The 562,211-nt window shown below is 36.8% G+C and overlaps 6 protein-coding genes and 1 pseudogene across 10 annotated transcripts; 2 read left to right on the forward strand and 5 right to left on the reverse strand.

The window, feature by feature from the left end:
* Nucleotides 1-43,573: 43,573 nt before the first annotated feature.
* STRN (striatin) lies at nucleotides 43,574-194,356 on the reverse strand. Of its 2 annotated transcripts, XM_036750587.1 has the most exons (19): nucleotides 193,953-194,216; nucleotides 157,197-157,300; nucleotides 151,676-151,749; nucleotides 134,747-134,825; nucleotides 128,794-128,964; nucleotides 126,395-126,524; nucleotides 121,592-121,727; nucleotides 87,818-87,928; nucleotides 85,632-85,718; nucleotides 85,005-85,148; nucleotides 76,380-76,516; nucleotides 65,537-65,712; nucleotides 55,892-55,939; nucleotides 55,201-55,322; nucleotides 53,600-53,767; nucleotides 50,024-50,164; nucleotides 47,587-47,694; nucleotides 45,483-45,569; nucleotides 43,574-45,393 (listed from the first exon to the last, which is right to left on the reverse strand). In XM_036750587.1, the coding sequence occupies exons 1-19, from the start codon at nucleotides 194,193-194,195 to the stop codon at nucleotides 45,224-45,226; spliced, it is 2,436 nt and encodes an 811-aa protein (XP_036606482.1). In that variant the 5' UTR covers nucleotides 194,196-194,216; the 3' UTR covers nucleotides 43,574-45,223. The 2 variants fall into 2 exon arrangements, with proteins under 2 accessions (XP_036606482.1, XP_036606483.1); XM_036750588.1 differs by lacking the exon at nucleotides 85,632-85,718 and having other exon boundaries at nucleotides 193,953-194,356.
* A 6,626-nt stretch (nucleotides 194,357-200,982) lies between these two features.
* Nucleotides 200,983-354,384, reverse strand: HEATR5B (HEAT repeat containing 5B). Its single transcript, XM_036752266.1, has 36 exons — nucleotides 354,253-354,384; nucleotides 348,558-348,722; nucleotides 348,139-348,350; nucleotides 344,593-344,701; nucleotides 343,191-343,340; nucleotides 328,247-328,418; nucleotides 326,652-326,809; nucleotides 324,746-324,995; nucleotides 323,350-323,505; nucleotides 317,592-317,842; nucleotides 315,223-315,334; nucleotides 313,771-313,923; nucleotides 310,961-311,060; nucleotides 308,074-308,183; nucleotides 307,347-307,510; nucleotides 306,507-306,682; nucleotides 303,816-303,921; nucleotides 302,423-302,613; nucleotides 296,502-296,661; nucleotides 278,314-278,503; nucleotides 276,625-276,794; nucleotides 264,338-264,482; nucleotides 259,214-259,453; nucleotides 255,781-256,032; nucleotides 252,221-252,402; nucleotides 248,992-249,060; nucleotides 247,391-247,570; nucleotides 243,361-243,598; nucleotides 241,154-241,408; nucleotides 239,994-240,121; nucleotides 235,243-235,387; nucleotides 234,218-234,484; nucleotides 220,686-220,910; nucleotides 216,045-216,196; nucleotides 207,417-207,630; nucleotides 200,983-203,378 (listed from the first exon to the last, which is right to left on the reverse strand). The coding sequence occupies exons 2-36, from the start codon at nucleotides 348,681-348,683 to the stop codon at nucleotides 203,074-203,076; spliced, it is 6,213 nt and encodes a 2,070-aa protein (XP_036608161.1). The 5' UTR covers nucleotides 348,684-348,722; nucleotides 354,253-354,384; the 3' UTR covers nucleotides 200,983-203,073.
* A 39-nt stretch (nucleotides 354,385-354,423) lies between these two features.
* On the forward strand, nucleotides 354,424-378,413 carry GPATCH11 (G-patch domain containing 11). 2 transcript variants are annotated; one of them, XM_036752267.1, is made up of 9 exons: nucleotides 354,424-354,619; nucleotides 358,523-358,607; nucleotides 360,859-361,085; nucleotides 365,403-365,444; nucleotides 366,206-366,326; nucleotides 366,468-366,558; nucleotides 367,170-367,283; nucleotides 369,980-370,061; nucleotides 375,472-378,413. In XM_036752267.1, the coding sequence occupies exons 2-9, from the start codon at nucleotides 358,561-358,563 to the stop codon at nucleotides 375,525-375,527; spliced, it is 780 nt and encodes a 259-aa protein (XP_036608162.1). In that variant the 5' UTR covers nucleotides 354,424-354,619; nucleotides 358,523-358,560; the 3' UTR covers nucleotides 375,528-378,413. The 2 variants fall into 2 exon arrangements, with proteins under 2 accessions (XP_036608162.1, XP_036608163.1); XM_036752268.1 differs by lacking the exon at nucleotides 369,980-370,061.
* Nucleotides 378,414-397,759: 19,346 nt separating this feature from the next.
* On the reverse strand, nucleotides 397,760-480,947 carry EIF2AK2 (eukaryotic translation initiation factor 2 alpha kinase 2). Its single transcript, XM_036750680.1, has 18 exons — nucleotides 480,908-480,947; nucleotides 476,135-476,285; nucleotides 469,094-469,208; nucleotides 463,797-463,966; nucleotides 459,546-459,672; nucleotides 456,455-456,624; nucleotides 442,080-442,209; nucleotides 441,526-441,605; nucleotides 431,349-431,439; nucleotides 430,491-430,525; nucleotides 423,636-423,704; nucleotides 418,355-418,477; nucleotides 409,662-409,781; nucleotides 404,931-405,111; nucleotides 400,190-400,318; nucleotides 399,379-399,480; nucleotides 398,124-398,186; nucleotides 397,760-398,044 (listed from the first exon to the last, which is right to left on the reverse strand). Exons 2-18 carry the CDS (start codon nucleotides 476,251-476,253, stop codon nucleotides 397,913-397,915), a joined length of 1,956 nt encoding a protein of 651 aa, XP_036606575.1. The 5' UTR covers nucleotides 476,254-476,285; nucleotides 480,908-480,947; the 3' UTR covers nucleotides 397,760-397,912.
* Nucleotides 460,420-461,589, reverse strand: LOC118841225 (annotated as a pseudogene).
* A 27,028-nt stretch (nucleotides 480,948-507,975) lies between the features above and the next one.
* SULT6B1 (sulfotransferase family 6B member 1) lies at nucleotides 507,976-529,580 on the reverse strand. Its single transcript, XM_036752968.1, has 7 exons — nucleotides 529,382-529,580; nucleotides 528,995-529,107; nucleotides 522,178-522,267; nucleotides 519,858-519,984; nucleotides 514,130-514,224; nucleotides 510,231-510,387; nucleotides 507,976-508,122 (listed from the first exon to the last, which is right to left on the reverse strand). The coding sequence occupies exons 1-7, from the start codon at nucleotides 529,578-529,580 to the stop codon at nucleotides 507,992-507,994; spliced, it is 912 nt and encodes a 303-aa protein (XP_036608863.1). The 3' UTR covers nucleotides 507,976-507,991.
* Nucleotides 529,581-541,131: 11,551 nt separating this feature from the next.
* CEBPZOS (CEBPZ opposite strand) lies at nucleotides 541,132-553,173 on the forward strand. Of its 3 annotated transcripts, none has more exons than XM_036752280.1 (5): nucleotides 541,132-541,264; nucleotides 549,084-549,199; nucleotides 550,060-550,104; nucleotides 551,195-551,279; nucleotides 551,376-553,173. In XM_036752280.1, the coding sequence occupies exons 2-4, from the start codon at nucleotides 549,085-549,087 to the stop codon at nucleotides 551,275-551,277; spliced, it is 243 nt and encodes an 80-aa protein (XP_036608175.1). In that variant the 5' UTR covers nucleotides 541,132-541,264; nucleotide 549,084; the 3' UTR covers nucleotides 551,278-551,279; nucleotides 551,376-553,173. The 3 variants fall into 3 exon arrangements, with proteins under 3 accessions (XP_036608175.1, XP_036608174.1, XP_036608176.1); XM_036752279.1 differs by lacking the exon at nucleotides 541,132-541,264 and adding an exon at nucleotides 541,528-541,582; XM_036752281.1 differs by lacking the exon at nucleotides 541,132-541,264 and adding an exon at nucleotides 541,797-541,840.
* Nucleotides 553,174-562,211: the final 9,038 nt, after the last annotated feature.

The raw sequence follows: 562,211 nt of genomic DNA on the forward strand, positions 1-562,211 counted from the left end.
AGAAAAATACCTGATGTTTGCAAAGCACTGTGTTAGACACTAAGGGAGATACGAAACCAAATAAGATGTGCCTAAATATAGTGTCAGCTACGACGATCTAGTGACTATAATGTTTACTATTGCTGAAGACCATTGGATCATAGGGCTGGAAATTATCTTAGATTAGTAAACTGAGGCACAGAGAGGTTAATTGATTTGCCCCAATTCATACAGATACTAAATAGTATAATCAGGATTCAAACCAAATTCCTTCATCCTTAGGATGCTAGATAGCTCTTTCTGGCCACTTGGAATTTTAAGAACGAATTGCTCATCTTCCTTCTCAACAACCCTAAATTTTCATGAGTCCTCTCTCTATTTCTATGCTGCCAATAGGTTGACAATGGTGCTTGTTTAGAGTAGCACTAATCTAGTAGATATGGGCAGCTAGGTGGCACAGTGCATAGAGTGATGGGCCTGGAGTCAGGAAGACTCTTTTTCCTGCATTCAAATGTGGCCTCAGATACTTATTAGCTATATGATCCTGGGCAAGTTACTTAACCCTATTTGCCTCAGTTTCCCCATCTGTAAAATGAGCTGGAGAAGGCAACAGCAAACCACTCCAGTATCTTTGCAAAGAAAAACCCAAAGGTTGTTATGAAGAGTTGGACACAGCTGAAATGACTCAACAACAGTCATATAGATAGACTTATTCAGGTGAGGATAAATAAAACCATAAATGTTCAGATTTCGTTATGGCTTTTTTCTAGAAAAATGTAATTCTTTATTAAAATCACCTTGTATGCTGATAGCACTGTAAGAGTAGTATAAACAATATGCAGTAAGATTTACCTGTATTCCTAGATACAACTGCCAGCCTTCTCACATTAAACTTCATTATGTAAAAGGGCAGTACAGACAACATAGTAATAGAACTAAAGACCAAGATGTGAGAGGAGTTAGAGAATATCTAATCAAATTAAATGAATTCAAGTACCTAGGCTTCAACATATTACATGTCAGAAATTGCAGATATATTTTCAAAGTCATTGTCAATAACCTTTAATAAAATAGAATTCTAGACACAAGCAGACGTCTTGCTTTTTAAAGGTGGGGAAGGGGAGGCGGGCAGTAGATGGATTCCAGAAACTACAGACAAGCCTGATTTCTTCTCCTGGAAGGAAAAAAATCTAGAACATGTTATGAAACAGATGCTACTAGAAGACAACATGGATTCATGAAGAATGTCACCTTTAATTTTATAGGATTGCTCATTCAGCAGATAACATTCAGAGACATGATGTGTATTGATTTTAGCAAAACATTTGGTAAAATCTCTAATAATATCCTCATAAGTAAAATGTATAAATATGAACTAGGTATTGAACAAGCCCTATAGTCAAGTCAGCTTGAAGCATTTAGGATAGGATACAAAGGATACAAGGAAAGGAAAAAACAGTCCCTGCCCTCGAGGAGCTTATATACAATATAATGGGAGGAAGAAGAGGAGAGATAATGTTAACTATGTACAAACAAGACGTATACAGTATATACTGGAGATAACCTTGGAGGGAAAACACTAGCATTCTGGGGGATCAAGAAAGTCTTTTTCCAAAAGATAGGATTTTAGATAAGACATGAAGGAAAGCAGGGAAGCCAGGAGGCAGATACTACAAGGGAAAAAATTCCAGCCATGGAATTCCATCCATCAGTGAAAATGCTCAAAGTTGGAAGATGTTGTGTCTCCTTGAACACTGAAAACATGGAGGGAAGTAATGTGTAAAAAGACTGGAAAGGTTAGAAGAGGTCAGTTTGTGCAGGACTTTGAAAGCCTAAGAGAGTTTTATATTTGACCCTGTAGATCATAAGGAGCCACTGAAGTTTATTGAGTGGGGGCTGAGAAGGTTAGATTTGTATTTAAGGAAGATCATTTTGACAGCTGAGTGAAATATAGACAGAGCAAATAAAGGACTAGAGTGGGGAAAGGCTTGAGGTGGAGAGAATAACTGGAAGGCTATTGCAACAGTCCAGGCATGAGGTAAGGCCAGCCTAAACTAGAGTGGTGGTTGCATCAGAGAAGATGAGGAACATATACAGAAGATATTATGAAGGTGGAATTGACAGGACTTGGCAAGATTTTTTATATAATATAGTTAAGGGAGAGGGAGGAGTCAAAGATGACACTCAGGTTGCAAGTCTGGGTGACTGGAAGGATGGTGGTGCCCTTGAGCAGGAAAATTAGAAAGAGAGGAGGGTTTGGGACAAAAGATAATGAGCTCTGTTTGGGGTATGTTGGTTTACAATGCCTTTGAGACATGTCCAATAGACAGTTGTAGATGCAAGACTGAAAGTCGAGAGAAGTTAGGACTAGATAAGTAGATCTAAGAATAATCTGCATAGAGGGGATAATTGACTCCATGGGAACAGAAGAGCTCATCAAATCAAATAGCATTGAGGAAGAAAAGAAAAAAGGCCTAGGACAGAGTCTTGGAAGACACTTATAATTAGTGAACATGATGTCGATGAAGATCCAGCAAAGGAGACTGAGGAGTGGTCAGGCTGGTTAGGAGGAGAACCAAGAGAAAGGACTATGAGAAAGAGAGAGAGAGAGGGAGAGAGAGAGAGAGAAGAGAAGACAAGAGATGACAAGAGAAGAGAAGATGAGAAGAGAAGAGAAGATGAAAAGAGAAGAGAAGATGAGAAGAGAAGAGAAGGGAAGGGAAGGGAAAGGAAGAGAAGGGAAAGGAAGAGAAGGGAAAGGAAGGGAAGAGACCAATAAACAGTGTCATAGGCTTCAGAGAGGTCAAGGAGGATAAGGACTCCGAAAAGGCCACACTAGATTTGGCAATTAAAAGATCACTGGTAACTTCAGAAACAGCATTTTCAGTTGAATGGTGAGGTCAGAAGCCAGACTACCACTTCAATTGTAAATGGCTTTATCAAGGAGTTTCACCATGAAAAGGAAGAGAGTTATAGGACAATAACTACTGGGAATAAATCAAGTGAAGGGTTAGGTTTTTTAAATGGGTGAGACATGGACATGTCTGTAGACAGTAGAGAAGCAACTAGTAGACAGGAAGAGGCTGAAGATAACTGAGAGAAGGTAGATGAAGGAGGGGCAATCTACTGGAGAAGACAGGATGGAATGGGAACACTTGAGCCTCGGCAAAGAAAAAGACCATGTCTTCATGTGAGGCAGGGGTAAAGGAGATGGGGGAAAGACATCTAGATGATGTGAGATGATAAGGAAGGGAGAAGAGGGAGCTCTTGGAAATTGTTTCCATTTTTCAGTGAAATATTTGGCAAGGTTTTGAGCAGAGACAGTGGAGGAAGGGAGAGCCTATAATCCAAAGAGTGCTGATGAATGACTTTGTTAGCCTGAAGGAAGATCTCAAGAGAAGAGCCTTAGAACTCTGTCTTGAACCCTGCCCTAGGTCACATTTTTATTAGAGACCTGAAGATACAAATGACATGCTTATCAAATTTGCAAATGATGCTATACCAGGAGGGAAAACTAATATAATGGATGGCAAAGCCAAGCTTTAAAAAAAAAATCTCTCAATACTCTAGAACTGTGAATGGATCAATAAAAATGAAATGTATGAGGAAGAAATATGAAGTCCTACAATTATGTCCCAAAAGTCAATTACATAAAAACTAGATGAAGAACCAGCATAGCCACCAGCAGCAGTTTTTATTCAAGAGAAGAGCCAAGATGAACCATCAAAGTGACATGGTAACTAAAAAAGCTAACTTACAGAAGTCATCATCTGCATCATATGACCCAATCACAGAAAGAAATAGTTTCACTGTACTTTGTGCACAGTCAAATTATATTTGTAGGGGCAGCTAGGTGGCACAATGAGTAGAGCACTCTGCTCTGGAGTCAGGAGGACCTGAGTGCAAATCCGGCCTCAGACACTTGCCACATTTGCCAGCTGTGTGACCTTGGGCAAGTCACTTAACCCCAACTGCCCTTTAAAAAATAAAGATTTTTTAGAAATTATATTTGTAGAATTGTGCTCAGTTATATTTGTAGAATTGTGCTCAATTATGAGAGATGCACCTTAAGAAAGACACTGTTAATTAAAGTAAGTCAAGAGAATGATGATCAGATTATGAGGGCCCTGCAAAACATGTCATGTAAAGAATGGTTGAAGGAACTGGGGATGCTTACCTTGGACAAGGAAAGCAAAAAAGTAGCATGACAACTATCTTCAAATAATTGAAGGCTTGTCCACGTTGAAGAGGGAGGAGGATGTGTTCTGTTTAACTCTAGAGAGGTTCTAGATACAGGGATGGGAAACCTGTGGCCTTGAGGACACATGTGGCCTGTGAAGTTTGGATTCAGTCAAAGGGCCGCACTTGAGGACCTAGAGGGCCACATGTGGCCTTAAGGCTGCAGGTTTCCCACCCCTGTTCTAGAACATGGTTTCAAAGAGGCTAGAACCAAGTCCAGTGGGTAGGTTACAGGGAGACATAGCCCAACCTAATATGTAGCATATGCTCTGGGGTTATCCTCCTAGATCTTCACACACAAAAGCAGGTTAGGTCCTCAGAGGGTGCCTTCTGCTTCTTCCCTCAAGGTTATGGAGTTCTTGAGGGGCTGGGACTAGTTTTCTAACATTATAGCTCACAAGCCTCAATTGGTGTGCTTCCCCCAATGATTACCACTTAATAATCAATTAGCTAACCGGATTTAGGTAACTTTTAGAAAGAGGGGTTTATTAAGGTGGTATGATAAAAAAAATTTGGATATAAACATGTCCCCAAACTGGGGGAACACTCTATTAGAAGTATATACATAGCACAAGGAAAAGTGGGCTCAAGTTTAGAGGACATGTATGGCAAAGTGAGTTACTCAAAGCTCCTAAAAGTTCTTTTGCTGGAAGTCCTTTCTTTCATCTTTGTAGGACCTTCTTGAAGTTCCTGGTAAGCAGGTATAGCTTTCTGTTAAGCTTCCTAGAGAGTCCTAAAGCTGCCTTTCCTCAAAGCAACTAGTCTGTCCTCATGTTTAGATTCAAAGACTGTCTCCAGCTGTTCCAGAGACACTGTCTGAATGCCCATGGGAAGTCCAAAATCTTCAACCTTTTGAAGTTCAAAAAAGGTAGAAGGAGAGACAGCTCTTCTCCTCCCCCCACCAAGAAATTCCTTTCAAGAGCTTGCCTGGAATTACTCTTTTTTTTGCTTGCCACTGATATATTGGAATCTGAACTGATTTTCTATTTTATGCAAGGCTGAGTCTTCTCAACTAGTCCCACCACACTTCCTGTGTAGTGTCATTTCATTTTATCCAATGGCCCCCTTCCCAACTCGATTAACTACATTGTTCCCACTGAGTTCAATACCTTTTGACGGATTGATTGAGTCATTGGGTGAGATGTGTTCTCACCTAATAAAGGTATCATGGTGTCCACATCTTGTTAGTTACTTCAGTTGGAGTGGGAGTAATTGATTCAATTGATTTCCCCCTCCCTTACATGAGGAAGAACATCTAGGAATTACAGTTGTACAGTAATGCAATAGACTGCCTTGAGAAGTAGTGAAGTCCTTGTCACTGACAATATTCAAGCAGAATAGCTGCCATCTGTCAGGAATATCATAGAAAGGATTGCCATATTAGGTAAGAGGTGATTAAATCATCATTAGGGTCACTTCCAAATCCAAGGTTTTATGATTCTATCCATTTGGGGAGGGAGGAGTAATTTTTCTTCTTCACAGGTGCAAAAAAGTTTAGCTTAGGTCAGATATGGAATGATCACGAAAACAAGATTGGTCGAACTTTATGGGACATGTTAACATCTATGACAAACAGTTTTGTGAAAAGGGAGAACCAAAAACTACTCACTAACTTGAACATTTTTGATTACCTGTGGATTTCCATCATTGGTGCTATACAATTGATAGCATCAGGGAATTTGGAGCTGGAAGGATTCTGATTCTCAAAAGGTCACCTAATCTAACCTCCTCATTTCATTGATGAGGAAACAGTCCCAGAAAGAGGCAATAGCTTCCCCTAAACCCATAGAGGCAGTAAGCATTGGTTGGGAATCGTACCTGGGTACCATGTTCATCTTTCTTTCTGTATTAGATGAATTTTAGAAAAGTGGCATGCAAAGCAAAAATCGCCTACAAGAAAAAAAATATTACTACCATGTAATAAAAATTACATATAAAATATGAAATTTCACTTCACGGAATATTTGGCCTTTCTCCCTATGAAGCTCATATTCATTTAATTCTCCCGTATGACCAATGCAAGAAAAACTAATCATGGAAAAAAAATAAATCTACATGATGTTTGCTCAGGGTTTAAAAGCATCCATTTGAAACTCCACTACTCTGTTCTGTTTTCTCTGGGTGTTCTCACTAACTCAATACTTTAAAAGGTCTATCAGCCACATTTGGGTTTTTTGTTTGTTTATTTGTTTGCTCTTGCCTCAGGCGATCAGCGGAGTTGACTCATTGGAGTTGCCAAGTAAAGAAGAGATTTTTGGCCACCGCTCATAAATTCTGTGGGTCTCCTCAGCACTAGCTAATGCACTGTATCTCATTATTTTTAACACCTTTTCAGGGACTCTACCAATCTTTCTTACAATTTAAAGAGCTCAGTCCATGAAGCAGCCATTCATTCAGTGGATATGTGAGCAGATTGTCGGCAGCAGTAAGCTCATCCCTTAGGTCATCTTCAAAGTGTCATCTTTTGCACTGATGTAAGACATCCAGCTACATAAGCAGGATGCCTCTTTTAAAGTTACAACTCTCTCACAATTTTCCATGCAAGAGGGTTTATGGGGATTTGGGGGTGGGGTGAGCACAGAGGAAAGGTCATTGAAATGATCGATAATCATTGTCTTGCTTTGATCCTTATGGACGGTCTCAGATTCTTGTGCTAAAGTATGCTATTCAGATGAAACCCATTTATCACTGAAATTGGAATATGTCAGCCAAGGCTCTGCTGAAAAGCAAGATGAAAGGACCCCTAGTGGAATACAGGAAGAACTTCATGTTTTATATTCATTTGTATTTAATTTGACAAGCATTTATTAAGCACCTATATTATGTGTCTGACACTGTATGAGGTAACATTTGGGATACAATCCTACCCTCAAGAAAAGCTTGCATTCTACTGGAATAGCCTCTGTCCTTCGGCATGGGTTTTGTGAACCTAGGGCTGTTTCCATTCCATGTTGAGTCATTGGAATAGGACTTCAGTGGAAGAAGATATAACAAAATCATGAAGGTTATATTTATTCATATCCTATTTGCATATATATAAGGTTCAATGATAATTACTTGTGGCTGTAATTTTGACTAAATTTTTTTGTGAAATATTGCTGCTAGAAGGTCACAGTATTCTTGAATTGAAGACCAGAGGAAGCCCAGTTAATTCCAATTATGTCAATTCAAGTAGAAGTAATTGTATTGTTACCTCAAACTTTCACCAACAGGTATCTATGTATTTCGTATAGCAATACTTTTGTGCTTTAAAAAAGAAGGTCAATGCTCATTTAAAAAAGCACAAGGCAAGTTTCCCAATTAAGGAGTGTTTGAAGAACATGAACAAATAGTTTTGAAAAGAATAAATATGATCGAGAACCACCTTAAAAATGTTCAAAGTCACTAAAATTAAGCGAAATGTACATTTAAACAATTCTGACATCATCTCATACCCATTCAAGCCAGCAAAGGTCCTTTAAGATGGAAAATCTCATAGTTGGAAGGGCTGTGGGAAGATAGGCTTGCTAATTCACTACCTTTGGAGCTGTGTATTAATTCAATAGCTATTAAAAACAATTTAGAACTAATGCTAATAATAATAGGTAACATTTATATAGTGCCTATTATGTGCTAGATACCATGCTAAGTGCTTTATAAATATCATCAGTTACTAAATTGTTCATACACTTTGGCCCAGAGTTCCTATTATTGAGATTATATCCAAAGGAATATATTGACAGAAAGAAAAGACCAATATGTAGAAAAATGATGATCATAGCATTATTTGTAATAATAAATGGCTATAAACAAAATATGGGCCTAATGGATGACTGAACAAATTATTATAAATGATTAAAATGGAATATTGTTGCAAGATAAAAAGAAATATTTATATAAAGAATTAAGAAAAATGCATGCATATTACAAATGGAGAAACTAGAAAAAAGGAGGGGAGGAATGGAATTTCCACCACCAACCCCTAAATTGAGCCTTTCCTGGTAGCAAAGAAAAATAAACTGATGTGGGGGGTGAGGAATGCATGTAACACCCAGGGCCCTTCTGAGCTACACCAAGGTCTATGGTGCTGTTGGGATAAGTATCTAGTCATATCCATAGCTTGTGAGTCCCCATTGATGCTTCTTTGACAATATCAGATAAAACAACCATTACTTCAAAACAAAGACTTAAGAAAACCAAATCACTAGGAAAAGTAGGGAATTGAATCAGATTTTAAACATTCTTACACTCATTCCCATTAACTGTTGTCTTCACATGTGTTCATCTCAACTGTCTTAGTTTTCACAAGAGGAGGGAGATACGTCACCCACCCAGGGATGGAAAGTTGTTTAGGAAACTCACTGTATATTGAATTCTGGGCTACTCTGCGTGAGCAAGAGATCACTGAAACACGAGACAAGTCTGGATAGCATCACTTCTTGGAATAGGATCCCAATGGGGTGCTGGAGCTGAGGACACCATTACATTCTTTCCCTATCTTTCCCCAACTAACCTCCAGGTTTCTCCAACTCCATTTCTCATCCTTCATGAGACTTCCTGTCTAGGTCCTAACATGTGGAAAACTTGATCAAAGCGACACAGAGTGAAGAAAACAGAACTAAAAAATGATCTATCTACAAAGTAACTACAGCAATGTACAGAAAGTCACCATGAAGAGGTCACAGAATGCTGGCCAAATGCAATGGTCAGTGTTATCATACTGCCAGAGTTGAGTCCCTCCTTTCTGTTAATAAAGTTGGTCTGAATCTATGATTTTACTGAAAAAAGGAACTTCTGATGAGTAAATTCCTTCTACCAATTCAGAATCAAAGCTGTTTTGCAATTGATAATCATAGAGCATTGCCTGGAGCACTGAGAGGTTGCGACTTACCCAGGGTTACAGAGGCAATATGTGTCAGAGGCAAGACTTGAACCCAGGTTTTCCTGTCTCCAAAGACAGTTTTATGTCTTTTCTACTCAGCTGGCAGAAACTTAGCTTTCTCCAGAAGACACAGCATTCTGAGTGAAACTCTCTAGGACCTGATTCTCCTCTCATCTCCTTACTCCATGAAGGAATGATAAAACCTCCCCATCCCATGAATTAATTAATGAAAAAATGTAATAAGAAGTGCTTACTACATGCCAGACAGTATGTTAAGAGCTGGCTATAGAAATAAAAGTAAGACAGCCCCTGCCCTCAAGGAGCTTTGTAACCAGAATTGTCTTTGTTTTCTTTGAGTGACTCAATTTATCTCAGTGAACTTTACTAGGTGCTAAGCCCCAAGCCCAAACCCCATTAGGTGTTAATGTAATCCATGTGGATGTGAACATCCCAGGGTCCTAAGGGGAGGGGCCAACTCAAGAACCAATCACCAGAGCCTGAGCTCTGGTGATTCAGAGGATGTCTGATGATGTCTAAAGCCCTATAAGAAGGGAGAACAGAGCTATTGGTGCGGGGCTCTGGAGATGGTGTTGATGAGGAGACTCCGGGCAGCTGTAGCTAAGGAGCCCTCCAGCTTGCAAACCCGGATGTTGAAACTTTGTTGAACTGTGGTAACTATCTGTTGGGACTTGAATCAGACAAAGTCTATTGATGTCTGTAATTTGCATTTTGTTTTGAAGTTCAGGGTGCTGGTTTTTTTCCCCCTTAACTAACTGAATGATATTTGAATTAAAAGTAAGCTTGTCAACCCCTTCACCTTGCTTTCCTTAATTAAGCAGATCGAAAGAACCTGTGCTGTTGGCAGCTTTCTGGGTGTTGGCTGTGGGTGAATCTTATACCCCCACAGAAGCTGCCAGCCGGGTTGTTGACACAAGCTTACATTTCAATAAGGGGGACAACACAGAGAGGAGTGGTAGCTAGGAAAGGGAGGGTCTGGGTAGTTGTATTAGGAGGGCAGAGTTTATAATCTCAAAGAGGATCATATATATGTCTGAAAGGTTCGGAACTGCCGGATATAAGAAACTCTCAAAGTAGAAGGCAGAAGAATCAAAGCATATATTTAGGCTCCACAGTAACCAACCCATGAACCAGCAATCCCATTTTGACATATTGATCAAAAGCTTCCAGGCCCAATAAGTACGCCTCGAAAGAGTAACCAGGAGGCTACAGAGAAGCATGATTGCATAAAGCAAAATCATGCTTCCCCCTCTATGGTAAAAAGATTACCCACTGGTCTGAAGTCCTTGTTCAGCTTCCTCCCGTAGGTCAGCTCTGCCACTGGCAGCTCCTGCTTCGGCTGTGGCTGTGGCTGTGGCTATAGCAGCCTCTGGCTCCAACGGGAGCTGCTTTTAACCATCCGGCTTCTGCTGGGGGGGGGGGGTAAGGTACGCCGGGGAAAGCACAGGTTCTTTCAATCTGCTTAAGCAAGGTGAAGGGGTTGACCGGGAAAGCACAGGTTCTTTCCATCAGCTTAAGCAAGGGAAGCAAGGTGAAGGGGCCGACAAGCTTACTCCAGTCCAACATACAAACAGCATTCAGTTCAGGGGAAAAAGCCAAACTAGTCAAGGGCACTTGTTGACTAAGTGCTAAGGAGCCCATTTTTGGTTGCCAACACAGTAGTGACAGCAATGGGGAATTGATCCATAAGGTACTCAACTGATATTCTCTTTCTAGGCATGCCAATGGAAAGTTCAATATGGTAGTGTTTATTCGATTACTGAGAATAGAGCAAAAGATGGATAAGTTGGGCTAAGAGGGGAAGGCAGAGTTCATCGAGGCAGATGATGAGATAGCCAGGTAGATGTCTATGTGGAAACTCATACATGATCTGGTATAATGGTCTGGAGCTAGCTAGATGTGGTGGACTAGTTGAGTTCATACTTACTTACTCATTAATCAAGACAGCTTAGCCCAGGGTAGGAATTAAAAAACTGACTCGACTAACTAACGTCCCAGGGACTGGGACCATTTTTCTGGTGTTCTGGTCTAAAAGCACTGGTTCAGGTGAAAAAAAAGCAGGCCAGCAGTAGGACAAGTAGCAAGACAGCTGGATTGGATGGCATGTAAAGCATGATGCCAAGACAAAGCCAAGGGAAATGGATACACTCCTTGTTCCTCATTGTTATTTACAGACATTCCCTTTCCCACCATCACTTAGCCCCCTCTCCTTATTTGAGATTCTGTTCAATCTGTCCATATCACCATTCTAGATCTTTGCCATGGTCATCTATGGGCCTGCAGGTCATTCTCAAGGAGTTAAGACTTCTTGACTCTTTTCTGAAGGAGTTCAGTACCTGACTCACAGTCTTTCTGTCCATCGTAACTCCCTCTCTTATACTTAGAGATTTCAACGTACACATCGTTGTCCCTTTGAACGCTGTCCTCAACCAATTTAACTTCCATGGTCTGCATCTTCACACCTCAGCTTCCTATAGGGATGACTTATTTCTGTGAGCTTGGCAGTAGGTGGAGGAGTAGAAAGAGTACTGGGCCAGGAATCAGAAAGACCTGAGTTCAAATCCAGCCTCAGATACTTACTAGCTGTGTGACCCTGGGTAAAGTCACTTAACTATGTTTGCCTCAGTTTTCTCATCTGTAAAATGAGTTGGAGAAGGCAATGGCAAACCACCCTAGTATCTTTGCCAAGAAAACCCCAAATGGGGTAACAAAGAGTCAGACAAGACTGAACAACAGCATAAGCGTGGTCTCATTCTTATCGAGAATATGATCCAGAATTCTGAAACCCACTGCCATGGTAGAATGTTTTTGTACTGTTTTACATGAGTACTTTGCATTATACCTCACCCCACCTCTACCCCTGACTCCAATAACACAGCCCTTTCCTAATTATCCTCCTACTTTTTTCACTGTTCCTGGCTGTCCTCTGTTGATCATCATCCCTCCTCTATCCTTGAAGGGTACATGTCTTCCAGAGATCTGTTCCAAGCATTCCTCTCTTTAATCTCTATAGTCTTATTGTTAATAATCTAATAGACCTGCGTGACTTCAATTATTGTCTCTCAGATGACTCTCAAATCTGCATATTGAGCCCTGAATCACTATCCTAAATTCAAGCCTTCTCCTCTCCAATCCCCTGCCCACTTATTCTATCACCATGCATGCCTTGCCAAATCCCAATCCTGGCTTATCCTAAGCAGGTTATTTTTCCAGTCCTACATGTGGGCTGATGAATGACACCAGAAGAAGGTCAATAAGTATGTCAGCTGGGTCCATTATACATTTGTATTATCCTATATCAGCTGGGCCTTCATTGTTCCATGTTGATCCACTTGTTCTTTCATCACTGACTTTATCATACCCTCCACAGGGGCTGTCCCAAACCTCCTCCTCTCTCCCAAACCTCCCTACCATGAGCCTTTCTCTCCTTCCCTTCATCAGAGGATCTCATCTCATACTTCACTGAGAAAAGAGATCATGTGTCATGAGCTCCCTTTTCTTCCTGTCTCAGAACCACTTGACATTATCTTCCATTCTCTCATTATCTACTCCAATCTCCTCTAATTGTACTCTTGACCCTATCCTCTCCTGTTTCCTATGGGAGTTTGCTCTTCACTTATTGCCCTTTTTATCTAATCTTCGATCTCTCCCTATCCACTGGCTCCTTGTCTGTAGCCTACAAATATGCCCAGGTCTTTCACATCCCTCAAAAATCTTTACTTGACCTGACCATTCCCTCAATTTACTTTCCTCTCTCTCTGTCCTCCCTTGAACAGTCAAACCAGCAAAAAGCATCTACATATATTTGTTTACTCTACTTACTCTTTTCCAACTCACTGTTCAACCTTTTGCACTGTGGCTTCCAATATCACTATCAAATAAAGCCTCTACCAAGGCCTAAATCCAATAGGCAGCAACAGATCTCTGGAAGACATGCAATAGAGAGTGAGACCTGGAGTCAAGAAGATCTGAGTTAAAAAGTCCTCCTTGATTACCAGCTGTGTATCCTTGGAGAAGTCCCTTAACCTCTGTGTGCCTCAGTTTTCTCATCTATAAAATGGGGATAATAATAGCATCTACCTCTCAAGGTTGTTCTGAAGATAAAATGAGATATTTGTAAACCTTAAAGCATGATATAAACGCTAGCTATTATTATTATTTATAGATTGCTATTATTTTCTCACTCTCTATGCAGTAGTTGACCAGCCACCTTCTCCTGGGTTCTACCTTCTCCCTGGGTTTTCATGACTCTCCTATCTCCTGGTTCTCCTCCTACCTGTTTTGACCATTCTAATTTCAGACTCATTTGATGTTCGTAACCTCTCCTCCAATCAAGGGTAGCCATCAGGGATCTGCCGGGGCATTCCTCTCTCTTCACTCTTTCCCACTGACCTCATTAGCTCCCATGGATTATCCACCCTATGGAGATGGCTCCTATATCTATACATCTAGCTCTAATTTCTCTCTTGAGCTCCAGACCTGTATCACCAATTGCCTATTGTACAACTCCAATTTGATGCCTGTAGGAGAGAATAAACATTTGTTAAGTGCCTACTATGTGCAAGGCACTGGGCTAAGTTCTTTTATAAATATTACTTCATATGCAACAGTCCACAGCAACACAATGATCTTCATCTTCTGTGTCCGTTGAGGGCACCACCATACTCCAATCATCCATGTTCACAATCTCCTAGTCATCCTTGTCTCTTCACTCCTCCCTACCCCTACCCCCATACACACGTGCACACACACGTGCACACACACGCACACACACACACACACACACACACGTGTGTGTGGGATGGATTTTACGAATCCAAGAATTAAAAACAGAGGCATCTCAAGGTGAAAGTAGAAAGGAAAATTTATTACGATCCCATGGGAAAGGGCAACCCGGACATGAAAAGGACTGGGGGTCCTCTCAGTGTCAGTGCGCACTGGACACAGAAAATTGGGGTGTTTATATAGGTCCCTAACCGCAATTCCCCCTCCCAACCTACTTCCTCTCAGCTTGCAGACGTAAGCTTTGAGGGTACAATCTGGACGCAATAAATCTATCCCAGGGACAATGGCAAGGAACAAACAATATGGTTATTTTTGACAAGCAGGTGACAGACATAACCTTCCCACCATTCTTATTCCATTCTCCAATCAATCTGAAGTGATAAATCTATCTTAATGACAATAACAATGAACAAATGATTTGGTTATCTGTGACAGGCAGAAGCCAGTTGTTGGTTACCTCATCTTCACATCTGTGGCAAACTAGCCTTTCCCATCACCCATACATCTGTGACAGATATCCCTAGCACCCTTACACCTTGTCTCCCATCATTCATACCTGACTGGTCTTGCACGTCTACATTGCACCTGGCTTTCCGGCTTTTCATCCATTTTTCTGCTGAGCTGAGGGTCCCTTATCCTGGGGTCAGTGCACAGGGGGTGAGCATGCTGTGTCCTATCCTTACTTTCAGAGGATTTTATGGTTGCTGACTTATTCACCTCAACCCTTCTTTCTTTCAGGCCTCTCGCCATTAGGTAAATACACAGGATGCGAGCATCCTGTGTCCTGTTCTTAACCTCGGGGACCTTACGGCCTCATTAGCTAAGCTTGCGGAGGGGAAAACATCTAAGTAGAGAAATGGCTTTACAGAAAGGAAAATATCTAAGTAGAGAAATGGGACTCACTATCCTATTTATTTCTATTTAATTTATCCTCTTTTATGAGAGGTCTTCACTCGTCCCACACACAGGTACACCCCAATTGCCAGGTCTTGTTGAACCTACCTCCACAACATCTCTTAAATCTATCCCTTTCCCTCCACTCACTCAGCCATCATCTTAGCTCACGACTTCTAACCTGGACTATTCCAAAAGCTTCCTAGGACTTGCACCTTCCAGTCTTTCTCCTCTCCAGTACAACTCCACAAAGCTACCAAAATTATCTTTCTGAAGTACAAGTCTGACAACATTACTCCCTATTGGAGAATCTTCAGTGTGGTTCTCTAGAGCCCCTAGGTTAAAATGTAAATCCCTCACCTTGAAATTTAAAGTCCATCCCAGTCTGGTTGTAGCCTACCTTTCTATGCTTATTCATATTTACTCCTCTTTAAGCACGCTCTGTTCTAGCCAAACAAGCCCACTCGCTGATCCTACATTTGGCATGCCATCCCACCTGCATACCTTCCTGCAAGCTGTCCTCCCTGCCTGCTATGACATCTCTCATCTCCACCTCTCAAGATCCCTGTCTTCTTTCACTATTCATCATTACATGGATCACCTCCCACATGAACCTTTTCTCATCTCCCAAGTTATTAGTGCTTTCTCCCTCTCTACATGTTGGAATGCTCTGAATAGAATATGAGCTCCTTGAGGTCAGGTTTTCATTTTGTCTTTGTATCCCCAGCACATAGCATAGTGCCTTGCATGTAGCAAGGACAATCCATCAATCATTAAGCATTTATAAAGCACTACCTATTGTGTTAAATGCTGAGGATACAAAGAAAGGTAACAATAGGCCCTGCCCTCACGTAATTTACATTCTAACAGAGAAGACAACATATAAATATAAATGTAGATCCAAGATACATGTAGAGTAGAAGGAAAGCTTTTGGAGCTGGGGGTGGGGGGAGGGGAAGGAGAGCAGGAAAGGCTATTGCCCATCTAATTATTTCATCTATCCATATTTTTAATCTACCTACATAGACTATGAGGTCAGTGACTAAGGATTCTTCTCTGTCACTAAGGTTTTCTTGCACCAGTACTGGACACATAGCCAATAATAAGTGTTTACTGAAGTTAACATGATATTTTTAGGCGGATTCTTAAAAAAAGGTTGGAAAATGAGTATTCAGCAATTGGAGAGGTGAGAAGAAGTTACTTCATTACTTTTTGATGCTAATATATCCATGGGTTGGATTTCTTCCTTAGAAAATTACCTATTTACATCTTTGACCAATTTTCAATTAAGGAATGGCTCTTATTTATTTGCACATTTGAATCAATTCCTTATATATTTTGGAAATGAGTCCCTTTTCAGAGAAACTAGCTGCAGAGATTTTTATTTTCCCATTTACCTCCTGGCCTTCTAATTTTAACTGCATTGGTTTTCATTTGTGCAAAATTTTTCAATTTTAGGTAATAAAATTGTCCATTTTCCCTTCTGTCCCTTGTTTGGTCATAACACTTGCTTTAACCTTAGATTTAAAAGGTAATTTCTTCCTTGCTCCTTAATTTATGATGTCATCCTTTATTTCTAAGCCAATTATCGAACTGGAGCTTATCTTGTTATGTTATATAAAATGTTGGTCTATACCTAGTTCTGTTTTGTTTTAAGACTCATGGGGTACTTCCTTTCCCCACAGCCTTTAGAAGAAGATCTTCAATTTAATTTGCTGCCTTTTCTCACATAAAGATGATACAGTTTAATAGAAAAAGTCACTAAACTATATGTATCCTTGATATTACTATCAAGCATATGCCCTAAAAAGGTCAAAAATAGAGGGAAAGGTCCCATATATATATATAAGAATGTTTATAATAACCTTTTTAATAGCAAAGGGAAAGGAAAACGGTGTCCATCAGTTGTAGAAAGGCTGAATAGATAGTGGCATATGGATACAATAGAAAATTATTATGTTATAAAAATGTCAAATATGAAGAAATCCCAGAAACTTGGGGAGAGATATATGATATGATGCTGAGCAAAATAAGAACAGGGAGAATAACTTACATAATAACCATGGCAATTTAAAGGGAAAACCTTTGAAAGATTTCAGAACTGTGATCGATACAGAGACAAACGGTAACATCAAAGCGCTGATAATGAAACATGGCTCTCATTTTTGGATGGAGAGGTAGTGGACCCCAAGTTCAGAATTCAGTATATTTTCAGACATGGCCAATGTGTTTATTTGTTTTGTTTGACTGTACTTATTTGCTAAAAGGGGATGGGAAGATTGGGGAGTGATAGCAATGTTTAAAAAGAGAGAACATTAATAAAACATGTAAAAGGAAGGAGGAGGGTTGAAGACGACTCTAGTAAACAATATTCGGTAGGCTCATAGACTTAGAGCTCGAAGGGTCCTAAGAGGTTGTCTAGTCTATTACCTACTTTTGCATACGAAGACATAGAAGACCCAGAGGAGTTCGGTGACTTTCCAAAAGTTACACAAGCAGTAAGAGTCAGGATTCACACCCAGCTCCTCTAAGAGCTCCCAAAGGTCTTCTCACTGCAAGACTGTCCTTCAAGTTATTTTTCTAGTGGTGGTGATAGATTGGGCTATGCTCAGGAACAAACACAGGAATTTTATGAGAGAGCTGCAGAATCATTACAGGGCACAGAAAAATGTAAGTACTTAAGTGTATAGGGGTGGAGAGAGGGAGAATATGGAGTTTCAGCTAAGGATCTGGTATCCGCAAATGCTTCGAAGTGGTTGTGCCATCCATTGACATTTTCATCTCTGTTCCCCACACTTCCTCCTATGAGCCTTCAAACAACTGATCAACCAATAAGCATTTATTAAATGTGTCATATCCTGGGCTATATACTAAGGATACAGAGACAAAATTGAAATATTCCCTGTCCATAAGGAGCATACATTCTCTCAGGGGAAAAATATGTACATATATAGTCATAGTAAGAATAAATCACAGGTATTAAAGGGAGAGTGGCATTCATAAATGGGGGAATTAAGAAGGACTTCATGTAAAAGGTGGTCCTTGGTCAGAGTCTTGAAAATCACTAGAGAGTCTAAGAGGCAAAGGCGAAGAAAGAGTGCATGCCAGGCTTGGGCAACGGCCTATGCAAAGACCCCAAAATAGGAGACATCGTATTGTGCATGAGGAATGGACAAGAAGTTTATTTTGGTTGTATTTTAAAGTGAGTGAAAGGGAATAATATGTAATGTGGCTGGAGTATAAGTTTAAGCTAAGTTGTGAATGATGTTCTGTGCCAAAAGAAAGAGTTTTATTTTTGATCCTCACAGTATTAGGAAGCCATTGGAGTGTATAAAGTAAGGGAATGAGATGACCAGACGTGTGTTAGGAGAATCACTTTGGCAGGATCACTGTGGAGGATGAACTGGAGAGGAGAGAGACCTAAGGCAGGGAGATCAAGTAGGAGGTTGATGAAATTGAGAAGCAATATTGAGAAGCAATAAGGGCCTAGACTAGGGTAGGGGCTATGGAATAGAGAGATGGTAACAGAAGAAAGAGTCATTGTGGGAATAGAAACAACAACACTTAGAAACTTGTGGCTACATAATGAGAGTGAGAGATAAGAGTAGGCAATGTCATCAAGGTCTTAAGCTTCAATGATTTAAAAAATGGTGGTGTCCTTGATAATTACAAGGAAATTAAAAAGAGGGGTGGATTTGAGGGGAAAATAATAAGTTCTCTTTTAAAAATGTAGACTTCAAGACCCTATGGGGTAGCCAGTTCAAAATGTCTACTAGGCAGTTTGTGATGTGGGAGTAGAGCTCACAAAAGAGACAAGGGCTGTATATATATACATCTAGGAGTCATTTGTATAGATAATTAAATCCATGGGAGTGGATAAGGTCATATAGCGAGAGAAGAGGACCCAGAATAGAGCCTTGAAAGACATTAAGTTAGGGGGTATAGCATGGATAATAATCCAGAAAAATGAGATTGAGAAGTGGTCAGACAAATAATAGGAGAACAAGGGAGAGCGGTGTCATAACACCCAAAGAGAAGAGAGTATCCGAAAGGAGAGGATAGTCAACGGTGTTAAATACTGCATAGAGATCAAGAAGGATGAGGATTGAGAAAAGGTCATTAGAAGTGGCAATTAAAAGAAGATAGATAACTTTAGAGGAAGCAGTTTTAGTTGAGAGATAAGATTGAAAGTCAGGTTACAAAGGGCTGGAAAAAAAACGAATGAGAAAAGTGGAGAGAATAGGTATAAACACTTTTTCTAAGATTCTTTTCTAACAAAGGGAAGCAAAATACATGATGATATCAAAAAGGGTTAGGAGAGATGTGAACATACTTATGGGCAGATAGAAAAGATTAGAATTTAGAGAGAAAACCAGGCATCATAGTGGGGACAATCTGTAGGGTAAAATGAAAGGGAATAGGATTACTGGTACATGTAGAAGGGCTATAGTAGAAGTGTAAACTGGTTTCTCAGACCTCCCCACAGGGAGGTTCTCTTGGACTCCACTTTGGCAAGCTAATCTCCTAAGATTAAGACACAACTTCAATCTAGTTGACTAAAATAAAGGCTATATAACCTGAGAGTGTAGAATAGAGTAAAATGAATTTCCTATATAGGGAAAAAAAACCTCAGCTGAACCAATAAGAGATATAAGGTAGCTAGCTCCCTGAAATTTAAATGAATGAATCTGGCATGATGAGGGAAGACAAGTGCCCTAAAATTTCAAGACTGCTAGAGACTGTGCTTGCAAAATGAGCGTGTAATCTACAGTTTTCTGAAATGGTGTTCAAATGTGCTACTGGAGGAAGCCATTGACCACCCCACACATCTCCTTTCATATGGGCCTCAATAGCTTACAAGATGTTATTTGTTTGTACCTACAGACCATTTTTTTAAAGACTATATTCTGGAGTGTCAGCGATACAGGTGCTGTGCCTTTGAAATCCACTCCTGCTGTTGCTGGGATGATATGCCGCATCACATTCAGGTAGCATAGGAAACAATCAATACTAAAAGACCACCATTTAGATGAAGGCTCAGATTTAAAACAAATCAAAAAAATTTAATAGCGTTTAATTGAAAAAGTGTTGCACATCATCGTCTTTCCCTTATACACATTTTCAGGCTGCAGTCTGTGAACCACCCATGTAAGCAAGGAATACATTTGGCTTGGCAGGACAGTCTTCCTTTCCCAAAAGACACAAACCCAGCTGTGTGGTTCTTTCTTTGCTTTTCCAGCTTCCATGTGGGTAAAAAGAACAGGGCGGGGCTCACTCAGGTAAACAGCAAATTGGAGTCTGGCAATTTTCAAGGAAGGATCAACAAAGAGCCTTCACAGGACACCGGAAGCTGAAGGAGCAGAAGAACCCCTCATTGTAAACCAAGTAGGGGGTTGATGGATAAACTCAGGTCAGAAGCAACACAACTGGGCTTTACCCTCTCTGACTACAAATGCTTTAGGATGCTTACTAATGAGGATGCCGGTTTTTTAACCAGACTAACCTATAGACTTTCCTTTAATCTCAGTGAGAAAAAGGATTTAAGACCCTCAGTGGAAGAGGAGGCAACATTTTAAAGGGGAAGGAGGACTGGGGTGAACAAGAACTTGCCTGAAAGTGAAAAACCACAGTGGCAATGAGCGTCTAAGATATGCACCAAGGAAAATAAATGAGTAGACAGAATTTTCTTGAAAGAGCAACGAATCACAGAATTTTGTTTTCTCCCAAGAAAATGCTTCCATTGAGTTTAGGGAACAAACTGCAAAGGGAAAAGAGCTGGGATTATTTCCAGCTCTGATGACCTAAATGTAAGGTCTTGGAACTCCCATAGAACTCCTTTGACCTTTCAATTAAAGAACATTTCAGCCAAAGGAAAAATAGCACCGCATAATCAACCCTTTCATCCAAGGAACAGCCTCACTGGGCAGTGAGTAGTATTTGTAAAGACCTCAGGAAGCAAGAATAATTCTCGCTGTGTTACTTTCCTCAAGCTAGGATGTCAACACTTGTTTCCTTAAATAGGCCATCTCCTTCTTTGGATAACATCACTTTATAAGTAAACCTTGAAAGATACAATCATGTTAGAATATTCTGATGATAATTATTTATCATTCACCCTACTAGGCTAAGGGCTCTATGCTTAGGGGGTTACAAACAACGTTAAAGTATTCTAGGAATGACATTGATAAGCTGGAGAGTGTTCAGAGGAAGACAACAAGGATGATGAAGGCCCTTGGATCTATGCCCTAGGAGGATGGGTTGAAAGCCTTGAGAAAAAAAAAGACTTTGGGGGAAGGGAGCATGCTAACTGTCCAAGTGTTTAGAAGACTGTTATGTAGAAGGGGATTGGATTAGTCCTGCTTCATCCAAAAGTCTGATATAAGACCAATGGGTGGAAATCGCAACTGGTCAGATTAGTAACAGCAACAACAAGCGTTTACATTTACAAAGTGCTTTACAAGTATCTCATCTGATCCTCACAAAAACCCTGAGAGGTAGCTGCAATTATTTTCCCCCAGTTTTACAGATGGGGAAACTGAGATAGACAAAGGTTAATTGACTTGCCCAGGGCCCTGCAGCTAGTTAAATGTCTCAGGCTGGATTTGAATGTAGGTCTTTACTGACTCCAGGTTCAGCACTCTCTCCTCTACACCAACTAAATGTCACTATTTAAGATTTGGATTTGATGGAAGGGAAAATTTATTCATAATTAGAACTCTTGGAAGGCGGGGACAGAGACTGGCCGTAGGAAGTGGCAAATTCAGTGCCATTTGACAAATCTCATACGAGGCAACTACTGTGCGCTAGGCAACACGATAGATGTATGGATTCAGGGCAGTATCTCCTACCACGGAGGTCTGCAAAGGGAGTTCTTTTCAGATGTAAGTAGGACTAGATGGTCTATAAGGTCTCTTCCAACTCTGAGATTCTATAATAAAAAAAAATAATTAGCACTTGCAAAGCACTTTAAATATGCTACCTTATTTCATATGCCTTCTCATTCGATCTGTGCAGCAATTCTGCGATATAGGCGCTATCACTATTCCTATTTTACAGCTGGGGAAACTGAGGATGAGGGACTTGCTGGGATTACACAGGGAGCACATGAGGCAGGATTCCATCTCAGGTTTTCCTGACTCCAAGTCCAACACTCTATCCTATGTGCTACTTAAGCCACCTCTAATAGTACTAGGATATTCCAGACAACAGAAGGAACACGGCTACCTGAGCATGGGGCCACTATAGAGTAAGTAAAAGCTTCCTAGAAGAAGGGGATTTTGAGCTGGGCCTGATGGGATAAATAGAATTTAGAAAGAGGAGGGCAAAGAGAATGATACAGAGCAAAGATACAGAGATATCAATAACAATCCTTGGGAATATTTTATAATCAATCAATCAACCAATATTTATTAAACACTTACTATGCACCAGGCACTGTGCTAAGCACTGGGGATACAAAAAGATGCAAAAGATAGTCTTTGCCCTCATGCTAATTACTAATTACTAACCCAAAACATTAGCATAAGTATACTGTTACCTGATGGGGGTCAATTATATCAGAGAAGTTGTAGATAGTTATGTGGGCTCTATTGGATTACTATTTTATGTGTGGTAGATAATTAGGTTAATTTTTTTTTTTTTGCTAAAAATCTCCTGGGGGCTGCACCCTGAGATCACACATTTTGGACACTGGAGTTAAAAGCAACAGGAAAACATGAAATGCTTTTGAGCAGGACAATCAGATGAAAATGACACGTTTAGAAGATTAATCAGATACCAGTTAAACTTCTCAGAGATCTTTTTTTAGGAATTTTTTTCTTTTTTATTAGTTTTTTTAACATACTATAAATGTATATTAAAACTTAAATATAAAATAAGAAAAGAAGAAAACATGTCATGTACACAGCAGAACATAAGAGAGGATTCAAAATATAAAGCAATAAATTTCCATTTCAAGAAAGCCTATATATTAAATACTATGCATTGTCTTGAGAGCTGTCCATCTTTGCTTTCTTGTAGGTTTTCTTTTGTTTTCTGCTGTACACTTTTTACTTTGTTCTTTTTTCCCCTTTACCTCCCCTACTCCCACCCTGAGGCTACAATTAAGTGTGATTATATTTATATAAATTTATATATACACATATATATATATACACACACCTACATATATACATATACATGCACATCTAAACATATGCTTTCCCTAACAGATCCTACTCCTAATCTTTTTAACACCAAACTTCTTCTAGTGATGCTATCGACAATGACATGCTCTTAAGAAGTGGCATTAACAACATCATCGAAGATATGTATTCAAATGGATCTGTGATCTCATCAATTGGGAGATTTCTCTCCAATAATATAGATCACAACCTATCCATGCCCACCCATTCTACAAAACTCTTATCCATGTCCTTCCATAGGCTAACCACAGAAAATCATTCTATCATACTAGAAATCTTCCTCACTTAATTCTCAGTTATCTTTCTTGGCATCACAACAATACCAGTGGAGCACTTGGCTTGTCCATTTGTTAGGTCTTGCCTTTGCCATATGACTGAGCCATCCTTACCTACAGTTCCCTAATGACATCTTTTATTCCTGGTTCTCCTTCAGACTTCCTCGTTGGTTATATGTTGTAGACAGCTCGCGCTCACTATATACCTTTCAATTGCCTTCTACATGATATTAATTTTCTGTTCTTGAGAGGCTATTGCGATGCAGATTTCAAAACCATACAATACCTATAGAATATTGATATTTAAAAGCTGGACTGGTGCTTCCAGAAATTTGGAGCCACTAAGTTTTCCAATTTCTAGAAGGTATTACAACTCATTCTTCTTGTTTAGTTCTGGGCTTAACTTGTCCATTTGTGAAATTTATCTCTGATATACATATTTAAGCTCTCTAGGTTGTCTATCCAAATGCATTTCATTTCTTGGGCAGTGGGTATTTTTCATCTACTTGTGGATGGTCAGTTCGAATTCTTTTAACTGTTTATGGATCTCTTCCAGGAGGTTCTGCAATGTTCTAAGGATTAATGCAACTAGCACAATGTCATCCATAAATGTGAGCCTCCGGATGATCTGACCATCCATAGGGAATCCCTCTTCAATTTGTATTTTTTCTGGATCTCCTCCATCATAGCGTGAAACATCTCTGGCATGCATACATCTCCCTGTTTTATGCTGCTCTTGAGGTTCATTTTCAGAGGGTTGTGGAATAGGATTATTTCTGCTATATCTTTCAATGAATCTTGAATAATTTTGATATATGGATTAGAAACACTTTTTTTGGAAGAGGGCCTTTAAGGTAGTGTTTTGCTATAAGGAAATCACAGTCTTTTTCATAATCAACAAACAATAAGCACCGTGAAATCTGATGTTTTCTGCATCTTTCCAACAATTACAAAATGGCGCCAATGTGATCCACTGTAGAGTATCATTTGATAAAGCCTGCTTTTCCTTACTAATGCGCTCATCAAGAATGGCCATGATTCATGTATAGATGACCCTCATAAAGACTTTGTATAGATGGAAAAGGAGGCCAATAGGTCAGTAGTTTTTGATATTTCCACACACACAATTTTTTCATATTAATAAAGTTTATGATTTTTTGCCTTTGGTATCTTCCTCTCCTTCTTATTAATGGGTCCCTCGGTGTTCTCACAATTGTATCACCTCCAAAAGCATCTCCCCTGGATATACTTGGCACGATACTACTGCTTCTTCCTATCTTTATTCTCTTTAAGGCCATTCTGATCTCCCCTGGAAGTACAGCCAGGACTGTGATGTTAGAGTCCGAGTGTGGTGGCTCCACTGCTCTTGATGGGGAAAAGAGTATGTTCTAAAAACCTCTGTAGATCTTTTGCATTTTTTCCATCACCAAATATGTATGACTGGAAGAAAAATATGAAGATATTAAGCTGGTGGCAATGGACAGCCCGAGTCCTGCACTGGCGTCATCATGTGGTTATATAGAAAAAAAACCCCAAACATTGACTTTGTAGTCAAAAAGCCTTGATTTAACACTGGCTGTTTCACTCACTACCCATATGATCTAGGGCATGTTACTTAACCTCTTTAGGACTCCAATTTCCTCATCAGTAGAATGAGATTGGACTAGATGACCCTTTAGGGCTGCTTTCAGATCAAAATCGATGATCTTTTAAGATAATGACATACTTCTATACTAAAATACACTCTCTTTTCTTTCATATCGATAGGATCTTTTCAGAAAGGGTGGCTGCACTACCAAGCCAAATATATTGCTGGCTTATGTGAGACGGCTCATAGACTGCAGCCAAAAAATGCATATAAGAGAAAGATGATATTGTTTAACACTTTTTAAATTAGGGGGCAATTAAAATAAATGGTCCTTTAAACTATCCTGAAAATTTCCATTCTCTAAGTAATTCTAGAAAGTAAGTGTGGAATACTTTTCTCCCCAGGGGTTTCAATGATTCGCAGGTTATTTCCCCATCACTTTTCAGGAGATAGACTTGGACTAGATACCTGGTTCTTTTGTTTTTCTGCTTCTCGCTTTCCCTCCCCTCCCCTCTCCTCCCCTCCCTTCCTTTCTCTCCTCTCCTCTCCTCTCCTCTCCTCTCCTCTCCTCTCCTCTCCTCTCCTCTCCTCTCCTCTCCTCTCCTCTCCTCTCCTCTCCTCTCCTCTCCTCTCCTCTCCTCTCCTCTCCTCTCCTCTCCTCTCCTCTCCTCTCCTCTCCTCTCCTCTCCTCTCCTCTCCTCTCCTCTCCTCTCCTCTCTTCTCTTCTCTTCTCTTCTCTTCTCTTCTCTTCTCTTCTCTTCTCTTCTCTTCTCTTCTCTTCTCTGCCACTCCTTTCTCCTCTCCCTAGACTTGGAGTCAAAAAGACCTGGGTTCAAGTCTTGACTTTGATACTTACTAGCTATATGACTATGGACTATGGACAAAACCCTCTGGGGCCCCTTCAAATGGAAGGTAGAACAGAGAGCTCCTTCCAAAACCTCCATTTAAGGAAGGTACTCAGTCTACCTATTGCTTCATTTCCCACCAGGCTATGCTCCTTTTAACTTCATCACGCCCCCACACGGAGCATCTCATTCCCATCCCAAATTTTCAACTTACTTTTGTGTATTGTCTTCCCTCATTAGATTATAAGCTCCTTGAGGGCAGGAACTATCTTTTGCCTTTCTTTGTGTCCCCACTTAGTAGGCACTTAATGAATGTTTATCAACTGACTGGTTGAAATCAACCTGTCTGAGACTCAGTTCCTTCACCTATAGAGTGAGAGAATTGGACTAGATGGCTTCTAAGCTCTATGCAATGGACAGCCTGAGTCCTGCTTTAGAGCTCTTCCGGCTCTAAATCTATGACCTCTTTCCATTTTTAATAGACCCCTAGAAATCTTTGTTTCTATTCCAATACATGTTGGGTTCCTAAATCTTGGCTTTCTCACCAATCTTTGTTTGCCAGTCTAATATTTTGCTTTTCCAGAAAGGAGAACTGCCAGGACGGTCAAAGTGTGCTTTCAGCTTTCTCTTGCCTATTTTTGTGACATGATTACATCACAATAACTTGCAAATCCATATGATGTTAGTCAATTTGCTTATGTGCATCAGAAAACAGTTTCAAACAGTCTGTAGACTGGGCTGTACTTTATAACTACTTGCATTTATATAACACTTTTATCATTTACGAAGCATCTTCCTTACACTACTATTGGGTAGAGTTTAAATCTCATCGTCTCCATTTCACAAATAAGGAGCACAAAGCTCTGAGGAGTTTAATTATTTGTCCAAGGTCAAACAGCTAGTAAATGTTAAGGTCAGTACTCAAAAAACCCCCATCTAAGTCAAGAGTATTTTTCTATCACACAAATGTTGCTGTTAAAAGGTATGGAGGGGTATAGCGAGAGGATTAAAGTGAGTGGTTGTCACTGCATAAACTGAATGTTGTCATTTTATAAATTATTTTTAGTTCTGTTCACTTCGTTCCACATCAGTTCATAGATCTCTTCCCAATTTCCTCTCACTGTCCATTTCATAATTTCTTATGGCACAATTCTTTTCCATTACATTTATCAACTACGATTTGTTTAGCCATTCTCCAATAGGTGGGTACTCCTTTAGTTTACAGTTTTTTTGGCTTGTAAGAAAAGAGCTGCTATAAACACAAAATAGTCTTTCTAAGGTATAGGTCTGTCTATGTCACTTCCTTGCTCAAAAATCTTCTGAGGCTCCCCATTGCCTTTAGACTGAAAGGCAAACTCCTCAGTTTGGCATTTAAAAATTTTCACAATCTAGTGAACTTTCTACTGAACATTCTAGAATTTAGTTTACATTCCTCCCCTTCATATATTCTACATTGCAGCCAAACGGACTACTCCAGTGTAATGATCCTGGAAGTCGACAATCTACCTCCTGCCTTCATGTGTTTGGACAACCCATTCCCACCTCCTGTCCTTGCAACACTAATCTGGAACGCCCTCTGTTTTCATCTCTGCCTACCCAGAATCTTTATATTCTTTCGAGGCTCAGACCTGGCACCATCTCAGCTATGAAGGCCTTTCTGATGCCCTCAGTAAATAATGCTTTCTCATACCTCTAATTTTCTTAGAACATTGTCTGATCTCTTTCATTCTTTACTTTGTATTACACCTTAAGTTCCTTAAGGTCAGGAGCTGTTTTGTCTTTTTACTCTTGTTACATAGAACCATGCTAGCATATGATAGCCATTCAAGAATTGTTTGCTACATTCAGAATGAGGTTCAGTACAGGGAACTGAGGATGCTCAGCCATAGGGGAAATGTAGTAGCAGTGTTCAAGTATTTCAGGGTGGAGGTGGGGTTGAGGGGAGGGGAAGAATTGGACATTTCTATTTAGCCAGGGAGAGCACAACTAGTGGCAACGGGTGGAAGTCACAAGGAAGTAAATTTAGGTTTGATATAAGTAAACAAATCTTGCCATTACAGCTAAACCAAAGTGGTATGGGCTTCCTCGGTTGGTGGTAGGTTCATTGAAGGTCTTCCAGCAGATGCTGTATGATCAGTTGCAGTAGATGTTAAAGAAAAGATTCTTGTGCAAGGTACTGGATGAACCAGATCATCTCCGAGGTCTCATATGGTTCTGTAATTCGTGTTAACCATTTAGAATAAAATGATTTTTCACTTCCCCTTTTGCAAAGGGAAGTTGAACTTTCCTATTTCTGTTGAGGGCACCACCATTCTGTCAGTCTTCCAGGTTAACGACCTTGCCATTTAGATTCCCCACTCTACCAATAAGTTGCCAAATTTTTCTATTTCTATTTCTAAAATATCTCTTGCTTCTGACCTCTTTCTCTGAATCACGTAGCCATCTGTTTAGTTAATCAATCGACAAACATTTATTGAGTATTCACTAAAAACCAGGAGCTATGTCAGATGTTAGGGATGCAAAAATAAAAACAAAATAGTTCCTGATCTCAAGGAGCTTACATTTTAGTGGGAGGAGACAACATGGACATATACAGGTATAAACACAATGGATACAGGGCAGCCAGGTGGTGCAGTGAAGAAAGCGTCTGTCCTGGAGACAGGAAGATCTAAGTTCAGATCTGGCCTCAGACACTTGCTAATTGTGCGACTCTGGGCAAGTCATTTAAGCTCTGTTTGGTTCAGTTTCCTCAGCTGTAAAATGCGGATAATAATAGCACTTACCTCAAAAGGTTGTTGTGAGGATCGAATGAAGTAATATTTGTAAAGCTTTTAGCACAGTGCCTGGCACATAGTAGGTCCTATGTAAATGTTAGCTATTACCATTATTTATTACAAATGTAAGGTACTATCCCTTTAAGATTCTGTCTTCTCATGTGGAGCAGTTTGAAGAGGTCTGGGGCGAAGAAACAGTAGTTTTGCATAAAGAAAATTAAATCAATCAGAAAAGAGAAAGGTATAGACTTTTTCACAGATGAACAGTTTGATGCCTGGAAGGGGAAGAAAAAGAACTTTGATTTAATAGAAACAGTGAAAAAAAATCTGTGTTTAACAAATACTTTTCAGACAGTCTATAAGCAGTGTGATTGCAAAGGAGAAAGAAAATGAACTGCAGCACACCTATAAAGGCTTAAATCACCTTGTAAAGCTTGTGGCATTCGTACATAAACAGTTTTATGGTATAAAAAGGAAGAGATTTTATTTGCTAAAAACTGCTGAAATTAAAATATAAATAAATGGTTATCAAAAACACAGACTGTGAAATTTGTATTGAAGACTACGGAATGGTTGGAGTTTATCAGCTCATTTGCATATAACTGTTTTAAGATTTAGAAGAGTAAAATCAATAATATTAAAAAGCATATGATTAGATGGAAGCTATGGAATGATTGGATGAGGACTGTGGATTACATAGAGGAGGTCTACAGAGTTTTACACTGTAAGTGAAAGATGAGTCTTGAGTATGAGAATGCTCTGATTTAGGCCATTTTAAGTAGTGTCAAAGAAGCTGGTAAGTGAATATTGAAGACTGAAGAAAGAGCAATGAGTTTTAAAAGAGGGAGGAGATATCTCTGTACCTAAATAGAAGCTGTGTGAAGAAGTGCCTGGAGCAGTCAGCTTAAAAAAAGGCTTCAACTACGAGATTCCTCATTTGCTAAAGAGAGACTAGAGTTCATTAGGCAAGAGTTCAGTGTCTGCACATTTGAGGTGAAGTCTCTCAGAATTGCATGCTGCTCTTTGTTGCCACTTCTGGTTTAAGGGGGTGGTGGGGATCAGAAGGAAAAAATAGTCTTTTTTAAAAATATTTTTTTTATTTTTAGTTTACCACACACGGTTCTACATAATTTTGAGTTCCAGATTTTCTCCCCTCCCTCCCCTCTCCCTTCCCAAGTCTTTGAAGCTGTTTTCCAGAGAGCTCTGTTTGCTCCAAGGTGATTGGCCAGTACAGCAACCTAGTGAGGGACAAGTTGGTTGGGCTTGTCTGTATTCCCCAGAGAGTAGCAACCTGATAAACGTAGTTTTTGGCTTAAAAGGACTGCTGGTTAAATTAAGAATGTAACATTTTCACAGTACTCTTCTAATAAATTGAAAGACTTCATCAGTATGAAAGAAAACAATTTGCCCAGATGGGGAGTGGTGAGAAAATGAAGGAGAACAGAGAAGCAGCAGAAAGGAAGCTTTGTATGGTGTGTAGATGTTCCTGTATGGACAATGGCAATAAAGCATAGAGTTGTGAGTTAGCATGAGTACACAGGTTTTCCTCATTCATGAGTTTTCCTGCCAACTTTCCTTAAATGTGTATATGACCAATGCAATACCCACAGTGGCTGCTATGAATATGCAGGCATATTCCCAGGTTTGAATCACAAGATATAACAGACTCTCTTCATTGAAATTGAAACCAAGACATTTATTCAAACACCAGAAAGCCAAATCCATCATAGTAACAAAGAAGTCTATACACATTACCAATGCTGGGGGCACCGCCATCCCCAAGCCTTCCCTCCATCAGGCTTCCCCAGAAACAAGCTCCCTTAGGCAAAATGCCCCTCTCTCACCCATGCTAGCTGCTCTGCTCTCTCTCTGCCTCTTCTCTCTCTCCCAGCTCCACCACACTCCCACCACAGCCTCCATGTGACCCAGGCTCATGTCACTCAGCCCTCCATGTGACGCTGGCTCAAAGCAGGTCACATAGGCCTATTAATAGATGGGAAAGATCTTCCCATTCCCATTAACATAACAGTGTATACCTATTCTCCTCATAGAACCTGAGTATATTGGTGGTAGAGTATAACATGTGTTTACATGTGGACTGTGAGGTATCTTACTCCTGAATTTGCTTTACTATACGAGTACTTGAGATATTATTATGGTTTTTTTGTATTGTTAAGTAAATGGCTGTGTTTAAGACCTAAAAGTGACATTGTTGTGAACATCCAGTTTGTTGATGAGGGTTCTCAAGAGCTAAAATGGTGAAGAGAGAGTATATTCCTTCTATTACAGGCTTACCCCTAGAGAATTAAAATATAATTGTGTGGTGGTGGTTCTTCTTTCAGAAACTAGATCTGCCAGTATGAGGACAGACTAGTATATGGATGGTAGCTAATGCAAATGTAGAGATAGGAGATGGATTGCCATGTATAAAGAACAGAGATCACCTGGACTGTAAATGGTGGGAAGGGGAGTTTTTATAAGGCAGTAAAGGTAAGGGGTTGTCAAAGAAAGTGTAGGAACTCAGTGGCAAGGGGGTTGGCAAAGAGGATATTTTTGGGGAGGAAAAAACGGTGCAAGTCATAGCAGCCGGGAATTTCCTGAAATAGTGGTCTGGGAAAGGCAATCACCAAGTAGGACAGTGGGGCTCCGACAACTGGTAAGGAAGAGATGGCTGGAGAGCAGGGACCATAAAATGTGTAAAGGTGAGTAATATGTGATAAGTTTGGGAAAGTAGCTGAGGCTAGGATGTAAAGAGCTTTAATTGTCAAGGAGAGGAATTTAAAATTGATCCTAAAGGTAATAGGGAGTATAATGAGTAGAGGGGAGAAAGGAAATAATCAGATTTACCTTTCAGGAAAATCACTTAGGTAGCTGTGTGGAGGATAGGAAGACTGGAGTTAGGAGAGATCTGAATCAGGGCAGCCAGTTAAAAAGTTACTGAAATAGGACAGATGAGAGATGTTAAAGGTAGTGGCTGCATGAGCAAAAAGAACAGGTTATATGGAAGGGATGCGATATAGCTAAAAATGACAAGATATGGGGAGACAGAGAAGGAATGAGGGATGATACTAAGACTATGAATGTAGGTAACTGACTAGCAGGATGATAGTGCCCTCTATGGAAACAGGGAAATTTGAAAAAGGGCTGCATTAGGAGATAATGGGTTCTGTTTGGGACATGTTGAGTTTGAAGTGCCTTTAGAATATCCTGTTCAAAATGCCTAATAGGCAGTTGATTTAGCCACCCATGCCTTCACACCTAGGCTATTGATATCAAATGAGATATAAACACTTTGAAAACCTTCAAGCACTATATAAATGCTAGCCATTTATTATTATTATTATTACTACTACTAATAGCTTCCTAAATAGAATTCCTGCTTCAAGTCTTTCTCCACTTCAATTCACCCTCCACACAGATATCAAATTGACATTTCTTAAGTATAGACCTGACCATATTATAGCCTTATTCAATAACTTCCAGTGGCTCACTTTTTCTTCTAGGATTGAATTTTACATTCTCTGCTTGTCGTTTAAAGCCCTTCACAAAGTAGCCCAGACTTACCTTTCTAACCTCATTATACATTAGTCCCCTTTCCACACTCTGTCCAGATACATTGGCCTCTGTATAGTTCCTCATTTGTGATGCTCCATCTTCATGACTTTGCACAGGCTATATCCCAGCCTGACATGGACTCTCTCCTCATCTCTACCTCATAGAATTCCGTACTTCCTTCAACACTCAACTCAACACCATCTTGCCTTTCCTGATCCCCCCACCCTACCTAACCCCCGCCTGCCAACGATCCCTTTATCAAAATGATCATGTTTTAGCTTGCATCTATCCTGCATATACTTATTTATGCATATATTGTCTTTCCCATGCTTTTTGAGAACAGGGACTTGTTTAATTTTTGTCTTTGTATACACAACAACCTAGCACAGGCTCTTAGTTGGCATTTGTTGAGTGATTAGCCCTCTTCTGTACACCTAAAATGCTTTCTTGTCTAATTTCTGCCTATTGATATCCAAACCAATCTTGGGTTAAAAAGAAATGAACGGCCCAGGGGAGTGGGGGGAAGCATTTATTAAGACCTTGCCCTGTGTCAATCACTAAGCTAAATGGTAGTATAGAAATACTAAAGCAGGACAACTCCTGCCTTCAAGGAACTTACATTCTAATAGAGAGACAACACGGATTGGAAACTGGTGGTCATAGTGGGTACTTTGACCTGACAGAACAAGGCCCAAATCAGGTGCCCCTTCCTCCAGGAAGCCTACACTGATCCTTCTCCTTGGTCAAATCTATTTCCCCTATGCGCTTATGAAATTCTAGTGTGTATTGAGTTCATTTGTGTATGTTTCATAACTTACCAGTCTCCCCTTTCCCAGTGGACTGCAATCCTCGAGGGCAAGGCCATTTTAAAATTTCCCTATCCATCCCCAAGGCCTATGTAATGCATAATATTCCATGAATAATTCTTTTCATGAATGAAACGTTCACCTATATTAAATCATTAGTGTTTTGAGAGTAGGAAAGTCTTATTCATCTTTTTATCTCCCCTAATATTGAAAGGGTTTTTTTTTTAATTAGTGATAAAATGAATAGAATGCAAACTAGCATCAAGAAAGACACGCTTTGGGAAATTCAAAAGTACTTTCTTAATCTTTCAAAATTGTACATTGCCAAAGAATCTTTTCAAGAAATCTTTATTTTCTGAATAGCCAGAAGTGAAAATACATCCCTTTTCTAGAGAGCCCATGAATGGCATGTGTCAGTGGTCACTGCCTAACAACATGGAGACTCACAATCCTCTGGTACTGCATCCTGTACATGAAGTGTATTGAATCCAGTCTGGTGAGTTTTTCTGTCCATAGAATACTAATTGTTTGCAGTTGTGAGAAGACTTGTTGCTATAGCACTGACCATGACAATGCAGGCTTTCGAGTGAACTGGACACAGTTTATCAATTCTTTATTGAGCCCACTGGTTGGTTTGTAGGGGAGGTTTGGGTAGGGCAGGAGCAGTAGCAATTATCTTTGGCTTCTTCCCCATAACCGTTAGCAGTATTGATCCACCGGAAATCACTTACTGTTGAGAAAGAGCTGGACATTAGATAGTACTGATTCTATAATCGAAGCTGGAGTGTGTTTGGAGGATGACAGCCAGAACAGTGAAGGAACCTGAAATGTCACCATGCCAGCATGTTGGAGGGCTAGCTATGTTTAGCCAGAAGAGGAGGTTTAGGGTGGCAACGACTACTGTTTTCAATTATTTGAAAAAGTTGTGATGGAGAAGAGGGGATTGGATATATTCTATTTAGCCAAAGAAGGCAGGTGACATCATCATCACCACCAACAGTGAATATTTGGATAGGGCTTTGAAGCTTGCAAATGCTTGAGATACACCATCCCCATGAGAAGTGTGAAACATAAGGATTACAGGCACTATCCTCATGTTAAGATTAGAAGCCTGAGCTTGCCACTGGGCACATATAGCTGGTGTCAGAGGTGAGACGTAAGGTTGGACATCAGGAAATACTTTCAGCCAGGGCAGTCTTGAAAAAGTGGGTGGTAAGGGAGAAGAGGAAGGGAATACGCATTTATAAAGCACCTATCTGGTGCCAGGCTCTGTGCTGCGCACTTTATAAATATGTCATTTAATTTCCACAACAACCCTGTTAGATAACTTATCGCCATTTTACAGTTGAAGAAACTGAGGCAGAGTTGTGATTTGCCCAGGGTTACACAGCTTGTGTCTGAGTGTGGATTTGAATACAGGTCCTCCTGATTTCAAGCCCTTTACCCATTGCACCACCTACATTCCTCTAGGAAGCACGTAAGTAGGATAATAAGGATAGCGAACATTTATATAGTCCTTATTATGTTCCACGCACTGTGCTAACAACTCAATAATTATTATCTCATTTGATCCTCACAACAACCCTGGGAGGTAAATGCTATTATCATCACCCCCATTTTATAGTTGGGGGAACTGATTTGCCCATAGAGAACAGCAAGTTCCCTATTACTGTAGATCTTCAAGCAGTGCTTCAACGGCAACTTGTTGGGGCTGCTGGAGGGAGGGCACACACATTTATACTATTCCTTCTATGTGCCAGGCACCGTCCTAAGCCCTTTATATTTGCTCCTGCTAGGTGATGAAGGAGTTAGAACATTGGAGCTGGAGTCAGGAAAACAAGTTCAAATCTGACCCCAGATTTGTGCCTGGTCACACAGCAGGTGTTTAATAAATGCCTGTTTCTTTCCTGTTGTATAGTGATAGATCACTTCCATCTCTGACTTTGTGGATTGTGTTATGATTTGATTTTGTTTTGAAAGTCACAGATATACCAAAGTAAAAGTCAGATTGTGAACCATTTTCTCCATGGCCATAAAAGTAAATTCATAATTTCATATAAACTTCCATGGTGGTGTCAAGCCTAGTAAAGATGCCCACACCAAGTTTTGATTTTTGCCTTTTGGTGATGCTTTGTAATCTGAAAAAGTACCATTAGGTCCCATTATCAGATGTAGAATGGTGGTGGCCTCTACTGAATGAGGTTCCCAAATTAAGTTTTGATGGGAGTAAGCACTTTTCCTCAAAATTTGGTGCCTAAAGTTGCATGGCATTTAATACCTCTGAAATTTAAATGTCCTGCTGACCCTGGAACCCCTGGTAGGTAAGACACAAGGCAGGGGCTGGACTAGCTGGAACCATGAGTTTGCAGGTGTTATGACTAAATAAATCCCTGGGGAGAAAGGTAATGGCACAAGCAAGAGGGTGGGCTCTAACTATACCCATAAATAGGCTCATGTGAGTGTGTCTTGTTGGTTCTTTACATACCTTTAAAGACATGTCCTGGTAATTTCAGCAGCAGGTAGAAGCAGGGACAGTAGCAGACTAGAAAACTATCTATGGCTATTTTGCATTCAAATTCAGTACTGCTAGGCTGTAAAGTGCCTCTGGCTTTTTAGAATACAAATGTCAATGTAACTCTACCATACCTAGAACTTCTATAGGTCTGGAAATCCCAGCTCAGGTCAGAGCTACCAAGGTTACCACCTTGAGCCTCGATTGGCACTAGAGGTTCTGGGGCCTCCTAGAGAAGCCACATCCTTCCTGGCCTTCTCAGTGTCTGCAGAGATTCTAAATTCTACATGTAAATGATAGAAGTCTCTCAAGGCCTCTGTGATATTGAAGATTACCTACAAGGCATCTAGTGATTTATTTTTAATCATAACACTGTACCAAAAGAAGTGGCCCATTCCCGCCTCCCCCCCATAAGATTCGATTTGGATGCCTCATTTTGTTGAGTCTCTGGATTAGACCAAGGAGGGTAGTGGATTTGACGGATCACCTTAAAAGGCTTCATGAGCTTAAGATGCGTGTCTGGGGTTGGTAGGCAGATAGAGATGGATGTGGAACACTTCTGATTATTCTAAAATAGCAAAATAGGGAAGAAAATCCAATATCCTCAGTGAAAGATAGGGGTGTAGAGGAAGTCAAGTTTATTTTTAGTCTATACCAAAACCAACAGATTTAGCTTGAAAACAGCTTATGTTAAACACTTGAATGATCCAATTTTAAAACTATTTAGCTTAACATTCACAAAATTTAATATTTATCAGCAGGGGCAACATGTCTTCAAAAAGTAGCATAAGCCCAGCTTTACAAAGTATTTTAATTCTCACTGGCTTTCCAGAGGACATATCCTCTATCAATAATAAATCTTTCACTTTTCCCTGAGTACAACTAGCACTTAGGGCCACTTCCAAGTCTGCCCAAGACATGGTTACATTCAGCTAATTTGTTTACTCCTTTTTTTCCACTCCCACAAAATAAAACAGAGTGTTTTACATCCACTGATAATTCCACCGTTAGGGTCTGGTCTGCCATTTATAATTCTCTAACAATTTATGACATACCTATACCACAGACTCTATATGCTTATACTTTATTTAAAAACAAGAGTACATTTAGAACCACCCAAAATGGATGTCTTAATTAGCTTGTCCATACCCTGAATTTACAAAGGAAACCACTTTCACCATGAAAATGAGTATTTGGATTAATTTACATTAATAGATATCCTGACTAAAAAAAAAACAACCTGACAATCAACCAATCTAGTTCAGGGCTAAGTGATGGGGGGAGGGGGTAAAGGACACAGTTTTTGATGTGAGAATCTTGATGAAGAGTTAAGGAACTTGAAAAATCTGAATGGTTTAGAAACCATCTATGTATATTAAGTGATGTACACTGTGATATATAGTGATATGGAAGTGATACAAAGAAGCAGCCTCTTCTAGTAACATGGCTCAGATATTACTGACAAACTAAACAAAAAATTAGTATTTTTAATTGGAGGAAGGACTAAAAAAAGAAACTTCCCCTCTACCCCCGATTTAGGACAGGGTCTAAACAGACAATAAAGAAATAGAAGAATTATTTGGGGAGTAGATTTGGGGAATATGTGGAAATCAAGGCATGAGGAGATGGTGGAGTGCATAATATAAACATTCATGGATTTTCAATTCTAATAATTGGAGAAGTAGAACTATCAGCTTAGCAGCTCCTTATAGACAAATCAAGGAACTATTCTATTTTTAGAGGAAAGGACAACCAACAGACTCATTTCATCTATATCAAGAAGGCACTAAGGGTAACTCACTGGTGGACAACAGAATGAATCCAAGTCAGCATGGGTAGTCATCAAATATGACACCCACATGGTCCCGGTAGAATTCACATCTAAAGCTTGACTACCAAAAATCCAGGAAATCCTTATTTTAAAAAAAAACATTTCAAGATACTGCTAAAAATTTGCTATGGTATTTATAAGATTCATTTTGAGTCAAGTCAATAAGCATTTATTAAGAGCTTACTGTCTACTATGTGCAAATCACTGTGCTAAACAGTGAGAAAGCAAAAAGAAAAGCAAGATAGTACCCTGCCCACAAGTACCAAATAGTTCACAGACAGGTAAAGAAGTAATCTCAGTAGGAACAGACTACTAACAATTTGGAGGGAAGAGGGAACCAAGAAAGTCTTTGGTAAGGAAGGAAGGAAAGAAGGAAGGAAGGAAGGAAGGAAGGAAGAAAGGAAGAAAGAGAAGAAGGGAGGGAGGAAAGAAGGAAGGAAGCAACGAAGGAAGAGAAGAAGGGAGGGAGGAAAGAAGGAAGGAAGGAAGGAAGAGAAGAAGGGAGGGAGGAAAGAAGGAAGGAAGGAAGGAAGAGAAGAAGGGAGGGAGGAAAGAAGGAAGGAAGGAAGGAAGGGAAGGAGGAAGGGAGGGAGGGAGGGAGGGATATACATTCCAGGCACAAAGGCATGGATATCAGAAAGAGCATGTTGAATTCAAGGAAGCGCTTGTGGGCTAGTTTGCTGGACACAAAGTATGTGGAGTAATATTAAATAAGTTTAGAAAAATAGTTAGGAGCCAAACTGTGGAAGACTGAAAAAATACCAGGCTTAGGAGCTCATCTTGTAGTATCTTAGAAGAAAGGTAGGAGACTATATTGAAGCCTAGGTATGGACCATAGAGATGTAGACACGACCACTAGATTTAGCAGGAAAGAGATCAATGATAACCTTGCAAGGAAAAGTTTCGATGACCTTGAATTCAAGCTAATTGGTGGAGTTGGAAGCTAGAATGCAAGAGCTGAGATAATGAAAATAGAAGGGTGCAGGAATGGGGAACCTGTGGCCTCAAGGCCACATGTGGCCCTCTAGGTCCTCAAGACAGAACTTGCTCTGTGAAGTTTGGATTCAGTCGAAGTGCCAGGCCCTGGAGGGCTACATGGTGTCCTCAAGGCCGCAGGTTCCCCACCCCTAGAGAGTCCCTTCGGGGAAACTGCCTGCAAAAAGACAAAGAGTGATAAACTTTTAAAGAATGGAGAGACCCAGACATATGTATAAGAAGAATCTAATGGCTATGGAGAGACTGAAGATGAGAGAAAATGATCAATGAGGTAACTTCTGTGGGGAGAACAGAAGAGTACAATACTGAAGATGAGGATCATGGGAAGTGAAGTTGATATCAGACTACATGAAGGGTAATCAATGCTGTGTAAGCACAAGGGTTAAAAGTAGTGAAGAAGGTACTGAAATCCTTAAAAACAAAAAGAGGAATGAGCTTGCATAGTGCCTTGCACATAGTAGGCACTTAATAAATTTATCTGTTGATTGATTATGGGTTGAATAGGATGCAGAGGCTGGCAGATAACCATGACAAGGATATGGACTGGATCACAATAGATAAATGGAACAAACCTCAAAGGAAAAGTGGTTGCTGAGTAACACTGGCAAAGGAAGGGGTTAGATGTAGAAACAATGAGCAAAGTATATGTCAATTCTTGGTCTTAACAAGAAAGGAAGGAGGTGGCCATGGAGGTAGTATCTTCTGGAAGTCAGGTCTGGCACAGCATTTACATACAAAGAAATCACGTTACTTAAAGGATGTTGCAGAACAAAAGTGCAATGATGTCAGAAAGATCAGTTAAATGCTTTAACCCTTTCATCTTTTTGTCAAAATTGCATCTATTATGCAGGCAAGGATAGACAAGTGGAAGACAAATACTGCCAAACAGGAACTTTGAATGATCAAGTAAAAGTTACCAAAATAGTACATAAAATATTTATGGTTTTATCATGCAAATTTTCTGATCCTTTTCTTAGTGAACTTTAATAAATCAAGAGGGTTGGGGCAACAAGCTTCTATGAGCTACAACTTGTGGCAACCTCAACTCCCTAGATAAAATGTTTAATAGATTATAAAAAAATGCTAAACAAGTGACATTAGTAATAGCCGTATTTAAATCAGATGGTTGTAAATGACTAAAGTAAACTGATTATATTTATCTGGACAACTCTTTCCAATGATTCTTTTGATACAATAGCTTAACCTCTACCTTTGGTGAATTTATAGTAGTACTTCCCAAAAAGCAATGGAAAAACATATGGTAAGAACAAGGAGGATATAACATATTACCCAGAACGATTTGCAGGGAAGTGGTAATGGGAAAGGCATCATCAAGCACATTTATGCCCAGGAAAGGAGGTGGGCTGATCGTGTAACCAGATGAAGAAAGACAGCTCAAGTGGTAATGCTGTTACCTGGGAAACATTACAAGAACCAAAGTAAGGCTTTAGCACACTGGGCAGACTGACTATAGAAGGGGCTATGATCTACGTGAGCTGAGGGAGGAACAAAGGGATGGTCAAAGTAATGACGCTGGAACTAAGTCAGGAACTTGGTGACTAAGATCTCATACTCATACCAGCTAGAGGTGAATCCACTCTAGTCATTCACAAGCCACAGTAGACAAAAAATAAAAATCTAAGGTCTAAAGTTTTATTTGGGAAATCTAGGTTCCATGTAACCTAAATCACAAAGTTTTTAGCACCAAAATATGTTTGTAGATTGTATAAATCTTCATTTCAGACATAGTAAAAAGATTTGCCTTTAAAGAAAAATATGGAGACAATGATAGAGAGGTAGGTATGGAAGACGCTGTTTAAATGCTTTAAAACTCTCCTATGGTGGGGTTTTTAACTAGTCCAGTTGTTTGATCCAAAAACAATGTTTTGCTAGTTGAAACATCCTTTTAAATCTCCAGTGCAAATAAAAAAGATGAAAATACATGAAGCTTTAAAAAAAAAAATGAACCTTTCAAGAGGTATACTTACTTAGCCAAATTAAATGAGGTTCCATCATTTTGTGGACATGCACTTTCTACTATATAAATTTGAATGTAAATATACAAAATGAATATAGCATAGCCTTTCCTCCTCTGAAATTTCTATGAATTCACATAAATATTCTAAAAAAGTAATATGTAGTGCTCAGAAGAGCACAGAGATGGGCTCACACAATACCCTGAAGTCCTACAAGTTTAACGAATACAGTAAAGAGACATCAATGACCACATTTCATATATATATATATATATATATTCATATATATCATACACATACACATATACACATGCATGTATGTATAATATATATAACATATATACATATATAATACACATTCTCCCCCATCACCTTCATTATAAGGCTATATTTGTTTTGTGTATTAAAAGGCACCTCTCCTTCCTTAGCTATTACCTTCTTTAAAAGATCTATTCATTAAAAAGCCTAAATGTTTAATATAATATTTTAGAATGGAATATTTTTCAATCCACATTTGAATAGCCAGTTTTTCTTACATTCAAATTTTAATAAACTAAAATGACAATCTTTCCAACAAGCATGCTGGCCTAGTGTATATAATATATACAGTGGTTAAAACATTTAAAACTATATATTACATAAGTAAATAGTACGACACTCATGTCATCCTCATATCTTATCCTTTGCATATACTTCCCCAAAGAACTCAATACAAAAAAACAGTAAAATGCACCTATGGTTTAATATAGTCTATATATATACATATATATTATATATGTGTGTGTGTATTCCTAGTAATATATATAATATATATTTATAAAATATACATAACTTTTAGACATTTTCAAATAAATCTTTATAATTTTTTCCGAAAGAAATATAATAAGAATACTAAAGGGATGAAAATCAAATTCATGGGAAATTTCTCATGTAAAATTCATTAGTCAGTGATGCAGCCCATTTTTACCCCTTTAATTAACAATTATAATGTATTATAAAAGCTAAATACTTTATGTAACTTATTACCTGTTTAATGGCAAAAAATCCTAAACCTGGTCAGTACAAAAATATGAAAGGTAATAGTATCACTGATGTTAAAATATCTGTTTATGGTCTGGTCTGAATATAGCAAATGGATTTTTATGACTTTTCAGTACTGAGAAGGGTACTGCAAGTTCCAAGAGCACAAATGTGTCTACACATCTCAAGTAAACAAGGCCAGAGCCTGTCCTTCTTACCACTCTCTATTTTAAGGATAACGTTCATGGAAAAAAAAAAAACCTCACAAATCAAAAACTACAAAAGCATTTTTTATCATTAGGCTGGAATTTTCAGCTCATGTCTGCTGAATTCAAGCCGAATTGCGAACTACACTGTATTGGCTGCTTTGGTAGATGTCCACAACGGGGCTTCATGATACTAGGGGAAGAGAATGTTGCTTCTGTATATTGTCTTATATACTGGCTCCCAAGTGGACTTTCACCACAGCCACCATTCACAGTAGTCTACACACCTCATGGTTATTTTCCATGTCCAAACACAAATATTTTAGGAGGCATAAATAAGTTCAGTGTAATAGGCAAAGGGAACTCTGAAGATTTAAAAAGATGCTAAAAGCAGGAACTAAGAACGGGAGCTGGGGCATCTCAAATCAGTGCTTCTTGCCTGGAACTTGCCAACTGCTCTTAGTAAACGTCAGGTCAGCAATTCAGCATTTTCACGTCATGAAGAGTGTAAGAACAGAATTTATAGAATACAATTCATCATTCTACTTCTTCTTGGCACCATAAACATTTATTTATTGATACCTTACCACTACAAAGGGTTGAGGTCCAATTCATTTGCCAACACAGAAGAGACTTATTGTTAACCTAAATGCTGATGATGGGGTATGGAAGTATAGATAAGAAGGGAGGGTAATTATGTCAAAATAAGATGCTAGCAGCTATAGCACATAGCAACACAGGAGCATACACACACACACGCACACACACACACACACACACACATATCCAGCTATGAGAATCAGCATAGTCTGTATCTAACATGAAATCAGGATACCACAGGAGATAGGATTGGAGGGAATTTTTGTCAGAAGACTACCATAGATGTGTGTGCCCCAATAGAGATGATCACCACCTTCAAATTTCATTCCTTTTTTTTTCTGTAACCAACCATCCAGTGCAGTGTCAGGTGCATAGGAGAATTACTTCTTTCTTCCTGTCTAGACCCCCAAGAAGAGACTTCTGTAAATCTGACCCTCTGATTTATCTAGCCACTTTAAGGCCAGCATATCAGTAGGGAGGGAACTCTCTTGTCCTATGCTCGGTGTTTATGATCGCCAGTAGTGATCTTGACTTCTGTGTGATCATTATACAGGGTTAGTTTTAGCAATGAAGCTGCAACCTATAAGGAAACTTTACCTTTTCTTCCTAGAGGCGCAGTTCTCATCTAACCATCTAGGATGGGGAAGAAAGCCCACTTACCTTAAGAAGCCCTTTGGGGGACATTAGCATAAAAGTAAAAACCAGTGGGTGGAACTTTCTGAAACAGTTCCTATGAGATTCCTAGTCCTTCTGTTGACAAGAGAGTACCCTTAAGATCCCCTACAGATCCCTTGTTGCAATTCTAGCTACCTATTTTGATGGATTCCAGAAGAGAATCCTAGGCATCCCTACAATCCAGTTACCACAAATTCAACATTACTGGGAGGAATCCAGTGGCTCATTCTTTGGGGCTTAGATTTGAGAATAGAATGAGCTTGCAGAATGAGCCACTGGATTCCTCATGACCAGAACAGTGACCTAGAAGCCAACATGATCAAACTTCCCCATTGTAAGACAGTGCCCACCTCAAGTATCAATGTATCAGAAAGGTACTGGCATTCTAGCTCCCTAGATTAAGAATATCCACGTAGCTAGTGACTCTACGTTCTTATTCCCTAGCCTGAGAGCTAGATTCAGAGCCCAAGCAGACAGGTAAACAGTAACCTGGGAGAGACAGGAAGCCACAAGCATCTGCAGGGCAGTGATATTCCCAGTATCTCTTGCAGAAAGGGATGACATCAGAGCTCAGCTGAAGGTCATGCAGTAATTCTCTATCGTTAGGGAAGAACTGTGTGTCTTTTTAATAGTCCATGATCTCTCCACAAAAGAAATAGATGGTATCACTTGGGATCAGGGATTGAGGAGGCATCTGGATCTTTGTTGCTCTAGGATATAGAATAGGGCTTGCAGAGAGTAGTCTTCCTCATCTTGTACTAACCAGTGACCGCACCCCATTCCACCCCCTAGTAGATTTAAATTAAAACATTAGAATGGTATTTTAATATATATTTTCTATATTTAGTATTAATCATAAAATATAACCCATACCAACTATATCTCTTCAGGTCACTGATGATCACCACCATCAGAAGCACCATTGCTTTGATACTGATAAAAGTTGCAGAAGAAATTTTCAGGCAAGCAAAAGGGTTTATTATGGCCTGTTATTTTTTTTTTTAACTTGAGAGGCTATTGAAAGCAAAGTTGTTATGTTCAATGATTTATATACGTTTTCAACTGGTCCCTGGGTTTGGGTGTCCAAGAGAAGGGGTGGGATAGGAGGTAAAATAGATTTCAGTTAGGCAGTAAGGTCTGGCACTAGAAATCTGAATGGTGTATGAGGTTGAACTGTGGCAGCTAGATCACTTGCTCAGAAAGAAATAATCGACTTTCATTCACAGGTTTTCCAGAACCAACAACTAAACTCATTGCTCTTAAAAAAAAAAAAGTCAAACCAGAAACAGCTTAAGGTCTTTTAAAAAAAAAGATATGCAACTGACCTTTCCATACAGATGTCTTCCCTCCTAGCAGCGGTAAACTAGGGTTTTTGAAGGTATACTGCTTGTGCTTTGTTTAGATTTTTTGGTTTTTTTTTTTTTTTTTTTTACAAAAAGCAACAGGATGGACCTACCCAACCCTAGAAGATTGAATTTGGGTTATTTTCCTAAACCAACATTAAGTATCATAGTATTATTGAAGGCTATCAGATAGCCCAACCTGAGGGTTAGGGAAGAAAGAGTACATAGATAATCTGAAGCATGGTTATGTGAACATAAACAAATGAGACTCTCTCTAAACATTTTCTTTTTTTTTTTTTTTTTTTTTTGCTTTGCATCTATCCAGCTGTGAGTTCAATGATAAGAATGGTTGACCATTTTGGTATTATAAACATCACATGAATAAAACTGAATTTTAACAGTAATACAGGTTATTTATGTCAGAGACCTGTGCTAGTGACTGTCTTTGAATAATAAAGAGACTCAAATTTGAATGTTTGAATAAGTTAAATCCCTTAGTAAGTGTAGACTGTATCAAACATTCTCCTTAAAGTTGAATATCTAACAACTAAACTCTCAGTCACTTGGTAACAACTCTATTTTCAAAAATGTAATACAATATATAATTCTGCCTGCAAACTAAGTATCTGATTGGCATATTGAATAATATATGTAGCATGTTATTGCATTCTTTTTTTAACAGGTAAAATGTTTTGCCAGTCACTTTATGTGTAAAGCTCACAGACACGCTAAACTAAACTCTTTTCAGAACTGCCTAGTCATCATCACAAAAGGGTTAGTCCAGTGGACATGTTAAAAGCCACTGTTGTGACTACCTAACGTGCACGTTTGACAAAATTTCTCAAATGAAAAACATGCTTAAGTTCCCCTGCTCCCTCCACCCCTCCCCAATAAATCATGTTATTGATGTATCCCTCCCTTAAAGAGCGCCCCAATTCCTCCATAGGGACTAAATGAAGCTCGTTTCGCTCAGGCCTGCCCAGCGAATAAGAACCCCCTCACAAATAAAAGCATATACTTTCAGAATAATTTGAAACAGTTTTCAGGCTCACAGAACCAGCTGAGCTTGCAGCAACCTGAACAAACCTTGGTTTTAGAAAACAGTACATCGACTGCAAAAACTATATTTTAACAAATGTTCTCTGTGCTCCATTGGCAGAATGAAAGGGCAAGAAAAGTTGACTTTCCCCCTTGTCTTCTGTTATCTCTTGTGTGCAGCTGATTATACAGAAAGAGTGAGAGGTTGAAAAGGAGGCATCATGTCATACAAAGACTTTGGCCAAGGCGTCTGCTCCAGCACTGGCAATGTAACATTTTGATGGGTGGAATGCCACATCGTGAATTGATTCCTCAAACTTTTTTCGATGAGCTGTGAATTCCTGGATACAGGTCTTGCTTTCTAGGTTCCATAAACGTATTGAACAGTCATGACCTAAATACCCAAAAATGTGAAATTTTTAAAAAATAATTCGATTACACAGAGATATAAAGAATATACAGATTTCTGTGTCATGTACTTACTGCCAGACATCAAGTATAGGCCATTGGGATCAACTGCTAAACTTGTAACAGCTTCTAAGTGAGCAACCATCGAATGGATCAGTTTTCCTTTAAAAGAAGAGATTGTTACTCACTATTTTTCTAAGCCTGGACAAAGCAAATTCCATCTTATCTTTGGCTGGATTAACTGTCTAGAATATTATTTTTGTGTCTGATGGACCACTGATAGTCAAAAGTGATTTTGGTGTCATTTGTTTCTTCCATCTACTTAAATATATTATAGTGGTTTTCTCAAACAGCCATGCATATGTGCCTCATTTTCACAAAACAACAAAACAAAACAAAACAACCCTTAGTTCTCAAAAATGCAAACACAATTGTTGCCTCTGTTAGGAACAAATATTTTGGAATTGCCTATATCTGAGTAATTATGACTTCTTTACTTATGTGGCCCCATATTTGGGTAAAACATCACACATTGTTTCAAAGGTAATCTTACTTTTATATAGCACTTTTCATGATAACACTGTTTTCTAAAACAGTATCAGTGCAGTGGAAAGAAACCTGAATTTGGAGCAAGAGAACCTGGCTTTGCCCTTACTTGCTAGGACCCCAGACAAGTCACAACCCCAGCTTCCACATCAGTAAAATAAGGAGGTCAGCCTAGATGACCTCTGAGGTCTCTTCCAACTTTAGATTTATGACACATAAAGTATTATGTAAAAAGAAGTTACAATAACAAGGGTGAAGGCTCCTGTGGGTTGTGGTTACATGCAAGTCATGCTCAGATAATAGGTTCAGAACTCCACAAGGCTTTGTTGTTGGCCAGCCTTGAAAAGACTGACCCTATACAGGGTGAACCACCCTCTTCCAAAACCTAGAACCTCCCTTGCATGCAGTTTAAAATTTTTGCTATGCCAAAAGGAAGCGGAACTGTAGTTGATTATAAATTCTTTTTAATTTTTTCTTACAGAAAGGGAGAATGGAGTCCCAAAAATAAGAAAAAGTTACATAAATATATTAGGGAAATCCTCAACGCAAAGTTATTTATCTGCAGTAGACAGCATAACTGTTATCAATTTACATGAAAGTCAATTTTAGTGTCTTGCTCAAGTTCATAAAACAAAAGGTAGAAATTCTCAGTAAACAATAACAACCAATTTAGCAATCTAGATCTCTTTTCTATCTTTTCAATTGTTTCACTAAAATTTGTGGATGCCTTCAAAGGTCAAGTCATTTAAAATTAGTCAGCATAACATATTTAGCAACATGCTAGAGAGAAGTGTTAAACTGAAGAATCAGGGTTTGGTGGTGCTTTTTTCCCCTCCTCTCCCCACCCTCAGGTCTGAGGATTAAAAGATGGTGAAGAATAGTTAAAAAAAAGGATCTGGAATCTAGGAACCCAGGTTCAAATCCTATCACTGCCCCTCATTACCTGAATGACCTTGGCATAGCGATCTGGGCCTTAGTTTCCTAACAGGCAAAAGGATGGGGTTTAATTAGATGGCCTCTAAGGGTCCTCAAAGCTCTATATCTGTGGTGCTACCAAGTCTAACAAGAAGTCATTTAAAATGATTTTCCAGAACAATATTAATACCCTTATTTATATTCATATGGCTATGGCACGACCCTACCGCCCATATTTCTATACAAAAAAATACATGCTACTGGAAACTCTATAAAACTAAGTTAATTCTTGGCTGATCTTGATTAGTTACTAAGTAGGAAGGGGCAGGAGAGAGAGGAGACTCTAGATGGCATAGTGGCTAGAACTCTGGGCCTAGAGTCAGGAAGACCTGAGTTCAAATCCAGCCTCTACTTCCTAGCTATGTGACCCTGGGCAAGTCATTTAATGCAGTTTGCCTCAAGTTTCCTCATCTGTAAAATGAACTAGTATTTTTGCCCATAAAATCTCGAATGGGGTCATGAAGACTTGAACACAACTGAAATGGGTGACCAATGGTGACAACAACAACAAGAACAAGAAGCCAAAATGGGAAAGCATTTCATCTTCGAACTCTATTCTTTGTCCCTTTTTAGTAAAACCACCAGGAACAAATTATATAACAAGTTATTTTGATTTGTTTACTCTAACAAAAATAACTATTGTGGGAGAATATCTTACCTGTGTTATTATCATAGAATTTAATATGTCTGTCTTCATGAGCAGTGATACTGATTGGAAGAGTTGGATGACTGATGACTCTATTTATTTGGCAGGACATGTTAGAGCCTAAGGGGGAAAAAAATCAAGAAATACAAATTAGTTATTAGCATTTTCACACACTGCGTGTTTACTATGTAATTAATTTGTCCCTAATTAAGTCATTTTGTGATTGTCTCCCCAATTTTAAAGGGGAAAAAATAAAAGGCACTTAAAATATGCTAAGAATTGGTATTATTTTCTTGCCATCTACTGCCTACAGATATGCATTTGAATTTAACTTAGGACCTCTGGCATTTCTCTTCTTAAAGCTGAGACCTCAGAAATGTTTTATACTTTAATAATTTTCACTCTCACCACTAACCAGACAACTTCCAAACAAACAACTCAATGCCTTCTCCAGATCAACAGTCCCCTCTCCCAGGAAATAATACTGATTTTCATGGCCTTTCATAAACATCATCTCACTGAAACCTCAGGACAACACACCAAAGGAGGAAGAAGTCCTATTACTATGAAAAGATAAATATGGCAAAGACTTCTTTTTTACTCCATAGCTAAGGCTTTTTGCTTTTTCCTAACCCCTCTCTTACGGGTAATAGAGCATCATTATCAGGCCAGTGCTTCATGCTGGAACCTAGTGCCTTCATCATAACACGAGAATGCATTTATAATAATGTACATTTTACAACTTTCGAGATGCCTTCAAGATGCCTATTATCATTTGATTCTCAAAATAAGACAGAGAAGTTTAGAGTATACCAGAGGTGAGGAACCTGCAGCCTCAAGGCCACGTGTAGCCCACTAGGTCCTCCAGTGAGGCCCTTTGACTGAATCCAAACTTCACAGAACAAATCCCTTTAATAAATAGATTTGTTCTGTGAAGTTTGGATTCAGTCAAAGGGCCGTACTTGAGAACCTAGTATAATAATGGGGCACTATGAGCCCCATTTTTCAAATGAAGAAACAGACTTGAGGAATTAAAGAACTTTGCCTTCTTAAGGTTGCAAGGTTAGTTGAGTGACAGAAGGAGAATAGACTCCAGGGCTTGTGACTCATGGTGCAGTACTTTTCTCACTATGCCATCCTAATGAAGTATAACTAGTGAGTTATGAAATTCTGACCCCTTCACTGCCAGGAATACTCTAAACTCCTTCTCAGGGACATCCCTATCACAATCAGTCAAGAAAATTGGCATTAAAAAGATTTTTAAAGATTGACTTTAATTATTTAAACCTTTTTCTTTATTTAAATATTAGTTGCTCAATAAAAGAAAGCAGAGAGTTTACATTTGTCCTCAGATATATCATCATAGCTAGTATAAGCTTTTATTTTTCTTTCAGAAAAATAGGTGACAAGTCATGGATTGACTGCAATACACATCTAATTGGCGAAGGGAAATTGAGAACCAAAAAAGGGAATGAGAAAATTTCCAGCCATTATGGGAAAACAATTTGGAAGCAGACCCTCAAATCACTAAACGGTGCATACTTTCCAACCTCTGTGACACCACTAATAAGCCTAAACCCCAAGGAGAAAAAAGAAAGAAGAAAAGGTCCCACATGTACAAAAATATCTGTAACAAATCTTTTTGTAATATCAAAGAATTGAAAACTAATGAGGTGACCATTAAGAACAAATTATGGTACATGAATGAGTGGAATATTAATGCACACTGCAAAATGGAAGGAATAGTTTTGTAGAATCACAGGAAGACCTGTATGAACTGCTACAGAATGAAGACAACCAGTGGAACAATTTATACAATAACAACACGGTAGAGAAAAAACAAAATGCAAAGATTTAAGATGTGCGTTGGATGTATTGACCAACCATAATTCCAGAGGACCAATAATCAAACAAGAGGTAATGGACTCAAGGAGAATAAAACACATTTTTTGGCAAAGCCACTTTAGGAACCTGTTTTCTTTGACTTGGCATATTTTTTGCAAAGGGTTTATTTTCTTTTTATTCATTAGAGGTAGAGGGAAGAAGATAGCTAAAAAAGAAAGACAGGCAGAAAGGGAGGGGGGAAGGGCATCTTTAGTAGCTTTATTTTTTTTAATGCATAGAAGAGAATAGAAGGAAGACAGGAATCAGAGATAAGCAGGACAGCTTAGAAAACTCTTCGTTGAATTTGTTATATATCTAAAAAGAAAAGCAAGCTATATATAACAAATATTTGCAGCTTCATGTACTACCTTTTTCTGTTTTACTATGTATATGGAAGCATTTTATTTGGTGCTTAAGTTCAGAGTAAAAAAATTTCTAAAATTTATTTTAGGGGGAAGAATACTCAAATGTCAAAAAATATTCATAATCAGTGTCCAAAATTGGTTGCTTCAGCTTATAACTTTCCATAAAACAATATAGAATTCATTTAAACTGGTACACATACTTGTATCTAGGTTGGCTTCTAAAGTGAGAATGCGCTGTCGTGTTTCCATGTTAAAGATGCTAGTATATCCATTGCTGAATGATGCTACCATATGGCTCGGATCACTGCTCACTAGATCCACAGAGGCAGGGATTCCCAGTTCTATACCAATCAAAACATTTTTAAAGAGAACAGCAATTAGAATTTTTATTTAGCAAAATCAAAATGAAAATAATACTTCACAGCAAAATAAACAATATAATTTCTTAAGGAAACAAAGCTTGTCATTAGGGCTAAAAAAAATCAATCAATCTACAATTTTATCAAGCCCTTTTTAGGAGCTAAGTACTATGCTAGATATTGGGAATACAAAAACAAAAAGCAAAATAATCCCTACTCTCAAAGAGCTTGTAATTTGATCAAGAGAGATAGCATGCATATACACTGGAGACATACAGTGAAAAATGTAAAAACAAAAGACCCTAATAACATTTTTTTTTAAAAAGATGAGCTGTCTTGAAGGAAGTGAAGGATTCTACAAGGCAAAGGAGAGGGAGTACATTCTGGGCATGAGGAACAATTAATGCAAAGGAGATATGGGAGATGGAATGTCATGTGTGAGGAACAGAAAGGCCAATTTGGCCAGATCATGGAAAAAACAGGTTGGGGTCAATTGTAAAGGGCTTTAAAAGTCAAACAGAGGAGTTCATATTTTATCTAAGATGTGTTAGAAAGTCAATGGGATTTATTGGGTAGGGAAGAGCATGGTTAGATCTACACTTAAGGAAAATTTCTTTCGGCAGCAGTGGGGAGGATGGATTAGAGAAAGATGGCAGGAAGAACAACTAGATGGCCACTGAGATAGTCCAAGTGAGAAGTGATAAGGGGCTGAACTAAGGTGGTAGCTGTGAATATGGAGAAGGGTCAGATGTGAGAGATCCTGTAGAAGGGGCAAAGGCAAGTTGTAGAAAATGGTGGATATGTGTGGCAAAAGAGACTGAGGAGTTGAGCATAGCACCATCGTTACAAACCTGGATAACTGGGTAAATAGTAGTGGCTTGGGCAGAAATACAGAAGTCTGGAAGAAGAGTAAGTTCTGGTGAAAAGAACGTAAGTTCTGTTTCGGACAAGCTGAGACTGAGATATCTATGTAACATACAGTTTAACACGTCCAATAAGCAGTTGTTGATGTAGGACTGATGCATGGGAGATTCAGGCTGGATAGAGATATTTATGGATCAGTTATGTAGAGAAGATAATTACACCCAGAGGAGTTAATGAAGTTACCAATATGTCAATAAGCATTTGTTACATTTATTAAGTATTTATTATTACTTAATACATGAAGATACTATTTTAAGTCCTAGGAATAGAAAAACAAAAGTGAAACACACTCTGTCCTAAGGAGCTTACATTCTATCAAGATCAAGTGTGGAGGGAGAAGAGGGCCCAGGGCAGAGTCATGGGGGACACCCAAAGTTAGGTGATATGATATGAATGTTCAATCAGCAAAAGAAATTGTAAAGGAACAGGAAAACTAGGAAAGAGAGAGAGTAGGGTCACAAAAACCTAAAGGAAAAAAAGTATTCAGGAGAGGCTGGTTAATAATGTCAAATGCTTCACAGAGGTAAAAAGGATGAATGAAAAAAATACCATCAGATTTGGCAATTATGAAATCACTGATAATTTTGAAGAGAGAAATTTCAGGATAGTGGAAATGACCTACCAAAAGTCAGAAAAGTAATAAAAAGCAAAAACAGGATTCAAACCCAGATTGATCCCAAACCAAGTGCTCTTTCTATCACAACACACTGCCTCTGCCTCATCATGTGTCTCAGGCCTTAGAGGCTTCCTTTCCCAAGAAGATACCTCCTTCAACTCTATACAACATCCGCACCAACCACTGGCAGAGATATACACATGTACTTTCCTAAATCTCAGCAGTAGGGAATCACCTCTCTTCTCTCTATATCAATATATTGTTTTAGTCTAACTACTGAATTACCAGTACTAATTCACTAGACCTCAAGTACTCCAGATAAATACTAGCTCCCCAAGTGCTCAACATTCTTTAGTTTTAGCAACCAAGTCAGTTTCCCACCTCCAGAATAGCCAGCCTACAGTCTACTTCCTGATGCCCTTGAATAGGCCTCAGGAATAACTGGTAGTTGGGTGTCTACAAAGCCTTAGGCACATACCTCCTCCTCCTTTGCTATCTAGTACTATAACATCCTCATCTGACTGGCACATTTTATGATTTGTTAATGCAGAAGTCTAAACAAGTGGGCAAATCATATTTTTTATAAGCTAAAAATCTCACTATTGAAACATGGCAGCTAAATGGCACAGTGGTGGATAGAGCATTGGGCCTGAGGTCAGGAAGACCCGAGTTCAGATTCCACTTCAAAAAATTACTAGCTGTGGGAGCCTGGGCTACTCACTTAAGCTCTGTCTCCCTCAACAGCACCCACCTCCCAGGGTTGTTATGAGGATAAAATGAGATAAGAGTTGTAAAGCTCTTTGCACACTTTAAAGTATTATATAAATGCTAGCTGCTATTATTATTAATAGCTATTATCATTAATGTTCCTAAAATACAATTCTGTCCATATAATTCTCCTACTAAAGAACCTTCAGTGTATCTCCACTGTCTCTAGAGTGTACAAATGCTTCAGCTTGGCATTTTTAAGGTCTTTCAAATCTTAACTTCAGCTTATTTCTCCAGAGTTAGGTAATGTTCTTTTTCTTCAAATGATCTTTGTTCCAAACAAACTGCATCACCTGTTTTCTAAGTTCAGCATTCCATCTCCCATCATTTGCTTTTGCATGGTATGCTCTATGTCTGGAATTTCTTATCTCCACTGAGACTCCATTGCCTCCTTCTAGGCTTAGCTCACGCACTACTTCCTACAAGAAGTAGTCCCTGATCACTCTAGCAGATAATCACTTTCTTTCTCCCTACATCATCAATTGTACACTTATCTGTTTACATTTTATATCTCCTCAGTATGAGAGACGTATTGAACAAAGGATCGGTCTTAAAATTAGGAAGGCCTGGATTCAAGACTTGCCTCTACTACATAAGAGCTGTGTGACCATGGACAAGTAACAACTTCTCAATGACTCAGGCAAGTCCCTAATGTTACAATACACAGGAGTTGCCAACTTTTATTAGGGTAGGGAGTTTATACACCAGCAGTTCTCTACAAAGAGATGAAAGAAAGAAGAGAAAGAAAAGGAGGAAAGGAGAAAGAGAGGGTGAGAGAGAGGAGGAGAAAGAGAAATCAGATTTCCAGGAGAATATACGTTCCTGGAAGGTAGGTACTGGTTTTGTTTTGTCTTTGTATTCCCATTGTCTCCTACAGTGAATTGTAAACAGCAGGAGCTTAATAAATACTTGTTGGACTGGAATTTTAAAATTACACATACCAAATTATAATTTAAGAAATACAAAGAAAAACTACTTCCTAGGCTTAAAAATTAATAACTCAAATTTCAATTTAAATAAGATTTCATGTCCAAGATTTTATGTCCCGGATTGCACAGTTTTATAAAGACCATCCATTTTAAGAAGCACTAAAAACAAAAAGAGCGTACCTTGATTATCATTAAACACACTTAGGGCTGGAGAAATTTCAGTTGTATTCCATAAACGAAGAGTGCCATCTGCTGAACAGGACAATAAACGTTGATGCACTCCACTATAAGCCAAGCCCCAGACTGCATCTGTGTGGCCCAGAAGTGCACCTCTTAAAACAGAAGGGTCTAAACAGAAACGAAATACAAGGCAAACATGCAAATTCAAGAAGGAAGACAAAGTAAACAGGTCATTAAAAGTATCTAAATTCTAAAGAAAAAAATGTAAACATTGAGAAATATGGAAAATATAATTTCTAATTTCTGTTACTCTTATGAAATGCCCCTGGGAAGAAGATCAAAAAGTCTCAGAAGTGTAGAAAGGGAGATTTATCTGTCTATCAAACCCCAGATCTTTAATCCTCATTACCATTCAGTCATCAAAATTCTACCTTCAGGGTTTGTGTTTGGCAAGTTTATTCCTATAGGTAAAACATTACATTTTGTTTTAACCAAATGTATACCACATAACCCTGATCATTCCTGTAATCAAGAACATTTGAGATTTTAATTCTGCCCTTCAAAAAGCCCACAACTAATACCAACTTGCTAACATCTGTTTAAGTACTGAGTTTGTTCTGTGTCTCTTGAATTGCATTAGATTTAGCTTAGTTTCAGTATAATTCTAAAATAACTTTCCACTTACTATAAACATGACAGAGGCATTTTTAAAAGCACACTTTTCCCTAGCTCAGGGGAAAAAACATAGAACTAGCTCCTAAATAACCAATGTTACGTGAATTTATAGTTAACACCTAGTGACAAATGGGATTACGGTTTCATGGTTCTGTACCCAAACTAAAGGGGACTTAAAAAAAAAAACCTGTTGGGTTCTTAAATATTTTGGTGAAATGAACTTTAAAAATAAGATTTAAAAGACTACCTATATAGAGAAGCCATGGCTTTGTTTCATGGTTCTGTACCCAAACTAAAGGAGACTAAAAAAAATCTGTTGAGCTTTTAAATATTGTGGTGCCATGAACTTTAAAATAAGATTTAAATGACTACCTAGACCCAGGAGTCATACTACTCATTCCTTCATTGTTTCCAATGTATGCTTTTACAATGTACTCATTCCAGTGTTTCCACTGTACTCATTCCTTCATGTTTTCGTAGCGTACTGTTCAATAACGGGTTCAGAAAACTACGAAAATATCAAAAACTCTGGCAGTAACCCACAGGAGCTTTAGGGAATATGGAAGTGACAACAATAATTTGCCTATGAAAGCTGTGAGAAAGAACAATGAAGTATATGTTAGCTGGTACTAGTCTCAAATGGTACTTGATATCAATGACTGTGAGTCTAACATTGGTAATCAATAAAACTAGAAAAATGTATGTTCTCTGTAAGGCTGATGTCCCCTCTTAAACACTAGATGCCCCCAAATCCTAAATTTAGAACACAATAAAGATAAAGTTACTGTTCATATTCATACAGGTCCACATACGCATCTATGAAAAGGGTGGTTATAGAAAATTTTCACATTTTAAAACTATATATGTGTTTGAGTTACTTAGGGCAGGGGAAAGGAAGCCAGAAAAGAAGCATCCAAAGAACATACCATAAGAGTCGTAGGGATCGATGTTTGGGTTTGTTGTATTCCAGCCCTGAATAAGGCCGTCTGTCCCTCCACTATAACACTGTTCACCATTGCTGCTCATTACTACACAGAGGACTGGACCTCTGGGAGAGTGGAAGAAAATAAATTTATATTCTACCCATGAACAAATCACATTGATAATAATCCTTGTTCAAGGAAAAATGTTTCATGATTCACGTCAGTCTATTTCTGTTTTTTAATATACAATGCCAAACTATAATTTAAATTTCCCCTAACTGAATAAATCAATAGTATGAAGAAATTCTTTAAACCAAAATGGAAGAAGGCTAAGTGTAACTTATCTGAACCAAAACAATAAAATTAATTCCAAATTTTTTTATGTAGATTGTTTTGAGAACAAGATGATTCAGCAAAATTTATGTTTTAATCCTCCTACTTGTTTCAGTATTCAAATACCGAAATTCCATACTTAAGTAAATTCAATATAATAGAAATATTTTATACAAATTTAATGCAAATAAAATATTATTGTAATAAATACCCAAAATTTGCAATGGCAAGTCTATTTTTAGAAATAGATCATTTTCAGGTTAACTATTTTGTTTACATTTGCAACTAAATGTAAGTGAAATTATATATGTTCTACACATTTTAATTTACAATTACATAGTGTCTAAAAGCACATACTTACTTATGAGCTCTGAATGTATAGATAGGCTCCACATCAAGAGAGGTACTCCTAGATAAGATTTTTTTTTCAAAAAGAAGAAAATATGTCTTGTGTTACTATATTCTACAACTGCTATTACAAAAACATCTTATAAAATGTTTTAAGAATCAAAAAATGCTAACAAGAAACTGTTACAAAAGGAATGTGAGAATATTAATACACAGTGTAGCACAGTGTGGAGTGCTGGATGTGTAGTCAGGATGATCTGGGTTCAAATCCCAGCTGTGACACATAACTAGCTATGTAACTCACAAAGCTCTCTGAGTTTATTTCCTTATAAGTAAAATAGGATTACAGCATCTTCAGTTTCCACTTCATTGAATTCTTATGAGACTAGAATCAGATAAGAATAGAGGTTGCTAATGGTATATTGGATAGAGTACTGGGGCTGGAGTCAGAAAGACTTTAGCTCAAATCTGGACTCAGACACCTGTTAGCTGTGTAACCCTGGGCAAGCCACTTAACCTCGTTTGCCTCAGCTTCCTCAACTGTAAAATGGGGGTGATAATAGCATATACTTGCCAGGGCTATTGTGAGGATCAAATGAAATAACATTTGTAAAAGCACTTAGCATAGTGCCTGGCACATAGTAGTGAATATATAAATGATATTCTCTTCTCTAATGTATCTCATGAAGTAATCTGCCAACTTAAAACAATATAATAGAGAAAAACTAGAACTGGGAAGGACCTCAGAGGCTACTTAGTCCAACCTCCTCATTTTATACATGGAGAAACTGAGGTCCAGAGAGGTTAAGTGACATGCCGAAAGTCAGACAGGTAGTAAGGGTCAGAAGGGAGATGTGAACCTATATTCTCTGACTGCAAAAATACTCTTTCCACTGTTCTGTGGCACAGTGTATGGAGGACTTTCCCTTAGAGTAAAGGAGATCTGAATTTACTGCCTCTGACACCTACTGACTGTGTAGACATAAGCACATCTCAGTGTTGCAAGGCAACTAAGACAATAGGTTACAGATGAACTCCTGATACCAACAGGTGAAGGGAGGTCTTAGACCAGGAGGTTTTTATATTGAGGAAATAAAAGATCTGGACATATAAACATATGAATAAATAAACCTCAGTTATTATTATAAGACATATGTATAGCTTCAAACAAAGATACAAATGAATTAAACTGTTCAACAGCATAAAAATCCACTTGAATAAAATTTGTTTTTCATTTTTTTAATACAATCAACCCCAAATATAGAAGGTTTACAGTACCATATGGTAAAGACTGTGATGTTACATTTAGCTTCCATTCAAATACTAAGAAGGAGCTAATATAGATAGGAAAAACAGCTGGAACACATATCAATATATTTCTACCTCTTAGAATTCCTAGTTCTTTTCAAATCCTGCTGCCTACCCCCCAAATTAGCTGGTACTGATTTTAACATAGTTTGTATATATTCATGTACACGTTGCTTCCCTAATAGAATGTACGCCCCTTGAGAGCTTGGGCTTTTTCATTTGTCTTTCAAAATTTCTGACATGTTTACTGACTAAACAATACTATAAATGTAATTTTGATTGAATTAAATGGTAATCTTAAAACAGATCCACTTCAACTTAAAAAAAAACTGGGTTGATCAGAAACAAAGTCCAATTGACAGTCAATATGTACTGTAATATGATATAAACAGATGACAATGATGACAGACATTTAAATAGCAGTTCAAGGTTTACAAAGCACTTTACATTCGACATGATACATTTTTTAAAAATTTCCTCAGCTGCTAAAATTATCTTGTATCTATTTTGTATGCGTCATAACATACCTATATCCATATGGGTCATCTCCCTGGGGAGTCTATAAACTCCTTGCAGTGAGGGACTATTTCCTTTTGTCCTTGTATCTTTATTACTTAGTACTATGCTGGGCATATAGTAGGTGTTTAATAAATGCTTCATGAATGACTGACCGTCCCAGCTGCTAGCATTTCTTCCTCCCCACAAATATCACCAAGAATCTATTTAGTATATATCTATATATGTTTGTTTTATGTTACACTTAAAAAATAGCATTAGTGACTTCATTCTGCTTTTATCCACCATTTTAAGTTTCAACTCCATGTAAGTTGCCTGATTTAGGAAATTTTACAAGAGTATTCCCCTACCCCACTGTCACCTAACTTAAAGAATGTCACAAGAATATGCCTCTGCCTCTGACCTCAGTGCCTCCTGAACACCCCTCCCAATGAGAAACAAGATGTCTCAATCCCTATAATGTTGTGTTTCCTGTTTTTCATTCCCTCCAAATTGTATATTAACCGTGAGAAACCAAGTTTCTGGCAATTGAGAGCCTTGGACCCAGTTTGTATTGCAACCTAATGCATTGCAAAATAGTTACCTGGATGTAAATTACTCAATTACTTTATTCTCTCACAACAGTTTTGGTGACCAAAAAGGGAGTGAGACTGTGAGACTCCATGTGACCACAGGACCTTAGGCTGAAGGAACACTCTTAAGTACTTTGGTAAGATTTCTACCCCTGGACTACCTATCTCTAGATATCCACATCCTCCTGAATCAACATCCAGACAGTTAAGTGAATGGTCCCTGATGAAGGAGGTATGGTAACAAGCTTTAGTAAGCTAACAGATAGCTACTTAGGGAAGGCTGGCCTGAAAACAGGGGAAACTTCTCATTCAGAAGGGGATGACTAAGAATAGAACTCTCAAATTATGTAAAGAGTGGTCTAAAATATATAAAAATCTTGATGGGTCCAAAATTTGGCCTGAAGAAGGGACTTTCAATTACTGCATATTAAAGATTTTGAGATTGCTTTTACTTTTTGATTAAATACCTCTCTTGTTGTGTTGTCTATATTTTTATGTGGAAAAAGAATGTAAAAAGTGAAAACCTTTCTGAGAAGCTTTTCTGAATCTTCAGAAAGAAAGTCTCTCTCTGCCTTCCTAACTCCAGCCAAGTTAGGGAGACAGACAAAAAACATAGATAAGAATGAACTCTTTGTCCTCAGTTTGCAGGAATTTATGGCAGTATAAAACTAATTAGAGAATAAGTTTGTTTTCTCCATTGTAAATTTCCAAATTATGGTTTAAATGTTCCTTTAAATGTTGAAATGTTTTAGTGAGTTTGGAGGTACATTTTTGTGGGTACTTTCTATAATCTGTTTTAAGGAAAAATAAGAATAAAACTCTGAGAAAGGTACATGGAAACAGCACTTAGACCAATTATCACTTTTCCCCTGGAGAGTGACCAATTTACTATTTCAGCACAAGAGAGAAAAGTGATTTCATTGAATAAAGTGAACCAAAGCTAGTTTGAAAGTAATACAGTAAAGTTCCAAAGTGAAGAAAAAAATGTATTTGCAGTATAAATTTATTTGGTACTTAAGAACTACCTATTAGGAACTCTTTTCTAGACACTTGTTTTTAAATCAAGGAGCAACTTAAAAGTAAGTAAAATGTAATTTGGAAAAATGTTTTCTGTTACCACTATATTTCTTTTGTGAATGATACGACAGAATTTAAATGTTTAAGTAAACTAGTGGCAAAATCATCATAAGTTATTGGAATGGACCATGTATTTGTAAGCTTTTAAGAGCCCAAAAGGCAACAATATTGCAAACAAAAAAAGGTGCTGAATTATAAGGGAAAAAAAAACCATAGAGTTAAGATTAGTTTTATAGATAGCCTGGGAAATAAAGACTAGGGCAATTAAACAGAATAAAGTAAGAGAAACATCAGTAAGATGAGAATTTAGAAAAAAAAGAAAGATGCAGTTCTGAAGGGCTTTAATTAAAGTCCACTGTAGGGATATAAAAAGAAAGGAAGAAAGAAAATTTGAGCAAGTAGAGATGGGAGAAGAACAGGCAGAAAAGCTAAAGAAAGTCTGTTTACACTGAGTATGAATGAAGGATTTGAAAGAAAAGTATTTGAATTTTAGGAAAAAGGTTTTGATCCCACTAGGATAAGGATATGAGAAACTTTATTTTATTCTTTATATTTGCAACATCAAATTATTTTTTAATAAGCATCTTTTGTTGTCTATGTGTCCTGTCCTCTTCAGCCTTCCTAGAGTTATAAATGAAAAGCTTTGGGGAAAGGTAGGACTGGATTATAAACACAAAGGAATTAACTTGGTTCACTGGGGACTTAAAAAGAAATAAAGAAAAAGTTACAGGAAGTTAGGAGAGCTACAATGAATTTTCTGAATGTGAGCTAAGTGGAAAAAGTAGGTCGTTGGGAAAATTGAGGTTTAAATGTTACATAAATCCAGATTTGATTTGGTCCAGATTTTGTTCAAAAACTGTTAAATATTTAATTTGGGTATATTTTGTTTTAGAATGGATAATAATAACTTACTGTTTAAGCAAAAATATATGCCAAAGATCTCTCAAGTTGTCCTTATCAGTGAGGTTCCTTGGGGCTTTCTACTTGGGCAAAATCATGAAATCTTATTAGCCCCACTGACCAGTTGCCATTCTAAAGTACTGAAATTTAAGAAACGGGAACCATGTCCGGCCAAAGTGGGAAAACTTACTGATTTACTTACAGTAAAGAGTGATTGTTATCAGATTATTGGGCTATCACTTAGGCAAATTATGAAATTGTACTAATTAATAAATAGTCTATATTGCAGGTATGTCTTTGAGCCAACTTAGTGACAACAGATATTAGATTCAAAGATTTCATTCTTGCCCTAGGGGCATTGGAAACTCACAGTAACCAGTGATTTTCTGGGGTTTGGAGTCAACTATCATGTTGAGAAGGAAATGTCAAACCACTCCAGTATCTTTGTCAAGAAAATCTCAATGAAGAATTAGATCATGAAGAAATAGACACAATTGAAATGACTGAACAACAACAACAAAACCATGCACTCACTGAATGTGTAAAACTCTAGTATGTAATTATTATTCTTAAATTATAAATGAAGGATAAATAAGATGTCCTTATCTGTGCTCATTGTTAACTGTTGCTTCAACATGAGAAAAATAGTAATAACCTAGCCCTAAGATGTGATCAGTGAAATTCTGCCATTTGAGGTAAAATCTCTAGGATTATAGTTTGATATTGTTCTGAATTTTTATTTCAAGTATGGTTGTCAGAACTGTCATGAGGCCAACAGTCCACCATTTAAGGGAAATGTCATGTGCCGCTTAAAAAAAATGTATTACAGGAACTGCTACAGGCAGCTGTCAGTCCCTGGGAAAAGTTAAGGGGACAACCTTGGTGTAGGCCAAGGTAGGATCCTTTTAACTCATTTCCCCATTGTGTTATTTCCTTTCTGAAGAGGATATTTTCCCACCTGTTTAATTCTGAGCCTGACTATGATATCTTGTGAATGACATGGAACTTTGCTGTGTGACTGGCTGTTAACTATGATTCTTGCCTGGAATCAAGTAGGGTTAAGGGAGTTTTACCCTGTTATGGCTTATGTCAGGTCAGTCTGTGCCCCTGAAGGGACAGTCTTGATACAGTTATAACCCTATCCCTCCCTTTCCTTTCATAGCAAATTTCTATAATCAGGGCAAGTGAACTTTAGACATTTTCTTGTTGCAATACTAAATCTATTAATTAACAGATTAATACTAAAACATTTGGGCTACTATAATAGGAGACAAGTATGAAAAATCTTATTGTTTTCTATCTGAATTAGTAGTCAATTCCATCTCCTAAAATATATTCATGTATGAGATTAGGTCCTTGAAGTATCTCATTCTTCCAAAGTATAATATCCTCAAAAGGGGGGGAATAAGACAAAGATGTAAATGTTTTCCAATTAAATATAGTAAATGTTGAGAAAGCAATAAGATCAGACTATTTTCTCTAAGAACTAGGATACACCTACACACAAACATAACTGATTTCCAAATGTTTCTAATAGGATAAACAGGCCTTGACTAGGTTTTAATACAAGTTCTCAAAATTGGATTAAGGATTTTACATATAAAATTGCATTGATAACTGCAAAGTGAAATTGTTTTCCTATTTTCAAGTTTCTGTCTAATTTCAAGAAACAGAGGGCTCATTTTCCAAGTCAGACCTTCATGGATTTTTTTTTAAAGATTCTTCCTTCAACCTACTGATGGCAATGTCCAGGTTAAAACAGAAATGGAAGTGGTATGTAAAAACAGAAATCCTCTGAAGTTCCAGGTGAATTATGGGTTCCTAATGTGATGTTCTTATAGCCCTGTTGTTAAAAGTTTCAGAACCATAAGGCTTGAGCTAGTTTTCAAACCATGAGCTAGTCATCAGAAAAGCAAATTCAGAAGATTGTATTAAATTATACTGAGTCTTGTTACTGGCAGATTCTAGCAGAATTATCTGGGAATCTCTACACGTGACTTAGCACCAGAGAAGCAGATCTACTAGGAGAAGATCCCTTCAGAGCAGCCCTGAGAATGAGACCTATTCCAGAAAGTCCAAGAGAACATGTTTCCAGGGACCAGACAACTATTTGGGACATCTGAGATTCAAGATGAAATGCACAAATTAAATGGACATTGAGAGTGGGTTTACCACGTTACAAGGAGACTTGATGTTATTTAATATTGATAATCATTTATTGTATTGCTTCAGCTTTTTGTTTCTTGATATTTGTTTGCTGAGTTTTCTTGGTTACCTTGGTGACATGTAAATCTCCCCTTTCAAATTAGTCTATGGTGAGCACTTTAAGTAGTTTGATCTGTATCCTGACTTAGTTTACCTATAGTCTATTTAACAAAGTTTATCTCCTTAGGGGTATATAAGACTATGACTTTGCTTGCACTCTTTCTGCCTCTCACCCTGCCCTTTGGTGCCCCTTAAGTAGAAAATCCCTGGTTGCTAGAGCATTTGAAAAAGTGATCCTGAGGGTTAAAGGCTTCAGAATTAAAGCGGGGAATGTTACATTAAAAATAATTAGCATTAGTTATTCCATTTTGTTTGTATTCACCATTTCATGAAGTTAAGTTTAACTGCATGTAAGTCACTTGACAAGGGTTCACAAAAGTAGTCCTCTGCCCCATTGTCACCTGACTTAAAAATGTCACAAGAATAATCCACTCCCTCTCAGCTCAGTGTCTCCCAGCCCCTCTCCATCACTGAGAAACCAGATATCTCAATCTCCATATTTCTGTATTTCCCGTTTTTCACTTCTTCCAAATTGTAATATTAACTGTGAGAAACGAAGCTTCCAGATCACTGGCTACCGAGAGCTTTGGATCCAGTTTGTTTTGTGACCATATACGTTGCCAAATAAATAGTTGCTTGGATGTAACTATTCAAGTTTCTTTATGCCACCATAAAATATGTTCCCTGGAGAGATTACAAGTTGCTTGAGGGTAGAACTGTTTCATTTTTCTTCGTATCCCCAGTACAAAAAACACAGGGTTGGGAGACAGCTGGTGTTGGACAGAGTGCTGGGCCCAGAGTCAGGAAGACCAGAGTTCAAATCCAGACTTGGACACTTATTAGCTATGAGAACCTGGGCAAATCACATAACCTCCATTTGCTTCCATTTCCTCAACTATTTTGTTGTTCAGTAATTTTCAGTCATCTTGGACTCTCCATGACCCCATTTGGGGTTTTCTTGGCAAAGATACTAGAGTGGTTTGCCATTTCTTTCTCCAAATCATTTTACAGATGAAGAAACTGAGACAAACAGGGTTAAGTGACTTCCCCAAGGTTACACAACTAGTAAGTGTCTGAGGCCAGATTTGAACTCAGGAAGAGGACTCCCTCTAACTCTAGGATAACCTCCCAACCTAGCTGCCTCTTCCAACTATAAAATGAGGACAATAATAGCACCTACCATTCAGGGTTGTTGTGAGGATCAAATGAGATAATATTTTTAAGTGCTTAGCATAATGTCTATTACATTAAGTGCTGTGTAAATGCTTATCCCTTTCTTCTTCCCTTCCGTCCTCCACAGTGCCTCGTTTATAATAGGTACTTGATAAATACTGGCTGACTGATTGATTAATCAAGGACATTGTTCCTTTTATGCAATTATACTATATTCAAATGAAACTAGATCTTAGTTAAGTGATTAACATGCTAAAAATTTATGAGTCTCTTTTGGAAACATCAAATCTACAAAAGAAACCTTCAACTAATTTGACTCCAACCCCTTCAATATATTTACACAAGTGACTCTAAGTTACTTGTCTAGTACCCTCTCTCCTACCTACATGCATAAATAAAACATGAATAATTGCATGTAAATGTTATTACTATGTTATTATTAACTACATGTCCCCTCATTTTGGTTTAAGTGTTTTATCAGTAGTAATGAGAATCTTACAATGAACCTACTCCCTTAGCTGGTCCAACCTTCATTATAAAGGGTTTTTTTTTTTTTTTTACTAAAGGGGCTTCATTAAAAAAAAATCTCTCTGCCAAAATAAACTGGACTAGATAAAGATAAAACTGATAAGCTACAATCTAACCATTTTATCAACCCAAGGTGCTATGCTAGAGTCCTTGCCTATAGAACAAATCAGGCCCCAGATTTCAATGAAATTTTCCTTAACCTTCTTCATCCTATCATCTTAGTGCCTTTAAGAAAGAAAATGACCCATTTTAATTCAATTTGTCTACATCTTTCTACATGCAACAGACCTTCAGGACACAATGGCTTTTGTTGAAAAAAAAGTCTTTTGAAATGTTTAGAAACAAAAAATTTTTCATGAATTTTAATGTGTGTTCCTCTGAGATTCTTAATGCATTCAATACTTATTAAAAAGTAGGCACAACACTAAGGAAAATAATGATGTGCTAGATGTTTAGCAAACTGATATAAGCAAATTCTTCCTGTGAAAAGAATCAAAAGTTGTAACATACTCTCTCATAGGTGCTTTTGTGGCCCTCACTGAAGAAATTCTTCAGGAGTTCCACTAATTCTCTCAAAGAAATCAAGGGAGGGTGGAAAGAAGGCAATTAATATTTTTAACTGAAGATTATATTTCAGTCCACTGTTGCAAACGCAGACTTTTATTTTTATTTCTGGGCTTACAAATGTGAACTCATGGACTAGTCTCAGGCACTGCAGTAAGAATTTTCTGTTGATGCTGAGTACCTGATATTAGGCATCAGTACCTAAAAGTCCTGAGGCTTAGCTTGAAAGAACAGGTGAGCAGCCCCAGTAGTACTTTCAAGAGTAGGAATGATACCTTTTTCTTCTGTCAAAACCCTTACTAGGGAAACTGGCACAATTATGCATAGTATAATTCTCTGGTAAACAAAATTAACTATGGTAATGGAGATAGTGGCTATATCTTAAGTAGAAGGTCTAAAAGCATGTAGGCAGATGAGGAAATGCTAGTACCAAATGTAAGGTGAATGAATAATCTGAAAGAAGGGAAGATATAAAGGAGTAGGATACAGATAATTAAACCTTCAAAACTGATTACCTTATGAGATAATCATAATTTCTTTCCCACCTTTCCATTACTTTTCCTCTATGCTATTACAATGCCATTATCAAAAGAACACAATAAAATAACCCACCAAAAAAAATCACAAAGTATTAATAAGAAAGGTAATGGAGGACATATCAGGGAAATTTCTTTGCTATTAGTAAAATCAAGCACTATATTTGTGGGAGCATGTGATTTAAGTGTTTAAATAAAAATTAAATAGAATGTTCTCACTTTTTTGCTGGAGCTGTTTTTTGTAAATTCCACATTTTTAATGTATGATCCTCAGATGCTGTTATCAAAACTGGCTCAACTGGATGGAAAGCAAGTGCTCGAATTCCATCAAAGTGACTTCTTAATGTAAACTTTGGATTCCAGGTTTTCCTCAAAGCATCTTTATTGTTTGCTATCTGTCAAACAAAAGAAGAAAATACACAAATCAGTTGAGAATATGAAAGAAAAAATTTTGTTTTATATCACTATAAAGTACTTAGACCATACAACTTTTTTAAAAATTTTATTTTATTTCCCAATTACATGTAAAAGATATTTTAAATCATTTTTTAAAAAAATTGAGTTGCAAATTATCTCCCTCCCTCCCTTAGCTTCTCCACAAGATGGCAAGCACTTTTATTTCTATTAAAATGTGAGGTCATGACATATTAGCCATCTTGCAAAAGAAAATGCAAACAAAATAGAACAATAAAAATAAAGAAAATTTAAAAAGTGTGCTTCAATCTACACTCAGAGTCCATCAGTTCTCCCTCTGAAAAGTTATAGCATTTTTATCATGGGTCCTTTGGAACTGTTTTGGATCAGTGTCTTGGTCACAGTACCTAAGTCTTTCACAGTAGATCATCCTTACAATACTGCTGTTATTGTAGAACATTCTCCTGGTTCTGCTCACATCATTTTGCATGAGTTCATATATGACTTCTCAGGTTTTCCTGAAACCACCCTGCTCATGATTTCTTTTAGCATAACAGTATTTCATCACAATTATATGCTACAATTTGTTTGGCCATTCCCCAACTGATGGAAATCCCCTCAATTTCCAATTCTTGGAAGAGCTGCTATAAAATTTTTGTACAGATAGATCCTTTCCTTTGACCTCTTTGGGATACAGACCCAGTAGTCATATTGCTGGGTCAAAGGGTATAATACAGTTTTATAACCCTTTGGGTACAATTCCAAATTGTTCTCCAGAATGGCTGGACTAGTTCAAAACTATTATACCAACAGTGTAATAGTAGCAATTTTTTTTTACATCCTCTGTAGCATTCAGGATTTTCTTTTCCAGTTCTGGTAGTGAGGAGCAGCTAAGTGACACAGGATAGAGTACCAGGACTGGAGTCCAGAAAACTCATCTTCCTGAATTCAAATCTAGCCTCAGATACTTACTAGCTGTGTGATCTGCGGTAAGTCACTTAACTCTGTTTACCTGTTTGTAAAATGAATTTTGCTAAGAAAATCCCAAAAGGGGTCATGGCAGGACTGAAACAACTGAACACAACAATACGTTAGACAATCTGATAGATGTGAGATGGCATCTCAGAGTTGTTTTAATTTTTATTTCTCTAATCAGCAGTGATGGAGAGCAATTTTTCATGTGTCAATTGATAGCTTTGATTTCTTCTTCTGAAAACGGCCAGTCCATATCCCTTAACCACTTATTAACCAGGGAATGGTACTTATTTTTATATATTTGGTTTAATTCCCCATATATCTGAGAAATAAAACCTTTATCAAAGAAACTTGTTGCAAAATTTCCCCCAGTTTCCTGTTTTCCTTCTAATTTTGGCTGCATTAGTTTTCTTCGAACAAAACCTTTTTAATTTCATGTAATCAAAATTATCTATTTTACTTCCCCTAATCTCCCCTATCTCATTTGGCCATAGCCTCTTCCCTTATACATGGATCTAATAGATACATTTTTCCATGTTCCTGTAGTCCATTTATGACAGAGCTGCCTAAAATGTGGTCCACCTGTGGGTTTTAATTTCCACAAGCAAAAAAAAAAAATAATAATTTGCATGGAATGCGGATTAGATTTTTTATATCACTAATATCACTAATAAATAATCTTGTTGATGTTAATTTTCTTTGGTGTTTTTAAGCAGTATTACGGATGGAACATATTACACAGAATTTTCAATCATCTTTGAATGCATTCTGTCAGTATGATGCAGACTAGTCAATATGCACCTACCTTTATGCCATTGTGTTGTCACTTTCTTGTTTTGTGTTTGCTTTCACACTTTGCACCTTCACCTGCCATACTGATGATGCGCATTCCCCTACTTTCTATTAGTGTACTATATTTTTTATTCTGGGTGTGGCCCTTGAATAATTACTTTATTTAATGCAGCCCTAAGATAATCTAAGGTTGGACAGCCCTGATTTATGATATCTCCCTTTATGTCTAAATCATTTATCCATTTTGACTCTATCTTGGTATATGGTGTGAGATGTTGGGCTATGCCTACTTTCTGGAAAACTGCTCTCCAGTTTCCCTAGCAGTTTTTGTCAAATGTTGAATCCTTACCCCAAAAGCTGGGATCTTTGGGTTTATAAAACACTAGATTACTGTGGTCATTTACGACTGTGTATTGTGTACCTAATCTATTCCACTGATCCACCACTCTATCTCTTGGCCAGTACCAGATTATTTTGATGATTATCACTTAGTAATATAGTTTAAAATATGGAACTGCTAGGCCTCCTCCACATTTTTTTCATTGAGGCCCCTGACATCCTTGACCTTTTGTTCTTCCAGATGAATTTTGTTACTAAATTTTCTAACTCTATAATTTTTCAGCAGTTTGATTGGTATGGCACTGAATAAGTAAATTAACTTGGGTAGAATTGTCATTGTAATTATATTGGCTCAGCCTACTGTTTTTGTACAAGTTGCTCCCCATGCATAGAATATTCATGTCTTTATCTCTTCTTTTAGAACCTCTCATTTCTTTAAAAACTCAGTTCAAGCACTACCTTCTGCATCAAGCCTTTCCTGATCTGCCAACTGCTAATAGAGACTTCCTCACTCAAAAAAAACTTCAGTTGTTTCAGTTGTGTCTAACTCTTCACGAGCCCATTTGGGGTTTTCTTGGTAAAGATGCTAAAGTGGTTTGCCCTTTCCTTCTTCAGCTGATTATGCAGATGAGGAAATGAGGCAAAAAGGGTTAAGTCACTTGCCCAGGGTCACAGAGCAAATAAGTGTCTGAGGACAGAACTGAACTCACAAAGAGGAGTCTTCTTGATTTCAGGCCTGGCACTCTATCTACTATATCACCTAGCTGCCCTGCTAAAAAACTAACTCATTTATCTTCCATATACTTATATATGTACATATTGTCTGCTTAAGGGAGTTTGAGTTCCTTGAGAGCAGGGACTGTTTCATTTGTCTTTGTCTCCCCAGTGCTATGCATATTTCCTGAAACCTGGCAGATGCTTAATAAATTCTTGCTGATTGATTGACTTAAAATATTAAAAAGTACCAAATTTTTAATTATAGATTAGAACTAAAGGAATTACAATGAAAAATAGTAGAATTTAAAGTGAAATTTCAAGCAAAACAGTTTTACTTGACCAAAAAAAGATTTTAAAAATTCTCTTACTTTACCTAAAATGGTAAGAACATCTTCATATAAGGTATTTATCTTCTGAATTGTAATGTCTTTTCACAGAAAAATTATATCCCATCGTACCTTAGGTAATAAAAGGAATTGCTGCTAAAATATTTTATCAAAATGTAACCTTGTGGGCAGCTAAGTAGTGCAATGAGTAGAGTACTGGGCCTGGGGTCAGGAGGACCTAAGTCAATTCCAGCCTCAGACACTTGACACACTTACTAGCTGTGTGACCTTGGGCAAGTTACTTAACCCCAATTGACCTGCCTTCCCCCACCCCACCCCTGCCAAAAAAGAACAAAACCCTACAAAGTATAGGTACAGAGGGATCTTATTTTAATATAAAAAGTATCTAAAACCAAAAGCAAGCATCATTTGAAATAGAGATACACTAGGAACCTCCCCGATAAATATGAGAGTGAAGTAAGGATGCCCATTTTCCCCAATATTATTCGATATAGTTCTGGTTCTAGCAACAGCAATAAGAAGAGAGAAAGAAATTAAAGTAATAAAGATAGGTAAAGAAGAAAAACTATTCTTGTTTGCTGTTGATATGATGATTTACTTGCAAAATACTAGGGAATAAGCAAATATACTAATTGAGTTAGAGAACTAATAGCTTTTAAAAAGTTGTAGGCTACAAATAAATCCTCAAAAATCAATAACATTTCCATATAATAATAACAAATCACAAGAAGTGATAATAGAGAGGCCAATCTCATTACAAATAACTACAAAAATGCATGAAATATCTGGGGATCAATCTCCAAAGCACATAAGACTCCCATAGATTCAAATACAAAGTACTCCTTAAAGAAATAAAAAATAATTTAAATAGCTGGAGGAATATTCAGTGTTCGTAGCTAGGCCACGCCAATATAACAAAAATGGCAATATTATCAAAATTAATTTACACTTTTAATGCTACACCAATCAAATTACCAACAGGATACTTTACAGAACTTGATAAAATAATAACAAAAGCATTTGGAAAAACAAAATATCTAGACTATCAAGGGAAATGATGAAAAGAAGGGACAAAGGGAGACTAGTACTTCTAGACCTCGATCTATATTTTAAAACAGCAGTCAACAATAATTCAATGTAACTTATTCCAGTAAGATATTCAAGCTTAAAGAATGGGAATGTTTAAAGGAAATGATATTGACATGGACTAACACTTTTTCTCACAGTTCAATCACTATAAAGTGATTGCCATGACAAAAAAGGACATTAGAGAAAGTCTCAGGACACTTGGAAGCATATGTAGGTATGACAATTACTACACTGAGAAACATTTTTTCAAAAACAATACAGAGTATATTTTATAGCAGTGTCTCTTCTAAGAACAAAAAAGAGGCATTGGAAAGGGATGAAATAAGCATTTACATAGTTCCTATTATATGCCAGGCAATATGCATTTAAAAACACATATTATGTCCTTTGATCCTCATAACAACCTTTTGAGGTAGATGCTATTACTATCCCCATTTTACAGTTGAGGAACTGAGACGGATAGAGGTTAAATGACTGGCTCAAGATCATACATCTAGTAAGGGTCTGTGGTCAAATTTGAATACAACTCCAAACCCAGTGCTCTATTCACTGGACCACCAGCTGCCTACACTGTGCCACCAAAAAACAAAAAAACCTCTGGAAGCAAAGTAGATGTCTGTCACTTAGATAATGGTTAAACAAATTGTACTACATGAATGTAATGGAATCTACTTCACTAAAAAAATGATAAACATAATGAATACAAAGAGGCATGGAAATACATATGAAGTAATGCAAAGTCAAATAAGCAGAACTAGGAAAATGATATACAAGGCTATAACAATGTAAATGGAGAGAACAACAATGAAACTATACAAAGTGAATGCTAGAAAATTGCAGTAACCAAATTGGTCCCCAAAGAGATAGAAGAAGTCACCTTCCCCTTTTCATTGTAGAGATGGACGACTATGGGCATGGAATACTGTACATAAAGGTAGACTCTTTCTAGCATTTTATCGGTTAATTTTGCTCAACTCTTTCCCTTCTTTATTCTTTGTTATAAAAGATGTCTCTCTGGAGGTAAAAAGGATCAAGGAAATGTACTTTGAGAAGTGTGAATGATATAAAAACAAAATATATCATTTTTTTTAATTACAGAGGATAATAGCAAAAGATTATGAACAGTATGGAGACATAACACTAGTGGAGGGAAAAATGGGTCAGCAGCATCCTGGACTTAAGATCTAAATAAACCAAATCACCCCAAAGAACTCAAAGATTAAACAACAGGAAACAGGAAAAAAGGAATGTTGCCAGTAATTTTATAGCTATATATTTTTATTATCAATGAAAGTAAAGCCACTACATTTTTACTCTAACAACTAAGTCTCTTGAAAGTTATGAGAAAATGGAAACGGCACTAACTAAAAACAGACCTGCATAGCTTGGCAGTAGACGTAAAACAGGCTAAACTTCTTTGGGCCACAGATAGGTTTTTAGTGGCTCACTTTCTAAGTAAAGGTATAATTAATGATTAAACTATTTTGCAAATAAACCATGTTTTTAAAAAAAGGGAAATTTCAATTAATATCAATTACACTTCCTACTTAAGATTTTTATCATGAAATCACATTAACGTTAAAAAAAATTACTTTGCTAAGTGGTACAAGTTTTAATACATTTTTCAGGTTTTTTTTACAGACATATTACACTTCTTGTAAGCAATCAGTTTATCATACTCTGGAATCATGGTTGAAATTGCTTTCTTTAGAAATATGAAAACTAACCTTAGGAGCCACCTCATTATCTCATGCATAGGTCATGTGACAAACAGGAGAGAGAGTGCCATGGCAACACACCTGTCAAGTTACATGATGGGCATAATAGTGACTAGTGAAAGTGGGTTAAGTGGAGCATGGACAAAGCACTCGTTCCATCTTTCTTTTATATCCTCTACAATTTCTGCCAGCTGCCAAAATTCTTTGGTGGGCCACAAGTTGCCTGGGGGCCATATGTTTTGCAGGCCTGAACTGAAACAAATATGGGATCAGAAACTGTTTTTGTTCAGTCATTTTCAGTCGTGTTTGAATCAGTGATCCCATTTGGGGTTTTCGTGGCAAAGATATTGAAGCAGTTTGGCATTTCTTTCTCCAGCTCATTTTACAGATGAGGAAACTGAGGCAAACAGGGTTAAATGACTTGCCCATGGTCACACAACTAATAAGTGTCTGAGGCCAGATTTGAACTCAGGAAGATGAGTTTTCCTGACTCCCGAAATGGCACTCTATCCACTGATCCATCTAGTTGCCTATGAGCAACTCTGCCAGATCAAATATACAGAGAGGAGGTTTATTTAAAGGCAACACAGTACAGAAAACACTGAGAGATTAATTTATAAAGTAAATATCTATAGAAGGGAAAATACTAAAGAACTAGTAAGATTGTCATTTCTTGCTCTCCCCCCCCCCAAAAAAAAACCTGCTCAGGAGAATGCCAATAGTTACTAACCTCAGCCTTTTCAGTATGGATGAAAACAGAAAGAAATAGTTTTTCACAAATGCTTTTCTATGGAAGACCACATTGTCATAGTTACAACTGGTTGAAAGGCATAGAAAATACAAGAGCAAGCTGCATTTATTGTTTGTCGATTATTTTAAAGCATTTAACCTGACACAGCAAAAGCAACCTTAAAAGTTCTTCTCTGTCAAGGTATCACTCATAGGTATGGTAAGATCATACAAGATTCCCTAACAATTACAACCACAAAAATAACTTTGTTCAACAACCCTCTCTATCAATATCAAATGAGTCACAACACAGGTATATGTTCACCAAGGATGTTTGACACTGTCATAGAAGATAACTTTTTTTCTTCCTCATGGTTTCTCCCACTCGTTATAATTCTTCTATACAACATGACTAATGTGAAAATATGTTTAATAGGAATGTATATGTAGAGCCTATATCAGATTGCAGGCCGTCTTGTGGAGGAAGGGAGGAGGGAGGGGAAGAAGATTTAAAACTTATAGAAATGAATGTTGAAAACTAAAAGGAAATAAATTAATTAATAAAAAAAGAAGATAACATGCACAAAGTCCAAATGGAAGAGAAATTCCCAATATATGATATGGTCCTTCAGATTCACCTCTTTGCAAAAGACACTTTGATGACTGTATCAAACTACAGCATACAACTGGACCTTCTCAATGAAGTAAGTGTCCTCTCAAAAGACACTGAATTTAGCAATTCGTGTGGAAAAAAAAATCAAATGGACGCAGTATGTTTATTGTCCAGACATATAACTGCATAAGCAGTCAGAATGCTGAGTCAGTCTTTGCATCTTGAAAGATACTTATGCATAAATGTATGCATCCAAATAGATTAATATTAATTTATAGGCATTTGTTAAGTAACTATGTGCCAGGCACTCTGCTAGGCACTTGCCAACACAAAAACAAAAACATCAATCAATCAAAAAGTACTTATTAATGGCTATTTATGTGCCAAGCATTGTGAGAGGCACTGGTGACACAAAGACAAAAGTCAAATAGTCCCTGTTCTCAAGGAGCTTTTGTTCTATCGGGGGAGAAGAAAGTATACATGTAGAAATATATGCAGAATAAACACAAAGTAGTTAGAAAGGGAAGGCACTAGCAGCTGGGGAAGTGAAAAAGCACAATAACGTAAGTGCTTTGTGAACTAAGTCTTGAAGGAAGTGAGGGATGAGATGAAGCAGAGGTGAGGAGGAAAGCCATTGCAAAGGCACAGAGCTAAGAGACGGAATAGTGCTTGCCCTGAAGGAGCGCCTAACTAAATACGTACTCTCCCTCTTACAAATTAAACTCCAGTGGCTACCCATCGCCTCTAAAATAAAACATAAAGTCCTCTGTTTGGTGTTCAAAGCACCTCATAAGCTGGCCCCACTGTACCTTTCCAGGTACCTTTCCACCTAACCACATACTCTTCAATGCAGTGACAATCGCCTCCTGGCTGTTCCTTGAACAAGATGGTTCATCTCCTGTCTCTGGGCATCTTCTCTGGCTGTCCTCTATGCCCAGAATGTTCTTCCTGCTCTTCGCTTCTTGGCTTCCTTGCAGTTCCCAACCCTTCTCTTTTCATGTCTTCTTTCTGTTGATTATTTCCAATTTATTCCGCATATAGCTTCTTCATACATAGGTATTTGCATTGCTGTCTCCTCTATTAGATTGTGAGCTCCTTGAGGCAGGGACTATTTTTACCTTTTTTTATATCCCCAATGCTTAACATAGTGCCTGATACATGACAGGCACTTAATAAATGTTTGTTAGCTGACTGAGTCTCTGTGTTTAGAAAAGAACCTTCATTTCCTGATGGAGTCTGAATGCAGATCCAAACATACTATTTTTCACTTTATTTTTTATGGGTTTTTTGTGTCTATATTTTTTCACAACATGACTGATATGGATATATATTTTTACACAACTGCACATGTATAAACTATATAAAATTGTTAGTCAAGAAGGGGATAGGGAAGGGGGAGAGAAAATTTAGAATTCAAAATTTTTTAAAAAATGTTAAAAATTGTTTTCACACGTAATTGGAAAAAAATAGAATTTTAAAAAAGAAGCATCTTGTTACCTGGCTTCAGTTACACATTATGATAGATAAATTTATATAAACTTAACAAATGAACATGAACCAGAATAATAACTAAACCAAGATATCAGATATGGGGTTAAATTATGAGATCTAACAAAATAGTGAACAGGTATGAATTTCAAATAATCAAAGCTAAAACACAGAAGATCAGTGATCAACTCCATGTTGGACCTGAGTTTAGAGTTCATCACTGATTTATCCATAAGGTGATGAATTTTTCAGCTGTAAAAATTCTCAAAAACTATCTATGTACTATAGATTACAGTCTGTGTTAGTGGAAGCTGTACCCAAAATGACAAAACTATAGATTTTTTTAAGCATAACTTAACTAAACTGAGCCTCTGTTTTTTCACTGTTTTATGACAAGAATCAAAACTGTGGGTAACAAAAGAGCAAGAGTCCTATGATAAATATAACTAGTCTAAGCATTTTAGCAATGATTATAAATACAAAAATTGGCACAGAAATAAGCAGTAAGAATGCATATGACCTAAAATGGAGACTTGTGGGAACTGTAATGAGTGGACAATTTCTAGTATGTTAGGTAAATTCTATATGGAGGATATAGACAAGAAAGGCATAGGCTGAGAAGGCAGGGATGGGCTGCACTCTCTTAACTATGCAGGAGGTACCCATTTAATGAGATCACAGATGGATATACAGATTTTAAGGTGAACAAAGGTTTGTCCTTGTAAACAATAACAATGCTCTGCACATAATACACCTTTCTATTTGCAGTATCTTTGGGTTAATCCAAATGAATGAAATATATGAAGCCTCTTTACTGGATGAGCAATGTTCTTGAAGAAAAATGAAATCCTATTTAAAAAAATATCTGGGTTGATTCAAGGCAAGCTACTCCTTACACTCAGTGTAACAAATCTGATCCAAAGCCTCAGGAGCAGTCATTTCCAATTTATCCTGAGCAGGTACTAAGAGCAATTTAGTGGGTTCTAGAAGGGAAGAAAGGAAAAGAGGGAAGCTGTGAAGGAAAGATGATATAAGCTGGGACAGATTAAAAAGAGGAGTATTTTTGAACAATTAAGTCTGCCACTCTACCTGCCGCGTACAAGGCATCAAAGATATAGAGAAAAAAAAATCAAAATGGTCCATACCTTCAAGGGGCTTACATTTTACTAGGGGATAATGAATACAAAGTAATTTCAGGAAAGAGAACAATAGCTACTGGGAGAACAAATTAAGCCCTTGAAAAAATATGAATATTACAAAATTCTAAGAGGTGGTGAAGAGAAAGTTCAATCCAGATATAGCCAATGACTTGTGAGAGTGTATGAAGGCAGAAGAAAGTCTCTTGAGTTTCGAGAATAGCTAGGAGGCTATTCTGGCTAGTTCAGCAAGAGTAATAAGGGAATAAAATGGAATAAACATGGAAAAATAGGTTAAAGTTTATTTCCAGATTGTGGAGGGTATTAAATGCCAAGCTAAGTTGTTTACATTTTACATTAGAGACAATAGGGAGCCATTGAAAATTCATCAGAATTAGATGGTCAGCTCTATTCCTTAGTAAGACTACTAAGTATTATATAGTATGGACCAGGAAAAGGAGAGACTAGAAGCAGGGAGACCAGATAAACTTTAAGTTAGGATTTAAGTGCTACTGCTGCTGTGATTCAATTGCACTCCCATATCTGGACTTTACTTACCTGCTGACATGGATTCAAACCAACCATCCAGACTATTCCCATTTCCTCACTATAATGTGTTTTGGTACAATGCTACACACATACTTTTCTGACAATTCAATTTAAGAATTTTCATACTAGCACAAACACAACACAGCTACTACTTACATCATAAGTCAGTGAATCAGCCTCATTGGCAACTGTAAGTCCTGCCAATTCACCAAGACCAAGCTCATTTTCAAGGGCTTCATCTGCTCCCATGATAAATGACTTCCCTGATGTAGGAGGGAATGTTAATGCTTCCACTGTAATATGAAAAAGGAAGGGAAAATCCAAAAAATTAGGCCTCATTTATTTGCTAGAACAAGAAATCTTCTGATGATTTGCCTATTTTGTTTAGATACTTTATTAACCCAAGTGTAGCATATAGAAAATTCTAAAACTTGATTGCTTTTCTTTCCTATACCACTTCACTAAGTTCCTCAACTGTTTAAAAAATAAATCCTACAATGACTCCCTTATTCCTTTTTTTTTTTGAGAAATTAAACAAATCACAAGACAATGGAAACTTGCTGTTCACTTATTTAAATATATCTAGTAATATTAAGTACAATCCACTGACACTACTGTTGTCTTTAGACCTCATTTGGGGTAAACACGTTACTCTGGAACCTCTACCAAAATAACCTTAATCCTTGACATTTTTTTTATTTTTTTTAAATTTATTTATTTATTTTTAGTTTATCCTTGACATTTTTTAAAGTATTTTACTAGAAATTTAAAATTAACTATTAAAGACAACTTGCATGGCAGCTATTTGCAATCAAATGAATTTCAACACATTAACTGTCATAATGAGAGGGAGGGTGGCACAGAGGATAGAGAAGTGGCCATAGAAACAGAAGACTTGGGGTCAAGTCCTGCCTCTGATACACATTGACTATGATGGTGAACAAGTCACTTAACTGCTCTGTGCTCCAGGTGGCTCTCTTAAGATACTAACTTACAGAGAAGGGGCTGACCTGCACTGGTAGAAGAAATTCCTCACCAGGAGTTCCCAATACCAAATGAAATCCTAGGTCCAGGCCCTATTCCTATAATATCATAGCATTTTTTCAGTCCTTCCTTTGAAGTCTTCATCATGACTCTTTGATCACTTCTTTGTCCATTCAATCCCTCTCTCTGGGGGAGGATTTATTTTTATTTTTATTTATTTTGAACTTAACACCAAATAAAATGAACACTTCTACATGCCGTTAGGACAGAAAAAGGATTGCATGTAAAACAGAATCTATTACGTGCAACTATCTTTTCTTTTTAAGTACAGTATATAATAAATTTGACCTTTAACTTTCATAGTTGTCTTGCTTCTCTGTGATTCATTCTGGCCTTCATGGGATCATAAATTAAGAGCTCGAAAAGACTAGAGAGGTCCCTGAATCTATCTCCTTCATTTTACAGCTGAGGAAACTAAAGCTGAGAAAGGTAAGTATCTGAGGCAGGATTTTAACTCTGGTCTTCTTTAAATCTAGTGCTCTAACCTCTGCACCATCTACATGCCTTATTGCCTAGTATAATGAATGCCACATATTGGGCATTTAATAAATGCTTGTTCATTAACTGAATGAATAGGAATTTTCTATACCTACTAGTGAATATTAATGCTTTTTGAGTCTGAAATTTAGTATGGTTTGGTTCTTGTCTACAGAAAGTTAAGACTATATGAGATACTATTTAGCTATTTTTGCAAGCTATGAGGAGAAATATCTATGCAAATTTTTTCTTATGGGCAAATTTGTTAAAGTAATGCTACAGGAAACCATTTTGATTAAATTGCTTATTTCAGTGGTATCAATTAACTCTGCTAAGGCGGCAAGGTACCACTTAGTACCATAATTTATGCCTATAACATACAAAAGTAGAAAAACCAAATAGCTTCTATATTAGATTAAAAAACAAAAACAAAACTATGGACCATCAAAGATAGCAGAGTACAAAGAAAGAAAATAACCCAGATTTCTCCCACAACTTCTCCATAAAAGAACAAGGAAGAGCAACAGATTGAAAAGAAACTGGGATATCTAAGAAAAAACCACAATAAGCAATTTTTGTAGCCCAGGTCAACTTAGTGAAACAGCCAGAGGCCTGTGGCCTCTGGGAAGAGATAAAATCAATAAGGGGCAGAGCCTTCTAGTGATCTAAATGAGGCCTGCAGGTTGTAGATCCAGGCTATACACTATGCAAAGAGTAGGATGAAAAGCGAGCTGACAGCTGTGTCCTCTGCCCCTGGAGGTGGGTCACAGATCCAGCACGAACAGTTCAGAAGCAGAAAGGACCAAGCCTAAAGCTGCATACTGAAAAAAGAGCAAAAACAGAAATCAGAAGTTGCTGTGTGGTCTCCTAACCTCATCTGCAGTTGTGAATTAATCCCCAAGACCTGGGCTAGGGCCTACAGCTGAGCAACCAGGGCAGGGAGTTCAGAACAAGAATGAACCTACAATTCTGTAACTCTGAACCTGTAAGAGCTTTACTGAGTTAATAAAGGATTGGGTCAGCAGCAGATAAATGGAGGTCTAACTCTGGCTAAATCTGCAGTTATGTCATCCAGATCCAAACCAGGGTGGGGAATTTGCAAAGCTCAGACCAGAAAGGCAATGATTAGACTTCACTCTAGATGAGACCTCTTAGGGCAGAGTGAAAGTCGAAAGGTTCCTGGTCTGAGCTGTACCTGAGATTCTTTAAGAACACAGCACTTCATATCCAAAGAAAACAACAACGGGATAGGATCCTAGAGAATACATATCAGGATCAAAAAAAAAAAGTACTGACATTCCTCCCATAAGAACTTAGCCCCCAAGACAAAGGTTTGGTTAGAGTTAAATAAAACAGGCACACACACACACACACACACACACACACACAATTAAGTGCTATTAAGGAACATCAAAGTAAAACCAGAGAAGAACAACTCCTTAACACCTATATGCAAAGCCTCAAAAAAAAAAAAACCCTCAGGTTAGCCATAAGGTTAAGTAGAATTCTTAGGGAAAAAATGAAGCAAGAGATTAAAAAAAGAATTAAAACAATACTATAAATGAAATGAGATCTCTAATTAGAATTGGAAAAGAAATGAGAGACAAAGAGTTCTGGAAGAAAGAGCTAGAAGAAAAATTAATTTAGTATAAAAGGAACAAAGCCTTACCCAAGTAAGAGACTCTCAGAAAATGAGAATGGACCAAAGAGAAGACACTACAAGGAACATTAAGACAAAGACAAAAGACTTATTACTCTTCTTCTAATGGAGAAAATATAAGGTATTTCTGGAAAACAGGAAGGGAGAAAAAAACCTAAAAATAATTGGACTCCCTTAAAGCTATAACTAAAAAAGAAGTCTAGATACCATATTTCAAGAAATAATGAATGCAAACTGCCCATATTCATTAGAATCATAGAGCAAAGTGAAAATAGAAAGATTCTTCCTAAAAGAAACTACAGAATAAATATTTCCAGGACCATCATAGCCAAAATCCTAAGTTTCCAGGTTGAAGAAAAATAGTATAAGCACAAAAAAGAAAATAAGGACTAAGAACCCACTGTCATGAACATTCAGGATCTGGCAGCTGCAAGCAGAAAGGAAAGATGTTTGGAATAGGGAGTAAGACATAAGATCTAGGCTTACAACCAAGAATAACTGATCCAGTAAAACTAAGTATTATCTTATAGGGGTAAAAATGGATGTTTAATGAAATAAAGAATTTCCAAGAAGAAAAGGCCAGAGGTGAATAGAGACTATGAAATACAAACCCCAGAATCAAGAGAAACATAAAGAGTGTTACATTTTAGCAACTGAAAAGCAAGATGGTTAAAGTATCTACATTCTAATAGGAAAGAGAAGAAACAAGTGACCCTCAACTCCCACCCCCTGCAGAACCCTGACACCATCAAGGAACATAAAGGGCCTAGGAGTATTTTTATTATGTTTTAATGATATTAAAAGGAAGGAGGAAAAGAGTGAAGAAAAGAAATATACTAGAGAAGAAAGAGGGAGGAAGGGGAGGGATTATTAACTCACATAAATTGGGTACACAAATAGAAGACTACACAAACAAGGAGTTTTGAGGGAGGCAGGGGGGAAAGAAGGGAGTGGGCACTGCTCCAACCAATCATCCACTAAGTTGCCAAAGTGATCTTCCTAAAGCAAAGTCTGTGTCATACACCCCGCCTCCCTGCTTTCAGTAAACAGTGGCTCCCTATTACCTCCAAGATCAAATACAAAATCATCTGTTTAGCTTTTACATGGTCCTTCCTACCTTTCCAGTCTTCTCATACCTTATTCCCCTACTCTATGATCTAGTGACACTGGCTTCCTTGCTGTTCCTTAAACAAGTCTCTTCATCTCCCAACTGTCTATTTTCACTGGCTATCCTTCATGCTGGCAATGGTCTCCCTCCTCACATGTACCTTCTGGCTTCCTCAGGTCTCAGCTAAAGTCCCATCTCCTACAAAGAGACTTTTGCAGTCTGACTTAATGCTGAGACTATCTCTAATTATTCTTTCTCTCTGTCTCTGTCTCTCTTTCTCATACATATGTATTTATTTAGATGCTATCTCCTTTAGAATATGAGCTCCCTTAGATGGCAGCTGGTAAGCAGGGACTAGAGTGAGCTCCGTACCCGAGTCCCTCCAAAAACCTATAAAAAATGGCTCTGAACCAATTCTAGAACGGCAGAACCCACAGAACAGCAGAGGGAAGCAGGGCTCCAGCCCAGGACAGCCTGGATGGTCTCTGGGTGAGGTTTATTCCACACAGAGCTGGGAGCTGGGAGCTGGGAACTGGGAACGGAGTGGAGCAGAGCCCAGCCTGAGCGGCATGGACCATCCAGACCAGAAGCCGGGCGGAGGGGGCCCTAGCGCCCTGAATATGTGAGCTGTGGCAGTTACCAGACCCCTTGGCCCACAAACACCAAAGACTGTGGAGAAGGTTAGTGGGAAAAGCTGCGGGAGTGGAAGGAGTTCATGGTTCCGCTTCCAGCCCCGGGGGCAGCGGAGGTGGGGCAGCTACAGCTGTAGTTACTTCCCGCTCCAGGCCCACCTGGTGGGAGGAATTAAGTGGCGGATCAGAGCAGGAGTGCAACAGCCTGCTGAAGATCTAAGTTCAGTCCGGGTTGGGGGTTCTTGGGGAAGGAGTAGTGCAGCTCTGACAGAGCTGGCACCTCCCCCCCAAACGTGGAACATAGAACTCGTTAGTCTACAAGCAGTCATATCCCACTGAAAAACTCAAGGGTCAAGTTAGCTGGTTGGGAATATGGCCAGGCAGCGAAAACGTGCCCAGATTCAGTCTCAGACTTTGGATTCTTTCTTTGGTGACAAAGAAGACCAAAACATACAGCCTAAAGGAGACAACAAAGTCATAGAGCCTACAAAAGCCTCCAAGAAAAACATGAACTGGCCCCAGGCCATAGAAGAACTCAAAAAGGATTTGGAAAAGCAAGTTAGAGAAGTAGAGGAAAAATTGGGAAGAGAAATGAGAAGGATGCGAGAAAACCATGAAAAACAAGTCAATGACTTGCTAAAGGAGACCCAAAAAAATACTGAAAAATACACTGAAGAAAACAACACCTTAAAAAACAGACTAACTCAAATGGCAAAAGAGCTCCAAAAAGCCAATGAGGAGAAGAATGCCTTGAAAGGCAGAATTAGCCAAATGGAAAAGGAGGTCCAAAAGACCACTGAAGAAAATACTACCTTAAAAATTAGATTGGAGCAAGTGGAAGCTAGTGACTTTATGAGAAATCAGGATATTATAAAACAGAACCAAAGGAATGAAAAAATGGAAGACAATGTGAAATATCTCATTGGAAAAACCACTGACCTGGAAAATAGATCCAGGAGAGAGAATTTTAAAATTATTGGACTACCTGAAACCCATGATCAAAAAAAGAGCCTAGATACCATCTTTCAAGAAATTATCAAGGAGAACTGCCCTGATATTCTAGAGCCACAGGGCAAAATAGAAATTGAAAGAATCCATCGATCGCCTCCTCAAATAGATCCCAAAAAGAAATCTCCTAGGAATATTGTCACCAAATACCAGAGCTCCCAGATCAAGGAGAAAATACTGCAAGAAGCCAGAAAGAAACAATATGAGTATTGTGGAAACCCAATCAGAATAACCCAAGATCTGGCAGCTTCTACATTAAGAGGTCGAAGGGCTTGGAATGCGATATTCCGGAGGTCAATGGAGCTAGGATTAAAACCTAGAATCACCTACCCAGCAAAACTGAGGATCATGTTCCAAGGCAAAATATGGATTTTCAATAAAATAGAGGACTTTCAAGCTTTCTCAGTGAAAAGACCAGAACTGAATAGAAAATTTGACTTTCAAACAAAAGAATCAAGAGAAGCATGAAAAGGTAATCAAGAAACGGAAATTGCAAGGGACTTACTAAAGTTGAACTGTTTTGTTTACATTCCTACATGGAAAGATGATGTGTATGATTCATGAGACCTCAGTATTAGGGTAGTTGAAGGGAATATGCATATATATATATATATATGTTTATGTATATATATATAAGTGAATGTGTATGTATGTATATATCTATGTGTACGTGTATGTATGTGTATGTATGTGTATATATATATATATACATATATGTATGTATGTAAAAGAGAGAGAGCAGACACAGGGTTAATTGAAGATGATGGGAAGATATCTAAAAGAAATAAAATGAAATTAAGGGATGAGAGAGCAACATACTGAGAGAGGGAGATAGGGAGAGATAGAATGGGGTGGATTATCTCACATAAAGGTGGCAAGAGAAAGCAGTTCTGTGGGAGGAGGGGAGAGAGCAGGTGAGGGGGGAATGAGTGAACCTTGCTCTCATCAGATTTGGCCTGAGGGGGAATACCATACATACTCAGTTGGGTATCTTACCCCACAGGAAAGAAGAGGGAGGAAGATAAAAAAAATAAAAGGGGGGGGGATGATGGAGGGGAGGGCAGATGGGGGTGGAGGTAATCAAAACAAACACTTTGGAAAGGGGACAGGGTCAAGGGAGAAAATTCAATAAAGCGGGATGGGTTGGGAAGGAGCAAAATGTAGTTAGCCTTTCACAACATGAGTATTGTGGAAGGGTTATACATAATGATACATGCATAGTCTAGGTTGAAGTGCTCGACTTCTTAGGGAGGGTGGGTGGGAAGGGAAGAGGGGAGAGAATTTGGAACTCAAAGTTTTAAAAACAGATGTTCAAAAACAAAAAAAAAAGTTTTTGCATGCAATTAAAAAATAAGATACACAGGCAATGGGGTGTAGAAATTTATCTTGCCCTACAAGAAAGGAAGGGAAAAGGAGATGAGAGGGGAGGGGGGTGATAGAGGGGAGGGCTGACTGGGGAACAGGGCAACCAGAATATATGCCATCTTGGAGTGGGGGGAGGGTAGAAATGGGGAGAAAATTTGTAATTTAAACTGTTGTGAAAATCAATGCTGAAAACCGAATATGTTAAATAAATAAATTTAAATTTAAATTTAAAAAAAATTGTAATTAAGTTGTCATTAAGCTTATGTAGTCACAAAATGCAAACCCTCATTAATTTATCAAAATGCTCAGGATTAGATAAATTGGTATAAAAGTGTTCTGAATTGTAGAGGTTTTAATTTTGTAAATTTCCTTTAAAAATTAAATTTAAAAATTTTAATAAAAAAAAAAGAATATGAGCTCCTTGAGGGCAGGGCTTCTTTTTGCCTTTCTTTGAATCTCCAGAGTCTTGCACTTAGTAAGTGTTTAATAAATGCTTATTGATTAAAATAAATTTCGAGTACTGTACCAAGATCTTTCATTCTCTATTATACTTTCATTCTACCAGACTTTAAAATATCTTTTGTATGTAGCCAAACTTGAAAGTCAAGCAAAGATACAAAAATTTTCCAAATTAATTTATTGGAAGCAGCTAATTTACAGGCTATAAACATATTGCGAATAATTAGCTGCAGCTGAATTCAAAGAAACTTTCTTCTGAAATTTGAAAAAAGTAGGAACTTGTCAGAGAATAATGTTTTCTGTCAACATCAGTTTTAAACTATTTTGAAACTATGTGTAATAAAAAGAAAATGTGAATTTTAATATAGTACTTATAAAAAGTTTATGTTTTAAAATCAGTATTGTATTAAAGCAATTAAATGTCTCGAATTCAACCATTTATTATTATGTAAATCCCAATCTTACCATTATTCAGAAGGGAACTTTGTACAGCTCAGCTATTTTAAAGAAGAATTAAATGATGATTTTTGTGTTTAAATACGATGTTTGAAATCTTGAAATAGTTAACATTTATCCTTTTTCAAATAGAAAACTACTTGGTGCTGGACTATGGAGTAAGAAGACCTGGGTTTGAATCACACCCCTGCCATTTGTCAACTATGTGACTTTGGATCAGTCACTTAACTCCTATATAGGCCTTAACTTCCTTATCCATAAAACAAAGCTGAATTATATGACCTCTGTAGTCCCTTCCAACTCTAGATATATGATCCTATGAGCTGATTATATATTTGTATATTTCAGTACTATATGTCTTTTAATTCAAATTGTTGGGAAAACTCACTGACTAAATTTGAAATGAAATAATTTGAATTCTGCAATGTGATAACACTTAAAATACCACAATTTCCAAATATCTACAAAAGAAATTTTTTCTTGCTTTTTAGCAAGTTCTGTCTGAACGAACAAGGATATGAACAAACTTAAGCCAGATTCTTTTTCTAACGCTCAGTGCCTTAAATACTTGCCTTCATCTGTCCTGTTAATTTCATGTTCACTAAGCCTTGAACTGCTCGGTCGAGAAGGTGATCCCAAAGATGGTTGCAAGGAGGGAAGTTCATCAACATCTCTCAAGTTAGCAAGCATATCTTGTAATTTTGACCTGTTGGGCCCTAGCCAAGAAAAACCAAAATAGAAGTGGAGTTATACAAATACATCAAAATATAACCAAAATATTGATCACATAAAAGGTATTTACCAACCTGGGCTTATACCTTTGATAATATCACGTCTATATGTAAACTAATAAGCAGTACTTATTCCCAGAAGATACAACTTTCTGGAATAAAATTAACTTTTGAAATAAAATCTCATTCTGAATGTTATTTATACTATAATGTTATTTTTACATAAATGTAAGAATACTGAGATCCAACTTATTCCATCAAAGTTAATATTAAATTCCTTTTACCAAAGAGTTAGAAACGTTTATAAGTTATACTTTAAATTGTGGATGTGACAGATTCTTTGTAGGGCTAATTTTTACTAATTTACTACTAACAATAGTAGCTATTAAAAAAATCAACTGAGTTTACTGGCTTGCATCCTGAAGCTATAGTACACAGGTGAAGTCTCATGCCCTGCTGGACACTTACCTGGGCTTTGATCCATCATTCTCCCACATCCCTGTTTTGACTGTTTTATATAGGATAGAGGCTGAAACAGATCTTCGGTAGTTTTTCCTGTTATAAGTTTAATTAAGAATGGGAAAATATCTTACCCATAGTCCATTATGGTTTTTCCTATACCAGCAAAGAATACAACTATTTTCAATCAATTTAAACTAATTCCTAGAACTATATTTTTCAAGACAGTATGATTTTGGTACACAATTTGACTGGAAATGTTTCTATTAGACTTCAATTAAAACATCAAATTTCTGATAAATAACAGCTCAGTTCAAAAATATTTATTGTAGTTAAATGAAACCCTGTGAGTTTTTTCTTTTCTCCAGATGCTTCCTTTAAGCTTTCATTATTTGTTGATTGATGAAAAGAATACAAATTGGTAAACAAGAAATGAAGTTCGTTCAAGACCTCTGTCTTCAATAAATGATATAAAATTTCTAACCTAGAGAAAACTTTCTACTGACGCAAGCTGAAATTCATTGAAAAAAACTATACCATGGTATATGTGTGGATATGGATTATACTCCTCACCTGAAACAAGATATCATTTCTCACATTTAGGAACACTTACAGTCAAATAGTGCAGTTACCAACATCAAGCACTAGGTTCTAATTATAGCTGTACTTTTACATTAAATAAACTAAAATTTTATCAAGATAAACATAAAGTCTAAACAGTTACTAACTAAAATCTAAAATACCACAAAAGGGCATTTCACAATTTAAAACATTAATTTCTTGTAGAAAAACTACCCAATAAAAAATGTAAGTTTGATTTAAACCCCATATTTTAAAAATTAGGAAAGTTTTAGAACTGCTGGTCTTATGTTCTTATTTATAACCATATAGATGCTCTTTCTTCACATAAATTAATTTCTCCCAATCAGCTCTCTATAAACAAGGCTAATTATTTAGAATTCTCTATTTTTATAAGAGATATTTGGATAAAATTTTTTCAAATGTAGTATATGAAATTTTCACCTCTTACTAATATCTCAACTGACTCTGCAGTAACTTGCCTTGAGAAAGCAACAATGGATGCTATTTTTAATTGTTCCACTTATGCTTTGTCTGCATGAAAATTGGCTACAATGCATATTTATCTTCACTGAATAACCTCTAAATGCTACAAATAAGTTCAGACAACTTTAAATCAAAGTAGTAAATGTTATAATATTTCCAAGTAGCTACCATCTTGTAAGAATACTATAACATACTAGAATTCTAGTAGCAGATCCTTCAGAAGAATAAACTTCATTACACCAAGTGAAGAAAAATAAAACAGTATCTTTCAACGTAAAAGTTTTCCTACTAGCTAGATTCTGAGCTTGCTTCACAGTCTCACAAAGTGTCTCGAAGCATGAACCTGAAAGTGAGTAAGGTAGGAACTTGGCCTCTTTTTCCTGGAAAATTTGTAGTACTTTTTAGCCTTTTTGTTTCAGTTTTAGATAGTTAGCTAGCTCCAACAATTTGCTACTGCTTTGCAAGCAGTTCCACAATGTATATGATGCACAGGGCTAGAAATCTCATTCCTGATTCTGTTTTTGAGTTGACACATCTCAAAATATATAAAGCCATTTGATGATATTATTAAAAGTACAAATGGCCAACAGTATTGAATTAGGAAGATTTTTTTAGTGTCTTATTTTGCACTTTGTGCCCTGCATAGCATATAATGGTGATGATGAATGAACTGTGAGCTATGAATGCAAAGAAAACTCAGGGATAGAAATTAACTCAGTTTCTGGCACCTAAGAAGAAAAAGAGCCATTTGCAAAAGTGAGCTCATAAATTAGTAATATATGCAAATTTTCATCACTGAAAGCTTTTAAAAATTGTAATATAATTTTAAAATTTCTAAGCAATAAGCTTTTGAATATCCATATGTCATCATATAATTAATACCTTAGCATTGGTATGGACTCCAGATTTTTTCAGCTACGGGCTAGAAATATTATGATTTCAAGATCAGTGATTTGTTATTTTCACATTTAAATGTCATTAATTTCAACCCCCGAGAACAGGCAAATAGGAAAGAGGTCAGGAACAGCAAAGTAAAAGAGTAAGTAATTTTAGGAAAACATTGAAAGAAAAATTTGAGGGCATGAAATAGGCAAGATTTATGGTTTGAAGATACAATGTTTTCCACTTACTCTTCACCGCCTTTTTCCCCTTTCTCTCCTTTTTGTATTGCTCCTTGAGTTTGGTAATTACTCCCTGGTCCACATTCCAGGCTTCAGGCATGAGACACTGGTCTTCCTTTTCTAAATAGAGTAAAACAAATGAAAGACAACTTTTTCAATAAAATACTGAACACCATAAACAATTTTGTGTGAATGATACAGTAATGGCTACACTTTTCATCTTAGTACTTTGTTTATAAAAACCAGAACATAGTAAATCAAAAAGAACGTGAAAGTCACTTAACAGGCTGTTCTTGAGAACAATGTTCAGATTAATTTCTGGTGTAATAATATTAACTCTTTTTTTGAAGAAACACAGAAAGAAAATTTAGATAGCTGAAATAAAAAAAGAATAGAACACTAGGTAGTTCCCTATTACTTCTTAGCAAATTAGTCATAAAAAAAGAAGCCGCAACTTCATTTCATTTTCCAAAAGATGTGAGATGCTACATAATTCTCATAACACTCATTTTTAAAATCTGTATATGATTCTATAAGAACTTGTATAGATAATCTTCAACCTTAACAATGAAGCATTCCAATGACTAAGATATATCAATAACAAATGATTAAAGGTTTTTGGTATAAAGAATGGTATGGTAGTGATACAACGAATTTTGCTTTGAAGAACAATTGTTAACAACTCATTTACTTAAATGCCCTCAGGATCTGTAATTTTAATAGTTTGGGTTCTCTCTATGTGAAAGAAGAACACAACCCCTTGAGTAGGCAACTCCAAAAATTGATGTGACTGAAAAAAAAATCACCCTGGTGGCCAGCCTTCTCATGATGCATCTTATCTGACTAGTCAGATTTTTAAGCCTTTTCAAACTTGGTAAAACCTACCAGAGCTTGTGTTCCCAGACATAGTCTATGAGAACCTAGGGTAACCTTCACATCATAACACAAAACAGAAGTAAGACTTTAATGGAGAAAAAAACCCTTTATGACATTAAAAGCAGAAAAATGATTGATTTTTAGTGCATGAAATTCTAAAAGGACATGTATGATCCTTTTTTCATTTGTTTTACTATAAACATAGTACTTATTTTATTTGGTGTTAAATTCAGATTAAAAAATTCAAATGAAAAAATGAAACTCACAATGGAGAAAGAAAAACAAGTGACTTCAAACAGTAATGAAACTGAAGTCTATTTTCATTATTCAAAGTACATAAAATGCAAGGATAGAATAAGCTACAAAAAATCAAGTAGAATTTTGAAATATTCCAATTTTATTAAGTTTGATAAGAATTTTTAAGAATAAGACTACACTAGGATTGCTAGATACAGGTTAAATATACAAAAAGTTAAAATACTTATAAAGGAATAGTTTATTTTAAAATAATAAAGTGAAATGATAATAACTAAGTCTACACAGTCAATGAAACTGCTTTCTGTTAGAATAGAAAAAACTTTCACAAAAATACTCTATCTTCAAATTCTTCTAACCACAAAATTTTCAGTTATCAGAATCACATTGGTTAACTTCTGTCAAAAAGGAAGGAAAGAGTAGAACAATAAGCCCAACCCAGATTATAAGTAAAATTAACTCAATTACTAATCAGAACCAAGCAAATTTTTCAGTGTGAGTTGGTTCACTATTCTTTGAATAAATCAAAACAAATTTTCCCCTCCACACAGTTAAACTTTAATACTCCTGTTACAAATAGCAACATGTGCAAAATATTTTTTGACTTTAAGTAGTTGTGATGATTTATATTTCAAAATCCATCATCACATTATATTCCAAGAAGAACAAAAGGTTACTGATGAAAAAAAAAACTACAGACATGAAAATATGTTGGTTATGGATACACATCCAACATTTCACCATTACATCAGGGTCTCTGAAGAATCAAACCAATAAGCACTTCATGTGACCCAAAGTACAAAGAAGCTCAGTAGCCACTAGGTGGCATAATGGGCAAAGTGCTGAATGAACTTGGAGTCTGGAAGAACCCATTTCAAATCTTGTCTTTTATACATTTATACATACTAACTTTGTGATCTTTTGCAAATCCTTTAACCTCTCTTAGGTTGTTTCTTTATCTGTAAAATGGGGATAATAACACCACCTACTCTATAGGGTTCTCGTGAGGATCAAATAAAATCATACATATAAAGTTCTTTGCTAAATTTAAAGCTTTATATAAATGCCATCTATAATTATAATAATCATGAGATGCATAATGGGTATAAACAGACCAGACCACATTAACAATGACTACTTGTACCACTGGCATACAATATGGGAATTTGTTTTGCCTGGCTGCATATTTGTTACGAGAATTTTGCTTTTGTTTTTGTCTTTTTTTAATGGTGGGGATGGGAGAAATAACATTGAATTTTTGCTAACTAAAATGTAAATTAAAAACGACGTGGCATAAAATATACTCAAGTGGATCTATGATTTGATTCAGAAGATCCCTCAGATGATGCAAACAGCAATCATTGTAGGAATAGCATGAACCCCAGAAAGGCTAGGTTTTTTTATTAAAGGTAATGAAACCATCCTTAACATTTAATTGATCCAGGGGACTAAGGCATATACTGCTAATATAACTTCCTAGCTACCAAAGGACAAAAGTCTAAAGAAAGGAGTCAGTTTGATCCTCAGTCTTGAAAGACACTAAAGACTGCATGCCATCATGGCGAAAGTGAAGGTTGCACCCAAGTGAATCAATATTGCATCCTTGCTGAATATCCTTTCCATATTGCTAAGTAAATTTCTTTTTAAGATGCTAGATGATGTACAAGTATATAATTTTGTTCCAATACTGAACCTGAAACAACAGACCAGGTGGAGTCAGGCCTAATCCAAAACATTTGACATTAATCATTAGGACTGGATTAGAATGACCGCATAGATGAAGTGGTGGAATGGCAATGGAATGAAAGAACCCTGAGGGAATGGCTTGTTGATGAGAAAGCCTAGCACAGCCACTGTGCTACTAATGGTACTTCTGGCCATTTATCTTGAATCCTAACAATAAGATGGGGATAAGATCCCACTTACCTGGAGGGATTAGGAAATAAATTGTTCATAAGCATTCATAAAGTAGAAACAGATGTGAAAGTATTCTGGGTCACAGAGAACTATGCCTTGAAGATGGCAAATGGAAACTGCTCTTTGATGAATTTGTATAAGTTTTATTTGGGAGTGACTATAATCTCTAGACCTATTAGCCATAGTAGTCTTAGGACCTCGCTGAAGACTGTTATTTTAGGTATTGTCTAAGAAGTATGCTGAATAGATTCTCTGGGTTAATTCTTGGGTCTCCCAAGAAGCCAGAGACTTGTTCAGAATTGGGGATATGGACAAATGTATTAAATGCACTCCAGGTCATTTGCTGAGGACATGGCGTGGTGCATCAGTTTTAAGAGGTCTGTATGCTAATGTTCCAGAACTATGAACTGCAACTTTATCAATGGGACTTTCAGTAAGGGGTCAGTGAGACCCTGGTAGGTTCCATCCTAGCACAGGTCACAGGTACTTTCCTCTTCTACCCTAGTAAAAATGGTGACTGCTCAAAAAAGACAATTGAAGCACATGTCCTACCTCTGTCTCTGGTTACCCCCTAGGCTTTGTATCTTTTGTATCCTGAGCACAGATGGGCAAAGAGCAATTCTGAGATGCACATTCTTAGCTTTGGTGGCAGGTACTATGAGTCCCAAACAAATGGCCAGTTCAGGAAAGTCCATTCTAATCATTTGTTTACTATATTGAAGGGAAAGGCCTCTCTGCACTGTTCTCAATACACTACCAAGTGGTCAATCCCATAATTGCCCTTTCTGTCTATTCCATCCAAAGGATGGAATTTTTGAGAGATGCTTTTTTTTTTCCTAAGAACATGGAGGAGAAAAAAACTCTCTCTGCATAACTCCTAAGTCCCCACATGAGGAGGGTCAAGATGCTCAGGAGAGATTAAAAAAAAAAGCAAAGATTTGTTAAACTCCTGATCATGAAGCTCTTAGGGGTTGGTCTGTTCCTAAGGGTAAGTCTTGGTGTTGAACCTACCACCAGGAAAGGTTGCATGCAATATCCTCTCACTACAGATGACCCTAACCAGTGATATTAATGACTGTCAGAAATGTTATCATCTAACTCTGGTCCTGATGTTCCTGATGCTACACTTTATCACTGTCAGTGCTCTCCACTGGGAGACCCACCATGAATTGCAAATATCTGACATGATCCACCACATGGACTGACCATGTCATTAAGATCCAGGCATTGATGTTCCAAAGGGAGATGTGAAACCTCACATTTTTGGCTTTTATTCTCCTCCATATTTGATTATTCTTTCCAGGGGCTATTAATACTGCTTGCTGCCATTCTGTTTTTGTTTTAGATGAATTAGGCTTTTCTCCTAGGTTTTCTGTTCACACCATGGTCAGGGTTATCCAGAAAAAGCCACATGGCTATTTAAGTAGCAGAAAACCCTTAGATGACCATTAGACTCAAAAGATGAAGGAGGCTGAGGAAAATGAAGATTAAGAAAAGGCCACTGGATTTGGCAATTAGAGATTTTCCAGGTCACCTGATGTAATAGCAATTTAGATTTGAAGATCTTTCCCACCCATTAATAGGTCTTGTGACCTGCTTATGTCACAGGAAGCTTAAGTCACATGTGGTAGGAGGAGCTTGCTGAGAAGAAAAGGAAAGTGTGTCACAGGAACTGCTGAGAGAACAGTTACGACAGAGCTAAGGGAAAGAGAGCAGATGTGTAATAGCTGTGCTGTAAGTTTGCTTGTTGTTGGCAAGGCCCCAGCAGGGGGTGGAAGGTTGTGAGATGGAGTGGGGCTCTGCTACAATGTTGTGTCTTAAGCTCCTGGCTGTTATGATAAAGTGGACTTACTGGTATGGGAATAAGATTGCTATTATGTTGGGATGGACTTATTGGTAACAGGATCTGGTTATTTGGTGCCTGAATAAATGGTTTACTTCTTCTACCTTCTATGTGGAGAGTCTCATATATTTTACAATACAAAACCAGATAGGCATTTTGACAATTATCATCAATATTGTGATTACTGCCTTGCTGATACACCTGAGTAACAAACTGGAGGGCTAGACATTTTCTATAATCCCTACTACCCACTCAAACCTCTCCAAAACAGAAATCGTACACCAAAGATACAGCAACTTCAGTTGTCTCCACGGTTTAGGACACTCAAAATCCAAGACAGGTTAAAAAAAAACCCTCAAACTCATTAACTAAATTTCACCAACCCTGACATCACTCAATACACCTTTTTCGTGTCCTAGGCTGCACTAGTAAACTCAAAAACCTGGTATTGGCTTACAACAAAACCTATCCCAACACCATAATTCCAGTACTTATGGAGACCTTGGGCTGCAGAAGTTTGCCCAGGGCACAACTGACAGTTTATTGTGACCAGAGCCCTTCAAGATCAAAAGCCTGCTGGGGGCCACAATTCCATAACACTAGCACTACAAAGCTCTGAACTGTCAGTGCCAAGGTGAATAACCCTGTAGCACCAGGATGGCAGCTCTTTGAAAGGTCTGTGCTGGGGACAATGCTGTAATGGCAGTGCCAGGCCAGAGAACTAAGGAACAGAGAGAACAGGACAGGATACCAAGGGGAGGATGAGGTGGGAGAAGAGGAGGACCACAGAATTGGGGGAAAGTTGTATAGCACTCCACTAAGTCTGAGGAAAAGAAGAAAGCATCCAGCTGGGGCCAGTTTTGACCAATAATCACCCAAAAGTCACTAGGGGCAGGCAGAGACCTAGACTAGTGAACTCCAAATTGCCCAGCACAGGAAGAAACTGAGAAACTTTGATATCCAGATGCCAAAGAAACCATCATCAGAGGGCACGCAGAAAGAAAGTAAATAGGAGGAAATTGGGAGTGAGGGGAAAGGCTGAAATTACAAAAGATGTCAGGAAAGAGAAAACTAAAAGATCTTGAACACAAACAGATAAATCAACAGGGAAAACATTAAGAATAAAAGGAAACATAGCTGGCGGATCCAGTAAATGTTTTCAGGCATCTACAAATAAATACTACAAAATGAAGGAAAGTAATCCAATATTTGATAAAGAAGAGGTACCTATGAATGTGAAGAAAACATGGGAATAAAATGGACAAAATAATGGACAGAATAAAAAAATGTAATCTATGATGGCAAATTTCACCAAAGAAACAAAAAAGAAAATAATTTATTGGGAATGCAAATATACAGAAGTCAATCTAGAAGAAGAGAGCAAAAATTAAAAACTTTTAAGGAAAAAATGCTCACTATGCAAACAAAGCATACTGATCTCCAAGACAGCATGTAGATAGACAACCTAAGTATCATAGGTTTTGGAAGAACATGACGAGACAAAAAAGCCTTAACACCAGAATGCAAGAAATAATAGAAAGAACTGCCCAGAACTTATGAACACAGAAAATGAAATACCAACTGAAAGAATTCAAGACCACCTCTAGAAAAAAGAAGAGAGGGGGGGAGAAGAGAGGAGGAGAGGGGAGGGGAGGGGAGAGGAAAACAAGGCCGTAAACTTCCAGACACCTAGTGGTTGAAGTGAACAATTCAATTCAGAAGCAAGTTCTGCAAGCAATCAGGATAAAGGAAATTCAAATAACACAAGTTTATTCTGTAAACAACAAAATCAAAGAAAGGAATGGTACAATATGTTCTAAAGCAATGGAGCTCAGGATGCAGGCCCTAACGACCATGCAAATATAAGCTTAACAATACATGAAAAAAGATGGATGTTCAATAATCAAGGGGCATTTTAAACATTTACATATTTAAACATTTTTTAGAAAGAAAACTAGTATTGAAGAGACTACTTCTTAAACACTCCAAACAACAGAAATGCAAGATAAAAGAATAAATAAAAGAGTCAAGGACAGCAACAGAGTGACACCAGAAAGACCAATAAAAAGCTGGTTTTTAAATTACACAAGCAGACAGAAGAAAAGGTGGAAGTTTGGTGGAGGTAAGAGTGAAAAAAGGGGGGATGAGCATTATAGAGAGAACCTGGCAACACCTTGCCTACAAGTGAATCAATGTTTTTTTTTTTAATTTGTTTTTGGTTTTTGGTGGGATTACATTGCAAAATGGGAGGTATAAATTAAGGAATGTAGTACTGTGTTTACAGCATAAGAAGGGGAAAATCAAAACTTGAATAAAAAGTATTAGAGACAGAAGGAAAATATAAACCTAACTCATAACTTTAAATGTGAATGTATCACACAATCCAGTAAAAAAGAAAAAGAGGGACAAAATGGGTAAGAAAACAAAATCCTACAACCTACTGTTCAAAAGAAATGCATTTAAAAAATAAAGACAAACATGAGGGGATATGGAAAATTTTACTATGTGTCAAGTGAATCCAAAAAAGTAGGAGTTAAGATCACACTAAGAAAGCAAAAACAAACATTCAAAAAAACATAAAGGGATAAACAAAGAAAATATATTATACTGGAAATGAACTATAGGTGACAAACCAACATTAGTAATAAATTTAAATGCTCCAAATGCCTTTATGAAATTAGTATTTAAATTCATAAAGGAAAACATTATCTGAGCTACATAAAGACATAAGCAGAAATACAATAGTGACAGGAGACTTCAGTATTCTCTCAGTTTTGCATAATGCTAACGGGAAGAAACAATAGGGAAAATATGTAACTGAAAAAAATTTTGGAGAAACTAGAGTTAAAAAAGACTTATATAATCTTCTAATGGGGACAGCAAAAAAATGTATACATTTCTCTGAAACTTCACGGAACTTTTTCAAAAGCTGGCCATGAACTAGGGCATGGAAATATTGCAAACAAATATAAAAAGATAGAAATAATTAATAAATCCTTCATAGAATATAATGCAATAAAAGCAGCAATCAGTTCAGGGACCACAAACAAAAGATACAGACCCAAATGGAGACATAACAATGAAATCTTAAAGAATGAGTGGGCCAAAGAATGAATCAAAAATTCAATTATATAAAAGAAAATGATCATGATGAACCAATATACCAAAATTTTGGGAATACAGCTAAAGCAGTCTTCAAGGGGAAAATTATATTTTATAAACATATATTACTAAAACTTTTATAAAGGATTCATTTAAATATGCTTTTAAAAATGAGAAAGCCAACAAACAAAATTAAAATAAGCAATAAGAGGAGATGCTAAAAATTAGGAAGGAAATAGATAAGTTGGAAAACAAAAAACCCATAGAAATGATTTTTTAAAAACATTATAATCTAGTTCTTTGAAAAAGGCAAATAAAATTTATAAACTCTTAGCCAATTTAATTAAAAAGAGAGCAGAAACCAGGAGATCATTATACACGATGACAGACGCAGTATCTGTAAGGACTAACTTTGATAGACTTTACTCCCCTCATTAATGCAAGGTTCAAAGACAGCGCCAAAAGACTTATGATGGAAAAAGTTATGCACATCCAGAGAAAAAAATTATGGCATCTGAATGCAGATTGAGGCAAATTTTTTGCTCTTTTTTTGGTTTCATTTCTCCTTTTTCATGATTCATTCTATTGGTTATAATTCTTCTTTACAACTGGACTATTATGTAAATAAGTTCAGTGTGAAGGTATATGCAGAACCTACATTGGATTACATGCTATCTTGTGGGGGTGGGGAGAGGAGAGGCAGGGAGAGAAAATTTGGAACCCAAAAACTTGTGAAACTGAGTGTTATAAACTAAAAATTAAAAAAAATTTATTATTTTAAAGAAAAAGAAAAAAATGGAATATCAAATCATTAAAATGGGAAATAATGAGCAAGGTAAAATCACAGAAAAACCAAAAGAAATAGAAAGAATAAGCAGAACATATTACACATAATACATGTTAACAAAATTGAGTATACAAGAGAAATCAAGAAATGCTTTTAAAAAACATAAAACACCCAAACTAGAGATTTTAAATAGCCCCACCTCAGAAAGGGATAGAAATCTAACTATAAAGGAACTGCCAAAGAAAAAACTCCTGGTCCTGAAGGATTCATAGGAGAAATTTAATAAACACTAAAAACACAGTTAGTACTCATACTTCACAAATTATTCTCAAAAACTAAACAAGAAAACACTATACCAGAATCTTTAATGAGACAATTATAGTCCTAATACCTAAACCACAGAAAAAAAAAACTACAGAAAATTATAGGCCAATATCATTAATGAACACTGACTCAAAAAAAACTTAAACAAAATTCTGTCAAGAAGACTATGAGATTTACAGATTTATATAAAAAATCATTCATTATGACCAAGTGAGATTTATATAAGAGATCCAAGTATGGTTCAACATAAGGAAATAATCATATTAAAAACCAAATCATCCCAAATTCCATGATCATCTCAATATATACAGAAAAAGCCTCTAACAAAGTACAATAACCTTTATGCTAAAAACCCTACAAAGTATAGGCACAGAGGGACGTTTTTTAATATCATGAAAAGCACACATCTAAAACCAAAAGTGAGCATCCTATGCAATGGGGATACAAAAGAACCTTTCCCAATAAATATGAAAGTGAAACAAGCTTGCCCACTCTCCCCACTATCATTTGATATATTTCTGGAAATACTCTCAACAGCAATAGGACAAAACAAAGAAATGAAAGCAACAAAGACAGGTAAAGAGGAGATAAGGCTATACTTATTTGCTGATGATGATTTACTGGGAGAATCCTAGTGAATCAGCAAAGATACTAATTTAGATAATAGCTCCCACGAAGTTGCAGACTACAAAATAAATCCTCAAAAACAAACAGCATTTCTCTATAATAATAACAAAACAAAAGAAACAATAATAGAAAGGAAAATCCCATTCTAAATAACTAAAAAATGCATAAAATATCTGGACTTCAACCTACCAAATCTACCAAAGCACACAAAAGACTTGTATAAATTCAATTACAAAGTCCTCCATTAAGAAATAAAAAAAAAAACAACTTAAATAACTACAGGACTATTCAGTGCTCATAGCTAGACCATACCAATATAAAAAAAATAACAATACTACCAAAATTAATTTACACTTTTAATGTTGCAACAAATTACCAAGAGGATACTTTGTATAACTTAATAAAATAATATAAAAATTCATGTGGAAATGCAAAAGATCTAAAACATCAAAAGAGAATCAGAACTAATAAATTCACTAACAATTTTTGATAAAGTAGAAAACATAAATTATCATGAAAAAAACTCCTTAGGTGATGAAAACGACTGGGAAAACTGGAAAGCTGTATGGCCAAAATTAGTCTTAAACCAACACCCTACATCATATTCCACAATATGTGCAAACTGGATACACAACCTTAATACTGTGCTATAATTATAAGAGAAACATCATAAATTCCTCACACCTATGGGCAGATGTATTCTTAACCAAAAACATAACTGTTATTATTTGAAACTGAAAACTTCTGTACAAACAAAATTAAATACACTGAGCATAAAGGGAAGTGGTAAAAAAAAAAAACCTATCACATTTCTCTGATAAAGGTTCAGTGCCTAAGATATACATACATACATACGAACACACACACACATATATGCATGTACATCTTAGGTACTGAACCCTTATCACAGATATATGTGGGTATACACACACACACACACACACACACACACACACACACATATATATACACATATATATATACACACACACACATGCATACATACATATACATGTGTGTATATATAGAAAACGATACACATATATGTATGTATGTATGTATGTACAGGTATACAGGTGTACATGGTATATGAATGTAACAGGATTATTACTGCCCTGTAAGAAAAGATATATGCGGGTTCAGATTCATTCTTGTCAATACAAGGGGCATAAAGGCTCAGATTCAATCTGGCCCACTGACATTAAGCTACACAAATGCTCAGATTCATTAAGTCTACCCAGTGTGAAGATGGCGGCTGGAAAGCAGGGACTAGTGTGAGCTCCCTGCCGAGTCCCTCCAAAAACCTATAAAAAAATGGCTCTGAACCAATTCTAGAACTGCAGAACCCACAAAACAGCAGAGGGAAGCAGGGTTCCAGCCCAGGACAGCCTGGATGGTTGCTGCGTGAGGTCTATCTCGCACGGAGCTGGGAGCTGGGAGCAGAGCGGAGTGGAGCAGAGCCCAGCATGGGCCGCATGGACCAACAAGACCAGGAGCTGGGCAGAGCGTGCCCTAGTGCCCTGAATCGGTAAGCTGCAGCAGTTACCAGACTTCTCAACCCACAAACACCAAAGACAACAGAGAAGGTTAGTGGGAAAAGCTGCGGGAGTGGAAGGAGTTTGTGGTTAGGCCACCACCCCCGGGGCAGCGGAGGAGGTGCAGCTACAGAACTAAAGCTGCAGTTGCTTTGGGCCCCAGGCCCACCTGGTGGGAGGAATTAAGTGGCGGATCAGAGCAGGAGTGCACAGCCTGCTGAAGATCTAAGTTCAGTCCGGGTTGGGGGTTCTTGGGGAAGGAGGAGTGCTGGTGTGGCAGAGCTGGCACATCCCCCCAAGCTTGGAACATAGTTCTCTAAACTCTACAAGCAGTCATACCCCACTGAAAAACTCAAGGGTCAAGTCACTTGGCTGAGAATATGGCCAGGCAGTGAAAACGCACCCAGATTCAGTCTCAGACTTTGGATTCTTTCTTTGGTGACAAAGAAGACCAAAACATATAGAAGAAGTTAACAAAGTAAAAGAGCCTACAACAAAAGCCTCCAAGAAAAACATGAACTGGTCCCAGGCTATGGAAAAGCTCAAAAAGGATTTGGAAAAGCAAGTTAGAGGAGTAGAGGAAAAATTGGGAAGAAAATGAGAAGGATGCGAGAAAACCATCAAAAACAAGTCAATGACTTGCTAAAGGAGACCCAAAAAAATACTGAAAAATATACTGAAGAAAACAACACCTTAAAAAATAGACTAACTCAAATGGCAAAAGAGCTCCAAAAAGCCAATGAGGAGAAGAATGCCTTGAAAGGCAGAATTACCCAAATGGAAAAGGAGGTCCAAAAGACCACTGAAGAAAATACTACCTTAAAAATGAGATTGGAGCAAGTGGAAGCTAGTGACTTTATGAGATATCAAGATATTATAAAACAGAACCAAAGGAATGAAAAAATGGAAGACAATGTGAAATATCTCATTGGAAAAACCACTGACCTGGAAAATAGATCCAGGAGAGATAATTTAAAAATTATTGGACTACCTGAAAGCCATGATCAAAAAAAGAGCCTAGATATCATCTCTCAAGAATTTATCAAGGAGAACTGCCCTGATATTCTAGAGCCACAGGGCAAAATAAAAATTGAAAGAATCCATCGATCGCCTCCTCAAATAGATCCCAAAAAGAAATCTCCTAGGAATATTGTCGCCAAATTCCAAAGTTTCCAGGTCAAGGAGAAAATACTGCAAGCAGCCAGAAAGAAACAATTTGAGTATTGTGGAAACACAATCAGAATAACTCAAGATCTGGCAGCTTCTACATTAAGAGATCGAAGGGCTGGAATACGATATTCTGGAGGTCAATGCAGCTAGGATTAAAACCAAGAATCACCTACCCAGGAAAACTGAGTATCATGCTCCAAGGCAAAACATGGGTTTTCAATAAAACAGAGGACTTTCAAGCTTTCTCAGTGAAAAGACCAGAGCTGACTAGAAAATTTGACTTTCAACCACAAGAATCAAGAGAAGCATGAAAAGGTAATCAAGAAAAAGAACAAGAAAAAGAAATTGCAAGGAACTTACTAAAGTTGAACTGTTTTGTTTACATTCCTATATGGAAAGATGATATGTATGATTCATGAGACCTCAGTATTAGGGTAGCTGAAGGGAATATGCATATATATGTTTATGTATATATATATATATGTGAATGTGTATGTATATATGTATGTGTGTGTATATATATATGTATGTGTGTATATATATATAGAGAGAGAGAGAGAGAGCGGGCACAGGGTGAGTTGAAGATGAAGAGAAGATATCTAAAAGAAATAAAATCAAATTAAGGGATGAGAGAGGAATATATTGAGAGAGGGAGATAGGGAGAGATAGAATGGGGTAAATTATCTTGCATAAAAGCGGCAAGAAAAAGCAGTTCTGTAGGAAGAGAAGAGAAGGCAGGTGAGGGGGGAATGAGTGAATCTTGCTCTCATCAGATTTAACCTGAGGAGGGAATACCATACATACTCCATTGGATATCTTACCCCACAGGAAAGAAGAAGGAAGAAGATTAAAAAAAAGGGGTGATGACAGAAGCGAGGGCTGATGGGGGTGGAGGTAATCAAAAACAAACACTTTCGAAAGGGGACAGGGTCAAGGGAGAAAATTCAATAAAGGGGGATAGGTTAGGAAGGAGCAAAATATAGTTAGTCTTTCACAACATGAGTATTGTGGAAGGGTTATACATAACGATACGCATGTGGCCTATGTTGAATTGCTTGACTTCTTAGGGAGGGTAGGTGGGAAGGTAAGAGAGGAGAAAATTTGGAACTCAAAGTTTTAAAAACAGACGCTCAAAAACAAAAAAAAAAAGTTTTTGCATGCAACTAGAAAATAAGATACATAGGCAATGGGGCGTAGAAATTTATCTTGCCCTACAAGAAAGGAAGGGAAAAGGGGATGGGAGGGGAGTGGGGTGACAGAAGGGAGGGCTGACTGGGGAACAGGGCAACCAAAATATATGCCATTTTGGAGTGGGGGGGAGGGTAGAAATGGGGAGAAAATTTGTAATTGAAACTCTTGTGAAAATCAATGCTGAAAACTAAATATATTAAATAAATAAATAAAATATCATAACATAAAAGAAAACGTCTACCCAGTATGGCAGAGCTTTAAATAAACTTTGTTTTACTCTGGCTGGAAAAAAAAAAAGAAAAGAAAAGATGTATGTGATGAATATAGAGAGGCATGGAAAGACCTATATGAACGGATGTAGACTGAAACAATCAAAGCCAAGAAAACAATATACAAAGTAACAACAACACAAAAGAAAAGAACAATTACACACTAAATAAAATCAAAAGTAATTGTACAAAATTAAGAACAAACAGGACTCAAATGAAGAGATATGAAAAGATACCCCCACACACCTCTTCATGGAGATTGGTGGTCCACAAGTGTTAAATATTGCACATGTTTTCAGACTTTTTCAAGGTACAGATAAGTTGTGCTTTCTAAAAATTTATCATTTGTTGTAAGGGATGGTTCTCTGGCTGGGTGAGGGGAAAGAAAAATTGGGATAATCTAAGATGATTATTTTTTTTTTAATCTTTACAACGTTGTCACCAAAGGTTGGAATATGTAGGGAGCAACATCTATCCCATACATGCTTGTAATGACAATTTAGATTTTAAGATCTTTCCACCCACTGACAGGCCATGTGACCTGCTTATGTCACAGGATGCTTAAGTCACATATGGTGGGAGGAGCTTGCTGAGAGGAAAAGTGTGTCACAGGAAATGCAGAGAGAGAGCAGTTAGAACTGAGGGAGAGAGCAGATGTAGTGGCTATGCTGTGAGTGTATTTGTGGGAAGGCCCCAGCAGGGGGGCAGATGGCTTTGCGATGGAGAGGTTCTCTGCTGACATATTGTGTATTAAATAATATAGGGTGCATATATCATATTCCATATTATCCACAAGCATCTGTGTTAATAGAAAGAATGAATGGATTATTGAAAGAACAATTAAGAAAGTTAAGTTCTAATAATTCATATCAACATTAGAAAGATAATTTGTTCACTGCTTTATGTAATTTGAATAATAGACCATTGGGAGGAAGTACACCTCTAGCCAGAATGATGATCCCAAATCTGCAAATTAGAAAACAGCAAACACATAAGATCCAAAATATTGAGTATTGGGCTGTGAGGGAAGATGTCCCACCACCAGACCCAGGAATATCTGTTCGGCAGGGTATGATTTACATTGTTTAGAGGACTTTTGGTTGGATAGAAAAGAGATAAGAAAAATCCCTACTGGAATATGTATGAGAAACCGTAAGAATCATTTTGGATGGATATTATCTAAATCACGATTAGCAGCTCAAGGAATACACATAGCTGGAGTGATAGATTCTAATTATCAAGGAGAAATTATTGTGGCACTCCAAAATTTGGGTAAAGAACCCATAGAGTTTTGTAAAAATGATAAAATAGTTCAATTGATTGTTATTCCTTGCAAAACAATACCTCTTGTGAAAACTGACCATCCTTCCAAAGTAACTATCAGAGGAAAAGAAGGGCTTGGTTCTACTCATAAAGTAAAATTGGAAGCTAAAGTATGGGTAAAACAGAAGGCAGGCGATGTTCTAAAGGTTGCAGAAATTACAGCACATGGGAAAGATAATACTATAACAGTTGTTTATCCAGTAGAAAAAAATTATCAAATTGTATCCTTGACTCATGTATTCTATTGTAAATGAGGCTATGATTGTTTCCTTGTTTCTTTTTGGCTTTTGTCTGTTAAATTTGTTTGTGAGATTTGTTTCCTGCAGGCTTAGTACCATCCACCTGCAGATGCCTGATCACTTAAACCAGATGTCACCCTTTGATGTGTTGGGATGTCACCTCTGGACCTATCCATGACTGTGATGTGTCACCCCTGGACCTGACGACTGTGATGTGTCATCCCTGGCCCTGGAGACAACCGAGTTCCAGATGCCAGCTTTCTAAAGAACTGACCTCTCGAACAGGACTCTTTACCTTTTGGGGCAGGGACAGCTCTATGTCCAATTTCAGCAGGAAGAAGCTATGGAGGACGAGACCTTCGTACCTTACCCCAAGATTTTGAGCCCCATTCATTCGAGAGGGGAATTATGATTCTGTTTTATATGCTTATCTTGTGTTATCCCTGTTATATTGTTGTAAAGTTCCGTTGACATCAGTTATCCCAAAACTTCTATTGATTGCCCCATTGACCTATATAATGGATAAGAAAGATCTTGGGGCCAAATGTATTAACAATTTAGATTTGAAGATCTTTCCCACCCATTGACAGGCCATGTGACCTGCTTATGTCACAGGAAGCCTAAGTCACATGTGGTGGGAGGAGCTTGCTGAGAAGAAAAGGAAAGTGTGTCATAAGAAATGCAGAGAGAGAGCAGTTAGAACTGAGGGAGCAGAGTAATGGCTATGCCGTGAGTGTATTTGTGGGAAGGCCCCAGCAGGGGGGCAGATGGCTTTCAGATGGAGAGGTTCTCTGCTGTGATACTGTGTATTGAATTCTTTGCTGCTGTGATGGACTAGGCTCATTGGTTTTTGGGATTTGGTCCTCTGGTGTCTGAATAAATGGTTTACTTCTTCTGCATTCTATGTGAGAGTCTCATGTATTTTGCAATACAGAACCACTTAGGCATTTTGACAATTATCATCTATATTGTGATTATTACCTTGCTAATACAATGCTAGACTAGATTTTCCTTAAAAGGTAATGAAACTATTCTTGAGGATTAGTCCAGGACACTAAGACTTGAAAGGTTAATGCAGTTTCTGACCACCTGAGTGTAATAACAATGTTGCCAAAAGCTGCTGTGGCGGTATAAGACCAATAACACCAGCACACAGGAAGGTTGCTAGCATAGGTTCTCTGATCTGCTTTTCTAAATAAAGCAAAGGGGTTTACAATCTCACTTTAATTAAACATACATATATCATTCGCTTAGTTCAAGGGGAAAAGTCAGCACTCTGAACTTCAGAGAAAATACAAACAGAAATTATATAAACAGCAAACAACACAAATCAACAGACAGGCTTCTAGCTGTCTGACCAAGATAATACATACATAATTACCAGAAAGAGAGAAGCACCAACATCCAGGGGGGTGGGGGGGCAGCCTCAGGGCACATGCCACTCCTTAATGGATAGCCAGATTCTCATCTGGCCAAATCACGTGAACACTCTACCCATGAGTAAGCCCCCAAAGGAAAATGTTAACCTCAGAGCATATATACCCTGTTTAGGGCCCTGGAGCTTAGCACCTACATAGCAAAAGGGTGTAGGCCTAAGGCTTAGCATCTACTTAGCCAAAGGGTGTAGGAAAGATCTCTAATCACCACTAGTACCACATCATATACATTGTTTCCAATCAATGACTCTTGATTCAAACAAAAGCAAGACTCAAGGCACTTGATTGCCTTAGTGCTAAGAAGCACTCCAAAACAAAAGACAACAAAAGTTCCACTGTGCTTGCCATTACACTGAGTTAAAAAACAGAGCACAAGATGAGGAGTCAAATTAGTCCTCAGGTTTGACACACACTGCTGACTGGGCCAAGATCATGGTAAAAAATGGAGCCAGGGAAGATATACCTAATTGAATCAATAGTGCATCTTTGTTGGATATCTTTTTCATGCTATTATCAAGCAAACTGTTTTTACTGTGTTAGCTGCTGGATGGACACCTCAATTCATTCCAATCCCAAATCTCAACCACTAGACCACTTTAAATCTGGCCTGGCCCAAAATAGCAACCCATTCTGTATAACTCTTGTCCATGTTCTCAAGTTCATCAGAGATGGTCCACTCCAAGTACTGGAGCCCTTCCTAACTATCCTATAATACTTTTATGATGCCAACAGAATATTCTGGCTCTCTACCTGTGATCCCTTTCTCCTGACGTGAGATCAGGCCATCGTCCCTTCCAATTATACAATTCTTTGATAACGTTGTATTCTCTCCTTCTTTGAAGCTCCCCTTTGGTTATATGTTACAGCCTGCCCCTACCTATTGTTTTGCCTCTGTATGATTTGACTTTTAATCGTTTTGAGATAGTTGTATTCTAAGTCTTTAATATGCAGACATATAGTTCCTTAATAGAAATACTTTGGCGCTCAGCCATTCACAATGGGAACATTTACAGTCAATTACAGCTATTAAATTAATAGGACATATGTACAAAAATATGATTCTGGACTCCAGATGACATGATCAAGACACATAAGTTAATACTGTACAGGGCAAGAGAGTTAACCATGGTTAAGAAAACCTAATTTAGTATTTAAAATACTTACTGATGAAAATAGAATAATAATATACTTAGATGTATGGTTCCTCAAGGAAAGTTAGTTAATATATTGACCATATTAAAGCCTAAAAAGTTCAAGTAAATCAATAGGTGATCAGGGAGGCTAACAGAAGAGAAGACTATTAAGATAGACATAATCTTTTTTTGGTGGATCTATAATTATAATAAGGCAGCTAGGTGGCACAGGGGATAGAGTGCAGGGCCTGGAGTCAGGAAGACCTGAATTCAAAGGTGGCCTCAGAGGCTTACTGGCTGTGTGACCCTGAGCAAGCCACTTAATCCTGTTGGCTTCAGTTTATTCACCTGTAAAATGACCTGAAGAAGGAAATGGCAAACCACTCCAGTATCTTCGCAAAGAAAAACTCCAAAGGAATCAGACATGACTGAAAATGACTGAAAACCCATGAAGGGCTGGACATGACAAAAAAATGAAAACAAGATTATAAGATAGCTTCTACAAAAAGGTCGATATCATAGACAGTGGATATTAGATTCCCAAAGGTAGGTTCTTAGTGTATTTATAGATTACAGAGCACAAGGGATATGAGAGTTGAAGGTGGAATCAATGTATCTGTATCAGGAAAGAACAGCTATGTCTCCTTAAATGGGAGTCTAATCCTATTGATTCTAAGACAAATGAGTAATACCAAACAATCGACAAAACATTTGTCAGCCCATATCTCAAAGGAAAGAGATAAACTAAATTCAGAACCAGTCAAGAGAGTATTAACTAACAAGAGTAGTCCTACAAAAAAAGTGATGAAAATATCCAACAAGATTCCTTAAGCATCATAAACATATACTAAGTCACAGAAAAATAATTGGCTGACTAGAAACAAATTTTCTAGAAATTTGGCAATACTGGAACATTTCACAATAATATATGTGGGACATTTCTTTTCTTTGAATTTTAAAAATTATTTTTGTCTAAAAGATATGGTGTTGAAAGATGTCTCTCTTTTTACTTCAAAATTATCAGATCCTCTTAACCGAAATTTTCCTTTTCTTAGTCAGTTAAATAATTTTTATTTTGAAAGGGGAAAAACCATGTTTTTCAAAATTTTCAAGTTGAGTGAAAAAGGAAAAGTGCATTTTTTTTCCTCTAAAAAATGCTATTCACATAGAAGACTACTAGTATTTAGATCAAGTTTTTTATATAGGACTCTTTCAAGTTTTTACTTTACATGGAGAACCCCTTTACAATTCTGCATAGAACTAATACCTGCACTACAGGCTACTGTATCATATTTTTACTAAATGAAGTTGTGTTATAGTACAAATACTTGGATTAAAATGGTAAGCTTCGTAATTCTAATACCTATATGACCTTTACCATTTTGTACTCCCATTTCCTCATCTGCAAAATAATGGTTTACGTTAAATGACTTCTAAGATCCTAACTAATGCTAAAACTGTAACTGTAAAAACAAAGATAATATACTTGTGATTTGGAGGGGTCTTTTAGGTGTGAATTTTAACTCTATATTAAGTGGTTTCAACTAATGGTAAAGTTTTTTAGCTTTAAGAAAATGGTGAGTGCAAGCTTAGAAAATATGGCAGATTAGCAAAAGTGGCTACCTGAACAGGAGGCAGACCATGCAGAGCCCACATATCAAGGAAGGTCATACCAGACTGAATAATGCTCAAGATAGCCAATGAGAAACTATACTAAGTGACTCTATCCAACCCAGATGTCAGTCAGCCAAAAGGCCGAGGACATAATGAAAGGGGGCTGCCAACAAAGCCATTTTTAGCGTAGTTCAGCATAATTTTCCAATATGACCAGAGATGAACCAAGGAAAGTGTAAGGTAGCCTACAAGGCTCAGCATCCAGAGGCAGAAAGAGTAAATGGCTACCCAAGAAAACCTCAGGGTGATCAGAAAGGCCCAATATAGTCATGAAGCCCCAGGGTGAGGATCTAAGAAGTTCCAGGGAGCAGCACTGGGTAGTGAGCAGCAGAGAGAGCAGCACTGCTCACACTAGGCTCAGGCCCAGGAGCTTCAAGATCCCTAATACCCTGTCCTCCTATGCCATAGAGGATCCTGAAAAAATCTAGTACTTTGAACCTCAAAAATCCAGGTGGGCCCAATCCTAGAGGCAGAGTTTAGTTAGTCAGGAAATGAAGGCAAAACCAGCCAGGGCAAACCACCTAAAAACACTCAAAAGTGATCACCCTACCTTAAAATACAACTGGCGGCAGAGTTAGGCCACAAAGCTCCAATTTGGGAACTAAAGTTAGAGAAATAAGTAAAAACAATTTTAAAAAACCACAATGACCAATATAAAAAATCATTTCAAATCTAAAGAACATCCAAAAGAAGCAAGTAACTCTTTAACAACTTCAAACAGAGACTCAGAAGAAAAAAATGGATTTTCCAAAAGGACTACATGAATACCTAGTAGAAATGAAGTAATCACAATAAGGAAATAAAAGCTCTGGAGAAAAGAACTGAAAGGAGAGTAAGTAGCTTAGAAAACAAAGTGGTAAAACTTACCCAAGAAATAGATCCCCTAAAAAATTAGAAGGGATCAAAGGAAAATCAATGATTCCGTGAGACAACAAGAAATATAACAACAAAATCAAAAGATTGAAAAGGTATTAGAAAATCAAAGATTGCTGATATCAAAAACAAATGACCTGAAAAATGAGTCAGGAAGAGATGATTTAAGAATTACTGGACTTCCTGAAAACCATGATGAAAAAAAAAAGCATCTACACTGTATTTCAAAAAGTTAAAATCAAAAACTGCCTAGACTGTCTAGAAATCAAAGGGCAATGTACGGACAGAAAGAATCCACTGATCACCTCAAGAAAAAAAGCCCAATATCAAAATCCTAGGAATACCACAGCCAATATCCAGAGCTTCCAAGTGAAGTCAGTCAATTGGTCAGCCAACAAGCATTTGTGTACTTGTTTTGTGACAGACACTGTGCTAAACACAGGGTGGGGGAGGGGAGGGATACAAATACAAACCAAAAGAAAGACAGTTCCTACCCTCAAGAAGCTTCCTTTTCTTCTAATAGGAAGAGAATCTGTTAAGAACAACTGAAAGAAGGTAGGAAGAAGTGCCTCCATGGGAACATGGTGGCAAAGTCTAGAGAGTTAGAAGGAAAGCTGGCAGAGGATTTTCCCTCTGAGACTTTTCCTCAAAATGAAGGTTCTGAGAAGAATTCTCTAATGGAAAAAGGGGCTGCAGCTAGAGAGAAGTGATCCAAATACTAAGTGACAACAATCATAAGGCTCAAACAAGACCTGACAGCTTCTACCACAAAACAGTATACATTGAAATATAATATTACAAAAGGTAAAAGATATGGGCTTGCAAACAAGAATAACTTACCCTGAGAAGCTGAGTATAATCCTACATGGGGGGGGAGGTGGGGAGGGGAATGTAAATTTAATGGAATACAGGACTTTCATCCATTTCTGACAAAAAGATAAAGGCTATTTTAATTTTAAAATGGAGCATAGCTACTTAACCAAAATGGAAGTGCATTTTATTATTTACTAATAAAAATACTGGTTTGTAATAAATATACTCAATTTAAACTTATTTATCTAAATTAACAAAACAGTTAAAGTTAACATAAACTAGTATATCACCCAACGCTGTAGTTTTGCCTATGTATATGTAGTGCTGTTTAATCTACTGTATTTGACTTGTAATTGGACCTTCAATAGCTCCCAAACATTCATACTGCTGCCTCTAATGGCACTTATGATATTTGAAAAAACACATTACTGCTCAAACAAAGTCATAATTTGGGTAAGTTTCTGAAAATCAAAACCAACGGTCAGTATTTAATTTAGCTTTGAGTTCTGTCACCCCAAGTTAAAAGTCACAGGAAGATTTTCCCCTTTGATGCCTTTGCATATTCACATATGTCCAGTTATTTAAGGTGGGTGCATGACTATAAACATAAAATGTCAATGTACTTTATTTATATTCAAGTAAGCAAATGTTCTACAATGTGCTACTTAATGATACATTCTTCAGAATTCATGATATGGCAAGTAGCTTTTTGCACAGGTATAAAGAGACTACTGTAAAATCTTCAAGAATCCTGAAAACAATTTAAATTGTCTTTTAAATATTCCCAAAGTTTAATCTTCTCTAGGACTTAAGTCATTTTAGGAAATGGAAAATTTACATGGTGCTTATATATTAAAAGGATTCAAATTTTACTATTTATTGACTCAAGTTTGATTACTAAAATCTTAATGGCAAAAAACCTATATTCCAAAAAACTAAAAACTAAAGATTTACCAACAATTAAATTAAATAAACATCAAGTAAAAGTAATTATTCTTCCAACATTTATCCTCACATCTCCAACTGTCTTTCAGACATCTCAAATGAGATGTCCAATAGACATCTGAAACTCAACCTGTTCAAAACAGAATACATTCTTTCACCTCCTCCTACTATGAACTACCTTATTACTACTATCAAGAGCAACACCATCCTTCCAGTCCCTCAAGCTAGTAACCTAGGTGTCACCTCACTCTTTCTCACATCTCGCCTCCATAGCCAATCTTTTGCCAAGGCCCATCAATTTCACTTTTGCTACATCTATTCTTCCATAAGACAACTATACAAATATTTGAAGAGAATGAGTACACCTCCCTTAAGTCTTCATGCCTCAAGGTTAAACACCTCCAGTTCCTTCAGCCAATCCTCGCTGACATGTTTTCAAGTTCCCTTATAGCCCTAGTCACCCTCCTCTGGACAACTTCCAGCTTGTCATCCTGAATTATAATGCCCAGAACTGAACTGCTTTGTAAAATGTAACTAAGAGATCTTTGACAGAAATATTAAAAAAAAATGTACATTAAATTTTCTGGACCCAGGCAATGTCTAATAAAAAAAAATCATCTCTCCTACCTACTCCCTTTCTTCTCTTCTGCCTATAAACATATTCCTCTCCCTTATCTGTAAACAAAGCAAAATTTTACCACATACTACTACTATCTCCTGCAGATACTCTTATTTGTTTCCACAAATCATCTTCTTCTAAGTCTCTTGTTCCCAGAAGCTGTGAAGCCTCTTACCTCTGTTCCCTATTCTGGCTCACTGGCACAGCAGGCAGGATGTCAGGGTAACATTTACAACAACAACATAGGAGATAATGAATTTATTGATATGGAAACCAGACTGTCAATGAAACCTCTCTGAATAAAGTCCCATGGGCTTTCAACTTCATTATCTAGATGGGATCATGTAAACTCATCTAGAGAGCACTACTTCTCACAACCCAAAGGCTCAGGATGCTAGGATTAGGGAACCTTCATCTACCTGTGGCTTTCTCTACCATTTCTTCTCCCCATCTCTCCCTAGCATTTTTTTTATAACCCACTTTGAGTTCATTTAACTTCCTGTAAGTTTCTCCCCAGCACTTCTAAACTTCTTGCATTGGGAGCATTTATCACCCACCATATGGTGACATATTGCCTTGTTGAAGCCTGCATATGGCCCTGTGCTACAGAAGTTATTTTTAAAACATAATAATTACTCATAAGGCAACATAGGGGCAAATGGTGAGTGTGAGAAGGAAGCAACACATATCAAATAAGGAAGTATAAAAAGAATCAAAGTGCGGATGCCATGGAAAAAAAAAAGTATGACATAAAAAATATCATACTGGCCACATAGTGAGAGCAGTCTATCTCTTCTGTCTATATCCTTGTGATGTCAACAGAATGCATAAAAGGCCCTAATATGTGATGAGGAACTCCTGGAGCAAATCTAAGGGAAGACATGGAGCAAATCATACAACATGGTCAACTATAATCTGTATTGCAGAAAGAAACATTCATGTAAACAAGATCACAAATCCATTTCAGCATTTGAATTAAAAAAAAAATTCTCAGGATCAAGGGCTGTTATTCTCCTTCTCAATTATCTGCATCTTTGAAAAGTCTAGCTTGTTGGTTTGGCTGAGTTCAAATTTGGCCTTATCATTTAACCTTCTTTAGTTTCGAATGCCTCATCTGCAAAAAGCAGTTAATAGCAGCACCTACCTCCCAGGATTGTTGTGAGAATAAAGAGATAATATTTGTAAAGTGCTTTTCAAATTTTAAAGCATTATGTAAATGCTAGCTATTAGTATTGTTATTAGCTTACATAATTCTACCTGACAGTTCTATATATCACTTAGAAGCAGGTTTCCAAATTTCTGTTATTAAGTGTAAGAGTAAATAAAAAGCTTCTACAGAGGTAGATTTACAAATCTCTAAAGTGAGAAGGTGTCAGGAAGGAAAGAAGGAAGGAAGGGAGGGAGAGAGGAAGGAAGATGGCATGATTTTTGTTTTCAAGAAGTCTGCCATATACCAGAAGCTACGAGGTGGAGAGCAAAGAATATTATGTTTAAATTCCAGCCATGTACTTTGCTAGCTATGTAACCCTGGCCAACGCATAATTTCTGAGCTCTGTTTCCTTTTATTTTTAAATTATTTTTATTTCATTAAATATTTCTCAAAATATGTAAAAAAAATTTTAACAACTATTTAAAAAAATTTAAATTCCAAATTCTTTCCCTTCCTTCTACTCTCCCCTCTTGAGAGGGAGAGCAATTTGACATAAAATTATATATTCCATATTAGGAATGTTGATACAGAAAACACAAAATAAAATAAAAATAAAAAAAAGTGAAAGAAAAGGTATACTTCAATCTGAACTCAGAGTTCTGGAGGTAGACAGCATTTTTCATCATGGGTCTTTCAGCATTGCTCATCCATTCAGTATTAGCATTAGCATTAGTATTAGCATTTTCTTGGATCACTGTCTTGATCAAAATAGTTAAGTCTTTCATGATTGATAATCCTTACAATATTGCTATTACTGTGTACAATGTTCTCCTTATTCTGCTCACTCCACTTACCAGGAGCTCATATAAGTTTTCTCAGGTTTTTCTGAGGCCATCCGGCTCATCATTTCCTTCTATTTTTGATTGCGTTAGTTTTGTTTATGCAAATCCACTTCTAGTACAATACTGAATAATAGTTTTGATAATGGACATTCTTGCTTCACCTCTAGTCTTCAAATTTGTCCTTATTACAAGTAATGCTTGCTCTTAGATCTAGAGAGATACCACTAGCTCGGTGTTTGGGAGGCTCCAAAGGAAAGTATGGGAGAGAAGAGGTATGAGACTGACTACCAAACTAAAGGTCTACAGAGCAGTTGTGCTGACCTCATTGCTGTATGCCTGTGAAACCTGTACAGTACACCAGTGTCGTACCAGGAAACTGAATCACTTCCATTTGAATTGTCTTAGGAAGATTCTGAAGATCACCTGGGAGGATAAGATACCAGACACTGAGGTCCTTTCTCAAACAAATTGCCAAGCATTCAAACTCTACTTCAGACAGTGCAACTCTGATGGGCTGGCCACTTCGTTTGAATGCAAAATGTACGCTTGCCTAAAAGACTATTTTATGGAGAACTCACACAGGGCAAGAATTCACATCATGGTCAGAAGAAACAATAAAAGGATACTTTCAAGGTCTCTCTTAACTTTTGGAATTGTGTGGCATGGGAGACACTGGCACAGGACCACTCAGCATGGTGTGCCCATATCTGAGAAGGTGACATGCTCACATGAGAGAAGGTGCTGTGCTCTATGAGCAAAGCAGAATTGAAATAGCTCAAAAGAAATGCAAGATGGGTAAATTTAGAGAATCCACCCCAAATGTTTTCATGGACTATTTGTGCCTGACCTGTGGTAGAACATTCAGAGCTTGTATTGGTCTAATCAGCCACAGTCAGACATGGTGAAACTTGACTCTAGCATAGTGATGTCATTTTGGTCCTCTATGAGAATGAAGGACAACAGCCAGTAACCAACCATTTCTCATTTTAAGAAAGGTTTCACTGATTCCCATGCTTTCCAGTGTTATTTATAGGAATGGATTTTTATTTTGTCAAAGGCTTTTTTCTGCATTTATTGATATAATCATATGATTTTTGTTGTTATTGCCATGGTAAAATATACTGATAATTTTCCTAATATTGAACTAGCCCTGCATTCCTATTATAAATCCCACCGGATCATATTGCACTGTCTTTATACTGCTGTAATTTCCTTGCTGGTTATTTTATTTAAAAATTTTGCATTGATGTTCATTAAAGAAATTGGTCTAGTTTTCTTTCTGTTTCTGCTCTCCCTAGTTTAGGTATCAAAACCATATTTCTGTCATAAAAGGAATTTGGTTTGACTCTTCTTTACTAAATTTTTTCAAATAGTTTATATAGTACTGGTATTAATTGTTCTCTAAATAGCCATCTGGTCCTGGGGACTTTTTCTTAGGGAGCTCATTGATGGCTTCTTCAATTTTTTCTTTTCTAAGATAAGGTTATTCAAGTATTGTATTTCACCTTCTGTTAATCTGGGCAGTTTTTTTCGAAATATTCATCCATTTCACTTAGGTATTCACTTTTATTGGCATATAATTAAGCAAAATAACTCCTAATAATTGTTTGGTGGTGCAGTCACCCTTTTCATTTTTAAGAATGATAATTTGGTTTTATTTCCTTTTTTAAAAACAAATTAACAAATGTTTTATCTATTTTATTGGATCTTTTCAGGAAACTAGCCCCTAGTTTTATTTATTAGTTTGATGGGTTTTTTACTTTCTTATTTTATTCATCTTGCCTTTGATTGTCAGGACTTTCGCTTTCCTTAATTGGGGATTTTTAATTTGTTCTTTCTCTAATGTGTTGGTTTGTTTTAGTTGCATGCCCAATTCATTGATTTACTCTTTCTCTCTTCTATTGTTGAATGCATCCAGAGATAAAATTTTCCCCTAAGTACTGTTTTGGTTGTATCCTTTAAGTTTTGGAATACTGTCTCACTGTCATTTTCTTCAATGAAATTTCTGATTACTTCTATGATTTGTTCTTTGACCCATTCATTCTTCAGGATTAGATTATTTAGTTTCCAATTAGCTTTTAATCTATCCCTCCATGGCCCTTTTTCAAAAATGTATTTTTATTGCATCATGGTCTGAAGATGATACATTTGCTATTTCTGCTTTTCTGCATTTGGTTGTGAGGTTTTTAATGCCCTAATATATGGTCAATTTTTGTGAAGGTGCCAAGTACAGCTGAGAAAAAGGTACACACCTTTTTATTTCCATTCAGTTTTCTCAAGACATCTATCATATCTAGTTTTTCTGAGATTCTATTCATCTCCTTGACTTCTTCCTTATTTCTAAAGAAATAAGAAAGTTTTCTTTAGTTAGTTAAATTTATCTAGCTCTGGGAGGGGAAGGAAGAGGTCCTCCACCAGTGTAGTTTTACTGTCCATTTCTTCCTGAAATTCATTTAACTTTTCCTTTAAAATTGCATAATACGCCATTTGCTGCACAGACACATAGTAGTGATATTATTTCCATATTATAGCTTTGATTCCTTTTAGCAAGATGAAGTTTCCCTGCTTATCCCTTTTTAATTAGGCTTATTTTTGTTTTTGCTTTGTCTGAGATCATGACTGCTATCCCTTTATTTCAGCTAAAGCATAATAGATTCTGTGCCAGCCTCTTATTTTAACTCCATGTGTGTTTCTCTGTTTCAAGTGTGTTTCTTGCAAAACATACTATTGGATTCTGGTTTCTGATTTATTCTGCTATCTTTTTCCTTTTATGGGTAAGTTCATCCCATTCACATTCACAGTTATAATTACTAACTATGCATGTCCTTTCATACTGTTTTCTTCTGTTTATTCTTCTCACTTTCTCTTTTAATCTTGACCCTCCTCTAAAGTCTGTTTTGCTCCTGATTATTACCTTGTTTTATCTACCCTCCCTTTTATCACCACCACCCCCCTTTCTCTTATCCCCTTCCCTTCCTACTTCCCATTGAGTAAGATAGATTTCTATTACCAATTGAGTATGTATCTATATTTTACCTCTTTGAACCAATTTAGATGTGAGTGAGGTTCAAAAGTGTCCCACCTCTCATCCCCACTTACTTCTCTACTGTAAAACTCTTCCTTGCATGCCATTTTTATGTAAGGTAATTTTCCCCATTCTTCCTCTCCCTTATTCTTCTCCCAGGGAATCCCCCTTTCTCATCTATCCAATTTTTTTTACATCATCCCAACTTAATTAACTCACTCTTGCACGCTTTCTATGTAGAATCCTTCTAACTTCCCTAATTATGATAAAGCTCTTGGAAAATACATTTATCATCTTCCCATACAGGAAGGTACATAATTTAACCTCACTGAGTCCTTTATGATTTTTCTTCACATTTACATTTTTATGTTTCTCTTGAATCTTGTATTTAAGTGTTAGATTTTTCTGTCCAGCTCTGGTCTTTTCATCAGGAATGCTTAAAAGTCCTCAATTTCATTAAATATCCTTTTTTCCCTTAAAAGATTATACTCAGTTTTGCTGATTAGGTTATTCTTGGTTGTAATCCCAGATAATCTGTCTTCCAGAATATTGTATTCCAAGCCCTCCACTACATCTCTGTGGTAGCTGCTAAGTCTTGTGTGATCCTGTGGTTTCACAGTATTTAAATAGTTTCTTTCTCACTGCATTTAGTAATTTCTCTTTGACCTAGGAGCTTTGGAATTTGGCTATAATATTCCTCATTTGGGGATCTCTTTCAGGTGATGATTGGTGGACTCTTTCAGTTTCTACTTTACCCTCTGGTGCAAGGATATTGGGACAGTTTTTCTTGATAGTTTCTTGAAATGTGGTGCGTAGGTCCCTTCTTTAATCATGGCTTTCAGGTAATCCAATATTCTTAAATTTTGTCTCCTCATTGTATTTTCCAGGTCAGCTGTTTTCCCAATAAGATATTTGACATTTTCTTCTAGTTTTTCATTCTTTTTATTTTGTTTGTTTTTGATGTTTCATACTCACTAGCTTTTACTTGCCCAATTCTAATTTTTAAGAAATTATTTTCTTCAGTGAGTTTTTGCAACTCTTTTTCTATTTGGCCAATGCTGTTTTTTAGTGTTACTTTCTTCAGTGTTTTTTCTGCCTCTTTTAACACAGGGTTAATTGTCTTTCTGTAAATTTCTTCCTTTGTTTTCATTTCTTTACCTATTTTTCCTCAACCACTCTTGCCTGAGTTTGAAAATCCTTTTTGAGCTCTTCTAGAAATTCTTGTTGGGCTTGTGTCCAATTCACATTTTTCTTTGAGGCTTTGCTTGTAGAGGTTTTGACTTCATTGTCTTCTTCTGAGTTTGGGTCTTGATCTTCCCTGTTACTATAGTAGCTTTTTACCATCACAGTTTTTTGCTTTTTTTTTACTGTTTGCTAATTTTTCCAGGCTTTGAAAACACAAATGTTGGTGCTTCTCTCTCTGGTAACCATATATATATATACATACATACATACATATACATACATATATATGTATGCATGTATATATATGTATGTATATATACGTATATGTATGTGTATATATGTGTATGTATATATATGTGTGTATATATGTGTATATATACATATACATATATACATATACATATACATATACATATACATATACATATACATATACATATACATATACATATACATATACATATACATATATATATATATTGCTATGGACAGTTAGAACCCCCAAGGACCCCACCTTGTTCGTTTTGTTGTCCAGCCAACCCTCGGGACTTGGAAGCAGGGTCTAGAGCAGTGTGAGGAGGACACACCCTGAAGAGAACTTTATTTGGATGTTTTTGTTTGTGTTGGGACTTTGCTCATTAAAGCATGCCTGAACCAGAGAGTGCTAGAGGAAGCCTGCAGCAGCAATGTGGGGAGAAGGACTTTACTTAGACACTTTGTATTGACTGAAGAGATTGTAACTTGCTGTAACCTAGCGGTGGATGGTATTTGCATTTTCTGCTACCCCTTAAGGATGATATGTTATGTTATGAAAGACCCAGGCCTGGGAGCCCCTGCTTGTATAAACAAGTATTTTGGGGAATGCTACTGAATGATGTTTTGCTTAAGGATGTTGCTATGAACATTATGGTTTAGTTCACTGAACAATGATATATGCTTTGTGGGCATTTTGAGAAATTCTATAAGATATATTGAATGATATGTTTTATTTAAGACAGTGTGGCCACCTTACTAACAAGTCATTATGTGATGGGATCGCAAAGTGTAGTGCCTCTATTGGTTCCAGAAACCCCGCCATGGTCAATCTGTTGCTAGGGCCTGTCAATTTCACCTATGCTTCATCTGTCAAATCTGCCCCTTCTTTCCTCTGACACTACCACCACTCTAGTGTAGGCCTTCATAACTTCACCCCTGAATTACTGCAATAGTCTGCTGATAGGTCTGCCATCACATGTGTCTCCTTACTGCAATCCATCCATCATTCAGCCACTAAAGTGATTTTCCTAAAGCATAGACCCAATCATGTCACTCCCCTACTCAATAAATTGCAATGGCTCCCTGTCACCTCTAAGATCAAATACAAAATTATCAATTCTCTGTTTGGCATTCAAAGCCCTTCTAATTTAGTCCCCACCTACCTTTCTAGACTTCTTTCACCTTAGTCTCTGACAAAGTCTTTGATCCAGTGACACTAGCCTCTTTGCTATTCTATGAAAAAGATAATTCCTCTCTCAGTTCAGCCATTTCCTCTTGACTCTCATGCCAGGAATATTCTTTTCTCTCTCCTCATCTCAGCTCATTGGCTCTCCTGGCCTCCTTTAAGTTCTAGCTAACATCTCATTTTCTTGGCTTCTTAGGAAGCCTTTCTCAACTCCTCCCAATTCTAGTACCTTCCCTCTTTTAATTATTTCCTATTTATCTTGTGTATATTTGACTGGAAATATCTGTTGTTTCACCCATTAGACCATGAGTTCCTTGAAGGCAGGGACTGTCTTTTGCCTCTTCTTATATCCCTAGCACTTAATACAGTGCCTGGAATACAACAGACACTTAATAAATTTTTACTGACTAACTAAAGCCTTCCCAGATTAATTTGAAACTCTCTCTCCATTTCTTACAGCACAATAATATTCCATTACATTCATATACCACAACTTGTTCAGCCATTCCTCAACTGATTGGCAACCCCTTAATTCTCAATTACTTCACACCACAAAAAAAAAAAAAACTACTATAAATATTTTTGTACATTTGGGACCTTTTCCTCTTTAACCTCCTTGGGGTACAAGTCTAGTAGTCTTTTTATGGGTCACTAGATATATACAAATCAGTCATTTGGGGGTACAATTAAAGCTGCTTTCTAGAATGGCTGGACTAATTCAGAGTTTCATCAACGGGTCTGTTTTTCCACAGTCCCTCAACATTGTCCTTTTATTTTTTTTGTCAGCTTTGCCAACTGATGGATATGAAGTACAACCTTAGAGTTCTTTAATTTGCATTTCTCTAATTATTAGTGATTTGGGGCATTTTTTCGTAGGACTATAAATAGTTTGAGTTTCTTCCCTTAAGAACTGTCTGTGCATATCCATTGGCCATTTATCAACTGGGGAATGTCCTTTATCTTATAAATTTGAGTAAGTTCCTTATGTAGCTTAAAAATGAGACCTGCTATAAAGATTATTTTTTCAGGGTTACCTGTCTCCCTTCTAATCTTAGCCATATTAGATTTCCTTGGATAAAAATATACATGGAATCAAAACTCTCCACTTTATCTTCTGTAATCCTCTCTATCCCCTGTTTGTTCATGAACTCTTTCCCTAGCCATACATATGAAAAGATAATTTCTTCCTTGTTCCTCTAATTTGTTTGTGATGGGCTATTTTATATCTAGGTCACTTACCCATTTGGAGCTCATTCAGAAACATCTGCAATCTCATCTCCAACTACATCACAGAAACTGATCTCTCCAAAATCACTCACCATCTAACTGCCAAATTTCATGGTCTTTTCCAATTCCTCATTCTTTCTGACCTCTCTGTAGCAACTGAGATGGTTAGCTACCCTTTTTTCCTAAATATTCCTTCTCTAGGTTTTCTTAACACTTCCCTCTTTTGGTTCTCTTCCCTAATTCCTCCTATCTTCTCAGTTTCCTTCACTGGTTCATCATACACATCACACCCATTAATTGTGAATATACTCTAAGGTTCTTTTCTAGGACTTTTTTTTTCTCTCCCTTGGTTACCTCATTAGCTCCCTTGGGGTTAATAATCATCACTAAACAGATGACTCTCAGTTCTACTTATCTAGTTCTACCATTTCTCTTGAACTCTAGTTCCACATCACTAACTGCCTGTTAGGTATTTCAAGCTGGGTGTTCTATATCCCTCCCCTCTTCTAAACTTCCTTATTTTTGCTGGAAAAAATAAATTCTTCTAGCCACCCTGGCTCACAACCTTGGTGTCACCTTCAGTTCCTTTTACTCACCTGAAATATCCAACCAGTTGCCAAAATCTTGTAATTTCTATATGCATAACAAACAACTCTTGTATATATCTCCTTCTCATTACTCAATATAGCTACCACCTTATTTCAGTCCCTTATTACCTCCTGCCTAGATTGCCCCCTTTCTGCTCTAATCCATCCTCCACAGAGCCAAAGTGATTTTCTAAAGTTCAAACCAGACCATATCACTATCACTATTTGGTAAATCATAGTGGTTCCCTACTGACTCTAGGATGAAATATAAAATCCTGTTTGGCATTTAAAACTCTTTGCAGCCCAATCCTAACCTACCTCTCTAGTGTCCTTATACACATTCCTCTTCTTCTACTTTAGAGCTTTAGAGTCCATCAATACTGGTCTACTTGCTGTTCCTCACACTTGATGCTCCATTTGACTTCATGTGCTTGGTCTGGCTATTCACACACCGAGACTGATCTTCCTCCTTACCTCTACCTCCCTGGCTTCCTCTAAGACACAGCTCAATTGACACTTTCTCCCAGAAGTCCTTCCTGGTTCTCTACCAACCCCTCTCCCTAGTGCTTTCCATCCAAGGTTACTTTGTATATGCACGCACGTGCATGCATGTGTGCGTGTGACAGAGAGAGAGAGCATATTACATACACACACACACTCTTTTTATATAAAGACAGATAATCTCTTCCAATACATAAATTTCAGTAGAACTATTATCTGTCTAATTTTCACATTCTTCAAAGTAAAATTACTCTAAACCAATTAACAATGGAATAAATCATCTTAGAAAAGTTTATAATTATGCTAACCTTCTGTCAGTGTTACTTATTTTCCAGAATACTAGAAAGATCTATGCCATAGAAACCATACAAAAGTAATTTCTTTTCATCTCAAAACCCTATAAAAGTGACTGCTTTTATGTTGTTATTTGACTCTTTAAAATATTTGTACCAGTTAAGATAAAATTGTAGTTTTATACCTTGGTTCAAAGTCATAGATCTGAATTGAGTAGATGAGTAGCTACAGCTTTCTGACTTACATTTTTCTGCAAACAAAAGCAAAATAGAACTCTAAAATTCCCTACTATGTTCTTATACTCAATTGATACAAAATCTTGAATTAGAAATTCCATAGAAAACTTAAAATTCTTTAAAATTTTGTAGGTCACTTTAAATTATTTTCCAAAATTTATCACTTGCATTTTAAATAAAGATTAAAGCAAGATTTTTAAAATGTTCTGGATACAGAAAGTTAACAGTAAAACATTCATAAATTATCAATACAATAAGAGTCACTGAGAGAGGATGAATTCTAGGCAAAATATCCTTTTGACTGATTCTCAGGTTCCTCAGTGGTAACCATTAAACTTCCTTACCCCATTCTGTTCCATCGCCTACGCTTCTAGATTCTCCATCTCCTTCATCTGGGGCACCCAAGAAATCAAACTCCTGTAGAGCTGCTTTTGTAGCTTGATCTTCACTGCTATCAGATAACACCCTCTTCCTAACAATCTAATGAAAAAATACATTAAATTAAAATACTAGTACATAAGATATACACACTTAAAATCAAGTAAATCAAATCACTAGTTGGGAAAATTCAATTTTCCCCCTTAAAAATGTGCATTCTAAATGTTTACTATAGTCTGAACATAGTAGTCAACTCAAATAGACAGATATTTTATTTATAAAAATTTAGAAACTATATATTTTAAAGCAGTCATTTAAGTTTGTTTCCTATTAGATTTTGCAGCTACATCAGAAAACCTGGAGTCACTAGAAGATGAACCATTTTTAATTTAACAGATTGATAGAAATGTGAGAAATTTTAGCTACACTGTATTAAAATTGAAATACAATGTGATACAGTGGAAAAGAGCTTGCCTCAGAACCAAGATGATCAGAGTTCAAGTATAGTCACTGACTGACATATACTTAGTGTGTGACCCTAGTTAAGACACTTAGCCTCTCACTGCTCTGGGCCAGGCCTGTCAAACTCAAATAGAAATGGATCCCTGCATACCACATATTGACTAAAAAAACACAAATCATCATCATCATCTATGTTGTACTGTATTTTTATTTATCTTGTTAAACATTTCCCAATTATATTTTAATCTGGTTCCTATGAGACTTGCTGGGCCAGCAAGTTTGATAAGTCAGTTCTGGCTAACTCTCTAAGACTATAAAATTACATAGAAGGTGCTAATCTGCATAAGCAGAAGGGGCTTCCTCATCTGTGAATCTTCAATGCCAATGAAAATCCAGGTCTAGTATCTACCCCATCCCTATATTAGAATAATTGGGCACTGCATTTCATTCTTGACCAGCTTTGCATTTTGCACAATGCTAGTTCTATCCACAGTTAAAAGAACTTCATAAAATATCCCCTGTCTTTCATGGTCTACTAATATGATAGGTTTTACTTCTAATATACTATTTCCTTATTATTTCAAATGAATAGAATGTACATTTAGGAATTCATCCCTGCAGACTTTTGGAATTCCATACTTACATGCTTTCACTTGTTTCTATTACTCCTCTCTAACCTTACATTTCTTTCCAGATTCTTCCTACTTACATATAGCTACCCTATAACAAACTTTTCTATTCATCTGGCTTCCTGAACATTTGAACTTTGAGAAAGAGGCTTTACTTTATAGACAAATAGACTGACAACAAGTCTAATAAAATCTATATTATTTCATTGCTAGACCCTATTGAAATCCTTTGTGGAGATCCAAATTTAGTTGAACGACTGAAATTAAGCTTAATGTTTTCATGTTGAAATCTTAAAAAAAAACGCAGTTGGATCAATGGCTACCACTGGTTAACGTGGATTTAAGATCATCACAATTTCTCTAGGCTTCAGATGTCCAAACTATAAAAGAGGTAAAAACAAACATACATTCAAACTGTATTACAAGGCTGCTATCCAGTTCAAAATACAATATGAAATAAATTCTCAAGTCTGTTGAAAAAGTAAAAAGCACTACACAAATATAAGGTGACATTATAATAAGAAATGCAATATTAGATCAATTACTGGGACATTTTCTGGGAGGGCATAGATATCCTATATGACATCATCCTCAAAAGGCTGTAACTTGAACTCCCAAAGACTCATATAAAAGGATAGGAGAAGAAATTTATTTTACTCCCAATTAATTCCTAACATAGTCACAGAGTCTTTGTTTGAAGGTTTTTAGTAACAAGAAAAATTCTTTTATACTACAACTTACTCTCTTTCTGGTCAGGTTTAACCATTACAAAGTTACTACGAAGAAATCTAACTCTACAGTGAATTCATGTATTGTCCTGGTTCTGGTATCTGGAGAATCACAGAACAATTTAATCTTCTTGTTTTATAATATGTCCAAGGCTTAATCATCATTTTTAGTAGCTGACATCACACTACTGTTTCATCTTGAGTTAATGGTCAATTTAAAACTCCCAAGTTCTGTTTTGTTTTTTCAGTGTGAACTTCAACAATCCAGGTCTCCTTATCCTATAATTGTATGGTTTATCTTGGGGACCTAAATATATGACTAATGTAAGAACAATGAGTAAAATTAACCAAACAAGATCTCTTTGAGGCCTGATTCTGCCATGAAATGTATGACTTATCCCTCATACCTCTGTGTCAAAGGGACATTTCTATGCCCCCACCTAAGTCACTGGTATGGAGAGAGAACTAGGGAATCATTTTGCACTTCATGATATGAGAGAGACTTGAAGTTGGTGTTGTAAAGTCTTGTCAACGACAAGAAGGCTGCATGGAGCACTGAATGTCACAAAATCTGCCCAGAAGTCTCCAAAGGCTAAATGAATATTCTGTACACTTGCAATCCCAGCCTCAATCAGTGGTAGAAGAAGGATCTTAGAAATGTTTGTCTCAATTAGCCATTTTAGTTTAAAAGTAAAAAGCAAATTAATTATTACAATGTATCATAAGAGCTTCAAGAAAAATAGGTTTTGTGCACTATGTTTCATGGCTGTTTTAAATGGAACCAACCTGACCAAAATTCTGTCAGAATGTTAAGCCCACTAAAAACAAAATTTTATGTGGGAAAAAAGGGACAGCACTAAAAGCACTGTAGAGTGACTACAAACCTCCCTCTAAGATAATAAGGATTCATTAATCAATATTCCTTGAACTGGAAAGTCATTTCAGTATTATCTCCTAATTGTTACATTCAAGATGTTCCTCAGTTTGTCTCTAATTATCTCTTCCACCTTATCACATACTACTTTCCTTTACACGGGCTACATTTTTAACCAGACAAGACTCTTTCCTTCCCCATTTCTCATGTGGTATTCTCTTGTCTATGTACTTTTGCTTATGTGATCCTCCACACCTAAGGAAACTCCTTTCCAACTCTCTTCTTTTTTCCAGTTAAAAAAGAACACTCCCTTCCTTCAAGGCCCAGCTCAGGTCTCAACTCCTCCATATAGTTGTTCCATACCCCCACCTCTCAATCACAAGTGATTATTCTCTCTTCAAATTTCTCCAAAGCACATTCCCTGGAAATCTCATATTTATCATACTCTCCCACGTCATAGTTACTTTGTACTCAACTCTTGCCTCTCTTTACCCATTAAACCAATTATTTCAAGCAGCTAACCAATAGGGTCTGTGTAGTATCTCTCTTTGTATATATAAGCTAAACATAATACCTTGCAATTTATTTCAACTGAGCAAACATTTAAGTGCCTACTATGTGTAAATGCACTTCGGAAAACAAAAACAAATCAGTCCCTATCCTCAAAGGTAACTAACTTACAATGCTTCATTCCTTGTACTTGTATCTATGTATAGCCTAGAATATAGTAGACACTCAATAAATATTTTTTATTGATTCAAGAGCTTATTGTTTACTAAAATGAATTAAATGTGCCTATTATTCAAACAATAAAACTTCTTTGATTTTTATTTGGGTAAATGGCTCAATTTTGGGGTAGTAAGTTCCCTAAGCTTACTAAAGGTCTTTAAGAAAAGCCTAGAAAACTACTTCTCAGAATGTTACGAGTACTATTTATCAAGATCCCTTCCAATTATGAGATTTTGTGATTCTGTATGAAATTCTGTCATAATATTGGTAATGAAACCCAACTGTGAGTATGGAAAGGTGAGGTAAATAAAGAGGTATAAAAGATATTTTCTGCCTTCAAGTGACTTATAATCTAAGAGAATCTAAGAGAAAAAAGAAATAAACAAGAGATAATAAATAACTGTAGACCATGTATATAGTTACACATAGTGACTACCACAAAAACTGCTACATATCAGAATAGTTACACATAGGGACTACCGTAAGAACTGCTACATATCAGAATCAATGGACACACTGAGACTAAGAGTAACCCATTAAACGTCAACCTTCACCTAAGTAAGAGCAATGATTAACGCCAAGCTTTATAGTTACTCCATTGCTAGGATTAGGATCATTTTCTCTGCTGACATCACTGTCATTTGACTCTGGGCTAAAACCAGAAAACTGGCAATGACTACAGCAGCAAAGACAAGAGAGAAAGTCTTTGAGCAATTCTGAAATCTCAGACAGAGGTTCTTAAGATGTTTTGTGTTATGGATTCCCCTGTAGTCTGGTGAAGCCTACTGACTGCTTCTCAGAATGCTTTTAAGCAAATGAAGGAAATGCTAAATTCCAGGCTAGAGGTTAATAAAAATTTAAAAAAAAAAAAGATTTCTCATTCAAGTTCACAAACCCTCAGAAATCAATGTTTATAAATCTCAGGTTAAGAACCACTGCTTTAAAGGGTTCAAGAGAGGGAAGGCTCCCTAGAAAAGATACAGCATTATATATGGGTTTACACTTGACCAGATGACCTTTATCTCCATCAGGTACCATGGCTTCTGCTATGTTACAACCAATGACACAGCACTATCACAATAATGTAATACTTAACACAAGCCATCTAGGAATGTTCGGATGGTGAATTGAATACCTGATGATTGATAACAGTGAAACAGACTGAGATTTTCAAAGGAAAGTTACTATATTGAGTTTAAGATCTATACTTGTTAAAATCATTACAGGAATTTTTTATAGTTTACAGAAAAAACTTAAGGGCCAAAAAGTGTCACGGATTAATGATTTTTACTTTTCTTTTATTTGGTTATCTGGATACTTTTATATTTTCCGACTTATATGACCCACCGTTGAAGTATCAATGATGGTTTTCTCTCTCCCATCAATATCATCTTCATCATCTTCATCACTGAAGTCTGCATTTTCAAGGAATTTGAAAGTATCCAGTACAGAGGCAGAATCAGTTAACTCTGGTTTCCTAGTTTAAAGTATAACATCTTAGGTAATTAACAGAAAGTAAACTTCAATGAAAGCATTAATCCATGACATTTCAAGTGCTCATTTTATTCTCATTTGCCACGATTCCACAACCCCAAATTATAGACTAGAGTTTCCTATACAAATCAATGATTTCCAGGAGCCAAGGGTTTGGGAAAGACAATGAAGAACTATTCTAGGCTACATTTTTAAGTTATTCTAAGGTCACAATTTCTTTCATGTTACTAACATAGGCATATCCATGTATAACATTGCCTCAACTGCCATTATGTGTTAAAGCAAAACTTTCACTCTAACAACAGACCATTATCTCAGATTCAAATATGATCATCTAATTACAGAATTAAGTATCTCCTGAAGCAGTTTCAATTAATATAATTTTTTCCTGTAGGATTAATTTGCCCCTACATTAAGCAGGGAGAAGGGGAAAGTTAACTATAGTCTCATGCAAAGAAACTCTTCTGAATTGAGGGCAATTTTTTCATTTGTTACTACCTTTTTATCATCTTAATGCTTTACTTTTTTTCAATAATTTTCCTATCTTCTCCCTCTGTACAGAAAGAGGAACAAAAAGTTTGTGTATTTTATGAGAGGAAAAAAAGAGGTAAAGGGAGAAGCAAGCACATAAGTGGCAAAATCCAATTCCAGCTTAGGAATCCTTTTCCTTCTAAATAGATAGTAAATACAAAGGTATTCAGAGGTAATGAATTGATATGATACTTAAAAAATCTATTATTACAAGGCTTGAATACTGGTAAGAAAATCATTACCTTCTTGGAAATCAATGAGCTCTTTTAAGATACTACTAGGCTTGCATTATGTTAAGGAATTTATTAAATGGTCCCCAAATGTAAAGGATGCATATTATTGAGCAAATTTTAAATTTTGGGTGCAAAATAGAAGGTTTCTTTCTTATTGAAGCAGTTAGCTACTGGTAGGCTAAATTTTAAAGAGCAAATGAATCCCATTAGAAAACTGCATTAATTAAAATTTTTATCAGAATTCAAAATACAGACAGATTCACAAACAACTAGAATGGCACTTTCATCATGGTCAGTTTAAAGAGAAACGATAAGCATGAAAAGTCTATGTCAAGTCAGATGCCCTCTTCTGGAGGTTTCCATAATGATATTGATTCTTTTCTTCTAAGTTAAAGATAAAATGAGGAATGAGTAAAAATAAAACCAGAATTAATGACTACAAGTGTCTATGGATACACAGAAAATGTATATCCATAGGTCTGGCACCTTTCCTTGAAAGCAAGTCAACATTCTTTAAAACTGCTCTTTCTGAAAGGAAAATGAAGGTCCAGGAAACAGATTACAATGTTTTTTGGGTTTTTTGTTACTTCTAAAAGTCTCATTTTTATGGCTACCTGTACATTCTATGTACATGAGTAATTAAATACAACTAAGTTCTCAGCACATTTTCTATGTGAAGGTCAACTTATATCTCCTCTGAAGGCAAAGACATTATGACATATATATATATACACACACACACATATATAAACTTCATTGCTTTTGTACCTTTTCATTTCAATTCTAGATCACAGTATTGATTTTTTAGTAAATAACAATGAAATACCTTTATATATGTCTTATAATAACTTTATATACAATTAAACAGAAATTTGAAGTACATACTCCAAAAGGAAAATCATGACAAAATAGCCAGTGTATTTTTATATAAATGTAAAAAAGCCATTTTAACCACGGAAGATTTTTATGTTGTTTTATTAGAAACAAAAATGGATTAAAAAACACTCCACATCTAGAAATTAATTTTATAATTTCAATTAGTTTATACAATTTCTGAGTTGCAAACAACGAAATTTAATACTTCCATCATTTGGAATGAATTTCAATGTAATGAGAATTTAAAATACAATTTTCTATTAAGGTCTCAATAATATGTAGGTTTGTTTCAAGATACTGAAGCCTATATTTAATATTCAAATTTCAAGTAACGTAAAGAAATCTAAATGGAAACCTACAATCATCAAAGTTTAGCAAGTTTCAAAACACCAATAGCATTCTTAAAGTGATCAGATGAAAATAATCAATCTCAATCTCCTTAAACTTAATCAGGAAAGACTGAGATTCAATTCTTCAACAAAAGAGAACTTTAATTGAAATCTTTCCACTACATATTTTAGATCCAAAAATTATCCTTAAAGTCAAACAAAAATATAGTTAAAAGGTGACTATTTTAATATGAACTAAACATTTTCCAGATAAAACACTTACCCAATCATAACTGTTTCTTTATGAATTTCAGCTTCTGCTCCATTTATAACTGACTCCTGATTTTTCTCATTTTCCCTCTCAGTGACATCACTCGCAAAGCCCAACAAAGCTCGTACCCGTTTTGATTTTACATCTAGTATGGTATCCGTGTATCCAACCTCCTGCAGATACCTGTGTAAAAAGGATTCTTACAATTATTCATATGATCTCAATATTGTAACTTAATTTTTAAATTCATTGCCTGTACTAAGCCCAACACAGTATAGTACTATCCTAACAAAACATGCTAATAAACCATCATCCAGCTGCAGATGGGACTGGTTCTTACAGTACCAGCCTCTAGGGTCACTGAGAAAATCAAAGAACCTAGTAGATAGAATATGTACAATACACTATTCATTACGTTTATCATAACAAGACTTTGTTCCTTTACATACCTAAAAGCTACATTCACTACTGCACTGAGAATAGGGTAGATAGTAGGTATCTTCTAGATGCTGAAGTAGGATGGTTAGTTATATTAAAACAAAATAAGTTTTTGTGTCAGGAGACCTAGGCTGAAATCCTTGCTTCAACAATAATTTTATAACATGAATACACATGTCATTTAACCTCCTTCACCCTCAATTTCCCCATTGTAAAAGGGGAATAATATTACTCGTATTACTTCTCCCACAGGGTTGTTATGAAAGTGTTTTATAAACCTTAAAGTGCTACAGAAACATAAGCCATCATTATTATTATTGAATTACTCTCTTGGGACCTGAGATGAAGCTCTAAACTTCAACAGCCCTCTACATATTTCCAGTGTAAAGCATCAACTGAGGTCCCTTAAAAGGCAGGAGACATAATAGACAAGCCCTTAAGAAGTTTTCCAGAACCAATAATATCTAAGTGGATGCATTACAAGGGTATATTTCATTATCCCAAACTTTGTTGCAAGTAGAATATATTAAAAATAAAGATGTTAAGGAATTCCACTGAAGATGGCTATCTGAAGAAGAGGCAGGCCACCTCACATACCTTCTAAGGTTATCCCAGATCAAATAATGATCAAGAAATCCAAAGAGAAACTATACTAAGTGGCTCTGTCCACTCCAGAAACGCAAAAGAGGTCAGCCAGAAGCCAAGAGCAAAGGAAAAGGGGACTCACCAGCACAAGTACGGAGTAGCCTTCCAGTTCAAACAGAGACTACTAGGGACATGTAGCCTGTAAGGCTTGGGGTACAAAGGCAGAAAGAGTGAATGGTGGTCAAAAGAAAGGCCAAAGGTAGAGATCTCGGGAGTTCCACAGAGCAGCTGTGGATAATAACCAGCACACAGCGCAGCAGTGATCAGAAAAGAATACCCCGGTCTCAAGAGTTTCAAGGTCTCCAGTACCCTGTCTTGTTATTCCATAGAAAGTCCTAGAAATCCAACAATACAAAAAACCAAGTGGACCTAACCTTGGATGTGGAAGTCAGCATAGGAACCCAAGAGACTAAGCAGGGCCAAGTATCACACCCAAAAACACAGTAAGGAGCAGAGCCCATGCTTGGCACAAAGCTCCAATTCAGAAACTAAGGCTAGTGGAAGGAGGGAAGGAAAGAAAGGAGTGTACCAAGCAGCATAAAAATTTATTCCAAGTCTAAAAATTTCCCCCAAAGAAGGGGCAAGTAATTCTGCAACAATTGCAAGCAGTGATCTGGAGAAAAGAATACTCAAACCTCCTATTAAATTCTGGACCCAGTTTGTTGTATATTTGCCGCATCTTTCCAAGATAAATGTACTGATGGGTCTCTCCATAAATTGTCCATCCAAACATATGACAATCTGGGCAAGAAGCACTTTTCTCAGAATTACGGAATTTTAGAGCTAGAAGGAACTTTAGCAGCCATTCAGCCTAATCCATACCAAGTATAAAATGCCCAACAAGATATCATTTAACCTTTTCTTGAAGACCTGAAATAAGAAAGCCACTAATTTTTGAGGCAATGCACTCATCCACTTAGTTTTTCCTGTGTGGACAAACAAGCAAAACTTTTGCATTATTATGGATCTCATTTTGGAGGCTCCGAAGTATTGTGGGTTTTTACACAATCATCACAATGAGCATCTGGAAGACCTCACCATTCATAAGAATTCTTCCATTTAGATGCTGCCCTAGACATCCTCCCTAGTGGTGGCAAATATCTTTAGTAAGTATAGATTTCCTTGTTTTGTGCCTTGCTGGATATTAATAATCACAGCATTGTTCCACAAATGAATCTTATGTGATTTTGATTTATTCATGGGAAGACATCTCATTGGCAGAAAGCTTTTAAGGAGGTGCTTTTTTCTGTTCTACCAAGTACTCAACAAACAATAGGTATAACTGGTACTGATATTCTCTCTATATTTCAACCAATAGTGTAAATAAAGATAAAGAAATGGTTTGGTCTAAAATATTGTTCATCAAAACCTGTTTGTTCCCTTCTCATGCCTTTGTAATAAATGTCCTCAATATGTGTATAAATTATTCTTGCAAAAGTACTTATAGGTGAGAACGTAGGTTTATGCATTAGCTGTTACTAATATTCTTTTGGCAACATTCTTTTAGTTATCAAAATCCAAAATTTTTGCCATGCTTTTGGTATCTTCCCCTTTCAAATACTCTTGAGAAGGAATTATTCAACACACTCAAAACTCTCTTTGAGTGTGGACTTTCTTGTTCTAATTCACTTGCTCTTCCCATCTTTGTTTTCTTCTATGCTATTAACACTTCCATATGCAGAATATCTAATGAATTTCTTAAAAGGACTCTTTTTCATATCCCCAGTGCTTAGCATAGTCCCTGGCACATAGTAGGTATTTAATAAATGTTTACTGACTGATGTTAGAGTCCACTGTCCTTCATGGTGAAAAAAGTGTTACAAAAAAAATTGTATATTTTATTTTTCATCTATTTGACGTACTCTTACCAGTTTTTTCTTTAAAAGTTATGGGGATGATTTCACTTCATTGTAATTTGCGCCCATGAAAGCTTAAATATGATTGTTATTTTCATTGTTTATTGCTACTTTATAAAGTGATAATACTCATAATCTTCCACTATCTTCTTCAAGATTTGGAGAATGAGTTTACATCCTAAACCAATGTTGCTCCTGGTGATCATCTCTTTTTCCTTAAGGTGAGCAAGTTTTTGCTAGAGTTTTCCTCTCTGACGGTACCTCTCATCTACTCTGAATGTATCTTATACGTACCTATTAATTTACATGTTGTCTCCCCCATTGAAATCTAGTCTCTTTGAGTTCCAGGGCTATTCTTGACTTTCTTTGTATCTTGAACTTAGTATAATGCCTAGCAAATAGTAAGAGATTATTCAAAATTTGTTGATTTATCCATTAGGTCAGTCAATTTCCAAGCTTTTTTGTCTTTATTATGGCAATGGTTTGTCAATGTTCTTAGCCATTTCCAATTTTTAAGATCAATAGTTTCTTTAAATAGATCAGCGTATTTTGATTATATGCAGCCATGTATTTTTTCATTTTTTGTTTTCTCAAGTTTTATGTCAATTGTTCTGTTTGCTCTAACTAATGATTCTAAAATGATTCCCACATAAATTCCCTGTCTATATAATTATAATTAACTTTATTTTATGCTCACCAAATATAGTGCCTCTCACTTTTATTCTCAAAGAAATTATGAATAATATCTGGGAATAAGCTTTTGTTAAAGTTTTCTCTGATTTCTTAACCTTAAATCATATATTCAACATATCTTTTTGCTATCTTCCAATATGTCCGCCTTTGTACCAAAGTCAAAGAATGCAGTATATTTTGATTTAACTTCAAGTACTTTATCATATCCCTCACAGAATGTCTCTACTTCTTCATCCCCTAAAACAGATGTTAGGACACAAGCTACAATTACTTTTATCATTATCTTCGCAAACACCTATAAAAAGCTCTGTAATACTAAATAAGCAAATGAACATGAATGAAATGTAATGAAATGCTTTTTTTTGCCTCAGAACATACAACAAAACCAATTCAACCAACTACATTAATTGAATTGTCTATTCGAAAAGAACTTGTAAGCCATCCTTTCATTTAGCTACAACTTCCTTTTCTTTTCTAGCTTCACTTAAGAAAAAAATGTCAAGATTTACAAATTCCAGTAGGACTCTAGCCCCGGATGAGGACCTCATATTTAGAGGGCAGACAACAATGTTGATAAATGCTGTAAAAACTGTGCAATTTGTAGCACTCTTAGAGAGATTAGGGAAAGAAATTAATATGAGATACTGGAGGGGCAGAACTGACAAAAACTGACAGATGATTAAAAGTGGGAGATAAGAGAGGTGAAAAAAATCAAACATAATTCAGTTTTGGAAATGTTGGATTTGAGCAGCTAGAAGGAAATGAAGTTAGAGAACTCCTATAGATAGCTGCTGATACAAATCTAAATCTTGGAAGAGGGTTCATGGCTAAAGAAACACATCTGTTCATCCTCTGCATAAAGCTGACAGCTGAAGCAATGGGAGAAAGTAAACTGTAGAAGAATAATTGTTATAGAGAAAAGCAGATACTAAAACTTTGAGAAAAGAAGCTAAGAAAGATAACAAAATCAGAAGGACATCTCAGAAACCAAGGGAGAAGAGACTATCTAGATGGAGGTGGTAATCAAACTATCATCTACCATAATTATTTTCTATCTGTAATTCATTTTGATACACACGTATAAAATATTTTCCTGGGTGAAATCAACACCCACAAAATCACAGGTGTTTGAATTATGGATATGGTCTGTTTACCTGTGTTTGCACTACTGTATTTTACTGCATTGCACTTGTTTGCACTACTATATTTTAAGTCTTATCTTCATGAGTGGGTTTCATTCTTTCACTTAACCACAGATTAACAATCAAACCTTGACCAACAGACAAATGTGTTATATTTAACAACATGGTAGATGGGAACAGATTTCCAGACGGCTAGCCAAACAAGGCTTCTTTGAAATTTCAGCGAAATAGTACGTCTAGTGAATCACACATCCATAACTTCTAATACATTATTAGCAGTACTAAAAAAATCATTCAAAGGACACAGAGAGGGTCATCTACATCATCTTCATAGATGAAAGACAGTTATAGAGTGAATAACAATTACTATTATTTTATTAAAATATTTGGTCATTTTAGTTCAAAAACAATTATATTCACCTATTGTTAATCCGTTATGTTTGAGGACCATAGTTGAACCAATAATTCACAAATGTCATTACATTTGTACCCAACAGTGCCATTATTCCCCCTCCTTGAAAAACATTCCATTATCTTTATTCTATTTTGTTATAATTATCTTGACTAATATTTTACCCATACTTCAACTGAGAATGTTTTCTAATTGTTCCAACCATTTTCCATCTGTAATTCATTATGGTACACAAGCATAAAGTATTTTGCTGAATGTAGTCAACAGTATCAACTCCAATTACTGGCATTCTGCTAGATCCTCTTGTTAAGTCTTACAGGTTTTCTCAAAATTTGGTTCCTAAGATTTTAGCTTCTGGTTGAATCTGCTTTTCTGTATCAAGATTATTCCTTAAATCAAATGATTCTCTTTTTATACTTCAACTTAGCTATAATTTTCCTATTATTTGTCTCTACTGCATATGGAAAACATAATTGTAAATTTTTTTAATGTTTTTTTTTCCTGGTACAGTTACTAATTCTGGAAAAAGAATATCTACTCCCAGTAACTACTTAACACCTAATGGAAAATAAGTACTACTACTACAGAAAAAAGTTCAATATAAATTAAAGAAAATATAAGCATTAAGTAACTTAAATTTGGTATAGCAACAAGTTTTAAAATACAAATAACAAATTATTAAATCTCAAACCAAACAATAAATATATATACAAAGGGATCTCAAATTTTTAAAGTTTCTTCTCTTTCTCAAATTATAACACTAAATATAGAATACTTACTGCCTGAGCAGCTGTCTCCCTTGTTTCCACATTAACTGGCTGTTTTGTTGTGGTTGCACCTCTGTTTCATTGCCTTCATCTGGAAGACATTAAATTATAATAAAATTGATGTTTTACATTTCAGAGGACACCTCAATTTACAATAAAAACAGTAAAATTTATAAGATTAAGAATATAAACTAGATGTGATAAAGATACACTTTAAAAGACTCATGTAAAATCTATTTTAACACCTGGTTTCCATCACTCAATTCTAATATAAAGTTTATTATTGTCTTTCTACTCTCCTGACAGGACCAGAACTGCAAGAGAGATTTCTCCCTACCTTAAACTGGACTGGAGATTTTCTTCCACCAGGATGAACACTTCACCAAAACAAATTACATGAACTGTATCAAAAAACTTAGCTGGTCTGATAATTTACATTCAACAAGATGAAAACCACCAAATTAAAAGTTTGGTGGACGACTGAATTTGGAAAACATATTAGAAAAAGATGACCAATACCATATACTTTCAATCCAAACACATTATGTTTGTAAACTCTCAATTTAAAATCAAAAGCATCACTTTCAAGATGATTCTTGAGAAAACATCTGCCCTCTTTAAAGTTTGCATTCAACATTAGGCAACAACTACCATTTTTTTCATTTTCTTTTTTATTATGAAGGTAATCATTAACACAAAACACAAACAATATGAAAGAAGTTTATATGAGTACCTGAACTTTTGTTTGCCATTGTTCACTCATTTTTTAGTCATGTCTGACTCTTCCTAACTCCTTTTGGGGTTTTCTTAGCAAAGATATTGGAACGGCTTGCCATTTCCTTCTCTGGCTCATTTCACAGATAAGGAAGCTGAGGCAAAGAGGGTTAAGTGACTTGCCCAGGGTCACAGAGCTATTAAGTGCCGGAGGCCAGATTTGAACTCACGAAGAAGAGGCTTCCCAATTCCAGGCCCAGCACTCTATCCACAACACCACCTATCTTAGGAGCGGGAAACCTGCAGCCTCCAGGCCACAGGTTCTCCACTCCTGACTAGCTGCTCAAACACCCATGAACTTTTGTCACATATATTTTTTAAAGTATAAATTAAATTTAACAAGGTAGTAGCAAAACCTCTCTATTGGTGTCCCTATCTGCATTTTTTTTCTTGCTTTCTTCTACACTTTAAAAAAAAAAAGTTTTATTGATGCTTTTTTAAAAGGCATGTCTATCACTACCCACAGCCACACGCATACCCTTTAACCACATAGGGGGCAGACCCTCCTTCTCAACAAATCATGCATAGTTCATTCAATGAAACAAATTAATACAAATGTCATTTTTTAGACTGTATAACAGGAGTAAGAGAAGGAAGGAAAAAAAAAAGCACTTTTCCATAATGTTTCTGAAGTGTTTAAGTCTAACATAGTTCCCAAATTATGTCACAGAATGAAAGTGAAAGCATTTTTTTCTAAGCAGTCCTTGATAAAGCAACTTAAAATCATTAACCTTAATTATCTCAATCACTGAAATGAGGATTGAACAAGGAAGATTTTTCTTTTTAACTACTGAAGTTTGATCAATATTTCACCACATCTCCAACAATATAGGAATGAATACACACACACACACACACGCACACACACACACATATGTATATGTATGTGCGCAATGAAAAACTAGGTAGTTGCTGGCTAATGTTGAATGGATATACTCTCCTCCCTTGGCAATTAATCCGTTGTCGTCGTTGTCTTCTTCTTTCTTCCTTCCTCTTTTTTCTTCCTTCTCCTTCTTCTCCTTCTTCTTCTCTCTCATCATAATTATTATTGTTGTTGTTATTGTTGTTACTATTATCACTACACTTCCAGTTACCCAAGTTTACAACCTCAAGTCAAATTAAGAATCAGATTTTTTTCATTTAAAATGGTTTTAGTGGGAGGGCGGAGCCAAGATGGCAGCTGGAAAGCAGGGACTTGCTTAAGCTCTCCCTCAGGTCCCTCCAAACACCTGTAAAAAATGGCTCTGAACAAATTCTAGAGCTGCAGAACCCATGAAATAGCAGAGGGAAGCAGGGCTCCAGCCCAGGACAGCCTGGATGGTGGCTGGGAAGGGTCTATTGCATGGAGGTGGTAGCTGAGTGGAGCATGGCCCAGTGTGGGCCACACCAGGACCAACCAGAAAGGGAGCTGCACAGAACAGGTGGTAGGGCCCTGAATTATTGAGCTGTGGCAGTTATCAGACTTCTCAACCCACAAATGCCAAAGACAACAGAGCAGGTTAGTGGGGAAAACTGCTGGATCAGAGTGAAAGGAGTGCATGGTCAGCACCAGCCCTGGGGGCACAGAAATGGTCCAGTGCTGGGACTGCTCCCAGAGCTCCAGCTGCAGTTGCTTCCAGCCCCAGGCCACCTGCTGGGAGGAATTAAGCTGCCAATCACAGCGGGACTGCAGCGCTTGCTTGGATCTGGGTAGCTATCCAGGTTGGTTGTTCTTGGGGAAGGAGGAGCACTGCTGTGGCAGAGCTTGCTGTGTAGAAGTAGTTCTGAAAACAGCAGCACAGCCCCTCAAGCTTGGGACAAAGTATTCTCTACTCTACAAGCAGTCATACACTGACAGAAAGTTCAAGGGTCAAGTAGTTGGCTGGGAACATGAACAGGCAGTGAAAATGGACTCAGATTCAGACTCAGACTTTGGGAATCTTTTTTTGGTGACAAAGAAGAGAAAAACATACAGCCAGAAGAAGTCAACAAAGTCAAAGAGCCTACATCAAAAGCCTCCAAGAAAAATATGAATTGGTCTCAGGCCATGGAAGAGCTCAAAAAGCATTTGGAAAAGCAAGTAAAAGAGGAAAATTTGGGAAGAGAAACGAGAGTGATACAAAAAAATCATGAAAAACAAGTCAATGACGTGCTAAAGGAGACCCCAAAAAATACTGAAGAAAATAACACCTTAAAAAATAGACTAACCCAAGTGGCAAAAGAGCTCCAAAAATCCAATGAGGAAAAGAATGCCTTTAAAAGCAGAATGGGACAAATGGAAAAGGAGGTCCAAAAGATTACTGAAGAAAATACCACCTTAAAAATTAGATTGGAGCAAGTGGAAGCTAGTGACTTCATGAGAAACCAAGATATTATAAAACAGAACCAAAGGAATGAAAAAATGGAAGACAATGTGAAATATCTCATTGGAAAATCAAATGACCTGGAAAACAGATCCAGGAGAGATAATTTAAAAATTATTGGACTATCTGAAAGCCATGATCAAAAAAAGAGCCTAGATATCATCTCTCAAGAAATTATCAAGGAGAACTGCCCTGATATTCTAGAGCCAGAGGGTAAAATAGAAATTGAAAGAATCCACCAATCGCCTCCTGAAAAAGATCCCAAAAAGAAATCTCCCAGGAATATTGTTGCCAAATTCCAGAGTTTCCAGGTCAAGGAGAAAATACTGCAAGCAGCCAGAAAGAAACAATTTGAGTATTGTGGAAACACAATCAGAATAACTCAAGATCTAGCAGCTTCAAACTTAAGGGACTGGAGGGCTTGGGATATGATATTCCAGAGGTCAATGGAGCTAGGAATAAAACCAAGAATCACCTACCCAGCAAAACTGAGTATCATGTTCCAAGGCAAAATATGGATTTTCAATAAAATAGAGGACTTTCAAGCTTTCTCAGTGAAAAGACCAGTGCTGAATAGAAAATTTGACTTTCAAACACAAGAATCAAGAGAAGCATGAAAAGGTAAATAAGAAAGAGATATCATAAGGGACTTATTAAAGTGGAACTGTTTTGCTTACATTCCTACATGGAAAGATGATGTGTGTAATTCATGAGACTTTTCTCAGTATTAGGGTGGTTGAAGGGAATAAACACATATATAGGTAGAGGGCACAAGGTGAGTTGAATATGAAGGGATGATATCTAAAAAAATAAAATTAAATTAAGGGATGAGAGGGGAATATATTGAGAGAGGGAGAAAGGAGAGATAGAATGGGGTAAATTATCTCACATAACAGTGGCAAGAAATAGCAGTTCATTGGAAGGGAGAAGGGGGCAGGTGAGGGGGAATGAGTGAATCTTGCTCTCATTGGATTTGACTTGAGGAGGGAATAATATACACAGTCAATTGGGTATCTTACCCCACATGAAAGTAGGGGGAATGGGATAAAAAAGTGGGGACAATAGAAGGGAAGGCAGATAGGGGGAAGTAGTAATCAAAAGCAAACACTTTTGAAATGGAACAGGGTCAAGGGAGAAAACTGGATAAAGGGGGATAGGATAGGATGGAGGGAAATATAGTTAGTCTTTCACAACATGACTCTTTATGGGAGTGTTTTGTATAATGATATATGTATAGCCTATGTTGGATTGCTTGCCTTCTTAGAGAGAGTGGGTGGGAAGGGAAGAGGGGAGAGAATTTGGAACTCAAAGTTTTAAAAGCAGATGCTCAAAATAAGTTGTTTTTGCATGCAACTGGGAAATAAGATATACAGGCAATGGGGCACAGAAATCTATCTTGCCCTATAAGAAAGTAAGGGGGAAGAGATGGGGGGAGGAGGGAGAATGGGGTGACAGAAGGGAAGGCTGAGTGAGGAATGGGGCAATCAGAATATATGCCATCTTGGAGTGGGGGGAGGGTAGAAATGGGGAGAAAATTTGTGACTCAAAATCTTGTGGAAATCAATGCTGAAAACTAAAAAATATAAAATAAGAAAGTATGGAGACTCCACAAAAAAAATGGTTTTACTAGTGCCATTAAGCATTTAGGTGCTATTTCATTCACTGCAAATACAAATATTGACATAACTTCATTATCCTCTATTTTTACACTTTGATTTTTATTTCTCTACTTATTAATGATTTGGGACATTTTTCATATGGGTGTTGATAGCTTAGATTTCTTCCATTGAAAATTACCTTTTCACAATTTATCAATTGAGGAATGGCTCTTTTTTCTTATAAATCTGAATCAATTCCTTACTTCTTTTTCTTATAAATATGAATCAATTCCTTATCTATCTCAGAAATGAGACCTTTATGCTGTAATGCTGTTCCGTCCCAGCTGTTTTTTTTTCCTAATTTTAACAGCATTGGTTTTGTTCGTGCAAAAACTTTCTATAGAAAAAAATTCTGCATTTATCTTTTGTGATCCTCTTTCCTTTTCTTGGTCGTGAATTCTTCTAGCCATAGATCTGAATGGAAATTTCTTCCCTGTTCCTCTAACTTGTTTATGATGTCTTCTTTTTCTATTTGTCATATATCCATTTGGAGAACATCTTGTGATATGGCATGATGTGTTACACTAAACCAGAGGTTAACTTGGGATCTATGACCTTTAAAAAATATTTCTGATAATTCTATTTATATGTAATTTATGTGTTTTGCAAGTGTGTACATTTTATTTTATGTATTTTGAAATGTTACACCAAAAAGAGGTACATAGGCTTCACCAGACTACCAAAGGGGTTGATGACATGAAAAAGATTGATAATCCCACATATAAACCTAATTTCTGCCAAAGTGTTTTCTATTTTCCTAGCAATTTTTGTTACATTGAGTCCTTACCCTAGCAGTTGAGGCTTCAGTTTATCAAACAGTATTCTATGTTCATTTGATTCTGTACATTATGTACCTATTTTGTTTGACTGATCAATTCTTTTTATAACCAGTACCAAATCATAAGCAAATTAATATTTCTCCAACTGTTTAGGTCTGTATTTCTGTAAAAAGTGTTTTTTGTTTGCATTCATATATTTCTAGTTTTTTGGGGGTAAGCTACCAAATGCTTCATACATTCTGTAGTTATTTTGTATGAAACTTATTTCTCATTCTATCTCTTCCTGCTGGGTTTTGTTGATAATATACTGAAATGCTGGTGATTTATAGGTATTTATTTCATATCCAGCAGCTTTGCAGAAGTTATTATTTCAATTAATTTTAACTGGTTTTTGGTTTTCTAGATAGTGAGATCTGTAAAAATCAATAATTTCATTTATATTTGTTTATGTTTATTCCTTTGATGGTTTTATTGTTGTGCCTAGTATTTATAATATTTGAAAGAGAAGTATTGATAATGGATGCTTTACCCCTGCACTTATTGGAAAGGCTTCTAATTTTCTCTATTACATAGGTGTGCTCTTGGTTTTAGACACTAGCTACGATATAAAGAAAAATCCATTTACTCTCTGTTTTTTAGTGTTTTTAACAGGAAGAATGTTGGATTTTGTTATCTATAGATGTATTCAGCATTTGTTGATACAACTACATAGTTTTTATTATTTTTATTACTATATGATCTACAAAGTGTATAACTTTGCTTACATTGAACCAATATGCATTCCTTGTATAAATCTAACCTGGCTATAGTGTATAATCTTTTTAATATGCAACATATTTGCTAATATTTAACATTTCTGTATCGATATTCATTAGGGAAATTGGTCTATAGTTTTGTTTTCCCAAAAGTTTGTCACTATTTAGGTATCACTACCATGTTCATATTATATAATAAGGCTGTCTAACCTTAGGTTTTTATTGAAACAACAGACAATATATTTTGATTTGCCATTTTAGTGAGAGGTCTGTGGTAGCTCATCTTCATTTACTAAAGCATTTATGTAAATTTCTATGCTTGTAGGCAAGCCGCATAAATCATAATGCAGGCAACATGAGGCCCAGGGGCTGCAGCATTTTTGGACATCCTTGTTATATAAAATGGTTGCAAGAAGCTCTTATTTTCTAATTTTTGTAAACAACTTATATAATACTAAAATTGTTCTTTGTTTCCTAGAATTCACTTAAAATACATCTAATCCCAGAGTGTCTTTGGGAGTTCATTTATGGACTGTTTAATTTCTTTTACTAAAACGGGATTATTTAATCTATTTCTTCTTCTGTTAATCTGGTTTTTTAAAAAAAATTTTCTACATATTCACCCACTGAATCTAGGTTATGAGTTCTGTTGGCATATAACTGGGCACAATAATTTATCATATTTTCCATTTTTTATCTTCAATTGTCATGAATTCTATTCAATTTTGACACAATTTGGTTTCCTTCAATCTTTTTTTAAAATAAGCTATTACTTTTAAAAAAAACAGTTGCTATCTTTAATTACCAATTCAACTGAGATCATGTTTTTAGTTTTATTAATCTCCTTTTTGAGTTTCAGAATTCCTAATATTTTTAATTGAGGGCTTTCTGATTTTTTGCCTAATTTTTTTTGTTACATACTTATTTATCTGTTCACAACTGTTACAACTTGTTTATCTGTTTTTTTTCTTTTGGTAATGAAAATGTTGAAAAAAATTAAACTGCATACCATAGTGTCTATATTGCCCCATTATTGTTATTTTATTTGATGTGTTCTGGGTTTTTTCCTATGTTTTTTTTTCCTTTATCCATCAATTCTTCAAAACAAAATTATTTAATCTTCAATTAATTTTTTATTCTTTTTTCAATTATTATTGCATTGTGGTCAACCAATAAAGGTTGTTTTGTTTTTCTGCCTTTGTATGTCCTAATACAAGGTTAATTTTTTTAAGGATGCTATATACACAACTGAATTTTATACAAATTCCTTTCTTTTCCCATTCAGTTGCCTACTGATACATGTCATATCAATTTTTCTAAAGTTCTATTCAGAACCCTAACTTCCTTCTTGCTTACTTTTAAGTTAGGTTTCTCGAGGTTTGAAAAGACAGCACTGAGCTCCACCATTATAGTTTTACCATAAAGGCAATGCAATTTGCTGCATATACATTGAGTACTGAATCATTATAAATGATTTCTTAAAGCATAATTCAATTTTCCTACTTGTTACTTTCTATTTTTACTGCAGCTTTGTCTGAAATCATGATTGCTGCCCTTCTTTTCTGAGTTCACCTGAATTGTAATATGCTATGCAAGCCCTTCATTTTAAATCTACAAGAATCTTTATTTTTCAAGTATGTTTTTTATAAACAACATATTGTTGATTCTGTTGATTCATGTTCATCTTCCTTTTTACGGGTATATCAACATCATTCATGTTCAGATATAAAGGAATCAACAGTTCTTCAAATGTGAAAAATTGCTGAATTTCAACTAACCCTTTGTTAACCTATATGAACATGGGCAAATCACTTAATTTTTCTGGGCTTCAGCTTCCTATCTGTAAAGTGATGGAAACGGACAAGATAGCCTCTCAGGTGCTTTTCTAAATCTCAATCTATGACCCTGTATAGACTTTTAGCAACTGTTTACAGTTTAGTCATCCAGAATCTTTTCAAACTTATCCCTCCTTCCCTCCCTACGTTTTGGTCATGTTTCATCCTAAATGCACTTTTTCTTTTCCCTTAAGCCCAACATTAAATCAATTATGAAGTTTTGTCTATTCTGCTTTCACAACTTTTCCTGTGTCTTTTTAACTTCCCCTCCTTTCACATTACTCCCTTCAGGTCGTTTTCACTGCAAAAGCCTCCTAACTGATTTTCCTTTTCTCATCTCTCCATTTTCACATGACTGTCAAATTAATATTGCTAAAACACAAGTCTAATCATACCACCACCCTATTCAATAAGTTTTGGTGCTTCACACTGCCTCTAGAAAATACAAATTTCAATGTTTTATCTTCAAAGTCCTTTATAATCTAGCTCCAACTTATCCTCATGACCTCTGCTTCATATAGGGTAGGTTTCAGTCATAATGGTTCCCTAGCTTGTTCCCATTACCAGCATTCCATCTCCTAGTTTTTGTACAGTCTGTTCTGCCTCTGCACGGCTCCCCCAATATGTACAATTCTTAGTAGTCCTCATTTTCAGCTGCCTTTGTTTAAGCCTATAAATTCTAGAGGTACCTATACTCCCTGAATATTCTCCTGACTTCCAGCCTCCCTCACCCCCCATTCATTAGTACTCTCTCTTCTCCTTAAATAAAATGGTATTTATTCATTCATGCACACTGAATCCCATGGAGAATGCAAATTCCTTGACAGCAGAGACTGTTTTGTTGGTATCTTAGTATCCCCAGTACAATGTCATGAACATATAATAAATGTTTTTAAAAAATTGTTGAATGAAGATATGGTTATGCTTTTGGAACGTTAATTGAGCCTTCCAAAAAGATTTATACAAACCATGCAATAGGAAGATCTTGATATAAAATTACCTTTAGAAAATGAATGACAGATGTGGAGCCAAGATGGGGAGTAGTAAAGGCAGGGACTTGCCTGAGCTCTCCCCCAATCCCCTCCAAATACCATTAAATAATGACTCCAAACAAATTCTAGGGTGGCAGAACCCACAAAAAGAGAGTGAAAAAATTTCCCAGCCCAAGACCACTTAGATGGTCAGCAGGAAAGGTCTATTGTTCCAGGGTGAGAGAGGAATGCCATTCAGTGCAAGCCATGCCAGCACAGACCAGGTCCCAGCAAACCAGGAGCAGGCCTTGGGAATGACAGAATTAGTGACAACAGTGGCGGTTTCCAGACCTCTCAGTCCACAGATGGTAAGGAGAGTAGACAACATGTCAGAAGGAGATTTACAGGGGTCCCTCTGCTGGCAGCAGTGGCAGGACTCTGTTGAATTTTCTACGCTTGGATCTGGGTCACAGTTCTGGGTCTTAGTCCTAGTGAGAGGAGGAGCACTAGCACAGCAGAACTTGTGACTATAGGGGAGCAGGGACCCTGGCCACAGTTTCAGGGTTGAAAAGAGTGCTTGTAGTCCCTCACAAATCAGTACATAGTACAGGAGAGTAGTAAACACACCTCTCTCTAGAGCACACCACCAAGAGCCAAAAATTTACAGGTCCCCAGAATAACCTCTGAAAACAGCTGTACAAAAAAACCTGAAGCTTATAATAGTGCCTCCTCCACTTGAGAAACAGAGCCCCACTGCAGCATAGAGTTAAAAGTCAAGAAATAGGGTGGAAAATGAACAAACTGAAAAAAATTCTGACCATAGAAAGTTACTATTGTGACAAGGAAGATCAAAAATACACACTCAGAAGAAGACAACAAAGTCAAAATTCCTGCATCCAAAGACTCAAAGAAAAATATGAATTGGTCTCAGGCTATGGAAGAGCTCAGAAAGGATTTCAAAAATCAAGTAAGAGAGATAGAGGAAAAACTGGCAAGAGAAATGACAGTGATGCAAGAAAATCGTTTAACAAGAATATCTTGGTAAAAAGGAGGCACAAGAAAATAATACCTTAAAAAACAGAATAGGCTAAATGATAAAAGAGGCACAAAAATCCACTGAAGAGAAGAATGCCCTCAAAAGCAGAACTGGCTAAATGGGAAAGAAAATAAAAAAACCCACTGAAGAAAATAATTCCTTAAAAGTTAGAACCGGGCAACAAGAAGCTAATGACTTGATCAAACATCAAGAAACAATATCAAACAATGAACAGATGGAAGAAAATGTGAAATATCTCATTGGAAAAATAACTGACCTGGAAAATAGATCAAGGAGAGATAATGAATTGCTAGACTACTTGAAAGTCAGGATAGAAAAAAGGGTCTAGACATCACCTTTCAAGAAATTATCAAGGAAAACTGCCCTGATATTCCAGAACCAGAGGGCAAAATAGAAATTAAAAGAATCCACTGATCACCTCCTGAATAAAATAGCAAAATGAAAACTCCCAGGAATATTATAGCCAAATCCCAGACCTCCCAGATCAAGGAGAAAATACTGTAAGCAGCCAAAACTAAACAATTCAAAAATTGTGGATCCACAGAGGATAACACAAGATTTAGCTACATTAAAGGATCAAAGGGCTTGGAATGATATTTCAGAAGGCAAAAGAGCTAGGGTTACAATCAATAATCATCTACCCAGCAAAACTGAGTATAATCCTTCAGAGGAAAAATAGACATTCAATGATGTAGAGGACTTTCAAGTATTCCTGATGAAAAGATCAGCACTGAACAGAAAATATGACTTTCAAATACAACATGTAAACGAAGCATAAAAAGGTAAACAGGAAAGAGAAATCACAAGGGACTTGATAAGGTTAAACTGTTTATATTCCTACACGGGAAAATGATATTTATAACTCCTAAAACATTCTCATTATTAGGGCAGTTAGAAGGAGTATACATAGAAAGCAGAGATGTTAGTTAAATGTGATGGTATGATTATCTAAAAAAAATAAAATAAAGGGATGAGAAAGAAGAATGCACTGGGAGAAGGGGAAAGGAAAAGGTAGAATGGGATAAATTATCTGACATAAAAGAGGCCTAAAAAAGATTCTACAGTGGAGGGGGGAAATGGAGGAATTGAGGAAAGGAGCACATGAACCTTCATCTCATCGGAATTGGCTCAAAGAGGGAATAATGTACACACTCAGTTGGGTGTAGAAATCTATTTTACCATACAGGAAAGTAGGAAGGAAAGAGGATAAGAGAAAGTGGGGAGAAGGGAGCTGATAGAAGGGAGGGCAGTTTGGGAGAGGCAAAAGTCAGAAGCAAAATACTGTTCATAATGGACAGGGTTAAAGGACAAACTAGGATAAATAGAGAAAATTGGATGGAGGGAAATACATAGTTGGTAATCATTCCTGTGAAAACCAACTTTTTACAGTGAGTTTCTCTGATAAAGACTTCATTTCTCAAACATAGAAAACTGAGTCAAATTTATAGAAATAAGAGCCATTCCTCAGATAAATGGTCAAAGTCATGATATAAAAAAGCAGTTTTCAGACAAAGTAATCAAAGCTATCAACAGTCATATAAAAAAGTACTCTAAATCACTATTGATGAGAGAAGTGAAAATTAAAACAATTCTAAGCTACTACCTCACATCTGTCAGATTGGCTAATATGACAGAAAAGGAAAATGACAAATGTTGGAGAGGATGTGGAAAAATTAAAACACTAATGTACCATTGGTGAAGTTGTATACTGATTCAACCATTCTGGAGAGCAATTTGGAACTATGTCCAAAGGTTCTATAAAACCGTGTAGACCCTCTGACTAAGCAACACCACTACTAGGTCTATATCCCACAGAGATGAAAAACAAAAAGGAAAAGGACCTATGTGTACAAAAATATTTATAGTAGTTCTTTTAGTGATGGCAAAGTAGTGGAAAATGAGGAAATGTCTGACAACTGGGGAATGGTTGAACAAATTGTTGTATATGACTGTGATGGAATACTACTGTGCTTTAAGAAATGTTACATTATTGATGGAGTTGTGAACTGATCCAGCCATTCTGGAGAGCTATTTGCCAAAGGGCTATAAAAATGTGTATACCCTTTGACCCAGCAATACCACTTCTAGGGCTGTATCCCAAAGAGATCACACAAGTGGGAAAGGGACCTGTATGTGCAAAAGTATTCATAGCACCTCTTTTTGTGGTAGCAAAGAATTGGAAATCAAGGGGATGCCCATCAATTGGGGAATGGCTAAACAAGTTGTGGTATATGAATGTAATGGAATACTACTGTGCTATAAGAAATGGAGAAGATATGGACTTCATAATAACCTAGAAAGACCTACATGATCTGATGCTGAGTGAGAGGAGCAGAACCAGAACATTGTACACAACCACAGATATATTGATTCTGTGACAACTAACTTTGATAGACTTGGCTCTCCTCAGCAATACAAGGTTCAAAGACAACTCCAAAGAACTCATAATGGAGAGAGCTATCCCCATCCAGAGAAAGAACTATCAAGTCTGAATGCAGACTGAAGCAAACTATTTGCTCTCATTTTTTTTCTTCTCTTTTTTTTTGGCTTGGTTTCTTCTCTCTCATGATTCATGCCACTGGTCATAATTCTTCTTTGCAACTTGACTATTTTGTAAATAAGTTTCATGCAAAGGTATATGTAGAAGATATATCAGATTCCATGCTGTCTTGGGGGATAGGGGGAAGGGGAAGAAAATCTGGAACTCAAAAACATGCAGAACTGAGTGTTATAAGCTAAAAATAAAAAATCCTAATTTTAAAAAAAAGAAATGATGAGCAAGATGATCTCAGAAAAACATGAAAAGACTTACATGAACTGATGCAAAGCGAAATGAGTAGAGCCAGAAGAACACTGTACACAGTAACAAGCAACATGGCATGATGATCTACTATGAATAAATTAGATATTCTCAGTAATACAATGATCCAAGACAATTCTGTAGGACTTATGATGAAAGGTACTGTCCATCTCCAGAGAAAGAACTGGTAGAATCTGAATGTAGATCAAAGATACTTTTTCTTTATTTTTCTTGGGGTTTTTTGGTCTGTGTTTTCTTTTATAGAATGACTTATATGGAAATGTGACTTCTCATGGCGGGGGGGTGGGGGGAAGGAAGGGAGGGAAAGAATTTGGAACTCAAAATTTAAAAAAAAAGAATGTTAAAATTGTTTTTACATATAATTGGGAAAATAAATATTAAATAAGATTTAAAATAAGAAAATTAATGGCTTCTGAAATATCCAGTGAAATTTTGTCATACATTTCTTGCCAAATGGCTCAGATAAGTCAACTGTTTTTTAAGATTAAGTATGTTTCTGCTTTCAAATACAAAATAAGTAGATAACTCTGGTAAGGGGTAGAAAAACTTTGTTATTCAACTTATGCTACAGTACATCTTATGGAATCAAGATTCAGAAACCAAAATATGATGAAAGTCCTTCTACTAGTTTATGAGACAAACAGCAATATGAAACAAGCAACAGTACTTTCCAATGTTACAGTGTTGGTCCAGATACAGTCTGGTATTATGCCAAATTTAGCTCTTTGGCATATCTGTTTGGCAATGCAGCAAGGCCCCTGTATACTAGTCTCTATATTCATCTTACTTTTTTTGACTGCTTCAGATTTCTCCATCTTCTGTACTATGTGAAATGAAACTAATCAGTAAAATATTCAAAAGCAGCACTTTTTGTGGTATCAAAGAATTAGAAACAAAATGAGTAGGCACTGATTTGGGGGTGGCTGAATAAACTATGGTATAGTAATATAATAGAATTTTTTTGCCCCACAGGAAATGAAATGGCTAAAATAACAAAATTTCAAAATATGAAATTGCTAAAGAAGCAAAAAACCACTAATAGCAATGGCTAAGAAAATGAGACTGCTTAGCCAAAAGTTTAATGGCATCAAATTTTTAGTCAATGAGTTTTATAACTTTTTGCTGAAATGAGAGCTTTCTTGCTAGATTCAGAAATAATAAACAGTAAATAATACTTTATTTTACTATGATACTAATAGTTGCTGGTTTTTTCTGACAATCATCACGGTCCACAGTGCGATACAATCAATAGAGAGTCAGCCAGGGTGTCAGGAAAAACTAGGTTCAAACCCTGCCTCTGACACATAACAACAACAGTAACAGCCAATATTTACATAGAAAATAGCTCTAAGGATTACAAAAGATTTTACATATATTGTCTCGTTTGACCCTCAAAACGATTCTTTGATAGGTTCTATTATCAACATTTTGCAAAAGATGATGAGAAGATAGGTCAAGTGATTTGACCACAAACACACAGTTAGGTGTTTGAAGAAGGCTTCAAATCCACATCATCACTGCCCCAAGTCCAGTGCTTTTATCCACTATGATGTGCTGTGAGACCATGTAAATGTCACTTAACCTTCCACTGCACCAGGCAACCTTCTAAAACTAAGTTAGAAATGAATTAGTGATCATATCAGTACAGGAATTTCTTCATTAGGAGTTCTACTAATGAAAACATAAGTCTAGACAAAATAATTGTTTCCCACTGTTTGCAAGAGGCAACTAGGTGGTGCAGTGGATAGTGCACTGGGCTTGGAATCAGGAAGACTCATCTTTATGAGTTTAAATCTGCCCTCAGACATGTACTAGCTATGTGACCCTGGGCAAGTCACTTAACCCTGTGTGCCTCAGTTCCTCATCTATAAATGAGCTGGAGGAAGATATGGCAAATCACTCCAGGGTCTTTATCAAGGAAACCCCAAATCAGGTCATGAAGAGTCAGACACAACTGAACAACAACAAAGAAAGAATGTTTGCGATCTTATTATATAGTAGAAAAACCAGTATGTAGGTATGTGTGTTTGTATCTCTATCTGCATAGATATAGCTATAGACACACACACACCATATACACACACACATACATATACACATACACACATAGTTCAAAAGATTATACTTTCATTTGGAAGAAAATCAAGAATAATCAATATATCTGTCAATATCTGTATGCTTTTTTAAATTTAACATACCAAACATGATACATTATGAATAAAATCAAAATTTTATGATCCTCAACTAACCAAGTCACTAACCCTGCAAAAGGCATGGAAAAATTAAGTTTTATATAACACTGACTTGCCTATACTAGTGTCCATAATCCCCTATTAAATAAGCTATCACACTTTTGCCTGAACACATATACACACATACACACACACACACACACACACAATCTGGAATTTATACTTTTCTAGTCATAAGTTCAGACACTGAAAAGGCCTTTCAAGTAATTTTTCAAGCAATTAAGATGTTAATAACATCTGGACATATTTCCTACTGCACTTATATAATCCATTTCACAAAGAAATGATGTTCGTAGTCATCAGCTATCCTATTCCTACTCATCATGGCTAAAGTTGTAGCAATTATAAAAAACAAAGTTTGCATATGTACAAAATTATTTTTTTTTGCAAAATTACCCAGATATTCTCTTATTACATTCCAGCACTTTGAAAAAAACAGCTTTTAAAAAGTTTTGTTACTATTCTTTCATTGTATAAGTAAAAGATATTTTAAATTATTCATAATGGGAAAACTATTTCATAAATTGGGAAATCACTAAAGTAATAGTTAAAAACATTTTGTTTCAAGTTTTACAAAGGGATATATAGCCTGTGCATTTATCACTTGTTAGTTTTTTTTAAAGAAAAAAACTAATTATCTAGTATTGACTAATCATTTTTTAATATGGGAGGCAGCCTACTGTAAAAGGAAGGGTGCTGGATTTCTTATCAGAGGATTTCTGCCACTTACTATCTCTGTGACCTTGACCAACTCACTTAAACTCTCTGAGTCTCACTTTTTTTAAACTGTAAAAAGGAGGGTTTTGTCCTTCCACCTCTAATATATGATCCATAAATATAACCACTTTAAATTATCCATATTCATGGGTGTAGTCTTGTCTAACCAACATTAATCAAAGAAGTCCATTACACACTTCAGATGGGTGACAGTACTTAAAAATCACTGCTTCTATCTTTCCCTCTAATCTAGACTGTAAGTTACATGGTTTGACCCAAGAAGAAAAGAAGCACAGGAAGGGAAGAGGTAAATGTTAAAAACTATAGTAGTGTCAAGGTTTCACTGTAAAGCTAATGAACATACCTGAAGTAGACACTGTAATGACCCTTAAAGATAACTTTCTGTGCCACTAAAGGTAAAGAAGTAGACAATCTTCTTTATGCTACTACTATTTACTATGATGACAAAGATGACTACTACTAACTAGTATTTGTATAGAGTTTGAAGGTATTCAAAGAGCTTTACATGTCATCTCTTTTGGTCTACTACAAGAGGAAAACTCTAATTTCAATATTCTCTTCTCTCTCCTTTAAAATTTCTGAACCTCTTAAAATCCCACCCTCTGACAGATACTTTGATCATACATGGATGTCTGTGCCATTTGCTACATACTTGTGCTTGCTTTCCCTAATTAAGTTGCAGTGGAAATGGTCATTAAAGGTAATATTTAAGAAAATAGAGGAAAAAGGGAGAAATGCAGAGAAATAAACACAATAAATGTGTGTCAGGAAGGAAGCAGAAAAAGGGAAAAAACAGTGGGAAGGAATACTAAAGAAAGTATCCAGGATGAAGTATAGTAATTAACAACAAAATAGTGAAAATACGACTATACTTCAGACAAACATTTTTTGTTATTTGTTGTGGGAGCAAAGGATCAGTCTAATAATTAACTTTAAAGTTTTTTTTTTTAATTTCTTACCAGAATCATAACTTGGAGGCTTCATATCTCCCTGATTCAACTCTGTCCCATACTTCAACTTGTGGTATTTGGCTCTAACAGAGAAATGAGAAAATATAAACCAACTTAAAATATACTTCGGTGAATTTCGAGATATGTAGTAAGCATCATCTCTAGTACACAGTAGCTCTGATTAAACTCTAATGAAACTTAGAAAAAGTTCATATCCATCCCAATGGAAAAAAAAATCAATCAACAAAAAACTTTTTTGGTGCTAGGGAAACACGAATAATCAATAGGGAAACAAACACGAATAAGACTTGCCCTCCAATCTTAAACAGTTTACAATCTAGTAGGAGAGGTATGGCAAGTATATAAATAATTATAATACAAAATCAGAATATGAGAAATGCATGAGAGGTATAAAGTGTTAATAATAACAAGGAGAGCAGATTCAGAGAAGGCTTATAAAAAAGTCTGCATCTGAGCTGGACCTTGAATGTCTACAAATAAGGATGGGAGGAAGGCATTTCAGGCATATTAGACATCATGAACAAAAACATGAGGCAGAAAATAGCAATATCCAAGTCTTTTGTTAAGAGAAGCTACATGGTTTAATATAAAGAGCATTAGACTTGGAATCTAGATATCATAAATATTTATAGAATTAGAAACAAAAAAATACCGTATTAGTCATGTAGTCTAATCTCCTCAGCTTACAGATGAGGAAACTGAGGCCCTGAAAGAAATGACTTGCCCAAGGTCACAAATATTAGTAAATGGCAATGCTAGAACTTGAATCCAGGTTCTCTGACTTCAAATACAAAGCTATTTCCACTGTACCACTCTCTGCTTCCTATGTGAGTTTAAGTCTTTGCTCTATCCCTTAGCAAACAGTGAGCTGTTGGGAAAATTACTTAACATCTTAGCATCTAATTCTAACATCTACAAAATGGAAGTAATGACACTTGTATTACCTATCTTACTAGGTAGCTGTGAGGAAAGAGATTTGTGTATCATCAAATGCTTTAAAAATGTGGGCTATTTGTTACCACTAAATACTTCAGCGGTATAAAAAAAACGACATATCATAAACTTGTTTCCTGCAATTATTGGTGAAAGATGAACCATACAAACTATCAATGCCAGTATGACTAATTCCACAGTGAAAGGAGGAAAGTTAAGCTTCTTCTGCTGGTCAAACTTGTACAGTAATTGCCAGGATCTACATCAAGTAAGAAATGTAGCTAAAAAGTCAAAACCTTATGGGGGACAAAAAGAGATGACACTATACTCTCTCCTGAAACTGAAGTTTTCAGTGTGCTGGCGGGGTGGCTGTGGCCCAAATCCCCACTATAATTCTCAGAAGGATGAACGTCTGAGTATGCACAACTGCAAGAGTACATCACCACAAGTACTGTACCATCAATATTAGATAAAAACAGATATTTTGGTAGGAACTAATTCAAAATTACTACTCTTCCTCCATACAGAATATGCTTCTATCATCTACCCAGGCAACACCAGGAAAAGGTAATACTATGAAAGGACATATTATTTGGTTTCTTCCTATAAGTGTCATGTGAAAGTAATTATTTCTATAGAACCTTTTTAATCTTTCCCAAAACCTCTGCAAACTGAAACAAAGTATTACCTTTTAACCAAAAGAAAACAATGTAACTAGCCTTCTGTGGCTAAGCCATTCTCTGAATAAAGGTGGCATTTTGCTTAATATTAAAATATTATGCAGTTCATTTATTTTTTTCAGATGGAATGAAGTAATATCTTCAAACACTGAAACATTACCTCATGGTACATTCTGGTTGTCTTAAATAAAACTGCAAGAAGAATAAACAAAAAAGAACTAAAAAAATATTAGTTTAACAAATAACTAAACTCATTAAGTTTTATTTAAAATTTAACAACTAATTTTAATAAAATGTTTTAAGCCAATTAATCAAAGAATAAGATCTTTTATAAAGTAAAATTAGCCATGAATGGGCTAGCCATAAAGCTACTTTATCATCATTTTAACTAGGAAACTTCTGCCTTTATGAAAAATGTTAGTTTACACCCATTACCTTCCTCAATTGCAAAGTTATTCTTCTCACCTATTTCTTCTGATCACTTTCATTTAAACTGGAATACTCACTTGTTTTTTCTCCATCTAATTCAAGTAATGAGACATAAGCAGGAAATGTATCTAATTTTGCTTCACACATAGATACATCCTAAGACCTACAGTTAATAAACTATGATAACTATAAAATACCATGATAACAGACACTGAATTTAAGTTCCATTCTAGCTCTGTTTTGGTATCTAATATTTACTAGTACTAGGAACAGTCCATGATATCCCAATCACTTCTCTTATGGTATCTCCACTAAAGAGAGGTGTGTAGGTGTGTGTGTGTGTGTGTGTGTGTGTGTGTGTATTTGTAATCGAAGTTTTGGGGTTTTTTTACACAGGTCAACCTCAGTTTATGAAATTGTCTTAAAAATATTATTAATTCATTTTAAAATCATAATTTATACGTACTAGAGAATCTGCTCTTTAAAGGAAAATGAGTACTTCGTAAAATGATCAATCAACAAGCATTTAAGCACACTGATTAACGTAGGTACCAGGTATACTAAGTTTAAAAAGTCCATCTGATTTATCTTTTTAAAACTGAACTTTCTCAAAATGTATGAAGGGGCAGGAAGCATCTCAGAATCATGTCTCAGAATTATCAGGAGCTTTAGAGGCAACATATTTTGATTCATACCTAAACAAGAATGCCCTCTACAAGACAGCCAACAATTCCTCGGCCTTTACTTGAAGACTTTTAGTGAAGGGGAATCCACTACTTGCAGAGGAAGTCCATTCTACTTCTGGACAGCTCTACCTATTAGGAAGTTTTGCCTAACGTCAATATTAAATTTGCTTAACTGCCACCACCGCTACTGATTCTAGCCACAAAGGCCACAAAGAATGAGTCCAATCCCTCTTCCACGTAGCTGACCTTCATACACTTAAAGACACCTCTGATAGGGTACCTAGGTCTTCTCTTCTCCAAGATAAACATTTCCTTCAACTCATCATTGTATGACATAAAATAAGGCTTTTCACCATGCTAGCTGTAACTTCCTGACACTCTCAAGGTTATCCATACCATTCCTAAAATGCACCCAAAACTGAAAACATGACTCCATATGTGATCTGACCAGGTCAGAGTTTAACAGGGCTTTCATCGACTTCTCCAGGCCTGGACACTATGTCTCTCTTAATATAGTCTACTATCAAGCTGCCTTTTTTGGCTGCCATATAATGGTGACTTACAGTAAACTTGTAGTCCGAAAACCACTAGTAGTCTATATCTATTTCGGATGAACTACTATCTAACCATACTTTCCCCAGTTTTTATTTCTGTAGCTGTTTTTAAACCCAATGATAAAATCATACTCTTCCACACTTCTATAATACAACTATTTGAATGAATATATATATATATATACACACATTTACACATGTGTATATATACATAAACATATACATATACGTATATAAGTCTGTCTGTGTGTGTCTGTATGTATCTTCCTGACATAAAACGCAAAAGGCAAATTGATTTTGGACTAAAAGGACAATTTTTAATTAATGTTTGTTTACTTAAACATGAAGTGCCTAAACTATGTGAATACCACTAAACTTGAGATGTCCTAAAATTTCATTTAAAAAAATCATCATTCCCTCCTAAGTTTTTAACCTAATTTACGATAAAATATAATAAGACAAATAGTGTGATTTTATAAGAATTACATGTTGATTAAAGAAAGAACTTCCAAGAAGACAACCACAAGATTATTGATCAGAACTACTAACATGGCTAGACTAACATTATACAATAATACCAGTTATGATTCTCCTTGTACCCACAAGCCATATACATGAGAAAAATAGTTCTTCCATTTTGCTGTATTCTATGACATTAATATTACTATTAATCAATCCAAAAGAGTATGCATTCTTCTTCTAATACCTTAACCTTAATCACAATCTCTTCATAATAAATAATGAATAAGATTTCACAATATAACGCTTTTTAGGAGGGGTCTTATACAGTAAATTCAACTATTTGAAATATGGCTAAGAACTAAGAAAAAAGAAGCACTTAAGTAGCTAAAATTAATATTGCAAAAGTTCATCTACTTTATTGAGACTTCCAAGTATCCATTTAGTTTTATTTTAGATAAGTCTAGCCAACTATAATATGGTTTCTTAGTCCACAGCAGATCAAAATTACAGGGGAAAGAAACTCCTAAAGGAAGATATAGTGACAGGACTAGGACCAGGAAGTGATGATTGAAAGGAAAGAAAAGGATAGAAAAAATCACAAAAATATTTTCAAATCAGTTTACTAGAAAAATTTTTCCCAGAGAAATGTTTTTGATTTTATGGAAGATGACAGAAAACACAGGATTCAATTTATACAAATTTCTTTTACTTAAATATATATTTATTAAAATGACAGACTTTTAGAACCATGAGGGACCATTAGAGACTGACTCTAAGTGATTTCTCCAAAATTAAACTAAACCATAAGAGCCTTAAAGGCTAGAACTGTGTCTCATGCTTTTTCTCTCTCATAGTACTTTGACACAGTGACCTGTAGCTAGTAGGAGCTCAATAAATACCTATTAAGTAAATTAATGAACCTAAGTCAGGTCTCCTAATTCGAAATTCAATTCTCTTTCAAACATACCACTCCAACCTTCCTAAAATGCTTATAATGCATAAAATTAGAGACATCAATATTTCTTTCATTAGTTATACACTTTCTTATGCCAAGACATTTTAAAAATTCATATTGGTAAAATCTGGGTACCTATGAACACAGTATTTAGCTCGAAGACACTTCTGAAGTCAGCTAGTCCATTTTATTCTATTCTCATTTCACAGATGAAGAAACAGGTTCAAAGACATTACATAATTTGTCCAAGATCAAACAATAATTAGCAAGGCCGGAAATCTCATGAAGGTTTATTAACAATTTATAAAACACTCATTTCCCTAATCTATGCTGCCTGGATATTTATTTGTGAAGCTAGTATGTTAAAACTTTAAAAATACTAATTTATCCACCTATATTGGAGAAAACCAAGTACTCCCAGTAGGTACATTAAAATAAGACTCAAATGTCTTCCAAAAAAATTGTTTTTGGTCTTTTTTTTGGTATAAGGTATTCCAAGTGAGAAAATCTCTTCTACCAATAACATTTAGCAAGTGCTGTTATAAGTTGCCTGGGACAGTTCTGTGATTGGCTGGTCACAGTCAAAATACATAGGAGGCAGGACCTTAATCTAAGAGGTCTTCCCAAGTCAAAGGCCAGCTCTCTCTATACCCTACACAATGTTGCTTCTCAAAATTAAGTATTTAAATAAGTCTTCTGAATTTAAATGAATTTAGAATTCTTAAACTTCTAACTTAACAAATGACCAAAAAAAAGTACTTTTGAAGTAACTGAAGAAACTTAAAACACTCTTCCATTTTAGTGAAGTACCTTTCCTGCTTAAGAGCATATTCCAGCATTTTGATCCTCCTTACTAGATCTTTCTTCAGATTTTCTTGTCCTTTCCTTTCTCCTTGAAGGAAGGCGATCTGGGCCTGAAAAAGACAAGGCACCATTCAGACACAAATGAATTGGGAAAACAATGCAATTAGGAAAATATGCATTCAGAATGCTGATCAGGAAAACAATGCTGTGTAATTACACATGATCAAGCTTGACCCTGAAGATATAAGAATTGCACATTCCTTCCTTCTCTGCAGGAGAGGAACTGGGAAGGAAGTAGGGATCTTGGAACACTGTATATAGTTAAACTTGACAGATGCCATAATTAGTTTTGCTGATCTGCTTTTTCTTTTTTTTTCTGAATCTTGAAGGGATGGCTCTATGGTTAGGGAAGAAGGAAGAGACATACTGGAAAGGAAAAATAATGCAAAAACCAAATATATAAATAAAAACTAAAGGTTCATTAGTATTCTTTACATGTAGCTATCAAAATACATGAGGAATTTGAAACACATTATGTAGAACTATTTCCCTCAGAATCATCATCAAAAAATTTGAATCACAGAATTTTTTTAAACCTAGAAGGGAACAACCTAATCCATGTGTCACTAAGGCAGAATGGTTACAAAGTCATAACCAAGGCCTTTTTAAAAAGTTTAAAATTTAAAATATCCAACAATAAATGATGTAGAAACCATATTGCTGATATGTAGAAACCACATTGCTGACAGATGAACAACCAAACACACACACACACACACACACACACACACACACACACACACACACAAAACCATTACTTTACCCATTCATTTAGATGACAGTATGATTTGCATTTATATAATGTATTCAAGTAAGGAGGAGCAGGAGGAATATAAGTATTTATATAGAGCCTAGTAGGTGCCAAACACTGCCAAGCAGTTTACAAATATTATTTCATTTGATGGAGCAGATAAGTTGAGGAGATAAAGGCTAGGAGAGGTTAAGTGACTTGCCCAAGGTCACAGTGTCTGAGGTTGAATTTGAGCTCAGATCTTCCAAACTACAATCTACTGCATCACCTAATTGCCACAAGTTTGTAATACTTCTAACACAGATCTCTTAAATGATTAAATCTACATGGCTCTACTTTTCCTGGAGTTAAAACAAAACCCATTTTAAGTCATTAAGTGATGTTCTGAAAATTGATCATTCAACTGATAGAAAAATTATCTTGAGTAGACTCAATATGTTGCCCTAACAACTGACAGCATTTAAAAGTTTATTGTTTTATTTAAGAGAAAAGTGAATTTTTCCATCAATAGAATCACTAAAAGCAACCTGTCACCTAAAAATGGCAAGAAGATCATATGCCTGAAGGTCCACAAAGCATTAGCTACAGAAAATTAATAAACACAAGTTCTAGAATAACTGTATTAAGAATTAGCCCCTGAGAAGGGTGGAGCCAAGAAAAGCAGAGAAAAGGCCTAAGCTCTTCCAAATTACCCTCCAAAGGACTTTAAATTACTCCTCAAAATGAATTCTAGAGCAGCAAAACCCACAAAAGATGAGGTGAAAAAATTGTCCAATCCAAAGCAATTCAGAAGGTCAGCAGAAAACATTTGTAGAACTAGAGCGAGAGTAGAGTGCAGGCCAGGCCCAGCAAACCAGCACTAATAGGCCTTGGGGGCAACTGAATCAGCAAAGGCAGCTACAGCTTCCAGAGCTCTCAGTCCACAATTGGTCAGAAGGAGATTACAAGGGTCCCTTTGCTGGCATTGAGTACAGGACTATATTGCATTGCCCATACACGAATCCAGGTCACTGTCCCAGGGTAACAGGAGCACTAGCAAACAAAAGACTTGTTGTCACAGGAAAGCAGGACCCTGATCACAATTCCATGGCAGAAAGGGGTACTTATGGTCACTCAGGCCAGAGCATAGGCCAGGAGAGCAGCGACCACACCCCTCCTTATAACACACTGCCTGGGAAGAAATGAAACTTACAGATGAACTAATTCACAGCAGCAGCAAGAAAGGCCAGAAGCTTGGTACACTGCCTTTCACATACCAGTTAAAAGTCAAGAAACAGGCTAGGAAAATGAGCAAACAATAAAGAAGAATCTGAACATAAAAATATACTATGGTGCCAGGTGAGCTCAAAACACAAACTCAAAATAAGACAAAATAAAAATTGCTACATCCAAAGCCTCAAAGAAAAATGTGAATTGGTCTCAGGCCCAAAAAAGAATTCCTAGAAGAGCTCAAAAAGCATTTTAAAAAATCAAATAAGAGAGGCAGAGGAAAAACTAGGAAAAGAAACGAGAGTGACACAAGAAAATCATGAAAAATGAGTTAATATCAACATCTTGGTAAAGGAGGCACAAAAAAATGATAAAGAAAATGACACCTTAGAAAATAGAATAGGTCAAATGGTAAAAGAGACACAAAAATCCACTGAAGAGAAGAATTCCTTAAAAAGTAAAATTGGCCAAATGGAAAAGGAGGTACAAAAGTTCACTGAAGAAAGTAATTCCTTAAAAATCAGAATTGGGGAAGTAAAAGCTAATGACTCCATGAGATATCAATGAACAATCAAAATCAAAAGATGGAAAAAATAGAAGAAAATATGAAATATTTCATTGGAAAAACTGACTTGAAAAATAGATCAAGGTGAGATAATTTAAGAATTATTTAGATTACCTAAAAGCCAAGATAAAAAAAAAAGGAGCTTAGACATCATCTTTCAAAAAATTATCAAGGAAAACTACCCTGATATGCTAGAACCAGAAAGTAAAATAGAAATTAAAAAACCAATCACTACCTGGAAGGGATAACAAAATGAAAACTATCAGAAATATTATAGCTTACATTCCAGAGCTCCCAGGACAAAGAGAAAATAGTACAAGGAGACAGAAAGAAACCATTCATATACCATGGAGCCACAGTCAGGATAACTAGAGATTTAACAGCTTCTACATTAAAGGATCAAAGGACTTGAAATAAGATATTCCAGAAGGCAAATGAGCCAGGATTACAATCAAGAATCACCTACCCAGAAAAACTGAGTATAATCTTTCAGGGGAAATAATGGGTATTTAATGCAATAGAGGACTTTCAAGCATTCTTGATGATAAGACCAGAGTTGAATAGAAAATTTTACTTTCAAATACAAGATTGAAGAGAAGTATAAAAAGGTAAACAGGAAACAGAAATCATGTGGGAGTGAACAAGGCTAAACTGTTTATATTACTACATGGGAAGATGATACTAGTAACTCCTAAGAACTTTCTCATTATTAGGGTAGTTTGAAGGAGTATATATAGACAGAAAACAGGGGTGAGTTGAGTATGATGGGATGATATCTAAAAAAATAAAATTAAGGGGTAAGAAAGAGGGATGCACTGAGAGAAGGGAAAAGGGAGAGAGAGAATAGGGTAAACTATCTCACGTAAAAGAGGCACAAAAGAGCTTTTATAGTAGAGGCAAAGATGGGGAAGGTACAGGGAAGTGATTGAACCTTACTCTCACTGGAATTGCCTCAAAAAAGGATTATATTACCCTACAGGAAAGAAAGAGAGGAAGGAAATAAGAGAAGAGTAGAGGGAAGGTAACAGAAGGGAGGATGGATTGGGGAAGATAGTACTCAGAAGCAAAACACTTTCAAGGAGGGACAAGGTGAAAGAGGAGAGAGAGCAATTACTAATCATAACTGGGGAAAAAGTTTTATAATAAGTTACTCTGATAAAGGCCTCATTTCTCAAATATACAGAGAACTGAGTCAAATTTATAAAAATTAGAACCATTCCTCAATTGACAAATGGTCAAAGGATATGAAAAGGAAGTTTTCAAACAAAATAATCAAAGCTATACATAATCATATGAAAAATGCTCTAAATCACTACTGATTAGAGAAATACAAATTAAAACAATCCTGAAGTACCACTCCATACCTATAAGATTGACTAATATAAAAATGAAAACAACAAGTGTTAGTGTGTAAAAAAAATTGAGACACTGATGCCTTTTTGATGGAGTTGTAAACAGATTCAACCATTCTGGACAGCAGTTTGGAACTATGGCCAAAGGGCTATAAAATCTTTTGATCCAACAATATCACTACCAGGTCTGTATCCCAAATAGATAAAAAAAAGAAAAAGAAAAAAAGGAAAAGGACCTATACGTACAAAAATATTTATAACAGCTCTTTTAGTGGTGGCAAAGAATTGGAAATTGAGGGGATGCCCATCAAACGGGGAATGACTGAACAAGTTGGGCATATGACTGTGATGGAATACTGCTGTGCTATAAGAAATGACGGGCAGGATGCTTTCAGAAAAACCTGGAAACATTTACATGAACTGATGCAAAGTGAAATGAGTAGAACCAGGAGACCATCATACAGAGTAAAAGCAATACTGTAGAGTGATCAACTACGAATGACTTAGCTCTTCTCAGCAATACAATGATCCAAGGCAATTCCAAAAGACTTATGACGAAAAAACACTATCCCTCTCCAGAGAAAGAACTGATGGACTCTGACTGCATATTGAAGCATACTTTTTTTAAACTTTTTTTCTTTTTCTTGGGTTTTTTTTTTTGATCTGTGTTTTCTTTCACAACATGACTAACAAGGAAATATGTTTTGCATGATTGCACATGTATAACATATCAAAATAGCATGCCTTCTCAATGAGAGGGAAGAGGAAGAGAGAAAGAAGCTGGAAACTCAATTTTTTTTTTAAAAAACTAATGTTAAAATTGTTTTTATATGTAATAGTGGAAAAATAAAATATTAAATTTTAAAAATTAGCACCTGGATTGCCACTATAAAATGATGAAAACACTATTTAAATTATAATGCTCTTGTGAGAGCCATGCTGTTCACAAATATTTCTTACAGAATTACAAACAAGGATACAATGGAGTTGAAAGTTCATCTAATAAAACCCTTCATTACACATGCAGAAAATGAGGTCCGAAATGGGTAAGTCACTTGTGTATGGGCACAGAGCTAGTGGGTAGAAGAGTCAGAACTAAAAACCAAATCTCCTGGCTCCTATTGCAGCACCTTCTCTCCTACACTAGCTGGTTTTCTCCCCTTCAAAATAGAGTAATTTTAAAGCATTTTGCAATTATATACTTTACACTATGAAAAATTAAACCATTATTCTTCCTGAGGGACAGCACAATATGTTTGGTTTAATACCTTTTAAAAAGTATTAGAAGGAATTAGTGACCCAACTGTAACAGAACTGTATGTTATCTAAGGTAAGGATTCCTGTTGGCCTTGTGAGTCAGGATAATCAGACTCCCTTCCAATCCTGCCTCAGACACTTCTCAACTCTAAGACTTCTAGACAGGTCACATCACCTCTCATAGCCTTTCTTCCTCTACCTTTACAATGGGGACAACAATAGCACCTACCTACCAGGGTTGGTGTGAAAATCAAATGAGATTACATATGTAAGTGTGCTGAAAACTGAAAGTGATATATAAATGCTACCTATTGTCATTATTCTTTATTCTAGAAGTTTACCTTCTTCCAAAACTGCTAGTGCTATTATTTCAAAATCTTTTCACCAACAACATATAATTAACCACCAAAGTATAGTAATTTTTCCATTTTTCACCGATATAACTTTCATGTCAACATAACTTGTCCAAATGAATATGAAACAATGATTTGTATCTTAATCTGATACATATATCACTGATAGTTAATGATCATCTCAAATCCATCACTGGTCTATTTTCAAAATATACTGGTTCCCTTGTTCTTCCTCAACTCGCATACCTTCAATCCCTCAACAAGCATGTGTAAGTGCCTACCATGTGTCAGATCCTATGCTTAGCACTAAAGATACAAAGACAAAACCCAAGTCCCAAGGAATTTAAATTCTACTGGGGGCGTGCATTGTGAACACAGACAACCAAAGATAAATAGGTACAAAAAAAGTTTGCCTGGGGTATAAACTAACTGGGGGAATCAGGAAAGGCCTCTTAGGAGGTAGCACTTCAGTTGAATCTTAAAGGGAAAGAGACCTGAAGGATCACCCACCTGTCTGCACAGAATGCTACACAGGGGACAAATTGCAGAGTATAGGAAAGTGAGTCAAGTGCAATCAACAGGAAAATGCAGGGTGGAGACAGGTTTTTATGACTCCACCATGAAAGAGGCTTTATGTACCAAACAGAGGAATTCATAATTTAACCTCAAAGCAATGGGGAGCAACTGAAGCTTAGGGAAGACGTGCTTTATGGTTGTTTTTTGCTCTGTATGATTTTTTTTCATGCTCAAAAAACAATGAACCGTTCAGTCAAGTAACTATGAAGATGTAGTCCACAACAGAAAATAATCTGTATAAACCTGCAACTCCTGTCTTATATATTCATTAAGGTTATCCCTGATTCATGTTTAAAATTTTCTTATATACATTATATAAAAATGAGAAGAGAAGTACATGTGTCAGCAGTTACTAATGTACTTTTTAAGCACCCTTTTTGGTTATAATATTATACATGTTTTCCCACTCATACATTTACCTTCCCCTTTTTCATATGTCTTGAAAATTGCCCCTCAGTGCTTTCAAAATTGTGTCTTCAATATATATTTCTTCTGTGTGTATCTGTTTGAAACAGGCTGCCTCACAAATATTATCCATCCCAGCGCATATCTATTACCACTACCAACAACAGCAAAAAACAAAACAAATGTGGGATAAGATAGCCACAAATAAGTGTAAGTTATGTACCTGATAAAACAGATAAATGACAAATATCGAACAGATTAAGCATATTGTAATAGTTTCAGTATGATATGTCAAATGCATGTTACTATATTAGCTAGTATTTATATAGCACTCTGAAGTTTGCTAAGCACTTTAAAATATCTCGTTTTATACTCACAAGAATCCTGAGATGTGAGTGCTATTATTATCCCCATTATACAGATGAGAAAAATGAGGAAAACAAGTTAAATGACTTGCCCAAGGTCACCCAGCAAATGTCTGAAGCTGGATTTGAGCTCAAGTCTTCTTGACTCCAGGTCCAGCACTCACTAAATAGTCTTGATTCTGAAGTAAAAACTGGCTTTTTGCCAAATAATTGTAGCTCAAATACATTTCCTTCACCCAATATTATCGGGTAACAAAGTGTTGAATTCACTAGTAACTCTACGTTGCAGACATTATTTTCTGGGTTCACATCTTAAGAAGCCAGTGAAGCTGCACTTTTGACCACTTACTCAATATCCTGTTTTTGCTACTATCAGCTTCACTCCAGGCCTCCCAAAGGAATACAAAGAAAATAAAACAAAAAATTGATTATGAAAGTTCCTGCAATTTTTCATTATACATAAAGCCTGACCAAGTGGTAAAACCTGATAATAACCTTCCAAGTAGAATGCCACAAAAAAAAAAAAACCTGGGAAAATGGTTACTTCTGTTTATACCTACAGTATATCTAAAGCTATGGGGGGAAAAGAAGAAAGAAACTGAATTAACCTCAACAACACCATTTTTTATCTTATAATGTTTTGTTTTGTAAAGTGCCACAGCTAAAACTAATTCAATTGTACAAGCATTTACTAATTGCCTACCTCTGCACTTGTTGACTTAACTTACCACAATCAAATACAAGGTTATTTGTTACAGTATAAATGTGCAGTGGTGAATAGAGAACAAGTCTTCCTCAGCTCCCCTTCCCCATTTATCTAACATATATTTTGTATCTATAGGCAGGGAACGTTCCACTTTGCATTTGTCCAGTGCAGTGCTTGGCAGGGTTGCTAGGTGGCACAGTGTGACAAAGTGCATGGCCTGGCCTCAGGACAGCCCATGTACAAATCTGGTCTCAGCTCTTTAGCTGGGTTCCTGGATAAGCCATTTCGCCATCATTTGCCTCATTTTTCCCCGTGTGTAAAATGAGGTAATAGCACCTACTTCCCAGGGTTGTTGTGAGGATCAAGTGAGATAGTATTTGTAGAGTGCTTAGCACAATGTCTGACAGAGCAGGCACTATAAAATCTTAGCTATTATTATTATTACCATCATTTACTAAGAAAACATGTAATAAATGCTTTTTAATTGATATTTTTCCCATTACAATAGCTAAAATGGTTTGTACCAGATATATATCAAACAACTTAACTAAAATATTTTTAATTTAAATTTTACAATTTTCTACCTCTGTATAAATTTTTGATGAAGAACCTAAGATGTCATTTGGTTAACAAATGAAATGTAAAACTGTAAATGCTCTGTGTGAAAAAAAATTATGCTGGCTTTCTATGCTGGCATATTCAACAACACTTTTTTCACTTTTTTCCACAGTCAATAATAAAAATCTATTTTATAAAGGTTTTAAAATTTTCCAATTTACTGAATAAGGACCTGCACCTTGCCTGTTCAGTTAAATTTATATCTTATTTAGGCATGGCTCTTACTGAATGAAATACAGTAACTTTTACCATTCCTATAGTACTTCATAAGCAAATAATGAATATGAAAAATCAATATAATATTTAAAATCTGAAATAAAAAATTTGAAATCAAAAATTAACCAAAAACAATAAACTATCCAAAAAGTAAGCTAACTTAAGGTTCTCATCTGTAAGGCTGTGATCAAAGTAAAGGACAAGTTTCAAACTAGAATTACAGGATCATAAAACTAGGGCTAAGACTTCAGATGCCACATAGTCAGAAGCTCAGGGAGGTTACATAACTTGCAGTTCGAAGTCAAAGAGCCATGGTTTAAACTCCTAACTTGACTGCCAAGTTCATTGCTCCTACTATTTATCACAAAAAAAAAAAAAACGTTCCACTTAAATATGGCTCATTACATAAATGACAACTGAAGTATGAATAATCTGGCCATTTTTACCTTAGTTTCTTCTGTTTTCTTCTCTAGCCTAAGATACTACTCTTCTCTCAAGATCCCTCTACAGCCCTGGCCACCACCCCACCCCACCCCCCAAAAAAACCTCTGATAACATCCCTTGTTATCTTCTGTTTTATTCTACTCTCTAAAGAAGAAGTGGTCCTTAATCCCTCTATTATTATGAAGCCCTGATCCCATCCCTCTAATCTGGTTTATCACACATTATTTCCTGGTGTAAACTATCTACTTAAACAACATTGGCCTCCTAGCTTTTCTGCCATTCATGACAGTCTAGCTCCTATCTCTATACATTCCAGGTTGTCCCTCATGCCTGAAATGCACTACTTTCTCATCTTTGCTTCTTAGAATCCCTAGCTTCCCTCAAAATCTAATTTAAGCATGGTCTCCTTTCCTGAGACCTTTCCTAATCTCCTGTTTCCCTTAATAAAGAATCTTTGTATTTTATATGTAAATATATTTCTCCCAGAGAATGTAAATTCCTTGAGGGTGTAATGTTAATGGAGTAGGAAGATGTTCCCCTTCCATAAACAGGCCCATGTGACCTGTTCTGAGTTCTGACCCAGCTCACAGCTGTGATACATCCTGAGTTACAGAGCCCATTGGGGGAGAGAAGTTTGCTTAGGGGAGGCTTGCTTATAGGAAGGCTTTCACACCTTCTGGTACTAAGTTGATTAGGCACTGCGACACGAGGGTTGTGATGCCTTGTGGCTCTGTGAAGTATGTATATACTCTGAGTTGGTATTTTGCTTTGGAAGTTTGCTTATGAGAAGGATCCTTTGATTGCCTGGTCAGGACTCTGAGTAGTCGTGTGTTCAGAGCTCCCCGACTGCTCAGATGTAAAGATTGTTTTGATCCAGTGATGTATGTAAATTATATAAATATTGCTTTGATTTGGGCAGTCAGAGACCTGTATGTTGGTCTTTATATTAATTTCTCTGCTTATATTTTATCTGACATTCAGGGTGTTGACCCTTCCCCTGAACTAGTGAATGTAATTAAAAGTAGGACTGTTAACCCCTTTTTGAGCAGTCTTTCCTAGAAAATCAGATTAGAGAACCTATGCCAGCAGGCCATCCTGGGTATGTAGGGTGCTTGCTGTTACAGAGGGGAGGGACTATGTTATAGAACCTTATTATAGTGCCTGCCCAATACATTGATAAGAGAGTTAATAAACGCTAAATGTTAAGATACAATCTAGTTCAACCTCCTCATCTTTTGTTGCTCAGTTATTTCAGTCATGTCTGACCCCATTTGGGGTTTTCTTGACAAAGATCCTGGAGTGGTTTGCCATTTCCATCTCCCGCTCAATTTACAGATGAGGAAACTGAAACAAACAGGGTTAAGTGACTTGCCCAGGGTCACACAGCTAGTATGAATCTGAGACCAGATTTGAACTCACGAAGATGGGTCTTCCTGACTCCAGGCCTGGCACTCTATACTGCACCATCTAGCTGCTTCATTTTAAAGATGAGAAAAATAAAACCCAGAGAGACCTATACCAGGTTACAAAGCAAGTTAGGGGAAAAGTAGGATTCTCAGGCCTTTGCTCTTTCCACTAAATGATATTATCTCATCTTCATTGCCTCCATCATATGGTTTTGTTTAGGCCACTGACTTTCTTAAATTCAATCAACTTAGCTGTTTTCTCTTGCCATACAACCACTGTTATTAGTTCTCTCTCATTTTAAATATAATGTTAATATTTCCAGTTAACAGCTAAACATCTTTTCCCAAAATCAAGTTAACTACAATAATTGAGGAGTCAAATTTCTCTCATGATCCTACCATAGAAAAGACAATTGAGAAGGTAGATAAGTAGGAAAAGCCCAAATTACTGAAGAAGAGAGCTACTATGAAGGCCAGGCACTTAATTTCATAGGCAAAGTGTAAAGGTTCCCTCAGACCCTTACCTAGACAACTGCTACGGTCTTCCAGGCACTGCACTAAACGCTGAGCATTTAGACAAAAGATAGACCCTGCTTCCAAGGAGCTCACAGTCTAATGAGGAGGACAGCATGAAAACAATTATATGCATGAAGATATATACAGGATAAATTGGAGATAATCACTGTATAGTATTATGTACAGCTTAATTTAATTTTGGTTATTTTTGTCTCCAGCTAGATTTCAAGCTTTCTTCTTTTTATAAAGCTCAGACTTCTGGAAACAGGAAATACATGTAGATTGAGCTCAGAACTACTGGGGAATTTTGCAATGTTGTCAGCAGACCGCATTCACATATAAGATATTTGAAAACAAATCTGCAAAACTAGTATATACAGCAAATAGCTTGATTTGTTGTTAAGTCGTGTCTGACTCTTTGATAGCACACTAATGCTGCCCATGGGGTTTCTTGGCAAAGATACCGGAGTGGTTTGCAATTTCCTTCTCCAGCCCATTTTAAGATGAGGAAAGTGAGGCAAACAGGGTTAAATTACTTGCCCAGGGTCACACTGCTAGTTTAGTGTCTGAGGTTGGATTTGAACTCAGGTCTTCCTGACTCCAGACCCAGTGCTCTAACCACTAAGCTACCTAGATGCCTCCAAGGCACAGAAGTTAAATTACTTGCCCAGTGTCACACAGCTAGTGTTAGAGATCAGATCTTCCAGATTTCAGGCCCAGCTCTCTATCTACTAGGCTACCAACCTGCCTCTTAAGCTATACATACTATAATATTTACATACATAGTATAAGTTATATACTCCAGTAAGGTCCAATTTCAAAATATGGTAATATAGTTTAACCACACCTCACTATAAAATCACAAAATCCTGCCATGTCACCATTTATAATCCATTTATAACAAAGATTTGCTTTTATAGAACAAATCAATGCTACTAGGTAGAGTATGTTTGTAGTATGAGTCAGAATACAAGTACAATAGGATTTTGATGCTAGGAGAAATCTCTAGGAGTCAGAGCAGTCTAAGAAGATATCATAAAACAGGTTTGACTTTAAACCAGACTCTTAAGAGTCATAGAGAATATAGGATTTGTATGCAGAGGGATAAAGAAAAGGCATTTCTAGCTCAGAGAACAATGTGAGCGAAGAGAAGGGAAATATCCTTCTGACAAAGTATCTGTGAAGCCTATTGATATGTGAAACCTCTGTTGATTATCTCGAATTTATCTGTCAGTTATGTGATTGTAAACATGTGTCTTCTGAATATATTTAGGGTCAGGTTCATATATCATTCTTCTTAGAATGCCATGGCACCTTCTTTATATAGTATGTTAGAGCACTTAGGAGGCTGAATTAAAATGAGGTGGTTCCATTGCCTTTTTCAATAACAATAGATACTAATACATCACTACAAAAATAGTAGCACATTCTCATTTCACATCTATTTGTTGTCCTTCTTCCAGCTCCACCTACAAACGTTCTCAAGATGATCTGTCTTGGTTTGGTCTCATGACAAGTTCAGAGTAGGTTGCTTCCTCTTATGCTGTTTTGCAAAGAGACATAAAGCTCATAATTCTCCATCCTTCCCTTCCATAATGTTTTACAAAAATATAGATTTTATACTAAATCCATATTGCCTTTGGCTCCTGTGTCTGTCTACTCAGCATAGATTTTCAGTGCTATCTAACTGAGGTATCTAGCTGGGTTCTTTCGGGCTCCTTGTAGTATTAAGTGTTTTATATCAAACTTCTCCAAAAACAACGAAAAAGTCAATGTCTTTACTTTTGTCCATTTTCAAATTTGAAAAGTCAATGGTTAAAAGCAGATTGGATAGGAGTTATAATCACATTCAATGTCTTCTCATCCTCATCTTTTCTTCTAATTTGGCAATGATTTTGACCTAAGCTTTAAGTTCAGCTAATTCTGGAATGCCTCTCTCTTCAGCAACTAATTATTTCCTGTCTCTTAAAGTATAGTCAATTCTAACTTTCATGAAAATGTTCAAAACCTGCTATTATCTTCTGACTCTCTTCTTGAAAAAAAGATTCCTGATACAATAGGTATGGGTATCCTGATTGGTTTATAGTCCTTTGACGTCCTATTTTTTAATTCTGAACTATGTTTTCCCCACAAAGTTTTCCAAAGTCTTCCCTCTTTCCTAATTCCTCTTTGATGATATTAAGTATGTTGAATTAATTTAAAGAATTTGGTCAGGTTCTTCATAGAAGCAACTAGGAGGAACAGTAGGTAGAGTTGGGCCTGGAGTCAGGAAAACCTGAATACAAATCCAGAATCAGATACTTACTGTGTGACCTTGCACAAGTCACTTGAGTTTGCCTCCATTTCCTCAAACTGTACAATGGGGATAATAATAGTGAGGGTCAAGTGAGATAATATCTGCCAAGTATTTAGCACTGTGCTGTGTATATAAGCACTATACCAATGGTATCTATTATTATTATGACTATTATTATCATCACCATCAAATCTCTCTGATTTGTCATCTGTAACACATGTTAAACAATGCCTCTCATGACGATCTACTGGTCACCTAGCGGCTCAATTTACTGAATAAATCAAGTAGCAAACTATAAACTACTATTTGTAGATGATCTTCTAACTATGATTCTTAACATCCTATTATCTATCCCCTATTCCCACTCCAGCACTATTCACTGTAAATATGGAAAGAAACAATTTTGTATTTTTATGTTTCATGGATCAACATAATTTTTAAAAACACATCACCCAGGGGGCCAATTTTCTGGTAATAAAATTCTCCACACTTAGGCAGGCTGATCCTTGAATAGAAGAGTATGTCACTAGGCCCAAAATATTTGAAGACTTTCCAGCTTGCACTTGTTACAGCTTGTACTCCACTGGCCTAGCACAATAACTTAAGGTTTTCTGTAGGCCACAATAAGGCAAAGCAAAACTTTTGTGGACACTGCTCTTTACAACCAAAGCAAGATTTTTTTCCTTCATTAAACATTCATAATTTGATTTCTATTTATGATTGGATAAGAAATATATAAAAATTCACAAGCATGGAATTTTCAAAGGAAAAACTGCCAAATTATGACCCTGTTGAAACCACTGCGGATTAACTTTTAAAATGGGCATCAAGTCCAAATATCATCTGAAGTGTGCATAAACTTCCTGATAACTCTCTCTTCTCTTCTCTCTTTCTCTCCCTCATTCCCTCTCTCTCTCTCTCTCTCTCTCTCTAAAACACACACACACACACACACACACACACACACACACACTCTCAAAGCTACATGTTATACTGCTAAAACCTTAGTGGTATCTACAAACAAGTATAACTGAAACCCAGATAAAGAAGTAAGCCATGACTCAAAAATTAAACAAAGGGGCCCAAGCTCTGTTTCCAGTTCTGTCCCATAAGGCAGGACACATGCGACCTGTGGTCCACATGATGCCTTAAGTCAGAACTAGCTTCTGTGGATATGGTGACCAGTCATCCCCTATTTTCCAGTGAAGTCATAGTTTTAAATATTCTCTCCTGCTATCCCCTCAAAACTACTGAACTATTCAAGAAATTCCAATATTTTGACAAACAATAATCAAATCTAACCAGGAAAAATACTACACAACAAAAATATATGACAAATCATTGTCATACAAAATGAGAATCACTGACTGAAGAAATATCTCTATTGTTCAACAAAACACATCCTTATCATGTAGCCATATATATACGCATATATATATGTGTATATATATATGTATATGTATATAGTATGTATGTATATGGTACATGCAGGAGTATAGGCTATTACAGTAGGAGCTACATTCTACTACTGTAGGACCATAGATTTAGGCCCAGAAATTCTATATTTTCATAGAGGTCTTCTATACCAATCTTCTCATTTTACAATGAGGAAACTAAAACCCAAAGGAGATTAAGTGACCTTCTTAGTGACAAAGAAAGAATTCAAATTCTATATCCATAACTCCAACACCACCTCCCTTCTAAAGGGTAAATACAAAGCCACATGTGCAAAAATTTAAAATGAAAACAAAAAACGCTTTCCACTTGTAGCAACAAAGGAAAGCTGACTACATTCAAAAGAGAATGATATTGAAAATGTACAAATTCACTCTCTCACTAGTGTTTAGGAAGGACTTTCATTTTCATTCACAACTTTTGGAGATCAGAAAATTCTAGACAGTCATTGAAAATGTAAAATCTCTCTTGATGAGCTAGAGGTTCTTTAGAAACTTGCCAAGAAATGCTTGAAAACAGAACTAAGAACTATTGAACAAGTGAAACAAGAGGCCATCAATTCCAACAATAAATGAACTAATATAATTGCTGACTCATTTCTTTTCATTAAAATTAAACTTTCAACTAAAGTGATTCGTTAGAACTATAATGAAATAACTTAATTTTATGCTTCTTACAAAGGAAATCTTTTATCAGATCACATGTACCAAATTTTTTGTTTTTAAAAATGGCAATTTTAACTATGGTCCAGCAATATTTACTGACTACTATTCTAAGCTGCTAGAAGATAAAGAAATACCCTACTATTTCTGGGCGCCAAAGAATTTACATCTAGTTGAGAGTTACTGATAATAAATACAATCCTAACAGTGAACTCCTCTTTCCAACAAAGTTCTCTAGACCTAGGAAATGATAACCACAAGGTATCAGAGGAGGGAGAAACAAAACTAATCCACTAGGGTAAGTCACATTCCATTCCCAGATTTTCCTTTGTTTCTACACTCCCTTTACACAATCAAGCCTATCATTCAAACATATTTCAGTGGGGATAAGAGAAAGGAAACTGGGTAAAGAAAAAGAAAAGAAAAAAAACTGTTAAACACCTAGAAAAATAGAGAGGATAAAGTACATTCACCCTAATACCTTTCTTTCTCATTACCCCTATAGTTTCAGGTTCTCTCCTTAACCATTCTCTACTTTCAGCTTTAAAGCCAAGTAGGAGAATCCACATTCCATCAGGAGTGGAGCAGATATCAGTAATACTTTAATTCTATAGCTTTTACACTATGCTTGGCAGTCTCAGTTAAGAGTTATAAACAAAAAAGCAAGAAAGCAAGTTCCAGACTAACATATAATTTACCACCAGGTAATACTGTTATTATTACCCCTGTGGAATTCTACATTAATGTTTACTTCTTTCAACTTGATATACTGGTATGGAATCCAACCTTTCTTGCATGCAAATGAATTTTAATGAAGGCTGTATGTGACTAATGAGACACTTGCCTCAGGCCTTTCTTTGATTTGCTAGCAATAATGCTGGAATGCTTAAGAGTCCAACACACCTCAAATATTTACTCCACCCAACACTCCCAACTATATTCGAAACAATCCCAAAGCTCACTTAATCCCAGGTTCCCTTCAAGTCAAGTCAACAAGCTCTGCTGATAAAAAAAAAAGGGGAAAAAACAGTTCCTGCTCTCAAGAAGCTCACAGTGTAATGGGGAAAATAACATGCAAACAACTATGTACAAACAAGCTATATATATATATATATATATATATATATATATATATATATATATATATAATAAATGAAAGATAAAGGGCTTACTTCTTGTGCCTTCAATTCCTAACTTCCATTATTAATACCTACCAAGATACTTTTGTTATACATCAATGGGAAACCTAAATCCCAAATCTGTTCCTAAAATATCCTAACTTCTATTTTTTTCCATAGTTAGTGATTTTATGATGCAGACAACAAGAAAAATCTGAGAGAAGAGATTTTGATGATATCTGATTCCAAATATTTCATTTTTCAGAATAAGAAAGTGAGACCCAGATACGTTAAGTGGCCTGACTCAAGTCAAACAGCTACATAATGGCAAGGCCAAAACTAGAACCTAGATCTCCCCATTAAAAATTTGGGACTGAGTAGGAAGTAAAATAGCAAAAAGGAAAAAAAAACTGTAAATATGTATACACATATACACATATCAATGGTAAACAAAAAATGATCTTTTTTCTTCAAATCACTTTCTATATAACAGATTTTTAAAAGTTCAGATATTTAAAATAAATCCAATATTATTTTGTTATAGTATGTAAAGTATATTTATTTGTATTTGCTTTGAGTAATAATGATGACAGGGTTGCAGCAAATCTGGGGAGGAAGTTTACATCCATCTGGTAGTGGATTTATCTAGTAGTGGATTTATATGAGCATGGCACCTCTGGGGTACGTGTGATCTCTCCAGATAGAACATAAGCTCTGTAAGTGCAGGAAGCATATTAATTTTTGTCTTTGTATCCCCAGGACCTAAAAAATAGCCTGGTATATAGCAGGTGCTTAATAAATGTGTTTTGAGTAGTTAAAAGTGAATATATAAAACCAATATACCAGATATGTAGTAATAGCCAATCCTCTGGCCTACATGTAATCTGATAGGGGAACAAATTTATGCAAACTACATCAACAAATTCTATACATATAAATTTAATAAGGTTACTTCTGCAAACTGAAAAAAAGAAACTCCACAGCTACAATTTCTCTTAAGGAAAATGAGCATTTTATTTTCAAAAGATTGCTCCAAGCCACACAAAATGCTCTAAATGGAAATAAAGTCAAAGTAATTACCATATTAAATTATTAGAATGCATTTGAAGAGTGTAAAAATCAGCCTTCTCTCCTTTTCACCTCAACACTCTACTCCCTGAGAATGAAAGAAAAAAAAACCCAATACAAGCACATATGGTCAAGCAAAACAAATTTGGACCATGTCCAAAAATATATACATATTTCATTTAGAAGGACTCTGAGTCCTTCACTTCTCTATCAGGAGGTGGGTAGCATGTTTCATCATTAGTCTTCTGGAATGATGGTTTGGTAATTACACTGATCAGAGTCCCTAATTTTTTCAAAATTGTATCTATATTGTTGTCATTGTATGAACTGTTTTTCTGGTTCTGTTTGCTTCACTCATAAAAGTCCTCCTGGATTTCCCTGAAGTCCTCTACCTCATCATTTGTTATTACAATTAGTATTCTTGCGTATTTATATACCATAACATGTTTAGCCACTCCCCAATTTATTCCCTCAAATTCCCATTCTTTGCCGCCTCAAAAAGAGCTGCTAAAATATTTTTGGATAACTTTAGAGCTTTTGTTTTGCTTAAGATTATACCTCCCTTAAATCTAACCTCCCTATAAGACCCTCTTTTCTCCTTTCCCTATTTCCCTGAAGAGTAAGATGTATTTCTGCTCCTAATTGTGTACTGTGTGTACATGTATATTTTTCCCTCCTTTGAGTGGTTCAGATGAGAGTGAAGTTTGGGTGTCAGCTGCTCACCCCAATCCGATTTTGTTTGTATAGCTCTCAACTTGTGCACCCTGATTATGAGACAATTTTCCCTAATCTTCTTTACCCATTCCCCTTCCCCACAGTGTATTCCTCTTCCTCTTTGCTTTCCATTTGTCTTTTAAATTCATCAAAACAGAATTATTCCCAAGTCTTCTCTAATTAGACTTCCTCTGAACTCTGATGATAGTTACAGTTGTTGTCCTTTGTTCTCAAAGAGGACCAAAATGACATCACTATGTTAGAATCAAGTTATACTGTGTCTGAGTGTGGCTGATCAGACCAATATGAGCTCAGAATGTTTCACCACAGTTTGGGCACAAATAGTCCATGAGAACATTTGGGGTGAATACTCTAAATTTGTGCACCTCAAATTTCTTTTGAGCTACTTCAATTCTGCTTTGCTCACAGAGTACATACTTCCTTTGATGAGAGCATGCCATGCAGGGCAGTCCTGTGCCAGAGTCTCCCATATCACACAGTCAATTCCAAAGTTCTTCAGAGAGACCTTGAGAGTATCCCTGTATCACTTCTTTGCCTTGTGTGAGTTCTCTGTAAGATAGTCTTTTATTAAGTATACATTTGGCATGCAAACAACATGGCCAGTTCATAAGAGTTGCACTCTCTACAGTAGAGTTTTAATGCTTAGCAGTTTGTTCAAGAAAGGACCTCAGTGTCCAGTATCTCATCCTGCCAGGTGATCTTCAGAATTAACTACTTACATTTGAATGTAAGCAGTTTATCTTTATTTAGTCCCTTATGATTATTCATTCATGTTTACCTCTTTAATATATCTCAACTCCTATATGTGAATTTCAAAGTTTTTACAAAGCTCTGATCTTTTCATCAGGAATACTTGGAAGTCCTCTATTTCACTTTCCCCTCCCATAGGATTATACCTGGTCACTAGGTAAGTAATTGTTGACTGTAAGCATATATCCTTTGCCTTCTAGAATATTGTGTTCTAGTCTCTTCATTCCCTTAAAGTATTGGCTGCTAAATTTTATGTAATTCTGATGTAGTTGGTATTTAAGTTCTTTCTTTCTGGCTGCTTACTTTCTTTAACCTGAAAGCTCTGGATTTTGGCTATAATGTTCCTAGGAGTTTATTTCAGAAGGTGACTGGTGGAACCTTTTTTATTTCCCCTCTGCCTTCTGGTACTAAGCAACACAGAAGACAAAGAAGAAACAGAAAGAAAAAAATGGGCATGATAAAAAGTAAACATGGTAGACATTTCACAGAAACAGAAGAGATTAAGAGTTGGCAAGAATACACAAAAGAACTATACAAGAAAGATCTTAACATTCCCAATAACCACGATGGTGTGGTTACTGATCTAGAGCCAGACATCCTGAAGAATGAAGTCAAGTGGGCTTTAGGAAGCATTGCTAACAGTAGAGGTGATGATGCTATTAAAGTGCTGTTCTCAATATGCCAGCAAATTTGGAAAACACAACAGTGGCCACTAGATTGGAAAAGATCAGTTTACATCCCAATATTAAAGAAGGCCAACGTCAAGGAATGTTCAGATAACTAAACAATTACACTCATTTCATATGCTAGCAGGGTTGTGCTTAAGATTCTGAAAGCTAGACTTCAGCAACATGTATACTGAGAATTACCAGAAGAACACGCTGGTTTTCAAAGAGGCAGAAGAACTAAAGACCAAATTGCCAAATTCTTTAGATTATGGAGAAAGAGAGCTCTAGAAAAATACCTACTTCTGTTTCAATGACTATACTAAAGCCTTTGACTGTGTGGATCACAACAAAATGTGGCAAAACTTCAAAAGAGAGTACCAGATCATCTCATTTTTCTCCTAAGGAACCTGCATACAGGCCAAGAAGCAACATTTAGAACTGAATATGCAACAACTGAATGGTTTAACATTGGAAAAGGAGTACAACAAGGAAGTATATTGTCACTTTATTTAACTTATATGCAGAGTATATCATGCAAAATGCCAGCCTAGATGAATCAAAAGCCAAAATTAAGGTTCCCAGGAGAAACTACAACAATCTTAGATATGCAGATGATACCACTCTGACGGCACAAAGTGAAGAGGAATTAAGAAGCCTCTTGATGAGAGTGAAAGAATAGAATGTAAAAGTATGAATCTTAACATCAAAAAACCCAAGATCTTGGCAACTAGTTCCATCACATCCTAGCAAACAGAGGGAGAAGAAATGGAAGTGGGGTCAGATTTCATATTCTTGGGCTCAAAGATCATTGCAGGTGGCTGCTGCAGTCACGATTTGATATAGGTTACACATCTACAGTCATGCAAAACACATTTCCATATTGATCAAGTTGTGAGAGAAAACACAGACTCTCATCCCTATCCCTGCAAAAAAAAAAAGAGCACATACACACACACACACACACATACACACACAAAAAGTGAAAAATAGTATGTTTCAATTTGCATTCAGATTCCAAAACTTTGTTCTCTGGAAGCAGATAGCATTTTTCATCAACAATCCTTTGGAACTGTCTTGGATCACTGTATTGCTGAAAATAACTAAGTCATTCACAGCAGATCATCCTTGTAATATTTCTGTTGTTGTATACAAAGTCCTCCTGGTTCTGCTCACTTCACTTTACATCAGTTCAAGTCTTTCCAGCTTTTTCTGAAAGCATCCTGCTCATCATTTCTTATAGCACAATAGTATTCCATTACAATCATATGCCACAACTTATTCCGCCATTCCCCAACTGACTGGCATCCCCTCAAATTCTAATTCTTTGCCACCACAAAAATATTTTCGTAGAAATAAATCCTTTTCCTTTTTTTTTTTAAATCTCTTTTCAATACAGACCAAATAGTGGTATTGCTGGGTCAAGGGATATGCAGATTTATAGCCCTTTGTGCATAATTCCAAATTGCTCTCCAGAATGGTTGGATCAGTTCACAGTTCAACCAATAGTATATTCATGTCCCAATTTTCCCACATACTCTCCATCATTTATCATTTTCCTGTTCTTTCATATTAGTCAATCTGATAGGTGTGAGGTGATACCAGAGTTGTTTTAATTTGCATGTCAATAGCAATTTAGAGCATTTTTTCATATGACTATAGATAGCTTTGATTTGTTCATCTGAAAACTGCCTGTTCATATCCTTTGACCATTTATCAATTGGGGAATGACTTGTATTCTTATAAATGGGAGTCAGTTCTCTATATTTCAGAAATGAGGTCTTCATAGTAGCTTTTTAAAGACAGTATTCTTTCTTTCTTTGCTCCTTCTTCCAGTCTAATTCCTGACTTCAGACTTCATATTAGAGACAGGCTCTGCATACTTCTGGACAGAAGGTCTGAGCTGATCCTGCTGCTACTTTCTTGTGGTATTGAGGGCTGTATTACTCCAGGATATCAAGGACAGGTCAGGTTGAGGACCTGAAAGCTTCCAGTGCTCCTTAAGTGGTCTGATGCCAGGAAAAGTCTGATTGATGGTACCACCCCACCACCCCCAACTAAAATCTGCAAGTTCCTGACCTGGGTTTGAGTCTGAGCTACAGCAAATTGCTGTGGAAACTTAGGATCTATCAGCCAGATAGGGAAAATCTGGTGCTCCAGTGACAGAACTGCAAAATTCCCTTAGATGTATGATTCCTATATTAGTTTTTCTTCTGCAGGCTTCAGACTGGGCTAGAAGCTGGAACTGAGACTCTGCTCCTTTTCTGGACTCTGAGCCACATAGCTGCTGCTTACTTCTGAATTTGTTCATTTTTAGTACATTGCTCAGGGCCTTGCACTGCTCCCTATATCCATGCAAAAACATCCCCTCCACAGTCCGTAGAAGTAGGTAGTGGACAATTGTTTCCATTGTGGTACCCAGGTATGACTGAAGGTGTCCCATATGGATCTGGGACCTACTCTTATTCCATTGCATTACATCTCCCTACTCACTGGAGTGCTATGTGGACAGGCTGCTTGCTCCTGCCCAGACCTTTCTGTCTCCGTCTCCTCACCTGGGCTAGAAAGATGACTCAGTATAATTTTTGTCTTGGATTTCTCCATCGGGATTCTCTCTGGTACATTTTCTAGGTCACGGCTGTCCTAAATGCCATGCGGCCCGCAGTGTGATTTATGCAGCCCGCCTACAAGCATAGAAGTTTACATAAGTGCTTTAGTAAAAGAAGTCGAGCTACCTCAGAGCTCCCACTAAAATGGCAAATCAAAATATATTGTCTATCGTTTCAATAAAAACCTAAGGTTGGACAGCCCTGCTCTAGGTCTATTTGGAAGAGTTTTTGGAGAGAGTTCACTGTACTACTTCCTGCTACTCTACCATCTTGGCTCCACCATTCAAAAGTACCATATCTAATAGTATTTATATTTTTACTACTAGAAGGTATAAGAACTGAAAAGCAGTCAAGAACCTCTGAAACCATGAGGACAGGCTCCAATTCCACCTCTCAACCACTCCTCTCTCCTTTTAGTACTTTATCAACACCTACTCCAAAGAATTTTTCACCTCCAGGACTGACTTGTCTATTCCATTCAGTACAAGCTTTGAGAAGCTGTTAACAGCGACTGATCAACATTTCAAAAGCATTCTACTATAATAACCATAAACCAATCAAAGCACAGAGTTTAATGAGAACAGATTACTTCTAACCTCAGAAAGTTACCTTTTAATGAATCTTTTAATGTTTTATGGACACTCAGAACCTAAATGTTTCTCGGTCTCTGCAAGTAACACAATATCTGGTACACCTTAGATGCTTAAGGAATGCTTGCTGAGAACCAGGAAAACAATATAGACATTAACTACAACAGTGTAAACAGAAAAAATAAATCAAAGCCAAATATTGTGCAATTTACTTACCTTGCTGGGGGAAAAGAGTTGGGAAAATATGCCCCCTCCCTTTTCTTTGCAGAAGTAGAGAACTATTGGGGGGAAGAGGGGAGAGAAATGTGTTTATACTGAACCAAGAGAAATGATGTTAGTATGTTTTGCTGAACTGTTTTCCCTTTTTCCTTTTTAAATCTTTCTTATAAGAGATGGCTCACTTAGTAAGGAAGAATATATTTGTAAATGAAGGTGATTTAAAAAAAAACTGATAAAAAGAAGAAATGTTTGCTTAATTAAATTCAGTTTTCAATATTCCAGTGGATCTATGATTATCATGAGCATGGATATGGGCAGCTAGGTGGCACAGTAGATAAATGCGCTGGGCCTGGAGTCAGATACCAGCTTTGTGACCTTGGGCAAGTCACCTGACCCTGTTTGCCTCAGTTTTCTCATCGGTAAAATGAGCTGGAGAAAGAAATAGCAAACCACTCCAATATCCTTGCCAAGAAGACCTCAAACGGGGTCATGAAGAGTTAGACACAACTGAAAAACGACTAAACAACAAAATATGGATATTCCTTCCACCAGAACAAATAATACAATCTATCCATACTTCTAATTCTGTGTAAGTCTTATTTATACATGTCTTTCTCTTCACTTCTTTATAAAAAATATGAGGCCCTCCTCTAGTTCATGTTTTATGGAACTGTAGTGCTGTACGGAACTATTCAAGAATGTTATTCCTTACTTTTGCTATATGACCATCCCATCATCCTTAGTATCAGAAATAAGACTCAGACCTGGACAAGACCTTAAAGAACAGTTAATCCATACAAATGAGAAAACTGAGGTTCTGAGAAGTTAAGCAATTTTTTTCAAAAGTCACAAAGCTAGTATGTGGCAAAGATTGAGATTTTTCTGCTGCATCAAGGTTCTTAACCTTTTTTGTATCATGGACTTCTTTGGAAGGCTGGTGAAGCCAGTGGACTCCTTCTTAGATAATTGAAGGAACTACTAAATTTAAGTTAAACCTTAGTTGAATATAAAGATTTTTCTCCCTCCCATCCAAGTTCACGGACCCCCTGGAGGTCTGTGGACCCCAGGTAAGAACCTGTATGCCACATCATGTTGCTTTTCATACATACTTTAAATAGTCAAATAATGATGCCACATAATACAGTATGGGATTGTGGAAAGTACCCTTATAATCTCTCTGCAATTTCCTTATTTTTTTAAAAAAATGTATGTAATAAACTAGATTGCTTCTATAATCCCATCCAACTCAAAGACTCCGTGCCAAAATGAGTGATAGAGAAGATAAATATTACATGATTTCCGAAAAGGATAAATCAACGGCAGCTGGAGCAATTAATAAGAATAAGGCCTTAGGCCGGATGTGAGTTAATCTCTCCCTCATTTCTGGTCCCTATTTTTCCTGTCTCTTTCTCTCCTGCTCATGCAAAAATACATCCCATTCCCTCTCCATGTACGGTTTCCTCCTTTTCCCACCCCAACCACGAATACTGCTGATACTCCATGTCTTCTATCCCTCAGAACAAACCTGAATCCTCAGTCAGCAGCAAGGGAACATTTGGGGGCAAAGAGAACTGAAGCAACAATTACAAGCAGATGGATCCCTTAAATTGGTTCTTGGCTCCTCACATTCGATAAAAATTATACAATCACATTTAATTTGGCTACAGAAATATTTCATAACTAGGAGCTTTTTAATTTAAAATACAGGGTGTCCCAAAAGTCTTAATAGGTTAAAACTGCACTAAGATTGGGAGACACTGGAAATTTCTCTCAAAGACCTAATTATGTGTTTAGGGCACTAGATTTTTAAAGTGAGCAAATTTTTCTGTCAAACTGACAAGGTAAAAAGTTCTAAATAATACTTTCCAATTCAGCCTTTAATTGTCCAAGGTTCAAGCTTAGAGTCAACTATTAGAAACACTTCTGCCTCAAAAAATCTGAGACACTAAAGAGATAAGCGGGTGACCAAGGGACAGCGATTGCTTGGACTTTCAGAAAGCTTTTAATAGCCAGCATTTACACAATGTTTTAAGGTTAGCAAAGAGCTTTACAAATATCACCTCATTTTATCCTCACAAACACCCTGGGGAAGTAGTGCTATCATTATCCCCATTTTACAGATGGGAAAACTGAGTCTGACAGGTGACACGGTCTGCCCAAGGCAACGGAGGCAGCATTTGAAATCAGGTCTTCATGACTCCAACTCCAGCACTCCATCCTGGCCATCTCTACCAAATCACATAGTAAAGGTTCTTTTAAGAAAAAAAAGATGAGTTAAAAGGTATTGTTTTCCCATGGATAGACAACTGGATTAGGCAGAAAACAAAAGGTGACTACATTCTTCTCTGGATCTGCAAAATATGGAGTTTCAAACCAACGACCTCTAAGGTTTTCTGCTTCTTTAAAATTACATGTTCGGTCCCATTAAAAGAGAACTATCTCGGAAGAAGCAGCATAATAATGGGATGCTCTCAGGGGATATTTGTTGGGACCAGTCTTGATTGCATTTTTTCTAAGTGACCTGTAAAAGGGAAAACACTGAAAACATTCATCTGCAAATGACTCAATTCTTTTCTGAGTACTGAAATGTCAGAGGAGCATAAACTATAGAGACCAAAGTACAAAGCTCTGGGAGTGAACAGAAAATATGTAAATGAATTTAACACTTGTCTACCTCATAAGTTTGTTGTGAGGGTCAAATGAGATGAAGTTAAAGTGCTTGGTGAAAAATTAACACATATGCTTAACAGTCATACCGGTCTGACTGTCACTCAAGAAGTTTCAGGGGCTCCCTATTGCCTTTAAAATAAAATGCAAACTCCTCTGTTTGGCATTTAAAGCCCTATACAAAATAGCTGTTTTCAAGGCTTTTATTTATTATTCCTCCGTGATGCACGCTACACTCCTGCCAAACTCGCTGATCTCCATACATGACATTCCATCTCCTGCTGCAGTGCCTAGAACGCTCTCTCTCCTCATCTTTTACCTCTCAGTTCCTTCAGAGTTCAGTTCAAGTGTCAACTACTACAATAGGCCTCTCTTATTCCCCCAGTTTTTAGCACCAACACACACAATAAACTTGAAAATACCGTATATTGGCTTATATATACGTTGTTGTGCCCCAATAAAATCTAAGTTCCTTGAAGTCAGAATTTCATTTTTGTCTTTGTACTCCCAAGTCCTCAAATATAACCTAGCACATGGATGATAAATATATGCTTGTTAAATGGAACTGACTTATATTTAAGGTAAACTAACCCTAAGATCAATGTTTGTGGACAAAGGGACTAAAAACATGCTGGGCATCATCAAGAGTATTAGAAATAAAAAGTGAAAAAAAATTATCCTACCCTTGTACACATATGGAATAAAGCTGCGATTCTGGTCACCAAAGCTCAACATAATCAGAAAACAGCAACTAAAATGATCAACAGAATAAAGAACATTCTACACAAAAAAGTCAGGATTCTACTATCGACAAAGGCAAGGGGTACAGAGAAGATGCTAATCTGTAGTCAGCGAACTTATTTTTCTTAATATTTTGATAACTATTTGAATATAATTGTTTACCTTTGTAATCCTGTGTATTTTGTTTTATGCATATAAACAAATTACTTTGAAAACAAATGCCGAGAATTCATCAGAATCCTAAAGGGGTCCATGACACAAAAAAAGAGTTAAGAAGCCCTGCTACACACAGAATAGAAGTTCAGGTTGTATAAAGTTAGAAAAGTTATATAAAGTTATAAACATGAACTTAATTCTTCATCAAATTCTAGACTATCAGAATTTCATCCCCTTATATTTAACTCAAGTTGTTCAAATAAATAAGAAAGAATATTATATTAATGCAGCTAGTTTATGAAACTTGTTACATAAGGTGACAAACTGAAAATAGATACTTTCATAAAAGTATCAAATAAATTCATGAATGATAATGAGTTAAAGGAAACTAGACATATCTGGGGTATATCCATGCCTCCACCTTGGGTCCTGTCCTGATCAGTGAGTTCCTGGCCAGGACTGCTACTTCATGAAGGGCTGCAGTCATGCTCATTTTCACTCCCGTCTCTATGTCAACTCATTCTCCCAACTACTCCGCCTTGCCCCCATGCAGGTACCTCTTCCTCACCCTACCTTGTCCAGCTCCCCTTTATGTTGTCTTCCCCTGTTAGAACAAAAACAACATAAGCGCCCCAAGAGTAAGGATCATCTTGTTTTCTTGTGTTTATTATCTCCAGCACATAATAAGTGCTTAATAAATGTATTCTCTGTCTCTCTGACTCTCTCTCTCTTTGCCTTTTGAGAGAACCATGGATTTTTATCAATAAGCATGATCTTTTACATCGAAACTAGCCTAGAAAAAGTCAAAATGAAATATTATGTTCTTAATATAGTGTCCCTAAATGATTCCTGAAGCATAAAGAGGTAAAAATGTGGACAAAATTTGGTGGTATGCTGTCCATTTCCTCTACCTGTTGGCCAACTTTCCTAAGAGAACAGAACCACACTGGCTTATAATGACTTTTCCACATGTCCTTGGCACTACTGGGTGAGTACCAAAGAAAACTAGGATGTTTTGTAGGTGTTCTAAGTATTGAAGGACAAGATACAAACGAAAAATGAATGCTACGGAAATGTTTGGAGCAGAATACTAGGGAGTAGGAAACCAGAATCCTAATGAAGATGCATTTGCTGGCATCAAGTATTAAGAACTAAAGTACCTCTGTGGTGGATAATATTTCATATTAACATTTTGGCTCCCCTGCAGACTATTTATTTTAGGTACAAGGCCCGTGGAGCTCTGGCTTATTAACATAGTTATCAAACTTTCATTCAAAGTCCACTATTCCTGTACCTCTTTAAATAAGTGCATATAAGCATACTTAAGTTTCATTCCCTCCTCACTCAAGACTCTTGGTCTTGTCCTCTATATCCTAATATTGAAATTTAAATGGATAATCACTCTGATTTTTCTATATTTATGCTCTGTCTTTCCAACTAGATTAAAACAATGTTAAATAGGCAATATCATGTCACCTAGGTGTGCCTAGGAATTTCATCATAACATCTGGATAAGGCACTCTTATTCGAAACTAAAGAATCACTTAGAGCTTCATTTTGCAGATGAAAAAACTGAGGGCTAAAGAAGTGTGGTGGTCTTCTTCAATGTCACATAGGTAGGAAGCAGCAAAGCTGAAATTTGAAGCCAGGTCCTCTTAATTCAAATCTGGTGGTCTTTTGCTCCAGCAAACTCAAAATAAGCAAATTCATGTTATACTATCACAACAATTTGAGAAATCTGGAGTACTTAGTGCTGCCACTTGCTAGGAGCAACTTTGATGCTCCCGAACATGTATCAAACACGTCACTACATGTGCAAGGCGGAAGGTGTATGAAATGTAGTGAGAGGAAGAAGGACTTCTTGATCACCAGAGCCTCCCCTTGTCCTGTAGGTGGACAGAGTAAATACCTGGAACTGTGTGTGCTTTGCTACTTTGAGTCTCTAAAGAGATCCTTCCTGATGTTTCTATAACTCCTCCATGACTCTCAAAATGACTGCACCCAAATTCGAAATCAGTGCTATATAGCAAAAGACTGCTTCTGCTCCTACCCTTTCCTTTAAGTTAGATAATTCATCTGGTTCCTAAATTAAGGAGCTGCTCCTACAATTTTGTGGAACAAGGTCAAAAGGTGTGCCCAGCACCGAAAGCACCTAACAAGACTCTGCATGTAGAAATCCAATTCAATAAGCATTTATTAAGTACCTACTAACTGCCAGACATTTTTCTAGGTGTCAGGAACAGAAAGACCAAAAAAACCCAAAACCCAAAAACCAAAGAGCTCCTGCTTAAGAAGCTCACATGGGGAACAGGGAGACCTTAGAGGAAATAATCTGTATACTGAGCAAGCATAATACAAAGTATTTAATAAAAGCTTTATCTAGCTACAAAGATAAATGCAAACAGTTTAGTGAGGAGAGATATCAAAAAAAGCCTCTTTGGGAGGTGCCACTCGAGATGACCTATGAATGAAGCTAATGGTTCTAAGGCAGTGATGTCAAAGAAGGCCACTAAATATCTATAAGAATTTCTGTGGGCTGCATACTGACTTAGTTTTAAAATGTAATATTAACTATGTTTTAATGTGTTTTTATTTATTTTGTAAAATATTTCCCAATTACATTTTAATTTTACTCCAGCTGTATTATGGAGTATAATGGGCAATATGGGGTATTTGACACTTGTGGTTCTAAGAGGCAGAGGTAAAGAGGAAGAGCTTTCCAGGCAATGGAGCCAGGCTGTGCAAAGGTGCAGAGGCTGGAAGTGAACTGTCATGTCTGGGGAAAAACAAGCATACCACTTTTGCCTGGAGCACAGAGTACATAAGGAAAGGTAATGTGAAAGCAACCTAAAAGATAAACTGGACCTAGATTGTGAAGTGCTTTAAATGCTAACCTAGGAGTTTGCATTTTATCTTAGTAGCAAAAGAAAGCCACTGAAGCTTACTGAGCCTCGGAGTGACATGGTCAAAGGTTCTTTGTTGATCTGGGTCCACAAGATCTTCAATGTGGAGTTGGGCAATATCTCAGAGACTATCTAGACCAAACCCCTCATTTGATAAATAAGCAAAACTGAGGCCCAAGGAGACTAAATGATTTGCCCAAGGTTACACAAGCAATAAGCATGCAAAGTCCATGATATCTGTCCTGCACCACATTGTTCTGCTAACAGCTGTGTTACTGCCACACTTCTGCTCCACTTAAGACCCTGGGGAGAACATGGATCTCATCTTTCCCATCAAGCTCAGTTAATTCTGCAAGCCAAAAGTAGCCAGGGATTTTTGAATAACTGAAATAGAAGGATAAATGATAAAGGCAATTTTGGCACAATATACTCTACTCCCTAAGGCTGCTTGAAGAAAGAAGGGAGGAATATGATGGCACTTTGCACCTGGTGGATACAACAGCTAATTCAGCACTTCACTCCTTTGCCATGGCAACTTGAAAAAGGAGGACAGAGAGATTCCAAAGGAACAATTAGCCTTAATCTAAAAGGTGGGTTGGTGGTTTTTTTTAAAAAGTATTTTGAAGGCTAATGACTTCTGAAAAGGTAAAAGATTAAAATGAAGGTACCAACTGACCTCTATTTCATAACCCAATGGGTATTTTTCATTGTTTTTACAGGAAAAATCCAAAACATCAAAATGGAAGATGAAAATATTGAGATTTTTAAAAAAGAAAAATATAGGTTACATTTAATTATACATGGCAATAGAAAAACTAGCTTCATATACAGTCCTTTGTACAGTACACTACATAGTTTAGATGACATGCAATTTTTTAAAACAGATTGATTTTGCGAAGGATAATATTAAATTGACTTTCATTGTTTAAATAAAACTAGTGGGCATTGTAGAATGGTGGTATCCACAGAGTAGAAGGGTACCAGCCTAAATTTAAAATTTGCTATGGATAATCCACAAGACTGATCTATGCCCAAAGATCATTTACATTTCAAGTACGGTTACTGGTTTCAAGAAACATAGTATTAGACATAAAGTTTAATTTATCGTGTGGGCAACTCATTTCTACTCCAAGCTACTCTGTTTCTGTTGATGGAGCCACCCTCCTTCCAGTCACCCAGGTTGGAAAATGTAGGAATACTCTTTCCTCTCCCTCAACTCCTATATCCAAATAGTTGCTAAGTTGTTGATTCTACTTGGACAAAGTCTCCCTTATCCTGATAAGATCACAGATTTAAAGCTGGAAAGGACCTCAGAAAGCCCAACACCTTCATTTTACAAATAAGAACAACTGAGGCACAAAGAGATTTATTTAAATGACTTGCCCAGGGTCACATAGCTAGGTAAGTATCTAAGCTAGCATATCAACTGCTACTTACTACTGCTAGAATGAAATATAAACTCTTCAGCCACGTGTTTAAAAATCCTCTACAATGTGGCTCCAAACTACCTTTCCAGTCTTTCCATATTAATCCTTTCATATATTCACCATATCATGTCAAAATAGCACACTACGCATTCCTAACATGACATTCTACCTCCCACTTCTATGCTTTTGCACAAGTAGCCCACTATGATTAGAATGCACTCTCTCCTCACCATCAACTCTTAGAGTCTCGAGCTCCCCTCAAAGCACAGTTCAAAATGTCACTTCCTACATAAGGCCTCCAGGTGTAAGAACTCCCCCTTTTGAGAGAACTTTGTATTTATGTAGGCAACATGGGATAGAAAACTTACTACACAAATGAAACCACAATTACAGACCAAAAAAAAAATTATAACCCTACTTCTTTATTTACTCCAGTTACACTGATTTCCAACTCATCTTCCTTCCCTCAATGATAATGTTAGCTCCTTAAGGGTAAGAAGTGTCACTGTTAGGGGTCAGGCCAGGTGTCTTCCATCTGCTGCTGCCTCACACCCAGACTCCTCCAGTGAGAAGCCCTCAGACCACGGGTGTGCTAGCAACATGTGTCTTCCATCATCTCCTGCTTGGCATAGTACGTTCTCTGAGGAAAGGCTGCTAGGAGCCAAGGATAGCCCAAAGCAACCACTTCTTTCTGTACCAATACAAGGCATCTCAATGCTAGCCACCTCCTGCTGCCAGAGCAATCTTCCAACTGGGATGTGAAGAGTCCCCAGTGCAAAGATGAACAACCCTCCCTTTGACTTCAAGCCTCCCATCTCCTCTTGCATCTGTCCTTTGAGGGTAAAAGAGTGGCACCTTCCGCTCAATGATGAGCATTCTCCCCATTCTTCTATCACTCAGTAACCTCTCTTTAAAGTTCATGCAATTTATATCTACCACTCAATCAAAATCCTGGTCATTGTTATCTACAGAAGCGCCCCCCCCCCCCCACGCCACCCCCCACCCAGGTCACTCCCCTTCCTTTCTCAATAAGTTTAATGCTTGGCTTATAATTTTTCTTTCCTCCCCAACTCCCACCCTCACGTTAGGGGACTTCAACATATATACTTATTCTCTCTGAAATACCGTAACCACTCAGTATCTCAATCCACTTACCTCCCATGAGGTACTCCTCCAACCCAACTAAGCTATACAAAAAGATGGTCACACCCTGGATCTTCCATCATTCACAAATGTACCACCTCCATGTTCACCTCTAAAATCCCCTAATCCAACCATAATCTTTTGGCTTTTCACCTCTCCTTCTGCCTTCCCTTACATAACCTTACTCCTCATTCTCACCATGACCTCTCATCCCTTGACCCCTTAATTCTCTCCCAACGCCATCTCCCCTGCACTAGGCACTCTCTCCTCTTCTCCTTATTTTGACTCCTTGGTGAACCAAGTGAACTTTTTGCTGTCCTCTCTTGAATCCCTAGCCCTTTATCATATTGCTAATTATGACCAGCCAAGCCTCAGCCTAGGATCCCTCCCTACACACGAGCTTCTGAATTAGAAGGGAAAAATAACTAATAACCATTCTGATTGGGTCCAACACAAATTTATATTACATAACCTCAAGTGGGCCCTCACTGCTGCTGGGCAATACCTCCCTATTCAACCCACTACTCCACTCTGTACAAAGGCTCTTCTGAACTTTTTCATCCCTTCTCAAACCTCCCATGGCTCTTCTTCCCCCTACTCTCTTTTGTCTCATATTTTACAGAAAAAATTCAGAGTATTCATCATGATCTCACTCTTCTCTCCTCTTCCTCATCTCCTTTCATTCTAGCACCTTCTGCTACCAATCTCCTCCTTCACTCCTGTCTCACATGATGTAGTGAACTTACTCCTTACCAAAGTTAACCCCCTCCAATCCCATCTCCTCCAACAGATTGGCCCCTCTATCATCCCTACTCTTTCACTTATTTTCAATCTCTCCCTTTCTACTGGTTCCTTTTCTACTGCCTATAAATATGCCCACATCTCCCCATCCTGAAGAAAATCTTACCTTGATCCTTCCATCCCTACTAACTATCACCTTATTTCTCTTCTGCCCTTCATAACTAAAATCTTCCCAAAAAGCCAATATGTGCCCCCCTTTCTCTCCTCTCACTCACTTCTTCCTTTCTGACAATCTGGCTTCTAACCTTATTATCCCACCAAAACCGCTCTCTCCAAAGTTACTCTTGCTCTCTTAGTTGCCAAATCCAGCAGTCTTTTCTTAATCCTTATTGTCCTTGACTTCTATGTAGTCTTTGACGCTGCTGATCACTAGGTTTCTGGGACATCACTCTTAGTTCTCTTCACATCTATCTGACCATGCCTCAGGCTCCATATGCCAAGGCCTGTCAATTTCACCTCTGCAATATCTCCTGAATACAGCTCCTTCTCTCCTATAACAAAGCCACCACTAATACATGCCCCCATCACCTCATGCCTTGATTACTGCAACAGCCTGCTGGTGGGTCTCCCTGCCTCAAGTCTCTCCCCACTCCAATCCATTCCCCATTCAACCACTAAAGTGATTTTCCTAAAATGCAAGTCTGATAATGTAACCACCCCCAACTCAATAAACTCCAGTGGTTTCCTGTTGCCTCCAGGTGCCCCCCTATCTTTCCAGTCCTCTTATACCCTATCTCCCAACACACACTCTTCAATCCTGCACCACTGGCCTTCTGGCTGTTCACTAAACAAGACACTTCATCTCTCAGCTCCAGGCATTCTCTCTGGCTGTTTCCTATCCCTGGATTGCTCTCCGGCCTCCACTGTAATTATTAACCTCCTTAATAACTTCCTTTAAGTCTCAACTAAAATTCTACATTCTTCAGGAAGCCTTCTAATACCTCTTAACTCCAGTGCTTTCCTTCTTTTAGTTATTTCCTATTTATCCTGTAATATAGCATGCTTTGTATATATTTGTTTGCATGTTTTCTCCCCCATTAGATTGTAAGCTCCATGAGGGTAGGGACTGTCTTTTGCTTCTTTTTGTATCCACAGTGGGCACAGTAACCAGCACATAGTAGGCGCTTAAAAAATGTTTATTGTATTATATTATTGTATCTTCTGTACCATGCACAGTGCCTGAAACATTTTTGTTGTTGTTGTAGTTGTGTCCAATTCTTCATGACCCCATGGACCAACTATCTATATGGTTTTCTTGGCAAAAATACTGGAGTAGTTTGCCATTTCCTTCTCCAGTTTTAGGCAGGGGTTAAGTGACTTTGCCAGGGCCACCAACTAGTGTCTGAGGCAGAATTTCAACTCTGGTCTTTCTGACTATCCACTGTGCCATATAGTTGTCCTACTTGAAACACATGTATGTTCTTAATAAACTTTTAAAAATTAAACTATAGTATTTACAAAATATATCATTTTTTTATTCAAGTTCAAAAATTGAGGTCTTTTATTAATAAATATTAATTAGAAGGAATTACAAAGATCATCTAGTCCCCATACTAGAAACTAAAGTCTAAGAAGATAAGCCCCACTGTGTGCTTCCCCCTGCCACCCTGTGATTTCTGTAATGCTAAACAAAGCCTTTTCAAAACTTAGAATTAAAACCTAGAAATCCATAAAAATCTTTCAAATATCATATGCCACAAGACATGATATGGCTAGTTCATAATCCCTGCTACTGGGGAGGTTGAGGTTGGTGGATCATTAGAGCTTGGGAACACCGAGCTGCAGTATGGCTAAGTTGATCCAGTATCCATACTAAGTATAGTACCAAAAGGGAAGCTCTTGAAAGAAGAGGGCTGTTAAGCTTAAAGATGGTCAAATTAACCAAGGTTGGAAATAAAAGTCAAAGCTTCTATGCAATTCAGTAGGCAGGATCTAGTCAGTAAGTGGGGGGAAGGGGAGGGAACAAGGAACATAGGAAGACCATCACAAAAAAAAGTCATCAAATGGTGAAAGCATCAACATTGAACAATCAATGCGCTAGCTAAAGTATAGATGTTCTTCATCGATTACATCTAATTCAAGGGCAAATACCCCCCAAAAGTTACAGAAACAGCTTAAGTTATCACGTTGCTTTGTTTAACTGGTTTCTTTTGTAGGTGGGAGGATGAGTGTTAGAAACAGCAACTGGGAGGACTTGAACAAATACTCATATTGGAGACCACCAAGGAAAAGTTGGCTTTAAAAAAAAAAATAGGTGATATTCTTGTTTCCAGAGTATCCAATCAACAGGCATTTATTAATCACCTACGAAGTATCTAATACTGGGCTAGGCGCTACAGATACAAAATCAAAAATGAGATAGTCTATGCATTCAAGGAACTTACATTTTATCAAGGAAACAGTATGTACATGTTGGATCATAGATTTAGAGCTGCAAGAGAAGTCAGAGATCACGTAACCTCCACACACTCCCTATTTTATAGATGAGGAAAGGAGGCTCAGAGAAGTGGTGACTTGCCCATGTCAAGACAGAAAGAAGGCAGGATGTGAACACAAATTTTGTGCCCTCAAAACTTGTCCTCTTTCCGCTGTACTATTCTGCTTTTTCCATGTTAGTAAATAAGAGTGTATATTCAGGAACCACAGGCTATACTCAAGACATGGCTTCTGCAGGAGGCCTTTCTCACCCCACCCTTGACCTCTGCTCCGGCCTTCCCTCTTGAGTTACTTTCTATTTACAAGGTATCTTTTTATATAATTATTTGTACGCTGTTTCCCCTACTACAATGTGAACTCCCTGAGAGTAACAATCAGTACCCGGCACATGGCTCGACCATTTATAGGTATTAAAGGTCCCTCTAAAGTCTCAGAATTTAAGGCACAGTAAAGAAATTAACTGTGTGAAAAGCCTGTAAACACTCTATCTTCAGTGGACATATCTTATCTCAAAACAAGTCGCTGCAGAGCCTGTCACCAACGTAACCAACTTTAACAGACCTCAACTTCCTTCAAGGAAAAACTCAATCTGGGAAAAAAAAAATGTTTTTACAAAAAGTTGTTCATGTTTGGGTGGGGGTTTTTGTTTGTTTTACCACAAAGAATCTAAGGTTCTGGATTTTCTGTTTGCTTTTGTTTTTAAATCTTAACAACACCAGTGTTTCCCATAAGTAACGCACTTGACTTTTGATCTTTCATTCATTCAAAAATTTCGGATCTAAAATCAGCGGGTGAAACGCACTGCGGCATAAGACACAGATTCGAATATATAGCGATTTTCTATTTCTGAAGATACCACTTTTTTCCCTTTTCAGTTTCCCACCTCTGGCCATTGCCTGATACAACTTCATCTGTCCTCTCATTTCCTTTCTTTCACGGGGAAGAGAATCGACAGGAAAAAACCAACCAAAAAAAAAAAAACCCACCCAAAACCCGAACCGTTTGGCCAAGTGCTGGCCCCTCAACTCGATTGGGAACAGCTCTGGTTCTTGTCCCCCAGAAGCGGGGCATGACCCTTAGAAACGGAGCGGTCCGATCGGATGCACCCGGACCCCTCCTCGCCAATCTTCAACTAAAAAGGAAAAGACCAGAGCTCCGAGTTGGACTAGGAGGCGGGAGATTAGGGTTGGGAAGATTGAGAAGACTGGAAGAGCGGCTTTGGGAGGAGGGGGGAAGGGAACAGGCACTTATTAAGTGCCTACTAGGTGCCAGGCATTGTGCCCAGGCTCTACCAACATTATTTCATTTGATTACACGGGAGGGACGGCCAGGGACTAGAGCAGGTAGAGTCAAGGTGGGTGGGGCGAGGTGAAGGGGCTCTCGGGGCGGGGTGGGCGGGAACCGAGGGAAGGGGGAGGGGACAGGCGGGAGGCTGGGAGGAAGAGGCCGGGGCGGGGCGAGGAGGGAGGAAGGAGGGAGGAAAGAGGCGGGAGGAGGAGGGCCAGGCCGGGAGGGTCTCTACCTGCAGCTCCGCCCGCTCCACCTCCCACTGGGCGCGCTCCACCTCGAAGCGGGCCCACTCGTGCTGCAGGAAGTGCAGGATCCCAGGGAGGCTGTACTGGGCTCGGGCCGCCCCCGCAGCCGCCGCAGCCGCCCCGTCGCCCGCGGCCGCCGCTTCTGCCAAGGGCCCGAGCCCCTTGACTCCCGCGGCTGCCGCCGGGTGGCTGTTGCTGAAGAAGACGCCGGGCCCCGCCTGCTCGTCCATGGCGGCCGTGGCAGCAGCCTGCTGCGGACCAGTGCCGGCTCTCGCAGCCGCCGAGGCAAACGGCAGCAACGGCGCCTCCTCCTCTTCCCTCCGCCCTCCTCTCCCCGCCCACACTTCGAGTCAGCAGGGAGCGGCTGCCCGGGCGCTTGGGCCGGCCCCCCGAGCTGCTGACGGGCCGGGAAATGGGTCAATTGCACAGCGCGAGCGCCCCAAGGGCTTGCTGGGAAATGTAGTCTCGGGGTGGTGGCGTCAATCGGCGGGAGCTGGGAAGGGGGCTAGGAGGAAGGAAGGATTCTTTAGACGCTGGCGTTGGCGAGGCTCTGGCTGTCTGAGCCTAGGTGTGGTGAAGACCTCTTAGCTCTCCTTCCCGCCCCTCTGCCTAGCAGAGCCGGGTGCGGGTTGGGGCGTAAGGTCCTTCTTGTCGGGGTACACGCACAGACACACACGGAAGGAAGTTCTTGGGCATCGCTCTCTTGCACATACCCACACCCACGGAAGTTCTCAGGCTCTGCTCTCTCCCCCTCTCTCTCTTTTGCACTAACTAGCAGGCGCACACGCGCCCTCACCCCCAAGGAAGTTCTCTGTGACAGCGCTCTCTCTTGCACTGTCGCGCACATGCACCCACAGATCTGCGGAGATAAAACATAATCACATCCCTCTACGCACAAAATTACTGACGACTACTGCCTTCCCCCTAGAGCTTTTGTTTACGTGGGTTATATTCGCAGGTTGGTCCTCTTTCTAGGTGAAAGTTCCTCTTCAGAATTTGTCTTAGGACCAATCCTTCCGTTGCCTGGTTCATAAATTTCAATTAAAAAGAAAAAACCAAAAAAAATGGTCATGAGTTTTGTTTTGTTTTCCCGTCGCTGTTCTGATCTTTTATGTTGTCGTGGTTTATGTTGTCTTTAAAGCCTCCACTCATCTAAAGAAGTACCTCCTGCCAAAACCCGGCAGGTTTTCTTTAATTCCCTTTCTTTCCCCACTCCCCAACCCCACCCAAGCTTTCTAAGTCCTCTCAACAGTTTAGTTGTTCTCTAAGTACGGTCCGTGGACTCTCTGGGGTCAGCGAGGTCCTTTCAGCGGATAATCAAGATCAAAGCTATTTTCATAGTACTTTAATTTCATAATAAAACACTTAATTTCTATTATGGAAAATATCAGTAGATAGAACCCCAAAGAGGGGGTGGTCTTCAATAATTTTAAGAGTGTAATGTGGTACTGATTCCAAAAATATTTGAGAACTGCTGGGCTAATTCATAAGATCTTAGATTCGGATGTAGAAGAGAACTTCCAGGTCATCTTGTGTCAGCCCCCTTATCTGACAGTTGAGAAAACTAAAGACCTAAGAGATTGACTTGTCAAAGTCATTCAGGTGGTGTGTGCAGAACTGAGATTTGAATATAGGTCCTAAGTCCAAATCTACACATCCAGAACTCTCAACCGAAACAAATTTCTATGATACTGGAAAGATGGGAGGATAAGGGCCCTTTTCAGCTGAAAACCAGTATGAACCTAGGAAATAATTTTCTTCCCTTCAGCCTAAAGACTAAAGGGCTTCACTCCTGCCCCAACCACCTGGAGAGCTAGCACAGTTCCGTTTCTCACTGTTGTTCCAAATCCTAATTTGGTGACCACATCTTTTGACAACTTCCTAAGGCAGTCCTTCCAAAGCCTTAGCACAGCTCCATGCACATAGGGAACATTGTCTAATCAAATTAAATTTCATCCATGAATGGTCCATTGGTAGAGTGCATTAGGTGCTTGGCTCATAGAATCTCCCCATGAGAGACTGGAGAACCAGCTCCTAGGATCATCCAGATTCCAGGACAATATGAAATGGAAGTGGCTTGGAGAGACTGTGGAGAATATATAAACACTCTGTAAATGGTTCCAGTCTTCCAATTAATGGGTAAGAGAAGTCTTTTTCAATTGTCTCTGTAGACAGAACTGGGGTACCCAAAATGACCTGAGTCAACCTCAGCCTACTCTCTTCTGACAACATGTCAGAAGAGCTGCTTCTGGTTGGACTCCACTGATGGCGTTCTGTGAGAGACACTACAAAGTGATGCAGTAAATAGAGTACTCAGAAAGTCCTGAGTTCAAATCCAACCTCGGACACTTAGCTGTGTGACCTTGGGCAAGTCACTTGATCTGTTTGCTTTGGTTTCCTCAACTGCAAAAACAGGGATAATAATAGCACCTGTGTCAATGTGAAATGCTTGATGTAGATGATATAAATGAATCTATTATTCTTAAGAGAAGATGGCTTGAACCCCCTCAATAAGACCAACATGTAGCTAGTAAAAATAGGGTTGGTCCTAAGCCTCTGAGCTTGTTCTCCATTTTAGGTGAAGGGATTGGAGACTAGGCACGATGACATCCCAACATTTAGGTTTTGCAGCCAGCTCAACACTAATGTCCTGAATGAGGAACAAGGAATGACCTTTTGGGACCTAACTCAGGAAAAACTAAGACTAGGATTTATCCAGCAAGGATCCTAGAGTTTAAAACGGCATAAATAATAAGGTGCCAGATTTTTTTTCAAGTCTTTTAGTGTCTTTCCCCCTTTCAGAAATCTTGAGAATTGATCCCTCAACATCCTCACAATGGTGTCACCTACAGCATAGACCTCCTGTGTTTATTACTTGGTCTATTTCACATAATAATATAAGCTACCATTTATATAGCATGTACCATTTCCCAGGCACTAAGCTAAGCACTTTACAATTATCATCTTAGTTGATCCTCACAACAATTCTGGTAGACAGATGCTCTTCTTGTTCTATTTCTTTATAAAGTTCAAAGGGGACTATTGTGATAGAATCTAAATGTTGTGACTCCATTGTTATTGATATAGGAAAGAGACAGCTATACTAGCAGTGTGACTTTGGGCAAGTCACTTAACCCCAATTGCCCTGCCTTCCCCCTTCCAAAAAAAAAAAAAGAAATGAGATAGATATAGAAATATTGATAGATATTTTCCATTCTTCATCAGCTAGTTTTACCCTTTCCAGTTTTGTCCTTAAAAGTTCTTTTGATGATTTGGCTTGAGTCTTCTCAAAAAGTTTTCCATAAACCTGATTTTCCCTCCACTGATTCTCACTCTTTTGATGTGATACTATGCCACAGTATTCTACCACCATCCCCTATGTTATAAACGATTATGTTCTAAATCAGGATAGTTTTTGCATCCTGTATTTTTCCGCTTGGCAAAGAGATCATGTTTGTGAACCAAGATTCATACAAATGGTGGTAGCATATATTGATATCTATTCTTTTACTCATTTCACATATTTAGGAATAAATCAGTTGCTTCATTTGTATGCCATAATAAATGAGTTGTTTCATTTATAAGCCATATCATCTCATTCCTCACAAGCATTTCCCTTTTACCTCTCTATTCAAGATCTATTCTCTGCTTCCTATAAACATGCCTGGTTTCTCCATCCTAAAAAAAAAAAATAAAATCTTCATCTGAACCTACAATTCCTTCATGTTATCATCCTACAACCTTTTAGGGAGAAGCTTCTTCCTAGAAGATATCTGTACCTGTTGCCTCCCAGCTTTATCCTGGGTCCCTTTCTTCTCTCTTTACATTCTGTCTTCTCACTCACTTCTCAACCCCTTGCAATCTGACTTCAACTGAAACTGCTTTCTACAAAGTTACCAATGATGTCTTAATTGACAAATCTGATGACCTGCTCTCAAGCCTCTTCTTTTTCCTCTGCAGCATTTGACATCATCTACCACTTTTTCCTCCTCGATACTCTCTTCTGGGCTTTTGTGACATTGCTTTTTCTCAGATCTCTCCCCACCTGTCTGGCTACTTCTCAGTAACCTTTGGTGGATCATCATCTGTGCCCTATTCCCTACTTGTGGTTGCACTCCACGGCTTTGTCCCGGACCCCTCCTCCTTTTTATCAAATCCACAAATTCAATGATCATCTCTACTTCATTTACTCCCAGATTTATACACCCAGTCCTAGCCTCTCTGCTGAGCTCCAGTCCCACATCATAAACTACCTATTGGATATTTTGAACTTTTGTCTGCTAGGAACCTAAAACTCAATATACCCACAACAAAACTCATATTCATCCTTCTTCCTAAACTCTGTCAATCACCTAGGCACACCTAAGTTTTTCTTGATTGTTTATTTTCCTTTACCCTGCATATCTAATCAGTTGCCAAATTTTGAGATTGTATTTACACATCTCTCACATCCACCCCCTTCTTTCAACTCACACAGCAATCACTCTCATTCAGGCCTACACCACCTTTTACCCGGATCATTGCAAGAGTCTCCTCATTGGTCTCCCTGCATCCAATCTCTCTCCTCTCCAATAATCCACACAGAGAACAAAATAGTCATCTTAAAGCATGTCTAACCATGTCACTTCCTTTTTCAATAAATTGTAGTGGCTCTGTCTTGCCTCTAGGATCAAATATAAACTTTTGCATTTAAAGCATTTCACAACCTAACTTCAACCTACCTTTATGTTTTTTTTTTATACATTTCTCCCCTTAATATACTCTGTGATTCAGCCATATTGGCTTTTCTTGCCTTTTCTCATGCACAACATTTTATATCCTGCTCCCATGCTTGGAATATACTCTCTCCTCACTTAAGCATTTTAGAATCCCTAGTTTATTTCAAAACTCAACTCATTCTACTTCCTAGAGGAGCCCTTTCCTGATCTTCCCAGCTGCTAGTGCTTTTCCTCAAAAATTAACTTGTATTTATGTTGTATATACTTACATGTATACATGTTGTCTCCACCAAATAAGAACATTGGGACCTTGCATTTTTACAGTCAATTACAAAACTGCAAACGTGCCATTCACTACTGAATATCACTTGTGAAAGCATGTCTGTTCTCTTCTGATACCTTCAATGTACATGTATTCTTATGAATATTTTGCGCAACTTTTATTAAATTAAATTCTATATACCTCATCCATTATTTATCACAAAGCTTATTAACTATCTTTCAGGTGAGGTGTCAGGATTATTAGGGGACTATTTTTCTTCCTTGTAGGATTAGAGCTGTGTTCTCTGCCTGTTATAAATTTTGTAGAGATAGGAAAGTGAGTGTATGGGTCACGAGATAATTAATAGTCCCTCAGTAGCTATTTTTTAACAGTGATGAAGTTCAATATTTCTCCACAATTTTGCTATCTTTCACTCTCATGTATACTTTCCGACTTAATTTCTGCAAAACTATGCCGTTTGTTGAATAGCCTTGGTCTAGTCCAGCTGCTTTCATCGACTTAGTTTCTTCAGTGCTGTTTCCACTTTTTCCAGCACCACAACTAGGGCTTTATGTTGAGTCCAATATGGTGGCTCCAGGTTTTGCATTTTGGAATCATTATTGACTCTTTATTCTCCCCAATCCTCTATATCCAATCAACCACCAAGTCTCAACTACTCTATCTACACAGCATTCCTTGTGTTCAATACCTTCTCTCCTTTTGTTTATACCATTGCAAGTTTCCTAACTAGATTCCCCATTAATATTAGGGACCAGTCCAACCATGTCATTTACCTGTTCAAAACTGGTGGCTCCCAATTTTTCCTGTAGTAGAACAGAAACTCTATACACAGGCAGCCCTCAGGCTTGCTCCAGCCTACTAATTGAGACATTTCATATTATTCTTTGTATTCTCTAAGCTCTAGCCAAACTCATCTACTTGCTATTTCACTAACTTGGAGTTCCATCTTGCATACATGCCTTTCCAAAAGCTAGCATGTGTGCCTGGAAATGTGTACCCTCCTCACCTCTATGTCTTAGAATCCTTAAAAGTTCATTTTATGCACCATATATACCTGACACATAGTAAGTGCTTAATAAATGCTTGTTGACTAAATGATATCCTACAGGAAAACCCTTCCTGATTTCCTTGTTACCTCTCCTTCCTCAAATTCTATTTATTTCCTTAAATGTTGTATTACCCTAGTGGAATGTAAGTCTTTTGAAATGAGAGACTATTTTTCATTTTGTATTTATATCCCAAAGTCTAACACAATACCTTGCCAACAGTAACTACTTAATAACTGCCCATTTTTTAATTAGGAATATTGAAATCACTGATACGTAGAAGTCTTAGGTATTTTTTCCACTAACCTGTAAGTATATCAAACATTTGAAATTTTGAAGGGGCTTCCACTTCGATACTTCAACAGCCTCTGATTTCATCAGGGTTTTATTAATTCCACAGATACTGATTGCAACTCTTCTGTAAGAGTGGCTGAGACCAAAATATTCCCCTTTCTGTGGCCAACCTGATTATGAACTATGAAATCAGCCATGTTGGTCCTCTGAATACAGACAACACTTTTAAGACCTTTGGAAATCATGAACTGTCTTTAGTAAAGTCCATTTTCACTTTACAACTTAAGGTTTTCTTTGACAGATTTTCTCTAGTATTATTACCCTGTTAATCAGACATGCTAGGGGCACTTTTGGGGTCACAAAGTAAGGGAGACAGAGTTACATTTTCCTGGTCAAATGTTTTTCCTGGAAGAGTGAAGAAGAAAGGAGATTAAAGAAGATGTGTGAGAAAAAGACTACTACATGAAGAATTAAACTTCAAGTGGATAAAGAGAAAAAAAGAAAATACAATATATACAGAAGCCCTCCTAGAGGGATAAGAAATAAACAGTAGTAGAGAGACCAGTGTGACCTGTTGTCTCTGATAATCAAACTGAGGTGTACATACTTCAAGATTAACAGTATCATGTCAATTTAAGTGACATTACTAACTTTTGACCAAGCAGTGACATTCTCATTCATGCAGGTGAAATTTTATTAACTCAACAAGGAACAATTTCAGATAATACAAACAACTGGAACATGAGTCTGTTGTAATCAAACTGGTCTTCTAAATATGACAATGGAAATGGCTTGGAAAGCCACTGATGGAAAAATATAAAAGCTAGAAGTTTATTTATAGGTATGCTACAGTCTTGATTTGGTCCATAAGTTAAAAATACCAGAAAAGGTTGAAATACATTGAAGTAAATGTGAAGGCAAAAAGCATGGCATTAAATATATAATGAAATCACAATACTTTAATTACTGAATCCACAATTGCATGTTTAATATATTTCATGCTGCCATGTTAGAGAAATAATTTAACACACTTGTAATATTCAATTATATGTACAGAGATTATCAGAAAAAAGGTACATATAAATATCAGTAGGTCTGTAAAAGGCTTAATGCTACTTTGTGAATATGATGATTAATTATTAAGCAGAGGGAAATGATGAAATTAAGAAAATAAAATTAAATTTACAATATTGACAGCCAATAATTTAGTAAGTAGTAGAAACCTCACTGTTTAAAATATTAAAAACAATTGGATAAGACAAAGTAACAGAAAGCACACAGTAAGAAATAAATAAGGAAATGATATTTTCCTTCTTTCATCTATATATTATTTGATTAAATATGATATTATTTACTACCAGGACTCTATCTGATTTTCGATTAACTGCATCTCTCTATGAAAAATGAACCAGGGTTGACATACCTCTATACAAACATAGCCAAAGAAGCTAAGCTTGTTATGATAGCGGCTCTAAAGGGTATGGGGAAAATTAAAGAGATGCCATGGGTGGTACTACCACTTCCACAACTTAGCCCACCACATCTTAGGATGAAAGAATGAAGCAATAAGTCTGAGGTGGGTGGGAATAGAAGAGAACAGTCAACACAGAAATAAACACAAAGAAACTACCCAGTGACTAGTAGAGGAAAAGCAAGTTTACAAGAGGAAGAGCACCTTTTGGTGAGAATAAAGATAGGCAAAACAAAGTACGATGTAATTGGAAGAGAGTAAATACGTGAAAATGTGTGGGCAGTTTCATGGGAAATTTTGGTGAATGAATACATGAATGGAATTGAAGGCGAATGAGAGAGGGACTACCAGCAAATGAATAGAAAAAAAAAGAGGCAGCAGGCATAAGATATAGGATAGTCGGGAAAACAATTATTTTATTTATGAGATAGTTTGTATCTCATAAAGAAATTGGAGTCAGCTTTTCTCTTTTTTTTTGCATAATTCTCTGTACAGTAAAGGACAGTTTGGAGCTTCTATTTGCTAGTTACTATGATATAAATAAAGACTCATCTTGACATTTTTATCATAAAGGTAATCCCACTAAAGAAGAGATGGGGAAAGCTAGAATATCACAGGTAAACCTCAGAGCTGTAGCTGGAAAAATTTTCTAACATCAAATTTTTTGACGATAAAAAAGTAGATCACACCATATGTGATACATTTTCATGCACCTTTAAATAAGAGTTTTACTCCTTAAATTATTTTTAGCAACCAATATATGGTCAAGAATAATTTAGTTATTTAAATCGTAAAGTAAAGAAAGACCTGTTAGAAAGGTAAGGACATTTCATTGTGTAGTATAAATTGAGAAAATATTGTATCTATTTCATTTTATTATACATAGCAGAAAATAAATTAGGTTCAAGTCTTTGTGCATCATTTTGATTTCTCTTTTCTGCAACTAAATTCTCAGAACAAATGCTATTTTAACTTTTCATCACCATATCAATAAGTTGATGCATGATCTTTCTGAGTTGCTTTTTAAAGGATAGGATTTAAATTCACAAAACTAAGTGTTGTATGGTAAATTAAAAGCAAAAGAAACATCTTACAAAAAGGAAATTAATTCACATACATGATAAAAATAAACTTGCTAAAATCAACAGGAACCTATAGGATTGTTTCACTTAACCTATTTCATAACACTAATACCAATATACAAATCAAATAAACATAAAGACTGGAATGATACAGAACCAATGACTAATTTGGTGTTTGTTGCCAATGTAAATAAAAAGGAATGGAATAGTAAATTCAAAAAAAACTTGTTTTGAGTTTAATTGTTGGGGCAGAATGTATGGTAGGTGCTGGTTGCCTGGCAGCTGCTTTTGCTTTGCTAGCTTGGCTTGCTCGAACTGCAGTTTCCAGTCGTGTTTTCAACTCAGGAGCAGCTCCCATTACAGTCTTAAAAGCATGTGGATAGAGAGGCCCAATGTGCATTAGATTCTGGAGTGCAAACTCATGAAGATCTTTGGATGCTGTAAGTGCTGAATCAAAAGCATTTTCATCTAGCAAATATGAAATCAAGGTTGGAACCAAAAGGGCAAGTAACTGGACTCCTGAAAAACAAAGCATTAAATGATTACCAAAATATGACAATTTGGCCAAATTTTGAGTTTTTATAGTGATTTTTAATAGTTTTTATAGATTACTAAAATAAAGAATAGGTAAATGAAGTAACAGGTCGTCTAAGTTATAACCAAATTCAGGCAACTAGATAAGATCCAACTTATACCTCAGTTTTTTGTTCTTGGAAACTTTTATCAAATACTGATTAAATGTTACTACCATACTTGAGAGAGATCAGATTTATTGAACTACAAGGTCAAAGATATACAAATAGAGAGCACAATAGTGGCTTCTTTATAATACATGTGTTACTTGGTACAAAAGATTTATTAAAAAAAATAAAGCAGTTAATCCACATTACAACAATTGTTTTTATATTTATTGGATTTTGAGTAAAGAAAAATTCATAAAATATCATTCATTTCTAAAGATGACCTTTATAAGGAAGGCAATAGTTTATAATGGCCAACTGGTTAGGTATTTCATGATATAGTATTATGAATCATATATGAAGATCCCAACTATAAGATCTGTCTAAAATTACAAGTTATTTTGTGACCCTGGGCAAGTCACTTAACCCTATTTGCCTCAGTTTCCTCATCTGTAAAATGAGCTGGAGAAGGAAATGGCAAACTACTCAAGTAGCTTTGCCAAGAAAACCCCAAATGGAGGCATGAAGAGTTTGAGTTTGACATGACTGAAACAACTAAACAAGTTGCTTTCTCTTTACTCTTTTTTAAAAAACTCCTTTCATGCACCCTTCTCCCTTTTCTTTTCTCCAAATCCATGGTAATAGAAAAAAGATTTCAAAACTAAAACATTAAGCACAACTTGAACTGATTTGTTTCTTTTCTTAATGATATGTTAAATATTATTTATCTTAAAAGAATTTCATGGCATAACCAGTACTTTACTTTCCCTACGTTCATATCAGTATAGCTATCTTCAAATAAAAATTTTATGAAAGCAGAAAACTGCCTTTTCTTTTACTGATTGCCACATAATAACCATGTACAAGGTGCGGAGTTGGTATTTATTATTGATGATAAATTTTTTTCAGCTTTAATCTTTTCTTTTTGGGGTGCTAAGGGTTAGATTAAGTTGAGAATTTCCAGCTGGTTGATAATGATAGAGAAAGCAATCAAAAAGTGTAACCTGATCAATCACAAGGCCCCTAGTTACATTTTCAGTGGAAAGGGCCTGTACTACCATACTTTTACCTCAAATGAATTCACCATTAAGTTCATATACCACATGCTACCAATTTCTTCCCCTGTCTTCTAAAACAGTTTTAGAAAGGTCAGTCTGGAAGTGGTATGTAGAATCAACTTGAGAAAAACTTGGAGGTCAGTGTAATAATACAGCAGTGAAATGATGAAGGCCTGGCCTAAAGTAGTTTCAGTAGGAACAGAATTAAAAGGTGACCCCCACAGAAGTATCAAAGGAAAGAAGTTAGTTATAACAGGACTTGATAAATAAGTGATTGGCTAGGTAGAATGTACAAGGAAAAGAGTCAAAAATAATAACGTTTCTAGTCTGGGAATTGGATTTTATAAGGTGAGAAAATCTGTGCTTCCAGTCTGTAAAAACGATTGCTGTTAGATTTAAGAGAATATCTGACATTTTAATTTGTAAGGGAAAAAGTGCATGGCTAAAATGAAAAACAAGGGCTGAAAGTTTACTCTCAAAATACAACAAATACGCATTGGTACTATTACATCAATAAAATATAGTTTATAGTAATTTCACAATTATAATATATACTTTCTCAGCTTATAACTTTTTATCACTGTTACTGATTCATACTTGTAAATAAAATTCACCCACTAAGTTGGCACATCATATTGCCAATCTTTTCGCCTTAAGAAAAAGCAAAGAGGTACTAATTAAAGGTACTATAATGTACCTATCTAGTCAGTCTTGGTGAAAAATTTCAATTAAAAATATTTACTGAATGGTGAATATGATAATGACATTAAAATAGTTAAACTTATAAATTGGTACTGTCAGCAAAAGTTAAAAGTATAATTCATGTGGCAACTTTTGTCTTTTATTAACTAAATTTCACTTGGAAAGAAATTGAATGCTAATGATTTCTAAGCAAGAAATACATGGATACACAGGGAAATCACTAAACAATTTAGAATTTTAAGAGATATATACAGAATATGGAAACAAGAAGAGGATGAAAAACCAAAGTGAAGCACAGTTATATAAGAGGAATGTCAGGGGTGCTACAACTCAGCATGAACTGAGACTGTTGAGGAAAGCTTTGGACAACAAAAAGATTTTCCTTTTTGCTATAATGGTAGGAAAGGAGAGAATCAAAGCAGGGGAGGATTGATGACTTGGGAGAGTGGGCGGGATGATGACAGCAATAGCAGAGAGAAGGCAAGTCTGCTCAACTCTTCTTGCTTTCCCCCCTGACATTTGGATTGGAAAAAGTGGAACAAAAATGGCAAACAGGGATATGAAATTGCCCGATATAAAGTAGGGAGATGTTAAGAGAATACCTAGTTGCCTTTAGTGAGTTCACATCACCAGACTTGAAAAAACCAGTGGATACAATTTGTAAACAGTCAGTGATTTCTGAAAGCTCACAAAGAGAAAGTTATGAGTGAAGAAGGAAAAATAATACTATTTTAAACAAAGAGGAAAAGGTAGAAAATACAAATTATAGGCCAGAGCACTTGATTTCAATTCCAAGCAAAAGTATTCTACTTACTTCTAAAGATCTATGTTGCAAATATCTAGAAAAGAAACCTCTAGGAAGCTAGGTGGTGCAGTGGATAGGGTACAGGAGTCAAGAATAACTAAGTTGAATTCTACTTCAGATACTTATTTTTCCCCCAGACATTTACTATTGATCCTTCCTTCAAAATATCTCTTGAGTTTATCTCTTCTTTTCTATTTCCACCACTATTTTAGTCTGGACCCTTATTACTTAAAATCTGAAGTACAAAAATAGTCCTCTATTGAATCCATAATAAAAATAATAATAAGGTGCTTTTTTTTCAAAGTGCTTTATCTTTGTATAACTTAACATGTTACAATAAATGTGTTGGTATTATCATTACTAGTTCACTTTATCTTTACAATACCCTTTAAGAGGAAAAGCATGATCTCCATTTTACAGAAGGGAAAGTAGAAGCCCTTGTGGCTACATATTAGTAAAACTAGAACACCATGCTTCCTATCCAGAAAACACTTAGGAATTCTAATTATCCCAATTCCCTGTTTCATTTTATTTACATATATTCAAAAAAGAGAGTTGCAATGTTATATGGTAACAGAAAAAAATACAGAATTAAGAAGTTCAGGAGTCATATTCAAAGAATCATTGAATATTATAGATAGAAGGAATATTTGTAGACACGTAGTCCAACTCCCTTATTTTAGAGAGAAGGGAATTGAGGGGGTAATGATTTGCCCAGTATTACACTCTAACAAAGTTAAACCTCAAACCCAAGGCTTTGGGCTCCAAGTTCAGTTTTCTATCCACTATATCACTCTATCTCCCCAAAGTTTTCAACTGCTTGTTTGTACACTCTGATTAAATAGATGTATAGTTGTTTGTCAGTGATTAAAATTGCAAAGTCAATTTTTGATGTTTTTCAATGCAAACTTTTGATGCTTTTTAGTAATTTGATTCAATTCCACTACTCATTTGATTATATTTGCTTGTCAAGTTGTAAAGCTCTATCAAGAAAACCAGAATATTATGTTTTAAAACTCTAATTAAACACTTTAATTTTCCCTAGTACCTAATCAGCATAGCCTCTCACCTAGCCTATCATCTATACCTCTAAAAGCAGTGCTCAGTTACCATTCAATATGGATCTACTTTTAATTTCCTACTCAAAATCATATATAAATCAACACCAATTTTCATACTAGCTCTTACCTATCAAAAAGTATTCTGGAAATTTTAATATCCCAATTTCCTATGTCTTATTAAAAAAGAAATGTTCTCTTTTAGACTTGAAAAGCTTTTCAGCTTGTTTTAAATAAGAAAACAAAATACTTACTGTTCTGCTCTTCACCAAGGGCAACCAATGTTTCAAGAACTTTGATTCCTTCTTGAACAGCTAAGAGCTCTGTACTACTGGTTGGCCGGCTCCTTTCAACAGCTTTTAGTTTTTCAACCATTATTGGAGCTAATGAATGGATGTAGGGAGTTGAAAGGGCACGGTTGGAATGCTGGAAGACTGAAAGAAGAAGCTGGTAACACTTAGCTTGAACCTATAGAAAATAAACATAATTTACCAATTAAGATGAGTGCCAGTTCCTATGTTTACAACATAAACATAATGGACCTTTTTTGAATGCTAAAAAGAAATGGAGTAATATTACACGGTAAAAACCGAAACTCAAGATAAAATATCATTTGGAAATACACACAACACACATAAAATTTGGATCTCTCTATTAATCTAACTAGACATCCACACATATATGAAATTCTAGAGATTTTTCTACTTTCAAATGGAAGGATAAAGGAAAACAGGTCGCTGAGGATCAAATGGGGAAATTACTTGAAGTTCAATAAGGAAAATAAATTTTAAAAGTATAAATGAATCAAAGTACAATATCCTGAAAGACTGGTCAGAAAAATACAAAACTGAAAAAAAAAGATGAAAAATAGTCATGTACTGAGATGCCATTGTATTTTTAAAAGACTAACAGAAGGCTCTCATTTTAATTTAGAAACTTTATTAAGCACTGACAACATGTAAGAAACTGTCCTAGATAATGGTGATGCAAAGAAGATCCTAGGTAGATATGACAAGTGCACAGACTACAATACAGTTTAAAATATGATAGAGAAAAATGAGAGATACAGACTAAAATCTGAGAAGGAAGCAACCATTTTCCACTGGATCATTAAATAATAAGGCATTAAGAATTGCAAAGTACTTTGTATAATACACACACACATACACGGAGGGAGGGAGGAAAAGAGAGGGAGAGAGGAAGGGAAGTAGGAGGAGAGGGGGGAGAGAGAGATAGATAGAGAGAGAGAGAGAGAGAGAGAGAGAGAGAGAGAGAATAATACTCTTTTGAAATCAGTCCCATTTTTCTGTTTCATTTTAGAGATTACGAAACTGGGATTGAGACAAGTTAAGTGACTTTCTCAGAATCATGCAACTAATAAGTGCTTGAGGATAGATTTGAACCCAGGTTTCCCTGACTTCAAGTCCAGCACTCTATCCATTATACTACTTTTCTTCTGTAAGGCAAAGAAGATGGCAAATATGCCAAACAAAATAAAAAAAATAAAGAAAAGGAGTAAATGGAAAGAAACCTCAATAAAATTAACTCCCCCAAATCATGAAAAAATGATTACATGAAAAGGATAAATCACAACAAGTTAAAAACAAATTGAGAGAATGGACATTTGAAGAAGATGTATTTGGAGAGCAGATCAAAAGAAAAAATATTTGAAGGTTTTTAGTGGAAGGCTAGCTCAATAAGATTAAACAGTGTAATATGTCGGTCAAACAAGCTAATGGAATCAAGGTGGTATTAATAGGTCCAGGTCTGTTCCAGGACCAGCAAAGTCTTGCTCTACTTGGCCCTTGTCAGCCCACATCTTCAGCACTGTATTCAGTTATACTTTCCACATTTTAATGATATCAATGAACTGAATTCAGAGGAGGGCAATCAGGATGTTATGGTCTCAAGTTTGACCTTCATATAGGGTTCAACTGAAGGAACTGGAAATGGTTAGCCTAAAGAAAAGGCTTCAGAGAAATCGACAGCAATACAGAAGTGAAATGAGCTGCCATATAAAGTGCTAGGATCCTTTTTACTGGAGGTCTTCAAGAAAAGGCAGGATGACTTCTTAGAAATATTGAACACAGGGGGGCAGAGCCAAGATGGCAGCTGGAAAGCAGGGACTTGCTTAAGCTCTCCCCCAAATCCCTCCAAACACCTATAAAAAATGGCTCTGAACAAATTCCAGATCTACAGAACCCATGAAATAACAGAGGGAAACAGGTTTCCAGCCCAGGAGAGCCTAGACGGTAACCGGGAAGGGTCTATTGGGTGCTGGGAGTGAAACACAGCCCAGCATGGGCCACACCAAGACGGACCACACCGGGCGTCAGCTGGCCAGAACAGGCCCTAGGTGGTGACCAGTGGCAGTGGCAGCAGCAGGAAGCTCCTGAGGCTGCCTCCAGAGCTCCAGTATCAGCTGCCTCCCGAGTCCCTGGCTCACACAGTGGGAGGAATCTAGCAGCAGATCAGAGTGGGAGTACAAGGAACACTTTGTCGGCACAAAGGAAGGTTCTCTTGCTGTGCCCTGCTTGGATCTGGGTAGCAATCCTGGTTGGTGGTTCTTGGGAGAGGAGGAGTGCTGCTGTGACAGAGCCTGGGGTGACAGTGGAGTAGAAGTAGCTCTGAAAACAGCAATGCTTGGACCCTAAAGCTTGGGACAAAGTACACTCCACTCTATAAGCAGCCATACCCTGACAAAAAGCTCCAAGGTCAAGAAGTTGGCTGGGAATATGGCCAGGCAGTGAAAAAGGATGCAGACTCAGACTCAAACTCTAGATTCCTTTTTTGGTGACAAAGAAGATCAAAACATGCTGCCAGAAGTCAACAAAGTCAAAGAGCCTACATCAAAAGCCTCCAAGAAAAATATGAATTGGTCTCAGGCCATGGAAGAGTTCAAAAAGCATTTGGATAAGGAAGCAAGAGAAGTACAGGAAAAATTGGGAAGAGAAATGAGAGAGATGCAAGAAAATCATGAAAAACAAGTCAATGACTTGTTAAAGGAGACCCCAAAAAAAATACTGAAGAAAATAATACCTTAAAAAATAGGCTAACCCAAATGGCAAAAGAGCTCCAAAAAGCCAATGAGGAGAAGAATGCCTTGAAAGGCAGAATTAGCCAAATGGAAAAGGAGGTCCAAAAGACCACTGAAGAAAATACCACCTTAAAAATCAGATTGGAACAAGTGGAAGCTAGTGACTTTATGGGAAATCAAGATATTATAAACCCGAACCAAAGGAATGAAAAAATAGAAGACAATGTAAAATATCTCAATGGAAAAACCACTGACCTGGAGAATAGATCCAGGAGAAATAATTTAAAAACTATTGGACTACCTGAAAGCCATGATCTAAAAAAGAGCCTACACATCGTCTTTTAAGAAATTATCAAGGAAAACTGCCCTGATATTCTAGAACCAGAGGGTAAAATAGAAATTGAAAGAATCCACTGATAACCTCTTGAAAAAGATCCCAAAAAGAAAACTCCTAGGAATACTGTCACCAAATTCCAGAGTTCCCAGATCAAGGAGAAAATACTGCAAGCAGCCAGAAAGAAACAATTTGAATATTGTGGAAACACAATCAGGATAACACAAGATTGAGCAGCTTCTACATTAAGGGATTGAAGGACTTGGAATATGATATTCCAGAGGTCAAAGGAGCTAGGATTAAAACCAAGAATCACCTACCCAGCAAAACTGAGTATCATGCTCCAAGGCAAAATATGGATTTTCAATAAAATAGAGGACTTTCAAGCTTTCTCAATGAAAAGACCAGAGCTGAATAGAAAATCTGACTTTCAAATACAAGAATCAAGAGAAGCATGAAAAGGTAAACAAGAAAGAGAATTTATAAGGGACTTATTAAAGTTGAACTGTTTTGTTTACATTCCTACATGGAAAGATGATGTGTGTAATTCAGGAGACCTTTCTCAGTATTAGGGGAGTTGAAGGGAATATACATATATATATAGACAGAGGGCACAGGGTAAGTTGAATATGAAGGCATGGTATCTTAAAAAATAAAATAAATTTAAGGGGTAAGAGAGGAATATACTGAGAGAGGGAGAAAGGGAGAGATAGAATGGGGTAAATTATCTCACATAAAAGTGGCAAGAAAAAGCAGTTCTGTGGGAAGGGAAGAGGAGGCAGGTGAGGGGGAATGAGTGAATTTTGCTCGCATCAGATTCAACTTGAGGAGGAGGAGGAAAGAACATACACACTCAATTGGGTATCTTACTCCACAGGAAAGTAAGGGCAAGGGGATAAAAAGGGGGGATGATACAAGGGAGGGCAGATAGGGGGAGGAGGTAATCAAAAGCAAGCACTTTTGAAAAGGGACAGGGTCAAGGGAAAAAACTGAATAAAGGGAGATGGGACAGGATGAAAGGAAATATTGTTAGCCCTTCACAACATGAGTGTTGTGGAAGTGTTTTACATAATGATATATGTGTGACCTATGTTGAATTGCTTGCCTTCCTAGGGAGGGTGGGTGGGAAGGGAAGAGGGGAGAGAATTTGGAACTCAAAGTTTCAAAAGCAGATGCTCAAAAAAAAAAAAGGCATTTTTGCATGCAGCTGGGAAACAGGATATATAGGCAATGGGGCATAGAAATCTATCCTGCTTTACAAGAAAGTAAGGGGAAAGGGGATGGGGGGGAGTGGGGTGACAGAAGGGAGGGCTGACTGGGGAATGAGACAATCAAAATATATGCCATCTTGGAATGGGGGGGAGGGTAGAAATGGGTAGAAAATTTGTAACTCAAAATCTTATGGAAATCAATGTTTAAAACTAAAATATTAAATAAAAATGATAAAATTTAAAAAAAAAAGAAATATTGAACAGAGGACTCTTTCTTAAACTCACAGAATCATAAATCTAAGAGCTGGAAAGGACCTAAAAAACTATTTCTCTAGTTGGCCTCCCTCATTTTACAAATGAGGAAACTGAGGCCCAAGGAGGTTGAAAGATTTGCCAAAGATCACAAAGACAGGATAGATCAGAGGGAGGATTTGTTTTTTCCTCTGTACCATGCTGCCTCCTTTCTATTTACATTCTGTCACATTAGAAAGAACAGCTGGACAAGACCAAATAAGTACTCAGAACAAATATGCACTGTAGGCAACGCAATTTTTTTTTAAAAAAGCTAATATTTATATTGGCAGTTGTGCGGTGCAATCGATAGAGTGCCAGGCCTGGAGTCTAGAAGACCGGAGTTCAAATCTGGCCTCAGACACTTACTAGCTGCTAGGTCCTGGGAAAGTCACTTGACCTTTGCCACAGTTTTCTCATCTGTCAAACGAGCTTATCCAAGTAACAGGCTCCCTTTCTCTGCCAAGAAAACCCCAAATGGGGTCACAAAGACTGACACAACTGAAATGACTGAGCAACAACAAGCATTTATATAGTGCTTGAAGGTTTACAAAAGTTTTACAAATGTTATCTGATTGATTCTCACAACTACCTAGAGAGATAGGTACTATTACTATCCCTATTTAATCATCGAGGAAACTAAGGCAGACAGAGGTTAAGGGACTAGCAAATGTCTAAGCTTGCATTTGAACACAGGTCTTCCTGACTCCAGGCCCAGCACTCTTCTCATTGCACCACCACAGCCGCTTTAAGGTTTGCAAACAACTTTTAATTCTGAACTCACACCAAAAAAGAGTATTTTCCATATACAAAGTGTAACACAAAGAGAGGGTTATACATGAAACTATGATACTACTTGCTTTTTCTTAAAGTATATAACAAATGCAACATGTTACTTTCAGAACTGTCCTGCTTGTCTGTGCTTTTCCCTGAACTTCTTTCTGTTCTGCTCTGTGCACTTTTTAAAATGTTTCAATGGCCTACCTTTTGTTTCCTTTTTGCTGGCCTCACTACTGCTAGTCCCTTTCTCTCACCGCATTCCTGCCTCCAAACAGAAAACAGAACAAGTCCTTTGTAGTAAATAAACATAGTCAAGCAATAAAAGTCCACACAGTAGCCTCCTTTCGCATTTTGCCTCTATCACCTATCTGTGAGAAGTTAGGTCGCATGTTTCATCATAGATCATCTGGAGATGTTGTTGGTCTTTGCCTTGATCAGAATTCCCAAGTGTTTTAAAGTTATCTTTATAACTTTTTATTTGGCACTTTGTGACACTCTATCCATTGTATCACCTAGCTGCCAATATAAATGCTAGCTTTTTTTTTAAAATTGTGTTGCCTACAATGCATATTTGTTCTACGAGTACTTATTTGGTCTTGTCCAGCTGTTCTTTCTAATGTGACAGAATGTGAATAGAAAGGAGGCAGCACGGTACAGAGGAAAGAACACTGGCTCTGGAGTAATAGGACCTGGATTCAAATCCTCCCTCTGATCTATCCTGTCTTTATAACCTTTGGCAAATCTTTTATTTAAAGTTACAATAGAATAAATTGTTTTCTTTGTATTATTCCCTTCATTCTATATCAGTTCAGTGAAAGTTTTTTTTAAAGAATGGGGATGGGAAAGACATGGGCATATTTGTAGGCACTATGAAAGTGGCCAGTAGACAGGGTATGGTTGATATTAGTAAGGGAAATAGGAGTGATAGGAGGGGAAAATCTGCTAGAGAAAACAAATGAAATGAGATCACTTATGCATATAGACATGTTTGCTTTATCTAAAGGCCAACACTTCATGTGAAATGAGTAGACTAGAGAGTGGCAGAAAATATCTGGATGTTGTGAGATGAGGAGTGGAAAAGAGGGAACTCTCTGCCAATGGTCTCATTTTTTTCACCCCGGAAAATGAGGCAAGGTTTTTAGCTGAAAGCATAGGAGGATGGGGTACTGTGGGATTCTTAAGAAGGATGAAAAGGTTTGGAAAAGCTTCTGTGGGGAGTGGGATAGAGAACTGATTAGGAAGATGTAAAAAGATTTTCTTGCCTGAGATTATGTAACATAAATTTGTAGTGGACCCAACTTGGTTTCATGATGTTCTCCAGTTTTGTTCAAGCATATGAGTAGGAATGAAGGCAACAGACAGTGGAAGTAATCAAAGGCTGGAATTTGTGAGAGCAAAATTTTCTACAGAACAAAGGGGCAAGAGATTCTAGAGAACACTACAGAGGTGAACTGGTTCACCAGGGAGTCAAGATGGGGAAGAGAAGATAATATAGCCAGAGCGATGGAGGTGATGGCATGGGAAAGAAGTGAAAGTTCAAGGGATGAGAGGTCATAGTGAGGAAGAACATGGTCTGGAGTTGCAAGGCAGAGGAAGAGGTGAGGTGTTTATCCTGATAAACTCCCTTATAATTACTCACTTGTATTTACCTTTTAATGTTTCTTTCTACTTCCATTTTTGTATTTCAAAATTCCTATTCAGCTCTAGCCTTTTCATTAAGAATGCTTGGTAGAACTCCATTTTATTGAAAATCCATTTTCCTCCTCATAGGATTATATTCAGTTTTTCTAGGTAAGTTGTTCTTGATTATATGCCTTTATCTTTTGCTTTCTGGAATATCTCATTCCATGCTCTGTACTGCTTGAAAGTAGTAGATGCTAAGTCTGATTGTTCGGTATCTGAACTTTTCTGGTTGCTTGCAATATTTTTTCTTTGATCTGGAAGATCTGAATTTGAGCAATTATGTTCCTTCTGTAGGTTTCTTTCAAGAGGTGATTGGTAGCTTATTTCTATTTTCATTTTGCCCTCTTGTTCTAATATGTCTGGGTAGTTTTCTTTCACGATTTCTTGAAATATTATATTCGGACCTAATGTTTTCGGTCAAGGCTTTCAGATAGTTCAGAGCCTTAATTTACTTCTTCTTGATCTGTTTTCTAATTAAGTTGTTTTTTATATCAGATACCTGACATTTCTTACATTTTCAATTTTTTTTACTTTGTTTTAATATTTTTCGGTGTCCTATGGAATCATTACTTTCTGACTGATTTGTAATTTTCAGGGAGCCTGTTACTTGGATAAGCTTTTATAAAGCTTGTTAAAATTCTCTTTCCAAGTTGGTCCTCCAAAACTATCTCTTTCTAATTCTTTCCTTTAGCACTAGCATTTCATTTATAACACCATTTCTTACTCTTTAAAAAAAACTTAGTTTAAATGTAACTTGGAGTTTTTCTTCTCTTCTGGGTTTGTGTCTTAGGCAACTCTGGCATCATAAGAGCTTTTTAAATTTACTCATTTTTCCAGACTTATTTCCTGGACTGGGATATTCTATGCTAGGCTTTGCACACTTCTGGTAGGAATACATTCATTTGGTATAGTCCTGGATCTTTTATCCAGTGTCCTGATGCAGAGGTCAAAGCAACAGATCTTTGGCCCTATTCTACTCCCATGGTCTGGCTCCGATATCCCTTTTTCTAGTTTAAAGCTCAGAAGACATTTTATGATTTCAAAATCCTCTCTTAAGAGTTAGAGGGACAGAACTGTAGGACCTGTGCAGGGGCTGTGTCAGAGATCCCCAATCCAGAGAGTCCCCTCTCTGGGTTTAGAGAGACAGACCTGCAGCCCTATTTTGCTTCCAGCGTATGGCTCCATGATCCCACTCTACCTTTGCTCCACCAGCTCCTGCTCTTGTCACTTGCTTTTGGGTTGGATTTTTGACGGAAAGATACATTGTTGGAAGAGTTGTTGGAGAAACTGTGCTATTCTGTTTACTCTTACACGACAGCATCTTGGTTGGGTCCATATCCATTCAAGTTTAAATCTATTTCTCATTTTTACTTCCTCTTTCTAAAGTTCATATATTGTGATATTCATACCAATTTACATTACATTTTAAGTTTGTGTATCACTTATCATTCAGTTTTACTTCTTAAATTTTGCAAATAAATCTACTGGAAATAGTCATGATAAATTAGCACTGAACTTCATGAAAAAAAATTTCAGTATAACTTACCCATGGATCACAGGAATTCAGTGCATTTTTAAATCTATTCATGCAGCCATTCTGTAATGACTGGACTCCAATTATTTCAGTACTAGCAGACCACAGGAAAAGTGCAATAGCTGTAAGCATGCTCACTTCATCAGGAATAGGCATAGAATCTTCTAAAAAATGGAAAAAAAAAAGGAGAGTAGTGACCTTCTGTATTTATTTCAGAATTGAAATAGTGAATGAATCCTTCCATAAATATCTATTACAACACTGTATGCCTCAAAGTAACAAAATAAATAACCATAAGTAGAACAGCTATCCTGCTACTCAAGAGAGCATATGGGAATTCTTTGGAAGAGATTGAGTACCATACTATGGACATCTTTAAGCATCTGCTGGACTGCTTCTTAGGATAATGTTTGCTTCCTACATTCATAATTTAGAGAAATGCTAAATTTCAACAAGAGGTTAGTGAAAATCAAGATGTAATTTTTTTTCCCCAACCACATTCATGGAACCCACATTAAGAAGCCCTACCGTATTCCTTGTACAATTTCTTTTTGTGTACCCTGTGTACTTTACTGTGATTATTTTGATGATGTAAGAGAATAGTGTGATATAATAGAGAGAACACTGGAATTCACCTACAGATCTTTGTTTAAATCCCATCTCAGATATTTACTTGTTGTGTAATTATGGGCATGTCACAACCTCTTAAGAGTTTCTGTTTTCTCATCTGTAAAATAGGCTTAATAGTATTTGTACTAATTATCTCCCAATGTTGTTGTGAAAAAGGACATTGCAAACAAAGTATAAGTACAAATCATAATTATATTAACATAACAATATAATTAATCAAACCTATAAAAAAACTACAAATTCTGCTAGCTAAAATGTGAGCCCAAAAGATTTGAATGCAGAGTATAACTGATGAGAATAGAACTAAAGAAAAGTTATGTAATTCATCTGGAAATTACAGATTACTAAAGATTAAATGCAAGCTTCTTGATCTGCTTTTCTAAGGAAAGCAACTTTAAGGGGTTAACGATCTCCATTTAATTAAACATACATATATCATTCACCTAGTCCAGGGGGAAAAGATCAGTCCCCTGAACTTCAGAGCAAATACAAACAGAAATTACAAGCATACATTATATAAACAGAGCAAATAACACAAACCAGTCTATCCATAGCAATACATAGTTACCAGAGAAGCACCAACATCTAGGTTTTCAAAGGGGGGGGGGGCTGTTTCAATGGCTTGCCCAGGGTCTTGTCACCAATACTCTTTCAATGAATGTACCCTCAAAAGTCAAACGCTAACCTTCCAATACATATACGTTGTTTGGGACCCTACGGGGGTTGGGGCCTACCATTTAGGGTGTGGGAAATCACTAACACCAGAGTGTGGGAAACTCTTCAATCACTAGCACCACACCATATACATTGTTTCCAATCAATGACCTTAGTACTGAGAAACACTCCAAAAACAAAGAGATGCCACTTCACCTGTCCCATTCAAACAAAGGCCAGACTCATTTAAAGACACTTGATAGCCTTAGCATCCCAAAAGAGAAGAACAGCAAAAAATCCTGCCCTAATTACCATTACAGCTCATCAATAACACACTCGATAAAAATGGTCTCCTGAATCCTATACTCAGATTATAATCAGATCATAAACAGTCCAATGCTCTCACTATTACTCAATTTATGCCAAATTTTAAAATTCTAAGGATATAAATATTTTATTTAATGTAAAATCAGCATATAATTAATAATTGAATCAATTATGATACAAATTTATTTTGCAAAGAAAACACCAACTCAATTTATGTGGTTCTCTAGGCACCACTTTATACTTTCCACTTTGTCCTTACGTTGACATTACCAGTCAGATTGGCCAACTATTTTTATGTGTATCGCTCAACCATGGCAACTGCCCTAAACAATAATTAGCGTTTTGTCATGAATAAGAACTCTTATCAGTTTTGTTATGGTAGATTTTCATTGTTTTTTAACATAGGTCTGCTTTTTATTTTCCACGTTCAACCTGTTAAGAAACCTTATCACAATCTGAAGGGCAGAGGGTAGAACCCGCTGTAGTGCTGCTTCAGCACACTAAAACATGAATGATACACTGTTTTCCTGGAGATTTTTTCCAGGACAAAAAGAACACCAGTCCATGCACTTGGGATATAAAGAGAGTCCTTGAATGGCAACATTGTGTGATTGTGGGGATGATGAAATGCTCCTGAGAGCAGTAATCAAAAGTTACCTGCCAGTAGCCCTGCATAAAAGTCTGAGTAGCAAATACTGGTGGCTTTGGATTTTTTTTAAAAATCCCCCAAAAGTAAGAATTTAAAAGCAGTGCCTTAAAACCTCCCACAACGCACACACTAGGGTTTAAAGGCACAAAATGTGTCAGAATGGAAGGATCCAGGTGTGTTCACTGTCCAGAGAGCAAGAGAAAATACAAACAACTCAGAAGCTGTGTAGGCTTTCTGCAAAAGGATGAACTCCACTCCTGGCATGAGATATGGCAATGCAGGACCCTATCAGATTATTCCTGGTTTCCAAGAGAAGTCATTTCTTCAGTGACAAAAAATTCAGTTGTCTCTTCTTCCCAGTCATCTACATTGCTATCTAGTTCATCAGTGTCTACACCTCCTCGTAATTCCAGATGCTCATTTTTTTGCCCCATGTAAAGTTCTTGGGCCATTTTTTGATATTTTCCTAAAATCTTCCATCACTGTACATCTCCTCTCTTCCAATTCTTTTGAGGCTTTGGATTGGCTCAAATGATCCTTCTGTTAAAAAATCTTGGAGTATCTCTTTAGATCCTTTTTAATTTGCTTTATCTGATCATGGTAGATTTTCTAAGGAGGTTCCAACCATTAGTTAAATAAACAAACCATTATAAAGGGAAAAGCAAATATGTATCAGCTGAAACTATTTGCTGATTTATAGAAAGAGACCATAAATCCAAATAATGGGAAATATACATAAAAGGAAACTCAATGATGAAAAATTTGGTTAACCTGATAAATTTTAAAGGGACTGAGACAGTTACAGTAGGAACAATGAGGTAAATTTAAACTGATCATATTCTTGTAATTCTAAATACTAATTTTAATTTTTATCTTTAGTATTTTGTTTGTAACTTACTTTGAATACAGAGCCATATTACTGTTAATATTAAGTGTTAATAAGTTTATTAGATATTAATTTTTTCCTCTAAGTATATAATTTTAAGAACTTTTTTTAGTCATCTATAAATTTACTAGGATAATGTTAAAAATTATGAAAGCATTTTATTCATAATTCAGATCATTTAAAATCCTTTTAACAGCCAAATGTCCCAAAATTATTCCTTTTCTTATTAATCAGGTAATTATTTTCCCCCTAAAAATAAAGTCTAACTTCAACTGACAAGAACGAAAGAAAGCAAGAAAAACACACAAAAAATTCCTCCAAATGTTTATATGTGTAAATGTCAATTTCTCTTTTTTTCAGATTGTTAAATAATATTGTATTCCTAGGAGTGATTTTTATTACATCTAAGGGTTGCCTTCCTATCTACCCTTCAGTGTAATATTTTATCAATTAGTGGAAAAATAGAACTTTCATAATGGATTTTCACCTATCCTACAAATCAATGATTACTTGAATACATAGCAATGGCCCTCCTTCCTGTTTGAAAATCTGAATATATCTCCTGGGAAGCTTCTAATGAAGATCAGTGTTTTAAAAGAGTCTTCTAGAGCAGAAGTGTCAAACAAGCAGCCTGCAAACACTCCCGAATGCAGCCTGAACCAGATTTAAAAATGTAACCGGGAACTGAATGACATTAAAATGTAACTGGGAAATACTTAACAAAATAAGTAAAATATACACAAATATAGATAACATTATGTTTTAAAACTAAGTCAATATGTGGCCCACAGGAATGTTTATCTACAGTTTAGTGGGCACTCTTTCTATTTGAATTTGATACTACTGTTATAGATTATTACACAGGTAACTTCATAAGAATAAATTGTTTTATCAAAGGATTAGGGTCTTCTTAGTAATGAAGTCTAAAAGAATTGCTAATTATTGACACTCCTCTACCACAGATATTAGAAAACAATATTTATAGTATTTAAGCAATATTGCTGAAGTATGTTCCTAAGTCAAAGAAGACAATGATTTCTTCTTTTCTGATAATTAGCTATTAAATCATTTATTTGGTTAAAAATCAACATTCTGAACAAAGAACATCAAATATGAATGGAATATATAACATAAACTATTATGTTATCTCAACTTGGTTCAGCAACATAAATAAAAGTGATTTAATTTTTTTGAGCCACCAAATGAACTCAGTTTTGGTCTTTTAAAACTAAGGACTTTTAAAAGTAAAACTTAAGACATTGTTTAAGACTTTTACATCTATTCTCTACTTGATATATAGTAGAAATAAAACCTGTACTTGAGGGAAGGACAGGTACATGAGAATTAAAAACTTTTCTTCTATTCTTCTTCATTATAAACAATAAAATGTATAACTTACAGAATGATAACAAAAATAACTCAAAAAGCTCAAACGCAGTCATTCACATGAATGAATTAATAAATTTATGGACCTGATAGACATGTAATACAACTCTGATTAGGTTACCTGGTTGAGAATATTCCAGGATACATGCAAGAGTGCTACGAATTAGATCAGTCCACTGCTTTTGAGTTTCCTCAGTCTTGGCCATTGAAAGAGTCACAATGTTTTTAATTCCTTGTAGAGCTGCACTGACTGGGAGGGGTACTTGATTATCCCCAGACTTTATTGCTGTATCTTTCAATATTCTTGCAATGAGAAACAGAATTGTGGGTAATATTGTCATACATCCTGAAACAGAAATGAAGGATGACCTGATGACTACTTCTTTGCAATTTATCTTTTCAATAGATCAATCATGTAACAAGAATTTATTAAGTGTTCATTATACTATATGCTTTTCAAAATGATTTCTTTTACTCGGTTCTTATTAAAAAATTACTACATTATTATTATTGTATAACCTTGACTGTTATAAAGTATTAGATGACAGAGTGACAGTGTATAGCAAAGAAAGAAGCAGGATGAGTATTTTTTCTTACTTCACCCTGTTTTATTACTTCCATTATTTTTCCTACTTAATACTCTTTGATCTCTGGCTCCTAATTGCACCTTACTTTTCACATCATGAAAATGATGAAATAAAATAAAAACAAGGAAACCAAAGCAACCAGTACTTTGGAACACTCCTCAATGATATAAACAACCTTAAAACAACTATGTGAATTATTCAGTGTCCTAATGTCAACTTATCAGAGGTCAGAGAGGTCAGAAAAGTAAAGAGTTACAGAAAACAATAGTAATAGAATCTTGAGATTAAAGGAATATTAAATTACATCTAGCCCAACATACAGACAAGAGAGGAAACCTTCTTATGATACCTCTTACATATGATTATCCATCTTCTACTTAAAACCTTTAGTGAAAGGAAATTCTTTATTTTGTGAAGTGGTCCATTTGGATATGTTAAAAAGTTCTTCCTTATATTGAGTCAAAGTTCTCATAAAGCTAACTTCTTAGACTGGCTCTCTGGAAAGGCAAAGAATATGTCCACTCCTACGTAACAGTACTTCAAATACATCATGCTCCCCACTAAAGTCTTCATTCATCCAGGCAAAACAGAATGGTATAATTGTATAGCTAGATGTGACCCTGAGGATCATCTAGTCTAGTACAATTACAGCATCTAAACAGGAATCTTCTCTAAAATATCCTCTATTGGTGATAATGCAGTGTCTAATTTTTTCAATTATTTCTTATGTTACATAATTTCCAGATTCTTCATTTCATATTCATCTAGAGAGTCTGAAGTTTATTAACATACTGAAAAGGTATTATTCTAGATGAGGTCTACAAGGCCAAAATCACAACAGGACAAATTATATTTCTAGATATGGCACAGAATAACAGAATCACACAATTTCTGAGTTTGAAGGGAAGTCAGAGGCTGTTTCATCAACAATGCTTCTATTCATGTACTTTTTCTAAAGCAACAGTGCTACCAACTAACTTCAGATGTTCTCCATGGTTCTATTCTGGACCCTCTTCTCATTTTTTCCTATGATATCTCACTTGGTGATCTCCTCAACTCCCATGAGTTCAATTATCATCTAAATGCAAATGATTCCTATATCTATATATACAGCCCTAGTCTCTTTTTTTTGTTTGTTTGTTTTTTGGAGGGGAGAAGGGAAGGCAATTGGGGTTAAGTGACTTGCCCAAGGTCACACAGCTAGTAAGTGTGTCAAGTGTCTAAGGTCGGATTTGAACACAGGTCCTCCTGACTCCAGGGCCAGTGCTCTACTCACTGCACCACCTAGCTGCCCCTCTAGTCTCTTTTAACTTTCAGTCCTTCACAGGGTTATGCTAGAGCCAGATCATACCAGCTTGTGAGAGCTGATTTAAATTTTCAGTGTGAGCATTTACACCTCAAAAATCAGTAAATGGTACAAATAGGGCTTGATTTATTGATTTGTTTGTTGTCTAGACTTAAGAAACTGAGAGAAAATGCTAATGATGTTGACTAAACACAAAAGTTTTAGTTTAGTTTAAGTACTTTTTTCCTTTTCTTGGAGAGTTAGTTGTTTAAGAACATCACTGGTCCTATATCACCATTCTCCCTTCAGGCCTCTTGAACTGCATGTCTCATAAATATCTTAAACTTAAAATGTATTACTGCTGAGGGTACAACAATCCTCCCAGTCATCCAGACTCACAATCTTTGTATGATCCTTGACTCCCTTCTGTCATCCCATATATCCAACCATTGTCAAACTCTTGTTTCTACCTTTACAACATCTCTCATATATGTGCCCTTCTCTCCACTCACATAGCTGCCCCTCTAGTTTAGGCCTTTACCACTTCTTGTCTGGACTATTGCAATAACTTGCTAATTGTTCTCTCTGACTCAAGCCTCTCCCCACTCCAATTTATCTTCCATAAACTATAGGTCTAACTATGTCATCTCCTTATTCAATAAACTCCAGTGGATTCCTATTACTTAATGAGTTAACATATGTAAAGTGTTTTGCATACCTTAAAGCATTACATAAATGCTACTATTATTATTTTCAGAATCAAATACATGGTCCTCTTTGACATTTAAAGCTCTTTACAACCTGGCCCCTTTCTAGCTCCTTACACTTTATTCCCCTCCACAAACTCTTATGATTCAGTAACACTCACCAATTTGCTGCTGTCACACATATGCCTTTGAATTGGTTGTCCCTCATGTCTGGAATACAATCTCTCCTCATTCCCATTTGTTAGCTTCTCTAGTTTCCTTCAACACTCAGCTAAATTCTACCTTTTGCAGGAGGCCTTTCTTGGGCCCCTAGCTACTAGTACCTTCCCTTCTGAGATTATCTTCCATCTACTCTGTATACTCTGTAGTCTAGGTGCTTAGTTATTTAGACATTGCCTTCCCTATGACAATGTGAGTACTTGCAGGTCAAAGACTGTTTTTGCCTTTCTTTGTATCTCCAACACAGTGTCTGATACATAGCAAATGCTTATTGATTGATGGACTTCATACCAATTTTATGACCAACTAAAACCCCACATAATAGTGCTTCCTTTTCAGTTCTTATGTAACTGAGTTTTAAAAATTAAATATAGGACTTTTAGTTCTATTGGTTTGGCAAGAGAGACCATTGTAGCTTGTCAGGATAGTAATGAATCTTGATTCCTAAAGCCATTCAACTATCAATCCCTCCTGGCTTTGTATAATCTAAAAATTAAATAATCAGGATCTCATCTAAGTCTTCAATAAGAACCTTGTAACATATTATATACAGTATGGCATACCATTTCTTTTAGGTTTGCATCAGTTCATAAAACAACACTCTTTAGGCATGGTGTTTCACAAATATGTCTAACTGTACAATACTTTGAAGAAATCCAAACACATAATGTCTATGGCATTGCTCTGCCCTATTAATCTATAGTAGCAAGTCTATTTTTTAAAATGAGGTTAATTTGGCTTATATCATGATGGTTAAGAGATTTCCTTTCCTTAGTAAGAGCTAACAAACCATCGACTTAAAAATCTGTTCTAGAATTATGGAGCAAATGAAGGGGGTGGGGGAGAACATTTAAATACCTACCTACTATATTCCAGGCTTGTGTTAAGCATTTTTAAAAATATTATCTCATTTGATTCTCACAATACTACTGAGAAGTAGGTGCTATTATTTTTTCCCATTTTACAGTTGAGGAAACCAAGGCAAAGAGAGGTTAATTTACTTGCCCAGAGTGACAAGGCTGGTACATGTAATGAGGCCAGATTTGAATTCAGGCTTTTCTGACTGCAGGTCCAGTGGTCTATTCACTGTGGTACCTAGCCGCCTCTAAATAGATACCAACCTTACTATTTCTAATAGCTTCCAGAATATATCTTTTAATCCCACTTCTGAAATTCATGACATTTGTCTATCTTTGGGCCTCTAACCACTCCTCTATTCTCCATTTCTCAAAGATCACTGAACACTGGTTTTATAATCACAATTATATGCACCTGCAGTACCCCAACCCTTAATTCTTCTGAGTTTGGGAATTTGAACTAATTAAAAAGAGGAAGATATTCTTTATTTCTTGATCTTGGCTTTCGATTCCTTCTTCATGTTGTCTGGTATATCCTTTCTAGTTTGGAACATTCTCTAGTATAAGATTTGAGTTTAGGAAATAAAGAATTTGAGTTGCTAATATTAAATTATCCATCTTAAGCCATAAACATATTTTTTCTCATTCTTATTCTGAACATAATTTTCTTTTTTTTAAAAAAATCACGTTTTGTTGCATAACAATTTTTTTTTCTGTAAGCTTCAACTCATTCTGGGTTTTAGTTAATAATAATAATTAAAATAATAATAATAATGGCTAGCATTTACATAGCGTGTACTATGTGCCAGGTACTGTGCTAAGAGCTATACAAGCATTACTTCACTTTATCCTCATAACAACCCTGGGAGGTAGATGTTATTAATATTCTCATTTTACAGTTGAGGAGACTGAGGCAAATGAAGGCTACATGATTTGCTCAAGGTCACACAGCTAGTAATGTCAGGTTGAATTTGAACTCAGGTCTTCCTGACTCCAATCCCAGCATTCTATAAACTGCAACACCTAGGTGCCTCTAAGTGTACTGGTAGGTATGAATGCCAAGACCACAATCTAAAATCTATGAACTTGACAAAAAAGGGCAAATGACAAATGCTAGAAGGGGTGTGGGGAAAACCAGCATTTTAATGTACTGTGAACTGGTCTAACCATTCTGGAAAACAATTTGGAACTATGCCTAAAAAGGGTTTATGCATACCCTTTGACCCAGCAATACTGCTACTCAGTCTCTATCTCAAAGAGATAAAAGAAAGATGAAAAGGACCCATATGTACAATATTTATAGTAACTATTTTTGTGGTAGTAAACAATTGGAAACTGAGGGGAATGGATGCTAAATGAGTTATGGTATATGAATGTGATAGAATGCTATCATGCTGTAAGAAATGATGAAGAAGACAGTTTCAGAAAAATCTGAAAAGACATGTATGAACTGATTCAAAGTGAAGTGAGAAGAACAAGAACAATTTAAATAATAATAACAATATTATAAAGATAATCAACTTTGAAAGACCTAGAAAATCTGATGAACACAAAGGACTCAAGATGAAACAAACTATCCACCTCCTGATAGAGAGCTGGTGGATTCAGACTGCAGACCGAAGCATACTTTCTTTTCTTACCTTTGTTTTAAAAAAACATTTTGGACATGGCTAATGTGGGAATTTTTTTTGCGTGACTATACATATTTGTAATAGGTTTTTTTTTCCTTGCCTTATCTATGGGTGGAGGAAGAGAAAGATAAAAAAGGAGAATTTGGAACTGAAAATAAAATAAAACTGAACTTTACAAATAAAATAAAATCTATGAACTCTTAGTTCACTGTTCTATCAAATGGCTTAAAAATTTTTTTGATTGTAGATACTTTTTAGTCTCTTTTTAACACATTAAAAATTTAATAAGCTTTATCAAAAAACTTATAGTTTATAAATTTTATTAAATGAATTTGAATTAAAGTTTATAAAAGTTTTATGTAATAACTTACTTGAAAACAGAAAGTGCTGCAATATTCTCTTTGTACGTCACAAATACAAAGAAAACATTTTTTATGAACATCAGAAGTATACTAGCTTTTACTTTTCGTGTTTTATTATGTGGTCTTTGCCACTAAGTCTCTTTTCTTGAATGTACAATTTGAATATCTGCTATTACTTAGCCTAGCATGGTACAGTTTCATTTAAGGGATATTCTCAGCTTGGAGCTATATCTCAACAATTTGTACCACAAAAAAACCACCAACAGATTTCAATCATCCTCATTTCAGGTCCTTTGTTTCCTGTATACTTTTAACCTCACTAAATTCTCTTTATATTTGTATGGCTAACATATTTAGTTTTAAAAAGTTGGTACTAACTGTGAGTAATATCTTGGTATTGAGCACACTTCAGTTACTTATTCACAAGTCCCTCCCTCTATTAACACCATACCAGGAAAGATAGAATATAACATCAGTTCCCAAATGAAAAAGAAATAATTATCTTTAATTGTTATAACTTTGTAACCAACATAGTTTTGTAAATTCTCAAAGGACATGATGCTAAAATTTGAAATTGACATCTTAACTGCATTTCAGTTACATGTTGGCAAAAATAAACTACATTTTACAAAGAGAAAGAAGGAAAAATAAATCTGTACAAATATTCTGTACTTTTCCTAGAAGAAAAAAAACAAATATTGTAACAATGTAATTAATTTATTTCTATTTCAATAGATGCTGAGGTGTTAGTTTATTCACTTGATAATTCTGAACTTCATTCATTGACAGAGCGATGTGTTGGCTTTGCCACTAAATAGCTATATGACTTCAAGCAAGTAATTTCTTTGAACCTCACTTTCACCATCTGCAAAATGATGGAGTCTGACTAGATGATCCGAGGTCTTTTTCAACTCTAAAATTTGATGATACTATTTTTCACAGGACAGTGACAATATTTTGTATTCTTTGTTAGTTGTTTGCCCATCTTTCCACCTTTTGTGTGTTTCTTTTAAAAATCTAATCAGCTTAGCTCACACTGCCAAGATTTTTTCTTAATTATTAGGACTGTTCACAATTCTGTATTGAGAAGTGGATTTTTTAGAGTCTCCCTCTTAAGTTGAATTCCACTTTAGAGTCTCTGGCTATAGCATCATGCTGGTATTTTCCTCCATTTTTTTGAAACCAGCTTTCCTAAAATCTACACTACTTATTCAACTAAGAGACCATAGAATTCTCACTAGGGAGGTACTCCCTTCACCATCACCCCTTCCCCAAGCTTGAAAGAAAAGAACACAGATCAAAACTCAGATGTAATTTCTGTCACAAGAACTGTTTCCCACAATATTTCTGTGGTAACAATAGGAGCTACCAGGTACCAGCTCTGGTTTTAGCTAGGACAAAAGAAAATCTGAAATCATGTTCTCTCTACCTCCTTATTCCCATGTTCATGTTACTATGTGTTCTACTATAATTATTAACTACTTCTTGTACATTTCAACTTGGGAGGGGGTATCTGTCTTGACCTAAAAATCAAAATGTCGGCAAGCAAATTTGTCTTCTTCCCTAAACTAGCTCCTCCTACTAAATTTCCCATTTTTGATGACAATACTATCCTCCCCATCACTCAAGGCTTGAATACTGCAGCTTCTTCTTCTTCACTACTTTTCCCCATCCCATTAGTTTTCTATCCCTCTTATCCACTCAATCTACTGCTACAATGTTTGCTTTTTTCCCTCTTTTTTTCTCTTTGGCATTCCTCCTCTTATTTCCATTTCCACTATTACTGTAGTTGTCCAGGACCTTATTTCCTCTATCATGGACTACTCTAAAAATCTCTTAACTAATCCCTATTCTCTATCTCTCTAATTTATTCTTTATATAGCTGCTAAAATAATTTTCCTATTTCATAGTTCTGATCACTTTCACCCTCTGTCCAGAACCTGTTAGTACCTTCCTAGTACTTACTATTATAATGAATCTGGCACTCAAGGTCCTCTATAATTTGGCCCCACAGTTTACCTTTCTACCTTTATTTCACCCTTCTTCTTTATGTATATATAGTCCAGTCAGACTGAACTACTAATTGTTCTCTAATCACATCTTGTCTTCTTTTAAAAGCCTAATATATATGCTCTTCATGCCTGGAATGCATAATCCCTCCATCTTGCTCTACCAAAATCCTTCCTTCTTTTGCTTCAAAGTCCTATATTAAGCGTAACCTCTTTTATGAAGCCTTCTGTATTTCCTTCCACCTAGAATTGAGGGGGGTAGATAGGTGGCACAGTGGATTGTGTACTGCACTTGGAGTCAGGAAGATGAGTTCAAATTTGACTTCATACACTTAACAAGCTGTGTGACCCTCAGCAAGTCACTTAATCCTGTTTGTCTCAAGTTCCTCACCTGTAAAACAAGCTGGAAAGGGAAATGGCAAACCATTCCAATATCTTTGCCAAGAAAACCCCAAATGGGGACACGAAGAGTTGGAAATGACTGAAACAAAACAACAACAACAACAGAATTGAGGGTCTCCTAAACTCTAATGCTACTCTGACCACTCCTATGTACAATTTTAATTTTTATGATTACTAAATATGTAAAAAGATATGTAGATTCCTAATATATATGTATATACAGATACACAGTATCCCAAGTCTTAGTGCAGTTTTATAAGCTATTAAAAATTAAATACAGCTTAAAACTACACTAAGAGTTTTGGAATACCCTAGATAAAAATTCTCTTGAGCTTTCATACTGCATTTTCAATTATCTACCATGTAGATTCACTTGAATGTACCATTTGCATCTCAAACTGAACATGAGTAACATGAATTTATTATATTCATGCCCTAAATCTGTTCCTCCTCCAAAACCTTCCAATTTCTGTTGAAAATAGTATTGGTATTGAAAATGCTCTCTTTCCAGCCACCCAGGTTCAAATCTTCCAGTCACTCTCCACTCATCCTTATCTATAATATTCGATTGGTTTCTAAATCTTGTTAATCCTACTTCCACAATTTCTCCTTTGCTTGTCCTCTTCTCTCCACTCACACAAGCAATACCCTAATTCAGAACCACATCACTTCTCACCTGGACTACTGAAAAAGTCTCCTAATTTAACTCTTTGCCTTCAGTGTTTCCTTTCTCCAATCCATTTTCCATCTAGCTATAAAAATAATCTTTCCAAAGTAGAGGTCTAACAAATAACTTCCTTGCTCAAGAATTTTCAGTGTCTCTAAGATAAAACTGACTCTAAGAGAAAATGCAAACTTTCTAATTATCTCCAAGTTTCAGGAAAAAAAAACACACTTCAAAACTCCTCAGCTTGGTATTTAAAGCCGTTCACAATCTGACTCAGCCTTGTGTTTCTAGACTTATTTCACATTACTCTCACTGATGCACTCTCATTCTAGTCAAACTGGCCTATTTGCTTCTCCTTAAATTTGGTATGCTGTATCTCACCTGCATGCCTCCTTAGTCTGAAATATATTTCTTTATCTCTGTCTATTAGAATGGCTACTTTCCTTCAGGTCTGAATTCAGGTATCACCTTCTACATGAAGTCTTTCCTAACCTATCCTGATTGTTGGTGCTTTCTTCCTTGTCAAAGGTGTTACTTATTTAAAAGATGTACCCCTTTGGCAGAATGTAAGACCTTTGAGGACAGAGCATTTTTCATTTTGCCAGTACCTTTGCCATTTTGCCAGTACCTTGCCCAGTGCCTTGCACACACATAAGACGCACATAGAAATGCCTGTTGCTTTGAATTGAGTTGTTTCCTTCTCTAGAAGTCTTTTGTAGCTCCAGTTAGCTCGACAACACAACACTGGGATGGCTACAAATCTTGGAACTTCTCTAATATTTACTTGCTATTCACTACACGAAGGAATAAGCCTCTATGTCTACACAGTAATTGAGATGGAGACAAAAATGACCAATTCGGTCACCCAAATGTTTCCAAATGTCCATACATTTGATATCAAAATATTTGGGTGATTAAATGAAGTTTTTACATCCTGCTGTACTGATAAAAAAGGCTTGAGATGTATATAATGCATTCACAGTACCATATACACCATCAAAAAAGACTGATAGAAAAGGCAGGAATTATTTTTAATCAAAAGTAACTTAGAGACTTCCTCTAATTTTGCATTGCTCAACATGTTAGTGAGTATAGAAAATTGTTACCTAATTCTTCCTCAAGTATAAATTAAATTAGATTGAGGGAAGAAAAAAAGACTACAATAATAGTACTGGTAGCAATTGAACTATATAAATAAGTCTTAACCAATAATAGTAACAAACAATAATCTTGATGAATTTGTTCAGAAAATAATTTCTAAAACATACAGAACAGCGGGGCGGAGCCAAGATGGCAGCTGGTAAGCAGGGAATAGTCTGAGCTCCATGCCGAGACTCTCCAAAAACTTATAAAAAATGGCTCTGAACCAATTCTAGAATGGCAGAACCCACAAAATAGCAGAGGGAAGCAGGGCCCCAGCCCAGGACAGCCTGGGTGGTCTCTGGGTGAGGTCTATCCCACACGGAGCTCAGAGCTGGGAGCTGGGAGCTGGGAACGGAGTGGAGCAGAGCCCAGCCTGAGCGGCGTGGACCATCCAGACCAGAAGCCGGGCAGAGGGGGCCCTAGCGCCCTGATTCAGTGAGCTGCGGCAGGTACGAGACTTCTCAACCCACAAACACCAAAGACTGTGGAGAAGGTTAGTGGGAAAAGCTGCGGGAGTGGAAGGAGTTCGCTGTTCAGCTTCCAGCCCCGGGGCAGCGGAGGTGGGGCAGCTACAGCTGTTGTTACTTCCTGCCCCAGGCCCACCTGGTGGGAGGAATTAAGTGGCGGATCAGAGCAGGGGTGCACAGCCTGCCGAAGATCTAAGCCCAGTTCGGGTTGGGGGTCCTTGGGGAAGGAGCAGTGCTGGTGCAGCAGAGCTGGCACCTCCCCCCCAAACGTGGAACATAGAACTCTGTAATCTACAAGCAGTCATACCCCACTGAAAAACTCAAGGGTCAAGTTAGTTGGCTGGGAATATGGCCAGGCAGAGAAAACGCACCCAGATTCAGTCTCAGACTTTGGATTCTTTCTTTGCTGACAAAGAAGACCAAATCATACAGACAGAAGAAATTACTAAAGTCAAAGAGCCTACAACAGAAATCTCCAAGAAAAACATGAACTGGTCCCAGGCCATGGAAGAGCTCAAAAAGGAGTTGGAAAAGCAAGTTAGAGAAGTAGAGGAAAAATTGGGAAGAGAAATGAGAAGGATGCGAGAAAACCATGAAAAACAAGTCAATGACTTGCTAAAGGAGACCCAAAAAAATACTGAAAAATACACTGAAGAAAACAGCACCTTAAAAAACAGACTAACTCAAATGGCAAAAGAGCTCCAAAAAGCCAATGAGGAGAAGAATGCCTTGAAAGGCAGAATTAGCCAAATGGAAAAGGAGGTCCAAAAGACCACTGAAGAAAATACTACTTTAAAAATTAGATTGGAGCAAGTGGAAGCTAGTGACTTTATGAGAAATCAGGATATTATAAAACAGAACCAAAGGAATGAAAAAATGGAAGACAATGTGAAATATCTCCTTGGAAAAACCACTGACCTGGAAAATAGATCCAGGAGAGATAATTTAAAAATTATTGGACTACTTGAAAGCCATGATCAAAAAAAGAGCCTAGATACCATCTTTTAAGAAATTATCAAGCAGAACTGCCCTGATATTCTAGAGCCACAGGGCAAAATAGAAATTGAAAGAATCCATCGATCACCTCCTCAAATAGATCCCAAAAAGAAATCTCCTAGGAATATTGTCGCCAAATTCCAGAGCTCCCAGATCAAGGAGAAAATACTGTAAGCAGCCAGAAAGAAATAATTTGAGTATTGTGGAAACCCAATCAGAATAACCCAAGATCTGGCAGCTTCTACATTAAGAGATCGAAGGGCTTGGAATGCGATGTTCCGGAGGTCAATGGAGCTATGATTAAAACCTAGAATCACCTACCCAGCAAAACTGAGTATCATGTTCCAAGGCAAAATATGGACTTTCAATAAAATAGAGGACTTTCAAGCTTTCTCAGTGAAAAGACCAGAACTGAATAGAAAATTTGACTTTCAAACACAAGAATCAAGAGAAGCATGAAAAGGTAATTAAGAAACGGAAATTGCAAGGGACTTACTAAAGTTGAACTGTTTTGTTTACATTCCTACATGGAAAGATGATGTGTATGATTCATGAGACCTCAGTATTAGGGTAGTTGAAGGGAATATGCATATATATATGTTTATGTATATATATATATAAGTGAATGTGTATGTATGTATCTATGTGTATATGTATGCATGTGTATGTATGTATATATATATATGTGTGTATGTTTTTATATATATATATATATACATATATATATGTAAAAGAGAGAGAGCAGACACAGGGTGAGTTGAAGATGAAGGGAAGATATCTAAAAGAAATAAAATGAAATTAAGGGACTAGAGAGCAACATACTGAGAGAGGGAGATAGGGAGAGATAGAATGGGGTGGATTATCTCGCATAAAGGTGGCAAGAGGAAGCAGTTCTGTGGGAGGAGGGGAGAGGGCAGGTGAGGGGGGAATGAGAGAACCTTGCTCTCATCAGATTTGGCCTGAGGAGGGAATACCATACATACTCAGTTGGGTATCTTACCCCACAGGAAAGAAGAGGGAGGAAGATAAAAAAAAATAAAAGGGGGGGGGGATGATGGAGGGGAGGGCAGATGGAGGTGGAGGTAATCAAAACAAACACTTTGGAAAGGGGACAGGGTCAAGGGAGAAAATTCAATAAAGCGGGATGGGTTGGGAAGGAGCAAAATGTAGTTAGCCTTTCACAACATGAGTATTGTGGAAGGGTTATACATAATGATACATGCATGGTCTAGGTTGAAGTGCTCGACTTCTTAGGGAGGGTGGGTGGGAAAGGGAGAGAATTTGGAACTCAAAGTTTTAAAAACAGATGTTCAAAAACAAAAAAAAAAAGTTTTTGCATGCAACTAAAAAATAAGATACACAGGCAATGGGGCATAGAAATTTATCTTGCCCTACAAAAAAGGAAGGGAAAAGGGGATGAGAGGGGAGGGGGGTGATAGAGGGGAGGGCTGACTGGGGAACAGGGCAACCAGAATATATGCCATCTTGGAGTGGGGGGAGGGTAGAAATGGGGAGAAAATTTGTAATTCAAACTGTTGTGAAAATCAATGCTGAAAACCAAATATGTTAAATAAATAAATTTAAATTAAAAAAAAACATACAGAACAACACTACTAAAATATGGGCATTGATCTTAAAATTTATTTTCCACCTTGTATAATCGTTTATAACTAAATGCGTATAAACTATACCATATATCATTATGGTATAATTAGAAAGCACTCTGGATAGCAGCTGATATTGATAAAATGATACAAAATAGAATTCACAAAGTTTTTAATAGCATGCTAATCTTTAATGATACTTTATGCCTATACTGTTTATGGTTAAATTTTTCCTTTATGTACTATAAATTAAACATACAGCTTAAACCTTACGTTTCTAAAATTAATTTTAAAACATGAGAAGTTTTTACAAGTATCAAAAGCATATCTGTAATGAGAAACAGAAGCTACTGTTGCTGTTAAGGAGTCGCTAACGTTTAAGTCACCAGGCTACCTCCTCTGGGGCAACTTCCTCCAAAATCCCCAAATATGACCATTTCACTTTTCAGACTAAACACTTTTAAAGAAATCTGCCAGATTTTACAAAGCAAATGTTAAAGTTTTTTTTTAAACAACCTGCTAATATCTTAATAGCTAATTTTACTGTAGTCATATGGGAATTCCAGTCTTTCTTCTGACATTTTTATGAACCCTTTAAATTACTTTAAAAAGAATAATTATATTCATCACTAGTCGGTGCTTGAGTTTTGTAAAGGAAAGCAAATTAAAATAGAACTTAAAATGACAAGGAAGTAATCTTAATCAAATGTACTATACCAGCAGGAGAGCAAAGAGATGGCAAGTCTGAGAGGATGGTAACTGCAGCTGCCACTAAACGAGCACTTTCTTCAGATAATCGAGTTTTGGTGGATACATGACTTGGTGAATCTGACATCTTGGTACTGAGATGTGGCATATGTCGTACTAAGATGAACATCAATAGCTCCATGGTTGCAAAGACAAGAGATTTTCCAGGAACGAGACCACCACTGTCACCTCCTTCTCCTAACACAGGGCAAGTCTCTTTTTCCATATCATCTTCATCTTAGATAAAAGAAAATTTGGTGAAACTTCCAACATAAAAGGTAACACATACCACCAGATAAAACACAATATAATAAGAATACTTAAGAAAAGTATTCAAAAAGACTAGCAAATACAAATCTAATTGATGCTATGGGACAAATCTCATTTCAATGGGCTCAATTATATGTCTGTTATAGAATTTCACTATATTCAAAACTGCTTTCTTAAAAAGTGCCACTGACTGGGCTTTAAAATGTTTTGGTTATGTGGATTTTTATTATAATAAATTTATTATAATTTGTTACTTACATGGATCTCAGGTGAAAATAAAACTGGTTTTAAATTTTTATATTCAAAACTGAGATTAAAATTGTCAGCAAGTTCTATGATCTCAAGTATTAAAATGTTTCTGAATTTATTAACAGAAGAAATAAGAAGAGGAAGAGAAGTAAGAGAAGCTTACATTTATCTCGTGCTTTTAAGGTTTATTAAACTTTTTATATAATCTCACTTGGTTCTCACAACAACCCTTTGAAGTAACTTCTATTATTATCCACATTTTACAGATAAAGAACTGAGACTCAGAGAGGTTAGGTGATATGACCAGGCTTACAAAGCCCACATCTGAGGTTAGTTTTGAACGCAGGCATTACTGACTGCATATCTAGCACTCTGCTCCCTACATAGCACTGCTTCCTTACAAAGGAAAAATTCTACTCATTTTCCTTGCAAAAAATGATTCTTTTAAAAAGGCAAGGTGACCATTAGTGCCTTACTTAGAGTGTTTCTTTTTTCTTGCAAATAATCTTGAGCTGCTCTGACTATTTGTTGTACCACTCCAGTAACCAACAGCTGGACTGAGGGTGGATTCCAAGTCAAAAGGAGTCGATGCAGCACATTCAGCAACTCAACACCAATGAGCTATGATAAATTAGAGAGAAATTTAATTCATTCTCAATTCCCAAATAATTACTTGAATAAAAATCTAATAAATTGACTGCAAAAATCAAGAAATTTAGAGATTAAGGTGGCAAGTGCATAGCACAAAGAATAAGAATAACAGCACAAGTAACCAAAGAATCGTGACATTTTATTCTAAAGTATTTTCAGGCAAAAATCAGATTGTTACTAGTATTTAAATACTCAAATAGAATGTAGAAGATGGGTTAATCTTATGAGGCTAACAGCATCAGGATCTTTAAGCTGCTCGAGAATATTATCCACCCCACTATAAGGATGTCTGAGCAACAGAATTATTTCTTAATCTGAAGGAAAAGTTCATATAAAAACAAGATAGTTATAGTTTAAGTAATTTTCACTTATACAATCTAATGAGCAGGGACTACAAATAAAAAAATACGGAAGTCAGAAGCTTATAGAATTCCAAATTTTTTTTGTCTCATTACTGCATCCTCTTTACTACTCATACTTTCAGAAGATAATTAAGCTTTCTTATTTCATTGAGAAAACACAGGACATACAAAATAGAAGGGACCTCCACTGACCTTCTCTGCTATTCAAAACTTCTTAGCATCACCAAATACTATCTCTTCCTTCCCTCTTTCCTCTCCATGCCTTCTTAGTATGCCCTGATCATATGTCTTTTCCCTCCTCTAGGATGGTGATTCAGGAATCAAGCATTCTAAATTTTGCTCTGCTGTCTCCTCTCTAGTACTATAAAAAAGCATCTCATTGACTTTATTTCCTCTTCTTTAGGGTCAAAGTTCTTAGAAAAAGTTGTTTACACCTTATGTTTCTATTGCCTCACTACCAACCACCACCTCACTGTAATTATATAAACATATAAATTTGAACAGTAACAAATCTAATAAGACATTCAAAACTAGATGTCCCATAGGCACTTCAAACTCAACATGTCTAAAAGAGACCTCATTATCTTTCCCTCCAAACCCTCCCTTTTTTTTCAACTTTCCTATTGTTGAGCGTACCACCATCATCTCAGTTACCCAGGCTTGCAGCCTCAGTGTTACTCTGGAATTGTCACTTTCATCCCACATATCCAATTCTTTATTATATCTTGTCATTTCCACCTTCACAACATCTCTCCTATATGCCTGCTTCTTTTCATTCATATAGTCAAACCTTGGTTCAGGTCCTCATCACATCTCAAATGGACTATTGAAATAGTTACTGGTCTTTCTGCCTCACTCCAATCTATCCTCCACTCAAATAACAAAGTTATTTTTCTAAAATCTGACTATGTCACCCTTCCCTCGCCCTCCCACTCTGGCTCAATGTGTTCCAGTGTTCCCCTGTTACCACCAGGATCCAAAATAAATTCCTCTGGCATTTAAATCTAGCCCCTTCCCACATTAACAATCTTCTTATACTTTACTCTCCTTCATGTACTCCATGGCAGCACTGGAGGTTACTTTTTCTCAAACTCAACACTTTATCTCCTGCCTCTGTGCCTTCAAGCTAGCTGTGTCCACACTTGGAATGCCTCACTCCCTAAATTCTGCCTCTCAGTTTCCCTGACTTCCTTCACGATTTATCTGAAATCCAACATACCCTAGGAGGCCTTTCTGAGCAATAGCCCCAGATGATAATGTCTTCTCCCTCTTCTTCTGAGGGCATTCCATTTACTATATACATATTCTGTATTTACCTAGCTGGTTAAATATTGTATCTCCCATTCAAATATAAGTTCTTTGAGGAAAGGGACTATTTTTGCCTGTCCAAATGTATGGACTAATGAACTCTATGTATTTTTCATTTGATAGCATTTCATAATTTAGACAATATCTTTTTCATCTACTTGATTTTTTTCTTACATGACACATAGACCAAATTCTTGAATGCTCTCATTCAGGAGACTGCAATGACACAGGATGTGACAGAACTAGCACAATTCTATCCACAAGTAGAGCAGCTGGAGAATCTCGTCTTTATCTATAATCTACATCTGTATCTATAATCATCATCTATAAGGAATCTCTCTTCCATTTAGACTCTGCTCTGAAAATCCTCCACTATGGTACATTGTCTACACTAAGTTTGATAGCAATTAGAAGTTCCGGCAAAGTTATCTCTGCTGTTTTATCTTTCAAGGAATAGCATGATTTCTACATATGCATGGGAGCCACATTTTTGGAGGAATGTTTTAACATCGGTATTTTCTGAAGATTCAAATGCTTCTTTATAATCAGTAAACATACTGAGATTTTGTATTTTCTGCATTTATCAGCTGTTACTATAAATATGCAGTATGTTGTACAATATAATTTATGAAGGCCTTCCTGTTCTCTCTCTCACTTTTTTAAAGGCTCAAAGTTCAAGGGGCACTCATATGCCTGATCCCACTACCAATTAACATAGGAACTTTGACCTGTTTCATTTCCAACCTGGCCCAGTTGCCTCCTTAAGCAAACTATTGGAACCTGTTCCCTAAAGCTCACCACATTGATCCCAAACTTAGTGTAAATGTCCTTAATATATAGTCCACTATAGCTAAGAACTCCTACAGTTCCTTAGCCTTCCTCATATCTAAGATTAGAGATGTGCACCACCACTTTCAGCCTTTTCATATATTTATCACATATATCCTTGATATATGTGTAAATGATGTTCATAATGATTTCATGTAGATGAGAAAAAAGGGATATAAGTAGTTTAACCAAGTTATTTGGTGCTCACCATGTCTAGTGCCTCTAAAATTTCTTATTGAAGAAAATACCCATGCTATAGAATTATGAGGTTTCTGTGAAGTATACATACATCTGATCTCTTCTGTTTCTTGACCCAAAAACACATTTTCCAACATTTTTGCCATTCTCTATTATGTTCACTTTTAAAATGAAGTCACTGAGTACCAAAGTATATTTTGATTAAATCTGGAAGAATTGTGATATTCTTTGTTGAATTTCTCTATTTCCTTATATACTGCAATTGATGCTGGCAAATAAACTTTAAGTATCTTCATTGTGATCTTTTTGTTTATGCCAATCACTAACACTGCAAAGCAAAATGATCAAATATCCAATGAAATGATTCTTCTTGCTGCCTTTGAATGCATGGTAAAAACCAACCCTGCAAACTTTCTTTCGCTTCTCTTAGGAAAATCTGTGAAACATCTTTTCATATACCTGTAACTTCCTTTTGTCTTCTGGTTTCTTTTATAGTGAGAATGTTGTAACAACAATGTTACTAGCAGTTGCTGTGGAGGTGTAAGACCTCCACACCAGCACACAGGAGGGCTGCTAGCACAAGTTCTTTGATCTGCTTTTCTAAGGAAAGCAACTTTAAGGGGTTAACAATCTTACTTTAATTAAACATACATATATCATACATTTAGTTCAGGGGAAAAAGTCAGCACCCTGAACTTCAGAGCAAATACCAACAGAAATTACAAACAGAGAAAATAAGACAAATCAACAGACAGGCTTCTATCTGACCATAGCAATACATACATAGTTACCAGAGAGAGAAGAACTGACATCTGGGTTTTCAAAGCTGGGGGGAGGGGAGGCACGGCTCCTTAACCACTACCCAGAGTTTCATCTGGCCAAATCACAGGAACAGTCTTCCAGTGAGTGAGCCCCCAAAGCAAAATGCTAACCTCAGAATATATATGCACTTTTTCAGGGTCAGCCCACAGAGGGCGTCACAACCATGTCACTCAAACTCATGTGACTTAGGCTTTCTTGTGACTTAAGCAGGTCATCAAAAACTCTTGATTCAATCAAAGACTCTTGATTCAAACAAAGGCAAGGCTCAATCAAAGGCACTTGATTACCTGAGTGATGAGAAGCACTCCAAAAGGAAAAACAGTGAAAAATCCCACTTTGCTAGCCATTACAAATGTCAAGATAGATATGATTTGAATACTACAGCACTATTTCATTTCCATCACTGGATAATAATTTTATATTTACATTATAAACAGTTAAGCCTTGTTTTCCTGCATCCCCCTGCCCCCACTAACGTGCTCCACATGTCTAAATTTGAAGTCACTAATTTTCCTCCCCAAACACATCCCTCTTTTCAACTCATCCTTTAAAGTCCAAATCAAAATACCAGTTCTTCTAGAAAGTTCTCAACTATATGTAAGGTTTTATCTGTTTCACTTAACAGAAAACTCATACCATGAGACGAAAGATCTGTTGTGTAGTTAAGGTATCTATGAATATGTTATATCTTCCTTACTAGATTATAAGCTCCACGAGGGAATGGACTTTTTTAAGCTTTTTTTTTTAAGCTTTTTAAGCTTTTTATCTCATCCACACAGTTCTCTGCATACAATAAATACATGCTAATTATTTGAGTTGGTCTATATATGATAAAGGAGACCAATCACAAAAAAGTATGCAAATATATGTCTATATATTTGAACATATACACATATTTATGTATGTATGTGTATATACACATATGGAGCAAAACAAATTCTAAATACTTAAAACCACAGTATTGTAATATATAATATTTTACTTAATACATTTATTTCAACAAGTTAAATCTACTTAATATAAAGAACATAATTCTATAGCATTAAGATGCACTGTACCTGATCCTCTCCAATATGAATTCTGGCACAAGGAGATTCCAGCAAGGTATGCAATGCCTGCAGACATGCTGTAACATGTTCAATAGGTTCCTCAGGTCTTGGGGAACAAAGAAACTGTATACTAACACCTGAAATACATAGAAAAATTACCCTAATTTTTCACCATAACAAAGTTGAAACTGCTTTTATGTAATGCATAGATTATTTTAACACAGGCTTTACCATTGCTATGGAGATACTCTAAGAGTATCAAATAGTTTGTCATTTCATTAAAGTACGAGAAAAATCTCAAATGGCTCATCTAAACCACATCTTTCTAAAATTAGCCAAATTTGACAGGATCTAGTGCAGCCTTTCACTTAGGTTTAACAAAAGAAAAAAGGAAGTCAATCATTAAATTAATTAGCAGATTGGGAAGATATTAATTATTTTCATTTCTAGGATCCTGTGCAGAGAGAATTATTTCTAAATATCATGATTTTAAAATTACATAAGAATCTAAAAAAATTTATAAAATTTTATCAGGAATATTTTTCATGCATACATAGTTTAAGGAGATCAAACTATATGGGTATTTTCAATATGGTGAGTGAACAATAGCTGTCCTTATTTTGAATACTGGCAAAGATACTCTATAAGCCCTCTTTTTAAGTTAACAGGTTTACTAATTAGTTTAGCACTTATGATTCTCCTATTTTGCTTCCTTCTTATGATAAATAATGAAGGCAACAAATACCACTCGACAGTCTAAATTCTTAAGTGTTAAATCAACACCTACAAATGAAATATCAATTTAGATTCATACAAAGTTATTTACTGTTTGTTCTAATTTTTCATCATGGTACAGTCTGGTAAATGCCAAGCAAAAAGAAAAGCTGCAAATTGGTGAGGAAGTAAATTTGTTCCTTAGAAAAGCATCCAATTATATTCTTCTATTAATTGCCCTAGTAGCTCAAATTTTTACTGGAAAATTTTTTTAACATTTTCTGTATGATTTTTTTTTATAGTAATCCAGTATTATATTTGGAAGATGACCTAAACATTTCACCTTATTTACTGTTGCTTCTGTGAATATTGTTACTAACTTTTTTTTATCATAATAAGAAGTGAAATCTCAGAGGTAATAAAAATCTTGAAATACATTAATATAGTGTCCTTACCTAAAATCAGATGCATCCTGTCTTTGTTGATTTCTGGCAAAGATTTAGTATTAGCTGTTGCTCCAGGTGCCTGGTTTAAAATGACAGGTGTTGGACGTTTTTGTAAACCAGATACTGATGTTTCTTCTGTTGGTTCTGAACTAGTAAATCCTGTACTATTTAACCAAAGTGCTACTGCATGAAGAATTGGAGCCCAAGAGTTCCGGTAGTGAAGCCGAGCTGTATCAATTGTCTCTGGAGTATAAAATGCTCCCCCTGTCATTCAATTAGAAACGTTTAGTTCTTAATACAGATATTTCTCAAATTATAAACAAAACAGTTCAATATGAAATCCTAACCTCATTTCTCCTTGTCTGGTCACCACTTCAATTATTATCCTCATCACAGCTTCTGCTTAGGAAACCCATCCTTACCTGTTTTTCTTCCTGTCATGGCTGGGGTTAATAAGGTATTCTTCTACTGACTTTGCTACGGCTACCCATAATTCTAATATTCTCTTCCTTCCACGGTAAAGGTCATTTTTCTTTTTTACTTCTACTTGGATCTCACCATTAGGAGGACCCGTATTCTTCCCTTTTCTTTCCTTCCTCATTTCCATACAAAACATTACTAGCACAGTGGCTTACAAGAAGGACAGCAGAGTAGACACAAAATAAATGCTTAATAAATTAGATTACTGTAACCAAGGAATCCTATTTATTGTTAGGACTTCAGTGGGGAACATGGGATGGTATATAAGCAGTGCCCAACTTACAAATGAGCTATGAACCAAAAATAAACTATTAGGAGTCTGGAATGAGTTTTCTCATAACATAGGTCTTGTAAATGGGGATTGAGTTCTATAGTACTGCAAAGGACTAAAGACTTTTTTGGGGCTGTATGGAAAACCTAATTCTCATTTATAACTTTTTTCCCTCTAGAGGAAAATGCAGTTCGAATTTGAATAACTTCCTTTTGGACACAACGAGGACTACTTATATGGTCATGTAATAGTATGCATTTTTTTAAAATGGACAAATACAGTATTCACTGTAACTTTCATTATAATACACCTTCAAGAAAATTGTGGGGAAAAATGAATAGTTATTTAATAAATTGTTTGTAAGAGTGTCCTGTTCCACAATGCCAATATTTCATGATAATATTCAACATTTTGTTTGGATGAACAAGTAAGCCTGTTATCTTTTGAAGGTCCACAAACATGAGTTATATGGAGAATAAGGGAAAGAACGTTGCAGCAATATTGTTCAGTCATTTTTCAGTTGTGTCTGACTCTTCGTGACCCCATTTGGGGTTGAGAGAAATGATTATTAATAAGCAATAATTTGAGGAAATCCAGAGTTACCCCCTTTTTCTAAGGTCATCATTTCAAAGCTTAGGCTTTGAAGGTTGAATTAACTTTCTCCTCAGTCATGGTCAGACCTCAGCCAACCTTACAAGGAATTTAATCTAAGATGGGGAAGCCCATTGTGCTCCACACAGGATTAAGTAAGGATAAATTATTTTAACAGATTGCCCAAGGCTGGGCAATTTAGAAGTAAATGATATAATCAAAAGTTCATTAGAATAGGTCCAGCCCTTCATTGTTAATATCAATTCTCTCTCATTATTTGTTAACCAATCAGAGTTGACGACTACCCTCTGGAACTACTTTTGCAAGGGCATATATGCCATGAGCCCACCACCATGATTGTCTTTGGTCCAAGAGAGAGATGGCCAAATGACCGTTTCTTTTATTAATAAAATGCTAGCATTATTAATAAAATGATTAATTACCCAGAAACTACGTCTCTCCAACTTTTTAGACATCATAGGGTTTTCTTGGCAAAGATACTGGAGTAGCTTGCCATTTCCTTCTCCAGTTCATTTTACAAATGAGGAAACTGACGCAAATAGGGCTAAATGACTTGCCCAGGGTCACACTGCTAGGAAGTGTCTGAGGCCAGATTTGAACTCACAAAGATAAGTGTTCCTGACTCCAGGCTTGGTATTCTATCCACTGTGCCACCTAGCTGCCCTGTAGCAATATAGTCTACTATTAAAGACTCAATACTTTAAAAAGGCAAATGTATCTGAAAGTATTTAAACATGGAAATGTATAAAATACTATACAAATGTAAGATATTATTACTACTTGCCTCTAATTTTTTGTGTTTAATCTTTATAATAAACCCCACCAAAAGCAAAACTACATCTATCATACTTACCATCTGGTGGAAGCTGACTTGAAAATTCAGCTGGTAAAGTCAAAAGTGCATAGTCTTTTAATGCTGCCAACCAGAGGCGGCTAAGTATTGGCAATTCAGGCTGTACAAGTGTAATTAAACTGTCTGGTGGCAGCTCATCTATGGTCCCATAATCATCATCTTCATCATCAGTGTTTTTTATGGCTCTTTTTGGTTTAGTCTCTGCTTCCTTTTTAATATTCATGGCAACAACATAAACCTGATCAAGGTTATGGCATACAAATAAATAAAAAGGAAATATTTTATCCAATATAATGTATGTTTCATTTATCATAATTAACCAATTATAAATATTGTAAAGCAACTAGTTTTGTGAATTCCTGGCAATCACAAAATTATTCATATAATAGTAGTTTATCACCATGCTCTGAGACATTCTCACCTCCTTGATTGACCTGTTTTACAGCTACTTTCCTGACTCAACACATTCCCTTGTTTTCCCCTTGTGCTACCCCATAAAGAGTCCACTAAATTCCTTTGTTTGTACTGGGATAAAGTTTCACGTTTACTGCCTCCTCTGTCTTCTTTATAATTCTACAAACTGTTCTGTGTGAAAGTTTATGGATGGGAAAATTTCAGGCAAAGGATTTTTGCAAGTGTTTTTCCAAATCCCAGTATGATGATATTTCTTAAGGGCCATGCAATATTCTAACATGGCAAGAACTAAAAATTATGTACTATTTATGTAGTTCACCCAGAGGTATTCTTTTCTCTTTTTAAGCAAAAACTCTTAGTTTGTTAAACACAAAGATAGGGCTACTAGCTCTTGAGAAAAGCATTAAAAAATAACTTCCTATGGGAGATGAACTATGCTTCTTTATAGATCTCATGGGCTTGACAACTGGCTGGTACAAATCTTAAGGAATGTGTTATGAAGATGATTAACAAAAAATCAATTTTAATTCAATTGAACTCATGAACATTTATTATTTTCCAGTTACATTCAACACACTCTCCTAGATGCAGGGAATTCAAAGATGATACAAAACTTACTTTCAAGGAACTCACAATCTAATAAGGGGCAAACAACATAAAGACAAATAATTGTGCTAAAAGAGAAGTGTATGATACCTGCAAAGAGCAAGTTGAGGCAAACTGCTGTGAGAAATATGAGAAGAGAGGAAAACTTTCAGCTGATAAAGAGTTCTTTTTTTTTTTTTACTACCAGAGATCAATATCCAGGTATTAGCATACAATTTGTTGTTAGTGACATTTACATTTTAAGAATGAATTCAACAAGAATTTCAAACATATAGTACAAAATAAGAATCCATATTATTAATATTCATTATACGGTATTTTGATCACATTATTGAAGCAAATGAATGAAAGACACTGTGAAAGTCAGCAGAGCAGCTGTTACTGGGGAAACGATCTCGTGATCAGGAACTTTACAACTGTCACTTCTTTAGAGGAAGTTGCTGTATGTGGTTGGGAAATTGAGAAAACTTTTTATGAAGATGAACTGTATTTTTGTTTTATCATTTTACTTTTAATCGACTGTGACATTTTAGATCCTTAAGAGATTTACATTTGACAGTCAAAAAAAAAGTGTGATGCCCTTTGGGTCCAAAATTAAATTTCACAAAAACTACTAACAACATATTTTTATGAATTTCAAAATAACAATGAAACAAGTTTTAGAAAAAAGAAAATTATATTTTTACAAGACTTATTACCCAAAGTATTGAGTCTTGCCTTAATTTAAACAAAATACTGCACTTATCAACAAGGATAAACAACTAATATAAATATTACCGCTGTAACTGTTATCACCTAAGCAAAAACAAAAAAGTAAAATAAAAGGATAGAAAGGCATTCTTTTTTAAAAAGACAGCCTGATCTGGGTCCTAGAATTTGGCAACAAAAAAAATCCCTAACATCTCATGAGACATTTTGGAAATCATGTAAATTTTTCGACTTCTTCATTTGTGAAAAGAAAAGTGACATAACTTACATCCATCACCTCTAACAATATTGATTGCATATTTTAGGTTAGCAATTCCTTAAGTCAGATCTAAAGGGAGCAAAGTTACTGAAGGCTTTATAGTCAAAAGACACTGCAGCTAAAATAGGAAACTAAGAAAATGGACTGGAAGAGGAATAAAAAAAAATTACTAGAAGACGTATTTGGAAACAAAGCATCAGAAGTTAGAAATGCCTGATAGGAAGACCAGGAAAGACAGAAATAATGAAAACAACTGAGAAATCCTGGTTTTGGGATGAGAAGGAAAAAAAATCAGGTATTAAAAACTAAACAGTAGGACTGGAAAAATTCATTCAGATGTGAATGGGAGTTCCTGAAATACAGCCAGATGAGAGAACACTGGTTTTAAAAAAATGGTTTACTATAATTTGTTTGTGTGTATGCCTTACCTAAGAACCCCATAATAATAAAGAAGTAATTCATATAAATATGGAGACATTTCATTTGGTTTACTGTAAGGGGAGAATGTCCAAAGAAACTGGCAATAAATTGATATTTGTAACTGGAAAGGAGGAGACATGAGGCTTTCAAAAGAATCCTTGACAGAATGCCATGACAAAAGCTGTTGTTTTTTTACAACCAAACAACAAAATGAAGATGATGAAGATTGAAAACAGTGTTGTTGTACAGTCATTTTTCTGTCATGCCTGACTGTTCGTTACCCCATTTGGGGTTTTCTTGGCAAAGATATTGGAATGGTTTGCCATTTCCTTCTCCAGCTCATTTTACAGATGAGGAAAATTAAGCAAACAGGGTTAAGAGACTTGCCCAGGGTAATATAGCTAGGAAGTGTCTGAGTCCAGATTCGAACTCAGCAGGATAAGTCTTCCTGACTCCAGGCCTGGCACTCCATCCACTGTACCACTTAGCTGTTCCTTATATATCATTAATGAATATTGATACAAAAATCTTAAATAAAATCCCAAGGAGAAAAAGTAGAATAATATATCAAAATTTATGACTGAATTTTTGCCAGGGATGCAAGGAATCAATATTATGAAACAATTAATATAATCATCATATATTACATAAAGACAGATTTGCCTAGCTCTATATAGATCAATTTGTCAAGCTATCTTTTTAGACAGATATTGAGATAGACAGGTAGATATGTTTCTCTCTTTCTCATACACATGTATAAATATAGGTATATAAACATAGATATATAGATATGTCTCCATCTATGCCTATATTTTGTAAGGCTTGTATTATAAATGAGTGTTGTATTTTATCAAAGAATTTTTCTGTATATTTTGAGACACTCATGTGATTTTCAATGTTTTTGTTTTTAATAAGATTAAATTGATTATCTTCCTAATTGCGAACCATTCTTGCAACCCTGGCAAAAATTCAACTTGATCATAATGCATGATGTTTTAGATAAATTGCTATAAAAATCCTTTAAATCTTTTTGCCAGGATTTTATTTAGAATTTTAAAAATCAACATTCATTAATGATATTAGTCAATGGTTCTATTTTTTTGTCTTAGCATTCTCTCCCCTTACATATTAGGACTATTATTTATCTCACAAAAGGAGTTTGGTAGAGTACTTTATTTCTTAATTTTTGAGAAAAATTTTTATAGAATAAGTAATAGTTTTTCTTTAAATGTTTGATAAGAATTTGCCTATAAATTCATTTAGACCAGGAGTTTTTTTGCTTTGGTAGATTCTTTATAGACAATTCTATTTTCTTTTCTGAGATCTGAGTAAGTTAAGATCTTGATTTGGTCTTCTTTTCATTTGGGCATCTTACATTTTTTAAGGTAACCCATTTCTTTTGTGCTATCAGTTTTGTTTATAACGTTCATATTAGGTGCTGATATAATTCTTTTTATTTCTTGTGGATTTGCAATGATTTAATTTTGTTCATTTGGTTTTTTTAATTGATTTTCTGCCCTCTCCTCTGTAAACAGGTTGGCTAAAGATTTCTTAAATTTTTTAGTTTTTTTCTAAGATTATTTTTAAATGAAGTTACAAAGTTAAAAAAAAGTGAACTGTTACCTCAGCCCAAGCTTTCAGCACTGCCAGTTTTTCCATGGTTGTGGCACTCTCTCTATAAAGTTGGCTGGAAGATCCTTTTCCTGCCTGTACTTTGTCTAGTGAGGAAACAAGCAAATTGTGTACTCGACGTAGGTCATTGAGATCACTAACAACTCCACTTCCAATCCATGTGCTACAAACCTGGACAAATAAAAATAAAGCTTTTTTTTTTTTCATGAAAACAAATGAAATCCATTTAAGCAGCAAGGAGTATTTGTTTTTCAGTCATTTTTCAGTTATGTCCAACTCTTTGTGACCTCACTTGCGGTATTCTTGGCAAAGATACTGGAGTGGTTTGCCATTTCCTTCTCCAGCTCATTTTGCAGATGAGGAAACGGGCAAACAGGGTTAAATGGCGTGCCCAGGGTCACATAGCTAGTAAATGTTTGAGGCCAGATTTGAACTCAGGAAGATGAGTTTTCCTGACTCCAGGCCTAGCACTCTCTCTAGGTACCACCAAGCTGCCCAACAAGGAATATAAGGAAGAGAAAGAAAGAGGTATTTGTTGGGGGAAGACAGGAAAGAAGATATCAATGGTATGTTTTTCAGAATTTTATTGTAGCAATTGGTTTTACTACATTTTCTATATTATAAATTAATATCTGTTTATAATTACCTAACATTACCATGATTTTAAGAAAAAAAGTTTTGCTAAACTAATTCATTTAACTAACCAGTCTCAGTAACTGAGATGCATATCAATTAATCAGGCTTATATTTTCTTTTTTAAAAAAGGAAAAAAATTATTTCTAGTGATATTTTCCTTCTTTTCTCCAGAGTGCAAGCTGGGGCATAACTCTATCCTAACAGATATCTGGAAGCACAAATCAATCATTTTAGAATTATGTACAATCTTACTTATAGATTAATATGAAATCAAGAAAATATGAAATCTTGAAAATATGACAATAGAAAAAATATTCAATTCATTCCATAAAAAAAACCTGGAATTTACTGACGATTTTTTGGAATATTTGGTCTAAGTAACAAAATACAGTCATATGAGAAAATTCATTTGGATTAATATTTTCAAACGGTGAAATCTTTTTTAAGATAAGCAAATAGTCTTTTAGAAAGTCACTTAACTTCTATTTCCTTCAGGGTCTTCATTTACCATATGAAAATAATAATAGCATCTACTTCCCAGAGTTTTTGTGAAGATCAAACAAGATCATAGTACCTTGCTCATAGCAAGCACTATGTAAATGTTAGCTGCTATGATTATCATTATCATGATTATCATTGTAGAGTTTTGTAATCCTATGCAAATGATCAAAAATCTTCCTATTACTGAACTTATTATTGCAAATGTTTAATTATTATGGACTCTTGTAGACCGTTCTTATAGAATTCTTAAACTTGTCATTTATTTTTGCATCACTTTATGATTTCTACATCTATTTGCTTATGTCTTGTTAGATATAAAGACTCAGAGTCACTAAATTTTTCCATTGTTGGAAGAATTTATTACTTAATTTTTCTTTTCTTATTGTTTTTTCAAAGGAAAGTAAATTCCTAAAGGTGTCAGCATCAACTGTAAAAAATAATATTCTTCTTCCTACCTGGCAAGCTTTTGCAATTATGTCTGATGGAGTATCTTGTGAAAAAGCTGGTCTGAGAGCAGCTCCCACCTAAATAAAGGGAAAACAAGTGCTTTACGTATGAAAGGAAAATAATCAAAGTGAAAACACCTTTTATGTCCTTGAAGACAAAGAAACTTTAATTTTTCTGTTCTTCTTCCACCCCAGTATTTTTCTTTTACTTCCTAAAAGGTTATCAGGATCTAATGCATATAACAATTGCTTCTTTAATCATTAGATTTTTAACATCTAATGACTATTTTTAGACAGAGTTCCAAAGCTCCACTCTAGCAGCATTAATATTTATTAAACACCTGCCATGTTATCCACCTCTGTTAGAATGAAAGCAAGGCCTCCTTGCCAGAAGCTTTCATTCCAATGGGAAACATGACAAGAACATATTTAAGTATATATGGAGTAAACATAAAGAGAATAAAAAATACCAAGTAGTTATATACAAGTTTAGTCTGGGAGGAGGGGAATTAGCAGGGAAAAGCCTAATGTATAAAGTGTGCTTGAGCTGTATCCTAAAGGAAGAGAGGGATTTAATGACATAATGGGAGGAGGAAGTACATTCAAGGCATGGGAGAGGAAGTGTCATATTTGAGTAACAGAAAGGCCAGTTTGGCTAGATCAAAAGTACAGAAACAGTAGTAAAGTCCAGTGTGGCTGGAAAGATGATCTGGGGGCTAGGGTTTTAAAAGCCAAAACACTGGCTTTTAACCATTTAAACTTCTAAAACCATTTAAATATTTAACCCTAGAGGGACCACCGAAATTGACTAGGCAAGGAGTCATGGTCAGAGTTACACTTAAGAAAAATCATTTTGGCACTGCTATGGAGGATGGATTGATGAGAGACTTGGGGCAGGGAGACCAATAAACAGGCCCTGGCAATAGCACAGGAAGAAGTGATGAGGGCCTAAACTAAGGTGGTAACTGTGTGGGTGAACAGAAGGGCACCTTTCAGAAATGAGAAATGTTACAGAGATAGAGATGGCAAGATTTGGCAACTGATTAGGTACATGGGGTGAGGGAAAGTGAGGATACAAGGATGATGCCAAGATCCTCCTAGTACATGGTGGACTGGTAAATGTTGATGCCTTCAAGAAAAAATAGGCAAGTTGGGAAGACAGGGTGTGGGAGATGAGGGAGGAAAGAAAATAAGTATTTTTTTTAAGATATGCTAAGTTTGAGATATCTTTGAGACATCTACTTCCAAATGTCCAATAGGCAGCAAATGATGTAAAACTGAAGCTCAGGAAAGAGGCAGGGACTAGATATTTACATATACACTGGCATAGAAATGATAATTAAGCCCATGAGAGCTAATGAGGCCTTTGAGAGAAGAAAGAATAGGGTATGTAGAAATGAAAGGATTTAGGAAAAGTCTGATTGAGGACTATGATAGGATAAATGATGTATTCCAACACTCCCCCAGCAGAATGTAAACTCTTTGAGAGAAGGAACTGTTTTCAGTCTTATCTTTACATCCCGCATGTCAACCACAGTGCCTTGCACATAACAGATGTTTAGTAAATGCTTACTGAAATCGTGTTGGTATTTAAATACTGGTTATAGCAAGAAGATGAAATTTAATTTGTGAAACACTAAAATCAGTCATATTCTTATTCAATTTTAGTAATAGTTTTTAAAAGCCTTTAGTGCATATTAAACTCCCAAATTTAGAATTACTTCCAGACATTACCAGTTGAATTCATTATGTTATGTCCATGGGAACAGGGGAATGGTGGCAGTGTTCCTGCCATCTATTAATGCCTCTTCCCTGCTCAGATGGATACATGGTAGTGAAAAGTGGCAGTCAGATTTTGTGTAGCCCAGGTAGGCTGGAGGCTATAGTTATCATTTACTTGTAATGAAAATCAGTCAATTAAGTTAAATTCAATAAACATTTACAAAGAGTGGAGAATGAGCTCCAGTAGTTCTTAACAAGCTGGAAAAGTTTTGTGTTTGGGACTAGTGGTGGACAATATGCCTATCTGCAGACAATCCTACATAAAATTAGATATATCACCAGAAGGCTGGCAACTAGGTGATGAATTTTTCTAACCACAAGGCACAGAAGGGCTGTAATCTGGGTTATTGGAACAAGCACCCACAACAATGAAATCAGGGATCTTCCAACTATAATGAAGCGTGTACTAGGTATTGGCTTTTCAATTTAGTCCAATGGTGCTCTTGGAACTCTAGTCCAAGCTTAAAAACAATAGACAAAGAGACTATGTGTGTGTGTGTGTGTGTGTGTGTGTGTACATATAAGCACACTCATACATGCATGCATGCATACACACACACACACACACACACCAAAAACCATGTACAATCTGAAATGTTTTGGTCTTGTGGATGTTTACCACTAAAAGGAACAAATAGCTCTTAAGATTGCTAATTTTTCTAATGAAGCCATAATAACATTCAGAAAAACCTGGTAGGTATGCTATTTACTGAATTATAAATAAACTTAAGCAACAGCTTGAACATTTACAAAAAAAAATACTTCTCTGAATATTGACTACTTTAATAACTATAAAGAAAACATCTACTTTATCAGCTCTAAAACACTTCATTATGCTTTGTTGCCAGAGTTTTGTTTTTTATTTCTTAAAGTACTCTACTTCAATAAAAAGTTTTGATTTAACAGGATAAATAATCTATTACTTAATTTGGAGAATATATATCTATTTCCACTGTTAATTACAAGAAGAAAAAAAAACATAAATTTGGAAAGATTAAAGATTTCATTTAATATTTTCTAATCTTTTAACTTTTAACTGCTGTTATTAAGATTTTTAAACATTACATCTGACATACAAGAGAAAATAGATTTTTGCTTTGAAATGCCCTGGTTAGGTTTTAAACTCTAAAAACAACAGCAGACCCACAAAGTTATTTTGAACAGACCACATTAAGTAGTATGGCTCACTCCCCAGGTATAAGATAAGACATTTAGGATGCGATTTTATCCTTGTTTTATTATTATTACAATGAGACTTCATAAAAATTTATTAAGCTATCTTCACATACCACCGTTTCTTTAAATACCAGATGATACAGTGACATGGTAGACAAGTACATCCTATATGAATGAACGGACTGGATTCTCAGATAAAAAAAATTCTTTTAAGAAGTCAGAGATCTCAAAGTTGTTACTCAAATACTATAAAGAGATGGTTTACTAAATATTATCTCACATTAGCTTGGTACTGCTCCAGAATCACATGACCTGGAAATTCTGGTTCAGGCACAGATGCAAATTTCTTGATAATGTCCTCAAGTGCTTGGAGCCCAGCCATCCGCAGCTGGTTGCTGTGATCAGTAGCAGCCATGAATGCCATGCGTATCAGGTCAGAGAGATGGAGTACTAAAAGATCATCTAAAAATAGAAACCAGAGTAGAAACTTTCCAAATGATATTCTATATGTTAACGTGGAAACCTCTTAGTTTAAATAAATTTCTAAAGGAAAATGCTAACAATATATATTTCATTATATTTACTTAAAATAGCCATGATATCACTTTATAGAATGTTCATTTCAGTATTTTCAGATCTTTTGGCAAACTTTTGCATACTGGGACTAAAAAGGTTCTGACTGGATCTGTACTGACAAGTAATGTAAAAAAAAACTGACAGCCTTAAACAACCCCTAAAATTCCTGAGGAACTACTTTAAATAACAAAATGTAGATGGGATCAGAAATTAAGAGATATATAGAAAACACAAACGGAGATGTTAAATTTGGAAAAAGTATCATCTCCCTAGTCCCTCACTTAAATGGACCCAGCATATTTTATTCTTCCTTAACTCCAACTGAAACTGATATCTCTAGTGTTGCCAGTGTGAAATTGTGAAAATTATGAAACCTGATTTTTTTTTCAATCTATGGACCTCTTAACCTATGCATTTTATTTTAGGTAACTGAACATGGTTGTATATGTAAATTCCATGCATTTAACATTGCTGATCACCCTCTCCTCTTTCATTTAATTCTCTTCTTATTTTATAGAATATCTTCTTTTGTCCTTGCTAGCCTCTTATGACTATTTCAGCAAAGTTGAGGTACAGCAGTATGGTAGAGTGGAAAGAACAATGGATTTAGAGACAGACTTGGGTTCCCATCTAGGCTCTGCCATTTACCACCAATGTGATTTTGGACGAGGCCCCTTTGGACCTTGGTGTTTTCATCTATAAAGTGAGGAAGGGTTAGGGTTGGAATTGATCATCTCCAAGGTTCTTTCCAGCTCTAAAGCTGTTGATACCTCAGGACTACATACTTTGACCATTTGGTCTGAATTATAGTCCAAATATGTTACTTAGATTAAAAGCTCTGTGGAGGGACCATGAAACCTGTTTGCCTTGGTATCCACGATAGCAACTAATATAATTTATAACATATAGGGAGTTCAATAAATGCTAATGAATAAATGATGAAATCTTTCTAGAAGTTGAAAGCAACAAAGTAAGTACATGTAGGGAGAGCATTATTAAAGAGGCAATATATGTTATCATAAAAAAGCTCACTGCTAGACAAACTTCCCCAATGATGGCAGAATAAACTCAGGTGTGAAGAATCACATAGAGAGTAGATCTACTCTTGTATGTACCCTTTGGCCTAGCTCCCAAGCAGTATGAGGGCCAATCATGGACTAAACAAAAGTCCCCCCTGACAGCAGAGGAGTTCATGTGTGATTGACCTGCCCACAGGTATGGCAACCAGGACCACATACACCACATCAAAAAGAAGACAAGAGAGTAAAAACCCACAGTATCACAGCCAAACCACTGAAAACTTCTCAGGGCCTTATTTGCTAGCCATTTCCTCATTCTCTCAAATACTATACTGTAACCTAAACAAAAGGTAGGCCAATCTGACCAGTTTACATCACCATTGCAGATATTGTAAAACTGGCTTATATTAGTGCTTTTCCCTTACCTAATATACGGTTGTGGGGGACTGGAGAGGAAAGGGGTGAGGAAGGGAAATTGCTCCTGAAGGTCATCTCCAGTACACAGTCTGAACTGAACTCCTCTACTTCATGCTGGCTGCTAACAGGATATAGCACCATGGCATTACAAAGCTTGATGCTATGTTGATGCCTGCCTCTATCTACTTAGGTGTGTTTTTTCATAGCACAATCAACTGCATAGGCACTATAACAATAATAGCTACTAGCATTTACATAGAGCTTTAAGGTTTGCAAAATGCCTTATAGATGTTATTTGACACCTTATATTACACCTTATATCCTAAGGTAATAAAGAGAGCTTGAGATCTCTAGTAAGAGAACTTAAGTTTGAGTTCTATTTCTGCCACTTGGTAGCTGGGTGGCCATGAACAAGTTAACTTCTCAGCCTCATATTCCTTATCTGTAAATTTAGAGATAATAATAATTATACTACCCTACCTTAAAGGGTTGAGGTGAAGATCAAATGAGATTATGGATAAAAACTACTTTCCAATTTGTAAAATGCTATACAAATGTTAATCTATTGTTATTATTGAATGATTTTTTCTAAGAAATTGCAATGGTTTCCCAGCAGCATCCCAAATTTTTCTGGGATGTTTAAGTGTGATTATATAAAACAGACAAAGCATAAGTGGGTTAATGTAGCCTGATTTCACACTTTGATGGTAAGGAAAAGACCAAAATATCCTAACATTGCCAATGTAACATGATGAACTACTTGGAAGTAGAATGCTCTTCTATAAAATTCCCTAGAAAATCAAATCCATGGAATGTATTCCTTGCTGTAACCCCAGGAACCTTATTTTCCAAGCCTTTAAAGTCAAGTATCTGAATCTGGTTCTGTCAACAGTGTTAAAAATTCCAAATAAACTAATGGCAAATGACAGGCAGAACTGAGGCTCCTTGTAAAAAATTACCTGAGCTATATGATGTGGTCTGATGATTCATTTTGTCAGTGAGAGGATATGTCTGACCATGTCTTGTAATAGCTGATCAAGGAGACCACTACATAAAATCTTATCAAAAAGTAGATAGATGCTCTGCTACTTGCAAGTTTTTTTACCATTTTACTTATATATCACAGTATCTACACTACTTTCTGAAATTTTATGGTTTTAGTTTCTTACACAATCCATATTGTATCATGAGTTTTGACATTCTCTGTGGCTCAGTCTGTAAATGATCCCTCCACCTGAAAAAGCCATGCTATAGCAAATGGTTTCATTAAACTAAGGATTATTACAGATAAAATTAGATGACATATTAATAATCTAAAGTGTTGTTGTTTCCCTTATCCTTACGAAAAAATAGTGAAAGATCTATTCTAACTTCTGAATATATGAGCCCCATTGTTCATATTATTTTTCAGGCATAGCAGAAAGAACACTAGACTTGGAGTCAGAAGATATGGATTGGAATCCAAGCTCTGTCACTTGTTGGAGGAAAAACACTTAGCATTCTTGAGTCTTAGTTTTCTTGTACATCATATGGTAATAATACTTATACTACCACATCACAAGGCTGTGGCCAGTAATGAAATAATGTATATAGCACCATTTTGTAAACTATAAGATGTCATGTAAACATATACTATTAAACATATGAGTATGGCAAAATCAAATGTGGACAAGAAATGAAACTTACATAGGAGGCAAGGGAATGAGCAGTATCTTTGAAATGAATAACTCTAAAATATTTTAATTATCAGTAAAATACATTGAATCAATAAGAGGCTTTTGGGAAAAAAAAATAATAATGTATACAAATGAAAAAATTCTCTATTTACTTGCAGGATTTCTCAGTTTGGCTGAACGTGCCATAGCGAGGTCAAAGTGAGCCGGGTCTGCATTCTCACACAACATGATGACTCGACACAAGCAGTCAGCAGCAAACACCCGAGTAGCCCAGCGAGGAGCTACAGAAGGCTTTGATTTATCCTCTTCACCTAACGTGGTGAACATAGTGTCATCATCCATCTCGTCTTTCTTTTCAGATTCTTCATCCTTTCCGCCACTTAAAAGAGTTGTAGTACTCATATCTGGTAAGGCACAAAAGCATAGAGGTCTAAGGCACACTCATCTATGTGTAAGGCACTACATTAGGCACAAAGGATACAAATATATAAACGAAACTCCCTGTCCTCAGGAATGCTTCATTATAAAACAAGAATACTATGCATACACAGATAAATGAAGATAAGGTGATTTGAGGAAAAAGGAAGCATTAATTGAGGGCTTCAGGAAAGACTTTAAGAAAGAGCTGGGACTTCTGCTGAGAATTCGAGGAAGATAAGGATTCTGAAAGGCAGAGGTGAGGAAAAACTACGTTTTAGTCATGGGTGAAAGATTGTACAAATACAAAGAGGTAAGGGATAAGATAGTCAATTTAGGCAATAGCTTGTTTGGAATATAAGGTGTATTAAGGGCAATAATAAGGCTAGAAAAATAAGGTGAAATCAGACTATAGAAGGCTTTAAATTCCTCATGGAGGACCTTTTATTCTGTCCTAGAAGTAACAAGGTATGACTGAAGGTTTTCAATCAGGGTAATGCCTTAGGAATATTATTCAATCAGCTAAGTGGAAGATGGATTATTCAGAGGATGATATGAGAAACAGGGGAGCCATTTAGGGTCATGTTCATATGAATGTAGAAAAAGTGACTAATGCAGAAGTTACTGTGCACGTAGAATCAACAAGAATTGCCAACTAACTGAATGTAGGGTGTAAAAGAGTATAAAAAATCAAGTATGACCCCAAGGTTACAAAAATAATAGAATCTCAGATTTCAAAAAGTTCTAGTAGCCATCTACTGCCACTTATACCTAAGTAACAAATCATCTTTGCAACACGCCCTTAAAAATGGTCATTTAACCTTTGTTTGAAGATCTTTTGTGATGGGGAAGATAGTATCATCTAAAGAAAAAGAGACACTTGGATGAAAGGTCAGTTTAGGTAAAAGGAAGGCAAGTTCTATTTTGAACAATCTGATTTTACAATACTAATAGAACATTCAGGTGAAGATATTCTATAGGCAACTGGTGATGTGGAACTGGAATTCAGGAGCAATATTAAAGCCTGCTATAGAGATTTAGGAGTCATTTGTGTAGATATGATCATTGGACTCATGGGAGCTAATGAGCTCACCAAAGGAGAGGGTGTGTGTGGAGATGAGGGGAGTGGGAGAGGGAGAAGGGCATGTTCAGGAATACCTATACCTAGAGGACTGAAGCCAAATGATGAACCAGCAAATAAGACTGAAAAGGAGCAGTAAGACAGGTAAGAGATTAACTGGAAGAAAGCAGTGCCACTAAAGTCAAAGAGGGAGAAAATATAAAAAATTTCTAGTAAAAAAATGATTGAGAAAAAAGCATTGGTATTTTCTAATACATTAAATATTAATGCAAACTAAATTCTCTCTGAAAAACTATAATGTCAAAAAATGTTCCAAAAGGAGAGGAAAACATTTTGCATCCTTCTGAATGGGACGGATGGGAGATGGTGTGTGAAGACTTGGCAGAAAGGAAAAAATATAAATGACTGTGTATTCCCTTCCCTTCCCAAAAACGAATTTGTAAAGGCCAAAGGATTACAGATAGGATATTGAGATCTGTGTGAAATGTAAAAGCCAAGTTGCTGGCAGTCCCCTTCCTCCAGCTTCCTCAGAATTAGCATGATAACTTAAGAGAAGAGTCACCGTGATTTGCATTTAACAGGGATGAGAGGATTGGTCCCTTCCTCTTCTCTTTCTCTTCTTGTCTCCCCCTAGACTTTTGGATGCCACTTGAGGAAGACACAAAGGGACTGGATCCATTTGGTTTTCCTAGTTATCTGTCTAGATTGTAAGCCCGCCTCCCAGTTGATGGTGAGGAGGGATAGAAGGGGGTGGGGTCTTTGCTTAAGGTATAACTGCCCAGGTATTTTCTTCCAACCTGGCCTCACTCTCTAGTGCAGTACTGGGACATGACTCCCACCTCGCGAGGTTGTACTCAATAAATCCACTTTGTTTCACCTTGAGACGACTCTCCTATTATTTAAAATTTAATTTATCCCATACACCTCCTTTGACTGTTTTGTTTAAAAAATAATAAATAAAGTTTACTGCTGGTTAGTCAGCAAGTATATTAAGGGCTTACTATATGCCAAACACTTTATTAAGTGCTAAGGTACAAAGAAAGGCAAAGATATTTTCTTCCCATGAGAAGCTTACATTATAATGAGGAAGACAACATGTATATAAAGATACATTCATAGTAACTGGAAGATAACCTTAGAGAGGAAGGCTCTTACAATTGAGGGAACTTGCTGTACAAGGTCACAATTGAGCTGAGTCTTGAAGAAAATCAGAGATTCTAAGAGGCAGAGGATGAAGAATATTCCAAACATGGGGAACAGCCAAAGCAAAGTCCCAGAGATAGGTGAGTGTCGAGTGGGAGAATTAGTAGGCCATTACGGATGCATTGTAGAGAATAGACTTGAAAGGTAGGGAGGAGTCAAGTTGTAAAGAGCTTTAAATGTTAAACAGAGGACTTTATATTTGATCCTGGAAATAATAGGTAGCTACTGGAGTTTATTGTATAGAAAAGTGATGTGGTTAAATATCAGGAAAAGTAGGAATATCAATTTACTAGCAAAGAAAATAGAATTAAGAGAAAAATATACAGAATGACCACAAAAATATAAATTCTAATTACATATATTTTATATATATTATATTATAAATTATACATGTATCATATATATAATATATATGTATTTATATATAATATAAATTCTAAATAATAAATTCTAATTCTAAAAGGCATCAGAATTTAGATCACTGTAAAAGCCAACAGACATGATTTCCTTCCTTCCAGAAGAGAGGTGGTAGACTACAGTTACAGAATAAGAAATATATTGTCAGATATAGTCATTGTGTTAATTTACTTTTCTTAACTGTATTTTTTTGATATAAGAGAGCTTTCTATGGGAAGAAGACACTAAGAAGTAATAGCTATGTAAAAAAAAACACCAAAGAATCATTAATAAAACATTAACACTATTCAAAATTACATACATACTACAGAGATTTCTAGGTTCCAAGTTCATAGACAATAAAGTTATAACTTCATACCTGTAAGTATGTTTTATATCATCATACAATCAAGAGAATTGTGGTAAATATATAACAAACAAGAAAATTCTAAATATGGCTAGTTCTAATAAAATAATTCAATACATACCACTGGAAGCTGCCAGAACATCCTTACAAAGCATTAGCCAATGTGAAAGTTTGTCTACAGCCAGGGATGAAAGCATATGGCCTAACGTATCATGGATATCAGAACATAATTTTCTATCAGTCTCCCGGTCTAGCATTCCAAAAAGAAGCCCTTCCAAGCCAGTTTCTGTTATATTGACACCTTGGTGCCGACAATGGATGTCACGACGAGAACTGATCCCTGGTGCGAAAGGATTCATATCTGTAAAATAATTTTCACAAAAGAACACGTTTAGCATCTGTGGCCCAATCCTTAGGAAACAATTGTGATAATACTTACTTATTCACAACAGGATAACCAACTATAACCTTTTGAATGAATTTCAATCTATTTAAATGAGTGCACTCTCTAGCTATCATCTTTGCAAAACAAATTACAATTTACTTTGACAATAAGGCTAAGAACCACATTTTTATGAATTATATGTTGTCCTGAGCTGAGCACCATGAGGTCTTTAACAAATACTATGATTCGGATAACAAAAGTCTGGAATCAAAATATATAACAAATATAATCTTGAACTTGAAGTCTTGTAGACACATTAAATTCAGCATGTCCAAAACTCAACCCAAACCTTCCCCTTTTCTCTCAAGGGTAGCACCATCTTTCTAATCATGCAGGCTCACAATTTAGGTGTAATCTTTGATTGATCACTTTCTCATGCCTCCCCATATAAAATCTATTGTCAAATCCTGTTGATTCTACCATCAAAACATCTCTCATGTACGTACCTTTCTCTTCTCTGACTCTGCCACTCTTTATCTGACACTGCCACTACCCCTTGAGATCTTGCCATATGATGATCACTTGAAAAAACCAAGAATGTCTTCAAATATTTGAGGATCTATCATGAAGCACATCTTGGCTAGAGGAAGGAACTGTCCCATCGTCTCATATCTGGATTATTGCAATAACCTGCTGATCGGTCTCCCTGACTCAAATATTTTCTCACTCCATCCCACTCTCTACTCAGCTGCCAAAAAGATTTTCCTAAAGTGCAGGTCTAATCATATCATTCCCCTACTCAATAAATTCCAGTGACTCTCAATCACTACCAGGATCAAAGATAAATTCTTCTGTTTGGCATTCAAAGCCCTTCACAACCTGGTCCCCTCTTTTCTAGTCTTCTTTCACACCATTACCTTCATCAAATTCTATGATCCAGTGACACGGCTTCTTTGCTGTTCCTTGTAAAAGACACTTCTCTTAACTCTACATTCTTTTTACTGCTGTCCTCCATGCCCATAATGTTCTAATTTCCTCACTTACGCCTCCTGGTTTGCCTCAAATCTCATTCAAAATCTCACCTTCACCAAGAAGGCTTTCTTGGTCCCCTTGATGCTGGAACTTTCCCCTTGAGATTACTTTCAATTTATCCTGTATATATCTTGTATGCAGATAGTTGTTTGCTTTTGTCTGCCCCATTTAAACTGTGACCTCCTGATAAAGGCTGTTTTTATCTTTCTTTGTCACCCCTAATACTTACCACTGTGATTGGCAAATGGTAAGTGCTTAATAAATACTTGTGACCTTGTTGATTTGTTGACATTTAGTCTCATAGACTATGAAAGAAAAGGAAATTCATTCAATGTACAATTGATAAAAAAATATATCTTTATGGCTCATTCAGCCTTAAAAATCAACAGCTACATTTTTTTCCCTACCGGAATCAAAATCTCTCAGGGTGGAAAGGAACATTAGAAAACATCTAGTCCAGGGGTGGAAAATTTGGGTATGTATTTTCACAAGATGCAATAACTAGTTTCTAAACCAGGAGTGGGGAACCTGTGACCTCAAGGCCACATGTGGCCTTCTAGGTCCTTGGGTACAGCCTTTTGACTGTGTCCAAGTTTTACAAAATGAATCCTTTTATTAAGTTATAAAGTGAGTTCAGTCAAAGGGCTGCATTTGAGGATCTAGAGGGCCACATATGGCCTTGAGGCCACAGGTTTCCCATCCATGATTCCAGTCTGATGTATGCCTTTCAATGTCATGGCTGCCCTATTCTATGATCCAGCTTATCAACAAATGTCTTTTTTAAAATGAGGCATCGAGGACAGAACACAGTCCGACTAGAGCAGATATAGCAGAGCTACGAACTCCTTAGTCCTGATCAGTATGCCTCTCTTAATATGGTCAAAGATTATATTGCTTATCTTTTTTTTTTGGAGGTGGGGATAGCTGGGAGGTGAACTACTATATTACATTGTTAACTCACTGGGTTTTGATCTTTCAGATGAATTGTTATCTAGGTATGTCTCCCCCATCTTGTCTTTGTGAAATTGACTTTTTTTTAACTGAAGTGAAAGATTTTCTATTTATCCCTATTTAATTTCATCTTATAAAATTCAGCTCCATGCACTAGCCTAAGGAGATCTTTTTATATCTAAAACTGTCATCTATAAGATTGCCTTCCAGCTTTGTGTCATCTACAAATTTGATAGGGCTATGTTTCTATCCAAATCATTTATATCAATCACTTGGCTAAATACAGCTCTTTGGGACCTCCATACCAACAACTCATTAATGATAATTCCTTGGGAACAGCCAATTAACCAACCTCAAGTGCACCTTTTCTGTAAGAATAGTTAGAGGTCCACCAAATGTCCATATTTTTGATAAAAATTCACTATTGCATGAGTGATTTTGCCAATTTTTTTGCTGAAATCTTGACAAGATCACTTTAATCTTGTAGGAAACAATATCAGTAATTCTCTCCATTCCATCCCTTAGAATCATCTTTTGACATTCATACTACCATACCCACACACAAATTTCATAATTCCTCAACTCTATAGGTACTTTTATCTACTATAGCCCAACCACCCATAAGCAGAACAATAAAATGAATCTCATCATCACTCAGAACTGCTCCAGAATGCTCAAACACTAAAACTTAGAACGACCTCATTCTTCTATGTGTCCCACTCCTGTTGAACCTTCTATCCTCTGCTACCTTCAGTTCTTCAACTCTTCAATCTTATTCTTTAAGTCCCATTAGTTGCCTTCTGTCTTCACTTGCCTTGTTAACAAGTCTGGACCCTAAAGTAAGTCAATTTAAATATACTAGGACTATATTTTCTAGTTTTCTGCCATATGAGCTTTGCCAATTTCTAATTCTTGGTAAACTCTACTATCCAGTTTTTCTCTGCTTTTGTTTTTATGATGTTGAGCTTTGACAAAGACAGCCAAAAAACTGAGCCAACAGGTTCCACTACAAATCCATGTTATTTAACCTCCATTGTACCCTCAGTCTTCCTTTTATTCATCTTCATCCTTTAATTCATCTTCAGTTGAATGTTTATCACACTTCTGGCTTTCTTTTAGTCATCTCATTAATTACTAATAGCTTCAACATTGCAAACATGCTAGTACAGGCCTTCATTATTTCTCACCTGGAATATTTCATAAGCTATCTAACTGGTATCTCCATTTTCTTCCCTACTTAAATTATCCTAAGCATTGCTTAATCTTCAAGTACAGCAATAATCATGCCATGCCTGCTTAAAATCCTTCCATGGATCTGCCCTTCCCATTGAATAACAAGTATGAGCTCCTTAGTCAATCATTCCAGGCCATGTAAAACCTGACTCCAACCCACATTGCCAGTCATTTCTCCCCTTCCCATACCTCACTCTCCAGCCAAATCTGACTACCCAATATTTCCTAAACATGTCTTGCATGTACTCCCTCTTCTTGGAATGACCTTCCCCAACATCTCCCACCATTCTACCTCTTCCACAAAGCCTTTCTTGATTCTATCCTCCCTCGAATTTATGTATTATTCATCCCTCTTTTAAATGCTTATAGCATTTTATATCTCTACTAAGGCATGTATTACATTAACCTTATATCATAGTTACATACTTATATTCTATAGTAGACTACAAGTTTCTTGAGGGCAAGAACTATATGTTATTTCCCAAAAAATCTGGCACAGTGCCTTGTATATAGAAGGTGCTCAGTATTTATCAATTTGAAACTGAATTTATCCCTTTATTTTTAAACGATTTTTAATGATTCTTTTAATTTAGCTATTTTTTTATAATATAGCTAATTTCTAATGGTTAAATGAGATAGTATTTGTAAAAAAAAAAAAGCTTAGCATGGTCCCTGGCACACAGTAAGCACTATGTAAATGTTGGCTATTATTATCATTATTATTATCATTTCTTATTTACTTCCCTTCCCCTATTGCAGCATTTTTCTCCCTTAAGTAAAAACATGGCACTGTGATACTTCATATATTCTAACAGTAATATACACTGTGACACTTGAAAATATAGACAGTCTAATGGTATATTGGATGATTACATCTTTTGATTATTCTACTGAAAATATTGCTATTTTTATGTACTGCTCTTTAGGATTAGTCGAGAGATTCTGAATTTTCCCTATAGCAGCTTGGTTTTGCTGTAGTGACTTGTTTTACTAATAGAAGTTACTATATGTCACCATTGACTCCAAATGTACTCCCAAACCAGATATACTTTCCTTGAGGCCCAAAGTGGATTAGAATTCTCCTCAAAAATAAGGAACTAAAGGACAGGCTAAGCCTAAGGCTTTCCTTCTTAGCCTTATAGCGACCATTGCTAGATGTTTTTTACCTGCTCATAAATGAATTTCTTTGTTACTGTGAAAGTTATTTTGAAGTTGTATACCAGCTAGCCAAAAGCTTTCAGTTGCCTTTAAGCCTTACGTTGAAGCTTTTGCCTTATCTTTGCATTCAAAAATCTTTATTATTGGTATGATAAATAACTAATCAATTTATCCATTCCATAGATTCCTCTAGGAATCTTCAGGGAATACACAGAGTATACTGCTTGGATTATTATGCTTGGTTAAAAAGCAGCAATGAGAGAGAGAGACAAAGAGAGAGAGAGAACACAACACAATGGATTTTTAAAGATGTTTGTATTAAAATATTAATGTTCATACGTGAGTTTAAATGCCAAAAAGGGGGGAAAGTCTTATTCTATTTTTAATATTAAAATTCTATTAGTTAATAGCAAAAATACCATCCACACAATTTCATAAACATGTACATTTTAGTGGAGAGGAATGTTAAATGCGAGGCTCACTTACTGATGCCACTGCTTTCTTTGTCACCTGCATTTTTTGCAAGACTCATAGCATATTCACATACTTCAGCAGCTTCTCGTTGTGCAAGTTGCCTAAGACATGCAACTGCTGCCCTTCGGAGTAATAGGTGGGAACTACATAAGTGAACCTGTAAACACAGTGATATCAGAAGAATCAAAGAAAAGAGGTACTGATTTATTCAAATAAATTTGTCAACAACTAGTGAAGGCTCTTTTACAAACAAGAAAATACAAAGCTCTAGTCTTCCATAGCCACTTTTGGTAGCCTCATTTGTTTATTGAGCACATAGGAAAATCTCATAGAAACATCAATTAGCTAGCAATCTCAGCTCTTCTTTAAAAGGTATTGACTCATCTTTCGGACACAATCTCACGAGCTTAGTTATATGCCTTCCCAGATCATGAAAACAACAAATGAAGCTGGGGTGAGGATTACTAGAGGCAGACACAGTAAAAGCAGTAAAATATAATAGTTGACAACAAGGTAAGAGGTAAAAAGAAGAAGCCTATAAAAAGCACAATTCAAAATCAAAGCAGCCTGGGACAATTTAGTAGAAGATTCAACAGATCTACATACCTCAACAACTAAAGCATTACTGAATGAGTAAAGTTATATAGTAGAATGACAGAATATTAAGAACTCTAAGCACCCTGTAAGATGATCTAGTCCAATTTCTTCTTGCTATAAAAGACTTGTCCAATATCACAAAACTAGTAAATGGAAAAATCAGAAATTGAGCCCAAATTTTCTAACTCAAACCCCAGTGTCCTTTTTCACTATATCATGCTATTTCTCAGTGTTAAGTCAAGTATGCCATGTTTAAGAAGGTAGGTAAATGTGTAGTGATCTTTAAAGGTTAAAAAAATTAACCTGAGCTACTTGGAAAGCCTCATTTCCCAACAATATGAGATAAAAGATAGTAATATACTTTGATTTTTTATTTATTTAGCATTTATTATTAAAGTGATAGGGTTTTAGAAATTATGACACGTAGATGAAGCAAAAGACAAGCAGGAAAAAGAGAGACAGAGACACACACAAAGAGAGAATATGATCAAGGATATCAATCAACAAACATTTATATACCTAGTCTGTGCCAGGCACTATTCTAAGCACTAGGAATCCAAAGAAGTGGCAAAAAGAGTCCCTGTTGTCAATAACCTTATATTCTAATGGGAGAGAAATATAGATACACAAAGGATATATACAAAGTAAGATGGAAGGTAGAGGGGAAGGCACTAACAGCTATGGGGAATGGAAAAGGACTGATGGATGAGATAGTATTTGAGCTAAGACTTAAAGGAAGTATATGGGAATCCCAGAGTCAAAGGTTGGGAGGGACATCATTTTAGGCATGGGAAATAGCTAGTGTAAAGCCTTGAAGACAGAAAATAGATTGTCATGGATAAAGAACAGCAAGCAAACCATTATTACTAGACTGTAGAGTTGTATGGACAGTCAGACTTGTACTTTAAGAAAGTTGCTTTGACAATATTGTGGAGGATGGACTCGAACAGGGGCAAGCTCAGGTGCAGGGAGTCCAGTTAGGAAGCTGTTGCTGTTTGTCCTTCATTTTTGAAGAGAACCAATGATATCACAGGGCAATGCCTTGACTCATGTGTGAACTGGATTTAAGTGAGGCAGAGTTACTCTTTCTCCAGAGTCATTGAAGTCCAGTGGCATGACAAAAATCAGGATGACTGGCAATGACCTGGGATGTAGTAGATAACCTTGGTGTCTCTGACATCTATTATAATAGTGTAGGCTAGAGATGAAGAGACCCTGAAGTAGAATAGTGGTTCTGTGAGTGCTGAAGAAGGGACAGATGAGAGAAATATAAAGAAAGAAATCATAATATTTCGCAAATAATTGGAGTTGTCAAGGAGAGAAGTTGGAGTAAGCATGAGAAAGAAGTTGAGGATGAGACCAGAAGTTAAAGATGACACCAGTTTTGAAAATGTTGGACTAGAAGGATAGTGGTGCCCTTGACAGTAATAGGGAAGTTTGGGTGAGGGGTGGATTTGAAGGTAAAGATGACTTATAAAACATAACTCATATGCTAGGTTTCTGATGCCTAGTTCCAAATGTCCAATAGGCATTTGGTGATGCAGAACTAGAGCTCAGAAGAGAGACTAGGGCTGGATTAAGAGGTCTGAAAATCATCTGTATAGGGGTAGTAAATGAACCCAGAGAATCTGATAAGATCACTAAGGAGATAAAAGCAAGAAAAAAAAGAGGGCCCAGGACAAAGCTTTGGGGGACACTCATAGTCAGTGGGCATGGAATGAATGAAGAACCAGGAAAGGAGACTGAGTCAGTGAGATAGATATGAGAAGAACAAGGAGGGAGAGAAGGGGAGAAGGAAAGGGAAGGAGGGAAAAAGAAAAGCTAAGAGGGAGGGGAGGAAAGGAGTGAGGGAGGGAGAGGAAGGGAGAGGGAGAGAGAGAGAGAGAAACAGATAACAAAAAAGTCAAATGCTATACAAAGGTCATGAAGAATGAGAAGAATGACTATTAATTTTGGCAATTAAAAGATCATTGACAAATTTGGAAAGAAGAGTTTCAGTTGGGTGATGAAGATAAGAAGCCAAATTGCAGAGGATTTCAGAAGATAGTAAGAAGGGAAGAAATGGAAACACCAATTGTAGATTAATTTTTCAAGGAATTTAGCTGAGAAAGGAAGGAAAGACATAGGATGATAACAAGCAGGCTGCCTTCACCACCATCATGCTCCAGCAGCCTTCTCTTTCTGCAAAATCTCTCTGTACCTCTGGCTTCCTATTATTGGTCATTTCCTCCCAGAATCTCCATTTTTAAAAAGGGTCCCCAGGCCAGGGAGGGTCATTACTTCATTATTCTTTGGGCCTAGTTCCTGACTATCCAGGATTACTTTCACTACCACACCCCAAACATGGGAATGCCTCTTCTCTCCTCACCCCCTCCCATTTTTCAGTTTCCTTTTATTTTTTCTTCATTTTTTAAAAATTTTAAATTAGGTTTTTTATTTTTAGTTTACAACACTTAGTTTTACATGTTCAAGTTTCAAATTTTCTTCCCTCCCCTTCCTTCCCTCCTCCCCTCCAAGACGGCATGCAGTCCAATATAGATACTATTTACACAACAGTCAAGTTGCAAAGAAGACTTATGACCAATGGAATGAATCATGAGAGAGAAGAAACAAAACCAAAAAATACAGAGAAAAAAAAAAGAGAGAGAGCAAATAGTTTGCCTCCATCTGCATTCAGACTCCACAGTTCTTTCTCTGGATGTAGATAGCTTTTTCCATCATGAGTCCTTTGGAGCTGTCTTTGAGCCTTGTATTGCTGAGGAGAGTCAAGTCTATCAAAGTTAGTCATCACAGAATCAATTTGTCTGTGGTTGTGTATAATGTTCTCCTGGTTCTGATCCTCTCACTTAGCATCATATCATGCAGGTCTTTCCAGCTTATTATGAAGTCTGTATCTTCCCCATTTCTTATAGCACAATAGTATTCCATTACATTCATATACCACAACTTGTTCAGCCATTCCCCAATTGATAGGCATCCCCTTGATTTCCAATTCTTTGCCACCACAAAAAGAGCAGCTATAAATATTTTTATACATACAGGTCCCTTTCCCACTTGTGTGATCTCTTTGGGATATAGCCCTAGGAGTGGTATTGCTGGGTCAAAGGGTATGCACATTTTTATAGCCCTTTGGGCATAGTTCCAAATTGCTCTCCAAAATGGTTCAACTTCCTTTTATGTGATGTCTTCTGCCATTAAAATGTAACCTCCTCAAGGGCAAGGACTGTCTTTCATTTTGCTTCTATTTATATCCCTAGTGCTTAGCACACTGCTTGGCACATAGTAAATGCTTAAATAAGTGCTGTTGACTTGACCAGCAGGCATGGTAGGATCTAGTAAAGGTTATAAGGATAGGGGAGATTTGGGCATATTTGTTGGCAGCAGGGAAAAAAACCCAGCAGATTGGGAGAGACTAAACATCAGAAAAAGAAAAAAAAAACCTTTCCAGGTAACTCTCCACATTCCATCAGCAGCTCTGCTTGGTTTCCACTCCACAAAACATGAATGCCCAACCCCCAGTACCCCTTGATTCCCTCCCCACCCCACCCCCACCCCTTCCACTCTTGCTTTTCAGCTTCCTTTTGTGTGTTGTCTTCCTCCATTAAATTTTAAGCATCTTGAAGGCAAGGACTATCTTTCTTTTTCTTATTTACATCCCTAGCACTTAGCACAGTACCCAGAACATAGTAGGCACTTAATAAATGTTTACTGAATTTACTGAATGATGGTGAGGGCTCCTGCTGGAGGGAATGGGATCAAGAATACATATAATAGGTCAGCCTTGGAAAACAGAAGAGCATGTCAGAGACTGAATGGAAGGAAGATATAAAGGGGATGATGTCAGATGGATATGAGGTAAGGATGAAGTCCTCAGCTGAAAGAGCAGATGAAGGCTTAAGAAAAGGAAATGTTTGGAACAAGTGCTATGGTGAATGGGATAGGGTTAACAATTAGGGAGGAGGAAGACCTGTAGTGAGTGCCCAGGTAAGATTATCTATAATAAATTTGTGGGACCCATCACCATAGTTTTGTGGTCTTCTAGTTCCATTCAGTAGGAGTGAAGGAGGAAAGGAATGATGGAAGTAATTCAAGGTTGGGGTTTGGCAAGGTACAGTTGGTGTTAAGACAGAAGAACAAGGAATTCAAGAATAGAAGATAGTGTAGAGTTGAATTAGTTCCCCAAGGGGTCAAGACTGGGATGGAAGCAAGGGTGAAAAGTGAAGGATAGGTAAAGGGGGTAGAAGTCACACAAAGAGTAGGTCTAGAATGAATGAGGTATAAAGAAAGACAAAAGATTGATCAGATAAAGGAAATTCAGAGTTCTTGAACACAGTCAATAGTCAACAAACACTTATTACATGCCTACTATGTGCCAGGCATTGGCACTATCCCTTGCTGAATACTAGGGATAGAAATGTGAAAAAGAAAGGTAGTCACTGACCTCAAGGAGCTTACAGTCTAATGGGGAAAGATAACCCACAAGAGAAAAATGCAAATGGAGAGAGGTAACTGGTACTAGGTGGAAAAATCAAGGACTTCCAAAATGAGTGGAGCCAAGAGGAAAATGAGATGTCTAAGGAGATGTCTCTATCACCCCTCCTTAAATGGAGGCTGAAGAGTTCATGGCTCCACCCTCCAGAGGAACAGAGGGTACTGATGAGTTGTAAGTATCAAGATTGACTGGATCTTGCAAGATGATGAGATTTCCCAATGATTGGGGCCATGGTGGAGAAGTCAAGGAAGTCCAAAATGAGTGAAACATCTAAAGATTATGGCAAGATTGAGGCTATGACCATGCCTGTGTGTAGCTAACTGAGGTGGAATGGAAGAATAGGTTATGGGAGTTGAATAGATTGAGGAACATGAAAGAAGTTAGGATATCTGAGAGAACTACATACTGGTAGAAATCCCCTAGAATGAGGGAAGGAATGGGAGTATAAAGGAAGATTAAGCCAGGCACTGTACTCATTAAGAAAAGAGAAAGAATGACCTGAGGATTGGTAGATAATTTGATAGATAATTTGGACCGAAGAAGCCAAAAGGAGGACAGTTTCATGACTGATGGTGGCAGAGGGAAAGTCTGGAAGAGCAACAGGGAGCAAAGAATATTCAGAATCCCTCACCACAACCAGTGAGTTAGATGATATGAGCGAAAATGCCACCTGTACTGGAAAGGGAGGCCAGGGATATGGTGCTGTCAGAAGCAAGACAGCAAGTGGTATAAGATCAAAGGAAGTTTATTAATCACAGCAAAGACATACAGAAGGCATAGTGGAAGAGGTAGAAAACGTGAAGTAAGAAAGATGGAGCAGATAGCTGGAATTCAGGTCAGTATCACAGGAAAGTAGAAAGTAAGAGACAGCGGGAATATGCTAACCATTATGATATGAGTCTAGTGAGACTAACAATCTGCTGCGAAAGCAGAAGGGCATCATCAGGAAGCTGTTTTACTCATTTTACTCTACCCTCTCCCCATCCTGCCCCTAGAATGTAAAGGATGTTTGAAACTCTCTAAATAGTCAGTGAACAGAAAACTTAAGTATATAATAATATATGAAATGCCAAGAGCCTTTTAGCACAATTTTAATATAAATAGTCCATTTGAATTCCTCTGCAGGAACAGAGAAGCATAACTTACATTGGGGGTAGGGAGAGAAGGGAATGGGTGTATGTGTGTGTGTGTGTGTGTGTCTGTCTGTCTGTCTGTCTGTCTGTCTGTCTGTCTCCCTAGGTTTAATGCAATCAAGAGTAAATATTTCAGGGGTGGAGCCAAGATGGCAATAGGAAAGCAGGGATTTGCTTAAGCTCCCCCCGCCCCCAAATCCCTCCAAACACCTGTAAAAAATGGCTCTGAACAAATTCTAGAGCTGTGGAACCCACGAAATAGGAGAGGGAAACAGATCTCTAGCCCAGGAGAGCCTGGATGGTTGCCAGGAAGGGCCTATCACACACTGCTGAGAGCAGAGAGTGGCCCAGTGGCCCACGTCAGGACAGACCAGACCCCCAGAGTCAGCCAGCCAGAACAGGCCTTGGGGCCGTGAAACAGTGAGCTGCGGCAGTAACAAGACTCCTCAACCCACAAACACCAAAGAGCAGGTTAGGGGGAAACTGCAGGATCACGTTCAGAGCGGTCCAGCCACCAAATCTGGGGGTGGAGGAGGTCGTGCAGTGGTGGCGGTAGCAGCAGCAGGAAGCTCCTGAGGCTGTCTCCAGAGAGCCAGCGTCAGCAGCTTTCCAAGTCCCTGACTCACAAGGAGGGAGGAATCTAGCAACAGATCAGAGCCCGATTGCAAGGAGCACTTTGTGGGCACAAAGGCAGATTGTTTTGCTGTGCCCTGCTTGGATCTGAATTGCAGTCCTGGTTGGCAGTTCTTGGGGGAGGAGGAGCACTACTGGGACAGAGCCTGGGGTGATGGTGGAGTAGAAGTAGCCCCGAAAACAGCAGTGCTTGGACCCTAAAACTTGGGACAAAGTATTCTTTACTCTACAAGCAGTCATATCCTGACAAAAAGCGCAAGGGTCATAGGACCCTTTGCTGGGATCATGAACAGACAGCAAAAATGAACTCAGACTCAAACTCAAACTCTAGATTCTTTTTTTGGTGACAAAGAAGATCAAATCATATAGCCAGAAGAAGTCAACAAAAGCCTCCAAGAAAGATATGAATTGGGCTCAGGCCATGGAAGAGCTCAAAAAGGAGTTGGAAAAGCAAGTAAGAGAAGTAGAGGAAAAATTGGGAAGAGGAATGAGAGTGATGGGAGAAAACCATGAAAAACATGCTAAAGGAGACCCAAAAAAATACTGAAGAAAATAACACCTTAAAGAATAAACTAACCCAAATGGCAAAAGAGCTCCAAAAAGCCAATGAGGAGAAGAATACCTGGAAAGGCAGAATTAGCTAAACGGAAAAGGAGGTCCAAAAGACCACTGAAGAAAATACCACCCTAAAAATTAGATGGAGCAAGTAGAAGCTAGTGACTTTATGAGAAACCAAGATATAAAACAGAACCAAAGGAATGAAAAAATGGAAGACAATGTGAACCATCTCATTGGAAAAACCACTGACCTGGAGAATAGATCCAGGAGAGATAATTTTAAAATTATTGGACTACCTGAAAGCCACAATCAAAAAAAGAGCCGAGACATCATCTTTCAAGAAATTATCAAGGGAAACTGCCCTGATATTCTAGACCCACAGGGCAAAATAGAAATTGAAAGAATCCACCAATCTCCTCTTGAAAAAGATCCCAAAAAGAAAACTCCTAGGAATATTGTTGCCAAATTCCAGAGTTTCCAGATCAAGGAGAAAATGCTGCAAACAGCCAGAAAGAAACAATTTGAATACTGTGGAAACACAATCAAAATAACACAAGAACTAGCAGCTTCTACATTAAGGGATCTAAGGGCTTGGAATATGATATTCCGGAGGTCAAAGGAGCTAGGATTAAAACCAAGAATCACTTACCCAGCAAAACTGAGTATAATATTCCAAGGCAAAATATAGAATTTCAATAAAATAGAGGACTTTCAAGCTTTCTCAATGAACAGACCAGAGCTGAATAGAAAATCTGACTTTCAAATACGAGAATCAAGAGAAGCATGAAAAGGTAAACAAGAAAGAGAATTCATACAGGACTTACTAAAGTTGAACTGTTTTGTTTACATTTCTACATGGAAAGATGATGTGTGTAATTCAGGAGACCTTTCTCAGTATTAGGGGAATTGAAGGAAATACAGACAGAGGGCACAGGATGAGTTGAATATGAAGGGATGATATCTAAAAAAATGAAATAAATTTAAGGGGTGAGAGAGAAATATATTCAGAGAGAGAGAAAGGGAGAGATAGAATGGGGTAAATTATCTCACATAAAAGTGGCAAGAAAAAGCTGTTATAATGGAAAGGAAGAGGGGGCAGGTGAGGGGGAATGAGCAAATCTTACTCTCATCAGATTCAACTTGAGGAGGGAATAACATACACACTCAATTGGGTATCTTACTCCACAGGAAAGTAAGGGGAAGGAGATAAAAAAAGAGGGGATGATAGAAGGGAGGGCAGATATGGGGAGGAGGTAATCAAAAGCAAACACATTTGAAAAGGGACACGGTCAAGGGAGAAAACTGAATAAAGGGGGACAGGATAGGATGGAAGGAAATACAGTTAGCCTTTCACAACATGAGCATTGTGGAAGTATTTTGCATAATGATACATGTGTGATCTATGTTGAATTGCTCACCTTCCTAGGGAGGGTGGGTGGGAAGGGAAGAGGGGAGAGAATTTGGAACTCAAAGTTTTAAAAGCAGATGCTTAAAAAATTTTAAAAAAAATTTTTGCATGCAGCTGGGAAATAAGATATATAGGGAACAAGGCATAGAAATCTATCCTGCCCTACAAGAGAGTAAGGGGAATAGGGATGGTGGGGGGAATGGGGTGAAAGAGGGGAACGCTGACTGGGGAAGTGGCAATCAGAATATACGCCATCTTGGAATGGGGGGAAGGTAGAAATGGGGAGAAAATTTGTAACTCGAAGTCTTGTGGAAATCAATGTTGAAAACTAAAATATTAAATAAAATATATACAGAAAAAAAGAAATAATCATAAGAGTAAATATTTCACTATTTTCTCCTCTGATTTTTAAATTTCATTTTCCTTCTAAAATGAAACTAGAGGTAGATTACATTACCACTGCTCATCATTCAATAGTTCACATCTATAGATGCCCAATATACTTTCAGACTCCTATTAGATAAGAAGGCTTAGGCTTAGTTCAGTATCTAACTTTAAAGGGGCCTTTTTGTTATTAAAATGCAGTTAATAAAATCAGTAAGAATTAACTTTAACTCCTAATAAGTTATTTCATGCCAGACAACACATAGATGTAAATCCTAACGATACCTGAACTGGGAAATATCTCTGAAAACAAAATATGTATGAAATATTTAAAGCTGGCTGGCCAACAGCACCATGCTAAAAAATACTGCTATTATTCTAAGAAAATATAATTTTCTGAATGTACACTAAAATATTTTGTATATTGCCTTAGTAATTTCAAGATTTATTTTTGTAACCTTAGTAAAATAGTTGTTACCACCAATACAATGAGTTTAAAACAACTTTAAAATGTCTTTAGAAGTCATTACAATATTTGGATATGAGCTAAGACTAGCAAAAACTAGATCTTGTGTGTGTATTAGTTAAGCATGGTGTCTGGTAACTTAAAAGATTTCAGATGTTCAAAGTGGGAACTGTTTTTCTAAAATAAATTTTTTTTTCTCTAATTAGACAACCACTTTTTACTCAAAAGACTTCAGCAAACTTAATTTCGTGCTGAATGGAAAAAAATTACTAGAGAATTATCTGCTCCATAGGAGAGTAGATAAAGAGCTTCCTCACAAAAATTGTCAAGTATATCTGGGGATTTAAACAATAGAAAATTTCTTTCCTCACATGTACACAATAACTTTGACAAGATCAAAACAACTTTACTGGAATTCATATAGTATGTAAAACACTCATTTTAGACAGAAATTAAAGAATCTCATTTTCTACAACTATGGTATCCTTTTCAAAAAAAGTATTACAGTACAAAATATTCAGTAGCATTTCAAAGATAAAATATGATGATTCTTTAAGTGATCATAAAAATAAGAGCTGTGTTAATGAACTGTTAAGCTTGTGAACAAATTAATGTTCAAAAGTATCAGTTTAATGTAAGTGAAAACAAAAAAGGAAATACTAGAGGGTCAGAAAAATTATAATGCTAATTTTAACTACTTCATTAGTCTGGACCACCCATCAATTATTGCCTGACACAGACTGATTAAAGACAAAGGACCAAACACAAAGAATCTCTATCTGACTCAGCTGTCTTTTTATTCTAATCAAAGTTACTTGGCAGACATATAATGCATCACTCTGATAAAAAGTTCATAAGTGGGGCAGCTATGTGGCACAGTGAGTAGAGTACCAGCCCTGGAGTCAGAAAGACCTGAGTTCAAATCCGACCTCAGACACTTGACACATTTACTAGCTGTGTGACCTTGGGCAAGTCACTTAACCCCAATTGCCTCCCCATCCCCTCCCCACCCTGCAAAAAAAAAAAGGTCATAACCATTAAAAAATAGAAGGTGAAACACCTATATGCTATTTGAATGTGAGTTTAGAAATTGAAACTACATCTACTAGGAAAAGATCCAGATAGCCAGAGGAAATGGACAGGACAGAGCATGAAAAAAAAAAGATTTGAATACAAGAATGTCTGTAAAGATCATCACGTTAATTCACTCAGGAAATGGGGTTTGAGCTCATTAATTATAATCACCATTGCTTAAGCATTTGTAGTTAACGGCATAATCTACTCTCAATGCATTAAAAAAAATTTTCCATTAAAAAGTCAGAATAAATACATATTAAAATATATAAGAATATATAATATATAAATATGTGTATATGTGTGTACATATAAGCATTGACTAGTAAATGACCATGAAAAAATCAATGACTGGTAAAAATGAATACTACCAAGCCTAATGCTAGACTTTTTCATTACCCCTAATGATACTGAACATATGTCTCATTTGGTAATTGGCAAAAGACAACTAGAACAACACTTGGCAGGAGTAAACATTTTAGATATTTTTTCCCTTTGTGGCTCTTTTCAGCTATGTCAGTGAGAACTGTGGAAAGGAGACACTACTAAACAGGTTAAAAGTACAAAGATAAACTTTGAAATAATTTAAAGATTATTTTAGAAGGTACATGATAAATATTCAATATCCTAAAGGAACTGCAGAGGACCCAGAAAACCCAATTATTAATAAGGTAACCCAAATAACAAAAAAATAACAAAAGGGCAATTTATAATATTTTAGTGATCTTTGACTCTTTATACCCTCTTTGCCATTTTCCTTTATCCCAATTAGCTACCAACTCCTATGGATCCTATCTTCAAAAAAATCTCTTCCACAAACATGACCATAGCTCTAGTTCAGGCCCTCATCACCATTCACCTGTCCTAGACCATTTTAACATCCTAATAGGGCTCCCTGCCTCCAGTTTCTCCCTTTTCCAATCTATTCATCACATAGTTGCAAAAAATAATCTTCATAAACCAAGTTCAGTAGTCAACTAATTTGAATCTATGTTAAAAAATGCGTAAAATCCAAATCATATAGAAATATTAACAGAAATTTTGCTTTGAGAAATGGAATTGAAAGTCTTTATAACAATTTTTGTTATTTTGGTACAATAAATCTCATAATCAATGTTTAATATCATATATGACAGAATGTTGGATACTCAAACATATATCATGCTCTATTTAAAAGGAAAAGATCTAAAATAACACAGTAAACATCAGCTTGCCAAAGAACCAGAAATAGAAAGCTATAAAATTCTAAGCCTGACTCTCAGTCTTCGATTATCAAGAAAGAATGCTACAACTAATTATCCCACAAAGTTTCAGGAAGTAGCAAGCTCTGGAAAGGGAAAGGCTTAGTCAAAAGAGATTTGGGCTATCAACTGAAACATTTCTTAAAAGGCAAAGTGAGTTTAGAAAGTGAGGGAAGTACCAGGGTGAGCTCATGGATGATATGCTACAGCTGAAAGCTAGAATTTCGAATTCATGAGAGTCAACTGATTTTTTTTCCTTAGTAAATAAATTTTTGGACTTCCAGCACAAGTAAATCAAAAGTGTTATACTTACACAAAGGCTAGGAACCAGACTAGATAGATTAACATGCCGTGGTGCAAACATATGTAGCTGCTGAAGGCAAGAGATGGCAGCTGCCTGAACAAGAGAATCTGAATGGTCCTGTGTGATTGCACAACCAACCAAACAGGAAGAGCGGATTGTTGAGATTGTTGCTCCATTCCCTAATCCCAGGTAAAAAAAGAAAATTTTTAAAAATATAATTACTTTATTAGACTCATCACAAAAATTATCAAAGAGAATTATACTTTATTATGAAGGTACTGACAAACTACTTTACTGGAGATGGTACTTTTTTTAAAGGTAGAAAATATCTCGATAAAGTTCTAATTTGTTGGTTTAAATGCTTAATAGATCTATCTACTCTTAGATATACCTGCTGGAAAAAATTGCACTATTGTTTAACTCCTTTACTATCCTATCCGAAAGAATGTGATAAGCACCAAAAACTGTTCAATGGCATAGCCTGTAAAATTAATGAATGCTACTGCTGATTCATCTTGACCATAATTTCGGTTTCCCAACAAATGTTAAAGAGAATATGTAGAGACACTGACTAAAAGAAATCATATTATATATCACAAACAAATGCTAAAGAAAACATTCTAAACTAAATTCTAAACAGTGTGTTCATTTAAACCATCTGCCTAATATAAAGAAAACAGTTTCATAGATAAAAATGGCCTAAGTGGAAAATCACAATTTTGTATACTTCTCTGATGTAGGTGTGAGTGTCAAATAGGGGAGAAAGAAGAGGTAAAGGAAGAAGAAGGAGAGGAAGAGGTAGAGAGATAAAGAGAGGGAGATGGAGGAGAAGGAGAAGGAAGAGGAGAAGAAGGACAAGGTGAAGGGCAAGGACAAAGACAGAAACAAGGACAAGGAGAAGGAAAAAGAGAAGGAGTAGAAGAGGAGGAGGAAGAAGAAGAAAAAAAGAAAGAAGAGGAAGAAAAATTTTCATTATCAAAAACATTTATTAATCATGCATGTTTAATAAATATTAATTCAGTTATTCTGGCATTAGTCTTTTGAGGGAGGATCTAAGACTTACTATACTGGTTTAAATATTTTCCCAAATCCTACCAATCTGTATTATATAAACTTTAAGGAAATCTTTAATCATTTTTTTCAATGCATGTTTTCTTTCAAAGAGCTCTCATTTTATTAATAATAATAACTAAAATTATTAGTATTTTAAGGATTACAAAGTACTTAATATATTTCATTTGCTCTTCACAACAACCCTATGGGAGATACTATCATTAGCCCTATTTTACAGATGAAGAAACTGAAGCTGAGATCAGGTAAGTAAGTTGCCCTGTGTCACAAGAGCTATAGTCTCTATAAGGACAAATATCCTTGTTTTTCAGGTGAAGAAACTGAGGTTGTGGTAAAATGACTGGCCCAAAATTACTCATTTCCCAATTGCCAGAATTCCTTCCATGAAAGTTCTTTCTTCCTCTCTTTAACAAAGAGTTGTCACCTTAAAGATTTAACTGAGGTTCACTTTATATTTAGAGTCAATTTACATTCAAAATAAGATGCCAAATAGACATTGTATATTTCCAGTGTTCCATGAAACAGAGTTATGAAACTTTAAATTAATATGATGCTAGAACAAGAATTTTGAAAAGAGTTAGGGTTAACAGTCTTTTTCTTCAACATCAAAATTTGAAATTCACTTACCCTGTAGTTCAGGTCCAACAGTGGTTATTATAGCACCTAAACATCGACCCAAACACTGATGAACTTCTGTATGTGAAGGTGGAACTGTCAATAGCAATGTGAGAACTAGGGACAAAGTTGGTTCAACATAACCACGATACATTGGCCCACTAGAATCCACTATCAAAGCAAGTGAATGAAGAGACCAGGTCTGAAATCAGAGGAAAACATATTTAATTTTATTTGGGGGAGCATATTAGGATATTTTAAACTGATTTCTTACTATCTACCCATCGTGTCATGGAAATAACCCTATGTTCTTGAAGGACATACCAATGTAGAACAAACTTTAGCAGGTTTTACCAAACTACAAAGGCTTCAAGGTCCAATGATAGACTGGGCATCTATTGTCTGAAGACCAGCCTAAATAAGTTTGGAGAGGTTCATCACCAATTTGGCAAAGGATAATCAGCTTTTTGGCCACAAAAACTCTGATAGATGAATTATTAAATTATAGTTAAGTTGTGATCTGGATGAGGAGAGGAAGTAGCACCACAGATTAAATTAAAATCTTACAAGTATTAAAATAATTTATAAAAAATAACTAATAATAATCAAAATTTATATAACTCTTACTATATTCCAGGCACTGTGATAAGGGCTTACAATTATTATCTTATTTGACCCTCACAACAACCCAGGGAAGACATTTTACAGATGAGGAAACCCAGGCAAACAAAGGTTAGTGACCTTACCAAGGGTCACAGAGCTAGACAGTGTCTGAGGCCATATATGAACTCAGTCTGCCTAAAACATTACCCTAAATTTTCGTAACCATCTTAAGTGGCTTTCAAATGTATTAAGTTATTGTTGTGTCATTTCAATCATGTCCAACTCTTTGTGACCCCATTTGGGGTTTTCTTGGCAAAGATACTAGGGTGGTTTGCAATTTCCTCCTACAGCTCTTTTACAGATGAGGATCTGAAGCATACACAGTTAAGTGAAATGCCCCAGGGTCCCACAACTAGTAAGTGTCTGAAGCTACCTTTGAATTCAGTATTGTGTCTTCCTGGCTCCACACCCAGCACACTATCCACTGTACCACCTAGCTGCCCTGTATTCTTTAAGCACATTATGCAAAAAAAAACCTAAGATCTACTTTATAACAACAAATAATAAAATACTTTTTAAAACAACAGTTAAGGTTTCTATAGAGAATGAGCCATAGAACAAAGTTCTATAGTCTTTTCTTCTGTTTTGGGAATGTGGCATTTTAATTTAGTTTAGTTTAGTTTAATTAAGTTTTAGTTCCATTCACAAATACTTGTAAAACATCCGATTAGATACAAGACATTGGAAAAATAAAAACAATTTTAAGAATATTGTCCTTTCTTTAGTAATGCCCTTATTTTCTTCTTCTGATCTGAAATAATTTTTGAAGTAAAAATTTTATTATTTTTAATTTTTAAAAAAATTCTGTTCATCATCAATGAAGATGAAATTAAAGAAATCATTAAGAAAAATTCTGCCCAATTATATCCATCTAAATGAATTGGATGAAAGTTTACAAAAATATAAATTGCCTCAATAGAACATTTAAATAAGCCCATCTTAGAAAAAGAAATTGAATAAGCCATCATGAACTCCCTAAGAAAAAATCCCCAGGCCAGATGGATTCAAAAGTAAATTCTACCACACATTTAAAGAACAATTCCAATACTATATAAATTATGTGGCAAAATGGGCAAAGAAGGAGTCCTACTAAATTCTTTTTATGACACAAATATGGTGCTGATACCTATAACAGGAAGAGCAAAAACAGAGGAAAAAAAAACCTATAGACCAATTTACCTAATGAATACTGATGCAAAATTTTTAAATGAAATACTAGCAAAAGCATTACAGCAACAAATCACAAGGATCATACATTATGAGCAGGTGGGATTTATACCTGGAATAAGGGCTGGTTTAATATTAGGAAAACTATCAGCATAATTGACTATATCGACAACAAAACCAACAGATATCATATCTTTATCTCAATAGATGCAGAAAAAGCTTTGGACAAAACACAGCACCCACTCCTATTAAAAACACTAGAGAACATGGGAATAAATGGAGCTTTCCTTAAAATGATATGTAGTATCTGTCTAAAACCATCCGGAAGCATTAATTGTCATTGATAAGCTAGAAGCCTTCCCAATAAGATCAGGGGTGAAGCAAGGATGCCCATTATCACCACTATTTTTTACTACTGTTCTAGAAATATTAGCTATAGCAATAAGAGAAGAAAAAGAAATTGAAGGAATTAGAATAGAGAGTGAAGAAATAAAATTATCACTCAGCATTTGAAAGATGGTATGCTTAGAGAATCCTGGAGAATCAACCAAAAAAAAGTACTAGAAAATATTAACAACTTTAGCAAAGTGGTAGATTATAAAGTAAACCCACATATACCCAGAATTTCTATGTATTACCAACAAAGCCCAGCAGCAAGAGATAGAAAAAGAAATTCCATTTAAAATAACTGTAGACAATATAAAAAACTTAGGAGTCTATCTAACAAGAAAACTATAGGAACCATATGAACACAATTTCAAAACACTTTTCACACAAAGCCAGATCTAAACAATTGGAATAATAACAATTGCTTGTGAGTAGGCCAAGGTAATATAATAAAAATGATAATTCTACCTAAATTAATTTACTAATTCAATGCCTTACAATCAAACTACCAAAAAACTACTTTATATAGCTAGAAAAACAAAACAAAACAAAATTTATCTGAAAGAATAAAAGGTCAAGAATATCAAGGGAATGGGGAAAAAATGCCAAGGAAGGTGGCTTAGCCATACCAGATCTTAAACAATATTATAAAGCAGCAATCAAAACTATCTGGTATTGGTTAAGAAACAGAGCAGTGGATCAGTGGAATAGATTAGGTACAAGAGACACAGTAGTAGATGAACATAGTAATCTAGTGTTTGATATACCCAAAGACTCCAGCTTCTCGGATAAGAACTCATTATTTAACAAAAACTGCTTCAAAAAACAGGAAACCAGCGTGGCAGAAATTAGGCATAGACCAACATTTTACACTGTGCACTAAGATAAAGTCAAAATGGGTATGTGATTTAGACATAAAGGGTGATATCGCAAATTAGAAAAGCAAAGAATAGTTCACCTATCAGATCTGTGGAGAAGGGAAGAATTTTTGACCAAACAAGAACAGAGAGGATTATAGGAAATAAAATGTATAATTTTGATTATATTAAATTTTAAAATGTTTGCACAAACAAAACCAATGCAACCAAGATTAGAAGGAAAACAGAAAGCTGGGGAAGAATTTTTACTGCAAGTGTCTCTGATAAAGGCCTTATTTCTCAAATATATAGAGAACTGAATCAAATCTATAAGAATACAAGCCATTTCCCTAGACAAGTGATCAAATGATAAGAGCAGGCAGTTTTCAGATGAAGAAATCAAAGCTATCTCTAGTCATAAAAGAGTGCTCTAAATCACTACTGATTAGAGATAAGCAAATTAAAAAAACTCTGAGGAACCACCTCAAACCATCAGACTGGCTAATGTGACAGAAAAGGAAAATGACAACTGTAGAAGGGAATATGGGAAAATTGGGACACTAATGTACTGTTGGTGCAGTTATGAACTCCAGTTATCCTGGAGAGCAATTTGGAACTATGCTCAAAGGGCAACCAAACTGTGCACACCCTTTGATCCAGCAATACCACTATTTGGTCTCTGTCTCTGTTTTGAATCCATCATAAAAAAGGGGGAAAAAATTTAAATGTACATGAATATTTGTAGCAGTTCTTTTTCTGTTGGTAAGGACTGGGAATTGAGGGGATGTCCATCAAATAGGGAATGGCTGAACAAGTTGTGGCATATGAATGTAATGGAATACTATTGGGCTATAATAAATGATAAGCACGCAGATTTCAGAAAAACCTGGAAAGACTTACATGAACTGATGCTGAGCAAAGTGAGCAGAACTGGGAGAACATGTACACAGTAGTAATAGCAACATTGTACAATGATCAACTATGAATAACTTCGCTCTTCTCAGCAATACAATGATCCAAGACAATTCAAAGGACTCATGATGAAAAATGCTATCCACATTCAGGTAAAGAACTAATGTAGTCTGAATACAAATCAAAGCATATTATTTTCACTTTCTTAATTTTTTTTCACAGTTCTTTTCTTTTGGCCTGTTTCTTTTCTCACCACATGACTAACATGGAAATATGTTTAAATGATTGCACATACATAACCTACATCAAATTGCTTACCATTTTAGAGAAGAGAAGAGAGAAAATTTGGAACTCAAAATTTTTTTAAATGAATTTTTTAAATTGTCTTTACTTGTAATTGGAAAAAAATAAAATTATTTTTAAAATTCTGAGAATGTATACTCCCCCACAAAGGAATATTTCTATGTAGAAAGTAAAACAGAAAATGAAGATAAATGAAACCTGCATCTCTATCATGTATTACGTTTTTTAAAAATCATAATAAATTCATCATGTTACTTTCGAAGTTGTCCTGAATGTTTAGGTTTCCTTCTGAACACCTTTCTGTTGTCTTTTGTGAATTTTAAAAGTGCTTTAATGATACTTTTTAAAGCAACACTATCCCCAGCTCTCTTTGCCCCTAAGCCTCAAATGAAAAATAAACCACAATTTTTGTAACAAATAGGCATTTTCAAGCAAAGCAAATCCACACATTTTCCATGTCCAAAAGCTTACTTCATTCTGCCCCTTAAATCCTACACTCCTCTGTCAGCAGACTTCATTATTAGTCCTCTGGAATTATAGCATTGCTCAGTGTTCTTAAGTCTTCTTTACAATGTTGCTGTTACTTTACAAATTGTTTTCCACTAAAATAAATTTTTACAGCAAGATGCTCAAAACATGGCTTTCATGAGAGCCTTACGAAAAGCTAAATAGAGCAAATGTTGGTTGTATGGCATAATGGTAACTACAAATGTCTCCAAAGTAAAATTTCAAAAATCTCAGAATTTCCAAGTTGGAGGCAACAGCAAAGACCATCCTGTTCCAAGTTAATACCTAAAAAAGAATCCCTCTACAACATATGTGAGAAATTGTTGTCCACCTACAAGAGTGAATACACCAACTCCTGAAGCATTACCGTCACTACTACCTCCATCACATTTCTAAATAGTTTTAATCTTAACAAAGTTTTTCCTTATATCAAGCCTAAATTTGCTGCTTCTCAACTTTCACACACCATATACCCAACAGTCATAGTTACACTACTACAGATATAGAAAAATGAAAAGATCTTCAACAAGAAAACATTAGAGACCAAGAATGTAGGCACAATTTTGAGTCCAACTCCAATACCTTAATCATCAAGTAGAGGTGATTCTACACAGGGTCAAAGCATTTGGAGCTATAAGTCCAAAAGAAACCATGAAAACTGTTATAGTTTTTGTGCCAAAAATTTATTGAGGAAAATGACTTAGAAGTTTTATGTAGAATTTGACAAAATGCTCAAACCAAGTTATCATATACTTAAATCATGGAGCAGAAAATTTATCAGGAAATATAGTTGGGGGGCAGCTAGGTGGCGCAGTGAGTAAAGCACCAGCCCTGGAGTCAGGAGGACCTGAGTTCAAATCCAGCCTCAGACACTTGATACACTTACTACCTGTGTGACCTTGGGCAAGTCACTTAACCCCAATTGCCCTACCTTCCCCCCTACAAAAAAAAAAAGAAAATATAGCTGGGACAGTAGAAAGAAGCAATGGAGTGAGGAGCTTCCCCCCACTCAACTCTTCTAAACACATCCAAAAAACGTGTTAAACTAAATTCTGATGGGGAACTCCCAAGAAAAAGCCACAGTGAATCATTATTCTAATATAGGTTAGCATTGGCAAACAGAGAGGTTTGGGGACAGGGCCTAGTGTGGAACATGCCAAGTCTGGAGTATACCAACCACCAAGAAAAGGTATGAACCAGGGCAAGAAAGAATTCACAGACCCATTCTGGGGTGCCCCAATACTCACAGTGGGACACCACGATGGGGACCAGTGTGAATTGGCAGTTTTGTTACTTACTACCTAGTTTCAGGCCGCAGACCCAAAGTGGACCCTCCCTTCTTCCCCATTCCTCTTTCCACAATGATCTCAGGAATTAGAAAGTATACCAAGAGAGAAGCAAGGTCAGAAGCAAGCAGGAGTGATGTGATTCAGACCCCAGGAACAGATCAGGTTATCAGTTCCAGCCTCCAGCCCAGTCAGAAGCCTGCAGAGGAATAAGCAGGGAGGAATTCCAGACTCAAAGAAGCCAACAGCTCTGTAACTCTGAACCAGCAGAGCTTACCAACTGGCTGATAGCTGCTAAGTCCAGCAGCAGTCTACTATTGACTGTCTAGAGCCAAATTCAGGTCAGGAAGTTGTGGAGCTCAGACCAGGGGGCAATAATCAGTCTTTGCCATGAATAAGGTCAATTTGGGATCACTGAAAGCTTATACGTCCTAAGCCTGAGTTGTCCCTGAGATCCTAAAACAACACTAATAAATAAGCCAAGAAAACAATAGGACCAAACTAGATCTTCCATACAGAAGTGCTTGGCCCTAACATAAAGTCCAAAGTCAGGAAGGAGGTTGGAAGAATGAGCAAGCAAAAAGCAATACTACCATAAAAAGCTATTATGGTGACAAGAACACTTAAGAAACAAACCCAGAAGAAAAGAATGACTCCACAAAATCTACAAGCAAAGCCTCAGTCAGTCCTGCTTAGTCAGACAGTCAGCAGTAGTCCCTACTATGTTGTCAGACATTACACTAAGCTCAAGGTATACAAAAAGAGGCAAAAGACAGTCCCTGCAATCAAGGAGCTGATGATCTAATTGGAAGACAACAAGAAAATAAATAAGTACAAACAAGCTATATAAAGGGCAAAGAAGAAATAATTAAGAGAGGAAAAAGCACTATAATTAAGAGGGATTGGGAAACGCTTCCTGTAGATGGCAGGATTTTACCGTATTTCCCCATATATATGATGCACCTTAATTGTGGGGCCTGAAATTTGAAAAAAAATGTATTACGTAGTTATTGAACTCAAGTTTTATCTGCTCATAGCTTTCAGGCATCTTTTGGGCAAATCTGGTGCATGTATGCATGCATGCTTAGTCCATTCTGTTTCATGAACCTGAAGCACCAATTGTGTCCTCCTTTGAAATCAATAACTTCTTTTTCATCAGCAATTCTTCTTGCCTCATGCTGAACCATCTTTGTGGACACAGGGATTCCAACTGCACTTTGCTCTTCGATCCATATCTTCAATTCCCTCTCGAAATCAGCCCATTTTGTTGACTTGCCTCTCATGGCCTTCTTCTGCCCTGGCGTTTTCAGCAGGGTTTCTTCTTCCTGCAGCCAGTCTTGGATTATTTTCTCAGTTGGAGGAGGACCAAACTTACGTTCAGCAGCACGATTTCCATTCATTTTTGCAAATTGGATCACTTTTAACTTGAATTCAGCACTGTACGAAAATCTTTTCTGAGCCATTTCTGGGCAGTACATGGCAAAACATAACCTAATATTGCCAGTAACAAATGCGAAACAATGAGCACAAAGACAACAAGCATGGAGAAAGCAAGAAATGCAAGTAAAAAAATCTACAACAATGGGTGCAAAAAAAACATGAAAAAGCAGTAAATGCAAGTAAAAAAACTACAACTACTATATAAGATGCGTCCAGTTTTTAGACCCCAAATTTTTCGGAAAAGGGTGTGTCTTATACATGGGGAAATATGGTAGTTGGGACTTGAAGGAAGTGGGGTGAGGTGGGGGTATGGGGGTGGGGAGAGAAAGGGGTCAGAGAAAATGCCAAGAGCTAAGAAATGAAGCATCTTGTTTGTGTAAAAGTAAGGAGGCCAATGTCACTAGATCAAAGATGTGGCAAAGAGTAAGGTATAAGAAAACTAGGGGAGAGAGGTGGACTGATGTTGGTTATGAACACAGGACTTTATATTTGATCCTGGAGGTGATAGATAACCACTGAAATGTATTGAGTACAAGGATGACACGGTTGGACCTGCACTTTAAGAAAATCACTTTGTGGCTGAATGGAGGATGGATTGGAATGGAAAGAGCCTTGTGGTAGGGAAGCTAACCAACAGATTTTTGCAATAGTCCAAGAGTGAGGTGATATGGATCCATACCAGGGCAAAGGTGGTAATAGAGGAAAGAAGGAGGCATATTCAAGAAATGTTGCAAAGGCGAAATCAACAAGGCTTGGCAATAGATTGGATATGGAAGGTGAAAGATAATGAAGAATCAAGGATGACACCTAGTTTGTGAGCCTGGTGTCTTGGAAGAATGGTGGTGGTGCTCTTGACAATAGTTTGGAAGAGGGGAGGGTTTAGAGGGGAAAATAATTAGTTAAGTTTAGTCATCTCATCCAGTTCAAGATGTCTGAAAGGTAGTTGGAAATGTAAGACTGGAGGTCAGCAAAGAGGGCAGGGCAGGATAGGTATATTGGAAAACCATTGTGTAGAGATGATAATTAAATACTTGGGAGTTGATAAGATAAGCAAGTGAAATAGTAGAGAGAGAGAAGAGAAGAGCACCCAAGACAGAGCCCTGAAGAACCTCTACAGTTAATCGTCATGACTGAGAAACTAGCAGAAGAGAGTGAAAAAGAACAGTCTGCTAAGTAGGAAGAGAAACAAACAGAGAAAAACACAACTTGGGCACAAATTCAACTAAAATTCTTGAAAGAAATCAAATAAGAGTTTAAAAAACAGAATTAAGATTTTTTTTTTTTTGTCAAAGGAATGAGAGTTCTAAAGGAAAAAATTGGAAAAGAAACAAGAACTATGGAAGAAAGAATTGGAAGTGTAATTAACAGGTTGGCACAAGAGGTACAAAACCTTTCCCAAGCAACAAACTCTCTAAAAATTCAAACTACCCAAATAGAAGCCAAATATTCCACGAGACATCAAAAAATATTAAAACAAAGTCATGACTGAAATTTTCTTTAAAAATTTTAATTATCTATTTCATAAGAAAAACTGACCTAGAAAACAGAACAAAGAAAAGAAATTAAGAATCATTAGACTGAGTGCCATGACAAAAAAAAAAAAGCCCCTACACATTCTATTTCAAGAAATCTTAATAGGAAACTGTCCAGGTCTCTTAGAACCAGAGGGCAAAATGGAAATAGCCTTACATAATCAGAGAAGAAAAGTAAACATCCATATAAACCAAATAAGGTCAGGGGGAGAGGGGGGAAGAGACACAGTTGACCCTGCAAACTTGACTCTCATCTAAACTGATCAAAAGAGAGAAGAATAAGCAAAAGTTCATTGCAAAAACACCTTTCATTCAACAAAGAAATTGAAAGGAATGGGAAGAAGGTATTGGAGGCAGGGTAGATTAAGGGAGGGATCAGTTCTAAACAAAGCAAACTCTAAGGATGCATGAAATATTTATAGCTCTCTTTGAAGTAGTAGAGTATGGGAATCTGAAGGGATGCTTATAAATTGAGGAAAGGCTAAACAAATTATGGTACATAAATGTGATGGAAAACTATTGTGCTATGAAAAAAATGGTGAAGGAGTTGGTTTTAGAGTAATCTGGGAAGGTTCTCCATTTCCTACCTGGCTACAGTCTTCTAGATATCTTTTGATTTCTGCATCATGCACCTACTCCCAGGTACTCCTGAACCTGCTTTTCAGTTTCCTTTTAAGTGTTGTGTCTCTCAATAGATTCTGAGACCCCTGAGATCAGGTAATGACTTATTATCTATTAAGCATGTTACTTATCTGAGGCTCAGACCCCATCATTTTTAAATGATTTGGGTGGAACAGATGACCTTTCAGGTCCCCTCCAATTCTAAATCTGGTGATGGTGCTAGGAATACAAAATCCCATTGCATTGTACATTGATTACAAAAAAGTATTTGATTCCATAAAGCAACACACAGTTTTAAATGATCTCTAATATGTCTTTCCATATTTTTTAATCATATAAGATACTTTGTTAAATACAATACCTGAAACACTCTGATTTTAAAAATCAAGCAAAGCTTATAAAACAAGGTGGCATATGCTCACTAAAGTTCCTTGCCACCATCATGAAAAATATTATGTGCAAAGTTTAAATTGAAAAGTGATTCTCTAGGGTTGTTTAAATTATTTTTTTTTACTACATTGACTGCAATTAGCCCTTTAAAAATGGGACTAATAAATCATAAAGCAAATCTCAAGCAAACAATGAATATATAATGCAGATTATGATATGCAGTCAATTAACTTAGTATATGTGAACATAGCTGCAGTGTAAAAGTGTTAGATTTGGAGTCAGAGGATTTGGATTCAAATCCTGGCTCTATTGCTGACAAGGCCCACAGCTCATGCCACTTACACTGTGCTGTGCTCCCAGTCAGCCCTAACCCACTGTCCATAGACCTCTTTTGTCTGTCTTCCTAAGATGCCCTGGCCTGAAAAATAAATGACTCATGACTTTTTGTTGGATTTTCCACTCAGAATTTGTTAAGGAGTGTTTTTTTTAAGTTGTTATAGAAGAGTTATATTGGGAGAACTTGGCAAGAATGCTGGTCTCTATCCCAAAGAGATTGCAAAAAGGAAAAATGAACCTTTATGTACAAAAATATTTACAGCAGCTCTTTTCGTGGTGGCAAAGAACTGAAAATTGAGGGGATATCCAGCAGTTGGGGAATGGCTGAACAAGATATGGAATGTAATGGAATACTATTGGGCTACAAGAAATGACAAGCAGGCTGAGTTCAAAGATTTACATGAACTGATGCAAACTGAAATGAGCAGAACCAGGAGAACACAGTAATAGCAACATTTTACTATGAGCAACTATGAATGACTTAGATATTCTCAGCTATACAATGATCCAAGGCAATACCAAAGAACTCATGGTGGAAAATACTATCCATATCCAGAAAAAGAACTGATGGAGTCTGAATGCAGATAGAAGCATACTATTTTTACTTTCCTTATTTTTGTCATGGTTCTTTTCTTTTGGGCCTGTTTCTTCTTTCACAACATGACTAATATGGAAATATGTTTTTTACATGATTGCACACATATAACCTATGTCAAATTGCTTACTGTCTTAGCAAGGGGGTAGTTGAAGGAAAAAATTCTGAACACCAAAATTTTTAAAAATGAATGTTAAAAATTGTCTTTACAGGTAATTAGAAGAAATAAAACAATATTTTAAAAAAGAATGCTGGTCTCACTCTGCCATTTGGCTTTGTGACCAGGAAGAAAAATATAAAAAAATTTTGTTCATCTGTTTTCAAAAAGGATCAATGACATCATGCATTTATGTCTTGACTTGCACATGAATTGTATTTATGTGAGGCATAGTTATACAGTCGGTCTCACTCTCCCTTTCCGAATCATCTAAGTCCAGTGGCAAGACAAAAGACAGGATGACTGGCAATGGCCCAGGATACAGCAAATGATCTTGTTGTCTTTGATGTCTGACCAAGTTCTAAGACCTAAACAGTGCCTCCTTCAGCCACCTTCATGGCTGTTGGAACAAATGTTTTCATCTACCCATTCTGTCAGAAGAAGTCTTCACATGCTTGGGGTAGACATCTCTCTAACTCACCAATGGGTTTGAGGTTTCTTGGTTACCCTCAGTCTGGTTTGGCACATCTGCTGAGATGGTTTTATCACGGTGTGGCCTCTGTGCATGCTATAGCTTCTTGGAGCCACAGGTACAAGTTAAGTGCCCGGCAGACAGGGGCAGCTAGGTGGCACAGTGAGTAGAGCACTGGCCCTGGAGTCAGGAGGACCTGAATTTAAATCTGGCCTCAGACATTTGACATACTTACTAGCTGTGTGACCTTGGGCAAGCCACTTAACCCCAATTGCCCTGCCTTTCCCCCTCCAAAAAATAAAATAAAATGAAATTTGGGGGCAGCTAGGTGGTGCAGTGAGTAGAACACTGGCCCTGGAGTCAGGAGGACCTGGATTCAAATCCGGCCTCAGACACTTGACACACTTACTAGCTGTGTGACCTTGAGCAAGTCACTTAACCCCAATCACCCTGCCTTCTCCCCTCCAAAAAAGAGAAGAAAACAAAAGAAAAAGTTCCAGACAGACACCAAAGATGGATAAGCAGCCCTGAAAGAGCTTGGTAAGCCCTCACACCAGAAATGCTAGTCCTCCATCAATACCTCATATACCCCAAAGCTGGTATCTAATTTGCATGATATTTCTATCTGAATTATATGGGCACTCTCTCCACCACAGATAAGTACAAGGTCTGGCCTCAGACATTTGCTGACTATGTGACCCTGGGTAAGTCACTTGGCCCTGTTTGCCTCAGTTTCCTCATCTGTAGAATAAGCTGGGGGAGCAAATGCAAAGCCACTCTAGCATCTTTGCCAGGAAAGCCCTAGATGGGGTCATGAGGAGTTAGACATGACTGGGCTGACTCACCAACAATGATCAGAGCAAAAGAGTGTTTCTAAAAGTTAATCATTACCCTTGGGGAGAAAAAAAATTAATACAATTTTTCAGTTTGCTAAATCTACAGTAATCATAGCAAAATTCACTAGGCTGAAAATGTATATTCAGTCAATATGGACAAAATCATTGAAAAATAGATTCAGAGTTAGAGACAGATCTAGAACTTAGGTTACTAATCCTCTTCCAACCCTTCATTCCTATATAACTTTCTTGCCCAATCTCTCATTTCACAGAGGAAGAAACTAAGGCTTGGATTCAAATCCCAGATCTGCCACTTACAATGTGTTTTATCTTCAGTAAGTCACTTCCCCTCTCTGAGTCTTAGCTCTTTCATCAGTAAAATAGAATGAGGAGATCAGAAGGCATGACTTCTGAGCTCCCTATCAATCCCAAATCTATGATCCTTTGAACTTATATATATGAACCGGTAATGCCAGTGAAGATGCATATAATTGGGGAAGGATGAAAGATGGTCACGAAATGGGAGTGAGCATTGGCACCATATACTATGATGTTTGTGCAAAGCTGTAGCTATAGATTGTCCAGAATTAAAAAGAAAGAATTAATAGCTTGGAAAAAGAGACACAAACTTTCCTGAAGAAAAAACTCTTTGAAAATTAGAACTGGCTAAATAGAAGCTAATGACTCCATGAGACATGAGAAGATGTGAAATATTTCACAGATGAAAGAACTGACCTGGAAAACAAATAAAGGTGAGATGATTTAAGAATCACTGGACAAGTAGAAAAGCATGAACAATTTTTTTTTAAAGCCTAGGCATCATATTTCAAAGTATCATAAAAGAAAACTTCCCAAATATCTTAGAACTAGAGGGCAAAGTACAAATTTTTAAAATCCACCAGTCACTTTCTGAAAGAAATTCCAAAATCAAAACTCCCAGGAATATTATAACCAAAACCCAGAGTTTCCGGGTTAAGGAAGGAACTACAGGGTGGAGTAGGCAACACTGGAATCTAACATCTGAATTAGTTAAAGGAAGGAAGGCTATAGCTACACACATAGTTACAAAGAAATATATTTTACCCAACAGGGAAATAGGTTAGAAAAGAGTTATGGGAAAGGGAAGAATCGGAAGGAGGATATATTAAGGGAGGCAGTAGTCAGAAGCAAAAGAGACTCTTAAAAAATAAAGCAAGGAAAAAGAGAAAGAAAAGTATAATAGAATAGGATGGAAGGAAAAACATGGTTAGCAATCATAACTGTGAATGTGAATGGAACTCACTTACAAAACAAAAAAGTATTAAACAAAAAGGATATAAAACAAAAAAAAAAGATTAGAAATCAGAACCAAACAATATGTTGTACACAAGAAACACACCTGAAATAGAAGGATAGAGAGTTACAATAAGGAGCTAAAGTAGAATTTATTATGTTTCAGCTGAAGTTAAAAAGATGAGGGGGGGTGTGTGTGGAGCATGAGACTGAGATAGCAACCATGATCATAGATAAAGCAAAAGCAAAAATAGACCTAATTAAAAGAGATAAACAAGGAAACTACATTTTGCTAAAAGGTACCATAATCAATGAATTAAGATGAATACTAAATATGTGTGTATGCAACAAATGGCATAGAATTTAAACTCTTTAATGAAAATTTAAATAAGTTATAAGAAAAAATAGTAAAACTAAAATAGCCAGGTACCTCAGTTTACCCCTCTTACACCTAGATAAATCTAACAAAAAATAAACAAGTTAAAGACCTAAAAAAAACTTTAAAAAGTTAGATATAATAGATCTCCGGAGAATACTGAGTGGGAATAGAAAGGAGTATGCCTATCCTAAATTGTGTGTAGCACCTCCAAAAACTTTTCATGTATTAAGGAATAAAAACCTCACAAAAATGCAGAAAAGGAAAAATGTTGAAAGCATCATCTACTGACCATAATGTAATTAAAATTATATTCAGCAAAGGTACTTTGAAGCAAAGATCAAAAACTAAGTGAAAAACTAAATAACTTAATCCCAAAGAATGAGTAGGTCAGAGAACAAATTTTAGAAACAATCAATAATCTCATTAAAGATATTGACAACAATGAAACAACACAGCAGATTTTGGGATGCAGTCAAATCAACACTTTGGGGAAATTTATATCCCCAAATGCCTTCAACAACAAAAGAAAGACCAGATCAATGAATTGGGCATACAACTAAAAAAAAAAACCCTATAAAACCAACATATACCCTCTCCCTCCCTCCAATTAAATACCAAAAAAGAAATTCTGGAAATCAAAGGAGAGATCAATAGAATTAAAAATTAAAAAACCACTGAACTAATAAATAAAACCAGGAGCTCGTTTAAGAAAAAAACAACAAAATAGCAAAATCATTAGCTAATTCAATTTTTTGAAAAAGAAATCAAATTATCAGCCCCAGAAATGAAAAAAATGAATTCACAATGAATGAAGAAGAAATTAAACCAATTATTAGGTGCCATTTTGCCCAACTATATGCCAATAAAACTGACAACCTAGGTGAAATAGATGTTTACAAAAACTAAAATTTTCCAAGTTAACAGAAGAGGAAATAGAATACTTAACCTTTTCATAGAAAAAGAAATTTCCCAAGCTACAAATGAATTCCCAAAGAAAAAACCAAGAAGCAGATGTATTTACAAGTGAATTCCACCAAATTTCTAAAGACCAACTAATTGTTCTTTAACAACATAAACTCTTTTAAAAAATAGTTAAAGAAGGGATCCCACAAAATTCCTTCTGTGACATAAATATGGTCTTGATACCTAAATGAGGAAGAGTAAAAACAGAAAAAACTATTGATCAATTTCCCTAATGAATATTTACGCACAAACTTTAAATAAAATATTAGAAAGGTGACTAGAGCAATAAATCACAATGATCATACTAGAATGAGATTTATACCAGGAATGCAAGGCTGGTTCAATATTAGGAAAAGTATAAACGTTGTTGACCATATAAATAAGAAAAACCAAAAAAATCACAAAATTATTTCAACAGCTACAGAAAAAGCTTTTGAAAAAATAAAACACCCATTCCTTTTAAAAGTACTAGAAAATATAGAAATAGAGCTTTCCTTAAAATGATAAGTATTATCTATATAAAACCAAGAGCAAGGATTATCTATAGCGGGGATAAGCTAAAAGTCTTTCCAAAATCAATGTCCATTATCACTATTATTACACAATACTGTATTAGAAATGTTAGCTAAAAAAGAAAACAAGAAAAAGAAATTGAAAGAATAAGTGAAGGCAAAGAGGAAACAAAACATTATTTTTTGCCTGTGATATGATGTTTAGAACCTTTGAAAGTCAACAAAAAAATAATCAAAACAATTAACATCTTCCACAAAGTTGAAGACTATAAAATAAACTCACACAAATAATTAGCAATACCAATAAAATCCAACAGGAAAAGATAAAAAAGGAAATTACATTTAACATAACAACAAAACATGAAGTACTTGGGAGTCTACCTGCCAAGAAACTCAAAGGAACTATATAAACATAATTACAAAACACTTTTCACAGAAAAAAAGATCCAAATAAATGGAGAAATATTCATTGCTTATGGACAGGCCAAGCCAATATAATAAAAACAATATTACCACCAAAATTAATTTACCATACCAATCCAATTAACAAAGGATTAAGTTATAGAGTTAGAAAAAAATAGTAATAAAATTCAAGTGGAGAAATAAAAGGTAAAGAACATCAACATTAAAAAAGGAAAGAAAGAGGACTAGCAAGTATCAGATTTAAAACTATAACATAAGCTACAATCATCAAAACAATTTGGTGCTGGATAGGAAAAAGAGAAGTTGATCAGTAGAATTGATTGGATACACAACATATGGAGGTAAATAAGCACAGTAATCTAGTATTTGATAAACCTAAAGATCCCAGCTATGGGGACAAAAAATCTTTATTTAATAAAAACTTTGGGAAAACTGGAAAATAATCTGGCAGAAACTAGGTATAAACAAGCATTCACACTATATACCAAGATAAGCTCAAAATGGATACATGATTTAGACATGAAGGGTGAAATAACAAGCAAATCAGTGGAGCATAGGAGAAATTACCTGTTAAACCTATGCATAAGGGAAGAGTTCAGATGACAACGAAAGGCAGAGAGGTTCACAGAAGGTAAAATAAAGAATTTTGATTTTTAAAAATTTAAGTTTTTGAATAAACACAACAAATGGAGCTAAAATTAGAAGAAAAACAGGAAAATGCAAAAAAATTCTTTATAGCAAGTTTCTTGAAAAATCATTTTAAGATATATATGGAGCTGAGCCAAATTTATATGAATAAGAGCTATTTCCCAATCAATAAATGGCCAATGGATATGAACTGGCATTTTCAGAGGAAGAAATTCAACATCCAATCAAATCAAAATTCAATCGATAAACATATGCAAAAAGTGCTCTAAATCACTACTAATTGGAGAAATGCAAAGTAAAACAACCCTGACTCAGCACATCACACCCATCAGATTGGCAAAGTTGACCAAAAAAAGAGAAAATGACGAATGTTGGAAGGATTATGAGAAAACACTTTAATGAACAGCTAGCAGAGATAGGAACCTTGAAAAGCAGGTCTATACCTAATTTTAAAAAGAGAAAAAGGATTAATATGTACAAAAATATTTATAGCAACTCTTTTTGTGGGAGTAAAGAATTAGAAACTGAAAGTACACCCATCAATTAGAGAAGGGCTGAACAAATTATAGTATATGAATGTGATGAAATACTTTTGTGCTATAAGAAATGATGAAAATGATTTTCAGAAAAAAACCTGAGGACTTGTATGAAATGAACTCAGGCAAAGTAAAGTGAGCAGAACCAGAAGAATAGTTTATACAATAACAACAATATCGTAAAAGATAACTTTGAATGACTTAGAACTCTGATCAACACAATAACTAACTACAATTCCAAAGAACTTATGGTGACATACATTATCCATCTCCAGATAAAGCTGATGGACCCCAAGTGCAGAATGAAGCATGTTAATCTTTCTTTTCTTTTCTTTTTTGGACATGGCTAAAGCAGAAATTTTTTTGCAAGAATATATATATATTTGTAATGGGTTTTGTTTTTCTTCTCTTCTCAATGCATGGCATAGCATGGAGACAGAATTTGGAATTGAAAATAAAATTGAATTTTTAAAAAGAAACTATAATTAGTAAGATTTTATGAGTACTAAACTCTTATTTGAAATTTTAGATAATAACAACAAGAACACAGGCTTATGAATCAAAGCCAAAACTGAATAGGATCACAGAATTTTAAAGTAATAAGGAACCTCAGAGATCAACTAGTCAATACACATTACTTTACAGATGAAGGAATAGACCAAAGGCAATAACATGACTTACAAACGTCACACAGCCAGCTAGTGGTAGAGAAAGGGACGAATAGCACACAAAAGAAATCCCGATATTCATTTAACATAATAAATCAAACGATCCAAATTTTTTGAGTCAACGAAAGTACTTTACAGTTTCCTAAATAAGATATATATATAGCCTTATCCCTTTCTCCTTCTTACTTCTGAAATCAGTTCATTGTCCATAAGTAATATCTGACTGACATATGTCCAGTGATGGAGGAAATCTGCATTTTCATTGCAACATATTGAAGAGTTTGCAATTTGGCAGCAAAAAGTAACTTTTTAAAAACAATTTTAAAATCACACTGTACCTGAACTTCAGGTGAAGTTCCATCTTGAGCCAGTGCTAGTAGAATACTAACACTGGTCTTGAGGTGTTGTCCTGATCCTATCCCCCCAACATATCGATGCAGACAGCCAAGAGCCAATGAATGGCCAGTTCGGGAAACAACATCTCGAGCAGATTTTAATCTGAAAAAAAATTTACGTTTAAGATGATTACTTGTAAAGCCAAAATCTGTGAAGAATTTTAGAGAACTGGTACAAACTATACCAAAAGAAAGAGATATATGACCAAAAAGGAAGTGATGTAATATCAGTCAGTAGTAATCAAAGGAGAGTCCATGTTCTCCATCAGCTTACACAGAATGTCTTTTTACATTTATTTGCACTAGGTCTTTGTCCTAATATATGGTCAATTTTTGCAGAAGTTTCAAGTGGTACCTAGTAACACAGTAGCTAGTAACACAGTAATCATAGGAGACTTTAATATCCCTATCTGTGATCTGGATAAATTTAACAAAAATATAAATAAAAACAACAATGTAGAATTGAATAAATTTATGGCTAAAACAGAACTAAAGACTCATGACATCTTTTGAATGAGACTGCTAAAGAATATACATAGCCATCAGCATAACTATACATATACCCTACAGTTTATGCAGTAGATGTTTAAGCTGAAGTAGAAAGCCAATATTCCATCTCCTACCTCTGTGCATTTGCATAAGTGGTCCATAGTCTTGGAATGTACTTCCTTTTCATTTCTGCTTCTTAAAATCCTTATTTTACTTTAAGAATCAGATTAAGGTACAAACAAGCCAGTGAATCTTTACTTGATACCCTCCATTACCTTTGTTAGTGTGGGAGCTAGTTACTCTTTTTTACTATACTTACTTGTATATATAGTATATTCTCTCCTCCAACCTTAGTAGAATAGAAGCTCTGTGAAGGCATTTTTTTCTTTATGTACCAGCCTATGGAACAATGTTTTGAATATAGTATTTGTTGTTGTCATTCAGTTGTTTCAGTCTTGCCCAACTTTTCTGACTCTATCTGGAGTTTTCTTGGCAAAGATACTGGGGTGTTTGGCATTTCCTTCTCCAGTTCATTTTATGGATGAAGAACTGAGGAAAACAGCATTAAGTATCTTGTCCAGGGTCACACACCTAGTAAGTGTCTGAGGCCAGATTTAAACGCAGGAAGATGAGTCTTCCTGACTCTAAGCCAACCACTATCCACTGTGCTACCTAATTGCTCCATAGAATTGTACATCGCTCCCATTTTTATGAGAAAGGGTCAAGTGATCAACAAGTAAAGTGACATCAAGAATATGTTCAGCAAAGCAAGTTTCAGAATGGTGGTTAGGTACTCTTACAGCCCTATGTCCCATATCTTTTCCATAGTTACATTTAAAGCACAATAAAAAAGTGGACGTTCATAATGGTAACAATGAGTCATGAAGAAAAGATTTAAATAGTTCCACATACTATAGACAGGGAAATGTAGAGTATAAAAAATTTCAAAAGATGTAGAGTATTAAAAAGATTTCCATTTTAATAGGTTAAACTGAAGCTCTAGGATTTGTAAGATTAATACTCCAGATATCTAGAAAATATGCTTAACTATATTGACTCATATAATACCAAATAACTGAGTAGTTATTCTATTTTTGTTTCTGACTTCATTATATTCTCTTCAGGGGTAAAATGATACGATGCTTTAATATTGTCCTGTCATACTTCTAAAAGTAAAGGAAAACAGTGAGTTGTCAGGAGTTATCACCAGAACTAGATCTTATTAGCTCCCTAATAATAACATATTTATATAGTGCTTTAATGTTTACAAAGAGCCTTTTTCACAACAAACCTGGGAAGTAGATAGTACAATTATTATTACAGGCATTCTATAAATGAGGAAAAAGACTGAGGTCAAGTTGCTTGTCTAGAGTCACACAAATATTTAGTGTTAAAGCCAGAACTGGAAATAGTCTCAACTCCTCCTGAGTCCAGCGCTCTCCTCAATATGACACACTGACTCTCGTGACATTTTGCTGTATCCAATAATAGTTGATATTTTCAAAGTACTATTTAAAAGTAAAGTTTCCAAAGTATTTTACATAATACTTAATTTTGTTCTCACAATAATTCTGTAAAGTCATTATTACAGGTATGACTCCATTTCAGAGATGGGAAAACTGAGGTTTCCAAGCACAGTGCTCTTTTCACAATAACACACTTTCTTCTTCCTCTTCTCTAAAACACTAAGGTTTTACAATAACTCAGAAGTACATTGAAGGTGATACTCCTAATTCAAATAACTCAACTATTTTTTCCCCTTTTTTTCTTTTTTTTTTATTTAATATATTTAGTTTTCAGCATTGATTTTCACAAGAGTTTGAATTACAAATTTTCTCCCCATTTCTACCCTCCCCCTCAACTCCAAGATGGCGTATATTCTGGTTGCCCTGTTCCCTAGTCAGCCCTCCCTTCTGTCACCCCACTCCCCTCCTATCCCCTTTTCCCTTCCTTTCTTGTAGGGCAAGATAAATTTCTACACCCCATTGCCTGTGTATCTTATTTTCTAGTTGCATGCAAAAACTTTTTTTTGTTGTTTTTGAACATCTGTTTTTAAAATTTTGAGTTCCAAATTCTCTACCCTCTTCCCTTCCCACCCACCCTCCCTAAGAAGTCAAGCAATTCAATATAGGCCACATTCGTATCATTATGTATAACCCTTCCACAATACTCATATTGTGAAAGACTAACTATATGTTGCTCCTTCCTAACCTATCCCCCTTTATTGAATTTTCTCCCTTGACCCTGTCCCCTTTCAAAGTGTTTGTTTTTGATTACCTCCACCCCCATCTGCCCTCTCTTCTATCATCCACCCCTTTTTTTTATCTTCTTCCTCCTTTTTTCCTGTGGAGTAAGATACCCAATTGAGTATGTATGGTATTCCCTCCTCAGGTCAAATCTGATGAGAGCAAGATTCACTCATTCCCCCTCACCTGCCTTCTCTTCTCTTCCTACAAAACTGCTTTTTCTTGCCACTTTTATGTGAGATAATTTACCCCATTCTATCTCTCCCTATCTCCCTCTCTCAATATATTCCTCTCTCATCATCCCTTAATTTGATTTTATTTCTTTTAGATATCTTCTCTTCATCTTCAACTTACCCTGTGCCCACTTGCTCTCATTCTCTCTCTCTCTCTCTCTCTCTATATATATATATATACACACATACATACATACACATTCACATATACATACACACACATAAACATATACATATATATACACACACATACATACATACACATTCACATATACATACATACACATAAACATATACATACACACACACACACACACACACACACACACACACACACACATGTTCCCTTCAGCTACCCAAATACTGAGGTCTCATGAATCAGACACGTCCTCTTTCCATGTAGGAATGTAAACAAAACAGTTCAACTTTAGTAAGTTCCTTGCAATTTCTTTTTCTTGTTCTTTCTCTTGATTACCTTTTTATGCTTCTCTTGATTCTTGTGTTTGAAAGTCAAATTTTCTATTCAGCACTGGTCTTTTCAATGAGAAAGCTTGAAAGTCCTCTATTTTATTGAAAATCCATATTTTGCCTTGGAGCATGATACTCAGTTTTGCTGGGTAGGTGATTCTTGGTTTTAATCCTAGCTCCATTGACCTCTGGAATATCGTATTCCAAGCCCTTTGATCTCTTAATGTAGAAGCTGCCAGATCTTGGATTATCCTGATTGTGTTTCCACAATATTCAAATTGTTTCTTTCTGGCTGCTTGTAGTATTTTCTCCTTGACCTGGGAGCTCTGGAATTTGGCGACAATATTCCTAGGAGATTTGTTTTTGGGATCTATTTGAGGAGGTGATCGATGGATTCTTTCAATTTCTATTTTGCCCTGTGGCTCTAGAATATCAGGGCAGTGCTCCTTGATTATTTCTTGAAAGATGATATCTAGGCTCTTTTTTTGATCATGGCTTTCAGGTAGTCCAATAATTTTTAAATTCTCTCTCCTGGATCTATTTTCCAGGTCAGTTGTTTTTGCAATGAGATATTTCACATTGTCTTCCATTTTTTCATTCCTTTGGTTCTGTTTTATAATATCTTGATATCTCATCAAGTCACTAGCTTCCACTTGCTCCAATCTCATTTTTAAGGTAGTATTTTCTTCAGTGGTCTTTTGGACCTCCTTTTCCATTTGGTTAATTCTGCCTTTCAAGGCATTCTTCTCCTCATTGGCTTTTTGGAGCTCTTTTGCCATTTGAGTTAGTCTGTTTTTTAAGGTATTGTTTTCTTCAGTATATTTTTCAGTATTTTTTTGGGTCTCCTTTAGCAAGTCATTGACTTGTTTTTCATGGTTTTCTCACATCCTTCTCATTTCTCTTCCCAATTTTTCCTCTAGTTCTCTCACTTGCTTTTCCAAATGCTTTTTGAGCTCTTCCATGGCCTGAGACCAGTTCATGTTTTTCTTGGAGGCTTTTGTTGTAGGCTCTTTGACTTTGTTAACTTCTTCTGTCTGTATGTTTTGGTCTTCTTTGTCACCAAAGAAAGCTTCCAAAGTCTGAGACTGAATCTGGGTGCGTTTTCGCTGCCTGACCATATTCCCAGCCAACTAACTTGACCCTTGAGTTTTTCAGCAGGGTATGACTGCTTGTAGAGTTAAGAGAACTATGTTCCAAGCTTGGGGGGATGTGCCAGCTCTGCCACGCCAGCACTCCTCCTTCCCCAAGAACTCCCAACCTGGACTGGACTTACATCTTCAGCAGGCTCTGCACTCCTGTTCTGATCCACCACTTAATTCCTCCTACCAGGTGGGCCTGGGGCTGGAAGCAACTGCAGCTCTAGTTCTGTAGCTGCCCCACCTCTGCTGCCCCCGGGGCGGTGGCTAAACCTTGAACTCCTTCCACTTCCAGCAGCTTTTCCCACTAATCTTCTCTGTTTTCTTTGGTGTTTGTTGGTTGAGAAGTCTGGTAACTGCTGCAGCTCACTGATTCAGAGCACTAGGGCACGCTCCACCTAGCTCCTGGTCTGGTTGGTCTGTGCCACCCACGCTGGGTTCTGCTCCACTCCGCTCCCAGCTCCATGCGGGATAGACCTCACCCAGAGACCATCCAGGCTGTCCTGGGCTGAAGCCCTGATTCCCTCTGCTATTTTGTGGGTTCTGCAGTTCTAGAATTGGTTCAGAGCCATTTTTTTATAGGTTTTTGGAGAGACTCAGCAGGGAGCTCACGCTAGTCCCTGCTTTCCAGCCGCCATCTTGGCTCCCAGCCCAAATAACTCAACTATTGCTTATTCTTGTGAATTCTTATTAATACATAGGTACTTGCTTGGCTGGCATCTGGGAAATCCCTACTAACAACATCTCATCCACTTAACTATCCCTGTTTAACTGCCTGCTGGATATGCTCCTCAAATAGTGTTCAAGGAGAGTGAAGAAGATAACTTAGGGCAGTGTCCACAGGTAAGATGAGTAAACCAGAGAGCTTCCTAATTCCTTGTAAATAAAGTCTTCACAATTTTTAAGTTAATTCCTAGATCATATATACCCACAACTGGTTATAAGCCAGATATAAATTATTTTTTGTGTATTTGCTATTTTAAATTATCTGTCCCTCCATTCCCTGTAATTATTGCAAATATTTAAATGTTAACTAATTTCACCTTATTGATAGACTCCTTCATTCTCTCTCATCGAACATATGCTATTAAAGTGATCATGGAATTTTCCTGTCCACCCAAAGTACAATATCTCTTTATCTCTGAAGTTTAGTCAATTAATTGTGAAAAGACAAAAATACTGACACTTGCCTTCAGGTTATAAAGAAACTATGGCCAATTTCTTAAGTTTTGATTTTTCAAATTATTTTTGTCTATGTGAGAAACGTACTTCTTGGTAAAAAAAAAACTTACTTGTCAAAGCTATATTGAGCCATTCTAGCAATGAAAGTTGCTTCACCAACCACTTGAGCCATTCTTCCAAGGGCTTCTCCAGCTGCACATCTTAAAATGGGATTTGGATTATCAAGAGCACCCATAACCAATGTCAGAGCAGATTTACGAACCTCCTCAGGGCCTAAAGTGCTTTTGTTTTCAGCTAAGCCCTATGTGATTTAAAAAAAAAATCCAAAATAAATTTGAAATAGAAAAAAAACCACATTGCAATAGTCACATGTATACAAATTACTTCATTAGATGGATCTTTTTCAACCACATTATTTAAAAATATACTCCTAAGCATCATTTTGAAACACACATAGAGTATGTGAATTCTCAAACAACCAAACCTAGATGAACCTGAAATTTAGGGTAATTGCCCAGAAGATCCAAATCTCTCTTAATTGCAGTTCACTCCCTTTGTTATTTTCTATTGATCCTGCATAGAGCTTGCTTATACATAGTTGTTTGCTTGTGGTCTTCCATAAGCTCCTCAAGGGCAGAAACTGTCTTTTGTCTTTCTTTGTATTGCTAGCACTTATCACAGTGCATGGCACACGGGAGGTGCTTAATAAATGCTTACTGACTGACTAACATGCATATAAAAGCAATTTTGGCAAACAAGGCAAAGCACAGTTAACCTGTTGGGTAACTAAGTGATTCCATTCATGCTATTAATTTACAAAGAAAACAATCTAAGTAAGAAATTCTCTATTAAAATGTGGAAAAATTGTGAAGAATAAAGGATAACAATGTCATTTAAGCATGCATGGTGCATATTTAAGTAAAGAACAGGAGATGAACCATCACTTTAGTGTAATATCTTTCTCTCTTGCAATTAGTTAATTTTGTTTCTCAGGAACTAAGACTCTGGCTTCTCATTACATGATCTATAAATTCAGTCAGCTAGAGTCCAACACCGGATTTGAATTCAAGAAGAATTTCCTGACTCCAGGCCCAATGTTCTATCCACTACACTACCTCACTGCCAGTATGATCCTAGATAAGTCAAGGTTCTCTTATCTCATTTTCCTCATCTGTAAAATGAAAGTGTTGGACTCAATGATTTCTATGGTCACTTGAAACTTAAAATTTATGATCATATATGCCTAATTAAGCAAACTATATCCCATTTTCTTTTTGTTTACTGAGTAGCAGAAACTGCTTTCATATTCTATTTTCTTAGTAAATTACAATATACATCATACAGTATAAAATAAAGAATATTTAAGTGCTATCAATCTGCTTTAATGTAGTTTAATTAGGTGTATAATTTATAACATGCCATATTAAATCATTTAAAAGTATGACCTTATCACTCAGATTAATAATTACAAAATAGTACTTATACTTTTGGTGGCAATATTACCTTTAATGCACTGAGAACAGCAGTGAAAATATTAAGTTGCACGGCCTGCTGACGAACACCTTTAGCCTGTTTGACACATTCAGCAAAATGATCCAACATTTGTAATCTGTAATATCAGAATGAAAAACTTTAAAAATTAATTTTATCCAAAAACAATGCCAATGTGATAAGCTTAAGTATGAACTAACTTTAAGAAAATCACATCCCAGAGAGCCTTTCTTCATTCTTGTCTTATTGTCATCAGATGTGGTTCTGAACTAGCCTTGCCTAATAACCGTCTTCCTACTAATTTGAGCAATCCAGCAGTCAAAATACCAAATTTCAATTGTTAATGAGTTCTATGAAAGAACAATAACCTTAAAAATACCTATAATATGTTTTGAAGATGTTTCACCTCAGATACAAAAAAAATATGTTACTCCTACATAGTATATCCTCATTTACTTTCCTCGGAGTTTGATTTACTTTTGGCTCAGGCCCAGAGGTACAACTCTGGTTGCTAACTGAACCCTGGGGAAGGAAAATGAGGACTGTAAGGAGGGAGAAGGTTTGTATATCCCTCAAGTTGAAGAAATAATGGTAACAGTTTAAGAACAAAGAAAATTCTTTTAGGTTATTTTGTCTAAAGAGCAATGAGACACAAGTACTACCAAAAGGAAGACAAATGACATCTAATATTTTACCACCTACCCAATTCAAAAACTAACTCTGGGCAAAAACAACCCTGGAAAATCAAGCACATTCCTACATTTGTTATGATCTATAGGATTCCTACTCCTAGTCAATAACCCCCAGAGATCAAGATGGTTCAGGGACAACCTCATAGATTCTGGGTAGGCCTGGGGTCCCATATCAAATATGTCTTTTTATTGGTATAAGCTAGTCTCCAGAAAGGCCTCCACCCAGGGCCACTTTGAGTGGTAAACTTTTACAATTTACTCAAACCTAAACATATACAAGTTGGTTTCTATAGGCAATATGTAGGGTATTGTTTAACCCCAAATTTCTGCTTCTATATGGGATTATCATAAAGTCCCTGGACTTTCTCCTCATTAAAAAACAAAAGCATATAGGTGCATTATGATTTTTAATAGATTCAGAAGGCTCGTCCCAACTTTTTGTCAGTAACTAGCTGTATGACTTTGAATATGTTATATAATCTTTTTGGGCCTGAAATTTCCTTTACTATAAAATAAAATTTTTCTAAAAAGAAGGACTGATGTTCTTCTAAGTAAATGGTTTTCTTCTAAGTAAACATGGGATAGTTTTTGTCTATTTTTGATCATGCTACATCAGAGATTCCTAACCTTTTTTGTGCATGGATCATTTTGGCAGTTTGTTGAAGTTTATGGACCCCATTTCGAAAAGATATATATAATGTATGTGTGTATATATATATATATATATATATATATATACACACACACACACACATACATATATTGTGTATACAAATAATATATATTATATATCATGATATATAATATATTATATGATTATTATATTAATATAGTGTATATATAAATATATGTGATGTATAATATATAAGATTATAATATGTGATATATACGATTAAAAAGATATATATAAATAATACATAAAGAAGACATATAAACATGTAAGATCAAATAGAAATATATAAGATTATATATATATAAGATTATATAAATATATGCTATATTATATACAATATAATATATATAATATGAAATATATAAGATTAAAAAGAAAACCAATTATATTGAAATATAGTTATCAAAAATATGACTTTCTGGGAAAGTAAAATGAAAGGTTCATATTTTGACTGTATTCTTCCTCATATTAATAGCTATAAAAATCAAATGACTAACCAATAATTATGTACTATATCTTATAAACAAAGATGATGCTACTAATCCATTTCTGGTAGAGTTTTAGTTTTGAATAGTGGTGACGGATTTATCTGCATTGATTCATATACACTGCATTCTGATTGTGACCACTGATACAAATAAGCAAAATAACTGATTAAGTTTATCATAGAGTGCTATGAATAAGCAAAGCTAACTATCCTATACTAAGCTGGAACCTATAATTTTACTTGCCCCTCATTATTATCACATCCTAACCAAATAAGTCATAGTGATAAGCAAGAAAATAATTCAAGTGATTAACAAGAATCACATAGGAGTTTAAAAATTCTAGTAATTCAACCTGATGAAAACGGTGCCAAAATATGAGTTACTACCACTTATATCAACATAAAACTACAAATACTGTGAACTTTATGTGAAAGTATATAACTGAAAATACAATGGAAAAAGAAAATTTTAAATATCAAAAAATTGTACTGACCTTAGTATCAGTTAAATTTTCCCTAGGAGTTATTTCTTTACTCATTAACCTTTTCAGTGCAGAACATAATTCAGAGTAATTACCCAAATTATGATTACTCTCAAAGTGGGTAGTCAAAAACCTCCTAATAGATTTTCTTTTTAAATTCAATTTTCTTTTATTTTCAGTCTGATAGATTTTCTATAGAACTACTGTAATCAAATCTTTTTTAATAAGAACAAGCTTTTAACATGGTTTCAAATAATGTTAAATTTGTATTTAGTTTGCTAAAACCAAACCTTTAGAAGAATCTAAATTTAAGACTAGTAATTATTTGGAATAATTACAAAAATTGATCTTATTCTCATTTATACTAACCGGTGTTTATAAGAAACATGAGGAAATACTACACCAAAGAGAGCAACAGAAGCATCAATGACTGAGACACCAAGGGGAAGAGGACCAGGAACAGCTTCACCGGCAGGTATTCGTAAATAAATGGAGGATGGGTCATGCTCTAAAGCACCACTCCCAGATGCACTATTTGGCTGGAGCTGCAAAATAAACACATAAAAACTTTACAAAACTTATTTTTTGAGACATACTTTGTAAAATCTTATGGAAAAGATGGGGAGTTAGTAAAAAGTATAAAAAAAGAGTGAGACTTTAAAAAAGATTATGATTTATTTTTGTGTCATAATTCTAAAATTGCTTTTTAAAACTACTAACGCAATACATCATCAAAATGCTGTCTGAAGCAATTTGAAGGAGATTTTTTAGCAACTGTTAAACTACTACAGTACGGTAAGTTATAAGACTAAAAATTGAGAATTCACCCACTAACCAAATCTTAATCTTTGGTATGTCTCTCAAAAATAAGGCCTCCCCAAATCCTCTTTCCTGCACCTTCTTCCCATCCCTACCCGGGGCATAGGGGCCAGGAATGATTTTGCTGCAGTTGCCAAGGCCTAAATTTAAAGCAAACCAATTAAGTAGAACAATCTCTTTAAATTCTAGGGCTAGAGATGCTTATCTGTACTACAACAACTCAACCATCAATTACCAGGATGTTATCTTTAGGTGTCAAGACCGCCTAGGTCTTGGTTAATCTTGAATCTGTTTTCTTTTTAAGTAACCATGTAAAATCATATGAGACCACTGTTGAATGACTCATCTCTTTTTTAAAGGGATGACTTTTTTTCTTTTATGATTTACTACCTGATCTTCAATTGATTTATGATCAGTTTCTTGAAGCCAGGAACCAAGAAGAACACTGTCATCATAATGACAGAGGGATCTGAGAAGGGAAGTAGTTGTATTGGCAGAGTTATCTGTCAAAGTAAATTCTGCCACCAGCTCCCTAAGAAGTGCGTTAAAAGAGCCTAAAAAACAGAAATACAAATTAGAAAGCAAAAAATACATTTAATACTGTATAAAAGTAAACTTAGAAAAGTAAACTAGCAATGACAGTGATTCTAGAGTAATACTACTTTGGACAATTGGCATGAAATAAGCAAATTCTTACTCCTTTACATTGCTAAAAGCAGCTATTATTCAATTTTTAAAATAATTCTTATTGGAATGAGAAACTGCCTTTTTTTATTATCTACAATAATGATACTTTTCTCTAGTTGATTATTTTGCTATATACTTTCATCAGAACTTTTTTAACAACCAAAAAACAAAGTCACAAAAAATAATTCTAACCATATTTCAAGTGATACATTTAATTTACAAGGCACCAAACAAGAATATGCAAAGATTCCTGTCATTCTACTGAAGACACATCAGCAGTTTATATAGTTTTTATAGTCTTTTATTTCTGCCAAGTATATTATTTCTTCCCATAAATCCTGAAATAACCACATTACGAATGTTTGAAATACAGAATTACTTAGAGTGAGAATTCTTATTAGATTTTCACAATATTTTAAATTCTAATTACCTTCATAAGTTTTGGGGGGTAACAATGCCAAAATATCATAAAGCCTTAAGCGGACCATTGCAGCACTAGCCTTCAGATGAGCTCCATGGGCCTTAATTACAGATGGAATGCTAAAATGACAAAAGGGGGAATTATAAAGGTTTAATTCAGCAAAAATATTTTATAAACAGATACCTGAAATACTAAAATTCAGTGGGTAACTGTACATTCTTTCTTTTTTCTGCATTACTCATATCAATCAAACAAATCAATAAAACAAACATTTTTAAAGAATTTTCTAGGGGCCAATCACTGTGCTAAATACTGAATATAGACACAAAAAGTGTAAAAAGTCCCTATCCCTAAGAGCTTATATCCTAATGCAGTGACAACTTGCAGGCAGACACATAGACAAAGACGTATACAAGATACATGAAAAGTATATGTAAGGCAACTTTAGAAGAGAAGGCATGAGCAGCTTGGGAAAACCAGGGAAGAAACAACTTCTACAGAAAGTGATGTTTCAGCTAAGTCTTGAAGGAAGGCAAAACATTCTAGGTACAAAGGCCAATGAAAAGGTATGGAAATGGAGTTACAAAGATAAAATGAATTTCTATTTTTAAAGCATTTTACAAATCTTAAAGTGTTTTATAAATGTTTGCTATTATGATTATTATCATTATTATTAGTGAAGAATATCAAGTCAGTTTGATTGGACCAAAGGACATGTGGAAGGGAATAATGTGTAGGAACACTAGAAAGAAGGCACCAAGTTGTGAAGAAACTCCAACAGCAAATGGAGCAGTCGATATTTTATGCTAGTTAACAGAGAGGCACTATATTTTACTGAGTTGGGGCAAAGTCATTAGACTTTCATCTTGGGAAAATCTGGGGGCAGCTGTGTGAAAGATAAAATGGAGTGGAGAAAGACTTGAGGCAAGGAGACCAATTAGGAGGATGACAGAATAGTACATACGTTGTTGTTTGTCCGTTTCAAAGAGGACCAATGACATCATGGGGTGATGTCTTGACACATGCACGAATTGGATTTAAGTGAAGCAGAGTTGTACAAAGCCTCACTCTCTCTTCTAGAGTCATTTAAGTAGTCCAGTGGCAGGACAAAAGTCAAGATGACTGGCAGTGGCCTGGGATAGAGTGGATGACCTTGGTGTCTTCAATATCTGACCAAGCTCTAAATGCTTCAGCTGCCTTCATGGTCATTGGAACAAATTGTTCTTATCCACCCATTCTGCCAGAGGAAGTCTCACATGCTTGGGGTAGATACTCACTAAAGGGTTTATGGCCTATCTGTTACCCTCAACCTGGTTTAGCTCATCTGCTAAGACAGTTTACAGTTGACAGTGGTGTGACTGCTTTGCATGCTACAGCTTCTTGGAGCCACAGGTACGAGTTAAGTGCCAGGCAGACACCAAAGGTGGATAAGCATCCTTGAAAAGGGCTTGGCAAGCTCTCATACCAGAGGTGCTAGTCCTCCTTGAACATACTATACACTCAGCTAGGTGATGCAGTGGATGGGATACTGGGCCCAGAATTAGGAACTCATCTTCCTGAGTTCAAATTTGGCTTTATACACACACACACACACACACACACACACACACACACACACACACACACACACACATATATATCTACTAGCTGTGTGACCCTGGGCACTTATTTCACCCTGTTTTCCTCAGTTTCCTCATCTATAAAATGAGCTGGAGAAGGAAATGACAAACTACTCCAGTATCTTTGCCAAGAAAACCCCAAATGGGGTAATAAAGAGTCAGACACAACTAACAACTGAACAACAAAAAAAATTCAGTATAGGTAAGAGGTGATGAAGGTCTAAATTAGGGTGATAGCTATGGACACGCCATTAGCTGAGAGACATTTGGGGTGATTTAGAGTAAGAAAGTAAAGATAACACAGGCTAGAAACCTAGATGACTGAAAGGATAGAAAAGTTCAGGAGAAGGATAAGCTTAGGGGAAAGGATAATTAATTATTTTCACTGTATTTAATTTGGGATATCTACAGAATGTCCAGGTCAAAGTGCCTAGAAGTCAGCTCATCATATTGTACTAGAGTTCAGGAAAGAGAAAAGGGCTGAATATTAGATCTGGTAATCACTGGCATAGACACTATAACTGAACCCATGGATCATCAAGTAAGAAAGTATGAAGAAAAGAGAAGGGGGAATCAAGACAGGGTCTTAGGGTATACTCACAGTTAATGAGCATGAAACAGATTAAGATCTAGCAAAGGCTTCTGAGAAGGAGCAGTCAAGAAGGGGGAGAACAAAGAGAAAGCAACAAACAGATGTGAAAATATTCAGGAAGAGTTGGTCAATAGTATCAAATACTGCTGCTGAGAAGATAAGAAGGACTGTTCAGTAAAGGATGTCAATTAAGAGATGATAGTTGACTTTGTAGGGAGAGCAATTTCAGTTGAATAATGAGCTTAGAAGCCATAACATAAAAGATTTAAAAGAGATTGAGAAAAAAAGAAGTGGAAGTACTAGGTGTGGATACACATTTTCAAGGAGTTTATCTGAGCAAGGAAGAAAAGATATAGGATGGCATTGAGAACAGTATTATCTTTAATTTCATTTTCATTCCAGCAAACATTTATTAAGCAGCTACTGTATCACATGTAAGGCATTGTGCTAAGTACTGGGAAGAGAAAAATAAAAGACTGTCCCTACTCTCAACACATTTACATTAATTGCTTTCCAAAGAAATTAAGAACATTTAAATCTATATTCATTCTCTTTTTTACATTAAAAGGTCATTTTAAGCCAATAAATCATGTTTTGTAGGTTATTTCATGAGGTCAATGTACCAAACCAAAATAAAAGGTTGAATCATACATAAAGCATATTATTCATCAAACTGTTCACTTACTGTGACATCATCGTCATGGCACATTCAATAGGTGTCATCAATTTTCTAATCACATCCTCAGTTAGGAGCTCAGGACAATGAGCAACAAAACTCCGCATTGCTAAATTATATTAAAAAAAAAAACACAATAAAACCTGAGAAGTAAATTAAACTGACAAATGAGTAAACTATGGGCATATAGAGAGCCTTCTTATTAAAAAAAATCTTGAAAACATAAAGTACAAATTCTCAAAGGATGAACTACTAGTTGTAGTAAATGTCACATGAGAAAAAATAAACTTTGTGGAATTTTTTTTTGTTCTACAGTAATATTGTTGAGATCTAAAAAGGAAATTTGTAAAAAAGATACATATCCACACTTTGCTGACATGGGAAGAGATCTCTTGATACATAAGCATAAGCTTTTTTTCTTAACCATGTCTAGTTTTATTGTTGCTTTGCCTAAGAACAGGATGGCCACTCCTGTTTTTTTTTGGATTCTGCTGAGATACAATAAATTCTATTCCAAATCCTCATTCTAACTCTTGAAGTATGCATCTTCTAAACAAAAAACCGGTGGATTTTACTTTCTCATCCTTTTTGCCATCTTCTCCACTTTTAGGTAAGTTTATCCCATTCACATTCACTGTTATCATTTCTTTTCATTTTATCAACTCCTGTTAACTTATTTCTACTCTGCCTCTTCATTTCTTTAAAAGGAGGGAGGAATCAAATCCAAACCAGGTATTTGTAATTTAAATTTCTCATTATCCCCCTCTAATCCTAGCCCACACCCAAATCTCTTCATCTTAACTTTTTTTAAAATAAATAGCACTATGTAACTTGTTTGTCTTGCTTGAAATTTTCTCCTCCTTGATTCTACCTTCTCTCTAAAATTCCACTCCTGGTTCTCCCTGTCCCAGACTAGTCTTTCACTTACTTCACTATATTTCTATCTTCATAGTGTTTATTTCTTTGTCTGATTAATTCTTTGTTTTTAATCTGCCTTTGCCTGGCCCAAATAAGATTCATGAGATCATCACTTTCTTCACCTATGTATTTGAATAATCTTGTTTCTCCCAAGAAATATTAAGTTCCAGCATTTCTCTCAATCATTTTTTCTCCTTCATCCCTGTGCATGTGCATGTGTGCGTGTGCGTGTGTGTGTGTGTGTGTGTGTGTGTGTGTGTGTGTGTGTGTGTGTGTGTCTGACTCTCTCTATCTCATCTAAGCCTTTAGATTTTTGCTTTTCCTGGACCATCCCCATCTCCCATCCCATGATGCTTACAGAAAGTAGAAAGAGACAATAATCTTTTCTTTCCCTTTTGGGATATAAGGATTTGCCCCTTCTGAGTCCTTCAAACTTCTTCAACTTACTTAAGTTTCTTTTGTTCATTCAGTTTCTGCCCAGCTCTGGTTTTCTCAAAAGAAATATTTGCAAGTCAATAATTCTACTAAAAATACATTATTTTCTCCTTTAGAGTTAAATTTAACTATGTAATTGTTATCCTATTTGTAAACTCTTTCAAGAGATTGCTAACATTTTCTTTCCCTCATCATAGTCGATGTGGATAAATCTGCATAAATCTCACTGAGATTCCTTCAGATTTAACCTGTTACTTCTTGGCCATTGGTAGTATTTTTCCCTCTGACCTGGGAGCTCTGGATCTTAGTAATCATATTTCTGAGTGTATTTTGGCTGAGATTTCACTCAGGTAATGACTTGTGGATTCTATCAACCCATATCTTGCCTTTTGATTTGAATACTTCAGAGTAATTTTATTTTATGATTACTTTAAATATGGTATTTAGGCTTTTTGTTTTGTCATGCTTTTCTGGGAGCCCAATGATTCTTAAGAGGAGTCTCTCCTCTTTTTCTTTTTGCCCAAACCTGTGATTTCATTCATGTAGTAGTCTACTGTAGATCTAAGCTGATCTGAAACTTACAGTCTTAAAATGCTGCCTGAGTCACTGAGAGTTTAAGTGATGTACCCAGGATCACACAGCCAGTATGTGTCAGAGGTAGGACATGAAGTCTGACTCTGAGGTCAGGTTTTTACTCACTAACACTGCCCCCATGACCTTTCCTTCCATGTTAGTAGCTTTTGATGATACGTGTGTGTGTGTGTTCTTCCAATTTTACTATCTTTTGACTTTGCTCCAATATTTCTTAATATTTCATTGAATTTCTGAGCTCCATTGTTTCATTCTTTCTTCAAGACATTCACTGCTTTGCTAAGGTTTTCCAGCTTCTGTTCTAAGCTGACTATTCTACTCCTTCTCACTTCAATTCTTTTACTAGATTCCCTACTATTCCTGGAGTCCTTGTGGCCATTTCATGCTCCTTTCCGGGACTGTACTTATAGTTATTCCAGTACTACAGTATACTTCTTTTTAAAAGTTTTAGCCTGGAATGTTCTTACCATAGGAATTTTCTTTTGCTTGGTCATTATCACAGTTTCTCTGATAGTGACCCCCTCCTGACCACCCTGCTCACCATCGTAGTATAACTTCTGAGCTGCTCCCTACTGAGATGTGAGAAACTAATAGTTCATTTTCCTGACTTTTAATGTAGAGATCAGAGAAAACCCCTAGGTGTCCAGTATGTAAAGACCATTAAACTTGTGTTTCTTCCCACTCATGTGCAGAGTTTTATAAAAGTAAGTGGTAGTAAGAACATGAATTCTCATCTAATGCTCATGTTACTGCATGAGCTTGGTGAATGTACCATCATACATCAAAAGATACTTTCAAAACTATTCTTTTCATTCACTCAATGCACTTCTACTAATATGATAACTTTTGAAAGTCAAATTGATTTCAGCACTTACCACATAAAGCTCCAGCTCGGCCTTCCAATGTTACCTGCCAAGTAAAAGAATCTCCTCGTGCCTTTTCAGCTTCTAGCTCCTTTAAGGAACGAGGGAAGACATTTCGCCACAATAGCAACATTTTGGGAAGATGATAACGAACAACAGAAGGACCTAATCAAGAAAATGAGAAAAATAATCTATATGTTTAATCATATAAAATACCAAAATGACAGCTACTAATACCATAAATAAAAAGGTCAAGGAAAGGAAATCTAGGCATATGTTACAAATTGCTAAGTGTCTACAGAGTTCTCTCCTTGAAATAGAATGCTGCAGCTCTAATAATTTTAACAAAATACTTTCATTATCCATTAACCTTCCAAATATTATTATTAACAATAAATTTCTTAGTTAAAAAAAAGGTAATGAGACATTAAAAGCATGTTTCAAATGACATAACACTTTTGGCCTATTTATAATGATCATGATTTTCTAAAGTAGCTACTCTGGATAAGAAATACTCATGTCAACCTTCATTCTTATAACTTACTGAGGACTTTTAATTCTACATACAAAACCATTCATTCCAGCTTTACAAGAAAAAAAACCAACCACTTCAAGAAAGAGATACATACATTGAGCAAAATGTGCTTTTTAATATATTGGGGAGGAAAGTAATAAAGTTTCATTGTTTATTTTAAAATAAAATTTAGTTATAATAAACCACAAGTCTCTGCACTCAAATATAACAATGAATATAAATGTAAAGATAATAGTCAAGTTATATCATAAATAATGTTTAATAATATTTTATAATGGCACAGTTAGTTACATAAATACTTGTGACAACATTTTATAGTTATTTTCTAAAAATATATATTCTTTCATTTCTATAACAGCTTTAGTTTAAATAAGACTTAAATTTATAGGTCTAGTGAAATAAACAATTAATCTAGTCTTTTAGAAAAGTTATCACCTTTGGATAAAAGAGACTATCTTCTAAGTGACAGGCAAAATTCATCATACTATTGTTAATTTGATTTTTTTTAAAAGTTATATTGAAAAGGATATCCTGGGTCACAAACTCAATATTTTTGCTTCTTAAGATCTTCCTCAAACCATTAAGTGAGAATTATCCTGAAGACTACAAAAGTATCTGAGCCCAAGTTCCTAATTTCATCTCTCTCTGTTGGCAATGATATTTTTAAAAGCCATATTTAACAACATTCAAAGAAAATATAAGTGTTGTGTGCCTTCTGAATCCTTTATATTGCCTTCAAGGGCAACTAAAGATGGAAATACAATACGCATATGCAGCTTAATGTAATGCTAATATAACATTGCTATTACTGTCAATCAAAGCTTAGCATTTGAAGTATAAAAATTATAAAAAACTGAAATTTCTTTTGTCATTTACTGACAAAAGAGCAGAAGTAAGTCAAAATCCAACTCAAATAAAATTAATTATACCTAAAGTCATAAGTGCTCCAAGTAGAAGCCATCCAGCTTGAGTGCGCTGCAAGGATAGCCTACTGTTCTGAGCAGCAGTTCGTAAGAGATCTTCAGCAATGCTTACTACCATCTGCAAAGAAAATTTACATAAATAAATAAATCTAAGGAAGAAAGGAAAAAAAATATTTATTAAGTACACACTATATGCCAAACGCTCTTACGTATTTTACAAATATTATCTCATTCAATCCTCAAAACAACCCAGAATGGTAAATGTTATTATTGTCCTCATTTTCTAGTTGAGGAAACTGAGACAGACAGAAGTTAAATGACTTGACCAGGGTCACACAGCTAGTAAGTGTCTAAGGCCAGATTTGAATTCATGTCTTCCTGACTCCAGGCCCAGAACTCTAGTCACTAAGGAATCGATTTTTTTGCCTTTTTTTTTTTATTCCCAGCACTTCAGTATAGTACCTGGCACATTCTAAGTGTTTGAAAAATGCTTGCTGATTTTATTGCCTGATTCAAATGTAATCTTTGTTAACATGTTCTCAAATAAGCAACCACAACCACAAAGTCAAAAGCCAGGGGACATTAATTATTCTAGTCCCAGTTCTACTGTTCACTGTGAGATCTTGGGCAAATCACTTAAATTTAATTATATATTGAGCATCTACTTGTTCTTAGTACTTTATTAGAGACTACAAAGAAGACAAAGAATGATGAGATAATCTTCATCCTCAAAGAATGTAAAATCTTTTAGGGAGGATAGCACATACATAAATGAAAGAATATGAATCAGTATAAGTTGAAGACTCAAATTACTGGCAGAAATGCATTCAGAGGAAGGACAGATCAATGAAGGTTGAAGTAATAAGGGAAGATTTCACAGAGGAGGTAGTTGGGAACCAGAAATTATGAGACGGATAAAAACCAATTTCTCCATTAAAAAAGGAGAATATTTGAGCCTCCATCTATCCCATAGGAAAGTTGTAAAGACAAATTGAGCTAGCTAGAAGAAAATCATAAAATTAAAATGAAGTATTTATCTTTACCCTCATCAACTATTGTAGTAGCAATTTGTATTTGAAGCTCTTTCCCACCCATTAATAGGCCATGCGACCTGCTTAGGTCACGGGAAGCCTAAGACACATGTGGTGGGAAGAACTTCCTGACAGGAAAAAGAAGTTATGTCACAGGAAATGCTGAGAGAGAGAGAGATATATTATGGCTGCTAATGGCTGTCGTGATGGTTAGAACTGAACAGACTGACTTAGCTGTACTGTGAGTTTGTTTTGGGGAAGACCCTAACAGGGGGTCAGAGAGGTTTTGGGATGGTGAGGCTCCAGGTTGTTATATTGTGTATGGAATGTTTTACTGCTGTGATAGACTGGATAAATGGCTTGTGGGATATGGTTCTCTGGTGTCTGAATAAATGGTTTACTTCTTCTACCTTCTGTGTGGAGAGTCACGTATACTTTGCGACACAGAACTACATGGGCATTTTGACAATTATCATCTACATTGTTATCATTGCCTTACTGTTAAAACTATGGACAAAAGGTTTTCTTGTTAATAACTATGAAACATTCAACAAAATACTAAATGCATAATTATGATTCCTATATATTGCTGGTTCACAGGTTATTGGGTTATATTTTTTACATTTTAGAATAAAAATGAATGAAAAGATTTATCCCTGAAAGCAGAAATAGAACTCTAATAGTTAGTATAAGGAAGCCCTACGGTTCAAATAAATTTACATAATGATAACATACAAAAACTTTTAAAATATCTAAAGCAGAGTTAATGTAAAACTTCTACTCTTATTTATCAATTCTGATTTCTAACAGACTATATTGTTATGAATCTTTTACAGTCTCTGAAGTCTTCTTCCTCTGAGATTCGGGGATTTTAAAGTTCTAGTCCTATGCCTTATTATAATATGGAGGTGACTGTGGGTTCTTGAAGGCTATACTAGAAAAAAATAAGCTCTGTTAGTCCTAACAAGGTGGCAAGGCTTCAAGTATGGTCTTGTGGATGAGATGTCTATCTGTTGTAAACGAATCAGACTTGTTCAAAGTTTATAATGGTTCAACACCAGCTTGGCTGCAGGATAATGATGATTTCCTTAATCACATGCCCTCACAAACACTAAGTTGTAGATGTGTTATAGTCAGTAATGGTAGACTAAACAGCCACAATGAAATAAAGGAACCATGAAATATTGAAGTTTCTTATAAACACAAGTATAGGTTTTGGTATTTTTAATTTTTAGTAGTTAACTGTCATCACTATTATAATATTTTAGTGTAATCTAGTATCATAAATAGTAGGTGCTTAAACAAATTTTTATGGTTAATGACTATCTGTAATTTATATTTTACCTTTCCTTTGGCATGAGGGATACCCAATGGGCACTGATGTACTCCACCTAACAAAGCAGCCATCGCAAAACTGTAACCACTAACAGCTTCAGGTGAGGTCTTCAAATTGTTGAGCCTTTCTGCACATCTGTCTAGAAATGGAGTCAATTGGAAAGGCAATGCCACAGCTACACAACGCAAACACCATGCTGCAGCAAGTCGGGCAGCCATACTAGGATGCAGAAGCACTGATGTTACAGTTTCCAAAAGACCTGAAGAAGAGAAAACACAAAGATGAATTCTTTTAAAAGGCAGAAAAACCAATTACACCAAACAAAAAGAATATAACACAATAACAAAAGTCAAAATACTTAGTTTTCCACAGATAATTTTATAACCTAGTCAAAGAATATATTTTATCAGCTGTTTATTAACAATAAACAAGGGAAACTTCTGAAACACAGAACACTAGTTATAGTTATATCTATTAAAATGTTGTTTGATTTAGAATTAAACATAAATATTCAACATTTTTCAATTATTTGTCCTGAAAAAAGTATCACAAACATTGAGAACATCAGAATCAAAAACACTGATAATATTTTTAATTCATCACCCAATACTTTAAATATAATTTTGACCTGAGTCTAAATCCTGCCTCTGTTATTAACTAATTGTGCAAGTATGGAAAAACTCCCTTCACCATTTTTGCCTCAGCTTCTTCTTCTACAAAATGCAAGAGGTAGATCTGATAGTCCCTAAGGTCCTATCCAGCTCTACATATATCCAGCTATGACTCTCTTCATTCATTATCTCCTTTTCATGCAGTTGGATAGTCAACCTATCAGTACCTCCTATCTAGATAGATAAGCTCTGAATGAAATTAACAGAATAGAAACCTATGTCATCAGATCCTATGCTTCTCTTTTCTCATGGCCTCTGCTTTGGCCCATTTAACAGGAAAGAAAGAAAGAAGTACCTTGCCTTTAGGCAAGGTAAGGAGTGCCCTCCAAATTAACTGAGGGTCAATCAGAAGAGAATAAAACCTACACAAAAAAAAAAAACATCAAAATAATAGTAGCATGGTAAATAACTGAAAATGGATAATGAACTGCTTTACAACTGAACAGGAAGAAATAAGTAGGCAAGGCTGCATTTGGAAAATTGTACAGTATCTTTTGTGAGCCCAAGGTTTTCCCTGGAACAAAGGTCCACTTTTTAAAATATATAGTGATGGGGGGGCGGAGCCAAGATGGCGGCAGGAAAGTAGGGAGTAGAGTGAGCTCCTCCACCGAGCCCCTCCAAAAACCTATAAAAAATGGCTCTGAACCAATTCTAGAACTGCAGAATGCAAAAAACAGCAGAGGGAAGCAGGGCTCCAGCCCAGGACAGCCTGGATGGTCTCTGGGTGAGGTCTATCCCCCACGGAGCTGGGAGCGGAACAGAGCGGAGCAGAGCCCAGCTTGAGCGGCGCAGACCAACCAGACCAGGAGCCGGGAGGAGCAGGCCCTAGCGCCCCGAATCAGGGAACTGCAGCAGTTACCAGACTTCTCAACCAACAAACACCAAAGACAACAGAGAAGGTTAATGGGAAAAGCTGCTGGAAGTAGAAGGAGTTTGCGGTTCAGCTACCAGCCCCGGGGGCAGTGGAGGTGGGGCAGCTACAGCAGTTGTTACTTCCAGCTCCAGGCCCACCTGGTGGGAGGAATTAAGTGGCGGATCAGAGCAGGAGTGCACAGCCTGCTGAAGATTTAAGCCCAGTCTGGGTTGGGGGTTCTTGGGGAAGGAGTAGTGCTGGTGTGGCAGAGCTAGCACATCCCCCCAAAACGTGGAACATAGAACTCTCTAGTCTACAAGCAGTCATACCCCGCTGAAAAACTCAAGGTCAAGTTAGTTGGTTGGGAATATGGCCAGGCAATGAAAATGCACCCAGATTCAGATTCAGTCTCAGACTTTGGATTCTTTCTTTGGTGACAAAGAAGACCAAAACATACAGACAGAAGAAGTTAACAAAGTCAAAGAGCCTACAACAGAAGCCTCTAAGAAAAACATGAACTGGTCCCAGGCCATGGAAGAGCTCAAAAAGCATCTGGAAAAGTAAGTTAGAGAAGTAGAGGAAAATTTGGGAGGAGAAATGAGAAGGATGCGAGAAAACCATGAAAAACAAGTCAATGACTTGCTAAAGGAGACCCAAAAAAATACTGAAAAATACACTGAAGAAAACAACACCTTAAAAAACAGACTAACTCAAATGGCAAAAGAGCTCCAAAAAGCCAATGAGGAGAAGAATGCCCTGAAAGGCAGAATTAGCCAAATGGAAAAGGAGGTCCAAAAGACCACTGAAGAAAATACTACCTTAAAAATTAGATTGGAGCAAATGGAAGCTAGTGGCTTTATGAGAAATCAAGATATTATAAAACAGAACCAAAGGAATGAAAAAATGGAAGACAATGTGAAATATCTCATTGGAAAAACCACTGACCTGGAAAATAGATCCAGGAGAGATAATTTAAAAATTATTGGACTACCTGAAAGCCATGATCAAAAAAAGAGCCTAGATATCATCTTTCAAGAAATAATCAAGGAGCACTGCCCTGATATTCTAGAGCCACAGGGCAAAATAGAAATTGAAAGAATCCATCGATTGCCTCCTCAAATAAATCCCAAAAAGAAATCTCCTAGGAATATTGTCACCAAATTCCAGAGCTCCCAGATCAAGGAGAAAATACTGCAAGTAGCCAGAAAGAAACAATTTGAGTACTGTGAAAACACAGTCAGAATACCCCAAGATCCGGCAGCTTCTACATTAAGAGATCAAAGGGCTTGGAATACGATATTCCAGAGGTCAATGGAGCTAGGATTAAAACCTAGAATCACCTACCCAGCAAAACTGAGTATCATGCTCCAAGGCAAAATATGGACTTTCAATAAAATAGAGGACTTTCAAGCTTTCTCAGTGAAAAGACCCGAACTGAATAGAAAATTTGACTTTCAAACACAAGAATCAAGAGAAGCATGAAAAGGTAATCAAGAAAAAGAAATTGCAAAGGACTTACTAAAGTTGAACTGTTTTGTTTACATTCCTACATGGAAAGAGGACGTGTCTGATTCATGAGACCTCAGTATTTGGGTAGCTGAAGGGAATGTGGATATATATATATATATGTTTATGTATATATATACATATGTGAATGTGTATGTATGTGTATATATACATATGTATATATATGTGTGTATATATATATGTATGTGTGTGTATATATATATAGAGAGAGAGAGAGAGACAGAGAGAGAGAGAGAGAGAGAGAGAGAGAGAGAGAAAGGGGGGGGCACAGGGTGAGTTGAAGATGAAGGGAAGCTATCTAAAAGAAATAAAATCAAATTAAGGGATGAGAGAGGAATATATTGAGAGAGGGAGATAGGGAGAGTTAGAAGGGGATGGATTATCTCGCATAAAGGTGGCAAGAGGAAGCAGTTCTGTGGGAGGAGGGGAGAGGGCAGGTGAGGGGGGAATGAGTGAATCTCGCTCTCATCAGATTTGGCCTGAGGAGGGAATACCATACATACTCAATTGGGTATCTTACCCCACAGGAAAGAAGAGGGAAGAAGATAAAAAAAAAGGGGGAGATGATGGAGGGGAGGGCAGATGGGGGTGGAGGTAATCAAAAACAAACACTTTCGAAAGGGGACAGGGTCAAGGGAGAAAATTCAATAATGGGGGATGGGTTGGGAAGGAGCAAAATATAGTGAGTCTTTCACAACATGAGTATTGTGGAAGGGTTATACATAATGATGCACATGTGGCCTGTGTTGAATTGCTTGACTTCTTAGGGAGGGTGGGTGGGGGAGGAGGGGGGAGAATTTGGAACTCAAAGTTTTAAAAACAGATGTTCAAAAACAACAAAAAAAAGTTTTTGCATGCAACTAGAAAATAAGATACACAGGCAATGGGGTGTAGAAATTTATCTTGCCCTACAAGAAAGGAAGGGAAAAGGAGATAAGAGGGGAATGGGGTGACAGAAAGGAGGGCCGACTGGGGAACAGGGCAAGCAGAATATACGCCATCTTGGAGTGGGGGGGAGGGTAGAAATGGGGAGAAAATTTATAATTCAAACTCTTGTGAAAACCAATTCTGAAAACTAAATAAGTTAAATAAATTAAAAATAAATAAATGAAATTTTTTGGGAGAAAAAATAAATAAATAAAATATATAGTGATGCTGAAGGGCTTAGTGTCATGGTACACAACAGGCTCTGAAGGATTATAGCTACAGCTCACACAAAGGACAATGGAGAGGCCCATGATGTTCATATTAAAATATAACATATTACCAATGCAAAATTTTACAGGAGAGGCAGCATAAATGATATTATCAGGGAGATGTAGGACTGAAAAAGGAGATGGATTGCTAATGTAACAAAAATGAGAGAATAACTCATGAACAGAAGGTGCACTCCATTGGTATCCATTCAATATTAACAAATCAAGAAGGAGGCTACCAATACTTTCAGTGGATTCTTGTGAAGGAATTAGGAGAGTACATGGACAAGAGTCACACAGGATGAAGTAAGGATGGGCAACAACAGGAAGTATACACACTTATGTGTTAACGGACCCATCAAAATTATCTATATTAAACATACTTATTAATATAGAAATTCGAAGGAGGTGGACTGAACAGTTCTATAGCCTAGAAATCAAGAGGCCCAGGTACCATGGTACACAGGCTGATCTCCCTACCTTGTGCATTTTCTCAGGTCATCTCCAAAGCTTGGAATGTCTCCTGGTTTTCCTGGCTTCCTTAAAGCCTAATCTAAAAATACATCCTTCTGCAAGAAGCCTTTGTTGGTCCCCCTAAATGATAGTGCCTTCCCTATAACATCCATTTTATCCCATATAGATGTGTCTGTACATATACATGTATACACATCTATACACACAACTATACATACACAGGTATACATATATGTAAACCAAAAATTTTTTTTTATAGATATATCTTGTTTGTATATAGTTATTTGAATGTTTTCTCCCCCATTAGATTTAAAAGTCCTTGAGGGCAAAGAAGTGTTTTTTACTTTCTTTGTATCCACAACATTAAGCACATAGGAGGTACTTAATAAACACTTGCTGATTTAACTTGATTGTTCCTGGTTTTCTCATTAATTTACTGAGACAAATGAATTAAATTTTAAAAAATTTTAAGTGCCTAGGCACAATATAGGACCCTGGAGAAACTTACACACATCCACATATATACATACATACACACTTACAATGTGTATATGTAATATGGATCTCAATTGCAAGGAGCTTATAATTTGTTGGAGGAAAAGTATGTATACATATAACCATAATAGGAGGTGAGACCACAGGAAGCTTCATGGAAAAGAAAAACTAGTATTTTTTTTTAGTTTTCTTGACTATAAAATCAATACTATACTAACTACAATTTCAAAAGGTTTTTATGAAGTTTATATGTTTTTCTTAATTCCATAATGCATGTAGAGCTATTCATTCAGTAACTATATATTCAATCACTTAATATGTAAAATGCATTGTTAGGTTCTGTGGAGAAACTAAGACAATACAGTTCCTTGTCATTTTAAATTACTTTCTGGAATAGTTGAATCAATTCATAGCTTCAATAAAATATATTATTATATCTGAAAAAGATGACTAATTAAACAAATAAACAATTAATCAAATGTCAGTTGCACTATGGTATTAAAAGTTGTCCCCAAATCTTAAGACTTTTGCCTCTAAGTCAAGTGCATACCTATAGATGCTTCCTGAATAAGAGGAGATGCAGTGGCATTTAAGCTTTGAACTAAGCTACCAAGCTCCTGCAGGGCACACACCATCACATGCTGACTTGCTGCTATGTCAGCAGCTCCAGATTTGTTTTCACTACTTGTATCATTCACTACCGCTTCTGGAAAAACAAAACAGTATCAGGTACTTCGTATGAGTAAATTAAAATTTTGACTTCAGGTTTCTTTAGTCCATTTATTTTTAAAATATTATATGTTTAATGGCTGCAAATCAAGTCTTTTTTATCATAATTTCCCAGTACCATTGTTATTGGTTTAAATGTTTTAAAGGAGTCATATGATCATAGTATATGACTCAATGCATATTTAAGTACATCTATAAAGTATATCAAATACATCCACATCCTAGATTTGTTTTTCTCCTCATGTGGGTAGGTTAATAAGAAGACCTGCAATTAAAATAACTTTGAAGCTTGTTACTGGACTCATTTCCAAAGAGCCACGGGCCCTGTTACTTGATGTTAAACATTCTGTAACAAAAAAACAGATCATTTTTTAAATTGCCAGCCAAAAGTAAAAAATTCTTAACAAACATAATCCATGGTCCCCATGATAACTATAAAGGGAGACTATTTTTCTACCCATGATATCTAACCTGTAGATAGGCACAATTAATGAAAACCAAAGAGAAGTAGAATACAACAATGACCTTTAAGTTGACTGAAGCTTTATGCCTCTGATACTAAACTTTTTCTCTAAGTACACCAAAAGACACAATGCACTGGCTAATTTAATATTCTAACTTTCTGTAGTTTAATTAAATTTAGGTTAACAAGGTTCCAAATTGCAGCAATAAGTAAGTTATAAATAATTAACTACAAGGTTTTTTTGTCTTTAGAGTCTGTTTCATTTTGGATAATACACAAATTCAGTCTTAATCAAGCAGTCAATATACAAGAAATTATTAACTAAACATCTTTAAAGCAAAACTTCACTAGTATGAATCTCATTAACCCATAAATCATGATCATTCGAGATGAAGATGGGCCTGAATTTAGTTTTCTTCAAAAAATATTTGTCTGTTAAGCAAATTCATAATAAACAAGATCATGGACAGATAAATTATTTGGCAAAAACGTTCAAGCACTTTAGAAATATCTGAAAAATCAATGATTAAAGTAATTTGGAGTTAGAGGGCTTGGGTTTAAATAGTGCCTCCTTTGTGATCTTGGGCAAGTTACATGCACACCTCCCTAGTCCTCAGTTTCTTCATATGAAGAAAGAAGCAGTGGGCCTAGACAGATTCTGTGGTCCCTTTACATTGTAAAAATATGATATGTGATCCCATGTATTATTAATTTCCAAAATTTGTTTTCAAAGTGAAAGAAAAATAATACTCACCCACTGCTTTCATTTGTTTTCCAATGGCCTGGCAGATTTCTTTAGCAGCTGCAATCTGAGCTTTTTCCCCAAGCAAACTGCCTACAGTAGCTCTGAGGATAAAGGAGACACATCTTCTTGAGTACACAGCTTCTACATGTGTTTGGGTGGCCCGAGGGTGTGAAACCAGATCAAGTACATGAGATAAGAATGTAGCAAAGCTGCGCTCTAACCACTGACCACCTAATGTTGTAACAAAAACAACATATGCCTGCAAGCAGAATAAAATGTAATTTAAGACCTAAAAGAAAACAAATTAATTCCATTTACAAATAAAACAACTTCAAAAAACAAAGCCCAAAACTACTTCATAAAAAAATATGCATGGTAAAAAAAAAATTACATTTTGAAATGGAGAAAATGATGAAATACTGCTCTAAGGCAACAAAACTCTGCTTCTCTAATCTCCAAAATGTAGAGGCAAAGACTCTATAGAATATTCATTTTCATTTATTCCAAATGCATAGACTGATGGGAGGATTATGACTCAGTCATCACAAACCCCCTTTAGCTTCTACTAAAGGCAGGGAAAAAGGTATCTTGGAACTGATCAATGGCTCTAGAAATTGTATATCTGATCAAGCAAGCAAGCATTTATTAAGTGTCTACTTTGGGAAAACCAAAAAATGAAAGATTCCCTGGTCTTAAGAAGCTTGCATCTAATGGGGGAGAAAATATACATACAATATACATAAAATCAATAAAAGGTAGTTTTGGAAAGGGCTGTACCAGCAGCTAAGGGATTAGAAAAAATGTCAGGTGGGTGGCACTTGAGCCAAGTCTGGAAGAAAAAGGATTTCCAGAGGCAGAGATGAGAAAGGAGTATGATCTATAGAAAGAAGGAAAGAAAGTACAACATCAGAGAAATGGGAGATGGAACACTGAGTGTACGTGGAAGAGTAAGTAGGATTGCATAGTGAATGGAGGCTTTCTAAGAGGCCTAGGAAGCTAGAAAGGGGACAAATGTAAAGAGATTTAAATGGCAAACAGAGGTCTTCATAATTGACCTTAAAAGTAAGAGGGAACCAGTGGAGTTTATTGTATAGAAAAGTGACATCATCAGACCTACACTTTTAAGAAATTCACTTTGGTGGTTATGTGGAAGGTAGATTGGAAAAGTAATAAGACTGAGGCAGGGAGATCAATTGGGAGCTATTGTAGTAGTCTAGGCAAGAGACAGAGTCTAAATTATGGTGGTAGCTTTTGGGAGTGTTGAGGAAATAGATATGAGACGCAGAGAGAAAAACAGCAAGATTTGGCAAGTGATCTCAGATATACTGGATAAGTGAGAATGAAGAGTGGAGGATGAGACTAAGGTTGTGAACCTGGATAAATGGTAGAATGATGGTGCCTTTGAAAGTAATAGAATAGTTCAGAAGAAGGAAGAATTTGAATTCTATTTTGGGCATGTTGAGCTTGAGATGACTATGAGATATTCAGTTCAAATGTTGGATAGGCAGCTGGCAAGATGATAACTATCACTTTAAATAACCTTCTAAAGACATAAGAATTTTTTACTTTTAATTAAAATTCTGATTTTTGGATATTAATGCCCTTATTAGCATAATTTGAATTAAAAATAACCAAAAGGCTTTTATAATTGTTGAAATGCTAACTTCTAACAGGTAGATACACATTTATGCATTATATGAATAATTAATCATATGAATGTACAAGCATGTAATTTAAAAGGATGAGTGAGACTATAAGTATTTATTTAAAGAAATCAAGGTAAAATATCAAAGTGATATTTCATATATAAAGTTACAAATGCCCATGTATTTGCTATTATTTGGCAAGTGGTTTTATAAAATTTATGAAGTAAAAAATAAGAAACAATGACTATTTTTACAAAGCTATTACAAACCTGTGTAACTCCAACTCTTACTTCACGATTAACTGACCCACCAACTTTTAGCATTTCTCCACCACTCTTTAAGAATCCAGACCCTCCACGTAGAAATCCTGTGGCCATGAGCTCTAAGACTTCATCTAAAGTAGCTCTTTTCACATTCTGGCGCATTACTTTTAGAGAAAAAAAAGACAAATTTGTAGCCATACAAAATATATTGTTTTTTCATGATGAATAAGTAGTCTAAGAAGCTAGCTTTCATGATTAACTAATTTAGGTTGCAAATAAAAATGTACTTTAGGTTTACTCTTAAAAAGTCTTTCTTGGGCAGCTAGGTGGCACAGTGAGTAGAGCACCAGCCCTGGAGTCAGGAGGACCTAAGTTCAAATCCAGCCTCAGACACTTGACACACTAGCTGTGTGACTTCGGGCAAGTCACTAAACCCCAATTGCCCTGCCTTCCCCCCTTAAAAAAAAGAATTTCAAAAAGTCTTTCTAAAATATACTACATATACTTTGCCACTATAATGTATACTGGATAATTATGGTTGGCTTCAAGAATTTAAAGTTGCTGTTACTTTTTACTAGCATTAAAATATAATACAGGATAGCTGAGCCAAGATGAAGGAGTAGTAGGAAGAAGTATAGTAAGCCTCTACCCCGCAAACTCCATCAAAAAGATTCAGAAGACACATCAGACAGAATCCTGCTGGGGAAATTCAAGAAAAAGCAAGCCACTGTGAATCATTTTTCAGTCTAGGTCAGCAAAGGAAGACAAAGAGGTCTAAGGACACTGGGGACAGGGTCTAGCCACGAGTATGCTAAGAGGTTATGACAGTACAGGGAAAAGCTATCATGAGACCTATGCACAGACTTTCCATCAAGGCAGCATCTGCCAGAAAATGTGCTCTCCTGAGATTATCTAAGGCCATTTTCATGAAACAATGAGCAATTAGACTAGGACTCACTTTCAAAAGAATGTGAAGAATTTTAAAAGTACTATTAGTATCAGTGTATCAAAATTATATACAAACTATTTCAAATATCTAGCTAAGGGGAAATTATGTGTGGAATTTTCATATTTTAAGACAAAACTATTTAAGGGGCAGCTAGGTGGAGCAACAAATAGAGCATTGGGCATGGAGTCAGGAAGACTCATCTTTCTGAGTTCAAATCTGGCTCAAACACTTACTAGCTATGTGACCTTGGGCAAATCACTTAACCCGGTTTGCTTCAGTATTCCCATATGTAAAATGAGCTAGAGAAGGAAATGGCAAACCACTCCAGTATCTCTGCCAAGTAAACCCTAGATGGGGTCACAAAGAGCCAGACACAACTGAAAACGACTAAACAAAAACAAATTTGTCAATTTGAAATTTTTATTGAAACTTAATCCACTGTATAACTAATTTGGGAGAATATATTAAATACTTGTGAATGATATCTTTTGGCCAAAATAATGGCAAAACTTTTATGGAATTTAAATTTTTACAAAGAAACTAACATTAGATGAATTCAGAAATCATAAAGGTCATTGCTTTAAGATTTGTCATGGAAAAATATGAAGTAAAAAGAGTACAGGCATATGATGTGTTTATGACAATTCAGTACCTGTTGCCTGTTTAGGCATCAATGCTGTAGCCATGACTGTTCCCAAGAGTTTTGCCACTGCCACTCGAACCCCATAATTTGAGCTTTCCAAAGCCTTAAAAGATAGTGTGGCTATATTTTCCAATTCGGCTGTCCACATAAACACAGCTTCATTCTGTAGTTCTAGCAGGCACTGTAAAGTAGAAGAGATATTTTAAAGTTAATTAATTTCGAAAAGGTTTTAGACATACTAGATTTTATTAAATTGATCTGAAGATAAATGCAACGTGAAAATTTATTCTGTAATACCGCAGAGAAAGGAACTGAATTTAAAGTAGTAGAACTATACTAGAGCAACAACTAGAAAAATTACACCACTTTTTCAAGTGTATGAGAATTTATTAAGTAACTACTATGTGCCTGGCACTGTACTAGACCCTGTAAGGAATATGAAACAAGTATAGGATATCGATATTATCCTCAAGGAGATCACAATCTAGCTGAGGATACTCACAAACACACACAAAATACTTGAGAAACAACAGAACAGTATACGATCATACTGTTTCATATCAGTTCATTGATTAGTTCAAAAATTGATTTTCTCTATGGCTGGAGAGCCTATAGTAGAAAGCACAACACATTTAATAAATGATATTTAACAATATCATTATAACGCATAGATTCACACATTATATATAGGTTTATATGTACACGTGTGTATATACATATATTGTGCTTATTTGTATAATCTAACTGTATCAGTTCAAAGGCTTTCAAGACTAACAGAGGAGCTAGAGAGCCTATACCAATTAACATGGATAGACTAGAGAGAGAGACGCACAGAGATTTCATTCTTTAATGGTTTTTAACATTAAATTGTTATTCTGAACCTAAACAACAAAAAAATGAACATTTCCATATATATAACAACATAAAAAAGAATATGAAATTGCAAACCTCTAAATCATGCCACTTGTTTTTCTAAAAAGTAAACAACAAGGGCAAAGCCAAGATGGCAGATTAGAGGCAGCAACTCAGGCAAACTCTGCCAACATACCCCTCCAAAGAATTTTAAAATAATGCCTCAAATTGTAGAATGGCAGAGCCAACAAAAGGCCAGAGTGAGACATTTCTCTAGCCTAGGACAATTTAGGAGGTCAGCAAGAGAGGTGTATGATACCAGGGTGGGAGCTAGCCAGGAGCACATGCAGAGGCAACACTAATAGTGAGCATTAGAAGTGGTTGTGGGGGCAGCTAGGTGGTGCAGTGAGTAGAGCACCGGCCCTAGACTCTGGAGGACCTGAGTTCAAATCTGACCTCAGACACTTGACACATGTACTAGCTGTGTGACCTTGAGTAAGTCACTTAACCCCAACTGCCCTGCCAAACTAAAACAAACAAAAAACAAACAAAAAAAAAAGAAGTGGTTGTGACAGCAGCAACAGCACCAGCCAGACCAAAGATAGTAAGGGGGTCAGACAACTGGTCGGAAAGAGATTATTAGGGTCCTTTTTTTGGCACTGGCTGTAGTGGTGCTATGTGGCAACTCTATTCCCCATAAGCAGTTCTGGGTCACAGTTGCAAGGTGGAGAGGAACACTCAGTTCTGTCACAAGTGAGCAGGGGCCCTAGTCATAGTCACAAGGCAGAGAGGAGCACACCACTTGCAGCTTCAGAGAGCAGGGGATCTAGTCACAATTCCAGGGCCAAGAAGAACACCAGTGCTTGCAGCTGCGTGGGAGCAAGGGTTGTTCCTGGATAAACATTAGACTACAGAACAGGAGTGCTGTGACCACACCTCTCCCTGGATCACAATACTTTGGAAGGATTGAAAACTTACAGACACCCAGAGCTAGCTGTGAAAACAGCAGCATGAAAAAGCCTGAAGTATGGGTCAATGCCACTCCACCTCCAACGAAGCAGAGCCCAACTTTAACATAAAGTTCAAAGTCAAGAAATAGGCTGGAAAAATTAGCAAACAGCAAAAAAAAAGAACTTGATCATAAAAAGATACTATAGTGGCAGAGAAGACCAAGACATAAACTCAGAAGACAGCAATGTTTAAAAATAGCTACAACCTAAGCTTCAAAGAAAAATACTAACTAGACAAAAATCCAACAAGGATTCCTGGTAGAGCTAAAGAAAGAGATGAGTAATAGAGGAAAAATTGGGAAAAGAAATGAGAGTGATGCAAGAAAATTATGAAAGGAGAATTAACGTTCACTGAAGACAGGAACTCCTTAAATAGCAGAATTTGACCAAATGGAAAAAAAGATACAAAAGTTCATTAAAGAAAATAATTCCTTAAAAATCAGAATTCAGCAACTGGAAGATGATGACTCCATGAGACTTCAAGAAATAATAAAACAAAGTCAAATGAATAAAAAAAGAGAGAAGAAAATGTTAAATAGCTCAACAGAAAAACAACTGACTTGAAAAACATATTATGGCAAGATAATTAAGAATTATTGGACTACCAGAAAACCATAATAAAAACAAAAGAGCCTAGATATCATATTTCAAAAAATTATAGAGGAAGACTGGCCCAATATCTTAGATCCAGAGGTTAAAATAGAAATTGAAATAATCTACTAATCACCTCCTGAAAGAGACCCCAAAATGAAAGCTCCCAAGAATATTATAGCCAAATTCCAAAGCTCCCAGGCTAAGGAGAAAATATTGCAAGTAGCCATAAAGAAACAATTAAAATATCATGGAACTACAGTCAGGATCACACAAGATTTAGCAGCTTCCACAATAAAGGAGCAGAGGCCTTGGAATATGATATTCCAAAAGGCAAAGGAGATGGGATTACAAGCAAGAATAACTGAGTATAATACTTCAGGGGGAAAAGAGGGACATTTAATGAAATAGAGGACTTTTAAGCATTCCTGATGAAAAGACTAAAGTAGAAGAGAAAATGTGACATTCAAACACAAGACTCAAATGAAGCAACAAAAGTTAAACATGAAATTCATAAGAGACTCAATAAAGTTAAGTGGTTTATATTTTTATATGAGAAGATGATATATGTAACTCGTAAGCATTTTATCATTTTTAAGGCAGTTAGAAGCAGTCTACATAGAGGGCACAGGTATGAGTTGATTATGTTGGAATGAGCTAAAAAAAAGAAGTGAAGACATGAGAAAGAGGGATGCCCTGGGAGAAGGGGGAAGGAGAGGTAGAAGGGGGAAAATTAACTCACATAAAAGGGGCATACAAGGAGCAACCTTTATAGTGGAGAGGAAAATTTGAGGGGGTAGCAGGCAATGCTTGAACCTCATTTTCATCAGAATTGGTTCAAAGAAAGAAAAAATATACATACGTGTATATGTATGTATGTATATGTATGTATATAGGTATATATGCATGCCACCACACACACACACACACACACACACACACACACACAAATATACACTCGGGTATAGAAATCTGTCTTACCAAGCAGGAAAATAGGAGGGAAGGGGCTAAGAGAAAGAGTGGTAGTAGTAAAAAAAGGGAGAGCTGGTTAAGTGAGCTGGTTAAGTGGTTACAAGCAAAACAGACTTCTGAGAAGTGAAAGGGTACAGAGAGAAGGATAAATAGAAGAAAATAAGATGGAAAGAAATATACAATCAGTAATCATAGCTGTAAATGTGAATAAGCTCACCCATAAAAGAGAAGCAGATAGAATGGGTTAGAATCCAAACTTCACAGAACAAATCCCCTTAAAAGGATTTGTTCTGTAAAATTTGGACTCAGTCAAAAGGTCACACCCAAGGACCTAGAAGGCCACATGTGGCCCCAAGACCACAGGTTCTCCACACCTGGATCAGAACCTAGAATCCAACAATAGGTTGAAACAGTTAACAAAGTGTTAAAATAAGGAGATGAAGCAAAATCTATTATGCTTCAGCTAAAGTAGAAGAAGCACAGACAGCAATCATGATATCAGACAAAGCAAAAGCAAAAATAGATCTCATTAAAAGAGATAATCAAGGAAACCACATTTTTGATAAAAGGTACCACAAATAATAAAGTAATATCAAAAATATTTATGCTTCTCTGATAAAGGCCTTATTTCTCAAATATATAGGGAACTGAATTAAATTTGTAATAAATAAATAAAAGCTATTTCCCAGTTGATAAATAGTCAAGAGATATGGACAGGCAATTTTGAGAAAATCAAAGCTATCTATAGTCATATGAAAAAATGCTCTAAATCACTAATGATTAGATGAATGCAAATTAAAACAACTCTGAGGCACTACCTTACACTTATTAGAAAAGACAAATACTAGAAGGGATGAGGGAAAATAACTACCCTGATGAACCATTGGTAGAGTTGTGAACTGGTCCAACCATTCTGGAGAACAATTCAGAAGGGCTATAAAACTGTGTGTACCCTTTGACCCAGCAATACCACTGCTAGGTTTGTACCCCAAAGAGATCACAGGAAAAAGAAAAAAAATTATAGTAACCTTTTTGTGTGGCAAAAAATTTGGAATTGAAGGGATGGCCATCAACTGGGGAATAGCTGAACAAGTTGTGCCACATGACTGTGATGGAATACTACGGTGTTGATGAGGGGGACGGTTTCAGAAAAACATGGCAAATCTTATATGATTCGTTTATTTATTTTTAGTTTTCAACACTCACTTCCACAAGATTTTGAGTTAGAAATTTTCTCCCCATCTCTACCCTCCCCTCCACCCTGAGATGGTATGTATTGATTGCCCCTTTCCCCAGTCTGCCCTCCCTTCTATCACCCCACTCCCCCCACTGATCCCCTTCCCCCTTACTTTCTTGTATGGCCAGATAGATTTCTATACCCCATTGCCTATATATCTTATTTCCCAGTTGCATGTAAAAACAATTTTCAGCATTTGTTTTTAGGAGTTTGAGTTCCAAATTCTCTCCCTTCTTCCCTCTCCACCCACCCTCCTTGAGAAGGCAAGTAATTCAATATAGGGTATACATGTATTGTTATGAAAAACATTTCCATAATACTCATGTTGTGAAAGACTAACTATATTTCCCTCCATCCTATCCCGGCCCCTTTTATTCAATTTTCTCCTTTGACCCTGTTCATTTTCAAAAGTGTTTGCTTTTCACTGCCCCTTCCCCCAATCTGCTCTCCCTTCTATCATCTCCCCCATCCCCTTCCCCCCTACTTTCCTGTAGGGTAAGATACCCAATTGAGTGTGTGTGTGTGTGTGTGTGTGTGTGTGTGTGTATGTGTGTATGTATGTGTGCTATTCCCTCCTTAAGCCAAATCTGATGAGAGTAAGGTTCACTCATTCCCTTTCACCTATCCCCTCTTTCCTTCCATTATAGCAACTTTTTCTTGCCTCTTTTATGTGAGATAATTTACCTCATTCTATCTCTCCCTTTCTCCTTCTCCCAATATATTCCCCTCTCACCCTTTAATTTTGTTTTTTTCAGATATTACCCCTTCATATTCAACTTACCCTGTGCCCTCTGTCTATACATATATGTGTGTATGTATATATGTATGCATGTATGTCTGTATGTATATTCCCTTCAACTACCCTAATACTGAGAAAGGTCTCATTATATATATATATATATATATATATATATATATATATATATATATATATACACATATACACACACACACACACATATGTATGTATGTATGTATGTGTGTGTGTATCATCTTTCCATGTAGGAATGTAAACAGTTACCTTTTCACACTTCTCTTGATTCTTGAATTTGAAAGTCAAATTTTCTATTCAGCTCTGGTCTTTTCATCAAGAATGCTTTGAAAGTCCTCTATTTCACTGAAAGTTCATTTTTTTGTCCTGAAGTAGTATACTCAGTTTTGCTGAATAGGTGATTCTTAGTTTTAATCCTAGCTCCTTGACCTCTGGAATATCATATTCCAAGCCCTTTGATCCCTTAACGTAGAAGCTGCTAGATCTTGTGTTATCCTGATTGTGCTTCCACAATACTCAAATTGTTTCTTTCTGGCTGCTTGCAATATTTTCTCCTTGACCTGGGAACTCTGAAATTTGGCTACAATATTCCTAGGAGTTTTCCTTTTGGGATATTTTTCAAGAGGTGATAAGTGGATTCTTTCAATTTCTATTTTACCCTATGCTTCTAGAATATCAGGGCAGTTTCCCTTGATAATTTCTTGAAAGATGATGTCTAGGCTCTTTTATTGTTCATGGCTTTCAGGTAATCCAATAATTTTTAAATTATCTCTTCTGGGTCTATATTCCAGGTCAGTGGTTTTTCCAATGAGGTATTTCACATTGCTTTCCATTTTTTCATCCTTTTGCTTCTGTTTTATAATTTCTTGATTTCTCATAAAGTCATTAGCTTCCATTTGCTCCATTCTAATTTTTAAGGTGGTATTTTCTTCAGTGGTCTTTTGGACCTCCTTTTCCATTTGACTAATTCTGCCTTTTAAGGCAGAATTGTCTATTTTTCAAGGTGTTATTTTCTTCAGTGTTTTGGGGGGTCTCCTTTAGCAAGCTATTAACTCATTTTTCATGATTTTCTTGCATCACTCTCATTTTTCTTCCCAATTTTTCCCCTACTTCTCTTACTTGATTTTCCAAATCTTTTTTGAGCTCTTCCATGCCCTGAGACCAATTCACACTTTTCTTGGAGGCTCTTCATGTAGGATCTTTGATTTTGTTGTCTTCTTCTGGCTATATGTTTGCAAAACTTATATGAACGGATGCAAAGTGAAGTGAGCATAATGACCAGATCATTGTACATAATAACAACAGTAATATTGTAATGCTGATCAAATGTGAAAGATTTAGTTACTCTGATCAATACAATGATCCAAGACAATTCTAAAGGACTTATGATCACAACTGCTTCCACCTCCACAGAAAGAACTGAAGAATTCTGAGCGCAAACTGGAGTTTATTTTTCTCAGTTTCTTTATTTATCTTGCTTTGGGGGGTGGGGGTGGAATATAGCTAATATGAAAAGGTTTTGCATGATTTCACATGTAGAACTGACATATTGCATGTGGAAGTGAAGAAATTTTTTTAAATGTTAAATGTTTTTTAAATGTTAAAAATATATATATATTTTTAAAGTACATAATAAACTCAAAATGTTACTTTCAAAACTATCCTATATATCTGTGATTCCTTCTGAACTTTTCTGTGCATTTTTAAAATGCTTTAATGACTCACTTTTTTTTCTGCACTACTATTGAAAACCTACTCCTTTCTCTCAAACTTCCTCTTACCCCAATTAAAAATAGGGTGGGGGGAAACCTCTTGTAACAAATAAGCATAGTTAAGCAAAATGAACAGTGGTGGCCATGGCCAAAATTATATTTTTTTCCCCTGTACCTTGGGTCCCTTACCTCCATGTCAGGAGGTGGGTAACACATTTCATCATGGGACCTCAGGAGATGTGGTTTATTGCTTTGATCAGTTCTTTAGTCTTTCAAAACTGTTTTTCTTTACAATGTTGTATATTAACTCTATATATGCTCTATACATAAATTCTGTATATAAATATAAACTCTCGTGAGTTTATATTTATAGGGATTCTCTAAGATGATCAAGTTTTTTTCTTCTTTTTATCCCACAGGTGTGGGGGTAAGGGGGTTTAGTCTTTCTAGGTGTTTTTTTATTCCCCTCTCTTAATAGTGTGTTAAAATTATATCTTATTCTGGTCTCTTTCATCTCCCTTCCCTTATCATTCATGTAGTAAGTATATAATCCAATTTAAGGTAACAATAATAGGAAGACTGCAAAAGGGGAACATAGAAGTCACTTGCAAAAGTGTCTCATAAAAAGGGGGCACAGAAGCCACTTGTGTACTTGTCTCATAAATTAAAGGAACTGAGAAGCCATTTGCAACTGCCTCAGAAATTCTGAGATCACATCCTGAGATTACTAAATCAGGGGAAGTCACCTAAGCCCCAATGTAACTGCACCTGGTCCCACTACCTGCTTTCAGTCTATATAAGCTCAGGCTTGCTCAACAAAACAGGAAAAAATGTTATATAAATTAGGGAACCCTAAGGTGATGCTGATAACTTGGAAACGAATGTTGGTATGATCAAATCAACTAAATCTAAGGTGGTATGGATAAAAGTGTGTCCCCCAGCATTAAAACCCTATAAAAAGGGGACCGTAAACCCCTGCCCCTCAAGCAGTCTTCTACCTGCTAAAGATCCATGCTGCCCAAGTGCTCCCAAATCTAATCTGCAATTATATACTTGACTCTCTGTGCCCCTCTGCTTTGTGCTTTACTTAGTAGTTGTATTTATCTCTCTTTCTTGTGTTACTTTTGTTTGGTGTGTTTGCAAGTCAAATAATCTACTCACAAGTGGGTTTTTTCTTTTTAATTTTTGTTTTATTTTTCCAGGAATGCCTCAAAAGCCTTTTTCATTGAAAGTCCATCCTTCCCCCTCCCCGGCCCCCATGGGTGATTACACTTAGGTTTGCAGAATAATAGCTCATTGGGGGTTGCATCTTCAGGTCCTTTGCTTTTCAGAATATATTATTCCATCCCCCTCTGCAGTTTCTAATGGTTACAAAGTAGTCTTATATTATTAAATTTCCTTTAATTTATATTTAAATTAAATTTCCCAACTCCTAGTCATTTCCAGAATTTGTTGTTAATTGGAATTGTTCAATTCAACCACGGTACATTTTGGAGTTTGAAGCAGAGGGTTTTGTTTTGTTTTTTTTTCCCCCTGGAGATGATCTGCAGATCCTTTTGAATGGTGCTTTTTGTTGTTGTTGTTGTTGTTGTTCAGAAATTGTGGGAAGTTTTCTTGTTTTATTTCTTCCATTATGGTGTTCAGTTTTTTTCACTTGACATGTTCCACTGGGAAACCAATGAATTTTATGTTGTCTTTACACTTTCTGTCTTTCAGATTAATGTGATTTGTTCATATAGAGATCATGTGTTTTTTAATGCTTTTTTTCTTTTAGATTGTCCTTTTCAGTATATTTTTATTCTCCATCTATTGTCCTCACTTTTGTTTCTTTAGAGAGACCTGCCATCTAGATTCAAGTTTTTTTTTTCTATTCTGCTAATTATTTCAAATATGTAGCCATAGCTTTTTCAATCTGATCTCTTAACTTCTGTCAATATTCTGATTTTTCTCTTGAACCATTCTGGAACATTCAGGTGCAGTACTATGTTCTCTTGGGAATGCATAAGTTTCTTCCTTTGCTCAACAATACTTATTTAGGAGTTTACAGCTTTTCAATTATCTGGGTAGCTATCTTCCCTTCTGATTTTACTATCTTCTTTGCTGGTTTCTCTGTGCCTTAGGTTTTTGACTGAGTTTTCTTCTGCCTGAAATCTTTTTTCCATTTTATTCCCCTATCACTCACTTTCTGACTCCCTTCCCTTTGACGGTGCCCCAGAGACTGTAATTCAAAGCTATCTCAGCCTCCTCCCACATTGAGGAATTTACTTTCCATCAATTTGGGTCCCTTCTACTAAGTAGCTTCTGAGAGGAAAGTGCTGACCTCAGCTGTATGCCAATCCTTTTCCTTCAGGCCTGGTATGGCTCAGCACACAGGCCTCCTGTCCCAGTTCCCTTCTTTCCTTAGTTCTCTGGCTACAATGAATGTCTATCATATTTTGCAAGCTTGGGGAGAGCACCGTGGGTATTCTGGGTACAATTTTTGCTACTTTGAGTTTCCCTAACATAGGGACCATTTCAAGCAAGAAAAGAAAAGTGGCTCTTACTTTTTTGTTCCCCCTACATGGTGGGGAAGAATTGAGGTCTGCTGCTTCTTTCAATAATATGTTTGAGGAAGGGCCAGGGAAGTATGTGTAGGCTAAGACTACAGCAGGAATGAATCTCAAGGCTCTCAAGCCTATAGTTTAGTTTTATGGTTAATCTGAAGAGTGTGGAAGCTGATGTGACATAGCAATGATTATTATTCTCCACTATTAACTCATAAAGCTATTATTGGGCTGAATTTCTCACTTTCTAATCCTGTGGATACAGATGTAATTGTTCTGTCTCTGGTATATAATTCCGTGTGTGTGTGTAACATTGGGGACTAGTTAGGAATGGTACTTTAAACCTATAATTCCTGAGACTGGGGGAGGCTGGGATTAGTGGATCACCTGAGCTCAGGGATTCTCACTAACAGGAGAGCTGAAGCCAATTATGTTTCTGCACTAAGTCAAGCTCTTTTATGTGGTAAGCCCCAAGAGCAAGGGACGACCAGGGTCCCTAAAGAGGGCCAAACTAGGTTAGGTTAGAAATCAAGCAAATCAAAGCTTCCATGCCAAGACAATAAGCAGTGGCATCAGATCCATAAGTAGCTATTTCACTTCCAACCTGAGCTAGGGAGATTGAAAGAAAGGAAGGAAATAAGGAAGGAAAAAGAAACTTAGAAAGAACTGCAGAAAATATCTAGTCCAACATCTTATTGGTCACATGACTTCTCATCATTTCTTACAGTGTAATGATATTCTATCTATAAGCCACAATTTGCTCATCCATTCTCCTATTGATGGGTATCCCCTTACTTTCTAGTTCTTTTTCTTTTTTCTCTGCCTTTTAAAGCTACCTTCAGCATTCAAAAAATGTGTTTTGCTCAAGACTATTCCTTCCCTAGTACTATTTGGCTTCTCAGCCTCCCCTCTTTTATCCCTACCTGTTTGTGTATTGACTTTGATGTCTCTCTACACCAAACTTTGTGTAAGCATGTATGTGTGTTCAGTCCCTTTTCAGATGAAAATGAACTTCATTTGGTGCCCCCTGCCACAATCCCTACCTCCATGTTTCTATACTCTTCCTTTCACTTAACTCAATTATGAAAAGCAACACGTTTCATCAGTTTTCTTACTTTTTACCCTCTTTTCCTTAAAAAAAAAGCTAAAAAAACCCAACAACCTACCTTCAAAAATTTTTTAAAAATTTAACTTCCTCAATACTCCTTAAAGGGATACATTTCTTAGTCTATAAGAATTTTAAGTATTTGTTAGTGTTTTATTTTTCCCCAATCACATGTAAAAACAATTTTTAACATTTGCTTTTAAAATTTTGAGTTCCAAATTCTCTCCTTCACTCCCTACTCCTCTTACTGAGAAGACAAGCAATTTGATATAGATTATACATGTTCCTATTAGAATTTTAGCAGTGCATCATCACACATTCCTTTCCAATTGCCCAAATAAATTGACCTTTCTTGGTTTCCCTGCCCTCTTGTGTCTGCACTTCAAGGTGCCTACTCAGCACTAGTCTTTTAAGCAGGAATTCTTGAAAGTCCTTTATTCTATTCTATTCCATTTTCCCCCCTGTGGAATTATACTTAGTTTTTCAGAGAATGTTATTCTTGGTTTCAAGTCCAAATCATTTGTGCTTTGAATTGTTGTATTCCAAGATCTATAAGCTGCTATGTCTTGTGTGATATTGACTATGGTTCCTTGGTACCTGAACTACTTCTTTCTAGATGCTTGCATTACTTTTTCTTTGACATAAAATCTGCATTTTAGCAATGGTATTTCTTTGACTTTTCCTTTTATATAGTTCATTTTAGAAGGTCATCATACATTCTATCTAAACTTTGCCCTTGGGTTCTAACAATTTTCCTTTTACTTCTTGAAATACAGCATACAGACTTTTTAAATATCAAGGTTTTTACAGAGGTCAATGCTCCTTAAGGGTAGCTAGGTGGCATAGCCTGGAGTTAAGACCTGAGTTCAAATTTAGCCTCAGACACTTACTAGCTGTATGACCCTGGGCAAGTCACTTAACCTTGTTTGCCTCAGTCTCCTCATCTGTAAAACGAGCTGGATAAGGAAATGGCAATCATTCCAGTATCTTTCCTAAGAAATCCCAAATAAAGTCACAAAGAGTTGGACATGACTAAAATGACTCAACAAAATAGTCTTTTAAAGACAAAAAAAAGTAGAGAAAAAAACACCATTACTGATCATCACATTGAAAAAGCCTGAAAATATGTACAATGTACATTTGTGTTCCTTCCATCTCTTTAAAGGAGTGGATGGGAATATCATCTCATAACTCTTTCTTTAAGCCATGCTTGTTCTTTATAATTTTTCAACAATCATTTTTGATTGTGGGAGGGGAGGGGGAAAAGAGGGGGTTGTTCTTTCCATTTGCATTAGGATAGTCATTCTGTATATTGTACTTTTGTTTTTATTTACATCACTCTGAATTAGTTCATGTGAATCTTTCCATTATTCTCTGTATTCATCATATTTATCATTTCTTCCAGCACAGTAATATTTTATTACATTCACATGCCATAATTTGTTTGGCTATTTTCCAACCAATGGGTATCTATGTTGTTTCCAGCTATCACAAAAAGTGCTGCTATGAATATTTTGGTATATGTAGGGTAGATGTTTAGTATATCAATGCCCTCTTATGATATAAGTATACTAACAGAATCTTTGGGTCAAAGGATATGAACATTTTAGGTGCCTTATTTGCATAATTCCAAAGTCTTTTGCAAATCAGTCATACTGATTCACAGCTCCATCAACAATGTACTAGACTGGAACATTCTTTCATATGGTTGTTTAAAATTTTAAATTCTTTTTAGAATTGTTTGTTCATATTCCTTGACCATTTATTTATTAGGGAATGGCTTTTGGTTCTATGTATTTGTATATATGTACACTTGTACATATTTATGTTTAGATCTATTTATAAATATGTAAGTGTATAGCTATACACACAGAATATACATATTTGTACATCTGTGTATGCTAATTGTTTTTATATCTTGGATACAAAACTCCAATCAGAGAAATCATGAAAAAACTATTTTTCCCCTACTGGATCACTTCCCTTCTTATCCTAGATGCATTAATTTTATAAAGCAGCTTTTCAGTTTCATGTAATCAAAGTTATTTATTTTGTCTTTTGTAATGACCTCTATTCCTTGTTTGTTTAAAAATATATTTCCTACTCATATATGTGAGAGGTGTACAACCTGCTTTTCTTCTTTTTTATAGTACAATCTTTGTTTAATATTAAGGTCAGTCAGGTATCCATTTAGAATGTACTATGGAAGGCAGAGTAAGCTGTTGGTCTCTAAGCTGAATTTCTGCCAGACTGCTTTCCAGTTGTCCCAATAGCTTTTATAAATGGGGAGTTTTTTCCTAAATATGTTTTCTGGATCATTAAACACTAGGATATAGTTCCATTGTTTCTGATTCTCCTTGTTTTGTCTGTTCCATTGATCTACCAGTTTATATTTAACTAATAACAAATGGTTCCAGAAATGTGATCAACCTCCATCTCTATCTCTTGTCATTATATCCCTTGATAATCAAGAACTTCTACTTTTTTCAAATGGATTTTATTATTTTTTTGAATTATATAAAGAATCCCCTTGACAATTTGATTGATACAACATTAAAACTGTAAATTAACTTTGATAACACTGTGATTTTTATTATAATTGAATTACCAAGCCATGAGGACTGAATATTTTTCCACCTATTTTAGTTATTCTTTATTTCCTTAAGGAATATTATATAATTGAATTTACACATGTCTTTTCTGTGCTGTGGTAGCTAGGCCCCCAGATATTTAGTGTGTTCTGTAGCTATCTGCAATGGGATTTCCCTGTGACTATTACGTTTTGGATTTTGTTATTATTATATGGAAATACTGTTAAAATTTAAGAATTTATTTTGAAGCTTGCAATTTTACTGAAATTACTAATTGCTTCAAATAGCATCTTTGCTGATTCCCTAGCATTTTTCCAAGTATAACACCATACAGGGATAGTTTTACCTCCTCTTTATCTTTATGCCTGCAATTTCTTATTCTTTGTCTTATTGCTGTTGTTAGCATTTCCAGAACTATATCAAATAATAGTAGGGAGAGTAGGCATCGTTGCTCTGTTTTTTTATTTCTTGGTAATGGTTTTAGATAGATGCTTTTTATATTATATATTATACATATATATTATATGTAATATATACATATATAACATTAACAAAAAGGTCTCTCTATACATTGTATAGCTTTTAGCATAAATGAGTATTGTACATTATCCAAGGTTTCCCCCTCCCCCATATCTATTGAGATGACCATGTGGTTTTGGATGTTTTGGTTTTCAATATGAATTGATTATGTTAATAATTTTCCTGATGCTAAACCATCATTGCATCCCTGATACAAATCTAACTTGGTCATGATGCTTGATTGTGGATGAATTATGGTAGTCTGTTTAGCAGGATTTTTTAAAATTTTAATTGTTATTCATTAATGATATTGGTCTATGGTTCTCCTAAGCTTTAACCTTCTTTGCTTTAAATATTAAGATTTTACTTGTCATATAAAAGGAATCTGATAGAGTGCTTTTTTTCTGAGTTTTTGAGAATATTTTGTGTAGTATTGGTAATACATATTCTTTAAAAGTTTGACAGAATTCTCCTGTGAAATCCATCAGAAACAGAAGTTTTTTCCTTTGATAATTTTTTATAATGCACAAATTTAAATACAATGATTATTATAAAAATACTCCAAAAATGTTTATATTTAAGCTAACTCCCTTTAAATACTAATGGCTGTCAACACAAAGGACTTTACAAAAGATATAAAATTAATTTAATTCTTCAATAGAGGCTTCTTATCCTTAAAAGAGACAATTCAATTTTCTCCGTGAAATAAACCAACTTAAAAATATTTTAACATTTCCAGTCTCACATTTAACACCCTAAGAAAATAAGTATAAATTACTTTAATGACAAACAAAATAGGGAGCTATACTATACTATAAAATCATAGAAAATATACTATATATACACTATATATATATACATATATACACACACTATAAAAATAACCAAAGCAAGGCCTACAAAGCATTGGGTAGATTCTTAGTGAATAACTTATGGATGGATAAGAATAAAATCATACAAGATAAAGCATTAATAGGTTGCAAACTGCATTGGAGGAGGAAATTCCCACATTAATAAGATAATCGAATTGAAGTCAATAAAGTACTCACTTTAGCAACTGCACACCTAACAGCCATAGATCTGTCACTTAGCAGAGATCTTGCATTCTTATAAATATCACGGTGACAGGAAGCTGCTGCACCACCCAGCCCATTTAGGACTTTTTGTAAACTCATTAAGATTTCACTTCGGCCTTGAGACTATATATGTGCGTAAAAAAACAAAAATTAAAAACCAGTAAAAAAAATTCTTAAATTAAGTGAGAACATCACACCAAAACATTACTACTGTTTCTAAAGATACATCTAGATCAGTGCTTTCCAAAGAACACGGTTATATAACCCTTCTGGGTATGATTTCTATCAAAGGCAACTACTAATTCCAGTCCAACATTATGAAGAATCAGACTATCTCCAGAATAGAGGGATAGAGGATAAGGAAATTATGGAACAAAATGGAGGAAAATTGATCCTATTTTAATGACTGATATAAAAAACATTGCAGATAAACATAAAGTTATGTAGTAAAACTATTATTTAAAATGAAAAAATACTACTTGCAGCAACATTTTTTCAGACTGACTATTTCTATAAAGCAAAACTGAGTTTGAAAGCATAGTTCTAGATTTTAAGCAGTGATTATTCAGAAAATAAGTCCTTAAAAGTTGACAACAATGATTTAACATTAATAAAACAGATTTTCACTGGAAAATAAAATGAAATTAAGTCAAATAATTGACTCAAGTTTTCTATTTAGTCCACACAGTACTTTTCAGGCTTATCTAAAAATTAAATCCACTGTAACCTTACTTCATGGAGCAAGGTAATAAAGATTAATTTGAGGGGCATAAGTTGTTCAGGTACATATTTTCTATTTCCAAGAGAAGGACATCCCACTTTTACTTGATATACAAGATGAATGAGAAATACTTAAGAAAGATCAATGAAGAACACCTAAAGGGGAAAACAAAGCTCTTTATAGCATCACCTATACTTTGTCACAAAAAGGTTTGCTCTTACCCCAGATTATTGGTAGACCCCATGGTAGAGAAGAGGTATTCTCTAAGGTCCCTTAGAAAATCATGGGTTTCCCTTCATGTAGTCACTAGTTGACAAAAGTCTTGTTGTTAATACAGGTCTTTATGTGGTACTAGATATGGCAAGAAAGATATAAGGTCCCCCAAGGATTCAGAGCTCCACAGAATTAGTGGACTATGTTGCTTCTTCACATGAAACATGGATCTTTCTCCTATTCACATTAAGGTTTAAGTAATGGAGTACATTTAGGAAATTTTCTATTGCTCTGAAAGTTAATTATGAATTGCCCCTTACTAAATTGCTAAGTTCTCTAGTTATACAGAAAAGGGGCAAGTGATTATCTATTAAAGCCAGATTAATTCTTCTCATAAACAAAACATATATACACATACATGTAACTTGCTCTGTAACTTACCTCTGCACTTTTCAGAGACTTCAAAAGATTGTTAACTGTTTCTGGAAACGCACTTCCTAACATCCTCCCCATTTTTTCATAAAATGCCCCAACGCATGCTACTGCAGCCCTATAAGAAGTGATATTCTACCTTTAAAACCATTTCAACTGCCCAACATTCAAGTTAACAGGACAACTTCATACAGTTTTATTAAAGTTCTCACCTTTAAAATCAATTTGGATTGTTCTAGGTCTGGACTCACTTTTAATATTCACTTTCATTAGTATGGTAATTATCATTACTAAAACTCAACTTTTCAAAAATGTATTTGATTTAGCAAGCAATGACAATGGTATTACATCTCTGGTCAATAAATTTCAAAGAGCAAACATTCATTAAAGGTCTACTGTGTATATGCTTACAATGGAATAGAGGCAGAGATCAGATAACAATTCACACTCTCATGGTGCTCTAGTAAGGCATTGAAAAAAATTAACACGGAAGGTAACTATAATGCATGACATCTTATAAGTGAATGAGAAATGTCCTGATTGCCATGCAAAGTCTCAGAAGGAAGGCACTAGCAGGTAAAATGAATGCTATTGCTATACCCAGAAATCTTAAATGTATAGCAGTTGTTGAGAAGTCCCTACCATGAGATATGGAGGCAGTTTTGTATAGATATAAAACAACAAATGGTGAGGTAGGATATCTTCCTGGAGTAACTATATAAGATGTAGCTGAATGCCTACTAAGTCTCATTAAAACTACCTTTTTTTTCCCCCAAAGTCCCCTGATTTATCTATGACTCAATGTAAGAAAGAATGCGTAATGCACTCCCAGGGACTTTAAAGTTTAGATAGGAAACTGAAGAACTTAGCAACTCAGAAGATATTTTGATTTCTTCATTCATAAATCATCTTGACTTCAGAAGAGGTCACAATACAAAAATTTCTGGCTATTTTACATATATGATATTTAAGAGCAGAATTTGGATTGCTGGACCATGACTTAAAATATTTAAGAACAAGTTCCAAACAAGGTAGACAATATAAGTGCCAAAGTCAGCAAAGATTTTAACTGACCAGAGATTCATTCTAGATAGAACATCTGCATTCTGTGCCACAAAACTAGCACTGATGTACAGAATTAATAAGGACTTCTCTTTAAGTGTCCCTTCATTTGCAAAAAATATAATTCCACTGAAATAAGCATTTCATAAATTCTTGATTTGCTTTGTTAATAATACCATATCTCAAATATAGCAAGCAGTGACAGAAATTCTAGATTCAATCTTGATCAACCAAGAGTAACTGGTTGGCAAAATGGAAGTAACAGGAAGCTTGTGATCACAAAATCACAAAACATTAGTTCTAGAATTAACCTTAGAGATTATCTGGTCCAACCCTCTAATTTTACAAATGTCAAGAATTAGACCCTAAGAAGTTAAGTGAACTGTCTAGGGTAGCTCTGTTAATAAGTAGCAAACCCAAGATCCAAACCCAGATCTTTTGATAAGGAGTCCAGTGTTCTTCTCCCACTTGACACTCAATTTTAGATGATCCAAAAGGCAATGGGAAGAAGGGAAGATGTTAGTATAAATATTCTGTAGCATATTATATTATCATGTTCATTTAAGTACAGGGAGTGGCAAAAAAAGACACTATCAAGGATGTATAAAATGGGAGGAGTCCAACTGATACTTTAGCAAGAAAAACATGTCAGCTGCATCCACAACAGGGAGCCATCAATGTCCATCTCTGCCTTCTGGGCAGGGAAAGAGGATACTTTTTATCTGCTAATGTTGGTCAGAAAGTCAGGAAGACTAAAACCTAAAATTCAATTAAATTAAATAAACATTGAATACATTCTGTTACTGGATGAGATAAAGTTTAGACAATATATCTATCTTGCCTTCATTGAGCTTACTTTTTTAGGATGATTACACACACACACACACACATACACACACACAGATATAAAATGGTGATAAGTACAACATAAGTGTGCAAAACAAATTGTTATGTGAAGAGTAAGAGGGATGTTCATTAGTGATAAGGAGATCAAGGCTGAAGAGAGAAGAAAGCCAATAAACTCAACAAAGATAAATCTTTTCAATCTGAAAAAGGCAGAACAAAGTAAAGAGATCATAGATGCCCCAAATATGTAAAGTAAAAGTAAGAAAACAGGATGAATTACATCCTTGGCTAATGAGTGACCACAGAAGTACTATAAGGAATCATTAAGAAATCACAGAGGAAAATAAAGAAATCATAGAGAATGAGAGAAATATCTTTAGACTTCACATGGGAAAATGTCTAACAGTCAAAAAGGGGGGCAAAGATAGATTTCCCAAGTTACAGAATAACAAATATTATGTCAATTTTCAGAAAAAATTCTAGACTGTATTTATAAGCAGATGATTTGTAAGCATTTAGAAAAGCATAACATGGGATCACTAAGAAAAAAAAAAGCTGCGCCAAACTAATTTCATTTGGGAATGGGGGTGGAATAAGGCATTACTAGTAAAGTAGAAAGAAAATGATGATAACATAGCTTATCTGAATTTCTTTGAAGGATTTGATGAATTTTGATATCCTTGTGCATAAGAAGGAAAAAATGCAGACTCAAAGATACTAAAAATAGATCTGCAACTAGTTAAAAAATAACACCCAAATATTAACGATTGAGTGCCATCAAACTGGGAAGATGTCTTAAGTACAATGCCAAAGGCTGCAGTCCTTGGCTCTGTCCAATTCTTCAATTTTATCAAAGAATTACATAAATACAGAAAGCAAGTTTACCAAACAGACTGATAACACAAAGATGGGAAGGATAGCTAAATGGCAGATTCATGATTCAAAATTATGTCAACAGGCTAAAACCTGTTAGTGAACATAATGTCCTGCATTTAGATTAAAAAATCACAAGAGGAAAATGTAACTTGGCAACAGTTCATGTGAAAAACTATTTTGAGGCCTAGATGTGCAACAACTAGGGAGTGACTATAACGCTACATGTAACGTAACATTACTGTGTCAGAAATGACAAATATGAATGATATAAACATAAGGTTCTTATGAAATGATGCAATGTGAAGTAGAAAAAATATACATATTGACAACTACATGTAATACAACAGAAAAATATAAGTGTGACAAAAAATTAATTAAAAGAACAGTTCAAATAAGTTGTTATTGTTGAAGTTCATTTTTTGTCTTATCAAAATGCAAATGATTCAATTTTGGTTTTTGGCATTCCATTTCTTACCTTGGCTTGTTTGTTTGCATTTGTTGAAATTTTATTAAGTTTGTAATGAAAATTTATTTTTAAATTGTATTGACATAATTATTAAATATTTGTTAGGGCAGCCTTATTTGGGATGTACCTGTATACTGTTTGGACCATGAGAAGTAATTATTGTTACTATATTCTCTACAAGTTAAACCATTTGGAGACCCTTAGTCTAGAACACAATTAACATTATGAAATTAATGAAGTCATATTATAATAAACAAGAGAAGAATGACTATTCTACATTGGTTTATATCAAAATAAGTACTTACAGTTTGGTTGGCAAATAGGCTGCAGTATCATCTTTACTTTTGATAATATCATTACACTTGTCAAGAGTTTGAAAAACAGTGAAAGTATCTCCAATGCTATAAAGAGCTGCAAGATTTTTAGCTAATAATTTCCTTGTTGGAGGGCCAGGAGAACTACTTATTAATCCAGTGAGCTGTTCAACAAGCTTTTTTTGTTTTTCCTTCACATCAGTCTGTCACAAAAAAAGCAAACAACATCATTTTTAGTAGCATATATAGTTTCACTATTTTTTGCCCATTAAAAAACTAGTACTGAAAACCTAAGACACTCATAGAAATATGTTATATTATACGACCATCAACAAAAACTGTAAGCTTCAGAAAGGGTACCAAGTTAACTGAGTTCATTTCCCATCTCTTCTAAAATAGAAAAACCATACCTTGTTAGCAGCCACCAGGACTTTGTCAAGAAATCGCAACCACTCAAAGATAAAGACAGGCCTCTTTGCTTCAGTAATTTGGGCCAAAGCTTCTTCATTTAGTAATAAACTATGGGCCAACTCCATTATTGGTGAAATTCTTGAATCACGATGTGTGTGCCTTACCTAACAGATTAAAAACCATGAAACATTTCTTTTTCAATAAGCTTTTAATGAAAAGCTAAACAAAGTTTAAGCACTTAAAAAGTAAGGTAAGTGGTCAAAGAATATAAACAAAGAATTTTTAAAAGAATTGCAAGCTAATAACAACCATATGAAAGAATGTTCCAAATCACAAAAAGAGAAATGCAAATGAAAACAACCCTGAATTTTCATCTCATACCTAACAAATTTGGAAAAAATTAAAAAGAAGGGAATAGTCAATGTTGGAGCATTTATGTTAAGACAAATGCAATAATGCATTGGTGGAACTTAAAATTGGTTCAACTATTCTGGGAAACAATTTGGAATCATGCAAAGAAAGTGGCTTAAGTGTACATACAATTTGGAATCATGCAAAAAAAAGTGGTTAAAATGTGCATACAATTAGGAATCATGCAAAGAAAGTGGCTAAAATGTACATACTCTTTCACACAGAGATTTTTTTGATGTGCATATAACCCAAGAAGGTCAATGACAAAAACTATACACACCAAAATATTTATAGCATCATTTCTTGTAGTGGCAAAGAACTAGAAACCAAGTGAATGTCTTTCAACTAAAGAATGGCTAAATAAATTGTGTATATGAATGGAATAGACTATTACTAAGTAATAATGAATATGATTAAGAGAAACATGGGAAGACTTTTATGAACTAATACTAAGTGAAGTAAGCAAAACCAAAGAAACAATATACATAATTACAAAAATATAAATGGAAAAAATAAGAAAACAATGAACTGAATGCTACAAAATTATGGTGACCAGGCTTAACTGAAAGAAGTGATATGAGAAAGCACCTCGTTTCATTTCATTGTAGACACAGGGGACTATGGCTGTGGAACGATGGATATAATGTCAATTTTTTAAAAATATCTTGGTTAGCTTTGATGAATTGTTCTTTGTTCTCCTTTTTATTCTTTATTATAAAGAATCACTCTCTGAGGGGGATGGAAGGAGGGAAATGCTGAGAAATGTAGGTGATATAAAAACAAATATATTAATAAACATTTGGTTTTTTATAAAGAAGCAAATCCTAAAATATGGAAGGGACTTTTGGCAAAGTCATTTAAATAAACCATACCCCAGATTAGAGAGATGAGGAATCTGCAGCCTCAAGGCCACATGTGGCCTTCTAGTTCCTTGGGTGCAGCCTTGTGACTGAGTCCAATTTTACAGAACAAATCCTTTTATTAAGGGGATTTGTTCTGTGAAGTTTGGATTCAGTCAAAGGGCCATACTTGAGGACCTAGAGGGCCACATGTGGCCTTGAGGCTGCAGGTTCCCCACCCCTGCCCCACAACATAGTTTTAACAGACAAGAATTTATATAAAAATTTAATAAATTCAACAATTTAATAAACATTATTTAAGTGCCCAAGTGCAAGGCACTGTACTAGGAGCCTATGTATCAAAAATAAAATACAACATAGTGCTTGCCTTCAAGAGAGATGCAACATATAAGATGGTAAGTATGACATAAGGTAGAATGTCATGCAGAATAGGAAATCTAGACAGAGAAAAATTGCCTAGGGACATTTGAAGAGGGAGAAAACACTTTCAGCTGGTAGGAACAGAAAAGACTTCACAGAAAAGGTGGTACCTGAGCCATGAGCCAAAACTTTAAGGATTCTGAGAGGCAGAATTGAAGAGGGAACCTATTTGACATACAAGGGACTGCTTATGTGAATATGTGGAAGCAGATGTCATGCTGAGTAAACTTGTAATCTAATAAGCTATAACATTGAGTACATAAAGGAAAGTAATATGAAATAAAGCTGAAAAGGTAGGTTGGAACCAAACTCTGCAAAGAGGAACAGGTGAAGTAGTTTGGATTACATATCCTAGAATTCTAGAGAATCCCCAGGGGTTTTTGAGCAGTGCAATGAGATAATAGTATGATCGCAGGCATGGGGAACCATTTCTGATTGTAGTGTCTGAATGTCATCACATATCCTTGATTTACTAATCTTAAAACCTTTGAGAGACAAACAGAAGAGCAGGAGAAGTTGATTTTATGGTATGCCCAAGGGCAACAAGAAACATCATTTCATGGGGCATTTATTTGGTCATCTATTGAAGTAAGTGCTCATGAAAAGTATTTGCAAAAACACTACCATGAAAATGACTATGGCTTATGTGCTAACATCTTTTGCAGAGAGATGAAGTAATGAAGAAAGTCTACAAAGAGCTAAATTAAATCAACATATACTTTGATATTTAGTGACTTCAATGCAAAGTGGGCACAGGGGAAGGTACCACCACATTTTTTGCACCGCCAGTGAAGGCAACTTCTAGAGACCAGCAATGTGGAGCCAATTCTGATCCTAGAGCAGAGATGGAGACAAGAGCCACGATGAACCACAATGGTCTACGTGCCAAGACTATCAGCTGTTATTACAAATCCCACTGGAATGAGGAGCAGGAAGGGAGATTGATTTCTCTCACTTCTTTTCCTTGTTTACAATTCATGATCTTGAAACACACCTCTCCTTATTCCTTTTCATGGAATTTCTGTGGTTGTGGAATACCATCACATATCTGAAGATCTGAGGACAAAGCTGGAAGAGGCTGGGGAGGTGGTTAGAGGAAGAGGGTACATACTGTATAGGAATTATGTGATCACAGTATGTCAAAGCTTTGAATCCATACATGTAGGGAGTCATGTAAAGATAGAGGACAGCCCTAAAGGAAAAGTTTATGAGTTTTGTATAGACCATAGTTCATGTACTCTACATTCCAACCAAAATGATCTACTTTCAGTTCCTGCTACACAACAATCTATTTCCTATTTCCATGCCTTTGTTCAGGCTGTCCCCTATGCCTGGAATGAACTCCCTTGTTGCCTTTACCTCTTAGAAGCCTTAGATTCCTAAAAGATTCAGTTTAAGTGCTGTCTACTAGATGAGGCCTTTTTTGATCCCATTCCCTTCCCCCTCGAACTGCTACTGCTTCCCCCAAATTACTTCGTATTTCCTTTGTAAACACATTCCCCTCTCCCCCCATTGGAATGTAAGCTCTTTAAGACACTTTGTCATATCCCCAGTACTTGGCACATAGAAAGGTTCTTAATAAATGTTTGTGATTGATTGACTGATTGACAGTGAATAATCTGTTAGAAAGTATGGTTGGGGAGTAAGGAATTTGAGAAATCAAAGACTTGTTGACTGTCCAGAAGCTTCATGCCTATACATCATGAATACACTTTCTTTAAGACTGAGAAGGCCTGGACATGGAGAGCACTGAATAACATCACAAAAAATGAATTAATTATATTTTAACACACAGGCAATGACTCCTTACTGATATGGGAGTCATTCCTCAATCAGCTGTCTGTGTACCATCAGACCACCAACTTGTTAGAGCAAAGAAGGCTGGAAGAATAAACACGAGAAAAAGATATGGCACAAATTAAAACAACTCCAACTAATTTATTTAAAACAAGGTACTGATGCCAAAGGTCTAAAACAAAATACAAGGCAAGTAAGGGGGTACAAATTTTTGTCTTATACAAAACATAATATACTTACTAACCTTCACCATCAGCCTATCTGCAAGGCTGTGATAAGGATGAAAAATGGAACAATTTTATCTTGGTTAAGGTGACCTCTGAAAAGGTTACTTTCTATAATGTCTAGTAGTAGTTTAAAAATGTGTTGACTAGAGTCGTAATACTACATGCCTATTATTACCTCAAAATCATGCTGAGTTGGCCTATGTCTGTGAAGTCACTATATTTACCAAAAGAATACCATTGGGGCAGCTAGGTGGTGCAGTGAATAGAGCACCGGCCCTGGAGTCAGGAAGACCTGAGTTCAAATTCGGCCTCAGACAACTGACACTAGCTGTGTGACCTTGGGCAAGTCACTTAAACTCAATTGCCCTCCCCCCTCCAAAAGAAAAAAATTAGAGCCATAAAAAAAAGAATACCATTAAAAAGCAAAGTCACATCCAAGAAACTCCAATATTTAAGTGTCAGATATTGGCTTAAAAGCTAAAAGAACAACAAAACTTTTTATGATATCTTGTTTACTCATGTTTCAATATAATCTTCACTTTTTAAATGCCCAGAAACTCTTTGATAAAGTAACATAATTCTCATATAACAATTTCTATTGGCACACAGTGTCTAAAAAGAATTACATTCTACAACAAAGAAGCCCAATAGCAATGATACATTTCTAAAACATGTTCGGTACTTTTACCCACATCGCTTTTTTAGGTGGTAGATAGCATTGTATATTCCATACTGGACAGTGAGCCAGAAAGACTCTAGTTGGAATTCAACCTCAGAAACAGTAACTATGACTTTGGGCAAGTTGCTTAAAACTCTCAGCCTCAGTTTCTTCATTTGTAAAATGAGTATAATAATAGCACCTATCTCACTAGGTTGATCTGAAAATCAAGCAAGACACATAAAGTGTTTTGCAAACCTAAAAGCATTCTATAAAGTTTAGCTGTTATTAATGCAGGCGGAACAGGTATCACACCCACTTAAAATATGTGGACACTCAATGGTGTAGTGGGCTGAGTGAAGAGCCAAGAGAAATTTGAATTTGAATTACAATTATGGCAGGACAGCCCTAGCAAGCTACTTAATAGAACCTTGGTTTGCTCAACAATAAAAAGATAATATTTACCTACCTCACCAGATGGTTGAGAGCATCAGTCGATCAAAAAGTATTTATTAAATGACAACTAAGTGCTAGGCACTGAACTACCCTCTGGGTATAAGAAAACAAGAAATCAACCCCTACAAAAAAAAAAAAGAGCTTACATTCTAATGAGGGGGGTGGGCCAGGGAGGTAAGATAAGTAGATCAAAAGACAAGCAAAACCACTGAGATAATAAGAGGGCTTTGCAAAAATTTGCAAACCATCAACGGTTAGTAAAACAGATTTGCTCCAAGGCTACCCAGTAGAGCACCGACTAGAACCCAGAACTTTCTTCTCCCTAATCCCAGATTATTGTTCTAGGCAGGCCCCGAGTTATCCCTCCTAGACTAGAGAAGGGCAGTACCTGGGACCGGGCATGATGAGCTTCCCCCTCCCCCCCGCCCCAGCCCTGCAGATGCTGTTCTAGAGCTGTCCCCAAAAGAACCTTTCCCACAGTGAAGAGAGCCCCCCCCCAATCCCCAAAACTGAGACTCGGGGCGACAGCAGGGGGAGGAGTCCAGGACATGGGGCTGAGATGACAAGGGAGCCTCAGCGTCCCTGACAGCAGCTCAGGCAACCCGACTGCCAAGACAACGGAACTGTGAGCAGCCCGGGGGGGGGCGGGGATGGAGGAGGCGGAGAGTGAGAGACGCCCACCCCGCCCCCCCAAGCCTGGCCCGTCAGTCCATTGATCACTTGGTCATTCACTCAAGTTCCAGGTAAGGCTCAACCGAAACAGAGGGAGAAACCCGTTTGCTCGGGGGGGAGCGGGGGGTGGGGGGGACCAGCAGGACTGGTAGCTGAGAGGGCTGGAAGGAGGAGGGGGCGAGGGTGGCCTCACCTCTAGAGCGGGGAGCCCCTTCTTTGCTGGCCTGCTGATCCAGGCGAATGCGGCGGTCCCGAGAGAAGCTGAAGCAAAAGCAGCGGCAGCGGCAGCCGCAGCAGCCGCAGTTAACAGCAGCCCCACCGAAGTGACCCGGATGCGCCGCCCTGGAAGCAGGAAGCTGAAAGAGAAAGAGAGCTGCAGGTGCGGCTGACAGGCCCCGCGCAAGCGCACTGCGTGGCTGAGGCGACGCCACTGCGATGTCCCAGAGTGCGACCCGTCTCCTGGAAGGAACTTCCCTGGGCTGACAGTGGAGTGGGCGCGCGCCTCACCTGTCAGTGTGCGAAGAACTCGGAGCCTAAGGGGGCGCGAGCTGGCCGGAAGAGTAAGAGGGGACGAGGAGGAGTAGGAGTAGGGGCACGGGGGAGGGGACGGAGAGAGGGAGAGGGTAGAAGGGATCCGAAGAGGAGGGATGGAGACGGGAACGGGGAAGGAGGGGCCAGGGGGCCTGGGAGAAAAGTAGGGGAGAAGAGGGAGGAGGAGGAACAGGAAGGAAGAAAAGGGAAAAGGGCAGGGGAAAGGAGCGTGCAAGGGAACAGGGAGAAGAGAAAGGGAAGAGCGGGCCCAGGGGGACCGGGAGAAGAAGGGAGACGAGGAAGAGCGGAAGGGGAGAAGAGGGAGAAGGGAAGGGGAAAGGAGGGAGGAGAAAAAAGGAAAGGGAGAGATGGCAGAGAAAGAAGGGAAAAGGAATAAGAGGGATAGTGAGGAAGGGAGAGTGGAGAGGACTAGGGAGAAGGGAAGGGAATTCTGTAGAAAGGACAGGGGAAAGGGAGGTGAGGGATAAAGGAAAGGGGGAGAGAGGAGGGAGGAGAGAAACAAGGAGAAGTGAAAGGGACAAGAGGGACAGGGAGAAGAGAAGAAGAGAAAGGGGACAGGGAAGAAGGGAGAAGAGAGGGGAGTCGAGGAGTGCGGGGAGGAGAGAAAAGGGCAAAGGAGAAGGAAGGAGAAGAGGAGGGACCAGGGGGACAGACAGGGAGAAGTGAAGAAAAGGGGGACTAGGATAACCAGGGAGAAGGGGGGGAGGGAGGACCAGAGAGAAAAGAGCTGGGCACCAGGGAAAAGGCAAGGAGAAAGGAAGAGAACTAGAAAAGAGGGAAAGGAACAAGTGGGAGACAAGGGCAGAGAGAAGGGGAGGGGAGAGAAGAATGACCAGGGTTGGAAAGTGGAGAGCTGGGGGAGAAGAGAAAAGGGAAGAGGAGAGCAGGAAAGAGGGAGAAGGGACAGGGGCAAGGGAGAAGTGGGGGAAGGGCACAAAAGTGAAAGGAAGGTGAGAGGATCCAGGTAAAACGTAAGAAAGAAACTGGGGAGGGCAAGGATGATAGTAAAAAGAGGAAAGACAGAAAGGAGGGGACTGGTGGTGGGGTGTGCAGTGGAAAGGAGGGCTGATGAGTGTGAGCCTGGCTCAGTTTACTTGTCAGCTTCTGAATATGGTATGGTATCTTTTCTTTTCGATTTTTCCAAGCCTTCTAATTTTAGGTTAAAATGAAACCAGTGTCATCCCTCTGTTTAGGATGTCTTTAACATTCATTCACTCTATATTTAGGAAACTGTTACAGCTACTCTGTTGCAGAACATTGTGCTAGGTGTTAGGGGAGATACAAAAGTTAAATAAGAGGCCTCACCCTTTTAGAGTTTGCTACAGTCTCATAGAGACTCAAATACAAATAACTGTGATACAAAATGATACAAAAAGTACATAAAAAGGGAAAACCAGGTGTTTATCAAGATCTATGGAGCAATGTCTTTACTCGTGGTAGGGGTCATAGACTTCACGGAGGAAGCCGTACTTAAGAGAAAAAGATAGGACATTGATTTGAGCTGGGCCTTCAAGGATAGAAAGGATTTCATTAGGCAGAGGTGGGGCTGAAGGGGTAATCCATATATAGAAAATGGCATGAACAAAGGCACAGCAGTGAAACAGTAAGTCCTAGTTGGCTAAAACATAGCTTGTAGAGGTAAAGATAAGACCAAGAAGATAGAATGGCATCCAGTTCTGGACAACCTTGATACTAGTACAACTCCCAGTGTGGGAGTTGGAGTTTTATGTGGTAGACAATAAGGAGTCATTGAAGGATTCTGAGCAGAGAAATGCCTAGATCGATTTGTGCTTATTGAAGATTAGTCATAAATAGAGTGTGAAGAATGGATTGGTGAAAAGAAAATGGATTTCAGAAAACTGGTTAGGCTATTATAGTAGTCCATCCAGTAAGGAGAGGTCACCTGGACTAGGGCAGTAAAAGTGGTAATCATAATAATAATCATAACACATATTTATGGATATGCATTTACAAAGTACTTTCCTCATAATCTTTGAGGTAGATAAGAGAGTAAAGGACGTAGTTGAGAGATTTCAGAGGCACATAAAAAAATAGGAGAAAATGAGAGATAAGACCATAGTTTCAAGCATGGCTTGAGTGAATGGTGGTCTCATTGACAGGACTTTGGGGAAAGAAAAATTCAGTTTTAGATATGTTGAGGTGAGTTGCTAGTGGTTAATATAAGTAAAAATGGTCACATACCCATCTGAAGCTCAAGACAAAGGTTAGGGTTGGAATTATGGAATAAGAAATGAAATTTAGAAATTATTATTGAAATCATGAAAATGAATATGATTCCCAAAGGAGAGAGCTAAGATAGAGAAGAGCACTGAGGACAGACCTTTAGAATTGAAGGAAAGAAAAAGAGCCAGCAAAAGAGAAAAATCAGTATGATGCCTCGGGAAGTTCAGAGAGGGGTAGTTTCAAAAGCCTCAAAGAGGTCAAGGAGAATGAGGTCTAAGAAAATGTCATTAGATTTGTTGATATAATGCCTGATACATTAGCAGGCACTTAATACATTGTCACTTGATTAATTATCTATCAAGAAGTAAGTAAGGACCTTTGGAAAAGTAATTTTAGTACGGTGGTGAAGATGGAAGCAAGATTGCAAGTGGAGTGAATAGTGAAATGGTGGCAGTATCAAGTATAGGTAGGATTCAAGGGATATGGAAAAGGATTTTTAAGATTAGGAAGACCTGAACATATTTCAAGGCAGGTATTTTAATCAAAGAGGAAAAGATTAAAACTCTGTGACAAAAGAGAGATGATTGTTTGAAGAATGCTCATGTAAGAAACAATAAGAGAGAGTTCAGGAATTACTCATAGAAGAGGAATGGTTTCAAGAAAGGTTGATTGATCAACAGAAAAGAGAGGAAGATACTCCAAAATGAAAGACTTAAATGAGCAAAAGTAGAGGCCAGAATGCACATGACTTTTAAGGGGAATCATGATAAATTAGTTTGGCTAAAGGGAGGTTAAATGGGAGATTAGGTAAGGAGCCAGTGACTAATTTCTTTCACTTTCTTAGTTATATTTAGGTGATGTGTAAATTAATATTTTTTTAAGTTAGAGCAAATTTTCCTTAGACAAGTATTTTAATTCTCTCTTGGTCTGTTTAACACTGGAGCCCTCTGGCTTTAGAAAAGTACTCAATATTTCAAGAATCTGTAAATTGGTTATTGTGGATACTCCCTCCAGCAATGACGATTGAAGTCACTCTCTTAACTTTAGTAGATGGTCCCCAGGACCATGTCTTGCTTCTGTTGCTACCCTGGTAATGAGCCTTTCTGAACATGACTAGGCTGATCCTCAGAAAGTAGATATATTTCCATCCTTAGAACTGACAGAATTTACTCCCAACTAGGAGAACTTTCTAGAGCATAGGGTCACATCCTTACTGTGAAGAGGCATTAAAGAATTTTAGTGGATCTTTAGAAACTACTAATAGGAAGTAAATTTGATTCATGATTCCAATTCTGACCTCTACTCTTGTATTTTCATTTTGATCCTTTATGCCTAGCATAGTGCCCTTAAACATAGTAGATACTCAACAAATGCTTTTTGAATTGGATTCATAACAGTGGTTTATGGAATTGTTTAGTCTATTAGCCATTTTTCAAGTCTCCTTAAGAACCACTTTGTTCTTGCTTTTTGCCATGCATTGGAGCCATTAATCATTTCTCATGTTTTAATCCAGGTTCAAATCAGAAGTAGGAATATGCCTTTTAAAATTCATATTTTGAAGTGACTTCTATAACTGGAGATTAATGTTGAAAGAAATTGACACTGTGAAATTGACAATAACATAAATATTCAAAGGGCCCAAATTTTCCTTATTAAGTGTAAGTTTGTTTTAGTTTCTGAAAAAGAATTGGACAATAATTACAACTTTATTTGACTCCTTTTTGTAGCTAAAGGTACCATATAAAGTTCAGAGCTGAAAGTGAACATGGCAGAAGAAGAAGACTATATGTCTGATTCCTTCATTAATGTGAAGTAAGTAAATATATGTCTCATCCATTCATATTGTATATGACAATAATGGATGATTCACAAGAAGAGGAAAATTAGTATTACAAGATTTCAACCTGGAAGTTTGGTTAGAATTCACCCAGTCTTATACTCTCATTTTATAGAAGTTGTTGAGGCCCAAAGAAGGGAAGTCATTTTTCAAGTATTTAAGAGAACTGTGATTCAAATTCGTATCACTATCTTACAGTCTCAGAATTAATAAGATCCTACATCCATCCAGTCCAACTCACCCCTGAACTGGAACCTCCTTTGCAGCACCTCTGCAAGTATATCTGTCCTTTGCTTGAAGACCTTCCTAGGCTACTCATTCTACTTTGGTTCAGCTCTAATTCTTTTTTTTTCTTTTTAGAGAAAACTATTATTCATTTTTAACATTTTTTAAAATTTTGAGTACCAAATTCTCTCCCTTCCTCCACCCCCTCCCCAACACTGAGAAAACTGGCAATATCATACCCATTATACATGTGAAATCATTGAAAACATATTTGCATATTAGCCATGTCACCAAAAAGAACCAAGAAAATAAAATGAGAAAATTATACTTTAATTTGTACTCAGAGTTCATCAGTCCTCTCTCTGTAGATAGATAGCAGTTTTCATCATGAGTCCTTCCAAATTGTCTTGGATCATTGCATTGATCACAGTAACAAAGGCTTTCACAGTCAGTCATCATTACAGTGTTGCTGTTACTGTGCACAGTGATCTGGTTCTGCTCATTTCAATTTGCATCAGTTCATATAGATCTTCCCAGGTTTTTCTGAAGCTGTCCTCCATTTTTTTCCCTGAAAGATTACACACAATTTTGCTAGGTAGGTTATTCTTGGTTGTTATCCTAGCTCCTTTGCATTTCAGAATATTATATTCCAAGCCTTCCATTTCTTTAACGTGGAATCTGCCAAATCTTGTGTCATCCTGACTGTGGTTCCATGATATTTGAATTGTTTCTGTCTGGCTGCTTACAGTATTTTCTCCTGGACCTGGGATCTCCGGAATTTGGGGTCAGCTCTAATTCTTCAGAAGTTTTGAATATTTTTAAAATTTTTATTTTTTGGAGGCAATTGAGGTTAAGTGACTTACCCAGGATCACACAGCAATTGTTTTTGTTTGTTTGTTTTTTATATCCACCCTGAAGCTGCCTGTAAAATTTTCATCCATTTTTGTTGTTGTTGTTCTATCTTCTGGAACCAAGAAAAAGTTTAGTCTCCGTGCCTCATGATAACCCTTCATAGACTTCCTATTTCATTGATTTAGAGCTAGAAGGGACCTCAGGTGTCATCTAGTCAATGTCCTTCCTAAAATGTGGTGCCTAGGATTGAGCATAATTCACTAGAGAAGGAAACAAGAAAGATACTAGTTTTTAGGAGGTTTTTTTAGTAGGTTTTACTGAATGCTTTTGTTTTTAGATCACACTCCTATAGCTATATTCCTTCCCTTCAACTGAACCTACTCTTATAACAAAGAAAAATATTTAAGGAAAAGACCTCTTCAGATCTCTAGCACTAGTTCTGTCCTTTCCTGACTTTCAATCCTAATTTTCAATTGCCTGCTAACATTTCCTCTTAAGAGTCCTTTTGTCTCACTTTACACTTAGCCTGAAACCAAACTTATTCCCCTTCATTGTCTCCCTGTCTGTTTCCCTTTCATTGTCAGTGACATCCCTTTCCCCAGTCACCCAGGCTTAGAAAGTTGATGTCATTTTTCACTCATCTTATTTTTCATTCTCATTTCCAATAATATTAACAGCAAGTACAATAATATCCCATCAGTCACCAATTACTATTCATTTTGCCTTAAAAAATGTGTCATATCTCTTTCTTATTATCACAGCTACAATAATATTTCAGTCCTCATTCTCTATTTCTTACATATGATTTCCAGACAGTAATTCATTTAGTTAAATGAGACATTAAATTTATATCCTCTGTATAAAGATAATACATTATTTACCTCTAAATAATACATGTGAAGTCTTTTTAGAATGCCGGGCATTACTGGAAATCAAACAGTGTTTACTCTTACTTTCATATATGTTTTGTGTTATTTTTTTCTTTTTAGAAATTTATTATTTTTTAAATCTATATATTCTGGTGTTATTAATGGAAACAATAAATGAATGGATATAGGCAATGAGAAATAAATAATCAAATTCACGTAATACTAAGTGTCAAAAAATCAAGGGCTTATGTATATTGTTAACCATAATGTTGTTGTTTAGAGAAGACATCAGACCTGGATTGCCCATGTTGAGGCGAATCAGAGAGGCTTATCAAAAAGAAGAAAAGCATCGGGAAGCAAATCTAAAAAATAGACAAAAGAGTTTAAAAGAAGAGGAAAAAGAAAGACGTGATAATGTTTTGAAGAGTGCTTTGGGTAGTGAAAACAAGGGATTTGCTTTGCTTCAAAAGATGGGGTATAAAAGTGGACAGGCTCTTGGCAAGAGTGGTAAGTTATATTATGAAAATTAAATTATTCTAATTTAAATTTTCATTTAAAATTGAAATTTTATGAGTAATAACTATTTTATAATGTTTGAAAAGAAACTTAAAGCCAGAGAGATCATAGGATCAAAGCTGGAAGGAACCTCAGAAGTCATCTGTCTAGTCCAACCCCTCTTCCCTGTACAACACTTGCCTCTGTTTCTCATTTTCTTAACTACTTCTAAACCATGACCAAAACCCCCAAACCTCTCTCATTTCACTTAGGGCAAAGGATAATCCACAATCCCTTCATTATTAAATTTATTCTACAGTTAGTAACACTTGGAATGGGAAAGGGATTAACGACCTCAGTAAAAACTGGGAAACAGTTGTGGAGGAGAGGTACTAATAACCAGGGGACAAAGGAGCAACATCAGGGTGAAAACAAGATTATATCTCATTCTATTCTACAGTTTTGGCAGCTACATGACCAACTGCATAGCTGGCTTATAATGATTCTTCATTCTCCTTTTGAATTTGAAAAGCCATTGTTTAAGATATAGAATTAAACAAAAAGCATTTTTTTAAAAAGCGTTGAACATATTAAGCAATGAATGAAAAGCTCTTGTTATGTGTGAAGCACTGTACTAGATGCTGGGGATATAAATGCAAGAGGCTTACGTTCTAACACATCCAATGTATCTCAACAATTTTAAAAACCACTTTAAGATGTCAGAACAGAACAAAATCAATCCCACTGAGACCTAGATATTTGGATGGCCAGGGAGATGGTGGGTTTGGGTTGTTAATATTCAGGTTTCATTTTGATGGTCCTTTATGCCAAAGAGTCCAAGGGAACTTGGTAACCATTTAGTCCAACCTATTCCTTAGCAATAATCCTTTCTCCAACATTCCTGACAAGTCATTATCCTTTCTCTGCTTGAAGACTTCCAGTGAGGAGGCACCAACTGCCACACACCCCATTCTGCTTTGGTTGGCTGTATCTATTAAGAAATGTTTCCTTGCATCAGGCCTAAATTTTCTTCTTTGCATCTTTTTTTCATTGTAGCTAGTTTTTCTCTCTGGGCTGTAGCAGGACAAGTCTAAGCTCTCTTCAACATGATAGCCCTTCAGATATTTGAAGACAGTAGTAATATCCCCCAATGAAATCTTCACTTCTCTGGGTCAAACACCCTATGTGCTCATTTAGCCTTCCTTCATGTGTATGGTATAATTTCCTGTCCACTTTACACAATGATCAGCTTCTTCCAAATGATTTCCAGCTAATTTGTCCTAAAACATGGTACCCAAAACTCAACATTTTACTCCTGATGCAACATGACTGGGACAGAGCACAGTGGGAATGTCAGTTCCTTCATAATTCTCTCAGTGCAGCTTAGGATATTACCTTTTTTGATAGTCATATAACATTGCTCATTCATTGAGCTTGCAAATCCATTGAGCTTACACTAAAACTCCTAGATTTTTTCCAAAGGAATTGTTGATACAAGGAGCCTATACCTCCTTACTCCTGTACTTGTTTAGTTTGATTTATTTGCATCCACATATACAACTTTATAGTTATTCCTATTAAATTTTTTTCTTCTTATTCAGCCTATCATTCTAGCCCAAGATCTTTTTGAAACTTCCGTAATAATAATAATAAGTGCTATAATAATGTGTCTTTTATGTGTCAGCACTTTATAAATATTATCTCATTTGAGCCTCAGAATAACCTCGGGAGGTAGGTGCTATTATTATCCCCATTTTACAGATGAGGAAACTGAGGCAGGCAGAGGTTAAGTGACTTGCCCAGAGTCACACAGCTAATAAGTATCTGAGTCTGGATTTGAACCCAGATCTTCCTGATTCAAGGCTAAGCATTCTACTCACTGTGCCACCTAGCTCCTCAATGTCATCCAACATGTTAGCTAGTTCTCATAGCTTTGTGTCAAATTTTACAAAGTTATCTTAAGAACAGCTGCAATTTATGAAGGTCTTTTAACCTCATACATAATTTCATTTGATCTTCACAGCAGACTATTGAGGTAGATACTTTAGGTATATTTATTCCTCTTATAGACGAGGAAACTAAAGATAGAGAAATTGTAACTTGCAAGAGTGTGACACCAAGAACACCAACTAGGTGTCAGAGGTGGATTTTGAATCTACATCATGAATTTTTTCCTTGTTTCAGTTTTATTCCTCAATCCAGGTCACCTATAAAAATATGTGATAACATAATGCCCAAGACAGATCCTTGGGGCATTCCACTATAGACCTCTTTTCAAGTTGGCATTGATCCATTAAGAACTGCTCTTAGCTTCTGATCATTCAGCTAGATTTTTGGTTTTTTTTTTTTTCCACATAACTGTACTGTCATCTAATGTCATCCAGTTTAAAGGATGGCATGAAAGACTTTTGTCAAATCCTTTAATGAAATATAAATATACTTTCTCCCTAGTGTTATTTGATCCACCAATCTAGTTACACTATCGAAAAAGGAAGTGAAGCTAGTTTGACATGGTCTGGTTTTGAAGCTCTGCTCACTTGTAGTGATCAATAGTTTCCAAGTTCTCACAAACCATACATTCTGGAATTTTGCAAGGAACAAAAGTCAAGCTTCCTGACTGATGGTTCACAAACTCTATTTCATCTGAAAATGAGGACATTTGTCTTCCTCCAAGCCTATTCTCCATGATCTTTCACAGCTCACTAACTTTGGTATAGCAATAACATCATTAAGTCAGTTCTTTGAATATCTTAAGAGGTAGTTTGGGCCTAGTGACTTGAACTCATTAAGGGTTGTATTGTTTTCTTTCACCAAAGGATAGATAGGAATACAGATTTAGGGCTGGAAGGAAATTTAGCAGTATTTAATCCAAACTTTTCATTTTACAAGTAGGAAATTGATGGAGAAAGGGAAGTGCCTTGTCCAAAGTCACATGGGCAGCAAATATGAGAGCCAGGATTCAAAACCAAGTACTCTGATTCCAGATCCAGTACTCATCCCAATGTGCCATGCTGCCTTCTTTCTTCTCACTTATCCTGGGATTCAGTTCCCTTTAAAAATCAATTAAGAGGGGCAGCTAGGTGGCACAGTGAGTAGAGCACTGGCCCTGGAGTCAGAGAGGACCTGAGTTCAAATGCAACCTCAGACACTTGACACGTGCACTAGCTGTGTGACCTTTGGCAAGTCACTTAACCCCAATTGCCCTGCCAAAAAACAAACAAAAAAAATCAATTAAAAAGTATTGGTCTTTTCCCTCTCTTTCCCACTTCCCCTTTTGAAAAGATTTTTTAAAAAAAACTTTTTTTAATTCCCTTTTAACCATCTTTGTTTTGTACCTCTTAGGCCAGGGATCACTTTGTTTAGAAGAGAAAACATGCAAAAATAATGTTGAGGAGTTCAGCCTTCTTGTCACTTTTGCATCTAGTCAGAGTAGTGGCCCTGTCCTTTCTTTAATCATCATCTTTCCTCAAATATAACTTTAAAAATTTGAAAAAAAACTTTTTTGTAACTTAGCATTCATTGCCATTCTAAGTTCATCCTGAGCTTTATTCTTACAGTATTCTGACACTATTCTTACAGAACTGTACTACTTTTATATTCATCCTAAGTTACACACCTGCCTTTTCTTCCGTCTTCCATACATATCATTTTTAACCTGAGATAATTAATGTGCCCTGATCCCAGCCTCACTGGTCTTTTTATGGCTTTCCTACTACTACTACCATTTTATCCTTAATGTAATCATTTCTGAGGACTCTTGTTTATATGTGTGTTGAATTGCCTGGCCTCTGAGATACCTTCCAGTTCTGTGATTCTGTTACTTGATATTAGCAGGAACACAAATTTAGCACACTTTCTGTAAGTCATTGCAAATTTTCCCTTGCCTATATTTGCTTAAAGCAAGATTCTAGGCTGTTTAAAACTCTGTTAATTAAACATTTTGACTAACATCTATGGGCAAATTGCTGGTGGCCATCTCTGTTCAATGGGTAGGTCCAGACCTTCATCACTATAAATTTCTGACCAAGGCTTAATTTTATTAATGACAGGTCTCCCACATTTTCTTAGTTTAGAATTATCTAACTCCTTAGTTATCTTTAATTCAAAATTTGAATATCCCTACTCTCATTTAACATGATCAGAATCCCTTCCACAGGCAGAAATCCATTCATCAACAGTCTTTCTAATCAGTATCCTCACCTTGTTCTTCCTTTCCAAACTCTTCCATTCTCCTTGCACTTTACTGGCCATGGTGCTTTCAATATGCAGTTATATCTGATTGCATAAAGGAAAACTTCTAAAATATTATTTTTTCCTACTTTTTTCTAGGCAGCGGCATTGTTGAACCCATTCCCCTGAACATCAAAACAGGTATGTAAACTAGTTCTGAACTGATCATCATTTTAATTTCAAATACAGATATTAGCCAAATTTGTTTTTTCTTACAAATCATTTCCCTTATCTGGTGATGTCAGGCCATAAGCACTTAGGAAATACTCTTGCTGATGGTTCTGGAAACATCTTTTTCTAAATAAATGTAAAGCAAATGTTTAAAGCCAGTAGGAAGCCCACAAATTTTCAAGTTGAAAATAAAAGAAATTTTAGCTAGAACTAGGCCAGTTTTAAAATTATGAAAACTGGTTTAAGAAAATTTTATAACACTACTTGAATAATATGTATATTTTAGTTATCCAAATTATATGAAGGAAGTCACAAAGACAGATTTCAGCATTGGATATTTTCCATAATATATGGGCTGTAATTTAAGATTTAGAAGCTTTCAGTATTAGTTCATATGTCAGTTCAACAACATTTATTCAAATTATTTTGGGTGCGAACATGAAAGTCATTACCACGTTTTCCTAAAAATAAAAATCTCTTAAATTCATGATTCAAAGTTGGGGTAGTATTGCTGTAAATCCTATTTTACTTTTCTATCTGAGGTGCAGCTTGTTCTCAGAAGTTTTGAACCTAAACAAATGCATATTTTCTCCCGTGAAACTTTTTTCAAATACTCTTTGAACGATTGAAATTTTTATCTACATACTTACTTATAGCTTCTATATATTTAAAATGTAACGTGTTAACATGAGAAAAATAGACTCTCTCATCATAATTCCTAATTTGAATAGGAAGAAGTGGCATTGGTCATGAGACATTAATAAAACGGAAAGCAGAGGAAGAACTAGAAAATTACCGAAGAAAAATTCATTTGAGAAACCAAAATGAGGAAAAAGCTGCAGATCAGTTTCGGTAAAACTTTCCCTGTGTTAATTTTCCCTCTTTTAAAATCTTACCTCCTCTTTACCAAGATACATTTCTTGGCATTGGTATGCACAAAAATATTTGAACTGGTACAAATCTGACACAGGTACAGTTTGTTCTTTTGATCAGATTGAGACTCAAAAGTAAAAAAGAAGAACTTAAGTTAGAAGGTGATCTTAGAAGAAGTCAGAGAGCCTGCCATCAATTAGACACACAGAAGGTAAGCCTCTAATCTTGTTTTCAGGTGGGCAGATTGTTATAGCATCACCAAAAAGAATTCACAAAAATATTAAATATTTAAAATGTTAATGTTTGTCCAACATTATCTCTATCAGAATTTTCTATTAAATAGCCCTATTGAATGCCCATAGTCCAGTGCTGGTTGGTAATGATGGTGACTGAGAAACTTCAAAATCACCAAAGGAAGATTAAATCATCCTTAACATAATTTTAGTACTGGGTTTTTTGTTTTGCTTTGTTTTTACTTATAATTGAATTCAGAGAAGTTGGTAACCATTTTGATTACATATTCTAGGGTTGTCTTTTGACCAACACAATTTCTTTACCATGTCCAAATTGTATATTAAATCTTTTTTATTCAAATTGACACTTTTACTCAAATTGCATATTAAACTCTATTTAAACTTGGGATCCTATCTCATGTCCTTTAAATCAATAGAGTGAAAAATGAGTTACCTTAAAGTAGTATGGTTATTTATAAGAGTTCCTAAGTTGGTATGGAAGTAATTGGCACAAATTAATGTACTTTTGTTAATGGTCTCATAAGTGATATCTGTCAAATAATGAAGCTCAAGTAATACTTGTTTTAAGGATATTCAAGTTCCCAAGGAGCCATGGTACTGGTTCATGCCAGAAAAAGAGGAACAGGAAGATGAAGAAGAGAAAGAACAAGAAGAAGATGAATATGGTGATGATGAATTAAGTGTAAGTTTTGATCCTAAATTATTTTATTTTATTTTTCCTTTATTTTATTTTTTTAATTAGATTTTTTATTTTTAGTTCTACATGTTCTTGAGTTTCAAATTTTCTTCCCTTCCCTCCCTCCCCCCCCCCAAAACAGCATGCAGTCTGATATAGATTCTACATAAACCTTCACATTAAACTTATTTACACAATAGTCAAGTTGCAAAGAAGATTTATGACCAATGGAATGAATCATGAGAGAAAAGAAACAAAACCAAAAAAGAAGAGGAAAAAAAAGAGCAAATAGTTTGCCTCAGTCTGCATTCAGACTCCACAGTTCTTTCTCTGGATATAGATAGCTTTTTCCATCATGAGTCTTTTGGAACTGTCTTTGAGCCTTGTATTGCTGAGGAAAGCTAAGTTTATCATAGTTAGTTGTCACAGAATCAATATGTCTGTGGCTGTGTACAGTGTTCTCCTGGTTCTGCTCCTCTCACTCGGCATCACATCACGTAGGTCTTTCCAGGTTATTATGAAGTCCGTATCTTCCCCATTTCTTATAGCACAATAGCATTCCACTACATTCGTATACCACAACTTTTTCAGCCATTCCCCAATTGATGGGCATCCCCTTGATTTCAAATTATTTGCCACCACAAAAAGAACTGCTATAAATATTTTTATACATACAAGCCCCTTTCCCACTTGTGTGATCTCTTTGGGATATAGCCCTAGGAGTGGTATTGCTGGGTCAAAGGGTATGCACATTTTTATAGCCCTTTGGGCATAGTTCCAAACTGCTCTCCAAAATGGCTGGATCTGTTCACAACTCCACCAACAATGTATTAATGTTCCAATTTTCCAGCATTCTCTCCTGCATTTATCATTTTCCTGTTTTGTCATGTTAGCCAATCTGACAGGAAAGATGTGGTACCTAAGAGTTGTTTTGATTTGCATTTCTCTAATTAATAGTGACCTAGAGCATTTTTTCATATGCCTATAGATATCTTTAATTTCTTCCTCTGAAAACTGCCTGTTCATATCCCTTGACCATTTCTCAATTGGGGAATGTTTTTTTAATTCCTATAAATTTGGCTCAGTTCCCTGTATATTTTAGATATGAGGACTTTATCAAAGACAATGGTTGTAAAGATTTTCTCCCAATTTTCTGCTTCCCTCCTAATCTTTGTTGCATTGGCTTTGTTTATACAAAAACTTTTCAGTTTAGCATAAAATTATCCATTTCACATTTTGTAATGCTCTCTATCTCTTGTTGGGTCATGAATTCTTCCCTTTCCCATAAATCTGATAGGTAAACTATTCCCTGTGCTCCCAAATTGCTTATAGTATCAGCCTTTATTCCTAAATCATGAACCCATTTTGACTTTATTTTGGTATACGGTATAAGATATTGGTCTATGTCCAGTTTCTGCCATACCATTTTCCAATTTTCCCAGCAGTTTTTGTGAAATAGTGAATTCTTAGCCCAGAAACTGGATTCTTTGGGTTTATCAAAGAGTACATTGCTATAGTTGTTGACTTTTGCATCTTGTGTACCTAACCTACTCCACTGATCCACCACTCTGTTTCTTAGCCAGTACCAGGTAGTTTTGATGACTGCTGCTTTATAGTACAGTTTGATATCTGGTATGGTTTTTTTATTTTCTAACAAAAGTTTTGGTGATTTTCTCAGTATCATAGTTAAGGAGCTGAAATTAATTTGGATTTTTGGTCAAATTTTTATTTTTGATATCAAATCTACAGATAATTTAGAGTCATTTTAGCCATGAGTTTTAATTTCCCTCTTCAAACTTTTTATTGTTCTCTTCATAAGTATCTTTGGTGCTTGAGGTTAGTTTTATATTCTTTTCTTGCCTCTACTGAATCTCTAAAAGAGCCTTTTCCCCTCAAAATGTCAACAAAAAAGGAAGCAAATAACAGTTGACTTTTTCATAGCTCTCTACATCTTGTAAATTACTTTACATATGTTATTCATTTGAATCTCCTATTACTTTATGAGTCCATAGTCCATGAATTATGCCCGTTTTACAGAGGAGGATTCTAAGACACAGAGAAATTAATTAATCTGCTGAAGGCCATACAGCAAAAAAAAAAAAATAGTGAAGCTGTATCTCAAACCTGGTTATTCCACTTCCAAATCTACAAAAAGAGGATATCCTTGGAATTAATATCTACACAAAGAAAAGAATTTATTTTATTTTCAAATTGTGCTATTTTACTTGACTTGTTTGAAAAAGTCTTCTTTCCCTGATTGCCTCACCTCCCTCCTCAAGAAAGAAAAAAAGCCTTCTTTAAAAAATTGCTTTCTCCACAAAGGGGTTAAGTTGGAGTCTAGTCGAAAATATTGTCACCTTCATAGACACTTGTTTGAGACTGATCCCTTGAACTGGTTCTGTTTAGTTTGGTCATGATGAATTTATTCAACACCTAGTTCCTTAATAGCAAAGAGTAGTTATTTTAAGGATAAGTTTTTTCGCATATTAAAGAACTATGCATTTTGGCCAAAGTTACATCAAGATACATTATTAATTTATTACTTCCAAACCCTAGCCAACTAAAAAGTCATTGAAAGAAGTAGTAGACAGTGATAGTATTAGTTGGCCATGTATAATTTGGTATTAGTTGATTGCATATAATCAGACGTGTAGCAATAAATAAGGGGTCTGCTACATGAAATGTCTTATTTTGTTCTTTAGGTATTGGAAAAATTACAAATTCTGACAAGATATTTAAGAGAAGAACATCGGTATTGTATTTGGTGTGGAACAACCTATGAAGGTAAGAAGATCCTATTATACATATATATACACATATACATGTTTGTATATTTGTGTATGTACACATACACATGCACATATGTAGTATGCATGTGTATGTAAAATACGTACAATGTATGTATATGTCTATATCTTTTATATTAAATTGGTAATTCTTTTTTGCCTTTAATACTTTAAAATATTTTCATTTGTTTTGTTTTCAAAGTCACACTTCACTGAGTTTAAGTGCATTTCTTAATTCAACCATTGATTGGTGATTCTACTTATAAGAAAATAGGAAGGATTAGAAGTACAAGGATCTATTTAAACTTGGTAACTTTCAAGATAACTATGTTTGGAGGAAAATGTTGCATTCATCCATTCCTAAAGAGGGGCAGCTACGTAGCATAGTGCATAGAATGATGGGCCTAAGGTTAAGAAGACTCTGCTTCCAGAGTTCAGATCTGGCCTCAGACACTTTCTAGCTGTGTGACCCTGGGCAAGTCACTTAAGCCTATTTACCTCATTTTCCTCATCTGTAAAAAGGGCTAGAGAAGGAAATGGCAAACCATTCCAGTATCTTTATCAAGAAAATTCTGAATGGAGTCACAAAGATTGGATACACCTGAAATGACTAAACAATTCCAAAAGAAATAGTAACTAGGAGTCTAAAAAAATCTAGGTCTTTTTCATGCTTTAAGATACTTCCTTCTGTTAAAGATATGTGAAAGAGAGGATATGTGGGAAGAGAATTAAGGCAGGCAGACCCACCAGCAGACTATTGGAGTAATCAAGGCATGATGTAATGAAGGCTGCTCTAGAGTGGTGGTAGTGTCAGGAGAGAAGAGGTTGCATTTGGGAAATATTGCAAAGGTAAAATCGGCAGGCCTCTGCAACAGGTTGGATATGGGGGTGAGAGATAGTGAGGAATTCAGGATGACTTCTAGGTTGCAAGTCTGAGGGACTGGGAGTGTTGCCCTTGTATAAGCCCAATCAACACAGCACATTTAAGGGCTGCTGCTGTGAACATATTTATTTAGGGTTGAATGGCACAGTATAATGAACTCTGTATTCAAAACTAAACCTTACTAAAGCATAACATTCATAGCAATATAACAACTTATTACCAGGGTGGCCACATGGCTTATATTATTCAATATATAACCTACTATCTCAAAATACTTGTTTATACAATCACATCCCCAGGGGTAGCAGAGGCTCCTACTCCTAGATCACAGTAGGTTACAATTTCCTCAATCCAGAATATCCAAGTAGGACACACTTGGGGGGGGGGGGGGGGGGGGGGAGCGATGTCTTTCTCCAGAGTCCAGGTCTTTTCATCTTGATCCAGGGCTTGATTCCAAGCCGTGTGGCTGCAGGTTGCCTGCTCCAGGATCCTGATGCAGACAGCCCTCTGTTCCTTCTCCATGTCTCAGCTCATGGCTTCCTGCCATACACAGCCTTGGCTCTGTGAAGTTCAAACAAAACTTCTCCCCTGGCTCCTTTGTTATTTCTATAGGACCTTTAGCTACCAAAAATAACACAATGATTGGGAAACAACAAACAACTATTCCAGTGTCTCCAAACCCCGTCGCTATGCAAGCTCCTACTGCTCAGTGTGTTTGTGTTCCTGCCGCCACCTCACCCCCACCCCAGCTCTTCCACCACTCAGTGTTCATCTTCTTCTGGGTTCACATTCATAGCCAGGGGGCCCTTTAAACAACCCTGAGGCTCCTCTTCTTCTCTAGAGTTCTCTGAGAAAGTATTTTCCCTCAAGTGAGCCCCAAGGCGAAATCAATCTTCCAGTTGGTATAGGTTTTCCTCACCACCTGACTGGCTTAGTACCCCAAAGGCATGAAAACCCAGCCCTTAATTGGCTTAGTGCCCAAAGGCATAAAAGGGTGCTTCGGAACCTAATGTGTTACAGTTGTGGATTACCAGGGTTCGAAGAAGATTAATCCTTCAGATGTTTACAATTTATCATAAGCCTGGGAAACTTAATTCCAAAAAGAAAAACAGCAAAAAATCCCACTTTGCTTGTTCTCACACCTCAACAGTTATAGTGAAGATAGGCCCAGGGAATGTTTTAAGGGAAAAGATAATGAGATAATGATAGGGAAAGATGGAAAAATGAGTGAAAAAGTAGGGATGACAGAGGGAACAATCTATTAGTGGCAAAAGGATGGAACAGGTATAGGGATTGGCCTTGGGAAGGAGTGAAGCTACTTCAGTCATGAGAGACTGGGGTGGAGGAAAGAGTGGCAGTAGGCACATGAATGATGAGGAAGAAGAGGAAGTTCGTGGCAAATGGCCTCAGCAATATCATTTCTAGGCCTATACTCCAAGGAGGACAAAGAAAAAGACCCTAATAGTACAAAAATATTTATTGCAGTTCTTTTTTGTGTCATCAAAGAACTGGAAACCAAGGGGGTACCCATTAATTGGGGAAGTGGCTGAACAAATTATGGTATGTGAATGTAATGAAATACTATCGAGCTATAAGCAATAAAGATTCAACTTCAGGGAAACTTGGGAAGATTTGTATAAAGTGATGTTGAGTGAAGTGAGCAGAACCAGAACAATTTGTTCTATCACATCAACTTTACGAAAAAGGACAATTTTAAAAGACTTGAAGAACTGATCTTGATCAGTTATGACTCCAGAGGATTGATGGAGAAGAATACTACTTACCTCCTGACAAGAGAGATGACAGACTAATATGCATAATGAGGCACACTTTTGGATATTGCCAATATAGAAATTTGTTTTGTTTTACTATGCTTATTTGCTATAAGGTCTTCATTTTTTGTTTGGTTTTGTTTTCTGGTAAGAGGTGGTAGTGAGAGGAAGAAAAAAAAATGCTTGATCATTGGGAGGCAGGATATGGAAAGAGAGGAAGTTACTAAGGCCCAGAGAGGTTAAATAACCTGCATGGTTACATAGCTAGTAAATGTAAGTAGTGGGATTTAAACCAAAGTTTTCTTGACTCCAAACCCAACCCTATATATGCTATGCAGTATTTAACTCTCTAACTTAGGAAAATATGAGCATTAAAATAATAAGGAACTTTTTCTCTAAATCCTTTCCCTGTATTATGAGGTATTATCAGAAAGCAATGAGCCTAGACTGCGTCTTCTTACCTCCTCCAAAGAAATACCTTAAACTATATCAAGATTTAATATTATGTCCTCGACTCTTACAGAGTAGCCATGTAAGAAGTGTCTATTTGAAAAATATTTGTTTCTTTTGCTATGCTGTATTTGAAGACTTTGCCCATATGTTACCCATGTCCCTTAAAACCACTTAAATTCCTACTAGAATGCAGTCAAGAAAATGTTTCTGTTTTCATGTAAATTTTTGAGTACTTCCTTTAACACATAATGACCAATGTAATACAACTATTAGAAGATGTGGAGATTCAATCTAGGCCCCATGGCTCCAAGTCTAGTGCTTTTCTACTATATAATATATTAGATTTCTCTTTTGCTTTAGTCAATGAATGAGTATTTATTAAGCACTCACAATGTTACAGGAACTTTGCTAAGCATTGGGGAAAAAAAAGGAAAGCAAAAATAGCCCCTGTCTTCAAGGAGCTCACATAATATAAGTGGAGGGGAGTAAAACGTAAGAAGACTGGAAAGGAGCAAAGTGATAGGTTGTGGAAGAGCTGTAAATGTCAAACAGAGGACTTATATTTGATCCTAAAGGATCAAAGCCCCTGGAGCTCATTGAACTGAGAGGTGACATAATCATACCTATCTTTTAGGAAAATCACTTTGGCAATTGAGTAGAGGGTGGATTAGAGTGAGGAGAGAATGAGACTGACCAATTAGAAGGTTATTGTAATAATCCAGGTGAGAGGTGATCAGGTCCTGAACAAAGCTGGTGGCTGTGTGAGTAGAGAGCAGAGCATAAGAGACATTATGACTATATATAATAGCAATTTAGATTTGAAGATCTTTCCCACCTATTAGTAGGCCATGTGACCTGCTTACATCCCAGGAAGCCTAAGTCACATATGGTGGGAGTAGCTCACCGAGAGGAAAAGGAAATTGTGTTACAGGAAATGCTGGGAGAACAGTTACTACAGTTAGAGCTGAGGGAAAGAGCAAATGTGCTGTGGTTGCTGTGAGTGAGTTTGTTTGTGGGAAGACCCCAGCAGGGGGCAGATGGTTTTGGAATGAAGTGGTTCTCTGCTGTGATGTTATGGATTTATTGGTTTTGGGATCTGATCCTCTGATGTCCAGATAAATGGTTTACTTCTTCTACTTTCTATGTGGAGAGTCTCATATATTTTCCAATACAGAACCACGTAGGCATTTTGACGATTATCATCTATATTGTGATTATTGCCTTGCTGATACACTGCAAGGTTTAGCAATAGAGTAGGTGGGGCCAATAAAGTGAGGAGTCCAGGATGACATTGAGTATGTAAGTCTTGGTGACTAGCAATAAGGGAAGATTAGGAAGGTTGAAGGGAAAACTGACAAATTCTGTTTTGGACTTGTTGAGTTTGAGATATATAGAGAGCATCTAGTTTGAGACATCTTGAAGGTTGTTGGGAATGGTGGGATTGAAGCTCAGGAGAGAGATTAAAAACGGATGTAGATTTGGGAACCAATTGAACAGAAATGTTCGTTGAAACCGTGGGAGCGAATGAGGTCACAAAGTAATCATAGAGGAATAAGAGAAGAGGGCCCAGGACGGAGCCTTTGAAGACAACCATGAATAGTGAGAATTACATGGATGACAATCCAGCAAAGGAGGCTGAGAAGGGACAATCAGATAGAGAGGAGAGTCAGGATAGAGCAGTATCATAAACCCCTAGGGAGGAGAGAGCATCCAGGAGGAAAATGATCAGCAGTGCCAAATGCTATTGCAAAAAGGTCAAAAAGGATGAAGATTGAGAGGAGGCAGCTTTGGAGAGCGAGGTTTCAGTTGAATGATGAGGTCAAAAGCCAGATTGTAGGGAGTTAAGAAGAGAGTGAGAGAAAAGGAAGTGGAGACACCTTGTATAGATGTTGTTTCTCAACAAAGGAAAGCCAAGATATAGTACATTAGCTGATGGGGATGGGTAGGATCAAGTAAGAATTTTTATTGATGGGAAAAATATGGGTGTGTTTGTGGTCATTGGGGAAGGAGCCAGTAAATAGGAAGAGACTGAAAATTAGAGGAGAGGATGATAGTGGGGACAATCTGCTGGAGAAGATGGGAAACGGGGACAGGATCTAAGAGCTAATTGTGGTATTCTGCTACAATAACTAACCCCAAATGCATAGTTTCTCTCTTATTCTTTTAAACTAGTTTTTTGTTCTTTTTTTTTAAACTTCATTTTCTCTATGTGATATATATTTTATTACTGCAGTCTTTTTATAAGGCTAGTTACAGTCATAAATAATCAAAACAGATTTTTTTTCCTTCTCTAATTACAGATGAAGAAGATTTATCTTTGAACTGCCCTGGACCAACTTCTGCAGATCATGACTAAAAATTTTCTTATTAAAAGAGGACCTAGGAAATGTCAGTGTTCCCTTAATATTTTGTATGGTTGAACATTTAAATTTCATGTATTTGTTGATCAGGGCAATTAAGAACACTAGGCCATAAATTTTTTTTGCATAACTAGGACAATAGAATCATTCACCAATATGTGAGAATAGCAAGATGCTATTTTAAGAGCAAAAATGCTATGGAAAATGACCATTAGAGTTTATAAACATATTGTGATTGTGTGGTCCTCATGCGCTCTGTTCCATCAAAGTTCTGGAAAATTTCAGCTCTTACCTATGAATTGAGGGCAAGGTAATTATGAGATATTATTGATAGAATTTTTACTTTTTCCGTTGTTTTGGTAAGCAAATTGTTTGGAAGTTTTTAGTCAGATCCTTGAAAACAGGAAAGGACCTTAGACATCACCCACCAATGGTGGGGAACATTCGGCCTGTGGCCTTGTGGCCACAGGTTCCCCACCTCTGCCTAGTCTGACATCCTGTTCATTATAGAAAACCCTTCCAAAATAATCTCAGACTGGTGTCATCCAATTTGAATACTTTTAGTGACATAGAACTCATTCCATTTTTGCACAGCTTTGCTTTTTATTATACCCATAGCTGCTTCCTTGTAACTTTTCTCCTATTAGTCTGTATTCTGAAGCAACATGTTAGCCTACCCCTTTTTATGTGACAGGACTATTATCTCTCCCTTTAGACTTCTCTGTTCCAAGCCAAATAGCTCAGTGTCTTTAAATTGTTACTAATCTTAATGTAATTTTCAGATTTTTTTTTACCTTCTTTGAAGTATTCCAGTTTGTTTATGCCCATATCAAAAGACACCGTCCAAAATAATGAAATAATCTAGTTGTGGTTCAACCAGTATGAAAGAAAATGGTAATTTTATTTCCTATTGATGAAGACACTGTATTTCTACATATGCACTCTAAGATCACATCAGTCTTTTTATCAGCCATATCACATTGTTATCCTGTTAACTTGTGGTCATCCAAAATCTTTATGTTGCTTTTCAAAACAACTACTCTCAAGCCAGGCCTCACATATCCTTATTTATTCAGTTTATTCTTTTAATTAAAATACAGGATTTTATATTTATTCCTTTAATATTTTGTCTTGTTAGATTTGAAGTAGCATCCTAGTCTTTCAAGGTCATCATCTTGTTACCTTTCTTCTCTTTATAGTCCTGCTTTATATGCTCTACAGATTTGGTAAGTACGGCTTCTCTGTTTTTGGCCAAGTCTTTGATAAAAATGTATAAAAGGGCAGTGACAGAGCCCTTTGACACTCTGCTAGAAACTGTTGATAGGGACATTTTTCAACACTATCATAGCTGTTCAACCAACTGGAATTTCACCATTACTTCATCTTATCCACAAAAGAATAAAAAACTTTATATTATCTATACATCTTCCAGGAAGACAAGCACATCTCCTATTTTTCTCCATAAATCCTTCACTACCAAAACAAATAATGAATTCCTTTTGTGGGAAATAGCAAAATTCTTAGTACTTGCTAATACCTGAAAATCCTCCCTAGTGTTCTGTGGATCTTGGCTAGTGTTTTAGCACGTCCAGAATCACACTTGTAAAAAGAGCCACCTATCTGTTGTACAATTCTGATCTTGTAGGGTTTCTTTCTCAGAACCAGAAAAAAAATGGATAGAAATTGCAGAGGCAAGTATGAAGTTGAAATTAGGAAAAGAAAATTCTAAATATTTGAAGTTGTCCAAAAGTATAGTGGGTTATTTCAGGAGGATACTGAGTTCACTCACATTAAAGGTCTTCTAACCAAAGCTGGATTCCTTGTCAGGAATATTAAGTTACACCTTGGGGCTTTGTACTAAGTGTTTGAAGAGGTCCCTTCCAACTCCAAAATTCTTTGATTGTCCTCTATTTTGCATTCTTCTGTCCACTCAAGTCTCAATATTGATTTCCCTGTACTCTCTTTGAAATTTTTTTCTTTGTGTCCTTCATACTAGATTATTTCTTCCATTCTCCCTATGATTTCTTCATCCTCTTTAATAATCTGGAGCCTCAGAATCATAAAGGCAATTCTCCCAGCTTAGAGTTCTCCTTCTAAAGTGGAGTCATACAATAATGGAATTTGGGTTTATGAGGGCAGATGAGGCTCATGTCATTCAATATACCAAGGGAAGCAAGAGCAAAAAGACTTGTCAATATAAAGAGCCACAGGATCAAAAATGCCAGATATAAACCATTCTTTTTAGGGAAGTAAGACATGGTTCTAATCTAGGAAGCAGAAACCATCAAACAATTTCTGAAGGGTTTAATTTTAACCTAAATCTGGGAGAAGTAATACTTCAACAATAGGAAAAGAGTTGAAGGAGGATCAAAAGAAATTTCTGGGTTAATTAACCTTGGGCATTGTGATTTGGCTGCAGGTGCTGTTTTTGTTTTTTGAGCTGCATAGGATGGTGGTGCCATAGCTCTCTGCTTGGCTTGATGATCTGTTGTTAGACCAGCTTGTAATTGAAACACATGTAACTAACGAGAGTGTCAGGCAGGAATACAAAATAGATCACCTACCCTCCAAATCAATCCAAAGTTCCCTTGTCCAAATTACCTGATCAAAGAGAAATATCAGTCAAGTTTCTCCACTACCACTCAAAAAGACTTCTGGGGAAATTGTTTTTGAGCTTTCTTAGGTAAATTCATCCTCTTCCTCCTCACTCTTTACTTCTGCTAACTTAAAATTTAACAGCACTTAGCAAAGTGTCCTTTTCTACAGCTGATATAAGATACAAAATCTTCCTGTATCAGAGAAGATAAAATTGATATGTCACATTTTTTAACTGTTCATGTTTCCTTGAATGCAGATATACATAAAGAAATTTTTGAATTTTACTTGTTTGGTGTCAGTATTTTACTTATATTTAAATCATGAGATTTAGGTAATATCACTGGACCTGGAATCTGTAAGACCTGAGTTGAAATTTAGCCTTGAACAATTTAATTGCAGGTAAGTGTATGATACCCTATGTGGACAGAAGGAAGGGAAATAGAAAGAAAGGAAGGAAGGAAAGAAAGAGAAAGAAAAGAAAGGGAGAGCACTGTGTTTGCCCAAGTGGCCAGTTCCACCTAGTTGGGCAGCTCCTATTTCTACTCACAAAGGTTGTTGTTTGTCCTTCATTCTCAAGGAGGACCATGGCATGAGGGAAGTGATGCCATGATGTGCAAGTGAATTAGATTTAAGTGAGGGAGGGCTCGTAGGATAATGGCTTTCATACTCCAGTTGAAAGCCCAGTACCCCTCAGGCTCAAACTGATAGATTTAGACAAAGACAGCATCACGCAATGGGAGACAGCCCTATTACCTATATGACCAATAAAAATGAGTTTATTTTATTAATTACCTAATAGGGAGTGAGGGATGATGAACAGGAACATAGGAAACTAAACCCTAGCAGTATCATTCTAGCAAGAGGCCAAAGGGGAAAGGGTAAAGTACAGTTTCTAGATTGATTAGCTTTGGCATGTATGGCATCTTGAGGGTCTGGGGATGTATCAAACCAGTTTTTACCAGCTCACACTTTCCTTTAAGTCTCAGCAAAAATGTCCTATAAGAAATACTAGTATCTTCCCTCTTGATTATCTCCAGTTTATCCTGTGTATTTCTTGTTTCTGTTGAAAGAAAATTCTCCATCCTGATTAACAAGACGAAATTCAGAACAGAGAATTAAAAGGAGTTTATCATAAGTATGTCAAGGCGACAACACATTGATGGGCTGATCATACAAGATCTTCAATGTCTTCAAGGTGGGGACAGCTTTTATAGGTTACTTTAAGACAATCTAGATAGGTCCACCTCAGCAAAAGAGGTGGGGTCCTTGTGTCTCACTGTCCAAGGTACCAAGAATGTGACAATTTGCGGGTAGGGATACATGACAAAGAGCAGGTAATACAAAAAGCTGCAGACTTAGTGTTTCCTTCCCCAACAGAACCTCCCCCAACACTGATTGATAAGCAGGACTGGAAACCACAGGATACCTAGTTGAAAAGGACCAACGACATCAGGAGGGTGATGTCTTCACTTGCAAGTGAATTGTATTCAGTGAAGCAGGTGTGCAAAGTCATCAGCCTCACTCTGTTCTCCAGAATCATCATAGTCCAGTGGCAAGACAGGTCAGGATGACTGGCAATAGTCCTAGATGCAGTGGAAGACCTTGGCCTTTTTAAGCCAAGGTCTTTCCCAGGTCTCAGTTTTTCTGAGGTAACACCCATTCAGTGATTGATTAAAGATTAGGTAAGAATTGAGGCAAAAGATGGCCTAGTTTGACTTCCCAAAAGAATCCATTTGGGTGTGGGAATATCCTTGGAATTTCTGGCCAGAACAAAAACAATTGCTATTTACACTCACTCTGAGCCATCAAAATCCAAACAATGAGCAAGAGAGGCTTAGGTTGGTAGCTCCATTTTAACTCAATGGGCTTTATCAAAACCTGGTTTACCAGAGCTATATTTCAAGAAATCATGAATGAAAAGTACAGGAGACAAAAGAGTTAATCTAGTTTTTTTTTTTTAATCATAGAATAAATAGGTAAAAAAAATAAATCTAGCACTCAAACCCCAAGATATCCTGTGAAGTACAAGCAATCAAAACCACATATAAAGTGTAAGGAATTGGGGGGAGCAGTTTTGTTTCCACAGAGTTCAAAGTATCCCTCTCCCTGCTCCCCCCCCCAGCTTTAGCAGAATGTAAGTCAAGTGATTAGAACTAGTTCTAATCAGAGCTCTGATCTAGCAGAGACCAGGCTTCTGGTCTGGTGAAAGGTTAGAGGCTTGTACGCAAGTATAAATGAGCCATATGAGGAGGGCATGATGTAAGCAGTCAGGGAGTTGCATCTGGTGGGATAGTCGAAGTGGGGGTCAATAAAAGGAATGGTGTCCATCTGAGTCCTTGTACTCCTGTACTCTGTTCAGGGGACATACCCATTTATTCAGATCAAATAAATGTAAAATATAATTAAAACACTCCTGACAGAATGAGTATTGTTTATTCCTAGACAATGTAAGTATGTTTCTAACATAAAGATATTACTCCCTGCCTGCACAGAGAAAGGAGGAGGAGGAGGAGGAGGGGGAAATAGTAGCATTGCCCAACTGGAACTAGCCAGTTAGGTTCCCAGAGGTCAGCTACCACTACTTACAGATTGTTGTTTGTCCTTCCTTCTCAAAGAGGACCAATGACATGAGGAGAGTGATGTCTTGCCTTGCAAGTGAATTGGATTTCAGTAAGGTTGGGCTGTGTGAACTGTAGATGCCCCAAACCATTTTGAACTCCCAAGACCTGAGAAAGGCCTAAAACATGGATTAGTCAATCAGGAGAGACATTGTGGCCCACTCTGAGCTTAATCTACCATAATGCTTTGTGTGCTCTGGCATAACAGACATGCCTTGCTCTCTGAGTGAACTCAAAATGCCCCTTCCTGTGTCAACAGTTACAAGATCAGATGAAGCTGACCAGGAGCATTCTTCTGTTTATGATCACTAAGGACAAGGTGCCTTGACCCAGACACTATCTTGAATATTGGGACTATCTTAGTATTTTATGAACATATACTGTTATGTCATGTTAATGGTAAAAGAAACACCAATATCCTGGATCTATCATTTCAATTGACACTTTAACACTTCTATCTCATTGTATTTATAACCTATTTGCTTAAGAAATTCCTTTCTCATATCAAGGTCGACCATATGGAGACCATAAGAAATTCCTTTCTCATATCAAGGTCGACCATATGGAGACCATAACTTTAGCTGACATAGGCATCCTGAGCCAGGAAGGGAGGGAGGGGTGACAGAGAATTGCTCTGAAAATAAAAGGTCTGCTTTGTCTGTCCATCGTGGGGTTCATTGTCTTGCAATGAGCTCTCATGGTATCTGTCTATGTATGTTCTGCAAGCTTTGAGAGAAATAAACACTCATATTCAACCTAATTTTGTTTGTCTTTCTAAAAACTAACTTAGTAATGGTTGACAAAAGTCACCATCTTCACTATCTTCTCCAGAATCATCGTAGTCCAGTGGCAAGGATACTGAGTCACCATAACTTTCAATAGTACATAGTTGTTCTTATCTCGTCTCTCCCATTAGACCATGAACTCCTTGAGAGCAGGGACTGATTTTTTGCCTTTCTTTGTGTCCCCATCACTTAGCACAGTGCCTAGCACATAAGTAGGCCCTGTTGACTACTTGTGCCACACACTAACACAATTACATACTGTCTTGTGTTTTGTTTTATGTGGCTTCTTGTCTCCTCAATAAGATGGCATCCCCTTAGAACAGGGGTTTGTAACCTTTTTTGCTCCTGGACCCTTTTGACAGTCTGGTGAAGCATATAGATCCCTTCTCAGAATTATGTTTTTAAATGCATGAATAAAATACATGGGATTACAAAGGAAGTCAATAATATTGAAACAAAGATATAGTTTCTTCTCCAAGTATGCAGCCTTGAAATGTAGCCACTGATATCTTGGGTATCCTTGGACCCAGGTTAAAAACATTAAATGATAGGAGTTTGAGTCTAATGCTTCATAATTCTTTATATAGTGCTAGGGACACAGTGTATACTTAAGATATGTGTATTTTTTTTAATTAATGCTAATCATCATTATAATCCATTGGGATTACTATACAGATATTTGCATTCAAATACATGAACTTCAGAGCATAAAATGCCAAAAAAAATTTCAATCATTATCTCTAAATCTCCATCAAGATTCTTATCCATTCCCACTTGCTTTCCTTTAATATGATTGTTAGTACATCTTCTGTTTTGTTTTTTCCTTTTTTTTTTTGTTTTTGCTTTGGAATAATTCATAAAAATCTTTCCATTACTTATTTACATCCCTCATGTTTGAGTATCTTAATCAGTGTACCACAATTTACTTACAACCATCTTGTATTTTTCTACTATAAAGTTAGTCAATGTTCAATGACCCAGTTAACAAAGATTACGCACTTACTATGGGTTAGGCATTGTGCCAAATGTTGGGGATACAAAGAAAAAGGAGAATGGTCCTTATGAAGTTTTATATTCTAATGAGAGAGATAACATAAGTGTATACATTACATATACAAAATAAATACAAAGTAGATCAATTACAAAGCCTAAAAAGAAAGAGAATGGTAATGCTTTCTGAGTTCAAGAACAAAAGAAGAAAACTGTCTCCTAACTGCACTGACTATCTTGATGTGTGGAATGAGCGAAGACCTCTCATAAAAGGGGACAAATTAAATAAATAGAAATAAGTAGGATAGTGAGTCCCATTTCTCTACTTAGATATTTTCCTTTCTGTAAAGCCATTTCTCTACTTAGATATTTTCCTTTCTATAAGTCAAGCTAGTGACTGTAAGGCCCCCGAGGATAAGAATAGGACACAGGATGCTCACATCCTGTGTATTTACCTAAGGGCTAGAGGCCCAAAAGAAAGAAGGCTAGAGGTGAATAAGTCAGCAACCATAAAATCCTCTGAGAGTAAGGATAGGACACGGGTAGCTCACCTCCTGTGTACTGACCCCAGGATAGGGGACCCTTGGCTCGGGAGAAGAATGGATGAAAAGCCGGAAAGCCAGGTGCAACATAGACATGCAAAACCAGATAGGTATGAATGATGGGAGACAAAATGTAAGGGTGCTGGGGATATCCGTCACAGATGTAAGGGTGCTGGGAGGCATCTGTTGCAGAAGCAAGAGTGGTGGGAAAGGCTAGTCTGCCACAGGTGTGAAGATTAGGTAATCAACAACTGCTTCTACCTGTCACAACAACTGGCTTCTGCCTGTCACAGATAACCAAACCATTTGGTCATTGTCATTGTCATTAAGATAGATTTATCACTTCAGATTGATGGGAGAATGGGATAAGAATGGTGGGAAGGTTATGTCCATCACTTGCTTGTCAAAAATAATTAAAACTTTGTTCTTTGCCATTGTCCCTGGGATAGATTTATCACGTCTAGATTGTACCCTCAAAGCTTATGTCTTCAAGCTGAGAGGAAGGAGGTTAGGATGGGGAATTGCGGTTAGGGACCTATATAAACACCCCAATTCTCTGTGTCTGGTGCGCTCTGACACTGAGAGGTGCCTGGAGTTGCCCTTTCCCATGGGATCATAATAAATTTTCCTTTCTACTTTCACCTTGAGATGCCTCCATTTTAATTCTTTGATTCGTAAATTTGTATCACACACACTGACATATCTCTCAGTCCCAATAATAGCTTAGTATAAGGACCCTTACCCTGGAGTCCATGAACATTAAAAAAATATATATAATTATTCCAATGTAATTACTTTCTTTTATAATACTATTTTATAAATTTAAAAACATTATTGGAAAAGTATCCATATATTTCAGCAAAGGGGTTCATCACACACACACACACACACACACACACACACACACACACACATTAAGAATCCCTGGCTTAGGAATACTCTATGAATTTAATTGAATCAGCATTTATTAAGCTACTGCTTACTAAGCATTGGGTACTGAACCAAGCATATGGGATACAGTTTAAAAAAGGAATATATTCCTGCCCTCAAGGAGCAATAGTGGAATGAGCATTAAATACTGGAATTGTTATGCTTTCTGACTATATAAGAAAAATAGTAAAGCTCTTCTCCCTTATCTCAATTGGCCATCCTAAAACCCAACCCCAATGACTTAGCTTGAGAGATATTCAGTAAATGAATGTTAAATACTGTGCCCAAGACAATAAAAGCCGTTTGACAGTCCTTCCACACACCCCCTCCCCCACCACCACCACTTCGGATTGGTGATTGAGACCCTTGGGGAGTATTTTATGTTCTTTATCCACATTCCCAGGATTGGTCTAGAAGTAAACCAGCCTTAGGGAGTGAGACATTTGTTATACTGTTAAGATTTATTTTCAAGAGTTGAAAAAAAAGGCTTGCATGACAAACAGTAACTCAAGGTCTATCTATGTAGATTTTTTAATTGTTTCATGAAAGGGCAGTATAGAGTGTTTTATTGGAAAATGAAAAGGATCACTAAAGGTGTTTTGTTTTAGTTTTTAAAGTACTATAAAAACATGAAATTTGGTAATTTAAGACACTTCGAATACAAATACTGTTTTTCATTGTCATTTTGTTGTTTCTTGTTGTCTCTGTACCTTTTCAAAGTTAAAAAAAAATTGTACTGGATCTCTGCTTTATAAATGATCCAGAAATGGCTTTTCTCCCCATGTCTGAATTTTTATTTTACACTTGTAAAGTATGAATACTGAAAGTTAATGAACATTTTTGGTTCAGCAATGTAAGTGAATACCACACAGTGCCCAGACCAATACCCCATAGAAAACACCCAGCAAAAAAAGTAAAGACAGTTTTCTTTACTGCTTACCAGATATGCATGGCTATTTTGAAGGCTCATTGCTATGGAAATTCCAAAGTGAATATTCCTTTTAATCAGGTTAGCAGCTTAATAGAATAGAATCAGTGGTGGGGAACTGTACATACTTTTCCTTATTATTTTCCTATGATGACATAGAACAATGCAATAATCACTCAGTTTACAACTTTGGCTATGTCTATATGAATAGGGCTGAATTAAAAGTGTTTAGTATATCCAATACATCAAGATTTAATTATATAGCCCTTTGAGTTAGAGATCCTATTACTTGACATATCCTCCAATTAAGAAAAACAGAAAGGCCTCATATGCATACAAATATTTATAGCAACATGTTTTGTGGTTCCAAAAAACTGGAAACAAAGTAGATGTCCACCTACCGGGGAATGACTAAACAAATTGTAGTACATGAATACAATGGAGCATTGCTGCAGTTTAAGAAATGATGAATATGAAAAATACAGATAAGCAGGAAGAGACTCATATGAACTGAAACAAAATGAAGCAAGCAAAATCAAGAAAACAATATATACAGTGATTGTAGAAAACAAGTTTACAAAACTGAACACTATAATAACCAAACTTGGTCCCAAAAGTGATATGAGAAAATGTACCTTCCTTCCTTTCTTATTTGTAGACATGGGGAGCTATGGATATGGACATAGAACACTGCATATACCATCAGATGCAGTAGACATGTTGTTTTAGGGTTTTTTTTAATTGCTTTTTTTCCTCCTCTATTCTTTATTACAGGAGACAGTCGTCAGGGGAAGAAAGGGATTATTTAATATATATGTAGGGGAAAGCATATTATATACCATATGCATATATATGTATATACAGAGGTAAATATGTATACAAAGATATATGCACATATGTATGTAGAAATGAAAGTTATATAAATGTATAAATGAAGGTTACATAAATTTAATAATTAAGAAATAAAATCTAGCAGAAGGGGAAAAGAAAATTATACAGTTATAACAATTCACATTTCTATAGCACTTGAAGGTTGACAAAGTTCTCCACTAACAACAACCCTGTGAGTTAGCTAGTACCTATAGTATACCCATTTGACAGGTAAAGAAACTGAGGTTCAAAGACCAGCTAGTCTCACAGCTAGTAGTTGTCAAACCCAGGATTCAATGCAGCTCTCAACTCTACACTACAACAAAGTGCCTATCATTACAAAATGGTAATGACTCAGAAATAGATTTAGCAAAGTGTATGCCATCAATTTGGCCCCAGAGAATCTGAATGTTTCAATTAAATAGATGGGTGGTCTGCACAATGTACAATTAGTTTAAAAATTCTATGAGAATCAATCAAATACCTACTGGGCATTACGTATTATAGAAATTACAAAAGGAGTCTTTGTGTCACTCCTGCCTCCAAAGAAGTTACAGTCTAAATGAGAAAAATCTAATTAGTTGATGTTAAATTTTCACTTTTATAATTTTCAGATTCCCTCCACTGACATCACTCAAACAACTCTTTATGAAATAGACACCGTTGTCAAAAGTCTATATCAAGCTCTGGTAGGTCTTACTAAGCTAGAAAGGATCTAGTGATAAATTCTGTGTGGTACCTAAGGATCAGTCTAGCTAAGGGAAAAGGCTCATTACCCTAAGATTGAATTTCTGGGGTGAAAAGCCAAGTGCTAATTTTGGTTTTTACTTTAATTCACAAAGATCATCTAGTAAGATGTGGTGGGAAATGACCATATCCATGAAGTCATGGAACCCATCAAGTCCTGGAGTTGAAGTTGTTTTCTAGTTCAGCAGTATCAGATATGTGCACAAAATTACTGCGTACAAATACTACTGACACTTTCTTGTCTCAGCACTGCAGTTGCACAAAATGGAGAGGTCATTCTTTGTCTTTCTCACTCCCCATCACATGCTTCCTTGTAGAATGTAAAGTTTCAATCTCATATTAAAATAGGTAAAGAGCTTCTTCTTGCCAGTCAAAAAAACAGGAGGTCCTCCATCTAACATTCATTAATGAGCTTTATGAAAATATATTTAAGTAAATAATATGATAGGGGACAATTACATCAAAATAAATGAGTTGATAGTTGAGACTAGAAGTATAGGGTACCTAGGTGTCTTCTATGGTGCCAAATGAGATAAAATAAAACAGATATTTAGACACAAAATCCATGATGGGCTGGGGGAAAGCAGTGTGCTCATGCAAACTCAATGCAATCAACCATAATTATATATAATTAGTCCTTGGGATCCAAGAGAGTAGACTATCCCAGGAATCCAAGGCCAAAATAAGGGTTAGCAAAACTGGATAAATGAAGAGCCCAAAAGATTTGGGTTTGAGCAAAAATTTATTGCAATTTGTCATGGTTAGACCGAATGGCTCTTGCTCACCTTTATATCCCTCTAAATGGGATACAATGGTATTCAGCTGGTGGTGGACACTATTCCTTTCTTGGAGGACAACCTTGAATCTTAGAGGCTGGGTGTAGTAAGATAGTGGCAATGGAATGCCTCTGCTAATTTAGATCATGAAGTTAGTATCTAACTCTTAGATTCTCTCCTCTGGTCACTGTTGTTCTCATAGCATCAGGTACTGGAGATGGTCCTGGTACCTCTGAGGATCCATCTAAGAATGGGTTCTTAAGGAACCTTTCCACAAGAATTTAATAGGGAATGTATAATAAGAGAATCCATAATGTCCTTCAATAAGGAATCCTTTTATAAGCCACCAGGACTGGTCCTAGATGGCTAGCTCCTAGAGGAGGTACTGGGCCAATTCACCTTGACCAATACATAGAGACCCATGCATGCTATTTGTGTCAAAAATCAATGACTGCACAAATCCAAGATTTGCCAAAAGTTTTGGTTGTTGTGGGAAGTAGTCTTTAGCAACACCTTCTCTACTTTGTAATGATCTATCTGTATCTTGCCTTAGCCTATTAAAGTTGGTCTTCCACTAACTCTGGTTCCTCCCACTCAATTAAGCACTTCTCCAAATTAGCAAATAGATGTGTCTGGCACAAGCATTGGCATTGAGAAAGTAAGTTGTTCTTTGTCTAATCAGTAAATAAAGTGTCTATGTAGTCTTGAAGGTCAGACTTCAGAAACATCTAGAAAATCATGGGCATTATAAAACTTGTCATTGTGCAATACTCAAACTGTCACCAACAGGTCTGGAATTCCATTTTCCATTTTTCTCTGGCAGGAACCCAGATGCAGTTGTAGGGTTTCCTCTAGGTCTAGTTTAGGAAAAATGGAGGCTCATTTCTGTAGCTTCCCACTTTGGAGGCAACTATGTCAAAATATGAGTATAAGTACAACTCCTCCATGAAGCTTTTCACTACCACCTGAGCTAGAAGCAATCTCTATTTCATCTGAATTATATGGCACTGTTGAGGGAGAAAACCCAGGGATTCAAGAATTCCGAAAATAAAGTTCTCAGGGCAAGGTCGCCTGGAATGAATTCATGGACCCAAGCAATCTTTAAGTGAAGTTGGCAAAAGTTTATTTTTACGCTTTTCAGTGGGCAAGAGTTCTTAGGGAATCTGCAATCTAAAAGGGGACACAAGTATATCTTATATAGGGCATTTTAGGATGAAACGCATGCCAAGTGTCTAAATTACTTGTTTTGGGGTGGGATTAGGGAGTAGTTAAGGAGTGGTTAAGGAGTGGTTAGTTCTTAAAGGAACATGCACATTTAGTATCTACTGCACAGGCATTTGTTTTACCCAGAGTTCACTGGTAAATAGCCCAAGGCAGGGTGGGGGGTGGAGAGGGGAGCTACAAGGAGGTGTGGTTTTGACAGTGAAACGTGACTAAGTCAACTAATGGTCAGGGTTGACTAGAAATATCCAGGTTGCTTCCATCAAATGTCTTGTTAGACAAGATGAATGTAAGGGAGTATACATTTGACTATGTCTAGGATACATATCAGTAAGGTCAATAAGCAGTAAATATCATTATGACCCAGTGCACAGCCAATTAGCAATACACAGGGAGTCAGACCAATAAATTCTATAGGTAGGCACAGCTGCCTACTGTGTCAGGAGGAGAGATAAGTATTTTGCTAGGGCATGCTACCCTTGAACTGGAGAGGGACTGCCTGGGACAGTATTTTGAGACAGTATATGTCCCTTCAACAGACGTCTAGGGAGACATGTGATTTTAGAATTGGATGTGGTTTTGGAATTGGGGTCCAGGCACAGGCACTCAAGCAGAGGTTAAGGAGAAATGTGATGTTAGAATTAGGGTCCAAGCACAAGCATCCAAGCATCCCATCAGCACCATATAGCATTCAATAGTTTATCTATTGTCTTCCAGTGTTAGTTACTACTTCATGTTCCAATTCCTCCCACAGCCTTCACTGATTCCCTCCTGATAATAACCTTTCTCTTTCTTAGGAACAGAACATGTTGTTTGCATCTCTCTCATACACTTAATTCAATAAACAAAATATCTATAATTTAATTGGTCTGAATACCATCTCTATTGATGCAGATTGCAAACCACCCCCCACCCAACTTAGCAGATGGTCGTTGAGAGTTGCAGTGGCCAAAAAAATTCATCTTCTGATGCTAACCTAGTGGTGAGAGTCTTCAGGCTTTGCAGATCTGGTCCTTGATACATAAGATACATAATGGGTATATACCTGAAATCTTTCCAGCTTAATAGGGCTTTACTGATATAGTCTTCCAGAACCCAGGGTCATTTCTGTATCACAATGAAGCTTGGAGTAGGCCTTCAGGGTAGGCTTTTGTGAACTTATCCTGTATCATAAGTTATTTATTTCTCCTATCTTATTGCTATAATGCAACCTCCATGAAACTAAGACATGTATCTTATTTAATATTTCATTATTTGTATTACCTACCTCACAGATTGGGAGGGTCTTCTCTATAATTTAAAATGCTATTAAAATTCAATTCAACAAACATTAATTAAGCATTTCTTGATACTTTGGATATCTTACAAATTAAGTGCTTAAAAGTCATTTTTTATTATGTTTAATGTCTCATACTTTGGGTTTTTTAAAAATAATTTTGTTTAACATTTATTTTCAATTAACAGGTATTTACTTTCCCTCTCTTCCATCAAAAAGGAAAAACAAACTTGTGACAAATCCCCACATTGGCCATGTCCAAAAATGTATGTCTGATTCTGCATGTTGAATCCATCACCTCTCTGTCAGGAGATAGGTAGCATGGGTGGATGCCTTGGAATCATGATTGGTTATTGCATTGATTGGCATCAACTAGGTAAACTTAAGAAATCTGATCAGTGCAATGACCAACCATGATTCCAGGAGACCAATGTATGCTACCCACCTCCTAGAGTCATCTTGATGCTGGACTTTGATGATTGTAGAGAGTAGAACGAGGCTGATGACTTTACACAGCTGTGCCTGACTTAAATCCAATTCCTGAGCAAGTCTGGTATCATCAATCCTCTTGGAGAAGAAAGGATGAACAACAGCAATGAGGGTTCTGCATGAGGTCTCTACACATAGAGCAGAACTTCCAGAGGAGGTGTTGTGAGTTAAACTTCTGTCACATATATCTTTTATGTGTGCCTCACTACTATTATGATTGAAATTTAAGTTTACTCATCCCGTGGATGCTGCATATATTTGTGGGAAGGTGTGTACCAGGTTTTTAGGAGAATGTTTTGTATTGTCTCTACTTTGTTATGTGTTTACCTTTGGTAAAAATGAATTGATGACAGTTTCTGGGGACTACTGCATCTGGCACTCAGGACCTACAGTAAGAGAAGCACAGTCTCTGAGAGTTATCTCTAGAAGACTGAGAGAAGTAGCTGCCTTCTGGGAATTCAACCTGCCAATTCAAGCAGAAGTTGGGTGATAATGCTATTATATCATCTTCTTTTTCACCCTCCTGTGTTGGTAACCAAAAATGGGCTCCTTAGCACTAAGTCAACAAGTGCCCTTGAATAGTTTGGCTTTTTCCCTGAACTAACTGAATGCTGTTTGTATGTTGGAATGGAGTAAGCTTGTCAGCCCCTTCACCTTGCTTCCCTTGCTTAAGCAGGTTGAAAGAACCTGTGCTTTCCCAGTCAACCCCTTCACCTTGCTTAAGCAGATCGAAAGAACCTGTGCTTTCCCTGGCATATTTTACACCCCCACAGAAGACGGATGGTTAAAAACAGCTTCCGTTGGAGCCAGAGGCTGCTACAGCCACAGCCACAGCCACAGCCACAGCCACAGCCGAAGCTGAAGCTGAAGCAGGGGCTGCCGGTAGCAGAGCTGACCTACGTGAGGATTGAGGAGTGCTGAACAAGGACTTGAGGCCAGTGGGTAATCTTTTTACCATAGAGGGGAAGCATGTATATGATTTTGCTTTATACCATCATGCTTCTCTGTGGCCTCCTGGTTACTCTTGTGAGGCGGACTTATTGGGCCTGGAAGCTTTTGATCAAAATATCAAAATGGGGATGCTGGTTTGTGGGTTGGTTACTGTGGAGCCTAAATATATGCTTTGATTCTTCAGCCTCCTACTTTGAAGATTCCTTATATCTCGCAGTTCCGAACCTTTCAGACATATATATGATCCTCTTTGAAATTATAAACTCTGCCCTCCTAATATACCTCCTCCTTTTCCTCCTCCTCTTCCTTCTTCTCCTTTACCACATGTGGTCCTTCTCTCCATTTGGGGCACCATATCCTTACATGTGGGTGCTCTGTCCATAGAAATAAAATTTTTGGTTGCTTATAGTTTATATTTTGATGGGGGGGGGGGTCCTAGATTTTTTTAAATTTTTTTGTTGTTTTCAAAAAGCTGGGACAATTTACTTTTTGTCCTGTGCAATTTTCATCTATGATTTCTTGAAATACTGCTCTGAAACAGATTTTTTTTTAAAAAAATCCATTGTGTTTTAAATTGAGCTATTTGATTAGCCTTTAAACCCAAATCTCTGCAGCTTTCATTGAATGCCCAACAATAGCCTCCAGACCAAGCCTCTGTGGTTCATTGTTTAGGTTTTGATAGGTTAGGATAAGTATAACTAACAATTGTTTTCTGTTCAGTCCAAAAACTGAGGGTCTAACTTTTTTGATACTTTTATAATGGTAAATTAGGCCATCTTTTCTTTCAATTCTCACCCAGCCCTTAGTGATTGAATAGGTGTTGCCTTAAACAAACTGAGAAGGCCTGGGTCACCCAATGCATCCTGGGCCATCAAGAGTGGTCTTGACTTTGTCTTGCCACTGGATTTCATTGATTCTGGAGGAGAGAATGAGGCTGACAACTTTGCTCTGCCTCACTTAAATCCAATTCATGAGCAAGTCAAGATATTACCCCCATGATGCCACTGGTCCTCTGAGAACAAAGGGTGAACAACAACAACCATCTTCTGACAGAGAGAGAGGTAATGGATTCAAGATGTACGAGACATACATTTTTGGACATGTCCAATGTGGGGAATTTATTTTGTTTCACTCTGCATATTTGTCACAAATATTTTGTTTTTCTTTTTTTCTTTTAAATTGGGGGCAGGGGCAAGTTGGAAGGCAGAAAGAATAAAAGCATGTTAACTGAAAAAGAAAATAACATTTTAAAAACTCTTTGCTTTTAAATATTCACTTTTTTAGTTTTTATTTCTTTAATTTTTTTTACAATTGTATATCAAGACAATTTTTAGCATTCATTTTTACAAGATATTGAGTTCCAAATTTTTCTTCCTCCCTCTCTCCCCTCCTGTTTTCCTAAAATGGTAGGCAATTTGATATAGGTTATATATGTGAGATTATGTAAAACATATTTCCATATTAGTCACAGTTGTGAAGGAAAAAAGAGATCAAAAGGAAAAAAAACATTGAAAAAAATAAATTGAAAAAAGTATGCTTTGATCTGCATTCAAAGTCCATCAATTCTTTATCTGAATGTGGATAGCATTTTCCATCATATTGTGCTATAAGAAATGGGGATGATACAGACTTCATAGTAACCTGGAAAAACCTACACGATATAATGCTGAGCGAGTGGAGCAGAACCAGGAGAACATTATACACAACCCTGACAGATATATAGATTCTAACTAACCCTGATAGACTTTGCTCTTCCCAGCAATACAAGGTGCAAAGACACTCCAAAGGACTCACGATGGAGAACGCTATCTACATCCAGAGAAAGAGCTACGGAGTCTGAATGCAGATTGAGGCACGCTTTACATTTGCCTTTTATTTTTCCCTTTGTTTTTTTTTCTCTTTTGTTTTTGTTTTTGGGTGGTTTTTTTTGGTTCTGTTTCTTCTTTCTTATGATTCATTCCATTGGTCATAATTCTCCTTTACAACTTGACTATTGTGTAAATAAATTCAATGCGAAGTTATATGTAGAAGACATATTGGATTCCATGCCATCTTGGGGGTGGGAGGGAAGAAAATCTGGAACTCAAAATTATGTAGAACCAAGTGTTGTAAACTAAAAATAAAAAAATCTCAAAAAAAAGAAATTGTATTGTATCATTGTGTGGCTAAAAAGAGCTAAGTCATTCATAGTTGATCATCACACAAAGTTGCTGAATACTGTGTACAACGTTTTCTGCTCATTTCACTTCATCATTTCTTATTGCACAATAGTATTCCATGACATTTATATACCACAACTTGTTCAGCCATTCACCAATTGATGGGCATTCCTTCAATTTCCAATATTTTGCCACCACAAAAAGGGCTGCTATAAATATTTTTGCACATGTGGGTGCTTTTACCATTTTTATGATCTCTTGGGATACAGAGCTAGTAGTGGTATTGCTGAATCAAAGGGTATGCATAGTTTGGTTGCCATTGGGTATAGTTCCTAATTCCTCTTCAGAATGGCTGGATCAGTTCACAACTCCACCAAAAGAGCATCAGTGTCCCAATTTTCCCACATCATCTCCAAAATAAAATGTTCACTTTAAAATGCTCACTTTGGGGGCAGCTAGGTGGCATAGTAGATAGAGCACCAGCCCTGGAGTCAGGAGGACCTGAGTTCAAATCCGGCCTCAGACACTTGATACTTGCTAGCTATGTGACCCTTGGCAAGTCACTTAACCTTGCCAGCAAATAAAATGCTCATTTTGCTCTGCATTAGTTCATATGTGTCTTTCTAAGTTTTTCTGAAGCCATCCTTCACATCATCTCTTAAGACACAATAGTATTCCATTATATCTCTATACCATGATTGTTCAGCCCTTCCCCAACTGAGGGGCATCCCTTTAATTTCTAATTCTCTACCACTAAAAAATTAGCTGCTATAAATATTTTTGTATATATGGGTCCTTTTCTTCTTTCATTGATTTCTTTGGGGTCACTCCTGGTTTTTTTTAATTAATATATTTTGCTTTGACACAACAGAAGCTTCCCAATGAACACCCAAATGAACCACTTCACAAATAACATTCTTCAAATAAAGTTAGATGATCAGTTATTGAGAGAAAGGAGTGACGTGTCCTTGAACTTTGGCAGTATGATACTAACATCATCCAGCGAATTGGGCTGGACTTTTGTGGACGGTTTGTTTATATTACTGTAGTTATGCTATATGTTGTTCTTTGGGCTCTATCTTCCTCTTTCTGTCTCACTTCATATTCTTCTTAGGTGCCTTTGAATTCTTAACATTTATCATTTCTTAGAGTACAGTATGACGCTATTACTTTCATCCACCAACATTTCTTAGTCATTTCCCAATTGCTGGATGCCTATTTTGTTCCCAGCTCTTTTTTTTCTCATAATGTTACTAGGAACATTTTTGAACATACAAGTTTTTCTTGCTCTCAGTGACCTCCTGGGGATATTATTTCCTACTTCTTTGACTGATCTAGAGTTGTTCAGAATAAGCTTCCAATGAAGAGATGATGGACAAAAAAACATGCAGAATGAGATGTATATTTTTGAACATGGCCAGTGAGTATATTTGCTTTACATCAGAGGAAGGAGACATGATAAGAGGGAGTGAAAAATAAATTTTTGTTCATTGGGGAAACAAAGATTTTTTAATGAGAATAGGGGACTTCAGGGGGTAGAGCCAAGAGGGTGGAGTAGAAGAAAGCTGAGGTCTTCCAACATTCTCCTCCAAACAACTTTAAAATGACTCCTCAAGTTGAATTCTGGAGTGGCAGAGCCAACAAAAGATCAGAGTGAGACATTCTTCCAGCCCAAAATAACATAAGTAGGTTGGAAAGAGAGGATCTGTGATGTGGGGGGAGGAGATTAGCCTGGAGCCCACATGGTCAAAAAACCAGTGGTGGGACTAGGTGGTGGTAACTGAAATAAAAGCAGTTTCAGGAGTTCTAAAGCTGAAGAGGTTAAGGGAACTGAGAACTGGTCAGAAAGAAATTACAGCGGAGTCCTTTCAGTCAAGAGGAAAGTGGAAATCCTAAGGGACAATCATTTGGCAACTTCATTGCCTAGACCCACTTCTGGGCCATAGTTAAAGGGTGAAGAGAATCACTTTTGGTCAAACCCTGAGGGGCAATATGACTTCTGACCCCAACGGATCAGGGACACTGAGGAACAGTACAGTTTCCAGTCCCAAGGGAAGAGAGATCCTGAGAAAAGTATCAATTGCAATTCCAAAGGATCAGGGCTCCTTTCTGGGTAAGAACCAAACTGCAGACCAAGAAAATAGTGACATCTCTCCCCAGATCACACTACCTGGGAAGCACCAAAAACTTCCAAACCCCTAGAACTAGATCTGAAAACAGCAGTGTCAAAACAGCAACAAGCAAAGAATCAAAGACAAATGTGAATTGTACACAGACCCAACAAGAATTCATAGAAGAGCTCAAAAAGGATTTTCAAAATCAAATAAGAGTGGTAAGAGAGAAGTCAGATAAAAAACTGAAAGCAAAGGAAGAGAATTATGAAAAGACAATAGCTTGGGAAAAGCGGCACAAAAAATACTGAAGAAAATGATGCCTTTAAAAAAAACCATAATTCGCCAAGTGGAAAAAGAGGTACAAAAACTCACTGATTCCTTAAAAATTAGAATTGGACAAGGGGATGCTAATGACTCTAAAAGACATCAAGAAACAATTATATAAAAGTAGAAGAAAATGTAAAGTGTCTCACTGGAAAAACAGCGGACTTGGAAAATAGATTGAGGAGACATAATTTAAGAATTACTGGATTATCTGAAAGCCATGATCAACAAAAGAGCCTAGACATCATCTTTCAAGAAATTATTAAGGAAAATTACCCCAATAACTTAGAACCAGAAAGTAAAATAGAAATTGAAAGAGTCCACTGATCACCTCCTAAAAGAGATCCCAAAATGAAAACTCCAAAGAATATTATAGTCAAATTCCAGAGCTCCCAGGTTGAGGAGAAAATATTGCAAGCAGCCAAAAAGAAACAATTCAAATAATGTGGAGCCACAATCAGGATCACACAAGATTTAATAGCTTCTCCCTTAAAGGGTCAGAGGGCTAGAGCATGATATTCTGGAACAAAAAGGAGCTAGGATTACAACCAAGAATAACTTACCCAGCAAAACTGGGCATTTCTGATGAAAAGCCCTGAGATGAATAGAAAATCTGACTTTCAAATACAAGACTGCAGAGAAACATAAAAACGTAATCACGAAAATATTCTTAAAGGATTCAATAGATTTAAACTGTTTACATCCCTATATGGGAAGATGATACTTGTCATTCCTTAGAATTTTATTATTATTAGGGCAGTTAGAAGGAGTAAAGACAGAAGGCACAGGTATGAGTGGACTATGATAGGATGATTTAAAAAATTAAATTAAGACGTGAGAAGGAGGGATATACTGGAAGAAGAGGGAAGAGAGAGGAAGAATGGGAAAAATTATCTCACATAAAAGAGGTGTGAAAAAAGAAATTTTACAGTGAACAGGAAAATGGGTAGAAGGGGTGGTAGGTAACACTTGAACCTTATTCTCATTGTAATTGGCTCAAAGAGGGAATAGCATACACAGTGAGATCGTTTCAGAAAAGCCTGGGAAGATTTATATGAACTCATGCAAAGTGGAGCGAACAGAACCAGAAAAACATTTTACACATTAACTGCAATATTTTAAGCATGAGCAACTGTGAAAGACTTACCCATTTTGACTAAGACAATGATCCAAGACAATTTCAAAGGTCCCATGATAAAAAATGCCATCCACTTCCAGAGAGAGAACTGATGAACTCTGAATGCAGATTAAAGCATACTTTTTAAAATTTTCTTGATCTTTATTGTCTTATTTTGTTTATTTCTTTTATAACATGGTTAATATGGAAGTATGTTTTGCATTACTTCACATGTATAATTGAAATCAAATAGTTTGCCTTCTCAAGGAAGGGGGAAGGACAAGAAAGAGGAAGAGAATTTTGAACTAAAATTTTTTTAAATGATTGTTAATTTTTTTACATGTAATTGGGAAATATTTAATGAAACAAATAAAAAAATATTAGAAAAGAGAGTAAATATCTGACTAATTAATGGTTGCTTGAAAATAAAATTTCAGAGGCCTTTACTTCCTTTTGAAGAACACAAGTAGGCCAAAAGAAAATCAATGATAGATGGAAACTTCTTTTAAAAAAAAAAAAACAAAAACTAAACTTGAAAATTAATTCAAAAATTAAGGAACTACCATATTAATAATAAATGGCAATAAAAACAAATAGGGAGGATCTTATGCTCTCCATGTCAGCTAAGTGGCACAGTGGATAGAGTACAGGGCTTGGAGTCAGGAAGATTCATCTTCTTGAGATCAAACTTACTAGTTGTGTGATCCTGGGCAAGTCATCACTTAGCCCTATTTACCTCAGTTTCCTCATCTGTAAAATGAGCTGGAGAAGAAAATGGCAAACCACTCTAGTATCTCTACCAAGAAAACCCCAAATGGGATCACAAAGAGTCAGACACAACTGAAACGACTGAACAACAATGCTCTCCAATGGATTCCGGAAACTGCAAAATAAGCCACATTTCAGAGGTGGGAATATGAGAGCCCAACCTACGTCAATAAAGCACCTAATATGAATGTGAATGCATAGGCTCTCTACCACACTCTTCTTTCTCCCATGACTTCAGTATCTTCAGGATTTTTGATGCTTTGGGTCTGTCTTCAGGATTTTTTGAAAGTAGCTTCATTAGTATCAGTTTCTGAAATGGTTATAAAAGCCTCAGTTACAAAAATTAAATAGTGATATAAACAAAGTTCTGGTTCTTTAAAAATTCATACCTCTTTAAGGTACTTCTTGCCAAATTCTTCTGGAAAGACACAATTTTTCACATTATCCCAGATCTGAAAATGTCAGAAAACACTATTTTTATTTAGAGACTTTTCTTCAGAAGAAATATTTAGAGTTTATTAAAGCTATAGAAATTTTTCATGAAGGTATTTTTCCTTTTGTTATTTCCCAGTTCAGTAAGAACACATATTATTCATGCATCAGTCTAGAATCTTCTATTTATACTCCACAACTCTAGGTGAACTCCCTACCTGAATAGTATCTGTCCAGGTTGGGCCTGGAAGATATATTCTTCTCCAGGCCCTGTCCTATACTACCACCACCACCACCACCACCATCATCACTATCATCACTATCATCATTATCATCATCATCATCACAATCACCATCATCATCATTAGCAGCAGCAGCATTAGCAGCATCATTATGCTCCTTTAGAGGAGAGACTGTTTTCCTTTCTTCCTCTTACTCCTAGCACCTGGCACAGGGTCCAGACCATTGTTAGAGCTTCATAAATGGTTACAGAATGAATTTAATTCATAGAAAATGCCTGTTTCCCTTTCTCTAAGCTTTTCTGTACTACTCTGATTTAATGTAAAGAATACTCCTTCTAGAAGGAGACCAAGCTTCAAAAAAAAGACTGAATAGAAAGTTACATTTTACTTATTGCTAATAGTCAAACCCAGGAGTTCCTAACCCTAGATGTCCATAGACACCATCCGTCCCCCAAAGGGTCCATAAATGAGTTTCCGGAGGTCTGAGAACTTGGATGGGAAACAAATTACATCTTCATTTCAGAATCATTCATAGAGAGCCAGGCCTGGAGTCAGGCAGACCAGAGTTCCAATCCAGCCTTGGACACTTGATGCATGACTCTGGACACATCGTTTAACTTCTGCCTCAGTTTCCTCAATAAAATGGGGATGATAATAGCACCTACCTCCCAGGGTTGTCATGAGGATCAAATGAGATAATAATTGTAAAGCACTTAGCATAGTGCCTGACACATAGTGTTATATGTTGTTACTATTATTCTCATTATTATTAAATTTATGTATTTAAAAGCATTATTCTGAGAAGAAACCTATCGGATTAACCACACTACCAAAGGGGTCCATGACACAGAAGAGTTAAGGACTCCTGCTTTCTTAGTCCTTCTACCACATTCTTATCCATGGGAAATACCTATATGCAGCAATACTTGGAACTTGAAGGCCAATAATACTTAATGCTTTCATCATTTACCCTTGACATTTCCTGAGCAGTGGGGCATATGTAAAGAAGTTCAAAAAGGATTAATCCCAATGCAAAGATATCCACTTCGTTCCCATAAGCTTGGACATTTCTCTGAAAGAAAATAAAATGTCATGATATAATTATTTTCATTCATCTATATATCTGCATGCCTGTTGAGGGGAGTATCACAAAACTATTTAACAGAAAGTATTTTCCTGGTTATTTCAGGAGGATGATATGTAATGGTCAACTTATTAGAGTTTACAATACAATAAAAAACATAAGATAGAGGATGCTGACCTGTACACCTTAAAAGCTGAGAATTCTTAGTTGAAGAGACATTTTATAAGTCCAGATCTAGACTGTAATCAATAATATGCCCAGTTCTCTCCATTCTGACTCTGGCCTTATAAAAATGCACGTTGGGACTAAATATGGTTAAGAAGCAAATTAAAGAGTAAAATATCCCCTAAGAGAAAATCATAAAACAAGATAACTACTGTAGTTAGCATTTGTTAGTCTTCCTGAGTAATTTTCCCTCCTATATTGACAATATACTGATGGATGGGTCAGCCTTCAATGACTTTAGTGGGGACAGGGATAGCTTAGTGAAGCACAGAAAGCTTGGTGGGATGAGGTTGGGGATGAGGAAGGGCAATAATTCTGTCTCCCCACAACACAAAGCTCTCCAAACCATCAGGTAGCTCTGACACTCATGTTAGTATGCAAAAAAGGGAAGAGGGAGGATGCATTGTGGGGACAATTTACCACAAAAAAAGCAAATACTTAATAATGCAGAACTGACTAAAAGGCAACTTACCTGTTCTGGGCTCATATAACTAGGTGTTCCCACACCTTTTGTCCGATCCTCAAAATTTTTCAATGAGGTTACAAGTCCAAAGTCACCAATCTTTATTTTGGTTTTATCTACTAAAAATATATTAGATGGCTAAAAGGAAAAAAAAGAATTTCTTGTTTTATATCTATTCCTGTTATAGGTTTTGAACATTTAAAGAGGGGTAACATAAATGTGCAGTGTGCTGGAAGGGGCATCACAAGAGTTTTGGAATTACAGGGTTTAGGTTCAAATCAAAGATGCCAATTAGCAACTTAGTACCTGTGTGACCTTGACAAAGTTAATTTACTTCACTGGCCCTAGTTTCCTCATGAAAATGAGGGGACTGGACAAGTTGATTTTCAGATTAGCTGCAAAAGTCTATGGGATCTGGAAGTATGAATCACATTTATTCAATTTCTTTCCCTAATTCTTGGCTCAGTTTTCAATGTCTTCACTGGAAAAGACAGTGGAAAGAACAGTAGATTTTGAGTCATAGGATCTGAGTTCTTATGCTGGCTTTATTACTTCCCACCTATGTGATCTTGCCTCTCTGAGTCTCAATTTCCTTATCTGGAAAATGAAAGAATTGGACTAGCTAATCTCTTAAATTCTTCTCAAGTCTAAAATTCTGTGATCCTATAACTTTTATTCAAAACCAAAGTATCCAGAATCAAGAGATTCAACATTGGCATTACTCAAGCTGCCAAAGACCTGCCCTACTACACATCCCACAATGAGCATGTTTTATGCTCTATGTAATTTGACTGAGGTAGCTCGCTGTTTGTTTGTGAAACATCATGCATAGATACTTTAAGCAAATTAGAGTCAACACTGCTATGGCTATCTCTTCTTAACAATGAGGCAGACACGGGACTTAGCTAAGTTCTTGGAGTTTCATTTCTTCACATCTTAAATAAAGAAATTTATCATTGTGGTACCTTCTATAGGAAGGTAACTTTCCTGATCCCCAACCTCAATTCTACCGTCTTCCCTCTATTGATTATTTTCAATTTATACTGATTATAGCTTATTTGTACATAGTTGTTTACATGTTATTTCCCCCATTAGTCTATGAGCTTCTTGAGAGTAGTAACTGTCTTCTGCCTTTCTTTGTAACTATAGAGCTTAGCACAGTGCCTGGTACATAGTAATAAATGTTTATTGAGTGACTGACTAACTCAAAGGTGTTTACCTCCACAATAGAGGATAGCTAGCAGTGTCTAAATTGAATAGGGAGGGTGAAGTCCTCCAGATGCTCATCTATACGGATGACATCAGGATGTTCATCTGAATTAAGTCCCAGAATATTTCTTCTAACTTCCTAGATGAGATTCATAAGCATTTTTAAAGATTTGGCCTTACAATTTGTACTAAGTAGTTCAGGAAGTTATCCTAAACCCAAGTAAATGGATGGATCTGATTAGCAAAAATGATTGCTGTGGAACAAGCAAGGAGTGTACACATACACACATATGTATTTGTGTACATATATACACATATAAATACACACATACACATATATGGGTGATAGCCTGGGAGAGAGAACTGAGGGATCAAGTGATCAGAGGTCAGAGTATAGATGAAGAATATAGTTTAGTTCTAAAAGCAGAGGTAGAATGCCAATAGATTGTGGTCAGATAAGGGGATTTTGGAGTTCATAAACATGAAAGTGGTGCATTTGTGAGCAAGATCAAGGGTATGACCATCCAAAGATATGACTGAAGTGAAATAAATAAGTTGTATAACTGTGAGGTTAGGGTGTCTGAGGAAGTATCAATATGTATACTGAAGTTCCCTAGTGTTAGGGCAGGAATTGGGGAGTACAGAAAAATTGTGAACTCACTAAGGAAAGAAGGGAAGTATTCAAGAGATCAATAGACCACAGCTCCCAGAATTGTGGTTGGGTGGTAGATATGGATTGAGTGAACCTGAAAGGAGAAGTTATGGAGTGATGGTTGAATGGGAAGAACTTGAAAAGTAGCAATGGGGAACAAGGAGTTTTCCAACTACCTCAACTGGTGAGGCAGGGGAATAAGGGAAAGCCAGAGGTGGAATGGGAGGCCAGGGAGGCTGTGTCCTCAGGAGGGAGCCAGGACTCACTGAAAACCAAAAGACAGGAGTGGAAAAGGAAAAGATTTAAGTCTTATAACTTGGAACTCAGTGGGTCTCATAATTCTGATAGAATTTTAGCTGCATCATAACCAGAGACATTTCAAAGGGCTCATTCCCAAGGGAAAGAAAATCTAGATAGCAAGTACTTGGGGTGGGAGCTGTGAATAGCTCCTTTCCACATGCTTAAAGGACACAGGGGACAAATGCTTGGACTTCAGCAATTATCTCATATAAATGAGGTGTGAATGGAGGCAGGACGGAGTGGAACTGGATTAAACAAAAAAAGGGAATAACGTATTCATAGGTGTGTAAAAGTCCTCTTAACTTACAGAGAAATAGGAAGGTGAAGGGATAGGCTAAGGGAGGGACTCTTAGAAAGTTGTGTAGATCAAGAAATAGGAGGGTAACAGGAGAGGATAATGGAGGGATTCTTAGAAGGGAAAGGAGGGTAAGGAGAGAGAATAGGGAAGGCTTAAAAGGGGGAGAGGATAAAGGAGGGACTCTTGGAGGGGTAAGTAGATTAAAGAATAGGAAGGTAAGGGAGAGGATAAGGGAGGGATTCTTGGAGTGGTGCCGATTAGAGAGGCAGTGGTTAGAAGTCAATTAGATGTTTGAGGAAGGTTCAGGTAAAGAGAGAGGGAAACAGTGACAAAAAACAGAATGGAGGAAAATGCCCAACTTTGAAATTGTAACTTTGTGTGTGAATGGGATGAACTCACCCATAAAATGAAAACAGACAGCAGAATGGATTAAAAACCAGAATCTGATACTATATTGTTTACAAGAAACATATTTTAAAATGAGAGATATACATGGAATAAAAATAAATAGCTGGAGTAGAAATTATTATGCTTCAGCTGATATGAAAAAAGCAGGGGTATCAATTAAGATCTCAAAGTTGAAGCTAAGATAGATTTAATTAAAAGATATAAACAGGGAAACTATGTTATGATAAAACGTACCATAGAGAAGGAAGAGTAAAATCAATGTTATAGCTATATGCACCAAATGCTATTATAGCACCCAAATTTTTAAAGGAAAAGCTAAATGAATTATAGAAGGAAATAGATAGAAAATCTATAATAGTTGGGGATTTCAATCTTCCACTCTCAGAACTAGATAAATTTAACCAAAAATTAAATAAGAAAGTCAAGGAGATGAATGGAATCTTAGATAAGCTAGACATGATAGATATCTGAAGAGAACTGAATGGGAATAGAAAGGAATACACATTTCTCTCAGCAGTACATGATACCTTTACAAAAACTGACCATATATTAGGTGAATAAAAACTTTAAACTTTAAGGTTAAATGAAGAAAAGTAGAAATATTAAGTGCATTCTTTTCGGATCATAATGAATAAAATTATATTTAATAAGTGACTATGGAAAGACAGATTAAAAATTAGTTAGAAACTAAATAACCTAATCTTAAAGAATGAGTTTGTTAAAGAACAAGTCATAGATACAATAAATAATTTGTTATTATTAGTCAATCTAATATGTGGAGATGATACATGTGTCCCCACAGAACTCTATCATCATAAGCAATCACAAAAGGACTCTAATAATACAGAGAACCTGGGAATGTTTCTGTTATGTTTTGATAATCTTCAAAGAAAAGTGGAAATGGAAGGGAAAAATAAATACACTAAGAGGGGGAAAGGGAGAGGAAGATTAGGGAAAATTATTTCAATCAGGGGACAAGTCAAAGTCTTTACAAACATTGGGAGGTGGACAGAGCAGGTGACACTTGAAACTCACTCTCTTCTGAACTGTCAAAGGAGGAAAGAATACATATACACACAGATTAAGATGCAGAAATATATTTAACTGAACAGGGAAATGGGAGATAAAAGGGAGAAGGGAGATGGAGAAATAAGAGGAAAGGTAAGTTAGGGGCGAGATTAGTCCTAAGAAAAACAAACTAAGTATGTGCAAAAATATTTATAGCAGCTTTTTTTGAGGTGGCAAGCATATGGAAACAGGTAGTGCCTACCAATTGTGGAATACCTGAACAAATTATGGTATATGAATTGATGGAATGCTATTGTGCTATAAGAAATTATAATAGGGATGATTTCAGAGAAACATGGCAAGACTTGTATGAAGTGATACAGCATGATGTTAGCAGGATCAGGAAAACTAATTTTACAATGACAACAGTGTTATAAAGACTATTTTGAAAGACTTAGGAACTCTGATCAAACATAATAACTAACCAGGATTCCAGAAGACCCATGATGCAATATGCTACACACCTCCTCATAGAGAGGTGAAGGATTCAGAGTACAAAATAAGATATGTATTTTTTGGATATGATCAATGAGGAAATTTGTTTTGCTTGATTATACATGCTTTTGTAACAGGGGTTTTGCTTTTCTTTCTCAATTGGGGTGGGAAAGGAGGAGGTGTGAGGGAGAGAAGATAGACTTTTGCTGACTGAAAGAAATAAAATTCAATTTTAAAAAATTACCTCATCTGGATTGAGCCTTACCAATTACAAACACATTCACACACAAAGGAATTGAATTGTAAAACAGATTTACAGTTATCTACTTCCAAAATATTATTATTCCACTTTAAGAAATAAAAGATTCATTACCATTTACCTTAAGGTCTCTGTGAATTAATTTTTCTGAATGTATATATTCCACTCCTGCTGTTATTTGTTGAAATAAATTCAAAGACAAAGCTTTATCTGGTTCATTACATCTTTCACGATCAATCCAATCTTTTAATGTCCCCCCTTCACAGAATTCCATTACAATAAAGAGGCAGTTAATCTTTGACCTGAATGTAAAATCATAAGATATTAATATCAATGAAAATTTTGTGATGTAACACTTTTTCCTAAAAACTCTGAAAAGAGCATCACAACATAAACATAAATGTAATAATTCAATTGAATCAAAAGCTAAAAGAGAATACTTCCTAGTTAAAATGTTAAAAAATTAAAGTTTAGAGAGAGTAATAGAGTGAAGAGTATTCACTTTGGAGTCAGGAAGACCTAAATTTAAATCTTATTCTGTCACCATTTGTGTGACCTTGATCAAGTTTAATCTTTGTAAGCCTAAATTTCCTCAACAATAAAATTAGGGAGGTATACAAGTTCTAAGGTCCCTTCTTGATCTAAATCTGATACCACTAATATATGTTTAGCTGGATCTAAAAATGCTATGCCTAACACTACATGCCACTTTATTCTGGTATCAATCAATGAGTATTGATTAAGCAACTAGTGACCAGGCACTGTGCTAGGTGCAGGGGATACAAGTGCAAGAAATGAAATAAATTCCCTCATCTATCTGGAGAGTAATGGCATGAACAACCGTAAAGAAGATAATTTACATCTGGTGTTGAAGTTCATTTACCTCAGGGTAATACCTCAGTTGTGGAGATGCAGGAGTTCTCAGGTGGTAAGAGCAGAGCATGTGGGTGCTCCTTATATGACAAGTAAATTCCCTTGTGCAAATCACCTCTTTGAGAGAGATGCTTTACGTGGGATACACAGAGATGCATCCAGAGGAAACGACTACATCAATTAACCTTCACTGAAGGGGAAGGAGATCCACAACACCCAGGAGATGGCAATTATTTCCTAATCATCTCAAAAAAAGAACCACTTCTTTTTCCAACTCATGCTCCAAATTACCCTAAATCCACCCTATACCACAGCAGAACAATTGTTAGTTGTATTGATAGCACAAAGTGAGCAAATTTAAGTTCTTTGTGAATAGCAATTGTTTCATTCTTTGTATTTGTATCCCCAGCACCAAGCACAGTGCCTGGGACATGGCATTAATTTATTATTAATTAAGAATTGATAAAATTATCGTTGACTGTAAAAACCTCCATCTTTGGGGGATAGGGAGGAGCTAAATGCTATCAAGTTCCACATGCCAGAACCTATAGAACATCACCTCTCTGTGCTCTTGCAAAACTGATTCCTAATTCTCCTTTTTTTTCACACTGGGTCCTTTTTCCATTTTCTTCCTGTATGCCCTTAGAAGCGTCCCGCATACAATTCCTTTTGACCTCCCATTGGACTAAATAATTCGTACATTCCTTAAAGAGACTATAATTTCTGTCTTCATACCCCTAGCAAGGCATGCATGCACATACACATGTATGTATGGATGTGTGTACATGTATATATGTGTGTGTGTGTGTGTGTATATATATATATGCATGCATAAAATATGTGTTGAATTGAATCTCCCACCTGTCAAAATCCTACCAGTCACTGTCTCAGCTCAAATGCTATCTCCTCTATCCCTGATCCTCTAAATTGGAAGTAGCCAGTCTTTGTGAGAGGACAGAGAATTAGTTTGCAAGAGGGAAATAGTGGAGAGAAGAACTTAGGAAGGAACTGATAAGAAATGTTCTTCAAGTTCTTCAGCTGGAGATACTGTTGACTGAAGAGCATTAAATCAAGGAAAGATGGAGGAACAGCAAGTTGTCAGTGAAGATGGGCTGACTGGGGAAAAAAAAATTCTAATGGATTGACTGACACTTATAGACATGATAAAATACTTTAAACACCTTCGTAGTTCTGTCCACAGCCAGCTTTTCAAGTTGACTTTACCTAAGGCTACTTAGAAAAATGAACCGACAAAAGTTACCCAGTCAATTAAAACAAAAAGCTTGAAAGCAATGAATAAAGAGTTCTAGAAATTAAAGTGTCAAACAATAGTATTTTTAATTCTCTGTTTAAGAGGTTTTTTTTTCAAAAAAAAAGAAAGGTTTAGGTAAACTTGGCTATGAAATATCATAAGGAATCTCTGGATTTATGAATTATATGGATTTATATTCCAGCATGAAACATTTTAGCAGTAATCACCATCAATAAATCAGTAAGCATTTTATTAAGTTCCTGCTTTATTCAGTCATTCTTTCAGTTGGTTTAGAGTGGCCTTGAGGCTGCTGGTTCCCCACCCCTGGTTTATTGCATCTTGTGAAAATGCATCCCCAAATTTTCCTCCTGGAGGAAATGCCATCTTAGCAGTTTGATTCCTTCTTCATCAAGGTTACTGCTACTGATGGAGAACCCCTCACCCAAAACTGTCTATTGACTGCAGATAACCCAGACAATGTTGTCTCTCACTGGCAAAGAATAAAATCCCTGCAAAGAAAGCATCTAGGAAAGTAATCAAACTGAATGCCACCCTAAGTTGATTAAATATCCAGGCAGGAATCTTTGAAACAGCTTGTATTAGGATTCTACTTTGAAAGTCCTGTCATCTAATTAGTCTTAACTTGAATGTTCAAAAACTGGTACTTTGAGTTTATACAGTTTCTTCTCTATGCAAGCCTAAGAGATGGAATAAGATAATGTATTGGCAGCATGCTGATGAGAGGTATGTTTTCAAAAAGGTATTATCACCACTTAACAAGAAAAGAGGCTGAGGGAGGATTTATTGCATATATGTTTCTTCCCACTCATTTAGAGCAGCCATATCACAACTTTTAAGAGCCAAGTTATCCAGGAATGGTATTAGTCTCATGTACAGTATCTTAGAAGGATCAAAAAGTGAATGGTGAAATGAAACATTACTCTCCTATTTGCATGGAGCTTCTCAATTGAGATTCTGTTAGGAATCATTAAAAATTTTATGGAAATTTCACAAGCATTGGTAGAACAAAATCCTATACTGCTCTTATTTAAGCAAAACTATATTTGCTCCTCTCCAAAGTAGCATTAGATGTTTATAATTTAAATTGCCTTAATAAGTTTCTTGTCAGTGATTTCTGCTAAAGATTTTAATCATCACACAATTTTAAAGGATTTTTATCTCTGTCAACTTTTTTCATTGAATAAAAAATTAATTGGATAAAAAAAGTTCCTTCTACATTCCAGCTTTTGTGATAAGTGCTAGGAATAAAAAGACAAAATGAAATAGTCCCTGCCCTCGAGGAGCTTAGGGAAGATAGATTTATATAGTGCTTTAAAGTCTGTAAAATGTTATTAACTACACATCTTATACATATATAATATACATATATACACATGTGATAATAGAGAGAGAGGGTGGGAGAGTGACAAAAAAAGAGAGAGAGAAAGAGAGAAAGAAAAGAGACAGAGAGAGAGAGAGAGAGAGAGAGAGAGAGAGAGAGAGAGAGAGAGAGAGAGAGATTGAGAGAGAGACTGAGACTGGATCTGCGATTTCACTGCTAGAGGGAACTTTATTTCTTCCAATGCATGTCACATTCATTTCTAAATATATCCCTCCTTGCTCCCCTCACAACTGAACCATCTCTTATAACAAAGATTTTAAAAGAAAAAGCTGAACAAAATCACCTAAACCATTAAACATGTCTGATAATACGCCCTGCTTAGATGTTTTAGAAAATACTGGCTATAGTTTAGAGTTGTATATTTTGGGTATTTAAAGAGATCTGAGGGATTGTATAAGTAATTTTTTAAGCTTTAGTAAAGTAAGTGATCATTTAAAGACTGAAATTCATTTTGGTTCAGGATTAAGTAAATTAGTGCAGTTCATTCTAGTCTGAGCTTCATTTGAAGTCAACTCTGCATGAATGAATTTTGCTGACCACCTACTTCTTAAATTAACATGTGGTAACTGAGAGCTTCTCCTCTTTCCTTATACCTGAATACTAAATTACTGATAGCAATACTAGAACTGAGGAAATAATCTAGGGGTATGAGTATGTGATTTTCTAAGCACATGTGCGAGATAGAGAGAAAAAGTCTAAAGCTGAAAATTATTCTGTATGATTTATTATTTTATTTCACCCAAACCTCTTCTCACCTAGGTTTTCACAAATAATCAAGAATGTATGGTCTAGGTTTATGGTCACTATAGTGCTACCACCATAAAATTTCCTAGACCAACTCTAAGAACACATTTGGTAAATTTAACTTGTCAAAATGTTAATATAATGATGTCAAATGTAAATATGTTGTGAACTCCTTGAGGATAAGATCTGTTTCATTTTTATCTTTGTACCCCAGCATCTAGCACAGTACCTAGCACATAGTAAGAATTAAGAAATCCTTGCTAAATCAAGTAGAATATGGAATAAGTGTGACACATCCCAAATAAGTCTAAAATTCAGTAATTTTAAATAGTGTAATAAAATCAGTAGTTATAACATTTTATTGAACAATATAGCTTCATATTACTTTTTAAAGTCTCTGACATTTTACTATCATGCCCAAATACTTCATCTCATGACTGATGATCACCAAGATATATTTTTCCCTAGGGATAATATTTTATACCAAGAATATAATATGTGACAGAAGAAAGCAACGATTCCTTTTACATTGTTTTGTACAGTGAGTTACAAATATTAGAGATTTTGAAAAGGAGAATTACCTTGAATAACCTCCACTCCGTTCAGGATCATAATTATCATCTCCAACCCAACAATGTTTATATTTAACAATATTTTCATGATCAAGTTTGGCCAAAGTTTCTACTTCACGCCTTACTTTCCTGGTTTAAAAAAAAAGATCAGAAGAAAGAGTTTTCATTCTAGATCATGATGTACTCTACATTTGTCTGTTTATGTCCCTTAGAATTTAATACAGTGCAGTGCACATAGAATTTTTTGTTTAGTGAGTAAATAAACAAATAAAGATTGGATGTCAAACAAAAGCAGATATGTGTTTGGTCTCATGGGTTATCTCAGACATGGAAATCCCCTGACACAAATCATTGTTTTGCTAAGATTCATAATTCTCCTTTGTAATGTGACATCCCTAGACTATCCTGCACTAACTTCCCAGCTTTGGAACCATTGCCATGAACCCTGTTCTGAAGTTTCCTTTAGATTTAGTACTCCCAAGCATTTTGGCTAGACCCAGAATGCCCTCTGGTCATTCTCATGATTATTATTTAGACCAAATTTCCTGAAGAAGGTTATTCTTTAGGTCATGACTGATTGTCCTTAGTAGATAGTAGGCTGGCCACATTTCCTACCCAGGGTGGCGGTGGGGGGGGGCAGAGATTCATCAACATAGCATCTAGTTGATGATCACAACAGTAGCTAACAATGATCATGAACTGTGTCATGAATGGTCTGTTACATTTTTATGCCCTGATTCATGGTCAGTTTTTTCTTTGTAAAAGTGCCAGGTAAAACTGAAAATAGATATATTCCTTTCTATTCAATTTCAGTATTCTCCAGAGGTCTATCATATCTATTTTTTCTAAAATTCTATTCAAGTCCTTCATTTTTTTCTGTTTACATTATTACTGTCTATTTCTCCCTGTAATTCATTTAGCTTTTCTCTTTTTTTAAATTTAATTTATTTAACATATTTAGTTTTCAGCATTGATTTTCACAAGAGTTTGAATTACAAATTTTCTCCCCATTTCTACCCTCCCACCCACTCCAAGATGGCATATATTCTGCTTGCCCCATTCCCTAGTCAGCCCTCCCTCTCACCCCACTCTCCTCCCATCCCCCTTTCCCTTCTTCTCTTGTAGGACAAGATAAATTTCTACGTGCCATTGCCTGTGTATCTTATTTCCTAGTTGCATGCAAAAACTATTTTTTTGTTTGTTTTTGAACATCTGTTTTTAAAACTTTGAGTTCCTAATTCTCCTCTCCCCTCTTCCTTCCCCACGTACCCTCCCTAAGAAGGCAAGCAATTCAATATAGGCCACATGAGTATCATTATGTAAAACCCTTCCACAATACTAATGTTGTGAAAGACTATGTTTTGCTCCTTCCTAACCTATCCCCCGTTATTGAATTTTCTTCCTTGACCCTGTCCCTTTTTCAAAGTGTTTGTTTTTGATTACCTCCTCCCCGTCTGCCCTCCCTTCTATCGTCCCCCGTTTTTTATCCTCTTCCTCCTTCTTTCCTGTTGGGTATGATACCCAATTGAGTGTGTATGGTGTTCCCTCCTCAGGTCAAATTCAATGAGAGCAAGATTTACTCATTCCTCCTCACCTTCCCCCTCTTCCCTTCCTACAGAACCACTTTTTCTTGCCACTTTTATGTGAGATAATTTACCCGATTCTATCTCTCCCTTTCTCCATCTCTCAATATATTCCTCTCTTATCCCTAAATTTGATTTTACTTTTTTAGATATCATCCCTTCATATTCAACTCACCCTGTGCCCTCTGTCTATATATATATACACACACACATATATATACATATATATACATATACACACATATGTATATATATTCATACACACACATATATATACATATATATATACATATACACACATATGTATATATATTCATACACACACATATATATATATATATGCATATTCCTTTCAGCTACTCTGATATTGAGGTCTCATGAATTATACACACCATCTTTCCATGTAGGAATGTAAACAAAACAGGTCAACTTTAGTAAATTCCTTAGGATTTCTCTTTCTTGTTTACCTTTTCATGCTTCTCTTGATTCTTGTGTTTGAAAGTCAAATTTTCTATCCAGCTCTGGTCTTTTCATCAAGAATGCTTGAAAGTCCTCTATTTTATTGAAAATCCATATTTTGCCTTGGAGCATGATACTCAGTTTTGCTGGGTAGGTGATTCTTGGTTTTAATCCTAGCTCCATTGACCTCCAGAATATCATATTCCAAGCCCTTCGATCCCTTAATGTGGAAGCTGCTAGATCTTGTGTTATCCTGATTGTTATTCTAACTGTGTTTCCGCAATACTCAAATTGTTTCTTTCTGGCTGCTTGCAGTATTTTCTCCTTGATCTGGGAGCTCTGGAATTTGGTGACAATATTCCTAGGAGATTTCTTTTTGGGATCTTTTTTTCCAGGTATTTTTAAAAATTTAATTATTTTTAGTTTTCAACATTGACTTCCATAAATTTTAAATTTTCTCCACCTCACTCCCCCCTCCCCAAGACAGCATGCAATTTGATATAGGCTCTATATATACATTGTTATTAAGTGTATTTTCACATTAAAAAATCCAGGTATTTAATCAGAGAAGTGAGAGAAGGGGAAGTTAGGAAAGAAGAGATCCAAAATCTCAGGATGAAGGAATAAAAACAGAAAATGAAAATGGCACTTTCCCCCTAGTGCCTGGGTCTCTTGTCAATAACCAAACAAGACAATTCTGACTTTAAAAAGCAGTGAAGAATGAAAAAAGAGGGTTAGAAATTCTGACCTGAAGGGAAATAACAAACAAAAATTTGGAGGCTTGGCCTTTACTTTTACAAGATTGACCCTTATTTTCAGGCATTAATAGAACAGTGTAAAACTTGGGCCAATTTCTGAGCTGAACTTGGTAGTTGAGGATATCATTCAATTTATCTTTCTGTTCTTAGTGGAAGCCGTGGGATAAATTCAGCAGAAATGAGCCAAGAAAAACTGTTAGGATCCTTATGTGTGTACAGAGAGGTAAAACCTAGGTCTCTTCAGAAGTTAGAGGCAAAAAAAAAAAACCTGGAAAAAATATCCACTTTCCTCTGAGTTATATCTGACATTATTACCACTTCCTGGTAACATTTTCTTATTGCTTCTCTCAATTTCCCTAATTCTGAAACCAGGGAAAGGAATGCTATTCAGTTGCTTTCAAGATTATATTCAACTCCATTATCAGGGAAATAAAATACTGTATTTTTTTTATTTTTAGTTCACAACACACGGTTCTACATAATTTTGAGTTCCAGATTTTCTCCCCTCCCTCCCCCCTCCCTCCCCAAGATGGCATGGAATCTCATATAACTACCATGTATAACTTCACATTGGATTAATTTATGCACTAGTCAAGTTGTGGAGAAGAATTATGACCAATTTAATGAATCATGAGAAAGAAGAAACAGAACCAAAAAAAAACCCCCAAAAACAAAAACAAAAGAGAAGAAAAAAAGGCGAGCACGTAGTCTGCCTCAATCTGCATTCAAACTTCACAGTTCTTTCTCTGGGTGTAGATAGCTTTCTCCATCGTGAGTCCCTTGGAGTTGTCCTTGCACCTTGTGTTGCTGAGAAGAGCGAAGTCTGCCAGGGTTGGCCGTCACAGAATCCATATATCTGTGGTTGTGTACAATGTTCTCCTGGCTCTGCTCCGCTCACTCAGCATTATGTCATGTTTTTTGGGATCTTTTTGAGGAGGCGATCTGTGGATTCTTTCAATTTCTATTTTACCCTCTGGCTCTAGAATATCAGGGCAGTTCTCCTTGATAATTTTTTGAAAGATGATATATAGGCTCTTTTTTTGATCATGGCTTTCAGTAGTCCAATAATTTTTAAATTATCTCTCCTGGATCTATTTTCCAGGTCAGTGGTTTTTCCAATGAGATAGTTCACATTGTCTTCCACTTTTTCATTCCTTTGGTTCTGTTTTATAATATCTTGATTTCTCATAAAGTCACTAGCTTCCACTGGCTCCAGTCTAATTTTTAAGGTAGTATTTTCTTCAGTGGTCTTTTGGACCTCCTTTTCCATTTGGCTAATTCTACCTCTCAAGTCATTCTTCTCCTCGTTGGCTTTTTGGAGCTCTTTTGCCATTTGAGTTAGTTTATTTTTAAGGTGTTGTTTTCTTCAATATTTTTTTCAGTATTTTTTGGGTCTCCTTTAACAAGTCATTGACTTTTCATGGTTTTCTCGCATCCTTCTCATTTCTCTTCCCAATTTTTCCTCTACTTCTCTAACTTGCTTTTCCAAATCCTTTTTGAGCTCTCCCATGGCCTGAGACCAGTTAATGTTTTTCTTGGAGGCTTTTGATATAGGATCTTTGACTTTGTTGACTTCTTCTGGCTGTATGTTTTGGTCTTCTTTGTCATCAAAGAAAGATTCCAAAGTCTGAGACTGAATCTGGGTGCGTTTTCGCTGCCTTGCCATGTTCCCAGCCAATTTACTTGACCCTTGAGTTTTTCGTCAGGGTATGACTGCTTGTAAAGAGTACCTTGTTCCAAGCTTGAGGGGATGTGCCATTGATTTCAGAGCTATTTCTATACAGCCAGCTCTGCCACACCAGCACTCCTCCTTCCCCAAGAACCACCAGCCTGGACCTGACTCAGATCTTAATCAGGCTCTGCACTCCTGCTCTGATCCACCACTTAATTCCTCCCACCAGGTGGGCCTGGGGCCTGAAGCAATGGCAGCTGTAGTTCTGTAGCTGCACCACCCCTGCTGTCCCTTGGGCAGTGGCTGAACCACAAACTCTTTTCACTCTGTCCCCAGCAGCTTTTCCCACTAACCTTCTCTGTTGTCTTTGGTGTTTGTGGGTTGAGAAGTCTGGTAACTGCCACAGCTCACTGATGCAGGGCGCTAGGGCCTGTTCTGCCTGGCTCCTGGTCTGGTTGGTCCTGCCACCACCCACGCTGGGCTCTGCTCCCCTCAGCTCCCAGCTCCGTGCACAATAGACCTCATCCAGCAACCATCCAGGCTGTCCTGAGCTGGATCCCTGCTTCCCTCTGCTATTTTGTGGGTTCTGCAGTTCTAGAATTTGTTCAGAGCTATTTTTTATAGGTTTTTGGAGGGACCCAGCAGGGAGCTCACACAAGTCCCTGCTTTCCAGCTGCCATCTTGGCTCCGCCCATTTAGCTTTTTCTTTAAGAATTTGGATGCTATGTCATTTGGCACATTGTCTATAGTAGCTTTTAGCAAAATATAGTTACCCTGTTTATCTCTTTTAATTAGGTATATTTTTGTATGGCTTTCTTTGAGATCAGGATTACTACCTCTACTTTTTTTTTTACTTCAGGTGAAACATAATAGATTCTGTTCTAGCCTCTTATTTTAGTTCTGTGTATATCTTTCTGTTTCAAGTGTGTTTCTTGTTAACCACATATTGTTGGATCCTGTTTTCTAACCCATTTTGCTATTCTTTTCCATTCATAGTCACAGTTATGACTAATTGTATATTTCTCTCTATCCTATACTCTTACGTTTTTCCTTCTTTTTCTCCACCCCTTTTTAAGAGTTTATTTTGCTTCTGACTAGTCCCTCCTTTAATCTATCTTCCTTCTTATTCCTCCTTTTCCCCTAAATATTTTCTTTCCTCTTTCCCTGCTGGGCAAGATGTATTTTTGTACCCAAGGATGTTTATGTATATTCTTCCATATTTTGGCCAGGCAAGATGAGAGTAAGGGTCAATGGCTGCACCCTCTCCTCTCTCCCCTTCTTGTTATATAGAGTTACTTGCATACTCCATTTAGGTAAGATAACTTTTCCCTTTCTTTCTCTCTGTTCCCCCATCTCAGCATATTCCTCTTTCTCACTTTTCCATTCTTCTTCTGAGATCATCAAAACACAACAGAATTATTCACAGGCCCTTGGTCTAATTAGACTCCCTCTTTGGCCCCTGATAATTGAAGAATTGTGTGTCATATCTCTATATATGAATGTAAATAGTTCAGCCTTGCCTTAGTCACTCTATTTTCTTCCTTGTGTTTACCTTTTTATGCTTCACTTTTTAATGGAAAAATATAATAAAATATTCAGAAAATTACAATACATTGAAAAAAACAGCAAAAAAAATTCTAACAAGATGGTAAGCTATTATTCCATAACTGGATACATTTGCAATAAAAATATAAAACATGGCTTTAGCTCTTATCTGCAGTGAATCTCCTACAAGCCTCCCTCACATTATCCATTTAAGGGATCCCATTTCACCAATATCAAGACCTAGAAAGGACAGCCTTGCTACTGAAGAAGGCCATGACACACCTGGGAAAGCAGACAGGAATCTGGTGCTGAGGCAAAAAGAGGTAAGAAGGGTCTGGGTCAGAGGAAATGGGGAGGGAGTTTTTATGCTTCTACTCCTACATTTGTAAGTAAAAATTTCTATTCAGTTTTCGTCTTTTCATCAGGAGTGCTTGGAAGTCCTCTACTTAATCAAAGTTTCATTCCCTACCCCACCCCACCCCTAGAATTATTAGCCTTTATTTGGTCAACTCTATTTTTTTTCTAACTCAGTTTTGCTGAGTAATTTATTCTTGCTTATAAACCTAGATTCTCTGTTTTCTGGAATACAATATTCCAACTTCTGTTTCTTTAAAGTAGTAGCCACTAAATTTTGCATGATCTTGACTATAGCTCCTCTGTACCTGAATTCTATCTTTCTGGATGTTTGCATTATTTCTTTGACCTAGGAACTCCGAACTTTGGTTATAATATTCCTAGGAATTTTCATTTTGTAGTTTCTTTCAGGAGATAAACAAGGGATTCTTTTAATTTCTACTTTGTCCTCTGGTTTTAAGATATCTGCGAATTTTTCCTTTATGATTTCTTAAAATAAGATGTCTAGGTTCCTTTTCATTCATGGAGTTCAGGTAATTCAATGATTCTTAAATTATCTCTCCTTGATCTGTTTTCCAGGTCAGTTGTTTTTTCCTTTGAGTTACTTCATATTCTATTTATTCAGTCTTTTGATTTTTTTATTTCTTGATATGTCATAAGTTATTAGCTTCTTTTTGGTCAATTCTAATTTTCTTTGGTAAAGTTTTGTACTTCTTGTTCCAAGATGGTAATTCTCTTTTCTTATGTTTCTTCCCTAGCTTTTATTTCTTTCTCCATTGTTTTCCTCTGCCTCTCTCATTTACTTTTTCAAATCATGTTTTGCTCCTTTTAAAAAAAACTTTTGCTTTACTTCTTCTAGAGATTCTTGTTGGAGTTGTGCCCAAGTTGCATTTTTCTTTGAGGCTTTTTTTTGTAGATGTTTTTGAGTCAGTCTCTTCTTCTGGGTCTGTGTCCTGAGCTTCCCTATCTCCATAATAGTTCTTTATGATGAGATTTTTGTTGTTGATTGTTCATTTTTCCAGTCTACTTCTTGACTTTGGAATTTATGTTATTTCTGGACTCTGCATACTTCATGCTGGGGGAATGGCCAGTCTAAACTTCTGTCCTCTTAAGCCTGAGCTGTGAAAGCAACTGAAGATTTTAAGGCCTGCAAGCTTTTGGTGCTCCCAAAGTAATGTGACCCAGGACAAGGTCTGATCAGTACCCTCCTGGTCTGAGCTCTGTAGCTTTTTAGTCTAGGGTTGATCTTTCAGCTTGTTCCTGGGTTGGGAGTTTCAGTAGATTGCTGTTAGACTCAGCTACTATTTGCCCCACTGAGAAGCTCTACAGGTCCAGAGAGACTGAACTTCAGGCTTCCCTTTGGTCTGGGACTACTGCTCTGGTAATTCCACTGAAGGCTTCTGTGCTAGGCTGGAGGCTAGAACTAGGGCCTGTTCTGCTGATAGAATCAGAGCCACAAGCTACTATTTGCTTCTAGAACTTATTCCTTGACCAATATACAGCTAGAGCTCATACTTATGGCTACTTCTCTCTGCTCTGCATCTATGACCTGGAATTTAATAACAGGCTATGGAACTGCCACATGGCACATAGTCCTGCACCTGCAGGCTAGTTCAACAACTGAAAAAAAAACAGTGGAAAAGAGAATCTGGACCAGGAAGCAAGTAACCACATCCTCTTTTCTATTAACAAACTAGGTGACCTTGGGTAGGTAAATGGAACTTCTCTGGGTGTCAGTTTCTTCATTATTAAAAGGAAGTAGAACTAAATGAGCTCTATTTCCTTTCCAGCTGATGGCACAATGAAAAGAGTTTGGATTTTGATCCAGAAAATTAATTTCTAATTAAATTTCAGTTTTGCCACTTGCTACTGTTTTGCTGGTTGGGAAAGTCACCAAGCATTTCTGAGTTTCAATTTCTCCTCAGTAAAATGAGATGGTTGGAATAAATGGCTTCTGAAGTCCCTTCCAGCTCTGAATTAAGATATTATCTTCCTACTATTAGGAACAACTTCCATTAAATGAATTTACCATTCAAACAAGATCAATGAGCCCATTAAAAATGAGAGAGAAATTGGGTGACTCTCAAAATATATTCCTTTTTATAGTGTCTAGCCCATAATTAATGAATGAATTTTTCACTATCTACTGGGAGGGCCAGGTCAGATTTAAGAAAGCCTAGAAAGAAAAGCAGGTTTTAGAATAATCAGAAGAGAGACTGTTCCATATATTCTGTCTCCCAATAACTCTTAAAGCTGTGATATTTTAAGTACAGAAAGCAATATTACAAAATTAGTCATGCCTTAAAAGTAACTTAAAAGTTCTCTACTTACTCATTATCAAACACAACACGTTTAATGGCATAAGAGTTCCTGTCGATTCTGTGTGTTCCTTTAAAAACTTGGCCATATCCACCACTATTAAGTAGTGTTATGTCAGAAAAATCCTTGAGAAACCTTGAAGACAGACAGTTCATTAGTTATTTTGAGGTTTTAAAGTGTTGCGTATTGCTTATGAATCATTTGGTTATTTCCCATTGGCCCTGAAGTTTACATGAGTAAACTCATCCAAGATGGTGGGAGAAGATCCTTCCATTCCTGTTCTACAATATAACAGATCCTATGCTCATTGTTCTGGCAGGAAGTGCTCTTCTCCTACCACAGCCACTTACGTATAAAAAAAGATTCAAAGCAGCTGGTGCTCAGGAATCCTAAGGACTTAGAATAGGTCTTAGAATCCTAAGGACATTAGAAAAGCAGTATAACATGTTCCATAGCTCTACCTCTTCTCCACTCTGCAACCCAGATATTGTGGTGAATGAAGGATGAAATGGGCAGGAAAACAAAGCTTCAATCTTCTGAGTGGATTGATTAGTTTTAAGCAATGCATGCCAAATGGGACTAACAAAGTGGGACCAGGCCTCCTCAGCTTAGGCCTTGACCTCAAATACAGGGGGAGACAGACTTTTATACATTAAAAACAATCAAATAAAGCCAATTAATTAAAAAGAAACAACACAACAGTAAAATATAGGGGTCAATGCAGGAGATAACATATATAAAGTGCTTTGCAAATTTTAAGGAATGCTATAAATGACACTTATTACTATTATTGGGATAGGTGAACTCTCTATTCTTGTTATTAGAATAGGATTTAATTCACTAGAAATCAATGTAACTCAATCAAGCACACCTATGTTTAAGGTACTGTACAGAGATACAAATCAATAAATTAAAGAGGCAGATAAGATGGCCAAGTGGATAGTGGGCTGGGCCTAGAGTCAGGAAGACGTGGATTCAAAACCAACCTCAAACACTTACTAGCCATGTGACCCTAGGCAAGTCAGAGGGTGACTGCACTTTAGAAAAATAATCTTGGTAGTTATATAGAAGATGGATTTGGAGAGGGGATAGATTTCAGGAAGGGAAACAAAATTATTGCAGTGGTCCAGGAAAAAAGTAATGGCCAGAACTAAGGTGGTGGCCATGTGTCTAGTGAGGGGTAAGCAGAAATGATGAGATCTGGCACTTGATCAGATATGTGGGGTTGCAGAAGAGTGAGGGGTTGAGAATAACACTGGGGTCGTAAACATAAGAGATTGGAAGGATTTTTGTTCCCTTGACAAAAATAATAAAGGGAAGTGGGTTGTAGAGAAAGATACCAAGTTCTGTTTTGGACATATTAGGTTTGTAATTCCTATGGGTTATCTAGGTTGTCCAATAGAGAGCTGCTGGTGTGGGACTAGAGATCAGGAGAGAGACTGGGGCTAGATATCTAGATCTGAGAGTCATGTGCAAAGAGATGATAAAACAATAAGAACTAATAAGGTTATTAACTGAGCAGTTTATAGAACGAAGACAAGAGGACTAGTCAGGACCTTGGGGTTAGAAATGAAAAATGGCAGTCTCTGTCTTCAAGAAGCTTACATTCTATAGAGGTAGATGAACTTAATTAATCAATAGGCATTTATTAACCTATGTGCCAGCGAACTCTGTACTAGATACTGGGGATACAAAGAAAAAACAAAAATAGCACTTGCTCTGAAGAAGTTTACATGGGGAGATAACACGTACATAAATAGGTACATACAAGACTTGTACAGAATAGAAGGATGGTAGCCTTAGAGAGGAAGGCACAAGCAACTGGTGGGGCTACAAAAAGCCTGCTAAAGAAGGTTGCTCGAACTTAGTCTTAAAACTATTCAAGGATGTTAAAAGATGAAGGTAAGGGGGGAAAGCATTATAAAGCAAGGGGACAGCCAGTGCCAAGGCATGGAGAAAGGAGATGGGGCATTATTAGGAAAGTATTGTTAGGAAAAGGCAAGTATGGCTGGACCACGGAGTATAAAGAGGGGAATAATGAATAAGAAGATTGGAAAGATGGGAAAGAACCAAGTTTTTAATAATTTTAAGTGCCAAACAAGGGAGTTTATATTTGATCCGAGAGGTGATAGGGAGCCATTGGAGTTCCTTGAGTAGAGAAAGCAAAATGATTACCCTTTAGATAAATCACTTTGGCAGCCATCTAGACATGATGAGAGCCTGAACTAAAGTGGTGTCTATGGGAGTGGCAAGAAAGGGATGTATGATGCTATGGAGGAAAAAAATTACAACATCTGGCAAGTGAGTGGACATGTTGGGTGAGTTGTTGGTATGAGTTGGGTGAGGAGTTGAGCGTGAAATCAAGAACACAAAACTGGATGACTGGGGGAATAATGATATTTTCAACAATAAGTAATAGGGAAGGATGGGAGAGGGGTGGAATTAGAGGAAAACAATGAGTTCTATTTTGGACATATTGAATTTGAAACCCCTATGGTATACTTGTTTAGTAAGTAAAATACAAGGTATGCAACCTATGAAAAAGACTGATCTAAAATGCACTAGAAAAATTTGAAGACTGAGAGAAAACTTGTAGCTAGTGAGATTAGAGAAAAGCTAAGAGGACGTGGCATTGAAGAAGGGAAGAATTTTGACAGGCAGAGACAAGAAAAGTGTGTATTCTAGGCATGGGAGAAGGGCCTATGTGAATGTACAGAGATGGCAGAGAGGAGGACAGGACTGGGATATAGCCAGTACTCTAATTTGGTTAGAATATGTTGCGTGTGAAATAAGACTGGAACTGTTACTGGGCTGTAACCAAATAGCACAGCATCTTAAATGCCAGGCTAAAGTATTTATATTTTGCCTTCCCCACAGGCAATAAGGGGACACTGCAGGTTCTATCTAACTCTAAAGTACAGAGAAATAAGACAGCAATCTGGATGCTTTCTCTAAAATGTTACAGGCTTTTATCATAGCTAGATGCTCTGAACAAAGTAGAGAAACTCTCAATGAATTTTGATTTACTCTGTTAATGGAGTTGGTCTTTCACTAACTTAATGATAAGACAAAAAAACTAATTGTTAAACTAATGGTAAAGTGCAGCCAACCCAGAGGACAACATACAAATTAGTCGCTTGACTGAATCAAAAAGAAAGTAATGCAATAAGACAAAGAATAATAAGTCACTTCAGGGTGACCTTTGGATCTGTAAAAATAAGTAAAGCATCTGTTAAGCACTTACTACACACATGGAACTCTAGATGTCAGTCTACTGAGTCCAGGAGATGGAATCAATAGGGAGCCCAGTTCCTGACTGGATGAGCAAGAGAATCATGGACCTGGATAAAAAGAAGCTGTAGGAAGCCACATGGAGCTTAGAGAAAGAGAAACTGCTCAGTAGAGGGAAGTGCCACAGAGAAGTGGGCTAGGACCCAAGGGGCAAAGCAGCTTAGGCCAAGTGGGCACCAAAGCAGATAAGTTAGGACAGAAGAGCTGCTGCTGAAGCTGCCTCCCTCCCCCAACCCTAAGGCATTAATCTTCTGTCTCCTTCACTGCCATGAATCCTTTTATGGAATCCTCAAGCCTTTTGCTCTAGGCATGGAATAGGGAAAATTTATTTACCTTTGCTTGATTTACCTGTTTACTTTGTCTTAGAAACACTGGTAATCACTAACAATCTTCTAGACAGGGTTGTACTTGTAGGGAAATACACATAGGAGGAAGTAACTGAAGGGGGAAACATCTCAAGTGAAGATATAAAGCTAGATTTTTATCCATCTATCCATCTATCAAAACACTAAGTTGTTTTTCTAGAAGTAAAGATGTTGGCTAGGAGCTGGGAGCTAACAAATGGCAAACTGGAGGAGCTGCTGGAAAACAGCTGCATTTTTGGTGGAGTTGTGAAGTTGGTCTAGCCTTTCTAGAAAATAACTTGGAACCATGCCCCAAAAGTTACTAAACTGTGCTTACACTTCGACCTAGCAATACTAGCTGGATAGTAGTGACCCAACAATACTAGCCTTTGACCCATTATAGTAGGCCAAAGAGATCAAAGAAAGAGGAAAAGGACCCATCTGTATAAAAATATTCATAGTAGCTCTTTTTTTGTGTGTGTTGGCAAAAAACTGGAAACTAAGGGCACCTAAGAATTAGAGGATGCCTGAATAAATTGTTGTATATGAATATATTGGAATATATAATGCTGTAATAAATTATGAAAGGTCAGGTTTAGAAAAACCTAAGAAGACTTGTGTGAAATGATGTAGAGTGAAATGAGCAGAACCAGTGATAACACTATAAAAACTAACAACTTTGAAAAATTTAAAAACCATAAGCAATGAAATGGCCAACTGCAATTCCATGATTCTAGAGGACCCAGAATATGATACGCTAACTACCTCCTGACAGAAAAGTGATAGACTCAAGATTCTGATTAAGAAGTATACATATTTTGTACATGACCAATCTGGGAACTGATTTTGCTTGACCATATATTTGCTAAAAACTTCCTTTTCTTTCCAATGGGAGGAGAGATAGGAGAAAGAAAAAAATAGATTTTTGTTCACTGAAAAATATTAAGGGAACCTGGGCATATTTGAAAGTAATGGAGAAGGAACCAGTAGATAGAGACTATGGTAAACCACAAAATATGAACTTTCAAAGGACCAAGCTTCCAAAGAAGACCGAAAGGAATGGATCAAAGGCCTAAATAGAGGGATTAGCCTTGGCAGGAATGTAAGGCACTGATATAGGTTGGCTTTGCTGGGGTATTCTCCCCAGAGAAAGGAGGGAATAAAGACATGAAGACAGACAGCTGGAGTGACTGATGATATATGTGAATCCAGACTCTGATACCAAGGGAATTTTTCTAAACCCTGTGTTTAACTTAATCAGACCCACTCATGACTGGTGTATTCAAAGGTGTCAAAGGTCCACTTATCCTAGACTTGAGTATTTATAGGAGGCTCTAAGTTCTTCAGTCTACCTCAAACAAAATGTATACTCCCTACAGCTGCAGACATTGTGCTATGTCTTAATAGAGGCTATTTCTTGGGAACACTTATATGTGTGGCTTTACTTGTCTGAACCAGATGAAGATGGAGCCTCAGCAGATGCTAGTAAACTATAATATACATGTTTTCTTGTATCCTTTCTCTGTGTATCATCTTCCTTTAGAGGAAGGGAGGTAGGAATAAGCGATCATAGAGCCCTTACTATGTGCCAAGCACTATACTAAGACCTTTACCAATATTATTTCATTTAACCAAACACATCTCATTTCCCCACTTACCTTTCATTGTTACTGCATTCTTTTTTCTCATTATTGTAAGGTGGTCTATCAAAAGTAGCTGCCAAAGGTCTGAAAATTCAGAAAGTGAAAATGTGAATGAATTCTAATTCAATTAGATAATAACAGTCCAGTTATATAGCATGCTACAGTTTACATAATGTTTATCTCACAACATCTTGGGAGGAGTTTTGTAATTTTGTATTCTTATGTAGTGTACAAATTACTATCCTCATTTTATGGATCAGTAAACTGAGGCTCACAGAAGTTTGAAAAAATTTTCCCTAAGGCACACAATGAGTAAGGGTTAGAGCTAGGGCTTGGAACTAGATCTCCTAAATCCAGTCCAGGGCTCTTTCCACTATATCCTTATAAAGTGGAAAAAAATGTATCTCTAAATTTCATAAACCTTTTACACACTCAGTTATACCACCAACACAAGAAGTTAACAATCAGCAGAGTCAGGATTTGAACACAGGTTCTCTGATGTAGTCTACCATACCATGCTGCCTCACATATCCGAGCTACCACCTACAACAAAATGTGCTTTCCCCACCAAAGAACTTTTCAACTTCCTTATCTCAATTTCCTTATATTGGATTGCTAAGGCAGTGGAAATGACATAGTCAAAAGAACAACAGACAGGGAGAAAAAATAACCAAATTCTATTCCCAAAATGGCAACTAGCTATATGGCCTTGGGCAAGATAATTCAGTTCTTTGGACTCCAGTTGCTTCATTTGTAATACTATAGGACTGGACTATATCAGTGGTATCAAACTCAAATAGAAATGGGGGTCACTAAACCAAATAAAAGGATCCCTTTGGGCCACATACCGACTTAGAAGACCATAAATTAAAATTAGCTATGTTTTATTGTATTTTTATTGTTAAATATTTCCCAAATACGTTTTAATCTGGTTCCAGCATCATTCAGGAGTGGGACATATATTTCATACTTCTGGACTAGATCATCTCTAAGATGATCCAGCTCTGAATTTCTATGATTATCAGTACTTTAAATATATATTTTTTTGTTCCAAATCCCCATGCTGGAGACATCAGTATTGTTCCCATCCAATCTAAATTTTAAGTCCTTCCTAATTTTTTCTCTACATTATTTCTTAGAAACATCCCTTTCTTAGGGTATGGGGGTGGGGGTGGAGTCACAATGGCAGAGAAAAGGCAGGGATTCACTCACACGAGCTCTCCCAAATTCCCCTCCAAACAACTTTAAAATAACACCTCAAAATAAATTCTAGAATGGCAGAACCAACAAAAGGACAGGGTGAAACAATTTTCTAGCCTAAGACAATTAAGGAGGTCAACAAGAAGTCTGTCTCACTGAGATGAGGGTGAAGCGTAGTCCAGCACAGACCTGGGGAGCAACTGAAAAGGCAGCAGCAAGTTAGAAGCTCTCAGCTCACAGACAACTAATCAGAAAGAGAGTACAGAGGAAACTTTGCTGGCAATGGGTACAAGACTCTGTTGCATTGCCCATATGGGGATCCAGGTCATGGGCCCTGGTCGCAGCCTCAGGATGAGGAAAAGCACTAGCACAATAGAGCTCCCAGCCTCAGGGGAGTAGGGACCCCGGTCACAGTTCCCAGGTAGAAAAGAGTGCTTGTGGTCACTCACAGACAAGGAGAGCAATGACAACACCTCTCCTTAGATCATACCACTATGGAAGAATTGAAAACATACAGGTCCCTAGAATTCCCTCTGAAAACAGCTGTATAAAAAAACCTTGAAGTTTGAGACAGTGAGCCCTCCAACATAGGAACAGAGCCCAACTTTAACACAAAGTTAGAAGATGAGCAAACAACAAAAAAAGAACCTGTGCATAGCAGGTTACTATGGCAACAGGGAAAATCAAAACAGAAAATCAGAAGGGGACAACAATGTCAACAGCTACATGCATAGCCTCAAAGAAAAATGTGAATTGGTGTCAGGCCCCCCAAAAAATTCCTGGAAAGGGTCAAAAAGGATTGTATAGACTTGGTTCTTCTGAGCAATGCAAGGTTCTAAGACAACTCTAAAAGGCTCATGATGGAAAACGCTTTCCATATCCAAAGAATTACAGCATTTGAATGCAGACTGAAGCAAACTATTTGCTCTCATTTTTGTTTTGTTTCTTCTTTCTCATGGTTCATTCCATTGGTTATAGTTCTTCTTTGCAACATGACTAATGTGAAAATATGTTTAATGTAAATGTATATGTGAAGCCTATATCAGATTGCATGCTGTCCTGGGAAGCGGAGGGGGGAGGAAAGGGAGGGGGAGAAAATTTGGAACTCAAAAGCTTGCGGAACTGAATGTTGTAAACTAAAAATAAATACAAAATTTTTTTTTAAATTTAAAAAATCATATAAGAGTAGAGGAAAAATGGAGAAAAGAAATGAGAGTGATACAAGAGAATCATGAAAAAAGAATCAACAGCTTGGTAAAAGAAGCACAAAAAAATGAGAAAAGATGTACAAAAATTCACTGAAGAAAACAATTCCTTAAAAAGTAGAATAATTGGGCAAGTGGAAGCTAATGACTTCATGAGCCACCAAGAAATAATCAAACAACATCAAAAAATGAAAAAAAGGAAAGAAAATGTGAACTCTCTCATAGGAAAAACAACTGACCTGGAAAATACATTGTGGAGAGATAATTTAAGAATTGTTGGATTATCTGAAAGCCATGATCAGAGTAAGAGCCTAAACACCATATTTCAAGAAATCATCAAGGAAAACTGCCTCCCTCAATATCCTAGAACCAGAGGGTAAAATAGAAATTGAAAGAATCTTTTGATCGCCACCTGAAAGAGATCTCAAAATGAAAATTTCCAGGAATATTATAGCCAAGTTCCAGAGCTCCCAAGTCAAGAAGAAAATATTGCAAGCAATCAGAAGGAAACAATTCAAATACCATGGAGCCACAGTCAGGAAAATACAAGATTTAGCAGCTTCTACATTAAAGAACTGAAGGACATGGAATGTGATTCCAGAGGGTAAAGGAGCTATAAAACTAAGAATCATCTACCCAGTGAAACACAGTATAATCCTTCAAGGGGAAAAATGAAGACTTAGTGAAATAGAGGATGCATTCCTGATGAAAAGACCAGAGCTGAATCGAAAATCTGACATTCAAACACGAGACTCAAGAGAAGCATAAAAAGGTAAATGGGAAAGAGAAACCAAAAGGTATTCAATAAGGGCAGACTGTTTATATTCCTACCAGGGAGATGATACTTGTAATTCCTAAGAGCCATCATTACTAGGGCAGTTAAAAGAAGTATAAATAGACAGAGAGCACGGGTGTGAGTTGACTACAATGGGATGATATCCAAAAAAATTAAATTAAGGGGTAAGAAAGAGATATGCACTGGGAAAAGGGGGAAAGGAGTAGAATGGGGATAATTTTCTCACATAAAAGAGGTACTCAAAGAAGAGCTATTACAGTGGAGAGAGAAATTGGGGAGGGGGTGGCCAGCAACGCTTGAACTTAATTCTCAACAGAATTGGCTGAAAAAGGAAACAACATAAACACTCAGTTGGGTATAGAAATCTATCTTATCCTGCAGAGAAGGGGGGTTGAGAGAAAACAGGCACAGGGACTGATAGAAGGGAAGGCAGTTTGGAAGAGGCAGAGGTCAGGAGGGAAAGAATGAAAGGAAGGAGAGGGAGAGGGAGAAGAAGAAGAAAAAGGAGAAAGAGAAAAATAGGATAGAGGGAAATGTAGTTAGTAATCATAACTGTGAATGTGAATGGGATGAACTTACCCACAAAACGGAAGCAGACTGTAGAATGTATTAAAAAGCAGAATCTTACAATATGATGTTTACAAGAAACATACCTGAAGCAGAAAGACATATATAGAGTAAAAGTAAGGTGATGGGACAGAGTCTATTATGCTTTAGCTGAAGTGTAAAAAAAAAAAAGTGGAGGTAACAATCATGATCTCAGACAAAGCAAAAGCAAAAATAGCTCTAATTAAAAGAAATAAGCAAGGAAATTACATTTTGTCAAAAGACAATGAAGTAATATCAATAATAAACATATATGCACCAAATAGTATAGCATCTAAATTTTTGAAGGAGAATTTAAATGACTTACATGAGGAAAGGGACAGTAAAACTACACTAGGGGGAAGCTTCAATTTTCCTCTCTCATAACTACATAAATCTAACCAAAAAAAAATAAAGAAGAAAGAAGTTAAGGAGATGAATAGAATTTTTTCTGGAGAAAACTGAATGGAAATGGAAAAGATACATCTTTTCCTCAAGGGTATATGGAACCTACACAAAAATTGACTATGTATTAGGGCATAAAAACCACACAGCCAAATGTAGAAAAGCAGAAATATTAAATGTATCCTTTTCATATCATAGATGCAATATAAATTACATTCAATAAAGGGCTGCAGAAAGACAGATTTAAAATTAATCGGGAAATAAATAATCTAATCCTGAAGAATGAGTGGGTCAATGAACAAATCATGGAAACAATCAATAATTTCTTTAAAAAGAATGATGACCATGAGACAACATGCCAAAATTTATGGGATGCAGCCAAAGCAGTACTTAGAGGAAAATTTCTACCTCTAAATGCTTACATCAATGAAAAAGAGAAAGAACAGATCAATGAATTGGGCATACATCTAACAAAAATAAAAGCAAATAAAAAACTGCCAATTAAACACCAAACTGGAAATCTGGAAAATCAAAAGAGACATAAATAAAATTGAGAGTAAGAAAACCACTGAATGGGCTGGTTTTATGAAAAAAAACAATAAAATATGTAAACCATTAGCCAATTTGATTTTAAAAAAAAAGAAGAAAATTACCAGTATCAAATGGAAAAGTTGAATTTACCACCAATGAAGATGAAATTAAAGTAATTATTAGCAGCTTCTTTGCCCAATTACATCATAATAAATCTGATAATCTAAGTGAAGTGGATGAATATTTATGAACAAATTGCCCAGATTAACAGAAGAGGAAATAGAATACTTAAATAACCCTATCATAGGAAAAGAAATTATACAAGCCTTCAATGAGCTCCCTAAAAAATTCCCAGGACCAGATGGATTAACAAGTATATTCTACCAAATATTTAAAGAACAATTAATTCTAATACTATACAAACTATTTGGAAAAATAGGCAAAGAAGGAATCCTTCCAAATTCCTTTTATGACACAGATATGGTGCTGATATCTAAACCAAGAAGAGTGAAAACAGAAAGAAAACTATAGACCAATTTCCCCAATGAATACTGACACAAAAATTTTAAATAAAATACTAGCAAGGAAATTATAGCAATATATTACAGACACCATGACCAGGTGGATTTATACCAGGAATAAAGGGTAATTCAATATTAGGAAAACCATCAGCATAACTGACCATATCAATAACAATAGAAATCATGTGATTATTTCAATAGATGAAGAAAAAGCTTTTGACAAAATACAACACTCCTTCCTACTAAAAACATTGAAAAGCATAAGAAGAAATAGAGCTTTCCTCAAAATGATAAGCTGTATTTATCTAAAACCATCTGCAAGCTTTATCTGTAATGTAGATAAGCTAGACACCTTCCCAATAAGATCAGGGGTGAAGCAAGGATGCCCATTATCACCAATATCATTCAATATTGTACTAGAAATGCCAGCTATAGCAATAAGAGAAGAAAAAAAGGAAGGAATTGGAATAGGCAATGAGGAAACAAAACTATCATTCTTTGCAGATGATATGGTATACTTGGAGACTCCCAGAGAATCAATGAAAAAACTAGGTGAAATAATTAACTTTAGCAAAGTAACAGGATAGAAGTAAAATAAACCCTTATAAATCATCAGCATTTCTACATATTACCAAAAAAGTCCAGCACCAAGAGATAGAAAGGATAACTCCATTTAAAATAATTGTAGACAATATAAAATACTTGGGACTGTACCTGCCAAGAGAAACCCAAGAATCATATGGACACAATTATAAATACTTTTCACACAAATAAAAACAGATCTGAACAACTGAAAAAAATATTAATTGCTCATGGGTAGGCTAAGCCAAAATTACAAAAGACAATTCTACTAAATTAATTTACTAATTCATGGTCATATCAATGAAACTACCAAAAATTATTTTATATAGCTAGAAAATGTCATTAAAAAAATTCATCTGGGAGAACAAAATGTTAAGAATATCAAGGGAGTCAATGAAAAAAAATTAAGGAAAACAACCTAGCAATTCCAGATATCAAACTGTTATAGCAGCAGAAACTTCAGGAGCTAAGCCATAAAAAATAATTGTATAGTAGAATGAATTAGAAACCAGAATCCAACAATAAGTTGCTTACAAGAGACATTCTATACAGATGGGTTAGTAGGCAGATGCAAAGTGAGGTTGAGTTTCTTCTCACTTGTGTCCTGGACAAAATATGAATTCCTTGGGAAAAAGTGTGAATTCACTTGTCAGCTATGGCTCCTCATAGCCCCACTGCCTTTGTTTTAAGACTGATTCAGCTTCACAGATTACTAATTGTTGTGAAAGTAAGGACCACTGAGCTGCACTTCTGGACTGATACATACTTCAGGACTGGTCCTTGAGCTTGGACTTTCAAAGGCGATAGATTTATATGGAAAAAATAGGTATTAATATTCAGAAGAATGACAAAAAAAGAAACCAGTAAAGATAGCCTAGCATAAGGTAGCAGAAAGATCATCTTCTCTGAATTCAGAGACTCTCTACCTTACACAGGGGCCACACCAGTATGTAGAGGGCTCTGTATATATTAAGTCCTCAAAAAAAATTAATTAATTATATAACTGCGTATGTGAAATCAAAGTAAGATAAACCAAAATCAATACCTTTTACACTTCTGTTGACTACTTCCAGTAGATTTCTATAATAAAAGAAAATGAAAATTTTCATGAAATTGAATGAATTCAATTATCAGCATGCTCTGGATGGAACCTTCCCACAGTGTGTCCAGATATTTTTTAGCCATATTTCCTTATCTACATTATTCATGACCTTCTTCACTTTTCATCCTATAAACCCCAACTCCAATTCTGCCTCCTACATGAAATCCTCGCTAATCCCCTTACTGGTAATGACCTTTCATCTTGTACTTCACATAAATATCATTTACCATGATATTACATAGTATTATAGTTACCAGTGTTTATATCAAAGCTCCTACTACTCCATAAATGGACATATTTTGTTTTCTAAACTTTTTGCATCTGACTCACTATCTAACACACAGTAGTCACTTAAGAAATGCGTGTTGAGATGAAATTGAACTGAAATGAAATGAACTAAATTCTGCTTCCTTGTTCTCTTTGCTACTCCATTATTCTAGTCCCAATCACAAAGCGAAGGGGAAACAGTAGTATTGAATTCCTCAAAGGTAGTGTTTCTGATAGTTTGTTAAGAGGAATACTGGTGAATTACAAGGGAAGAGGAAGCTCCATGTAGAAAGATGTAAGAGTATGAGAGATTTGTGGAGGAATCTGTTCTTTGAGTGACACGGGATGTGAGTGAAGTAGAAATAGTGAAAGGACCAAAAGAGGGCCATATTTGCCATTATGGATTATTAGCAATATAATTATAAATAAGCTAAATATTTCATCATATAAAAACTATGTTTGTCTAATAAAGAATTCTTTGTGAATAAAAACTTGGACAAAATTAATAAGAAAGTACAGCGATTAATACCATACCAGAGAATATGAAGAAATATTTTGTAAACTACCATTACTATTCCTTTCTGAAGAATCTTCTGAGAATCCTCTTTCAGACACCACACCATTTCTGCCAAACAAAAAAGCAATAACAATTGATTTTACACATCTAATTATTCCTTTAAACATGAATCAGTTTTTCATTCCTCTTGGACCCTCTTTAAATATCTCACATCCTGTCCGCAATGGCTATTACAGTTTGTTTTTTTAATTTTATTTATTTATTTTTAGTTTTCCACATTCACTTTTATAAGATTTGAGCTCCAAATTGGCTATTACAATTTTTAAAAATATCCTTTTTCAGGTAGTTTGTCTCTGAATATAACATTGGCATAAACTTTGGCTACTTTCAAGGCTGTAAAATCAATCTTTCAATAAGTCTAGCCTGGATTTTGGACTTTGCCTAATATTATCTTTAATTTGGTATGTAGTTCGATTTATAGGAATAATTCAATTTCAAAATGTTTGACTTCTCTTAATCAATATTACTGAAAACTGGTTATACAATAAAGTATTACTAGCAAATATTTTAAAGAGGAGGTACAGGCTAGACTGGCAGCTACAGGCGAGCAGGAGCCCTTCCTGGGTAAAGACCAGAGCACATGACCAAGTATGATAGTCTTAGTTCTTCTCAGCAATACGATGATTCAAGATAATTCCAAGACTCATGACGAAAAATGCTATCCACATCCACAGAAAGAACTATGGAGTCTGAATGCAGATAGAAGCATACTATTGTTACTTTTTTTCATGGGTTTTCCTTTTTGTTCTGTTTCTTCTTTCACAACATGACTAAAGGAAATGTTTAACATGATTGCACATGTATGACCTATATCAGATTGCTTGCCATCATTGGGAGAGGGTAGGGAAGGGAAATAGGGAGAAAAAAATTGGAACTCAAAATCTTATAAAAGTGAATGTTGAAAACTCTCTTTACATGTAATTGGAAAAAACAAAATACTATTTACAAAAAAACAAAAAAAAAAAACAAAAAACAAAAAACAGAGCACAGACCAGGAGACCAGTGATTACACTTCTCCCTGGATCACACCACCTTGGAAGCACTGAAAACTTGCAGACCCCCAGAACTAGCTCTGAAAATAGCAACATGAAAAAGCCTGAAGCTTGGGACAGTGCTTCCCTGCCCCCAGGTGAGCAAAGTCCAACTTTAACATAAAGTTCAAAGTGAAGAAATAGGCTGGGGAAATGAGCACACAACAACAAAAAGAACTTGACCATAAAAAGCTACTATGGTAGCTTCTGGACTTCACCTAATGTTATCTTTAATTTGACATGTAGTCTGACTTATACAAATAATTCAATTTCAAAATATGTTCAACTGCTCTTAGAAGGGAAGACGAAGACACATACTCAGAAAACAATAACAGGAAAATAACTACAACAAAAGCCTCAAAGAAAAACTATTAATTGAACACAAGCCCAACAAGAATTCCTGAAAGAGTTCAAGAAAGAGATAAATTTAATTAAAAAAAAGAGGTGAGTGGTAGAGGAAAAAAATGGAAAAAAATAAGAGTGATGTAAGAAAATTATAAAAAAAGAGAATTAACAGCTTGGTAAAAGAGGCACAAAAAATACTGAAGAAAATAACACCTTAAAAGACATAATTGGCCTAATGGTAAAAGAGGCACAAAAATCCACTGAAGAAAAGAGCTCTTCATAAAGCATAATAGATCAAACGGAAAAAGAGGTACAAAAGCTCACTGAAGAAAATAATTCCTTAAAAATTAGAACTGAGCAAATGGAATCTAATGACTCCACAAGACATTAAGAAACAATCAAACATAATCAAAAGAATATAAAAATACAAGAATATGTGAAATATCTCATAGGAAAAACAGCTGACATGGAAAATAGACTGAAGAGAAATAATTTGAGAATTACCGGATTACCTAAAAGCCATGATCAAAGAAAAAGCCAAGTCTCTTATTTCAAGAAATTATCAAGGAAAGCTGCTCTCTAATACCCTAGAACCAGAGGGTAAAATAGAAATTGAAAGAATCCATAAATTACCATGAAAGAGATCCCCAAATGAAAATTCCCAGGAATATTATAGCCAAGGAGAAAATAACATAAGCAGCCAGAAAGAAACACTTCAAATATTGTGGAACCATAGACAGGAAAACACAAGATTTATCAGCTTCTACATTAAAGCATTGGAGGGCATGGAAAGTGATATTCCAGAGGGCAAAGGAGCTAGGATTACATGCAAGAATAACTTACTCAGAAAAATTGAGTATAATCCTTCAAGGGAAAAAAATGTAGATTTAATGAAATAGAGGACTTCTAAGCATTCCTAATGAAAGACTAGAGCTGAATAGAAAATTTGACAAACACAACACTCAAGAGAAGCATAAAAAGGTAAACATGAAAAAGAAATCATAAAGGACTCAATGTTAAATTGTTTATAGTTCTACAAAGGAAGATGATTCATGTGGCTCCTAAGAACTTCATCATTATTAGGACAGTTAAAAGGAGTAGACGAGAGGGCATGGGTGTGATTTGGCAACGATGGGATGATATCTCAAAAATAAAACTAAGGGGTGAGATGGAGGGATGCACTGGAGAAGGGGGAAGGGAGAGGTAGAATGTGGATAATTTTCTCACTTAAAAAGGTACTCAAGGAAGAACTTTTACAGTGGAGGGGGAAAAAGGGGTGGTAGGCAATGGTTGAACTTCAATCTCATTGAAATTGGTTCAAAGAGGGAAAATATATATACATACTTGACTGGGTATGGAAATCTATCTTACCCAATAGAAGAAAGTGAGAAGAAGGGAATAAGAGAAAAGGGGGCAGATTAAGGGAGACAATAGTTAAAAGCAAGGGACAGTATAAAAAGAAAGAATAAACAGAAGAAAACAGGAAGAAGGGAAATACCCAGTTAGTAAGCATAACTGTGAATGTGAGTGGGATGAAATTATCTGTAAAATGGAAGCAGAAAGAAGAATGGATTAGAAACCAGAATCCAACAATGTTGTTTACCTCTTAGAAATACACTTGAAACAGAAAGATACACACAGAGCTAAAATAAAGAACTGGAACAGAATCTAATATGCCTCAGCTGAAGTAAAAAAAGGCAGAGGTAGCAATCATAATCTCAGACAATACAAAAGCAAAAACAGACCTAATTAAAAGAAATACTCAAGGAAACTATATTTTGATAAAAAGGTACCATAGACAATGAAGTAATGTCAAAAAAATTTTTTTGTAAATAGTGTTTTATTTTCCAATTATATGTAAAGATAGTTTTCAACATTCATTTTGTAAGTTTTTGAGTTCCAAATTTTTCTCCCCCCTCCTAACCCTCTCCCCAAGATGGCAAGCAATCTGATAGAGGTCATACCTGTGCAGTCATGTTAAACATATTTTCACATTAGTCATGATGTGAAAGAAGAAACAGAACAAGAGGGAAAAACCACCCCAAAAAAGTGACAATAGTATGCTTTGATCTGTATTCAGACTCCATAATTCTCTCTGGATGTGTATAGCATTTTTCATCATGAGCATTTTGGAATTGTCTTGGATCACTATATTGCCGAGAAGAACTAAGTATCATAGTAGTATCAAAAAAAATTATAGGAAATTTCTCTGATAAAGGCCTTATTTCTCAAATACATAGGGAACTGAGTCAAATTTATAAAAATAAGAGCCATTCCCCAATTGATAAATGATCAAAGGATATGAACAGACAGTTTTCAGAAGAATTCAAAGTTATCTATAGTCATATGAAAAAATACTCTAAATCACTATTGACTAGAGACATATAAATCAAAACAACTCTGAGGTACCACCTCACACCTATCAGACATGTCAAATGCTGAAGGGAATGAGGGAAAACAGGTACATTAATGAACTGTTGGTGGATTAGTGAACTGGTCCAACTATTCTGGAGAACAATCTGGAATTATGCCCAAAGGGTTATAATAGTGCATATTCTTTGATCCAGCAATACTACTTGTAGGTCTATATCCCAAAGAGATCAAAGAAAAAGGAAAAAAGACCTATATGTACAAAAATATTTAAATCATCTCTTTCCCCATACAGCTCTTTTGTGGTGGCAAAGAATTGGAAATCGAGGGGATGCTCCTCAATTGGAGAATAGCTGAACAAGCTGTGGCATAGGATTGTGATGGAGTACTACTGTGCTATAAGAAATGACCAGGAGGGTGATTTCAGAAAAACATGACAAGACCTATATGAACTGATGCAAAATGAACTGAGAAGAACTGGGAGATGATTTTGCACAGTAAAAGCAATGTTGTCATGATGATCAACTGTGAAAGACTTGGCTACTTTGATTAATATAATGATCCAAGACAATTCCAGAGGACTCATGATGAAAAAATGCTTTCCACCTCCAGAGAGAAAACTAATGAACTCTAAGGACAAACTGAAGTATAATTCATTCTCTCTCTCTCAAAATTTAAAAAGAAAAGAATATTTAAAATAAATAATTAAAAAACACACGTAGAGCTTTCTTAGTACAAGAGGAAATATGTTGTTTCGCATTTTCCAGAAAAGGAAGGTGTGTGTGTTTATGTATGAGAGAGAGAGACAGAGGGTGACAGAGAGACAGAGAGTGACAGAGTTTACTTCAAAGAGGGATATAACAAATACATATAGAGGTATACAGCATATATAAAGAAAATACAAGGAAATCTTGGAAGGGAAGGTATCAACAGCTAGAGGAACCAAAATGGGAGAGTGCAGAGAAAAAAAGAGAAGAAAATCCAAGACAGAATCCATTGTCCAATGACAATCAAGGGCTGTATTGTCATTAATGATCGAGCAAAGGAACTAAGGAGAGGCGGTTGGACAGGTAGAAGAAGACCCAAGAAAAAGTAGTTTCACAAAAACCCAGAAAGGAGAGCATATCTAGGAGGAAAGGGTAACAGTACAAAATGCCATGAAGTGATCAAGAAGGATAGGGACTGAAAAAAGACCCTTATATTTCACAATTAAGAAATCACTGGTAGGGGCAGCTAGGTGGTGCAGTAAGTAGAGCACCGGCCCTGGAGTCAGGAGAATCTGAGTTTAAATCCGACCTCAGACACTTGACACACTTACTAGCCATGTGACCTTGGGCAAGTCACTTAACCCCAATTGCCCTGCCCCCCCAAAAAAATAAAAAAAGAAATAACTGGTAACTGGACAGCAATTTCATTCAATGAGATCAGAAGCTAGATTATAGAACATTAAGAAGAGAATGAGAAGAAAGGCAGTGAGACAATGTGTGTAAGAGAGTTTTTTTCCAAGAAGTGTGAGAAAGGGAAAAGTGATATAGGATGATGGGTAATAGGCATGGGAAGATCTAGTGATGATAGATATCTTAGACATCTCAGACACTTACTAGCTATGTGACCCTGGACAAACCACTTAACCCTATTTGCACTGTTTCCTCATCTATAAAATGAACTGAAGAAGGAAGGCAAACAACTCCAACATCTATGCCAAGAAAACCCCCTAAAGGGGTCACGAAGAATCTGACATGACTGAACAACAATAAAAAGATCTAGTGATATTTTTTTAAGGAAGGGAGCCTTGGACATGATTGTAGGCAGCAGGGAAGAAACCAATAGATAAGAGGGAACTAAAGAGCAGAGACAGTGGTAGTATTAGAGAGAATGATGGTATTAGAGAAAGCGGTAAGGGCAGTCCCCTGGAAGGAATGGGAACAAAGGTCATGTAGACAAGTTGGCCTTGGCAAGAAAGTCACCTTTTCATCAGAGATTGGAGTTAAGGAGGAGACAATAGAAGATAATGTCAAAAAGTTTGTGAAATGAAGAGAATCAAGCCATAGTAGTAGTGAATGGCCTCAATTTTCTTTATCAAATATGAAGTAAGGGTCTTAAGTGAGAGGGTAAGAGGAAAAGGTATTGTTGTAGGCTTGAAGAGAGAAGGCCTGGAAGAGCTGATGTCATGAATAGGCTAGAGAAGCAATTAGAGAGGGGTGAATTGAGATTACATAATATAAATTTGTAGAGGAACCAGTCGGCATTGCTGTGTGATTTCCTCCAGCTCTGATCAGGAGCACCTCAGTAAGAGTTGAGGAAGTGGGTTATAGAACCTATATATAGGTTTGGGTTTTGCCAAGGCATGAGTGACAACAGGACAAAGGAGCAAAGGATTCAAAGGCAGTCTAGTACAAAGCTGAACTGATTCACAAAGGTGACAAGAATGGGAAGTGAGGACAATGAAACAAAAATAATTACCTTGGAAAATACTAAGGACTGAAAGGATTAGAGTTTATGGTAACAACAAACAATAGTTAGGAGGAGTAAGGGATACAGGGAAATGGAATGATAGGAGATAGTCAACAATCACTTATTAATGCTTGCAAAGCACTGTGCTAAATGTTAGGGATACAGAGAAAGAAAAACCACAACCCCTGATTTCAGGGAAGACTTATTGTAAAAAAAATTAGATGTGATGAGGTAAAGGAATTTCAGAGTTTGTGATCATGGAAATAGAAGCCTTATGGATGTTGGCAAGGGTATGACCATGCCTGAATGTAGCTGAGGAGGAATGAAGAAATATGTAATGAGAATTGAGTAGAAGGAAGAACTGGGTGGTTAGGGTATTTGAGGGGTTATCAACATGTATGAAGAGTCTTCGTATATAGATAAGGAAGTACAGAAAAGCAAGAAATAAGGTAGAGGGATATTGTAAGCTAGGTACTGAATTCATTGAGAAATCCAATAAGCATTTATTAAGCACATACTGAGTACAAGTGCCAAGTGATGGGTAACACAAGAGAAAAGCAATCTCTCATCTCAAAAAATTTACATTCTACTTGAATATCTAACCCTAACTTCCCATTTTGAACATCAGTATTACAATTCCAACTGCCTGCTGGACATGTCCTGATGGCATCACAAACTCCATGTCTAAAACTGAATTCATCACCTTATTTAGAGTTTCTCCTCCTCCAAACTTCCCTATTTCTACTGATAATACCAGCATCCTCTCAGTGACCCAGGCTGACAACCTACCTTAAGATGCATCCTTCTCTCTTCCCTATTCCTCATTCCACATATGCAATTAACTTCAACAAAAATCTATCATATCAATCACCTTTCACCTACCCATCCTGCCAACACCCTAGTTCAATTCTTCATTGTTTTGAGCCTCATTATTTCAAAAGGGATGAAAAACAAATTCCTGTTTGACTTTCAGGCTCCAACCTTTCTCTCGAAGCTTACTATATGTTACTCTCCTTCATACAATCCACAATCCTGCCAAATTGACATGCTTGCTGTTCCCAATAAATTATGTTTCATCTCCCATCTTTAAACTGAAAAGGCAAGGGAGAAGGAAAAAACTTTTCTCCTGGCACTATATGTGGATGCCATATAATATTGATCAAATGATCGACAAGAATTTATTAACCATCTCATATGTACCAGCCGGAGAGTAGCAATAGTGTAGAAACAATATAGTGGTCCAGACACTCACAGGAAATAAAGTTCAAGGAAAGAGCCAAAAATAAAACCCATGGCTTCAGAAGTCTAAACATGAATGCTTAACATTTATCTAAGAAGCAAAAGAGCTAAAAATCTTAATGCAAGGAGGTAAGGTTGACATCCTAGGTATTACTAGAAGAAACAGTAAGGCATAATAGACAGAGGACTGGCCTCAGTGCCAGAAAGACTTGGGTTTAAGTCCTACCTCTGGAAATAAGTCAACATAGCAGAGTAGAAGGAAGCAATAGAGACTAACTCTGCTCAGTTCAACAAATACCTAGGAAGAGGATCAGAGATCAGATCATTGGAAAATACAAAGAAAGATCACAGTGAGTTATTTTTCCAGACCAATTCAGCATAAGGAGAAAGAGGTGTGCAGAAAATGGGTAGAGGGTCTAGCCAGAAGGAAGCATCACTGAGCTTTCCAGCACTGGGATGAACTAGAGTTTGAAGCTATAGAGAGCAAAAATAGGTCCCAGATCCAGCAAGTATAGGCCAAATCTGTAAAGACAGTGAAAAACAGGAGCCAACTGGCAGCACCGTCACTCTGCGCCCAAACTGAGTAGATCAAGGAGGGGACCTGTGTCTAAGGGTAGTAGACTGGGCAAGGATGAGAAACAGAAGACAATAGCAACCAGGTGGTTCTGATCCTAGGCCTAAGATAGATCTTAAGGCTATAGCAGAGTAATCAGATCAGGGAGCTCAGACTAAAGAAGGTAGAGGTGGCAGTGGTTCTAATGTTCCTCGTCTCTGCCTCCTGGCTTCCTTGGCTTCCTTCAAGTCTTAACTAAAATCCCACCTTCTGCAATAAGCCTTTCCCCATGAGATTATTTACAATTTATCCTGTATATATTTTGTTTGTACAAAGTTGTTCACATAATTCTCTCTCTCCTATTAGATTGCAAGCTCCTTGAGGTCAGGGACAGTTTTTGCCTTTCTTTGCACATTATAGGCCCTTAAATTCTTGTTGATTTGGCTTAAGCTTGCAGAGCTTTCCAGCTAGCAGATTGAAGCTGCAGCCAGAAGAGGTCTACTGGAGCTCCAACCAGAGGAAAGACTACAGTCGTGCAGCCCAGATCCAATTCATAATCAGGAGCTTGAAAAGCTCTAGCCAAGAGGGCAGCAATCAGACTTTGCCCTGTATCATGCAGCTTTAGGTGCATAGAATGCTTGAAGACCCCTAGTCTGAGTCTCCCTTGAGATGCCTGAAGAACACAGCACACAATAACCACAACAAGCATCAGTAAGACCCAAGAGAATGCAAAACAGGACTAAGCAAGACCTCAACATCCCCTCTAGAAATAGATTGAGCTTGCACCTAATATAAAGTCCCAATTCAAGAAGTAGGGCTGGAAGAATGAGTAAACAAAAAAATTATTCCCAGCATGAAAAACTATTATGGTGACAGAGATACCTCAGACAAAAACCCAGGAGAAAAGAGTAACTTCAAAACACCTACAAGCAAAACCTCAAAGAATAACACACCTTAGACACAAGTTCAACTAGAATTCCTAGAAGAAATGAAGCAAGAGTTTTTAAAAAGTTAAAAATTACTTTATAAATTAAATAAGAATGCTAGAGAAAAGAGCTAGAAAAGAAATAAGAGCTATAGAGGAAAGACTTGAAAGGAGAATTTATAGCTTAACACAAAAGATTTTAAAAAGCCCCTTACTGAAGACTACTCATAAATTAGAATGGACAAAAGAGATTTCCATTTCTCATCCATGACAGGATAAGAAATATTAAAACAAAGTCAAGAGATTGAAAAAATAGGAGAAAACGTATCAAGTTAGGCTATGTCACCCTGAGCCAGCAGCCACTTAACCTCTTGGTACTTTCAAGCAGCTCTGTAAAACTACTAGTAAGCTGAAGAAAAGTTGCTGACCTGCATTGGTTCAGGGAATCCCCCCTCCATAAGAAGTATATTCTAAGTACAAGAAGGTTGCTGTGGTCATTTTTTACAATACTGGCATAGGGTTTGGAACTAAAGCCAAAAGTTACTAAACTGCATTTCCTTTGACTCAGCAATTCCCTTTGACTAAATTTAGACCTCAGAGGGATCAAGAAAGAGGGAAAGGACTCATACATATAAGATATTTATTATAGTTCTTGTTGCAGTGGCAAAGAACTGGTAGCTAGGGAGCATGCCCATTAATTGGGAATAACTGAAAAAAATTATGATTTTTTAAATATAATGGAATGTTATTTGTTCAAAGAAATGATAGAAGGGATAGTTTCAGAGAAACCTGTAAACACTTGTGTGAATTAATTGAGTGAAGTAAACAGAACCAGAACATTTATTCAATAACCATGCAAAAAACAACTTTGAAAGACTTACGACCTCTGATCTTTGAAATGATATAACATGAGAGCAGAATAAAAGAATCATAGACAAGCAGGACAACTGTAAAATTATGTAACCAACTATTATAAACTTAAAAAGAAAGGCAAGCTCTACATAATAAAGATTCACAGTTTTAGCTATAATCTGTTCAATATATTTGTTCATTTTATTATATGTTTAAGAATGGAATTTAAAGAAATAAGAATTTTTAAAAGCAAATAAAGTATCTGCATGGAAAGAAGCCAAATATTGAAAGTAAATATTTTCTTTATGACAGAGAGGGGACAGCAAGTAAAATTTACTGAACAATAAGTATTGCTTCATACTTACAATGTTGATGGACCCGGAGATGTTTTGCTAGAATCAGTCTGAAGAGTGGCATAAGCAGAAGAAAGTACTGAATAACTTTTCTAAAAGGGGAGAAATACAAAGAACTATGTATAACTCTTGCTCTCCAAAGCTGTATCAATGTAAGCTATGGCAGCCACATTGCCTAACAGTATTGTGTAAAATCAGAGGCTTTACAAAAAACTTTTTCATTGATCGACTGGTTGGTTGATCTGGAGTTATAAATCATACAATCACAGATTTGAGAGTTGCAGGGCTTCTAGTACAACCTATATGTGAAAGAAATCCCAACTATGACATATACAGCAAGTATAAATCAGCACTGCTTTTTGGCCATCAGAGGCCACTGGAATTTTTAGTCACATACATAAATTTATGAACAAATGTGTAACTAGCAAGATATCAGATGAAAGAAGAAGTAGGGTCTTTATCTCTCTGAACCATAATTTCTTATAGCATCATAGAAGCAATGTCTCAAATCAAATTAAGATGGAATTTGTACACAAGAAAATTAAGCCAAAAAGCTAGTAAATTACCTGTAAAGAAGCATCACCTAACTTCATCATCTCACATGCAATCTTAGCTGCCCCTTGTTTTGCTTCTTTTTTACTAGATCCTGTAGCAGGGCCATAAGATGTATCCCCAATTTTGCAGACACTAGAAAAACTAGAACAAAGAACAATGGAAAAAATTATTTGAGTTTCAACATGTATCAAAAATAAAATGCAATACTTTTAAAAATGCAACCTACTTAACATAGGCTTTGAGGATGGTGTTGCTAAATGAGCTACTTCTGCAAATTAACACTTCAACCAAACAACATAGAACCAAAGAAACACTGAAATCCAGGAGGGACCTCAGAGATCTCTAATTAACCCCCATTTGGTTTTCAGGTAAGAAAACTAAGGCTTAGTGAAATGGGTATATTGCTGATCAAAATCTGCTCTAAATTATAACCTGAAAGATGCTAATCGATTCTAGTTTATGTCAGTCATTTGAGCCCAAGGACATTTTTGGATATTTCATTTCAATATGGTCTTTCACTTCTCTAAAAGACTTCTTTTAAAGCTTCATTGCCATGTTGAGGTGACTGGGTTCTAGAAAACTATTCCACTAGAGATCAAATCCTGGCAACTTCTACCATGCTGGAAAGAGGACAGTATGGCATTACAGGAAGAGTTCTCAATTTGGCATCAGAAGACCTGGGTTCAAATCCCCACTATTTACTAACTGTATGTTAGGAAAGTCTCTAAAATACTCAGTACCTCAGTCTTCTCATGTGTAAAACAATGGAGGTAGACTAGATGACCTCAAAGCCCCTTCCAGCTCTAAATCTATGATCCTAGGCCCAGATAAAATAAATGTGAAGAGGCTCCTCCCTAGAAGGCTGGCAATTACATGAATAACCCAGTTATTTCAACTGTTTCTTAAATGGTGTGAACACCCTCAAAAAGAGCATCCTCTTATAAAACGGTAATTTATCAATTACTCACAAACTCACAGGGTTCTTAGACAGGAAAGGAACTTCATCTCAAAGGTCATTTGGATCAACAAATGTCTGAATAAGAATCCCCTCTATAATCAGTACTATTCTGTAAGAAATAGGCAACCTAGCTTTTTTTTTTTTTTACTAATATAGACTTTTCATGTTAAAATGCCTTCCACAGTGAGTTCTTTAGATCTGTAAACCTTCTGAAGGAGTACCAAAGAGTCCCAGCACATACATGGAAGAGAAAGAAGAGCCCCTTATATGTCCTCAGAACTTCACTCCTTGAATTTTAGCACCTTGCTCCTTCAGTACACTCATAACCAATAGCTCCAACAATTCCCCAGTGATTCCCACTTAGAGATAATATGCTCAGTGGCCAAATACAGTTCATTTGCTATTCAGACTACCTGGCAGTATCCATGATGAGTCACATGAGTCAGAGAATATCTAAGGAAAGAAATAATAATAATGAAAAGAACTTTTATATAGCACTATGTGCCAAGCATTGCACTAAGAGCTTTACAATTGTTATTTTATCCTCACAACAACACTAGGAGCTAGGTGCTATTATTAGCCTCATTTTACAGGTGAGGAAACTGGGGTCACACAGCTAGTAATTGCCTGAGGTCATATTTGAACTCAGGTCTTCCTGATTCTGGAGGGTTAGAAGGGTTTGGGGGCGGGGCGTGTCTATCTACTATACCATCTAGCTCTCTTTTTACTTGGAAGGTCATTGTTGTTACCTTTCTTCTCCCATCAAGAAGTACATTTTCAGACAGTCCCTATGCATAGATTTGTTCTGCTTAACTACATTTATTTGTTCCAAAGGAGAGCTTTTATTTGAGGGGGGAGGGAAGAGTTAGGAGGAGTTAATGATAACTGTGTTAAATTATATCTTGTTCTGGTCCCCCTAACCACTTTCCACCTTCTAGTTGGCATGGTAGGTTCATAAGTAGCCAGTATAAAGTGGCAAATAGCAAGAGGTAAGATGGCAAAGGGGAACCTTGAAGTCATGCTCCTACATGACAGTTTATACTGTCCCAAAACTTAAAGGAACATAATCTACAAATTATATCATATAGAACCCAAAATCACGTCCTAGTAATATGTGCCGTGCTGAAGCAGGAGAAGCCATCTAGGCTTTACTGTCAGGGATTTTGGTCCTATGATACATAAATCTCAGAAAAGTTCAGGTATCTACACTAAGACCAGGAGAACACCAAATGGTACTGATAACTTTGAGATTACACGGACATATTTACTTAAAGGTTTTACCAACAACATTGAGATGATTTACATATGTTAATGAACTAACTCCAAGGTGGCACAGGCAAGAGTTAGTCTGTTCCCCCCAAAAATCCTATAAAAATGAGACCTTGAATTCCTGTTCCCCAAACATTCTTCCATGTCACTCAGGTCCATGCTTCCAAGTGCTCCCAACTCTATTCCATGGTTATGTGAGTGATTCTTGGTGCCTCTCACCCTTCCCATGCTCTTCCCACACTACCTGTCTTCCTCCACCTCCTTTTCCCTAGTCCCATGCCATCTACCTCCATGATCTGTTTTCATCATTTGTCTCTATACTTTCTGTGCTGTTTGCCTTGAAACCCTATCTGCATGTGATCATAAGACTTTCAGTGCCAAGATAACAAAGTAAGGAAGGAACCCTCTGAAGCCTTCCCAAATTCCCCTCCAAACAACTAGAATTGGTCTAGGAGCAGGGAAGCAGCTTACCAGCATAGCAGGAAAGGTCTGTCTCACTGGGGTGGGAGGGGAACAAGGTCCAAGAACAGCAGCAGCAGCCAGCCTCACAGCAGGGTGTCTGAAGCAAGCCTTTAAGTCTGGGGCAATCCACCAGGGAAGCCCTACCCCCCTGCAAACCAGCAGCCCCCTAAGCAAGCCAGCAGTCTCTGCAACACAGCAAGACCCCACCCCAGCAAAAGCCACCAGTGAGACCTTGACCCCATTGCTCACCAGTAGTGAAGCACTACCCAGGGGTTGGCCAATACTGAGGGCCCACCCCTGGGGTCTACAGAGAAACCCTGTTTCCAAAGCAACCCAGAAGCAACGCCCCACCCCTAGGATAGACCAGAAACAAGATCCCTCCTCCAGGGCCAGCCACCAGAAAGATTTTGTTACCATAGCAACCCAGTAGCAAGGCCCCAACCCTTGAGCAGGCCAGCAACTAAACCCCACACCCAGGGGAGGCCAACAGGGAGGCTCCACCCCCTGCCCCAGTACAAGCCAGAAGAGAAGCCTACCCTCCAGAGAAAGCAAGCAGCTAAGACCTGAAGCCCAGTGAAAGATGGCAGTAAGACCCATAGCCTCAGCACAAAATGTTGGGATCATGTAGGACCAGAGCCCAAACCTAACATAAAGAGACCAAGTCAAAAAAAAATTGAGCAAAAAAAAAAAAAAAAAAGAACTTGACTATAGAAAGTTACTATTATGACCACGCACAGCTAGTAATTGCCTGAGATCATTTTTGAACTCAGGTCTTCCTAATTTGGCAGTCAAATTTTTTATTCAGTTTTTAATTCTTTTAATTAGGAATGCTAGAACATCCTCTCTTTCATTAAATATCCAATTTTTTCCCTGAGTTTTGTTGAGTAGGTAATTTTTGAGTAGGTAATTTTTGGTTACAATCCTAACTCCTTTGCCTTCTGGTATGTCATATTCCAAGCCCCGTGGTTCTTTAATGTGGATGCTGCTGAACACTGTGTAATACTGACTGTACCTCCACAATATTTGAATTGCTTCTTTTTGGCTGCTTGCAATACTTTCTCCTTGGTCTTTGAACTCTAGAATTTGGCTATGATGTTCCTGGGAGTTTTCATTTAAGGATATCTGTCTATAGTCAAGTTCTCTTTTTTGTTGTTTTTTGCTCATTTTTTGACTTGGTTTCTTTTAAACTGTTTATATTTCTATATGGCAAGATAATATTTGTGACTCTTAAGAACTTTATTATTATAACAGCAATTAGAAAGAGTATATGTAGACAGAGGGTATGGATATAAGGTGACTTTGATGGGATGATACCAAAAAACAACAACAACAAAATAAAGGGGTGAGAAAGAAAACTGCACAGGAAAAAGAAGGAAGGAAGAGACTGAATGGGGTAAATTATCCCACATAAAAGAGCTATTATAATGGAGGGGAAGATGGGGGTGCTGTGTGACGGGAAAAGCTTTAACTTTACTCTCATCAAAATTGGCTCAAAGAGGGAATAACATACACACTCAGTTGGACAGAGAAATATATCTTAAGGAAGTAAAAAAGGATGGGGATAATAGAAGGGGGGATTGAAAAAAGGAAGGGTATACTGGGGAAGGTGGTGATCAGAAGTAAAACACTTCTGAGGAGGGAAAGGGTAGGGGGTAAGAGAGAGAAGGGGATAAAGAAATGAAAAATAGTACAGAAGGAAATATGGTTAGTTATAATTATAAATGTGAATGGAATGAACTTACCCATAAAATGGAAGCAGATAGCAGAATGGATTAAAAACCAGAATCCTACAATATGTTGCTTACAAGAAACACATTTGAAGCAGAGAGACAAGGTAAAGGTAAGGGGCTGGAGCAGAATCTACTATGCTTAGCCTAAAGCAAAGAAAGCAGGGGTAGCAATCATGATCTCAGACAAAGCAAAAGCAAAAATAGATTTAATTAAAAAAGATAAAGAAAGAAAACTATATCTTATGAAAGGTACCACAGACAATGAAGTCATATCAAAACTAAACACATATGCACCAAATGGTATAGCATCTAAATTTTTAAAGGAGAAGTTGAATGAGTTATAGGAGAAAACAGATAATAAAGCCATTATAGTGGGGTACCACAACTTTTCCCCTCTCAAAACTAGATATATCTAACCAAAAAATAACAAGAAAGAAGTTAAGGAGGTGAACAAATTCTGCAAAAGTAAGTTATGATAGATCTCTGGAGAAAACAGAATGGAAATAGAAAGGAATATACCTTTTCCTTAGCAGTACATGGTGCCTACACAAAAATTGACCACATATTAGGACAAAAACCTTACAACCAAATGGTAAAAAGTAGAAATAGTAAACGCATCCTTTTCAGATCATAATGCAATAAAAATTATATTCAATAATGGACAACAGAGAGATTAAAAATTAATTGGAAATTAAATGATCTAATCCTAAGAACCAAGTAGGTCAAAAAACAAATCATAGACAGAATTGATAATTCCATTAAAGAAAATGACAACAATGAGACAATCTACCAAAATGTATGGGCCAAAGTGGTACTGAGGGGAAAATTTATATCTCTAATTGCTTACATCAACAAAAATAGAGAAAAAGCAGATCAATGAATTTGGCATGCAAGTAAAAAAAATCTCCAATTAAACATCAAATTGGAAATTCTGAAAGTCAAAGGATTAATAAAATTGAAAGAAAGAAAACTATTGAACTAATAAAGCTATTTATGTACAAACTAATAAAATAGATAAACCACTGGTTAATTTGATTAAAAAAGGAAAGAAGAAAACCAAATTACTAGTATCAAAAATGAAAGGGGTGAATTCACCACCAATGAAGAGGAAATTAAGACAACTGGAGCTATTTTGTCCAATTAAATGCCAATAAATTACATGCTAATAAATTTGACAATGAAATGGATGAATATCTACAAAAACATAAACTAGCCAGATTAACAGAAGAAGAAATAAAATACTTAAATAACCCAATCTTAGAAAAAGAAATTGAACAAGTCATCAATGGACTTGCTAAGAAAAAATCCCCAGGACCAGACAGATAAGTGAATTCTGCCAAATATGTAAAGAACAATTAAACCCAATGCTATATAAACTATTTGGAAAAATAGACAATGAAGGAGTCCTACCAAACTCCTTTTATGACAGAAATTTGGTGCTGATACCCAAACCAGGAAGAACCAAAACAGAGAAAGAAAATTATAAACAAATTTTCCTAATGAATATTGATGCAAAAAATTTAAATAAAATATTAGCAAAGAGATTACAGTGATATATCACAAGGATCATACACTATGACCAGGGATGCAGGGCTGATTCAGTATTAAGAAAACTGTCAGCATAATTGACATACCAATAACAAAACCAATAGAAATCATATGATTATCTCAATAGATAGAGAGAAAGCCTTTGACAAAATACAGCACCCATTCCTATTAAAAACACTAGAGAGGAATAGATGGAGCTTACCTTGAAATGATAGGTAATATTTATCTAAAATCACCAGCAAGCATTATCTGTAATGGGGATAAGCTAGTAGCCTTCCCAATACAATCAGGGTGAAGAAAGGATGCCCATTATTACCTCTATTATTTACTATTGCACTAGAAATGTTAGCTATGGCAATAAGAGAAGAAAAAGAAATTAAAGAAATTAAAACAGGCAATGAGGAAACAAAACTATCACTCTTTGGAGATGACATGATGTTATACTTAGAAAAAACTAGAGAATCAAATAAAAAACTACTTGAAATTATTAACAACTTTAGAAGTTGCAGGATACAAAATAAACCCCCATAAATCATCAGCATTTCTATATATTACAAAGTCCAACATCAAGAGATAGAAAGAGAAATTCCATTTAAAATAACTGTTAGACAACATAAAATACTTGGGAGTCTGCCCCAGAATTATATGAACACAACTATAAAATACTTTTCATATAAATAAAGTCAGATCTAAACAATTGGAAAAATATTAATTGCTCATGGATAGGCTGAGCCAATATAATAAAAATGACAATTCTACCTAAATTAATCTATTTATTCAGCATCATACCAATTAAACTATCAAAAATATTTTATACAACTGGAAAAAATAATAACAAAATTCATATGGAAGAACAAAAGCTCAAGGATATCAAGGGAATAATCAGTTTTAAAAGTGTTAAAGAAGATGGTCTATCGGTAGTTACCAAAACAATGTGGTACTAGCTAAGAAACAGAGTGGTCAATCAGTGGATTGGCGAGGTACAAATTATATTATAGTAAATGACCATAGTAATGTAATATATGATAAACCCAAAGATCTAAGCTTTTGGAACAAAACCTCATTATTTGACAAAAACTGCTGGGAAAACTAGAAAACAGTATGGCAGAAACTTGGTATAGACCAACATCTCACACCATATACCAAGATAAGGTCAAAATGGGTACCTGATTTATTCTAAAGGATGATACTATAAGCAAATTAAGAGAGCATGGAATAGTTTATCTCTCAGATTTGTGGATAAAGGAAGAATTTAGGACCAAAGATATAGAGAGCATTACAAAATGTAAGATAGATCATTTTGATGATATAAATTTTTTTTAAATTTATACATACAAAACCAATGAAACCAAAATTATAATGAAAGCAGAAACTGGAGGGAAATTTTTGCAAGTCTCTCTGATAAAGGCCCCATTTCACATATATATGTATATATGTGTGTATATATATATGTATGTATACAGAACTGAGTCAAATTTATAAAAATACAAGTCATTCCACAAATGATAAGTGGTCAATGGATATGTATGAACAGGCAGTTTCCAGACAAAGAAATTAAAGCTATCTATAGTCATATGAAAAAATGCTCCAAATCACTACTGACCAGAGAAATGAAAATTAAAACTCTGAGTTACCACCTCAAACCTATCAGAGTGGCTACTATGACAAAAAGGAAAATGTTGAATGTTGGAGGGGATGTGGGGAAACTGGGACACTAAGGCACTGTTGGTAGACTTGTGAATTGATCCAACCATTCTGGAAAGCAATTTGGAACTATGCCCAAAGGGTTATAAAACTTTGTATACCCTTTGATCCAGCAATACCACTGCTAGCTCTATATCCTAAAGACATCCAACAAAAGGGGAAAGGACCGATTTGTACAAAAATTTAGAGCAGTTCTTTTTGTGGTGGCTAAGAACTGGAAATCAAAGGGATGCCCATCAACTGGAGAATGGCTAAACAAGCTGTGGCATATAATTGTAATGAAATATTATTGTGTTACAAGAAATGACAAGCAGGATGATTTCAGAAAACCCTGGAAAGACTTACATGAACCAATGCATAGTGAAGTGAACAGAACTAGGAGAACATTGTACAAGTAACAGCAATATTGTTCGTTGAAGAACTATGAATAACTTAGCTATTCTCAGCAATACAATGATCCAAGACAATTCCAAAGGACTAATGGTGAAGCATACTATCTACCTCCAGAGGAAGAACTGAAATTAAACTGAATACAGAGTGAAGCATGTTACTTTTTTTACTTTCTTTCATTTTTTCTTTTGAGTCTTCTTGTACAAAATTACTAATATATGGAAATGTTTTACATAATTGCACATATCTGATTGCTTACCAACTCAGAGAGTGGGGGAGGGAGGAATTCAAAACTTTAAATAATTTTTTTTAAAAAATGGGGAGGGGGGAAAGTGAATGGCAACCTCATTCACATTGCCATCATAGTCTTTTCTGGCAAATTCTCAAAGAAGTGGGAAGGCCTACCTCATTTCATAATTTCATAAATTAACTAGTAATTAAATAATGACACCAAAAAAACAGAAAGAAAAGAGCATCAATGAAACATTTTTGAAAATACCCGGGATAAAGGAGGGAGTTCAGAAGGAGACCTAGACCAGTAGGACAGTTTTAGAACTGTGCTAAATTTATTATGTACTCTAAAAATACACCGAATGTGAAAGAGATATGCTGTTTCATATACTTTATCAGCACTTTGTATGTGGAAATTATATTTGTCACATTCATAATAATAAAAAATAAAATTATTTTTTAAGAAATTCTGTGAAGGTTATATGCTTTCAGATTTGTAATCAAATTTATCTTCTATTGGCAGTTAGGTGGCACAATGGATAGAGCACTGCTCTTGGGATCAGGAAGACTGATCTTTCTGAATTCAAATCCAGTCTCAGGTCAGACACTTATTAGCTGTGTGGCCCTGGGAAAGTAACTTAACCATGTTTGCCTCAGTTCCTTCGTCTATAGAATGAGCTGGAGAAGGAAATGGTAAACCACTCCAGGATCTTTGCCAAGAAAACCTCAAATGGGGTCACAAAGAGTCAGACACAACTGAATGAATGAAATCAATGAAATGAATGAACAACAGAGGCTCAAACTCCACATAATATTGTCTTCACTCTAAGGAAGCCATAGTTTCCCTTCTGTACATCCTAAGGTAGAGAACCTCAGGGGAAAATAGATAGTTATGAAGGTAAGACACCGACAGTTCAGAGTACCACAATTGTTAAGAAAAGCAGCATGGCTTAGTGGGCAGAGTACTAGATTCAGAGTCAAGAAGAATGAGGTTTGAGAGCTGATGTTCACCAGCTCTATGATCATGAGCAACCTAAAATAGTGGGAACAATAATACCCATGGTACACACCTCACATAGTGGTTGTGAATTATGTCGACCGTTTACCTTTGTGTAGTAATAGTGTGTATTATAGCCTGAATTTTTTTTTAGAAGGAGAATCAGACATCCTGAACAACAATGCAACGTGACAGAAAATGCAATTGATTACTGATGTTTTGGATACTGACAAAGCTGTCATTTCCTACTCAGCTCTCCATATATGCAGTCAATTCCATAACTGGTTAGAGCAGGGACATTATCAGTTAACCTCTCAAAGCTTCAGTTTCTTTATCTATTAAACAGGGATAATAATAAAGTCACAGATTTAGAGTTAGAAGGAACCTTAGAGAACATCTAGTCCAACTCCCCCTACTTTTATAAATGAGGCCCCAAAAGGTTCAGTGACTTGCCTAAGGTTACACAGGTAATAAGTGAACGAGGTAGGATCTGAAGCCAGTGACCTCTGGCTCCAAATCCAGTGATTCCCACTACACCACACTGCTGGTTAATAGCACCTATTTATATACTCAAAGTTTGCAAAGTGTTTTATACACATGATCTCATTTGGTCCTCACAACAACCCTGTGAAGTAGGTGCTAATCTTATCTCCATTTTATAAATGAGGAAACTGTGGCTTAGAGAGAGTTAAGTGACTTTCCCAGGGTTACATAGTTATTAAGTGTCAAAAGCAGGATTTAAGCATAGATCAACCTGATTCCCAGCCCAACAAAATTGCTAGGTTACTAGGCCACAATGCATAATATCTACATCACTGGGTTTCATGAGGATCAAATGAGATACTGCATGTAATGTACTTTGCAAACTTTTATATACTGTCAGCTATGATTAATTTGCCCAGGATTTTCAATAATGCAAAACTGCTTGCTGCCACAAAAGACCATCTTTCTGTACACAAAAATATTCCTTCTTATGCTTCATGGCTGTAAATTATGAAACATCATGATCTCAGAGGAGTCAAAATTACCAAGCAATGGAAAGATACACAGGTGTTTAAATAGGCTGCAGTACCTTGCCAATGGTGATTTGCACATACAAGAAATGGTATAGGGAGCAGAGCCAAGATGGCAGCAGGAAAGCAGGGACTTAAGCTCCCCCCCAAATCCCTCCAAACACCTGTAAAAAATGACTGAACAAATTCTAAAGCTGTGGAACCCACGAAATAGCAGAGGGAAACAGATCTCCAGCCCAGAAGAGCCGGGATGGTTGTCAGGAAGGGTCTATCGCATGATGCTGAGAGCAGCCCAGCGTGGGCCGTGCTAGGACAGACCAGACCTGGAGTCAGCCAGCCGGAAGAGGCCTTGGGGCCATGAAACAGTGAGCTGTGGCAGTTACCAGACTTCTCAACCCACAAATACCAAAGAGCAGGTTAGGGGGAAACTGCAGGATTACGTTCAGAGCAATCCAGCTGCCAGCTCTGGGGGTGGAGGAGGTCGTGCAGCGGTGCCGGTAGTAGCAGCAGGAAGCTCCTGAAGCTGCCTCCAAAGCACCAACGTCAGCGGCTTCCCAAGTCCCTGGCTAACAAGGTGGGAGGAATCTAGGAGCAGATCAGAGCAGGAATGCAAGGAGCACTTTGTGGGCACAAAGGCAGATTCTCTTGCTGTGCCCTGCTTGGACTTGAAATGCGGTCCTGGTCGGCAGTTCTTGGGGGAGGAGAAGGGCTGCTGGGACAGAGCCTGGGGTGACAGTGGAGTAGAAGTAGCTCTGAAAACAGCAGTGCTTGGACCCTAAAGCTTGGGACAAAGTACTCTCTACTCTACAAGCAGTCATATCCCAACAAAAAGTTCAAGGGTCAAGTAGTTGCCTAGGAACATGAACAGGCAGCAAAAACAAACTCAGACTCAAACTCAAACTCTAAATTCCTTTTTTGGTGACAAAGAAGATCAAATCATACAGCCAGAAGAAGTGAACAAAGTCAAAGAGCCCACATCAAAAGCCTCCAAAAAAGACATGAATTGGGCTCAGGCCATGGAAGAGCTCAAAAAGCATTTGGAAAAGCAAGTAAGAGAAGTAGAGGAAAAATTGGGAAGAGGAATGAGAGTGATGCAACAAAACCATAAAAAACAAATCAACAACTTGCTAAAGGAGACCCAAAAAATACTGAAGAAAATGACACCTTAAAGAATAGACTAACCTAAATGGCAAAAGAGATCAAAAAACCAATGAGGAGAAGAATGCCTTGAAAGGCAGAATTAGCCGAATGGAAAAGGAGGTCCAAAAGACCACTAAAGAAAATACCACCTTAAAAATTAGATTGGAGCAAGTGGAAGCTAGTGACTTTATGAGAAACCAAGATACTACAAAACAGAACCAAAGGAATGAAAAAACGGAAGACAATGTGAAATATCTCATTGGAAAAACCACTGACCTGGAGAATAGATCCAGGAGAGATAATTTAGAAATTATTGAACTACCTGAAAGCCATGATCAAAAAAAGACCCTACACGTCATCTTTCAAGAAATTTTCAAGGAAAACTGCCCTGATATTCTAGAACCAGAGGGTAAAATAGAAACTGAAAGAATCCACTGATCTCCTCTTGAAAAAGATCCCAAAAAGAAAACTCCTAGGAATATTGTTACCAAATTCCAGAGTTTCCAAGTCAAGGGGAAAATACTGCAAGGAGCCAAAAAGAAATAATTTGAATATTGCTGAAACACAATCAGAATAACACAAGATCTAGCAGCTTCATTAAGCCATCAAAGGGCTTGGAATATGATATTCTGGAGGTCAAAGGAGCTAAGATTAAAACCAAGAATCACCTACACAGCAAAACTGAGTATCATGCTCCAAGGCAAAATATGGATTTTCAATAAAATAGAGGACTTTCAAGCTTTCTCAACGAAAAGACCAGAGCTAAATAGAAAATCTGACTTTCAAATACAAGAATCAAAAGAAGCGTGAAAAGGTAAACAAGAAAGAGAATTCATATAGGACTTACTAAAGTTGAACTGTTATGTTTACATTCCTACAAGAAAAGATGATGTGTGTAATTCAGGAGACCTTTCTCAGTATTAGGGGAGTTGAAGGGAATATAGACAGAGGGCACAGGATGATATCTAAAAAAAATGAAATAAATTTAAGGGGTGAGAGAGGAATATATTGGGAGAGGGAGGAAGGGAGACATAGAATAGGGTAAATTATCTCACATAAAAGTGGCAAGAAAAAGCAGTTCTGTTGGAAGGGAAGAGGCTGGGGCAGGTGAGAGGGAATGAGCAAATCTTACTCTCATCAGATTCAACTTGAGGAGGGAATAACATACACATTCAACTGGGTATCTTACTCCACAGGAAAGTAAGGGGAAGGGGATAAAAAAGGGGGGATGATAGAAGGGAGGGCAGATGGGGGAAGAGGTAATCAGAAGCAAACACATTTGAAAAGGGACAGGGTCAAGGGAGAAAATTGAATAAAGGGGGACAGGATAGGATGGAAGGAAATATAGTTAGCCTTTCACAACATGAGCGTTGTGGAAGTGTTTTGCATAATGATACATGTGTGATCTATGTTGAATTGCTTGCCTTCCTAGGGAGGGTGGATGGGAAGGGAAGAGGGGAGAGAATTTGGACCTCAAAGTTTTAAAAGCAGATGCTTAAAAAAATTAAAAAAAAATTTTTTTGCATGCAGCTGGGAAACAAGATATATAGGGAATGGGGCATAGAAATCTATCCTGTCCTACAAGAAAGTAAGGGGAAAGGGGATGGGGAGGGGGTAATGGGGTGAAACAGGGGAGGGCCAACTGGGGAATGAGGCAATCAGAATATATGCCATCTTGGAATGGGGGGAAGGTAGAAATGGGGAGAAAATTTGTAACTCAAAATCTTGTGGAAATCAATGTTGAAAACTAAAATATTAAATAAAATATATACACGGAAAAAAAAGAAATGGCATAAAAGATGTCTGACCAAGGACATGCACAACTGACCAGAAAAGGAGGGGAGACAGTCATTTAGTAAGAAAGAGGTACAGCACACAGACCAGTCCAGGTGCTATACATTGTAACCTTAGAATAGTACCCAGAGAATGACCTCCAGCACGTTCAGATGGACCTCTAGGAGGATTTATGGAAGGGAAAGGACAAAAATCATTTTGGTAAATGTTAAGGCATGAAGGATTGGAATCTAGAGAGAGAAGGAAGTATCTACACTGACAAGATCAAGGATTCATCTAAATAAGTCATTCACCACCAGTCGTCCTTTTTTCCATTATGATAGTCTATTTTTGGATTCGAGAAAGAGAAAAAGAGCTCATGCTCAATGGGAATTTGTCCAGTTATAACTTATTGATATCAAAGCAAAAGATACAAAGAGGACATATCTCCATCTATGACATTGACATCCAGGTCCCCATATCAAAAGATTTGCCCTTCACAAATGCACCAACCTAGGGGAAACAAACCCTAGGCATCTTTAAGAGAAGCAGCACAGTAAAGTGGGTAGAGGACTTACAGTCTAGAAGATGGTCTAAAAATTCTAAGCATGCTCAGCCACCTTTCCCACCACTCTGCCTCCAAGACCACAGAAGCAAAAAGAAGCCATCCAGGTATGAGGGCCATTCTAAAAATTTCATTGTTTCAATGGTTTCCATGGCTCCTCTCTCCCCTCCCCCCCCCTAAAAAATTCTCTTCCTGGTGACTGTTGTTCTGGTGATATGCCTCTCCATAAATAACTAGGTTGGTCCTCAAAAAACAAATTCTGTTACAAGGGTGACATTTTAAGCTTGTCCAGCATGGGAGAACCAGTCAAAGCTTATACTCTGCTGGCAAAGCTTTGGAGAACCTAGAGCAGGGGTGGGGAACTTGCAGCCTTAAAGGCAGATGTGGCTTTAAGGCCACAAGTTCCCCATCCCTGAGAGGGTCACCTCCATGCCACAGGGAAGCATTTAAGTAGGATTTTTTGGAATCTTTCCATACATCATAATAAAAAAATAAAGAGTAAAATTCTTAGAATTTCTAAAACATAAACCATGAAAAGAAAAATCGTACTGTTGTTGAGACAGAAGCAGGCATTAAATAAAGGAAAGGGCCAAAATAATCCCTCACCTTGTAAGTCCAGAAGGTTCCAATTTTGTTTGTGTTTGGAAATTCAGAGTGAATCCATTCTTTTGTGCATAATGGTTCAGAGGATCAATATAATTTATTCTGAGTGCTGTTTTGCTTTCTGAGACTCTTGAGGGTTGAGATAGTTGAGGTGACATAAAAGAGCTCATATCCTACAAAGTAAAAACATTTTAGAAGGCTTATTTCACTTTTCAAAGATTTTCCTCCCTAAATAAGGTGACTGCATGAACAGTACAAAACATGATCTGGACTTCTGGGGTCACATGAACAACAAGACAGAGGACTAGACATCTTCTCCAATCCGCATGACCTCTCAAACCACTCCAAATAAGAAATTATGTGCCAAAGACAAAACAACTTCAGCTGATCTATGGTCTAGGACACCCGGAATCCAAAATAAAAATAAAAAAAAATACTACAGGAACTGATTTATGTTCACTGACCCTGAGATCATTCAGCATCTCTCCCCCACCTCTCACACTGCCACAAGAAGGCTGAACTAGCAGATCCAAAGACTTGGCACAGACTTACATCAAAATCCACCCCTGCACTACATTCTCTACTCCTTGTTTCCAGTGCTATGGAGACCTTGGCTCAAGGCTGTGGAAGTTTGCTTGGGTCTCAACAGCCAGCTGGGCCACAGGCCTTCTGAAGCAAAACCCTGGTGGGGACTCATAACAGCAACCACACTGGCCTACCTAGGACGGTTGCTAGTGCAGGTTCTTTTATCTGCTTTACTAAGGAAAGACAGCTGTTTCAGGGGTCAACAATCTTTCTTAATTAAACAAAATACAAACAAAGAGTAATACAGAGAAGAGAAAAAGACCAACAGATGGGGCTCTACTGCCTGAATCAAAGCTTTACATCCACCACTGAATCAAGAAAGCCTTTACCTCTGAGGAGTTGAGGAGTTCTGAACATACGGCCACTCAGAGTCTGGACCAGGGAATCACAACATCTTTCTCAAAAGCAAGCTCCCAAAGCAAAAGCTCACTTCTTAGAATATATACTGTTTAGGCTCAGTGCCTAACTAGAAATTAACAAAGGGTGTGCAAGCCTTCCTACAAGCAAGCTTCCCTTAATGGGCTCCTCATGAGGCCTATTAATGGGTGGGGAAGATCTTACACCTCCCCCTCCTCCATTAACACTACAGGGCTACAACCTAGGAGCACCAGCACTGCAAATCTCTGAACTGCTGGTACCAGGGAAAACAGGATCTAAATTGACAATGCTAGGAAAAGCAGGCTCTGAGCTGCCAGTACCAGGAAAAGTAGGCTCTGAACTGCTGATGTCATACTAAAGAATTAAGGAACAGAGAGAAACAGGTCACCAGGATTGGACATGGTGCATGTGGTACTTGTATAGTACTCCACCAAGCTCGGGCTAGTTCTGACCAACCAAAAGTCAATTGGGGCAGAGACCTAAGCTGGTGAACCAGGAATTGCCTAATATGGGAGGAGGCTGAGATGCTTTGAAAGACCTTCAAATACAAAAGAAAGGACATTTGAATAATACAAGACTATTCTGCACCCATTAGAAATGGGAATGTAATAAGGTGTTTCAAAGAGCATTGGAGTCCAAGATGCAGGCCAGGGTGACTTATCATGCAAATCTGAATTTAACCACACAGAACAAAAAAGTGAACATTCGATAATATTCTGGTGACAATATTACTTCAGTTTCTTCTTTGGTTTATATTCAATCGGATGCTCCCAACCATGTTTTCCCTTTCAGGTTCCTGAATTTCCCCCCATGAGTAAGGTCTATCCTACCCCACAATGAATTTATTAGTATGCCAACTTTTAAGTAAAACATACCCCTACAAAGCCATGTTTCAATTATGGGTATTATTCTACCAATTCTCAAGTCAAATTAAATTTGCTTTCTTGAGTTAGGATCTCTAGTTCATCTTGCTTGTTACTCATATTTGTGTATTTGTGTAAAGCCATCTGAGGTCACTGCTTGGGTTTTAAATTTTGTCTTCCATGAATTTTTGGCATCTCTACTGCTTTTCTTCTGCTTATACTTCAGCTACTCTGTATTATCTAGCTTGGTGTTCATATGTTTTTACATATGGCAGTTTTTTTACTCTTTCATTCCTCTTCAGGTTCAAGCCCTTTGTTTAGATTTGCAAAGCTTCAAGCAAAAACTTTTGGATCAGATAAAATGAGATAATATTTATCTATTTAAATGCTAGCTATCATCATTATCATCATCATTATTAATTATTATTATTATTAATCAACCTTTGTGAGCTACACTTCATCCCTGGCCAAAAGTCTGTCATTCCTTTAGAAATCCAAATTTACTCTCAATACCATCTTAAATCTTAGACACTAATTTCCCAAATCTGCCTCTCTTTTCAGAAATTGTTGCCTCCAATTAGCGGGAACAATGAAAATTCTTCCTTTGCTCCCAAGATCTTCCTAATTCTCAGTATGATCATTAACTATGCGTTCCAGAGCAGTATTGTGAGCAGTATTATTTCTAGTCACATGTGTCACCAGAGGTAGGTAGTCATCCAGTTCAACAAACCTGAGAAGTTTTCTGGAACATACCATTGGCCTCAGGAAAACAGTAGCTGTCTCTATAGTTATTGTCAAGTCAATAAATGTCCTCATTAGGAAATCATCAAGTGCCACCACTCATCATCCTTTCTTACTTTCCTTCCTACTGGATAAGTTCTCAGCTAATGGCACGTGTGGGTCCACATCATCACCAGCTATATTCCCCTTAGAGGGCTGAGCTCCTTTCTTTTCAAGAAAACCCTTATAACTACCACTTGACTTATGTTGTGCTTTTTTCCCCTTTTGTTCAGTGCATTATATTCTTCCAACTTCGTTAGTATCAGGATTCCTATCTCTGCCTTTTCTGATATTCCAGGCATGAAGCAGAGTCTGTGTAAAGACTCTGAGAGAGGACAGAGATGGGAACCTGCTCTGTCCGACAAAGAGACCTAAGCTAACCTAGAACAATGTTGTTCTTAAAAATTTTACAGGAGATTCTGACAAGTCTCATCGTCAAACCAACTTAAAAGGGAATTCAGACAGGAAGAAAAGGGAAGGTAACATACCTGTGAATTGTTGCCTAATATTAATTGCTCATATGCTTTCTTGGCTGCAGATTGTTTCGCCTCTTGTTTATTAGATCCCCAGCCAGCATCATACATTTTCTCCCCAATGATGTATTTACAAGAAAATCTAGAATAAACAATGGAGAGTAATGATGATGATAAATATTTAATGTTAAATATTAGTAACGATATTTAATATCAATGCTTTAAGTTTTATAAATTGCTTTACATATTATCTCATTTTATGCTTACAACAATCCTGTATGGTAAGTGCTAGGATGATTCCCCCTTTTATAAATAAGGGAATTGAGGTGCAGAGAGGTTAAATGTCTTTGCCCAGAATCATATAGTTGATAAGTACTGAAATAGGATTCAAACTCAGCTCTTTCTGACTATAACTCCAACACTCTATCTACTATTTCATCTAGATGATTCCTTATACATTGATAGATCTCAAAGTAAAATCTAATTTTTTCTTTGATGTTCCAGAATCACAGAATCACAGAATTTGAGAGTTAGAAAGTATGTCAGCTATCATCTAGTCCAACCCAAAAGAATTCCCATTATCATACACTTATAAAATACCATCATTTCAATTAAGCAATTATTGTCTACTGTATGCAGAGCACTGTGCTAGGCATTAAAGGAGATATAAACTTTAGACCAGACAAGATCCCTGTTCTAATGGAACTCACAATTTAGTAGGGGGCATCACATAACCCCCAAAAAACCACAACATAATGCATTTTTACATTAGATAGATTTATAAAACCCAACCCCTCCCTCTACCCCCTCAGGGTGGGGTAGAAGAAGCTTGAGTCAAGGAGGGAAGAGGGGAAGTCAAGAAAAAGAGTGAAAGATCAGAGAAGTGAAGCTATACAAATAGGGTGGAAAGCCCTAGTCCTCCGGTTAACGGGAGCACTGGGGTACCATTGACAGTCATCTTGCACCCCCTGCTGGTAGATGGCCGTGTCTGCAGGCAGTTCGAGGTGCTGCCATGGGTGGTGGTGCCCTCCGGTACAGATGTGGGGCTGGGGGAGCCTGGATGGGTAGTGGTAGGCCCATGGGAACTGGGGAAGCCGTGGGAGAGAGTTGCAGGGCTGGGCAGGAAGGAGGAGGTGTCAGTACTGGGAGCCTTGTCGCTGACCAACTCACATTCAGATGCCCCACTAGTGTTGGTTCCTTCTGAAGGAGCGGATACAGTGGGCAGCAGGAGTTGCTTACAGGCCAGCTGGGCTTGGTACTTGATGGGGAGAAGATCATTCCACCTCCAAGGGTAAATGGAGGAAATGTCCATGAGTGTATAATACTTCTTCAGCCATTCATCCTTATACAACACCTCCAGTTAATACTTACTGGGTACATCCATCTTGTTACGGAGAAACTTGGCAAGATGCATGATCGTCATGGTTGCTGGGCATCGCAGAAAGCCTACCCCTGTCTTATTCTCTTTGTTCCTGTCCTCATTCTCCAGGGTGCCCTTCTTCTCTTTCCTGTACCTGACACCTTCATAAAATTCAACAGAGGGGCTGACGATTCAATCGTCATTCAGACCCCCCTTTTCTGTTCTAGGATCTTGCCTTGGTCTTCATTGGAGCCACAGGGGAATTCTGCTATAGCACCCAGGGCTCTGAACTTGCAAACTCTACAGGTTTCCTTTCTGGCCAGGCACGCTCATTCAGCCCAGAGTGTGGGGAAGGACCAAACCCAAGTCATGCCGTGGTGGGGACAGAGTGAGAGAGTAGACCACATAGAAATCTCGCCAACGTTTCATCTCATCTTTAAAAAGTCCAGGGACTACTTTATATACGATGTCTTCAGGGGTTTTGTCTGACCTCGTGCTCAGCAGTGGACGTGTTTTACGGACCTGTACGGCACACACGGAACAGTGCTTGTTGCTCTCCAGGTATCCGACGATGCAGGTTTTGCAGAAAGAATACAGACATTCTACAATGGTTGTGGCATCGATGAAGTATCCCTCACAGAGGGCACACATGAGATGTGGGTTCAGTTCCGTGATCTTAATCCAAGTTGTCTGATGCATGATGCTGGGGTAAAGGAAGGGAAGCACTGTCCTGGGTCCCGGGTCCGATGGGTCGCGGAAAAGAGGGGTGGGGGAGGGGGGAGAAGCGGGCCCCAGCCGAGTCTCCCGATCAGGCGGAGCAAGGGGAGAAACCTGGTGTAAGAAAGGAGTTTGTGAAAGTGGCTTGGGGTGAGTGGGTGGGAGTGGGGATGGGGGGTGGGGGGAGCGGGAACCAAAAACCTATAATACATTATAAGTACAGTAGAAAGGCAGAAGTCAAATGTTATATAACATCAGAGAAATAAATGTTACTATGGAGATCGGTGAAGTCTTCCTAGAAGAGTTGATATTAAATATCTTTTAAAAAATTTTTTTAAATATCTGTAAATAGGCTTTAGAAGAAGAGTTGGGCTTCAAGATTAGTAGGAATTCAATAGGCAGTGGGAGTGAAGAGGAGGAAATCTGGACACAGGGCACTAGTAGTAGATTAGGCACTTCTAGAAGATGCATTCAATCAATCAACAAGTATTTACTAAGGACCTACTATGTCCCAGGCATTGTGCTACGCGCTGGAGATACAAGCACAAAGAGGGAAACCATCCATACTCTCAAGGAACTTGCATTTTAATGGGGATTATAACCTTTTTTTCATCCTCAGTTTCATCTGAAGTAACTGGACTGTGTCCTCTTATCCTGAAAAAATTTCTGAGACCGGTTTCGAGGTGAGATATGAATGTAGGCATGGAGGCAGGAAAGTATGTGTAATATCCAGGGGATAAATCCATTTGCAGAGCCAAGTTTGACTCTAGTCTAGAGGACACAAAGGGGTAATAATATGAGATAAGGTTGCATCCCAGGGGCAATAGGTAGTACTGATACTTCTCGAACAGGGGACTGACCTGGTCACCCTGTGCTTTCAAAATATCAATTTGGGAACTGTGGAGGATGAATTAGAGAGGGGAGAGACTGAAGGAGGGAGAAGGGTGTTACAGATGAGGCCAGCCCCCTTAATGAAAGTGATTCCTTTCTCAAATTTTCCTTGAAGTCTTGATCTCTTGTTTGCTCCATCACATTGTCCCTTGTATCACACTTTTTATTTATATATATAAATTTATGTGTGTATATATGTATGTATATATATGTGTATACATGTGTGTGTATATACACACATGCACATATATGCATATGAATCTCCTTAGGAAACTGTAAGCCTTAACACCACTTCTGTGATCCAGTGATACTAGACTCTTCACTGTTCTTCTAACAAGACACTCCATCTCCAGACTTCAGACATTTTCACTGGTTGTTTCCCATGCCTCAAATACTCTTCCTCCTCATCTCTGCCTCTTGGCTTCCTTGGCTTCCTTCAAGTCCCAGCTAAAATTTCACCTTCTACTGGAAGCCTTTTCTGATTCTGCTTAATGCTAGTTCCTTCCCTCTTATTAACATCTTCAATTTACTCTGGTTGTACATAGTCGTTCCTATGTTGTCTCCCTTATTGGACCGTGAACTCCTTGAAAAGAAAGTCTGTCTTACCTTTCTTTGCATCCAAAGTATCCAAAGTAGCACAGTGCCTGGCCCAGAGGAAGTACTTGATAAAAGCATATTGCCTATATTTTTTATATTTATACATCTAGTACCCACAACAATGCCTTGCACATAGTATAGGGCTTTAATGAACATTCAATGAATTGAATCTCATTAAGAATGTCCAACTTCTTTTGCTCTAATTCTGTGTTCTCCTGGAGGTACCACTCAAAAGGGGGCACATCCCATGCAAATAACAGGTACTTGTTCTCTTGCCAGATACATCTCCCATTTTAAACGAACAAATTGGGCATTCCCATTTATAAATTAGTTTCCTAAGTTTGATTAACATGAATCCATTCCCTAGAGCTTGACCCCTTTTAAGCAAACAAAACTGAGTTCCTAAACTTGCGAAGCTAAGAACCTTACCCTTGGGTGACACTTTCCCCTGCACACACACATACAAACACACACACACACACACACACACACACACACACACACACACACACCCCTTGGGAGGCCCAAACCAAACAAGTAACCTTAATCTTTACAAACCCATAAATGAGACAGTCCCTAGCTGCTAACAATCATGGCAAGCTCTTTGCACATGGTAACATAACATGAAATAGCTCTAAAAAAATTAAAAAAGAGATCATATTATTAACACATAGAAGAATAAAAGTAAAATGAAACCTCACCTTGGAATTCCAGAAGGTTCAAACACGGTCTCCATAACAAAATCTAAAGTGACTTTTTTCTGTTGCTTATAGGTATTAAAAAAGGCTATATAATTTGTAGAGGATGACATTTTTGTTTCTGACGCTTCTGGTGATTGCGGTGACACAGGTAATGTTGAAGAGCTCATAGCCTATGAAATAAAAACATTGTGTAACAAAAATGAATTTTGATTCTTCAGGTTTCTTTCTGAATAAAATGACTACATGAACATATGAAATATGACTGTAGATTTCCGCTAAAATTAGTTTTCCTATATAAATCTTAGTTAATGAAAGTCAAACTTGTATTTTCACTAAGGTGTGCATGAGAATGTAGTAGTATTGTATAATGAATAGAATGCTGGACATGGAGTTAGGAAGACTTGGGTTGAGATCCTGCCTCTGATATTTATTAGCTCTGAGCAAATCATTTAACCTCCCTCAGCTTCAGGAAGCCAAGATTTGTCTTCTAAATTAACAGAACTGCTTCCAGAGGAGGGCATTTAAGGATATTCCGTTCCTGAAATATTGACCCACAGGAATACAATATTAGCTAGAAGTTTCTCTCTCTCTCTCTCTCTCTCTCTCTCTCTCTCTCTCTCTCTCTCTCTCTCCTTCTGCATGTATGCACATGTGTGTCACTCTCTCTTAACATGAGTCAGCAATTCAATGTGGCAGCCAAAACATATATATGTGTGTGCATGCATGTGTGTATGTGTGTGTGTGTGTATAATATGTATGTATATATAATAAACTAAGGAAGTGATAGTATTTCTGTGCTCTACCTTGGTCACACCAGATCTGGAATTTTGGTGACTACAGTTTGGGAAAAGCATTGATAAGATTCAGAATGTTCAATGGAGACAACTAAGAAGGTAAAAAGTCTTGAGTTTATGCCATGAGGGCTGAAGAAACTAGGGATGTGTCACATACAGATAAGAAGACTTGAGGGAGATAGGACAGCTGTGTTCAAGTGTTCAAGCAGCTCTTACAAGGAAGAGGGATTTGCAATCCTCCTGTGTGACCCCAGAGGGCAGAACCAGCAGCAATGAGTGTAAGGTAAAAGAGGCAAACGTAGGCTGGAGGTAAAGAAAAACTTCAGCTTGATATTCTTCAGTTGTGCTCAACTCTTTGTGACCATATCTGGGGTTTTCTTGGCAAAGATACTGAAGTGGTTTGCCATTTCCTTCTCCAAATCATTCTACGGATGAGGAAACTGAGGCAAACAGGGTTAAGTGACTTGCCCAGGGTCACACAGCTAGTGTCTTAGGACAGATTTGAACTCAGGTATTCCTGACCCTAGACCTGAAACTCTATCCACTGTACCACCTAGCTGCCCCTCCTCTTGATTAGAGCTGTCCAAAAATAGCATGAGTTGCCTCTGGAGGTAGTGTGTTCCCCCTCCTCGGAGGTCTTCAAACTGGCTGCACAACTATGGTTTGTTACAGTAGGGATATCTTTCAGCTCAAAGGATTATAAAACTGTGTATTCTCTTTGACCTAGCAATACCACTACTGAGTCTGTATCCCAAAAAGATTTTTTTAAAAAGGAAAAGGACCTATATATGCAAAAATGTTTATAGCAGCAATTTTTGTTGTGGCAAAAAACAGAAAAATGAGGGGAATGGTTGAACAAGTTGTGGTATATGACTGTGATGGAATACTAATGTGTCATAAGAAATGACAAGTAGGATGCTTTTCAGTATAACCTCCAAAGACTTAGATGAATTGATGCAAAGTGAACAGAACCAGCATACAATACCGTATGATGATTAACTGTGAATGATTTAGCTATTCTCAGAAATACAATGATCCAAGACCAATTCTGAAGGACTTATGATGAAAAAAGCTATCCACTTCCATAGAAAGAATTGATGTAGTCTGAATGCAAACCTAAGCATACTCTTTTTTTACTTTATTTTTCCTGGTTTTTTTTGGGGGGAGTGGTGTCTGTGTTTTCTTTCGCAACTAATGATTAATGATTAATATGGAAATATATTTTGCATGACTACACATGTATAACCTATAGCAAATTGCTTGCCAACTCAATGAGGGAGGAGGGAAAGGAATGGAGGGAAAGGATTTCAAACTCAAATTTTTTAAAAAGAATGTTAAAAAATTGTTTTTACATGTAATTGGAAAAATAAAATATTTATTTAAAATTAAAATATTTTATTTGTTTCATTAAATATTGCACAATCACATGTAAAACAATTTTTAACAACCATTTTTTAAAAATTTTGCTTTCCAAATTCTCTACCTCCTTTCTTCCCCTCCCAGCTCCTTGAGAAGGCAAGCGATTTGATTTTGATTATACATGTGCAGTCATGCAAAATATATTTCCATATTAGCCATGTTGCAAAAGAAAGCACAAACAAAATAAAACAATAAAAATTGTTTTTAAAAGTGTGCTTCAATCTGCATTCAGAGTTTATCAGTTCTCCCTTTGGAGATGGATAGCATTTTTTCATCATGGGTCCTTTGGAATCATTTTGGACCATTGTCTTGATCAGAGTAGCTAACTCTTCCACAGTTGATCACCCTCACAATATTGCAGTTTCTGCGTGCAGTGTTCTCCTGATTATGCTCATTTCACTTTTCATGAGTTCATATAAGTCTTCCCAAGTTTGTCCGAAACCATTCCTCTCATCATTTCTTATACCACAATAGTATTCCATCACAATCACATACCACAGCTTGTTCAGCCATTCCCAGACTGATGAGCATCCTCTCAATTTCCAATTCTTGACCACCACAAAAAGTGACCATAAATATATATATATACTATATATATATATATATATATATATATATATATATATCAATCCTTTTCCCTTTTCTTTGATATTTTTGGGATACAGACCTAGTAGTAGCATTGCTAGGTCAAAGTTTTATAACCCTTTGGGCATAGTTCCAAATTGTTCTCCAGAACAGTTTGACTTCACTACCAAGGCAGTAATATCCCAGTTTTTCCACATCTCCTCCATTTGTCTTTTTCTTTTTCTGTCATGTTAACCAATTTGACAGGCGTGAGGTAGTACTTCAGAATCATTTTAATTTGCATTTCTCTAATCAGTAGTGATTTGGAGCATTTTTTTCATGTGACTATGATTTCTTCTTCTGAAAACTTCTTGTTCATATCCTTTGACTATTTATCAACTGGCTCTTATTTTTATAAATTTGGCTCCATTCCCTATATATTTGAGAAATGAGTCCTTTATCAGAGAAACTTGCTGCAAAATTTCCCCCCCACTTTCCTGTTTTCCTTCCAATTTTGGCTACATTGGTTTTGTTTGTGCAAAAGCTTTTTTAATTTCATGTAATCAAAACGATCTATTTTACTTCCTATAATCCTCCCTATCTTTTGTTTGGACATAAAATCTTCCTTTATCCATGGATCTGATAGATACATTTTCCCATATTCCCCAAATTTACTTATAATACTCTTTATGTCTAAATCATTTATCCATTTTGATCTTATGTTGGCATACGATATGAGATGACGGTCTAACCTAGTTTCTGCCAAACTGCTCTTCAGTTTTCCCAGCAAATTTTGTGAAATTTTGAGTTCTTACTGCAAAAGCTTAGATCTTTGGGTTTATCAAACACTAGATTACTATGATCATTTATTACTGTGTATTGTGTACCTAATCTACCTCACTGATCTACTACTCTATTTCTTAGCCTGTACCAGATTGTTTTGATGATTGCCACATTGTAATATAGTTTGAAATCTGGAATGCTAGGTTGCCTTCCTAAATTTTCTCTTCATTCATTCCCTTGATATTCTTGACCTTTTGTTCTTCCCAGATGAGTTATTTGGTTACTATTTTTTCTAGTGCTATAAAATAATTTTTGGTAGTTCAGTTGGTATGGCACTGAATTAGTAAACTAACTTAAGTAGAATTGTCATTTTTATTATAATTGGCTTAGCCTACCCATGAACAATTACTATTTCTCCAATTGTTTAGATCTATCCTTATTTGTGTGAAACATGTTTTGTAATTGTTTTCATATAATCCCTGCATTTCTCTTTGCAGGTAAACATCCAAGTATTTTATATCATCTGCAATTATTTTAAGTGGAATTTCTCTTTCTATCTCTTGCTGCTGGATTTTTTTTGGTAGTATATAGTAGTGCTGGTGATTTATAGGGGTTTATTTTATCCCGCAACTTTGCTGAAGTTGTTGATTGTTTCAAATAGTTTAACTAATTCTCTAGGGTTCTCTATGTATACCATCGTATCACCTGAAAATAGTGATAGTTTTGTTTCCTCATTACCTATCTTCTTTCCTTCAATTTCTTTTTCTTGTCTTTTTGCTATAGCTAGCATTTCTAGTATAATATTGAATAATAGTGGTGATAATGGACATCTTTAATTCACCCCTTATCTTCCTGGGAAGGTTTCAAGTTTATTCTCACTATAGATAATGTTTGCTCTTGGTTTTAGATAGATACTACTTGTCATTTTAAGAAAGGCTCCATTGATTCTTAAGATTTTTAGTGTTTTAATAGGAATGAGTGTTGTATTTTGTCAAAGCCTTTTTCTGCATCTATTGATATAATCATATGATTTATGTTATTGCTATTGACAATGGTCAATTATGCTGATAGTTTTCCTAATATTGAACCAGCCATGCATAAATGTATAAATTTCACCTGGTCATAGTATATTGTCTTTGAAATATATTGCTATAATATCAAGGAAGAGATTCTTCACCTGGGGTACATTTATGTATAGATTTCAAAGAGTTTGTGAATATGGATGGAAAAATAAATTACATCTTCTTTTTCACTATCTTCTAAATGAAATTTAGCCTTTTCTTAAATTATTTAAAAACATTATTCTGAGAAGAATTTCACAACACAAAAAAGTTAAGAATGCCTGATAAAGAAAATAGCTGTTGAGACTGTCAACCATGGAAACTATATCATTAATTCCTATTAGATTCTGATTTACTTAGTCTCCTTCCCATTGAAGTTAAGATTTAAATCCCTTAAATGGATGCTGGTTCTAGCTACATTCCTATTGCTTCCACCCAGTCAAATACTTTCCTAGGATGCTTCAGAGCAGGCCTGCACATTTATCTCAGGCCGCCCAAAATCCTTTCACAGGCCACAGGTTGTGCAGGCCTGCTTTAGAAGCACAGGTTTACAAACCCACAAGAAGGTGTGAAGGTTGTCTTCTACACAGATGTTTTTTCTCACTGGCAAATTATAAAACAGATTTGAGAGAAAAAAAGTTTATCCCTTGTAAAGAAAAAAGTTGAAATGGCTCACCTCATTTTCTAGAATGTCAAGAGCTAGCCTGGCAGCATCATTTTTTGCTTCTTTCTTGGATCTGCCTTTACCTTCTGGAAATTCTCTGTCTCCTACTACAGCTTTCATGGTAAACCTGAGTGTAAGAAAAAGACTCACATGATTTTATGCAATTAAAGCCTCTTTTTAAGGACATTATCTTTAGATTATTTTCAATTCACCCCCTACCTCTTATATTCTTTACTGGGGAGGTACTGTGACATAGTGAAAAGAACACTGGATTTGTCAGAGAAATGTGGGAAAACTTGTATGAACTGACATAGAATGATATAAGCAGAACCAAGATAACAACATCCACAATGACTATAGCAATATAAATTATCACCAAAAGCAAACTGAATGCTGTAGAAAAACTAATTGAAGTCCTGGAGAAGAGATAGGACCTACCTCTCGCCCCCTCCTTTACCCCCCTAACCCCCCCCACACACACACAGCAGGGAGGTTTGGTATTACTAGGATAGAATATAGTATACATTGTCAAGTATAAGCTTTCTGTATAAGATGGTGTAACGTTAATGGACTAGGAAGATCTTCCCCATCCATTAATAGGCCTATGTGACCATATGTGTTCAGTCACAGCTGTGATACATCCTGAGTCACACAGAGCCCACTGGGGGAGGAACTTGCCTAAGGAGGAGCTTGCTTAAAGGGGAAGCTTGCTTGTGGGGAGGCTTACTTATAGAAAGGCTTTCATACCTGTAAGTACCAAGATAATTAGGCACTGAGGATGATTGTGATGCCTTCTGGCTCTGAGAAGTGTATATATACTCTGAGGTAAGATTTTGCTTTGGGGGTTTGCTCATGAGAAGGACCTTTTGATTCCCTGGATGGGACTCCAAGTAGCCATTTGTTCAGAGCACCCCCCCCCCCCGCAACTACTCAGATGTATGTGCGCTCCCCTTGTAGGTGATTGTATTACCTTGTTCAGACAGTTGGAATGCTGTCTGTTGGTCTTTGTGCTAATTTCTCTACTTGTATTTTCTCTGCTTGTATTTTCTCCATGTTCAGGGTGCTGCCCTTTCCCTGAACTAGTGAATGTAATTAAAAGAAGATTATTAACCCCTTTAAAGCTACCTTTCTTTTAAAAGTGAATCAAAGAACCTATGCTAGCAGGCCTGGATGTGCCAGGGTGCTCACTGTTACAAATGACATTTCTTAGTTATTTTTCTTTGTCATGCAGGTGGATTCAATCTGGAGAGGTAATGGAAAAACAAGATTAGAAGATCACATATTTAAAGTTGGAAGGGATCTTAGAGGTCATCTAGTCTGACTCTTTCATTTTACAGGTGAAAACTGAGTCACACAGCTAGTAAGTCAAGAGTTCTTCCTAACTCCAAGTCCAGCACTTTGTCTACTACACCATAATGACTCTGACAAAAGGCAATAATAAAATATATTAAAACAACAAAAAGAACACTAGATTAGGAGTTTGGAGACCTGAGCTTTAATCCTAGCTCTCTCAGGATACAAGGAAGGAAGAAAGGAAGAGAATAAGGAAGGGAGGGAAATGAATGACAAACCCAAAGAAATAGTTTGTAGGTAACTAATAATCAATTTATTAATTAGGCTAGCCAGCAATCAATAAATTGATAGTCAATGGTTTCTCTCCATAACTAAAGATGCCTTAATGCCCTGAAATGCCTTAAATATCTTCTGAAAGGGAATTCCCCTGACAAGTGAAAATCAACCTTGATTGGTGGCCATCTAATGAGGAGGCAGGCTCCTCCTGGTGGTCAGGAGGAGGTCAGCTCCTCCTGCTAAGGCTAAAAGTCTTCAGCTCCTCTTGCTAAGGAATGTGGCTTAATCATAAGACTCAACAGCCTCCAGGAATCTGGGCAGGGGAATCCATCTCCATCTGGACCTCTCTGGCTGGTTTTCTCCTTCATGAGCTGGGTCATCCTAAACGCTAATGGAAGGGAACAAGGACAGGAGGTCCTTCCCTCAAAGCAAGGGCTCACTCAGACTGGATTTAGTTTATACATTGGTTGTGTTTGTCCTTCATCCTCAAAGAGGACCATGACATCAGGGAGATGATGACATGACTTGCCGTTGACTTTGATTTGAGTAAGGGAGGGATGTGCAAGGTCACCAGCCTCACTTTCTCCTCCAGAGCCATCTGGGTGCAGTGGCCTGATATTCATCAGGACTACTGGAGATGACCCAGGATGCAATGAGAGACCCTGGCCCTTTTAGACTAAGGTCTTTTCAGGTTCTCAGTTTGCGTGAGGTGATGTCCATTCAGTGAATGGGTCTCTTTAAGATGTGAGGCAAAGGATGGCCCCTTTACTTGAGAGAGTGCGAGATCCAACTGGGAGGGGAAGACCCTTAGGGTTGCTGACCAAAAGAGAAACAGTTGATATTTACATTCACTCTGAGGCTTTTTTTGTGTGTGTTTTCTTCCTCTTTAAAGCTAATTTATTTATTTTTAGTTTTCAACATCTATAAGTTTTAAATTTTCTTCCCCTCCTTTTTCTCCTCCCTCCCCAAGATGGCATGCAATCTGATATAGGCTATACATATACATTCTTATTAAACATATTTTCACATTAGTCATGTTGTATAGAAGAACTATAATGAATGGGAGAAACCATGAGAAAGAAAAAAAAAAACAAACAAAAAAAGAAAATAATCTGTTTCGCTCTGCATTCTGACTCCATAGTTCTTTCTCTGACTGTGGATGGCATTTTCCGTCATGAGTCTTTTGGAATTGTTTTAGGTCCTTGCATTGCTGAGAAGGACTAAGTCTATCAAAGTCAGTCATCACACAACATGGCTGTTACTGTGTACAGTGTTTTTCTGGTTTTGCTCACTTCACTCAGCATCAACTCATATAAGTTTTTCCAGGTTTTTATAGCACAATAGTATTTCACTCAGCATCAGTTCAAATAAGTTTTTCCAGGTTTTTTCTGAAGTCTGCCTATTCACCATCTCTTATAGCACAATAGTGTACCATAACTTGTTCAGCCATTCCCCAATTGATGGGCATCCCCTCAATTTCCAGGTCTTGGCCACCACAGAAAGAACTGCTATAAATGTTTTTGTACATGTGGGTCCTTTTCCCATTTTTATGATCTCTTTGGGATACTAAAAAAAATTTCTTTAAATCATTTGAAACTTCTGAGACTTGGGTTTCTTTAAAATGAGGATAATAATGTTTATATATTCCACTTGCTATGAGGAAAATACTCCAAATCATAAAGATCTACACAATTTTATTATTACTCTGCCTTCTTCAAGTCATCAAAAGAAGGAAATCAGTATATTTCAACACTGTGCCTATCCTCTCCAATGAGCGCAACAATGTACCCTCTGTATCTATGAAGGGGATGAAACATATGTTTCTCCACGATTCTGTGGGAATTACCAGGACTTCTGCCCAACTTCTGCTTCCTCCTTACCCCAGGGAAGCTGGGTAAAGATCAGGAGTTCTTAACCTAGGGTCGATGAACTTATTTTTAAAAAATATGTTGATAAATGTATTTCAATATAATTGATTTCCTTTGCAGTCCTCTGTATTTTATTTTATGGATAAAACTTTTTTTCCCTGAGGAGCTCCAAAGGCTCTACCAGATTGCCAAAGGAATCCATGATACAAAAAAAGACCCCCTTGTACAGATTAAAGAGCAAGAAATGCTGGCGTAGCTATTTTTCATCTAGAAATGTAAGCTCTGGGGGGTTTCTTTTTGTTTTTTGTTTTGGCCCAGACTATACTCTGCAACACTCAGCTTGTCATCCAACATTTACCAAATGGCTATCATGGGCAGAGCAACAGACTTTAAACTATTGAGAATAAAAAAGAAATAGAAAAGATGGTTCTTGACCTCAAGCAACTCACAATCCAGCTGAGGAGACATTGCATCCAGACTTGAAGGGGCTTCAGGATACTCAGAAAAATTAGAGTCTAAACGAATATACAGTCCACTTTTAGCTCTCTTAACTATCCGACGAAGTGTAGGTCATCTCAAGGAATAGATATCAAAAAATAAATAAATTTAAATTTGGCATTAGCATGTGTTTTTAAAGTTACATTTGAGTAAGAATTTATCTCTTGAGGATTAGGCATGGGGAGGATCAGAGTTTACAACATTTCCAAAAAGATAATGATGCCACTATATAAAGGCAATTTGGAAGTACAACTGACTACATTGACATCTGACTTGTACTGAGTTTTGTTTTATGTTTTCAAGTCATGATATTGCAAGTATTATCATGTTTCTAAATTTTCTTGTATTGTAAATTCCAGGAAACCATTGTATAAGAAATGCAGTTAAAAGGATGGTAAAAAATGTATCATTGGAGAGTTTTACCTTCTTTTGATTTGGATATTGTGAAATTATTGATTAAGCTATTTGGGGCTATTGCTATTAGATAAAATCTATGAAGCTTTTGATTGGGCATATTTTAAAGGGTTGAAATAATAATTGCTTACTTTTGGGGGGAAAGGAGGAAGGGAGTGGGAGAAAGACCTTGTAAAAATATCCTTATATGTAAGCCTGCCAATTTTCTTGAACAAGATCAGAAAAAAACCTTATCAGCCCTGTGAAACAATTTGTGTATTGATTTATTTAGGAAACAGGATTTCCTCCCCCACTCCCTCCCCATTACAAACACTCTTTGAAATAAGGGGGAAAATATAGGGAAAATTTTTGAAAGGGTCTTTATAGTATAGAAATATTTTATATGATAATGTGTGGTTATGATAACCATGAAGTTATAATTGGAATTGTTTGTACAGATCCTAGTCTCAAAGATTTTATTTTGTTTTAGGAGTTAGTATAACTTAGGAGGTGGATATCCGCTACTCTGGAAACTTGCAAGAATTGGCCAATGTACTCTGAAAGCTTCTTTTTGAGTAAACTATCATATATTCATTATCTATATGAATTTACATGATATACTTGCTTTGTTAAATTCTAATGGCTGCCTTTTACATCAAGACAAGTTTTAAGCTCTAATTAAGAAAGAGAAATAATACAAGAAATGAGTATTAAATAAAATCTTTTGTGTGATTTTTAGAAGGCCTGATAAATTTTTGTTTGCTAAATAGTTTTATTGCAACAAGAGAGTAATTTGTTAATAACTATATCCAGCCTAAGTATAATTAGTGAAATTTGCTATATGAGGTAAAATCTCATGGGACTGTAATCCAATATTACTCTGTGTTTTGATTTCAGGTATGATTATCTTAAGTCAGCAGTCTACCAGTCAAGGGAAATGCCACAAGGGATTGATTCTGAATTGCTAACAAGTGGATATCTATCTCTGGAAAAGGGTAAAGGGATGATGTTTGCATGGCCTAAGGTAGAAGCCTCTTGATTCAGTTTCCCTATGTGTTACTTCCTTTTTGAACAAGAATGTTTCTCACCCAGTTAACCCTGAGTCTGGCTATAATGAGGTAGAATTCTTGCTGCATGACGGTATGTACCATAAGAGATGACAAACAGTACAACTTCAAAAACACAGAAAGACTTGTATGAACTGACGTGCAGTGAATTGAGCAGAACTAGAACGATTTATATGATGCCCACAATGATGCAAAGTAAAACAACTATGTAACACTTCAAAATTCTGATCAAAGCAGTGATCAGGCATGACTTCAAAAGACTGATAATGAAATATACACACTTCCAATAGAGAGGTAATGGACTAGAGGGGCAGAATGAGACACAATGTTAAGATTCATTCAATGTGTTGATTTGTTTGGCTTAACTACACATATCTGGTACAAAGGAAGTCTACAACTTTCCCATGACCTCCCAGAGTAATAACTGTCAAAAACAGAAATAACATTAGTCTGACATGACATGTTCTTGATGAACCCATGCTAGTTCTTAACAATCACTGCTTTCATTTCTGAATATTCACAAACAATTCCATTAATACTTTTTAGAATTTTGCCAGGAATTAGAATAAAATTCATTGGCTTATAGTGAGAAAGACTCCATTATCTTCCCTTTTTTTGAAAATTGAGGTAATATTTTCCTTTCTTTAGTCCTCCAAAATCTCTCCTATTCTCTATTATTATTTTTCAATCCAGACCTTTGATTTCATTGGAGTATGGAACTCCCTACAACTTATTGCCTCAGAACGATGGCTGGATCATTGAGAGATTAAGTTACTTGCTCAGGATCATGCAGCCAGTATATATGAGAGTCAGAATTTGAACCCAGGTCCTCTTGACTCCAAGGCCAGCTATTTATTCACTACCCCATGCTACCTCTCATTCTTATCTACCAGCAATAGGGAACAACTGAAGCTTCTTAAACACTTCAGGGACATGATCAGCTCTTTAGGGATGTCAATTTGATAGCTATATAAAGCAGAAATGGAGAGGAGAAAGACTGCACACAGGGAGACCAATTAGATGGCTACTGCAGTAGCTCAGGTGTTGTGGGATAAGGGCCTGAACAAGCACGGTGGCCCTTGAAAAGAGAGAAAAGGGTGGATATGAGAGATGTGAAGAGAAAATTGACATAGCTTGGAAAATGATTAGATATCATGGGAGGAGGATGAAGAAGAGAAAAGAGTTGAAGATGATTCCAACATCCTGATCCAAGTGAACGGAAAGATGGTGGTGCCTGTGTCAGAAATAAGGAAACTGGGAAAAGGGGTATGTTTTGGAGGAAATATAATATGATCAGTTTTGGACATGTTGAGTGCGAGATGCCTAACACATAGCACTAAATAAATGCTTGCTTCTTGACTGACTCTAGAAAATCCAGGTGGACAAGTCCAGCAGGCAGTTTGAAATTCTGGAGTGGAGTGGAGAGAGATAAGTGCTTGATATGGAGCTGTGGGAGTCATCTGCATAGGATGAATATCCACTGGAATTGACAAGATCACTAAGAGGGTATAGAGAAAAAAAAAGCAGGACCAGGACAGAGCCCATGATCTAAGAACATCATCCTTTTAAAATAAAAATACAAACATTTCAAAAGTTTTGTTAATAAAAATATTAATCTTTCCAACTTCATATTGAGATGATTTTTTAAAGTAACTTACTCAAGGTTATGAGGAGGTCCAGTCACTGAGACTTCTTCATAGCCAACCTGCAAATTTTTCTTCAGGCAATACTGATAGAGATCTGCAGAGTAGGTGCGTGGCTGCAGATTGTTAGCCATTTTTCTTGGTGTACTTAAAATAGAAATGAAGTCTGAAAAAAATAATATCCACAGAGAACAAACATTCAGCCTGATTTTCTCAATCTCCTTCTGAAGCCAAGTGGGGAAACAAGGGGGAAACTCTCCATCATTTCTCTGGGATAAATTCTCCCAGTTGTACAGAAAATTTCCCAAGATAAGAGCTGCAGAGCTAGAAGAGATCTCGAATCTCAAATTTAGTCTAGCTCCCTCATTTTATAGAGGAAAATGCAGTGTCAAAGATGTTACATGACTCGCCTGGGGTAACTAGCAAGCATCAGAGGATAGATTTGAACCCAGGTGTTATTGACTCCCAGTCCATCACTTTAGATACTTTACTACACTACTTCAAACTTCTACATTTTATTTATGAAAGTTCAACTTTTAATCCACAAGTTGGAGAAAGACTTATTTCCTTACATCTCTCAAATTTTTGAAACTCATTAAGATGACCTATAGGAGTGTATACTTCTCTATCTCTTAATTCAGCTTCCATAATAAATTATCTCACAGTGAAAAGTCTGTTGAATGTGGGACAGGAAAGCTAGGGCAAAATGCATGTAAAACTCTGTTACTTTGGGCTGAAATGAACCTTAGAGTTCATTTAATTTCATCCTCCCTCCCTAGCTTCATAGATGAGGAACTGAGGCCCAGAGAGGTTGTGACTTGCTGCTGGTCATAGAGCCAATGTCAAAGCCAGGATTCGAACCCAGTTCTCCTGAATGTGCTTCTAGTTATAGAAGTAGGTCAATATAGCCTTATGGTTTCTTTTTTTTTAAGTTTGGAACTGTGATTTAATTTGTGTAGGGTACATCCCAGTGAGGAAACTCCCTCTACCAATGCAAACTAGAGGCTATTGTTTAATTTACAGTCTTAGGACAGGGGTTCTTAACTTTTTTCCGTGTCATGGACCCCTCTGGCAGTCCGAGTGAAGCCTATGGACCTCTTCTGATAATAATATTTTTAAATACATAAAGTGTTGCATAGGATCAATATGGAAACCAATTATATTGAAATATAGTTGTCTAATTTTTCTAATGAAATTCATGAACCCCAGGAGTTGACTGAAGAACGAAAGGTTAACAGGTCACATGGACAGCAAGTGTAAGAAGTGGGTCTTGAACCCACCTGACTCAGGCTGGCTTTCTATCCACCATGACATGATGCCTTTTAATATATCTCTCCACTAATAAGTGATTCAATCCCCACTAGTAAGTGAGCTCAAAACTAAATGACAAATAATAGATTTCAAAAATATTCCTTTCCTTCCTGATTTTGAGTCCTGATTGACATCAGCACACTGACTAGCAGTGTGACTTTGGATTAAGTAATCTCTCTCTGCCTTAGTTTCTCCATACTGCAATGACATCCCGAGTCCAGTCCAAAAGAATTAAAACCTTCACATTTACACTAGAGCAGTTTCAATCCATATAAGTCATTTTGGATTTCAGAAAACACAGCAATCCACTAATGCCTTGTAAAAGCAAGAGATCAAACCTTTTTTTGAAGGGCTTTCCTTAAGAGGGTCTGGCATACCAGGATTTCTTCCACTACCCCACAATTAGCACGGCATAGTCAGAAGCTAATCGACTTCAGGCAAGTTTCTTTACCTCTCTCAGCCTCAGCTAGTTCCTCTGTTCCTGGGAATGATGTCACTTGTGCCCTGCCTACTTCATAGGATTGTTATGAGGAAGAAATTTTAAAAGATGTTGGCTAATTTAGCATTCATTCACCCGGAGCTTGGACCTTACAGGCCAATAATAGTATCTCATATTTACATCAAACTTTGTAGCTATGGAGCACCTGACACACAGCATCTCATTTGATTTTCCTGACATGGTATCTAATGACTAACAAATACTAATTGATGGATTGACCTTGCTATCTCAGTTTCTTCATCTGTAAAATCAGAGGACTTGTTGGCCTTTAAGGTTCCTTCCAGCTCTGGATCTGTGCTCCTATGATTAATCCAAGTTCTCCTTTAATAGATGAGGAAACATACTCATAGAGACAAAGTACTTTGCCCAAATTGCACAGCTAATAAATAGCAGGGCAGGGACTGGAATTCAAGTCTTCAGGCTCCAAGTTTAATCATCTTTGCACTACTGGAAATTGCGTTTATCACAATGTCTATAAATAACATTTACTGATATGGTGTGAAAGGTAGGAAGGTGGACAGAAGCTCTTCTTCCAGTACAGAAGAGCCATTCTTTCTCAGTAAAGTGGATCCTGCCAAAAGGTGACTGAAATGAAAATATATATCTTTGTGAGATTAAGAGGCTAAGAGAAAAAAGAGGGTATAGGAGGGGTCCTTAACTGTGCAATTAGATTGTTTTGTTTTGGGGAAGTGTTATTTTTTTAAATTCAACTCCAGTTGAATATGAAATCTTGGAGTCTGGTAAAATATATTTCTAATAATAGCAATAGCTTGCATCGTACATGGCATTTTAAGGTTTGTAAAGCATTTCACAAATATTTTCTCATTTTACCCTCACAACAAGCCTGGGAGGTGGGCATTATTATTAATTCCATTTTATAGATGAGGAAAGTGAGGCAGACAGCAGTTAAGTTACTTGGCCAGGGTCAAATAGCTAGTAAGTATCTAAAATCAGATTGAAACTCAGATACTCCTGACTCTAGGCTCAGGACTTTGCCCACTTGCACCACCTAGCTGCCTCTCTGATACTTCTAACAAATTAATATAGTGATGTTGGGGGCAGGGCGGAGAAATCAAATGCTTGCAAAAGTACTTACAGGTTCAGAAATCCTCCAACTATCTTCGGTATGAATATAACTCAATCCATGAATGTTCCTGAACTTCCCAGGAAACACATTTCAATATTAATCTACTCTGGGCTGCTAGAACCTTCGCCTCTAAAGTTACCTACCATCTTTTTTGGACATATCTTCAATGTACCTATTTGTTTACACGATGGTTTCTTGCCAGAATGTAAGCTCCCTGTGGACAATGACTGTTTTTGCCTTTCCTTGGTCAATGCCTGCCACAGAGGAATCAATTAACAAGTGATAATTAATTATTTACCATTTGCCTAAAACTGATATTAACAAGTGAAATATTTTATAGAAGAAATTAGATCATATTTTTCTTTATACAGGACCACCTATAGCAAGGTACTTTGTCACCATGAGTATGTTTCCTCATCTATTAAAAGAGAACTTTGACTAATCATAGGAGCATGGATCTAGAGCCTACAAGTCCTCTGATTTTACAGATGAAGAAACTGAGATAAAGAAGTTATGAGATTGCCCAAGGTCAATCAATCAATCAATTAGAATTTGTTAGTCATTAGATACTATGTCAAGTGAATCAAATGAGACGCTGTGTGTACATCAGGACCTACGATTTCAGTAGTACAAAGGACTTCACGGTAAAGAAGCTGGGGTCAAATATGCTGTAAGTAAAATCCAACAAGGCCAAATATATTATGGGAAACATAATCTAACCAGTTTAAAAATAGTTAATAGATTCTGAGAGATATTATAATTTGTTTAAGATAATATAGTTTGTGACAATGAGAGGGATAAACTTTAAAAATCTTCATTCTGAAGTTTCCTTTTTTGCGTTTATATATGCAAAGCCTAACAACGTACTTGGCACATAGTATTGCTTAATAAATGCATGTTAAATTGAACCAAGAACCTGCAGATGGATGCAGATGGTGGTCCCAAGCTCTCTAAAACTCAAACAACTGGAGAGAAACCCCTGAAAATCTATTTATTCACACTTTATTCAAAGCATCTGACAAGAATTTATAAGGTAGATTCTTGCCAGCAGTGAACAAAGTATGAGCAACCTTGGAACCCTAATTTTTAGTCTCTCTACTCTTGCTACCATAAATTCCCGATTATAGGTAACTGATAATCCAGTTTATGAATTACTCCAAGCTTCACTATTTCTCTTCTTTCTGACAAGGCTGGTTTGAGCCCCCTTCGGTGTTCATTCATCTGTCTCCATTAAACACACAAAAGTGAGGTTTTTGGATTGTCCTACATTTTAATTATCGCTGTTCCCTCTTCATCATCCTTCTCCATCAATGGACCTTTAAGAGTTCTATAGCTCTTCACTTTATCCCTAAGTTTGATTTCCTTCCCCAATCCTCATTCCTTCCAGAAATGGCTGAGCATCTGGGAGCCGCTGATTAGAAGATCAGAGACTAGAGCTAAAGGGAACTCTGCATTGGCTAATCCAAATACCATTTTAAAGATGGGAAAACTGAAGCCCAAAGAAGCAAAGTGACTTATCCAAAGTCAATTATCAGTCACTAAGCTTCAGGACAGTGATTTTGTTCCTGTCATTGCGTCATCTCCCGGCGTACCAGTCCTTTTGCCCCCCGGTCTGCTCGGGGAGCCCAATGCCTCCAAGGGCTTCCTTTTTCAGCGCCCTCAGGGCCTCAGGGCCCCAGGGTCCATCCCGTCCAAAGGGAATCTGCACGTGGCTGCAGTTGTCAGTCACCTCACCCCACTCACATATACACTCTCACACGCACTCACGCACACGCGCTTACAGAGCCTCCGACCATTGTCCCACAGGCTCTGTTTCATTTGGACAACGAACCCCTCGGGCCCAGAACATCCCCCCCGACCCCGGGCCATGCAGAGCTATTGCCGAACTCACCAACAGCCGGGCTCCGGGCTCACAGCAGCGGGCCCTCGGGTTGTCTCGGCGTAGTTCTTTCTCAGTTTCGTTTCTGCCCAGACTCCGCCCCACCCGGGACCGATGCGCTCCAGCCCGCCCCACCGTTACCTCTGTACAGTACCAGGGAGGGAGAGTCAGCGACCCGCTCTTCACTTGCTTCCCCAGCCACTCCGGACTGTGGGCAGTACACCAGGGGCCGCCCTGCTGATTGTTGCCCCAGCCTCTTCTGTTCCCCGAGTGCAACGGGATACAAATTTGTTTAGGACACAAATAATATAGGGATCCTATAGATAGCACAGAGGTGGAAAATAGTGTGGGGGACAAGTCAATCAAGTACAATCTGGATATCCTTTCCCCCACCCTCCTAAAGTCCTTGAGGTCCGGGAGTTTCGGGTTTTTGTCTAGCACTTAGCTTTGCACGCGAAAGGTGCTTAATAAGTGCAAGACCACAATTAATTGGACAAGGAGTTCGCTAATCCTTTTGGGAGGTGACAGCCCATTTAAAGCGTCAAAGTATTCGACAAGAATTTATATGGTTAATACTTTATACTCAAATACCCAGCATTGGGAAACCCAGGAGGAGCAAAAGATACTGGCAGAATTGATTTACAAGTTTGCTCCAAGGCTAGGTAATTCCTATCATTTAACTGCAAACCAAATAATCTTTAGTTGCTAATCCAGACCTAAGCAAGTTTCCTCTTTTCTGCTACCTTTCTCCTGTAATTCAGCCCTATTGATCCTAGCCCCCTCTTCAAACTGCTCTCTGGAGCTCTGTCTCTGTTGTAAACAAATTCTTGCTCAAGCTCTCTATCATCTCTACACACAAACAGAAAATAGGTTTTTCCCCAGAAAATAGCCCACCACCCTCCTCTAACTACTGGTCCCTGCTTTTCTCCTTTCCTCTTATGGGTTCAGGGCCAATGGGTGTTTCCTCAGTTGCCCCCATACACATACGTGCACGCACGCCAGCATGGTGTGTGTGTGTATATATATGTATATTATATATATAAAACATATGTGCACATAATATAATACATATATATATACACATATGCCATATGTATTATAAGTCTGTAGTATTAATGTGATGGAAGATCTTCCCCAACCATTCAATAGGCCTCAGGTAGGCCTAGTGGGAAAGCTTGATTATATCTTTGTTTGTAAGTAGGCCTAAAGCCTCTACTTACATGAAGACCTCAGGACCCTAAGGGAAGGTGCTAAGACCAGAGCTAATGGTATATGCAATGAGTTCTAGCCAATCAGATGCCAGCTAGGACTGTATTAAAGGAGAGCCCAGAATTGAAGAAGAACAGAATTGAAGGGGAGCAGAACTAAGAGCAGCAGAACTGAAAGGAGCAGAACTTAAAGGGAGACATTGAGGCAGCAGACAGCAAGAGCGCATGAAGAGCAGACATTGAGAGAACCAGTGTCAGCAGAGCTGCAGAAGAGAGTGCTGAGCAGAGAGTTAGGATTCCTGAGTAACTGTTTACAGGAACACCCTAGCAGGGGGGAAGGTTACAAGATGACTTGGTTCCTTGCTATGGTACTGTGTTATAATTTCCTTGTTACTACACTGAGGTGGGCTTACTGGTTTTGAAATATAATTGCTACTATATCGAATTGGGGGTATTGGTTCTTGGATTTGTTCCTCTGGAGTCTAAATAAATGTTATATTTCCTCTGCCTCCTACATACAGAGTTTTTCATACTTTGCGATTCCAAACCATTCAGGTGTGTTCATGGTCATCTTCGAGGTCATGAATCTTTCCTTACTGATATAAAGTCCAGGAGGAGGAGCTGGCAAAACTCTTCCCACTGCTACTACTTGACCCTCTATCACCAACTGTCCTTTGAAGTGCCCACTTTCTCCATCTCTACTCTACCTCAGCCATCCACAGGCTGCTTGTATCGTAAACTTCATACTTAAATGTCATTTCTCTAACTACATGTTTCAACATGACTGCTCTACCTTCAAGAATCAAAACTCAGAGATTCCATATCTATAGTGGATAGTAAGTTGGCTTGGGAGTCAGCAACAATTGAGTTTAATTCCTGCTTATGACACATGCTGGTTACCTTACTTTGGGCAAGTTTAATCTCTCAAGGACCCTGGCAACTATAATTTACAAAGTAGTTGATCTGCATTTCTAGTAGGATTTTCCTCAGAACTCCTGCTTAGGTTGCTGGGGATAAAAAGACAAAAATGAAAAACAGCCCCTGCCCTCAAGGAGCTTCTATTTCACTATACAATATGTATACAGAATGTATACATATTGTATGTATGTATTGTATGTAATGTATACAGAATACAGGATACAATATGTAAACAGAAACAGAAATCCAAGATGATTTGAGGAGGAAGAAAGCACTAAAAACTGGGGGATCGGAAAAAGGCTTTTGTAGGAAATGAGCTTTGAAGGAAACTAAAGATTCTAAAAAGGATAAATGAGGATGCACTCCAGGCATGGGGGGTGGGGGGGAAGGGGAGGAAAGGAGGCATATTCTATAGAAAAGTAAAGAATGAAGAGACGGAATATAGAATAGTACAGTTTGGCTATAATATAAAGTAGGTAGAGGGGAATAATGTGAAATGACTCCCAGAAGATGAGTTGGATCCAGATTATGATGGGCTTTAAATATTAAATTGAATTTATATTTTTCCATGTGTAGCACCCTTTTCTGAACTCACTTCCCCAACCCACACAGGCATGGACAGGTTAATGCTACTACTGTCAGTTCTAGAGGAAACTCTACTGAGAGGAGAGCTTCCTCATAAGCCTCCACCAGTGTTCTTGTCTTTAAAAATCAAACAGTAGACTCAGTTCTTTGCAGAGCCATTCATTCATATGGTATATCAAGAACAGTGGTTATAAAGTATTTTCCCCAAAATATGGGATGCATTCACTGACAAACAAGCACAGAAGCCTTGAGGGAAGAGTGGATATGATTTTACAGTACAATGGTAGAGCCACACATGTGGGAACATATATCGCCAAGGCAATACACAATTCCTTCCTAAACTGCAGGTCCTCAATGCCCTTTCTTTCTCTGGAGGGCATTAATGATTGATGAGTTGCTCTGCTTCTCAACTGGATTGGCTCCTTGAAGAGCATAGTGCTCTTCTCAGCGGGAACAATGACTCAGCCTAAGACTGGCAGAACACTCCAGGCAAGAAATGGGAGAAGCTCATCCTACATTATTTGAAAGTCTTTCCAGAATCAGAGGTGGCTTCCCTAAGTGAGGGACTTTACCTTTAATTATAGTGCTCAGCCCAGTTATATTTCCCTTTGGGTCTTTTGTAGATGAATGGCTAATGACAAAAATATTAAAGAGTTCTGTGGTCAAGTTCATTGCCACACTGGCTTCTTCATATGCAATTGAGTCATTCAAGACTCAGATTCTTTCCAATCAGGGAATGGCTGAAGAAGTTGCCGTATATGATTGTGATAAGATACTATTGTAATACTATTACTAATGTAATGCTATTGTAATAGAATACTATTGTAAGAAATGACAAATGGGATGCTTTCAGAAAAACCTGGGAAGATTTATATGAACTAATGCAAAGTGAAGTAAGCAGAACTGGGAGGACACTGTACACAATAATAGCAATATTATAACAATGGTCAACTGTGAAAGACAGCTATTCTCATTAAGACAATTCCAAAGGACCTATGATGAAAAATGTTATCCACCTCCAGAGATAGAGAGCTGATGGAATCTGATTGTAGATTAAAGCATATATTTTTTCCACTATCTTTATATATTTCTTCCCATTGTTGTTTACAACATGGCTAACGTGAAAATATATTTTACATGACTTCACATGTATAATTTATCATATAGCTTGCCTTCTCCATGTGTGGGGGAGGAGTGGAAGGGAAGGAGAAAATCTGGAACTCAAAAAAATATTTTAATGAATGTTAAAAATAAAATTTTAAATTAGAAAAAAAGAATCAAGAAGACTTAGGACCTGATTGCATATGAGGTGAGGGAAAGTGATGAGTCAAGGATTACTCTGCAACCTGAGGGACTAGAAGGGTGATGGTGACCTCACTTCTCCTGAACCTGATTTTCCTGTTCTCCAACTTCATCTGTCTATCTGTTTACCCATTCTATTACCCCTGTTCTGGCTTTATTTCTCACCTTCCCTTCACAATATTGACCCTATAGTTAGCCATTATAGTAATACTCTGTCCTCTACCTCTTAATCCCCCAACCATAGTCCTTCCAACATTCCTTCTCTAAGTACCTCCCTACCCCTGCCATCTGCCTTCTGTGTTCATATGTTGCTAAACAGTGCTGAAACAAAGGTCACAAAACTCAGCTGACTGCATTTTCTATAAATTAGTGCTACTTAACCTCAATTGGGGCCTCACTGCTTAGTGGAAGTCCTATTTTTCATCTTGGTTTGACTTCCTAGTCCCTTTGTCTCCTACAGCAGTTTTTCTAAACCTTCTCTTGTCTCATCATTCTCCTAACTCCAATCCCTACTCCATCTCATCACCTCTCAGCAGATTTTTGGGCTTTCTACTTGGCTGAGAAGATTATGGTCATCTTTATCTCATTTCCTTCACATCCTGAAACCCCTTTAAATCATCAAGATTGATCCCACTACAAATTTATGTTATCCCATCTCAACTGGGTGCTCACTACTGTATAGTAGTCTTTCTGCCCCTTATTATAATCCCAAACTTTCTTATTATTATTCCAAACTTTCTCTTCTCTCTTCAAGGCACCTGCACTACCACATTCCTCCTCCCTCCCAGTAGAGGACCTCAATTTTATACTTCACTAAAAAAATTGAGATCATCTATCTATCTCATCAGGAGCTCTCCCTTTTATCCAAGTGTATACTTTGAATCACTTCAATATCATCACTTCCCCTCCTCTTTATTGCTATAGTCTTGTAGGACAAGGAGTCCTTTCTTCTTTTCAATGTCAACTGCTTTATTTATGCCTATGATTCCATTGTCCTCCATCTTCTCCAAGAGTTTATCCTTTTGGTCATCCCACCAGCCATCCTAATTTTCAACCTCACCTCATCCACTAGCTCTTTCCTTGCTGTCTTCAAATATACCCAGATATCCCCTTTCATTAAACAACATTCACTTAGCCCTATCTCACTTGCTTCAAATAATCATCCCTGTCATAGCCAAAGTCCTAGAAAACTTTCTACACTCATTACCCACCACTTTCTTACCTCCAATTAGTCCCTTTAAATCTTCTTCTCCCTATCACTCAGCAGATATTGCCCTCTCTAAGGTTACAAATGTTCTTGTTAATGCTAAATTTCAGTGGCCTTTTATCAGTCCTCATCCTCCTTGATCTTTCTGCAACATTTGAAATAGTTGTTCACTGTCCCCCTCCCTTTCTGGGTACTTTCATCTCTTGGCTTCCATGATGCTACCTTCTACTTTTCTCCTTACTTTCCTTACTACTCTTTAGTCTTTGTTGAATCATGCTTGTACCCCATTTCCTATATATTTGTGTCACTCAAGGCTTTGTCTCTAGCCCTCTTTTCTCTTTTGGTCATCCTAATTATTCCCATGGCTTTAGTTATCACCACTATGCAAATGAGTGCCAATTTATGCTCCATCTCTGTTTTTTTCTGTGCCTCAGTTCCACATTTTCAACTAACTGTTTACTATATCTAAATGGATGACCTACAAGCACTCAAATTCAAAACATACAAAATATCCTTCAACGTTCTCCCAAAACTTATCCCTCCCCTAACTTCTCTGTTTCTTTTGAAGGCATCACCATTCTCCCAGTCACCCACGTTCTTAACCTTGGAATCATGTTTGAGTCTTCTGTCTCTTTCACCCTTTCCATGCAATTAGTTGCCATATCCTTCCAATTCTGCTTCCAAAATACTTCTTTTATCTGTTTTCTCCTTTCCACTCACACTGCTACCACATTAGATGAGACTGTCATTACCGCTCACCTATTGCTGTTGTTGTTCAGTCATGTCTAACTCTTCATCACCCCATGGATCATAGCAGCCAGGCCCTTCCATCCTCCATTGTCTCTCAAAGTCTGTTCAAGTTCATGTTCATTGTTTTCATGATACTATTTATCCATTTCATCCTCTACTATCCCCTTCTCCTTTTGCCTTCAATCTTTCCCTACATCAGGGTCTTTTCCAAAGAGTTCCATCTTCTCATTATGTGGACCAAGTATTTAAGCTTCAGCTTCAGTATTTGACCTTCCAGTGAAGAGCTGGAGTTAATTTCTTTAAGTATTTACTGATTTGATCTCCTGGCTGTCCAAGTGACTCTCAAAAGTCTTCTCTAGCCTGCAATTTGAAAGCATTAATTCTGTGGCACTCAGCTTTCCTTATAGTTCAATTCTCTCCGCCATACATTGCTACTGAAAAAAATCATAGTTTTGACTATATAGACCTTTGCTAGCAAGGTGATATCTCTGCTTTTGAGTATGATTTGCAGATTTGCCATTGCTTTCCTTCCAAGGAGCAAGCATCTTTTAATTTCATGGCTGCAGAAGCTACCTGCAAAGATCTTTAAGCTTAAGAACATAAAATCTGTCATTGCTTCATTTCCTTTTCCTTCTATTTGCCAGGAAGTGATTGGACCACCTGCCAACATCTTAGTTTTTTTTTTTTAATGTTAAGCTTTAAGCCAGCTCTTACACTCTTACTCTTTCACCCTCATCAAGAGGCTTCTTAATTTCTTTTCACTTTCTGCCATCAGTGTGGCATTGTCTGCATAGCTGAGATTGTTGATATTTTTCCCAACAACCTTAATTCCAGGTTTTGATTTGTCCAGCCTGGCATTTCACATGATGTACTGTATTGTTAATGTAATTTTTGCTTACTGGGAAGATCTTTCCCATCCATTAATAGGCCCATGTGACCTGCTTAAGTCACATGGTAGCCTAAGTCACATGAAGCCTGTGGTGGGAGGAGTTTGCTGAACAGATAGAGCAGGAAAGGGTGGAGCAAGAAGGGTAGAGTAGGAACAGTGGAGCAGAACAGAGGAAGTTGGTCAGAGCAGAGCTTAGGGAGAGAGAGAGGAAGCAGGCAGCTTCCTGTGAGTTTTTGTTTGTGGGAAGGCTTGAGCAGGGAGAGGGCTTTGGGATGGTGGTGCTCCCTGCAGTGATAATGTGTATTAACTTCTTTGTTGCTATGATGGATTCAGTTTTCTGGTGTTGGGATTTGGCTTTCTGGTGTTTAACTAAATGTTTTGGTTCTGTCTTCTATATGGAGAGCCTGTCATATTTTGTGATTCAAAACAATGCCAGCATATTCATAGTCATCATCGGCACTGTGAATATTGTGTTGGTAATACATGTACTTTGCATATAAGCTAAATAAATAAGATGACAACATGCAGCTTTGTCATATTCCTTTCCCAATCTTAAACCAGTCAGTTGTTCCATGTTTGGTTCTAACTCTTGTTTCTTGGCCCATATATAGGTTCCTCAGGAGACAAGTAAGATGATCTGGTACTCCCATATTTTTGAGAATTTGCCACATTTTGTTACGATCCATATAGTCAATAGCTTTAGCATAGGCAAACAAATAGAAGTAGATGCTTTTCTGGAACTCCCTTGCTTTCTTCATGATCCAGTGAATGTTAGTAATTTGGTCTCTAGTTCCTTTGCCTCTTTGAAAACAAACCTGCTCTTCTGCTAATTCTCAGTTCACATATTGCTGAAGCCTAGCTTGCAGAATCTTAAACATAACCTTGCTGGCATGTGAAATGAGTGCAACTGTTCAGTAATTTGAACATTCCTTGGCATTGCCCTTCTTTAGGACTGGGATGTAAACTGATATTTTCCAATCCAGTGCTCACTGTTAAGTTTTCAAATTTGCTGGCATATTGAGTACAGCATTTTATCAGCATAATCTTTCAAGGTTTTAAATAACTCAACTGGAATCCCATCACCTCCACTAGCCTTATTGTTAACAGTGCCCCCTAAGACCTACTTGAATTTATTCTGCAGGATATCTGGCTCTAGATCAATAAATATACCATCATGGTTATGGGTAATGCTAGGATCTTTCTTGTATAGCTATTTTGTATATTCCTGACACTTCTTAATCTCTTTGGCTTCTGTTAAAACTATACCATTTTTGTCTTTGATCATGCCCATTTTTTGCATGAAACTTTCCCTTGATATCTCTAATTATCTTGAAGAGATCTCTTTGCCCCTCATTCTGTTGTTTTCTTCTATTTCTTTACATTTCTCATTTAAGAAAAACTTCTTATCTCTCTTTATCCTCTGGAATTCTGCATTTGGTTGAATATATCTTTCCTTTTCTCCTTTTCCTTTCATTTTCCTTCTGTCCTCAGCTATTTGTAAAGACTCATCAGACAGCCATTTTGCTTTCTTGCTCCTCTTTGTCTTTTGAATGCTTTTTGTTGCTGCCTTCTGTACCATATTTTAACCTCTGTCCACAGTTCTTTAGGCACTCTATCTACCAGATCTGATCCCATAAATCTATTCATCAACTCTACTTTATATTCATAAAGGATGTTATTTGCGTCATGCCTATATGATTGGATGTTTTTCCCTACTTTCAATTAAAATCTGAATTTTGCGATAAGAAGCTCACAATCTGAGCCACAGTTAGCTCCATCTCTTGTTTTAACTGACTATATAGAGCTTCTCCACTTTTGGCTGCAAAATATATAATAAATCTGTATTGGTCTGTATTGACCATTTGGTGATGTCCACATGTAGAGCCACCTTGTGGGTTGTTGAAAGAGTGTTTGTTATGACCAGTGAGTTATTGTGATAAAACTCTATTAGTCTTTGCCCTGCTTCATTTTGTAATCCAGAGCTAAACTTGCCTGTTATTCGAATTATCTTTGATTTCCTCCTTTAGCATTCCAATTTCCTATGGTGAACATGGCATCTTTTGTGTGGGGGGGTGTTATTTCAAGAAGATGTTGTGGGTCTTCATAGAACCGATCAACTTTGGCCTCCTCAGCATCAGTGGTCAGAGCATAGACTTGTAGTTCTGTGAGCTGAATGGTTTATCTTAGATTCAAAAAGATATAATTTGGTCATTTTTGAGATTATACCCCAGTATTGCTTTTCTTACCCTTTTATTGACTATGAGGGCTACTCCATTTCTTTTAGGTGATTTTTGCCTGTAGTAGTATCAATAGTGATCATCTGAATTAAATTCACCCATTCCCATCCATTTAAGTTCACTGACACTCAACATGTCCACCTTTAATCTTTCCATCTCCTGTCTGACCTCTCACCTAGACTACTATAATAACTTCCTAATGGGTCTTATTTCCTCCAGGCTCTCCCCGATCTAGACCATCCTTCAAACAACCATTATAATAATTTTCCTAAAGCAACTTATAATTGTACTGTTTAGAAACCTCCAATGGTTCCCTATTGCTATAGGGTAAAATACAAACACTTCAGTCAACCAGTAAGGTCCTGCTCTCCAGCAAACTAGCAGCCCCTAGGCAATTGAGCAGTCTGAGCAGCACAGCAAGGCCTCACCCCAGCAACCCCACCCCCAGCACAAGCCACCTGCAAGGCCATGACTCCCCCGCTGACCAGTAGTAATGCCCCACACCTAGGACTGACGAACAGCAAGACCCTGCCCCTGGGGCCTACCAGGCCCACCTTTCAGACAGACGAGACCAAGATCCCTCTTCCAGGGTCAGCCACCAGAAAGACTCTGTTACCACAGCAGCCCAGTAGCAAAGCCCTACCCCTGGCGCAGCCCAGCAGCTAAATCCCACACCCTGGGGAAGGCAAGAGGAAGGTCCCAACATAAGCCAGAGAAAGCAAGCTGCTAAGCCCTGAAGACCAGTGAAAGTGAGCAGTAAAACCCATAGCTCCAACATGAAAAGCTAGAGACAGTGTGGGACCAGAGCCCAACTCTAACATAAAAACACCAAGTCATCAAAAAAAAAAAAAAGGCAGATAGAAATAAACAAACAAACAAACAAAAAAAGAACTTGACTATAGAAAGTTACTATGGTGACAGAGAGAATCAAGGCATAGACTTAGAAGAGGATAATAGTGTCAAAATGGCTACATGTGACACCTCAAAGAATTCCTGGAAGAGCTTAAAAAGGCTTTTAAAAAGCAAATTAGACAAGTAGAAGAAACACTGGAAAAGAAATAAGAGTAATGCAAGAGAATCATAAAGAGTCAATACCATGGGAAAAGATATAAAAAAATTTACTAAATAACTAAAAAATAGAATTAGCCAAATGGAAAAGGAAATACAAAAGCTCACTAAAGAAAATAATTCTTAAAAATTAGAATTGAGCAAATGGAAGTTAATGACTCTATGAGACATGAAGATACAATAAAACAAAATCAAAAATTTGGAAAATAGAAGAGAATGTGAAATCTTTCATTGGGAAAACAAGTAACCTAGAAAATAGATCCAGGAGAGATAATATAAGAACTATTGGGCTACCTGAAAGCCATGATCAAAAAAAAAAAAGCCTGGACAATATCTTCAAGAAATTATCAAAGGAAACTGCCGTGATATATTAGAACCAGAGGGCAAAAATAGGAATTGAAAGAATTCACCCATCACCATCTGAAAGAGATCCCAAAATGAAAATTCCCAGAAATATCATAACCAAATTTCAGAGCTCATAGATCAAGGAGAAAGTATTGCAAGCAGCCAAAAAGAAACAATTCAAATATTGTGTAGCTGCAGTTAGGATTACACAGTATTTGGCAGCTTGTATGTTAAAGAACCACAGGGCATTGTATATACTATACCAGAAAGCAAAGGAGTTAGGATTACAACCAAGAATCACCTACCCAGCAAATTAAATAAATTTCTAATTCTAATTTCTAATAAAAAAGGGGACTTTCAAGCATTCCTAATTAAAAGACTAAAGCTAAATAAAAAATTCCAAATACAAGACTCAAGGTAAAAAAGAAACAAGAAAGAGAAAACATAAGAAATTCAATAAAGTTAAACTGTTTATATTTCTATATGGCAAGATACTATTCATAACTCTTAAGAACTTTGTTATTATAAGAGCAATTAGGAGGACAGAGAGAAAGAGGGAGAGAGAGAGAGAGAGAGAGGATATAAGGTGACTTTGATGGGATGATACCCCAAAAAACAAAATAAAGAGGTTAGAAAGAAAATTGCACTGGAAGAAGGAAGAGGGAGAATTAATGGAGGGTAAATTACCTCACATAAAAGAGGCATGAAAGAGCTATTATAATGTAGGAGAAGATGGGGGTGGGGGTGGCAGGGAAAGCTTAAGCCTTACTCTCCTCAAAATTGGCTTAAAGAGGGAACATACTCAGTTGAATAAAGAAATTTATCTTATGCTTTAAGAAAATAAAAAGGGATGGGGATAATAGAAAGGGGAGGGGGGGACTGATAAAGGGAAGAGTATATTGGGGAAGGTGGTGATGAGAAGTAAAACACTTGTGAGGAGGGAAAAGGTGAGGGGGGTAAGAGAGACAGGGGAATAAACAGGGAAAAATAGCATGGAGGGAAATACACAGTTAGCTATCATAAATGTAAATGTGAATGGGATGAACTTACCCACAAAATGGAAGCAGACAGCAGAATGGATTAAAAACCAGAATCCTACCATATGCTGTTTACGAGAAACACATTTGAAGCAGAGAGATAGACACAGGGTAAAGGTAAGGGGATGGAGCAGAATTTATTATGCTTCAGCTGAAGTAAAGAAAGCAGGGGTAGCAATCATGATCTTGAACATAGCAAAACCAAAAATAGATCTAATTAAAAAAGATAAGGAAGGAAACAATATCTTATGGAAAGGTACCATAGACAACCATAGACAATGAGGTTATATCAATACTAAACATATGCACCAAATGGTATAGCATCTAAATTTCTGAAGGAGAAGTTGAATGAGTTACTGGAGTGTAACAACAATGCTACTTGCCGCTACTGTGTCTGTGTAAGACCAATAACACCAGCACACTGGAGGGCTGCTAGCACAGGTTCTTTGATCTGCTTTTCTAAGGAAAGTAATATCATTCACTTAGTTCAGGAGCAAAGTCAGCTCCCTGAACACCAGAGAAAACACAAACAGAAATTATAAGCAGAAATTATGTGAACAGAACAAAAAAACACAAATCAGCAGACAGGCTTCTAGCTGTCTGTCCAAGACATTACATACATAGTTACCAGAGAGAGGGAAGAACCAACATCTGTGTTTTCAAAGCTGGGGAGGCTCCTTAATGTCTACCCAAAGTCTCCTCTGGCCAAATCACAGGAATGCTCTTCCAGTGAGTGAGCCCCAAGCAAAATGCTAGCCTCAGAGTATATATACACTTCTTCAGGGTCAGAGGGCTTCACACCTCTTGTGACCTAATTAGCAAAAGGGTGTGGGCCTTTCTACAAACAAAGGCAAGACTCAATCAAAGGCGCTTGATTGTCTTAGTGATGAGAACCACTCCAAAACAAAACACAACAAAAAGTCCCATTTTGCTTGCCAAACTTCGCTTGTTACATTCCACCCCTCCAGGATCTTTGGCCTTACAATCTAAATGGCCATGGATCCTGGGACAAATAGAGGCACTATTCTTTGTGATCCCATCACATAATAACTTATTAGTAAGGTGGCCACATAATCTTAAATAAAACATATCATTCAGTATACCTTATAGTATTTCTCAGAATACCCACACAGCATATATCATCGGTCAATACACTAAAACATAATGTTCATAGCAACATCCTCAAGCAAAACATCATTCAGTAGCATTCCCCAAAATACTTGTTTATACAAGCGGGGGGTCCCAGGCCAGGGTCTTCCATAGCACAACATATCATCCTTAAGGGGTGGCATAAAAAACAAACACCATCCACCCCTAGGTCACAGCAAGTTACAATCTCCTCAGTCAATACAAAGCGTTCAAGTAAAGTCCTCTTCTCATCTTGATCAGAGGTCGACTTTCAAGTCCCATGTCTCTTCCTCTGTGGGCCAACCACTCCCAACTCTTGCCTGGATTCACACACAGGCAGCTCTCTGCTCCTGCTCCTTGTCTCAGCTCTTGGGTACTGCTCCACTTCAAGTTGTTCCTGCTCCCGCCTGACAGTAGACTCCAGGGGCTCCTGTTCAAAGTTTGTTTCTGGGAAAGCAAAACTCCACACACAGGCTTCTCTCTGCTCCTGCTCCAGGCTTCACAGAATCATAGTCACCACAACTGGGAAACAGTGAATAAGTATCCCAGGCCCCATGCTTTCCTTTTAATTTGCAGATCCTGCCAACTACACAATTTTGTAACAACAATGCCAGCAGCCCTCCAGTGTGCTGGTATCATTGGTCTGACAAAGCCACAGTAGCGGTAAGTAACATTGTTGTTAAAAGGAGGAAATAGAGAGCAAAGCTATACTAGTGCCAAACCTCAACTTTCCCCTCTCAGAACTAGATAAATCTAACCAAAAAATGGACAAGAAAGAAGTTAAAGAAGGTAAATAAAATTATGGAAAAGTTAGGTATGATAGACCCCTGGAGAAAACAGAATGGGAATAAAAAGGAATATATCTTTTTTTCTCCGCAGTATATGACACCTACATTAAAAACTGACCATGTATTAGGACATAATTTCATTAAAGACAATGACAACAAGACAATCTACCAAAATGTAGGGGATGCAGACAAAGTGGTACTTAGGGGAAAATTTATATCTCTAATTTATATCTCTAATTGCTTACATTTATATTTATATCTCTAATTTATATCTCTAATTGCTTACATCAACAAAATAGAGAAAAAGCAGACCAATGAATTGGGCATGCAACTAAAAAACTAGAAAAAGAACAAATTTAAAATTACCAATTAAACACCAAATTGAAAATCTTGAAAATGAAAAGAGAGATTAATAAAATTGAAAGAAAACCATTGAACTGATAATAAAACTAGAAGCTGTTTTTATGAAAAACCCAATAAAATAGAAAAAACCATTGGTTAATTTGATTTTTAAAAGGGAAAGAAGAAAACAAATTATCAGTATCAAAAATGAAAGGTGAAATTCACCACCAATGAAGAGGAAATTAAGACAATTGTTAGGAGCTATTTTGCCCAATTATATGCCAATAAATTTGATAATCTAAATGAAATGGATGAATATCTACAAAAATATAAATTACCCAGATTAACAGAAGAAGAAATAAAATACTTAAATAGCCCAATCCTAGACAAAGAAATTGAACAAGCCATCAGTGGATTTCCTAATAAAAATATCCCCAGGCCCAGATGGATTCACAAGCAAATTCTACCAAACATTTAAAGAACAATTAATCCCAATATTATAGAAACTATTTGGAAAAATAGGTGAAAGAGGAATCCTACCAAATTCCTTTTATGACACAAATATGGTGTTACTACCCAAAACAGGAAGAACCAAAACAGACAAAGAAAATTATACACAAATTTCCCTAATGAATATTGATGCAAAAATTTTAAATAAAATGCTAACAAAGAGATTACGGGAAATCACAAGGATCATACACTATGACCAGGTGGGATTTATACCAGGAATGCAGAGTTCAGTGTTGGGAAAACTACCAGCATAATTGACCATATCAGTAACAAAACCAACAGAAATCATATGATTATCTCAATACATGCAGAAAAGACAGCACCAGATCCTATTAAAAGCACTAGAGAGCATAGGAATAAATGGAGCTTACCTTAAAATGATAAGTAGTATTTATCTAAAACCATCAGTAAGCATTAGCTGTAATGGGGATAAGCTAGTAGCCTTCCCAATACAATCAGAGGTGAACCAAGGATGCGCATTATCACTTCTATTATTTCTTATTGTGCTAGAAACATTAGCTATAGCAATAAGAGAAGAAAAAGAAATTAAAGGAATTAGAATAGTAAATAAAGAAACAAAACTATTACTCTTTGCAGATAATATCATGTTATACTTAGAAAATCCTAGAGAATCAACTAAAAAACTACTTGAAATTATTAACAACTTTAGCAAAGTTGCAGGATACAAAATAAATCCACATACATTATCAGCATTTCTATATATTATCAACAAAGTCTAGCAGCAAGAGATAGAAAGAGAAATTCCATTTAAAATAACTGTAGATAATATAAAATATATGGCACTCTATCAAGACAAACCCAGGAAGTACATGAACACAATTATAAAACACTTTTCACACAAATAAAGTTAGATCTAAACAATTGGAAAAATATTAATTGCTCATGGGTAGGCTGAGCCAATATAATAAAAATGACAATTCTACCTAAATTAATCTATTTATTCAGTGCCATACCAATCAAACTATAAAAAAATTATTTTATAGAGCTAGAAGAAAAATAACAAGATTCATCTGGAAGAACAAAAGCTCAAGGATATCAAGGGAATCAATGAAAAAAAATGTAAAAGAAGTTGGTCTAGCCATACCAGATCTCAAACTATATTATAAAGAGATAATTATCAAAACAATCTGGTACTGGCTAAGAAATAAAGTTGTGGAACAATGAAATAGATTAGATACAAATTATATAATAGTAATCTGGTACATGATAAACCCAAAGATCCAAGCTTTAGGAACAAAACCTCTTTATTTGACAAAAATTGCCGGGAAAACTGGAAAACAGCATGGCAGAAACTTGGTATAGACCAGCATCTCACACCATATACCAAGATCAGGTCAAAATGGGTATATGGTTTACACCTAAAAGGTGATACCATAAGCAAATTAAGAGAGCATGAAATAGTTCATCTGTCAAAGTTTTGGATAAAGGAAGGATTTAGGACCAAACAAGATATAGAAAGTATTACAAAATGTAAAATAAATCATTTTGATTACATAAAATTTAAAAGATTTTGCACAAACAAAACCAATGCAACCAAAATTATAAGGAAAGCAGGAACCTGGGGGGAAAATTTTGCAAGAAGAATCTCTGATAAAGGCTTCATTTCTCAGATATATAGAGAATGGAGTCAAATTTATAAAAATACAAGTCATTCCCCAAATGATAAATAGTTAAAGGATATGAACAGGCAGTTTCCAGACAAAGAAATTAAAGCTATCTATAGTTATATGAAAAAACCCTCAAAATCACTATTGATTAAAGAAAAACAAATTAAGACAACACTGAATTACCACCTCACACCTAACAGAGTGGCTAATATGATAAAAAAAAAAAGGAAAATGTGAGATGTTGGAGGGGATATGGGAAAACTGGGACAATAATGCATAGTTGGTGGAGCTATGAACTGATCCAACCATTCTGGAGAGCAATTTGGAACTATGCCTAAAGGGCTATAAAATTGTGCATACCCTTTGATCCAGCAATACCATTGCTAGGTCTGTATCCCAAAGACATCCAAAAAAAGGAGGAAAGGACATATTTGTATAAAGCTATTTACAGTAGTTCTTACTGTGGTGGCTAAGAATTGGAAATCAAAGGTATGCCCATCAATTGGGGAATGGCTAAACAAACTGTGGCATATGATTGTAATGGAATATTACTGTGCTATAAGAAATGACAAGCACAATGATTTCAGAAAAACCTAGAAAGACTTACATGAACTGATGCAAAGTGAAGTAAACAAAACCAGGAGAATATTGTATACAGAAATAGCAGTATTCTTTGATGAAGAGCTGTGAATAACTTAGCTATTCTCAGTAATACAATGACCCAAGACAATCCCAAAGGACTAATGATGAAGCATACTATCCACCTCCAGAGAAAGAACTGATATTGTTTGAATACAGACCAGAGCATGCTATCTTTCATGTTTTTTCTTTCTTTTTTTCTTTTAGTTGAGTTTTCTTGTACAAAATGACTTATATAGAAATGTCTTACATGATTGCATATGTATAATCTGTATCTGATTGCTCACTGTCTCAGAGAAGGGGGAAGAAAGGAAAGGAGGGAAGGATAGAATGTGTAACTCAAAACTTTAAATAAAAATGTTTAAAAAAATTGGGGAGGAAAAGAAAAAAAAGATGTAAACAATCCAGTGCTTACCTCTTAAAGGATAAGCTTTGTATTTCTAAATAAAATTGACATTCAGTCTTAACTATAGAAAGTCACAATAAGCACAAAGCAGTTCATATCAGAATAGAGAAATATAGCTTATGAATATATTATCAGGTGAAGTATTTTCTTTAAAAATTTCAGAACTGAATTTCATTACTTAAATAAAATGGTGAAAACCATTACAAAGTTTATTTATAAATTTTAGCTCTTTTAACAAGTTCAAATTTAATGTAGTCACTTTGGGTCAGTGGGGAGCAGCATACCACTGCCTAATTTTAAAATTCTGTATATAGTGAAGAGCCGCCCACAAGTAAATTTACTAGAATATTTATGTGTGAATCAATATGAGATGTATGAAAATACTAAGTAATTAGGTTAATGGAATTCATTTACAAAACTTTCTCCTCTTAAGGTTTCACTTTGGAACAAAATTAAATTTTGTCAAATTCTACAAAAGTGTATGGATGTGAATTGTATCTCTCCTCTTTGTAATTTCTAGTTCTCAACTAAAATTAAATTATTGTCCTTTAACCTGAGTATGAGGCTAAATCTCGAGGTCTAAAAATACTGACACTCTGCTCAGATGTCAGTCTGCTGCCAGAATTCTGAACTCAGCACTGTTTCTCAAACCTAATTATTTCAAACTATTAGCATTTGGTAAGATCTTAGTATTCTGTTTTTCAAAGAATTTTTCAAAGGGGTCCTTGTCATATCAACTTCACATCACTATCTTCTATATTTCTAAAGAGGTTTAAAAAAACGCATTTACATTAATCTTTTAACAATTAAATTGATAACCCAAGAGATTCAAAGAAGAGGTCACTTTTCCAGCAACATTTCTAGTACAATGATTAGGCATTATCCTTATACATCTTACAAATTGAAAATAAAACTGGAGGAACTTGTTTTAATATCACACAGCTATCGAATTTTCTGATGCATGCATTTTCTCGACAACTTGTCTCAATGCCAAATAGTAGAATAAAGTCTGACTGAGTATAATCACCCCACTTAAAATGAAATCAGAATTAATTTAATTACACCTTGGACCTATATTCCCAAATGGTATCATACAGAATACTTAAGAAGTAAATTTCAATTATTTAGCATTAGTCTTTACAAGGCCCTATTATTTCAAACACCTCATAAGGCTTAATGATTTTCAGCTAGCCCACTGTCAAAAATTTAAACCGACAGTCCCTTGTTTTAGGCTCTAATCTACCATAACTATCCTAATGAGGGAGCAGTCTTAAAAACCACATTCTAATTTGGTTTCAGGACTTATTTCAACCAAATCAAATCTGGGTTTATAATCACTTCTGGTAACATTTAAATCTCAATTTGTCTATAAATCATTTGCTGTTAGTGCTTCAAAAAGGAGAGCCCATGATTTTTAATAAGCTCATTTTTAAAACAAGAGATGGTCTACCCAACTCTATAACCTTTTTCCTATTTCCTTTCAAACTCCCAACCCTGTTATTTGCCCTGAGGGTGAGAGATTGGGTGGAGGCCTGGGATGGAAAAGCTTCTAATTCCCTTCCCCAAGCTTTCTTTCTCCTGCTTCTTTCTTTTTTCCCTTCCTTCCTTCCTTCCTTCCTTCCTTCCTTCCTTCCTTCCTTCCTTCCTTCCTTCCTTCCTTCCTTCCTTTCATATTTTACCCAATTACATGTAAAAATTATTTTACATTATTTTTTTTTAAATTTTGATTTCTGAATTCTCTCTCTCCTTCCCTACTCTCTCCCCTCCCTGAGACTGTAAGCAATCTGATATAGGTTATATGTGAGCAATCATGTACAACATATTTCTATATTGTCATTTTATGGAAGTAAACTTGACTAGCTCACACTTATTTCAATGAAACCTCAAGCCTTTCTTTAAAAAATAATTAACTTCCTTTTACCTGCTCAATTCCTAAAGTGTCTATATTTCAATGGTATCCAAGACTATCTTCACTCCACTGAATATTTATAATTTTATATTTATAATATATATTTTAATTTATAATATAATTTTAGTATATATTGTTGTTAAATGAAAACAGTGACTTACTAAAACTTTTGCCTTCCCAACCAGGTGGGTAACCAGGGTTAAAGTGTGGGGCTTGAAGTCAGGAAGACTCATCTTCCTAATGATTTTAGAATTAGGACTGAAAAAGACCATTAGATTTGGATTATTGGTAACTTTGGATAAAGCAGTTTCAATTAGGTGATGATGTCAGAAGCCAAATTGAAAAGCATTGAGAAGTGAGGGGAAAGGAAATAGGAGCAGTTTATACAGATAACTTTTTCAAGGAATTTGGCTGAGAACAGGAGGCATGATAGAGGATTTTAGCTTGAGGAGGTGGTAGGTTCTAGTGGAAGTTTTTCAAGGATGGGGGGAAATTAGTTATTTTTGAAGGTTGTAAGGAAAAAACCAGTACATACAAAGAGGCTGAAGATTTGAAAGAAAAGGGGTACAATTAAGGATAAAATCTGTTACAGAAGACAAGATGCAGTGGGATCCAGTGTACCTAGAGGCATTGATTTTGACAAGTAGAAGGGGTACCTCTTTTTTAAAGGCTGGGAGAAAGGTGGAAAGAGTAGGTAATGATATCATGAGCTTTGGAGGTGAAGAGGATGGGAAAAGAGGGATCTCATGTGTATAGTAGAAACTGAGTATATGACCTATTGGCATCACAGTTACTGTAAAGAGCAAAACAGCTCTATTAGACAACTGTCCTCGAAAAAACTTAAGCACCCATGGGAAAACTTGCACATGACCCTGGGACATCCCTGGCACTATGCCTTCTTTATTCTGTTTCTATATCATATCTGGCTTGGCCTAAGGGTGGTGTGGAGATCTACTACTGTCCTCCTGCTACCAAGGACTGGTCTTGTGAGCAAATTCCTCTAATTAACCTAATAAACCCTAATAAAGCTACACATATTTAACCATGCGGTTGTGCCCTGGCTTCTTTCTTTGGTATCTCAGTACCTTCCCGTTACCATGAAACTGTTCCTTTGGATGGTTTGCATCCTTATGTCAGGCCAAAGGGTCTCAATCTTCCCAATAAAGTACCAGGCAAGACCCTTGGTTTAGTGGAGTAGAGTGGAAGGGGTAGGAGACTTGAATAAAGAAGAGAAGGTTTGGAATAATTTCCATGGCAAGATAAAGAAATCAGTGGGGGGAGGTGAGCTAAAAGGACTCCTTTGGTTCAGTGTGGACCCAGGTGAGGTTAGATACCATGAATTTGAATCGTACCTGTTATGAGACTTCCTTCAGCAGTGTTCAGTGGCTTGTGAGCAGGAGGATGGTGGGAGTAACCCAAGGTTGAAGTTTGGCAAAAGAAGAGCAATAATAAGAAAAGGGGGCAAGGAACTGAAGAACAGACAACGTAGAATTCAAATGTTTAACTATTGGGTTGAGGTTGGAAAAGGAGGAAAGTGAAGTCAAGGTTTTTGCCCAGGACTTCCTAGTATTCATCAATTTTGGTAGTATTATTTCTTTCCATATATATCACCAGAAGTGAATAGTTTATTATAGGATGATCTGTTACCTGATTACTCCTGCGTAGCCACATCCTTGGAGCTTAAGAAGCTGCTTTCTTGAGACATGATCCTGCTCCTCCCTCCACAAAAAGAGCCTTCTATCTATTACATAGGTTGGACTGTTCTGTGGTCCTTTTTCTTTTTTGCCGAGTCATATTCTTCTGTCTTCCAGTCTCCTAACAGAGGAGAATTTCCTTCTGCCTCTTGACAGATCTTGGTCATGTGTGTGTGTGTGTGTGTGTGTGTGTGTGTATGTGTGTGATGTGATGCTTCTCTACTCTTAAAACACTTTCAGTAGCTTTTGTTTGTGTCATCTTCAAATTTGCTTTAAAGACTCTTTTTAAAGGATACCTTTTTCAAAGAGCAATCAAGCCTCATCTCTTCCATGAAGTATTCCTTGACTACATTAGCTAGAAATAATCTGTCTTAATTCATAGAATCCTATGAGATCTATTTGGCACTTGTGTATTACTGTGTATCATAGGGTTTTTAAAAGCCCTACAAATGCTTTTTGGGGGGGGGGTTGGTTTTTTTTAATTCATAGGCATTTTTGGATTAAGGTATCACCAACCCCTACTAGGCGAATTGACCTTCTCCCTTTCAACAAAGAAAAACACTTAAGCAAAACCAAGTGAAGCAGTGACTCCCTCTGGCAACGTATACAACATTCTGTCCTCATAGTTACCCTCCTCTCTACTGAGAAGAGGAAGCCACTGATCTGTTTTCCACAACCAAGGTTGGCTATTACAGTTCCTCAAAGGTCACTTTCCTTTTAGTATTCTTTCCATTTACATTATTGTAGTCCTTGTGTATGTTGTTCTTTTTTATTAACTAATTTATTTTTTTAGTTTACAACTCTCAGTTCCACAAGTTTTTGAGTTCCAAATTATCTTCCCCTCCCTCTCCTCCTCCCTCCTCCCACAAGATGGCATGTAATCTGATATAGGTTCTACATATACCTTCACATTAAATTTCTCTTCCCAATAATCAAATTGTACAGAAGAATTATAACCAACGAAATGAACCATGAGAAAGATGTAACAAAACCAAAAATAAAATTTTTAAGAAGAGAGCAAATAGTTTGCTTCAATCTGCATTCAGATTCCATAATTCTTTCTCTGGATGTGGATCATGTGTCTTTTGGAGCTGTCTTAGAACCTTGCCACGTTGAGAAGAGCCAAGTCTATCAAAGTTACTCATCACAGAAACAATGTGTCTGTGGTTGTATACAATGTTGTCCTGGTTCTGCTCCCTTCACTCATCATCAGATCATATAAGACTCTGCAGGTTCTTAGGAAGTCCATCTGCTCCTCATTTCTTAGAGCCCAATAGTATTCCATTACATTCATATACCACAATTTGTTTAGCCATTCCCCAATTGATGGGCATCTCCTTGATTTCCAATTCTTTGCCACCACAAAAAGGGTTGCTATAAATATTTTTGTACATACGGGTCCTTTTCCCTCTTGTATGATCTCTTTGGGATACAACCCTAGAAGTGGTATTGCTGGGTCAAAAGGTATAGCCCTTTGGGCATAGCTCCAAATTGCTCTCCAGAATAATTGGATCAGTTCACAACTCCACCAACAATGCAATAGTGTTCCAATTTGCCCACATCTTCTCCAGCATTTATCATTTTCCTGTTTTGACATGTTAGCCAATCTGACAGGAGAGATGTGGTATCTGAGAATTGTTTTGATTTTCATTTCTCTAATCAATAGTGATTTAAAGTATTTTCTCATATGACTATAGATAGCTTTAGTTTCTTCCTCTGAAAACTACCTGTTCATATCGTTTGACCATTTATCAATTGGGGAATGACTTGTATTCTTATAAATTTGACACAGTTCTCTATATATTTTAGAAATGAGGCCAGAGACACTGGTTGTAAAAATTCTTTCCTAGTTTTCTGTTTCCTTCCTAATCTTGGTTGCATTGGCTTTGTTTGTACAAAAACTCTTCTATTTAATGTAATCAAAATTATTCATTTTGCATTTTGTAACATTCAATATCTTGTTTAGTCATAAATTCTTACTTTCTCCATAAGTCTGACAAATAAATTATTTCCTTCTCTCCCAAATTGCTTATAGTATCAGCCTTTATATCTGTCATGAACCCATTTTGACTTTATTTTGGTATATGAAGTGAAATATTGGTCTATGCCCAGTTTCTGCCATACTATTTTCTATTTTCATTTTCCCAGCAGTTTTTGTGAAATAGTGAGTTCTTATCCCAGAAGCTTGACTCTTTGGGTTTATCAAAGAGTAGATTGCTATATTCATTGACTACTGCATCTTGTGTACCTAACTTATTCCACTGATCCACCACTCTATTTCTTAGCCAGCACCAAGTAATTTTGATGATTGCTGCTTTATAATACAGTTTAATATCTGGTATGGCTAGGCCTCCTTCCCCAGCATTTCTTTTCATCAATTCCCTTGATATTCTGGATCTTTTATTCTTCCAGATGAATTTGGTTTTTTTAAATTTTTTTAAATTTAATATATTTCGTTTTCAGCATTGATTTTCACAAGAGTTTCAATTACAAATTTTCTCCCCATTTCTACCCTCCCCCCCACTCCAAGATGGCCTATATTCTGGTTGCCCTGTTCCCCAGTCAGCCCTCCCTTCTGTCACCCCACTCCCCTCCCATCCCCTTTTCCCTTCCTTTCTTGTAGGGCAAGATAAATTTCTACACCCAATTGCCTGTGTATCTTATTTTCTAGTTCCATGGAAAAACTTTTTTTTTTGTTTTTGAACATCTATTTTTAAAACTTTGAGTTCCAAATTCTCTCCCCTCTTCCCTTCCCACCCACCCTCCCTAAGAAGTCAAGCAATTCACCATAGGCCACATGCGTATCATTACGTATAACCCTTCCACAATACTCATGCTGTGAAAGACTAACTATATTTTGCTTCTTCCTAACCTGTCCCCCTTTATTGAATTTTCTCCCTTGACCCTGTACCTTTTTGAAAGTGTTTGTTTTTGATTACCTCCACCCCCATCTGCCCTCCCTTCTATCATCCCCCCTTTTTTTATCTTCTTCCTCCTTCTTTCCTGTGGGGTAAGATACCCAATTGAGTATGTATGGTATTCCCTCAGATGAATTTTGTTATTATTTTATCTAGCTCTATAAAATAACTTTTGGTAGTTTGATTGGCATAGCACTAAATGAGTAAATTAATTTAGGTAAAATTGCCATTTTTATTATATTAGCTCAGCCTAACCACAAGCAACTGATGTTTTTTCCATTAATTTAGATCTGACTTTATTTGTGTGAAAAGTGTTTTGTAATTGTGTTCATGTAGTTCCTGGGTTTGTATATTGTTCTTCCAGTTTAATTTGTGTTATAGTTGTCTTTTTTATGTATGTATGTTTTATCTCCCCACCTAAGTTGGAAATTCCTAGAGAGCAGAGATTATGCTTTATACTTCTTTATACTCCTCATGGTGATTTAGTAAGTGCTGATTAAAAGCAATCAATTAATTGATTTGTTGATTGATTTATTGAATGCCATGGTTATTTCTATTCATTTAGAAATACTGATCATGCTATTATTTTTTTTGAAGTTACATAAAAGTTTCACTTTTAGAAAGAGGAACAATAACCAGTAGCTATTGAGCAATAAGAATGATGAGTGTGTTACACGGTGTTTCTATCTCTAAGAATTGTAGCTTTATTCTATGTAGCACTAATTGCTTTGGCTCAATTAGGGGTGCAGGTATGGTTCTATTATAAAACTAAGAAAATCAAAGGGAAAACAATTATTTTCTTCCTATGAAACTCCCCAGATTTGGACTTCCATCAGATTCTACGATCTCACTGGTCCAGCAAAAATTCCATAGCCTAAAAAGGGCACAAAGTTGGAATCCATTGCTTTACAAAATGTAAAATAGAACAGTTTAAGGGAGGCCAATGAGAATAATATACTACAAACAAACAATCGAATAGAAGAGGCTCATAACAATAACTGGCATTTACATAGTTCATTAAGGTTTGCAAAGTGCTTTACAGATATCATCCCATTTGCTCTTCACCACAATTCTGTAAGGTCAGTGTTACAGGAATTATTATTTCCATTTTACTGATGAGGACACTGAAGCTGAGAGAAGTTAAATGATTTTCCAAGGATCACAAAGCTAGTAACTATCTGGGGGGGATTTATACCTAAGTGTTCTTGACTCTAAGAACAATGTTCTATTCATTAGGCTGCATCCATCTCAGGACAGAAAGATCCAAGAGAAGATCAGATAATACTAGCATCAGACAGTCAGTCAACAAGCACGTATCAATTGCTTACCATGAGCCAGACACTACTCTAGGATCAGTTGTGTTAGGTCCAGCTATTTCGTGAGGCCTTCTAAAGGTCTGTGGGCTAAGAGCTCTGGAAGCAGCTACTGCCACTACTGATTCAGTGGCTCCCAAGGCCTGCTCCTGGTTTTCTGGGGCCTGGTTTGTGCTGGCATGGCCTGTGCTGGACTGTGCTTCACTCTCACTCAGGTACAACAGACCTTTCCTGTTGACCTTCTAAGTTGTCTTTGGCTTGAAAATTATTTCACCTGTCCTTTTGTGGGTTCTGCTGCTTCAGGAGTTGTTTTATGGCATTTTTTTTAAAGGTGTTTGGAGGGCTTGGGGGAGAACTCAGGCAAGTCGCTTGCCTCTTCTCTGCCATCTTGGGTCTGCTCAAGACCTCTACTCCTACTTTACCTTACTGAGAAAACAGAGGTCATCTGCTATGAGCTACCTCTCATCCCTCATTCTACATCTCCAGTCCTCTTGAAATCGCGCACACACACACACACACACACACACACGTCCTTTCCTGCAGTCTCTGATGAACATGTTCGCTAACTCTCCATCAAGGTTAATGTTTTGATTCTACTCCTGTTTGCTCAGAGAGCTTGCCACTCAATCACCTACTCTTTCTCTAATTTTCTGTCTTGCTCTACCTACTGGCTCCTTCCCTGCTGCCTATGTATGTACCCAGATTTCTCCTATCCTTAAAAAACATTTACTTGACCTTGCCATCCCCTAAGTATTCATTCTTCTTCCTTCCCTTAACAGAAAATAAAATACTCTACCTTGTTACCTCTACTTTTTCTCCTCCCATTCACTTTTCAACAATTTGCAATCAGGCTCCTGACCTTACAATTCAACTGAAACTGCAACCCTCAAGGTCAATGGGATCTCATGGGTTTTTTCAGTCTTCATTCTTCCTGACATCTCTATAGCATTTGGCATTGCTGACTACTCTGTTTTCCTGGATACTCTTTCCTCTGAGGGTTTTTGTGACACTTATCTTTTCTCCAACCTGGTTCTCCTTCCCTCAGGTTCTCTTATACTAAACTGTCATTCATTTACTTCTCCCTGCTTATGGGTATATCTCAGGGTACCCTCTTATGCCTTCTTCTATGGCCTCTATTTCATTGATCTCATCAGCACTTACAGATTCAATTGTCATCTCTATGTGGCTGATGCCAGCTCTCTTTCTCTCTATATATACCTCTATTCTCTCTCTCTCCTGTCCTCTAGCCTACTCTCTGGACATCTTCATCTGCTTACTATGTGCTAAGGTTTAGAGACACAAACACAAAATTAAAAATAGTCTCTCCTCTCAAGTGTGTATTCTTGGGAGGGATAAGGAGGGGAAGATAATGCACAAAAAGTAGTGATAGCTAGGAAGGAGCACTCTGATTCTGAAAGTTTCTAGGATGGGGAGTGAGGCCATAGAGTATTAGATTGACATGTCCCACTCAGGAGCAGAGTGATTTGATCATAGTTCATGGTTCTAGAACTGGAGGAAGGAGTGGGAAGGAAGAAGAAGGGCCACAGCAAGGTAATTGTTGAGGAGGAGATGACATACATTCTATCTCTCATCTTTGTATCTTAGTAAAGGTTATCCCTCTTGTGCAGAATATACTCTTTCCTCAGCTTTGCATTTTAGAATCTTTGGCTTCCTTTAAAACCAATCCATATGCCATCCCCTAGAAGAAACCTTTCCTAATCCCCTAAATCATTTATACTTTCTCTTTCCTCATGGTATTATTTGTATACTAATCTGTAATGTAAGGTCCTTGAGGGCAGGAATTGTTTTTTATTAAATGCTTGTTGGGTTAGATTGGTAGGATTTGAAACTGTTAAGTAAAATGTAGGCCATTCTTACTGATATCAGGAAGAAGTTACTCTGATCTTTGAAGCAGGTATAGCTTCTGTTATAGATTAATACACTGATATCACATCAGTATCTTATGAATTTAGTTAAAATGAGTCAATCCTACAGAGCCTGATCATCATTGGGTAAAGTGCTAAAACCAAATTTCTGAACTTGAAAAAAAATGACCAAATTCTAAATTATAACGATCTCACCAAGGTATTTCATGATTACAAGCCCAAGACAGCCAGAAGGTTTTTTACCTAATTATAATAGTACAAAAGAGTACAAAGTATATCTGAAATGTCCACTTTCTCAATAACATTTACAAATTTCAGTTTGGGTTCATCCTTTACAACTTTAAAAAGAAAAGAAAAAAATTCATCGGATCCAACCAATTTATCTAAAGTTAAGCCTTACAATGTACATCATACTTCAATTTCACTCCCAGTGGAGTGCCTGCTAAACACTCATTGAATTTTTCATCCATTTTCTTACTCTGAGTTTCACTGAACATATTTTTCCAGTCTCCAACTTCACCTAGAAAACACAAGCAATAGGACCAGACATTAGTTAGTGTGTTCCTTCTTACACATAGCAATTCCTGGATTTTACTCTTATTTGGAGCAAATGCTTTCACTTTGGATATGTGAGAAAAGATACAAAAAAGGAAGAGGAATGCTATATACAATCAATCAGCAGTATTATTTTCTGGGTAAAATCAGTGACATTAATTGCAGGAAAAACCAAAATGACCAGATAACTTCCCTTTTGTGGCCAAAAAAAAAAATCACTCTAGAGTTTATTTGTTTTTTTTCCGGAATTTATTCCAAGGTCACAAAGATCACAGTGCCACTGCAGATTCTCTTATAAGGAATACAAGGTTTAAGAGGGAAATGGTGGTGTTATATGGTTTGGCCTTGCCAGAACCAGCTTTAATTCCCTCCAGAGAAGCTGCCTTTTCTCTCTCTCTTGGAATCATTTCCCTCTGAACTGACAATGATAATGTTAATCTTTTTCCAACTCCTCCCTGCTAAAGCACTCTTAGGCTCCACAAGTGGGAGGATAACTCCCTAGTTACACTGGGAAACTCATTGCAGGGGAAGGTGGAATCCAAGATTGTCGGGTATGCCACTCACACCCACAGGGCAACTCTCATTTCCTACTACATGCCATCTTTGCAAGAGTCCCCCTCCCCAACATGACTTCCTCAGAGATTTTTGCCATCCCATTTATGCTGGCTAGTCCTCTATGGACTACTCTCTCCATCTCAACACCTTGCTTCTCCACAGAGGAATATTTGCTTTCTGGGGAGACAAGCTCCATGGCCACTGGACAGGTTAATGCCCCCATTGACGGAGAGCTTGTAAAATTTTTGCTGGTCTTTTGACCTGTACTACCTGTGCAGACATGACTAGTGACAAGTGTCTCTGGAACTTTACATTAGCCAGCTGTAGCAATTGTGTTGAGGGAACACTTCCTACTTGCACCTATGACTGTATCTCTTCTAATTGGGCACTTCCAAATTTGGTAGAAGAAAATGCCTAATGAAGTTTTGTAAAACACAGTCCTCTGATAGGGTACAGATTAATTATGAATAATTATGGCAATGAAGGATTAAATTTGCTTTGCGTTGTTTAGACATTAGTAAAAAGATTGTGAACTCCCCTCACCAGCCAATGGTGAGGCAGGACAGGAGTTAGAGGTGGGGTTAGTATTAGGACAAAGGAAGCCTGTGAGCTTCCGCATCTTGTACTCCCTGGCTGACACTGCTTGAGCCATGAGGGCTGTGACCTTTCTCACGAGAAAGAATAAAAACCTTTTCTGATCTCAGACTCAGACTCCTAAACTTTTGATTCTGGTGGTCATTGTCCCACATATTCCTTCTCCTCTAACAGGTTTTTGGTATGTGACACTCTATCTAAAGCTCTATATGAAATGTAAATATTCCTGGACCACTTAACACTTTAAACCAGTTAAGTAATAATAAGTAAGGCGCTTCCCTCTCCTCATCCCAAATAGTTTTAAAATTCAAAAAGAGTACTCTTTTCTTAAATTTTTGAATCTTTGAAAGATTTAAATTGAAAATACAAGTTTACTTTACCTTTGGAATTTTCTGTTCATAAGAATCCCTCAGCAGCTTGATCTGGTCTCTTAACCAGAAAGAAGTGCAGTGAGGTTGAGGGTGGATTGGAATTAGTGAAAATGGGCTTGAATGCTGCCTATGCCATTTCCCTACCCATGTGACAATGGGGTAAGTAATTTCATCTCTCTGATATTGTTTCTTCATCTGAAAATATGAGGAGTTTAAACTAGATAACTTCCAAAGGCCCTTCCAGTTCAAAATCTACCAGACTAAGATATTCCTTGTATACTATTAGTAACTGGAACCATAAACAGAAAAACAGAAAGTTTTATTAAGGTCTATTTTTAACTAATGAAATTGATCAATAGCAAAGCCAGAAATAAACCAAGCCTGATTTCATATTGAGCAGTCCTTTCCCTTCTCTACCATAATTATGCTACTTTTAATTTTCTTTACATAATAATGAAGATGGTAAGGGAACACTTCAAATTCCCTTTAGACACTAGGTAATTCTTTAAAGAAATTTAGCAATTCAAAATTCCTGACACTAATGCAACTTTACCTTTTCGAAAAAGGAATGGCCCAATTGGACCATGTGTTTCCTGAGACTTTGCTCTCATTGCTTCAAAGGTGGTCCGATCTGAAATAGTCTGAATCTGCTCCCCCGTCAGAGAGAATCCAAAGAATTCTGCCATTTGTTTCACTCCTGCAGTTAGATTCTGAAAACAAAATTTTGTAGAGTAACCTTTAACACTTCCTTCTTTTCCACCCTTATGGATTTTTATCTTATTCCCTATAGGAGGGTTTACCAAGCTTTTTTGGTCCCATTACACCCTGGCTTTCAGTAAATCTTCCCATACCTCCAATTCAATATAAAAATAAGTAGTAATGCTAGCCATGCATATGCACATAAATAAAATAATTAATTTCAATAGGATAATATAGTTATTTCCCAAGCATTCTCCATACCACTTCTCAGAGTCCAGAGGCATATATGTCCCAAAGCTTGGGAACTCCTGTCTTACATGGATTGTTTCAGACCTTTTCTTCTCCCCTCTTTACAACCTTCTCTTGAACTCCCCAGACACTTAAGGAGGATGACCTGATAGCTTCCTATTTCATTGAAAAGAGGAGATCCAATGCACTAGGTTTAAAGTCAGATTTCCTGAGTTCAAATTCCTGTAGCAACATGTACGGCTTGGACAAGTCACTTAACTTCACTGTATCTCAGTTTCCTCGTTTATAAAGTGAGGACGTTCCCCAAAGGAAATCAAAGTCATACTTAAAAATCCAGTATATAATAAAGTATTCATAGTAGCACTCTTTATGGTCCTAAAGAATTGGAAACAAAGTTAATAACCATTGAATAGAAAATAGATGAAAAAAACTACAGTGCAGAAATGTAATAGAATATTATTGTGAAATTTTAAAAATGGCAAATATGAGGAATTCAGAGAAACTTTGGAAGATTTTGTGAGAAATGCCTATTAACAACCAATATCTTAGGGAGATTTAGAGCTCTCCCCTTTCTTCCAAAGTGCTGAAGTTCAGTCTTTTGAAGGATATTACTGATAATGAGATTGCATTAACTTTGCTTATATTGAAGACCCAGCCTTACACAGAATTTGGTCTAAAGTGGGGAAGCCCATTGTGTTCTACTCAAGCATGGGTGCAGACAGATCCTTTTGTCCCGATAGCCCAAGGCTGGGAGTGGTCTGTCCAAGGATGGTATGAGGTCAACTGAAAAGAGTATGAAAACTTTGAGCCCCACTGCCATGATTGTCTTTGGTCTAAGACAGACAACCAAATAACCATCCTTTTATTAATAACCAGCTGGTCTTATTAATAAAATGATTAAATTACCCAGAAACTATCTCTTGAGCCTCTTTGTCACAATTAATATTAATGTATGTAAAGCAAAACAAAGATAATATACATAATGACTATAACAATGCAAATGAAAACTTCACCAAAAGGGAGCTGACCTCTGAGTAATGGGCCCCCCCCCACATTCTCCCCAATGCCTAGCACAGTGCTTGGCACATAATAGTGCTTAATAAATTCTTGATTGATTGATCTTGAAAAAGAGATAATAAAATATGCTTCTCCCTTCACATCACAGAGGTGGGGAACTATAAGAACAGAATATTGCATACATTTCTAGACAAGTTTTCTGAGTTATATTCTTTTTCCTTGATTCTTTCTCTTTATCACAAGGGAAGAATGGGTGGGAAATGTCTGAGATATTAAAACAAAAGGCATCAATAAAACATTTTTAAAATAAAAAATTAAATAAAGGAGTTGTGCTCAATGGGCTTTATGGTCTCTTGCCATTCTAAACTTATGTTGCTGTTATCTTCTTCAGGAATTTGCTCCTGCAGTCATCCCCTTCTCTATCCTGTACCTTTTACAATTCTCTTGCCATTGTCTCCTTCCCATTTTCATGGGTCTACCCAAATCTAAAACCTCCCTCCCCAAAATCCTACTTTGACCCTTCTAGTCCACTAAGTCACCACCACCCCATCTCTCTACTCCCTTTCACTACTAAATTTGTTGAAAAAAAATTGTCTGCTTCCAATTTTTACCCTTCAATGTTCACTGATTTCTCAACCTCCAGCAGTCTGGCTTCTACTACCTCTCTAAGGTCCCCCCAGTGACATTATAGTTGCCAATCCTAATATCTCCTTCTTTTAAATTCATCTGCTGCTTACCACCAGTGTGACTTTGGGCAAGTTGTTTTCTCCATCTGTAAAATGAGACGGTAGAACTAGATGACCTCTTAGATCCCTCCTAGCTCTAAATGTATGCACCTATATGCTTTAGGAATATCAATTTTGCTGCTGCTGCTTTTTGTCCTTCATTCTCCAAGAGGACCATGACATCAGGAAGGCTGATGCCATGACATGCAATTGAACTGGATTTTACAGAGACAGGGCTGTGCAAAGTCATAAGCCTCACTTTCACCTCCAGAGCCATCTGGGTCCAGTGGCCAGATATAGATCAGGACAACTGAAGATGGCCCAGGATACAGTGGAGAACCTTGGTCTTTCCTCAGTTTGACTGAGGCAAAACCTATTCAGTGATTAAGGCTTAGCAAGAGATGAAACAAAGAATGGCCTCTTTAAAAAAAAAAAAGTTTGAGAGGGAAAGACCCTCAAGGTTTCTGGCCAAAACAGAAACAATTGCTAGTTACATTCATTCTGAACCAATAAGGGCCTGAACAATAACCAAGTAGGGCTTGGCCTGGGACCTAGAATTGGCCAATCAGTGAGAGCCACAGTGATTTGGGGTGCAGTTATGTGTAGGATAGATTAGAGATGGGAAAGACTTGACAAGGCAGGTAATTTCCAAAAATCTATTTTAAAATAATTTTACTGATTTCTCTCCCTAAAGTTATCATTCAGTCTCCCAGCTCTAACTGTGTAAGTTAGAGGTTCACTATACATTTCTTTAGCTTTGCAATCTACAGCCAAGCATCTGGGGTACGTTAAGCACAGATATTCTCTCTCTGTTAGTCACCTTCAGTCTGGAAAGTACACTCATTCACAATCAGAGACCAAGATTCACCTGCCAAGCAAGTGATTGTTGTATAACTTTACTGGAAAAAAAAGCAAGGCATGAATATTCAAAAATAGGAATTTGCCTCTAAACAAGGTAAGACATTTTACTCTCACCAAGGAGAGGGATCACCCTGCTTTTGTCTTCTGATGGAAAGTTGAACATTTCACCTTTATCATGGCAAAAATGAAGCATGTGGGACTACTGAGTCATGTTCTGAGTAATAAACAGTTCAAGATACTTCAAAGATAAGAAATCCAATTTCTCTGTGGTTAGTACTGAATAGAGTACCGGGCTTAGAGTCAGGAGGACTTGAGTTCAAATCAGTCTATAGACATTTACTAACTATGTATCCCAAGTCACTTAAAAAACACACACACCTCTATTTGCCTCAGCTTCCCAACATGTAAAACAGATATAGTAACGGCACCTGCCTCCTAGGGTTGTTGTGAGGATCAAATGAGATATTTTGTGAATCACTCAGTATAGTGCCTGAAACATATTAGGTGCTACATAAATGTTTATTTCCTTCCTTCCCTTTTATTCCCCTGCCAGAAAAAAATTTACATACAGATCTGTCATATAGAGATCATATCACTCCTCTGCTAAAAAAAAAAAATCTTCCATAGCTCTCTATTGCATACCTTACAAAATTCAAGTGCCTTTTTCTATCATTTAAGGTACTACTCTACCATTTCAGTTTTATTTAATGTTACTTGCCTCCATACTCTCAGTGCCCTAGCCACATTGGACAACTCACTTCACTATACATTTATGTTACATGAAAGTTGTTTGCTGCTTCAAGTAAAAGTTTTTAAGTATGATTCAGCCAAAATGTCTCCAAATTCCTATGTGACTTAAAATACATTTTACTCCAAAACATCAACAACCTGGACTTCTCACCTCTCTCAGGTCTTCATATAGTATAAACATAATGTTTTCATCATCAAGGTGTTTGTTCCAGTTGACTGCATAGTCAAAGTAGCTTCCCCAAGAAACTAACAAAACAGACCAAAAACACATTACAAGACATTTCAATACATGAGGTCAATGAAATGGAGGGCTATGTTACAAATTAAATTCAACAAACATTTGTTAAAAATTTACTATATGCCAAACTGTTGCGAGTTCCCGGCCTCGCAACCAACTCGTGGGGGTCTGTTGTTAGCCCCCCACACCCGGGCCTTTGCCTAGCAAAGGGCCTGATCTTGCAGACAATGTATGGTGCGGGAGCCGAAGGATGGTGAATGACTCCGTTTATTATTTCAGCAAGCAGCATTTTTATATCTTTAGTGAAGTAGGTACATTCTTTGGTTACGTGGGTGAAAAACAGGTAAAATCAAGACACCTGGGTACTAGGACCGCCCCAACTCCGCCTACTCTCCTCCCCTTCTCTTCCCGAGCTAACCTGAAGCTCCCTGCAGTCAGGCAGTCCAGGCAAAGAACCGGAAGTTCCATGTGCTCTGGCAAGCCCAGACAGAGAGCTGGAAGTTCCATGTGCTCAAGCAGGTCCGGGCAAAGACCTGGAATTGCTAGGGAGGCAACAAAGGCGAGACCCCTCCTCCTGGCTCCACCCATATCTCAGAGCCCTGAGTTTATCTCAGCAGGCCCTGGGCATGGAGGTCCAAGGAGGGCAGGGCTCGGCTCTAACTTGGTCCGTAACACCAAACATTGTCCTATGTATTGGGGATTCATGGACAGAAATGAGATAGCTCCTGCCTTCCAGAAGCTTGCATTCAACTGGGGGCGGGGAAATACAATATATTGACCAAAAAAAAGCCACTTTGAAAAGGAATGGCATAACTAACAGCAGGGGATCAGGTAAGGTTTCATGAAGAAGGTTGCAGCTGAGTTGATCCTTAAAAGGAGTTCAGGATTCTGAGAGATGGTGATAAGGAAGGGGTGCATTCCATACAAAAGCAAGACTTGAAACATCAAGACTGGGGAACAGCTAGTGGTCTAATTGGGCTAGAACATAAGTAAAAGGGAGTAACATAAAATAAGGAATAAGTCTTTAGTACATACATATACAGCCTCACTCAAGTCCTATTTCAGTATCTTATCACAGCATGAATGCTTGAAGACTAAACCATAACATAATCTAGCAGGTCCTGCCAAATTTAAAAGACTTAGAGCATAGAGGCAATATGCTCTAATGGTAGAAAACAGGTCCTAGACATAGGAAGACCTGGGTTCAAGTTCCATCTCTGGAACATACTTGCTGTGTAATCTCAGTCAAGGTACTTAACCTCTCAGTGACTTAAGAAACTCTTTAAAACTACAACTTGAAGAGAAGGTGCCCATATCCATTGATAGAATCTCCTCACTATGACTTCCCTAAACCAATGAAATCACAGTTCTGGTCTTGCCACCCTATATTAGGAAGGCAGAATTTATGATTTCAAAGAGAATCTCATATGTGCCTAAAAGGTCCAGAACCGCAGGATATAAGGAATTCTCTAGGCAGAAGGCAGGAGAACTAAAGCATGTATTTACACTCCACAGTAACAAGCCCACAAACCAGCGTCCCCATTTTGATATTTTCATCAAAAGCTTCCAGGCCCAATAAGTCCGCCTTACAAGGGTAACCAGAAGGCCACAGAGAAGTGAGATGGTATAAGGCAAAATCGTATACATGCTTCCCCTCTATGGTAAGAAGATTACCCACTAGCCTCTAGTCAGCTCTGCTACCGGCAGCTCAGCTTCGGCTGTAGGTGTCTCTGGCTCCAACCGGAAAAGGAAAAGAGGATCTTCAAGCTGTCCTCTCCCCTCTTATAGAGTTTTTGACATCATCAAACGCCGCCTGAACAACCAGGGCCGATTGGTTCTTGACTTGGCCCTTCCCCCTAGCGTAGACCACGTTAACACACTTCCCCTCAGCCAGCCCCACGACTCATCACACAGGAAGCTCTGGTCCTGCCCCGGAAGAGCAAGCCCCAGCATCCAGGGAAGCTCAACGAGGCAAGCTGAGTCATTCAAAGAAAACAAAGTCCATTCTGGCTACACACCCCCAACCCTAAAAAGGCTTTTAATATGGTCTTGTGGCAACCATGAAGTTTTGGTCATTAGGTGGTGTTTATTTAATATTATGTATGGTCATATAGTACTTTAAAATGTCAATTGTTCTGCACTGATGCAAAGTGAAATGAGCAGAACCAGGAGAACAAGGTACACAGTAACAACAATACTATATGATGATCAACTGTGAGTGAATTACCTGTGCATTAGCAATTTTGATTTGAAGATCTTCCCCACCCATTAATAGGCCATGTGACCAGCTTATGTCACAAGAAGCCTAAGTTACATGGTAGGAAGAGCTTCCTGACAGGAAAAGGAAGTTATTTCACAGAAAATGCTGAGAGAGAGAGAAAGACAATATGGCTGCTAGTGGTTGCTAGTGGCTGCCCTCATGATTGTTAGAACTGAACAGGATGACTTAGCTGTACTGTGAGTTTGTTTTGGGAGGACCCCAGCAGGGGGTTGGAAAGGTTTTGGGATGATGAGTTTCCAGGCTGTGATATGATGTTTTAAGTTCCTTGCTGTTATGATAAAGTGGGCTGACTGGCTGTGGGAGCTGAACATTTGGTTATGGGATATGATTTTCTGGTGTCTGAATAAATGTTATACTTTTTTGACCTTCTTTATGGAGAGTCTCTCATACTTTGCGATACAGAACTACATAGGCATAATCACTATTATCGTTGATGTTGTGTTTATTGCCTTACTGTTTCAACCTTTCTCAGCAATACAATGATCAAGACAGTTCCAAAGGACTCATGATGAAAAATGCTACCATCTCCAGAGAAAGAACTGAAAGAGTCTGAATGAAGACTGAAGCACTCTATTTTTCACTTCATTCTTTTGATGGTGGTGGTGGTGGGGTGTTGGTCTGTGTTTTCTTTTATAACATGATTAATATGGAAATATGTTTTACATGATTGCACACATATAACCTATATCAAATTGCTTACTATCTCAGGGAAGGGGGAGGAGAGGGAAGGAAAGAGAGAGAATCTAGAATTCAAAATTTTTTAAAATGAATATTAAAAATTGTTTTTACATGTAATTGGGAGAAATAAAATATTATTCAAGAAAAAAAGAATGTAAATTGTTCACATAGGATCATATACTTATAGTTGGAAGGGAGCCTAGAGGTCATCTAATTCAGTTCCCTCATTTTACTGAGGCCTAGAGAGGTTAAGTGATTTGCCCAGAGTCATATAAGCAGTAACTAGCAAAACTGGGATTTGAACTCAGGTCCTCTGACTTCAAATTCAATAGTACAGAGATTGGAGATGGACAGTTTGGGGGGGAACCATACAGAATGTGAAGAAGAGTAATGGGTAATAGCATTGGAAAGATGGGGCAGCTAGGCGATGTAGTGGATAGAGTACTGGGCCTAGAGTTAGGAAGACTCATTTTCCTGAGTTCAAATCTGGCCTCACACACTTACTAAAGACACAACCCTGATTGCCTCAGTTCCTCATCTGTAAAATGAGCTGGAAAAGGAAATAGCAAATCACTCCAGTATCTTTGCCAAGAAAACCCCAAATGGGGTCATGAAGAGTCAGCCATAACTGAACAACAACACTGAAAAAGTAGTCTGGAAACTGGTTGTGAGGGGCTCCAAATTCCAAAAGAGAAGTTTATATCTTCTCTTAGAAGAAACAAGGAGATTTTTGAGAAGGGGAGTGATATGGTTAGACATACACTTTAGGATTATCACATTGGCAGCTGCATGGTGGATGGAATGGAGAGAGAGAGACTTGAGGCAAACAGAACAATGTATATTGAGAAATTAGTAGCCCTTACAATAAGCTCCCCTCACCCTTAATTGCTTTTAATTTTTTCATCTGATTTATTTCTATTATCATTTCATTCTTTATCCCTCTCTATTACTCTCTGGGGAGAACAAAATAAATTGCTAGGGTTTTCTCCATCTCAATAACAACAACCATGTCTCCCCTTTTTATTCCATCAAAATAAGTTGCAGGAAAAGCAAAGATCACCTGATGAAAAATTTGAGAACTACTGGTTCAGGTGACAATAAATACATTAGAAGTATTTTTTAGCTTCTAGTTCCTAAAATATATTGGTCCCTCAGACAAGTGAAATAAAATTGAAACAATCTAGAATGCAAAAATTTGTCTAGGGCCAAATGAGATTTTATCTCCTTGAGCAGCTAGTATGGCACTATATTCAGTGCAGTTTCTTTTTCTTAGACTTGACCCATGGGCCTCAAATTCATAAACTGTAGAATGAGAAGATAGATGAAATTATCTCTGAAGTCCCTTCTAGAACCAATATTCAATGACTGTATAATGCCAAGATGTAGGAGAATAAGCAGTGAGGAAAATAGGCTGCCACCAATGGCAGCACCTCCCTTTTCTGAGCCCACACATATTTCCCTGTAGTTGCTCAAGAGAAAGGACAGGGGGTTCGATCACATGCTGCAGTAGATAAAATATGGCTTTTTGATGTGGCATAATACCTCCAGGACATGACTTTAAATCAAGAAACACAGAATTTCACAACATCAAAATTTTTGAGTCAGAAGGGACCTTAATGTCTATATAGTCCAACTCATATACAAAAGGAATATCCAATATAACATATCAAACATCTGGTCGTCCACCGTCTACTTGAAGACCTCCAAGGAAGAAACCAGAATTCAAATCACCTCAGTTATTTATTTACTAGTGTCATCATGGATGCAGCTCTGAAAGCCTCAAGTGTTCTTATCTATGGAATGGGGTAATAATGCTTGTACTACTAGCCTCACAGAGTTGTGAAGAAGGTGATTTACTAAATAAAGTGCTATGCTAAATATGAGATGGAGATGAGGATGAAGAGGATGAGGATAAGGATAATGAGGATGATGATGAAGAGACTTGGACAACTCACCTCTATCCTGATTTGCTCATTTTCTAGTAAATCTGCGTACATAATGTGTTTTTGTAAGAGTTCTTCCATAGGCAGATCCTTATATTTGCCTTATACTTACTTTGTTTATATTTGTACTTTTTGTATGTTATTTTACTTCAATAGAATGCCAGTTCCTTGAAGGCAGGTAGTGTTTCATTTTTGTCTTTGCATAACTACCCCCTAACACACTGTCTAGCACATAGTAGACACTTAAAAATGCTTGTTGACTGATTCAACATGTTACCAAAGGCAATTATGAATCTTAATAACTTGATATTTTAAAACCCAGAGACAAAGGTACAACAAGCAACATAAAAGAACCGCTGGGCCTTCGCCAATTGTCTTGACTTATGTCTTGCCATTGGACTCCGATGACTCTGGAGGACAGAATGAGGCTAATAACTTTGTTCAGCTCTGCCTCACTTAAATCCAATTCATTTGCAAGTCAAGACATCACCCACCTGATGTCATTGGTCCCCTTTGAGAAGGAAGGACAAACAACAACAATAAAATAACTGATCTTGAATAATCTACTTAAATTTTGGGGAATTCAGTTTCCTTTTCTGTCAAATGGCTTCAGAGGTGTTCTATAGTATTAAACCAATATGATTCTTCGATACTATTCTATTTATCTGACCACAGATTCCATTAAAAGCCTTGTTTTCGTATTTACCTGAAATGACAATGTTTCTTTAAGTAACTATACCTTGTCCTTTCATGAAATAGCTGAAGAAATCATCCCAAGAGCCATAGCTTGGAATATCAGGAACATCATTGTGGAAATGAAAAAAAGATGTTGCTGTATCTTTTGGATTTCTAAACATCACCAATATCTGCAAAGAAAAAAAGACTTCAGTCTACTTTAGATTTATGTTTATGCAATTAACAAAAGAGCTAATGTAAACAATTTCCTTTTATACCCTGACATTTGATTAACAAGTAGAAAAAATACCTCTTGCTGTGGAGATAACAGCTGTATGGATTGATGGAGCACACACTGGCTCTGTAGCAGAGGACTTGGGCTTGTCTCTGATGCTTAAGGACCTTGGACAGATCACTTGGACCTACTGAATCTCATTTCCTGAACTGTAAAATGAGGATGATTATTGCACCTACTTCCAGTAGTTGTTGTAAGGATCAAATGAGATGATATTTATAAAGTGCTTAGCACATAGGTGCCTAATAAATGACTGCTCTCTTATATTTTTTCTCTCTTCTATAAAGCAGTATGCTATGGTTGAAAGAGTCCTGGAAACTGAAGTTAGAATACCTGGGTTTAAGTCCTTGCTCCACTATTTACTAACTACATGTGGTTTTGAGCAAGTTATTCAATTTCTTCAACTATAAGTAATGTATATAAAAACACTTTGTAAACTGAAAAGCCCTATTCAAATATAAGACATCAGAATCATTATCTTAGTCTTTTCTCTAAGAAATGGAAAGGCAAAGAGATATAGAATAAAGGGAAAAGTGGTAAAGGGAGAGGTTAATTATTCCTATCATTTATTAATAATAAATCTTTCACTAGGTCATAAGCTCCATGTAAGTAGGAACTTCATCTTATTTATTTGTATTTTCCCCTGAGTGGCTTGGTGGGATGGAGATTTGGAGGTAGAAAGAGTCTTCAGTCTTGCCAATTCTAAAGTTCCACCTCACACCCATCATATTGGCAAAGTTAACAAAAAAGGAAAATGACACATGTTGGAGGGTCTTTGGAAAAAAAGTACAGTAATACACTCTTGGTGGAGATCTGAAATGGTTCAGCCATTCTGTTGGAACTCTACCCAAAAATTACTAAACTGTGCTTACTTTTTAACCCAATAATACCACTACCAGATCTATACACCCAAACAGATCAAAGAAAGCAGAAACATCTGCACCGCCCCGACCACCCCAAAAAATTATAGCAGCTCTTTTTGTGGTGCCAAAGAACTGGAAGTCAGTCCATAATCTGGGGAATGACTGAACAAATTATGGTATGTAATATGTGATGGAATACTGTTACGATGTAAGAAATTATAAAGGGAATAATTTCAGAGAAACCTGGAAGCAGAACCAAGGGAACGATTTATACAATAACAATATTGTAAAGGCAAACAACTTTGAAAGATTTAAGATCTCTGATCAATGCAATAACCAAATGTAATTTCAGAGGACTCATGTTGAGATTTAGGAGGCAAAACCAAGGTTTACTATATATGTTTCAGCATAGATTTGGGGCTTCTCAATCATCTCTGAACAAGGAACAGAGATTTCCTAAAGCTTCTATAGTTTCTAATTACATCAGAGACAAAGGAAAAGAATACAATGTTTGGATTTATAGACAGCAAAAAGGAGACAGGAATCCATAATTGCACCAGATGAAAAATAAAGTTTACCTTATTACTTTACCTTACACTTGTAAGATTTACATTTCAAGGATAGGTTTATGAGATGCGTATTTCAAAGATACACTTGGAAAGTTTTCAATGGGTTAACTGAGAGGAAGAAGTTTTGTAATCAAAAGATAAAGAACTGGTTGAGGATTTATTAATAAACATAGAGAAGGGGGTCATCTGGGTTTTACAACCATCAAGTGGTTTAAATTACTTTATAATTTCTTATGTCTGTTAAAGAACAATTGGGAGTCTCAGTTGGTTTAACACATCTTAAAGAAAGCCTCAGCTTTGCTATGTGACTTTCTTTACAATTAAAGGTAGCTATATTGAACCCAAATAATACTGGAGTAAAAGAATTAGAAATTCTTCCAACAACATAGTTGAATATGGTCTCTTTTGGGTATTTTTCTTTATCATAAATAAGTGTGATAAGGAAGGGTTCATCCTGGAATAAGATAAGGGGAATTCCTGTGACATGAGGACCAAAAGTATTAGCAAAATATATTTAAAAAGAAAAGAAAAACTGAGACTAACCAACCCCATTGGGTAGCTGACATTTATTTCAATAAAACTTTGTGATGAGAAAATGAACTAAGGGCACTGTAAGCATTTCAATGGCAGTGGAAAGGGCATCCTGTGGACACTCACCTTGGCTTTGTTTGTGAAGATTGACTTGGGCAGTTTGTCATAATGAAGATGAGTTGCCAAAATCCTTGGAGATGGGAATCGTTTCATCCTCTGTAAAAATAAAAATAAACAAGTGAAGGAAGATTGCTATATGTTCAAGGTTGGGAGTATTCATTCCTTAGCCTGGGGTAGGAAAGCAACCCTATATACTTCTTTGGGAAACTCCTCTCTTATCCTCTCCTCTCTCCTCCCTAACCTTTTCCTCCATTGTTGGATTGGATCTCCTACTGCCCATCCATAGTTTGACTAGAATTTTAGTACCTCCATCTTTCTTCAGTGAATTAGGGTTACTCCGGCCCCAGCTTTAGCTTTACATTCAGTCTTTTCATTCTTTACTAAGTCCCTCTGCCCATCTCACGCTGTTTTTCCTTGTAGTCTCTCAGGCTGCTTATCTCTTTCCAGCTGTTCCTTCTTCTGTCATCCTGTGCCCTCAAAACCCTTCTATACTCCTGCCTTATTAGGATGAGAAGAGGCAAAAATGATTTCCTTTCTGAAATTTTTTTTGTTTGAATCAAAATTTCTAGGTATCAAACAACTTATCAACAATAATTATTTATCATCTACTATGTGCTAGGCACTGATTTAGATGCTTAGCATATAAAAGCAAAGAATGAAACAGTCTCCATTCCTAATGATCTTAACATTCTATTTGTGGAGACAGCTATGCCATCGCTGACAGCACACTAGACTTTGTGCTCATGATAGATCTCTTTTCATATAAATGTAATGGGGGTCTGACCAAAGGAGCTTCTTCTTCAGAGCATGCAAAGCATGCTCTGCCTATGGCTGGCCCACATGGAAGAGGCTGGGAAACCTGCTTCCAGGAAATCATGAAGATAGGTAACGAAAGGCCTTGCTCCATGATTTGGAACAAGCACAAACATTTTGTAATTGGTTTGGGTCTACTAACCATGTGGATAAGGGATAGATTATTGATTGGCTGCTGAATTGAAACTGGGGTTCATTTGAAATGCGCCAACCAGGAAAACCTGGTTAGTAAGGCTATTTGTCTTGTTCTTTCTCGTCTAGATGCTGTTCAGGAAAGAAATACATGCTATAAGCCTTTAGATGAGGAAAGGCCTCAAGCCCTCCTCCTTTGGGACCAATATATGGCCCATGAACACAAGACATTCTTCTTTACCTTTCTTCTTTCCTACTTTAGGTGAAGGAATACTGGAAATGGCTACAATGGCCTTGTGAGCTTCAAAAGCTTTGAATAGTGGATGCCAAAAGTCTTGCAGTCTATGCCTGGATGTGCCAGAAGCCAGATAGTGAGGAGCAAAGATCTATTTGACCAGTCATAGCCCTAAGAGATTTAGAGGAAAGTACAGTAATTGATTCGTTGTCTATGCTGAAGTTGGAAGAGAATTTGGTGGGATAAATGCTATGTAGATAATATATTAATTTTGATCCTACTCTTCCTAGGGGCAGAAATGGTATAGAGAAAACTGTGCCCTCAAGTGTTAGGAGGAAATGCCTTGTAACTTCTGCTCTTGCTACATATGAAGTAAATGTTCAGTCATGTCCAACTCTTCATGACCCCATTTGGGATTTTCTTAGCAAAGATATTGGAGTAGTTTGTTGTTTCCTTCTCCAATTCATTTTACAGATAAGAAAATGAAGGCAAACAGGGTTAAATAACTTGCCCAGGGTCACACAGGCAGTATCTGAGGTCAGATTTGAACTCAGGGAAATAAGTCTTCTTGACTTCCGGCTTGGCACTCTATCCACTGTGCCACCTAGCAGCCATATGAAGTAAATATCCCTTTGCAAAAAGCATTAATTGTGGAGAACACATCGGAATGGGGGGAGGGAAGTAGGGCTGGAAGCATTGCATTACAGCAACATTCCCCCATGTGATCTGTGCACTGCGTGCTTAACAAATATACACTCCTCCTTTCAAAGACAGGCCAGTTAAAAAGGTAAGTTAGATAATATCTAATAAGAGGTATTATTTAGCCAAAGCAAAAAGACCCTTTGTTCCTAACAGCCTTGAATATCTGTTAAAAAATGGGGGGAGGGGGAAAAGGAACCTATCCATTGGTTACTATGAATAATGTAGACAGTGAAAGATAATACAGGCAAAAAATAATGAAGACATAAATATGTATTTGAGCTTCCACAGGCACAGCAAAACAATTATAGTCTTGGCTAGTTTTGACCTAGATTTTTGTTTCTGTCAGTGCACTGAATACAATATTTGTGGATATAAATCAAGGGAGAACTATAATGCTAAATTTGAAATGTTTCTTAAAATGAGTTTCTTTGACAGTCTTGGGAGGTTATAGTTTTGAAACAGGAAAGTAAGTAATCCTAAAATTTGGAAGTGGCCTGGAGTCATTTCAGCCTTTATGATAACAGTTTCAGTCTTGGAAACAGTTTGGGGAGTAGAAAAAACAGTTTCCAATGTAAGTAATATAATCTTGAAGTGGGGAAAAGCTGAAGAAGCCATTTTCTGGGAACTTGAATGACTGAGAAGACGAATGTAGAGGAAAGAATGCAAGAATTCCTCTCTGGCTCCTATACAGTAGCTATGTGGCAAATCACAGCAATTCAGCCTCAGTTTACTCTTCTATAATAATACACATATGCATCTTCCTCACACAATTAGTTTGGGATGAGATATTATATATATGCGTGTGTATCTTAACATATTTTAAAGAGCTATATGCACATTAACTGTTATTATAATGGAATCATAGGTGTAGAGTTAGAAGGGACCTTTGAGGCCATCTAGTCCAACTCCATCATTTTACAGAAGAGGAAAGGGAAGTCTAGGGAAGTTATTACTAACTAAAGTCATTTAGGGTATGCAATGGATAAGACATGGAGCCTGGTGTCAACCATGGGACCTGAATTCAAATCCAGCCTCAGACACTTAATAGCTGTAGGATCCTGGGCGAGTCACTTAGTCTTTGTCTACCTCAGTTTCCTCAATTGTTTGGCCCTGGGCAAGTCTCTTAACCTATGTTTACCTCAGTTTCCTCAACTGTAAAATGGGGATAATAATGGGACCTATCTTCCAAGGTTATTCTGAGGATCAAATGAGATAATTTTTGCAAAGCACTTAATACAGCGCCTAGAGCATACTAGACACTTAATAACTAGGAATGCTAGGAAGCTCCTTTTAAGTTGAGTAGAGATTGTATCATTCTTTGTATTTGTATACCCAGCACCTGACACTGTGCCTGGTACATAGTAGGCACTTAATAAATGCTTGTTAATTTACTGATTAATTCAATGACTTCAAAAAACTGATGATAAAGCATGCTTCCAATCTCTTAACAGAAATATAGTAGAAATTTCTTCCTTCCTTCCTTCTTTCTTTCTTTCCTTTCTTTCCTTTACTTTGAGGTTAACTTCTATCTATTCTGCATGTATTCTGTATATATCTATTTATGTACATACTGTCTTCTTCATTAGAATGTAATCTCCTTGAAGGTAGGTACTGCTTTTTAAAAAGATATCAAAAGGATTTAACACAGTGCCTGGCACACAATAAGTGCTTAATAAGTATTTGTTGACTGATGATCTACCTTGATTCATCTCTATTGTTGGTGGCAATAATCTCTTCTTTTTTTGAATAATGTTATGTTTCCCCCCAATTACATGTAAAAATAATATTAAACATTCATTTTTTAAAATTTTGAGTTCCAGATTCTCTCTCTTTCTCTTTCCTCTCCTCCTTCCCTGATATGGTAAGCAAATTGATATGTTATACATGTGCAATCATATGAAACACATTTCCATATTAATCATGCTGTGAAAGAAGACACAGACTAAAAAAACAAAACAAAACAAAACCATGAAAAATAGTATGCTTTGGTCTGCATTCAGACATCATGCAACAATTTCTTATGATCACCGTACACTCACCCCAATTTTACATACTTATGTTATAGACATCCTCTTTTCTGGAGAAAAAAAAACCCAGATGCTGCGTTGTTTGTAAGGGGTGCTATATTTCATGGGCTTATCTTAGTATCCCCAAAAGAAGCACCATCTAGTCACTCTTCCCTTACCTCTAGTTCTAGCCTCATGTGGGGGGGGGAGGTGTGATCATCCCTTGTTTACATGCCCCTATACAACCGGAGAATTCCTTAGGATTAAACACATAGTTTATAACACATTAACAACTACAGAAATAGTCACCCTCCCCTCATCCCAGGAAAGGAAAAAACACAAAACAATAACAGAAAAAGCTGACAGACATGGATAAAGTTCTTTAAGGTTTAACCACACACCATCACAGTCTCAGTCCTTACATAATTTAGCTATTGGATCAATAGGAATGAAAACTATCAGATCACCAAAAAAAAATCTTTTTTTTTGGTCATCATTATCACTAGTGTCTTTCACTTCTAATTCCCTTTCCCCTTAAAACAAAACAAAAAAAATTCTCTGTGACAAACATAACCAAGCAAAATAAATCCTCAGTTACCATGTTTGAGAACATATGTCTCACTCTATACCTCTAATCTATTGTATTTCTCTTAAAAGGTTGGAAGCATGCTTTATTATCAGTTTTTGGAAGTCACTGATTTGATCAGTAAATCAACAAGCATTTATTAAATGCCTACCATGTACCAAGCACAGTGTTAGGTACTGGGGATATAAATACAAAGAATGGTACAATCCTTACTCAATTTAAAAGGAGCTTCCAAGCATTCCTAATGAAAACACCAGAAATGAGTAAAAAGTTCGAAATATAAACACAGAAGCCATGAGAAATATAAGACTGTAAGTATGAGGAAACAACAAGGAGAGATTAAACAAGGATAAAATATTTAAATTGTAATAGGAAAAGATGATACAAATTTCTCCTGGGAGCTTTCATGTCATCAAGGGTCATAGAGGGAATTCATTATGGCAGAGATTCTGAAGATGGTTTTGTTATGTTTTGAGGATCTTAAGAAAAGAAAGGAAGGCGGGGGAGGGGTGGGAAAAGCACACAAGGGGGAAAAGTAGGATGATGAAATTATATAATCATGGTACACACACACACACACACACACACACACACACACACACATATACAGAGAGAGAAAGAGAAAGAGAGAGAGAGAGAGAGAGAGAACTATACGAATGAGGAGGAAGGGATGGGGGGAGTTGGCAACACTTGAACCTTACTTTTATGTGAACTGATCAAAGAAGAGTAGAACACACACAGAGAAAGTTGACTGTGGAAATACATTTAACTCAACAGGAAAATTTTTATTAAACTGCTTGAACAGGCCTTTTCCCAGGGACAATATCCCAATTCCTTTGAACCTAAAGATTACTCTTGCTTCCCATCCATGGAGCCCAATTCTTGACATTACCACAGTTAGCTACCAAAAGTTACAATCCTGATGACTTGTTTGCTCCACATATGGAGTCATAACTCCTCAAATAACCTGGTTATTACTTCAATGTAAAGATCACTTTGCTAGCCTTCTATCCCTTTATATATTTTGTTGTTCACGGTGATGGCAGATAGAGAGTACTGTTGACATCAAATTCATCCTTATCACCTCCTCCTCACCAGTAATTTGGATTCCACCCTAAGCTCTCAGCTTTTGCCTTCTCTTGCTGGGGCACAGGACTTAAGGTCACTTCCTCTACAATGTTCTCTTTTCCAAGTTCCTCTTTATGCATCTTCTTCCCCCATTAGAATATTAGCTTCTTGAAGACAGGGGTTGTTTCAGTTTGTATTTGTATTCCCAGTGCCTGGCCCAATGCCTTGCAGATAGTAAGTGCTTAACAAATGTTTTTTCTATCTATCTAGCCAAGGGTAGACTGGAACTGACCTTGGTGGAAAAAAAACCCAGAGGTGCAGTACTTAGACACCTAGCCCAAAGTGGATATACTCCAGAAGGCTTTGAATTTACCTGCTCCTACACATCCTCCAAATAAGCCTTGCTTCATGACGATTCTTAAAAAGTTACTTGCTATATCTCATACTTTGAATATAAACATTGATCAGCTAGTCTGACCACCACTATGGTCCAAATCACCCTTTCACTGCTTACTACCAGAATCACTTTGAGTGAGTCACTTGATTTCTTTAAGACTCAGTTTCCTCATCTTTCAAATGAGCAATTTGGACTGGATGATCTCTCCAGCTTGACATACTATGAAACTCATGAAAATCTTAGGGAAACAGTTACATGATTCTGGGAGAATTCCTTAAGACCAATGTACCCCAGATCTTTAATCTTTAATGTTCCCTCTCCAAGGAAACCTCTTATATCAAATTTGATTCCCCAGATAGCAAGTTTCTGGATTAAAAGGGTACCATGTCAAATACTGTTGGAACCAGAATATGGACAGTATAGCCCTCTGTTAAATAAAATATTTAAAAGACATGCATATTTACTGAATAGCCTTCTGTATCCCATAAAGTGTCCGTAATTTACAAATTAATTATGAGGTTTGTGTGGTTCACCTACAAACCAACCTGATGCTGGAGTGGGATCACAAAGGGAAGAGAAGTATCACATCTTTCCTCAGAAAGAATAGCATTTTGATTATATCAAATGTAGCTTCTCATTAGGAAATGGTTTAGGACCACTGGTGTAAAATGACAGTGATGAGTTCTGGATCTTAGAACTGCATTCTGTACTACTCATGACTTTCTCTTCTGCGTTTTAGACCCTTTAACCATGGTTCAGCTAATCATTAATATTTATCTTTCTAATTTAGATGCTCTTACTTACTGAACTAGGACTTACCAAATGGATGGAAAGATTCCTTTCCTATGTTAATCCTTCTATAATTTCAGAGCTAAGATACTAACCTGATATTTTTCTGGATCTCCACATTCAAGAACTGGAAATTCTGGATGTTCATACTTTTGGGGGGAGATGGCACATATTAATTCACTAAATATCTGGAGAAGCCAGTTTGATCCTATAACAGAGTAAGCAAAAGAAAATTAGTTGGAAACACATAGAGAAAAATGCCCAAACATAGTATGTACATAAAAATCACCCTACTGAAAATTAATCTTCTTAATAGAAATAAAATTGTAGTATATTTCCTTCTGACAAATATCCCACTTGTACACTGACACAGAATTACAAACAATAATTTGTTAGCTAGCTTGTTTTATGATGCATTATTTAATATATCAAAATTCACAGACTGGGTTTTGGGGTGGTTGTATCAAATGAGTTATATTTACCACACTTGGGATAAGATGCCAGCACTATGTCCTCTCTTCTAGCTTCAAAGTGGTCCAGTGCTTGGAAAGTTTCTGCAGTGCATATGGTGATTGGGTAAGTGATTCCTTGATAAGAGAAAAGGAGGTGAGAAAGGGCAGTTTCTCTAGATTTTTCCAAGGCTTCATCAATGTATTCAATAACTTTGGAGTTCTGGGCCATGTTAGCTTCCTGATGTGAAACTGCCCTGCTGTTATTCAACAGAAGTGGTACCTTTTAACTAAACTCTTAGTGGGTGGAGTAAAGGAAAATCCTGGGGCTTCTCCTGTACTCATGAGAAACATAATTTCTTTCACCTCTTCCTGCCCACCCTCCCATGAGAAAAACAAACAAACAAAAAAAGCAAAATACAGGTGCTTGAAAGACCAAGGAAAGCATTGAAAACTAATCCATTCTAAAGGCCAGAATCCATTACTCAGGTGTAAATCTGTCATTAAGCCATACTTGGCTCCAGAAAGGAATTGCAAAGATGTCTTTCCTTCCCTACTTCGTAGAAAAAGAGACTATGGAGGTAGAACATTACATAGACTGTCTGAACTAATTGATATATTGGTTGATTTTGCTCAACTGCTTCTCTCTCTCTCTCTCTCTCTCTTTTTCTCTCTCTCTCTCTCTCTCATTCTTTTTATAGGAATGACTTACTGGAAACAGGAGGAGATAGGTATATCTTTCAGAATGAAGATCCTTAGCACTATTAAATAGTTCAACATTAAAAAGATATAGGGCTTTATCAATGGAAATGACACCAAAAAATTAATTAATTTGCCACTAAACCTTAAGGACCACTGGGTCTTGCCGTTGACTTGCAGTAGAAACCTCGTATATTGTGTTTTCTCCTCCTATTAGAATGTGAGCTCCTTGAGAGCAGGGTCTGTCTTGCTTTTCTCTTTTTTGGATCTCTAGTACTTAGCACTTTGTACATAAAAATGCTTAATAAATTATTTTTAATTTATTCATTCAGTAAAAACAAGAGACACCTATTTTAAAAAAATATAATGTCCCTTCCAAATTAAAGATAATAAGCTACCAATATTTATTGAAATTAATCTTCATTTTTATATTAAAAGATCCATTTATCAAATAAACAATTGTGTCTACCCATGGCATCAAATAGGTTCTACAAGAACTATCTATCTCTGAATATACGAATAACCCCATTAGATATTAAGTTTCTTATATACTTGTGCCCCTGGACCAAGAAATGCATTTTAACCAAATCTGGGCAAAATTCTTACTCTCTGTTATCCATGTTTTAGAGGTAAGTGATTATATTTTATTTTGGGATCTCTTTCTTGAGGTGATTGATGGATTCTTTCAATGCCTATTTTGCACTCTGGTTCCAAGACATCAAGGCAGTTCTCCTTGATAATTTCTTGAAAGATGCTATTCAGGTCCTCCTTTTGATTATAGCTTTCAGATAGTTCAGTGATTCTGATATTGTCTCTCCTGGATCTATTTTCCAGGTCAGTTATTTTTCCCATGAAATATTTTACATTTTCTTCCATTTTTTTCATTCTTTCCAATATGTTTGATTGATTCTCTGTCTCATAGAGTCATCAGCTTTCACTTGCCCAATTCTAACTTTTAAGGTGTTGTTTTCCTCAATTAGCTTTTGTATTTGCTTTTCCATTTGGCCAATTGTATTCTTTAAGGAGTTGCTCTCTTCAGTGGATTTTTGTATCTCCTCTTCCATTAGGCCAATTCTACTTTTTAAGCAGTTTTCTAAGCTGTTGACCCTTTTTTCATAATTCTCTTGCATCACTCTTGTTTCTTTCCTCTCTTCTTCTACTTCTCTTATATGATTTTTAAGCTCCTTTTTGAGCTTCCCTTTCTGGGCTTGAAACCACTTCCTGTCTTTGTTCAGGGTTTTGCCCATAGATGTTTTGACGTTGTTGTCCTCTCCTGAGTTTGTATATTGGTCTTCTTTGTCACCATAATAACTTTCTATGGCCAGATTCTTTTTTGTTGTTGTTTTTTGCTCATATTTTTTTTTGAGGCTCTCTTTCTTTTAAATTTGAACTCTATACCCATGGCTACAGGCCCTGGCCGTTTACCTGGTGACCTGCTGATGCCCTGAGGCCCTCAGGGGACCCTCATGTCTGGTGCTGTGCTGAGGGAGTGGGGTGGCATGTATCTGGTGATGTTGGAGGCCATAAGGGGTCTGGCAGCTTACCTGGTGCTGAACTGGGATCCTAGTGGTGGTTTCTGGAATGTGCTGAGCCCTGATGGGGTGTTTCTGCATTTCCCTGGGACTACACTGAAACATGTGGAGGTCTGGCCTACTTTCTCATCATGCTGGAGGATGCCTGTTTGCCTGGGGCTGAACTGAAGCATGTGGTGGTCCTCCAAACTGGAATCTGCCAATTCCCCTGGCTATGTTAAGGCATGTGGGGGGTCCTGGTGTTGGTATTTGCCTGCTCCATCACACTGGGGCTCAGGATCATGATTATATTTTAGTAAACAGTACCAACAGTATATAAAGCTAAGGAACAAAATGTGACAATTCTAAGATGGAAGCAGAGAACTGTTTCATTGTCTCTTAACCTTTCATTAAATCAGTAGGTGAGTATATACTTATAAATCCAGGATTTATGATTTTGTCCGTACGAATACACCCTCTACTCACACCTATCGCAATCTCTCTAGACCTCAGTAGATGGTTTTATAGTATCTATGACCAAAAAATCCATCAATCTGTGGCCAGCTCAGAGAAATGATCAGCCTATCTGAACTCAAGGAAGACAATCCTCAGGTCATCACCAGGTTCATACTTTGAATCACAGGATCACAAATTGAGATCTGAAAGGGACTTTAAAGGATGTTTAGTCCAATGCCTTCATATGTGAAGCCTTTTCAGCTTAGTGTTCAACCTGCTAAAACTTATGTTTTTCTGATAAAGTTTTGAGAACCCTATACCACAAGGAGGCACTGAAGTAGGGTGATTTATTTATTTTATTTTAAAAATATATTTTAGTGATTCTTTTCCCATCTTCTTGAGGGTATGGCCTAATTTTTTTTTAAACTTTCTTTATCTTTTTCAACAGCATTTGCTTGTTATATAAGTACTTAACAAAATTTTTATTAATTGATTATATCAATTATTTCAATCAATAAGCATTTATTAAATTCCTACTATGTGCTGGGTACTGGGTATACAAAAACAAAAGTGTAACAGTCCCTGCCCTCAGGAAGCTTATATTCTATCGGGTGAGACAACATGTACATGTGTAAGTATAGAAAAATATATAGTTGCCTTTTTCAGGGGAAGCACTAGCAGCTGGAAGGATCAGGAAGGCCTTATGAGAATGTGGCATTTGTAGCTAGTGCCCTGGACTTGGAATCAGGAAGAGTTATCTTCATGAGTTCAAATCCGACCTCACACACTTACTAGCTGTGTGATCCTGGGCAAGTCACTTAACTCTATTTTCCTTAGTTTCTCATCTGTAAAATGAGCTGGAGAAGGAAATGGCAAACTCAATTATCTTCACCAAGAAAACTCCAAATGGGGTCACAAAGAGTTGGACATGACCAAGCAGCAACAATATTGAAAGAACCAGGGATTTTAAAAGGTAGAAGTTTAGGAGGCCATGCATTCCATGAATAAAGAACAGTCACATGTGATATACCTGAATCCTTCCTTATTTTAAAAACACAAAAACTACAAACAACCCCACCCCACCCCTATCCTGCCAAACAACAACAGCAACAAACTAGTTTAACCTGGCTTTGTGGCATAATGGAGAGAGTACTGAATTCACGGACTCCGGCATCTGTGCTCCAATGCTTACGTGACTTGGAGCCAGTTATTTCACACCTATAAATAAGTAGGTTAGATCTGATAATCGCTAAACTGCCTTCTAGCTCTAAATCTTGGCGACTGTGAACCAACGATGTAATCCTGTCTGATACACGTTCAATGTGTTCATCTTTCTGAGCCCACAGTCCTCTGCCTCTCTGCCACAGGGAGGGAGATGCGCTTCATTGTCTGTTAACATTGAGTAACTCCAGTTACTCAATTTGGCTTCCACTTAGTGCCCTCTTCATTTACATCACAGCAGTCACTCTGGATGCCGTCCTTCTGGTCCAGCTGTCTCTCCTCTGCATCATGCTATATGAAGCTTCCCATGTTTCTCTCAATTCCGGTCATTCTTTTGTCATTCTTGAGTCATTTTTCAGTCATGTCCTAGTCCTTGTGACCCCTGCCATTCCTTATCACGCAGTCATGTTTCAGAGTTGGAACCATCTCCTAGGGTAGAAAGGCAATGATGCGTTGGGGAACTGGAGCAGTCAAGCCCTATTGAGGTCAATAACAGTAACGTGACCTGGAGCAGGGAACAGAAAACAGGGTCCATGGCCAGGTGAAGCCACAATGCCCCGCAGAAATGGAGGACAGCAGCAGTGGAGCATCTTTCTGGCAGCACAGTGGATAGACTGATGGATTTTGAGTAAGGAAGACTATGTTCAGATCTCACCTCTGACACCAGCTTTGTGACCTTTCCAAACCTAGAGATGAGCTCCCTCATCTGTAAAATGGGGATAATAATACTTACCTCGCAGGGTTGTTGTGAAGCTCAAATGAGAGCTTTAACAGCTTAAAACTGCATTAAGACTTTTGGGACACCCTGTATAAAGCTCAGTAATTATTTTCTGTGGAGGATCAGCTGAATATCACAAGAAGTGCCCACGATGTTTGCTGGGGATAGAGCACAGTGGCAGTCAAACAAGGCCGACAAGAAAAGAAATAGAGCTTTTTTGCACTATCACCTGATGACAGGGAGCTGGAGCAGAGAAGCCAGAAAAGGATCAATTACTGGGGAAAAGACTAATATGTGTACATGTGGTATGTTTGTCCCCCCCCATCACTCTCCTCTCCCTCCACAACAGAACGTAAGCTCTGTGAGGGTTGGGTCTATTTCATTTTTTGTCTTTTGTCCTCATCACTGAGCACAATGCCAGAGATATTGGTTCCTAGACCTGTGATTCCCATCGGGGAAAACTCCCTTAACCAATTCAGAGCAGAAACTGTTCAGCAACTTAATACTTTGGGGGAATTGCCTGGGGTGCTGAGTTTAAGTGACTTGCCCAGGTTCATGTGGCCAGTAGTTATCAGAACTTGAACCTAGGTCTTTCTGACACCCAGGCCAACTCTTTCCATTGGGCCAGACTGCCTCTCCTGAGAATCCTGATGTTCCTGTATTTTCATACACTATTACCACAAGAGAGTTTGTTACCTTAGCTAACAACTCGTGTAAAATAATCATTGATTTGTGAAAGCTTATTTACTAAAACACAGAGAGAGAAATAGAGAGACATAGGGAAACAGAGATGCAGAGAGAGAGAGACAGAGAGACAGAGAGAGACAGAGAGAGAGAGTTGGTTCTTCACTTACCAGGTGGCAACTGAATTTGCTGCCCAATCACTTATTTATTCTATAGTCATGTTGGATTCAAGTCAGAAAAGCTTAAGATCTTAACTGGAACATTTTTCATTTATTTACTTCTCAGTAAGATGAAACAGTAAAGAAGACAATACAGCAGATCATGTTATGAAATTAATGCCTGTAATTTATAGGAGGATTTGGGGAAAACATTGGTTCAGTAATATGATCTCATTTTCCTGTTACTTAGGATCATAGGATCATAGATTTAGAGATGGAAGTGACTTTGGAGGCCGAGTTCCACCCTTGTACTTTACAAATGAGGAAACTGAGACACAGAGAGATTAAGTGACTTGCCCAGGGCCACATAGCAAGTAAGTATCTGAGGCAGGATTTTAACCCAGGTCTTACTGACCACAAGTCCAATGCCCTTTGCATTGTACCATGCTCCCTTGAGATAGTCTCTCAACAAAGAATGGCACTTTTCTTTTAAAAATATGCACAGTCAGTTCTACATTATTTGCCATAAAGGAGGGAAGTCATGGCATGGATAAGCTTCAGTAGATCAATAATCTTATCATAGATGTGGGTGCTTCCTCAACTTAAACAGACCATAACAAGCTTTCTTGTTCTGTACAATTTTTATCCTTTTTCTCCAACTGTGTGACCCTGGGCAAGTCTCAGCTTCTTCAACTATAAAATGGAGAAAATGACAATTACCTCATGGGGCTACCATGAGGGTCAATTGAGATAAAAACACTTAGCACAATACCTATCACACAGTAGGTGTTTAATAAATGCATATAACCTTCCTATTCCTCCCCACCCCCTACTATCCTGGCAGCCTTCCTGATAAGGAGGAGGAGTGGTATGGTACAAAAAGATCTGGCCCTGGAGTCTGAGGACCCAGGTTTACAGTTCATCTCTGATATGACCTTGGGCAAATCTCAGTTTCCCCACCTGTTTTAAAATAAGAGGGCTGACCACCTAATACTATATAAGCTCCAAATAGATATATAACCTATGATATATATGTAAAAGGTGGGATCATAAGCTAATTAAAGGAGCAAAGAAGAAAGTATATTTCAGATCTACGAATAAGAGAAGAGCTCATAACCAATCAAGGGAGAAGATCAATAAGATAAAATGGACAAGGTTGATTACATATAATTAACAAATCCAATGCATATATGTATGTGTATATATATATATATATATATATATATATATATATATATGATTCAAATTTTTAAGAGCCATTCCCCCAATTGATAAATAGTCAAAGATATTAGTGAAGCTATGAATTGTTCTAACCATGCTAGAGGCACTTAATAAATACTTGTCGACTTGAAATGTAGCTTCCTGGGTATAATTCAGTTTGCTCTCTCCCTCTTACTCAGTTCTGTGTCCATTTTAGATAATCCAAAAATTATTTGCATTTGGCTTTGGAATGAATTTTCATATAATGCCTGCATGTGGGCTTTTGTGGAGTCTGTTTGTCTCATTATGACATGGGAGGTGACCTTGAAATCTCAAAGGCTGTGCCATTTAAGTACAAACTCAAATGGTGGGCTTTCTCAAAAAATCTTTGAGTATGATCCTGACAATATACTGAGTTTGTTCTCTGAGGACCAAGATATTTGTTTTTTGCAGAAACACTCATCACAAATAGACTAGTCACTAGGTGATGAAACCTTTAGCTAAAACAATTCATAAAACAAAGAAAAATAAAAAAGACCCCCCATCATTTGGCAATGAGGATGGCAGAGTGGGAGAGAAGGGGGTCGAAGGTGTTAAGAATGACACATCAGTCATAAACCCTTTGCAAACAAGAATTTGTGTGGTCTCTAAACGTGAGATCTTTGCCAATTTGCATAGGAATATGGGTAAATCTGATGCTCTGTGAATTCATTATAAAAACTTACATGACAAAATTATTTGAGAAAAGCTAGAATGCTGCCCAGCTTCCTTGTTGTCCTACTCCAGGCTGGAGACAAACCTCTCTGGAGATAAACCATTACCTCTCTGGCTGTGTCGATCTGTCATTTTTCTGCTTGAGTCGTCTATCTGATGAGGTAGGTGGTATTTACTTAAAAGTCTTTTTCTCACAATTGGAGTTGGGTAGGTAACAGTGTCACACATTTTAAAATTCCCTTTGATTATAGATTAATTGGGGAAAAGATGTTGAAAGTTTGTCGAGGTTGAAATCAAATTACTGTTGCTGAAGTACTGTTTACTTTTGCATTAGGGTGGTTGCTATGCAGGTAAGGAGAAGAAGACATTACAGAGATATTTGGCATCTGATTGATATGGGGGAAGAAGAATAAGGAGTCAAACAAAGATGGTAGCAAGATTGAGAATCTGGATGACTAGCAGGAAAAAGTGTGCATGGTAGCAATAGAGAAGTTTTGAAGAGGTTTTAGGGGGAAAGGGGGATGGGGGACAATGTAATGAAATCTACGATGGAGATCACAAATCACCAATACATGTTCATAATGTTCAACTCATTTTGTCCCCCTAGTTGAAAAAGGTTGTCTTATTCAGAGCCCTCTCTCTGAAGGCACCTATCACAGCCACAAGGACCTAAGGGAAGGAGCTGGGTTGGGTGGGGGGGTTACCAATGGTACCTTCTTAGGTTGTAAGTATTCTGAGGGGCCAATAACCCTCTTGGAAGAAAAGAGGTGGGTCATTTATACAGAAGAAAGAGGGGATGGAATGAGAGAGTAATTGACCACAGTGCCTCAAACATAGTAGGTACTTAGTAAATGTTTGTCAATTTTTTTTTTTTTGCTTTTTGGCAGGGCAATTGGGATTAAGTGACTTGCCCAAGGTCACACAGCTAGTACATGTGTCAAGTGTCTGAGGCCGGATTTAAACTCAGGTCCTCCTGACTCCAGGGCCGGTGCTCTACTCACTGCGCCACCTAGCTGCCCCATGTTTGTCAAATTTAATTCACAATATAGTTTTGCATATTATGGACAACTCCTATTCTCTTTATTTTTTATTTAATTCTTTTCCCTGTCAACAAGCATTTATTTTCTCTCCCTTTCCCTTTCCCCTACCCCAATGGAAAAGAGAGAAAAACAAACCTTTGTTTAAAAAAAAGTAGTCAGCATGCATAGTAAACTCCCAAATTAGCCATGTCCAAAAAATTATATATTTCAATCTGAACTCTAAGTACATTACCTTTCTGTAAGGAGTTAGGTAGCTTGTTTCATCAGTGGTCCTCTAGATTCATGATTGGTCGTTGTATTGATCAGAATTCTTAAATCTTTCAAAATTGTTCATTTTTATAATGTTATTGTATTTATTGTTTTTCTGATTATGCTCACATCACTACATCAAGTTCATAAAAGTCTTCCCAGATTTCTCTGAAACCACAACTTATTGTTTCTTAGAGCACAACAATCTTCCATTATATTCATATATGTTGGGGATACAAATAGAAAAGTGAGATTGCTCCTATTCTCAAGGACCTCAGATTTTAATGGAGTAGACAACATACATGGAACATTTCAGGTTCAAGTCAGAAAGCTCCCCTGGTCCTTAGAGCACAGTGGCAAAGCAGATGACAATGTTTCTTTCTTAATGTCATTTCCATTTTAAAAATCCTGTCGGTTTCTAAGGTTGAACCATTTGAAAATGCCAGAACTTTGACGGTGAGAATTTTCTTTTCTGGGTCATTTGCAAAGGCAGTTGCCAGGGTGAATATCCACAGGAGCTGTTTACCCAGATGACTTAAAGCAGCTGGGCTGGAAGGACCATTTAGAGGTGGGAGAGGGCACTGTTATTCCCAAGGCTATTAAGTTCAGGGTCCTGAAGGGAAATGGTGCTCAAGGTGGTGGTGGTGGTTTGACTGGACTGGCACCAGTGGCCTCCTGTCTTTCCCTCTAGGTATCTCACCACTTTAGCTAGCTTAGCTTGCCCACCTCGTAAGTGGCAGTTGGCTGACAGGTGGTAGGGGTGGTTAGTAAGTACCTTCTCCATAGGTGTTGCTTCCTCAGATCATGCCAGAGGTGCTGAGTTGGAAGCAGGACTAGTACCCTGGATGCTATATCACTCCCAGGGCTCTGGAGATTACCTGCCTCTTGGTGACAGTTGGTCAGCAGTTGCTTTTGGTGAAAGAGAGAAAAAGGTGAGCCCATTCTCCATAATGATTGCTGCTCTCAATGACAGCTATGGGGGCCAGGATTTTCCATACTTCAGTAGTGAGACCAGGAATAAAATGTTAGGTTAACATTGTGATTTCAACTTAAATAGACTTTTTGGACATCTTTTCCCCAATTAATCTATATAGTGGGCTATAGTTCAACAGGAATTAGAAAAAAAAAATATGAGGACACTACCTTCCCAACCTTAGGCATGAGGAAAAGAGTTACGCAAACCTCCCACATCTCATCATAGTTTACACAGAGAAAGCACAGGTCTACTCAAACTGGGAGGTAATGTTTTTCATCCTTGTCATGGAGCAAGAAGCAATGGGGCAGAATGAGAAGCCTGGGCAGTATTCTAGTTTTTCAAGAGCAACAATTTTACAAGTGTTTTCATTATAGTGAATTCACAGAACATCAGATTCACTGATACTTCTATCCAAGCTGGCAAACATATCATATTTTGGAAACTATCACCTAAATTGATGTTCACAAAGGTATATTAATGGTGTGATTCTTAGCAACCTCTGCCTCCTTCTATCCCTCTCTGCCATCAGCACTGTAGCAACATATTTGTATGCATGTTGTATCCCTCTTCACTGGTCTTTGTGCCTCAAGACTTGCCCCTTTCAATTCCATCCTTCACAAAGATGTCCTAAATTTGACCATGTTAACCCCCTACACAGTAAACTCCAGGACTCCCCAATTGACTGTAGTATTAATTACTATTTTATTGTTATCTCAGCCCTTCTCATTTCTATTTGTATTATAGCTTTACAATGTGCTTAATTACTACATTTATGTCACTTATAAAAATACACACATGCACATACACACCTGTTGAAGATACATGCTCAAAAAGTTTTTAATGGTAAATATGTATGATGCAAAAAGTTTGGAGTCCACTGCTCTAGACAATAGGGAGCTATTAAAGACTTTTGAGCAGGGGAACAACATAGGAAACACATTTTGGCATCTGTGTAAAGGATGGATGGTACCCTGATTGAGAAACTATGATAATAGTCCAGGGGAGAAATAAAAGGTCTTAAACTTGGGTGGTAACAATATGAGTGGGAAGGAGTGGACTGATGGAAGATATAGGTGAAAGTAGAATTGACAGGACTTGCAAAAGATTGGATGTAAGTGGGGTAGGAGAAAGGGAAGGAATGGTGAACATGAGCCCACATTATGAGCTTGGGTGAAAGGGAGGATGATTAAGTGAGCCACAGAGAAACCGGAAGGAAGGGTAGTTTTCTGTTAAATTTGAAGAACAGGTAGGACACATAGGTGGAGATATCTAGTGGGTGTCCGGAGATGTGAAACTGAGAATTCAGATAAAGATTTAGGGAGTCATCTTATGGAAGCAACAATTGAAGGAAAGAGATTGAATGAGATTGTGAAGGGAGAGAGTTCAGAGAAAGCATCTCACCCCCACAGCCTCCACTGGAGAATCAAAGTTGAAAGAACTTTGTTCCCTTGGCTGAGAATTCACAATGAGCCTCTCCTTTGAAGGACAGAGGTGCTCCTCACTGGTTAAAGAGCTCCTCTGCTCTTCCATACCTAAAGACAGTGGGGCATGGTGCAATGACCCTCTTTTCAATCTCCTTTTTACAGATGAGAAGAGTGAGACTGGGAGAGGTTAAGCAACTTGCCCTTCGATCACACGAGGAACGTGAGAAGGCAGGATGGGAGCTCGAGTTTTCCTGACTTTCAAGATCAGCTCTGAGCTCACTGAACCATACTTACAGACCGTTGGACTTAAGTCGAGAAGACCTGGATCCATCTCTTGGCTCTGGGTATTCTCTCCAGTCATCCCCCATGCCTGAAAAGCTCTTCCTCCTCTGCTCGTGACTGCTGGCCTCCTTGGCTTCCTCTAAGTCCCAACTAAAATCCTATCTTACGCAGGAAGCCTTCTCCAACTCCCCTTAATTTCAGTGCCTTCCCTCTGTCAATTGTTTTCTGTTTGTCCTGTACAGAGCTTGCTTTGTACATGTTTGCATGTTGTCTCTCCCATTAGACTGTAAGCTCCTGGAGGGCAGGGGCTGTCTTTTGACTCTTTTTGTATCTCCGGCACTTTAACGCGGTGCTGGCACATAGCAAATGTTTATTGATTGAAATCCCGCGTGACACTAGTTGTGTGTCCTGGGCAGATCTTCCTCCCTGAACTTCCGTTAAATTTAACCAGGGGCATAATGGGTATGATAACAACAGGACCTGCCTTCCCGAGTTGTTGGGACTATCAAATGCGATAGAGTATGTAAAGCGCTTTGGCATAATGCGTACGATGCGTTGTACAAACTTTAAAATGCCACAACAAGGTGAGCAGTTGGCGTATATTAACACAGCCTTTGGTGGCTTCACTGAGGCACTTGGGGGAGGAGGGGAGGGAGCCACTACCGCGACCGCGGTCAGTACCGGCACCACGTTCGCCTCACTGGGCCTAGGCCCCTCTCGGGGGGCGTGGCCAAGGAGGGAGGAGTCACGGCTCTAGCCTTAGAGATGCTTGGCAGAAAAGCGTACTGGGAACCCAGGCTAAATGCCGCGCGGGGTGGGGGTGGGGGGAAAGAGAGGGTTCCGGTGGGCGGGGCCTGTATCCTCTACTGGACATGCGCGGCGGTGGCGCCGGAGTGGTGCAGGTAAGTATCTGGCGCTTTGGGCCCCAGTTGGTGCACTCCAGTTGGGTCCCTTTAGCGGACCTTATTACGGCAGTGCGGCAGAAGAGGTTTCTGGCTTGTTTAGTCTGACACTTTCGCCCTTTGAGCTTAGTGGTCACCCCGTGGAGTCCGGTCCTGGCGAGTGAAAGTGGCTGGGGGGTTTCACTTCCGGGTCGCCCTGGTGTTCTGGCCTCACGGCTTTTCCTCACCGCCAAAGCACCCCGCTCCCTACACGCCTGGGTAAGCCAGACTGCGTTATCCCCACCCTCTGTGTCTTATGCAGTCTGTCCCACGTGAGCGCCTAGCCACTTAAGAATCGTGTCCTGTCCAGTATTTGCTCGACAATTTCGCAGGACTGTTGTGAACAAAGTACTTTGGGTTTTGTCTTTTTTAAATAACTGAATATATATTAAGAGCATTACAAACTTGTAAATTCCGTATAATCTGTGGTGGTGGTGATGACGACGACGGGGATGATGTACCTAAAATCTGTAGGTGTGAGACAGCCAGGTGGCATTGGATAGTGCTTGCAGTCAGGAAGACCTGAGTTCAAATGCAGCCACAGACACAAACTGACCGTGGTTAAGTCACTTAACCTCTGTCGCCTTCAGTTTCCTCAACCGTAAAGTGGGGAAAATTATACACCTACCTCACAGAATTGTTGTTGAATTGCAAAAGAAATAATATTTGTAAAAAGCGCTTAGCACAGTGCCAAGCACTTTGTAGACATATAAATGCTTATTCCCTAACCCCTCAATTCTTCAACAGCAGAAAACATTTATTAAGTGCCTGTTGGATACATGGTTGTGTGCCCTGAGAAAATGGAAAAATACAATGATCCACAACAGTTGAGCTTAGAATTTAAAATTTATTTTTTACAAAAAACTTTTGATGAGGAAGAAAGAATTCAACTATTCATTGTAACCTAAGGCATGTTATTTAACCTCTCTAGACCTCATTGCCCTCATCTGTAAAATGAGAGAGTAGACCTCTACCTAGATGACCTCTAAAGTTCCTCATTAAATTTATGATCCTATACACTCCATTTACATCATCCTACTCCAGTCCCTCATTTTGGTGTGAAAGTGACCCTGAACTCTTTCTTCAAGGCTGTGCCAGCTAAGCCCAAGCTCTGGTAGCTCTGGCCAAGTTGGAAAGGCTTTTGAGAAGCAGCCTAAGTAAGTTTGGAGAGGTTTGTCTTCCAGACTGACCACCAGATGATTGTCATTTGTTTGTTGCCATAACTAGCACAGTGCCTGGCACATGGTAGGTGCGTAATAAAAGCTGGTTGATTGACTGGCTAAAGGAATTGTAATCAGTCTCCATGGAGAGAATACTTATATTGGTGAAATTAATAATTATTTTAAATATATGTATATATATAGAGAGAGAGAGAGAGCACTACAGATTTATATATGGAGAGAGCTCATTCTTTATTATTTTGTGTAACTTTTGAAGTATTTGGGATTCTTTCTCCCTTTTATTCCCATACCTCTACTCTCTTGTTTATAAAAACACTTTCTTTAGATTCCTGAAATTTGGGCTTGACTTTCCTATTCACTACATCTTTTTAAGGTTCTGTCATTAAAATGTTCCAAGAGGTCTTTTATAATTGTAGGGCTTAGTGAATATAAGATTATGAAGTTAGCTAGTAGTTGATAAAAACTACCTGTGGCCCCACCCACTTTTCCTCCCTGTGCTTCAGTTTCTTTCCTCTTGAATGGGGATAATAAGGCTTAAATTGTTAGCTGCTTGGGATGATCAGATTTGTAAAATGAGAAAAGGGAATCCAAAATAACTTTGGAACACCTGAGAAGGATACCAGACAAGAAGATAATCTTTCAAAAACAAGGTGTTTGTTTCCCTATAACTTAGAGGCAGCTTATGAAAGAGATTTAGATTTTCAAAACTGAGTAAGCAAAATGATGACATTAAACTTGCTGCTGCTACCTAGAGAATTAAGAAAAACACCATCTCTTCCCCAAAAGAACTTAAACTCTGTGAAGGGCAGCACAGGATGTAAAACAATCAAAATCTAAATCTACGAAAGTTTCCAGTCAAATAGTTTTCCTTAGCTTCTAGAAAAATCAAGGTGATGAAAGAATGGTGAATGTAGATCATTTATTTTATAGGCATATGTTTAATAATTTCTTTTTTCTATTCTAGTCTACCTTTCTCCTATTCCTGTTTTAGTCCATTTCTGTTTGTTTAGCCCTTAGTTGGAGAAACCTCAACTACAAGATGACACATCCATCAACCAACCAACAATTATTTATCACGTGTTACTTATATATTATACATAAGTAATAATATATTATTACTTAATAAATACTGTGCTAGGCACAACTGCAAAGAATGAAACAGTCTCTGCTCACAAATAGCTTACAATCTAGTTGGGGAAACAGCAAGTGTGTGTGTGTGTGTGTGTGTGTGTGTGTGTGTGTGTATACATACACATTATACACACATACCTATATAATACATGTAATATATAATGTTTTATGGTACATGTGTATTATACATACACACGTATATGTGTATATGCTTGCATATATATGAAATACATGTATAGCATAAATATAAATACACATATGTGAATATAAAATGAACACAAATATATATGCAGTAGTGAATATAAGAGAGTTTTGGAGGAAGGGCCTAAGAGTTGTGGGGCTCAGAAGGGCTTCATACAGATGTTTCTGAAGGTGCAGTTTAAAGGAAGGGAGGGACTCCCTGAGGCCAAGGTAAGGAGTGAATGAATTCTGGGTGTATGGGATTGTCAGTACAAAATTGATGGAGGGTCCTGTGAGGAATGGAGAGCTGGTAAGTTTGGTTGGATTGCAGAGTGCACAAGGAGTTAGTAATATCCAGGGAAGCTAGAGAGATGAGGTTGGAGCCAGATTGTGAAGGCTTTTAAAAGCTAAACAAAGAAACTTATATTTGATCCTAGAGGCAATAGGAAGCCGTTGGTGTAGATTGAATAGGAAAATCACTTTGGCATAATAACTTTTTATTCATAACTATTATTAGAGCGCCTCCATTTATTTTTAACTTAATTAAAACCTTCCATTCCATAACAACACACTTGCATTCTACTCATTCATTCTCTTGTTCATTCAGAAATGTCTTCTATGTAGAATGTACTGTACTAAATGGGGGGTGGAGGTGGAAAATGGCATATATATAATGTACAAATAAGTACAGTAGGAGGTAAGTAGTAATGGAAGCAAAGGAGAGATGCCAGAGTGCTATAGAAATATTTGAAAAGTAAGAAGACACTTTTAGCTGTAGACTACGGAAGGTTCCAGGAAGGAGATAGCACATGAGGTAATCCTGAAAGGACAGAAATGTTGAGGGTTGAGGGAGCCAAACCCCAAGACTGGAGTTCCCAGATGGGGTTGTTGAGGGGAAGTACCCCTCAAGGACCCGAGTACTGGAGAGGGAGGGTCGGGGCTGTCTGGGATGAATTCGCGATCTCAAGCATTCTTCAAGTCAAGGTGGCGAAGATTTATTACACTTTACAATGGGCAAGAGTTCTTAGGGAACCTGCAAGCTTTATAGGGGTACAGGAAGTTTTTATAGGAGATTTTGGGGTGAAACCTGTCAATTAGGTGTTTTGGGCTGGGATCAGGGAGTGGTTAAGGGGTGGTCAGTTCTTAAAGGAACATGCACTTTTTGTATCTACTGCTCAGGTGTCTTACCCAGAGTTCACTGGGAAATTGGAGGGGGCTACCTGGAGGTGGGTTTTTGACTATGAAAAGTCACTAAGTCAAGACTGGAAATACCCAGGTTGCTTCCATCAGATGTCTTATTAGACTAGATTAATGTGAGGGAGTATACGTTTGACTGTGTAGGATACATGTCAATAAGGTCAGTAAATAGTAAATACTGTTAGGGCCCAGTGCACTGCCAATTAGCACGTACGCAGAGACAGCTGGCCGCAGTAGAAGGAGGAGAGAGAAGTGTTTTGCTAAGGCATGCTGCCCTGCTTTGCTAGAGAGAAACTGGTAGGGATAGTGTTTTGAGACTAGGGAGAGAAGTGATTTTAGAACTGGATGTGGTTTTGGAATTGGTGTCCAGGCAGAGGCTAAGGAGAAATGTGATGTTAGAATTAGGGTCCAAGCACCCCATCAGTAAGGTCTGGGAAAGGCCAGATAGGAAAGAGGTACATTCCAGGCATGGGGGTTGGGCTGCACAATGCAAGGAGGTGGGGGCCATGTTAAGTTTAGAGAAACAGTACTCAAAACTGGACCTTCAAGCGCATGATTGGAAGTAATGTGAAATAAGGCTAGAAAGGTAAGTTGAAACCAGAAGGTAGAGATTCTTATATTCCAGTTTCAAGAGTTTGCATTTTATGCTAAGGCATTAGGTAGACCCTGGAGATTTTTGAGCAGAATAATGCAGATAGACCTGTGCCTAAGGAAAATTATTTTGTCAGGCATATGGAAGATAATTTGGGGCTTTTCCCTTGAGCTATGATGGGAACTCAGGTTGTAAAGGGTTAGAAAAAGGGGAGGCAGTACAGATAATTTCACTTCCACCCACCCCAGCCCCCAGTTGAACAAAAAAAGAAGAAAAAACTGTCATAAATATGCATAGTCAAGTAAAGCAAAGTCCTGCATTTTGAATCTGTCACTTCTCAGGCAGAAGGTAGGCAGCATGCTTCATCTTTTTCCTCTGAAATTATGATTTGTTATTGCAATGATCAGAATTCTCAAGTCTTCCAAAGTTTCTTTTTCCTTTATAATATTGCTATTATTATATAAGTTGTTGTTCTCGTTCTGTTCACTTCCGTCTGCATCAGTTCACACAGGTCATCCCTGTTTTTTCCAAAACCATGTCATCATTCATATACCAGAATTTGTTTAACCATTCCTCAAAATAGATGGGCACCCTATTTGTTACTATTTTTGTTACTATTTTTACGGCTACAAAAAAGAGCTTCTATTAATATTTTTGTACAGAGAGTCTTTTTCCTCTTTCTTTGATCCTCAAGGATTTTTTTTTAATAGATAAGACTTGTGTTTGTAGGTACCTGGGAAGAAGCCAATAGATGGGGAGCGATTGAAGATGAAGGTGAGGGGCAGTGTTCAGGCTCAGCTCAAGTGTCACCTCTTATAGACCACCTTTCATGATCCTCCCAGCTTACCAGTATTCCTTCCCCCTCTTAAAAATTACTCTGTATATTTTTGTATTTACTAATGTGTTTCTGTATTATTTTCCCTGACTTTCCCCCAGAACTTTAGCTTGAGGCAAGGTAGTTTCATTTTTGGCTTTGCATCCTCTGCGCTAGCACAGTCTTACATATAAAAGATCCTTAATGATAAATACTTGTTGAGGGAATGATTAGGAGACCCACTAATTGAAGGGGTTAGCATTGGCAAGGAGAAAGGCCATATTATCCTGTAAAACTGGAGCAAAGGAAGAGCAAATGAATGGAAAAGCAGAGAGGTTTAGGTGTAGAGGAATGGATGAAAGAACACACAATGGACAGCCTAGATCTCTTAAATTAAGTAGGAGGTAAAGTCATCTGCCAAAAGTGGAGGTGGGAGTTAGAGGCTTTAGAAAAGGAGTGGTTGGGAACAATGCTGTGGGGAATGTGATAGAATGTAAAGAAACAATTCAAAGTATTGCTTTGGGGGCAGTGAATAGAGCACGGGCCCTGGAGTCTAGAGGACCTGAGTTCAAATTCGGCCTCAGACTCTTGACACTTACTAGCTGTGTGTGGGCAAGTCGCTTAACCCCAATTGCCTTGCCTCTCCCCACCAAAAAAAGAAAAAATTTTTGCTGTGAGGCACCACTGAAGTGTAGCTAACAAGATATCTGAGAGTAGTAGTAGCTGCCCTACTTTCCAGTTTGAGAGGTTGGGGAATGCTGGTATTTTTTTCTTCTTCTCCTCCTTTCTTTTCAAAAAGGTGGGACAATTTACTTTTTGTACTGTGCAGCTTTCATTTATGATTTCATGAAATATGACTCTGAAAAAACACGCTTTAAAAAAGCCCCACTATATTTTAAATTGAGCTCCCTTTAAACCCAAAATCACTCTGGCTTTCATTGAAGGCCAATAATAGCCCCCAACCAAACCTCTGGGGCTCTTTGTTTAGTTTGTGATGGCTTAGAATGAGTGTAAATAGCAATTGTATTCTGTTCAGTTCAGAAATTCTGAAGGTCTTCCCCTCCCAGATTGCTATCTTTGTGATGGTAAATTGAACCATCTTTTGTCTCAGCAAAAAGTTTTCTAAGAACAGTTTTCTAGAACCAAATTGAAAACTATTAACCACACCACTAAAAATAAGAGGAAGGTACAGCAAAATAACTGTGAGGCTTCACCTCACACCCACCAAATTGGCAGAGATAACAAAAATGAGAATAATTAAATTTAGAAGAGTTATGGAAAGAAGAGCACACTAATGCATTACACTAATGTACTAAGAGTACACTAATGCACAGCATTCTTATAGGAATTGTGAATTGTTCCAGCCATCCTAGAAAGCAATTCCGAATTATGCAAAAATGATTAGCACAGTGCCTGGCACATAGTAGGTGCTTAATAAATGTATATTGAATTGAATATCCAAATCCTTTGACCCAGAGATTCCACTGTTAAACATAAACCCCATTCAGTAAATCAGTCATCTGTTATTAAATGCCTATTATGTGCCAGGCCCTGTGCTGTGGTAGGTCAAAGACAAAAGGAAACAAACAAACAAAAAAGAAACATTTAAATATGAAAAATCAACCGGTATGTGGATGCACCATATATAGTGACACTTTTTTAGTAACAAAGAACAATAAACAAAGTAGATGTCCATCAACTGAGGAATGGCTAACAATTTTTGCACATGTATATAGTAGAATATTATTTTGCTGTAAGAAAAAAAATGAATATGATGAATACAGAAAAATTTGAGAAGAGTTATACAAACTGATGGAAAGTGAAGTAAGCCAACACAGAAAATCAATATGCACAATGAAAACAATATAAATCAAAAGAACCAAAGCAAATCAATTGAAACTAAATCCTGGGAAATTGTTGTGACCAAGTTTGGTCCCCAAAACATATGAGAAGGCAATTTGTCCCCTTCTTTGCAAATATGGGATAATATTTTTGATGTGCTTTGTAAGACCTTTTTCATATGTTGGTTAGTTTTGCTGAACTGTTTTTTCCCCCACCTTTTTTTTTTTTTTTTTACAATCCCCACCTTGTAAGGGATTGCCTCCTATAAATGGAAGGGAGGGGAGATACATTGGAAAATGAAGATGAAGAAAAAACAAAACATAGCAAAATACATTGGAAAAAAAGAATTTATAGTGGAGTTTTAAAGTTTTAGGCTCCCATTTGGGAGGAAATCACTTCAGTGATTCATGATAAAACTTAATAGTTCTTAAATTTAAGGTAAAGCAGCTACAATTTAGAAATACTTATATACACACTTACTTGAAGTTTCATTGTGTTAATATAAATTGTATTTTTGAAATTTAGGATGTCTCTCCCAAATGAATCACTGGCAAGAAAGCTGTTTAAAGGAGTTTTAGTACTTGAACTTCTTGGAATCACTGGAGCATATTTGCTATTTAATAAAATGAACACAAATCAAGGTAATATTTTTCTTTTACACTCCTGAGGGGTGCTTTGAAACCCTAAAGCATATCTATATTGTTTCTATAGTAGATAATTCTTAGACATTTTGAGGGAAGAGAGACTAGTTTTGCTGGGGGTTTTCGTCTCAACACTGGTTGTCTTTTATGCCCCCAGTTAATATATTAAATACAGATTTACAGCATGAAGGAAAGATTGCTTTGTTTCCAGACAGAACTTGAAGCGGACATGACATTTGCTCAGGAGTACAAATTGATTGGAGTAGTTTCTGAGGACATATTTAAGGAACTCTAGAGCCCTCTCCAGCTTCCTCACAGAACTCCACTGGCTGTTATATCCAGAAAGCAGGAAGTAGCATCACAGTGCTGCCAAGGACTTAATATAGATAGAATTCATTTTAGTGTCTTTATAAATCTTAAACTCTAATTATTTGGGTCATAATTATACAAAAAAAGCGTTGTGAACAGCACCCAAATGTGAATCGTAGTCTAAACTTTTCATGCAGTGTATAAGTGTATAAGTTTAGGTCATATGACACAGAATGGATGCCAGACACAAAATCTCCCCATAGCTAGTGTAAAATAAATTCCCGTAAGCTGAGAGAAGGAAATTTAGTTTATCCTTAAAAGCCATTTATACATTGTTTTCATCATAAATACAAACCATTATGAAAGTTTTAGGATTACATAAGGATTTTTTGAAGACCCAGCAGGTGCATCTGGGAACCTATCCAAGAGCTACCGAGTTACCAAAAAGACCAAAAAGCCCATAAGGCTCCCACAGTACTCCCACAACAGCATTGTCTGATGAGTTTGTTAAACACGATGAAATTCTAATTAAGCTTTCTTTTTTTCATCAGATTTCAGGCATACAATGAGTAAGAGATTTCCCTTAATCTTGGAAGGTATGTTTTTCCTAATAAGTCATATAAAGATGAGTAAATCTGCAGTAAAGAACTGATGCAGGTAATCTATAAGGATTGGTGTATTGAGAGGGAGTACAGTACAGGGAAAAAGCCTAGGCCTTGCCATCAGAAGAGACCTGGAACCCCTGGCACTTACTAGCTGTGTGTCCATGCGCATTTCACTTAACCTTTCTGAATCTCCATTTTCTTGTTTGCAAAATGGGAATAATCATAATGTTATATTACCAATCTCACTAGTGTGTGTGTGTATCTTTGTAAACTTCACTATACTATACTATTGCAATTAGCTTTTATTGTAGACTAAATAATAATTTCCTTGAGATAGCTAACTGGTATATGGAAATCAGTCCATAGTTTAGGTAACCTGCTTTAATTAGAGCAACCCTTCCTTCAAAGTTAACAACTGATTTAGAACCCCACTGACAAATAGACAACTCTTAACTTACTACTTGCTCCTGATAGGGTGAAAGGAGCTGAATTTTTCCAACAGTGCCCAAAAGGGCATTTGTAGGTTGGTAAATTGAGCTTTTAGCCATAATACTCTGCCACCATTTTAGCTTTATTTTATAATTTGTATAGTACCTTTTCCCCTGAGTAATGGAATGCGGCATAGTGGGAAGAGTTACTGAACCTGGAACCTGGAGACCTGAATTCAAGTTCTGCTTCTTACAATTAGTAGCATTGTGACTATGAACAAGTGACTTCACCTTTCAAAGCCTGTTTCCTTATCTGTAAAAGGAGGATAGTCCTTGACTAAAGTGCCTTGTAAATCTTAAAGCCGTATGCAAATGTTATCACAATCTACTTCTAAGTGACATATTATCCTTGTTATACAATTAAATTGCAATTTTATTCTTCACAAGAAAAGTTTTAAAATTATGAAATGTCTGGGTTCTGGACAAAGTAAATTAAACACCTCCTGTCAATTTCCTCTTTTAGTATGTGGCCTTCTGAGTAATTGAAGCAAATGGTCTGTTCACATTTTCTCCCTATAATAAAGTATAATTAATGTTCATTGTATTTCCTTTTTATGTAAATTTACCATTGAAATAGATATTCTTATTTTTAGTTTATTACAAATCCAATGAATGGGCTGGACTCTATGGAATAAGGGAACATGATCAAGAAGAATGGTTAAACCGCAAAAATTAGAAGTAAGTTGAATTTTAAAGAAATAAATTCTTGGTTGTTTTTTTTTTTTAAATCCAATTTTTTTTTTTTTTGCTTTTTCCCTTTGTTATGTTTTTCAGCCTCTTCAGTTTGAAGTTTTCTTCTCTCCGAGTCATCAAACTGGTCACCTCATTCAACCTCCTGTGAATATTTTTAATACTTTTGAAGAAAAAGCCAGCTTGGTTGCATAATTGCTTTGAATAAAGTCCTTGACTAAAAAACATATATATATATATATACACATATGTATAGGTATATATATTTTTTTAATTCAAGAAGGCCAGATTCTAGTAAGGCAATTGAGATCCTTTACTATTCTGAAACCAGTGGCAGAAAGGAAGAATTTTCAGCGGAAGCTGTCCTGTCCTAATACATGCTTATTAGTGTAAGGATAACATGGAGTAACTTAAAAACATTGGAAACTGTGACTACATTTAGTTTGTATATAGCATGGAGCATGATAAGTTATGTGGTTAATAAAATAAAATCAGGAAAGTTGAAGTATTTTGTTTAATTTAGACAGAAGTAATCACTAAACACAAGACCCCTGGATAATTTTTTAATCAATCATTTAAAACTAGTGTTCTGTAAGTCACTAGGCATTTATTGAAAATATCCTGTTTTGCAGCATTGTGGGGAAAGCTGATAGAGATTTTTGTGGTTTTAGGATTGAAAAATTATTTTTAATGTAATTACAAATTATTACAATTTTGTAAACCTGTTGGTTCATTGCAGGAGTACTCCAGAAATTTTTTAAAATATGCAGGGGGAATTCCTTTCAAAGAGAAATTAAGAAAGTAAGGAAGTTTTAGACCTCAAAAAGGATGAAGAAAAGGTCTTCTGAATTTTCCAAGGAAGCCATGATGGCAATTTCAGTATAGAAAGAACAGAACTCAAACTTAGTGGGGAAGAGGGGAAGAGGGAGGGAGTTCAAGAATGAGAGAGTTAATTTACAGTAAATATATGTAATACATGAAATGGTCTCAACATGAATGAGAATGAGAGACCTAGAGATTATTTAAATATAAATATGAATCAAGGGAAAGAAAAGAATGGAGGAAAATAAATGTCTTTTACTTGGCACTTCAGAAATATAAACAGCATTTTAAAGTGAGATGAGTCAGTTGAAAGAGGTACATGAAAAATAAGATTGTCCATTACTTCAGAACAAAAATACAATTAACCTTTCCACAGTTATAAGTAGAGTTGTAAATAACACAGGCAAAGTGCGACATAGGGAGGAAGAAGGAGAATTTACTTCCTTCCCATGGTGGCTACTATTCTTTCACCTCATTTCACAGCCCTATGGTGGCATAGGATACAGCTGCTCCTGGCAGATGTCCCCAAGGTCCAGGCTCTGTGATGGCCTCCAGAGCTAGGATGCTTGGAGACTGCCATCCTAGCTGTACCCATGCTGTTCTTTGAGGTCAAAGGAATGCCATGCCTGACACAGTTCCCCCCAGCTGAATTTGTCCCAGACCTGATTTTGATAATTGTAGCTCTGGTTATAAATGACAAAGAACAAGGATATGCAGTTATTATCTTCTTACCTTGACCTTGAAATAAAACAGCATAAAATCAATAACTTTTTTCAATTGCCTTTCTTAGTACTGACCTTAGAGCTCACTTTCATCTTCTGGCTATAGTAGCTATAGGAATTTTATAAAGTACATGCATGATTAATAAATTTCACCACTGGAAAATGAAATGATCACCTTCGCCTACACCATAGGGATATTATGAATATGTGAATGTGCTTTAAAATTGTTTTAACAGCACAAGCTAATTTAAACCTAATGCACTATATTAAAACATTTAACATGATAGTTCTGAGTGGAAATTGGGAAAAGTTGGCTAAAATAAAAGAGCCTAAACTCAGTTCTATTTTGTTTTCTGACTTAATGGAAGAGAGTAGAGCATCGTCTGAATTGACAGAAGGGCTAATGAATACATGTGACATATTAGAAGGAATAGAAGCTTTTTACATGACTTACAAGCTCATAGCACGCTAGCAGGATACCGTATAAAAAATCTGCAGAAGATGAACTAAGTTGGAGCTGAAGATAGGAAAGTCTAGTGATAATAGAGTTTAGAATAGGCAGACTAAAAAGCATATGGAGAGGCTAATGGGGTAAAAACCATATAAACTTTAGTAACATCAAAGCTGACAGGTCCTCATGTCCCAAGTCACAGTCTTTATCCACTGACACTACCTTCTCTGCAATGCTTTCACTTTCTTCATCTACCACATCCATGGATATATCACTGTCTTCATCACCTTCGTTAAACATGCTTCTCAAAGAGACAGCGTCATCTAAAAATAATTGAAGTCATCTTCATTTTCACTACCTTCCATAGCCAACCCCTCATCCCTTTGGGGATTGTTAATCCTTTTTATTTCCTTTTTTACCTTGATGAAAACAAAGCAAAAATTTCCCAAACTTTTTTTTAACCAATAGGAAAAACCAAAGCAGCAGTGGCAAGAGAACTAAAAAAAATACATTAGTTAGCAAAGGCAAGGTCGTCCTGGTCAATAGTATTAAAAATAATTATCATCTTAAACTGTGTCTGTTAAGAAGAGAGATGGACACTAAACAAAAGTAAGGTTATTTTCTCCTTGATCTGGGAACTCCGGAATTTGGCGACAATATTTCCAGCAGTTTTCTTTTTGGGATCTTTTTCAGGAGTCGATCTGTGGATTCTTTCAATTTCTATTTTACCCTCTGGCTCTAGAATATCAGGGCAGTTTTCCTTGATAATTTCTTGAAAGATGATATCTAGGCTCTTTTTTTGATCATGGCTTTCAGGTAGTCCAAATTATCTCTCTTGGATCTATTTTCCAGGTCAGTGGTTTTTCCAATGAGATATATCACATTGTCTTCCATTTTTTCATTCCTTTGGTTATGTTTTATAATATCCTGATTTCTCATAAAGTCACTAGCTTCCACTTGCTCCAATCTAATTTTTAAGGTAGTATTTTCTTCAGTAGTCTTTTGGACCTCCTTTTCCATTTGGCTAATTCTGCCTTTTAAGGCATTCTTCTCCTCATTGGCTTTTTGGAGCTCTTTTGCCATTTGACTTAGTCTATTTTTTAAGGTGTTGTTTTCTTCAGTATTTTTTTGGGTCTCCTTTAGCAAGTCGACTTGTTTTTCGTGGTTTTCTCGCATCAATCTCATTTCTCTTCCCAATTTTTCCTCTACTTCTCTAACTTGCTTTTCCAGATCCTTTTTGAGCTCTTCCATGGCCTAAGATCAGTTCATGTTTTTCCTGGAGGCTTTTGTTGTAGGCTCTTTGACTTTGTTGACTTCTTCTGGCTGTATGTTTTGGTCTTCTTTGTCACCAAAGAAAGTTTCCAGAGTCTGAGACGAATCTGGGTGCGTTTTCACTGCCTGGCCATATTCCCAGCCAACTAACTTGACCCTTGAGTTTTTCAGTGGGGTATGACTGCTTGTAGAGTTAAGAGAACTATGTTCCAAGCTTGGGGGGATGTGCCAGCTCTGCCACACCAGCACTCCTCCTTCCCCAAGAACCCCCAACCCGGACTGGAGTTAGATCTTCAGCAGGCTCTTCACTCCTGCTCTGATCCACCACTTAATTCCTCCCACCAGGTGGGCCTGGGGCTTGAAGCAACTGCAGCTGTAGCTCTGTAACTGTACCACCTCTGCTGCCCCCCGGGGTGGTGGCTGAACCACAAACTCCTTTCACTCTGTCCCTGCAGTTTTTCCCGCTAACCTTCTCTGTTGTCTTTGGTGTTTATGGGTTGAGAAGTCTGGTAACTGCCACAGCTCACTGATTCATGGCGCTAGGACCTGTTCCTGCCCCACTCCCACTCTGGTTGGTCTGGGTGCAGCCCACGCTGGGCTCTGCTCCACTTCGCACGATAGACCTTACCCAGCGACCATCTAGGCTGTCCTGGGCTGGAGCCCTGCTTCTCTCTGCTATTCTGTGGGTTCTGCAGTTCTAGAATTTGTCCAGAGCCATTTTTATGGGTATTTAGAGGGTCCTGAGGGAGAGCCCTAGGCAAGTCTCTGCTTTCCCGCTGCCATCTTGGCTCCACCAGACATCTCATTTTTAACCAAGCTGCACTAGCTTGGGACTTGCCTAACTGACTTCACCATGCCCGTGGTTAGATACTTTCCTCTTCTTCCCACCCTCACCCCCCCAACTTTTCAACTTCTTTTTGTATTTTGCCTTTCCCCATTAGATTATAAGTACCTGGAGAGTAGACTGTCTTTTTTCCAGGCAAGGACAGTCCATGCAGAGGCATGAAGGAGATGAAGCATCTTGTGTGAGAAGAGTAAGTAAGCCAGTTTGGCAGGCCAGTAGAGTACACAGAGGGACACCTGTTTCAAAAGCCTCTCCTGCTGAGGTTGTAAAAACTGTTGTTAACCAATTCTACAGAAATAAAGATGATAGAGAACTTTTTCCTTTGCCTCATGAAACTGTTTTAATCTTTACCTTGTAAAGAGAATGAAAAGTTTTTGAGAGGAGACTTTATTTGGGATCATGAGTGAACTGAATAGTAGAACTGTGTTTAGAAGAAGTCTTCTGCAGTTACAGTGATGATTAAATATCGTAAAGAATTCTTTGAGTTATTATTGATTACATTGCAAATAAATAGCCAGTATCTTTAATACTGAGTTAATCCTGAGATTAGAGGTTTTGATAAATATATGAGCAAAAACTTACGGGAAAGGAAGTTTCTCTAATTTATTGAATCAATTTTTTATGACAGGGCTGTCCAACCTTAGGTTTTCATTGAAACAATACACAATATTTTGATTTGCCATTTTAGTGAGAGCTCTGCGGTAGCTCAGTTTTGTTTACTAAAGCATTTATGTAAATTTCTATGCTTGTAGGTAGGCTACATAAATCACACTGGGCCACATTTTGGACAGCCCTATTTTATGAAATAGGGTGAAGGCATCAGTTTAGGTGATCAAGAGAGGAATGACATTTTAGAAATTAATGAAGAAAGAGGGCAGAGACAAGATGGCAGAGTATAAAGAAAAAGTGTGGTTTCCACAAACTCCTGCAAACATCTAGAAAATGTACAGACTAAATCCCAATAAGGGAATCCAGAAAAAAAGTCATAGTGATTTGCCCAGCCCAGGAGAATATGTGAGTTTAAAAAGAAGTGTTTTTATGAAAGGGAGAAGCTTGGGATTATTTTGAAAGCACTGTGCACTTATACAAATGGGATACAGCCTGATATCCTGGAAGAGTTTTCAGGTTAGAGAAACAGTATAAAATTTTTATTAAAGCAGCGGTTCTTACCCTGGAGTTCCTGAATTTCCTGTACAGATTGGGGATGGGGGGAGGTAATGAACTTGGATGGGAAAAAAATGTACATCTTTATTTTCACTAACCTTTGTTTTCCTTTATAATTCTGGGTATATTATTTTATGAATTTAAAAACATTCTAAGGCATCTACAGGCATCACAAAGTTGCCAAAGCAGTCTTTGACACAAAAAAGGGTAAAAACCTGATTCCATTTCACCCAATAACTTTATCCCATTCACCTTAAAATTTTAGTATTGTATTAATTTGTCTGACTGATGCCTCAAGGACTGATACAATAGGATACTTAATTTGAAAATAAATTCCATATTAATACCATGATTTTTTTTTAAGCAAACCTGTGATTTCATTGGTAGAGGGAACTCTCAGTAAGGAAAATCCTTCTACTGATGCAAGTGTTATCTGAAACTTATAGTCAGATTGTTGCTTGGAACACTGAGGGGTTAAATGACTTAGCTAGCTGTGTTCACATAGCCAGTAAGAGTCAGGAGCAGAATTTCAATCCAGCACTTCCTGACCCCAAACCAGCTTTCTATCCATAACATTAGGATGCCTGTCATTATCAGGATATTTACATTTAATTAGTATTCCATTAAGTTTTTCAAAATTTGTTTTTCTAAATCATTAAATTTCTTTTCTAAAAGATTAAATTTTTTTAAAAAATATATTAGGACTTATTTTGTTAACTATTTCCCAATTACATGTAAAAAGAACTTTTAACATTCTTTTTTTTTATAATTTTGAGTTCCCAATTCTCTCTCCCTCCTGCCCTTCCCCCAGACCTTGAGAAGGTAAGCAATATGATATCGATTATACAAATTATTAAATCTCTAAACCAAAAACTTCAAAAGTGAAATAACACTGAGAAATATATCATTTATAAAGAAAAAAACCATTTCCACTGATATTTGGCTTTCTTCTATAAGGAATTCCTTAATATTTTCTATAAAATGAAAAGTTTTATCTTCCAGGTCGTTAAAGGAAAATAATCTTATTCCCACATAAATAACACTTTTAAAGAAGTTGTAATACCTGTAATTCAGAATTTCCAAAAGCAACATTAGGGTACTCATCAAAATGACTATTACATGGGTCTCAAGATGGTGGATAGATGGGAGACGAGAGAAGGTACAGGTGACTTTCTGGAGCTAGAGAGAGGGACAGTCCTCAGAGCCAGTACCAGCCAGGGACATAACCCATGGAACACCCTCTATTTTTAGTGTCATATTTAAAGTTAAGGATTACAACAGCAATAGGAATCAAGTGGTAATAAATATTAAGATGATTCTCTTATTTTCCTCTGAGTTCAGTAGAATGTAAGTGTTCTGAGGACAAGGACTGTTTCATTTTTGTCTCTGGATTCTTAGCACCTAGCACAGTGCCTGGCACATAATAGGCACTTAATAAAATGCTTATTGCATTTAATTATTTAAGACAACCCATGAATTTGTGTTTTCAAAAGAGAAATTGAAATTTGAAGGCACTTTCCTTACAAATAATTATCTCTAACTTTGATCTCTCCCCACCTCAGTCCCATATCTGCGGTAACAACTACTACAGTAACAATATTCATACAGTGCTCTAAGGTTTGGATTGTATATCTATTATCATATGTGAGCCTACCTTGTGAAATAAGTGATGTCCCATTTTTGCAGATGAAGAAACTGAGGCTCAGAATTAAGTGATTCATTCAGCATAAAACAACTACTAAGTATCTGAGGTGAAATTCAAGCCCAACTCTGCCTTTAGATTCCAAGTCCATCCTTTGCTCTACCCACTACACAATGCACTGTCTCAATTTATTTTGCAATCAGATGGATAGTGTGTGCTAGTGTTAAATATAAAATCTAAATTCACAGTTCTACTGAGAAAATCACCAAAGACTAGCCAGAAGAGAAACCACATCTTAAAAATGACAAAAAGAATACTTCGCCTCTAATTTAGGACATAGTCAAGTTTTCCCCTTAAAGCCTCAGACAAAAAGGCATTAGGGTCTTTAAGTAAAGAAACAGGGCCAGTTTTACAAGAGTAAAGTTAAACAGAAAAAGAAAAAATACCTATCATAATCAAAAGAGATCATGAGATCTACTAGAGAGTAGGCTGGATAACTCTAAAGAATCAAGGAATTAACAGTGACCATATACAGAATGAGAATATGAACCCATTTAAATTAAAATTTTAAAATGATTTTTAAAAATATTGACATAAAGTGGCAACTTACTCTTCTTTGGGGTGGGGGGGGCGCGGGGGTGCAGAAATTATCTAGGCTTTTTATCTAGAAACTATCTAGAATTACAAAGCTTTGTCGAGACAGAAACAAAGAAGGTTGGGCAGCAGATCTAGGCTTATTTATCCTAATACTTAAATGATTAAAAACTTCGTGGTTAAACCTTTCTTTTCTAATTATAGGGATAATCCCTATGGCTCTTAGGGTTTAAAAATTTTTTTTAAAAGGCCCCAAATGCCAACAAAAATGTATGCTACTTTTTGGTAATTTATCTTGTTTGAATTGTCCAAGTATCATACTTGCCAGCAAGATTATGGACATCATTCATAAACTGTCTTTTCCCTTTGGCTGCATTACACCACCATCTGTGTTCTTTGAAATGGAAGAATAAGTCAGTGTAACATAAATACTTAATCATATGTTCATATTAACAAAGTATTAGCCATGAAAATCAAACCACTTATTTTACTGAAGCCTTACCTTTTTCCTTATGTTGCTTTGGATTCTATGAAAACTGATCCAAAAATCTCTGCAAAATTCTGTAACTAGTCCTCTGAATACTAAATCCCTGTGTAACATGCAAAACCAGAGCACTCAAAAGCACTTAAGAATTTAATTCAGATGGAAAATTTGTGCCTATGCAAAATCTAAAAGAGAGAAAGCCCAAATCAGAATGGGTTGCATGAAAGCCAAGATTCTGGACTGAATGACAGCAGCTTCCCTCTCAGAGCTATGATTCTTTATCTGCAAATTAGATGGAGAATATATTAGAAATAAAATCTGCTCATGATTATTTCCCAATCATGAGACATTGTAACATGGATAGAACACAGGTTTTGGCATCAGACAACAGACCCATAACTAGGGCTGTGAGATAAGGTCTTTGATTGACTTAAGTGTCAAATTAGAGGGTTCTGACAGCACTTGGAGCCCCCTTCAGTAACAGAAACAACTGAGTTCAGCATCTAGTTCCCAAGAAAAATGAGTTAAAATAGACACTGCCATGTTTTTTCCTCTGGACTCCCCAGTGAAGTTTGCCCTTCTCTCTCTCTAGCAATGGACTTATGTGCCTCAACCTCCAAGACCAGGTAAAAATATGTACGAAAAAGTTGATTTGAGTGCATATTTTATGCCTATTTATTATAGCTCTGGGCTACTGGTTATATTAGTCTTTACAATTAAAAAAAATTCTACTTATCAAATGAAAGGTTGGGTTTATCTATTGGTACTAAATGGATCCTTTTTAAATTTGGGCTGATTGCTTCAAACATATTATGTGCAGTGTGAATATAAAGTAATTCTTTCAAAAACCAGCTTCATTATAGACATTTTTGTATATATTTAACCACTCAGAAAAAACAGCAATTATCAATATTTGGACACTAGATTCTTATCTGTGGTTTCAGCAGCATAAAGACATCCCACTGAGGAATTCCTGCCATTGATGGTCAGAAGTTCATCTTTAGAGTTTCCTAAGTGCATTAAGAGGTTATTTCTCACCTACAGACACCTACATGCAATTATTTTGTTTGATGTAGGACTTAAATTCAGGTCTTCCTGACTCTGAGGGTGAATGAATTTTTTTTTTAATTTTCAGATCTAAATTCTCTATAGTTGTGAAAGCCTTTTTTTTTTTTTACAAGAAAGAAAAAAGGGAGGAGAGGGTAAAGGAAGAGAGAACAGAAGCATAATTACTCTCACCTTTTAAGAGGGTGGTATCTGAACTTATTGCCTAATTACTTCATGGTACGGTCACTCTATAGTAGTCAGGCTTAAGATCTTAATTGGTGTCCTTTTTTAAAAAAAAATCACTTTCTCAGTAAGGTGAAACATTAAGAGACAATGCAGTAGATCTGGTTTTGACATTAATTTCTGTGATCATAGGATCTGGTGGGAACTTTGGTAGTATAAATTCATTTTCTCAAGACCGAATGCTATTTTCCTTTTTAAATTCTGTACTGTCAGCTCTAAATTGCCATAAAGAAGAGAAGTCATAGCATGGAATACTTCATCAACAATCTTATCATAGATGTGAGTGCTTCCTTGACTGTTATAGATCACATCTCCTTCAAGTTTTCTCATTGTGTAGTTCTTGACCTTGTTGATTCACATATTCTCCACAATCTACCCAGTGTCTTACCTGTCTTCCCCATGGTTCACCCTCCCAATATTACACAGGTAGCAAGCAGTGCAGCATCCAGGCTGTTAATATATGTCCCACCTATTTCTTTTCTGAACATACATTTTCTATATGATCTCTTTTGTACTAACAGTGTGGTAAAATGGACAAAAAGCTAAACATGAGGTCGGGAAGGCCTGGGAATGAATGAAAAAGTGTTTATGAAAAAACATTTTTAAGCACTGTGTGCCAAGCACAATGTTAAATACTAGGATACAAATACAAGAGACAATCCTTTCCCTCAAGAAGCTGACCTTCTAACAGGGGGAGGCAATAAATATAGAGGAGTAATAGATATTTGAGGAAGTTAGAGGGATGGGGAGTACAGTAGTAGGCTAGTTAATTAGTATTAGTTTTCAAGGGCATGGTCTCTGGAAACTGGAGGTTATAGCAATAAGACAATACAGTAGGAAGATGGCTAAGGGTCTGGGGCGGGAGAGATACTGGGCTCTCACAATGAGAAAAGGATGGTCTCAGGGTAGAAGTTACAAAGGTAATTAGTTTAAGGGAGACTTGGGTTCAAATCCCAATTCTAATACTACTGAGTAAATCTCTTTAGGTATTATGAAGTCATAGAGGGGTAGCAATCTGAATAAGCTGCAAAACCTATGTCTACCATGCAAGTCTTCTTTACTTTTCGGGGCATCTGTAATTCTGAATCAAGACTATGGGGTTTTATGATTCACAGCCACACAGCATCACTAGAAAATTAATTGTGTTAAAAATGAGTTTGTTAAAGAGCAATTTGGGATCATTGAAAATACTGTGCAGTTTCTCAAATGGAGTTTACCCCACTCTTATCTTCCTATTTGAGTCCACTTCAATTGCCATTACAGATGATTTAAAAGTCATTTGTATTTGCCTTTGGAATGAGTTTTCATATACTTAAATCCATGTGTCATCATGTCCTAGAGGGGAACCTTGGATTTGCAAAATCTATACCAGTTGAGGATACGTTCTGGCAGGTTCTACCATTCTAGAAAGCCTTTGACTATGGTCCTAGCAACAGACTTGGGTCTGATTTCTGAGGACAGGGGCTCACCATTAGTAGACTGGCAACTGGATGATAAATCCTTTGGCCAAGACAGTAAAAAAAGCTTTGCTGTATGGCAGTGAGGGCAGAACTGAGATAAGATAATATGCACGATCTTGTAGTGGAACCCTTTAGCGCAATGTTGCACCTTTACTCAGTAGTATTCAGCAGCTTG

The sequence above is a fragment of the Trichosurus vulpecula genome, chromosome 3 (assembly GCF_011100635.1).
Source record: "Trichosurus vulpecula isolate mTriVul1 chromosome 3, mTriVul1.pri, whole genome shotgun sequence".
Lineage (NCBI taxonomy): Eukaryota > Metazoa > Chordata > Mammalia > Diprotodontia > Phalangeridae > Trichosurus > Trichosurus vulpecula.

What these genes read in the sequence shown, in the direction of transcription:
- STRN (XM_036750587.1), bottom strand. Translation starts at nt 194,195, where the DNA reads ATGGACGAGCAGGCGGGGCCCGGCGTCTTCTTCAGCAACAGCCACCCG. An exon ending in GGGGAAAAAGGCGGTGAAGA is followed by an intron (nt 85,719 to 87,817) that starts GTAAGTGGAAAA and finishes AACTTATAACAG; the next exon opens with GAAAAACTACCGAAGATCTG. An exon ending in TGTGTTTAATGATAATCAAG is followed by an intron (nt 50,165 to 53,599) that starts GTACGCTCTTTT and finishes TGATTGGTATAG; the next exon opens with AACTGGGAATCCCTGCCTCT.
- HEATR5B (XM_036752266.1), bottom strand. Translation starts at nt 348,683, where the DNA reads ATGGAGTTGGCCCATAGTTTATTACTAAATGAAGAAGCTTTGGCCCAA. An exon ending in CCGAGCTGGAGCTTTATGTG is followed by an intron (nt 311,061 to 313,770) that starts GTAAGTGCTGAA and finishes AATATAATTTAG; the next exon opens with CAATGCGGAGTTTTGTTGCT. An exon ending in CATGTTTCTTATAAACACCG is followed by an intron (nt 303,922 to 306,506) that starts GTTAGTATAAAT and finishes CTGATATTACAG; the next exon opens with ATTACAAATGTTGGATCATT.
- CEBPZOS (XM_036752280.1), top strand. Translation starts at nt 549,085, where the DNA reads ATGTCTCTCCCAAATGAATCACTGGCAAGAAAGCTGTTTAAAGGAGTT. An exon ending in TAAAATGAACACAAATCAAG is followed by an intron (nt 549,200 to 550,059) that starts GTAATATTTTTC and finishes TTTTTTCATCAG; the next exon opens with ATTTCAGGCATACAATGAGT. An exon ending in ATTTCCCTTAATCTTGGAAG is followed by an intron (nt 550,105 to 551,194) that starts GTATGTTTTTCC and finishes TCTTATTTTTAG; the next exon opens with TTTATTACAAATCCAATGAA.
- EIF2AK2 (XM_036750680.1), bottom strand. Translation starts at nt 476,253, where the DNA reads ATGGCTAACAATCTGCAGCCACGCACCTACTCTGCAGATCTCTATCAG. An exon ending in GAACCTTCTGGACTTACAAG is followed by an intron (nt 442,210 to 456,454) that starts GTGAGGGATTAT and finishes TCTTTGTTCTAG; the next exon opens with TTTTTCTAGTGTCTGCAAAA. An exon ending in CGTGTTGTGTTTGATAATGA is followed by an intron (nt 409,782 to 418,354) that starts GTAAGTAGAGAA and finishes TTTTTAAACCAG; the next exon opens with GAAAGTAAGGCGTGAAGTAG.
- GPATCH11 (XM_036752267.1), top strand. Translation starts at nt 358,561, where the DNA reads ATGGCAGAAGAAGAAGACTATATGTCTGATTCCTTCATTAATGTGAA. An exon ending in GATTCCTTCATTAATGTGAA is followed by an intron (nt 358,608 to 360,858) that starts GTAAGTAAATAT and finishes GTTGTTGTTTAG; the next exon opens with AGAAGACATCAGACCTGGAT. An exon ending in ACAGGCTCTTGGCAAGAGTG is followed by an intron (nt 361,086 to 365,402) that starts GTAAGTTATATT and finishes ACTTTTTTCTAG; the next exon opens with GCAGCGGCATTGTTGAACCC.
- SULT6B1 (XM_036752968.1), bottom strand. Translation starts at nt 529,580, where the DNA reads ATGGCCCAGAACTCCAAAGTTATTGAATACATTGATGAAGCCTTGGAA. An exon ending in TCTTCACAAACAAAGCCAAG is followed by an intron (nt 519,985 to 522,177) that starts GTGAGTGTCCAC and finishes TTTTCTTTGCAG; the next exon opens with ATATTGGTGATGTTTAGAAA. An exon ending in CTATTTCATGAAAGGACAAG is followed by an intron (nt 514,225 to 519,857) that starts GTATAGTTACTT and finishes CTGTTTTGTTAG; the next exon opens with TTTCTTGGGGAAGCTACTTT.